A 544,252-nucleotide genomic window follows, 5' to 3' on the forward strand; every position below is an offset into this window, starting at 1 on the left:
CCTTCTACTTCACTAGGCCACCCTTGATCACGGAATAGCCTTAGGATCTTGGTGAACTTTTAGGGATGGTAGATTTTCTTAGTAGCTGTGGGAGCTCAGAGGCATTAACATTGCTGAATGGTTGGTCAGGATCAATGAAAACAATTTCGAGGTCCTGATACCATTCTCTACCTTTTTTCTGTATCTAAGGCAGGGGAGAGATAATGTCCATGGTAGTGCAGTTGAAGACCTCATTATTATTCTGGGAATGTCTGTTGGCTCTTGAACATCAATCCAGGGTACTTCTGGCCAGGAGTTCACCAGTGATGCATGGAAATACCATGATATTTACCAGTCAATTTCTTTAACTTCTTGAGGACAAAAATGATGGTGGGATCTTTGAAATTTTGTAGTTATTTTCTCAATGTTTCTCATTGCAAGAAAAAAAGCCTTTCGGAATGTCTCATCAGAAGTAACTTTAGGACCTAGAACTGTCCTTAGGGGCTGGTTTCTTCTTCCCTTTCTGACCTCAGCTGCCTGAGTCTATCCTCTTGCAGGCCTAGGTAGCTAGGATAGGGGCAGTCTCAGGTCCTTATACCTCATGTATCAGTCCACAAAACAGCTCTCATGACCAACCTAGAATCTGCTACTGGTTCACTTTATTAACATAAGACAAGCCCCTAAAGACTCAAGTCTCTGCTAGCTATGCAGACAAACAAGACCAAGGGTGTGCTGGAGGGAGTCAGCCATTCGAGAACTCATTGCTAAATTTTCAGTGTGAGCACTTACACCTCCAAAATTGGCAAACTATAAATCAGGGCTTGAGTTATTGTTTCGTTGATTGTGCAGACTTAAAGTGACAGAGAAAATGTTAGTAACATAGATTTAACTTCCAAGTGCGTCCTGCTTAAGCCAGTTGTTAGACATTTACCAGCACTCCCCTGAATGGGACCCCATTTTCAGGGGAACAGAGAGGACATGTTGACCTAGCTCTGGGCCATTGACTGTACTCTCTGACCAAGAACTTGGTAATGCAGGTTTCCCTCCCCAAGATAAGAGAAGGTGGTTCACCCATAGCTGAAAAAGAAACTTGTCTCATAAGGGGCAAAATTCCACCAAATAATGAGGACAAGATTCATGCTGATACAATAGGTTCACTGAAGGAATGACCAACAATGGGTGGGAAGCAGATGCTGGCTTTTCTAAACATGGGTGATCTTGTTAGCCTTCGTCACTAGACAGGGCCCCAAGACAAGCAGCCCTGCCTGCAAGGTGTTCAGTAGTCAGAGTTGTGGCTGCCTGTGTAGACCACACTTCAATGCAACAAATAGTTTAGAGAACAGCCCATTGTTCTCTAAAGCCGAGGGGAAAACTGGCAGAGCCCTTTATCTCCCCATTATATCTCAGTCAGCAGTAGTAACTTCTTCAAAGATTTCAGCAGATACCAAAAGTCTTCTCATCTCAGTGGGCTATCTGTGCTTTAAAGGGTTCATCTGCCACTATGAGGCATAGAAGAAATCCTTCCAATCTATGCATTTGCAATCTAATATTTGAAAGGATTATGGCAAATCCCACCAGCCCATGGTCATGAGGTTCAGTTTATAAACTCCTGAAAACACAAGGTCACTAGTCCAAGTGTGGAACAGGATGGGAATGGCTAATGGGTGGGTACACACTGTTTTATTTTCTTATGCCATTGTCAAAATTTGAGAATGGCTATTCCTCTGGTTATTAGGGTGATGAAACCAATGACAGAAATCAGGGGGTCTGTCTGGGGTTGCTGGTTCAGGCATGCAATATGCCAGGCTTGGGCACTAGACCATTATCCACCATTTCCCTAGTGGCATTCTCTGACATGGCCAGGATCTGTAGGCAACATGCCATAATAACCATAGATATGCAAGATGTAGCCCAAGGAATGTACATGTCACATACCCTCTTAATTGCCCTTGCCAGGGAGAAGGCATTTCAGAAGAGTACAAATATATGGCGGAAACTGAGACCAGAACAACTACATCATCTTACTCCTTCTCTCCCCCTGCCTCTCACATTTGCTTGCTATTTGACAACATAGGTGAAGATTCCAATCTAAGATTCAAAACCAGCAATGGAAACCCTCATAATCTTTGCCTTTCAGTGCTGGCTATATGGAAAAGATGCCTGAATTTTCCTTGGAGATACTGTTCTAGCTGTTGCCTTCCCACCCCTACAGCCTAGCTGCCCTGCTTTTGTGCTACTAAGGACTAATTTTGAAGGCTGCAAACTCCGATCTCCCCCCTCTTTAACTAAGTCTTCCCAGGCCAATATAGCTTCTTCAATTTAAACCAGTGTCTTCTTGTCCTGCTCGCATCAGGAGAAGAGAAAAGGAGGGCATGTGCATTCTAATTTGGGTCTCCTGGGATAGGAAGAGAGGAGAGAAAGGGGAAAGGGGAAGAAGAGATACACGCAGGGGTCTCCCTGCCCCAACCTCTGCCTCTCTCAGTATGAAATTTTTAGCCAGCGTGATGAGACAAAGATGAGGCAGGTGATACCATGTAGGAAATCAATATTTATATACAGTTTTCTCTTCCATATCACAATTTTCCCGATCACAGTTTCCATACATCGCGGGTCGGCATTAGAAATAAAATGGGAATCTTGGGGGAGTTTTGCAAAAGCTATAGACTACATGTAAAGGCTAGCAGACAATGCAGAAAAAGTTTAGAAACTCAGAAATGCATGAAATATATCTATAGTATTATATGGTATCAACCCAAACATTACAATAAGGTACTATAAACACCCCATAAAAGAAAAAGGAAAATTCAGATGTCTTCTCTGGTACAAAGGGAGAGCCAAAAAAATTTTACATGGATTTTCCAAATTGTGGGGACACTGTTCCCCTAACCCCTGCAATGTGGAAGAGATAACTACTTCCCTTTTCATGGAAATACCTGAGAATGGGTCCTCCCCAAGCGAGAGGGACCTGTTTTATTAAGACGTTAAGATATGAGTACCACCTCTACCAAATTCCCCTCTGTCTCTCCCAGCTCCACCTGTTGGAACTGCCATAGAGGTCTGAATCAGTGCCTAAACAGTCTTTGAAGGCCTATTAAGGATTGATTGGATGGTCCATCTGGACATCTTTTGGCATCCTGCAATTGATAATTTAAGCAACTAGTTCCACAGGTCAAGGAACAGGCTCCAATAAGTTTCAAAAAACAAGTTAGTATTGCTCACTAACCTTTTGATCTGTAATTTTCCTCAAAGTATTTCTTGTTTTAAAGGCTAAAAGTGCTAGACCTTGAGGACTGTCTGGAGATGACAGTTTAGAGAGCCATCCACCCATTATTTAAATTGGTACTTGAAGCTCTCTTCTCCAACACATCTGCTGAGATGTTTTTCAATAGCTCCTTGCAAGTATCCTCATTCTTTAGGAACTTAACGCTTAAATATCACTTGAAGATGAAGTCATTTTATTATCGTGGGCGTGTAGCATATGAGAGAGTGGTCAGGGCAGCCCTTGTCACTATGCATCTCCAGTGACCCACTCATCCGTTCAAGTCTTGATACCCACCAGCGGCATAATTGATGAGATGCTCCTGCCTGGACCTTGGCTGCACCCCGTCATCTTATTCTGGCTCACTCATTAGGTGGGAGATGGCGTTGATGGCTGTTTGGCCATCGCTAAGCAAAAGCAGGCCATGGCTGTTAATTAAATAGGTCTTATATCAATTGGAGCTGTCCAACACTAGAATGGGCTGTCTCAGAATCACAGATTTAAGCCTGGAAGGGACCTTAGAGACAATCCAATGGCTGAGGACAGATACTAAAGATTGCCTTTTGTGTTTGGATCCCCAGTGTGTAGCACAGTGCCTGGCACATTGTGGACAATAAAGATGCTTGTCGATTGATTTTCCGAGAGTCTTAGCATTTCTATCTGTGCTACTGATCTGAAGAGTATTTTTAAAAAGACATTTTCTATTACCATTTTTATGGGATCCCAGGACTTTCTGATACAGTAATTTCTCGGTTGGTGTTGGAAAGCTTTTTTTGCTTTGGCACTCTACGGGCCATTGGGTGTAGTAAGCTTGGGTTTTGGTGAAGCACGTTTTTCTAACTCCTATTCTATAGGATGTTTCCACGTTCGTCTTCCTCAGACACGAATATCACATCACTCCACTGCTCAAATATCTTAAATGGTTCCCCATTTCTAACCTCTTTCCTGTGACATCATTTCCATTTCCTGCGACATCATGGTTAAACTCCTCAAGGCCCTCCACAACTGGGACCCAAATGAGATAATGTATGCAAAGTGCTGTAGATCTCAAAGTACAACATAAATGTCAACTATTCCTATTTCCAACAAATACCACTTATCAGGTTAGCCTCCTCATTGCCCCACAAACATGCCATGGTGATGCCTGCCTCTGGGCCTTCACTAATGTTATTTCTCTTCCTTGGGATGCCCTCCTTTTTCTTTCCAGCTCTGCAAATCTTGCCCAGAGCAGATGTCCTTAAGCTTGTGAAGTCTCCCCTTCTTGGAACATTTTTAAACATGGAAAATAAAATAATTAGAATTACAAAGGAAACCAGTTAGGCTGAAATACAATTTTCAAAATATTATGAAAAACAAAAAAATAAGTTCCCAGACCCTAAGATAAGAACACATGCTTTTAGGGTTGTATCCATCTGTAAGTCAATCAATTCCTTCTGCCTGCAATTCAGTTGCCTGCCACCAGATGGTAGTTGTGGTATTTAGGTTATGTGTTTGGTAAGTCTCCACCACGAATGAATGAAATCAGAGTTACACCCATGATCCAAGCAATTGGTTGCTTTGAAAAAAATAAATCTCTTTACTAAAATAAATCAGCAATCAAACTAGACTCTTTAAAGTAGTTATAAGAAATGATATAGCAAAAAAATTAACACATATTTATTAAACACCTACTAGTAACATCTCTATCTTGTTGTTCAGTCGTGTCTGACTCATGACCCTGTGGAATATATTACGCCAATATTGTCCACGGGGTTTTCTTGGCAAAGATACTGGAATGGTTTCCTATTTCCTTCTACAGTGGATTAAGGTAAACAGAAGTTAAGTGATCTGCACAGGGTCACACAGCTAGCAAGTAGCAGGGACTAGATTTGAACTCAGATCTTCCTGACTCCAGGCCCAGCATTCTATCCACTGAGTCACCCGACTGCTTCCAGCAGCTCCATCTATGAAACTACAATGTACCAATCTGAGTGGTTTACTAAGGAAGATGTAAAAATAATTAATGCATAATCCCTTCTCTCCAGAAGGTTGACGTATAACAGGATAAGAAAAGATTCATATATTGAAATGCAAATAACGAAATACAAAGCTTGAGTTAAAAAGAACCAGTCTTGTACCGATTCCTTTCTCAAACTTCTATTAATTCTACTTAACACAGTCTAGGGCTTCAACTTAGAACTGGCCCTTTTGGATCAGAAATCTCTAGAGGGGAGATTCTCATGGCAGGTATGAGTCTCATCATTAAAAATATCCATGCCTGTTGCTAGGTTGATTGCCCTTAATTGGCTTACATACCTCATAGAGAAGAGGCATACAAGTTGCCTCTTCACATGTCTGAGTCTCTGGAGCTCAGGTAATTCCCTAGCCTACTGGTCTTCCTCAGAAAGAGGGAGAAGAAAAGCTTCCTGCTGCAGTCAGTCCACTGTGTTCTTGTTGTAACTAGCCTAAAGCCCCAAAGCTAATATGTTCTCTTTCGCCATATTCCATTAGTAAGGCCTGCCCTGAATCTCCCTGTTGTTCTTGAGTTGTTTCCAATCACGTCCCACTCTTTGTGACCCCATTTGGGGTTTTCTTGGCAAAGATACTGCAGTGGTTTGAGATTTCCTTCTCCAGATCATTTTACAGATGAGGAAAATGAGGCGAACAGGGTTCAGTGACTTGCCCAGGGTCACATAGCTAGCAAATGTCTGAGGCTGGATTTGAACTCAGGAAGATGAGTCTTCTTGTCTCCAGGCCAAGCAGAGGCTTCTTAAAGAGAACCTTTTCTTTTCAACATCATAAATACAATCAAAAATAACTCAAGCAGCATTTGAATATTCAGAATAGTACAATTTTCTCACACTGCCTTTCACTCCATTCCCACCTCCTCCACGAATTCCTTAACTACCGCAGACCTTACTAATCTCCTTCTGTAAATATTAACAGAACCTCTGGCATATTACATACAATTTTGTATTTAATTATATACTGTAGTTTTGTTTTTCGTTTATATTAATATTTTCTCTCTCCAAGAACACTGTAATCTCCTTGAGGGCATATGCCTTTTCTTAAATTTTTCTAGTGTATATAGCACATAGTGGGCCTTCAGTAAATACTTGAAAGACTGGTTGGATTGAGATGAGGAAAATCTGAAGTTTATATTTTTTATGTCTTGAGGTGAAACTTTAAAACTTTTCATCATCAATGAAAATTTATCGAGTGCTGAAGATACATAGAGGTTTAAAAAACAAATAAACAACAAATCTCTGACCTTACTTAGAATTTCATTGAGGAGATAGAATTCTAAAAACCAGAGCAGTAGCTAACAAATCTGCCAGTTGAAGTAAATTCAATTGGTAGGTAAGGTAGGACTGTACCAGGGAGAGATTTCAAAGCACTAAAGAGATACCACCACTCTATAATAGGGGAGAGAAAGATTCCAGGATGCTCACCACCCCAACTGTGGATGGAGACTCTAGGACCTCACTGCTAGAGAAGCTCCTGGGAGTAAGACCAGGCTAGACCAGGGATCCTACCTCAGACAAGATGCCCTGATTTTTCTTTCGATCCCTGGACATAAGCAAGGGGCACTACAATGGAAGAAGGTATGGGCCAAGAGACATAAGCCATACCAAAGGCACCCTAGTAATAGAAGCCCTGGGTCAGACAAGGGAGTAAGGGAGGTTACACAGCACAAAATCAATGGAAGATTGTAATATTGAGGGACAGCATGCTGGAAGACCTCCCCTGACCCCTGCTGCCAACATGATATGCTAGGGAAGATACCCTGTGACCCCACTCTAGTTACTATTCTGTTAAAAACTTCAGCCAGAAAAGGATCAGAAATCACAGCTACCCCTACCCCACATTGATGTGGTCACTGTCATGTCTTCTTTTTTTAAAAAAAAGTATTTATTTTTAGTTTACAACATTCAGTTCCACAAGCTTTTGAATTCCAAATTTTCTCCCCCTCCCCTTCCCTCCCTTCCCCTCCCTCCCTTCCCCCTCTGCAAGATGGCATGCAATCTGATATAGGCTCTACATCTACATTCACATTGAACATATGTTCACATTAGTCATGTTGAAAAGAAGAATTATAGCTAATGGAATGAACCATGAGAAAGAAGAAACAAAACAAATAAGAGAGAGAGAGCAAATAGTCTGCTTCGATCTGCATTCAGACTCCATCATTCCTTCTCTGGATGTGGATAGCATTTTCCATCAGGAGCCTTTTGGAGCTATCTTAGAACCATGCATTGCTGAGAAGAGCCAAGTCTATCAAGGTCAGTCATCATACAATGTGACTGTAACTGTGTACAGTGTTCTCCTGGTTCTGCTCCCCTCACTCAGCATCAGTTTATATAAGTCTTTCCAGGTTTTTCTGAAGTCCACCTGCCCATCATTTCATTTTTTCTTACTTTATTGCTCAGTGCTCCTTTTGAACCTCAAAGAACTTCTCTAGTTCTTGACTCACTTACAAATCTAACATGACTGACCTTCTCTGAGTCCCATAACTGGGGATAGCTAGGTGGCAAAGTGAATAGAGTGCTGGACTTAGAGTCAGAAAGACTAGAGTTCTAATCCTGCCTCAGATAATTTACTTTGTGACCCCATCCTCACCTTAGTTTTCTCATCTGTAAAATGGGGATAATAATAGCCCTTACCTCATAGAGCTGTTGCGAGGGTCAAATAAAAAACCATGTAAAGTGTTTTGCAAACCTTAAAGTGATATGTAAATGCTAGCTATTATTATTAGTAGTAGACTCAGGTAACCAATTTTGCCAAGATCTACATGGGTGTCTTTAAAAAATAACTCACTCAAGTGCCCTCAAACCCCACAGTGATTCCCACACCCACCCCACATTCTACCACTATAATTCATAATAAGAAAAAAAGAGAACTATACAGTAGTAAAAACACAGTTTCCCTGACAAATGAAATCACAGGTCTGGTCCCTATCCCTACCTTTTCCCTGAGAAGTAAAAGGATGGTTGTTTCCTCACAAGAACATGTATATAAAAATTTAAGTAATAATACCAGATGACATTAATTATGTACCAAATGATTGGTACAGACAGTAAGTGCTACAAGATCACAGAATCAGAAGGGATCTTGGTGGCCACCTAATCTAATCAAAATCTAAATGAGAATTCTCTCTAAAACATCTCAACAGGTGGTCACTCAGCTTTAAAACATGGAGGTGTTTAAGAAAAGAATTGAATAGGAAAGGAAAGAAAGTCTTTAGTGAGAGTAAAAGCCGATACTTCCTAAGGTGGCCTATCCCACTTTTGAACATTTCTAATTGTTGACAAGTTGTGTTGTTTTTTTCCTGACATCAAATCTCAATATGCCACTTTCTAACTTTAACCCAATGTATCTAGTCCTTACTTCTGAGGCAAAGGAGAACAAATGGTATCCCTTTCACACATTAAAACCTTCCAAATGTTTAAAGACAGCTATCTTGTGCCTCCAAGGATTTCTCTTCTCCAGACTAACCATTTCCACTTCTTTCAACCAACTTCTATGCCCTCCTTTGGTCCTTCTCCTTCTCTTTCTCCTCCCTTTCTTTCTCTTCTCGGGTATTAGCAGTAGAAATACAAAGGGAGAGACATCCCTATGGAAGATGATTTACATGGACAGGACCTGGTGACTGTTTGGATATGGTGGATGGGATAGGAAGAGAGTAGTTAAGGAAAATTTCAAAATTTCAAGCCATGATAACTGGGAAAAATGATAGTCCTGTTAACAAAAATTAGGAAATCCAGAGTAAAAGGGGAGATGGGAGGTAAATACTTGTTGACTTGGTAAAATGGTTGCTGAGCATTTAAAAACAAAATCCTGTTCTATCCATTCATCTTTCTTTTCTCAGTCAACATTCTTCTTTGCCTGTAGCCATGAGAACTCCCAGCTTCCTGTTCTTTTCTGAGAGGTATGACCTAGTAGGCCAGAAATTTTCTTGAACTATGTCCAAAAAGTTTATTTTAATCCATGGCATTCCTTACTCAGATCTGAACTTGATTCCTTCCAGTGAACCAGCTTTGACTTTTCTCAGTTCTTTCTCTTATTTCTGGTATATACACTCATTTTTCCCTCTGAATGGGGGGGGGTGTCTGCTTTAGCCTGTTTGACTGCTAATTGGGAACCCACTAGGGAGCTTCCCTATGACTGTCCTTTGTTGCCTGCCTCCTTCTAGTCACTTTACTAACTTCATAATCCTTTTCCCCACGCCCTAACCACACCCAGTTCTCCCACCTTTTGATTCTGCCATTTGAACTCGGTTCCTGTCTGATCTCCCACGAGAATTTTCTTATGTTCAGGAAGAATTAAGAGAGTTTGTCCTTTCTCAATATGGCAGTTGGTAACATAAGGTTTGTGTGGGATGGAGGTAAATATGGGTCTGAAATACCACATAATTACATAATAGAGAGGTATTGCCAAGGTAAACTAATAATAAAACAGTTGGGTGATGTTTGCCTACAAAAATCACAGTTTGGTATATGTTATTCACTGCCTTGGTTTGTCAAATGGATCACGTGCCAAAATAACACACGTGAGAACAGGCAGCTTCCTAATATAATTAGCCAAATTATTCCACTGGTTTGGGACAACTGTTAAAGAAATGGAAAAGGCTAAGGTATGGTCAGGGTCCCTCAACCTCTGACCTAGCAATATACAAGGGGCTAAGGGAAGATTCATAAGGTGTAGTCTAGGACAGAGATGTCACTAATCTTGTGACATAAATTCATCATTTCCCAAACTTCTTGCTGTTTTCTGACCTCCAGGGCACATTTTCCCTAGGAACACATGCAATGTTGTAGATTACAGACAGAGCTCTATGGGAAAAGCCACCAAAATGCAGAGAGGAACCAGTAATGACTTCAGAAAGTCAATGGGGAAGTATGTCTTCTGTCTCTTGGTTTAGAGGTGGTGGACTATAGGTGCAGAATGAGGCATACTTTTGCAGTTATGGCCAATGTGTTGATTTGTTTATGTGACTGTACTTATTTGTTAAGAGAGAATCTATATGTATGTGTAGTGGCAATGTAAAAAATGAAAAGAAGAAAGAAACATCAGTAATTGTTTTAAACCACCCAGTCACATCATACTGCTAGGACTACCTTACTCTGTCTAGGAGAACTTTTGCTCTCTTGGTCTCCTTCCTGTCCACAGAATCTACTACACGGCTGTAGTTTAGGATCAGCAGTCCTGAGATTCTGAGGAGCCCTGCTTTTGCTGCCGCCTATAGGAAACCTCAGAGGGAAAGAGGCTGCTGCTCTCTCTATGGCTACTGGTAGCATTTACTGCCTTCCCTTCCAGTCCCTACGTTCAATTGTTCTTCCTCCCTGACTGTACTCATTGGTGGTTGTCTTCCTAGTAGCGTTTCTCTTGTCACAAACATATTGTAGTTACTTTGCTCAACACTTATCCTATCCCTCTCTCTTACCATCCATCCCACTCCTTCATGTCCTGGTCTAACTTTAGCACAGCTCCTCACCCATTCTTCCTAGAGCATATGAGGACCCACATAGCTATCTAGCCCTGGCTAAACCATATTCTGCAGCGCCCAGAGCCCCAGCAAGCCAACATTTTCTCACCAATGCCCATTTCTGGCACCAAAATAATTGTTTGAAGAGTCAGAAAGAAAATCAAATTGACTGCTAGGCACCATGTGGTAGTTTCCCCCTTAACCATTTTGCTTAATTCAAACAAAAGAAGTTTAAATACATAGGTACAAATTCATCTACCTATTCTCAATCACATACCACCTATTATCAGGACTTAGGAGTGTCAAGATACTGGGATTAGGGCCAGTAGCCTATGCAATCAATGATCTAATTGGGAAGACCACTGTACCCATAACTGTCTTACTTATTGTCTTGTGACCATGCTGGAAATTCCCCTATTACTCTCTCTTTTTGTTAAGGTATTGAAGAAAACTATTAAAGTTTAAATGTTAATGTGGAACATAATAAACTATCATCAGCTTTCAAGGTCTCAACAACTACCCCTGGATATCTTCCCTTGAGTGGACCATAGGTAAGCTCATGCTCAACATGTCCAAAGTGGAATTCATTATCTTTTCCCCAAATATGCCTTCTAATCACAATTGCTCTGTTTTTGTTTCCTCACAGCCAAAGGCTCAGAGTGTTGAGGATGGAAAGATCACCAGGTTTTAAAATCTTTGACTTTTCCCTCTTCCTCACCCTTACATGAAAGCATTTGCTGAGCCCTGTCCGTTCTATTTTCATGATATTACTTACATTTATCTCTTGCTCTCCACTCCCACAGTGACCACCCTGGTTCAAGTCTTCATCTCTTTTTCCCTAGATTATTATAGTATCTTCTTGTTTTCCTATTACTAGTCTATCTCTTTTCTGGTCCATCTTCTCATACTAACCCTAACGTTTCACTCTAACCAAATGAGATACTATTTTTAAGAGTTTAGGAAACCTTAAAGTGCTATGTATTGTTGCCATTGATTTTATTATCACTTCACTCTTCTATTTAAAAAAACAACAAAACTTTTGGTGACTCCCAATTGATCAACAAATGGAGTTTACACTACTAATCCAAGACCTTCCCTAATCTGACTCCAACCTTAACTCAGACTGTTCTTCACGTATTCTAAATTTCACTCAAACTGGAATTCCTCATAACTCGTGCTTCTCCTTTATCCATGCTCAAAGTGGACTCCCAAATGCCGTCACCATCTCTCCATCTGTTGAAGCCCATTTTTTTCCTTCAAAACCAAGCTCAGCTGCCAGCTCCTCTATGTTGCCTTGTATAAGCCACTCCTAAAAGTGAACTCCTCATCCTCAAATTTCTCATTCTGCTTTGCCTGGGCTTCTCCTTTAAGATCCAAATTTAGAATGCAAAGGGGCTTTAGAATCCAACCCTCTCATCTTGCAGATGAAGAAACTGAGTTTCAGAGAGGTTAAATGATTTGTCTATGATCACACAGCTAGTAAGGTGGGACTTGAACCCATGACTCCAACTCCATCACTCACACCATTGTATTTTGTATTTATCAAACTCTCCTTTTTATCGTAGTTATCTATGTGTATTTTCCCCCAATAGATTAGAAGAACATTGAGAATAAGATCTGTTATATCTTTGTGCTTTGAGCCCGTAGCTCAGTGTCTTGAATATAACAACCATTTATTTAATCAAACTGAATGAACTCAAAATAGTTGGACCTATTTATTGGCCAGTCACCTAGCAGGGCCATGAAGAAATAGAACACAGGATAATTTTATTTTTAATGGAGAGAAAGGAAAGGGAAAAGTCCAAAGGCTATAACACTTAATAGCCCAGGTAACAATATGTGCAAGGTACCGTGAGAGAGCCTGGGGTGGGGAAAAAAGGTGGGAGGTGAGAGACAGGGAGGGAAGGGGGAATAGAAGTCATAAAACGGTAATAGGTTGAGGAAGGAAGCTATAGTTCTCACTAAAGGGAAGATGAGAGCCCTGGAAAGAAACTTTGCCCATTTCAAGTAAAAAAAAGAATCAACCAGGACACCATGCACCAACATATTCAGACAGAACTAAACATTGCTCATAGAATCATTCTTTCTTAGAACGAGAAAGAAACTTAAGTCCAATTAATTAAATTAAATTAAATCCAACACCCTGCTCCCATGTAGGAATGTTTTCTATAACACCATTGACAGATATGCCCTCTGTATGTATATTTCTAGGAATAGGGTGCTCATTCCCTCAGAAGGTTGATTATTGAGAGGGAAAAGTGAACCCAGAAAATCACCCATGGCCTTGTACTCTGGGAGTCTTAGGAAGACCATTGGACAGGGAAAAGGAGATGGCTCCAACTTTTGGTGCTAAGAAAGACTAGAAGCTGTACGCATTAAATTTGTTTATATCTTAAATTTCATTCCTGATGCTTATTACCTTGTGACCTTAGGCATCATTTAACTTCTTTATGTCTCAGTTTCCTAGTCTGTAAAATCAGAGGGTTGAAAGAGATGATCTCCATATTCCTTTCAGCTCTAGAGCTAGGGTTTTATGTGCCTACACACACTTTCTCCCTCATCCCAACATCATTGAGTTAATAATAATGATGATGACTAGCACTGGTATAACACTTAACTATTACAAAACACTTTTACATTTGTTAATCACAGGCCAGAGGGAGAGTCTTCTCCAACAAGGGGCTCTAGCTCTAGACTGGATTCCGTCTTAAGGGAGCCCATCCTCCAAAAAGCAGGAGATCAATCTTTTCTCACACTCTATAGCTCATTTTGTTTCCTCCTTGGGGACCCTGGGGGAAACTTCTTACTTAAGTAAAGTTTAGACATTCCTCATGGCTATGATCTCCTCAAAAGAAATAAACAGTACCCCTTATAGAAAAATTACTCAATGTACAACATATAAGATCTCTGGTACAGAACTGGTCTTTATTTCCTCCATCACAAAATAAACCCTCAAAACAAAACAAAACAGCTGATGAGCACATATTGACAAATATTTCAGTCATGGAATAGTAACTCATTATTCCTATTCTACTCTGCAGGAGGTAGGAAAGACTCCCTGTGGGACAAGACATCTCCCTTCCATCACAGAGTTATACTATTTAAGCCTTTCATTTAAGTTCTGTATCTTCTGGAGGCCTGGTATGCATGGCTCATCTTTCAGTCAGTGGCCTTCTTAGGCTCTGAGAAGGGATACAGCAATAGGAAGCACTTTTTGCTGCCAGTACCCAGATATCTCATTGACTGTGGTCCTCCCAAGCTCACAAGGTAACCACTTGAGCTAGAAACATCCATTTCAGAATCACTGTTCACTTGTTCTCAGGGAAAGAAACACAAGGCAAATGAGGCAGCTAGGTGAACGATCAATGTCTTTGGAGAAAGTTCTCCAGTGGTATGCCACAGAGCTCTGTCCTTGGTCTTGTTCTGTTCAATATTTTGATCGATGTTTTGGTAAAGATATCAAAAGCATGCTTATCAAATTTGTGGATGGCACAAAGCTGGCAGGTATAGCAAATATATTGGATGAGAGAATCAAGATTCAGAATAGGAAGGGGTGTCCTGTCTTAGTGAAGTTAAAATTTCTGGTGAAGCTGGAGGTCACTTTATTCTGGGATTCCTTCCTGGAGGTCCTGTATCCAACATATCTTTTGCATATCCTTTGATAAGGTCTAGTGAATCCATAAAGAAAAATGGGTGGCACAGAGGGAGTTAGTGGATGTCAGGAGCAGTATGGATGCCAGGTCTTCTTCCCCTTGTAAGAGAGGGCACAGACCTTACTGTCCTGGGTTCTGTGTTGTGGTGCCTGAATCACATAAGAAAAATAGGACTGTGGGGCCTGTGGTATACAGGTGACATGGAAGGCTTGCATTGCACTCAGTATACCTTTGAACCCCTGTTGCTACTCTTCCAAGGAGATACTAATAGCTTAGGAACTCCCTATAACAAATGTCATTGCACAAATTAAATTCAACAAATGTTCATTAAGTATATACCATAAGGAAGAAGGAAATGAGCATTAGTTAAGTGCCTAACGTGTATCAGGCGCTATGCTAAGTGCTTTAATATATTATTTTATTTGATACAATAACCCTGGGAAGTAGATGCTATTATTATCCTCATCTTATAGTTGAGGAAACTGGAACAGACAGAGATTAAGTGACTTGTCCAGGGTGACACAGCAAGTGTCTGATGCTTTGATTTTTGATTTGAACTCAGATCTTCTTGACTCTGGGTCCAGCCTTCTATAAGGAATTTACAATTGAGTAGGTAGATAAGGCATATTCACAGATAATTATAATACAAGCTAGAAAAATGATTACTTGTATACGAAAGGTCTCGTAGGGTGACCTGAGTGACTCAGAGGGAGAGGGATCACTTCTTTTTTTTTTGAGAGGGGAAGGCAGGGCAATTTGAGTTAAGTGACTTGCCCAAGGTCACACAGCTAGTAAGTGTGTCAAGTGTCCAAGGTCACATTTGAACTCAGGTCTTCCTGACTCTGGGGCTGATGCTCTAATCACTGTGCCACCTAGCTGCCCCAGGAGAGGGATCACTTCTAATGGGGAGAATCAGGGAAGGTTTCATGTCATTTGTATGTTCTGTGGACATCAGTTGTTTGAAGCAGAAACCACAAGGCAGAGGGCAAACCCTGAATCCCCAACAGGAAGACAGGACAAGTCCATTGGCCTAGCTGGAAATATCTGCTCTGACCATCAAGGGTTGTATAGGGAGAGTGTGAAAGTGGGGAGAGTCTAAATGCTTGGCTCAGGTTGTTTTATTAAGTGCTTATCATGAGCAATACACAGAGCTAGGTACTGGGACTACAAAGACAAAAGTGAAACCATTCCTGCCCTCAAAGAGCTTATACTTTATACCTGGTGGGGTGGGGATTAAGTGTACATGAGAAGGCACCTAAGCAAAGCCTTGAAGGGAAGATAAAAATTCGGAGGAGAGATAAGAAGGATATATATTCTGAGCATGGTGACAGCTTCTGTAAATGCACAGATTTGGGAAATGTAACAGCTAGCTAGTAGTCCAACCCCTCTAGAGGGTAGAGTATCTAAAAGGAAGTAATAGGAAGTAAACCTAGGATGGAGCCAGATTGTTGAAGTTGTGGAGGGTCTTAAATGCCTTTCAAAGGAGTCTGTGTTTTGTCTTCCTGGTACTAGGAAGTCACAGAAGGTTTTAAACAGGAAAGTGACATGGCCCAAACACTGCCTTGAGAAGATTATTTTGGCATGTGTATGGTCACTTAACTATCCCAGATCAGCTTGATTGTGTTGGAGAAGGGAGAGCCTAGAAGGAGGGAGACCCAGTTAGGAGGCTATTACAGTAGTCCAGGCAAAAGGTGATGAGGACCCAAACCAGAAATAGGGTGTGAATGGAAAGAAAGGAATCAATACCAGGGATATCATGAAGGTCTAATGGACAAGCCTTAGGGACAGATTAGATATGGGGGTTGAGGGAAAGGGACAAAGTGTTGTAAAACTGCGTGGGCATTGTACATAACCCAATGCCTATATGTATCCAGAATGTCATTGTTCATTGTCCACCCTCTTGGATCTGGATCTCCACCTCTTAAAATCCTTAGCTTCCTTCAAAACTCCAGTGTAGGTGCTACTTTACACCTGAGACATTTCCTAATTGCCTCCCCCCATTAGTGCCCCTCCACCTTCATATGAAGAAGAATCTCTTCATAGGAGAGATTTAGAGCTGGAAGGGATCTTAGAGTCCTACTCTAACCTCCTTATCTCACTTCACTGATGGAGAAACTGAGTCCCAGAGAGCTTAAATGATTTGCCCAGGATCATACAGCTAGTGAGTATCGGAAGGGGTCTATGAACCAAGGTCTTTATGGCTCCAAGTCTAGCACTGTAGCCGTTATGACCCCCTTCTAATATTGTACTCACCATGCGTGGACTTTGTATTTACTTGTAAATCGACACCGTCCCCCAGATAAAATGTTAAATCCTTGAGGACAGAGGGAATTCTGTTTCTGTCTTTGTATCTCCAGGACCTTGAGCGATGCCTGGCACATACCAGGTGCTTAACAAATACTGGTAGTCCCTAGCTATCTGATTTAATGAACTAAGAGATTGTTCTAAAATTTAATTAGGATTAGGAATATAATTTAGGATTAGTCCTCTAAAAGGAACTACTCTGACTCTTGGATGGTAGGGAAATGAGTATGTAGAAAATGGAATTTATAGATCACGTGCTATAGGTTCTCCCTGAATATACCCGAGAAAAAGAGAGCCATCAATCCCTCCACAGTGCCAGCAAAAGCCTCCATTTGGATGGACGCAGGATTGTGTCTCCGAACTAACCACAAAGCACTCAGTCAACTCGCCATGAAAGATGAGTCCCTACTCCCCTTATCGCGGTGATTTTCTCATCTGTAAAATGGGAAGAATAATAACAGCACACACATCCTTTATAAATAACATCTATAAAGCACTTTGCAAATCCTGAAGTGCCACGTAAATGCTGAGATAGAAAAGACATCCGACCTCCTGTAAGTCTGAATGGTAGAGGTCAATGACAATGCCAAACGTCACTTCTTCATTTTCCATTTCAGGTATTAGGACATGTGGAGGATGTATAGTTTAGTCAATATCATTATCACTTAGTTCAGATTTTCTACGAGTTGTGCAAAGGTTCTCCCCAGATTCTGAACAGAGCTGCTTCAGCGGGAGCGGACTTCCTCCTTGCTTTCTCTAGGGCCCTAGAAAAGGAAACAGCTTTTAAAAACTCAGTGATACGACTGCTTTACAATGGGCATGAAGTAGGCTTGGTGTCAACTCCCCCCTTCTCTCTGTGCTGGTTAGATCACCCCAACCTATAGCCACTATTATAGGTCAGGGACTTTCCCCAGAGACTTGAAGCATGCAACTACCACTTACTCTCAAGGTCTGAGGGGTAACCCACGTGTAGGAAAGCTATAGGTGGGCTAGTCACAACCGTAGTTCCTGAGGCCCCAATAGCATGCTTCCCATTTAAACAAATTAGCCAAGATAACACCCTTAACTCTCTTAATTATGAAACATTTACTAAACCAAATGCAAAGCAAGACTAATCGTAACATAATAGTTGACAAATAAAATCAGGACACATTTTCCCATCAATGCACACAGAATCCTTGAGGAAAAGTTAGCACAAACTTAAACCTAACAGGGAAGACCTATGGATAGGGAAACCCTTGACCTTGGAACAGCTTATAACTCTGGACTATGGGCCTTAAAGTTCTTGGTCTACTTAAGGAACAATACATACCACATATCACCTGCTGGGCAGGGCCACTTCTGGCTAATCTACTCAAAACATTCCTTGACTGGGGTCTAAGGTAGTATTATATTCATAACAAAAGCCATTCACCTAAACCTGGGATCTGCAAAGCTTTTTAGAACGGCTCCCTTGGCTGGCCTCTCAGAAGCCATAGGTGGAAGAACAAGCCAGACAAGCCTCTCCATTTTTTCAGCCAGCGCTGTTAAGTGGCAGAGGGTTCTCCATCCTCCAATCAACTTTTCCAATCCACAGAGCTGTTCCTCTAATCAGCTCCCAGCAGCAAAACTCTTCATCTAATCAATTCTGCCCCTAGCAATAGATACAAAGGCTTTCTTCCTCCAGTCAACTCATTGGGGGCTGGGGAAGAAGAGAGTAGAAAAAGGAAGAGAGGGCAATGAAGACTCTAAGCTCTTCTCTTAGCCCTCACTTTGTCTGTTTTTTTATAAACCATCATGTTAGGGGGAACTCTCTCTCTCTGTGTCTCTCTCTCTGTCTCTCTGTCTCTCTGTCTCTCTCTCTCTCTCTCTCTCTCTCTCTCTCTGTCTCTCTCTCTCTCTGTCTCTCTCTCTCTCTCTCTCTCTCTCACACACACACACACACACACACACACACACACACAAACACACACAAACATAGTAAGAAGCCCTGCTCTAAGCAATAGGAAGCTATTGGAAGTTTTGGGGCAAGGACTGACATGATAAAATCCCTATTCTAGAGCAACTAAATAAGTAAGACATAGGCTAGATTGAAGATGAGAGAGCCCAGAGGTGGAGAGGCCAGTTAAGAGTCTGTTGTCCAGATATAAGGGGAGAGGGCCTTGGAGTAGAGTGGTGGCAATAGAAATGGAATCGAAGGGACAAATATTAGCAAAATTATTAAGGAAGAATGAATTAGAGGAGTGACTAACCCCAGCTTTAAGTATACTCACAGATAACATTTCAATATTGGAGGATGCCTCGATATCCACTGAATTTCTAGCTAACATACAATAAGGAAACCCTTAAAAATAACACTTTTGACAGTCCCAAATTTCTGTTTATTCACATAGACCCAGCTAAAGATATTTTAGTGAGCTATCTCACTGGCAAATATTAGAGTCATGGATTGCTTACAGTTCAGGTACGGCAATTCTCTCTCAAAGCAGAGAAAAAGGTTTACTGTGGGAAAGAATGTATACTTTCAACATTGTTAACCGATATTATGGGGGACGGTTGAACAGGATAAGCTAGATTTTTCCCTTTCTGGATCTGTGGAGTGTATCCTCGAGAGCAGAGGTGTCAAACTCAAACAGAGCCCTGCTTGGCTACATGTTGACTTGGAAAACCACAAATTCACTCTATGTTGCATTATATTTTTACTTTTTTAAACATGTCTCAATTACATTTTAATCTGATTTAGACCCTCACTCCGGAATTTTACAAGATGCTTATGGCAGCCTGAGTTTAACACCTCTGCCCTAGAATCTTACTAGGGTCAAATGGGATATTTAGTAAAGCACTGAACACAGTGCCTGACACATAGTAGGTGCTTAATAAATACTTGTTCCTTCCACCCTTAATAATAGAGCAAATCCTTCTGCTTATCGTCCCAGGTGGGAAACAGGCCAACATAAGGAGATGAATCAACTGAAAGCCTGGGCCATCAAATTCAATTGCGCTTGTAAATCATTTGTCATCAATAAAGCTTTTGAGCAGCCATAAATTTCAGTTCACCTTTACAGGATGCTCAGTAATCCATGGATACATGTTTTAATGAAAAGAGCGCTGTCTCTGGAATCAGAGGAGCTGGATTCCAATCCTACCTCTGACTCTTACTGCCTGTGTGACCTTGGGTAAGTCATTTCATCTCCATGAGCCTCAGTTTCTTCATATGTTAAAATGAGGGGATTGGACTAGATGGCCTCTGGGGGCCCTTCTAGCTCTAGAGCTGTGACCCTTTGGTCCTAACATAGTGGCTCGTGCCACTACCCAGAATCACTATGGGAAAACTAGAGTCTAGCTCATTATAACTCTCTTCTTTTTGTCTTAGCAATATAATTCCCACAATCAAACCAAGGTCTCCAATAAGGCTTTAAAAAAGAATATTCAGGCTAGTAATCAACATGGAAGGAGCCAATATCCTGCCTCTCTAATGTAGCAACAGGAAATGTTTCATCTCCACCTAAGGGTCGTTTCATGTCTTCTGTCCCCAAGGAGGATTTGGTCTCCGTCTCAAGAAAACTCACAACACCCATGGGGGACACCTAAGCAGTGTGATGCACTGTGCTCAGTGGTTCCAGAGGTGGTCTAGATTTTGCCTCCCTGTCTTCCACCATCTTTGCTTGTTTGCCAGCACCGTTCTCTGATGCTGTTAATACTGCTACTCTTGATGCCATCGATCTCTTGGCATCCACACCCCCAGCTCTCTGGCCCCTGCATAGCACCCACAGACTACAGCAGCTTCTCCAGTTCCCATTCATGCGCTGTCACCCTGAGTCAGCCTCTGTCTTTCATCTTCAGGAGGTTTTTGCCCCTGTATCTCATCCTCTTGTTCTCAGGGCCCTGCTCAGTGGCTTCCCTTTCCATCTAAAAACCTCCAGGAAAATGGAGGCTTTTCCTTCCAGTGTTATGCCAGCTTCTGTCAGCACACAGGCCCTCCAACCTCCTTCCATTGCCCATCTGGAAGATGAAAAGAGAAGGAGAAGAAAGGGACTCTTGACTGCTATGCCTCATGTCCTGAGACCTTCTAACTGCTACACTGTGATGCTAGTTCTCTAAAACTACTCTATTTACCTAAACAATGAGTATAGAAGTCACTCCTCTGGATTACTCTTCACACAATGAGGGTAATTTGATTTAAAAGAAACATTAATTGCAAGACCTGAGTATTGTTCAATCCTATTTTGCAGCGGCTGGAGGAAAACCTATGGGTACAATATGGAGGTGTCAATCTCAGGTTAGCAGGCTACAAAACTCCCATGTGACCCAAATCAGATTAAAATGTAATTGGGAAATATTTAGCAATAAATAAAAATACAATACAATATAGATAATGTGAATTTGTGGTTTTCTAAGTCAATATACAGCCTACAGGGATGCATTTCTATTTGATTTTGACTGCACTCATGTTAAGCAGATATGTAAATGTTAATGTAAAATGTAAAAGTTAAGCAGATGGTAAATAGTGATGCCTAATGCAGGTTTGCTGCAATGAGTGAGTGTAGAAGTCTATCAGTTTCCTCATCTGTGAAATGTAGGAATGGGACTAGGTGATCTCTAAGGTGCCTTCCAGCTAAAACATTCTGTGATAAGCAGAGGGAAGATGGCCACTGGCTCAGGAATGTTGCAAAAGGGGATTTAAGCACCAGGCTGGGGCTTAAATCAAATAACCAGTCATGCATCCCTTTAAGACTGTGCTCTCTTCAATAAATCATAGATTATTGGGAAACATCTATGAACTCTAGATAGGTGACCCATGTGCCTTGTGACATATGGCTGCTGTATTGAGCACCTTTGGGTTCTGGAAACTGTGTATTTGGAATATTTTATATACTCACCTACCCCTCAGATACAGAAAGAGGCATTTCAACTATTTCCAAGAAGGCATGTTAAGAAATCTAAAGACTGTGTTTATAAACAAATTGCTTGGGTTTTTCCCCCCACCACAAATCAAATTCAAATACCTAGTTACTTTGAAAACAACCAAGTTGATTTCAAACCGGATTACACTAAATTTGATCCTTTAGTTTTGTCTTTCAAACTGATATGTGTACTTAGATGAGGCCTAAAAATGAGTATATTTTTTCTTGGAAGTAAAGTATCAAAAGGCCTACAAAAGATAGAGTCTCTAGAAGAAATGACCCCCTAGACTGATATTTGTGTACCTGTGTGTGTATATTTTTGTGTTTATGTATGTATGTATACACATACACCTGTGTATATACACATGCATACATATGTGTGTAAATATACATACATACCTGTATGTATGCACATATACATGTACATATGGCTTTAGCTCTGTTCTGTCTCTTAAATATTTACGAAATATTTTTTAAATTTCTAAAAATTAAGTGTTTACTCTGGAAAATCACCTACTATGTTTAATGTTGCTATGGAATTGTTTTGCTTTTGAAGAGAAACAAAAAGACCCAGTTTCATAAATAAGACATCCAAGGAGAATTTTTTTTTTTAAATACGGATCACTTTGTTGCCACCCTGGCTCAGTTAGACCTGAGCTGCTGTTAAGGAGATATATGATAAATGGAGATCTCCAACGTAGCAGGTTTGCTACAGAGAATCGATATGAGTCAATCTAAAAATGCTTAGAATTAGAGGCTCTGTTACCAAAAGAGCAAACACAGGAAAGAAAAGTGAAAAAGTCTGTTAGTGCTCTGAATGTTTCCAGACATTTTCTGCTGAATTCATTCCCAGGATGTTCAATCACAGAATGTAAGAGATAAAGAAAGACCTCAGAGATCCAGCTAGTCCAGAGGGGTCAAACCTATGGCCCTCAGGCTGCCCGCAACACTCCCAAGTGCTGCCTGAAACCAAATTAAAATATAATTGGGAAACATTTAATAAGATAAATAAAAATATAATAAAAGCATAGATAATATTATATTTTAAAACAAAGTCAATATGTGGCCTGCAGGGATCCTTAAGTACAGATTAGTGGCCCCTATTTCTATTTGAGTTTGACGCTACCAATCTAGTTCAATGTCTTTATTTTCTCAAATGAGATTATGTATAAATACACACATACAGATACACACACACACACACACACACACATATATATATACACATAGAAATAAAGCATTCTGGACACTTTAATGAGCTACACACATATCAGTAAGTGTTATTATGACTATTTCTTGTTTTCCTTATCTTTATGTTATTATTGTCATCTCATCTATTTCCATGGAGTTCAGATAACATTGCTTTGTAAGGACAGTGATCCTACTGTTACTCTTTGAGGGCAAAGACAATTTCATTTTGGTCTTTATATTGCCAGATCCTAGCACAATGCCTGGCACATTGGCTTTATGAAAGCCTGGCATGGTAATTAATAAATACTTATTGGCAGGTTGTGGCCGATTGCACAAGTAGATAAAATGACTGTTTTTTGAAATTGAACAGAAGTATTGGAGTGTCAACTAATCTTCTGAAAGCTCACTGGAAACAACTGAGACAGCTCCAGACAAGACGGCAGGGATAATGCATATGCATACTTCATCCTTTTCCCACTTGGTTTTGATTTCTTCTGAAAGGTCTCAGATTTTGCAAATTTTCATTTCATATAAGCATAAATGTTATGAGTATATGGCATTCCAACTTTACCTCCATCTCCTGGCTTCCTTCAAGACCCAGCTAAAATCCTACCAGAAGCCTTTCCTGATCCCTCTTGATTCTGGTGACTTCCATCTGTGGACTTTCCCCAATTTATCCTATAGGTATCTTGTTTATACTTGGTTCTTTGCATGTTACCTCCCTTTTTAAACTGCAAGCTGCTTGAGGACAAGGACCACTTGTTTTGGCCTTTTCTTTTTAATCCCCAGGGCTTAGTACAGTGCCTGACACACAGTGGGCACTTAAAAAGTGCTTTTTCATTTGAAATGAAGACATCTATAAAAATACATTACAAAATTTTTGTGGATCAACACCACAACTGGAAGATAATGGGCAACAGTTTTGTTGGGGAAAATGCTCCAATCCTAGTACAATTTATTTGTTGAACTCTCAAGGATATATATTTATGGTATGATTATTTGTCATATGTTAATTTATTAAAAAAAAGAAAGTTGGGCTTCTCATATGTAATTCTGGCTTCCTGATCTTGTCTTCCTAGGTACTTAGTTTCTGCCATGGCCTTTCATAATTGACATCAATCAATAAGACTGTGTTTTTTAAGGAGAGGCTTTATGTAATTTCTGGAACCTATCAATCATTAGTCAGTCAACAAGCATTTATTTATTTATTTTTAAGGAAAACATATGACTTTATGAAAGCTCCCTGGAGCTTTAAAAAGCAGGGGGTCTTAGGCCTTTGTGAGTCCTGGACCCCTTGGACAATCTGGTGAAGGGTTTTAAAACAAAATACACAAGACTACAAAAGAGACGCATTAGTTGAGAGCTGTAGTGCAAACATTAAGACCAGCCCGGAGGCCAGAGCAGGCCAGGTGGAGCACTTGGTATGACTCGGGGTGGGGAGGCAGTGGTGGGCTGAGCCGTGTCAGGGGCGGCTCCCTCGGCCTGTTCAACAAGCATTTACTAAGCATTTACTGTATTTACTGTATGCCAGGCATTATGCGAAATGCATGAGGTACAAAAAAAAAGTGAACAAGGAGCAAAAATAATCCCTTTTCTCAAGGAGTTTACCTATAAATTGTCCTCAATTCCTATCATAAACCTCCTCTGTTTTTGTTCATGAGTCAACTATTTCTTCAGTGCTTTTTTGTCAACATATTGTTGGTTGAGTTCATGTGGACATCATGAATGGAGGGCCTTTTCGTTATAAGCTTTTCATTAGATTATAAGCTCCTTGAGGGCAAGGACTGTCTTTTGCCTCTTTACCCTCAGTGCTTAACATAGTACTTGGCACATAGTAGGTGCATAATAAATGTTTATTGATTGATTTTCATTCCAGCCTTATATCTTAGTCATTTCATAGTCTTCATCTGGAAGTAAATCATTTTAAGTTATGTTCACCAAATCTAGTAGCATATACCTATTATAGGCCTTTAGTGTTGTTTGATGATGTGATGTTGGTTTTTCGCAAAAGTGTATGTCTTTAACCTGTTTATCACGTGCCTTAAGAATGTCTATCAAACTTCTTCCTCTTTTTTGATGAGCTGCCTTTGGTTATGGGCTTTGTATTTAATTAACATCGTATGGGTTTGGGGGGATGCTTTCTATATCTGTTGTCAGCCATTTTGCTCCAAGCTTTATTAATTGCTCTAAACATGTTCTTTCTGCTGAACTTTGCTTTCCAAATATCATTGTCTTTAGATGCCTAGCTATAACTTTTCCCTTCAAGGTTTCTTTTAAGCTTGATGTGGCTTGCCAAGAGAAGAGCCTTGTATTTCTAAGTACTGCCTTCACCTATTGATCCAATTTGGCCTCCAGATTTAAGTTTGAAACCTTCATCTCTAATTTTCCTTGGTGGACATTAAGAACTTTACACTCATTGAGTCCAAATGACATTTTGATCTTGCTGGAAAAAAAGAATCCATTAGATGTAGAAGTCATTTAATGTGTTTTTTTGATGTCATCCAAGTAACTTAAGTGATTAATAAGATGTTTTGCTCCAATTCCCTCTTTAACTTGGAAGCCATACTCAGTTCCATTTAGGGGAGATGATACGTGTTTAAGGCTAGGCAGAACCAAAGCGGGCTTCAACTGTCTCTCTCACTGATGCCATGTTTTATAATAACTATCCTGGACACTACTGTCATATTTTCTATGCAGACATCAAATGCTCTCAAGAGAAAAAACCCTGTAAAACTAAACAACTTACTGGAAAAGTCTGATGTTCACTGGGGCATTTCACACCTCCGGGCCTTCACCCTGGCAAAGAAGCAGTATTCTCTTGCTTTTACGTTGACTTTTCATGAGATGAATGATGGGTTGGGTTTGTAGAGATCAGTGACAATGATTGTTATTATGTTATCGTTTTTTTTTAAGAAAAGCTGAGACCCAGAAAGACATTGTGGTGTAGTAGGAATAGCACTGGATTTGGGAAATAAGACCTGGATCCGAGTCCTAAAGGCACCAGTTACCATCTTTGTGGCTCTGGGTATGTCATTTCTGAGTCTCAATTTTTTGCATCTCCAAAATGGAGACAATATTACTTTGCAGGTAACCTATGTCAGAGTCATTGTGAAGATTGTATTTTAGAAATATTATATGAACATAACCTATTATTTTAACTGCCCAAGGTCACATTGGTAATTGATTCCATTCAACAAACATTTATTAATTGTTTACCATGTGCAGAACCAGGACTAGAGAGCCTGTTCCCTGATTTTTAGTCTAGTGTTACTTCTACCACTCCATTCAATTTTCCCAAATTGCATCAGTCAGATAACCATTTGATAACGGTCATGACAACATATTACTAAGAAATATTTTTAAAATTTAATTCAGTTGAAAAAAAAACTGCAACACTTTTTCTGGGGTAATTTTGAGGAAGGGTTAGGGATGGGTGTCCATATGATGCCAAACAATCACTTTAATCACAGAGGAGATGTGAAGAATAATCCCCTCCTCATCTTATGGATAAGGAAACTGAGGCCCACAGAGATGAGATGACACCATCATCATCATCATCATCATCATCATTGTAACTAACATTTATATTGTGCTTACTGTGAGCCAGGTACTGTGCTAAGCGTTTTGATCCTCACAACAAACCTCATTGGTAGGAGCTATTATTATCCCCATTTTATAGGAAATGAAGCAAACAGAGGGTAAGTGACTTGCCCAGGGTCCTATAGCTAGCAAGTGTCTGAGGGCAGGTTTGGACTCACTTCATCCTGATCCCAGGTCCAGCACTCTATTCACTACCCAAGGTCATATTAAGAAGCACCAAAGGCAGGATTTGGACCTACTTCTTAGGACTCTAGACCCAGCACTTCTTCCAATATGCCTGTGCTCACATACACGCACATGCACATGCACACTGCCTCTGTTAAATTTATCTCTTTTCTATGAATCATTTTATTATAGTATAGACATAGCCTAACTGTGGATCATTAACCATTAGAGTCATAACTATAAATGTTTTCTCTCAGGGCAAGTATGGCAAAGTTGAGGAGTGGTTCATACAGTGCCAAAGAAGGTGGTCAAAGATACAAGTCTCAGAAGCTGCTCATTGGGAGGTGGGGATACCTAGAGATGAGCTGCAAAGAACTGGCAACATAAGGTCAACCAGTGAAAAGAGAGAAAGAAAGTAGGACTGAGCTGTGGCAGAGAAGCTAGATATTGAGAGGAACTATTGGCAGCTAGGTGGTGCAGTGGATAGAGCACTGGGCCTGGAGTCAGGAAGACCTGGATTCTAATCTAGCCTCACATAGTGTCTGCTCCTGGGCAAGGCATTTAACACTATTTGCCTCAGTTTTCTCATCTGTAAATGAGCTGGAGAAGGAAATGGCAAAGCACTCTAGTATCTTTACCAAGAAAACCCCAAATCGGGTCACAAAAAGGTCAGACACAACTCAACAAAAAACATTGGCCTTATAGGCATCTCAGAGAAGATTCACACTGATAACCACCATATATGCTTCTCAAGGACTGAGAGAAGTTACAAGAAAAGGTCTTTTCTTTCCCTAGCATCCCCTCTGTCTATTAACAGATGCTGTAACATACTCTATTACTTTTTTGTCCAACTGATTCCAAGAGCCTGAATCTTGCCTCAATCACAAAGAAATTAGGAGTTATCTGGAAGTAGTTAAAAATGTAAATTAAAGAGCACAGGTAAAGCTCTACCTAAATGTTAGGCATTTTCTAACTGGGGGCTTGTAGCAATTTTGATTGTGGATCTAACTTTTTGTCTATCACAAACTTCCTAAAACAGCAAAGTAGGAAATCCTATAGATCTGAGGGCCTAATTTTTATAATAGTATGTTACATAGTTAGACTTGGCTGCTTTGTTGGTCAGTTTTGCTAAATTTATTTGTTGTTACAAGAGCATATTCATTGCAGTGGATGCAATATATCATGAATTGAATATGATATAAAACCCAAAAGAGTCAATAATTCTTTTTAAAAAATAGAGGAAATCATAACATATAAGACAGACAAATTCTACTACATAAATATACAAAGCTTCTGCACAAGTAAAATAAATACAGCTAAAATAAGGAAAAAAATGCAGATTGGAAAAAAAATCTTTGCGTAGAACATTGCTTATAAAAATCTGACAATCCTTATCTATAGAGAATTTATATAAATTTTAAGACTACTATTAATTCTCTAATACATAAATAATAGTCAAAGGACATAAAAAGTTTTCAGAAGAAATGCAAATTATCAACAAACATCAGGAAATGTGTTCAGAATCACTAATAATCATAGAAATACAAATTAAAACAATTCTAGGATACCACTTCACCCCCATTAAAATGCTCAAAGGTAATAAAAGATGGGAAAACTTAATGTTAGCGAGACTGCAGGAAAATAGGAATGGGAATTTATTGCTTGTGAAGCTGTGATCTGGCCTGTTTCAGAAAACTATTTGGAATTATGCAAGAAAAGTTACAAAATTGTCCTCAGCCCTTAATCCAAAGATGCTAATATTGGATTTGTATCCCCAAGGAGATTGGCAGAAGAAATGATTTATTGTGTGTAATTAGGTAAGACTTTGACATTGCAAGTAGGGCTGCTGGCCGTGGCTATCAACTTTGCCTTTCCTTTTTCTAGTTCTTTTTTCCTGAGGTTTCTCTGAGCCTCGCGATAATTTACATGGCCTGGCCTAGTTGGTGGGGGGAGTTTTGGGGAGAAGGCAGGAGGGGAGAAGATAGGAGTTGAAAGTCAAATGAAAAGTGAGTTGAGTTTTCAATCAGTTAAAAAAATTCACTAGAATATGCTAATTGTAGTTTCAGTGGAAAGGAAGGGGAACAAACAACCTATACCTTGAAAAGTTGGTTGCCCTAACTCAGCTAAGAATGAGGTCTGGGTACCATCAGTTGAGCTAGGGGATGGGAACTAGGAGTACCTCACAGCATCTGAGCATCACTTGCACGTGCTGGCACATGAGGCCATTTGTTGTTGTTCTTATTGAGTAGTTTCAGACTTGTCTAACCCTTTGTGACCCCATTTGGATTTTCTTGGCAAAGTTACTAGAGTGGTTTGCCACTTCCTCTTCCAGCTTATTTTACAGATGAGGAAACTGAGGCAAACAGGGCTGAGTGATTTGTCCAGGGTCACACCACTAGTGTCCGAGACTGGATTTGAACTCAGGAAGATGAGTTTTACTGAATCCAGCCCTGGTGCTCTATCCACTGTGCCATCTAGCTGTGAAGCGGGGTGCTAATGAATGCAAAAAGGGAGGAAGCTGTGTTGACCAGTCCATCTTCTGCTCACTTATTAATTGATTTTCTTTAACTGCAGATTGGACAAGTTCCCACCTTTATTCAGTCAATCTCAGTGACTCCCTCTTGCCTCCAGGATCAAATATAAAATCCTCTGTTCGACTTTTAAAGCCCTTCATAACTGGGCACCTTCCTACTTTTCCAGTCTTCTCACACCACACTCCTAGCCCCACCCCTCCATACTCTACGAGTCAGTGAAACTGACCTCCCTGCTCTTCCTCACACAAGAAGTTCCGTCTCTCAACTCAGCGTTTTCATTGGCTGTCCCTCAGGACACCTGGGATGCTAATGTCTTTGTCTCCACCTGTTTCCCTAGCTTCCTTCAAGTTACAGCTGGTCTCACCTTCTGCAAAAAGCCTTTTTTGGTCCTCCTTAATCTCAGTGCCTTCTCTCTGTTGATTATCTCCAATTTATCCCGCATATAGCTTGTTTGTAGAATTGTGGTCTCCCCATCAGATTGTGAGTTCCTCGAGATCAGAGACAAGGAGTGTGTGTGTGTGTGTGTGTGTGTGTGTGTGTGTGTTTCTTTGTTTTTCTATCCTGGTACTTATACCCAGAACACAGTAGGCACTTAATAAATGCTTGTTTGCTTGATGACTGCCTGATTACCTTGCCATTATAAAGAAGAACTGTGGAAGGTAAATACTAATAAACTGGAGCAGTAGGTGACTGCTGGATACTCTACTGTATTGATTATGTAATCTTAAAAGAAGCAGTTGCATTGTTATTCAGCTTCTCTGCTCCCTTGCTTACTCTATATATTTTAACCAATTTAGTGATCAATTTAGTAATTGATATCACCATGTCCTAAGGAGCTACATTTCGGTCCCCTCTGTAGAAGGGTGGTGAAAACAACTGGTCCCACTTCCTTTCCCATCACTCAATGAAAGAATAAGTGCTTGCTTTAGATTTAGTTATGATAGATCTGACTGATAGTAAATTTGAGTGTATTTGTTCACTGCCTTCATATACATGAGGTGAAACCTATACACCTCTTCTCAGAATAAAATTTTTCAATATATAAAATAAAGTGTGGGATTGCAAAGGAAATCAATTATGGCAAAATAATGGTAAAAATATAGTTATTGAAATATTTTAAAAACAAGTTCACAGATTCCAAGTTAAGAACCCCTGAACTAACTTTTTGATTTATGAGCATCTACCTGCTTATTCCTATCTGTACCTCAAAAAATGTTTTGGCAGGGATAAAGACTTTTGTATTTTGTTTCTTTCCTTTTTCATAGATATCTAGGAGATAGCAAAGGGGAGAGGAAAAGGAACTGGTAGATCAGAGAAGTGGAGACAGGAATGATAAGGAAAAGAAAAATTAACAGAGAGTGGCTAACCCTGGACAAGTCAGGGATTTTCTTTATTATTCTTATTAGCAAATTGTTATCATTTATGGAAAAGAAGCAGCATAAAAGACAGCATCAAGGACTTGCATAACCAGAAAGGGAGGTGAGTCAGTCACATAGCAAGGGAGAAGGATAATCAGTAGAAAGGCTGAATGCTACATGTTGGCAGAGGGATTCCTCCAGGACGTTGAGAGAATTGACAGAAAAGGGGTGAACGAGAATTGCAGAGGATGAGGAGGTGTGAACAAATTATGATTTGTACCAGGGAGTCACCTCCGTCCAGCAGAATAGAAGCTCCTCACGGACAGGGGCTGTTTTGTTTTGTCTTTATAACCCTACTACCTTGCACAATTCCTGACACGACACATAACAGGCATTCCATAATGCTCATCCAATGAACAAATAAAAGGGATTACCCGCTCGTATGAGATCGTAGATCCATCAAAGTCATATTATGAATAATAATAGTACTCATATCAACCATAACCATAATATGATTCAACCACAAATTCAGACATGGAAATGAAAAACAGCTTCATAGCTCTTTTTATGTAATTTCATAGCGCTTTCATATGATTTAAGCCCAGATAAACAGGACCAAGATGAAGAAGTTGTCCAAAAAGATCAACATGGCATGGTTGCCACTTAAAATGGACACAGGTATGTAAGAAAGGAAAATGTGGTTTCTAAAGCCCATTTATGATGAGTAGGGAAATAACTGAATGCATAATTGGATGATACACCACCTTGGCTGCCATGGATTATATCAACAGGAATAATCATGTTGCTAAGATTATACACCAGTAGTTAGCCCTTAAATGTGGGTTGATGAAGGAATTAACACAGTATTACATCCACACAACTAAAAATATTTTGGAAAATAACTGCTGCAAGATATCCTGGCTTAGAGCCTTAATTACAGACCAACAAATCCCAACCATCAGGCCAGACATTCTGCTATTTGAGGAAACTAATAAAGCAATTGAACTTGCTAACATACATAGCCAGCTCAAATCAGAGAAACCAGGCAAAAGGCCACACGGGGAAAAAAGAAACCTAAATGAGAATGTAGCTCTGGCAGAGGAGCTAAAGCAAATTTGAAAACTGAATAATAACTGTCTTACTGTTCTCCCTGCCTCTGCTTTCTCCCACTTCCAATCTATACTCAATGTTGCTGCCAGATCATTTCCCTAAAACATCACTTTTGTCATGTCACTTACCTGCTCAAAAAAGCATTGGTAGTTCACTAATACCCTCCATTGAATAGACCACTATCCAATCCCTAGCCTTCACATTCTTAGTAGCTGACTTCCTACTTTATGGAAAGATGTGGATGTCAAACAAGAGCTCCCTTAACTCCCTGCTTCCTTGCTTCAAAATGTCTCTGTATCTTCACATACTTTCCTCCTGCATAGGAAGAAGTTCTAGCCAAGATTAGTCCCACCAGTTATGAAAAAGAATGCTAGATTTGGAGTTAAAATAGGATTTATGGAAGGTTCATGAAGGTTTTTGGCAACTGAATGGAGAGTGGATTGGAGTGGGGAGACACCTGAGGCCAGGGAATAAATTAGGTGGCTATTGCAGTATTTCAGGCAAGAGGTATAGAATAGGATGGTACTCTGTGAGTGAAGAGAAGAGGTAGAAAGAATATGGAGAGAAAATGAGGAGATTTAGCAACAGATTGAATATGTGGGGTCATTGAGAGTAAGGAATCAAGAATGGCACTGAGGTTACAAGTTTGGGTGCCTAGGGGATGCTCTCAATAATAATAGCAAAGTTGGGAAGAGGGGAGGACTTAGGGAGAAAGATAATGAATGAATGAATGAATGAATGAATGAATGAATGAATGAATGAATATTGTTTTGAACATGTAGAGTTTGAGATACTTGTGTGATATACAGTTAGAGATGTGCAAAAGACAATAAATAGCTCAGGAGTAAGATTGTATGGAGTTGATAAATGGACCTATGGGAGCTGATGAGATCACTATGTGAGACAGTATGGAGGGAGAAGAGAAGAGGGCCCAGAACAGAGCTTTAGATAATACCCATGATTAGTGGTTGGGACATGCATGAAGAACCAACAAAGGAGATTGAAGCAGAGGCCTACAGAAATGCAGGAGAACAAGGAAAGAATAGTGTCAAGAAATCAAGAAAAGAAAGAATAGCAAGGAAGATAAAGTAATGAAAAGTGTCAAATAAGGGTGGTATCATCATTATAAATGAAGAAGATAGGCAGAGAGGGAAGTTTTGAGGGAAAATGATGAGTTGTTTTCTACCTTTTTGACTTTGAGGTGCTACAAATCCAGATAGAGGTAACCAGTCACCCTTTGGAAAGATGGGGCTTGAGGGGCAGCTAGGTGGCACAGTGAGTAGAGCACTGACCCTGGAGTCAGGAGGATCCGAGTTCCCATCCAACCTCAGACACTTGACATACTTACTAGCTGTGTGACCTTGGGCAAGTCACTTAACCCCAATTGCCTGGCCCTCCCCCCTCAAAAAAAAAAAGATGAGGCTAGAGCTCTAAAGAAAGGTTGGGAGTAGAACCATAGATTTGTGAGTCATCTACATAAAGGTAATTGTGAATGCCATAAAAGTGGATGAGATCAGCAAAGCAGAGAGCATGAAGAGATGAGAGAAAAGTTCCAGAGACAGAACCTTGGAGGACACTTACTTTTAAGGTGAAAAAATGGGATCCATCAAAGGAGATACAGAGGAAATGGTGAGAAAAGGAGGAGAGGCACAAGAGTACAATGTCAAGGAAGATAGTGGTAATAGGGCAGTGGTAGTTGCCTATCAAGAAGGAAGAGATGGTGGTCAGTCATGTCAAATGCTACAGAAGAATCAAGAAGGAAGGTAACAGGGAAAAAAGCCATTGGATTTAGTGATAAGGAGGTCAAGCCAGATTACTCTGTTTCTTAAACTTACTACATTTTTCCCTATGCTATTTCCCTTGCTTGGTATGCTCTCCAGAGAGACCAACTTTGGTTTCTGTGAATTATAACTTTTCTCACAGCTGTAGACTTACTGCTTTTGGTACAATTCTTTCAGCTAATCATAGGAATGGTCTTTAAAATAACAACTTAAATTTATATTAGTTTAAGATTTACAAAGCTTATATCATACCTTATCTCTTTTGATCCTTACAATGACCCTGTATGGTGGGTCATGAAAATATTATTAACTTCAATTTATAGCGGAGGAAACTGGGGATGTTAGGAAGAGCACTAGATTTGGGGGTCAGGAGACCCTGGATTGAATTGTGGTACAGGTAAATCTCTGAGCTTTGGTTTCTTCATCTAGAAAACCAGAGGGTTTAACTAGATGATCTCAAAGGTCCTTTCCAGTTCTACAACTTGTGATCCTATGGTTTGCTCAGAATTAGAAGGCTACAACAATACAAAAGCAAGCATTTAGTAGGTTATCTATCAAGCACTGTGCCATGTGCTGGGGCAGGTTGAACATTGAGTTAAGAATCGTTCCTTGTCCTCTTGGAGTTTGCAGTCTAGAGAGTGGCAGAGACAGGATTCTGATCTGGTTCTTCTGACTCCTCCTCTGGTGGTCTTTCTAGTATACCACGCTGCCTTAGGTTGCTTTCCCTGTGCCTGATTGACTCTCTTACTTTTTACAGTTTTAGCACAATTCTGTCTTCCACAGGAAGAACCAGACAGTAGAAAAATCACTGGAGTTGAAATTGAAGGACCTAAGTTTAAATCTCAACTCTACTATTTATCACATCACTTAGGTTCTCTGGGCCTCAGTTTCCTCATCTGTGGAATAGCGGGGTTGGAACACATAATCTTTAGGTTCCCTTCTAACTCTGAATCTGATACTATTATCTAAGGCTAATATTTGCCAGTGGAATTTCCCCTTTCATCTTCTTTCCACTATCAAAAAGTCCTAGAATAACATATGTGGAGCTGAAAGGGGCCTTACAAGTCATCTCATTTCATCTCATTTTACAGATGAAGAATCTGATGTCCAGAGAAGTTAAGTGATTTTCCCAGGATCACATAGCAAGTAAGTGTCTGAGGCAGGATTCAAACCCAAGTCTTCCTGACTCCAAGCCCAGCACTCTATCCAACATACCATGCTCCTTCCTAGTATATTCTCCTCTACCTGAATATCTCTTTCACTAACTGTTTTTGAAGATATAATTTTTGAATTATTAATTTCTATACACTGCTTAAATTCACTCATTAAACACTTTGTGCTATAAAAGCACTTATAATTTTTCATGACTGGTACCTATAACCCTGACTTTTTTCTGTTCAAAGAATTTTTTTTGGAGTGACTAAATACCACCTAAATCAGAAATTTAACTTTTAAATATGCCACAGTTGTGAATCAAATATAACAAACAGCAAAAATATTCTTTATTTCTACGTCATGGCCTGGATTTAGAGAGACAAAAGTGAGGAGACAAAGGAGAAGATGGAAAAAAAAAGAGTATGAGGGGTAAATAAAGACAGCTATACAAAGAAAAAGAAAGAGAGCTTGCAAAAGAAATGGAGATACATCAAAACTTTATGGGAAGAACATTGGATTTGGAGTTAGAGAACTTGGGTTCTGCCCCTCCCTCTGCTGTTTACTACCTGAATGACCTGGGTCAAGTCACTTCCCCAAATCTGAGGCTCATTTTTCTCATCCGTAAAATAAGAGGGTTGGATTAGATCTCAAAGCTCTAAATCCTATGAACACCCATTCACCTGGTAACACAGAAAGAAACAGGTCCAAACACAGAATCAGACACAGGAAAAGAGATATGGGACAGAGGAAACAGAGAACAACTCACAAAGAGATCAACTGGCCCATGCACACACAAACACGGAAGCTGATAGACACACCAACACAAAACAGACTTATACGCACTTTAACAGAGCTAGATTCTTATAGCTTTGAACATATTATAACCTTGTGGATTTTTACAACTTGAGACATAAATGGGAATGCAAGATTATAACTAGGGCAAATCCACAAGGGCTCTCTGGGACTATAAACTCTTGGTATCTGCTGGTCAAGCTGAACAAAATGGAGCCAAGTGGTAGAAGTTCCCCATCCACGCCTTATGCTATCCCATGAGGAAGGATAGTTTTATCATCTCAGTTTTATAGAGAGGGAAGCATGGCACACTGAAGTCAAATGAGATTTAGGTATTGTGGGGTTTAGTTTGAATCACAAAGAATCAAACATACTCTGATTGCTCGACAAATTGGATGACTAAGCCTCTATTCATAGTGTTTCTTCTGCCTGGCATGCTTTCTGCCCCATCTCTGCCTGTAAAAGTTCTACCTATATCTTTAAAATTTATTTATTTTTAAATTTTTATTCTTTTTTAACTTGTGGAATAAAACAAGCATTTCTGTAACATAGTACAATACAAATGATGATTGCACATAAAGTTGCAAATCTGTTATCCACAACTTGCTATTCCTTTCAAATGTACAAGAAAATTATCATGTCATTTTTTTTCATTTTTTTTCCTCCCCTCTCTCTCCCCCGACCCTGTCCTAGAGATGGCTACCATTAGACACAAATATCTGCCTATGTTTTGGAATTCAGTTTGAATATCGCTTCCTTCAGGAAGCTGCCGCCGATTCCTTCGGTTGTATGATTCCTCCAACTGGAAGTTCAAAGATGTGGCTTTGAGCTCCGGGTGTGCCACTAGGCAGCTGTATGACCTTGGACAAATCATCTCATCTCTCTGGTCTTCAGTTAGCTTATCTCTTCACAAAAGGAAATCATTCTTATAAGAAAGAAAAGAGGAAGTTATCTGAAGATATTGATGTGGATAATCAGGAAGCTCATGTGTAAAGAAAATGGAAGGAAGAAGAGGTTAATGGAGGATGAATATCAAAGTGCAATACTGTCTTGTAAGCATTGTTTCAGGAGTGTAAAATCCCAGAATGACGTAAGGCTAGAGAGAAACACTAAGGACACCCCAAAAATATTTGTGTGTTCCTTTTATGTTTGGCTTTATCTATCCTGGAATAAAGAAGAGAGTGAAAGAATGTCTAGGCTCACAAGGTCATAAAGCTGAAAGACACCTTCCAGGTCTTCTAGTCCAACTGTTACTAAGGAGAATTAAGACACCAAACAGTGGATGAAAAGTAGAACTACCTAACTCTTATTCTTCATTTTTAATTTGTGTAAGAGAATGATTGTTCAACTAGAAAGCAAAGACTCAAGATATGTAAGGAAAGAGTAGCATCTAGTTACCTTTGATGGGTCCAAGCCACCAGACCTAGATGAACTACATAACAAAGTAATGAGAGAACTAGCTGATGGGATCGCTGAGCCACTGAGTGGCATTTGAAAGGATGTAGAGAGAGGTGACTCAGGAATGGAGAAAGGTAAATGTACCAATTTTACAAAAGGGGAAAGAAAATGGAGTTTGAAAATTATAGGCCAACGACCTTGACTTTGATTGCTGATAAAATTCTAGGACATACCACTAAAGGGATGAATAGTGGACATCTAAAAAAGGAAAAACTGATCACAGAGAACCAGCATGGCTTCATCAAGAATAGGTCATACAAAACTAACGTGATTTCCTTTTTTTTTTAAATAACTACGATGGTAGATCATGGAAATGATATAGAAATGTATGTATCTATGTAATACATATTATTTATGTTGTTTACCTATATTTTACCAAAGAATTTAATTTCATGCTATCCATGCAGAAAAGATAGAGAGGTGTGGGCTGGCTAGACAATGGGATAGTTGAGTGGATTCAGACCTGGCTGAACGCCCAGACCCAAAGAGTAGTGATTATTGGTTCAATGACAACTTAGAAGGAGGTCTTTAGTGTGGTGTCCCAGGAAACTATACTTGGCCTTGTGCTTTTTAATAGTTTTATCCATGACTTGGATAAAGGCATAGATTACATGCTTATCAAGTTTCCAGATGAAACAAAACACGTTGGATGGCAGGATCAGGATTCAAGAAATATTTGACACACTAGAACATAGGGCTAAATTTAAAATGAAATTTAATAGGGATAAATATTCTTTATTTTTCACTTGGGTTCAAAAAAATCAATTTTACAAGTATAAAATGGGGATTTGTGACTGGAAAAGTTCATTTGAAAAAGACCTAAGGATTTTAGTGGAATGAAAACTCAATATGATGCAGCTAAAAAAACAAATGTGACTTTAGTTAATGTAACTAGAGGTATGTGTGATGTAAACATCCACGTGGAAGAGACTGAGGACCCTGTTTCCAGAAAGGCATGATGATGTGTAATAGAAACTCCTTGGTTTCTGATTTGGAGCAGGCATAGAAATTCTGTAACTGGCTCCAACGAGCTAATTACACGGTAAAGAAAACCCTATTTAATTGGCTGAAAAGCTGGAACTGGGATGAATTCAAAAGGCACTAGTCAGACAAGGCCTTTCTCTGTGTCCGACTCTTCCCTCCAAACAATTAGAGCTATCTAAAAGTGGAATGTGCTGCCTTGGGATATAGAGAAGACTTTCTCACTGAAGGTCTTCAGTCAAAGGCTACATGACTACTTATCAGGGAAGTTTTAAAAAATTCTTATGCAAGTGTGGGGTGAACTTTGGAAAGCCCTTCTAACTCTGAGATTCTATGAGGTGATTGGACCAAATGAACTAGAAGGAACCTTCTGAACCTAGAGATCTATCATTCTATATCATTGTTCTCTTCTCTGTAATCCTTTTGCAATTTGTTTGTACTTCTCTCATGGTACTACTTCCTGTCCTATAATAGCTATTTGTCTCTATCTTAATTTCTCTGGTAAGTTATCAACTCTTTGAAGGCAGAGATTATGTCTTTATCATTTTTACATTCCCCTTTAGTACCTTGCACATAATGTGTACTCAACAAATATTTGTTTAGTTAATTGATTAATTAATTAATTGAATTGATTCATACTGTTTATGTAGGCAGCGGCCTTCCCTACAAACACCTGAAAGGGAGATACAAGGTAACCTAGGAGGGTAGGAGGGAAAAGAAAGTCATTATTTGTTCTATATCCATGGTTTCCAATCTTTTTTAGTATAAAGATCCATTTTTTAATGTAAATTTTTTTTCTTATATTAAAAATATCCCAGTGTCCCACATGATCACAGGTCTGGTCCTGATCCCTATGCCTTTTGTGGGTAAAAAAGAAAGCAACACAGAGAATAAGCATTATTTTTGAACGATGGGTTATTCAGCATTATATCAAGTAGACAGTTGCTGAAACTCAATTAAAATAAATCAGTGGACAAATCTGAACATCCGCTATGTACAAGGTGCTATTCTAAATGCAGTGGGAGATAACAAAAATGAATAAGCACTTGCCCTGAAATAGCTGATAGTCATATACATATTAAAAGATAATTGATTGGCCCTATATGATAGATATGGGCCATGCTTTCTATTTACAATGGACCATATGTATACTGTGTGTATATGTATATATATATATGTATGTATGTATACTATATATACGTATACTGTAAGAGATTCAAAGACTGAGATAAGTAGAGTCCCTGTCTTCTTGGGACTTATACTCTTTTGGGGAGAATAATATATAATTCAAGTTAACTAACAGCTATAGCTAAACCGTGCTACAGGAGGTCAAAGGAAGGAGAAATCAATATGGGCTTGGCTCATCATAGAGAAGGTCTATGAAAGACTCAGGATTTCCTCTGGACCTTGAAGGACAAGCAAAGAAGGATGGAGTACAACTTAAGTTGGAGAAACGTAAACGCTTTGAGGTTAGGGACTATGTTGTTGATGTTTTTTCATAAAATCACAGCGTTTGGAAGGTACTCTAAGGTTGTGAAGTCTGATCCATGCCTGGAGGAAAATCCCCTCTGAAACGTCCTTGAGATCCAGCAATAGGGGTGAGGGAGACATGATCGTGGGGGACATTGGGACACTTTTTTACAAACAAAATCAATGCTTATGGAATAGGGAGAGAGATTGTCAGGTAGGAATAGTTATTTGCCTCAGATATTTTGAATGGAGTCCTGGTGTCCCAGAGATGTGGGTAAACTTGTAACTAGGAGCCCAATGGATGGGCAATCAGGGGATAGGAACAAACTGTTTTTAGAGGAATTGAGAGAGAAATTGAAAACCACCAACTTTATCAAGGATGATAAAAGGTGTAAATACTAAGTATTACAGTGACTGTGGCATGACAGGCACACTAGTGAGCTGTTGGTGAAGCTGTGAATTGTTCCAATCTTTTTGAAGAATAGTTTGGAATTTTGCAAGAGATTGTTGAGCTGTGTTTGCTCTTTAATCCAACTAGTGTATCCTAAGGAAATCTGAGAGAGAGGAAAGGGTTCTGTATGTGCCAAAATATTTGTAGCAGTATTTTTCGAGGAAGCAAAAAACTGGAAATAAAGTAGGGGATGGAACAAACTGTGAAATAAAAGACTTATGGAGTCTTGTACCCTGGAGGCAACAAGTGAGCAGAATTAAGAGAAACATGGGAAGGCATATGAACTGATGCAGAATGAAGAAATCAGAATATTGTACACAACGACTACTATGATAGAAATGAAAATGATACTGGAAGGTAGCTGACCTTAGACTAAGTGCAATATCCAATAATAATTCTTCAGAAAGGATGAAGAAACATTCTTTCCTCCACTTGGTAGATGGTGGGAGACAGAGAGGATTATGAATGTCAAATATAGCATATGTTGACAGAAATAGTTGTCATGTAAGTTGGTTTCACTCAGTTGTTTTTCTTTGTTACACTGGAAGATTCTAGGGGTGAAGGGTCATAAAAGAAAAATAACAAGCATTTATACAAAGATGTGTTGTTTTCAAAACTCTTTTTTCACACTAACCCTGTGAAGACAGGTGGTAAGAAGGATGAGTACCTCTTTCTGCTGCTGAAGAAGTTTGCCTGGAGCCATATAACTTGTCAGGGTAGAGGGGTCTTGAACTTCTATCTCCTAACTCCAAAGTGTATTTCTTTTTAACCTCCCACTGGGCTTCTGAGTTTAGCATTTTCCCATTTTAAAATTAGGACTACTAATTTACGCAATCATACATTTAGAGTTGTAAGGGAGATCTAGAGGTCATGTAGTCTAATCCCCTCATTTTAGAGTTTAGCCAACTGAGGCCCAGGCAATGGAAAAGCTTTGTGCAAGGTAACATGGATGGTCAGTTTCAGGAGTCAAACTTGACTCCAGAGCGCCTGCTCTGTTCATTATAACAGTGCACGGTTTTTTCTCTTCAAACCACGGTGTCTTAGCAGGCCACTTTTGTTTATTGCCTGGGACTACCCATTTCCAAATCTAAATGAAGTAAAGAACAAATGTACTGTTTGATGCATAAGTAGAAGAACTGGTCAAAAACAAACCCTTCAAGCAAAGCAAAATTCCTTGACAAGCCCACAATAGTATACTTGCAGAAACAATATTAGAGAAAATGTGGAAGAATGTACATAAACGATTATTCCTTTGGGTGGACAGTGCTCTACTATGGCAGAAAGGATCTAGAGATTTTAGTGGAATATAAGTTGTCAATGTAAAACCTCAATTAAGAATGTGAATATGAATCTGGGATATATTAAGTATCGATATAATTTAAAAATAAATAAATCACTCATGACAACTGCTCATACAATCTACACTTAAAGAATATTCCATTTTTAACTAAATTTTTCCTTATATCAAGTCAAAATCTGTTTCTCTGCAACTGCTACTCATTATTCCTATTTTATTTGACCTTATGGGGCCAAATAAAACAAGTTTAATTCCTCTTCCTTCCTTTTATTATTTGAAGATGGCTATCTTCTCCCTACTATCTTCTCTTCTTGATTAATTGTTAATAAACACATACTAAGTGCCAAGCATTGTACTAAGCTCCAGGGATACAAATATGAAAAAAGAAAGACAGTCCCTGCTTACAAGGAGCTAATGAGGAAATGTAAGACACAAAAGAAAGCTGAAGAAAAGGGGAGAGGAAAGGTAGGGAGTAGAAGATACTCCAGAAGGTACCCAATCATGTAAAAGTCTGTCAGAGAAGTGCCAAAGTTGTGCAGCCAGGTAAGAAATGAGATGTCTGAACTGAGCTCTCTTGTTAAATGGAAGTTTGGATTTCATGGCCCCACCCTCCAATCAGAAAGGCAGAAGGTGGTGTTGAGGTGGAGTCCCAAGGCTGAGGAGATCTTATAGGATGACAAGATTATCTCAATAAGGTGCATGGTAGAGAAGTCAACGGAGAAGTCCCAAAGATATGGGACCCTTCCCTTTCCCTCAGACTCGATTGGAGTATATGCCCAGCAGGGAGTTAGTTAGATTAAAGAACATAAACAGCTTTTCTCTAGCATGCTCCATTCCTTCAACCAATTCTAATATGGCATTATTTCCAGTCTTCTTTTAATTCTGGTCACCATCCTTTGGATATGCTTCTGCTTGTTAATGTCTTTTCTAAAATGTGATGGCCAGAAGTGAACACAGTCATCTTGATATGATCTGACCAAGGAACTGGCTGAGTGTAGCTTTCTCCCTTATTTCTATTTCCAATTCATAGTACAATGCTTTATATGCTGTAGTGCATTGGGTTGTCAAAGAGTAAATGGACACTGTGCTCCGTCTTTGCCTCCTTGTGCTCCTCTGCACAGGACACTTCATCTCCCATCTCTGTGCATTTTCACTAGCTGTTCCCCATGCCTGGAATGCTCTCCCTCCTCACTTCTGCCTCCTGGGCTTCCACAATGTCCTTCAAGTTTCAGCTAAAATCCCACCTTCTTCAAGAAGCCTTTCCAGGTCCCCCCAACGCTAATGCCTTCTCTCTGCCCAACTGACCTTCTATTGTTCTTTCCTTCACTAGAATGTGAGATCTTTGAAGGCAGAGACCATATTTTTTGCCTTCTTTCCCCATCACTTAGCCTGACATATAGAGAGAACTTAATAATTGCTTGTTGACTTGATTTTAGGTGAATCCCCCCTCTAAAGTTGGTACCTTCATGAAACACAATGGCCCCTTCAGCATGGAAATAAAGTAGCATACATAATAAATCCTTGGTTTACTTTAACTTACCAACACAACAAGGATACAAACTCTATGGTCAGCTGGTTCTTAGAATAAGACATCATTGTCTTTGTCTCTCCCATCCTCCCTTCATAAATGCTTTTCCAGTTCTCCCCAGAGGTTCTATCTTCTCCAAGCAGCATACCACCATAAAAGCCTACTGCATCCATGGGGAAAGACAATGAATGATCTTTGCAACCCAGTCTTTGTGCCACTGTAGGGGGACTTGCTTCTGGGGAGCTCTCTCTGGTTATTGGCTTCTCAATCTCTGCTTTGGATTTTTCACTGTTTCAGTTGGCAAGAAGACAAGGTGCTACCTCATATCCATTTACTTAGAGTAGGATCACAGCATCATAGACTTAGAGCTGGAAGAAACTTTAGCAGTCATCTAGCCCCTCCTTCTAAAAGATGAGGAAACTGAGTCCAAGAAAAGTTAAGTGATATCCTGTAGGTTACATGACCAGTAAATCGTAGAGTCCAAATTCTAAATCTATACCTCAGAGTCTTTAAGCATTACAATTGGTTTGAGGTGGGTAGAAAGCTGCCAGCCCAATTTCTGTATCACTTTGTGAATTTATTATACATAGCACATGTATGAGGGAAGTGACTTTATATGTTCTTTCAGATGACTATTCTCTCAAAACTCTGTAGCATGGGAAGTCTTGTAAAGTGAGGCCTTTTCAAGAATGAAACAACCAAATAGGATAATTGGACATGGCCAATGCAGGAATTTGTTTTGTTTCATTATATACATTTATTATTATTATTTTCTTTTTTCAGTGGAGTGGGGTGGGAAGAGAGGAAATAAATGCTTGTAATTGAAAAATATTTTAATTAAAAATTTTCAGAGTAAGCAAGCTTGATTATACAGGTATTTATATGTATGTATATATATATACATATATATATGAATGTGTGTGCCTTGTGCTATCTAGTAAAACATCTCTATCTTTACTTGAAATCTATACAAGGATGAGTTCTTCAGGTTATATCATATATATGTAATTAGAGACCTCTCAACTGATTTCATAGCCACTTATTTGTATTATAATTTGCCCCCTAGTAGGGTAGATAATTAATAAATGTTTGGTGAATGTAATCATTTAAAGTTTCAAAGGCATGAATGTGCAAAATATATTCAGGATGATATGTAAAGCAGTCTGATTAGAAGTTGAGTATTTTTTAAGGAAACAAATTTGGAAAGGTAGGTTGGATTGGGGTTGTAGCTGGCTTTGAATGGAAACTAGGGATGTTATCATGAAGGCCACACAGAATCACTGAAATCTGTACAAGAAGCCATTCCTGATTCCCCTTAATACTAATCTCCCTGAGATTACCTACAATTTATCTGGGGGTTTCATATTGTCACCCAAGTGTTATGTCACCCATAAGTTTGTAAACTCTTTGAGGGCAGACATCTTGACTTGACTTTTTATGAAGGGAGGTATATAGTCAGAGCAATGCATGAGGAAGAATAATTTGTTAGTGGTATGTAGGAAGGATTGGAAGGAGTAAAACTGAAGGCAAGAAGATGAGTTAGGAAACTAGTTTAACCCAGATATAAGCTAAGAGATAGATTAGAAGGTGGTAGCAATATCAATAGAAAGGAAGGGATGAATAGCATATTGGAAAGAGCAATGGGTTTAGAATCCAAAGACTGAGTTTAGTTTCAGCTCTATCACTTGCTCTCTATGTGACCTCGGACCAATACTTAAACCCTTTGGGCCCAATTTCCTTCCCTACAAAATGTGGGTGCTGGGTCAATAATCTCTAAGGTGCTTTTCAACGCTAAACTTTTATAAGTACAAAATATATTGTAAGAGAAAAAATCAACAGGTTGCTTATGGGGCTTAGGGGTGAGGGAGTGGAGAGAAATCATAAAGATGACTCAGATTTTAAACATGGATGGCTGGGAAAATATTGGTACCATTAACAGAAATAGGGAAGTCAGAAGGAGAAGTTGTCTTGGGGGAGGTGTATGGGATAATTGAGTTTTGCTTTAGACAAAGAATAACAGATTGAAATCATTGAAGGTATTACACAGTTTCCAAAATGTGATTTAGCCTAATATCTTCCTCAATATGGTGCCAGCTCACTATCTATCCTTAATGTCTATCTAAGGTATATGCAAATGGACTAAATAAATAAGCTATACTTGCACATTCTTAGAAGTCTGTCTACTCCAGCACTGATTTTTTCCCAATATGTATTTGATTGGGTCCAACTACTCTTCTCAACTTCATTTATTTCTATACATATTAGAATAGAGTACTTTGAGTACTGAGATGTTAAGGGTCCAAATGTAGTGATTCTAGTCTAATCGCTAAGGAGAATTGAGCACTATAGAAACACTGGCAGCTCTGTTTAATTTCTTATATATTTGTTATCCTTTCAATTTCACCCATAGATGCTCTCAGTATTAACTGATTTAGTTATGTCTCATGCCCAGTTTTCTGCAGACTCATTTCTCCCTCCATGCCTTTTCACCGTTTTGTAATACAACACTGCTCATGATCTTTGGTCATCCCCTTTGTAATGTTTTATAAATGAAATTCTACTTTAAATTGGTGTTACTCTTGGCTAGCATGTCTAACCATCTCTCTGACTAGCCAGGAGAATCAAATGTTTATCTGCTGAGAGAGTTCCTGGGGTCTTTGGGCATAATGACTGTTTATAATAACTGTTTGGTTATAATGATGAGGTATAATGACTATTTTGCACAGGTTTTATACTACCTATATAAATTTCTTGAAAACAAGACTGCTTCCTTCTTGTCTTTTTCTCCCTGGAATCCAGCATAGTGTGGCAGCTAGGTGGCCACCCTGGTGGATAGAGTGTTGGACTTGGAATCGTGAAGACTCGAGTTCAAAACCTTCCTCTGACCATAACCAGCTATGTGACTCTGGGTAAGTCACTTAACTTCTTTCATCTTCGGTTTCCATATCTGTAAAATGGGGATAATAATAGCATCTACTTAACAGAGCTGTTGTAAGGATGAAATTAGATAATATATGTAAAGTGCTTTATAAACTTTAAAGTGCTATATACATGTTAGCTATTATTCTTATTAGGTTCCTACTAAATGCTTTTTGATTGACTAATTAATGAGAAACTCTCAAGAATGATATTCTGAAGCCAGAGTAGGATTTTGTGAAAGAAGATGAAATTTAATAGGTATAATCATAAAAGTCTTATATTTGAGTTTAAAAAAAAAAAACAGCTTCACAAGTAAAAGATGAGGAAAGTGAGGCTAAGTAGCAGTTAATTTGAAAAAGGACCTGGAAGTTTTAGTGGACTGAAAGATTAATATGAGTACACAGTGTGATATGGCAAAAAAAAAAAGTTAACGTGCAATAAGATCACATTAGGAGAGGCACAGTATCCAGGGCAAGGGAAGCTGGAGTCCTGCTAACCCTGCCTTGGTCAGACCATTTTGGGGAGAATTGTGTTTAAGTTTGGGTACCACATGTTGGGGAGGACTTTGATAAGCTGGAACGTGGCCAGAGGAGAGTGACTAGGATGTTGAAGGGTCTTGAGTTCCTGCTACTTGAAGTTTGGTTGGAGGAACCTGGGATCTTAAATTTAGAAAAAAGATGTATCTTGAAGTACTTGAAAGACTGTCATATACATAGCTGAGAGATTGGGCTTGTTCTGCAAGTAATGGAGGCAAGCTGCAAAAAGGTGAATTTAGGCTTGATGGAAGGAAAAACTTCCTAACAATTAGAGCTATGGCCTCTGAGGTCCTTTCCAACTAAGAGAATCAGTGATTGTATGATTCCTCAGACTTGAATTGTATTTTCCAAAATGTTTTGTGGTGGTTGTTTTTGCTACATTCCCCAATACCTACTTTTGTAGTGGAAATCACCGGTGTAGAGAGTCTTACAAAGTTTTCTAGAAAACTTCCTTTTTATTCACTGCAATAAATGAGCTGTGGTTATATTCGTGGTATTCTGTTTGCTTATGCTCTTTCCTTTATAGGGGACCTAGTTCTCCCTGTTAAAGGACCTCTAGTGATGGGGAACACAATAGCTCCAAATTTTGCAAGATGACCAAATGTCTTATGAATCCACAAATCCTTTGTTTGTCCTTCCAAATTGTACCTGTGAGCTATACTTCCACTTAGCTGCAGATTCTAGTTTCATTTATCATGAGAATGTCAGTATAGATATGCTTTTGTTCTTCTAATAATGTGTCAACTCATTGGTTGCTGGACAAAGATTGAACATTAAGAGTAATAATAGTTAAATTAATGTTTGTGGACAGTCTAACAGCTGTGTAATTCTTAGCAACCTCTGCCCTCTTTCTGTTTATCTGCCACCAACACTCTGGAATTGGAAAGGGGCTGCACAGGATTGAGGGCAATTTTGTATTTTTAATCTCTTTTATGGGTCACCATGGTTAAAAACAACAGCAAAAAAAAGAATCACTTAATGTCCAATTTTTCGGCAAGGAGCCTCCCCATATTTGGCTAGTCTTATTGTCAGACAGCAGATGTAGTTGGTTGCCAGTCCTGTACTTGAAGCCTTTCCAGTTTGATAGATCTTTGAAATATGTGTTCTGCTCAAGTAGCTTTCAAGAACTCAGTTATCTCTATGCCCTAGAATAGAATTTTTGTGATGGATCCATTCATTCACTCATTCTTTTATCCATTCATCCATCCATCTTTGCAGAGCACCTCTTTTAGGATAGTCACCCAATTTGGCAGCCATACTTTCTGCTTGCACACCCAAAAGACAGCTATTACCCTTGGATTTTAGGGTAGTCTGTAGGTGACTACTTCATAAAACTCACGAGCCTTCACTGAGGTGTTTCACTTTAAGGGACAGCCAGTAGACACATTCAGCTCTTAGGAAAGACATTTGCTAAAATGGCATAGTAAAAAAAAAAACTATAAAACATTCTCCCTCCCCAGCCTGAGTTTTACTTTCCCACAAATACACAACATATCTGGCAGAAGAATGGACAAAAACTTAAGGGTACAATACTAGCATATTAGGACCATGTAAGACTAAGGCAAAATACACCTCCTGGTACTATAGGGCCTTAAATCCCTTCTCTCCTGTGGAGTCTTTGCAATGCCCTCTTTGGGCACGATGGCTCAGCTGGGCTCCCAACATCTGTTCCTTTTTGCAGGTTGACTCTGGATTGCCAAGGCTAGATCTATCTTGAGGCCAGAGCTGGCTCTTTTTAACAGCCAGAGGCCCCATTCCATGAAACTACTTCTTTCCTTAAATGACAGTCTCTCTATACCCATGTTTGTCTGGAATGTGTGTCTCTGCTCCTTTCATCGTGCCTTAAGGTAGGAGTAGCTGCGCCATGGCAATGTTATTGCTTCAGTCATCTCCAACTCTTGAACTTTTGCCAATTGACTGGAAAGAATTGGACTGTGTCTTTTAAAGATTGCCCCGGAATGGGGGGATGGCCAATCATTATTTGTCCAATAATGTTGTACCCCTCTTAGTCAGAGAGGTGTTCATACTTTGTAAAGGAGTAACCGAATATGAATAGCTTGTTGATGCATAAAAACATCCTGAGACTCTATCAGCTGAGGTGGGAAGGGAAGCACAAGATCTGAATTGACAGAGAACTCAGAAATCTAGTTCAACCTATACACGAGCGAGGAGTCTTCTTTACATCTCTGACAAGTAGTTGTCCCGTCTATGATAGCTAGCAATTATATGATGATTTCAAGTTTGCAAAGTACAATATGTGTGTGATCTCATTGGATTCCCACAAAACTGCAAGGTAGGTGCTATGATCACTCCCATTTTAACAGATGAGGAAACTGAGGCACAGAGAGGTTAAATGACCTGACGTCTTCTGACTCCAAGGACTCTAGTCAGTAAGCCACATACGTGCCTCAAAAGGGAACTTTTATTTACAACAAATTATAACAGCTACTATTTGTCTATTACTTTAAGGTGTGCAGAGTGCTTTACATTTATTATCTCATTTGATCCCCACAACAACCTTGTTTTTACAGATGAGGAAACAAGCAGTCAGGGATTAAGTCAAGAAGCATTTATTAAGCACCTGTTGTGTGCCAGTTGTGGTGAAGTGGATAGAGCCCCAGGCCTGGAGTCAAGAACACTTGAATTCAAATCTGAGGTGGACTTACTAGCTATGTGACCCCAGGCAAGTCACTTAACCCCCTTTGCCTCAGTTTCCTCATCTGTAAAATGAGCTGGAGAAGGGAATGGCAAACCACTCCAGTATCTTTGCCAAGAAAACCCAAAAAGGGGTCATGAAGACTTGGACTCTACTAAAACTACTGAACAACGACAAAATGCGCTAGTCTTTGTGTTAAGTGCTGGAAATACCAAGAAAGACAAAAATATCTGCTTTCAAAGAACTCACAGTTTAATGAGGAAGACAACATGCAAACAATTATGTACAAACAAGAGATATAGAGAATAACTCAGGGATAATTAACAGAAGGAAGGCATGAGCATTAAGAGGGATCAGGAAAGGCTTTTTGAAGAAGGTAGGATTTTAACTGGGACAGCTAGGGAAGCCAGGAGATGGAGATGAGGCAGAGAATTAATTCCCCACAAGCCAGAGAAAAAGCTGAGTCAAGACATAGATTGCCTGGTGCCCAGTGTCACTGCATCCCGATGTCCGGGTTATGAAGGGCTTTGCATGTCTAGGTGACTTGCCTAGGGTCACCCAGCATTTGAACTCAGGTCTTCCTGATTCCAAGTCCAGCAGTCTGTTTACTGAACCACCTAGCCATCTCTGTTAAAGGGCCCCTAGTGATGAGGAACACAATAGCTTCTTCTGGGACCACTCCACTTTTGGACAGCTCTAATTGTTAAGAAGTTTTTCACAAGGTTAGACTTGTGGAATCTGTTAAGTGGAAGGAGCTTCAGAGGTGATCTAATCTAACCTGTCTCCGAACAAGAATCTCCCTTTAAGTTTCCCCAACAGATGGTTATCAAGCCTCTTTTCAAAGAACTCCAGTGTGAGGGAACCCACTTGAGAAGAGGGAAGAAATGTGCAAAATAAACACTAGGAGGAAGTCAAACGTATGTAACAATATGATTCATTGAATCACATTATATGATTGTGTGACCTTGCGCAAATCAATCCATCTATTTTGCTCTCAATTTCCTCTTCTGTAACATGAAGGAGTTGGACTAGAAGACCCAAATGTCCCTTCCAGATCTAAATACCATGAACTAGACTAGGGGTGGGAAACCTCAAGGCCACATGTGGCCTTCTAGGTCCTTGGGTGCAGCCTTTTGACTGAGTCCAAGTTTTGTTTTTGTTTTTTTTTTTTTTTGCTTTTTGACAGGACAATTGGGGTTAAGCGACTTGCCCAAGGTCACACAGCTAGTACATGTTTCAAGTGTCTGAGGCAGGATTTGAACTCAGGTCCTCCTGACTCCAGGGCCGGTGCTCTACTCACTGCGCCACCTAGCTGCCCCTTGAGTCTGAGTTTTACAGAACAAATCCTTTTATTAAGGAGATTTGTTCTGTGAAGTTTGGATTCAGTCAAAGGGCCACACTTGAGGACCTACAGGGCCACCTGTAGCTTCCAGGCTGCAGGTTCCCCACCCCTGCAAAAGATCTAGTCTGACCCTTTCACTCATAAGACAGATGATCAAACTGGGGAGAGGTAATTCGCACATGATCACACAGTTTAATAAGGAGCAGACCCAGGACCAGAACCCAGTGGGCTTTCTATTTCACCATACAAAATAGAAAGTGTCTTCCCAATTTCCAAATGGGAAAAATCACTTCGTGCTTGCATGATGAAGGCTTCATGGAGAAACTGGCAATTTGAGCTAGTTACTGAAGGACAACACTGGAGCCAGTTATTGAAGGACAGAAGTGGGAATTATTCCGGGGTTGGGGAGAAGAAGACATTTTAAGTAAAGGTAATTAAGCAAAAAGCTGGAACATACAATACCAGGTAGAAGGTGAAAGTACTCTGGGAACTAGGAGTGTAATTTGGCTGGAGGTTAGGGTGGGTAAAGGGAAGGTAAGGGAAAAAAAGGTTGGGCTGAAATCTGGAAGCCAGGAGAATAGGTTCAGGTGAAACCTCAGTATGCAAAGATGTTTTGTTTTTTAACTGATCACAGGATTTAGACCTGGAAAGGTTCTTAGACACTGTTCATTTTACAATTTGAAGAAAGTGAGGTTATTTCTTCCTTGCAATCCACACACAGTAGTTTTTTTTTTAATTCATTTTCCACAGATTTTTTTTTTTAACTCCAGTTGGCTCTTTCTTTCCTATTAGTTTCATTCATTCAACTAACCTTAATTAGTACCTACTGAATACAGGACTTCGTATCTCACTCTTGTCTCTTTCTCCCCCCCTCCCCTTTTTTTACTCTCCTCAGTCCTTCTCTATTCCTTTCATTCATTCAACCAACCATTATTAAGTGTCTTATCACATACAAAACAACGTACTGTATTTCAATCTCATCCCTCTTTCCCCTCTCCCCCACACCCTTTTTTTCTCTCCTCGGTCCTTTCCTATTCTTTTCATTCATTCAACGACCCCACCCCACTCCCATCTCTTTTCTTTTTTATGCCCCTCAGACCTTTCCTATTCGTTTCATTCATTCAACAAATATCAAGTATTCACGAGATACAGGACAACGCATAGTTCCCTTCTCCCCTCTCCCTCCCCATTTTCTTTTTTTCTTACTCCCCCGGTCCTTTCCTATTTATTTCATTCATTCAACAAGCTTTTATTAAGTGCTTACAACATACAGGACTACACACATTCCAACCTCGCCCCCCTTTTCCCTCCTCACCCCACCACCAACCTCCCTTCCCAGGAACCAAGGGCACCACTTGTCAGGAGCTTTAGGGCCATTTCCTCCTGACTCAGACATAATTCTATACAATTAAAAAAAAATCCTATAGGACTGTGCGGACTCTTCCTTCGGTACTTTTCCTGGGCCTTCCCTGGTCTGCCCCCCTGCTCCCCCCGTCTCTCCCCCGTCCTCCGCCCCCTGCCCCGCCCCCCCGCCCCTCCCCCTCTCTCCTTTCCGTTTCCCACTGTTCTCCTCCTTCCCTTCCCTCTCATCCGTGTCATCGGTGCTCGATTACATGCAAACTCCCCTTTCGCTTTTTTTTTTCTCCCCTCGGTCGCTCTCTCTTGGTCTGGGTCCCCCTCGCTCTGCTCTCCTCCTCCTCCTCTCTCCTCTCCTCTCTCTCCTCCAATGCAACTTTTGCCGAACCCCCCGACACACACAGACATGTTGAGCTGAGAGCACGGGGGATTGGTCGCGCACCCTCCCCCTTTCCCTCCCCCCTCCCTCTTTCCCCCCCCAACCCCCCCAACGCGGACCCACCTCGGGGGGGCCCCCGCGGCCGCCAGCCTCCCGTGGGCCTGCCTGTCGCCGCCGCCCGCCCGGCCGCCCGCCCCGGGCCTTTATTTATTGATTATTTATTCTCCTTTTCAAAGAGGGAGAGAGGGAGAGGAGTAGGCGCCCCCCCCATCCCCGTCCGGCCCGGCCCCCCTCTACCTCCCGCCTCCCCCCCCCCCCGGCCCGCGCCGCTTTGCATGGCCAGGATCAAGGGGGCGGCCGGCCTGCCCCCCGCCCCTCCCCCCCTCCCCGGAGAAGCGAGGCGGTGATGCGGGAGCGGGCGGCCCCGGCGGCGGCGGCGGCGGCGGCGCGGAGAGCCCGAGCGGACGAGACCCAGGCTCAAGATGGCAGATTCCGACTGAGTTTGGGGGGGCCGACGTCTCGCTTCGCTTTCTCCTTTCCGTTGCCATGAATAACGGACATCCTGGCCCCGATGGCCCCCATGTACGAAGGTAAGCGGGCACCCGCTCCGGCCTCTCTCCCACCCCCTCACCATTCACCCCCCCCCCCACCGGCCACTGGTTCCCCGACTCCCTTCTCTCCTTCCGCGGCTCCCCCATCCTCGTCCTGGGATCACGCCCCCTCCCCCACCGTGTTCTCTCTGTGCTCCCCCTTATCTGCCCGCGAGCCCCCCATCTGTCCGCGCCTCCTATCTGTCCGAGAGCCCCCGAATTGCTCACGCTCCCCATCTGTCCAGGCGCCCCCTGATCTGCTCACGCGCCCCCATCTGTCCGATCGTCCCCCTGATCTGCTCACGCGCCCCAATCTGTCCGAGCGCCCCCCTGATCTGCTTACGCGTCCCCATCTGTCCTAGCGCCCCCTTATCTGCTCACGCCCCCCAATCTGTCCGAGCGCCCCCCTAATCTGCTCACGCTCCCCCCATCCGTCCTAGCTCCCCTTTATCTGCCCACGCGCCCCCATCTGCCCGCACGCCCCCCTCCACATCTCATTCAACTGCTCTACACCCCCGCTCCCCCCAACACACACGCCCCTTCACCTCCTCCGGTCCCTTTAATAGCTCTTCAACCCCTAACCCCAACGCACCCCCCCTTCTCTTCTCCCTCCCCATCCCAACCTAGATATGTATGGACCAAGACCTGAAATTCAACCTGATTTTATTTCCAAGGTGGTAGTGGTGGTGGTGGGGGGGTGTTACTGCTTCAAGGGAAAGGAGATTTATGGCTGTGTTTTTATTTATTATTTCTAATAAATAAAGGTGATGTGGTTTGGCCCTTATCCCCCTAAGTTTCCGTGAGAATGATCTTTTCACTTGCTTATTCTTCTCTTAACCCGCCCCCCCCCTCGGGTTCCCAACTAGGCTTCGTCACCTCTTTCTGTCCTATGCCCCCCCTTTTTTCCCTGCTCGCTGGAGTTCCACATTTTAGGCGGGGGGTGGGAGTGGGGGTGGGGGGTGCTTAGAGAGCTGGGTGGTGAAAGGGGGAGATAGGTGGGAAAAGTCCTGTTTCAGTTCCAGGCAGAACAATGAAATAGACCAGAATCTCCCTGCATTAGCGTGTGTAAGAGAAAATGTAGTTAGCATTTTCGAGCGGGGTGGGTGGTGAAGACCTATATCTTAATCAGGTCTAGGTAAAACTGCATTGTGCACCTTCTCCAACGCCGGGTCATTCACCGATTAACTGTTTTGAGGGTGAAAGAGGAGGTGGGGGGAAATTGTAAAACGAAAAAATATATATCTTTTTTCCTTCGCTTTCTCCTTTCCCCCCTCGATCTTCAGTCAGTTCTGTCACCTTCCAGCCAGAAATCAGAGAAGAATCAACTTAGTTTTTCCCCACTTTCGGGTTGTATGTGTCTCTGTTTTAAGATATTTGTAGAATGAATTTAAATAAAAGTGTGCCGGGTTCTAAACCATTTTATAGTGTTAATATATTTTTTTTTCATATGAAATCCTTGCGAAACAACAGCAGTATAGTTTGGCAAAAATCCATCCTGCTCTATTTCTCTTTCTTAAGATATAGTGGCAAATGAGGGGGTTAAAATATGCGTGAGCCAGAGGAAAGACAAGAAAAGAAATTTTAATCCTTTATGTAAATCCAGGGGATAGTCATCATGAGGGTAAAAGCATTAATACTTTTATCTCTTCTCTGAGAGGCTGATTAAAAAAAAACTTATCTGAAAAGAAAATCTGTTATTAGTTCTAGGACTCTAAATGAACTAGGTTTCTGGATGGAATAAAGTTGCCAGTCAGGCTCTGGATAACAAGGCTGTAAATAACCTATGGACTGTAAATATTTTTTTTCAGACTCTCTTAGAAACAAAGGGGCTGTTTAGAAGGCAACACACAGAGAGATGTTATTCCAGGGGCTTTCCTCTTTGATTCTGAAGAACACAAGGTCCATTTAGTCCTTTGAAAAACAAAACAAAATTTCTGATCATGCTGTAAAACAGAATTGAATATCCCACGAGGATATGTGGACAATCTATGAAGATGCCATGTACAGTATTTATTGTTAATCTGTATTTATGGAAAAGGGGCCACAGTCAATGCTAGAACTGTCTGGAGTGTTAAAATGAAACAATTTTCTCTTTATTAAGTACCTCCTTGAGACTCCCTCTGCTGGACACTTAGGGTGAGCATTAGAGAAGGGACTTGTCATTGAATTTAAAATTGTAGCAAACAGACTGTGTATGTATATTAGGATATGTTTTGTCAACCTTTCACTAAAAAATAATTTTTGTGACAAAATAAGGTGCTCAGGAAATGAAGAAACTATTTTAAGTACAGTGGAAAGCTGGCTTCCTCATTTTTGCTAAGGTATTTGTGAACCAACCTGTATCTCTCAGCTGTTCTCATGATGTAGTCATATTTATATGTTCACAGGCCATTTGCCCCTGACTAAGCAGCCCTCCCATGTTACCTCTTAATGAGTCTCAAGGTGAACCTAACTTTTTTAGTTTGGAGGGAAAGGTGGGTGGGAGAGAATTGCTTTACTCTCCTAGTGCACCTACTTGCCTTAAGTCCTGACATGTCATCTTTTGTTGTTTCAAACCAGTTTCGTATAAGCCATATCTATGCTCTTCCTTCATTGCTAAAGTAATTCATTGCATTTTTTTCTACAGCAAGTTTCTTCCTATATTATTAGAGTGATTATTTAACTTCCATTCAAACCTCTTTCTTCCTTTCCCTTTCTACTAGTTTATCCTAGTTGAGTATCATTCTGCTAGAAAGTCCAGGGCTTGGGCTTTGTGAAAGAGACTGTCAGTTGTACTGGATTATGCAATGATTCTTTAATGGGGACAGATGTTTACTATAATCAGGGATTATGTATCAATAGTGCTTATATTTATTTATGGCCTAATGCTTCCAGGTCTTCAAAAAATTGGTTGTAGCCTCCTTTTTCTCCTAGATATATTGATTGGAGTCAGTAAACCTGATTATTATTCTTTCATAAGAAAATATTACCTATGTATGTGTCTTAAACAGGATTAAAAATTTTTTTGTGGTGTACATTCAATGAAAAGTGATTTCTAATGCTCTTGGATCCTATTAGATATTGAGAGTTTGAATATAGTATTCTGAGAAACAGTGAATTGGCACACATGGGCTTTTCAAGCAGGAATTCAGCAGTGACTATACCTTCTATTAGTTTGTCTTTCATTTTTAAAATTACAGTGAAGCTTCCTTGGTTTGGAAACAGTGAGAAGGAGGGCCAGTTTGAATTAGTGAAAAGTCTGAGTTGTAGCATGTTTAGAAAGAAATGAAATTATATTACTTTCAGTTATCTTCAATAGTACGAGCTAATAATGGCTAAGAAAGTGTTCCAAGTAGAGGTCTTATTGGATTTACTTTAAAGATAGCTGAGACTAGTCTGTAAATAGAACTATTTTGTGAATTACTGCTGATAATATAGTTAAAATATTTGAAAACAGATTATATTTTAAAATTTCTTTCATATTCTTTCTCCTTATTCCACCCCCTCATTTTATTTACACATTTAATTTACTTAGCCAGCCTTTGAAAAATATTTAGGTGTAGTTCAAGTTGGGTAAATATCAGTAGAGCCCAGGTCTAAATTATCATGAGTTCTGAATTGCTGGGGTCCAAAAACCAAATTTATTAGGATTTAGTGGACTTTAAATGTGACTTGCTTGCAAGTACAGACTTACATGAAGGGAAATCTCTGAACAAAATTTCATAAAAAGGAGATGCTGAAATCTGTTGAATTTGAAGAAGTCTCAACTTCAGTTTTAGATCCATCTTACATTAAAGGAAACTGCTAAGATAATTTTTTCTATATTTTAATTATTTTTCATGTATTAATGCCTTAGAACATATTAATAATATGCAAGTATAAAAATGTTTTCCTTTTCAGCACTTTCTTTCTCTTTCATTTCATTCTCCTTGAGCAGTGAAACTAAGTCTGTTTCTAAAAAAAAAATTCTGATCAGAAACTAATTTCATTTTTGTTCTAAAACTGTTCTGTACTCCACAAAATAAAAATTCCCAAGTATTTTGAAATCAATAATAATATTTAAGGTATGAATCATTCTGATTCTCCACTTTATCTCTGGAATGTGGAAAATTACACCCACATAAAAAGGCAAGTACCTTTTTTTGTATTACCTTTCTAGGTTCTCTTATTGGCATTGAGCTTGTGCTGATCAGTATTATTCAGAGAATCATTTCCCCATAGCAGCTGGCTTCAACAAGTTTTTTATGCCACCTTAAGAATAGCTTTGAAAACATCAGAATAGGAGTGGCATAATAAATAGCCAGACTCGGAGTCAGAAGGACCTGGGTCTAAGTCCTATCCTGCTTCTGGCAAATGCTAACTCCTGTGACTATGGATAAATCACTTAACCTTTCAGTGTCCCAGGCAACTTTCTTTTCTTTCCTTCCTTCCTTCCTTCCTTCCTTCCTTCCTTCCTTCCTTCCTTCCTTCCTTCCTTCCTTCCTTCCTTCCTTCCTCCCTCCCTCCTTTCCTTCCTTCCTTCCTTCCTTCTTCCTTCATTCCTTCCTTCCTGCATTTGGGGTTAAGGGACTTGCCCAGAATCACACACAGCTAGTAAGTGTCTGAGGCTGTATCCAAAGGTCCAGGGTTAGTGTTCTATCCACTGCACCACCTAGCTGCCCCCAGGCAGTTTGCAAAGTCTATAAGTTGTAGAGCAGCTTGCTTTCCAGGTGCTCCCTGTCCCAATAAAATCATAGATCAGGTTAAAATAAAAGGAAGAAAATCACAGAGCAGAAGTTGAGAGGCTGCTACTCTTAGAATCACCTAATCATAGGATCTTAGAATTGGATGACCTTAGAGGTCATCTAGTCTCCAGCTCCTCAAGCATAAAACCTGGCCATCACTTCCCCTTTAAGTGTATCTAATGACCTCCAGGAACATCACTATTCCCTTAGGCAGCCTATTTCATTTTTAGACAGCTCAAAATTGTTAGGAAATCTTTCCTTAAGTTAAAATCTCCCCACAGCTGAAATGTGCTTCTCTTGGGAAAGTACCTCTAGGCATGACTTTTATGCCGGGTCTTTCACTTAAACATGGCAGTAGGGCCTACAGATGGTGACCCAAGTCATCATTGCGCCATCTTCCTCAGCACCAATCCTTGAAGGATATTCTTATTTAGGTTTAGGCACACTTTCTCCTTGAACCACAATCTAGACCAGGGTGAGGAACCTGCAGCCTCAAGGCCCCATAATGTGGCTCTCTAGGCCCTGAAGTGTGGCCCTTTGACTGAATCCAAACTTCCCAGAAGAAATCTCCTTAATAAAAGGATTTGTTCTGTAAAACTTGGATTCAGTCAAAAGGCTGCACCCAAGGACCTAGAAAGCCACATGTGTCCTTGAGGCCACAGGCTCCCCAACCCTGCTCTAGAGAATCAGGTTCAGGTATACTTAAACCTAAACTTTCCTACAGAGCTAAGATTTGGTGCTATATCTTGTTGCTTCTGATGTCCTTTAATGTTTTTTTGATCCTTGTTTGCCATAGCAAAAATAATACAATATTTCATTTGATACAACAACCTTATAGTATAGGTGCTTTATTATTTCCATTTTACAGGTGAGCAAACTGAGGCTTAGAAAGGTTATGACTGTTCTAGGGTCCAACAGCTATTAAATGCCTAAGAAGGGATTTGGGTCCAGGTATGCTTAACCTCAAGTCCTGAACTCTATTATTCCATACTACTGCTTTCTCTTAGCTTAAGAAGCTTGTTTGTGTGAAACATAAAAAGAAATGAAGGTAAAGAAGGTATTAGCTTTTCTAGACTAATGTATAGATTTAAAAAAATTTTTTTATGTTAATATAAACCTTGCCTGTGGTGGTGGCATAGCTTTACAATGAAATTTCAGTATGTAACTTATTGGTTACCAGAGCAAGATGAACATTAAGGCCAGCAGACTGTTTCTGAATTCTTGAATAAGTCTGGAGCTATCATTCATTCATTTATTCATAAATCAACCATTTATTAAATGCCTCCTTTGTGCAAAGCACTGCCGGGTTCTGAAGAAGTTAGGAGAAATGCTTTGAAGATGGCACCTTCTTTCATAGAGTTTGTCATCTAGCAGGCCTTTCATCTGTGGCACCAGCCTTGTCCTCATAGTTGATTCCACATTGAAGAACAAAAACCTAATACATAAAGGCTAGAGAGCTGGTCTTGGGATCAGGAGGATCTGGCCCGAATACATAATTGGCAGGCAGAATGACCTTGTAACTCCCCCAGGGTCCAGGAAACTCTCGAAGACTTTAAGTGGTAGAACAAGTGCCAATCTGAATTGATAGAGGGAATTTCCTTTACTGATGAAATCACAGGTCTAGACCAAAATTTTTCTTTTTTTTTTTTAATTAAAAAAAATTTAACCTAGGGCATAGGGAAACTATTTTTATACAGAGGCAAACTAGAATCATAGAATCTTTGAGTTGAAAGTAGTATTGCACTTTTATATAATTGTGTAAGGTTTGCTAAACATTTTTCTTACTATAGGTAGTACAAGAATCATTGTCCCCATGTTGCAGATGAGGAGACTGAAACTCAGATTAGTTAAGTGACTTATCCAACATTACAAAGTGTTAGAGCTGTCATTTAAATCTAAGTCTCCCAAATCCAGTGCAACCAAAGTTATCTATGAATTCAACACAAATGTTTTGTGTCTAGTACATGCAAAACACTTTGCTGGAGATAACAAGTTTAAGCTTCCAGGAGAGTGAGGGAGGTAGGACACCAATGACAGTATATATAGTTAAGTGCTTGGAAGAATGCTGAAGAAAGTTCTTTATGAGGTTTGAAGGTAAGATTGGTACGAGTTGAGAAATGCTTCGTGGATGAGGTTGGGCTATAAAGGATGAATCAGAAAGGGGGAAAGGAGGACATTCCCCCCCTGGGTTGTGTAACTAGTGCAACTTTACCTCGATCAGGTTGCTGGTATTTTGTTGTCTATCTCAAACCTCTGATGTTTATGTCAAGAACGGCCAGTCTTTCCTTAACATGTTCCTGGTGTTTCTGTTAGATCACTTTGGGCTGGATAAATCTTGAATGCGACTCAGTATAGTATCTATGTGAATATACTTAACGTCATTTAAAATAAAAATACATTTCTGATATGTACGTGTTGCCAGTGAGAATCTTTACCTTGTTTTCAGTATTTGAACATTATGTGCTAGGTTCAATATGTTTACAGATGAATACTATGTAACTAGTTTAGAATGCACACTATCTTGAGGCCTGACTGTAAGCTTCAGGTAATTTTCTGCTATATATCCCCAAATAGCATAGAAATTTACAGCTGGAAAAGGACCTCAGTAGATATTGTGCCCAGTTCTCTGCCATTAGGCAGGTACAATTCAATTAGCAAATAATTTTTATAAATGATGGGCTGTGGGAGATCAGTTAGTGTTACCTTTTTTTCGAAGATCTCCAGGAATGGAGACCCTTTAGACACTCTTGATCATCCATTCAGTATTATATTACATAGCCAAGAAGGTCTTAGAGACCTACCTGAAATATCACCTCCTACATTTCAAACCCATTTCCTCCTGTTTAATCCCTTCTTTTAAAACCCGTTATAGGCCTTTTAGCTTTGACTTCCCTCAGCCTTTTCTCACAGAATCTGTTTTCTAGCCTTTTAATCATCACTCACCATTTTCTGAATACTTTGTCCAATTTCTCTATCACCACTTGAAATGGTGGTAGCCCAAACTGCAACAGTTCCCAGATAATAGTCTCTGTAGTACAGCTTACATGGGAAGAATTACTTCCCAACACTTGCACGTCATGCTCTTCTTAATAGCTCCCAAAAATATTATTAGCCTTTTTCAGAGCAGTAGTAGCCCTTCATTGCTGACTCGTATTCAGTTTGTGATGATTATGACCCTGAGCCTTTTTTTTCCTACTTAAAACTCCCTCATTTTGCAGTTGTCTTATCAACTTATTCTCCATAAGTGAGCCACTTTGTACTTGACCCTCTTGGTCATTTTGAATTTTAATTCTACCTTTCCAAGTATTAGGAATATTATTAATGTAGTACAATCAGTAAATCTGATTAGTGTTATCCTGATAGCATCATCTCAATCATCAGTACAACTATTATATAGAACAGGCCCAAGGAATGTCTCCCTGTATGTATTTCTAGAGGTTGTTCATGATAGCAATAATAATTTCTATGAGTTATTCACTTTATTGTTTACAAAATGCTTTCTTTACAACAACCTTGTGAGGTAGGTAGTGTAAGGATTATTATTCACTTTTTACGGATGAGGAAACTGAATTCAGGAGAGGTTAAGTGACTTGCCTAGCATTACCCAGCTAGGAAGTATCAGAATCAGAACTGGACTCCAGGTTTTCTGAATCCAAGATTAGTGCCCTTTTTCCCACGCCAGGAAGCTTTTCATGATTCTGAATCACAATATAATGGGGGCAGACAAGACAGAAAAGTGTAATATGTAAGAATAATAATGCTTCACTTACCTGGAGGTTATATTTCCTGTATCCCCAATCTGCTGGAAAAGTGCTTCATAAGAAAACTTTAAAAATGTATGAGCTTTAAGTGGGATCAAAATAGTTGAGTAATTGAAGATTATACATGATTTGGTTGGTTTGTTTAGCAGAAGAAAAGGAAATCTTACTAGCTGGTGATGACTGTAAAATTTAAGCCTCATTGGTGTAAAACCTGAAAACCATAGGGAAGCAACACTCAAAAAAGGCATGAGAGCTAAGAGAGAAGGAAAAAGAAAAGTGAAAAGAAAATACAAGCGTGACAAACTGTAGAAGCAGTGGTGGAGATTACAATAAATAACAACAGACATTTGTGTAGTGCTACAAAATGCTTTGCAGACATTTGTTTATTTCATTTTCATAACAATCCTGTGAAATAGTACCTAAGAGTTTTATTCGCATTTTACAAATGAGGAAACTGAGACCCAAGAGAGTTTAAATCATTTGCCCATCGTTGTGTATCCAGTAAGGAAAAGATCTGGGACTCAAAATACTTCATTTGACTCCAAATGTAGCAATCTTTTCCTACACCACACGGTAGCCTGCTTCTGTTATTGTCTGCTACTCAATTCCATCATTACCATTTCTAATATAGGGTGTTGGAAGGGACCTTGGAACTCACCTAGTTCATCCTTCAAGATTAGAAATAATGATGATGGTATTGAATAGATAATGACAGTGGGGAGGAAAGTCAGTGTGGAAAACCTTTGGCCACAGGAGGATAACATAAAAATTATAACATCTCTCCAGCAAAGGGGTAAATAGCCCCATAAACTGAAGGGGCCTCAGAGTATTTTGATAGTGCTACACTGAATGCTACCAACTGGTATAGATTCCATATTTACATAGGACAATGGCAAGCTATGCTGTGATATAATAGCTTACAGTAGTTTGTATAGTAGTGTATAAAGAAGGAATGTAACAAAGCTAAATGTACCATAGAAGTCATATGGATTCCAAAAGGTAGTGGTCAGAAGCAAGATGAAAGTTTTATTAATGTTGAAAGATCTGTATATGACTTGAAAAGATGAGCATAGGAAAATGGATGGATTAGTAAAGAGTTCATTTATATTCTAAAATAAAATCAAGCCTCGGAAAGGACAGTTGGTAAAATTTTTGCAAATTTGAAGTCAACTAAAATTGATGAATAGTTCTATGTATATGGGAAAATTAGTTATAGATAAATGGTTCTAGTTTCTGCCCAATGATAACTGAAAAGCAAAAAGACATTTATAGCAAATGCCCATGGGAATCTTATAGGGTCGTTTGATTGATGGCTTTTGTATTTCCAACAAAGATCTTAGAACCACAAAACTTAGAACTGGAAGAAATCTTAAAAGATTATTTCACAGAACAGGAAAATGAGAACAGAATAGGTAAGTCAGTTGCTGAAGGCACAGCAATAGAAACCTACGTAGAACTGGTGGAAGAAAAAAAATCAGTAAAGAATGAGGCTACACAGAGGTTTGTGACTTTTAAAGAGAATATTTCTGAACATAATCTACCTTTGGATAGTTTTACAATGCAGATGAAACGGATGTATGGATGATACTTGCTAAACTCTAGCAAGTACTACTGAATCAAGTGTTGCCACATTTAAATAGGATAAGGACAACTTGACTATTCCTGCCAGTGCAAATGCTTCAGGTTCCCACAAAACAAAACACTTTGGGATCTGAACCTTTAATCATTCTAGAGTGTTAAAAGTGTCACACATTTACCTGTTATTTACAAAATGTGAGCTAATATATAGATGGGAAATATTTTTTTTTTCTGAAATAGTTCTATCTTCTCTTCAGAGAAGAATCTGTTCCAGCCATAGATTTGTTGGAGAACAGTAAAGCTACTTTGTTTCTAGACAATTGGGGAGCTCATCCTGAGGAAGTTAGAGGTTGGTAACATTTTTACCATCTTCCTGATTTCCATTGTTACCTTGTTGATTTCATTAATGACTGACTATCAGAATATGAATGATTATTAGAGAAGAGATTTCATGAGGAAATTGATGTTTCCTAAAGTACCATGTATAGTTTTTAGCATTATAACATTATAAATGCAATTGGTAAATGTATTTGTGCCCAGAATTATGTTCAAACACCCAGAAGGGCTCGGAAACATTGTGGCCTATTATTTGCAGATGTATCATCCTCTAATTTTTAGGCTGAGTAAACTCTTCCTAAAATACCAGAATGCTGATTATTGAAACACTCCAGGACGCTCCTTCATATGCCATCCACAAACTTAATGAAAATGCTAAGAAGAATGAATTGAAGCTGATAAAGGGGTGCATTGTGTTAATGATATAGAAATATTCTGAACAATTAATGTTTCGAATGTTGCTGATAAGTTAAAAGAAACTATAAATAGGAATAAAGAATAAATAGAAAATCATCTCACCCAAAAAAGAGGGTGAGAAAACTACTTGGGAACAATCTGCTTCAGACCTTGATTTATAGAAAAAGTCATATTTTACTGCTCTGGAGGTCATACAGAAGTACATTCTCTTCAACTTTTTGAGAAAGGGCAAAACCCCCAAAAGCAAACTGGAATCAAGAACTTTTTTTTGAGAAGGTAAGTTCTAGGGACAGTTCTTAGGATCCAAACCCATTCTATGCCTCTGTACTATCTACAGTTTGGCATAGTTATTGATAATCATAATGATGACCCATAGTCATGGTAAACATATTATGTCCATCATATTCTTTACTAAAGAAGGAAGTTGTTTAATACATGTTGGAAGAATTTTCATTAACTAAAACAATCAGCTGTTTAAAAAATACAACACCAAACTAAGTGCCTAGAGGATTAAACTTCAGGTATCAGGAAAATTCATGTACATGGAAAATTTTGTTCCTGATGATGCTCAAAAAATGGGTTGTTAATGCATATAGAAGTGCAAATGATAGGAGTAGGGAGCTTAGTTCTCTTGCTCTGTGTGTGTGTGTGTATGTTATATATGATATTAAGTAGATTTACTTGAAAGTATAGAATGTAGTTAGGAGATAATTAAATCACTTGAATCTGTTGGTAGAATTGTCAAGAATTTTCATTTATATCAAGAGAAATTTGTTTTTGTTTTTTTAAAGGAGACTGGTAGGATTAAAATGATACTTGAAGGTGATTGTTGCTGCAGTATTAGAACATCTGGGATAATGAGGTCAGAGATTTGGGAAGCTAACAAAGCATTAAGTAATAGTTAAGGAGTTTAGAGCCTAGACATTGTCTCCAGCAGGATAACCTAGTTGTGTAGGAAATGTCATCATGCCAATTAATTTGTAAAGCCTTTTTAAAAAAATTGTGTCTTACAAAGAATTAGAAAATTTTACATAAAGAATATGTGTATTGTGTGTGTGTGTGTGTGTGTGTGTGTGTGTGTGTGTGTGCATGTGCATGTGCATGCCTGTGCGCGCATGCACTATATTTCCCTAAACACAAGATATGACTTTACAAGGCTGTAGCTACCAGCTGGAGGAACAGGCTAATGATTAACATGGGGCTTTATTAGATAGCTCATTTTTTCCCTTTAACAATATGGAAAATGTATAGAAAAGACAGACGATAAGATTGAAAGTGATCTCTAGAGTTCTACATTCAAACAAGATACCACCTAACTTATTCTCCCTCTGAATATTCTACGGAAAGAGCCCACAAAATATCCTCAGTTCCAATGTTTCAGACCCTTTCTGTTAGGAAGCCATTGGTTCATGTTGTCAGAGTGCAGTGGAGATCAGTTGTTAAGCGCAGGAAAGAAACCAACACCATAGGAGGAGTATTTAGTTACTAAGTGAATACTTTGGGAGGCTGATTTTCCAATGTCTACTTTTTATTTATAATTTTACTGTTCATGTGAACTAGAAGAGCTGCCACGATTCCCAGACCTAGCATTTTCTCTCTTAATATTTATAACATTGTATCTGCCCAGTGCTTTTCTAAAGCCTCTTTGGAATGACTATAGCAGGGATGACTGACCTTTTCTTTTAAAACACGCATGCAGAAATACTGACGTAATAGATAAAACACCAGCTTTCAGACCAATAAAACAAAAATAAACAGGACACTAGAGAAACTGGTGCTATGATGACTTGATTTCACTTCCTGTTAATAATATAACTAGTATCCTGTGGTTGCTTCATTGACCTCAGTTCCTTTCCCTCTCCTCTGACCTTGCATAATATGACTACTGTATATAATGTATAACTAACTGACTTATTTCCTACAATTTGCTAGAATAGCTCAGTAAGCAGTTAGAACACTTATTCATAAGCTAACATAGATAGGTTACAGGGAGTGAGACTAGCTAGTTGAGATATTGTGGTATGACTGTTTACAGGCACAATTTCTCTCTTATCTTTCTATATACTAGAGAATAAGAAGAAATTTTTAAAACAAATACTTCATTTGATCCTCACAAAGCTTGCAAGGTAGGAGCTATTAACATCCTCACTTTACAGTTGAGGAAAGCGAGGCAAACAGAGGTTAGCTAGTAAGTGCCTAAAGCTGTATTTGAATTGAGGTCTTCCTGACTCAGGGCCAATGCTGTATCTACTGCCTTGAAGTATTACTAGGTTCCTGCCTTCTCCCTGCGATACATTCCATACTATTTCATCTATTAAAGCTTGTAACCTCTTACTGATCACTACCTATCTGCTCCTTTGTGCTTGTGTAGCTGGATATGACCTTGTTTTTGTATGTACCTATAGGTGTGTGAAAGTGTGGATATATCTTTATTGATATAGATATATTCACATTTTGTCAGTTAAAAACATAAAATGTTTTCATTTCCTCACAGAATGCTGATGCCTTTTAACAACTTAAATTAAAACTATTTAAGCCAAGCTTAATTTTTTGTTGTCATATACCCTAACTAAATCTAATTTACATTTTTTGGTAGAAAAACTTAAGGAAACCACCACAGATTATATACATTTATAATATATGTATGTGTATATATGAATAAAGATATCACAAAATAGGAATAGGCTTTTTAACTTGGGACATGTAAACTGCATATTGATATAATTGGTTTTCTTTGTAATATTATGTATTTCATGCAGTTAAAGACATCATTTTGAGAAAAGGTCCATAGGCTTCACAGCCAAAGGGAAACAAAACATGACACAAAGAAGGTTGAATCTCTGTTCATTTTAGCATTTGCGATAAAACTGGTAAAATATTTGTAAAAAATGGGTCCAAACAAACCATGAATTTTATTTGAGTGTCAATATTATTGGGCTTCCAGAGGTTTGTAGGTTATTTAGAAATATTAAGGACAGTATAAGCCAATGGGAGTGTCATGTAATTAGGGAGGCATTGTATTATAACAGAAAAGGGCTGGATCTGGAGTCAGAAAACTTGGGTTCAAGTCCTGATTCTGCCCCTTATTATCTGTATGACTTTGGGCAAGTCATTTAACCTCTCTAATTCTTTATCTCAAAAATGAATTAGATGATACCTAAGGTCTTTTCTAGCTCTAAATCTATGAAACTGTGTCTAAAAGAGCACCAAATTTCAATAGTAAACTTTGTTGAACTACTGATAGTTCATTTCCCAGTGACTTCATAAGTGTCTGACTTAAATAACTTTAGTAAATAAAATAAATTATCCAGTTTTTAAAATGGAGCTACAAAAATACATTTTTGAAAAAAAATTTTCTGTTAATGTTTTAGATTTTAATATTTACTAAAAATAAAAGGCTACTTTTAAATTGTGAGCAGTGTTTTAAAGTTTGATCAAAAAAATAATTTTCTTGGTAGAAAGGTTGATTAAATTGAATTTTTATTTTAGTGATTTAAATATAATTCATATCTTTAATGTATTCAGTTTTAACCATTTGCTGAATATTTATTCTGTAAAGGACATTGTGCTTTGGCACTTGAGATACAGGCATGGTGGGTGAACAGTGTAGTACTTGGCCCTTAAGAACCTTAAAGCCTAGTGGAGGAAGAGAACATGCCTTCAAATAATTAAAATACTCTTTTATAAATGTATGAGAGGTTAAAAAGAGAAATATGAGACTTTAGGCAGGGAAGGTTCAAGTCTAATTGGGGTAGAATTTCATCAGGATGGAGATGTGGGGGGTATCTGTTTCAGCTATGGGAAATGATATGTGCAAATATATTAAAATATATTTTAATATATTTTAGAGAATGTGATGAATACTCTAATCTGCTGACACAGGTCAGCACCTTCTCTGCAATCTTTAATCTTAGAATTGCCTAAAGATTCCAGAAGTTAAGTGACTTGTCCAGGGTCACATAGCCAGTATATGACAGAGGCAGTACTTAAACTCAGATCTTACTAGCTTCAAGGCCAGCTCTTTATTTTCTGTGGCACACTGCCTCTTATGATTCTGTGTGAAGGGAAGCAACATGTGATAAGTAGCTGGGAAGTTTTGAGCCAGACTGCAGAAGGTTTAAATGCCAAGCTAAAGAGTTTGTATTTTGGGGGGCAGAGCCAAGATGGTAGAGTGAAAACAGGGTCTCTCTTGAGCTCTCCCCCAAATCCCTCCAAACACCTGTAAAAAATGACTCTAAACAAATTCTAGAGCTATAGAACCCACAAAATGACAGAGTAAAAAAAAATCTCCAACCCAAATTGGCCTGGATGGTTGCTGAGAAGGGTCTATCGCACTGTGCTGGGAGCAGAGCACAACCCAGTGTGGGCCGTGCCAGGACAGAAGAGGTCAGAGCAGACTGGGCAGAGCAGGCCTCAGGGCCCTGAGTCACTGAGCTACGGCAGTTTCCAGATTTCTCAACCCACAAATGCCAAAGACAACTTAGCAGGTCAGTGGGAAAACTCTACTGGACCTGGGTGAGAGAAGGGCACGGTCTAGCCCCAGCCCCGGAGCAGTGGAGGTGGCTGCAGTAGCAGCAGCAGTGGCAGCAGTGGCGGCGGCAGTAGCTGCTTCCAGAGTTCCAGGCCCACAGATGGTGGGGGGGGAATCAAGCAGCTGATCAGGGCGGGAATGCAGGGATCTCCTTGCTGGCTCTGAGGCAGGATTCTCTTGTTTCACCCTGCTTGGATCTGGGTTGCAGTCCTGGTTGGTGGTCCTTCGGGGAGGAGGAGCACTGGTGTGGCAGAGCTTGTGGTGGCTGTGAAGAAGGAGTCCTTCTGGTAGTTACAAGGGAGAAAGGAGAGCCTGAGATCACTCACAGATCAGAGCACAACCCAGGAGAGGAATAAACACCTCTCATTGGATCATACCACCTCAGAAGAACTGAAAATTTACAGGTTCCTAGAAGTAGCTCTAAAAACAGCAGCACAAAAGCCCTCCAGCTTGGGACAGAGCACTCTGTACTCTGGAAGCAGTCATACCCTGACGAAGAGCTCAAAAGTCAAGTAAGTGGCTGGGAAAATGAGCAGACAGTGTAAAAGGACTTGGGCTATAGAATCTTACTTTGGTGACACAGAAGATGAAAACATACAGCTAGAAGAAGTCAACAAAAGTTAAAAATCATATATTAAAAGCCTTCAAGAAAAATATGAATTGGTCTCAGGCCATGGAAGAGCTCAAAAAGGATTTGGAAAATCAAGTAAGAGAAGTAGTGGAAAAATTGAGAAGGGAAATGAGTGATGCAAGAAAATCATGAAAAAGGAGTCAACAGCTTACTAAAGGAGACCCGAAGAAAATAACCCCCTAAAAATAGACTAACCCAAATAGCAAAAGAGGTCCAAAAAGCAAATGAGGAGATGAATGTCTTAAAAGGCATAATAAGCCAAATGAAAAGGAGGTCCAAAAGATCACTGAAGAAAATGATGCCTTAAAAATTAGAATTGGGGGGGGGGGGGTGGAACCAAGATGGCAGCCGGAAAGCAGGGACTTGCCTGAGTTCCCCACCAAGTCCTTCCAAAAACCTATACAAAATGGCTCTGAACAAATTCTAGAACTGCAGAACCCACAAAATAGCAGAGGGAAGCAGGACTCCAGCCCAGGATAGCCTGGATGGTCGCTGGGTGAGGTCTATCGCGCACAGAGCTGGGAGCAGGAGGGGAGTGGAGCCCAACGTGGATGGCGGCAGGACCAGCCAGACTGGGAGTGGCCCTAGTGGCCTGAATCAGTAAGCTGTGGCAGTTACCAGACTTCGCAACCCACAAACATCAAAGACAACAGAGAAGGTTAGTGGGAAAAGCTGCGGGGAGTGGAAGGAGTTCGTGGTTCAGCCACTGCCCTGGGGGACAGTGGAGGTGGTGCAGCAACAGAACTACAGCTGCAGTTGCTTCTGGCCCCAGGCCCACCTGGTGGAAGGAATTAAGTGGCGGATCAGAGCAGGAGTGCAGAGCCTGCATAAGATCTGAGTGCAGTCTGGGTTGGGGGTTCTTGGGGAAGGAGGAGTGCTGATGTGGCAGAGCTGGCTGTAATAGCTCTGAAAACAACAGCACATCCCCTCAAGCTTGGAACAAAGTACTCTTTACAAGCAGTCATACCCCGACAAAAAACTCAAGGGTCAAGGAAGTTGGCTGGGAACATGGCCAGGCAGCGAAAATGCACTCAGATTCAGTCTCAGACTTTGGAATCTTTCTTTGGTGACAAAGAAGACCAAAACACACAGCCAGAAGAAGTCAACAATGTCAAAGAGCCAACATCAAAAGCTTCCAAGAAAAACATGAACTGGTCTCAGGCCATGGAAGAGCTCAAAAAGGATTTGGAAAAGCAAGTTAGAGAAGTAGAGGAAAAATTGGGAAGAGAAATGAGAAGGATGCGAGAAAACCATGAAAAACAAATCAATGACTCACTAAAGGAGACCCAAAAAAATACTGAAGAAAACAACACCTTAAAAAATAGACTATCGCCAATGACAAAAGAGCTCCAAAAAGCCAATGAAGAGAAGAATGCCTTGAAAGGCAGAATTAACTAAATGGAAAAGGAGGTCTAAAAGACCACTGAAGAAAATACTGCCATAAAAATTAGATTGGAGCAAGTGGAAGCTAGTGACTTTATGAGAAATCAAGATATTATAAAACAGAACCAAAGGAATGAAAAAATGGAAGACAATGTGAACTATCTCACTGAAAAAACCACTGCCCTGGAGAATAGATCCAAGAGAGATAATTTAAAAATTATTGGACTACCTGAAAGCGAGGATCAACAAAAGAGCCTAGACATCATCTTTCAAGAAATTATCAAGGAAAACTTCCCTGATATTCTAGAACCAGAGGGTAAAATAGAAATTGAAAGAATCCACAAATTGCCTCTTGAAAAAGATCCCAAAAAGAAAACTCCTAGGAATATTGTTGCCAAATTCCAGAGTTCCCAGATCAAGGAGAAAATATTGCAAGCAGCCAGAAAGAAACGATTTGAGTATTGTAGAAACATAGTCAGGATAACATATGATCTAGTAGCTTCTACACTAAGGGATTGAAGGGCTTGGAATATGATATTCCAGAGGTCAGTGGAGCTGTGATTAAAACCAAGAATCACCTACCCAGCAAAACTGAATATCATGCTCTAAAGCAAAAAATGAATTTTCAATGAAATAGAGCACTTTCAAACATTCTCAATGAAAAGACCAGAGCTGAATAGAAAATTTGACTTTCAAATACAAGAATCAAGAGGAGCATGAAAAGGTAAACAGGAAAGAGAAATCATAAGGGACTTACTAAAATTGAACTGTTTACTTTCCTGCATGGAAAGATGATGTGTGTAATTCATGAGACCGTTCTCAGTATTGGGGTAGTTGAAGGGAATATTCATGTATGTGTTTGTGTGTGTGTGTGTGTGTGTGTGCGCGCGCGTGTGTGTGTGTATATATATGCATATATATACACACACACATATATACAGATACATGCACACACACATACACCCATATATATATATGTATACAGACAGGGCACAGGGTTTGTTGAATATGAAGGGATGATATATAAAATTAAGGGGTGAGAGATGAATATATTGAGAGGAGAAAGGGACAGGTAGAATGGCATAAATTATCTCACATAAAAGTGGCAAGAAAAAGCTGTTATAATGAAAGGGAAGAGGGGGTAGGTGAAAGGGAATGGGTGAACCTTACTCTCATCAGATTTGGCTTAAGGAGGGAATAACATCCACAACCAATTAGGTATCTTACCCTACAGGAAAGTAGGGGGGAAGGGGATAAGAGAGGGGGGATGTTAGAAGGGAGGGCAGATAGGGGAGGAGGTCATCAAAAGCAAACACTTTTGAAAAGGGACAGGGTCAAAGGAGAAAACTGAATAAAGGGGCACGGTATAGGATGGAGGGAAATATAGTTAATCTTTCATAACGTGACTGTTATGGAAGTGTTTTGCATAATGATACATGTATAACCTATATTGAATTGCTTGCCTTCTCAAGGAGGGCGGGTGGGGAGGGAAGAAGGGAGAGAATTTGGAACTCAAAGTTCTAAAAGCAATTGTTTAAAAATTGTTTTTACATGCAACTGGGAAATAAGATACACAGACAATGGGGTATAGAAATCTATCTGGCCCTACAAGAAAGTAAGGGGGAAGGGAGGTGATAAGGGGGGAGTGGGGTGATAGAAGGGAGGGCAGACTTGGGAAAGGGGCAGTCAGAATACATGCCATCTTGGGGTGGGGGGAAGGGTAGAGATGGGGAGAAAATATGTAACTCAAAATCTTGTGGAAACGAATGTTGAAAACTAAAATAAATTTTTTAAAAAGGAAAAAAATATAGACATGGCTTAAATCACAAAATCTCCAGGGAGAACACCATTAAAACAGTGCCATTTCCCTTAAAAAAAGAGAGTTTGTATTTTTCCCTACAAGAAGTAGGAACAAATGAAGTTTTTTGAAAAGGAAAATGACATGGTTAGATCTTTGGATTAGGAAAATTTCTTTGGCAAGGGTGTGAAAGAAGAATTAGAAAGAGAATAGACTGGAGGCAGAGGGACTGTTAAAATAATCTAGGCGGGATATAATGGCCCAAACTAGTGTGAGTAGAAAGGAGGGTATGCTTGCAAGAGATATTATGGAGGAAGAATTGATAATCTCAGTAACTGATTGGATATGGGAAGTGAGAAAGAGGAAAGGGTAAAAGATGGAAGCAGAGGAGATGAAGTAATTAATTCCATCCACAGAAAGGGAAGTTGAGAGGAATAGTTTGGGGTAGAATATTAGTTTAGTTTTGAACATGCTGAGTTTGTCATGCTTGGTATTATATGTAGGTGGAGTTGTCTGTGGAGCTCAGGGGAGCCAACAGTGCTATAGTTATAGATCTGAAAGTCACCTGTGATAATGAGATCATGGAGAGTGATGCCAGGGAGAGAGAATAGATTGGGAAAAGAGGAGAGGATAGAAGAATGTAGGGGGAGATCCAGTTTATTGAAGATGAATAGGAGGAAGAGTTGGTTAAAAGGGTACAAACAGAGAGGTAGGAAAAAAGCTATGAATGGCTAGTATCGTGGAAGCTGTGAGAGAAAGAGAGTACTAAGTAGGAGATCAACAGTCTCAGATACTGCAGCAAGAACAAGAATGAGCATTGAAAAGAAGTCATTGAATATGACAGTAGAGGATTCATTGGTGTCCTTCAAGAAAGTGGTTTCACTAGGGTGGTAAAGAAAAAAGACTCAATTTCAGGTTTTTGATGAGCAGATACATAGTAAGGGAGGGGAAGCAGTGAGTGTAGACTACTTTATCCAGGAATTTGGCAGTGAAAAAGAAGAGAGAGAATGACATCTTGAAGAAATAGCTGGGTCAAGGAAGTTTTTGTTGTTGTTTTTAGAATAAGAGTGTCTTAAGCATATTTTTAGGCAAATGTTAAGAAGCCAGTAGAAAGAGACACTGAAGATGAAAGGAGAAGAGAGAGGTTACTAGAACAAGGTCCTGGGTGGGGAAAAGGAATGGCATAAAGCATGGATGGATGGATGGTTTGAGAAACAAGGCAAGATTCCCTAACTCAAATAGTAAGGCATCCTGAGAAACAAGAAGCAGTCAGGGTCTAACCTCAGCCACTTTCTTAACTACCACCTCACCATACCCAAGAACTGTCACAATAGTAATGCATCCCAGACCGCAGATCCTGCTTCCAGCTCTGGCCCTGCAGCTATCATTCACAGAAGAATAGTTCCATTTGGAAAAGGGGCCAAGCATCTTCACCATCACCAAAAGCTGTTGACTAGCTGCCACCAAAGGACAGGTAAGCCCTAGGGTCTCAGGAATATACACTCCTGGCCCTATTTCCAGCACAGCTCCCGAAACTATCATCCAGGAAAGTAACCTTTATGGAAAAGGACAGCCATCCATAGAAACTGCCCCAGTGAGGCAGGCAAGCCAGCCTACCTGAAGCAGCAAGGCATCATTAGGAAGAGTCAGGAAGCAACACATGCCAGGAAAGTCAACCACTGCCACTATCTTAACCACTTCCTCCAAGTACTGACCAATCTCTAGCAACAAGCAGGTGCTTCAGCTCCTGCCTCCTTAGCAGCCACAACTAATGAAAACCTGGAAAAGAAAATTCTTGAGGCCAGAGTCCTTGGCACCGTCAAATGGTTCTGTACCAAAAATAGATACGGTTTTATCAGTGCAAATACCACTAAAGGAAATGCAATACCATCTGCCTTGCTGCTATACTCTTAAGACCACAGGACCTTTCTATACAACTTGCAGCTGAATCCTAAGTGGTATCTGGGGTGTTCAAGGAGGACTAGCACCACTTTTCAGGGCTACTCATCCACCTTTGGTGTCCACTTGGCATCCAACTCTTACCCGTGTCTCCAAGGACTGTAGCATATGCAGCAAACATAACCCGATAAAACTGTGTTGGCAGACGAACTAAACCAGGTTGAGGGTAACTGATAGGCCTCATACCCATTGGTGAGTTAGGGGGATGTCTGCCGCAAGCATGTGAAGACTCCTGGTGGAATGGGCAGATGACAACAGTTTGTTCCGAGGGCCATGAAGGCAGCTGAAATAGGTGCTGTGGAGTGTTTAGAGCTTGGTCAGACATCAAAGATTTTAGTCTCATCCACTGCATCCCAGGCCATTGCCAATTGTCCTGACTTTTGTCTTGTCATTGGACTGATGACTCTGGGAGAGAGAATGAGGCTGGGGATTTTGTGCAACTCTGCCTCACTTAAATCCAGTTATTGAGCAAGTCAGCAACATCCCACAAGGTCAATGTCCTTTTCAAAAATGAAGAATAAGGGAATTCTGGGGCGGAGCCAAGATGGCGGCTGGAAAGCAGGGACCAGCTTGAGCTCCCTGCCGAGCCCCTCCAAAAACCTATAAAAAATGGCTCTGAACCAATTCTAGAACGGCAGAACCCACAAAACAGCAGAGGGAAGCAGGGCTCCAGCCCAGGACAGCCTGGATGGTCTCTGGGTGAGGTCTATCCCGCACGGAGCTGGGAGCTGGGAGCTGGGAACGGAGTGGAGCAGAGCCCAGCCTGAGCGGCGTGGACCAACAAGACCAGCAACCGGGCAGAGCATGCCCTAGCGCCCTGAATCAGTGAGCTGCGGCAGTTACGAGACTTCTCAACCCACAAACACCAAGGACTGCGGAGAAGGTTAGTGGGAAAAGCTGCGGGAGTGGAAGGAGTTTGCAGTTCAAGCCCCGGGGGCAGCGGAGGTGGGGCAGCTACAGTTGCTGCTGCTTCTGGCCCCAGGCCCACCTGGTGGGAGGAATTAAGTGGCAGATCAGAGCAGGAGTGCACAGCCTGCTGAAGATCTAAGCCCAGTTCGGGCTGGGGGTTCTTGGGGAAGGAGGAGTGCTGGGGTGACAGAGCTGGCACCTCGCCCCCAAACGTGGAACATAGAACTCGTTAGTCTACAAGCAGTCATACCCCACTGAAAAACTCAAGGGTCAAGTTAGTTGGTTGGGAATATGGCCAGGCAGCGAAAGCACACCCAGATTCAGTCTCAGACTTTGGATTCTTTCTTTGGTGACAAAGAAGACCAAAACATACAGCCTAAAGAAGACAACAAAGTCATAGAGCCTACAACAAAAGCCTCCAAGAAAAACATGAACTGGTCCCAGGCCATGGAAGAGCTCAAAAAGGATTTGGAAAAGCAAGTTAGAGAAGTAGAGGAAAAATTGGGAAGAGAAATGAGAAGGATGCGAGAAAACCATGAAAAACAAGTCAATGACTTGCTAAAGGAGACCCAAAAAAATACTGAAAAATACACTGAAGAAAACAACACCTTAAAAAATAGATTAACTCAAATGGCAAAAGAGCTCCAAAAAGCCAATGAGGAGAAGAATGCCTTGAAAGGCAGAATTAGCCAAATGGAAAAGGAGGTCCAAAAGACCACTGAAGAAAATACTACTTTAAAAATTAGATTGGAGCAAGTGGAAGCTAGTGACTTTATGAGAAATCAGGATATTATAAAACAGAACCAAAGGAATGAAAAAATGGAAGACAATGTAAAATATCTCATTGGAAAAACCACTGACCTGGAAAATAGATCCAGGAGAGATAATTTAAAAATTATTGGACTACCTGAAAGCCATGATCAAAAAAAGAGCCTAGATATCATCTTTCAAGAAATTATCAAGGAGAACTGCCCTGATATTCTAGAGCTACGGGGCAAAATAGAAATTGAAAGAATCCATCGATCGCCTCCTCAAATAAATCCCAAAAAGAAATCTCCTAGGAATATTGTCGCCAAATTCCAGAGCTCCCAGATCAAGGAGAAAATACTGCAAGCAGCCAGAAAGAAACAATTTGAGTATTGTGGAAACCCAATCAGAATAACCCAGGATCTGGCAGCTTCTACATTAAGAGATCGAAGGGCTTGGAATGCGATATTCCGGAGGTCAATGGAGCTAGGATTAAAACCTAGAATCACCTACCCAGCAAAACTGAGTATCATGCTCCAAGGCAAAATATGGATTTTCAATAAAATAGAGGACTTTCAAGCTTTCTCAGTGAAAAGACCAGAACTGAATAGAAAATTTGACTTTCAAACACAAGAATCAAGAGAAGCATGAAAAGGTAATCAAGAAACAGAAATTGCAAGGGACTTACTAAAGTTGAACTGTTTTGTTTACATTCCTACATGGAAAGAGGACATGTATGATTCATGAGACCTCAGTATTAGGGTAGCTGAAGGAAATATGCATATATATATATATGTTTATGTATATATATAAGTGAATGTGTATGTATGTATATATCTATGTGTATATATATGTGTGACACAGGGTGAGTTGAAGATGAAGGGAAGATATCTAAAAGAAATAAAATGAAATTAAGGGATGAGAGAGCAACATACTGAGAGAGGGAGATAGGGAGAGATAGAATGGGGTGGATTATCTCGCATAAAGGTGGCAAGAGGAAGCAGTTCTGTGGGAGGAGGGGAGAGGGCAGGTGAGGGGGGAATGAGTGGACCTTGCGCTCATCAGATTTGGCCTGAGGAGGGAATACCATACATACTCAGTTGGGTATCTTACCCCACAGGAAAGAAGAGGGAGGAAGATAAAATAAAATAAAATCAAAGGGGGGGGATGATGGAGGGGAGGGCAGATGGGGGTGGAGGTAATCAAAAACAAACACTTTGGAAAGGGGACAGGGTCAAGGGAGAAAATTCAATAAAGCAGGATGGGTTGGGAAGGAGCAAAATGTAGTTAGTCTTTCACAACATGAGTATTGTGGAAGGGTTATACATAATGATACACATGTGGCCTAGGTTGAATTGCTCGACTTCTTAGGGAGGGTGGGTGGGAAGGGAAGAGGGGAGAGAATTTGGAACTCAAAGGTTTAAAATCAGATGTTCAAAAACAAAAAAAAAAGTTTTTTGCATGCAACTAAAAAATAAGATACACAGGCAATGGGGCGTAGAAATTTATCTTGCCCTACAAGAAAGGAAGGGAAAAGGGGATGAGAGGGGAGGGGGGTGATGGAGGGGAGGGCTGATTGGGGAACAGGGCAACCAGAATATATGCCATCTTGGAGTGGGGGGGAGGGTAGAAATGGGGAGAAAATTTGTAATTCAAACTATTGTGAAAATCAATGCTGAAGACTAAATATGTTAAATAAATAAATTTAAATTAATAATAAAAAAAATGAAGGATAAACAACACCCGAATCCTTCTATATGTTCCCTCCCCTATTGGAATGTGAGCACTTTGGGAGCAGAGACTGTCTCTGCTGCCTGTTTTAATGCCCAGTTGTTAGTATGCACATAGTAGGTACTTAATAAATATTTCTTCACTCAGTCATTAAATCACCTGTAAAATGGGGCTGGATCAGATGCATTTATTTATCCAACATTTATTAAGCTTCTACAAAGTATTTGCTAGGTGCTGGAGGCAAAATGAAAAATAGTCCCTGCCCTAAAAGATAAAAATCACCAGATTTTTTTTCTAAGAGATTTTCTAGCTCTAAGAAAGTTTTTTTTTTAAAAAAAAAATTCTCTGTATTGCTTGTATTTGAGGAAAAGAGAGTTTAGAAAAGAATGACAGGACTTTCTCTTGAAAATTATGGAAGAAATTTTGGGAAGCACTAAATAACTATGTGTTAGGTACTGCACAAGGTGCTAAGGATACAAAAAAAATCATCTCAATTCCTGCCCTCAAGGACCTTTACAATTTAATAGGGAGAATTCAACATATACACAGTGGGGTAACAAGAGATCTGCAATCCCTGATGCACCCAAAAGAATAGGGAATGGTCTCAGTAGTTGTCAACAAGGACACAGATACAGCTGTGTTGACATAGTTCCAAGGGAACACAAACATTACCACACAGAGATAACCACACAGACTCCCTAGAGTTGCACTACTCTACCATAGAGGTCTCACCTGGCTCTTTGATTCTCCCCTCCTCCAAAACACATAGTTCAACTACTATGCTAGTCTTGGCCATTAACATTGGCCCAGAAGTCTAGGGTCTCCTCATACCTTTCTGCTGCCTATCTATACCCTTAGAATGGAATAAGGTGCTAGTGAGGGCTTTTTGCTAGACTGATGCCTTTTTGTCCCATAGTTCAACTACCTTGCCCTCCTGATTATGGCATCAAAGAATGAAACAAGTTAGAATGAAATTAGGTCAAATGAGAGAGCCATATAAGATGTTTTAATTACATTTAGAGTGAAAGTGATCATTTTCAGCTAGGGAAATCAGGAAGGGCTTCATGGAGGAAGTAGTACCAAGGGCTGTGCCTTATTGAGGATTTCAGCAGGTGGAGGGCATGTGTTGCAACCTTGCATTAATGTGTGAAGGGTGGGAGACTAAGATAATGTCAGGGAACAAGAATATGATATAAAACAGATATGCATGAACCAAAGCTCCATGCAACTGCAACATACAATATATGAAATGCAGTAAAGGATAAAGTGAAATACTGCTGGTGGTAGGGTTAGGTTGCCAGGTTGCTGAGGGCCTTAAATACAAGACTAATGCAATTTTAAGGGCCTGAACTAAGGTGGTGTAATGTAAGTAGAAATGAGGGATATTATATAGGTTGTCTTGTGGAAGTAGAATTGACAGAATGTGGCAACTCATTAGATGTGGTAATAAGTTAAAGGGTAGAGTTAATTTGACTATGATTTTATGTCTGTGATAGGGAGGAAAGTGATACTATAAATAGAAATGGCCAAGTTTTTAGGAGAGGCACATTTTGGGAGAGTATGGTATGTATTTTGAACATTTTGATTTTGAGTTGTCAGTGAAATACTCATTTTATATCCAATAGGTAAGAGATTGGAGCTGGATGTGTAGATCTGGGAGTCCTGTGCATAAAGGTGATATTTGAAACCGTAGGAGTAGATGAGATTGCCAAGAAAGAAAGTCTTCAGGGGAATGGGAGGGGAGGTAAACTTGGTGGGTGGAAGAAAAATGGTGAAAGACCAAGAAGAATTGGTAGGGAAACCAGATGTGAATAGTGTCATGCAACAGAGGAGGAAGGATTATTAAAAATGTAGAGATGATCAGTAGTATATGCTTCAGAAAGGTTGAAGAGGATGGGGGACTAAGGAAAGACTCATTGGCTTTGTCTATCACATGGATATAGGTATATGGCTATATGCCTTATAGTAAGCCATAGGCATTTCAGCTGGCACCCTTTTATGCTCCTTAGCCACAGTTATTAAAATGTGCTAGGTTTTTTTTGGGGGGGCGTGTCATACATCTTAAGTCACAGGAAAAAAAGAGGGTAAAAGAGGAGAGAAATTTTTCCTGGGCAAGAGTTGTGAGAAAGGGATTAATGATGTTAAAGAAGATGATTTTTTTTTGTGTGTGTGAGGAAGAGATTGCTTGAGATGGAGTTACTTGTGAGCAATGAAAATGGAAGAGGGCAAAGTACAGAGTACATATAGTTTTCTTGAAGGGGAAGAAATGAGCTATACAGTTTTCCAGTGTTAGTGACAAGGTGATTACATCAACTCAAGGTGAGAGGGTGAGGCACTGTGCAACTGGCCATTTGTATTTATGGGATATTTATAAATTTAGTATTTGAAATTTAGAGGAGTGCCTCCATCAGGTTAGTTATTACTCATTTATTCAATTTTTTTTTGGTTGGGTCTTTTAAATTTCATTCCAATGAGGTCATAGATCCATTCTCTTTCTTTTAAGACTTATACAAGAGACACCTCAGATCTAATCCTTTTATGTGGATATAAGAAGGATGTTTCAGTAGGTATAAGGAGTAGGAAAACCAGGCTTTAGAGCCTAATCTTGCTTCTTTTGCTTTGTGAATTTGAGAAATTTATTTCCTTGTATCTTAGTTTCTGTCTCCATAAAAAGGTGACAGGTCATAAAGATTAATTCATCAGTAGTGGTAAAATTTGTTTTAAGTTCTTAAAAAGGGCCAAAAATGCATAATGTTATGTAGATAGAAGTTTGTTCATTCCTCCCTCAGGATTGCTTATGTCAACATTTTGTGCATATTTAAAACAGGGAGATTCCCACTTATGGTTATTTTCTCTTAAATTTTTTTTTGTGTCCAGATCTTTCCCTCTCAGCAGCATAGTTAATTTCCATATGTGGATAACAAAAATATGACTTACCCTCTTCACCCTCAATCCTGCCCCGCCCCCCGCTGCCCATCACTGTGTAATAGTAGAAGTTGGTAGTGAAGTCTTCTTTGATGGAAATAATCATGTTGCCCAGTTTATTAATTTTTTTCTTTCCTATGTTAATAGTGTTTACTATTTACTTGTTGAATTGATTTCTACAAGTTTCTGGATTAGTCACCTTCACATTGAAGGGCCTTAGTTTGGTTAGTACACCACATAGAGTCATTCTGGGTGTTAATGGAATGAGATTGTTCTGCCCACATGTAGCATTGTTCTAGTTTGTTTTGGTTTTGACTCAGAGAAATGCATCTGAAATGTTTCTGCTCTGTTGCACTAGGAGTTCTTCCCTGTGACCCCTACTAAAAGATAATAGGATATAAAATTGTGTGCAATCTTACAGATCCAGCCCTCCTGCCATTCAACAAACATTTATTAAGTGCTTACTATATGCACAGTGCTTGGAACTGGAGAGGCAAAGATGAAAAATGACAACAATCCTGTCCTCCTGGAGATTGCAGGAGGGGATTAATAGAAAGGATTGAGCTGTACACAAATAAGTAGGAGCCAAGGTAAATAAGGGCGAAAGAGAAATAGGCAGAGTAATATGAAAAATGTGATGATTCAGAAATAACTTTCAGCCTGAATAGTGTGGGATAGGAAGGGAGAACAGTCTTCATGAAAGAGATGGCATCTGAGCTGACTCTTGGAGGAAGGGAGGATGCATTTAATAGACGGATATCTGGGTAAGTCATAGTGTTAGCAGAGTCATGGAGACAGGAGAAGGCAGGATGTGAACTAGGGATGTATTACTGTACAATTTGTCTAGGCAGTGCATATGTAAAAGGGAGTAATGTTGAAATAAAGCTGGAAAGGTAGGTTAGAGTCAGACTGTAGAAGGCCTTGATTGCCAAATCGGAGGTTTATAGTTTATTTGGTAGGTAATGGAGAGTCACTGAAGGTTTTTGAATAGAGGAAAAATAGGACCAGGGCAGTTCACTAGGGGCAAAGTGTAGGATGGTTTGGAATGAGATTAGACTGAAGGCTAGAAGATCAGTTAGGAGGCTGTTACATTAGTCTAGATGAGAAGAGACAAGGGCCTGAATGTAGTGGAGGGCCAGACTGGATGAGAAGAAATGCAAAGGCAGAAACTGGAGGACAACTCATTGGTGAGCTACATAGAGATGAAAGGAGGCTGGTTCAAGGGGATTGAGGAATTACTTTTTAACTTTGTTAAGAATGAGAAAAGGAAGTGAATTAGGTTGGCACAGTATTCAGAGGTGAAGACCATAGGGTTGGTTTAATTTTTGCTTTTTGTTGCCTGCTTAAGGCCAAGAAGCAGGAGAGAACAACTGATTTAGGTGGTACCTAAGAATGGGATTTGAATTTCTTGGACCATGTTTTTTTTTAAATGTGATGAAATACATCTGAAAAAGAAGGCTGGTAAGATTTTTTTTGCCAGTATCTTTTTAAAAGGGCTTTTTAAAAAGTGATAAAAGAAGGAGAAACCTCCTATGTATGTCCACCAAGCTAGACACCATAGAGAGTACCTACAATTAAGGAGGAAGAAGAGCAGTTGGGACATTCAGAAGTTCGCAGGAAACAAAATCCAAGGAAGGATTAAATAATAAAAATCATCTATATACAAATGCCATGATTTTAGTTTAGGCAATAGAAAGAGGAAGCAGAGGTTCTAACGCAAGAAGGCAAATTTGTCTTTATGAGTGTCACTAAGACTTGATAGGATAAACCCATGACTGGAATATGGCTGTGGATAAGTCTACCTCACTGAAAAGTAACAGGGAGGAGGGATGGGCAGAAGGGGTAGGTAGTGTTGTATGTTTAGAAGGCATAATCATATAAAGAAATCTATGAAGCCAGGGAAGGAAAGCATGGTGGAGAACATTAGGATAAAGATCAGTGGAGGCAAAAATAGAGGTGATTTGTTATCAGACCACTTGAAAAGAAAGAACACATGGAAAACAGATCACAAGACTGGCACAAAGGGGCATCATATGATAGGGTTGGGAGACTTCAATTATCCAGATATCTTCTGGGGCTTTTTCTGTTAGAAGCAGAGCAGCTAATAACTTCTTGATTTGCCTTAATGATAATGTCATCCTTCAAAAGGAACCAATCAGGGGAAACACCATACTTGATCTGATTCCTACTAACAGGGAGGAACTGGTTGCTGGGTTGGAAATGATGGGAACCTTAGGGGTAAGTGTCCATTCCCTTCTAGAATTTGTGATAGAGAAAAAAGGCATAGCAGGAATAGTTTAACATGCACCTTAGGTTTTGGGAAAGTAGATTTAAAGAAGCTTTGGAGGAAGAATAGGTAGGGTACCATGTACTGAAATTTTCTGGTATATGAAAGATGGGAAAATTCTTGGGAAATTCCCAAGAATGAAATTCTGAAGACTTAAAGAGAAAAAATTTCAATAATGTGCATGCACATCAATCAACTTAGATTTTTAAAAGTTATCTACAGTCCAGGCATGGTGGCACATGTCTTTAGTCTCTGCTGCTGGCAAGATTGAGGCTGGTGGATCCCCTGAGTCCAAGAGTTCTGAGCTCCGTCAGGGCTAAAGCCAAATGGGTGTCGGCACTAAATTTAGCACCAGTATATTACCCCTGATGAAGACCATAGAAGCTCAGTTTAAGTTTTGCATGTTGTTGCCTACCGAAGGCCAAGAAGCAGGAGAGATACTGGGCAGCCTAAGGAGAGGCTGGCTGGCCCAGTTGTGAAAATGGAAACCCTTAAAAGCTTCTAATACCGATTAGCATTAGGATCAGAACCATGAGTAGCTACTGTACTTCCAGCCTAGGGGTGAGATAAGGAAACCTAATCTTCGAAAAAAAATGTACAGAAGATGGAAGCAAGATGAGGTGGCAGAGGGAGAACATAAAAGTATAGACTGCATGGTCCTGTAAACATAGTGCTGGGACTGCTAAAGTGCAGAATTAGATGAGTCTGTGAGGGAAACTGAGGTTAACAAAAAGGGTTTGTTTTTTTTTTTAAAGCTATGTTGGAGGAAAAAGGAAGATCAAAGAAGGGATAAGACTGCCGCTTGGTGTGGATGGGATGATGACAACAGAGAGAAGGCAGAGCTACCGCATTCTTATTTTGCTTCTGTCTGCCAAGGAGAATGACCTTTGCATTGGAAATGACAGAACAAAAATGATTAAGTGAGTTGAAACTCAAAGATAAGTAAGGAGAGAGTAAGAATGCACTTCATTGTCTTCTACAAATTCAACTTGCTTGGCTCAATTGAACTACATCTTTGGGTACTGAAAGAAATGAGCCACTGTCAGTGATATTTGAAAGATCACGTCCCAATTTTCATAAGAAAGGAAGAGAACATAGTCTGCAAACTCTTGGCCAGTGACTTTGATTTGGTCAGTCGGCAAGCATTTATTAAGCACCTACTATGTGCTAGGCACTGTGCTAAGTGCTGGGGATACAAAGAAAGGCAAAACACAAATCTCTGCTTTCAAGGAGCTCACAGTCTAATGGTGGGGTGGGGAGAGACAGTGTGGAGATAACTATGAGCAAATGATATATACGTGATGAATTAGAGCTATATCAGCACAGGGGAGGCACTAACATTAAGAGGGATTGGGAAATACTTCTCATAGAAGGTTGGGATTTTGGCTGGGACTCAAATGAGGCAAGGGAAGCTAAGAGGTAGAGATGAGGAGGGAGAACATTCCAGACTTGGAGGACAGCCAGTGAAAATGACCAAAGTTAGGAGAGGGGGTGTTTTGTGCAGTGAAAAGCACGAAGGCCAGTGTCACTGGATTACAGAGTACATGGGGGAATGAGGGAGAAGAATAAGGTATAAGAAAGCTAGAAAGGAAGGAAGGAGTTAGGGTAGAGATTTTTGAGTGGGGGAGTAGAACATGGTCAGTCCTGTGCTTTAGGATGATCATTTTGACAGCTGAGTGGAGAATGTCTTGTAGTGGAGAGAGACTTGAGACAGCGTAACCAGCAAGTTCTTGTGATAGTCCAGGTGTGAGGTGATAAAGACCTACACCAGGTTACTGGTAGCGTCAGAGGTGAGAAGGGAATTTGTAAAAGAGATGTTGCTAAGGTAAGACTGTCAGAACTTGGCAATAGATTGTATATGGGGAGGGAGAGAGGAGTAGAAGATGATTTAGATTGTAAGCCTGAGGGACTATGAAGTTGGTGGTATCCCTGATAGTAATGGGGAAGTTACAAAGAGAGAAAAGTTTGGGAGGAAAAATAGAGTTCAGTTTTGGATATTTTGAGTTTAAAATGTTAGTGGGACAGCCAGTTTGAGGTGTCCAAAAGGCAGTTGGAAATGCTTGAATGGGGATTGGAGAAATGTTAGGCTGGATAACTAGATTTGAGAATCATTAGTATAGAGATAATAATTGAATCCTTAGGACTTGATGAGATCACTATCTGAAATAGGATAGAGGGAGAAGAAAAGAGGGTTCAGAGCTCTGGGGCCTTCCATGGTTAGTGTGTGTGTGATTTAGGAGAAACTGGTAGAAGAACCCAGAGAATGTCACTCTTAGAGAAAAGAGACTGTCAAGAAGAGAGTGATCGATAGTGTCAAAGGCTGTGGAGAAGTTAGGAAGGATGAAGAATGACAAAAAGCCATTAGATTTGGCAATTAAGAGGAAGAAAGGAAATAAACATTCACTAAACACCTATTATGTGCTAAGTACTTTACAAATATTATCTGATTTGATCCTCATAACAACCCCGGAAGATAGGTCCTATTATTATCCCTATTTTATATTTGAAGAAATGGAGTAGACAATAGCTAGGTGACTTGCCAAGGGTGACACAGCTTGTAATTGATTGAGGCTAGATTTGAACTGAAGTTTTTCTGACTCTAGGCCCAATGCTCTATCCACTGTACCAGCTAGCTGCCTCTTATCTTTGATAACTGTTGTGAGAGCAATTTCAGTTGAGTGATAAGGTCGGAGCACAGATTACAGATAATTAAGAAAATAAGAGAAAAGGAAGTGGAGGCATAAATGGGAGAAGGCCTTCTCAAGGAATGTAGCCCAAAAAAGGAGAAGAGATACAGGATAATAGCTAGTGGGGATGGCCCGAGCAAGTGAGGGGTTTTTGAAGATGAGGGGAGATAAGGGTAAGTTTGGAGGCAGTAGGGAAACAGCCAGTAGACAATGAGAAACCGAAGATACGTGAGAGAGTGTGTTTGATAGTGGGGGCAAGATGCTGGAGAAGATGGGGTGGCATCGACGGGTCTCTGTCTTGGCAAAGAAAAGGGCCACCTCTTCATGTGAGATGGGTGAAAGAGCAGATGACAGGACTTGGGTACAAAAGGAACCTGAGTGATAGAAGATGAGGAGGAGGAGGAGGAAAGAAGACGTTCTCAGGGAGTGATCTCGGTTTTTTTTTTCAGTGAATGTGAGGCAAGATTCTCAGCTGATTCTGGGCAAATTCTAGAATGGATTATTGAAATGATAATAAGCTCTAGGAAAGGAAGAAAATATTATAAAGAGCCAGCATGGTTTCATCAGAGAAAATTCATGGTAGATTAACCTTATTTCCTTTTTTTAGAACTGGCCAAATGTCTGGAATCAGAGTAGACACTGGTAGTTCAATGTATGTCAGTGTAGCAGGAGGTATTTAGTGAAATGCTCCAAGGATCTGTACTTTCTGTGTGTGAGTTCTTGGTAAGTTTTTTAGATGTGTTTTGTTTTGACATTTCAGATAATTCCAGATTAGGCAGCTAGGTGGCATAGTAGATAGGGCACTGGACTTGGAGTCAGAAAGACTTGAGTTCCATTTAGCCTCAGATACTTAATAGCTGTGTCACTCTGGGCAAGCCATTTAACCTCTGCCTCAGTTTCCTAATCTGTCAAATGGAGAAAATAAACCTCCAAGGACTGTGAGAATAAGATGAGCTAATAATTATAAAATGCTTTGCAAACCTTAAAGCACTATGTAAATGCTAACTATAATTATTGTTACTTAATTTACTCATAATGCACTATTATTATTATAATCTCCACTCTATTAGGTGTATCTATGAGATGTAACAAAGGTAATAATTAAGCAAAACTATCAATATAGCAACCTCATCTGATAGTGGATGAGACATACCACATCTGTAATAACTCCCTTTTTAAAAAAAAATTCTTTTAATTAATAGAAATCTATTTTCTCTTCCTCCTACCCTCACCCCACTGAAAAACACAAAAGAGAAAAGGAAAACAAATTCCTTGTAACGGATATTCATAGTCAAGCAAAACAAAATCACTCATTGGCTGCATACAAAAATATTTCATTCTAATACCTAAATCTATCACCTCTCTGTTAGCAGGTGGATAGTATGTTTTAACACTGGTCATTTGAAATCATGGGTGGGCTTTGTATTAATAGGTTTTACAGCTTTCAAATTAGTTTGTCTTTACAGTGTTGTTATTGTATAGGTTGTTGTCCTGGTTCCTTTTACTTCACCTTGCATCAGTTCATATAAGTTTTTCCATGTCTTGTTGAAGTCATCTAATTTCTCATTTTTGGCATTCGCATGCCATAATTCATTCAGCCATTCCTTTGGTGGGCATCCCTTTAGTCTACAGTTTTTTGCTACCACAAAGAGTGCTGCTATAACTATTTTATATGGAGAAACTTTTCTTCAAAGAAACTTGCTGCAGAAATTTTCTCCCAGTTGTTTCCCTTTTCATTTCAGCTTTATTGGATTTGTTTGTGCAAAAAAAATAATTTTATGAAATCAAAATTATCTATTTTATCTTCTGTGATTCTTTCTATTTCTTGTTTGGTCACAATCTTTTCTTCTATCCATAGGTCTGGTAGGTAATTTTACCATGTTTTTCTAATTTGTTTCTGGTGTGACCTTTTAAAAAAATTTTAGATCATATATCCATTTGGAACTTATTTTGGTATAAGTTGTAAGATATCAGTATAAATCTAATTTCTTACATACTGGTGTCCAATTTTCCCAGCAGTTTTTGTCATATAGTAAGTTCTTATCTCAATAACTGAGGTGTTTGTGTTTATCAGAGACAGTTACTTCTATATGTTGTGTACCTAATCACTTCTGCTGATTGATATCTTTATTTTTTTAAAATCAGTACCAAATTATTTTGAGAATTACTGTTTTTTTAGTATAGTTTTAGATCTGGCACTGTTAGGCCCCCATTGTTCTCATTTTTTTTCATTTTTCCCTTGAGATTCTTGACCTTTTTTGCATCTACTAATTTCAGTATGATTTATTTTCTAGTTCACTAAAGTAATCCCTTGGTAGTTTGATTGGTATGGCATTGTATAAATCATTGTTGTTCCATTTGACATTTTTATCAGTAATTATGATAAAGGCATAGATAATATGGTTATCAGATTTGTAGATAATATAACCTTCAAAAAAATCTTGACAACCTATTGAGTCCTGGACTAATCAAAGAAGAAGAAATGCAGTGAGTATAAATGCAGTTTTACACTTTTGCTTAAAAAGCAACTTCAGAAATATAGCATGGAGATGGTATGGTTAGCAATTTGAGAAGGATCTGGGTATTTTAGTGAACTGCATGTTCAACATGAGTCATTAGTATGATGTGGCAGCTAGAAAAGCTAATGGTGATATTGGGCTTCAGTAAGAGAGTCATAGCTTTCAGGGACAAGAAAGTGATTGTCTTTGTGCTTGGCCATGGCTATGCCACTTTTGTAATATGGTGTTCAGTTCTGGTCACTGCATCTTAAGGACATTAATGAGCTGAAGACTATCCAAAGTAGAGCCACCGGGTAGTGATGAACTTTGATTCCATAGCATCAGGATAGTTTAAAGTGACTTGGAGAAGAGAAAATTCAGGAAGGGATGATGTATTCAAGTATTTGAGGGGTCATCTTGTGGACGAGGAGACTCGTTCTGTTTGGCCCCAGAAAACAGAATCAAGAACAATGAATGGAAGTTGCAAAAAGACAAATTTATGCTTGATTTTAGGAAAAAAAACTTCTAATGTTTAGAGCTATGAAAAAATGTAATGAACTCTCTAGGGAGATGGTGGGTCCTCCCCCTACCCCCCCACTACACATACCCTTATTGATGGTATTCAAGTAGAGGCTAAGATGAGCACTTAGTGGACATGTTAAATTAGGGATTCCTTTAGGATATGAATTGGACTAGATGACCACTAAAGTCCATTGCAGTTCTAAAATTCTGTGATTCTAAGTCAAACATGATTCCACGGTTATAAGCCTAGGTCACTGTGAGGTTAATAGTGGTATAGAGAGGGGAACAGTTAGGGGGAAGGTCAGGTTTTTCAGGGTAAAGATAATGTGTGTAATTTTGGACATAGTGAGTTAGAGATATTGGTGGGCCATTCAATCCCTACCTTCAAGGAGCTCACAATCTAATGGGGAAAGACAATGCATAATAAAAAGAAGCTGAAAGGTGTGGAGGAGGAGGGAAGTGTGCCCAGGACAGGAGTGTGATGAAGTCCAGAAGAATGTGGCCCAAGTAGGAATGTAGGATGGCCACCTCAGAGGATCTGGGGGGAACTGTCTGATGTTCATCTTCCACCCTTTCCAGTCAGTAGGAGGGAGGGGCCCCAGATGAAAAGGGTACTGAGAAGGCATGGGTGTCAGGGTTGATTTGACCTTGCAAAAGATGGTGAGTTTTTGGAGACCATGATGAAGTCCAGGAGTACAGTACAGGGACTAAAATTCCAGAGCAAGGGATTAACACAAGAATCTCTTGCTTTTAGTTTAAATTTGAGAATAGGAGGTAGCATGATATAGTGAGTAAAACATTCTGGCTCTCTAGGCAGAGAACTTGGGTTCAAATTACACCTCTGATATTTACTACCTTTGTGACCATGGATAAGTTACATCCTTATAATTTATAAAATGAGAGGTTAAACTAGATGGCCTCTGAGGTCATTTCCAGCTCTAAATGTAGGATCTTATGATCGTAGATAGCTTTTGTCTCAGTTTTCAAAGAGAGCCTCTTAAAAGGATTTGGTTCTGAGGTAACTAAGACCTGATCCTTAATTTACACATAGCAAATTTTGGTCCTTGAGACCTCTCTCTACATATTTCTACTTGCCTGTGATATATCTAACTGTAGTTTGACATTGGTCTTTGAAGCAAGATAGGGAACCCAAAGAGGCTGAAGTGGTAACCCACATACCCCTGAATAGCCCTGCAGCTATTCAGTACAACCTTTGATATAGGAAAGCAGCCAACCTTGTTTCCCAGAACATTATCTCTCTGAATGGGGTAATCTGCCTTAAACACTTTCTCAGCTGGCATATTCATAACCTTACTGTTTGTGTACTTAAAGAGACAAGCTCACTTTACTCCTCTGATCCTCAGGTTTCTCCGTTGTAAAATGAAGGTGTTGGATTAGACTATTAGAGGATCTGTAAAGGTCCTTTCTGCTGAATTTGATCCTATGAACTTTTCAACTGATTTTAATGCATTAGATGGGTGTTGCCTCATTTACTGAGGACCTCCAAAGCTTCACTGTGACAGTCTCCAAGAGTTTGAGTCATGAAAAACATACAGTCTTAAATATATTTCCTTTATTGTTAACCCTTCACCTTATAAAAATATTACTGTCTTGCTTATCATAATTGATTACTTAAAGATCTAAAAGCCCTCCCCCCCCAATAAACTGATACTAGTTTGGGAAATTTTTCTCCCTGATATGTCAGAAAATTGGAATATATTTTATAAACAATTGCAGTTTGATGTCTTTCTCTCCAGATCGTCCTCTTATCACAACCCTTTTGTATCATTCGCTTTTAGTCTCAAATGTAATGTGCAGTGTTTGCATGTATGGAGAATACTTTCTGGCCTCATCCAGCAGCGGGATGTGATAGAAATCTTTTGAGATTCCCAGCTCCCTTATCAAGCTAGTCCCCTAGATATAGCTCCTTTAGGCCTGATTCAACTAGATACCTGCAATTTTCTTGCCTGGTACTCTTTTCAAAACAAAGTTTATTCTAGAGAGCTGCCAATTACAACACAACTGTTAGTATTTTTTTTAAAAACCTTTTATTGATATCTTTTATTTTTACATTGTCCTCATTTCCAAATATATTTCTCCCTCTACCCTACCCAGAGGATCATCCTTTAAAGCAGTTCAGCAAAACTGACCAATACATCAACCAAGCCTGACAATGTACATTATGTTCCATGCCCAGAATCCCTGAAAAGAAATGTTCTAATCTCTTCTTTGGAGACAAGCTTGCTTGTAATTTTACAGTGTTCATTTTCCTTTTTGTTCTTTCCATTGTTCTCATTGTGTATATTGTTTTTCTGTTTCTACTTGCTTCATTTCTGCATCAGTTCATAGAAGTCTTCCCTTGAATTCTTCATATTCATTGTTTCTTATGACAGTAATATTTCACTACAGTTGTGTATGGCAGTTTGTTCAGCCAGTCCCCAGCTGATGGGCGTCCACTTTATTTTCAGTTTTTTGCTACTACAAAACGTGCTGCTGTGAAATGAGGAGGATAAGGGTTGGGATGTTTGATTGGGGAGTTAGAAGCTCTCCAGACATAAAGGAGCAATAAAAGAGGGAGGTAGTGCCAAAGGCACTGGAGTTGAGAAGCTTTGATAGAGGAAAAGGAAATGATTAGGAGGAAACTGTAAATTCCAGCCAGCTGCAATTCCCTGCTGTGCTATAGGGCCTGCCTCCATGGGGATATTACTCCCTTATATCTTTCTAGGCTTTCAACAGTCTTTAATGGAATTTTTTTCCATAAGAACACATCTCAAAATATTCCCTAGCTGAAAAACTATTCGTGTTTTCTCATTGCTTATCAAATTATACTGAAACCCTGTAGCCAAGCATTCAGAGCCTTCACAATGGCATCCTAGCACATTCTGCTCTATTCAAGCCATCCCTTCTCCAAACTCTCCTGTTTCTGGCAAAGGTACCAGTATTCTTCCAGTTCATGACCTTGTCATTTTCTTTGACTCTTCACTCTCCTTTACTACATAAATCCACTCATTTGCCAAATCTTTCTACTTTTACAACATCTCTCATATCCAGTTCCTTCTCTCTGCTCACACAGCCACCACCTTAGTTCAGGGCTTTGTCATTACTTTCTCCTAGGTTATTTCAGTTGTCTTTTAATTGGTCTCCTTGCCTCAAATCTTTCCCCACTCTAGCCCATCCTACGTACTGTTGCCAAAGTGATCTTCCTTAAGCATAGTTTGGACCATATCACTGTCCTACTGAATAAACTCCAAGGGCTCCCTATTGTATCCAGGATAAAATAAAAACTCCTCTGTTTAGTTTTTAAAACCCTTCACAATCCAGCCTTAATCCCTCTTTCCAGTCCAGTGTATGTCATTTCTCCTATACACTCTATTCCAGCCAAACTGTCCCTATCTCTGGTCTTCACACTTAATACTCTTTCCCTTTCTCCATGCTGTGCATTCCCTTCATGCCTGGAATGTAATCTCTCCTCATCTCATAGAATCCCTTTCTTCCTTCAACACTCAGCTCAAACATCACTTTGTGTATGAAGCCTTGTGTGACACCCGTAACTACTAATGCTCTACTTCCCTAACTACTCTGTGTACATTCGTATTTAGAGGCTGTGTGATATAGTGCCTAAAGAGCTGGCACAGCAGACAGACCTAGTCGAGTCCTGTTTCTGAAAAATACTGGCTGAGTAAGCCTGGGCAAGTCACTTAACATCTCAGTTCTCTAGGCTGCTCTCAGGCTGTAAGTTGCCAAGAAGCTGTTGACCCATATTGACAGAGCGGGGTTTTTTCACGGTGGAGCTCCTTGTACCAATGAAATCACAGATCCAGTCCCTCCTCTCCCCATTCCTCTTTACTTTTGTGCTGTCTGCTCTTCTATGTGATGGTGTTGTTTCCTATTTAGAATGTAAGCTTCTTGACAGCAGTGGTAGTTTCCTTCTTTATATTTTTATCCTCAGGGTCTAGCACAGTGCCTGACACATAGCAGGTGTTTAATAAAGCTTGTTGATTGATTGTTTTTAACACAATTTTCCCAATATAGCTTAATACTCCCATACTTTAGGCTAACTGAAGCACTTCATATTTCCTAAATGTTTTGAACTTTTTCGTATCCATATCTTTGTTCTTGCTGTTCTTTCTTGCCCAAAAAAACCTTCCTTTGGTCAAAATCCTATCCATCGTTCAAGGTCCATCTAGGATCATAGGACCTTAGATTTAGAGTGAGAAGGGACCTTAGAAGCTGTCAAATCCAATGCTCTTGTTTTAGAGATGAGGATCCTGAGTCCTAGAACTGTGAAACAGGTTGTACAAGATCACAGACAGATGGTAAACCTGGAGAGTGGAGTCACATCTAGATTCTCTCATCTCCAGCCCCTTTGCTCTTATCAGTGTAATACACCGACTCTGGTGCCATTGCTTTCATGAAACTTGTCCCAATTCCCCCCAAGTGCTCTTACGGACGTTGTCATATTCTCTTTATCATAGTTACTTGTGTACCTGGTAGACTGTAAACTCTTTAAGGGTAAGGATTGTGTCAGCGTCATTATTTCTTCATCTATGCATTATTACACATGGTATTTAGTAAATATTTGTTGAATTACACTGAATTGAATTATAATGGAAGTCAATTTAATAAGCATTTATAAATTCCATTCAGCAAGCATCTACTAGTGCTCACAAGTGTAACTACCAGTGCAAGTGCAACACAGGAGTCACATACAAAGTCATAAACAAAACCAAACCCAGTTCCTGTCTTAAGAGGCTTACATTTTACTGGGAGGTACAATATATAAACCAATCATTATAATAATTTGAGGAGGAAGAAAGCACTAAGAACCAGAGAAGTCAGAAAAGGCTACCTGTTAGGGGTGACACCTAAGTTCAACCTTGAAGCTAACACTTCTAAGAGGAAGTGGTGATGAATGTATTATATGGGGGACATCTGCGAAGGCATGGGGACAGGAGATGGTGTGGTTTATTAGGAACAGCAAGAAGGCCAGTTTGGCTAGACATGAGAGCTGTGTGAGGGAAGGAGAGTAACGTGTAATAATGTTGGGAAGGTAAATTAGATCGAAGTTGCGAAGGGCTTGAAATGCCAAGTAGTAGTTTGTATTTGATCTTAGAGGTAATAGGGAGCCATTGGAGTTTATTGAGCAGGGGAGTATCATGGTCAGACCTGTGCATTTAGGAATATGACTGGCAGCTGTGTAGGAGGTAGAGCTTGAAGAAGGGAGAGACCCAAGGCTGGGAGACTACTTAGGAAGCTAGTACAATAGTCCAATTGAGAGGGGAATGAGGTTTTAATTAAGGTAGTAGCTATGTGAGTGGAAAGATAGGAAAGGATTCAAGGGAAAATGTGGACATCGAATCTGTAAGACTTGGCAGTTGGTTGAACACGTGAAGTGAAGGAAAGAGAGAAGTTTTGAAACCTGAGGGACTGGAAGCCCTCCACAGAAATAAAGAAGTTTGTCCTCCTGGATATAGTTAGATCTTGTTAGGTTGTTTGGATGTTTTAAGTGGTTAGTGAGCTTGAGGTTGTGGTAAGAGTCCAGAGGAGTACAGATCTGGAACTGGAAGGGACTCCTTAGACCATCTAGTCCAAAATTCTCATTTTACAGTTAAGGAAACTGAGGCCCAAGAAGAGAAATGACTTGCCCAGGGTCATATAACTAGCAAGTGGTGGAGATGGGATTTGATCCAAGGTCCTCTTCCTTGGGAGTCAGTGTCCTTTTCCCTAGAAGCTATGTAAATAGATGAGATCTTAGAGAAAAGGAAGCTAGAGAGAGAAGAGCAAGTAATCCACAGCTGTGTCTTGGAGGAAATTCTTAGTGATTGGACAAGGGAAAGAGTAGCAAGACGGCTCTCAGGGGCTAGCACTGCTGAAAGTGGGACAGAGTCCTGGCAGATTGAGAAATGAGGAAGTGACTGAGTGTTGGGTTTCACCGACAGAGGGTTGTTGATGCCCTTGGAGTTGCTTTAGTGTAGCAGGAGTGATGAACATGTACCTAAGCTGTAGTTATGAAACAGGCTAATGAGCTTTTTTGTTAATTCCTTTGTGTTTTTGAGGAATAGTAAGGACTTATGGTGTATATATATAATAAGAACATTGTGTTCTTCAGAGATGAGCCTTTTGGGCTCTGTACTTTTCAAAGAGGATCTTGGTATGTCTATGTTTGAGAAATGGCCTAATGAAACAGGTCCTTGTGGCCAGTGGTTGGTGATATCCCAAAGAGTTTGCCCTGTCAGTTAGCCTACTTAGTGTCCTGAGCATCTGTTTATCTACACAGCCTGCTTCCCTCTGTTTAGAGATACTCTCTTTGAAAGTTCTACTTCCACATGTATTTGTCTGGACAGCAGAAGGGATGAAACTTGAGATTCACGGTGACTAGTATCAGTTAGTTAAGTAATTATTGATTAGTTACTATGTGAGAGAGCAGGTTCCTTAGTCAAACTGACTATAATTAGTAGTATTTCTCCACTCATGCCACATCTGAACAGCTTCTGTAGTGGGGAGTATTTCAGGGTCTCCTTTTTTTCCTGTTTCATTTCTATTCCCTCTTCTATTACCTGTTTTCTGGTAGTAAAGGGTTGTTACATGGAGAAACCAGTGTCTGTCATTTCCAGTTATAAACTGCAGATTTTTGAAAGTCTTGACTGACAGGAGCTAGGGCAGAGAAGGTAGAGGGGAAACATTTTGGTTTGTTTCTTAGAGATTCTTAGGATCTTATAGTCATTTGGACATTGTCTCAGTGATTCAGGAATTTTTTAAAGAAACAAGAGAACTTCCTTTTCTGATAAGGCAGATAAACAAGGCCCTAGAGTAGAACAGTGTTATTTATTTAGGGAATGTCACGTAGATAGACGACTTTGATGGTAGTCTGAGTGTCTGAAACTGGGGAATAAGATACCAGAAAAATTCAGTTCTTCAGGGAGTGATGTCTTGAATCCTGGAGGACTAAAGGTGCTCACAGAATTATGGCAGAGCTAGAAAGGACCTCATAGATTGTCTCATCTACCTCCTTTATTTTACAGATGAGGAAACTAGACCCAGAGAGGGGACACAGTCTGACCAAAGTCACACAGCAGATTAACAGAAGAGGTAGAACCGGGTTTGCTGACTCTCGAGTCCAATGGACTTGCTTCTGTACCACGATTTGGCTCAGATCCCTGCAGAGGGACTAGACACCGTTGAGAAGGCATAGAAGATGAGGGGCTAAACAGCCCCTCACTGCAATTCATTCTTGACTCATCTCAGTATTTTTACACACTCCCATCAATGTGACCATATATAGAGACATCAAAGAACCCACAAGAATTATTTAAAACCTTCTGTTCACTTTTTAAGTGCCCATTTCTTCTCAGCAAGAATGATCTTAGCACTGAGTCAGTGTCTTCTGATTAAGAAAAGCTTTATGTGTTCCTTGTGGAAGATTGGAACTGTGATTTGTGTGTGTATAGTCTGAGCCCACAACTAAGGGCAAGTGAGAGAAATATCATAAATAAAATGGGAGTGGAGTTGAAGTCTGAAGACCTGGATCTGAGTCTGGCTCAATCATTAAGTCCTCATGTGACCTTTGACAAGTCACTTAATATTTTTGAGCCTCAGTTTCTCATCTCTGAAATGGGGATATTAACATTTTACTACCTACTTTGCAGGGTTGTTGTGAATAAAACACTTGTAAAATTTCAGAACATTATGTAAATATGAGCTGTTACTAGGCATACCTAACTGGAATAGAAACAACAGGGGCAGAGTGAAGTGGTTAGATAACCTTCTACCTTCTCTGAGACCTTTTTTCTCTTGAATTATCATTGTCCCTCTTTCCATATGCTTCTTCCCTTTTACTTTTTCCCATAAGTCCTTTTCTTATATGTATTTAATTTCCTTAAACAGACTATTTTGAGGCAAAGACTTAGCAGGTAAATATATACCTCAGCACAGCAGTAAAAGAATATAGATGTTTGCATTGTACTCTATATTGTTGCTTTTTTTTTTGATTCCCTATTGCCTATCGAGTAAAATAAAAATTCTTTACCATTCAGTGTTCTTCATAGTCCTATATCTATGTACCCCTGCAACCATAGCTCCTACTACTTCTTTTCTCATAATCGGTGCTTTAGCTAAATTGGACTTCTCGCTGTTCCATGAACATACTTTGCAGTCTCCTGCCTTTGTACCTTTTCTCATGCTGGGCCCTGTGAATATCTTATTCATATTTATATCACTACAGCACTTAGCTCAATGCCTGCACATAGTGGGTGCTCAGTGGATATTTGAATTGAACTGATCAAAGCTAACTAGTCCACAGAGAGATGAGTATTTTCTTATTAATATTGACATCTAAGTAATTGAATTAAATACATACACTCATACATATATACCCAGAATGACACAGAATGGATAAATGACAATCGTGGTAAAAACAGGGATAATACACTTTACATCTCTCTATTTTAAAATATTCTGTTCTAAAATGGTTAGTGCTGGAAGAGCTTCTAGCCTTTTACAAGGCAGTATAAGCTGAGATTTTATATCACTAAATTATGTATCAGAGGCAGACTGTAAAAGGCAGGTGTGCCCAAGCTATAGCTTAAGAGAATCACTGTTTGCAAAATATGGTATTGTCTATAAGGGAGGGAGGAGAAGTGAAATCTTCTTAAAAAAGGATAAAGCAACTAAGAAATTTCCTCACTAGAAAAGACAGTTAAAAAGGTTCACATTGCTTTTGTACAGATATAATATGTGAGTGGTCATCTTTTTGGTTTCTGCTTTGCTCAGTGGAAGGCAGAAAAGACAAACGATTTTGAGAGAATTTTGGAAAAGAAACATTGTGTCTGCCTGTGCTCTCTGAGACAATAGAGAATATAGAGTTAGAAATTGGGGTTTCTGAGCTCTATTTCTTGAGTAAAAAAACTTATGGTAGTTAAAAGATTATTACTAAGAAATTGATAGCTAGCAGCTATGAGCAGTTATCAGCAAGAGTCTTTGATGCCAAACTGGCTTGAAGTTCTGGAACCTGTAAGTATCTGAAACTGAGATAATTCAGGAGAATTGGAAAGACACATTTTAATTATCTTAGGAGAAAATAAAGATTATATTAAGAAGTAATTGGCATTAAGAAGAATGAGAAAAAATCCAAATTATTTATGAAGGTAGGTAGCATTGCCTAGTGGGTGGAGACTGCAACTTGAAGCCAAGTCCTGTCTCTGCCACTTACTGGCTGTGAGACCCTGCACAATTCCCTTTACTTTTAAGTGCTCTGGGCAACTCTATAAGACTATGTGGTATAGAGCAGGTGCTGATTTCTACTGGGAGAGGGAATTATTGATACCAGTGAAATCATAGGTCCAATCCTTAGCCCTTTAAATGTGTTAAAGTATTTTTGCTATGCACACATACATTTTTTAGGCAATTAAATGGGAATGTATGCTAATTTTTTAATTCCATCAAATTCATCAAACTTTTATTAAGTACCTGCTGTGTGCAGGCCACTGTTATTTGCTAATGGAGATAAAAAAATGTAGACATGACACAGTATCTTCCTTTATGAAACATAAAATTTTGTGACTAAAATCTTCTTGTTTGGACTGTAAAACCCTAACCAAAGCATGATGGTTCACCTGGCGATAGGATAACTTATTTATAGGTCAGTGCAACTGTAATATTAAAGGTCTATGAATTTTGTGAGACTGTGGGGAGGTAAGTGGGTGATAGGTAGATAAGAGAGAGGGTAGAATAATCAATAAAGCAACCACAACCAAAAGATACTAGTAGGAATGTATTATGATAATAGTATGGCAATGTCAAGTTAGGAAATGATGTGTCAACGGAGGTATTCTTCCTTATAACCAAAGAAATTTTGTCTTTCCCTCCTTGTAAAGCTTTTTAAATATTAAACTACAGCATAATATATATTTGTGTCACATTCTATGTATATATTTGGTTATTAGGTAAGTAGAAAGATTACACTAAGTGAATCATGTAATCGTACTTAGGGTATAAGTCGAGCAGTAACGTACTACTCACTCATGGCTCAAGTTAGGTTTTTATTAGAATATGCAATATTTTCCTAGGGTATTTTACAGATTTTTCTTTTCTTCTTTTTCTCAAAGTCCCAAGTTGTTGGGGGTTTTTTGGTTGCTGTTAAAAGACAGTATGATTGGCCTGAAATGATTTGACCTGGAATGGAAACATTTTTGTGGTATAAGCATCTGTTTGTGGTCACCACCCAGGTACCACAAAGCCATGTAGCGTATAATTTTTAACATCCTTTTTCATTATTGATGGAATAATGAAGCAGCTACAGTGCCAAGAAGAATTCTTTCCTCCTTGAGCCTTTGGGTAAGTGAGGAAAAATAATGACTTTTGAACTGGCGGGAAAAAGACAGAGATCCCCCCATCTGCTGTAAAAGGCCTCTGCTGAGGAAGCAGGAGTCTTAGGGAAGTGAGGCATGTCAGCTTTGTATAAGAAGAGAGAGGCATCTCAGACAGGTGTACCAATTGCCTGAAGAATGCAGCTTTTGCTTTCTAGTAGGGATGGCTTTCTGCGGCTAATACTTTGTCTTACTAGATTTTTAGGAAAGCAAAAAGGAACAAAGGAAATGATCATATTCAGTAGACTCAAATTTCCTTGAATTCAGGACCAGAGGATTACACTTTAAGCAGAAAACATTATAAATTTTTTCCTTCTTGAAGCTCGAATTGATTGTAGGGTAAAAAGATGATTGAAATTCCCAGGCCTTTAATGAATCACTTGGCCCTGTTTAGCCTTTCCAGATCACCGTGATTCTCCTTGTTCTTCTGTATTCTGGTAGGGATAATTAATAAGACAAAATAGAATCATAGAATGTTAGACTTACAAGTGACTTCAGAGATCATCTAACCTCATAGATCTAGCTGAAATTACCTCATTTTGCAGATGAGGAAGCTGGTGGATAAAAGAATGTAATTCAGAACTATCTAGACCAGCTGGAAAATAGGCTGAAACCAACAAAATTTAACAAGGATAAATGTAAAGTCATGGAATCATAAGATTTGGATCTAGAAGGTACCTTAAAAGTTTTTAAGTCCAACCCCCTCAATTTATAGATAAGGGAGAAGTTAAGTGACTGGCTCAAGGCTGAATAGGTAGGAAGTATCCAAGGCAGAATTTGAACCTAGGTTCTTTTATGCTGATGCTAGCATTATTTACATCTTACCACCCTGGATCCCTAAGTCCTGAATTTAGGATAAACTCAGTCACACAATTAAAAGATGGGGGAAACTTCAGAGGTACCTTCTATCTGCTACTCTCTATGTATCTTGTGTCCATCTATATACAAATTGACTTGGACCATTGGAACGTAAGCTCCTTGAGGGCAGGAATTGTTTTTGCATTTCTCTGTATCCTAACACTTGGCACACTTTTTGGAACATAATATGCAGTAGCAAACCACTCCAGTATCTTTACCAGAAAACCCCATGGGCACTGTGGTCCACAGAGTCACAAAGAGTCAGACATGACTGAATGACTGAACAACAATGCATTTAATAAATGCTTATTGATTGATTCATAGTAATTCATTTGAAAAATTGTTTGGGGTTTTAGTTAACCACAAGCTCAGTCTAAGATAGCTGTATGACTGATGCAAGAATTATAATGCAGTATTTGGGTTCTTTTACAGAAATAGTATTCATATCCAAAGAAATAATAGCCCCAGTGTGCTTTGGAGAATTGTGTTCAGCTCTGGGCATGTCATTCTAAGTGGACTATTGTGGAGCTAGAATCTATCCTGAGGCGGGTGACCAATGCAGCTCTGAACTGGGAGGTTGAGTCTGGAGAAGTCCACATGGGTGGCCATGACAGTGGTTTTCAAATATTTTAAAAGGTATTGTGTTAAAAAGGCAGATCTATCAGCTAGGAAGGAAGAGTTTAGGTTTTAGCCCAATATAAAGAATATAAATTAGAGTTTTCAACCTCTGGATCATATGAACAACATGATGCAGGACTAGGTATCTTCTCAGATCTTCAAGACTTCAAATCTTTCCAAAACAGAAATCATGTGACAAATATAAAGCAACTTCAGCTACCTTCATGGTCTAGGATACCCAGAATCTAAAAGAAGTTATTTAAAAACAAACAAAAAAAGCCATAAACTGATGCCTATCCCGAATCTCCCCAGCCCCCCACACTACTTACAGTCAGGCTGCATTAGTAAACACAAGAATTCAACACACAGGTTTACAACAAAACTGAACCCCACACTCCAGTCTCCCCTTCTTTACACTGTTTTGGAGACCCCAGCTTCAGGCTCTGGAAGTTTGTCTCAGCCATGGTGGCACAGCAATAGCCTTTCAAGAGCAGCAGCCTGGTGAGAGTGGGAGTAGGGAGGACATGAAAGACAGGCAGTGTTGAGGCAGACACTCCCTTGGCACCAGTGCTGCAAAGCTTCTGTACTGCTGGTGCCTGGGCAGGTAACCCTATAAACCCAGTACTTGCTGAACCAAAAAACTGAGGAACAGAGGAAATAAGATAGGATAGTGTGTGTGTGTAGGAGGGTTGTGCAATACTCTACTAAGTCTGAAGGAAAGAGGTCAGCATCCACCTAGGTCCAGTTCTCTCTACTCAAAAATCACTTGAAGCGGAGACCTAGGCTGGTGAATTGCCCGAGATGGGAAGAGAATGAGATGCTTGGAGATATAGTCCCCAAGGAAATCACCATCAAAGTGGGGACAGAGCCAGAAAGAGCAATAAAAGGAAATTGGGGGCAGAGTGAGAAGAGACTAAAATGACCAAAGATCCCAGGAAGAAAGGAAACTCAAATGAAAACAGTAACAGCAGGAGGAAATATGGCTTCCAGATCTAGTAAATGAATTCAGGAATCTATGAATAAATGCTACAAAACAGAGGAAAGTGATCTAATACTTGGAACTCTGTGAAATGAGAACATGGATCCAAATATTATTTCTGATGGTTCAAATGAGAATTGAGAATTAGGAGAACAGAATTTATGGCCTGCATAGCAAAAAATAATGGATAGAATAAGAAAAATTGGCATCTGTGATGGTGAATCTCACCGAATAAACAAAATAGAGAAATAATAGATTGAGAATGTCAGTATACAGAAATGAAGAAAAGTCTAGAAGAAAAAAAAATAATATTAAAAGAAAAGATACTTGCTAAGTAAGCAAAACACACTGATCTTAAAGACAGGATGCATAAAGACAACCAAAGGATCATAGGTCTCCCAGAAGAACTCAAAATACCTTAACACTAGAAAATGAAATGCCAATTGAAAGAATTTGTAGATTGCCTCCAATTTGCAAGTCTGTAATCTCAAGACACTTGGTGGTTAAATTTAATAATTCAATTCAAAAACAATGAGTTCTGCAAACAATCAGGAGAAAGATTTTCAAACACAAAGGAAAAGAAATTTAAGTAACACAAAACCGTTCTGCACCCACTAGAAAGTATAAGAGGGAATGGAATAATATGTGAGTAATATAGCTCAGGAAGCAGCCCAAGGTGACCTGCTCTGCAAATCTGAATTTAACTATAAATGAAAAAAAATGGACTTCATTAATAAAGAAATGTTTGAAACATTTTTAGAAAGAGAACCAGGACTGAATAGATTATTTGCTTCTCGAATACCCCAAACAACAGAAATGCAAGAGGAATAGATAAATGTAGCCAGGGACAGCAAAAGCAACATAGTGACAGCAGAGAGACCAAGAAGAGACTTTTTTCTAAAAGTACACATGGAGACAGGGGAAAGATAGAGGTCTAGTGAAGGTAACAGTGAAGAGGCAGGCCTGTGATATTATGGACAGAACCTGGAGAGACTTTGCCTATAGGTGAATCAGTGTTTTTTGTGGGACTGTGTTACATTACAGTATGGGAGCATGCATGAAAGGGGAGAAAGGAAGCAGGGGGTTAGAAAGAAATGGATGATATGCCAGAACAAATCGAAGATGCTTTGATTTGATCAGATCAAGTGAAGGGTAAACAACTCCTTTGGTCTCACTAAGAGACAAACCTATAGGGGAGTGGATGAGGAGGAGAGGAGAAGGAGAGTAAAGGAGAGTAAAGGAAAGAGGCCTTGCTTTAGTGGTGGGATAGAGTTCCACTGATAAATGCTTGTATGGGTAAAAAGAGATGGTCTGTGAAGGGAGATAGGGACCTTGTGCTGGATATGGTCTGGAGGATTTGGTGCTTGAAAAATCCATTCATCCTACTTCACGAGTGGGAGAATTAGAACTCTTAGGAACAGCTGCCACCTGGGGAAGCAGTAGGACATGGGCCCAGGGAGGTGATTTTTGAAGCAAATGGAGGAAGAAAAGGCAACCAGGGGAACGTATAGATCAATGGTAAGTTGCATAACCAGGGACATGGTGTGGGAAGAACTCTACCATGGGGCAGTACCCTCTCTAACATTTACAATAATTGGCATTGTTCTGGGAGGGAGGCACAATAGAAAAAGGGAATCTGTAACACAAACTCTGTAAGTCAGTACCAGAAACTGCCTAGAGGGGAGATCCTAGAACAGGGGTAGGCCTTCTAGGTCCTTGGGTACGGCTTTTTGACTGAGTACAACTTTTACAAAACAAATTCTTTTATTAAGAGGATTTGTTCTGTGAGGTTTGGATTCAGTCCAAAGGCCAAACTTGAGGACCTAGAGGGCCACATGTGGCCTCAAGGCCACAGGTTCCCCACCCCTGGCCTACAGATATGATACCTTGGAAATTTTGATTGCATGAGGAATACAGAAAACAGAGAGACTAGATAATTATAGTGGTCAGGAATAAGAGTATAATGTTTTAGAGTAGACAGAAAAAGAGGATGGATAATGAAAAGTGAGAGAAATCATTTTTGGAAAGGGGCACCAGAAGAAAAAAGGAAATTTAAAAACTAATGAGCAGGACTAGTTGAAGGGGAGGAAAGAGAGGGAATCTACTTCACTAAATGAGAGGAATAAAAGGGGGAAGAATTATATAACTAGATAAAAGCAAATGAGAAAAGGGAATAACTAAAACCCCAAAGGGAAAGGGGTAATGAATGAGAAGAGAGGATTGGGGGGAGGACAAGAGAGCAATAGAAATAAAGTCACCTTTAAAAAGATTAAGGTAAAGTAACTGAAAGAACATAGTACTGTATTTATATCAGAAAAGGGGAAGAATCATTTTTTTAAAACCCAATATTAGAGACAGATGGGGGAAAATGTAAAAGTAACTTATAACTTTAAATGTGAATGGATTAAACAATCCAATAAAACAAAAAATGCGACAGATTGGATAAGAAAACAAAACCTTACAATCTGTTGCTTACAAGAAACACGTTATAAAACAAAGATACACACAAAATAAAACTGAAGGGATAGAAAAAAGAATTTTACAGTTTGGCAAATGAATCCAAAAAAGCAGAGATTGTAATCATGCTGTCTGACAAAGCAAAAGCAAACATTCAAAAAATAAAAACAGATAAACATGAAAACTACAGCATGCTGAAAGAAACTATAGACAACAAACTAACATCAGTAATAAACTCATACATGCTCAGTGCTTTAGCATCCAAATTCATAAAGGAAATATCGGAGCTTGAAGAAAATGTGGACAGTAACACAATAGTGACAGGAGACTTCTATATCCCTTTCTTATTTTTGGCCAAGTCTAACAGAAAAATACAAGGAGAAATATGGAACTAAACAAATTTTTGGAGAAAAGACTTAATGGCATCTTCTAAATAAAACATCAAAAGAATATACATATTTCTCAGCACCACATGGAACTTTTACAAAACTTGACCATGTACTAGGGCACAGAAATATTGCAAGCAAATGTAAAAAGGTGGAAATGGTTAATGCATCCTTCATAAATCCATGAAGTAAAAATAGACATTGGTTCAGTGACCATACACAAAAAAACCAAACAGACTCAAATGGAGATTTAAGGTGAAACCACAAATAATAAGTAGGTCAAAGAAAAAGCCATAGAAACAATTAATAATTATGTGAAAGAAAATAGTAATGATGAAATACTGTATCAGAATTTCTGGGATGCAACTAAAGCAGTCCTCGGGAAAAATCATATGCCTACAAACATACAATAACAAAATAGAAAATGAGAGGTTAATAAGCTGAACATGCATTTTAAATATTAGAAAGCCAACAAATAAAACTAAAATAAGCACAAAAGGGAGGATATTAAAAATTAGAGGGGAAATATAAATTGGAAACAAAACAACATAGAAATGATAAAACTAAAAGCTGGGTTTTTTAAAGACTAATAAAGTTGATAAACCCTTAGCCAATCTGATTTTAAAAAGAAAACAGAAAATCACCAATAAAATAGCAACTGAAGTAGGTGAAAATCATAACAAAACTAGAAGAAATAAAAAGAATTTATGTAATTGTATGCTCAAAGCTGAGATCAGAAAAGAAATAAGAATACTTTCACAAACCAGCTGAAGACCAGTTAGATATCTATCCTAAATAGCCCAATTTTAGAAAAGCAAATAGATCTAGCTGTAAAGAAACTACCAAAGAGGGGGAAGGAGGAACTCCTGGTCTTGATGTATTCACAGGAAAATTCTATCAAATTTATAAAAGAACAGTTGGTATCTATACTTCACAAATTATTCCCCAGAAGTGAGAAAAAAATATCACCCATTAGAATCCCTTAAAGAGACAAATAGAGTCTCATAAAGGTCTCTCCCAAATGTAGTGTCTCCCCACTGTTGTTTGATATATGACAAGAGGAAAAAAAAGGCATAAAGATAAGTAAAGAGAAGATTTTTTAAAAAAAAACTCTTTACTGATGATATAATTGTATATTTGGAAAATACTAGGGAATCAGCAAAGATACTAATTGAGACAATAACCAAAATTTCAGGCTTCCAAATTAATTCTCAAATATCAACAGTATTTCTGTATACTAACAATTTAAAAAAAATAGAAGAAGCAATAATGGAAACAAAAACCATCCCAAATGACTACAAAATGCAAAAAATCTCTGGGGATTGACCTACCAAAACACACAAAAGACTTTTATTGATTTAATTACAAAGTGCTCCATAAAGAAATAAAGGATGACTTAAATAGCTGGAGGAATATTCAGTGCTTGTGGCTAGCCTATGCCAACATAATAAAAATGAAAATACTACCAAAGTTAATTTATACTTTTAGTGCTATGCCAAATGACTAACAAGATACTTTATAGAACATGATAAAACAATAACAAAATGTTTGGAATAAAAAGATCTAGAATATCAAGGGAAATGATGAAAATGATGAGGGGGATAACTCCTTGAGACCTCAAACTATATCATAAAGTAGCAGTTGTCAAAACCATCTGGTATTGAGAGAGAGAGAGAGAGAGAGAGAGAGAGAGAGAGAGAGAGAGAGAGAGAGAGAGAGAAAAAGAACAGTGACTAGACAAGGGAGAATCAGAAACAACTGAGCACTGTAACTCATCATTTGATAAAGTGGAAAACAATTTCCCAAGAAAAAACTCCTTATTTGGTTAAAAAAAACTGCTGGGAAAATTAGAAAGTAATGTGGCAGAAATTGGCTTCCTAGATCAATACCTTACATCATATTCCACAATACATTCTAAATGGATATGTGACCTTAATATTAAGGATCATACTATTTTAAAAATTAGAAGAAAAACAGATCATATACCTCTCACAGCTATGGGTGGATGTATTCTTAGCTAAACAAAAGATAGAGGTAATTCCAGAAGATAAAATATATAACTTTAATTACATGAAACTGAAAAGCTTTTTCACAGACAAGATTAATGTACCTAGGGATAAAAAAGGAAGTAGTTAAATGGGCAAAAACTCTTTATATCAAATTTCTTTGGTAAGAGTTTGGTATCTAAAACATGTAAACAATAAATGTATATAAGACTAATAGCCATTCCTCAATAAGTAAGTAGTCAAGGGATATGAAGAAGTAGTTCTCCAAAGAAGAATTGCAAAGTATTCACGACCTCATGAAAGAATGCTCCAGATCATTAATAATAAGAGAAACAGCAAACAATAAATCAAAAGAACATGGAGGTTTTACCTTATATCCTACAAATTGGCAAAAATGACAAAAATGGTAACAGTCTATGTTGGAGGTATTGTGGAACGATAGGCACACTACTGTATTGTTGGTGGAGCTGTGAAGCGGTACAATTATTTTTGGAAAGCAATCTAGAATAATTTAAAGTGATTAAAATGTCCCTAACTCTGGATCTGAGACTGATACCCCAAGGAAGCCATTGATAAGAAGAAAGTCCCCACATACACCAAAGTATTCATAGCAACATTGTGATAGAAAAGAACAAAGTAGATGCCCATCAATTGTGGAATGACTAAATAAATTGTGCTATGTGAATATAATGGAGTGTGACTACACTGTAAGAAATTATGTGTGTAATGAATACAGAGAAACATGAAAAGAGCTATATGAACTGGTTCAGAGTGAAGTAAGAATTAAAAAATATACACAGTAACTAAAACAATGGAAATGGAAAGAATGATTACACACCAAATAGTCAAAAATGAATGTAACAAAATTACAAAGACCAAGCAAGACATAAATGACGAGAACAGACAACATCCTTAACCCATCCCTTTGTGAAGGGGGGAGGCCTGTGGGTATTACACAATACTCATGTTCTTGGACTTTTTACTGTATCTGTCAGTTGTGCTGATTTTCTCCCACCCTAAAAATATTGTTTGTTTTATGGAGTGACTATCTGAGAGGGATAGAGGGAGACATATTTGTGATAACTAAAATCATGTAAAAACAAAAGGCCAATTAAAACTAATTTAAAAAGAAAACTTAAAATTTAATAAGAATCAGATTTAAAAAATTAGAGCTTTGCAACAAAGGAATGAACTCTCTCATGAAATCATAAACACTTCATTGTTGCAAGTATTGTAGCAAAGCCTGGATGGCTATCAGAAATGTTGCAGAAAGGAGTCTTGCTTTTGGTGGAATATTGGGCTAGAAATAAGAAAGGGAACAGCAGTCTGATGACTTTTCTGAGTGATAAATGGGGATGGGGGAGACTACCACTTTTCAGGATGGGAGGAGTTACCCTATTTAACATTTGCAGCAGGGTCGCTGTTCCCATAACCAGTGAACAGGGGAATAATAGTAAATGACTTTTGTGCTCCTGAAAATTGGTTTCTGTGCTGTGTTTAACATAAATTAATTAATTAATTAATTCAGCTAAGTGTTTATTGAGGATATTGTGTTTTTCACACTGTGCTAGGCAGTCAGGAAAGGAAATCTCAGATGTCTTGTCCTCTAGTAATTAACAATATAATTGGTGGGATAAGACATGAGAGACAAAGGAGAATGGAATGCCAGAATAATTGATGCAGGCAGTTACTATGGAAGTATACTATGGAAGTTTAGACAAGAGGGTGAATTTTGTGAGCTAGAGTGGTCAGATAGGACTCCATGGAAAAACTAGGACTTGAGTTGTTTCAAGGATTGCTTTTTAGCAAATACTGAGACTAATCAATTAGCCTGGTGATCCCACTCAAAATGAACTTTTTTGAAGTTTGAGAGTCATTGCCAGCACTGATCACTCAGTGTTTTCCCATTGAGAAGCAGTTGAAATATTCCAGAGTAGGTGCCTTGATAGGGTATCCTTCCTTCTTATCCAGTATCTAAATCACTGGTATTTTTGCTTTTTAGCCTTTGGTAAATGCTGAATCCCATAAAATGGTGCTACAAGGTGGGAGTGAGGCAGAGAGAATAAATGAACCTCTGTCTTTACTGTAGATAAGCTAGACCTAAAAGTACCTGAATGTGACAAAGACTCAGTGTTGTATGGGGTAGAAAACTCACTAACTTAATAACAGAGGAGACCCCTGAAGACGTGCATGAATTCATTTGTATTGTATGTACCATAGATACAGCTTAGGGCTCCTGAAGCCAGGGATCTTTTGGGTAGACGGGGCTGAGATAGATTCTGATACCTCAGGCACAAAACTAAGTGGCCAAAACTGAAATGCCAGTGCTAGTAGGAGTGAGCAATAAAAGACCTAGTTTCCTAGTGGTTCAGACTGGGCCGGAGGTCAGATACACGGGTTGGTTACAGGATTCAAAGGTTTGGCATAGGGAGGAAGGAGGAGTCAAATGTTCCAGTGGGAACAGCCAGTTTGGGAATTTTAGGGGGATCAACACTGGCTGCCAGATAGGAGTCATCCTGAACTTAGGAGAAATGTAGTTAAGATAAGCAGATGAAAGGAGATATCTGGGAAATCAGACAGTGGGAACTAGGGACCCAGGTACTGAAGAACTGGGCAATAAGTTAGTCAGTTAAGAAGCATTTATGTATTAGGCATTGTGCAAAATGCTGGGGGCAAGAGGAGTGGAGGGGAAGGAGGTACCTACAATGGAGCATGGTGGCTAAGTCCAGAGAATCAGAGGTGGCAGGTCTGAGCCCTTCCCTAAAATGTAGGCTTCAGGAAGAACTCACCAGTAGAAGAGGGGCTTATAGGAGTGGTGTCAGGAATCACTGGAGGCAATGAATATTGGGAACCCTAACCACAGAGTGAAGGAGCCACAGTGATGAGAACATACAGTACGAAAAGACTATAGATGAACAACATGGATCAGAACCCAGATACCAGAAAACTTTGGCACAACATAGAGGGGCTGGAAAATGGATCAGAACCTAGACATTGAGAGATTAGGTAATTGGGAATGCAGGCGAAGAGCCAGGGTGTGGAGATTTCTGGATGCAGAAATATGGAGGAAGAATGTAACAAGAATAAAAAAATTAATCAGACACTATGAGACACAGAGAGATGGAATAGCAAGGGTTAGAGCCAAGACACTGAGAGATGGCTTAACAGATACAGTAGGAACTAGCAGTAAGACTGACTTGATACTAAACTGGGAGCTACTGAGGGAAGAATTCTCTTGCCAAAGAAAAATTGAGGTTATGGTTTGGTCCCACTTTAGTACAAGGTCAGGGAAAATGCAAATCTATCTAAACAGGCTTAAAAGTATGAAGGGCAGGGAGCAAGAATGTTCCCCGGCAGTGAGAAGAGGTTCCTTTCCCTTTTCTGTCCAGACATTGCACTATCCTCCTGACTGTAGATGGAAACAGTTTATTATGTATGTACAAGAATTGAAGTGGGAGTCTTTTTGAATGAGGCTTATTTTATAGAGAACCTCACTAGAAGTATCTGTCACATGCAGTTCTGGGTGCAAAATACATTTCTCCAAGATCCAGAGTTTGAATCTCTAGCACACCAGGAATTTCCACACCAAACCTTTATGTAGGCAAATTCAAAGTTGACCACAATGACACATGGAGACACACACATAGTTATCCCTTCCACATCAAGACTTTCCCCATCACAGTTTTTGATATGTAGCAGGTCGGCTTAAGAAATTGGGAATTTTGGGGGGAGATCTGCAGAAGCTGCACATGACACACAAAGCCCAGCAGGTGACATAAAGCCTCTGACCAAATACTTAAACCAAATTTGACAACAAGGTGCTGTAAATACCCCATAAAAGAAAAAAGACAGAATTCATACTTCATCTCTGGTACAAAGGGAGGGCCAAAACATCTTATGCAGATTTTCTAGATCGTGAGGGTGTTGTGCCCCTAACCCCATATACCCTTTGTCTGAAAGGTCATAGAGGGGATTTCTCTTCAGGAGAGGAAGTGTGGTACAGAAGAAAAGAGTGGTGGAATTGGAATTGGGGAGCCTATGGTGTGAATCCCCTTCTTTTACCAAAGAGTTTTGTGACCAAAGTCACTTCACCTCTTTCAGTCTCAGTTTCCTCATCTGAAAAATGGAGATGATGATAGTTGTAGTACTTGCTTAATACAGTAATAGTGAGTTGTCATTCAGATCAATCACTTTACAAATTTCAGGGTGTGTATGACAAGTGCATAGTGGATAGAACATTTTGACTAAAGTAAAGAAGACCTGAGTTCAAATTCAGCCTGAATTATTCAATTGCTGCTGTGGCTCTGGGCAAGTCACTTGATCTCTGTCTGCCTCAGATTCTTCGTTTGTAAAATGGGGATGAGTAGTGCCTAATTCTCAGGGTTGTTATAAGGATCAAATGAGATAATATTTTTAAAGCATTTTGCAAATTTTAAAGCACTACATAAATGCTAGCTATTTGTTTTTGTTATATAAATGCCATTATTTGGGTTTCAGAAGTTCACATTTAGGAAGGTCCTCAGAGGCACCCATCCAACTTGTATTTGAACAAGAATCTTCTCTACAGTCAATTGACAGATGGGCATGTATCTAGATATACATAAATAACATGTGACATAAGTATTTATATTTGTATTTAATACATATGTAATCAGGGCTTGTAGTTTCACTAGTGCAGCAAATAGTGAAAGGCATGGCTTATCCCTTTGGTGACCTTTGACTTTTTTTGTGCTCTTTTCTTTGACAATCAGGTGAATACATTAAAATACAGATATCAAAATATTAAAAAGGAGAAGTTCATGGATCCCAGGTTAAGAACCCTTGGAGTAGGGTTTCCCAATGAGGAAACTTTGTGTCAACACAAATCTACAACTATTCTTCACCTACGTGTGAGTCATAGGTAGGACTAGAGTCTAGATCTGTCTAATTGCACAGTTGCCTCTCTATCCATTAGCTCTGTCACGCTGCATTTCCACCCAGACCTAGGCCTTAAAGAGCTCCAGGACCACAGAAATTCATAAGTTAACTCTGCCAAACATTTAAAGAAACAAGAAATTTCTATACCATTATAGAATATTTCTAAACATTAAAATGGTAGGCAACCCAATTTCTCCTTTCAGAAAGAGCTTTAATTTCTAAATCTAATAAAACCTTCCCTGCTCCTCCAAAATAGGTCAGCATCACTAATAAACTAGGTGATTTTTAGCAATCTCTGCCCCCCTTTCTGTCTCTGTTGAAGATGGAGGGGCATAATTTTTATTTTCATTTTTTTCTTTCATGTCTTGCCATTACTAAAATTATAAGTTGAACTAGATGCCCTTTCAACTCTTCAGTCATAACCTTTACTACTTGGACAGTCAGTTTGTGGTTAAATGCAGCATTTGCCTAGGCTGGATAATAAAGAACAGCACAGCATCCTTTGGAGATTGTGGAGTGGGCTTCATTTTGGCTGATAGAGTGAACTGAGGTTAGGTTACTACTTCATACTGACCGCTTTGCATACTAAGGCTTACTTAGAGAACCATAGGTAGGATCATCACCTATGCTTAGGATTAAGTCGAGTCCTCTTGTCAACAAGCTAGCATACTTTTTTTCCTACTAGTTTTGAAGAGACAAGTGCCTGCTAGTGAACCTATCTTTAGCACACCTGGGTTTTTCCCTGGACCTCATCCTTTTGTTGCTCTGCTATGTTAAAGCTAGCAGGCATGCAGTCCTAAAGAATACACTACTACCCGTTTATCTTCCTGCTTCATTTCTGTCTGTCTCATTATCCTTACCTTCTCTTGTTATTGTTCTGTCTCAGCTCCTCCGAAGGCATTTTTTGGGACATAAACTGTGGCTAAAAGTAACTACTGTAGAATCCACCATTGTGACTAACAGCTTTGTAGTTTCAGTGAGAAAATCTGAGAGAGAGAGAGAGAGAGAGAATGGTAATCAATTTATATCCTTTCTGCAGGGGTCCTTTACATGGAGATGCCCTTTATCTAGTAGTGGGACTGTGTTTTACCAGGCCTTGCTTGCCTGTGATGCTTCAGGGCCAAGCAAGCTGCTGACAACATGTCTTTCAGTTTCTCTCATCTGTTTACTTAGCATCAGACAAAACTTTGCTATGACTTTTTGTATCCAGTCTTTCACAGGATGACAGAGGGGCGGTCACTTCACAGAATCCCAGACTTTGGAGGGCCCCCAGAGGCCGTGTAGTTCAACCTTTACCTGACAAGAATCGCCTGTGTAGTATAACTGACAAGTGTTTGTTTGAGGACTGGTGGCAGGTGGGGTAGGAGTGGGTATGGAATAAGACCTTCCACTTTCTCAGGCAGCCCATTTTGTTTTTGGTTAACTGTTTAACAGCTTCGTACATGAATTTCACCTGGGATACTAGCCAGCTTAAATGGAGATCTGACAAAACCCAGAATGTACCCCAACTTTCCCAGACACTTCTGTTGCATTTCCTTCTCTTTAGAAATTTATAGCTCTATAGATTGTGAAGACAACTTAAGAAATGCAATGCAGCAAGCTAGATTAGTGATCTCTCCAGTCTAGTCTTCCATTTCTTCTAGTGGCAGCAATGTGGAGATTCAGTGACTTTCCATTATTTTTCCTTAAAGATATGACCAGTTGAACATCATAAATTACTTTTAAAATATCTATTTGAAGTTTCAAATAGTGCCTTCCATTTCCAGTGCATATGTGAATATGGCCCTGTTTACCTATCTATGCTTTCACAAATGTATACCCTTTAATCCTGTTTCCTCATGGTTTTAGTCTTAATTTCTGTCATCTATCTTAATGTGGAACATAATCTGAGTATCCAATGTAAAGTATCAAATAGTAAGCACTTTTCAGTCAACTCACTTCCATCTTCAGATCCTTTCTTTATTGCATTTGAAAGTAGAATGTGAAATGAGGAACCTCAAGATTGTTTTCCCACAAACTTGAAATGTTGGTACTTTCAGGTACCCTACCCCACTCGCTCCTAAATCAACTGGGAGACTTTCCATTCAGTCAGATGAAATTAAGACTTTCCAGCAAAGAGCAGCTTTAAGGTGGGGAGGGGAGGAGAGTGGGAAGATGGTTCCTCTTAAGTTTCTAATAGATACTAAAACATAAATAAGAGGTGCTTTTTCCACTTTTTTGTTGAATTGTGATCACATAGTTTATCATTGTCTCACATGGCATAGTGCCAATAAAGAGGGCAAGTAGGAACTTCCTGCCCCAAACTCTTAAAGATCAGAATCCCGGCAGGCATACAGTGTCTTCTGAATTTCTGAGGACTGTGCAATTTGACCATTGACATTTTGGTTTCCTCCAGGATAAGAATTCTAACTACTTTCAAACATATTGCAGATTTTGAGAATGAAGGAAAAATAAGTACAAAGCAGAGTTAATCTACTTTGTGAACTAACGGGTTTTTTTATCTTAGTCCTCCAGTGAGGGTATCTAGGTGATTAAATAGATAGACATCTGCAACCTCATAGCATAAAAAGGGAGTGAACAAGGTTCATTTCTGTAGGTTGCAAATAAATAGGTTTTCTTTCTGTTGTTGTTGCTTTTAAATAATCCTCAGAATTTTGAGTAAAACAGGTGATAATAGAAGTCAATTGATTTATTCTTTTAAAAAATTTCCTATTCTATTTAGCTTAATTCTGATGTTTTTCTTTCACTTTCCTCATGATTGGATGATACTTCTTGGAAGGAAGGAGATCCAGGAAAATATGAGTTAATGAAGTGCTCAGTGGAGATTCAATCCAAACCATATAGTTTAACAAATGGACCCTGCAGAGAGCGGAAGTACAGTTTATATTTTGGCAAATGGGAACAAAAAGATTCTAGTGGTGAGAAGTTAAGGCAGATAGCAGGGAGCTATTTGGTGAAGGACAGGCAATGCCATTTTTGTAGTTCAGAACTTAATTATTAGCTGGTTGTACAAAGGACTGAGTTCCTCTTAGCCTAGAAGGACAAAGGAAGGGTAGGGAATAGGGTTAGGTAGACTTAAATCACCTTAGGGAGTTCATAGAGTTTATTGGATGTTGATGGGCGTGACAGAGGAGAGAGTGTTGATTGACTTTGCTAAGCAGTAAAAAGGCATAAATTCTGACCTTCTCTGTACATACTTGATAAATAACATAGTTGACCCTATTTAAAGACCTTGAGCACTATTTGTCTTTGCTGTTCAGTAACTTTGTGCTGAAAATTTGGAAATGGTGTTCAGCATTAGATTATAATGGGATTAGATGTCCTAATCCTAAAGTCCATTGGAGAGTAGTGTCACAAGGCAGTGAATATAGGAGCCACTGGTGCCCTAACTCCTTTTCTTCAGAAGCTATCTGATTTCATCTTTATCCCAGTAGTAGAGATGAATAGGAGGCCTGGAGTAGTTCTGAGAGTGATATTCCCCTTCTCTCAGTGTGCTTCCTCTCAGTCTTCTCTAGTGTTTCCTCTGTGTTCTCCCCTTAGAGAATTACTCCATACCAGGGATTCTTCCCTTGGAATCCACAGACTCCTGGGGATAGATTTCAGGGTATACATAAACTTGAATGGGAAAAAAATTACACCTTTATTTTTACTATCATAACAGAAATTTAGCATTTCCTTCAGTTATTTAAATACACCAGAGGTCCATAGTCTTCAACAGATTGCCAAAGGGATCCATGACCCCCCCAAAACTTAAGAACCTTTGCTATTCCTACCAAAGACCTAAATAATAGCCTTTAGGACTAAGCATATCAGAGCTCCTTCTGGTACTCTGCAAATCTTCGTTGATGGCAATCGGTTCTGCTTCCAGTGTGCCTACCCTGTGCCTCCTTCATGTGGCAGTAGCACGTGAATGCTGTACCATAGCCTAGGGACACACCATCCACATTCCTCATTGAGTAGACAGACTCGGACTCAGCATGTATTATTTGTAACCATTTGTGGAACTGGTACTTTGAGCGCATAAGAAATGGCATACAGAATAAAATGCAGCGTTTCAAGTTCAGCACTGTATATTCTTGCGATTAAAAATAATGAATTTAATTCTCTGGCCCAGGGAAATCCTGAGTGTGTTAGTGCAATGGAAAAAAGAAATTGGGAAATGAGTATCTTTTCCATCTCTCACCGCCCCCCCCACCCCCTCCCTGCTGCTCCATAAATGCAGTATGCTACTTGCCTACATTCCCACTCAGAATTTAGGAAAGCAAAGACTGTTCACATCTCCAAGGGATTCTGCACTGCAGAATAATGATCTTTAAATGCTCACCACCTCCCTTATACTTGTAAAATATCAGAGTGGGTTATGAATTGATCAGTTTTCTAGTTAAAAGAATCTCACAGAGATGCTTCAGGATGCAAAGGAAAATGTTTTTCCCTCCAAAACAAGGCAATATGTATTTCCTGGTCCTTGGGAAAGGGGCAGGACTGGACAGATGATTTCATTGCATGGGACAGAAGTTTCCTGGGTGAGGAAACTTGAAAACTAAAGATACTCTTGTTGCCAAAGCTCAGGTTCATAATTATATGTGACAGAGTTATATGTTGTAATAATTACGTAGTTTGATATTAAAAGAAAAGCATTAGGGTTCTAAATCAAATTGACAGAATTATAGGATCATAGAACTTGAAGGAACCTTAGAGGTCACAGAATCATTCCTCCTCATTTTACACATGAGGAAACTGAAGCTCAGAGAAGTTAAGGAATTTGTACAAGGTCACATAGGTAGTAAGTAACAAATACAGGATTCAAGCTGAAGTCCTCTTTCTCCAAAGGCAGTGTTCTTTCCATTAAACTAAGCTAGACTAACCAAATATTGTTAAATCCAGTAATTATGTTTATTCAGGAGATTCCTATGGAACAAATTTTTTTTCTATTTCTCCTTAGTCATACACAAATGATATGTCCTATATTTGATTCTCACCTCTCAAATGTTGGAGAGTATAAAGTTTCCTCTGATGGGTAGAAGGAAGAAACCCCTTCCTCTATGTATGCATCACTCTCTTTGGTTTCGCAGATATTGCTACAACTACTAGTTGGAAAAACGAAAGGGGCAAATAGTAAAGAATATTATTTCTGATTTCCCAGAGTCTTTCTCCAATTGCTTTTGGAGAAAGGGCAAAGGTGAAATCTTTTTTTTTAATTGTATACTGCATGAATTTTTAAAAAACAATCATACTTCTTGTCAAAGGATACTTTCTCTATGGAGATTTTTTTCCTGATTTTACACTTTTCCCAACCTTAAAATAAATTTTCCATTTTATACAAATTCTTATAGTATTTTTTTATGCCTCTCATTCACTTAGCACACTCTACCCTGATTATATTTATTTGCATGTTTTCTTTCTTCGATTGCCCAGTTCTTGAGAACAGTGACATCTTAACCTTTTCCTGCTACAATTTCCTCATATGTAAAATAAGGTGGATTAGATCAGATTGTCTAGTTTATCTCTAAGGTCTCCTCCCAATCTAAGAAGCCATGATTTAGTAAAGTCTTCTCTTTGGAGAGCAACCAGGCTGCCTGGTTTTACAGGTTAGTCAACATAGGGAACTATCTGGCCCAAGCCTGTTGCTGCTCACATCATAGGCAATGATTTTTTGGTTTTTTCCCCCCTTCCCATTCACATACACATATCTTTTTAGTTACTGTTCTATTTCCTCTCTTAAAGCTTTTAGCTTAGGGAAAATTTCTCACTTTTTTACTCTTCCCTCTTTCTCTTTCACATTTTATGATGCTGATTGGACTCATGGCACCTAGAAACCTTGTGTGATGTCCTTGTTTTCTCACACCAGCATGTCTCTGGAAGTAACTTGATCAGACTACCTACACATTTTTTGCTGCCACTACCCCTCCTGTAAAACTTTGATTTCTATCATTCCTGAAATGGGAAAGAGCTTTATAACTGGTCTTCCACCCTCTTGTTGAAGAAACTTGTGCCTCCCTCAAGCATATTTCCTCTAGCTCTTTTTTGAGCCTGTTCCCCAGTTTGGGTCATGGCATGCCATGCTGTGTTAGCTTCCTTATAACCAGTCTTCTGTTGCCTGGAACTTCTTTCATCCCTGATAGTGTTTCCTTTTCTTGTGTTCAGTCTTGAGGGCTAGTATGTCCAAGTGATTTGACTCTTCCACCATCTGTGCCCAACTAGTGGAATCATAATGGGGTCAGGCTGCGTAGCTGTGCCCTATCTCTTGTGCTTCATTCAGTTTTGTACCCAAATATGAGTAGTGCTTATGGAATACAAAGGAAAATCAATGTGTTTTTTTAGTGCAATTTATGTAATAACTAAGGCTATAACTAAGTTATGTAATAACTAATAACCTCTAAAGTGTCCTGAAATTCCCTTCAGCTTCCCCATAGGAGATCCTTTCATTTCCTTCTACTTCTCTAATTATGATTACTTGTCCTCAAGTATCCACTATCGAGATGAATAAGAAATTTTTAAAAATATAATGTAATTGTATTAAAGAAAGCTAAAAAATATGTGGGGAAACCTCATTTACAATGTTTTTGTTGTTGTTGTTATTGTTAATCAGAAGTGTAGAATAGTAGATTGTTAAAACTGGAAAGGATCTCAAAAATCATTTGAGGTTCTCATTAGTATTGCATTATCCTGTTTTTCATTTGCGGATATATAACATTTCAGCATTTTAGGCTCATCAGATCATAAGTTCCAAAGAGCTAAAAGGGTCTTAGATATCTGACATTTTGCAGATGAGGAAACTGCAGCCCATACAGGTAATGAGTGGGAGACCTAGACTCTAATCTTGCTACACTGATTCCAAATCTAGTGTTCTTTCCATTAACTCACTGAGTACCTCCTTTGTACAGCCCATTGTACTGAACATTTCGAGGAGATCCAGAACAATAAGATACAGTCCCTGCCTCATGGAGCTTACAGTTTGATAGAAGTTAAATAGGCTTTGGCACATTAGCCTTGTATCTTATTTTCACCTCCAGTCTCTGTTATAACATGAGGGAATTATGTTCTGCATTGACAACTAACATGCACATTAACCTTTGTAATCCATTTATAGTTAAGGAGGGACAGCCTGAATTACAAAAGTGACATCTACTCTATGCAAATAGGTAAATGTCAACTTCTTGGAGAAGGACATTGTCTAAAGCTGTGTGAGCTCTCAGCAGCAACAGTGGAGAAGAAAACCTGACTCTGAAGTACTGTAATGAGGCAATAGGTAGCTCCCTTATATTTATTGAATGAGACAAACCATCTACACTATAAGCACTATTGAGTAATACTCTTAGGACTGGTGTAATGAAATTGACTCAGAAATACAAAAGATCCTTTCAATAAACCAGAGAACAAATTCTACCTTGGCACAATGTAGAAAGGACCACTGACCACAAATTAATCTTCTCTAGGACACCCATACATGCTGATTGTAATCCTCATCAAAATACAGCACACTAAAGCTCATTTATTGCCCTGATGGAGGCATGCATAATTTTTCTTACCTTTTTTCTTTTCTTTGATTTTATTCCGTGTTTGTTTGCTTTCTGTCCTCTGCTTTCCTGTCATTTTGTCTTTCCTATCCTTTTCTTTTTTCACATCTAAATTTTAGAGATAATATTTTCTCTTTCTTCTCCCTTCCCAATAATATTGTTTTGTAAACTTTAGGGCACTATACACATGTTGTTACTCCTCAAATAACCTCTGATTCTGAGGTTTGTCAGATGTCAGTGAAATGTAACTTAGAAGTATTGTAATGAGGGAATAACACAGACCAAAGAACTGTAAGGTTAAAGTCAATGTGGCAAACAGGTATTGATTCTAGAAATCAAGTGAGAAACATAGGTTACTGTGTGTCAAGAGGGAGATGAAATGAATCCCATATTTGACTATAGGTCTCTGGGGAAAACAGCAGCAGCAACAACAAAAACAATGTTCTTTGCATTTGCATCTTAGGCTTCACTGTGTCAGCACAATGTCTTGTATATAGGAGTTTGGGGTTTTTTGTAGTTGAAGAGAGAAAAACCTTAAAAAATACATAAACATGAGCATAAGATGCAGCAAACAGGTGTTCCATTGAGACTTGAACACAGATGGATAGATTGTGTACTGGCCCCATAGTAAGAATAGTCCTGATGAAACAATACAAGAGATGAAGATTGAGAAAGAGCAGGTTTGGTTAAACTGCTTCTCAGAGCAGCATGTGACTTTAACCATTAAAGTACAGCTTCTAGGGCTGCTTCAGATACTTTTCTTAGTAACTTTGTTGTTAGAAAGGCAGATTCTGATGAGTTTGACAATTTTTTGCATAAAATAGGGTGTTTTCCTTAGTAGTAGAATTTTCCTATGAGTGCTGAGGTGATTCCTGTTGCCTTCCAGCAGACAGATCGACAGTAAGTACAGGTAGTCAGGACAGTGTATCATTTGTTCCAATGTGCATCTTCTACTGTAGTAAATACCATATTAATGTCTTCAGGAAATTCTAATAGAAATGCATTCCCTGTTCAAAATAGGCAAATAGGAGGTAATATGTCATTTCAATTTACAGGTAAAATCTCAGAGTTGGAAGTGACCTCAAAAGTAATCTAATTCAATCTGTCTTTACAAGAGTTCCCTCTACATCCTAAATGACACTTGTCGTCCAACCTGTACTTAAAGACATCCAGTGAGTGGAAACTCACTCCATCCTGAGGAAGCCCATTTCCACTCTTGGAGAGTTCTTAATATTAGGAAGTTCTTCCTTTCATCAAGCCTAAATTTCCCTCTTTTCAACTTTCACTCATTGCTCCTAGTTCAGTCTATAGGGATCAAGCAGTAAAAATCGGATCCTTCTGCTTAAATACAATGATTATGTTCCCCCTAAGTCTTCAGTTTGCCAGACTAAAACATTCCCATTTACTTCAAGTAATCTTCATAATAGCATGATCTTGAAGCTCTTTATTCTTCTGGTTGTTCTCTTTTGGACACTCTCCAGCTACCAATGTCTTTTCTAAAATATGCTATTCAGAACTGGACAAGAATTCTATATCTGGTGTGACCAGAAAATAGTACAATGGGACCATCACTTCCCGTATCTTGGATATTATGTCTCTCTTAATATGTGAAAATTGCATTAGATTTTTTGGCTATCATATTATGCTTTTGAGTTGTTGGTGCAGTTTACTAAAACCCCTAGATCTTTTTTTCTAGAATAATTGCCACAAAGCCACTCCTGAAGTTGATTTTGTGAATCCAAGTTTAAGACTTTACATCTGGCACTATTAAACTCCATCTTAATAAATCTGGCACATTGTTGTAGCCTGCCAAGATCTTTTGGATCTTGATTCTGTCAATCATGTCTTAATTAATTCTTCTATTTTTATGTCATCAGCATATAAGATAATCTTATCATCTATGACTTTATTCAAGTCCATGATAAAAGTGTTAACACAGGACCACAGACAATTTGATGCTGTTAGAGACCTCTTTACAAATTGATATTGACCCCTTACTGACTACTTTTTGGAGTGGACTCTTTAGCCAGTTTTGAATTTGCCATAACTATTTGTCTTGTCTAGTCTACATCTCTTTCATCTTTTCTACAAGATTGGCATTAGGGACTTTGTTAAATACTTTACTAATATCTAGATCAACTATATCTATAGCATTGCCTTGGTCTATCAATTAATAACTTCTGGAAAAAGAAAATGGAGTTAATCTGCCATGACCTAATTTTTGATGATCTATGCTGCCTCTTTGAGAGTATTTCCTTTTCTGGATGTTCACTAGCCATTCCTTAAATAGTATGCTCTAGGATTTTACCAGGAATTTTATTAAGCTCGCTGATCTATAGCTTTCAGACTTCTTTCTTTCTCTTCGCTTTTTTGAAAATCAGAACATTTGTCCTTCTCCAGTCTTGTAATAATAATGACAATAGAGGCTGATTATATAGCAGCTTTGCAAAGTACTTGAAATTCACTCCAACCCTGTGGGGTAGTTACTAAAAGTAATATCCCTGTTTTTACAGATGAGGATATTAGACTAAAAGAAATCATATGATTTACCCATGGTCACATATCTGGTAAACAGCGGAAGCAGAATTTGAACCTGGATCTTTCTGATTCCAAATCCAACACTTTCTCTGCTATATAAAAAGATGCTCAGTAGTTTTCCATAATTATATCTATTCTGTAAGGTTAGGGATTTCTTTTTGTATGAAACATTGTGGTTGTAGTAATTAGTTAGCATCATTATCAGAGACTGAAGTTACTAATCCTTATCCAACCTTTAAGAAACATTTCTAAGAATACAGAAATATTCAATTATACCCTTTTCTTTCCTCTTTTGAATTAACCTCTGACCCATATCAAGCTTTGCTTACAGCTTCTTCAATGCTCACTAATAAAGTTTGTTTTTGAAAAATACATTTTAGTAGTAATGAATAAGTGGGTAAATAGGAACTATATGTAAGTGACAGTGGAAGATGACAAAAATTTTTAGAGACAGTCTCTAAATACTACCAAATACAGATGTGATCGTGACATTTTTCGGCTCATAAACCTCCAAAGGCTCCTCTTTGCCTCTTACATGAAATCCACAGCCCTTGGGTTGGCACTCAAGATGCTGAACAATTCCTCACTGTATCTTTCTAACTTTATATCATGCTGCTCTGTCACATGTTGGACGCTCTAGGCAAACCCCTCCACTTCATATTTGGTAGAGAGACTGGACTTGGATTCAAATGATCTTGGCTACAAGTGCTAACAAGATGATTCACTATCCTTGTGACTGTACCTCACTGGGTCTCAGTTGCCTCATCTGTAAGATATGGATAATAATATTTGCACTGACTACCTTGCAGGGTTATTATATAGAAAGCATTTTGCAAACTGTAAAGTGTTATACATAGGTGACCTGTCTGCCATATGTTGTGATGCCCCACTTCCATCTCTTCCTACTTAAAATCCTACTTATCCATCAAGACTGCTCAGGCAATAACTCTTCTATACCTATCTTTCCTTGATCTTTTAGGCTGAAATTGTCTCTCTTGCACTCATGGAACTTTCTACCTCTCATGTACTTTGCACTCTTTTTATATTTATTTTTGCATATGTTCACATTAAACTTCTCTCTTTTACTCCTCGCCCCCTCCCCCAACTTGTTTGTAAACTTCTTGGAGACAGAGACTGCATATGGTTCATCTTTTTCTCTCTTTTAGTAACTTGTACTTAGCACTAAATAAATGTTTGCTAATTTCAGTTGTATATTTTGTGGCTTCTCAGACTTTTCAAAATGATTTAGGTCAGAAACTTTGGCTAGTCTGATCTAGAATATGTCAAGAAAGCTTAATGGTACAATTTAGAGTTGTTTCCTAGATCTTGGAACTCTTTAGATCTTGGAGACAAAAGACAATTTGAGACAGTCTTGGAATCAGAAATGCAGTTGTAATGTAGAAATCAGTTCTTTATAAGTTGATCTAAGAAGGAAAAGCTCATTTTAATCTTTGTTTAAAACTTTTGTGTTTACCTCCTTTGGCTTATGTGCCTCAAGGATGACATATACTAACTTTTCATATTGAATAATCAGACTATAAACAGTGTTGTGAGAGGTGATTTTCTTTTCATATTTCATGGAACTTTGTCTTGATTACATCACCAAGTTTGTTTAGAAGAGGGCAAAATTGAAATACTGCCAGATCCTTCCTAAGTGGTGTACTAAAAGGGCAGTTAACATTTTAGGCCAAAATTTGGGTGTATCAGACAGAATAATGGAAGACTGATCCACCAAACATAGGAGGGCATGAAAACAGACATTTGTTAGTCCTTGTGTGTTCTGTTAACAGCACAGGAAAGATTTGTTCATCTTGTGCTTCCAAGAAGCACGGTAGTTTCATTTAAAGACAAAACAGTCACATTGAACTGACTCTCATATAACTATAGGATCTTTGGGGTGTTTTAAGGCAAAGCAGAGAATGAGTCATGTTTCTTAGGGAAGAAAAATGAAAACTTTTTTTGGAATGCAATTCAACAAACATTCATTAATTGACTGTTTAGAGCCAAGCACTGTTCTAGGTGTTGGAGTCAGAGACAAAAATGAAACAGTCCCCAACATCAGATGTTTCACATTCTATTAGAAGGAAACAACATGAACACAAAAAATAAATATAAAATATATACAAAGTAAATGCCAAGTAATGAGATGGGGGAAGGGTGGGTAGAAAATGGTCAGTTTGATAGAGCATAAGGGCATCTTCCTACTTGAAATTGTCTTGGAAGGGAGTCACTACTCCTTTTTTAATTTTTAAAAAATTATTTTTTTACTCACTCTCTCCCCACCCCACAGTAGAGAAGGCTACAATTTGACAGAGATGTATAAAAAGCCATCAGTTCTTTCTCTGGAGGTGGACAACATCTTCCTTCATTGGTCCTTTATAGTTGATCTGAGTATTTATGGTACTCAGAATAACTTGGTTGTTCATAATTATCCTTTGAACAGTATTGCTATTATTGTATACAGAGTTATTTTGGTTCTGCTCACTTCGAGTTTCATTATTTCATACACATGTTCCCATGTTTTTCTAAAAATCAATCAGCTCATCGTTTCTTACAGCACAGTAGTATTCCATCACAATCAAGTACCACAACTTGTTTAGCCAGTCCCCAATTAATGGACATCCCTTCAATTTCTAGTTCTTTGGCACCACAAAGAGCTGCTATAAATATTTTGGAACATAGAATACACAGATTCTTTTCCTTTTTTCCCTAGTGACCGTGGGAAACAGACCTAATAGTGGTATTGCTGGGTCAAAAGGTATACAGTTTTATAACTCTTTAGGCACAATTCCATATTGCTCTCTAGAACGATTGGATGAGTTCACAATTCCACCAATAATGTATTAATGTCCCAATTTTTCCACATACCCATCATTTTAGCCAAGCTGATAAGTGAGATGATATCTCAGTTGTTTTAATTTACATTTCTCTAATCAATAATGATTTACAGCATTTTTGTATGACTATATATAGTTTTGATTTCTTCATCGAAAAACTGCCTGTTCATATCCTTTGACCATTTATTAATTGAGGAATGACTCCTTATAAATTTTACAAAGTTCTCTACATATTTGAGATATGAGGTATTTATCTGAGAAACTAGAAAAATTTTTTCCCCATTTTCTGCTTTCCTTCTAATCTTGGCTACATTGGTTTTATTTGTACAAAACCTTTTTAACTTAGTATAATCAAAATTATCCATTTCACATCTTGCAATGCTCTCTATTTGTTGTTTATTCATAAATTCTCCTATCCCAATTCATTGGTCTGCCCTTCCTCTATTTTATTGATGTAAGCATTTAGAGATATAAAATTTCCTCTGATATCCCATAGATTCTGATATGTTGTTTCATTATTATCCTTCTCTTTAATAAAATTATTGTTTCTGTGATTTGTTCTTTAACCTGCTTATTCTTTAAGATTAGGTTATTTAGTCTCCAATTAATTTTCATGGTCTCTTATTAAATATAATTTTTATTGCATTATGATCTGAAAATGATGCTGCTTCTCTCCACTTAACTATAAAGTTTTTATGCTGTAATAAATTGTCAATTTTTATAAAGGTATGTACCGCTGAGAAAAAGGTATATTTCTTTCTATTCACATTTAGTTCTCTCCAGATACCTATCATATCTAGCTTATCTAAGATTCTACTCATCTCCTTGACTTCTTTCTTATTTTCTTAGTTAGACTTATCTAGTTCTGAGAGGGGAAGATTGAAATTGCCCACTATTATAGCTTTGCTATCTATCTCCATCTGTAATTCATTTTAAAAATTTGGATGCTATTCCATTTGGTACATACAGTTTTAGTATTGATAATACTTTATTATCTATGGTACCTTTTGTCATAATATAGTTTCCCTGTTTATCTCTTTTAATTAAATCTATTTTAGTTTTAACTTTGTCTTAGATTATGATTGCTACCCCTGCTTTTTTTTTGCATCAGTTGAAGCATAATAAATTCTACTCCAGCCCTTTATTTTTACTCTCTATATATCTTATTTTAAAATGTGTTTCTTGTAAACAACATATTGTCAAATTCTGGTTTTAATCCATTCTGCTATCCATTTCTGTTCTATGGGTGAGTTCATCCCATTCACATTCAGAGTTGTAATTACTATTTGTGTATTTCTCTGCATCCTATTTTCATCATTGTTTATCCTTCTCTCCCTCTTTTTATCCTATCCCTCTTCAAATGTCTAATATCTAACCACTGCCTCCTTAATCCATACCTCCAAAAATCCCTTCCTTATCTTTTCCCTTACCCTCCTATTTTTTGATCTGTACACTCTTACACCCTTCTAAGAGTTCCTCCCTTATCCTAGGCCCTTACCCTCCTATTTCTCTGTAAGTTAAAATCACTTTTATACCTTTCTAAATGTATGTTATTCCCTCTTTAACCTAGTTCAGATGAAAATAAGGTTCTAACACTACCAGCCCTCCACCTTTTCCTGCCTCCACCGTAACAGTTCTTCCATTCACACCTTATTTGTGTGGGATAATTGCTCCATTTTACCTCTTCCTACCCAATTTTAATTATTAAGATCATCCCATCATAGTTAATTCAACCCCAAGCCTTCTTGTATGCTCTTTTAAAGTATGCTCTTTTAAACTACCCAAGTAATGATAGCATTCTTAAGAGTTACAGAACATTTTCCCATGTAAGAGGCAGAGATTTCAACCTTATTAAGGCCTTTTAATTGGTCTTTAATATTTACCTGCTTATGTTTTTCCTGAGTCTAGTAGGTCAAATTTTCCATTTAATCCTGACCTTTTCTTCATAAATACCTGAAAGTCCTTTAGTTTATTAAATGTCCATTTTTTTTCTATTCAGGATAACACACAGCTTTGTTGGGTAAGTTATTCTTGGTTGTAGGCCCAGCTTCTTTGCTCTTCAGAGTATATTGTTCCATGGCCTTTAGTCTTAATGTAGAAGCTGCTAACTCTTGTGTTATTCTGACTGTAGCTCCACATTATTTAAATTGTTTTTTTCCTAGTTGCTTGTAGTATTTTCTCCTTAACCTCCTTAACCTGAGAGCTTTGAAACTTAGCAGTGATGTTCCTGTGAGTTTTCATCTTGGGATCTCTTTCAGGTGTTAATTGGTGGATTTTTTCTATTTCTTTTTTACCCTCTTATTCTAAAACTTCGATGTAGTTTTCCTTAATAATCTCTTGAGGTATGGCATCTAGATTCTTTTTTTGATCACAATTTTCAGGTAGTCCAACAATTCTTATATTGTCTCTCTTAGCTCTGTCCTCCAGGTCAGTTTTTTTAATGAGATGTTTCACATTCTCTTCTTTAATTTTGTTGTATTATTTCTTGGTGTCTTATGAGAAATCATTAGCTTTTCTCTTGCCAAATTCTAATTTTTAAGGAGTTGTTTTCTTCTGTAACTTTTTGGATCTCTTTTTCCAGTTGGTTGACTTTCTTTTTATCATTTTCTTGATTTCATTGCATTACTTTTTTTTTCCTAATTTTCCCTCAAACGCTCTTATTTGATTTTAAAAGGCCTTTTTAAAGTTCTTCCAAAAACTTTTTGGGCTTGTGACCATTTTGCTTTTTTCTTTGAGATAAAAGTACCTGTTTTAACTTTGCTATTTTCTGAGTTTGAACCTGATCTTCTCTATCACCATGATAGTTATCTGTGGTTGGATTCTTTCTTTTTTGCTTACTCATCATCATAATCATCATCTTTTTTAGCAGCTTATTTCTTGTCTATTAATTTTGTATTAAAGTTGGGCTCTAGTCCCAAGATGTAGGGGATATTATCTCAGGCTTCAGGTTTTTTGTGCTGTTGTTTTCTGAGCTCTGTCTGGGGCCTGACTTCAGGTATTCACCTGAGCCACGACCAGGGCATCCTGCAATGCTGTCACTGCAGATGCTCTTGTTCTCTGCAGTCCCTCCTGCAGCTGCAAGTTTCAGCTTGCTCCCCTGCCCTGGAACCCAAACCAGGGACTCTGTGAGTGCCCACAGCCAATAAGGTCCCTGCCATCAGTGATGGCACTCACCAGCATGTGCTTACTCCTCACCCACAACCACAGGACTGCATCTAGTCAGCTCACCTAGGCCCAGCATTAAGAGCCAGCAGAGGGCCCTGCAGTCTTCTTCTGATCAGCTGTTGGACCCTCACATTGTCAGTGAAGGGAAAGTTCCTGAAGCTGAGGCTGCAGCTTATGCAGCTGCCCCCCCAGTGCTTGTTTTTTGTTGATTCAGCAGTATCTGCCCAGAGGTATTTTCACTTCAGTCAGGTCAAACCACCACCTCTAGAAGTCATCTTTCCCAAGATCCTCCCAAGTTGTCTTAGAAAGACAACTGCTTTATCCTGACTTTTAATTATTTCTGCCACTCAGTGTTCACTTTGAGTCATAATTTTATATTGTTTGTGAGGGAGTTTAGGAGAGCCAGGTAATTTTCTGCTTTATTTAGTCATCTTCCCAGAACCCTCTCCTTGTTATTACTCTAGGCGGGTGGAGGGAGGGGAAAGAAAAGGAGCTAACTATGGGAAATGGTAACATAAAGGAGATAAATGAATGGCTGCCTGGTCACAATGTTAAAAACAACTTATTATCCTAGATGCAAAATGTGTATTTAAGGTGAAATTTTCAGAGTTCAAGGAAGATGAAATAAAGTTATCTCCCAGTGAGAACATACTTTTTTCCTGCTTCTCCAAATCCTTGAGAGAAACAGAGGAATCATAGGCCTATTCCAGGCCAGGTTTGATGAACATTTTTGTTTTCATGTTCCTGGATGAAACTATCTCTGTCTACTCTCTCTTCTTTATCTACTTTGCTTCCTTCTCTTTCTGGACCTAAGCTTCCAGGATTGGTCTAATACCTTCCGTAGTACTTTCTAATTTCTCTCACCTGGAAAATACTTGTGTTCTTAGAACTCCAACTTCTGTCTCTGTAGATGACTACCATCATCATCCACCATGTCTGGCCTTAACCTCTCACCCAATCTCCAGCCTATTTCTCTCCATATGGTGCCTTCACTTGGTTAGAGGCATTAAATTTAGCTAAAACTAAACTTCTCAAAAATAGAGCTCATTTTCTTAAAGCAGTGTTTACCCTCCTATCACCATTGACAATGCCAGAATGTGATCTTGTAGTTATCTTTAATTCCTTTTTCTCTTTCCCTCCTGTCATCTAGTTATTTCATTAAGTTGTGCAGACATTTAAATATTAGATCATTCCCTTCTTCAACCGCATGTTTGAATCACTGCAGTAGTTACTACCTTGCTAATTGGTATCTATAGCCATAAAATCTCTGGCCTTTTCAATTAATATATTATAGGTCTATCACCACTTCTTTTTCCTATTGACTTTCATTCATATTTTCAAAATATTTCTGTCTTCATTTCTAAATGATTTTAAGTTGGTTTCTAGATGGTTCCTGACAGTAGCTTGAAGTTTCTCTACCAATTTCTCCTCTCCTATTTCATTACTCTAGTTGTCTACTAGATCTCTCCATTTACATGTATCGCCAAAACCTGAAACTTAAGATGTTGAAAACTAAAATCATCATTTTGTCCCCCAACTTTCACTGTCACTGTCAAAGTTACCATCTTATTCTTGCTGCTTCAGATCAACTAGCCTTGGACTAATATTCAATTCAGTTATTCCTCTTCAGTGTCCCCTCTTCAACCTCCTTATCAACTATCCCATGGCCCTCAGCAGAGACCATATCCTGGAGGAACTTTTGACCTGAAACCCTGCTTTTCTGATTGCTCACTACCCCTCTTGGAACACTATCCTCTCAAGCCACTTCATCTTCAGTCTTTTCTTCTCCCTTCTTTTTTTGGAACTATGAACCATGATCAAATTAACTGCCATTGTTCCTGGATGGTATACATCAATCTACTCCCCTTTGGTCTCACTCACCCACCATCCCTGTAATTTTGCAGACTAAAATGATCCTCCCTAACCACAGTTCCCCTTTGAACATTGTTTACTCCACTAAAATGTAAGCTACTTATGGAAAGGGACTGCTTTTGTTTTCTATTTGTATCCCCAGTACTTAGCACAGTGCTTAGCATATACTGGACATTTAATAAATGCTCAATTTATCCCATTTCTCTTCTTCCTTTATTTCCTTCATCTCACCTGTTGCTACATAATCTGTCTTCTTCCTTTCAAAAATATTATGTATATGACCCTTCTCAGTCCAATTCAATGAGAATTATTAAGCGCCTGTGTTGAGTGGTAATGCCTTCAGTACATCACTCCTGGGCTTCTAGAATAATCCCTTGTAAAGTCTCCTTTACTTTGTCAGCATGATGTGGTGAGAGGCTACAAGATAGTGTAAAAACCACTGGCTTTGGTGTCAGAGGTCTGTTCCTTGGTTTGAACACTGATGCTGTGATTTCCTCCCTATGTGACTTTGAGCAAGTTATTCTCACTGAGTCTTGGGGTCCTCCTCTGTCCTCTGATTAGATGGATCAAATGATTGATAAATTCCATTCACCTCTGAATTCTATTATCTTCTTTAATCCATGTTGTTCTACTAGAATAATTTTCTAGCACTGTTATGAAAATCCATTATTGTACTGTTATGGTCTATACTCATCTTCTTCTGTTATCATTGTGCCTGCCTCTGAAGGTCCCTCCTTTACTCCACTTCTAATTTGTTACCTCTAATCTATTGTAAACAGAAAAATCAGATATTTAAATGGTTTAAAAATTATATCAAAGTCAGTGAGGCTGAGTGTTAGGGCCCAGGAATTAAAATACATGACTTTAGTACAAGGGCTTTATTGTATTTGTTTTGGGTGTTCTAAATATTCATCTTCAGGTAAAAAAGGGCCTATGGCCATTAAGAGTTAAGGTTATCTTAAGGTTGACTTCTGGATTAGCCAAGTATTATTCTCTTTCAGTTATACACACACGCATGCACACGCACATGTCCAAATATAGGCTGGAGGGAGACCTAGGTGGCACAGCGAGTAGAGCACCAACCCTGGAGTCAGGGGCACCTGAGTTCAAATCCAGCCTTAGGCACTTTGACACACATACTACCCCAATTGCTTTCCCATCTCCCCTCCAAAAAACAAACAAAAAACCAAAACCAAAAAATAGGCTGAAGATTTGTTTTTCATTATGAACTTAATTTAAAATAATAGCCCAGGATCTTGGATTTTGATCTGGAAAGGATCTTATTACCAATTAAACTCACATTAAAATGGCCTTTATCATACCTATAACTGTGACAACTTACTCCTCATATCCTCCTTCGACTTTGTTTTCCATTGTCTGTCCAATTCCTACTGTATTAGTGTGATTTCCTTTTATGTGGTACCAGTCAATGTGTATACTCATCTTCTAGTTCTGCTCTTTTCATTTCACATTATTTTGTATATATTTTTCTATAACTCATCTGTCTATAATTTATTACATGCTTTATATGAAAAACACAAGATCATAGCTTTAGACCTGGAAGGGAACTCAGAAGTTGCCTGGTCTAACTCTCTTGTTTTATAAATGATACAGGGGCCTGAGGCTTAGAGAGGTTTACCTACTTGCCTAAACTAGTTAGTAGCAGAATCAGGTTTAAATACCAATCCCTGTGTCTCAAAATTCATTGCTCTTTCCATAGTGCCATAGTCTCTACTAAACATCCATACGGCCAATTAAATTTGCTTTGCAACTATTTACATTCAAATAAATTAATTCTTGCATTATTTTAGTCATAACCTCACCTGGTCTCTAATTCTTCTTAAGGTATATTCTTCCTTTATTCCCTTTTCCTTTTCCTTTCATGTCATTGTGTCTATATATGTGTTTTGTTCTTCTGATTCTGGTTTTGTTGTTGTTTGCTTTTTACTTCACAATATTTCATCATGATGCAGATTTCTTTATGCTCATAATTTGAGATCCCACTTGTAATATAGTACTTCACTATATTAAGGTACCACAATTTATTTAACCATTTTCCTACTGTTAGACATTTAAGTGGCTTCCACTTTTATACCCTTTACAAATAATGTTATACAAATCTATAAAGTTATTTTGCCCCTTCATTATGTTAACATTCTCAGGGTATGTTTGCAAAGATAGAATTGTAGAGTCAAAAGGTATGAGTATGTTGGTAACTTTTACCATGTCCTGCCTGGTTGTTCTAAAAAGGTTCTCTAGTTTGTAATTCCACCTTCAGTGGGTGAGTGTACTTATTTCTTCACAACCCCTCTAATGTTGAGTTTATCATGTCTAATTATGTTTGCCAATTTGGTAGGTATGAGGTGGTACCAGAGAGCCTTTCTAAATTACATCTGTTTGCTTATTCATGAGTTTAAACATTTATTCAAGTGTTTATTAAAAAGTCTGTTTTTTCCTATTTTGAAAATGTCTGTATCTCTTAACTTTTTATCCATTAGAGACTATAATTTGCTTTCTTATGTATTTTAGATGTCACCTTCAAAATACTTTCCCATGTTATTTTCCTTTTATTTTTGTTATATTGTCTTGTTGTACAGAAATTATTTTAATTTATCCAAGCACATCTATGTTTTCCCCTAATTTTTTTATTTTTATTCAACAGTCATCCCCTCTATACTGAGATAAATTGTATTTTTTTGTTGAAGCAGATCCAGCAGATCCTTACTTTTCTAACATTTCTTTATGTATTTAAAAATTATAATTCACATAGGAACTGCCTATTCAAGAGGCTACTATAGCAAAAATAGGACCCTTACCACCTGTGTAACCTTGGCAAGTCATTAAATCTGTTTCTCATTTGACTAGTCTGTAAAATGAGTAGTGACCACCAAGATTCCTTCCCACCCTAAATCTGTGATCTGTGATTTATGTGTCATATGTTATGCTTCAAGGCAGATATTTCCCCAGTAAATTTACCTCTCTTGGGTTCCCAAATATTCTTTGACAAGGAAAGTATGTAAGACAGATTTCAGGAAATTATAAGCTTAGCAGTCCAGTGTAGCATGGTGTTCAAGATCTGTTTCCATTTGACCATATGACAGGCTTTTGAGTGGTAATGTCACATGCCAATCAAAGGAAATATTTTAAGTATTTGATATGGTGATGGTTTATCTACTTCTTCCTCTCATGAACTTTGGTAATACTCCTTTCAAAACTCCCTACTCATATCTTTGACCATTTATCACTTGGAGAATGGATCTTTTCTTATAAATTTGAATCAGTTCCTTATATATTTTGGAAATGAGACCTTTATCAGAGAAATGTGCTGCAAAGTTTTTTTTTCACAGTTAACAGTTACCCTTCTCGTTTTAATCACCTTCAATGTACATACTTTTAAAAGCAATTTTATTTTTTCAATGAATGAAAATCCATTTTCTGTTTCTCCCAGCTCCCTTCCTCACATTGAAAAAGAAACCTTTGTTAATAAATATGCATAGTTTAGCCAAATGGATTCCCACACTGGCCATATCCAATCAGCATCCTGAATTCGTCATCTCTCTTTTATGAGGTGGATAACATTTTTCATCATGAGTCTTCCAGAATTGTATCACTGAGTTAAGAGTTTCCCACACCCTTTTTATAAAGAAGAGGGTGGTGAGAAAGGAACCTACTCAGCACCAGTGCTTGAGGTTTGATGCATGTATTGAATAAAAATGTTGAACAAAATATTATTGGTGACTTACATTGTCTCTATGCTACAGTCCAGAATACATATATTTTTAAAGGATCTCTTTACATAACAGCTTTAGTTGCATGCTTTTTAAAAAGTTAAAATGAAGATTAAAAGAAATGTTATGATATTATGTTTAATGATTAGTATAATGACTTTCATTATATACAAGTCAGAGTGGGCTGAGGTGCCTTTAGGCTTTTTCTGTGTCATCAAAATAATATCTTGTTTCTGAAAAGCTTGTCAGTTGAGATGTGGATCAAAATGTGGGGGAAGAAGGCAAAGCAGTTTAAATAAATTACTTGGATGGTCCTAAGTGTTAGGGTAGTTAGTTAATAGATCTATATATTCTGCAAAATAACTTTTACATGAAACCTAAGTTTCCCATATTAACAGGAAGGAGACAGTTAAATGGAGTGAAGTACCAGCTAACTGATAGAGAGATCCTCAATTGTGAAGAGAGAGAGTAACATACAGTTTTATGAAGATCCAAGAGGAAATGAATATAATTTTTTTTTTGTCCATCAAAGATCCCTAAATGAATACTGCAGCAAAGCTGAGTGACAAAACAGCAAATGATAGTAAAGACATTTTATCCTGAGGGAAACTCTAAACAAGGTCCAGGACTTTTTTATTCCTGAAGTAGCCTGAGGAAAAAAATAAGATTTGTCTTAAAAGAGAAGAACGAATACCAAATACCAAATTTACTATGAGTAATACTTTAATATAGTCAGAATTTAGTGCAAGAAGGCACTTGACTTGTACTTTGTATTGATTTCTTTAAATTTTACTCCAAATTATATATAAATGTAAATTAGAGAATAATCATTGTTTATGCTATTTTAATAGAAAGAGTAACCCAGATTATGTACTTTGATAGATATCTATGGAAAATATAGCTTGTTAATTCATTCAGCTAAACCCAAGGGCTTCATCTAGTGATAGCAACCTAAATTTTCAGTCTGTAAAGAAATCATTTTGTAAAACTGTTTAAAACCATTGTTTTCAAAAAAATATTTTAAATTATCAGAAAGAGAGGAAGAAGAGGTTGGCCCCTTCAACAGAACATCTAGAAAGCAGCAGCTTTGAAACTGCTATTGTAAGAAAGTAGGTATCAGGAAATGAAAAGTTTACATTTTCACAATTCAAAAAAAGTGTGATTTTATTGGTGTGAATCCATCCAGCAATGCTGACTGTACCTCCTTCATACTTAATTGACTGTGTCATCACTTGAGGGTCAGCCTTTTGGTGGTCAACTTTTCTAGAGGTAGCTATACCAATCTTCAGACGATGGACCCATCATGGGTGTCCACACTTAAAGCATCTCTCATTTGGTAGGATCTGCTAGAGAACCTAGGACCACCTTTATGTCTTGGGCAGGCATAGGAATAGGAACAGTGGTGGGAAATGCAGGGTTTAATTAAATCAGTTCTTTTATTGTGAATCAGCTATTCATTAGGAAGGAGGAAGGATCCTTGAGGAATAAGAAACTGAGAGACTATAGATAGCCTCCCATCCCTGTAACATAGTCACCCAGGTAACCAAATCTTGATTGGAAGGTGAGGTCATGGGGAGAAACAGCCTGCTTTGGTTCCATGTTCTTTGGGGTCTTTCAGTTCTGACTGTAAAAGGTACAGGAACTGAAAGGCGCAGTTAGTGGAGAAAACGTGTGCAGTGGGCTAAGTTGCTGGATAGGTAATTAGAGAGCATCATCTCAGTTAACACAGCAGGGAGAGAGCTGCTGGAAAGGTGTTTGATTCCGTATTCTGATAAGATGAGCAGCTTGCTGATGTCTGTGGGCAGGCTCAGGTAGCTAAAGACACACCACAGCTAGGACTCTTTGAGAGTTTTAAAGTGTTTCCAGAGAGGATAAAGAGGGAATTCAGCAGTAAGTTAACCCTTTATGGCTTGACTTTCTATTTATTAACAAAATTTAAGTTAGATACTCCTATACAGACAAGGAATTTCAACACAAGTGCCTTTTCACTGCATTATTAACAGTAATTATTGTCAGTGAGATCCATCAGCCCTGATAGGTTATTCTGCACTTACTTTGAAACATGCACTCACATTTTCAGATGGCATTTGGTTATTATATTTCTTTATTTTATGTGACTTGATTGTTATATATCCGTGTTATTTTATTACATAAAATCGTAAATTCTTTTTTGTTAGGAACAATTCTACATGATTCAGATACAACATTTGATGAAAAAGTCTATTTCATTTATGCATGGTGCATCTGAAAAAAGCAGTTCTTTGATTCATGCCAACTAAAACTTCATTCCTCGAATGTGGCCTAGGTTCAACTTTCTGAGAGGCACACAATTCACAGCTGATTCAGTACCCACCTCGGTTTCTTGTTGCTGATGGAGAATCCTCCTTTCTTCCTCGTTGTAGGTTAAATGACTGTAGCTGGTAGAATCTTACTTTGCTTTTCCTTCATATTATTGCAAGCATTTTTCCTTCTCAGTAAAATCTATATATTCTTATTTGAAATTTAGTAATGGAACTTTGCCTAAGAGTTTGAATAAATGCTAGACACATGAAAAAGGACTAAATACATTTATGATTATAAAAGTCAAGGACATTCCTCCCTCTCCCCCAAAAGGCTCTACAAATTAAATGTAATACTAAAAGGAAATTTTAAAATATTCATGCACATAATAATATTAAAAAGAAAAATACTTGAACATTTAGCATGGTAGTGTTTATTAGAAGGCTGATTTCTCCGTTGTCTTTAATGGCTGCCTTGATGTTGTGGTTTCCTCATACATAAGAGGAGTTTCTGCCATTTGATAGGATGGTTAGGAGTCAGCTGGCATTGGGGATTAGTGAATAGTGATTAACAGGGAGAAGGGAGTCAACAAAACCAAACTTGAAAATTGAGGCAGGTGTGATCAAGAGCAAATAGAGACCAATGGATAGCTGGTCTAAAAATCAAAAGTCAGAAGTCTATGAGGTAATGGATTAGAAGGTAAAGCCGGAAAACATGGCCTGAGGTTGGGAGCAATGAGGCCAAGGCAGGGAGTTGTTTTCAAAGAGTCAGGTCAAAGAAGGAACAAGTCAAAAAGAACTAGATGCAACGAGAGAGAGAGAGACAGTAGAGGGAAAAGGAGGGTGGTGAGAGAACGAGGGAAGCAGAGTGAAGGAATAAGAGGGAGGTTGGTTAATGAGAATGACGACAGGAGTCCCAGGAATATAGTTTGGAAATGGTGGCTCATGGAAGCCTCATTCTGGGCCAGATTCCCACTTTCACCATGTGAGTGTCCATTCTTTGAACATACATTCTTTGATGCTGTCCTACAGACCACTTCTCCTTTGTAATTTCCTCATTTATGTTACAGCATGTTCCTTTTTGCCATATACCTCTATTGCTGATCCTTAACTTCAGTTTTTTTGGAGACTGCAGTGTTTATAGCCATACAGTTTCACCAAAGGAAAATAAGTATTAAAAAGATAGTCTTTGTTTCAGGAGAAGTTTGGGAAGCATTTAAAAAAAAAACCTTGTAAGCTTTCTAAAAGCAGTCCAACTTGCTCTTGTCGTCTTATTCAATTCTGGGCCCAACTTACCCATTTGTAGTATTTTCCCCAGTTATATATACTGATGGATGAGCTCTGTAAGTTCTCCTTCCACATATTTCCATAGTCTGTATATTAGACATTCTTCATCCATTTTTTCCTGTGTGGATAATCAAGTGAATTATTTTGAATAATTATGGATCTCATTTAGGAGGCCCTATACTGTTGTAGGGCTTGATACAATCAGCCATATACCATACAGGAGTAGCTGAAAGGCTCTGCCATCTATATATGGGGAATCTCTCTTCAACTTGGACTCAGCCTTGGATCTTTTCCATAACAATAGTGAACATCTCCTGATTTTAAGCCTATCATTAGAGGAGCATCAAACAAGGTTATCTCTACTATATCTTTCAAGAAATATTTTGTAATTTTGACTAATTTCTGAGAGATACCTAGTGGAGGGGAAAGCTTTAATACAATGTTATACTCTACTGAATCAAAATTATTTGATTCAGTAGAGTATAACATTGTATTCAAATAATTTTTTTCCTAATAATGGACAGTAAGCATACTGGATTTTATTTTCTCTATATCTTTCATTCAATCATATGTTGATGTGGTCTAGAGTATTTCTTCAAAAACAAGTAAAACTAACAATATAGTGACAAAATCTGAAAGTGTGCAACATTCTAAATCTGTAGAACTTCTATTTTTTTAATAGCAAGCTGTTTTCTCTCCCTCCCACCTCCTACTGCACTGGGGGAAAGAAAGAGAAAAGAAAAAAGTCTCTTAGAACAAATAATATTGATGGTTATAATATAAATTGTTCTGGGCTTGTTTACTTTACTCTGTATCAGTTTTATATAATTCTTTCAGGACTCCTTTGAAATCATTATTTCTTGGAGCACAACAATATTCCATCACATTCATATACCATATTTTATTCAGCCATTCCCATTTAGTTATAAGCCCAGCAATAGTGGTATAGATGGGTCAAAACATGCACTGTTAGTAATTTTTATGAATAATTATAAATTACTTTCCAGAATGATTGTATCCATTCATAAGCCCACCAATGGTACATCAATACACCTGTTTTCTCATGGCCCTCCAACATTTGTCATTTTCTTTTTTTGTCTTCTTTGCCAATCTGGTGGGTATGAGGTGGAATCTCAGAATGACTTTAATTTGCATTTTTCAAGTAGTGATTTGGAACATTTTTTTCATATAGCTATTGGTAGCCTGAGTTTCTTCCCTTGAGAACTGAAATTCATAGTCCTCAACCACTTGTCAATAGGGGAATGGTTCTTATTCTCATAAATTTGAATTTGTTCTTGGGAAATGAGACCTTTATCAGAGAAACCTGCTGCAAAGATTTTTTTTACCCAGTTAATTATGACTCTCCTAATCTTAGCTTTTTTTTTTGCACAGGCAGCTAAGTGGTAAGTTGAATAGTGTTGAACCAAGAGTCAGGAAGAGCTCAGTTTGAATGTGGCCTCAGACTCGTACTAGATATTTAACCTTGGGCAAGTTACTTAACCTGTGTCTGCTGCAGTTTCCTCCTTTTCAAAATGGGAATAATACCTACCTCCCAGGATTGCTGTGAGAATAAAATGAGGTAATATCTGTTAAGTGCTTTGCAAACTCTAAAGCACTACATAAATGTTACCCATTATTACTGTTGTTATTAGATTTGCTTTTGCAAAAACTTTAGTTTAACATAGTCAGAATTCTCTATTTTACCTTCTGCAATCTTCTCTATCCCTTGCTTGGTCATGAACTTTTCTTCTATCGATAGATCAACTAGGTGATTTTCCCCATACTTCTCTAATTTATGATGCAACCTTTTTATGTTTAGGTCCTTGTACCTGTTTGGAGTTTATTCATGGTATACATTTTTTCCCATCCTGCCATCCAGTTGTCCCGTTGTTTTTTGTCAAATAATGAGTCCTTATCCAAGTAGATGGAGTGTTTGTATTTATGGGATATTTGGTATTAGATACATTTTCTCCCTTCTATTATATATCTACTCTGTTCCTGTGACTGAGATCTCTGTTTGTTTTAACTGGTACTTACAGTCTTAGTGAGTTATCTATAGTTCTGAAAGATTGTGTGATTCCTACAATCCACCTCTCAGATTCAGGACTTGAACTTGGGTCTTCCTGCCTTGGAGGCCAATTTTCTATCCATGACACCTCTTATTTGCCAAATCCAATGGACTTTTCTCAATCCTCATCCTTCTTTACTTCTCTGCAGTGTCTGGCACTGTTGGATCAGCTTTTCCTTGGCACTTTTCTTTTTTTCTAGGTTCTCTCCTGGTTTTCCCTCTACCTGTCTGACTATTCCTTCTTTGTCTCCTTAGCTGAATCTTCATTTACCTGCTAACAGTGGAGGTTCCCCAAGGCTCTGTCCTGGGCCTTCTTCTCTCCTCCCTCTATACTGTTTCACCTGGTGAGCTCATTAACCTCTCACCTGAACAATATCTCACATCTCCAGTTGCCTTTTAGAGATTCTAAGTTCAACATGTACAAAACTGAATTTTTGTTATTTTTTTACTTCCCAAACCTACCCCTCTTCCTAACCTCTCTGTCATTGTTGAGGGTACTACTATCCTCCCAGTCACCAAGGCTCACAAGCTGAGGGTTATCCTTGACTCCTTACTCTCCTATACAGCTGTCTTGTGACAATACCAATGTCATCACCTTACACCTGGGCTACTGCAATAGCCCAAGAGTTGGTCTCTCTGCCTCATGTCTCCTTTCGTTCCATTCCTTCTTCTATATAACTATCACATCGATCGACCACATCACCCCCTTATTCAAGAACTCTAGTGGCCAGATATAAAATCTTTGTTTGGCATCCAAAGACCTTCATAACCTGGCCTTTTCTAACCATTCCTATCTTCTTACACCTTACTTCCCTCTGCATGTTCTGTGATCCAGTGACACTGCCCTCCTTGCAAGACACTCCATCTACCAACTCTGGGCATTTTCACCAGCTGTTCTCCATGCCTGGAATGCTCTTCCTCCTCATCTCCGCCTCCAAATTACCCAGTCTTGTATCTGTCTCTGCTAGAGTAATCACATTCTATAAGAAACCTATCCTAAGTCTCCTAATTTTAATGCCTTCCCTTTGAAATTATTCCCAGTTTATCCTGAATATATTTTGTTTGTACACAGTTGTTTACATCTTGTCTTCATCTCCCCTGGTAGACTCTCACCCACTTGAGAACACAGGACTGTTTTTTTGTTTTTCTTTATATCCCTAGTGCTTAGCATAGTGCCTGACACACAGTAGACACTTCATAAAATACAGAATTCTCTAAAGTTCCACCCAAAAGGGAAAAAGTATACAATTAAAAAGTATTAATTTGTAGGTTACATGCCAACATGGCCTAATCAGAGCCATTTTTTTCTAAAAACAATTTAACCTGGTAGTTTTAACCCTGGATTCCTAATCTCACTTTGCAGTTGTGAGCCTGATTTACTCTATATTTGACTAGAGTCTAGTCAAACAGACCAACAAGGCTTTCACTTGTGACAAGTTGGAGATACACTCCATTAACACGTTAAAATGTATATTTTGTTGGCAAAGCCTTTGAGAACCTAAGGCTACCCTCATGACATGATGAGACGTTAGAATAAGACTTAGTGGAAGAAAATTGGATATAGCCTGGATCTATTCACTTTCTTCCATATCCATGTCCCAGCAGGCCTCTTTAGCACCCTTACAGTTTTTCAATTCTTTTGGTGATGGCAGGTGAAATGCTTAGAGCCATTAATTCCATCAGTGGGGAAAGATGTTCCATATGACTCGAACCATTAAAAGGGAAATGGTTCATCTAAACTTACTTGTAGTACAACAGATTTAAATAGCTGTTACACTTTCCTTCCATTTTTCATTTAGGTATGGCCTCACATGTGCAAGTTTTCTCCCCTCACACCCTTCAATCAAGTGCCTTTTGTAGCGTGAAGAAACTTAAAGTGGAACCAAGCTCCAACTGGGATATGACCGGGTACGGCACACACAGTAAAGTCTACAGCCAGAGCAAAAACGTACAGGCCTCCCAACCAGCCGCCACGACCGTCAGCACCTCCCTGCAGATCCCCAACCCCGGCCTACCTTACGAGCAGACCGTCATCTTTCCAGGCAGCGCCGGGCACATCGTAGTAACGTCTGCGAGCAGCACTTCTGTCTCTGGGCCAGCCCTCGGTGGACCACACAACCTGATGCGTCGAAGCACTGTGAGCCTTCTTGACACCTACCAAAAATGTGGCCTCAAGCGTAAGAGTGAGGAGATTGAAAACACAAGCAGCGTGCAGATCATCGAAGAACACCCACCCATGATTCAAAACAATGCAAGCGGGGCCACTGTAGCCACTGCCACCGCATCTACTGCCACCTCCAAAAACAGTGGCTCCAATAGCGAAGGTGATTATCAGCTGGTCCAGCATGAGGTTCTCTGCTCCATGACTAACACATATGAGGTCTTAGAGTTCCTTGGTCGAGGGACATTTGGACAAGTGGTCAAGTGCTGGAAACGTGGCACCAATGAAATTGTTGCTATTAAAATCTTGAAAAACCACCCATCTTATGCCCGGCAGGGTCAGATTGAAGTGAGCATCCTGGCCCGGTTGAGTACCGAGAGTGCAGATGACTACAACTTTGTCCGAGCTTATGAATGCTTCCAACATAAAAACCATACCTGCTTGGTCTTTGAAATGTTAGAACAGAACCTCTATGACTTCTTGAAGCAGAATAAGTTTAGTCCCTTGCCCCTCAAATACATCCGCCCTGTCCTCCAGCAGGTAGCCACAGCCCTGATGAAATTAAAGAGCTTGGGTCTCATCCATGCAGACCTCAAGCCAGAGAACATTATGCTGGTTGATCCATCCAGACAGCCATACAGGGTTAAGGTCATCGATTTTGGTTCAGCTAGCCATGTGTCAAAGGCTGTGTGTTCTACCTACCTTCAGTCCAGATATTACAGGTAAGAAAAAAACAAGCAGCCAAGGAATGATTGTTTATTGAGTACCTCCAATGATCGGGTCACAGTGCTGGACGCACTTAAAGTCAATCTATGATAAACGTCAAATAAGCATATAGACGCCAAGTGTTAGAGGAGGGAGAGATCTCTGTGGACTAGGGTGGTTACTGAAGGCTTTACAAAGGTTTGTCTTATGTTGGCTCCTCAGAGACAGGTAGGATTAGGAAAGCAGTGGAGAGGCAAAATCAGAAAGATGGGAGGTATTTTTAGGAGATAATGAATAGATGAGTTTGATGGTGGAAGGGAAAGTTTGGGTTGGTGAGTAATGGGAAGTAAGGGTGGAAAGACAGGGTAGGATCAGATTATGGAGTGTCGGGAACAGGTTAAGTAGTTTTGATTTTATGCCTCTTGGCATTGGAGAACCATTTATAGTTTTTGCAGAAGGGAATGACATAGTGAAAGGCGTACACTGGGGCAATAAATCTGGTAGTAATGTACAAAATGGATCAGATCAGGGAGGGCTAGAGTCAGGGATTCCAACTGGGTAGCTAATAATAATAGCTCGCATTTATATAGTACCTGCTGTGCACAAGGCCCAGTGTTAAGTGATTAACAAATACTATCTCATGTGATCCTCACAACCACCCTGAGAGCGAGGTGCTATTATTATCCCCATTTCATAGATGAGGAAACAGAGGCAAACAAAGGTCAAGTACCTTGCCCAGAGGATAATTAAGCCAGTTAGTGAGTGTTGTTCTGATAATCAAAGAGCGTAGGTAAAGAGAACCTGGACTACAAGTGGCGGCAGTAGGAATGGCTAAGAAGGAATGTGACAGGAAAAACAAATGGACTGCTTAGCTGTGGCAAGGAGAGGAAGACACCAACTAACTCATAAAGCTTTCATCCTAGACAACTGGGAGAATGGCCATACTTAGCAGAAACAAAATCAGGACAAGGAATATTAGTTCAGTCTTTTACATTTCAAACATCTAGTAGACATACTAGATACTTAGAGCTCAGGTCAGAGGATAATATGGAATTAAAACTTCTACATAATAAGAGCTGAAGATATAAACGTGAGTAAGTACTTTAGTGGAGAAAATAAAGAGAAAAACATTGAGAGAAACCTGTAAGAGAAAGAGAAGGAATAGTCAAAAAGGTAGAGAACTAGGATAATGTTATATCACAGGAAGACAAAGAAAGACTATTTCTAAAAAGATGGATGGCTAATTGTGAAAAAGTCAAGGAAAATGAGACTCACCAAGTTAAAAAACACTGGATATGCTGATTACCATGTCATTGGTGACTTTGGAAGTACAATTGCAGTAGAATAGCAGGGATGGAAACCAGGTTTCAGAGAGGGTGTGGAAAGGAAATGAAAAGCAGCAGGTATAGATCACTCCATCAAGAAGTTTGGGAACAAAAGGAATCAGAAAAAAGACAGTGGCTAGGAAGGGGTGATATGGATGGTGTATGTGTGTTTTAAATAGACTAGATCTGGACACATTTAAAGGAAGCTGAAAAGGTGTCCATGGAGAGGGAAATATTGAAGATGCTAGAAGGAAGATAAGTAAGGGAGCAAAATCCTGAATGGAATGGGAAAGAAGAGAACAAAATGTAGATAAAGAATTTAGCTTTAGAAAAGAGGGGAAGAGACCTCTTCCTCAGATGAGAGAAACTGAAGAACAATGGACCCTGGCTAACATTTTCAGGCAAAAGGAATGTAGATGAGGAGGCTGACGCCAACTCAGCTTACAGAGGGAACAGCTACTGAGACCTAAAGGAACTGGCAAGCCGGCCCTTGAGGACATACTTGATATTATTAGTAAAATGGTTACTTAAACCAAGTATGATAGAGATGCTTTTGTTTTTAAGAGTAGAAACAGACCTTACTTCCAGTATTTTTAAGTAGATAGCAAGATAAATAGAGGGAGATCATATCAGACCAACTTAATCTCAGTAAGGAGATAGCATCCTCTGAGATTAGCCTGGGAAATGGAAGAGAGTGGAAAAGGTATAACCAAACCACCTTGAAAGCCCAGGTAATATTAAATATTTGTAATGGATTATATTAATATAGTGCATGAAATTCTCCAGCAGAACTGAAGTCCTCAGAATAGGAACAGTTTAAGTATATCCTTAATTGAGGTGTGGGCACAGTGGAAGGGCTAGGTTGTGAGGGAATCTAGAGTTTTATTAAGCACCAGAATTAAAGGGATTGACCATGGAGCCCAAGATGAACAGGAGCTTTAACTTATTTAACTTGGGCACAGTTGGGGAATTGGGGAATAGTCTTAGGAAGTAACTAGAGGTCCTAACAATGTAAAGACTATATTTTTTGGTGTAAAAATGGGAAAGCTGACAGGGAAGGAGAATGGCACTAATTGGGAAATAAAATAGAGAAGATGTGGACTGGGGCTAAAATCATTGAGAACAACAGTGTGTTTGGTCAATAGCCCCAAGAGTGTGGCTGGTCAGTCAATTGATAAACATTTTTGAGCACCTAATATCAGCCACTGTGGGAGCAGGGAGATAGAAGGAAAGGCAAAAGACAGTCCCTCCTCTCAACCAACTCACAGTCAAAAGGGGAACAATATACAAATAGTCATGTACAAATAAATACAAATAATGAAAAATAATCAGCAGAGGGAAGGTACTAGCAAGAAGCGGGATCAGGAAGGGCTTCCTGTTGAGGTGGGATTTAGCTGGAACTTGAAGGGAGCCAGGGAAGCCCAGAGATGGAGAGGAAAGCATTGCAGGCAGGGGGGACAGACAGGGAAAATGCCCCGAGTCAGGAGATGCGAGTATCAGTGTGAGGCACAACAGTGAGGCCAGTGGACTGGATCTCAGTGTGTGGAGGGTAGGAGGTGTAAGGGTAGAAGGAACCAGGTTATGAAAGGCTTTGAATGCCAACAGAATTTTATATTTGATACTGGAGGTGATAGGAAGCCACTAGAACACATGCTTAGACCTACACTTTGGGAAGCTTACTTGGATAGCCGAGTGGAAATGAACTGGAGTGCACAGGGAGACCAACCAGCAGCCTAGTTTGATAGCCTAAGTGTGAGATGATGAGGTCCTGCACCAGAGGGTACCAGTGTCAGAAAAGTGAAAGGGAATACGGAAGAGATGTTACAGAGGTAAAATCAACCAACTATGGCAATATATTGGCTAAGGGGGGGGTGGTGAGAGTGGGAAGTTGAGGATGACTGTTAGAGTCTAAATCTAGGTGACTGGTAGAGGATGGTGGTACCCTCAAAAGTAATAGAGTAATTAGGAAAAGGGAAGGTTTGACAAGAAAGATAGTGAGTTCAGTTTTGGACATGTTGAGGTGAAGATGTCTATTGAACATCCAGTTCAAAGATGTCCAGTAGGCAGTTGGAGTTTCTGTATTTCAGAATGTATTTCAGATGAACAGGAGTAGAATGATGCCATGGTCTGGCAGGGACATGAGGGCCTAGAAAGAGGCCAGTTCCCCTTTGCACATTGGTTTGGAGGTACTGAGAAACTAAAGAGGCTAAAATGGGAAGAGGGCAATGAAGAAATGTAGTTGTTTTTACACAGGAAGCCAGGTTTCCATTAACAGGAAAATGAGAGAGGAAACAAGTGACAAAAACATGGAAAGATAAAAGAGGAATTTGCTTGCAGTAGAAAGGGGCCTCCATAAGACTCAGCGAAAGGAGCTAGAGAAGAGACAGACCAGAGCAGGGGTGATGCTACAATACATTGGATTAGAGTCTGGAAAGAGATAACATTGTGACAGGATGGGTGCTGGGAGGAGTAGGAAGGGAGAGGACAGGATGACTTAGGATAGCCAGGAAATAGTCACTACAGTACAAATATATGGCTTCCATTTTGAAGGTGGCTGAGACTTGTTTGAAAATAAGATGTATTATGTATTATCAGTGGGTTAACACCTTTAAGAGGGTGAAAGCCTGAGGCTCACTTTCACTGCAAGTATGTTATTAATGTTACTGTTTATATTTAGATTGTAAATTCAGCACTCAAAAAGCTATTAGTTCCTCTTGATTGTTTTGCTTGTAATCAAGGTACACTGCCAGAAGGTGAACAGTAATGCCTTGGTTATGACCATTTTTGTTCATACAGTCAAGCTTCAGTCACATAGGTATTATTAATTTAAAAAGAAATGAATGATTTTTTTGATTCAGTTATCCTTTAAAAAATCATTTCCTTTAAAACAGTTGCAGCATAATGAAAGAACACCATGTTTAAAGGATGATACACATTTAAAAAGAAATTTTAAGACATGAGCACCTAAATGTAATTTGGTGCCTCAAATCTATTTGCTCACAGCTTTGTACCACATTTTCATCAGGAATTAAAGTCCAAGTCTCCATAGTTTCTTTCATTGCTGTAATTATAAGTTTCAGAGCCTTCCTCTTATATAAGCAGAAGGGTCGTGTTGGGAGGTGAGCAGAGATAGGATGCTGAGGAGCCAGCCTGACTCTCTCCTTGACTAAAGGAAGAAGTAAGACATGGGAGGGGTTTGAGGAATAGGGAGAAAGACAAATTCATTTTTTTTCTTTGATATACTCTTTTATAAGACTTTCCAGTTTTTCTCTATGCCAGTGATCTCCAAACTTTTTTGATCATGTACCTGATTAGTAAAAAAAAAAAAAAAAAAAACTTTTTGTCTTCATCCCCAGTATACATTTACTTATTTCTAAAATATTTAGTACCATTTTACTAGAAATTGTATACATTATAAAGCTTACACAAAAAATTAAAAAGGTAAGGCAAATGAGGTAATATTTGATCCTGGAGTCAATAGGGAGCCACTGGAGTTTACTGAGTAGGGAAGGGCTATGGTTGACATATGATTCAGAAAAGTCCCTTTAGCAGCTATGTGGAAAATGGATTGAAATGGTGAGAGGCTTAAAATAGGAAGATCAAATAGGAAACTATTACGGTAATCCAGATAAGAAGCAGCCCTGTATTCTCATCTAGTGATTGATGGAATACCCTCCTTTTTGGGGTCAAACTAGAGTCCCCATTTTGGAGACTTCTATGCTACAAAAAACAAAGAAAAAATATTACACTCAATCAAACATCTATTGGTTTTGTGCACTGGTGATACAAATATGAAAAATAATTCTCTACTCTTAAAGAATGTAAAAAACTATTCCATTCCAAATTAAATGGTAGCTAAGTATTCAAACTAAAGCTTGTCATGGTCTGGGTTGGAAGCTGCATACCTCTGTACCCATTCCTCTAGTAAATGGATTATAGTTTTACATCAACAGTATGAAACCCTACAAAACAGACTCTTAGAGATGAAAATAAACATTCTTATCTGCCCCATGAAACGTATTCTTCATGAATCATCATGAAGTGGCCTAAAAAAATTTTTTTGGTGTCCTAAAAGCACCATCCATGGATTAGCCACTGGGATGGCAGCAGTACATGTGATGGCCTGGTTTCTAGACTTTTATAAAGTAGGGGGTGGTTTTGGAGTTTTACCTCCTTTCTTACTTGATCTCACTTGGGACTTGCTAGTATTTCAAATGATGTGGACAGACAAGGTGTTATCTGATGTTCCATTACCTAATTATACTTTTAGATATTTGATTGAGGGAACAAAGAAGGAGGGGGAAAAAAGGATAAGAGTTGGGAGGAGGGAGTCTGATGCATGCTGTGGGATGACCTTGCAGGTTTTACATACTGCAGTGGGGGCTGCTCATCACTTTGGGTTAGATTCTCGGAGACCTCGTTTTCTGTGTATTCCCAGAGACAAGAGACTCTTACAAAGTACTTGTCATTTTCCAATAAGTCATCATTCCTTGAGAGCTTGGGTTAGGCCTCACAACTTAGGAATGCAAAGGTAGCAGAGACAAAGAAGCTAATTTGAATTTTTAACCAAAAGGCCATTATCATAATATGGTGCAATAAAATATGTATTCTTGTATGTATGTATACACATGTATGTATAGCACTTTTTAATAGAGGAATTTCCTTCTATTTGAATCATCTCATACAAAAGTCATACAGGATTTGTTTATGCAGTTACTTCCAGAGAGACCTTTACCTATTTTAGCAGCTTTAGGAAGAATAGCTTCAGCCAAACAGAGGAGTTATGGGTTCTTGTTCAATACTTCATATTGAGGTATCTTGCATCTGTGCATAATGCCCCTGCAGACGTAAGGCAAGAAGCCAGAGAAGGCACTCATTATACCCTACCAGTGCAAGATCCTCTTCATAACATCCCCAACAAGTGACCAGCCTCTGATTGAATATTTCCATTGATAGGGGAAAATAATTACCCCAAATAGCAGCTGATTCAGTTTTTGGAATGTGTTAATTCTTAGAATGTTCCTCCCTTATATCAGGCTGAAATCTGGCTCATTATACCCTCTGAAATGTTGCACGCTAAGCCACACAGAATAAATCTGATCCTTCTTCAGTTTGAAGACAGCTATCATGCCCATCCTACCCTAGAGTCATAGAATCACTGAATTTATGAGTTGGACCAAGCTTCCGAGGCCATTTATTCCAATCCAGCCCTTTTATAGAATACCCAATACGAATTCATTCGAAGACCTCCAAAGAGTTTGATGGCTCTGTTAGCGAGTTTTTCCTTATATCAGGCCTATTGCCTTTTACTTACTGTTCCTGTATTTGCCCTCCAGGAACGAGCAGAACTAGACTATTTGCTGTAATTTGTCCATAACGTTTTCTCTCCCACATCTGTGCTTTCAGCACAGGCAGTCTCCCAAGCAGGCCAGCTCTTGGAACTTTAGGTTCCTTTCAAGGCTGTGAAGTAAAATTTAACTCAGGCTCCTACCTGTTACTGTTTCCAATGCCTGACTCTTCATTTGGATCTAAGAACAGTTCCTGGTTTGTTTGTTTTTAGATTAAGTGCCATTTTCCCAGTTTAGACCTTCCTGCCTCCTTCTTGCCCCAAGTGAGGGGGCTGGGAGGCAGGATAGAGACAGGATTCCATAATCATTGGTGGTGACTCTAGCTTGGGAGGGGGCATAGCAAGTACGGTGACAAAAGCATTTTAGATGGCCTCTATTGATCTAATTTTGTGAAATGAGGACCAGTGTCAAAGGCCCTTCTGAAAATCTCTTCAGCACCTACTTCAATCCCAAAAGTTACACTAAGCTTGAGGCAATAACGATGGCAAGTGATAAACATGTGACTCTATAGTTTGTGCCAGCCAGTATTACCAATACCTCCCAGGATGCTGACTGCAACAGGTGGAGTTCCCAGCAATGGTTTAAACCAGGGCTGACCAACCTTCGGTTATCTTAGGGCCACATTAAAATAAAAATATATTGAGGGCCGCACCCAGAACAAAAAATACAGTACACTAATAGAAAGTGGGGGGAACGCGCATCACCAATACACAAGCGAAGCGTGAAGTGCGAAGGCAACACAACTGTATAAAGGTAGTGCACACTGACTAGTCTGCATCGTACAGACAGACTGCATCCCACAGATCGACTGAAAATTCCATGTGATATGTTCCATCTCTAATACTGCTTAAAAACACCAAAGAAATTAACATCAACGAGATTATTTATTAGTGATGGAATTTAAAAATCTAATTGCATTCCATGCAAATTATTACTTTATTTTTCACTTGTGAAAATTAAAACTCACAGGTGGGCCACATAAAATCGCACTCCCACAGGCCGTATTTTGGACAGCCCTGATTTAAACTAAGGACTAGGCTCTCTTGTTTGATGATAAGCACTTGTCATGGCAGGCATGTATCCTACAATTGTATCTAACTTGGAGAAGCATGAAACCACAAAATTGTTACATTAGAAACTCAACCCAAGCCACAGATACCATAGCCTTTATTCCTAAGGAAAAATACATAGTTTTAGCTAAAGCAGGAAAGGCTCAGTCTGTTCCCCTTCTCACAATATTGAATTGTATATAGTATTCTGTAATCTTCCTCTTTCTTTGAGAGGTCTTTACTCTAGACAGAATTTAAATCTGGTACAAGAGATCACATTGATACTCAGTTCCTGTTATATACATTGTACAGCTTTCTGGAACATACACTGGTCTTCTTAGATATTTTACATTTAGCTTAAAATAGAAGCAATCTAGCTCTGTTCTTGCTCTCAGTGGCAATGGATATTCCAGTCATTTCACAAATCTATAAATTTTACATTTGCATTTGGCTTGGGGTGGAGGACACTAGTTTAACTGACATTAATGCCTATGAAAATCAGCTGCAGTTTCTCTTTAGAGCTCCAATCCCACATCATCTACTGCTTATTGGATATTTCAATCTGGATGTCCCCTAAACATCTCAAACTTAACAGGTCCAAATCAGAACTCATCATCTTTCTCCCTTTTTCTCTAAACTTTTCTCTATTTCTGTAGGGGGCACTAATATTCTTCCAGGAATCCAGGTCTTCCTGGGATCCATGTTATACATGGAACTGCCATGTTATCTTCAAGCTCTTTCTCTTCAGCTCACATATTAGTTGCCCAGTTGTACTGTTTCTCCAACATTTCTCTAGCATCCAACCCTTTTTACTGCTCACTGCCCAGCTTAGTTCAAAGTCTCATTACCTTTCTCACTGAACTACTATAATGGCCTCCTAATTGGTCTCTATAACTCAAGTCTCTCCCTTCTCCAATCCCACCTTCTCAGCTGCCAAAGTGATTTTGCTTAAGCATAAATCTGACCATATCACTTGCCTACTCAATAAACTCCAGTGATTCCCTATCATTTCTAAGATAAAATATAAACTCTTCTTTGGCTCACAACCTATCACTCTGGTGTCATTATATTCACTATTACGTCCCTTCCCACACACTGTAGTCCAAACAAACTGGCTTCCCTCTGTACTTCAGTTCGGAAAATGGAGGTGGCTGCTTTGGAATTAACTTGAGAGGCACTATGTATATAGGGCACTGTCTCTTCCATCCTCTCCCATGCCTGGAATGGACTCTCTCCACATCGAACCTTGTAGAATCCTTGTTGACCTTGGCTAACAATCTCCCTGGGCCTCTGCTTCCTTTACTGTACCATGAGAGACTAGAATGGATGGCCTTCCATCTTTGTAGCAATGATCCCATGGCCTTTGACAAACACTGACCTCCTTGATCACAGGACCTAGAAAGTCGAGCCTCCAACCAACTGGCTAGCAAATTTGCACCTCCTGCTTCCCCAATCCCAGCAATTCATTCACCATCTCTGGGGTGAAAGGCCCCTTATTCTGTTAGCCTGTTTACATACTCTACTCCCCAACCAACCCAGTCCTCCTACCATCCATTCCTCTCTTTCTCCTTCCTTTTCACTGAGTCCTCTGGAATTAAGAGCATGAAACTGGAAGACTACTGCCCACAGAACAGTTTATAATTTGAGCTTGGCTTCATTAACACCGGTTTTAACCAACTAAGCCGACCACACCAGACTAGAATTTTATAGAGTTCTAATGTCTGAGCAGAGAACATACTCCAGATAAAAAAGACTGCTAAAAGGTTGAAAATACAAATAGACTCATGAAAGGCTTAGATATTCATGGATTAAAGATCTAAAATGGTATTAAGGGGTAGTTAGGTATGGCTTTGAAGGGGTTTTGACAGCAGTGGCATTGTAGGAGTTGGTTTTTTAATCTATTTGTCCTTCTGATGGAGGCAGAAAAAGAGTTACTGGTTACCTTCAGAAAAGGCTTATTAAATGAAATATTCCACCCACCGACAGTTTCAGACTCCTGGGGAGATGGCAGAAGTTATAAATATGTGAAGCTTTTAGGCTTGCAATTACTTTGCTGGGTAGAAGCAATAAATAAATAAATATAAATAAGTAAATAAAAGTGTAATCTGAGCATTATGTTGTTAGGTTTTCTGAGATTCTGCATTACATGTCTCCAGGGCCCAGAGTTACAAGATGAAGAAGTTTAAATGAAAAATTTCATAGGAAAAAGTAATCAAAGTGGAAAGCTGTCAGTATGGGTATTTGAGTATGTGTATCTTTACAAACATATCAAGGATACCCTCAAAAAATCTCACTGATCCAGGCAAATAAAAGCAGATACATACACAAAATACATAGGTCATACACATTAGCCTACCTACTCATACAATAAAACAGATACACACTCACCTCTTAGAATATACCCTTATTACAGTTATGTACACTTTTACACAAATACATATACATGTATATATGTTATATGATATATGTGTGTGTATATATGTACTATATACTTACATTTATACTGATATTTCTCAGCTGCAATTTAATCTGTAAAATGGGGGGAATTGGACTAGATGATCTCAAAGGTGCCTTCAGGTATTATATATCTATATATAGACATGTAGATATATTATATGTATGTATATCTAGGAAACAACTTGTAGCTACAGAAACATACCCACAGATTCTGTTGACTAAGCAGGAAGCACCCAATGGCTTGGTGAAAGGAGAAGCATTTACCAAGAGATGCCCTAATAGATGTATTCTTTCATGCAGAATGCCATTTGCATTTCTGTTCTATACCTAGATTATCTTCCTAAATCTTGGATCAGTAGCTCAAGAAGGTGCTAGAACTTCTAGGCCGGTGGGCCCCATGGCTTTTTCAGAGGGAATCTCCTCCCAACCTGTGGCTAGGTTCAGGGTTACAGGCAGAGGTGCTCTGGAGTTAGTCCATACCAACTCTCTGGAGCTGATTGTTAAATATTCATTTTGAGCATATATATCTTGGAAATTGGAAATCAGGAAACACTACAAATCAGGGCTTAATTTTTGTTTTGTTGATTGTCTAGAATTCTTAGGAAAGTGATGAAGATAATGCCAATAATGCAGATTAAACTTAAAAATGTGTTGTGCATACAGTTTTTTTTCTTCTGGAAAGCAGGTTGTTAAACATTTAGCAGCACACTGATGGGTGTAGGCCAGACTGTAACTACCTGGCACTTAATTGTTCTCCACATGGCCCTCACTTATAATACTCTTGGTCACAGATACACAAGAACATCTTGGCAAAAAGAGTGTGGGCAAACTAAAGGATATTCACTGAGTAGATAGGTAATAGGAGAGTCAGGAGCTCTAGGTGGTAGAGAGGAGACAAGTGGATGACAGAGAAGAGGTATCATGAAAAAAGAGTGTGGCTTGGATCCCCTCTCTGGTGATGTAACCGTGAGTGACTCTTCACCTGAGTGTCAGTTTGGTCATCTCTAACACAGAAATAAGGGCACTTGCAGTGTGCGAGGAAACTTTATAAACCATAAAAGGCTATGTAAATATGAGCTATTTAATAATGAATAATTTGTTAGTTACTTTTTCATATTTTCCATATCCATTATAGATTTATTACTTATTGCCTTTGACCTCTTACTGAAGTTTGCCCTTTGTTGGGACCAGAAAAATTATCCATATTGGGTTAAGTAGGTATAGTTGGCTATATCTACTGCTATCTCCCATGGCCCCGCCCAAGTTCTTTCTGTGTCTGTTTCTGTCTCTCTCTCTTTCACTCTTTCTCTTTTTTCCCAACCTCATTCTTTGGTATGATGTGCATTTTGGCCCTAGTTTCTCTCTAGGGCCTAAGTTCTTAACCTAGGATTTATATACTTAAAACTGTTTTTGATAACTGTATTCTAATAGTTATTTTCCTTTGTAATCTAAATACAATTATTTTATGCATTTAAAACAAAAACACTTAAGAATTCCTGCTCTAGGGAAGGTAGAAATCATCTGCCTGCTGCTCCTCTCTCTCCTGGACCCAGAGACATTCTTTATTCAGAGAATGGAGCTGTAACTGAGAGACAGCCAGCCACTGGCCTCTCTTTCTCATCCACAACTTGGATGGGAGCCCTGGGAACCATCTCCCTTCTATCTCCTATTGGCAGTTGGAATAGATTGCTCATGAGGTGGGAGGAAGGAAGCTTGAATGTATGCTAAAAGAGAGAAGGTACAATTATTGCTGACCTGTGAACTAGGTCTATGGGTATTTTGGCTCATGGATTTTTTTCTCCAGAGTAAGGAGAGGTGTGGATGTAGTTTGGAAAGCTATTGATAAAGAACACTGGTATCTACCCTCATCATTCCATACAAAGATTGCAATTCAGAGGGGAGGCTTTTAATCAGAAAGTTCAAGAGCCCATTGGCTCTCATGAGGCCTTGACTTGGGAATTATGTTCTGACAGTTGCTGTGTTGGGAACTATGATCCAAGTTAATAGCTAAAGGTCAGAGGGTATAATCATGTTTCAACTCTTTTTCTTTAGTTTACTGGCCTACAGGTGGACAGTATGTTTATTCCAAGGCTAGAACTGGAGATGGAAGATGTTAGTGAGTGGGTACAGATGTGTATGTGTGTATGAGAACCTGAGTTGGAAGGCGAAGGTGGCAGGTAGGAGTGTCAGTGGAAACTACACATGGAAAGGGAGAAGGACGATATAAAGGTGAGGCAGACAGAAAGGTGGGGTCATGCACTTCTTACGTTACAAAGTACTTTCTGTATCTTTCATTTTATTACTTCTCCTCTATCTAGTCATGCACAACAGGTACATGATACCAGACATAGCAAGTACAGCTTCTCGGTACTGCATGACCTTGTGTCTTTTACAGCTCTACCAACAATGTCATACACATATGGAACCTTCCTAAGCCTTTTTTCTTCCTCACATTCCTAAAAACACAACATACACTTGGGTCTATAGACCTTAAAACATCGCATCCAGAATTTGCCATGGCACCATTTCCATTCACTGGATGCCGGATGTCTTGAATTACTACAACTATTAATCATAAAACATTTTTTACTTCTTAGCAACAATGTTTACCCTCATCCATGTGTCCCACATTTGGGCTCTGATTTCCATCCTCTAGTTCTGGAAGCAGCTAACAAAGCTTCTAAGTAGAGATAGAGACTGGAGTCAAGATTAGACCTGTGATTTCAGTGGTATTGGGCACTCCCAGTTGAAAAAACTTCCTCTACCAATGCATCTTAGCACTTTCTCTGTACCTTTGAGTCCTAGAGAGTTGACTGGAATACTGAGAAGTTAAGTGACTTCCCAGAGTCACAAATCTAGTATGTACTAAAAACAGGACTTGAACTCAGATCTTCTGGAGTGCCAAGGCCAGCACAGAATCCTCTAGACATATATCAAGTCACTGAAGTTAGCCAAGAATTTCTGGAGCCCACAACTTGTTTTTTTTTTCCCCCACTTTTTTTTTTTAGTTAATATATTTAGTTTTCAGCATTGATTTTCACAAGAGTTTGAATTACAAATTTTCTCCCCATTTCTACCCTCCCCCCACTGCAAGATGGCGTATATTCTGGTTGCCCTGTTCCCCAGCCAGCCCTCCCTTCTGTCACCCCACTCCCCTCCCATCCCCCTTTCCCTTCTTCTCTTGTAGGGCAAGATAAATTTCTACACCCCATTGCCTGTGTATCTTATTTTCTAATTGCATGCAAAAACTTTTTTTTGTTTTTGAACATCTGATTTTAAAACTTGAGTTCCAAATTCTCTCCCCTCTTCCCTTCCCACCCACTCCCTAAGAAGTCAAGCAATTCAACATAGGTCACATGCGTATCATTATGTATAACCCTTCCACAATACTCATGTTGTGAAAGACTCACTATATTTGCTCCTTCTTAACCTATCCCCCTTTATTGAATTTTTCCCTTGACCCTGTCCCCTTTCGAAAGTGTTTGTTTTTGATTACCTCCACCCCCATCTGCCCTCCCTTCTATCATCCCCCCTTATCTTCTTCCTCTGTTTCCTGTGGGGTAAGATACCCAATTGAGTGTGTATGGTATTCCCTGCTCAGGTCAAATCTGAAGAGAACAAGATTCGCTCATTGCCCTCACCTGACTTCTCTTCCTTCCTACATTGCCCCTCACCTGACTTCTCTTCCCTTCCTACAGAACTGCTTTTCTTGCCACTTTTATGCGAGATAATTTACCCCATTCTATCTCTCCCTATCTCCCTCTCTCGATATATTCCTTTCTCATCCCTTAATTTTACTTTATTTCTTTTAGATATCTTCCCTTCATCTTCACCTCACCCTATGTCCGCTCTCTCTCTCTCTCTATATATATATACACACATATACATATATACATACATACACACTCACGTATACATATATATACATAAACTAATATATATATAGATAGATAGATATAGATAGATAGATATAGATATGAATATTCCCTTCAGCTGCCCTAATACTGAGCTCTCATGAATCACACATCATCTTTCCATGTAGGAATGTAAACAAAACAGTTCAACTTTAGTAAGTCCCTGCAATTTCTTTTCTTGATTACCTTTTCATGCTCTCTTGATTCTTGTGTTTGAAAGTCAAATTTTCTATTCAGCTCTGGTCTTTTCACTGAGAAAGCTTGAAAGTCCTCTATTTATTGAAAGTCCATATTTTGTCTTGGAGCATGATACTCAGTTTTGCTGGGTAGGTGATTCTTGGTTTTAATCCTAGCTCCATCGACCTCCAGAATATCGTATTCCAAGCCCTTCGATCTCTTAATGTAGAAGCTGCTGTATCTTGGGTTACTCTGATTGTGTTTCCACAATACTCAAATTGTCTCTTTCTGGCTGCTTGCAGTATTTTCTCCTTGATCTGGGAGCTCTGGAATTTGGCGACAATATTCCTAGGAGATTTCTTTTTGGATCTATTTGAGGAGGCGATCGATGGATTCTTTCAATTTCTATTTTACCCTCTGGCTCTAGAATATCAGGGCAGTTCTCCTTGATAATTTCTTGAAAGATGATATCTAGGCTCTTTTTTGATCATGGCTTGCAGGTAGTCCAATAATTTTTAAATTATCTCTCCTGGATCTATTTTCCAGGTCAGTGGTTTTTCCAATGAGATATTTTACATTGTCTTCCATTTTTTCATTCCTTTGGTTCTGTTTTATAATATCCTGATTTCTCATAAAGTCACTATCTTCCACTTGCTCCAATCTGATTTTTAAGGTAGTATTTTCTTCAGTGGTCTTTTGGACCTCCTTTTCCATTGCTAATTCTGCCTTCAAGGCATTCTTCTCTTCATTGGCTTTTGGGAGCTTTTGCCATTTGACTTAGTCTATTTTTTAAGGTGTTGTTTTCTTCAGTGTATTTTTCAGCATTTTGGGGGGGTCTTCTTTAGCAAGTCATTCGCATTTCATGGTTTTCTCGCATCTCATTTGTCTTCCCATTTTTTCCTCTACATCTCTAACTTGCTTTTCCAAATCCTTTTTGAGCTCTCCCAGGGCCTGAGACCAGTTCATGTTTTTCTTGGAGGCTTTTGTTGTAGGCTCTTTGACTTCGTTGACTTCTTCTGGCTGTATGTTTTGGTCTTCTTTGTCACCAAAGAAAGATTCCAAAGTCTGAGACTAAATCTGGGTGCGTTTTCACTGCCTGGCCATATTCCCAACCAACTAACTTCACCCTTGAGTTTTTCAGTGGGGTATGACTGCTTGTAGACTAAAGAGTTCTATGTTCCAAGCTTGGGGGAATGCGCCAGCTCTACCACACCAGCATCCTCCTTCCCCAAGAACCCCCAACCCGGACTGGACTTAGATTCAGCAGGCTCTGCACTCTGCTCTGATCTGCCACTTAATTCTCCCACCAGGTGGGCCTGGGGCCAGAAGCAACTGCAGCTGTAGTTCTGCAGCTGCCCCCAGGGCGGTAGCTGAACCACAAACTCCTTCCACTCCCCGCAGCTTTTCCCACTAACTTTCTCTGTTGTCTTTGGTGTTTGTGGGTTGAGAAGTCTGGTACCTGCTGCAGCTCACTGATTCAGGGTGCTAGGGCCCACTCCACCCGGCTCCTGGTCTGGTTGGTCCGCACCGCCCACGCTGGGCTCTGCTCCACTCCACTCCACTCCGCTCTCAGAGCTTCATCCCTGATTTGACTAATGGCTTCTAAATGTGCAATGTTTCTGTGGACATTGCCAGAGCACTAGAATAAAAGAACTGCTCATTTCCCACTTATAATGGGATTTTCACAGTTACATTGCATTTTACATTGTTGTTCTCACAAATGAAATGAAAGGGCCAGAGAAGGTTTTTCCACATTGGTTCTGCTCTACATTTGTGTTCACCACAGTAGGGACAAAGTGGGTAAGTGGAAGCCTATAAGGAAGCCCTGGAACCAAAGGACCTAGGCCCAAAGGTATAGGTTGGCCTTAGGGCTCTCCCAGTCCACACTGGTTGTGCTTGTAGTAGAATGGCTACCTGACACTTGCTTCAGTCTGTGGGTGACATGCAAGGTCTGATTTGAGTTACTTTTTTAAGGGCAGCCAGTTTGTAGGTTCCTGTACATTTCCAAACTAAGCTGAAAGGAGTCTGTGAAACTCATCCCACTTTCAATTTCTTCCTTGCCCTTCTAAGTTTGGATGTATCCCCTTGATCTGATCTGTAGTTGGTAGGGTGGTACCAAGAGCTCCTAGAACTAGAGTATGGCCCCTCATAATTTGTTGCTGCCATAACCCTCCCCAGTAGCTAGGGCATGTGGCCATTCCCCTCATTTTTATGGATGAAGAAACAGGCCCAGTGAGGTATAGCCAGCTGCCTAAAGTTGCTTTTAGTCAGGTGGTGACTGAACTAGAAGTAGAACTGAGGATTGCTGATCCCTAGTCCTATATTCTAATCAGGGGTGGGGAACCTGCAGCCAGCCTCAAGGCCACACACATGTGGCCCTCTAGGTCCTCAAGTGCAGCCCTTTGACTGAATCCCAACTTCACAGAACAAATCCCCTTAATAAAAGGATTTGTTCTGTAAAACTTGGACTCAGTCAAAAGGCAGCACCCAAAGACCTAGAAGGCCACATGTGACCTCGAGGCTGCAGGTTCCCCACCCCTGTTAAATCCTGAACTGTTGAAAAAGTAATGGATAATTTGGCACTCTCAGTGGAGTGTTGATCAATAGAAATTATGTTTCTGTATCTTCATATTGGTTCTCATATATTCTAGAAAATGTATTTGGATTTAAACCTCTCCTTCCCTTCCCCCAGCTTAACTCTGAGAAGTGTTTGTCCTCCAGAGATTCTGAATTACTATTTGTTCTCTTGTCACACTGGGAATAATATGCTTTGTTTTGCAGAAATTATGTAGATTTGCATTCTTGTTTTGTCATGACTGTTGCTCCCCGCTCCCCCCTTAGGGGCAGCAGCACAGGCTCTGTCCAAGGATGTCATCATTCAGAGTCTGTCACCTGAAGTCAACCGAAGATACTTTGAAATTCTCTGAGTGCACTCTAGACAAAGAAGATGTTCCTGTGTGTCTGCTTGTCTACATTCATGCATGTACAATGTCCCTCCTGGGGCAGTGGAAAGAGCCCTGGACTTAGTGTCAGAAAACCTAGTCTCAAATCTGTCACTTCACATCTATGTTCCCTTGGGCAAATCCGTTAAGTTCCCTAAAACTCAGTTTCCTCATCTGTAAAATGTGAATAATACTTTATTATCTAGCCCATGGAGTTGTTGTGAAGGTCAGATGAAAAAATGTATGCAAATCTTTGTCAACCTTACTCACTGTAGAAATTAAACTATTTTTTAGTATGTATGTATTATGTCAGGATTTTCAGCATAAATGAATTTTTTCTAAATCTTCTTAGAGAATGGATCTAGATCATAGATCTGTAATGGAAAAGGACCTTGTTGTTTAACCCCTTGTTGTAGTCCAACAAATGAGGAAACTGAGGCCCAGAGAGGTTAAGAGCCACCATTTGACTCCAGATGCTTAAAGGAAGTAAAGGTTACTTATTAAAGTGTTTTCTAAATTTTTGTATGACTACCTCCTTCAAAACCAATAGCTAATACTCAATCACATGCTGGGGGCAGGAAGAAACTTAAAAACTGATTCCTTGTCCTTTCTACCATTGAACTACTGAAGTGAGCCTATGAAGCAGTGACAGAATATCTACATGGCTTAATTCAGGTTAGAAAGTGTGGAATTTACTCTCCTTGCTATCTCTCTCTGTAATCTAGTGAATGTCTTGTAAACTCCCTGGGGACAGGGATCCTGATAGGTGAGTCTTTTGTATCCTCAGTATTACCCTCCAGTCACCTAGCTTAGTGTAGGTCTGTACTAAATTCTCTACTCCTTTCTCATGGATTGAAAGGGTCTGAAGAAAAGCAACCACAATGATTAAGGATGGATGGACCACATCCACAAAGACAAATGGCTATGACTGGGAAGAGCTAGGGAATATGAACAGACCCTGCAAAATCATAAAGGATATGATGAGAAGGAATATAGATAGATAGATAGATGTAGATACAGACATAGATAGATAGACTTGCCCACCAGATCTGCAATACTAGAAGGAAATGCATATAGTGAAGCTGGACAAAATTAACTAGTAAAGGAAGTACTGTTTTACACAGTAGGTTGGAAATATAGGTACCTCATTGCTATGTAAAGGTTATAAAGGTTGAAAATATCAGATAACAAATATTTTACTAAATCATGCCTAAGTCCCTTCTTTATGGAAACATCCATATGTGTGTGTATATGCATATATACACGTGTTAATGTATACAACACACATTTGCATGTCAAAATATCATACAAAATTCATTTGTAAAAATAGTAATAATAATTTTTAGAGAGGCCGCATGTAACAATGGATAGAAGGCCACTCGTGGAGTCATAAAGATCTAGGTTTGCATACTACTTCTGACACACAGATTGTATGATCATGTAAGTCACTTATTTCTTAGTGCCCCCTCTAAGACTATGAGTTACAGTTTACCTAGCTGCATCAGTGGAGTGGGGTGCTTTTTTTTTAAATTCTGAACACCTCCTCCCCCCAAATGCCAATATTTTCATATGCAAAATATATGTGAGCATATTTAAAACCACAACTATCTAGTATATAAAACTTGCTTTTTAAAAAAGTATATAATAATGCAACCTGTTGTTTTCAAAGCTGCTCTGCTTCTCTTATATTTCCTTTGAACTTCCTTGTTTTCTTCATAGCATTACAAAACACGCTTCAATGACCCTCTTTTTTTTTCTTTTCTTCTTGGAGTAACCCCAACCCTAGTCTTCCCCCAATCCCTCCTAACTTCCATCTCCCCCCCAGTTGGGGGGGGGAAAGAAAAATAAAATCTTTGTAACAGGATAATCACTCAAAAAGAGATCCCTTCATTTGGCTGTGTCCAAGAACGTATGATTCATTCCACAACTTGAGGATATCACCTCTTTCTGGCAGGAGGTGGGTAGCTAGCTTCTTCACCACTTCTCTGAAATCACTGGTCATTGTACTGATCAGTTTTTTAAGTCTTTAAGGTTGTTTTTACAATGTTTGTCTTATGTTTGCAGTTATTTGTTAGCATTTTTTCCTGATAACTATTACAGCGTTGGTTTGATTACACAAGAATATATTTTTCTGTGGTTGCTTTGTTCAATGGAAAGACCAGTGGTCTTATAGCCAGAAGATCTGAGCTTAAGTCTCAATTCTGACACTTAATCCTGTGATCCTGGGCAGTGACTTTTAAGTCCTAGAGTCCTCTTGGGAGGAAATTTTGTAGATCTTATAGCTAATATAAATATGAGTTGTTAGTCTTAAATTCAATTCAAAAAATATTTATCAAGTGTCAAACATATCCTGGGCACTGTAGTAGACTCTGGGGATTACAAAGACCAAAAAACCAAAACATTCTCTGCCTTTTAGTTTATATGTTACTTGGTACAGGGGTGTCCCAAAAGTCTTGGTGCAACCACAAGCTTTTAGCTTAAAGTTTTAAGACATCTAATGCAAAGGCAGAGCCTATCTTGATTTGGAGAATGTTCCAAAAGCAACTTTTAAGGGCTTTTAAAAACTTGAATAAGTGTTGTTTTCTTCACTAGAGAAGGGAAGGAACAGATTCTTCCAGAAGTTTCTTCCTTTGAGGAACATGGAGGCACTCAATTTTTAAAAAAGTGAATTTTAGTGTGACGCTGACAGCCCTGAGACCAGAATCCTTATTTATCAGAAAATACAATGTGAAGGGACAGCCAATGAAAAATAGGTGAGTTCTCCAGCCTGGGCATAGAGCCAGGAGTTTTACTGAATTAGGTATACTTAAAGGGCACCTTCCTTTGTAGGCCAATGGTTCTCTTCACTGATGTTAGTTTTCTGATCTCTAAAAATGGGCTGGCGTATTTGCCTTGTCAAACAAAACTTTTCTATTTTAACATGAATAAAGCATAGTAAGAGGAAAAGTATGACAAAATGTCACCACTGATAAGTTGAGTAATATTACAGACTTAGAATTCTAAGTGGCCTGACTTCAGGAAAAGTCAGGTATGCCTACCACTCTGGGATCTTTTACTTACTCCTGACTTCCCTTCTTGAATTGCTGGTTTCTACACTATATGCCACCTCAGACTTCCCACTTCTGCTGCCATTCTAAAGAAGGGTAGGACTCAGGAAGAAACAGCTTTTACCATCTTTCTTACTCTGGATGACCCACCTAAAATAGTTTGTAATAATATTCTCTCCCCCATCCCCTAAGCAAGTTAATTTATTTACATACTCACATTTTACAGGGTTAGGAGCATTGTTGCTTAGCAAATAGAGAGCCAATCTCAGAGTCAGGGTTCAAGTCTCACCCTCAAAACCTATTGGTCAGGTGACCCTGCACAAGTCACTTAACACCTCTTTGCTCTCGGAAGTGTTCAAACCTTATGTCTCAGAGAATGTGCCAACCTACACTGGTACAGGGAGCTTCTTCACCCAAGAGTTCTTCCTGTGCCAATAAAATCACAGGTCCAGGGTTCGCAATAAGAATTATTTACGCATTTCCTTTTTTCTTCTGCCATCAAACAAAACCAATAACATTTCCACAAATGTTATCTCTTAATAGTTTATAAATTTAATGTCTAAGCAATTGTTTTCCCTTCCTTGTTGACATTCTCTTCATTTTTCTAATGTTTTAGCTTCTGGCTAGTTCTTTTCCTGTCTGTTCTATACACATTTAGGATTGAGCATTTCTACTATCCCAGAGAGAACCTTATCCCTGAGATCATAATTATTTGTTCTTTCCCTTTCTCCTTTTCACTTAGTAAGACCCAACTTTTGTTACTGCAAGTATCTGCCTGTCCTCAGGTCCCTCCTGGAATTTCTGGCTAATTAGCTCTGGAGGCGCACCCTGCTTGGCATGTTCCTGAGGAGTATACTCCTCCCTACTCACCCATTTGCAGGTGTAACATTGATTTTAACTCCTCCCCACCCTACCCATTGGCAGTGTAACATTGATTTTAACTATTAGTTGTCCTATAAAAAATCCCATGTGACATCTGCCTGGTACCATTTTTTTTTTTGTTTCCTGGCAGTGGCCTATACATCTTTTTAACATCCTCATATTGAAATATATCAGTCTCTATTTTATAAGCCTATTTGTATTTTAGACTTGTGAGAGAACACAGGGTTGGCACTATTATTCCCCTTTCACTACTAGGGAAGTCAAGACCTATTAAGGTTTAAGTGGCTTGTTTAATGTCACACAGTAGGTAAAAGGCAAGTTGGAGACTAGAAACTCTAGTTCAGACTTACCCTTTATTGTGTCTTGTTATTATATCACACTTTACTTTGGATAGTAGAAAAGATAGATTGTGTTAGCTCTTAAGCATGGGTATAATGACCATATTAGTAGCCCATATAATGCTTACAAGTCTCTGAAAGGAAGTTCTCCCCCAATCCTAATGCATGTTGTAGGCATTTGGGTTAGAGAATGTTGTGATAGAAAATGGACAGCCATCCCATGCTATATTTTTTCTTAGTACAGGCCTCAGCACCTAGTTTTTAACTGCACATTATGGTAATGGCTCTTATGATAAAGATTCCTTTTTACTGAGACTGAAAATAAGTTCTTTTTCTCATGATATAGCATGTATAGCTCTTGCTAGTGGGAGACAGTATTAATATTAATAAACTATATTTCAATTTTATTATTTTTTCATTAGGTTTTCATAGATATGTGTGTGTGAACTCGGTGCCCTTGGCTATAGGCAAACATTTCATTTTCTTGAGTAAATAATAAACACAGAAGCTAGAATGGGTCATCATACAGAGGAACAGAAAGCATAGGTCAATTTTTGTCAGTGTTGGTAGGCTGGTTAAAAAACATTATACATGCCCTGGATTTTCTTTAAATTTGAAGAGCAGAGAAGCAACAATGTTGTAGTAGTTTTACAGAACATTCTTCATGTGGACAGTTCCAATTTCTTTTTATTTTTAATAAATGTCTTATTGATGAATTTTGAGATTTAATGCTATAGCCAGTTCACAACAAAATTTCCTCTGTTGCACTTCCCTTATTTCATTGATATCTTTTGGTATCACCAGCATTTTTCGAGTATATCTTCTCTCTTGCCCCAAGAGCTATTTAATGAAGGATTAAAAAAAAGAAGGGTGGAAGGGAAGATTGAGAACTAATCAACACATCAAAAAGCTATTATATTGCAGGATTCTACTCCCAAAGTACCCCACCTCTGCAAAGAAGGAAGGAGGTATTTTCTCTTCTCTGGGCCCATACTAAGTCATAATTCCACAGCATTCAGTTTTGATTATTCTGTTGCCTATTGTTCTTTATGTTGTTGTAGTCATTGGACATGTTATTTTCTGGTTTCTACTTACTTTGCTTTGCATCAGTTCATATAAATCTTCTCATGCTTCATATTCCTTGTTTCTTATAGGACAGTAATAGTCTATTATATCATATGCTCCAATGTGTTTTAGACATTAATAATTGAAGAATATGTCTTTTGATTCTAATTCTTTACTGCTACAAAGAGTGCTGCTACAAATACTTTGGTGTATATGCAGATTTTTTGTTATTGACCTTGTAACCCTAACTTTTTAAAAAAGTTATGCAAAACTGTGGCAAGGTGTATGACCCACATGTTATGTATGCTTCATCCTTTCCCCAGACTCCAGGAAAAAGACCTCTTTTATTTCCTTTTACTTCAGTGTCTAAGTGTTACTATTAGGGCAATGGTGACTACTTCTCTATTCTACAAGTAAATTATAGGCACTTCCTTCCTGCTATTGCTCTAAGCATCATCTCTGCTAGCTATCCATCCATGTCCATATTCCCCTAATATACCATTCTTCAGCCGGATAAAATTGTGTTCTCTCTCACATCCTATTCATTGGTTCTCTTTTGAGTGAATCTATGAATCTTTGTGACTGTGGGATCTCTGATATTTGGATATCTAGATCAGTAATTACATACTAGGTGTCATCTGACATCTGCTTTGCTCAGGTTTTTTTCTATCTTCTGGCAGTGACTTGAATTTCTTTTTAATATTTTCACACTGACATATATCAATTCCTATTTTATAAGTACATTAGTATTTTTAATCTATGAAGCAAGGCTGTCATTTTTATCTCCATTTCACGTCTGTGTAAATTGAGACCTATAAAGGTTAAGTGACTTGTCCAAGGTCACATAAGTAAATAAAAGAATGAGGACCAGAACATTGGTCTTTCAAATTAATCTAATCTCTGAACCTTTTGGCAAAAAGCTTTAGGTTTACTGAGAACAGGAAGTCAACAACTGAAAAGGTCCATGGTGGTTCGAGGGGTAACACATAATTTTTACCAACAGCTTTATGTGGTACCATGTCATACGGAATACCATACAGTGTGGTTTGGGGCCTTATATCACAAAATTGCAAAAGCATCAGTCTTTGTGTATGGTAGGGGTATATATCAGTAGATGGGGGCAGGAAGAATCTGTACATTTTTGTTCTCAAGTATGTTTACCTCTGGTAGGTGTAGATTATAGCTGTATATGAATTGTGGGTATATGGCTGAATTTGAATATTTATGGAGGTAAGAATAAAAGGTATGAGCAAGTCAAAAAGCATTTATTAAGTGCCAAGCATTGTGCTAAGTGCTAGGGATACAGTGAAAGACAAAAGACAGTCCTTGCCCTCAAGAAGGTCACTATCTGATGAGGGAAGACAATATTCAAACACCTGTGTATAAACAAGGTATATGCAGTATAAATTGGAGAAACCATCAGAGAGTCAGTAACATTAAGGAGGACTGGTTAGTTTCTTGTAGAAGGTGAATTTTAGTGGAAATTTTAAGGAAGCCAGGAATCAGTGAGGAGGATAAAGAACATTCCAGGCATGGAGGTCAATGGAGGACAACCCATGGAAAGTACATAGTGATATATCCCAGAGAAATCCAAAAAGGGGGGTGGGGGAGAAGAACCTATTTGTACAAAAATATTTACAGCAGCTCTTTTTGTGGTGTCTAAGAATTGGAAATTGAGGGGATGCCCATCAACTGGGGAATGGCTGAACAATTTGTGGCATATGATTGTGATAGAATATTATTGTGCTAAAAGAAATGACAAGCAGGATGATTTCAGAAAAACCTGGAAAGACTTACATGAACTGGTGCAAAGTGAAGCGAACAGAACCAGAACATGGTACACAGCAACAGAAATATTGTACAATGAAGAATTTTGAATGACTTAACTATTCTCAGCAATACAGTGATCCAAGATGATCCCAAAGGACTCATGATGAAACATGCTATCCACGCCAGAGAAAGAAGTGATGTTGTCTGAATATGGACTGAAGCATACTATTTTTAATTTTCTTTCTTTTGTTCAAGTCTTCCTGTACAAAATGAATAATATGGAAATGTTTTACATGATTGCACACGTATAACCTACATCAGATTGCTTACTGTCTCGGAGAGGGGAGGGCAGGGAGGTATAATTTGGAACTCAAAACTTTTCTTAAACTGTTAAAAATTGTTTTAACGTGTAATAGAGGAGAGAATGGTGTCCTGAAAACCTATAAAGAAGAGTATCAAGGAAGAGAAAGTGATCAACAACGTCACAGGCTGCAAAGGGTAGAGGAGAATAAGGATGGAGAAAAGGTCATTTGATTTGGCAATTAAGAGATCATTGTTAACTTTGGAGGGAGCAACTGGAAATTTTAAGGTGTTAAAAAAGAGTGAGAGGAGAGAAAGAGGAGGCATCTAATGCTTAGCCACAAAGGCTAAAGAGATATAAGAGGGAAGGACAGACAGTTTTTTGAGGATGGTAGAGAGAGATGCACATTTGTAGGGAGTAGGGAATGAGCCAGTAGAGGAGGCATATATTAGAGATGCTGTCAATAAATACGGAGGTTGAGAGAGCTTGAGGAGCAGTAATTCAGTTTCTGGATGCCCAAAGACCTTCCTCCTAGCTCTTCCCTTGCCTTCTAATGCTTCATGCTCCAAAATTTTCTCAGTTCTCAATATCAGCTAAGTACTAGAAAGAAAGCAGTCTAAGTGAACTAATTAATACTAATATGGAAATTACTGGTAACTGTCCCAGAAATATTTGCATTTAAAAGATAACCCACATTCACTTCAATGAACCTTGATTTTCGGAATTATATGACAGAGAGAAATGAATTTTAGGCAGGGATATTTGGAAGAAAGTGGGCTTTGTGAATTCCTATTTGCTTTTAAATTATGTTAGGTACTCTGTGAAGGCTTATTCTGTTCCCCTTCCTCGGCACACTGATTCCCCACAGGCACTCAGATGAGAATAGAGTTTGGATCTTTGGTTTACTCCTTTTGTCAGCTCATTGATCCTTGTTCTAAGAGCATTAACTAGAACTCCATTGACACCAAGCTAATCTTAGTATTAACTTAGTTTGGATTTTATACTATAGCTCTAATGTTATTTCTCCTTCAAGAGTCACTCTAGAGAGTTGATGGGACCTCTGGTTAGTGGGGAGACTCTGTTGGACCTGGGTGAGAGAAGAGCATGGTCCGGCCCCAGTCCCAGGGCAGTGGAGGAGGTGGTGGTGGTAGCGGCGGCAGCAGCAGTGGCAGCTTCCAGAGCTTCAGATCCACAGATAGTGGGGGGGGGGGGGGGAATCAAGCGGCTTATCAGAGAGGGAATGCAGGGATCTCTTTGCTGGTGCTTTGGCAGGATTCTCTTCCTTTGCCCTGCTTGGATCTGGGTCACAGTCCTGGGATGAGGAGGAGCATGCCTAGTAGCATGGCAGAGCTTGTGGCTGCTGTGGAGAAGGAATCCTCCTTACAGTTCTAAGGCATAAAAGAATGTGTGTGGTTGCTCACAGACCAGAGAACAGGCCAGAAGGGGAATAAACACATCTCCTTTGATCATACCACCTTAGAAGAACTGAAAATTTACAGATGCCTAGAAGTATCTCCGACAACAGCTGCGCAAAACCCCTGAAACTTGGGACAGAGCACTCTCCACTCTGGAAGCAGAGTTCAAGAGCTCAAAAGTCAGGTAATTGGCTGGGAAAATGAGCAAACAGCATAAAAAAAATCAGAATATAGAATCTTCCTTTGCTGACAAAGAAAATCAAAACATACAACCAGAAGAAGACAAAAAAGTCAAAGCTCTTACATCCAAAGCCTCCAAGAAAAATATGAATTGGTCTCAGGCCATGAAAGAGCTCAAAAAGGATTTGGAAAATCAAGCAAGATAAGTAGAGGAAAAATCAGGAAGAGAAATGAGAGTGATGCAAGAAAATCATGAAAAACAAGTCAACAACTTGCTAAAGGAGACCCAAAAAAATACTGAAGAAAATAACACCTTAAAAAATAGACTAACCCAAATGGCAAAAGAGCTCCAAAAAGCCAATGAGGAGAAGAATGCCTTAAAAAGCATAATTAGCCAAGTGGAAAAGGAGATCCAAAAGCTCACTGAAGAAAATAATTCTTTAAAAATGAGAATGGAGCAAATGGAAGCTAATGACTTTATGAGAAATCAAGAAATTATAAAACACAACCAAAAGGATGAAAAAAATGGAAGACAATGTGAAATATCTCATTGGAAATACCACTGACCTGGAAAACTGATCCAGGAGAGATAATTTAAAAATTATTGGACTACCTGAAAGCCATGATCAAAAAAAAGAGCCTAGACATCATTTTTCAAGAAATTATCAAGGAAAACTGCCCTGATATTCTAGAACCAGAGAGTAAAAGAAAAATTGAAAGAATCCACTGATTGCCTCTTGAAAAGATCCCAAAAGGAAAAACTCCTAGGAATATTGTAGCCAAATTTCAGAGTTTCCAGGTCAAGGAGAAAATATTGAAAGCAGCCTGAAAGAAACAATTCAAGTATTGTGGAAATACAATCAGGATAACACAAGAACTAACAGGAACATTAAGGGATGAAAAGGCTTGGAATATGATGTTCTGGAGGTCAAAGGAACTAGGATTAAAACCAAGAATCACCTACCCAGCAAAACTTTGTATAATACTTCAGGGCAAAAAATTGACTTTCAATGAAATAGAGGACTTTCAAGCATTCTTGATGAAAAGACCAGAGCTAAACAGAAAATTTGACTTTCAAATACGAGAATCAAGAGAAAGATGAAAAGGTAAACAGGAAAGAGAAATCATAAGGGACTTAATAAAGTTGAACTGTTTACATTCCTACATGGAAAGAAAAGTCATAAAACCTTTCTCAATATTAGGATAGCTGAAGGGAATATATATGTATACACAGACAAAGGGCAGAGGGTGAGTTGAATATGAAGGGATGATATTTAAAAAATAAGATTAAGGGGTGAGAGATGAATATATTGGGAGAAGGAGAGAGATAGAATAGGGTAAATTATCTCACATAAAAGAGGTAAGAAAAAGCTGTTATAATGGAGGGGAAGAGGAGGGAGGTGAAAGGGAATGAGTCAACCTTACTCTCATTGGATTTGGCTTAAAGAGGGAATAACACACCACACTCAATTGAGTACCTTACCCTACAGGAAAGTGAGGGGAAGGAAATAAGGGCAGGATGATAGAAGGGAGGGCAGATTGGGCAGACTGGGGGAGGGGGTAGTCAGAAGCAAACACTTTTGAAAAGGGACAGGGTCAAAGGAGAAAACAGAATAAATGGGGGGGGGGCGGGAAAGGATGAAGGGAAATATAGTTAGTCTTTCACAATATGACTATTATGGAAATGTTTTACATAACTACATATGTATAACCTATAACCTATATTGAGTTGCTTGCCTTCTCAATGAAGGTGGATGGGGAGGGAAGAAAGGAGAGAATCTGGAATTCAAAGTTTTAAAAACAAATGTTAAAAAATCTGTTTTTACAAGCAACTTGGAAATAAGATATACAGGCAATGGCGCATAGAACTCTATCTTGCCCTACAAGAAAGTAAGGGGGAAGAGGGTGGGGGAGGTTATATAAGGGAGGGCAGACTGGGGGAAGGGGTAATCAGAATGCATGCCATCTTGGGGTGGGGGTTGGGGAGAATATTTGTAACTCATTAAAATCTTGTGGAAATGGATGTTGAAAACTAAAAATAAATAAATATTTAAAACCAAAATAAAAATAAAATAGCACTTTGTAGAGAATGGCACAAAGGCTTTCCACTGAAAGATTTTCACAAATGTCCAGTGACAGCTATGCCTTCCTTACTTCTCACATAGAGCCACCATGCTTTAGCTTGCCTCACACATAATAGGCCCATTAATAAACTGTGACCACAGCAACATATGAAACAAATTATGATAACAACTGATCCTGACATGGCACCACTTCTTTTTTTGCAAAGAACTTTGCATAAATTATCCCATTTGATCCTTCCCTCGACCTTGTGAGGTAGGTCCCATTATATTCCTTTTATAGAAAAGGTCCCAGACGTTAAGGGGCTCATCCAGGATCATACAGCCAATAAATGTCTGAGGCAGGATTCACACTCAGGTCTTCCCAATTCCACATCCAGTGCTCACACTGAATCTGTTTAAATGAGAAATGAGAAAATTCCATTGACTAGTATTTTTCCAACGGTTTTCAAGTTCAAATGGAGATCATATGGTTATATAGTGTGTATTGGGAAAGGCATAGATTTGCAAGAACATCTGGATTTATATCCTGAATCTACTGCTAGCCATGTGATCATAGGTAAGTCATTTAACCTCTAATCCTCAGTTTTTTCAGATGCAAAACTGGGATCATCATTAACAATCTACCTTTCCCACTTCACAGAGTTTTGGGAAGGATCAAATGAGACAGTGTATGTGAAAAAGTGCTTTGTAAACCATAAAAGCTTACATACATGCAAGATACTCTTCAAACTGCACCAGGAAATTTATAGCCAAGAAAAAGAAATAGAATAATGCAATGTAAAGGAGCTAATGTCTCACGACTAGTGTTCTTTGCATAGTAATCAGTTAAGGAAAATAGCCACAAGGAAGAATTAAAAACAGTAAACTAAAGCTACCTTTCAGTTGTCCTTCAGCTTTAGTATCTTGTTTATTGGGTGTTCCAATACAAGAGGTTATAAAATATAAAATCAATAGAACTTTCCCCTTTTATTCCCCTCTCTGTAGGGGGAATTTGGGAAATTTAAATAAATTAATTTTAAAAAACTTGGAGGAAGAAATACAGTGTTCAAATAAACAAGATTAATCTTGATATCGATGCAGTCTAGGGATGCTAGGAACCCTGAAATGCAAGGGTACAGGTTGGGTCTGCCTCAAAAGAATTTGACCACTCAAGCCTTCTTTCAGTCAGAGTAGTGAGGTTTTATTATAACACTGATAAGGTGGGTGAGATTCTAAGAATCTGCACAATTTAATGGGGCCAAGATTGGTATTTTTATACAGAAAAAGACTGAAAAATATGGATGAGATATTAAGGAGTAGTGAGTAGCTTGGGGTGATCAGAGAGAATGAAAGGCTGGGCTGGGTCGGAGGGCCACAATGAAAGGACTTATACTGGGATGGGCCAAATGCTTCAGGTTAATGCCCAAGCTGAAATGTGTGAGAAAGTTCAAGGACTTTTTTTTAGGGATCCCATTGCCTTATCAGCCCCATGATTATTGAGTAAAAAAGATGGTTTTCAATATTTTATGGTATTTCCTCAAGTTAGTATTTGACAAAAATCTCCATAATTTAGTATATGTGAGAAGATTTGTTTCCTAAAAATCCAAACCACCCTTCTCAAATCTTTCCATCATCTACAAATGCCAGAGTCCCCAAATAGAGCAAGAGCAGTTGAATCCCATACAACTCTGATACTGGTGTCCTGACTCAAGCTGAATTCTGAGTCTTCAACCCAATTTGGCAATCAAGTGGCCCCAGAACTGTACTCAATATAATTATGATAACATTTATAAGCACTCTGAGGGCTTTGCAAAGGGCACTAAATGTGTTATGTCATATGTTATTATTGCCTCAATTTCACAGAAGAGGAACTTAGGGCTGAGAGAGGAACACTTGCTCAGTCAGAAAGTATCTTTTTTTTTTAAGGTTAAGAATTTATTTATTTTTAACCTTTAAAAAAAATTTTGAGTTCCAGATTCTCTACGTCCCTCTCAGTCCTCTCCTAACTCATTGAGAAGAAAAGGAATACAAAGGCAAGCAGTTACACATGCAAAGTCATGCAAAACACATTTCCATGTTAGCCATGTTGCGCACATGCCCCACCCCCCAAAACAATAACAAACAAACAAACCATATAAAGCAAGACACAAAAAGTGAAAAAAGTGTGCATCGTTTTGCCCTCAGAGTTCATCAGATCTCTCTCTGGAGGTGTATAGCATTTCTCATCATGGGGTCAGTAAGTATCTTAAACAGGATTTGAGTTCATATATTCCTGTCCCTAAGTGTAGCACTGTGTCCTCTGCACTGCCTATCTGCCCTAGATAGCCTTTGAAGGGCCTCTGCAGGTATTGAAGCAGCTGTGATTTATTATAGCTTCTTTGAAAAGAAGCTTGGAGTAAAGGCAGGTTGGTAAAAGGTCTTCAAAAAAGTGATAAAGGCGGAAGAGGGGACTGCACTTTGCTAAATGAAGGGAGCCTGGGATTGGGGAAGGTACAGCAAATTGGCCTTCTAGGTATTTTAGAAACTTTGGTCTTTGCTAGTGTCTAATACTTTAATTAGCCATTACTTTGCAGCCCTAAACTAAAGTCCTTGAGTCTTGGAAAATTCTGGGTTTGGTTTTTTCTCTTTTGGGTTTTTCCTTATTGTCAGTTTTTCATAAACTTCTGGGTTTAAAAGCCCATTGCTAGATTTTATGCTTACTGAATAGCCTGTTGCCCATTTAAAATGATTTTTTTTATTTAGCTTCTTAGATTTTAAATATTTATTTTTAATTCAATATTCTACCTCTGAGAAGTTAAAAACAAATCTGTTTTTGCATAGAACCACTACTGGACAATATTTGGCTTCCTTGGGGCTTTCTTATTTAGCTCTGCAATAGCCAGCTAACAAACTGCATTCCTGAGATGAGCTGACAAGGATGCTGCCACTGAAATGAAGAAATAAACAAAAAGTCATGTTAATTTCAAGCTTCAGTAGGAATACCAAAGATATATTAATGTTTACTGGTGGAGGGAGGGGGGACAGAATGGCTAAGAATTTTTTCCCCTGATGCTTCTTAGAAACCATGGAGATAATTTTGAACCAGGTGTATTTTTTTTAAATTCCTTTTAGGCATATAAGATTTGTAACTAGTAGTTGCCCAACTCTGTGGCATGATGTGCTGATGCAATTTAAGAAACTATTGTGTAACTGTGCAGTATTTAACCTTACTCCTGGCTCAAGACATTATGGATACAAAGGATGTAACCTAATTATTAGCCTGCACCCACTCTGAGTATCCACACTGCGCTTTCCTTTGGTTTATAGTTTGACCATTATAGACTGAAATTATTTTCAACTGTTTGGATAAATTACACTGGACACAGAGAAACAGTCACTGGACACAGAGAAACAGTATCATGTAGTGGAAAGCACGTTGTAGTCAAAGGACCTTTGTTTGAATTGTTTTCTCTTCTACTTACTACCTGTGTGACCTTGGGAATGTCACTTAACCTCAGTGTTTCCTCTGTAAACTGAGGTGTTTAGATTAGATAGCTTTCTAGCTATATGTGACAATATCCCTGCATCCTTGAAAGCTCCTAAGGTGTCATTTTTTTCCTTCAAGTGCATGACCTTTACAATTCATACATCTCCCTTTTCTCTTCTCACCCTAATGGTATTTTATACATGAGGGATGTTAAAGACCCCAAAACTTTCATCTATGACGTTTAATACCATATTCAAAATTTCTTTGAAGAAATTCATACTTTGAGCTGAAAGCTGCCTTGGCCTACATGAAAGGGGAAGACTGATTTTCTTAGTAGCTAAATCATTCTTGTTGAGGATGAAATCTGACTTACTTGCTCAGAATCACACAGCTTATTAGCAAATGGCAGAGCTGGGGCTAGAACCAGGTCTCATGATTCCATCAAGGATTCTTTCCACTACACCATCATCTAACACAGTGCCCCAGCACATAGTAAGCAGCTTAATAAATGCCTACTTACTGGTTAATTATAATAAAACAAAACCTTAAATACTCACAGTTTACATGGATCTATGATCTCATCTTTGTGATCATTTCCTCTGGTGATAAAGATTACAACTCACTGATACCTCCCCAGCCTAGGTACCTCCTGTCCATGCCTTGCCATAAGTTCAGAGCAGCTACACCCAAATGCTGGAACCTTCCTTGAATTGTCTTAATGTTTCAAAGACACCAATGGAACACCTGGACTATCTGGTGCTTAGCCCTTGTTCTCAGCTCATGATGAACCCATCTTCTCCAATCTTACATTTCCTTGATAACATCCTTTAAATATTCTCTTTCATAATTCCTTGTCTGTAACGTTTCTGTTCATGCCCTCCATGTGCTTTGATTTCTTCAGAGGCTACAGAGTTCTGTGACTCACAGTCATATAACACCACTGGAAGAACATTGTTATTTAAAAGACGGGCTTTTGTTTCTAGATAAAACTTGGGGGAGAGTGTGTCATTAAAATAATTATGCAGTTTCCCAGAGGCAATCTATTTTGCTCTCCTTCTGTCCAATTTTGGGCCCAACTAATTTTTCTGGTCTTTTCAAGATAGACATACATATAGACAAATATAGAGATCCATATGGATATACATTGATGGATGAGTTGCATAAAGTAGTCTAGACAATAGGCATTCTTCATTCTCTTGATTTTCTGGTGTGGAGAGGTAAACCAAACTCTTTTGGTTGATTATAGATCTCAGGGGGATCTGCAATGTCTGGGACTTAATGTAATTAGAACAATGTCATCCATAAACAGGAGCATGTGAGGACCTTGCCTTCTACAGTAAATACTCCTTTGACCTCGATTCTCTGCTGGATATTGTCTATGACAATGACATACAACTTCAGCGTGAATATATTATCCTGATTTATGCTTAACTTCTTATTAGTCATTACAGGGTGATTGAATAAAGTTCTGGTAGAACTTTCAGATAATCTTAAATAATTTTAACATGCATGGGAGCATCTTGTTGGAGCAAAGCACTTATTCACCATCTTGTATAGTTATCAATATTTTCATGCAGCTATCCAGCTCTTTTGCTGGGAAAAGGGATATCATATTTGTTTCTAAAACTTTTCAGAATACAAAAGGCTGATGATGGTAAAAGTGAGCACCTGTATCAATTGTCTCAAACAGCTGGATCCACACCAGGCATTTTAGTGCCGTAGTTAAAGTTAACTTGTAAATAGTGTCACAAGATAAAAACTATGTGTGTGCAGATTCTGAGGTTAACAAACACAAACTGAACATTTCTATATTTAGATTAGAACAGTGAAAGGTGTACATGGAACTGCAAATCTAATGTACAGCTGGGTTTTCTTTTTAAGCATATAATAAATTCAGCATGTGTCTTTTAAACTCTCCTGCCTTTTTTTGTCATTCCTTCTAGCCTTCCCTTTTATCTCTTTCTATAAATTAAAAAAATGCTTCAATGGCCCTCCTTTTATTTCTTTTCTTCCTTCATTCCTTTTTTTAAGCAACACCCTCACCCTCTTCTCCCTTCCAGCTCTTCCTCCCACTGAAAAAATAAAAAAGAAAACAAAAAACAAAACCTTTGTAACATATGCATAATCAAGCAGAACAAGTTCCTACACTGGCCGTGTCCAAAAGATGTACGTCTTATTCTACAGTTTGAGTCCATTACCTCTCTGGCAGGCAGGGTATGTAGCATGTTTCATTATCAAAATACAACAAGCAAGTTTAGTCCTTCTCCACAAATATGTGTTCTTAGATAGTTCTTAATCAGCTTTTGGTTTGCTGAACCAAGTATTTAGCAGTATTTATGATACCTGGAATAGTTAAATGTGGGCACAGAGTAATCATAGTATTGGAGCAAATATCATTTTCTCTTTTTTTTTTTTGAAAGTTCAGTAACAACAAGACCTTAAGTTTTACCAGTACTGCTTTTCTGTACTAAAAAAGAACTCTATCTTCTGTAGAACAACCAATTTTTGACTTATAATTTGTCTAGCATCAGCATTATAATCTTCCATTATTGTTTGACATGCCATTTCAACTCATTTTCTTCTAGTTGTAAGACCTTGTTTAACAATAAAAATCTTGTACTTTTCTGGCTGCAGCTTGGTTCACAGTTTCAAATAGTAGATGAAAAAATGATATTTTAAGATGTTATTTCAGCTTGGCTAAGTTTCTCAAAAATTGCTTGTTGACTCTCGGTTGTTGGAAATTCAGAGGTAATACCATCATATGTTGCTATTCGATTTCTCAAGAAGGAAATATGCTAAATAGCTAAATTATAGCACCTGAAATCATACTTTCAGGTTGTGGACATAACAAAAACTGTGTTCTGACCTTTCATATTCATTTTGTTGACAGGAAGCATAGGTCCAATGACAGATGAACTAGATCAGGGGTGACTAGAACCCATGGCTTCAAGGCCACACGTAGCCCTCTAGGTCCTCAAGTGGGGCCCTTTGAATGAATCCAAACTTCACAGAACAAACCCCTTTAATAAAAGAATTTGTTCTGTAAAACTTGGACTAGGTCAAAAGGCCATACCCAACGACCTAGAAGGCCACAGGTTCCCCACCCCTAGACTAGACTGTTGTCTGAGGACCAGTCTAAGTTTGGAGGACCAGTCTAAGTTTGGAAAAGCTTGTCACCAGATTTGTGTCAGGGTCATGAACTTTCAGCAGCTCTCAAAGTCCACCTGCTAAACCATAGAAGATTTTTGTTGGTAGAGAGAGTAACCATTCCAATACAATCTATAGGAAGTATTAAATAAATCATGTACCTACCAGATAATCTATACAATTTTTAATATGTTTAAGAGAGTCCCTCACATTAACAAAATTTTTTTTTAAATTGACCAAAAGGTTTTTGTTATTTTTTCACAAACACAAGTGATCTATCTTAATATTATTGAAATTTTTAAAAGGTACGTCTAGAGTACAATCCATTTGTATACTGTATTATTTAGCAGTTTAAACTTCAATTAATTTCTTTGTGATTCTACTAGTACTAACATTATTGAAAGCATTATGAATATCTTTTGACAGATAATGAATTACTTTTCTAACCGAGTCGGTTATTCTTCTGTGATCTGCCATTATTAGATCATAAGCCCCCAACAATTCAATGAAACCTAAGAATTTCCCAATTGGATCAGATCCTATAGTCTTCTGTTCACTTCTCTTGTCAAATTTCATTCATCAAGAAATGAATCAACTGATAATTCTTTGAAGAATTTACTACAGTACCTTTTTCTCATTTATAAATGTATTTTGCAAGGTTTGATTTATTGAGGTTCCTTTTAAGATCCTCTTTTCTGTCCCATTCAATTAATGTTACACCTTATATTTGTGTGTTATGTAATCACATAAGTAATCTTCAGTTGTTTCATATGCTTATGTTTTGTCTTCCTAAAGACTACAATTAATAGGAACTTTTTTTAGGAAGAATTAGTTGTAAACCACCCATAGTCAGAAACTAGTTTCTCTTTTGTGTCCCACAAATGACAATGCCAAGAACATAATTAGCATTTAAGAAATGCTTATCGAATTAATTTTTCCTAAAACCCAAGGAACAGGAAAATCAGGATCATAGAATAAACTCCAACATGGGACTCTGAAGATTATCCAAGTCCAAAATAACTAGAAGTAGCAAAAAAGCTGTGATTCAAATCCAGTTCTCCTGACTTCTAACTCAATGTTCTTTCTATACCTTATTGTCCTATAGCTCCTGTTACCAAAAAACAAAAACAAAAACTGAGGATTGGTTTGGTTCCCATGTATGACATTAATGAGGCTCAACTTCTATCATGCCCACAAAAATTAACTCTCTCACAGCCTGAATTATTTCATGATGCAGTGGACTGCCTTGTTAAATAAATATTGAGTTTCCTATGACTGGTGTGTTTTAACTAAGGCTAGGTAGCCACCTTTTAAAAGATACTGGAGAAAAGTATTTCTTCATTTGTAAGGATATTCATGATAACAATAATAAATTTTTTTCCCTCTGGATAGAGCCTGTGAAATGGCTGAGATCCAAGAGTGGAATCAAAAGGCCCTCAATGGGTGACATCCACGTGAATTCAGTCAACAATATGTCAACAAAGAAGCATTGAACAAATGATTGAGTCATACAGATTTTTGTTTAAAGAAATAGAGGGGTTATGATAAGGATACATGACCAGATCATTGCCACTACAAATTGCAGAAAGGTTATTTTTAAGGAGCTTAAACTGACTAATCAATGCCAACTATTCAAAAAAACATTAGAAACTGTGCAGCACTGCATTATGTATTATAAAAATTTAGCATCCCATGTTATACATACAGACTCCCAAATATCTTTGAGAATTCAACAAAAACTCTACTGGAACTAAGTTTTATCATAGAAAAAATTTGCTGTCCACAATTGGCTATATATAGGATTGAGCCATAAAAAGTTAATTTTATTTATGTATTTAATTAATACCACCATACCAAATACTCATAATTTCTGAACTGTATGAAATGAAAAACTTTCAAGACACAGAAACTCATCAGAAGAAAGAAAAACTATTAGGGAGCAGAATATACAAATCATCCGTATCATCCTGTCTGCTACTGTAGTTCTCCCAAAAATATTTTCAATGACTCTTATATCTAAATGAGTTTATATCTAAATGCTTTTATCCAGTTGTGATGAAATCAGTCATTTTCCCCACCTGTACAATAATTTATAGAACATTAAGTATTTAATGATATAGATAAGGATAAGTAGTTGTCCTAGGACCACCTTCATGTAAACTATCAAAAAAGATGAAAATAGTAATAACAGCTAACATTTACATAGTACTTTAAGATTTGCAGAATGTCTCACATATCATCTCACTTAATTCTCACAATAATCCTATAGTTACTAGTACTCACACTTTACAGGTAAGGAAACTAAGACACAGACAGGTTAAGTGGCTTGCCCAGAATCAGAAAACTAGTGAAGTGTTGAAGGTAGGATTTGATTTCCTGTCTCCAGAATGGGCTGGTTAAGAAGTGTCAAATAGGCAGCCCACAATACTGCCAAGCATGGCCTGAACTAGATTAAAATGTATTTCCTATCTGACTGTAATGTGTTGTTGTATTAATGAAAAAATAAATACATAAATATGTGATTTTCTAAATCAGTATGCAGCCCACAGGAATCCTTATGTATGGTTTAATGGCCCCTGTTTCTGTTTGATACCACTGGACTGGATGACTTGAGTGTCTTTTAAATACCAAAATTCTATAATGTTCTGACTTTTTATATTGCTCTATAGAGAGAAGCAGCTGATTCTTTAAGGGACAGGATGTGGGTGACCAAATGGAATCATGTAGAACCAAGGTACATCTAAGTGAAACATCCTTTATGCTGGATAAAGTTATATTTTATACCTGTTCCCCAAAGACAGAATTACTATATAAGTCAGAATATAGACCATACTTTTTTAAAAAACCAAAGCTGGCTTTATATAAAACTTGAGTCACAGCCTATAATTCTTGTATTTAGCTACTTTTAAAATATTTTTATTTATTAATTTAAATGTAAATTCAATGCAAGTTGGGAGTTTCATTCTTTGTATTTATATCCCTAGTGTCTGCCACATAACAAGGACTTATTAAATACTTGTTGTTTATTATGATCAGTGTACTGTTTTAGCGTATACCTGTATATTTCTTCCTTTAAAAAAGATATCATTTTAGAAGTTCAGCCTATATCCATATGCAGCCTTTACTGTAATAGAGTGCTTTGCTTTTCATCTGCTACCAGTAGAGTTCTGCCATGGTTAAGCTTTACTAGTTAGATATACATACAGATTCTTGAAAAATATATTGAACTGAATTTTTTAAAATGTAAAAATTAAGCTTGGAAGGAAGAATAGCCATCAAGACTCCTTATTTTAGAGCCTGCTTCATTTTTAGTGCTTGAATTATAAGCATAATTTATTAACTAATTAAAAAATGTTTTTTGGACCAGACCTATGATTTCATTATCAGGGGGAACTCCCAGTGAGGACCCTTCCTTTACCAGTGCAGCTTTCACAAACTTTACAATTTATAACTTGCCTAGAGAACTGAGAAGTCAAATGATTCATGCCAGTATGTTAAAAGTGGGACTTGAATTTAGGTCTTCTGAATTGTAAAGCCAGCTCTCTATCCACTATATCATACTGTCTGTGGTCATTAATTAACTTTAAAAGGTTATTTACCCTATTCAGCTTAATAGAACTTCAGAATGCTTTATGAAATATAAATGTTACAGTGAACAACTAAGATTGGCTGATCAGTTTTAACATTAGCCAGATAAGTCCACCAAATCTAAATTTTAGAAGAACAAATCTAACTTTGTAACATTTTAATTAATAAAACCCAGAAATTATAATTTGTTCATTTAACAAAATTATCTCTATGATGGCATCTATTAAGGAATCTTTAATGATCTTAACACATCCAAGATACCTTCTTGAATCATATTCCTTTCAACTGGCATTTTGCTCTACTGAGTAACTACTTTTTAATTATCCACAACAATAAATAATTTTACATGACCTCTCAACACCCTTCACTTATCTGTGTAGCTTTGAAGATTATGGGAAATCTTTCGTGAAAGACTGCCATTTTTATATACATTTGTGTATGTGTGTGTATTTTTTTTAATCAGTGATCCTCTTAATATGTGTGTAAATCAGAGATGAGAAAGTAGCCATATAGGTTGGTAGTTATTGATGTTTTCTTGAATGTCCTTTTTTTTGGAAGTAATACTATTTGTGGTTTTCCTCCATTCATTCAATATTTTCCTGTCTCTCAGAGATCTCGAAAAATGAACAATAGTAGAGTATCTTCTTCTTAGTTCAAATGACCCATGACATTATCAATATTGGTACTCTGTCTAACAATGTAGATCACAACTCATATGCACCTTACTCTCTGTAAGTCTTATCCATAATTTCCCATAAATCCTCCATAGGTAGGTCTCCCTAACATTCACCATTATGTATGTGAAGAAAATTCTGTACTCCTCCTTCATATGGATGCCAGTTGAAGACTTGGGCTTTCCATTAGTTATGTCTCATTTCATGTCTGTCCCATCTCTTTTCTGCTATATATTTCCTGGATGAGCCAGGTCTCTACATTCAGATACATTTGATACAATTTCTTAAATGCAAATGACGATTGGTAATATACCAGTAGCTATTTGTGTCTGCCATATATCTCTCCATTGCTCTTTGGGTTCACCAGAGTTTTGAGTTTTGAGTAATTATGGTATTCATGATTTATAGCTTAGAACTGTGGGAGGTGTTCTACAATTTTCCAAGTTCAATCCTAACTGCTCTTTTCTTCTTAATTTGAATTGAATAGAATTACACAATTTTTAAAATGCTGGGCATCACTGTATTAGAATTACTTTTAGTAAAGGTTAACCCACTTTATATCACCAGCTGGTTCCCTGAGATGTTAGAGGGGCAGTTAGTTTCACAGAAAAAGTAGTATTCAAGTTCCACTACTTTTGTATTTTTTTGAATAATGAATTAACAATCTTATTGAAAGACAATACTCTTGTGAAATGACATTGGGGTAACATTATTTTGGTATTCTTGTGCATTACTGCCTCATTGCATCATGGTACATGTAATATCCTAAAAGAATAGTAGCAACTTTCAGAAGTTCCCAACTTATTGCCACAAAGTTGTTTACACCCTAGATCAGTTTTGTGCTGCTTCATCTAATGTTTAGCATGCTAGCTTCAGTGTAGTTTTCTCCCGTTGTAACCATTGGTAGAAAAACAGTATTTGATGATATACAAACTCATATTTTGCAAAATGTCCCCATGACTTTTAAGAATAGTGCCAGATGAGGAACACTGATGGTCCAAATGAACCTTGAGGTTTTTGTCTCTTATCTCAATAACTGCTTTTCTAGGGGAGATTGGCTCTGTGCTGACTGGGAATAAATGTCCACCAACTGAGTCATAACTTCACCACCCCTGATTTATAAAGGCTTGACAGACTTAAAGGTGTAGTGTGGATTGGTTTGCTGAATAAAAAACATTTGACAGTGGGACAGCTTGATGTTTTAACCCCATTTTCAGCTCTGATACTCTAGTTTTAGAAGACTCTCCTTGACCATTTTTTAAAAATAGGTGGGAAGAATGGAGTTGCTGATAATTTCAAATAATTATTCCCCATGCACATGTGTTGGTAAGCAAAATCGGCTCCTTAGCACTTAGTTCAACAAGTGCCCTTGAATAGTTTGGCTTTTGTTCCCTTTTGAATAATTCAGTATATTTCATTGATCCTTACTAGGTGCTAAGCCCCAGGCCCAAACCCCTATTAGGTGTGGAACCTATGTGGCTGTGGATTGGTGACTGGGGTGGGGCCCAAGGTGGGGCTGGCTAAGGGGAGGTGCTAACTCCAGAGCCATGCCCTATTAGGTGTTAACCTAACCTATGTGGATGTGAACCTCCCAGGGTCCTAAGGGGAGGGGCTAACTCAAACAGCCAATCGTAGCAGCCTAAGTTCTGGTCATTCAGACGGTTGATGATGTCTGAAGCCCTATAAGAAGGGAGGACAGAGCCATTTGTGCAGGGCTCTGGAGATGGTGTTGATGAGGAGACTCCGGGCAGCTGTAGCTAAGGAGCCCTCCAGCTTGTAAACCCGGATGCTGAGACTTTGTTGAACTCTGGTAACTATGTATTGGGATTTGAATCAGACAAGGTCTGTCTGTTGATGTTTGTAAATTGTTTGTATTTTGCTCTGAAGTTCAGTGTGCTGGCTTTTTCCCCTGAACTAAGTGAATGATATTTGTGTGCTGAATTAAAATAAGCTTGCCAACCCCTTAACCTTGCTTTCCTTAGTTAAGCAGATCAAAAGAACCTGTGCTGTTGGCAGCTTTCTGGGTGCTGGCTGTGGGTGGATCTTACACCCCCACAGAAGCTGCTAGCTGGATTGTTGAGACAGCACATTAGTGAATTCTTTAGAAAATGACGGTGACTAGATATTTGTCTTCTTTTTCCAGAAACTTTCCTTATCTTGTTGCATACCTCGTCGTCCATTGCGAGAAAAGGATCATTTGCTATGGATTATTAATTAGTACTGGCTAACAACATGTAAACCTACTATCTGCATAATGTTTTTTGTCACTAGATGTCAAAAAAAACTGGTAAAGGCTTCAATTTGAGAAAGCAGAAGGTCAATAAAAATATAGAAGTATTTTGACTTTAAATACAATTTTATTTGTTCTGTACCAAAGAGAACATTAATAAAAGGGTAAATCTAGTCAAGTTGGCTAGATGGAAGACACAGCACATTTCTAAGAGGGTAAAATTTGTAAAAGCATGGAAATGGCTACCAGCAATTCATGTACAGGGTGTCCCCAAAGTCTGGACACATAGGAAATCTCATTAACCATTTCACTGAAGACTCTGTGTTGTTCAGCGACTTCTTTTTCTGGGGTATGCTAAAAGAGAAGGTGTACTCAATGAAAATCACAGATGTAACACGCTAGATTGAATGCATAAACACATAAAGAGTGAATGTGCTAAAATTGATGGCAGTGTGGAGTTACTGCATCGAGTTCACGTGAATCTTGCAAAACGCATCAATCTTTGCATCACAAATGATAGAAATCATATTAAAGATGTTATAAAATGTCAAAAATTTCATTCATTTCATTTCTTGAAAATATGCATTTTTGCCTGTGTGTCCAGACTTTAGGAACACCCTGTACAAGGAACAGCAAACTAACTTAGCTAGAGCAGTGAGTAAGGCCTTGTAGGGAAGAAATTAGAGATGAGTTTTACAAGGTAGAAATGATGAGCTAATAAAGGAATTGAATTGTAAACTGAGGAATTTATATTTCTCCTCATAGGCACTGAGTCACTATAGGATTCTTGGAACAGTGATATTGTAAAAACTATTCTAGCAGTTAGGCATGCAATGTATTAGTGTGGTAGGAAAGCTGAAAACAAGGAGACCAGCTCAGAGACTTGCAGTAATTTAGGCAATAGTCAGTAAGAATCATAACTAGGTTGGTGACTATATAAATGGAAAGGAGGGTATGAATTTGACAGAAGCTATGTAATCTCCAGGACTTGGAAAAGGACTAAATGTAGGATAAGAAGAGAGAGGAACTGAAAATAATTGAGAGCCTTGGGGAACCGAAATCATGGTAATGTTACTGCAGTTGACAGACAAGGTAGAAAGAGGCTGAGAGGGAGGGGTGGTAAGCTGGTTTTTTGGTATGTTAGAAATAATTGAAGTCTGTAGGACATCTAAACAGATACTTGAAATTAGGAATGAAAGTTTAGATTTGCAGTTCATTTGGCCAAGAACTGATTCTGACAGTTTGCCTATGGTTCATAGGTATAAGAAAGAAGAGAAAATCAGTGGAGACAGAAATAAAACCATCAGTAAAAAAAGTGAAGAATAAGAAAGTTCCAAGGAGATGGGTTGTCAGCAATATACAACTGAGAGGCAAAAATAGATGAAAACTGCATAGAAACTATTGGTTTTCGCCAGGAAGAAGTCATTAGCAACATCCAAAAGGGAAGTTTTAGTGGAGTGGTGAGGATGCAAACCAGATTGGAGAGAAGTGGCTTTGAAGAAAATAGAGCCTCAAGAGCATCCTGCCACATGCTACAGACACTTAGAAAGAATGGGATATTGATTGAAAATGGAATGTAGTTAAAGAGAGCAGTGGGAATGAATGTTTGAGGTCTGTTATGTTTTTAAAATGGTAGAGACTTGTCTGTTGTTAAAGTCAGAGAGGAAAAAGGCAGTAGTGAAGGAAGGGTTAAGGTATGTATCAAGAAGGGGATCATTAGGAAAACAAGGCCTCTGAAGAGATAGAGGCTACTGTGCACAGTGCTGCTTAGCTGCCTGTCAACTGTGCCTTCATTTACATTTGATTTGACAGAAAATGTCATTACGAGGATTATGGTCTCAAGCAACTGGATGCGCAGCCATGAGATGGCTGGGACAGGGAGAGAGAATGAAAGACAGAAACTGACAAATAGGATTTAAAAGTTTCCTCAACTTATTGGGTGCTTCTAGTTACATTTGTTTTCCTCTGTCTGGTCTCTATCACTAGGCTTCAGAGCTTTTAAATCTAAGACGAATTTGTTCTGTAATTCCATAGCTTTTTGCTTAAATTCCTTGTACAGAGTTTAACTAATTTTAACCTAAAAACCATTAAAGTTTGTTTTTTCTTAGTTGAAGTCTAAATAATAAGGTAGTCAATCCCACTTAAAGCCATTTTCCATCAATCATTCAATCAATATGTGTTGAACGAATGAATGAAAAAACATTTGTTTAAGAGCTTGTTTTGATCCAAGCTCTGGGGATACAAATACAAAAGCATAGATATCCTTTCCCTCCAGAAGCTTACATTTTTTTTCTTTAGTTGTAAGTTAGCCTTTATTTCAACCCAGAAAAAGGCAGAATATGCAAAAAAATCATAGGAATCCATAAATGAATATAGAAACATATACTCATAGAGGTTCCCCTTCAAAGAAACTGAATTTGAGGCACCAGCAGGGTAATACTTTGACATGCTGCTTTCTCACAGGGTCTTACCTAGCCTATGTAAGGCTCATAATTTCTACTTTTCTACTTTCCTGCTAGAAGGTAAATGCACTTTGTGACTTTAGATCAACATTTTTTTTCTACTAGACCTGCCCTGTGTGAATAACTCAGTAAGATATCAGTGAGTGTCAAGGTCCAAATTCATTGTTTTCTCGTGCTGTGACTTTAACTCTTAATATTCCTCCAGTCAACAGGGACACATTGGTGATGGTCTTTATTATTATTATTGTTATTAAATCAGTAAATAGATGTCTTCTAACCCTCCAAACCTAACCTCTCTCCCTTCCCCAAGTGAGGAAAAAAAAGAAAAATTAAAACCTCTGTTACAAACATGTATAGTCAAGCAAAACAAATTTCTGCCTTGGTCACTTCTAATATAATATGTATATCTTATTTTGCACTAAGACCTTCACCTCTCAATCAGGAGGTAGGCAGAAAGTTTTATCATTAGTCCTCTGGAATCATGGTTGGTCATTATGCTGATCAGAGTGCCTAATTTTTTCAAAGTTGTCTTCCTCATAGTGTTGTCATTGTAATAAAAATTTATTCTCCTGGTTCTGTTCAGTTCACTCTGTATCAGTTTATAGAAATCTTCCTAGGTTCTCTGAAACCATCCCCTCCCATACCAATGACCCACTCTAACTTTTTCTGGATTTCCCCATCAGAATTCAGCCTGCTACATTTTCTAGATCTGTCAGTTTTGTTCTGTTTTGTTTTCCCCGGGGTGGATGAAAAGGGATGGAAAGCTTGCTGTACTGCTTCTTGCTACTCTAATATCTTGGCTCTAGGAGTTTACATCCTAATGTGCATAGGGGAAGGTGACCAGAAAGGGGCATTTGGGTCCAGAAAGTTAAATATGATCATGGTTCCAGGATCCAGAACTGGATAAGGAGTGGGACAATCTTCTTTTGGAGAGGAGATTGTAGAGGAGGAGATAGCCATAGAGTAAAGTGAAATATAGCCAGTTCTTTCCTGAAATAGTATTCCCAGGGGGACAATGACCATTCCAGAAAGGGAGGGCCCAGAATAGAAATTCTCCCAGGACATCCTCGTGGTGTAAGTAGCAAGGTTGTTGTACAGGCAGTTGTGGAAGAGGTGGTAGGGTTTTCTAGGAAAATCTCCCTGGAGAAACAGTCACCAATCAGTTGAATTTCTACTCTGGGGAAGCTGTGCTGTGAGGGACAGAACAAAAAAATAAAACCATCCTTTTCCCTTGATGATCTTGAAGTCCAAGTAGAGGGACAAAACATGGAACACAGGTAGTTGAGGCAGCTAGGTAGCATGTAGTGCAGAAGTGTCAGACACACTGAATGCACACTGGGCAGACCCAGAAGAAAAGGTAACAGGGAAAGACTAAACAAAGTAAATAAAAACACAATAAAATGTGGATAACATTACATTTTAAAACTAAGTCAATGTGTGGTAGCCAGGAATCCTCATGGATGGATTAGTGGCTCCTGTTTCTTTTGGAATTTGTCACCGCTTCCTGGAGTCAAGAAGACCTGAGTTTAAATCTTGTCTCAGACAATTATTACCTATATGACTGTAGACAAGTCACTTAACCTCTTAGCTTCAGTTTTTTCATCTGTAAAATACACATAATAACATTTTCATAGGGATGTTGTGAGGATACAAGATACTATACATAAATTACTTGGCAAACTTTTGAAGCACTATAATTTTTGGTTATTTTTAGTACAATAATGGAGGCATGAGATATACTACAGATAATGGCAGTGAGAATAGAAGGGAAAGACTGAATTTAAGAGAGATTTAGAAGGAATTCACTAGAAAAGGTGAATTTGGAAAGGGGAATCAGTCTGGGAGAAAAATGACTTGATTTTTACTTGTCAAGGTGATTTTGAGATATTCAAGTGGGGATGTTCTATAATCACTCAGTTATGGAACTGGAGTACAGGTGAAGGGGAAGGACTAGAGATGAAGATTTGGGAGTCAAACATGTAAGGGTGATCTCACCAAAAAGAGAATAAAAAAAGTAACGGAGGCAGGTTATAGTCTTGTCCCAAAGGGCTAGGACTCTGTGTGAGGTAAAAGTCAAAACTGTAGATGGCAGGTCATTAGGCAAAGAATTTGGGCCTAGATTGTGACCATGTGAAGCTCAGGAAAAAATCAGAGTGGACTTTGCCAGGGATCAGACCACATGATCCATTCAGGGGTCAGCACAGTTTCTGAAAGATGTTGCTCTAGGCTCACTGCAAGTAAATGAGCTATTTGGGAACTGGGGAGCGGGGTCAAGAGAGGAGAAGAAGGTGATAACCCAAGGCTACCTGCCTGGCTCCCAAGGTAGATCCTGTTTGAATGAAGGCACATGTTGCATACTTATAAATTTGTAAATGACAAGAAGCTTAGAAGGAAAACTAATGTAGAGATTAATAGAGGATTCAAAAAAAATCTCAGGCTAAAATGCTGGGCCACTTCTAACAAAACTAAATGTTATATGGGTAAATATAAAGTCCTACAATTGAATTCAAAATTCAACTAGACAAATAAAGGATTGAGGAAAATGGTTAAATAACAGTTCCTGTGAAGAACATCTAGTGGTTTAAATGGACTTAATAAGCTCAGGATGAGCCAAAAGTATAACAATGCATTTGATCTAGTTCCTTACACATAGTAGGCATTTAATAAATGCTTGTTTCTCTTCCTTTCCCCCAAAATGCTTATACAGTCTAAGGCTGCATTAATAAAAAAAAATGTACAGAATTAAGGAGATGATAGCCCTGCTGTACTCTGCCTTGGTCAGATTATATTGGCCATATTATGTTCAGGTTTTAGATGCCATATTTTAGGCCATGGACCATTTTTGCCTTTCTTTATATCCCCAGCAATTAGCATGAGCTTGGCAGATAGCAAATGCTCATAAACTGGCACACGTTAATTCTGTATTTCTTAGGATTTTGTAACAAATGTTTAACAAATAGTAAATTTGTAATCACATTTGAATAAACTGCTTTTAAATATACCAAACTTGTTTATTTTATAAGCAATGAAGTTTACAAGGACAAGCAATGAAGTTTACAAGTTGAAAAGGTATTACTATACCTTTTAATATTTCTAAACTAAGAGTTAACTTCAGGTTGGAAGAGAGTAACCTAAGAACAGCTCAAACGATGAAACAGAATTTCCATGGCAGTTTCCGGAGGGAGTTAAGGATTATTAGTTAATCTAAAAAGCCATGGTGGAGATACATACACACATATGTATGTATGTATGTATACGTATGTGTGTGTATCTATGCAAAGGAAATTGTTTTGCTTTCTGACTCAGTGATTACCAATCGTTTGTCCCAGTGCAAACTGGTCTTTTTGCCAGAGGATAAGGTGAAAGTATTCATGCTATGGTTTATTAAGGGGGATGGAGGGGTATTAGTATAGAAAAATTAAGCCAGTTAAAAAAAAGCCAGAAAGAAAAATATGCTGAGAAGGGTTGAAGGAAATCAGTATCAAGAGTTGAGTAAACAGAAGGTAACAAAATAGAGAAAGACAAGAAACTTCCATTAGTATAGTACAATACAAATGAGGGTCCTCTCATGGAGGGTGACTGATTCCTGACATTCAAAAGAAGCACTGCCATATGATGTACTATGAAACGCTTACAAAGGTTGCAGAGAAATTCCGTTCCTGCTCCAAGAAAGAAGAGATGAGTCATAGTAATTGGTAACTCCCTAGGAAGAATTACAGAGACTTTGTATGGCAAATCAGGAATTATGCTGTCTTCCTGCTTCCAAGATATGATTAACATCCTACCAAGACTCAACAGATCCACTGGTTTCTACCCACCCCTACTGATTTATGTGAAAATGAATTATTCGTGAGGAAGAAAAATGTTATGAATATCTAGACATTCTGAAGTACTGGGTATGAAACAAAGACTTGGAAGTGGGATTTTCACTTTTTCTCCTAGCTAATCATAGCTATGGATGAAGAAAGGAGGATGTAGGAACAGTCAGTTTTTGCCAGTGTAAATGTTGGTTTAGTGGGGAAAGCACTGGATTTGGAGTCAGAGGATATGGCTTTAAAGTCTGAATCTCCAGGAGTTCTTATCTGGAGTTAACCTGGTCAATGAATTTGATTTTTACAAAATATTTTGATAACTATTTTCATACTATTCATTTCTTTTGTGAGCCTGTGTATTTTATACATTTAAAAATATTATTCTGAGAAGGGGTCCATAGGTTTCACCTGGCTACCAAAGGGGTCCATGACACAAAAAAAGGTTCAGAGTCCTGATCTAGATAAAAATGAAATAAACACATGCCACAGAGATTTGAAAATATGAGTGACATAGAAAAATACAGAATAATGAAGGCAGTGCCCAGTGATTTTCAGATGAAAATAGAAGAAAAGGAAGAATATTTGTGACTTCATATGCCTATATACCAGTGCACCAAGAACATCATAGAGGTGCCATGAGAATCAAAGAAAATATCTCTGAAAATGCTTTGAAAACCATAGAGCCATGTACAAAGATGGTATACACACATAATTTATTGTATTATATGATTAGCTACTCCCATGGTATACTTTGGCATTTCAGAGGCAAATATGGTCTCATATATGTCAATGAGATTTGATGGCAAAAAAACTCATGACGGAAAATGGGGTAATGGAAGAATATATGTTTTTCAGGAGAAACATTAATAAAAAGAAGAGGGGAAAGCACTGTACACAAAGAAAGCATGTGACTGTATGTTAATCTAGAACCTTGAAAAGGAAAGCACAGTAGAAAGCATTTTGGTTAGGATAGAGAGAGAAAAGAAGTAAAAGAGGTATTGTTGGGCAAATACAGAATTCCCAACCATATGGTGGGTAGGGATGATACTTTCCTAGAATAAAATGCAAAACTAGTAGAAATACAAGTTGTTTTAATGATGAGGTACATCAACTATTGTATTTTTAGCAAGGAGAATGGTCTTTAAACTTGACAGGGCATAACAGATGTAGATTATCTATCAGATAGTCTTGCTAACAATTTCATTTCTCAGAGCATAGAGCAATGAGGCCTACTCTTATGGACTTAATCCCAATAAAGAAAAATTGGTGCTTGATGAGGAATTGGGAGTAGGACTTTGGAGGAGGAGGAAGAAAAGGGCTAAAGATAACAAGTCTCTTAGACATTTTTCAAGCAAGAACAACAAAGGGACTGTCTCACAGTGGGGAAGAAGAAATAGTGTTAATGGAGAACTGAAAGAAAGAAAACTCCTGGTATTGGGGTAGGAACTGGACATATGATCAGCTTGACAAAAGGCAGCTCAGTAAGTTTGACATCAATCTCTGGCAAAACTTGAGAACATACTATCAATCAGATGAGTATCTAGTAAAGAAATATGATGAACATTCCAAGCTATCTTCAGTGTCTTTTTAATAGGTTAGATCATGACAGTGCTGTAAAAAAAATAGGGTATATTGATTTGGGCAAATTATTTGACAGTCTCCCATATGCTTGTGGATTAATTGGTAAATTTGGGGCTAGGTTATAGTAATTTTAGGTGAATTTTTAGCAAAATCCCAAACTTTTTGTCTGACAGCCTGAAAGTAAGCCTTTAGTGTCATGCTCCAGGGCTCTGCATCTTTGTCCTTCTTGTTTAGCATCCATAGCAGTGACTTAGACAAACATAAAGATTACTGTTAAAAAGTTGATCATTTTATTTTTTCAATTAACAAGCATTTTAAAACCTGTCCCTTCACTCCAACAAGAACCCTTCAAAACAAAACTCTGAACACATAGCCTTGTGGTATGGCAAAACAAGTTCTTACATTAGCTGTATCTGCAAATGTATGCATGTTTCTGCATTTTAAGTTCCATCATCTCTCTTTCAGGAGGTAAGTGAAGCGTTTCATCTTCATTCTTTTGGATTCATGGTTATCACTGCATTAAACACAGTGCTAAAGTCTTTTCAAGTTTTTTCTTCTCTGTAATGATGTTATTGTATTAATTGTTGTGCTTACTTCACACATTTAGAGATCAGGAGAATTAAGCCCAAGAGATTAAATGACTTGCCTGAGATCCCACAGACTGTAAATGACAGAGCCAATATTTGAACCCAAGTCCTTTGACTCCAAATTTAGCATTCTTTCTACTATATGTATAAGAGCTATCTTCAGAGATTTGAAGAACTGTAACATAGAAAAGGAATTATATTTCTCTTTTGCTTCAAAGGGCAAAATTAGGCTCAATGCCTTAAAGTTATAAGGAGGTAGATTTTTTTTTTATTAAAGAAGAAACTGTGAGTGGTCTGATAATGAGACAGTATTCCTTGTGAAGTGCTGCACACCCTGTTGACAGAAATTTTCAACCCAAGTCCAGATTACTATGTGACATTCCATAGAAAGATCTAATGTCTTTGGTTTGAGGTAGATTAAATGATATATAATATCCCATCCAAATCTAAGTCAGTGCTTCAATGGATGATAGAAGTAGATTGATCTCTAGTCCAGTTGGACTAGATTGGATGAGAGGATCTCAAATCCTATGATTCTTCTCTATGTATAAGACTGTAAAGTCCTTGATAATTGGGACTGCCACGTTTTGTCTTTACACTCAATGCCTGGCACGGTGCCTTGCATATAGTAAAATATTTTTAATTAAATTGGATTGTTCTAAAAAAATCACATTTACATTCCCCAGCATCAACATTTCCTTTGTTTCTCCTTATTTCCTCTAACTTCAAAATTCTTGGAAATTTTTTATCTGTGGTGAAAGAGGATATTGGACGGTGAGGTGAAAAACAAATTTTACATAAGCAGTATTCAAAGTAGAGGCTATCTGTTCCAAAATTAAGGTTATCCTGTCTCTGTGCTCCTTGGAATTTTCAGACACCTGTTTCACTTATACCTGGCTTTCCTTTAGCACTATTTCCTATCTCATGCCAAAATCTGGAGCCTGTGAGTTTTCCAGCTACCAGATCTGTCAGGGAGACTATGTGTCTTCTGTTACTTGAAATAATTCTTTCATTGTTATATATCTAGACTGATCATTCCTTTCTCCCTCCCAGAGCTAGCAGAAAGGTCTATAAAGAGCATTAACAAACGAATTAAGCTTTTGAAATAGGATTTGGAAACACCTGGGCTATTGGGAACAAGTGATTACAGGTGTAAGATCCAAGTCATGCATATAAAAGGCCCCATAAGTCTTGTGGTAATAATAGCGCCAAATGATGGGGCTGCTTTGTGTTAACCTCAGAAGAGTCTGTCTACATGCCATGTAGGCAGGACATATTTTAGTTCTATTATTTTTTCTTACTCCCTCTTCATTTTTTTTAAATCAAGAATTTAGAGTAAAATCTGAATCATCATGAAGGAAAGTAAATGTTGTTGTCCTATGGACAAATGGGCAAATTCCACTACATTTATGTAGAGTAGAGGCAAATATGATATGAGTTAGGGTAGAACAAATGATTAACTTTTTGAAGGGATCTACTATGTCTCATTTAAAACTTCAAGGATTCCTGATTTTTTCCTTGTTTCCTTGTGAGATGCTTATCCAGGAACAGACAATAATATCCACTACTAATGCCCTGCTTATTGGGCTAGCTCAATAGCTATAACCATTCACCAAAGGGAAATAATCCAAAAAGCGTTAATATTTGCATTTGGCCTTAGATTTTATTTTGTGGCAAAATATCTTCTTCCAGTGATATTCTGAGTTCAAGTGGGAAGATGAGTGACCAAGGAGCGAGAAGATGAGGTAAATGAAAAAGACAGGAAGAAATGGCAGAATTTGGTAGCATACTTGAGATGAGTGATGAAAGATAACATCAGGGTTTCTCACCCAAGGGACTATAACAGGGTGGTACCAATGACAGAAATGGAGTGGTTGGAAATATAATTAGGGAGGGAGACGGCTGTTAGGAGTGTAGTCTTAGATATCCAAGTTATATGAGAGGAACTGTCATCTAGACAGGTGGAAATGTAGGAATAGAGTGTAAGTTGGAAGTTAAGTCTTTAAAGTTGATGACTAGAGCTGTGAGAGTAAATTATTTATTTCAGAAGAGTATATAGAGAAAGAGACGGAGGCTAAGGACAGAGACTTATGGCATGCCCATAGTTACAAGTAGAAGGAAGAAGAGGAGATAGCAAAGGAGAGAGAGAAGCAGCAATCAGAGAGAGGTAAGAGAAGAATCTGTAATGTACATCACAGTAAAAGAATGTAAAAGGAAAAGAGGGAAAGAATTTAAAATAGCCAGTTGTCAATAACGTGAAGTAACAAAAGAGGTTGAGAAGCACATGTACTGTATGTAAAAAGGACAGATTTTGAAAGAAGTAGGGCGTATTGATAGCACCTTCAGTAGAGGTGAGGAAAGAAGATGGATTAAAAAGTAATGGGTGGCAATACAAAGTTCAAAGACAACTCCAAAGGACTCATGATGGAGAGAGCTATCTACATCCAGAAAAAGAACTATGGAGTCTGAATGCAGATTGAGGCACGCTGTTTGCTCTCCTATTTTTTTCTTTTGTTTTTTTCCTCTTTTGTTTTTGTTTTATTTTTTGGTTTTGTTTCTTTTTTCTCATGATTCATTCCATTGGTCATAATTCTTCTTTACAACTTGACTATTGTGTAAATAAGTTCAATGCGAAGTTACATGTAGAAGATATATCGGATTCCATGCTGTATTGGGGAGGGAGGGGGGAGGAGGGGAAGAAAATCTGGAACTCAAAATCATGTGGAACTGAGTGTTATAAACTAAAAATAAAAAAATCTTTATTAAAAAATACAAATAAAAGAGGTTTGTAAATTTTAAAAAAAGTAATGGGTGGATAGAAAGCAGAGGCAGCAAGAATTTGTCAGTGCTAGGAAGGATAATTAGAAGTGGTATTGATGTCAATCAGCTGAATTTTTATTTCAGTATGTTTGTGTTTAATTATGAAAAATATCCCAGTGATATTCCTGCATTTCATTCTACCTATCACATACTTTTTCATAATCAACAATACACAATAAAATCTTGTATTCTGGCATAATGGATAGGGAGTTGGCCTTGGAGACAGGAAGACCTGAATTCAGAATCAGATTCTGATACATGTTGGTTAGGTGACCTTGGACAAGATACTTAAACTTTGTTCTAGGCAACTCTCCAAGACTGTAAGTTGCAGAGAAGGCGCTGGGCTGCTAAGCTGGCTCCTAAGTCTATCCTCTCACTTATCCCCTTTCCCACAGGTAGTTGGTGTGGTCCAGGCCAGGGAGCCACTGAGTTCCCTCAACATGCCATAAACTGAATTCACTATCTTTACCTAAAAATTCTCCTCTCTTCTCAACTTCCCTGTTACTGTTAAGTGCCCCATCATCCTTCCAAGTCTTGTTGTTCTGTTGTTTCAGTTGTGTCTGACTCTTCTTTACCACATTTGGGGTTTTCTTGGCAAAGATATTGGAGTGGTTTGTCATTTCTTTCTCCACCTCATGTTACAGATGAGGAAACTGACGCAAACAGGTTAAGTGACTTGCCCAGAGTCATGCAGCTAGCCTGAGGGCACATTTGAACTCAGGTCTTTCTGACTCTAGGCCGAGCACTATCCAATGTGTCACTTCTCAAGTCCACAGACTTAAAATGTCATTAAATGTCATTCTTGACTTCACTCTCCCTCATACCCCACGACCAATCTGTTACTAAGGCCCATCAATTTTACATTCTTGATATCTCTCCCACATGGCCCCTTCTCTCTTCTAACACTCCTACTACTCTGGTACAAGCCCTCATCACCTCACACTTGGACTACTGCAGCAGCCTTTTAGGTTGTCTACCTGCCACAAGTCTCTCCCTACTCTGGTCCATCCTCCATCAACTGCCAAAGTGACCTTCCTAAGAAAGCTCCGATCTGACCATGTGACCTCCCCCTACTCAATGAATTCCAGCATCTCCTCATCACCTCCAGGATCAAATATAAAATCCTTTGTTTGGTGTTCAAAGCCCTCATAGCCTAGCCACCCTCTCATCTTTCTAGTCTTTTTATACCTTAGTGCTCTCCATGTTTCCTTCAATCCCGTAACACTGGCCTCCTTGCTGTTCCTCTCACAAGACATTCCATCTCCTAACTGGGCATTTTCACTAGCTGTCCCCCATGCCTAGAATTAGCTCCATCCTCTTTACCTCCTGGATTCCCTGGCTTCCTTCGGGTTCCAGCTTAACTCCCACCTTCTATAGGGAACCCTTTCATGAACCACCCTTAATTCTAGTGCCTTCCTTCTGGTGATTATCTCTAGTTTATCTGGTACACAGTTTGTACAGCTGTTTGCATGTTGTCTCCCCTGACTGTGAGCTCCTTGAAAATAGGAGCTTTTTCTTTTCTTAACACAATACCTGGCACAAAGTCAGTGCTTAATAAATGTTTATTGACTAAATGGAAGAATAAGCTTATTAGGTAGTAGTTTACAGGAAGCCTGTCCCAACCCTTTTTAATTCCAGTGCATTCCCTCTGTTGATTATTTCCTATTTATCCTTGCTTTGTATATATTTATTTCATGTTATCTCCCCCATTAGACTGTAAGCTCCTTGAGGGCAGGAATTTGTCTTTTACCTCTTTTTGTATTCCCAGTGCCTGGTACACAGGTACTTAATAAATAACTATTGATTATTATTGAAGTTCTCATCTTTTTTCAGTATTAATAAGGTCCAAGATTTGTTCCATACCCTTGGTATCTTTCCCTCCTTCAGATAGCTTATATATTGGTCTCTCAATACCCTTGCAATTATACCGTGTTCAGAATTAATCTCCTTTACATGTGATTGTTCTATTCCAACCACTTTTCCCATCTTTCATGTGTCATTTCTACCTCTTACATAAGCACTTCAGGGACTATGTTAGGGTCCAAGTATGCTGGTTCCACTTTTCTTGTTAAAACGTTTTTTGCAAAGCTTTTCTAGTTTGTAGTCCTATGTCCATTTTCATCCTTGAATACCCTTCGGATGACTTTGCATAGTTTCATATTAAGCCGAACTTTCTTTAGTTTCATTTTCCACGCTTCTCCCTGTTTTATGAGACAACAGTATTCATAATCACTCATCATCCATCTTCATAAGGTTTTATAGTTAAGTTTATGTTCTAATTCAGCACTGCCTTTGGCATCCATCTCCTCTCTATTTGGCAAGTAAGTTAGATGTTTGCTGATTAAGGTACTTCCTGGGCTCTTCTGGTCTGCTTGTGGCAATTAAATTTCTGTATGAAATTATTTTAGTCAATGTCCATTACCCATTTCTGATTTTTGATTTTCAATTACTTTTTTATCTAGGACTAAATCATTTTAATTGCATGCCATATCTTTTACTCATCAATGTGTGTGTGTGTGTGTGTGTGTGTGTTTTAACAAACTCTGACGTTAGCTCTGACAAGTTGGTGGTCTGCCTGTACATAGATAGCTAACTCAGGAATAACCAAGTCATCCTATGCATATCATGAATTTTAAGTTTCTGTTAAACTGGATCCATTACTCTCCTCCTGTTTCCTTGACTTTGCTCACACCATTCCCAATGCTAAAAATAAACTCCTTCCTTGTTCCCCTTCTCACCCTGCCTGCTGAAGTCCTTCCCTGTAAAGACCAATTTGGGTGTCACTGCCTCCGTGTAGCCTTTCCTGATACTTCCTAAATAAAAGCAATGTCTCTTGACCACAATTTTTTAATAGTAATTTGCCCAACTCTCCCTTGTTCCTATCAAATTCTTTCTTGTGGTCATCATATCTATTTGTATAGATCTCCTACTCCCCATTTGAGTATAAGCTCCTTTTGAAGGCAAGGAATATGTCTTTTTTCCCCTCATTTATCCCTAGTACTGTACATATCATTGGCACTGAACTAATTAACTGTTCATAGAAGAAGAATAAAGGCAAGTCCAAACAGAAAAGATGACTTGAGAGGAAAGTAAAAGAACCTTTCTGAACTTGATACCCTTCATCAGTGTTTTGTAAGGGGAATTAAGGGAAGGGAAATAAGCATCTATAATATGAGTCAAGCACTGTGCTAAATGCTTTACAAATATTTTCTCATTTGGATCCTCACAACTACGCTGCAAGATAGGTGCTATTTTATCCCCATTTTACAGTTGAGGAAACTGAGACAGAGACTAAGTGACTTACATAGGGTCACACAGATAGTAAGTGTCTGAGGCTAGATTTAAACTCAGGTCTTCCTGACTCTAGGTCCAGTGCTCTATGTACTGCTTTACCAAGCTGCCCATAATGCTCTGGTAATGCTGACAACTTTGTCCTTTTACCATATTCAGGATTTTCTTCTACTTTCTCTCCTCTACTCTATCCAAGAAGACCAAGAGAAGTTCCTTCCACACTCATTGATCCTTTTACTGTATATCCACAGCACCAAGAACTTAGGTTTCCTACTATTCTTCTTGCTGGACATTAATAATAGTGAAAATACCTAGGATGCAATTATCAAATAGGTTCTACCAACTAACCTAGTCACCTACAAACATAAAAATTCCTTAAATTTCAGGTTTTTAGTTCTTTAAAAGTGTATTAATACCCTAGTTTATCAGTGTTAGTGAGTTAAAAATTCTCCAAATTAAAATTAAATTAAAACTATGGAACCCCAACTTGAGGGCAAAAATGATCTTTTGTTTTTGGCTTTGTATCCAGAGTGCCTAGCAGAGTTCCTCGTAGATGATGATTACTTAACAAATGCTCTCTGAATTGAATTCATTTCAGTTCGTTTCTATGCAGAGCCAAACAAGAAGCTTGTATTGGTTACAACCTGGCAGTTGCAGATAGTTGCAACATTGGCTCACACTAAAAGCCTCAGGTATTAATTCCCTACAGTGCCACATACATCTTAATGAAGGTCCAAAGGGATGATTCATGGATGCCTATTTATTAGAAATTGCTTCATTTGCTTTTGATTCATTTGTTTGCCTTCTCGGAACTTCTATGCATTATTTCCTTATTTTGCATTAATCATGATTGTAGGTTGTTGACCAAACATGTTATTACCATTTAACTGTCTATGGTAAGGTTACATGAAATTCACTAACTTCCCAGACATCTTCCCAGCTGGTACATCAGATCTCTGCTTATAAACTGCATTCAAAAGTGGCATCTTCTAGTCAAGCTAAGGTTGTTCTAATATTATTTGACTACATAATCTGAGGGCTTATCTAATATTTATGGCTTGGGGTTTAAAATTTGGAGAGAAGAAAGTAAAAGGAAAGGATGATAATAGTCCTATTGACAGGGGTTCTCAGAGTGGGATTTAGGGGAGGTCATCAGTAGGCTAGTCTAATCTAGAGGGAAATATACTGTTGTCAGTAAAGAAAAAGAAAAAAGACATTTTCTTTTAGAGACTTCACTACTGGCGATTACCAATTGAGAACACTGAGAAACAACAGGGTAAAGTGGATAGAACATTCTTCCACTAACTTGCTATGACCTAATGAAAGTCACTTCAGTTTTGAGCTTCAGTTTTCTCATTTGTAAAATGGAGGGCTTCAGCTGGATGATATTTGAAGGTCCCTTGCATATCTAAATAACATGTCATTTTTACCCCAGTTTATAAAGTATGTTGCTAACAGCAACCCTGTTAGGGTTATAGGTGAGGAAATCGAGACTTAAAAGATGAAATAAATAAAAATTGTTTTTTTAAAGGGAAGGTGAAATTATTTGCCAATGGCAACACAACTAGTAAGTGTTGGAGCCCTGTCAAACATTCTTTAAATCTATGGTAGACCATCTGTGGGCTTCTTCCAGGTCCACCTTGTCCATGAAATTGCCTGAGACTAAAGACTTCAGAAGCATCATTTTGGATGGCACTACACATTAGGCCAAGAACAAAGTAAGGAAGGAGTAAGAGGAATTAGTATTTATTATTGGTGTCTCTAATCTGATAAGCCCTAAAGAATAAAAGTAGCATAATTAAAAATAAAACTGATAGTTAAGGTCCCCCAAAAGGAGTTATCCTAGGAAATCCACAACCTTCCCTAACAGAAGTATCAGGCAAGATGACCCAGTAGGGAACACAGGAATTTTGGGCACTTGGCTTTAAAGCTGTGAGACTGCACAGGTGTTAGATCTGACATCTAATAGAAGAGCTCAATGTAATTCATTAAACATTCACAGGTGCCTACTATGTGCCAAGCACTGTGCTTGGTGCTCAAGGTGCAAAGAAGAGATGTGACACAGTACTTGTCCTCATGATGCTTATATCTCATGAAGGAGAGAAGGATACAACATATACACAAAGAAGAATATAATAGGGACAAATTACAACAAGGAAAAATGCTTTAGAAATGTGTAGAGAAAGATCACTTGGGAAAGGGTTAATGGGGCTGCCTGCCAGACTAGAAAAGTCTACTATTATAGGGGTAAAAGTGAGATAAAAATAATTATGTAGTGCTTTAAAATTTCTCAAGCATTGGGGGGCAGAGCCAAGATGGTGGCTGGAAAGCAGGGACTTGCTTAAGCTCTCCCCCAAATCCCTCCAAACACCTGTAAAAATGGCCTGAACAAATTCTAGAGCTGCAGAACCCATGAAATAGCAGAGGGAAACAGGTCTCCAACCAAGGAGAGCCTGGATGGTCGCTGGGAAGGGTCTATCGCACAGTGCTGGGAGTGGAGCGCAGCTCAGCGCGGGCCACACCAGGACAGACCAGACCCAGAGTCAGCCAGCCTGAACAGGCCTTGGGGCCATGCATCAGTGAGCTGTAGCAGTTGCCAGACTTCTCAGCCCACAAATGCCAAAGAGCAGGTTAGAGGGAAATTGTGGAATCAAGTTCAGAGGGGTCTGATCACCAGTCCTGGGGGTGGCAGAGGTGGTGCAGCGGTGAAAGTGGCAGCTTCAGGAAACTCCTGAGGCTGCTTCCAGAGCTACAGTGACAGCAGCTTCCCGAGTCCCTGGCTCACACTGTGGGAAGAATCTACCAACAGATCAAAGTGGGAGTGCAAGGAGCGCTTTGTGGGCACAAAGGCAGATTCTCTTGCCGTGCCCTGCTTGGATCTGTATTGCGATCCTGGTTGGAGGTTCTTGGGGGAGGAGGAGCGCTGCGGTGACAGAACCTGGGGTTACAGTGGAGTAGAAGTAGCTCTGAAAACAGCAGCGCTTGGACCATAAAGCTTGGGACGAAGTACTCTCTACAAGCAGTCATATCCTGACAAAAAGCTCAAGGGTCAAGTAGTTGGCTGGAAACATGAACAGGCAGCAAAAACAAACTAAGACTCAAATGAAGACTCAAACTCAAGATTCCTTTTTAGGTGACAAAGAAGATCTAAACATACAGCCAGAAGAAGTCAACGAAGTCAAAGAGCCTACGTCAAAAGCTTCCAAGAAAATTATGAATTGGGCTCAGGCCATGGAACAGCTCAAAAAGGATTTGGAAAAGCAAATAAGAGAAGTAGAGGAAAAATTGGGAAGAAAAATGAGAGTGATGCAAGAAAACCATGAAAAACAAGTCCACAACTTGCTAAAGGAGACCCAAAAAAACTAAAGAAAATAACACCTTAAAGAACAGACTAACCCAAATGTCAAAAAAGCTCCAAAAAAAACGATGAGGAGAAGAATGCCTTGAAAGGCAGAATTAGCCAAGTGGAAAAGGAGGTCCAAAAGACCACTGAAGAAAATACTACCCTAAAAATTAGATTGGAGCAAGTGGAAGCTAGTGACTTTATGAGAAATCAAGATATAAAACAGAACCAAAGGAATGAAAAAGTGGAAGACAATGTGAAATATCTCATTGGATAAACCACTGACCTGGAGAATAGATCCAGGAGACATAATTTAAAAATTATTGGACTATCTGAAAGCCATGATCAAAAAATGAGCCTAGACATCATCTTTCAAGAAATTATCAAGGAAAACTGCCTTGATATTCTAGAACCGGAGGGTAAAATAGAAATTGAAAGAATCCACCAATCGCCTCTTGAAAAAGAACCCAGAAAGAAAACTCCTAGGAATATTGTCGCCAAATTACCCAGAGTTTCCAGGTCAAGGAGAAAATAATGCAAGCAGCCAGAAAGAAACAATTTGAATATTGTGGAAACACAATCAGAATAACACAAGATATAGCAGCTTCTACATTAAGGGATCAAAAGGCTTGGAATATGATATTCCGGAGGTCAAAGGAGCTAGGATTAAAACCAAGAATCACCTACCCAGCAAAACTGAGTATCATGCTCCAAGGCAAAATATGGGCTTTCAATAAAATAGAGGACTTTCAAGCTTTCTCAATGAAAAGACCAGAGCTGAATAGAAAATTTGACTTTCAAATACAAGAATCAGGAGAAGCATGAAAAGATAAACAAGAAAGAGAAATCATAAGAGACTTACTGAAGTTTAACTGTTATGTTTACATTCCTACATGGCAAGATGATGTGTGTAATTCATGAGACCTTTCTCAGCATTAGGGTAGTTGAAGGGAATGTAGACAGAGGGCACAGGATGAGTTGAATATGAAGGGATGATATCTAAAAAAAAATTAAATTTAAGGGGTGAGAGAGGAATATATTGAGAGAAGAAGAAAGGGAGAGATAGAATGGAGTAAATTATCTCACATAAAAGTGGCAAGAAAAAGCAGTTCTGTTCGAAGGGAAGAGGAGACAGGTGAGGGGGAATGAGCGAATCTTGCTCTCATTGGATTCAACTTGAGGAGGGAATAACATACACACTCAATTGGGTATCTTACCCCACAGGAAAGTAGGAGCAAGGGGATAAAAAAGGGGGGATGATAGAAGGGAGGGCAGATGGGGGAGGAGGTAATCAAAAGCAAGCACATTTGAAAAGGGACAGGGTCAAGGGAGAAAATTGAATAAAGGTGAACAGGACAGGATGGAAGGAAATATAGTTAGACTTTCACAACACGAGCACTGTGGAATGTTTTACATAATGATACATATGTGATCTATGTTGAATTGTTTGCCTTCCTAGGGAGGGTGGGTGGGAAGGGAAGAGGGGAGAGAATTTGGAACTCAAAGTTTTAAAAGTGGATGCTTAAAAAAAGTTGTTTTTTGCATGCAGCTGGGAAACAAGATATATAGGGAATGGGGCATAGAAATCTATCCTGCCCTACAAGAAAGTAAGGGGAAGGGGATGGGGCAGGGAGTGGGGTGACAGAAGGGAGGTCTGACTGGGGAACGAAGCAATCAGAATATATGCCATCTTGGAGTGGGGGGAGAGGGTAGAAATGGGGAGAAAATTTGTAACTCAAAATCTTGTGGAAATCAATGTTGAAAACTAAAATATTAAATAAAAATGATAAAATAAAAATTTTTAAAAATTTCCCAAGCATTTCCACTTCCATTTCTTCATTTGGATCCAGCTTCAACCACAAAATCACATAAATTAAGAATCAGAAAGGAATGAAATAGTCTATTCAGGCCTAGAAACAGAAGAATCCCCTTTAAAATATAACTTGACTGCTTGGAGACCTGCAAGAAGAGGGACTTCAGAGCCTCTTGAGACAGCTCAAGCCACTTTCACGTACCTCTAAATGTTATGTTTTTCCTGACATCAAACCTAATTCAGCCCTTTTTCTATTTCCATCCAGTGCTCATGATCCCATCCTTTAGGGACAAATGGAACAAATCTGAATTTTCCTCCATATGACAAACCTTCATATGCTTGAAAACACTTATCATGTCCCTTCTAAATCTTATTTCTTCCAGGCCAAAATAATCTACCTAGGTGGATGTCTGGTCCTCTACTCTAAATATGCCTTATTTTCAGTATTTCAATGGATCTATGACCTCCTCCACCTGGGGCAGTTCTTCCAATAGGGCAAATCACAACACCACCACTACCACGCCCACCCTCCGCCTGTGCTGCTCCCCCTGTCCGCTCCCCCCCACCCATTGCCGCCTTCTTGTCTTTTCCATGCCAGAAATCCTCCACAGAGGGCTTTCCTCTAAATCTTTTCCTGTAGCTTTCCCTCTCATATATGCCAGTAGACCATGTGGCCTGCTCACCCATGATCCTTGATTCTTGCAACATGACTATCCCACCTTCTTGTCTAGTCATACATCTCTTTAATGATATTTTTTACAATGCTTGTCCTATGCTTACATGTGTAATGTTTTGCTAGTAATAGATCACAGCCAACATAAAAACACTGAGTTTTTCTGTATTACCTTTTGTGTGAGCCAAGGCTTAAGGTCTTTGGAGACTCTTGTATTTCATGGAAGACAGGCATATGGTATCACCAGAATAATAGCAATGTTTAAAAAGGTGGGCCTTTGTTTCAAGAAGAGTTTGAGATCATTAAAAGCCCTTATTAATTTCCTTCAACCAGCATCCTAGGTTACATCCAGCATTTTGAGAAGGCAGAGGACAGTTTTATGGCATAAAATTTAACTCCTTAGCCTGTCATTTTAAGGCATCCACAGCCTGACTTCAGCCTACTTTTCTGGCCTTATTTCACACGTCTTTCCTTCATTTACTCTATATTCTAAATCTAGCCAAATTGAACCTGCTGGATATGCTTAAATCTCATCTTGCCCTCTCTTTGACTCCATGCATTCCCATACACTCTTTCCTCATCTCCAACCTACTGAAATCTCTTCCTTTGAGGCCAACCCCCGCCCCAGATTCTTTTCTATATGTTCCATCTAAAAATGATCTCTTCCTTCTCAGATTTCATATGGTACATTGTCTAGATATCTTCTTTATTTTTATCACATTCTGTCTTGTATTATTCTTATTTGGATTCTTGTGTACTTGTTCTCCCCTTGCCCCAAATTAGATTGTAAGCTACTTGAAAGGAGAACTTTTTTGTTTTTATCCCACTTATCATGATTCATATGCAGACAAATAATACCACCAGAAGAAACTTAGAAAGCAGAAGAAACTTAAAAAGCAGTGCTAAAGATTATGAAGCCCTGAGCAATAAGAATAATAATAATAATGAAGACCTTTGGAATATATATGGTACTGTCATCCCTACTTCCAGTTGAAAGTATGGGATTCAGAAGAGGAAAGCAGGTGTGAAAAATGGCATCTACTGTAGATATTTCTATTGCTAGCTAAAAAGATGGTGACTAAGAATAGGATTAGGATTTCTGGACAGACCATGATTTAAAATACAATAATACAATAACTGATTCTTCACCAGGGATATTCTAACAATGATCAGTAAAAAATAAATTTGCCTTTCAAAATACAAGGGTTTAGCGAAAAGAAAAAAACCTGTCCACATATATCTGCCAACTCTGATACCATAAACAGTGGCAATAACACCATGGCGATAACAGGAATAACTACAGAAGAAAATACTAGTAACATACATGTGATAGTTTCTAAGACAATTGGTATAGCCTCTCATGTTTATATACAAATGCACATTGTGGGTTTTAAGCATGCACAGAGCAAAAACATTGGCATCACTGAGACTTTTGGTGAGATAGGTCTTATGACTGCAGTATGACTCTGGGAAAAGGTATGTCTCATTCATCTAAGACCCTACCCATTAGGGCATCATTTTACTTTAAAAACCTGTACCCTTGTGAAGGATATGCAGGAATTCAGGTGGAAAAACAAGATGGGTAACATCTGGGCAAGATTAAATAAAGGGAGAAAGAGAAATGGTATTTTGAGAATATATAGAGAGAATATACTGCAGACCACCTGGAAAAAGGAAGAAAAAGATACAACAGAATTCACACATATAATAAGCAGGTATGATATTGTAATGATGAAGGGACTTCATTTTTCTGTATATCTGTTGGAAGCTCTGTTGGCTAAAAGCAAAGGAGGTGATAAATTTAGGACTTGATTTAATGATAATTTTTTTCTTTCAAAAAATGGAGGGAGCAGCATAAGGAACACCCCTCTGGAGATAAAAATGATAGGAACCTTAGAAGGTAAATTCCTTGAATATAATTTTCGTATCTCTAGTATCTAGCACAATGCTTTGAGCAGTTCTGTGATTTCACTGGTGTAGGAAACTCTTGGTATGAAAACTCTACCAGTATACATCAAACAGTTAACTTATCTGCAGTTACAGTTACCTGAGGCCACTAGGAGATTAATGTAGTTTACCCATGCCAGCGAAACCAAGGTAACACTTCTTGACTCCAAGGCCAGCTCTTCTTAACTCCTTCTTGACTCCAAGGCCAGCTCTCTTTTTCAGACATACTGTCTAGTCTAACAGCAACCTTGAGCATTTTGTTGAGTCATTTTTCAGTCATGTCAGACTCTGTGACTCCACCGGGGTTTTTTTTCGCAGAGATACCAGTGGTATGCCATTTCCTTTTCTAGCTCATTTTACAGATGAGAAAACTGAGGCAAACAAGGTTAAGTGACTTTCCCAGGGTCACACAGCTAATAAATGTCTGAGATTAGATCTGAATTCAGGAAGATGAGTCTTCCTGACTTCAGGCCTGGCACTCTAACCGCTGTGCTACTTCACTGCCCCAATTTGAGCATGGTAGATGCTTAATCACATATTTGGAATTAAACCTTGAGGACAAGTTTATGATAAGAAAATCAAGCATACTCAACACTCATTGTAGATTTGAGGAGAGCAAATTTCAGAAGGTTCAGTGAAAGAGTGAGTAGGGCTTACCAGCCTAATATCATCTGTAGAAGTCAGCTTGAGACATATGGAAACCTCTCAAGGACCAAAGTTTATGGACACATACAGAACTGTGATTTTGATAAGGAAAAACAGAGCTGTCTAAAGAGACCAATGTATTTTCACAGGAAATTCACCAACCAGCTTGGATTTTTTAGAGACAATATAGAATTATGTATACGAAGGACTCTTACAGCCCTGTAAGAATAACACCAGGAATGCAGACATATATAATAAGCCTCCGAGGTTGACAATGTATGCTAAACAGAAAGGGTTTTCAAAATACTCTTTATGGGAATAAAGACAGAACTAAATAACTGGAGAGAGAGTAATTATTCATAGTTGGGTCCTGCCACTATAATAAAATTAACTAATTTTCAGATTCAGTACCATATCAATCAGATTACCAAAACGTTATTTTATAGGACTAAAAAAATAACCTTTTGTTCTTTCAAATGAATTTTGTTAAGAATCTCAAAAGATATAATGAAAAGAGAGAGGGAAAAGAGAGGGAAGTGTCAAAGACAACGACTTTCCAAGAGAACAGGGGTGGGGAAACTGCAGCCTCGTGGTTACACGTTGTTCTGTGAAGTTTGAATTCAGTGAAAAGGCCACACCTGAGAACCTAGAGGGCCACATGTGGTCTCAAGGCCACAGGTCCCGCACCCCGCCCCTCACCCCCACCCCGCACTAGAACGTAGGGACTTGCCTTTCTTTTTGCTTGTATTTTTGTTCCCTATACTTAGCACAGTCCTGGTACACAGTAAGTGCTTAATAAATGCTTGTTAACTAGATTTGACTTGACAGAGAAAAGGAAGGGGACCTAGTAGTACCAGAGTTCAAACTACACTACCAAGTGATAATTGTCAAAGCTATTTTGTACCAGTTAAAAAATAGAAAAGTTGATCAGTGGAACAGACTGAGATTGCAATACCCAAAAACAATCAAAACATAATAGCATAGAATTTGAAAAACCCAAGGAGTCCAACTACTAGGACAGGGACAATAAAACTGCTAGGAAAGCTGGAAAGCAGTCTGGCAGAAATTAGGTTTAAATTAACATCACACATCATATACCACAGTAATCTCCAAATGAAGACACAATATAGAAATAAATCATATACTCCCTTTCACAATTATGGATAAAGATATACTTTCTGACTAAACAAGGTGTAGACAGGAGTCATAGGAGATTAAAAAATAGACAGTTTTGATTATATAAAATTGAAAATTTTCATACAAATTAGACAAGTACAATTAGAACTAGAAAAGGAAAATTTAACTAGGAAAATAATTTTTAGAAAATTTCTCTGATAAAGGTCTGATATTAAAGATATGCGGGGAATTGATATAAATATATAAGAACAATAGCCATCTGCCAATAGTCAAAAGGATATGAGCAGGAAATTCTCAAAATAAGAAAAGCAAGGTATCAACAGTCTTTTGGAAAAAAAATACTCCTAAGTCACTAATAAGAAGAGAAATGCAAATTAAAGCCACTCTGAGTTTCCACCTTACACCCATCAGATCAGCAAAGATGACAAAATGCAGAAATGACAATTGTAGGAGAGGCTTTATAGAGAGCATCCATGCTTTTTAACAAACTATTGGTGGATTTATGAAGTTTTCTAACCATTCCAGAAATCACTTTGGAACTATTCACATAAAGTCAGTAAAATGTACATACCTTTGACCCAGTGATATCTCTATTTGGCTTATATCACAAAAAGGCCAAAGAAAGAGGGAAAGAACTATATGTACAAAAATATTTATAGCAATACTTTTTGGTGAAGCAAAGAAGAGAAAAAGAAAGTGAATGCCAATTGAGAGATAGCACCTGAACTAAGCCTTAAATTAGATAAGGAAAGGTAAGATGAAAAAGTGCTTCCCTGGCACAACCCTACTCAAAGGGATGGAGATGAGACAAAATGATGATTTAGGGAACCACTAGTAGGACTAGATACTGGATGTCTACAAGCTCAAATTTCTTTAAAGAATCCTGGGTAAAGTAAGAAAAATGTTATTTTTATCAATTAGTAAATAAATATTTTTCAAGTATCTACTATATTCATTAGAATGAAATAATTCCTTAGGAAGCAATAAAATGGGGCCTTATATAAGAAATATTTCTCATAGTTCAGTTGAATACTTAGATAATCAGGTTCTAGAGAATTTGTTCCTCAAGTCAATCCATTTCCAATCAATGAGGATACCTTATTGTGCTCTCCATTTTCCAGTCTTGGCTGTTTATTGCATGTGAACAGAAACATCAGTAAACCATAAATATTTAGGAGACAATCAAACTAGGTACTCACCCTGGACAACCTTAGATGGTTTTAATTTAATTATTATTTTACTTGGGAATAGCTTTTTTTAAAAATTTACACTATTCAATAAATGATGAGAGTGTTGATAAGAGGAATGATGTTACTAAATACAGTTAGTTACATCTGAACTTGTGTGATGAGCAAACCCATGAAGTCCTTGAGCAGAAAGGATTGTGCAACAGTGATGAGATTTCTAAGATTTACATACAATCTGTAGGAATTCTTCCTGTTCTTTGTACTTAGAAGGGTTTTGGTCCTCTGTTTGCTAGCTGTGGCCCACCATTCCACTGAGGCAGGTCACTTTTTCCTAGATGAGACCCAGAGAGGTTAACTTAAGTACCGCCATACTGGGTTGGACTTACAGTTTATCTATCTTAGCATTCCTGACAATGACAGGTTTTGAAAGGATTTAATATTTCTAATTGATGTTAGATTGATAGTTTAGGGGGAGTACCTCTCAAGGACTGCTAGTTTCCATTTGGGAATTGTTATTCATGAACTCATATAAACTATTTTTAAGCTATTTATATGTTCATCAAGAGATAGCATAGTATAATGGAGAGTATACTGGCCTTGGAGCCAAAAAGAATTGGGTTCAAGTCCAAGACACCGTGTGGCCCAGAACAAGTTACTTAACCTCTTGGCATTCTAAACATCTAAGACTAGACAGTCAGTTACAGAGAAAGTATTGACCTGCATTGCTAGAGGGAGTTTTCCTACACCAATAAAATGACAGATCCAATCCCCATCCCCATTGATGTTTGTAACTCTACTTTTAAAGTACTGTCTGCATTTTCCTTGTACTCACCCTGTGTGGGACAAACCACAGGCTCAAAATAAACAAAAACAGAGGTGTCTCGGTTTTCTCAAGGTAGAAACAAAACAGAAGCTTTATTTGATCAAGTCTCGCGAGAATTGGGCATCTCCCACTACCAGGGTGGGATGGTAGTGCAGAGAGGCAAGGGGGAGAAGGCAAGCAAGGGGATATATAACCTTGTACAAACAATTCTAAGAAATTCCACCCCTAGAGGCTGGATCCCTGTCCCTATTTGCTGGGACAGGTGGCCTCACAATCTATCCCAGAATAAGTTTATCCAATACTAGCACAGAAACTACAGAATTACCTTATAGGGAAATCTCAATGTTAAGATGACAGCATGCGAGTAGGCTACGGGAGGGGGAGAGGGGGAGACCACCTGATTTCCCTGAAATCATATGATTTACAGGAAAACAAAACTTAGGCCTAGTGAGGTCTACATCCTAACTAAATTTGTACTATCTGAGTATTATCTTGCTTGATTTATTCATGGGAAGCTTTCACAAACAATCTTGTATCCCACACAACCCTAAACCAACAGTTCTCAAAATGTGTAGTCCAGGGACCTCTTGGAGTACCCAGGACTCCTTCAGAGGGTACACAAAATCAAAACCATTTTCATAGTAATACTAAGAGGTTTTAATTTTTACGTGGTAAATATATGTATATGTATGTGTGTGTATGTGTGTGGGTGTGTACACATGTACGCACCCACACACCCCACATAAACAAAAGCTCTTAGAAAGAGAGTTCCTCAATAATTTTTAAGAGTGTAAAGCGGTCCTGAGAGCAAAATATTTCAGAATTCCTGTCCTAAATGGAACTCTCTCACATTTTAAGAGTTACCATCTTCTCCTGAATGTCCCTGTTGTGTGCTAAACAATAGTTTTTTAAGGTACTTAAAGGAAATTCTCACATTTGACCTTAAGATATAGTCCACATATGTATAAAATTTCCACTTTTAAAAAATATTAACAGTATCATTGAAGATTAACAGCACCAAAGCATCCCTATGCCCTGTAAATCCTACTCTTTGGGAAATCCCATACTGCAGTTGATAAACGTCACCTTGTTATATACATTAACTCATACAGGCAGCAGATGGAGACAAGATGCCTTTGCCTGATAGTGTCCTAAAATACCTGGAGCTCAACCAGCCATAATATAAAACCCCACCATCCCCAAGACAGAGAGATGGGGCAGCCTTTCCCTCCTTCTACACACTTCTTCCTCAGCGTGCATGTTTCCCTATTGAGACTTCTTTTTCTCTTCAAAACAATTCTTAATGTTCATTTTAACATTTTTTTAAACTATAGTACAGTAAACTCCTTCCAATGCCAAGGTCACAAAGGACTTGCATCCATGGTCATATGGCTAGTACGTATCAGAGGCAGGACTTGAACCCACCAGGTCTTCCTGTCTCTAGGACCAATTTTGCTCTGCCACAAACCTTAGGTGTACTCTCAACCTAATTTAGCTGTTCAGGAATGTTGGAAAAAAGGGAGTTGAGCAGAATGCCCCCTGTCCACAAAGCGGCCTCCTATGACAGCAGCTAATGCTTATTTGTTCAGGAAACAAAACATTAGATTGTAAATTGAAGGTCAGCACAAGGAGAATCTAAAGGGCTTTACTTTGCTCTGGCCTTGCTATTACATTCACATCCAGGCCTTGAAATTGGCATCTCTATACATTTAGTCCCTGGGCCATGCCCGTGGTAGAACTCTTGTTGCATGCTCTTTGTTTAACATCACTACAGTGGCTATGGCAGCAAAGTAGGAGTGTGGCCAAATGGGAGTAATGTTTCTAATCCATAAGGTGGGACAATTTGCCTTCTGCTGGCAGAGGGAAGTAATTCCAGAACTGAAAAATGAGGTAGATAGTTGTGCTAGACAGCCTTCCTTGTCTTCCTTCTCACCTTTTCTTGGGTTTTCCTTTAGAACAAGAACAAAAATATATCTTTGCCATCACCCATGTTGTTTCTTAATAATAACCCTTGAGGTTCAGGTTTGTATCTTATGTTCTTGCCTCGTTGGCCTTGCTTTTCTATACTTTGACATAAAAAATCAAATTGCTGATCACCCATCAGGTTTTACGGCAAGAGGATGGAGGATACACTTTCCAGACTGGAAGCTGCCTACGCAGAAAAATCTTAAAAATCTGTCTACCAGGGAAACCTCTCTTATCAACCGAAGCACAATAGTTCTGAGGAAGTTCATCAATAATGATACATATGTGGCAGTAAAGAATAACTGCTCACTAGGAAAGATGATTGACTCTAACCTAGGGTTCACAAGATAAAATTACGGAGTTAAAGGCAAATAGGGGTATGTTTCACCCTTAGCTAGTGCCAAAAACCTAATGGCCTTTTGAAAGTCGATTAAACAAACAAAAGTCAATTAAATCCAAAAGAGAGAAAAAAGACTTGTTTGGTTTCTACAGAAGCAAGAATTACCTCAGAAATAAAAATAACAAAACAAGAGACTTTATGCTTTCTTCTATCTACCAAATGTCATTGCTTCCTTCCCTGATGCAAGAGTAAGGAGAGAAAATGCATGAGGGAGAATCAAATGTTGTAGGCTTTATATACTGGAAGAGAGTACACAGTGGACATGGGGCTGGTGCATCATCTGGAATACTGGTAGACTATTCTTCAGGTTTAAATGTTTGTGTGTGAGAAGTAAGGAAATGAGTGTGGGCATGGGTGGGAAGCAAGGATTCAGCATCTGGGATGCTGTGGGCATGTGCTTTCTCAATATCTGGATAGTTGTTCCTGTGCTCCTCTAGTGTGAGGTGGCAAGGGGCGTGGACGTTGGGTCTTTCTGTGTAGTTTGCTGCCTGGGAGCCTGTGCATCCCTTTCACTTGGGATGATTGGGAATGAGGCTAGGTGATGCATTCAGAAGTGCTCAGGCAATCTGGCATAGTATAAAGACTGCTAGATTTGAAATTATAGGACCTAGGTTTAAAACTGTTCTCCTTAACTAAGGACATCTTTTTCATCTGAGGTCACAGGGATCCTGACACTAAGCTTCTCTCCAAAAATACTGATTTACCCATTTTGAACTAGGACTCTCAATTGGCCATACCCTCTCTAACCATGAATTCATTTGACTCTTAATGAGCTTTTAAAAGTCAATGAAACACAGAAGGGAGAAGAAAAAATATGTTTGGTTTCCACAGAAGTAAGAATTACTAAAAAGAGTAAGGCCAGTATTGTTTCACTTCCTCTCAAACCTGAATCTAGTGTCAAATGGGTAAAGTGTGTGAAGTAGTTTTATTTATTTCCAATACAAGCACTCTTTGTGAGACTAAATAAAAAGCAACAAAATTCTCTATCATTTTTTTCTGGGAAGGGAGGGAGGAAGGGAGAGAATAAGGAGGAAGAATGGAAAGGAAGATGGACAAAGGAAGGAAATAAACATTTATTAAGCACTTACTATAGGCTGGACACAAGCTAGGTAAAGAAATGCAAGCAAAAAGAAAGCCCTTGCTCTCAAGGAGCTTACATTCCAATGGGAGAACGACACACAAAAAGGAGCTGAAAAGCTGGAGGTAGAAGGAATGAAGGTTTTAAAGTCCAGGGAAAGTCGGGAATAGGGCTGAAAGGGAATGAAGGCAGACCAACCTAAGCCCCTCCACAAAATGGAGACTCTGGGAAGAACTTACCAATGGAAGAAGGTGGATAAGACCTGTGGAGGAATATTCCTGGTGAGTGGGACATGGGAGTGATAAGCCGTTCTAGGAGGAAGAGAACCTATGTGCTGGGGAAAGTCCCAAGATTAGTTAAAAGGAGAGAAGGCATGGTGTTGAAATCCAGAGAAAGTCAGAAACAAGGCCAAGATAGAAATAAATAAAGGTAGGTTGGCCTGGATCCCTTCACAAAATAGAGACTTAAAGAAGAATTAACCAACAAGGGGAAAGAGGTGGGCTTTGTAAAGAGATATACCCAGGGGCATGCTGGAAATAACTCTTATGGACTGTTAAATTTTCTGTGTGAGCATTTATACCTCAGAAATCACTACAAATCAGGGCTCGACTTATTGTCTTGTTGGTTCCCTGCCCCTGGGCCCAGACTTAAGAAAGTGATGGAGAAAATATTAGTAATACAAATTAAACTTAAAAGTGAGTCTTGGGCACCTTTATCTCCCTATCCCCTCCCCCAAGTTGTTCGACATTACACCTTTACTAGCACACCCCTGGATATTCCAGGGTGAGTAGAATCGAATATGGGAGGCTGCTCACTATGAGGAGGTCTCAGGTGCTGAGGGAAGTTCCAGGTTGAACCAGAGCTAGAAGGGGGGGTATGATTTTGAAGTCCAGAGAGTCAAGAACAGGGTCTAAATAAAGGGGAATGAAGGCAGGCTGGCCTGGGCCCCCACAGGCCCTTCTTTAGCAAGGTTATTATTAGCATTTGCTTACCTCCATTTAGTCAGTAAACAATGACAGAATGAACACTCACTGTAAGCTGAGCATTTTAAGGTAGCTGCCCTGAAGCAGTCATGACCCCATTTGGGGCCTTCTTGGCAAAGACACTGGAGTGGCTTGCCATTTCCTTCTCCAGTTCATTTTACAGATGAAGAAACTGAGGTAAACAGGATTAAGTGACTTGCCCAGGATCACACAGCTAGTAAGGGTCTGAGGCCAGACTTGAACTCAGGAAGAAGAGTCTTCCTGACTCCAGGCCCTGAACTATCCACTGTGCCACCTAGCTGGCACACACTCACCAGGTGACAATGGGCAAAACCCTTCACTTCTCAGAGCCACAGACAGCTAAGTTAAACATGGCTGGTTCAGTGGAGGGACATTCCATGTGGGGAATTCTCCACACTGATGAAATCACAACTCTGACCCTATCTCTAGATAGGGAGATAATGTGTATGTATCTATGTATGTGTGTATGTATATACGCACACATCTGTGCAGCACGGTGCTTTCATGACAACAGTCCTGTGAGGAAAGCCTGGCCAATGTCATTACTCCCATCTTACATGTGAGCAAACTAAGGCTCCAGGTGAAAGAACCTGCCCAAAGTCACAGACCCAGCGAGTATTATTATCAGAATTAGAATTCAGATCAGGAGCAGCAGCAAGGTGGCTCAACAGAAAGAACACCAAGCCGAGTCAGGAAGACCCGAGTTCAACTGTGGCCTCAGACACTTACTGGCTGTGTGATCCTGGGCAAGTCAACTTAAGATGTCTGCCTCAGTTTCCTCAACTGTAAGATGGGGATAATAATGGCACCTATCTCATAGAGTTGTTGTGAGGATCAAATGAGATAATACTTGTAAGCTGCATCATGCCATGCCTGGTACATTGGAGGCACAGGCACCTAATACAACTAGAGTGTTCTTGAAACCAGGATTAGAAAATGTCAGGAAGTGATCTGTCAAATAGTATCAAAAGCATTAGAGAACAAGATATGGGTGAAAACTTCATTGGATTATTTTTCCTCTCTCCTCCCCTTTTCTCTTTTCTTTCTCTCTCTCACACTCACACACTACTCGTCCCCTATATACTTGTATTCTCCATTAAAAATTTAGCTGGATCGCTTTAAAAAGCTTCAAAACTAAGCTTCAGGTTCACTTGCAAAGCTGAGAAATAAGACCATATTTAGAGCTGGAAGGGGCACATTCCCATTTTACAGGAAGGTCCCAAAAGGCAAAGTGACTTGCCCAAAGTCAGGCCAGTAAAAAGCAGAAGCAGGATTTGAACCTTGAACCAAGGCCCTCTGGTTCCACATTCAACTCTCTTTCACAGGGCAGTTAATCTTTATTTTATATTCAGCCCATTTCTTCCAATCTGCTCTTCACACATCCTTTCTTTAGCTGGTTAGCTTAGCAAATTTGGGCAGTACTGATAAGGCCAAGACCAAGGTTTTTCTCCCTAGGCACTTTATGTACCCCTTGCACCCTCACACCCAACCAGTCATCCTGAAAAATCTGTGCCTTTGATCACAAAGAGTACCAGAGGAAAAAAGAGTAGATGAATCAGTGCAAATCTATCTCAGCTGTCAAAAAAGCAACTTAAATTTCATGCCTTCCTGGGGCAGCTAGGTGGCGCAGTGAGTAGAGCACCGGCCCTGGAGTCAGGAGGACCTGAGTTCAAATCCGGCCTCAGACACTTGACACATGTACTAGCTGTGTGACCTTGGGCAAGTCACTTAACCCCGATTGCCCCACCCCCCCCCCCCAAAAAAAGGGCAAAAAAAAAAATTTCATGCCTTCCTGAGGTTGGAGTAGTTCAAGTGTGTGGCTTATGTGAAGTACAGCATATTAACCCCTGTAAAGATGAAAACAATGCATGTACTATGCTCATTTTTGAAAGTGAGATACATTCATTAAGTTTCATTAATGGCGTAAGGCCTTTAATTGAATTCTCTTAATTGAAGATTCAAGTCATTAAAGTTCACTGTACCCCAGGATCCCCTAGAGTCAGTACCTGAAGAATTTCTCTCTACAGCAGAAAAGTGGAGGTAATCTTATATAACTCCAAAGAAGTCAGAATAGAGTGTCCTTCTGGGGCTGAGACTATAGGCTCATTGATTTGGAGCTAAAAGGGAGTTGAAAGGTCATCTAGTCCAACTCCTTTCATTTTGCAGATGTGAAAATTGGGACCCCCCCAAAGATTAAGCAATTTGTCCAAAATCTCACTATATAGTAGAGCTCGGGTTTGAATGCAGATCATCCGACTCCAAATTCAGTGCTTTTTCCCACTGCACCACACTGCCTCCCAAGGATTAGGGGGTAGCAACTATCCCAGTTTTGATGTAAGAAGAATCTCTTGCTTTCTGGTTTCCCAGACTTGTACCACTCCTGCATTACTAGGGCTGATTAAGTACACTGATGTGAGCTTGAGAATTACAGTTTTAGGAATACAAACCCACAAAATTCCTTGAACATGAGGTAGCAGTTGCCCCCCCCCAAGAGTCCCAAGTTGGAGAGAAATCACAGAGGAGGCAATCCAATGGATGAAAAAGACAATGAATTACCTTTCCTGAACCAAATGATAATGTAAGGCCATTCAGACTTACCAATTCTTAGAACAGAAACCTAGACAGACAAAATTGCTGATTGTTCCTCTACCCACAAGTTAAAGAAAGCAGCATCTGTACCCTCTGCATCACTTAGGAGATAAAGAAGAAAATTTTTCCAAAGAGCATTGCCTGTTGCTTACTTTTCCTTAGAGGAGGTGCAGAGCACTTAGAATTTGTCTCCTCAGAAGACTTCTATCTTTAAGCCCTCTTTGCTACTTTGAGGCATACTATATGGTACTTCCAGAACATATACCTGAAGCCCCCAGGTCAAGTCACTTAACTTCTCTCTCAGTTTTCACAACTGTAAAATAAAGATAATAATATCTAAAGTACCTGCCTCACAGGATTGTAAGGTTCAAATGAAATATTCTATGTAGAGTGATTTATAGACCTTAACTTATTATAGAAATATCAGATATTACTCCCCATCACTAGCAGTCTTTAAAGGAAAGCTCGATGACCACCTGAAGAAGACATTTTCATTCAGGCACAACTTGAATTCAGTGGCCTTTGAGATCCCTTCCATCTCTGATTCTGTAGTGTCCATGTAGGTAGATCAGAAACACAGAGTTTGTGGGGCAGAGCCAAGATGGCAGCTGGAAAGCAGGGACTTGCTTAAGCTCTTCCCCAAATCCCTCCAAACACCTGTAAAAAATGGCTCTGAACAAATTCTAGACCTGCAAAACCCACGAAATAGCAGAGGGAAGTAGGTCTCCAGCCCAGGATGGCCTGGATGGTTGCTGGGAAGGGTCTATCACACTGTGTTGGGAGCGGAACGCAGCCCATCGTGGGCCGTGGCAGGACAGATTAGACCAGGAGTCTGCCCAGAGCAGGCCTTAGGGCCATGAATCATTGAGCTGTGGCAGTTACCAGACTTCTCAACCCACAAACACCAAAGACCACAGAGCAGGTTAGTGGGAAAACTGCTAGATCAGGTTAGAAAGCAGTCCAGCCCCAGTCCTGGGTGTGGCGGAGGTGGTACAGTGGTGGTGACAGCAGCAGCAAGAAGCTCCTGCGGCTGCTTCCAGAGCTCCAGCATCAGCTGCTTCCAGAATCCCTGGCTCACATGGTGGGATGAACCAAGAGGCAGACCAGAGTGGGAGTCCAGGGCTTGCTCTGCCCTGCTTAGATCTGTATTGTGATCCTAGTTGGTGGTTCTTGGGGGAGGAGGAGCTCTGATGTGGCAGAGTTTGTGGTGACAGTGGGGTAGAAGTAGCTCTGAAAACAGCAGTGCGGCCCCTAAAGCTTGGGACAAAGCCCTCTCTCCTCTACAAGCAGTCATGCCCTGACAAAAAAGTTCAAAGGTCAAATAGTTGTCTGGGAACATGGTCAGGCAGCAAAAGAGGATGCAGATTCAGACTCTAGAATCCTTTTTTGCTGACAAAGAAGATCAAAATATACAGCCAGAAGTAGTCAACAAAGTCAAAGAGCCTACATCCAAAACCTCCAAGAAAAATACAAATTAGTCTCAGGCCCTGGAAGAGCTCAAAAAGGATTTGGAAAAGCAAATAAGAGAAGTAGAGGAAAAAATGGGAAGAAAAATGAGAGTGATGCAAGAAAACTATGAAAAACAAGTCAATGACTTGCTAAAGGAGACCCTCCAAAAAACTGAAGAAAATAACACCTTAAAAATAGACTAACCCAGATGGCAACAGAGCTCCAAAAAGCCAATGAGGAGAAAAATTCCTTGAAAGGCAGAATTAGCCAAATGGAAAAGGAGGTTCAAAAGACCACTGAAGAAAATATCACCTTAAAAATTAGACTGGAGCAAGTGGAAGCTAATGACTTTATGAGAAATCAAGATATTATAAAACAGAACCAAAGGAATGAAAAAATGAAAGACAATGTAAAAATATCTCATTAGAAAAACCACTGACCTGGAAAATAGATCCAGGAGAGATAATTTAAAAATTATTGGACTACCTGAAAGCTATGATCAAAAAAAGAGCCTAGACATCATCTTTCAAGAAACTATCAAGGAAAACTGCCCTGATATTCTAGAGCCAGAGGGTAAAATAGAAATTGAAAGAATCGCCTCCTGAAAAAGATCCCAAAAAGAAAACTTCTAGGAATATTGTCGCCAAATTATCCAGAGTTCCCAGGTCAAGGAGAAAATAATGCAAGCAGCCAGAAAGAAACAATTTGAGTATTGTGGAAATACAATGAGGATAACACAAGATCTGGCAGCTTCTGCATTAACGGATCAAAGGGCTTGGAATATGATATTCCAGAGGTCAATGGAGCTAGGATTAAAACCAAGAATCACCTACCCAGCAAAACTGAGTATCATGCTCCAAGGCAAAATATGGGCTTTCAATAAAATAGAGGACTTTCAAGCTTTCTCAATAAGAAGACCAGAGCTGAATAGAAAATTTGACTTGCAAACACAAAAATCAAGAGAAGCATGAAAAGGTAATCAAGAAAAGAGAAATCATAAGGGACTTACTAAAGTTTAACTGTTTTGTTTACATTCCTACATGGAAAGATGATGTGTGTAATTCATGAGACCTTTCTCAGCATTAGGTAGTTGAAAGAAATATAGACAGGGGGCACAGGGTGAGTTGAAATATGAACAAATGATATCTAAAAAAATAAAATTAAGGGATGAGAGAGGAATATATTGAGAGAGGGAGAATGGGAGAGATAGAATGGGGTAAATTATCTCACATATAAGTGGCAAGAAAAAAGCAGTTCTGTTGGAAGGGAAGAGGAGGCAGGTGAGGGGGAATGAGTGAATCTCGATTTCATCAGATTTGACTTGAGGAGGGAATAACATACACACTTAATTGGGTATCTTACCCCACATGAAAGTAGGGGGAAGGGGACAAAAAGGGGGGATGATAGAAGGGAGGGCAGATAGGGGGAGGAGGTAATCATACATGTGTGATCTATGTTGAATTGCTTGACTTCTTAAGGAGGGTGGGTGGGAAGGGAATAGGGGAGAGAATCTGGAACTCAGAGTTTTAAAATCATATGCCCAATTGCATGCAACTGAGAATTAAGATAAATAGGGAATGGGGCATAGAAATCTATCCTGCCCTACAAGAAAGTAAGGTGAAAGGGCGGGGGAGTGGGGTGACAGAAGGGAGGGCTGTCTGGGTAAAGGAGCAATCAGAATATATGCATCTTGGAGTGGGAGGAGGGCAGAAATGGGGAGAAAATTTGTAACTCGAAATCTTGTAGAAATCAATGTTGAAAACTAAAATATTTTTTTAAATGTCAGCAATTAAAAAAAAAGAAACACAAGATTTTGGCTTTACACTAGATCATAGCATATCTTACAGATAGTACTTAGCATTGCTTATTATCTGTAAGTTTCCCAATCTTGTTTTTGGATTCCCACGAGAAACACTACTCTGAATCTATTTCACCATAGATTCGTCAGAGCTAAACAATAGTATGGGTTTTTCCCCTAGTGCCTTGCCTACCTGGATCTAGATCCATGTTTTGAGGGACATATGCCCTTCTCTCTCATGGACAGGACACCATTTTGCATTCCAAACAGGAGTCATTAGCACTGTCCATCTGCCCCATAATCTTGGAGCAGTGTTCTTATAGCTGGAACTTAGAACAGGGTATAGTCATATACAGAATTTAGAGCTAAAAATCACTTTGTCTAACTCTTGTATTACACATGAGGAAACTAAGGCTTAGAGATTAAATGACATCCCAAAGGTGATAGAGTTAGAAAGCAGAAAAGCAGGAATTTGACTCCAAAAGCCAATGCTCTTTTCACTGTCATGGCTGTTACTTAATAACAATAGCTTAATAAATGTTCAACAAATTTAATGTTTGGAAAACTCAATGGTCAGGGAAGGTAAAGGAATGACATGGGTGGTATCATTATGTGAATCTAAGCTTAAGAAAGAAAAACTGGTTTGACCTTTCTGCCTCATAGGGTCTTTTCCCAACATAGGGATCCCTCCTCAGCCATTCCAACTAGTTCTGACATCTAGTAAATCCCATTTACAGAGAAGAGGTTACTTACCTGTAACACCATTTCTCTGAATGTAAATGCAGCATATGGTAGCTAGGTCGCTCAGTGGATAAAGAGCTAGGCCTGGAGTCAGGAAGATTCAGCTTCCTGAGTTCAAATCCAAATTCGGACACTTTAATAATGTGTCTTAATAAAGCTGTGTGACCCTGGGCAAGTCACTTAACCCTGTATGCCCCAATTTTCTCATCTGTAAAATGAGCTGGTAAGGAAATGGCAAACCACTCTAGTATCTTTGCCAAGAAAACCCCAAATGGGGTCACAGAGAGTAGGACACGACTGAAAAATGACTGAACAACCACAAAAATGGAATATATGGCTAATATCCATCTTCCACAAGGCTTTTCATAGATGAAATAAAATTATGCTGATAAGTTTAGCTACACAATCTTCAAGAGGTAAACTAAAAAAATATACTTTGTGGCAAGTAAATGAATTAACCCTAGCATAGGCTTTTTGTTTTTGCATGGCCTTTCTTTTGAACCATTTTGTCATTATGGTTATTACTCCTCTTAATAAGTTTATTATAGTTAGTAGTGGCCTGTGGTTTTATATACCAGGATGAGTCTTCAGTGCCTATAACATACAAGAGCAAAAACCAGTTGAATCTTCAGCCTCATTTTGGTGGATAGACCTGCCAAGTCCATGGAGAAAGCAGCACTGAAATGTCTTCCATTTCAAATAAATGGGCTTATGAGTAATCTCCCCTTCTCAGTAATATTTGTATGTGAAACTGAGGAAGGGGAATTTCAAGGGAATACTTTGGAAGAATGGGATCAATGTTTACCTTGCTCTTTGACCATATCTCAGAGCCGCCCTTTTAGAAATAAATATCTTTTATTATATAATTCATGTTTATTGAGATTCTAGTTCCATTCTGTCTCAAGGCAAAGAAGAGTGACCAAAGAATCCTGAGTGAAGTCCATATCATGTCTTTGGTCACCAAGACTTGAATGGTTAATGATTAGTGGAACAGTAATGACAACCTTCTAAGTTCCCAGATTAACAGACTTCTGTGAAAAGCTTTTAATAAGCTAATTCCAGCCCTCAGTTTTAGAAACAGAACCTACAAAGGAGACAAAAAACAAAGAAAACTAGAGAGAATTCCCCTCTGAAGTTTTTGTCTTCCATCTCTCTCCAGCACAGCTGTGTTTTTTCCAACTGGAGGCTTTTGTTTTTCTACCCCCTCTCTCAAGTTAAGCAGAACTCCCTTCTACCTCACCTGCTCAAGCTCTTACTCAAGGCAGGCAGTACAGCAGAACATGATTCAAGCTTTGTTGTTGGAACTTGTGTGTACGCACTGGTATGTGCACATCTTTATTTTTGGAATCAGAAGGTATGGCTGACTTACTTTGTTTGGGCAAGTCGCTTCACTTCCTTCTCAGGAAAGCCTGAGTTCAAATCCTGCTTCAGACACTTAGAGAGAATAATGTATAGGTGGCTGAGAATGTTGGTTCCTGTTTTGTATATGCCAAGTTTGAGGTGACAGTGGGACTTCCAAGGAGGCAGTTGAAGATGAGCCTAGATCTCTGGTAGGCGGCTGGACTAAAGAGCATGAGTAAGTCAGGAGATGGGATCAATTCACCAAGGAAAAGAGTTCAACAAAAGAAGATCAGGGGCAAAGTACTGAGACTTAAAGAAACCCACAGTTCCTCAAAGTCATAATACCAAGTACAGTAAGTGAGAGAGAGAGGAGGATTCTGGACCTAATGATGCCAAAGCTGTGGGATGTGATTAAAGGGAGTGGTACTGGAGAAAATAGAAATCTACCTGTTTTGTAACAGCCTGGTAATGAGATTGCTAAGGAAGCCTCCTTTGAGGCAGATGTGAAGTCATTGCTCTGTTTTCCCACTTATTTTCCCCTTTTGTGTATTTCTTATACACTCACAGTTTGAGAAGACAAATTAAGGAGAGAATGTTTTCTTTACAATTCCATGCATTTTTTTCTACTTTGAAATGAGCTGTCACCAAAAGTTGTTGGACTTTTCCTAAAAAGAATATACTTTGTCTTTGCCAAAAGAGCAAGCAAGGGTTCCCCAAAGACCATGCCCTTACATTCAAAACCTTTCCCCTTTATTCTGTCCCCCGCCCCACAATGTTCAGCGCACTACATGCCTCATCAGATCTTTAGTCAAAAAACCATTTTGACACTACACTGTATTGAAATGAGGTGCTACAGCCTTAGTAAATTAGGTAACTCTAAGTACAGTCTCAATATTCACTTTATCTTGGCACAGGTTAACAGGCCAGTGAGTCATCATGGTGCAATGGGGAAGAACAACGGACATAGAGTCGGAAGACCTGCTTCTAGTCCTGACTTAGTGGCTGTGTGATAGTGGACAAATCACATTAGCACTAGGACCTTCAGTTTTCCATCTATGCTGTATATGCATTATAAAAGCATTTTGTAAGCTATACAGTACCTGTGCTGCCAGCACATGAATCAGCCTCTTAGGTCTTTTCTGTCTCCTTCCCAGGATGTTCAGCACACTCATAATCTCCCACATTTCTTGGGTCACCTTGCCCTTCCTCATTAGTCCACCCTTAATTACTTCTAGAGATTCTAGTCCAAATTAGAAAAATATTTCTCCCAACTTGCTTGGTTTATAAAGCAATAATGTTCCTTCTGTCCCCAACCACCAGAACCACAACCAGGCAGCTTCCATGTTTTCTAAACCTTAGTCACAGATTTCTTTCAACTAGCCTGTCTTTCTTAAACCCATGGTCCTAATCTGCATTCTTTCCAGCCTTTCCCATCTGAATTGTCTCTGGTGAGTTTGTATACTTACCTGGTGTCCCCATGCATTTCTACCTCTTTCATCAATCATCATGCCTTATATCCAGTTTTTTTTCCCTTAACAGGGAAAGCCTAAAATAGGCTTCTTCGTTCTCCATATCTCTTCTGTTTCTCACTGATCCTATATGCTTCACTTTAATGTCCTACATGCCTCTCCAGGTCACTGACTTGCATAGGTGGCAGAGTTCCTATAATTCTAGAGTTTCTCTGATTTTTTTAATACAAACAGTAGACTAAATGTTGGTAGAACTAAAACCCCACTTTCCATATTTGACTACTTCTGCCCAATTTCAATTTTGGAAAAGTTAAATAATGTTCTCCTGAATATACAGTCATAGTAAATTCAGGACTTGCCAATTAATGCTCCAGAAACGTTACAAGTTAAAGATTGCTGCTGGTCTTATCCTGCTTCTATTAATGTGATACAAAAGGGAGTAGGAGATTTACTCAGACCTCCTGACTGGCCAAGGAGTTCTTGTGTGAGTGAGCAGACTGTTTTATTGACTCCGTTACTATGATCAGACAGAGTAACATTAGCAGTATTGTGCCTATTTGCTCTCACCCAATAAATTTTCCCCAGGTAGATCTGTTATTTCAGAAGATAGAACTAGACCCAAAAGGTGGAAGTTAGAGAGGGACAAATTTTACCTGTGAACAGGGAAGAATTTTTTTTTCTGAACTATCCAGCAATGGGACTGGCTATCATGAAAAATAGTAAGCTGTTACTGGAAAGTATCAGGCAGTGACCTAGATAACAGAGTTAGCTTTAAGGTCCCTTCCAGTATAAAGTACCTCAAAGTCTAGCTCCAGTGCCTCCTTTTCCATGAAGTCCTCCCTAATTGCCCAGTCAAGAGGGGTTTCTCTGTCTAGTCCAAGCACACTGTTCGTACTTAGGGCATTTACTACATTCTAAAATTTTGCACTGTTTGTATATATCGCCGCTCCTAGATAGCAACCTTCTCGAAAACAAGAGTGGTATGTTATTTATCTTTGTCTGCAGGACATTATAGCATTGAGTGAACATTAAGTCATAAAACAGATTTGGATATTATAGCTCAAATCACGTCCTTGAAACAACAAAAACAAACTATAAAAAAACTTGTTCCAGTGGGATTATCTTAAAAGGCAGTTGGTTAGTTCCCAACATCTGTTGTGAAAGGATTCCACTCTAGTTTTTCTATGAACTGCATGTATGAGAGCTGTCAATACAGCCAGCGTAGACAAATGCTTCATCCTTAATGTATTGAGAGGTGACATTTGTTCTCTTTAGAGCAGTGTGATATTTCAGTATCATGCTGTGTGTATATGATGAACCTGTAAGGAAATAGACATTCTTATCCTTTAGTGTCAATGTATGTTTAAAGTAGTTTTGGTATTATAAACTAAAGATAAGATTTTGGGAGAACACTTCCCTAGGATGCTTGAGTTGTAAGCCAGAGAGACCTGGGGCAAGTGAGTTGGATCCAGTCACCTGAGCCAGAAAAGTAATGATCATTCACATAACTAAGGATGTGCCAGTCATCTCTTTTCTGCATATGCACTAAGGAATATCACTCCACCAGGAACCAACTTAGGGGATGGGCCAAAAAGGAATACAGGCTCACATATTTAGAACTGGAAGAGATCTTAGAGGTTATTCCCAACTCTCTCATTTTACAGAGGAGAACATGGGGACCCAGAGGTTCAGTGAACTGAGGAAGGTTTGCCTCAGGAAGAAACACAGAAGACAGCTTCCAGCCATCTGAGGGAGCTAAAGTGATGCATAAAGTCAGTGTCCACTCTCCAATCCACATAGATACTGAGACTGGAACCAGATTTGGAATATTATACTGTATTTGAAGAAGCCAAGCTTCTCCAAAGGGTAACACTAGCCTTAAGAACTGGCTAGTGACTAGTGAATATGCTTTCCTACCCTGGAATAGAAATTTGAGCAGGTGAACCATGCACACAGATCTGCCTTTGTACTTTACACTTCTGTTTATACACTTCTTCCCTTACTTAGAGATCTTACTGGTCATTAAGGATCCAACTTAGTATCTACCGCCTCCTTGAACCACCTAAGTTCACAGCAATCTCTTCCCTTCCCTGATACATCTTAGACAGAGAATTGAGTAATAACGTAATAGGAAACACAGGGTTTTAGAGTAGAAAGACTTGGATCAATTCTGACAGCTATACTTTATTAACGTGTGGCCTTGTCATTTAACCTCTCAGCCAAAGTTTCCTTATGTAATAGAAATAAATATTGTAAAATAGAAATAATATTGCACAAGCAACCTCAAGGGTTGTGAGGAAAGCATTTTTGAAGCTTCAGAAAATGCTATAAAATGAGTTAATAGTACTACTGTTACCGTTTAAATATTTCCTGAATGTATCTCATCTCCCCAAACCATACACCTCTTGAAGTCAATTCTATTCAGAACAGTTAATCAGGAAAAGATCTGTCAAGTATCATAGATCATGGGGACTAAAAGTCCATCAAGAAGTCAACAAAAACCTAAGAGGTAGAAGGTGACAAAAGTTTGGGCATATAAAGTATTAAGTTCAGGAAAGTCAGCTGGGCTAGGAAAAGTTCCGACTCCTGCAGGTCAAGCAGAAAAAATCAAGAACTTAGGATGACCAACAAGGATGACCCAGGCAAAGGGTCTGGACAACAGCAATGATAGCCATCTTTCAGATAATGCTTTCAAGTTCGCAAAGTATTTTACATTCATCATCTCATTTAATCCTTATTTCAAGCCTGAGGGTTGGCTCAGTCCTTATCAATAAAAACTATCTCCCAAAGTTGTAGTGGGAGGAAGATGAGGATAATGGAGGGCAGGCAGCATAGTAGGAAGTTGGCTGGGAAACAGTGTGGAGGCCAAATTTGGAACAAGATTGGGCAAAAGCTCACCTATCAGAGTAGGATTCAAACCCAGGTCCTTCCAGACCACAAATCCAGCATTCTTTCTGCTAAACCACATAGCCATGGGTCTGAGTAAGAGAAGTGGGGACCACAGCAGTGAGAATGGAGCTAGGTAAAGGTCCTTTTAAGGCAGTTGCTTCTTCTATAATCCATGTCCTAAGTTAGAACTGGTCCCCCAGTATGAATAGCCTGATTCTGCAAGTAAAGGCCAACTAGGGAATGTGGTGGGTACAGAAAGAGTTTGACAACTTAATGAAATTTATTTTTGGATCAAGTATTCTTCCATTGTAAAAGATGGGCTTTGTAAACCATCTAAAGTTTTATACTAAGCTAAACTTAGGGCAAATTTGATTAAGAATTTTTGTATGAGTATCCTAAGCCATTGCATATTCCTTTACATCAAACAGTACAGTACTACTACCTGAATTGCTACAGAACAGCTTTAAAGGAATGACAGAAATGACAATACCTTTTGGGAAGCTTATTCTGCAAAATTAATTCATCACAAGACTGACAGAGGATTATTGGTTTTGTAGTTTACTCTTCTAGAAGAGTTCAGAAATGGGAGGTAAATCTACTCAGGAGGGGACAATTTTAAATGGAGAAACAATTAGGAAATGAGAGCCAAAGTTTTATTTTATTATTTAAAGATGGGTAAAAAGAGAGAGAACAAAAAAAAAACTAGCAAGGGAAGGAGATATTACTTTCCTCTTCACAGTTATATATACTTTTAACAGCTAAGCCCTTTTATAAGAATTATAAATCTATTTTAATTTTAATAGTATTTTACTTTTTTCCAGTTACATGTAAAGACAATTTTTGACATTCATTTTTTATAAAATTTTGAGTTCCAAGTTTTCTCCCCCTCTAAGACAGCAAACAATTTGATATAGGTTATATATTGCTAGACTTATAAATTTACAAGATGAGAAGTATATGAAGAAAAGCATAGGTTAATGAATTCTATGATAGTAAAATGATCGGGTCACTTTTTGAGAGACTTCAGCCAGATGATTTCTCATTTTTTGAAATTCAGCATAGTCAAGAGCAAATTTTAGTTTTTTATTTGCGTTTTGGTTTTTCCACCCAGTCATGCTAATACTCAAAGCCACATACGGCCTTCTAGGTCTTTGGGTGCCATCTTTTAACTGAGTCCCAATTTTACAGAACAAATCCTTTTATTAAGGGGATTTGTTCTGGGAAGTTTGGATTCATTCAAAGAGCTGCACTTGAGGATCTAAAGGGCCACATGTTACCCACCTCTGCTTCTGGAGGTAGAGAGGAGATAATTTGAAAGTACTGGCTGTGCAGCCTAAGTTGAGGAGAACTCATTATAAGAAGCTTAGCTATTAGTCAATCAGTAGACATTCATGATGTCCTATGCACTAGGTACACAAAAAGAGGCAAAAGACAGCTATAAGGGAACAGATCTTTTTTAGCTATAGCAATTCCAAATGTCTATCCATTATGGCATAGAAAGGATGGAGTCTGCAATGGTAAAAGGCATACCGGCATACCTATACTAAAAAATCACTAATCAAACTAGAAAATATTTGCCTGAATGTTTCTAAGATAGCATTTTATTATGGTATAGTACTAATAAGGCTGATGTTACAGATTTGACCCTTGAGTCAGTCAACTTATTCTGAGTTCACCAACTACATGCACTCCTCTTAGAAATGTGTTCTACTGATTGCCGAAGAAACCACTCTGCATTCCATGGCATTCTTTTGGATGAATCATTAGCATCCAGTCTTCATGTATGAAGTGAACTCATTATAAAAATACTCTCATCTGTAAAATGGGCATAAAACTACCCACAATACCTACATCATGAGTTATTATAAGGATCATTAGTTAATACGATCAACATATGTTATTGTAAGGATGAAAGGACATATGTATGTATATATGTAAAATTCTTTACAGTCTTAGTGCTGTATGTCATTTTCACAGATTATGTATAGTTCAAACAGTCATGAATACCCACTTGTGTTTTAGAATTGCTAAGTAGTTTCTTCTACTCTTTTTCAGAGCCCCTGAAATCATCCTTGGTTTACCTTTTTGTGAGGCGATTGACATGTGGTCCTTGGGCTGTGTCATTGCAGAGCTATTTTTGGGTTGGCCTTTATATCCAGGAGCATCAGAATATGATCAGGTGAGTTAAGATAACCCAGGTATTCTTGACAAGTATCCATTAATTTCCTTATTTCCTCTTGTAGAAAATATGGTAGATTGGAATTTTATGTTTTATACAAGATACTCATGGGCATTTTGGTTTGGTTTTGTTTAATATATGCTTCAGTCCCAACTTACAGGGCCCAAACATTATTCTTCTTAATTTTTCCATTATTTCTTTCCTACTCTTCCCCCTCCCCCATTATTTCCTTTTTTGTTTGTTTTTGTGTATAAAATTATAATTTCTGTTGTCCTTAAATCCCCTGAAGTCACTAACGTGACAGAAGGTCAGTGATACTGTGACTTTATTCTCTCTTCTTTCACAGATTCGATATATTTCACAAACACAAGGTTTGCCAGCAGAGTATTTATTAAGTGCAGGAACAAAGACAACAAGGTTTTTCAACCGTGATACAGACTCACCATATCCTTTGTGGAGGCTAAAGGTAAGAAGCGAATTCTGTAATTCCTCTTCATGTCAGATTAATCTTGGAAGAAGAGAATGGTCTGATTAGTAGAGATCATTTTGAAACCTAGAGGCTTTTCACTGGGTGAGATTTTAATGAAGTTTACAAAATTTAAGGCTTTTGAAAGGTTTCCTTTCAAAGATAGGGAAGGGATCCTGGACCAGAATTGCTAAGTGTACTAGTCATGCTGATGTGGGAGCAGTTCAGATAACCAGTCAGCTTTTACTTGTTTTGACCAGACACCAGACGATCATGAGGCAGAGACAGGGATTAAATCGAAGGAAGCAAGGAAGTACATTTTTAACTGTTTGGATGACATGGCACAGGTAAGCTTCATGGGTAAGTAGTGGAAGCCCTCTGATTACCCAGGTACAAGAGGACTTAATGAATGCCAAGTTCTTTGACAGATGGGATGAAGAATGCCTGGTGGAAATCCACAAGCCCCCCAGTCATGTCATTTGGTCCTGAATTACTTTGAATATGGGTATGAGATATACATACGCCCTAACTAGCTTTGGTAAGGTTACCATTTGGGCCTGTGAAATATCGTAAAAGTATGGTATTTTTGTTACAAGCAGTTTTCATTTTGTGAAACTAATAATAGTCTATCCTGCTGATATTTCCTGTATAAGAATTTAGTCATATTAGTAAACTTAGACATCCCAGACATAGAGGAAGAATTTATCACTTTTAGGTCTTAAAGAATGAATTATTATATACCTTTATAGTAAGTACAAGCTGCTAATTTCTTAAGTGTGAGAAAAATTAGTCTAGAATCATGCCAAAATAAAAATTTTTAATGAGAAAAGAAGTTTACATTAAAGCCATGTAGGGATGGGGATGTGTAGAGCAATGACCACTTTGAAAACCTCTTCCTATAACTACAATCAGCAAAGATTTTGAGGAAAATTGCTACCTTTTTTACTCTGAAGCAGTGTTAGAAGGGATCAACAGAAAATGTTCTACAGAAGGCATCTTTGGAAAATACAGCATGCCACAGAAAATAAGAATCTTAGCACAATTGTAAACTACAAATGTCTAACTCTCACCCTTGCCCAAGTTGGTCAGAGATCATTCCAGGGAAGACATTTTCAAAATAGAAAGAAAGAATTCTGACCCTGAAATAAATTTTGTTACAGCTTTTTAAAAAGCATCATAGGTGGCATTCAGTATCTGATTTCTTCCATAAGGGGATATTTAAATTAGAAAAAGGTGAAAAACATGTCATTTTTTTCTTCCATAGATTGTTCATAGGCTAACTTTTCTCCCATCTTATTTCTTCTAACTTCTTATTGTTCAGTTGTCATTAATTTTTCATAAAGAACAATTAACACTGATCAACTCATTTTATTTTATAGCAAGCTGTTGATGTCTATTAGTTCCTTTTAGCCCCTCCCCCTCTTTGTCCCCATGACTCTATTGTAAAGTCCTAAGCCCCACTCTGAAGAGTCAGACTAGCTAAGGAGTGCTATAAGTTGCTCCTTAGCACCCTACTGGGTTGTTGGTTAAGCTTGAGGTGGATTGAAGCAGAACATGCAGAGAGGGTCAAGGGAAGCATCCATTGTGACTTGTCCTGCTTTCCTTCTAGGTGAATATGACCACAGATCTGGAAGGGAGTGACATGTTAGTGGAAAAGGCTGACCGGCGAGAATTCATAGACCTGCTGAAGAAGATGTTGACCATTGATGCAGATAAGAGGGTCACGCCAATCGAAACCCTGAACCATCCCTTTGTCACCATGACACACTTGCTCGATTTTCCCCACAGCACACAGTAAGCCTCCTTCTTGGTGTTTTATAACATTTTAAAAGAGAGAATGGTGGGAAAATTGGAGACAATCAAGACTAGGTGAACTATTGGGCCCTCCTAAACACTGTGCTCATAATGGCAATATCCCTAAAGTACAATCACTTTAAATATTAAATGGTAGAGCTATTTTTAACCCACCCTAAAATGGACCCAGTCTCAGTAGACACTACCACAGTGCCTGACACATTATAGTTGTTTAATAAATGCTTGTTGATTGATCTCCATTAGCACTCCCATGACTATAACTAAGCCTGAATTCTCAGTGTTGGCCCTGACCCCTAACTAACCTTGGTCAGCTAGCTGGGGGAGGGGAGTGTTTGTTATACAGGTTAAGTCTCACTGCAACAGCTACAAGACAGCATACTTCCTTAATGGCCAGAGTTGATATAAGGAAATTTCAGGTCAGCTATACACATCTGAGTGACCAAACTGTGTAGGGTCTGACTTAATTATTTGAACTAAGGCTTAAGTCATTTTTACTGGGCCACGGGATTAAAACAAGATGCTTAGATAGCAGCTTATGTAAATAACCTGTCCTATAAACCTAGATATTCTAAGCATATTAAATCATAGTAATAAGGATTGATCATTTCCTTCAACATCAATTTAAAGATTCTAAAGCATCTCAATAGGAATCACATAGGCAGCACTGCAGTATAAGCACTGTACTTGTATATAGGAATATAAGGAGGAGAGTTTTTAAAGAGCTAGCCAAGCAGTTTCCATGCAAGATTAACACAAGAAGAAACAGATTTAAACTAAAGCCAGGAAGACTTTGTGGTTATAAAGGAAGAATTTCTTAATTGTCATAGTGATAAAATGCTGGGATGAGTTACTAGAAAGGTTTGTCATGTCTCCATGTCAAGAGAATTTCAAGAAACTACGTGTCCTGGATGATTTATACATTCACCTGCCTGAAGGCAGGAACCTGGGCCACATGACCTCAAAGTCCCTTTCAGCTCTAAGATTCTAGGAAGAAACTAGTATATAATCATACACTCAGTATTAGTTATGAACTTGAGAAAAATCCCTTAAACCTCCCTGGGGCCCTGGTCTCATCATCTGCAAAATGAAAGGGTTGGAATAGGTGATGTCTTAAGTTCCCTTTCCAACTCAAAACTTTGTAATCCTTAGTAGGTGCTGTCAGTATCAATATAATACAGAAAACATGAAGAAAAGAAGATTTTTAATTAAGATGACAACAGGGAAGCAGATTCTGGAGATTTCTGGGTACTTAGGAGGTTTTAGAGTTCAGTGTACTTTCCTTTTCTTTAATATACATATACCAGTAGTATCATTCTTATCAATCAGTAAGCATTTCTCAGTTCCCTACTATATGCCAGGTAGTCCACTGGGTATAAGAGATCCAAATACAAAGAATGAAGCATTCTTTACTCTCAAGGAGCTTCTAGTCTATCAGGGAAGACAACCAATACATAAATGTATACTGCACAAAGATAAAGAGAATAAATACATATAATTACAAAGTAGGATGGGAGGGCATCAAGAAAAGCTTCACATAGAAGGTGGCACTTATACTTCTATTTGTCAAAAATGAGGAGAGTGAATGCCAGGCATTGGGGAAGGCCATTTCAGAAGTAGAGAGATGGATGATAGAGTACTGTGTGTGAGGAAGAGAAAGAAAGCCAGTTTGGCTGCCTCAGGGAGTTCAGGAAGGAAAGGAATGTTTAAGACTGGAAAAATAGGTTGAGCCTAGGCTGTGAAGGACTTCAAAAGCTAAACGGGGGTATCTGTATTTTATTCTACAAAAAAAATAGGGAACCATTGGAGTTTATTGAGTAAACTAGTATTACAATCAGATCCAAACTTATGGAAAATCACTTTGGCAGCTATGTGGAAAATGGATTGGAAGGAGTAGAAACATGAGGCAGGAAGACCAATTAGGAAGTCATTGCATTAGTCCAGACAAGAGGTGATAAGGGCCTGAACTAAATCAGTAGCTATGTGAATAAAGACAAGGGGTTGGATTAAAAAAATACTGTAGAGACATATAGGCCAAAATTTGATAACTGCTTGGATATATAAGGTAAGGGAGAGTGAAGAGTTGAGGGTAATGCTAAAGTAATAAACCTGAGACTGCAAGGATAGTGGTGCCTTCAACGTGTAAAAGGAATTTTGAGAGAGAGATGGGTTTGGGAAGAATAATAATGACTGAGTTGTTTTTGGTCATGTTGAGTTCAAAAGGTCTCCAGAACCTCTCATTTGAAATGTCCAGTAGTGATGTGGAACTGAAGTTCAAGAGAGCCAGATAAAGAGCCAGATAGAAATAGGTATAGAGATGATAATTAAAGCCATGGGAGATGATGAAGTCGACAAGAGAGAATGTAGGGAGAAAAGAGAAAAAGGCTTAGAACACAGCCTTGAGTACACTTACAGTTAGGGGGTGTGTCATTGATAATTAGCCAGAAAACAAGACTGAGAAGGATCAAACAAGTAAGAGGAGAATTGGGAAACAGTAGCGTCACAAAAATCCAAAGAGAAGAGAATTTACAAGAGGAGAGGAAGTGATCGACAGCATCAGACGAAACAAAGGTCAAGAAGGATGAGCACTAAGAAAACCAACAGCTTTGGCTATTTAAGATCAGTGGTCATTTTGGAGAGAATAGTTTCCTGAATTATGAGGTCAAAGTGACAAGTTATGAGGAGCCAAACTGCCAAGGGTTGAAGAATAAGACAATGTGGAGGCAACAAGTATAAACAGTATTTTGTAGAAATTTAACTGAGATAGGAAGGAGTAACTTGAGAGTAAGGTCTAATAACGGTTTAAGGATAGGGGTGACTTGGGTTTGTTTGAAGGCTAAAGGAGATGAACCATGACTGGTGAAGTTGAAGAGAGATGATTGAGGAGGAAATGTGCTAGAGAGGACAGGAGAAGGTGAGATAAAAGGCTTGTGGAAAGAGGTTGGCTTTGGCAAAGAGAAAGGCCACCTCATTATCAGAGTCTGGGGGAGAGGAGCCAGAGTACAGGAGGATGTTGACTTTTGAGGAGTGAAGAAGGAGTTCATGAGTAATGGCCTCAATTTCCTCAATAAAGAGGCCAAGTCCTCAGCTCAGACATGATTAAGGTTTCTCTCTTTTTTATTTTTAATTTATAAATGGAATGAAGAGAAAAAGAGGGAGGGGAAAAGAAAAAGAAGTTAAAAACAGATGTTTATGCATAAAGAAGCAAGTGCCTGACTGATACATATGCGCAATACCCTTGAGGGCAAATAAAGGATAGAGTAGAGATGTTAGGTCAAGCAGTTCCCTGGACCAGCCCTTAGATGATAGCCTTGAGACCTCTTGCTTCTCTGCAGCAAGAGTGAAGAAGAATGGCCCTAGGAGCAGAGTGGAAGTCATGGCTAACTGGCCATTTGTCTGAAAGCACTGACAAATCAGGGAGTTTTAATCATGTACTCAGCACTATGGGGTATACAAAAGAAGAAGAAAATGTGGTTTTTGCTTTTAAAGGGCTTAAAGTTGTAATTATGTGAATAAAACTCTATTAAGGGTTGAAAATGGAAAATAGGATTGTAGACTAGAGCAGGGAGCTGATGGAACTTGTTTTTCTATTTCAATTTCAATTTTTTTATTTCAATTTATTTCAATAGTTATATTTTTTCCTTCATAATCTTATTATTTTATTTTATCACTTAAAAACATTCAGACTGCCAACAACTATCCATGGCACAAAAAAGGTTAAAAACCTTTGGGCTAGAGGATTGTTAAAAATATAAAGAAAGGATATAAGATTTAACTAGATCCACTTACCAGCTTGTATGTGCTACCTGTTTCCTTTACCTATGAGGGTAGGAAAAAATTTTTTTTTCCTTTATCTAAAGAGTTTTAACTGTTGCTTGCTTAGAGAAGCAGGAAATTTTGAATCAAAGTTGAAATTCCGTAGTTGATTTCGTTAAGTTCTCTTTAACACTTTCTCTTTTTTTCTCTCTCTCCACCTCTTTCCCACCTACCCTATTTCCTTTTGCCCCAATTCTTTTTTCTCCCTTCATCTTTTCTTCCCCTTTCTCAATGAAAAGTGTCAAGTCTTGCTTCCAGAACATGGAGATCTGCAAGCGCCGGGTGAATATGTATGATACAGTGAATCAAAGTAAAACACCTTTCATCACCCATGTGGCCCCCAGCACATCAACCAACCTAACCATGACCTTTAACAACCAGCTGAACACTGTCCACAACCAGGTAAGCCAAGAGCCAGGGGTGGGAGGGAGAGGAACAACAAGCCAGAGTGACATCACTAGCTGCAATATGACAGAAGAGGGCCTTTGCTCTATGTACTTTGTAGAACATTCTGCGGATGAGGCAGCATCTTCCATTGAACTGTTTCAGGTCCAGAGTTCAGCAAATTGAATACGGAACTAGAAAGGTAAATAGATAAACGGATAGGTATGATTCAGTAGTTTGCTTCTGACCGTATTTTCTCTGAGGAGCCAAATCCCTTTTGTTTTGGACATGGATGTAACCGCATGATAGGCATTTTATAGCTCATTTCTCTCTCCCAGTGTGGGACTGATGGCAGGAAGATGCTAGCTTTTATCCTTGACATTTCTGTTAGTCCTCGTACTCTAGAAATCAAGTAGTCCAATCCCTTCTTTTACATAAGGGGAAACTGGGATATGGGTAGTCATACAACTGATTAATGGCACAGCCAAGACTATAGCTCTCTACTCTTCGTCAAACTAAAGTTTAGCAACCTGTTGTAATGACTGTCTTTGTATATTGAAGAATTTCAAAGTACATTTCATGTCCTGTACTGAAAAACTGAGTGTGGGAGAAGGGGACCCTGAAAGGAAAAGAAAGGCTTTATACCTAAGGATGGGGGAAAACTAGAAGCTGAGATGACTGAGACATATGAAAGATACCAAGGGAAGGATGTGCATTTAGCTGTCTTCTATTCTGTATCTCCTTCTCCTATCCAACTCAGTCACCACTTCTGCTGTCCCCATGAGTCACACAAATATATGCCTTGCCTCCTCCAAAAGACAAATAGATACTTCATTATCAGGCATTTATTGAATGCCTGTGTTCAGGGCATTGTGCTAGGTATATGGAGAGGTGTTAGGCGCTACTCTCAAGAAGCTTGCAATAGAGAAAAAGACAAGCCTTCTACATTAAAAAGATCACTAAAAATAGAGCATTCACTAAGTATCAAATATGTGTAATACATACAAATGCTATAGTAGTTCAGAAAAGGGAGAAATCACTTTAAGCTTGATCAGAGAAGGCTTCATGGAATCAGTGGGACTTCAGCTACACTTGAAAAAATATAAGATAGGACTTAAGTATATGCAGAGGAATGGGGAGAGTTTAGCAATACTAGGGAAGTATAAATGTGCTAGCCATGTTTGAGAACTACAATAAATTAGTTTGAATGGAACAGAAGGCTCTCAAATCAACAATCACTTGTTGAGTGCTTATGTGCCAGGCACGTGCTGAGCACTGAGGGTACGAAGACGAAAGAGAAGCGGTTCCTGCGCTCAGAGAGTGTACATACAATTTGTATAAATAAGATGTAAAATGTATACAAAAGAGTTTTGGGAGTGAACACACTAGCAGCTGGTGAGAAAAGGGAAAAAGGAGAGAAACCAGCAAAGGCTTAATGGAGACAGTGGCCCTTGAGCAGTGTTAAAGAAAACCATGCTGTGGAGTCTGTATGCAGATCGAAGTGTACTTTTAAAACTTATCTTTATTTTTTTCTGGGGTTTTTTTGGTCTGTGTTCTCTTTTGCAACATGGCTAACATGGAAATATTTTGCATAATTACACATCTACGTCAAAGTGCTTGCCTTCTCAAGAGGGAGGAGGGGACAGGGAGGAATTTGGAACTCAAAAATGATATAAAGCAAATGTTAAAAATTGTTTTACATGTAAGAAAGAAATAAAAGCCTTCTTTAAAAAACTAAAATGGAAGGGAAAAGAAAGTTGTTGGTTATCCCTCCCTTTCTAAACAATTGTGGTAGTCTGAAAAGTAGATCTTGGGTGGTGTCTGAACGGACACTAATAAGCTTGAACAAATTTTTAAAAATGCAAAGCAAAAATAAAGTAAAAATAAAGTAAACCATGGATTCCAAGAGATGGAGATGAGGAAGAAATCCATTCCAAGCAGGAGGGACAGCTGGTGCAAAGGCAAAGATAGGAAATGGAGTGCTGCATGCACAAAACAGTGAGCAGGCCAACAGGGCTGGCTCATAGAATGTGAGGAGGACAACATGTGAGAAGCCTGGAAAGATACAAGGGGCCAAGTTGTGAAGAACTTTAAATGTCAAATAGAGGACTTTATAGTTTATTTGATTATATTCTGTTTTAGATATAATAGGGAGCCACTGGTTTGGTTTGGTTTTATTGGGGGGGCTGGCTTTGCAGTGGTCCAAGTGAGTGGTAATGAGGGTTTAAACAAGGGTGATAGGTGTAGAAGTGGAGAGGAGTGGACTTGGGCTACAAATGTTGGGTGGAAATTCTTCTGAGAAGTAGATTAGTTTGGAACTGATTATAGAGAACCTTAAATGCCATGCTATGGAGTACAGACCTTGTTACCTAGGTAGTCAGGAGCCACTGGAAGTTTTTGAGCAGATGCAGATATGTTAGACGAATTTGAAAGCTTTATGCAGAAGAGATTGGAGGGAAAAGAGATTATAGGTAGTGGTAGTGATAATAGAAAAAAGGGATAGATTCAAGAGACATTACAAAAGAAAACTTATGAACTTGGTGCCTGATTGGATTGTGGAGTGAGAGGAAGAGCAGAGAGTCAAGGAACTCTCCAGAGTTTCAGAGATTGAGAGAATTATGGTATCACTGACAAAAACTGGGAAATTAAAAGTGAAAGCTGTTTTTGTTTGGTTTGAGGAGAGATGATCTCTAATTTAGATATGCAGAGATGATGGCAGGACATCTAAATAAAGATATCCACCAGGCAGTTAGATAATGCTAGGGAAAATAGTGTGAGGGAATATTTAACTTGTTTCTTTCACCAGCCATTTAATCAATGAATAAAATAGATTCACACATACACCTTTTCTAGCTTGTTCCAGACAAAAGTATAGGTTGTACCTTGGTTTTGTTTTTGTTTTTCAAGTTAGACATGCCAGACTTAAAAAGATTCCTTGGGTGGTGATTTGTACATTTGTAATTCACTCTAATTCTTTTCAATATTAAGTGCAGCACTGCACTTTAAATGTAATTTGATTTACAAACAGCTATTCCTTTACTTCTTTATTGCATCTAATACTTGTTCAGCAACTTCTTGAAATTGTCTTCTGCTTTCCATTATGCTGTATCACTCTGCTTCTCCTCCCTTGCAGCTTGTATTTCTTTTCCTAGTTTCCTGTTCCCAAACTATGATATTCCCCAAGCAAGGCTCTGTCCTCAGCCTTTCATTGTTCTTACTCCATTTTCTTCTCCATAAAGCTCATCTGTTTTAACAGCATCCATCAATCAATAGTCTGTTTGTAGACTACTAATCTCCTCGACTGGCTTCTCAGCTGAGCTGCAGTCTCGTATCTTTAGCTGCCTACTGAACATTTCCACTTCGGTGTCTTTCTGTCAAAACACGTCTAAAATTAAACTCTTCGAAGAAGCTTCTCCATCTCTGCCCAAAGGACCACCAGTTTCCCAAGCCACCAAGACTCAAAAGCTTTAGAGTCACCTTTGACTCATTCCTCTCCTTCATGTCTTGTACCCAGCAATTCTTCTTTATTCTTATTTTGAAATCCCTCTATCAGTCCCTTTCTCTTTATTCCCGTGGCTACTGCCTACTTCAGGCACTTAATACTGCATGCTTAGACAACTTCATCAGTCTCCTAGCTGAGCACCCCATCCTCAGTTTACTCTCTTCTTCCTGCAGTACATCTGGCGCACTCCTACCAGACTTATCATCTCTAATTACACATTGCTGTCACCGTATCATCGCACTCCCTTTCTCAAAGGCTATTGACGCCTTGCTTACTACAACATTGTTCACTTTTTCCACTTGGCCTTCTAGACCTTCCATAATCTGACTTGTCCCATCTATCCAATAATTTCCTGTAATTCTTATACTTGAACCCTCTGTTCTAATCTTCCTGGTCTTCTCATTTTCTTCTGATTATAATACATAGTGGATATACAATGGTTTTAGAATCATAAGACTTGAATTTGAGTCTTTGCTCCAACATTTCACTCACTAACTATATAACTTTAGCAGATAATACGTGCATTACTTACCTTAGAAAGTTATTCTGAGGAAAGTATTTTATAAATGCAAATTTTTCTTGTGTATTTTTCCTGTGGAAAATGAAAAGAAATGGACTAGGAAATAGTACAATTAGATGGATTTGGAACTGATTAAATGATCAATCAAAATTGATGTTAATTGTTGATGCTGACTTAGGGAAACTCCAGTGGGGTGTCCTAAGAATCTGTTTTAACATTTTTGTCAATGAACAAAATAAAAGCACAGATTCCAGACTTAGCAGATTTGCTGGGAGAATTAGCTACAAGACAAAACTAGAATTAAAAAGATCCTGACAGTGTTGTGCCCTGTACTGGGGCTAAAAAGACAAAAATGAAAAAGTCTCTGCCTTCAAGGTACTTAAATTCCATGGGGCAAAATGGAATAAAATGAAATGTAACGGGGAAGAGTATGAAATCTCATATTTGGGTTCAGAAAACGGGAGTGGCTAGACAGAAGTCTGAAAACAATGTGGAGATCTTCATGGATTATTGAGGAAAAAACTGGAACAAGGCATCCAAGAAAGTAACTGCAATCTTAGGCTGCATTGATAGGTATAAGTGAAAGTCCCATTGGTCAGTCCTCATCTGGGTTATTGAGTTCAGCTCTGGATACCACATTTTAAGAAGGACATTCATCAACTGGAATGTCCAGAAAAGGACAATTAGGATAGTAAAGAGCCTTGAAATCATGCCATGTTATGGAATCAAGGATGTTTATTCTACTTCCATTTGTGTTGATTTAAAGAGTTGTAATATTTAGAGCTATCCAGAAATGTAATGGACTGACTCAAGAGGCAGTAAATTCTCCCTATTGGGAATTTTCAAGCAAAGGTTGGATAACCAGTTGTCAGGTGCGATATGGAGGGGAGTCTTATTCAGGTATACGATGGGTTAGAGAGTCTCCAAGTCCCTTCCAACTCTTGAAAGTCTGATTCATTATTTCTATTTCTGTATCTTTGCTCTTGGTCTTTTCTTCTAACTAAATTCTACACTTCCTTCAAGTCCCAGCTTAAGTCATCTCTGCTTGAAGGACTGATTACTCCAGACTTCACTGATATTCCTCTATTAATTCTGACAGCATTTGGAATCAGTAAGACACACATTTTTGCATTTATTTATACATTGATTTTTACTATTTGTTTCACATAATTGGTCTTCTCCTCCCATCTAGATTTTAAGCAGGAACCACTGAGTTCTTTAGCTTCTCCCACAGCATCACATTGCGTATGTGATACAAATTGATACAGTAACACTTCTTTGTAAAATAAGGCACAAAATCTCACAGGCGGTGTTATTGAAGAACAAACATTACTCTGTCTACTCTGAAGAAACAGAGGAAAGCTGATATGGGGTGTGAGAAGGGGAGTAGAATTTGATTTCTTTCTGAAGTCTCTGCCTACCAGTTAGACATAATTCTAAAAGAATTTTTTTAAAATGAGGAGTGAGGTGAGAATAATTTCAGTGGCTCACGGTGAGACATCTTCAGTTCAATTCTCTTGACCATTTGTTCTCATCTTTGCTGTTCGTAAGATTTAGCAGTTGAATACAGTATCATGAGGACAAAGAGACCTCAAACAAGCCTAATTCTGAATAAGAATGTATTCCTTCCTATTAAATAAATATAACCTCTCTGCAGAGGGAACTGGCCCTCTAGTCATCCAGGATGTGTAATCACAGAAAAGTGCTGTGGGTCCTCAGTTGGCAACAGGTACCTAAGTTTCCTTGAGATCTTTCAACTCTATTTTCCACTCCCCTCTGTCTTTGCTTTTGCTCTTGGTTTTTGTTTGTTCTTCTTTGTGTTCATTTATTTGCTTTAGCTTTGTGTCTTCCAACATACCACCTCCCTCATTTTTTATTTTTATTTATTTTTGTTTAATTCCCATCATTCCTTTAGGCCACCAACCTGGCTCCCACCTCCACCAGTGCCACTATTTCCTTAGCCAATCCCGAAGTCTCCATACTAAACTACCAATCTACACTCTACCAGCCCTCAGCGGCATCCATGGCTGCAGTGGCCCAGCGGAGTATGCCCCTGCAGACTGGAACAGCGCAGATTTGTGCCCGGCCTGACCCCTTCCAGCAAGCCCTTATCGTGTGTCCCCCAGGCTTTCAAGGTAAGGAAAGACAGATCCTCGTGAAGTAATGGCTATTCTCATACTACACGTTTTTGTCTCCTAGTCACTTGAAAACCTCCAATTTTCTGACATCCAAAACATTCTGCCATAGGCAATTTTGGTGTCATTTAGAATCTTACTCTTTTCTTTCAAGTTTCTGTTGGCAAAGAGTTTGTGAGCATCCTAATGAGAATGTCAGTGTTTTACCATGGTGTTTAGGACTGGAGTAATAGCATATCCTTGGCTAGATTGTAACTTTTGTCATTTTTTTTTTTTTACCAACTTAGAAATAGCACACTTCTGCATAAAATTAATCTGCTACATAGCTCACTATTTGAATATTGCTGCCACTGCTGGATCAGATTAAGTAAAAAAAAAACTGTTTTGCACTACTATTATGTTAATGAGTCAATTTCTTGATTCAGTAAGTATCAGAGGCAGGTCTTGAACCCAAGACTTACTGACTCAAATGCCTACTCTTTATCCTTCTATATCACACTTCCTCTCCATTAGTATGGTTTTGCTATGGAAATTGTTTCCATATAAATAATATTTAATTATGAAAATAAATCTATAGGCTAAAAAGATTTTAAATCCAAATGGTTTTTGGATTACCTACATTAGTACCCACCCTCACCCCACCCCCATAGGTACAAATGATCAAGAGCTGACTATATATGTCTGTGTTTATCCAGAAGTCTCAAACATTGGTTCTATTAACCCTTAGAGGTAAACATATGACAGCTGCTTAGAAGTCAGGAAACAGAGGTCTGGAAGGATAGCCAGCATTAAAGCTAGTAGAATCCAGGCTTTAGGATATTTAGTCTTTCCTTCCTTAAAGCATACAACATTTTGAAAGGTAGCTAGTTGAAGATCTTTCTACTACAGTTTCCCAGAGAGCAGTGGACTCTAGCTTAAATATATTGCTTATCTTCATAAAATCCTAAATTATGGTCCCCTGATCTCTGATAACATTCATCTTTGTTTCAAGGCTGACTTCAGTATCTTCCATTTAGAGCAAGATGGCACAGTGGATAGAGCGCCAGGCCTTTAGTCAAAAAGACTTATCTTCCCAAGTTCAAATCTGGCCTCAGACACTTACTAGCTATGCGACCCTGGGCAAGTCACTTAACCCTGTTTACCTCAACTCTTCATCTGTAAAATGAGTTAGACAAGGAAATGGCAAACCACTCCAGTACCTTTGCCAGGAAAATCCCAAATGGGGTCACAAAAAGTCAGACATAACTGAAAACGACTGAATGACAACAATTAAGCATCTCTTTGAAAAAATGCTTTATTTTCAGTTAAAATTGCAGCCAAGTTAAGAAGAGTCTCTGTTAACTAATAATTTATTAAAAGGCTTTTTATTCATTTCCTGGTAAAGGGTTACAAGCTTCCCCTTCAAAGCACGCTGGTTATTCTGTGCGAATGGAGAATGCAGTTCCAATTGTCACTCAGGCTCCAGGAGCTCAGCCTCTCCAGATTCAACCAGGTCTACTTGCACAGGTAATTTTTTCTTGTCTGTTGTAACTCTTTCAGGTCTAGTGGAGTCATGTGGCCATCACTTATTGTTACGTGCCAGTTGTAGAATATCTACACCTAAAACCACAGGACTTAAAAGAGGAAAACCTTGACAAAGTAAAATCCTCATGCATTAACAATGGTGAAATCCAGTCCTTAACGCACTCATTCAGCACCCTTTCCCCATTAACCTCCCCACTCCCACAAGAGGAATAGCTCTTGTAGGATACAAGCTGACTCAAAGTCTTGTGCCTAGGGTGCACTGAGGAATTTATGCACCCCATTTGCAAAGATTTTGCTAGGCCATTGCTCTATTCTTTTGGTATCCCACAACAAATGATATAAACTGACCCTTCTCAGCCTGGTGAGGAGAAAGGGGAAGAAATGAAATGTGCTGCCTTCTGAATGGGACCTAGCCCTAGGTTTAGAGACTCTACCTTATTATACTCCTTATCCAGCAAAAAAAAAAAAAATGGCAGTTTCTGATTTGGCCTAGAAATGAATAAAGGAAGACAGCCAAGAGAGGAACTGGGGAGGAGGGAGGGAGCCAATAATTATGGCTATACCAGGCCTGAAGGAAAGGGGACTAAAAAACCCAGCCCTGTCCCCTCAGAGCATACTCAGGACAGGGATCCAGGCTGGTAAAAATCCCCCAATTCAAGGCAGCCTTGAAGTTCTCAGCTTTGGAGGGTGTACCCATTAGCAAAAGTGGGAGAAGTCAGAAAGTGAGTGTAGGAAGGATATACACCTCCCAGAAGGCTTAAAAACCAAATACATCAATAGAAAAATCCTCAAAAAAAAAGTTCAGAATACTAGTAAATAAATAAGTCCTAAAACCAGAAGGAAGAATGAGTACCAAATCTTCAAAGAGAAAACAAAGTTTGCTTAACAAATATACAAGACAAAGAAAATTGAACAAATGCCTGATGAAATATAGAATCCTGTGGACTCCCAAGAGAGCCTAGAGCAGCAAGAAACTCCAGAATGTTTCAGAAGATAAATGAAATCCATGAAAGGAGAAACTAGGAATATAGTCAGAATTTAGAGTTTTCAATGTAGCATTTTAAAACTCACCTAGAAGATTAGGAAAAAATGAATCCACAACAAGTATCTTAAAGAAGTGAAAGAGTTTAACAGATTTGGAAAACAAAAATACTGAGGAAGGGAAAAGTCTTTCAGAAGAGAAGTAAACAGCAACAACATTAATAGAACAACATTAATTCTATACATGCCAAAGCCAGTGACCTTGAAGATAGGATATGCCAAGATAACTTAAGACTTATAGATCTCCCAGAAGAATATGACAAATCAAAAATATAAATGGAATCATACAGGAAATAATAAAAGAAAACTGTCCATAACTTCTAAATAAAGACAACAAAACACCAATTGAGGAAATACACAGATCACCTCCAGAAGAAAATTCCAGGTTCCAACTTTAAGATATTAAAAAGTGTTAAGTTAAACAAACAACTTAAATGACAAACAACAAACTTTTTAAGGAGAAATACCTTTAAATACAAAGGAAGTTTGAATAACATAAGATAATGTAGTCATGAGAAGTCACAGAAGTGGAAGGAATAGTATGTCCTAAAAAGCAAAAAAGCACAAACAGCAACCTAAAATGACCCACTCTGCAAACCTGAGGCTAATAATAAATGGAAAAAAATAGATGTTCAACAAGAGGCATTTTTTTTACAACAAAATGATTTTTAAATGTAAACAGAATATTAAAATAAACATAAGAAAGGTAAAAGTAATGAAATTACCCCATGTTTAGAGAGATAAAGGCCTATGCTATTGGAGAGAAAAAAGGAACTAAGGGATTTTTTTTTGAAGGGACTCATGAGGATAAAGATATATGCAGAACTTAAAAGAAACAGGAAAAGCGAAGACCAAGAACAAACTGAAACACCATGAACCCCTCATAACCCCTATTCTGCGGGACAGAAGAGCAGAGAAAGAAGATGGATGAATAGGGAGAGGAAAAGCGGGTGGACATAGGGAAATGATTATGAGTGCTACTAAGTCCACAGTTGATATTCCTCTACTATGTAGGTGAAAAGGGTAGCTGGCAGAAAATAGAAACAGAGACCTCATGATGGATTTAATTTGGGGACAGTACACATGCTAGAAGACCATCTTATCAGATAGTGTTGTGCCTCCTAGGGGCAGCTGGTACCCAAAATGGTGAAGTGAAAAGGTAAGAAAGAGACGTGGATGCAAAGATGAGACAGCCTTTGGAAAATGAAATTATTATGGAAAAGGCAAGGAATACAACCATACTACACAGTTTGGGACACAGGACTGTTTCCACTACTTGGTGCTGCCTCCATCCAACTTTGCTTTCCTAATAAATTGATGCTTCTTAGAATGAGGCATAGTAGGGGGGAGAGGGGATATTAAGACAAGATCTATCAAGGCAACAATAGAGAATCTGGTTAGAATGAGGAACTCTACCCTAATACTTCAGAAACTTTAGCCCCAATAAGGAACAGAAGAATTAGGGAAGAAACAAATAACACTATATATAATAAATCAGAGAATAAAATTTAAGAATTGGAAAGGAAAAAATGAAGAGAACAAAGCAAAGAAAAACTTCTTAGAAAAAGGCACTATATAAAGAAAATTAATAAATACAAGTTCAGTGAGGAAAAAAAGATCTTGTTACATCAGTGATTTAAGCAAAATTAGTCATAATGAAAGTAAAGTATGAGAAAATTACTTTTATTGTATTTTTATAACGTAGACTTTTAGTTTCAACTCTGCTGAAAGATTAAGTCTTCTTAAATGGGAGGATTAAAGAATACATGTATTTCTCAATACTACATGGCACCTTTATAAAAATAAACCATGTACCAGATTTGCAACTTAAGCTAATTTGAAGTATGGAGAACTAGTTCCTCAGCTATAAAATGGAAATAGTAATACTCAAGAAAATAAATGTAGCAGTAGCTTAAAAAGCTAAAATACTGTACGTAGAGTTTTCATTATGATCCTAATAAAATGGATCTGCATGCCCAAGTACAGTACAATAATTTATTGTTAATAGCAGGGCCAAACTTAAAATGGTTACTGGCATTTAGAGCGCACCCAGGAGTCTCCCATGTCTTCAATCCCCTTCTGAGTTGATGAAGTTTTCTTCTTTCATCTTAATATCCACCTTATTTTAATGTAAATTGTTTCTGTGTAGGCCAGAAACCCAGAGGGTCTTCCCCACCCAGATCACTGTTTTGTTTTTTTTTAATTTTTAACTTTTTGACTAGGTAAAGAGGCCATTCTCTGTCTGACCCAATTCTTATTAAGCCTTGAATCACTGAATGGGCATTGCCTCAGTCGAACTGAGACTCGTTAAAGACCTTAGTTTAAAAAAGCCAAAGTCTCCAATGCATCCTGGAACATCTTCAGTTGTCCTGATCTATATCTGGTCACTGGACCCAGATGGCTCCGGAGGAGAAAGTGAGGCTGGTGACTTTGCGCAGCCCATTCCTCATTTAAACCCAGTTCACTTGCATGTCACAGCATCACCTCCCGGTATCATGGTCCTCTTCAAGAACAAAGGACAAACAACAACCCACCTTTTAAATGGCTTTTCTTGGCTCATTGGAGGTGGGAAGTCAAAAAGAAAAGAGTTGTATGCAAGAAGGAAAAAAAAAAGAAAAATACAGCCTCTCCAGAAGTCAAAGAAAGTCACTAGGTTCATCTTTTTTTAGTGCTTGATCTTATTGTCAACTTCAGGCCTGGCCTTACAGCTTCTGGGTTCATGTATGTCAAAGAACTCTTCAGTATTTGTATGCCTTCTCCAAGAAAAATAAACTCCATGCTGGAACAAAGTTGCAAAGACTTCATAGTGACTTCATAGGAGTTCTGGTGGTCTTATCTTCATAGGAAGATAGAGGGTTCACCTTTTCTGAATTGGGAGTTTCCAGTCAGTTTCTTCATCATAAAAGGTTCTGCCCATGGAAAAGAAGTTTGTACCTTTGGCAAACTTGGAAGAGACCCAAGAAGTTCCAAGACATAAACCTACCTTCTGGCCTCTGTTTTGGTATAAAAAATTTCCTGGTAATGTGGCAGATTTATAGAAGTTACTTTTTAAATTACCATCTTTCCAACAGATGGTAGATTTCCTTTTCTGTAGTATGTCCAAATTGTACATGAAATTACTATAGTTGCCAATATAAATGGCTTTACTTTGGCACTCGATTTCCACATTTTCTTTTTCTCTGCCAATTCTATACCTTTATTCTTTCTGCTTAGGAATTCTGTGGCGCTTATTCTGAAGACAGCTCTGTAAGAAAAATCACTTTAAAAAAAATCAGATAGCAAAAATATCTGATCTGTTAGCCAAGAGATTTTGAGAAACAGGTCTCCTTTTGTATGCTACTGCTTATATGTATTATATATAACCATTCCTCAGTGAGCTTCTGGTGTTTATATAGATTATATTCTACCAAGAGTAGAATTTTAGTCATTTTTAAAGTCTGATAGTATTTGGAGATCGTAGATACAATTTTTAATTTTTCAGTCAACATTACTCAGATCTTAACCATATAGCATGACTAAATGCCTATACAACGTCATATGTTATTAGTGGGTGATAAAATTTTTAAAATGCCAAGCTGATAGAACAGGGGAAGAACACTGAAGATGAGTGGTATAGCTTAGGGTTATCTTAAGGAAACTTGAAAGATACGTGAGGTCCGTCTAGGACATTTTTTAACCTTTCTTTTCATTACCTCTTTACTCTTTCCCGGCACTCCCTAGCTCCAGATCCCAACTTGTTCCCATGTTTGTTTTTAGCAGCGCACTAAAATACAAGTGTGTAAGACTAAGATATGATTGTTCCCAGTGATATGGGATTTTGCCTGAGATAAATAGCAATGTTACCCTTTGTTTGTCTTATATGTCTTCCCTTCTAGGACAGCATTTTTTTGTTTTTAATATATATTCAATTAAAAATTAAATTGGAGAAAATCTAGCAGGCAGTTCTACAGCAAAAACCAACTGAAAGCGGGGAATTTGCAGTATCTTCTATAGCTAAAGGTAGATATGAACTTAAGTTGTGATATCTCCCACGAATATTCACATCTTAAGAGGCAATGGCAGGGTTGTAGAGACAGAACTCCAAAAAGGTTCACTTGTCCTGTTTCCAGGTGCTATTTCTGGAAAAAGCTGACCTAGATTTCCTTAACCCCAACTTGTCTTAATCATAGGATCATAGCTATAGAGCTGGAAGAAATATTAGTGATCTAGTCCAAACTTCTCATTTGACAGATGAGGAAATTGAAGCCAAGAGAGTTTAAATTACTTCCCTAAAGCCACATACAGAATCAGGATTCAAACACAGGTCTTCCAATCTGACACCTGTTTAATCCACCCTGTCACAGACAGATTCCTTATCCTAATCCTCAGATTGACCCCGACTGAGAAATAGAACCTCTAAGCCCTTTTGTGATTCCTCACAACTATCTTGCAGACTTGTTTAATGAAGAAAACTTCACTGTCAAATGATCATTTTGCTTCTGCTCATAGACACGTGGTAGGGAGAACTCACCACCTCCCAAAGCAACCTGTTCCACTTTGGGGAAGCTCTGGTCGTTAAAAAGTTTTCCCTGACATTCATCCTATCTTTGCCTCTGCAGTTTTCCTCCACTGATGCCAGTCATACCCTCTAGTGCCGAGTAGAGTAAGTCTAACCTTTCTTCCACCTGAGTGTCCTTCAGATAACTCAAGACAGCTATTTCTCTTCTTCCCCTGCCTTAAGTTTCATCAGAGGAGCCTCTGTTCCCTATTCTTGCCAGGTTGGGTCTTCCTTTTTTATCCATTCATTTAATTATTCCTCTTGCCTTTTTTAAACCATTTCTTCTTCTAAGGGCTCTTCATGACTCTTCTCCCCTTCCCATATTATCCCCATTTTGATCTTTCCTCCTCCTTTCTAAGGTTCCAATACCAGAGATAGCCACATGCAGCTGTATCCAGGTCCCCTTATATTTTTAAAGATCTCCCCTCAACAGTTATACAATACACATTTGCAATTTCAAAATAGTTTCTATAGTTTTTACAATCCTTTCATTTATACAGAAATAAATATTTCTGTCCGACCCTCCTCATACACATATCAGATCTGAGATAGCTCTCCAAAAGTCCAACATAACATTTTAGGGGAAGTATTTTACTATACAGAGCCACAAGTTCAGGAAGCATTTACCTCCAAAGTGTTCCCCATCATGTCTGTGCTGAATGGGCTCATTGCCTTACCTCATAAGAGCTTCTGGTGGGAATAGGGTAAGGTGACCTAAATGAGGCCTCCCTTCTTGTTAGGGAAAAAGGGCTACCATGTCCACCACATCAAATCCTGACTCTAATACTTAGTAATTGTGTTAGTTGCTTATCTTACTACTCTGAGCTTCACTTTCCTTGTCTGTAAAACCGGGATATTGGCTGGATTTCTACTAAGATATCTTCCAGGTATAAATTAATGATACTGTTGAAAGGACAGTAGAGCCTAGATACCTGGTTTCAAATCCCAGCTCTCCTCTTAACAGTGAGGCTTTGGGTAAGTCACTTCCTTTGTCTGGGCCTACCTAGATGCTCTCTAAAGGTCCTTTTAAACTGTAAAGATCTATTTTTTTTTAAATGGCCCATGTAAACTGGGTTTAAAGTATTATTGCCATTAGAACAAGTATAGAGAAAGGGAGAGGAGGTTAAAGTATGTATATGTGTGTGTGTGTATATATATGTGTGTGTGTGTGTGTGTGTGTGTGTGTGTGTGTGTGTGTGTGTGTGTATGTATGTATATATATATGGAATTAGGTGACTTACAGATAGTTGCTACAACTGCTAACCCCTTTCTTTAGATCTGGCAACCAAAGCTGACCTACTGAAGGGCAGAGCAACAAAAGAATTGTAAGACCAAAGTTACGAAAATATTTTTTTAAAGAATCTATAGTCCATTGTTTATTAATGGCCCTCTGGGGACCCAGGATTAACTAGCACTTTGGGGTCCAGTTTTGCAGATGTGGTGGAAAGGACCAGATAGAGCAGTACTTTCACCTAATTTAGGAAAGTGCAAAATCCTGATCAAAATTTAAGTTAAGGCTGGGAGTTTCATTTTGAGACAGGGAGGAAAGGAGAAGCATTGTTAAGGATTGCCCAAGATCTACTTTTCAAGCCATTTCCCTGAAATAGGCTTAGAACAAATTTGTATTTGTCATTTAAAACCTTATTTTCCCACTTTGTGGTACTAGAGAAAGCTTGATGATCTTGCTTCCCGGGACCCAAAAATACATATATTTTGAGTATGTGGGGGAAGGGGACAAGAGTGGGAGAGGGGGTATATACATACACATACTAAGCATACATAGGACTTTGCTGTTGTGGTAAAGGAATTAGATCAAGCTAGGACAGCAAAACCAGATCATATGGGCAGATAAGATACTAACACTGCAGTTGTGTCAATTCATCAAGATCACGCAGAGAAAGTACACTGTATACTAAACATCACAGGTTATTAGTTTGAAGATATAATTAGAATGCATTTATTTGTCTTTAGTGAACCTTGACTACATATATGTTAAGACCCATATACAAAACAGATCTATTTATAAATAGACCAGCCCACCTACAAAGAAACAAGATTTGTCCTGGTACAGAGAACTGTATATACCACTCAGGATAAAAAAAATGGAAAAATCAGAAGCATTTTTTTAAAATGATAGTTTTATTGATTTAGCCATTTTCAAACTCATTTCTGAACTCATTCTCTTCCCCCCAATTAATTTCATTACTTAAGCTTTTTATCAGACTTATAGATGGCCAATCCACTTACAGATAGGCTACCTTCTTCAGCATAAATGATATTCTGCAGAATCCAAAATTATACTTGCAGCATGTAGGACATCACATTAAACATACTGACTTACAGGATATAATATCATGGGACCTCAGAGGCCATCTAGTCCAACTAGATGGTGCTGCAGACAGATTGCTGGGCTTGGAATCTGGCCTCATTTACTAGCTGTGTGACCCTAGGCAAGTCACTAAACCTCTCTCTACCTCGGTTTCTTTCTTTTTTTAATGTTTTTTTATTTTATTTTACCAAAACACAAATACAAAATAGAGAAAAGAAACAAAAACATATCATAAACTTAAATACTGCAACTTAAATATAAAGAAAGGAAAAAAGCATGTCATGTGTATAACAGGACATAGGAAGGGATTCAAAATATGTAACAATAAATTTTCATTTCAAGAAAGCCTGTATGATAAATAATACACCTTGTGTTGAGAATTGTCCATTTTGTCTTTGCTTCCTTGCGTTTTCTTTTGTTCTCAGCTGTGCACTTTTTAACTTTGTTGTTTTCCCCCTCCCCCTACCTCCCCAGAAAGCTACAATATAATTTAGATATTTCTTGATATACACATACACATACAGATATGTACATACACTTATACGTATATATATTCATATATAGACATATACTTTCCCAAACATAATCTACTCCTGATCTTTGTTTTCTACGTTTGTACATATCTTTTGTTTCCTATCCTTCCTGCCTCCTCTACTTTACTTCTACCCGCTACATCGCCTTCCTATTACTTGCCTTCCCCCCTCCAAGGATCCCTCCCTACCCTCCCATTCCCATTAATCTACACACCCTTTACCTATTCCCTCATACTCCCCTCTAAAAATCCCTCCGTTGTCCTCTCCCCCACACTAAACTCCTACCATCATTATTTCTTCTAAATTTAGAAGACTTTTATACTCTTCTAAATATATATGTATTGTTCCCTCTTAAAGCCATTCCCAATAAAAGTAGGTTAACAGAACTACCAGCCCTTCTCTCCCATCTAAATCCTCTGTATCCTTTCTTCTTCTTGCACCTCTTTTGTATATAAGTCACTGTTTTCAGTTGTTTCTAAATGGTTTTACTTTTTAAATTCGTATCATAGTCAGGTTTATCCCCCTCTTTCTTATGAGCTCGACAATTATTAATAAGAATGTTAGACACACATTTTACATTTTATGTTATACAAAAGGTAAGCAGTCTGTTCTTATGAATCCCTTATAGTCAGTCTTTGGTGTGTACCTTATGTTTCTCTTGGTTCTTGTTATGTCAAATGTTCTATTAAGTTCAGGATTTGTTTTAACAAAGTCTTGGAAGTCAGAGTTTGTCAAATGTCCTTTTTTTTTCTTCAAGATAATACTGAAATTTGAAGGGTATGATATTTTCGGCCTGAGCCCCAGGTCTTTTGCTCTTCTATATACTATGTTCCAAGACCTGCGGTCCTCTAATGTCTCTGCTGCTGGGTCTTGTGTAATTCTAATTCTGCCTCAGTTTCTTAATGGTAGAATGGGGATAATAACACCTACCTCATGGGGTATTGTGAGGATCAAATGAGATAATATTTGTAAAAACACTTAACATGACATTCCCTGACCATACGAGCTCTAACTTTACCCATTTTGTAATTCTACAATATTTATGATCCTTTGCACATAATTTAGTCCTTAATTATATCCTATCTTTTATTTGCAAAGTGTTTCACATTTGTTCCTCCACTAAACTCTCATTATCATGCCTTATCAGGGCAACCTAACCACTCTAGAATCTTAAAAGGCTGTTATCAGTAGGATACAAATTATAATAGATTATACCAACCTGGAAAAGCTCCAAGTCCAGGCCCATTGGTAGGCTGCATATTTCTTGTAAGGACCAGCATAGATAAGTTTGAAGAGTTGAATCACTATTTTAGCTACAGGGAAAGGTTGTTTTGTTTTTTATTTCTCACTGTGACAGCTCTTAGACCAACTACCAAGTTACAGATAGGCTACAATACACATCGGCATTGGAAGTACCCACAATAATGAAATTACAGATCTCAGAAGCATTCATATTTATTCATCTCAGATCCTCTGCTAGATCATAAGTTCCCTGAGGAGAGCCATAACTCATACTTTTGTTTTACTCCCCTTTATCACCCACAGCACCCAACTGCATATACTAACTATTCAGTAAATACCGAGAAGTGAAAAAGTAATTAATCATTTTTATTAAAAAGAAACGTGATGAAGCACCCAAGAAAAAAGGAAGAGGAGAACAGAATGAACAGAATGCGGCTTGGTTGCTTATGTGTGCTCCATGCTGTAACAAGGGTATTAGTCCAAGTCTTACTCTAGGCCTAGTTTCTTCATCTGCAAAATAAGGAAGTTGAACTAGATCCCTTCTGAGGTCCCTTCCAGATCTAAATCTATGATCTTATATGACCAACAAATTAGATTAATGGGTAAATATATAAAGTGTCCAAGCAGATATTGTCAGCGTCCTCAGCCAAATATTCCTCCATCTGCTCAAGTTATTTAAAAAAAAAAAAAAGCCCTCAACCTCAGTGTATTCAGCTTCAGAAAAGTGATTAATGTGTGGTCCTCTTAGTCATGGCTCCATTTATGTGAGCCCCTAATTTGTTTATAATGGCATTAACTATGCATTCCATGAAGTCAGCACAGCTTTGAAAATGGTTCTGAATGTCATCTTGGGGGCATTGGCCCTCTTATATTCAGCTTTGGTAAACATATCTGAAATTTTGTCCAATTAGTGTTTGAATACCAAAGAAGAACAGGAAAAAAAAATGTGTGAATAAAGAAAGAGATTTGAAGAAACAATGCAAATTGGGGGAATTAATTTGAAATTTTAAGATGAGAAGATTTAGGAATTTAATGGAATTTAATTTAATAAAAGAATACATTATAGCATATAGGCCCTCGCTTTTCAGAGTATTTGCAACAAATTATTAACAAAGCATTTAAGATTGTAGCTAAGAATTTCATCTGAGCCCTCAGGTTTTGCTGGTATGAGGTACAAGGAGGTTCCAGTAATTTAACAATTTCAGAACTATATAACAGATTCAGAGATGACACAAATCAGTATTCTCGATCTTTAGCAAAGCAAAAAATGAACTAAGCTGTAAAATAATATTTCTAAATACCATTAAAGCATATTACAAAGTATAGGCAAGGCCCTACTTAGGAATGAAACTTAGCGTTCATAAAGTCCCATCCTCCCCCAAACACTCCTCTCCCTCCCTCCTCCAACACTCTTCTCCCCTTCCCCCCTCTCGTTCCAGTGCCAGTGGGTGACAGCTGTGCTACTATTTCTCAGTTCCCTCCTCCCTTTCTGGCCTCAGCTCCCACTCTCGGCCTCAGAGAAGGGAAAGGGAAGAAGCAGCTAAACCAAATCACCATCTTTTCAGCTTATTCTGTCCCAGTAAAGGAGAAAGGGTTAAGAGGAAGAGAAAAATTCACCCTCCATTTATGACTCATTTATGACCCTTGCCCTATCCCTGACCCAAGGACCCCCAAATCCCACTGCCCCTCTTTATCACTATAGCCTTAGACTGTTCCATGTCCACTTTATTCAGAGTAACTCTAGAAGTAACCTCAGATAAAAACTCATTATCATAGATAGTTAAGCCCAGAAGTATTGTCCTTGATTTACTGCACTAAGCCTGCCATCTATATTTGAGTGCTTAGTGTCTATTTTGTACATGAAACTGTGCTAGAGTCTAAAGGAGATTCAAAGTAGTGTTAGGGAAGGGAGATTGGAAAGTCCATCTATAATGTCTCCTTCACCCAGGCCTTACAATCTAATTGAGACAAGACAGATTTGTGAAATGTTATATTTAAATAAACACTAAAGAAAAATGTCCCAAGGTGGCACGTAATTGTCAAGTGATGGCATAAATGAATATTATGAGAAATGGTTAAAAAATTGTGGTACATGACTATAAATAATTTAAACATGGGGAAACATGAATTGATGCATACTGAAGAAAACAGAACCAGGAGAACAATAAATATAGCTATGTAAGTGAAAAAAATAATAAAAACATAACTGAGTGCTGTGTAATTAACATGACCAGTCTTGGCCTCAGAAAAGAGATGAGACTATGGATGTGGAATGATGCTTACGTCAGATATAGACCTTTTATTGATTGGTTTTGCTGAACTGCTTTTCTTTGTTAATCTTTGCTATAAGAGAAGGCTCACTGGGTAGAAATAAGTGTGATATAAGAACAAAAGGCACCAAAAAAACTTTGCAGGGGAGAGGTTGTGGTTTTTTGGAGTGTTACAATTATTCAGAGATTGGGGGGCAGGGGAATGGGAATCAATTCCCTGGAAAGATATTGTGAAGAATGGAGAATGAGCCAGGGTATTCTCTCCCTGCCTAACCATAAGTCTTGCCCAATGTTATTCTTATACACTTCTCTGTTGAGCTCGTTTAAAGATCCTATTAGCTTAACAAATAAATGTGCCTTTTTTGAGTAAAATCAGTGCTTTCACCCCCGGACATTAGCTCAATCGTAGAAACCAGCATTATTCTTTTTGTAATGATCAGATTGTGCTGCAGGAGTCACATTCTGATCTAGAATGACATCTTTTAAAAGAATATGTTCAAATTGTTCTTCATTTTTCCTAGGACTTCATTTTAACTCCATTCTATAAAATCTAATGTCATCGTACAAATGAAAAAGACTTAGGGGTTTTTTTGCTTGGTGCTTATAAACCTTAGAATAAAATGGGGGGAGGGGAGAATTGAAAAAATAAAATTAAAAATAGTTCTGCTAGAATAGTGCTGAACCTTTCAGATATTTAAAACTACACTGGCCTCTAAACAAGATATTCTGTACTCAGAAGTATGTCTATTAACTGTGACTGACATTTTGCTTTTTTTAACCATCATTTTTTGTTTATCTGTTTAATCTATATTAGTGTAATCTATAGTTGTTAATGCTTTTTCATTCTCTTCTCAATCCTATATAATGCCAACTAACTATATTGTATGTTAGGCTCTAGATTGGAAAAAAAAATTAAGAATGGTTCTGCCAAAAAATGTCAAAATCTCCCATCTTTCTTCTCCCCTAACTAATCTTTTTCCTTTGGTTGTTCCCCCACATGCAATCTGCTTTCTCAGTATCAGGAGTCATGAAACCTCCTTTGTACTTTTACTAAAACCATTCCTTCAGACATTTCTATTCATCTCCTTACTTGAGGATCCAAATGGCTAGTCTCAACCCTCATACTTTTACTCTTCCATTTCCATACTCATACTCTACCATTTCATTCTCTTAACTATTTCCTTTTCCTTGCTTTTGTGCAGTTCCACTTTACTGGGCCTGATTCTCCTCTCACTTCTGATTGTTCCATTTCCTTTGCTGGCTATGGGTATTCTCCTCCAAGATTCTCTGTGTGTGTATTCTGTGATCTCTTCTCTCTCTCCTGAATTCCATTTTCTAACTGCCCCATTTTTATTAGCATTCCAGGGCTATGCATATAGGAGGTACTCAGTAAAAAATTTATGAATGAATAAATGGCAGTTTTAATCTCCCATGTTGGAAACCTTGAAATCTGCTATTATCTCTTCGGTCCTCTTTATGCCCCATATAAGAAGTAGCGCAGCATTCATAAAAAGAGGATTGGATTAGAATTATTAACCCTCAATTCTGATCCTGGCTCTTCCACAATCTAATTATATGATAATTACATAGACATGTCACTTAACTTCATTGGGCCTCTGTGTTCTCCTCAAGTTATTTCCAACAGGTTAGGAAATTGGACTAGATAATTTTTAATTATCAAGTATTTGTTTTTTCCATACCTCCCACCTCCACCCCCCACCAGAAAAGAAAAATAATGACAAATTTGCGTGGACTAGATCATTTTTAAAGGTCCCTACAGAGTGATCCTACATCGATTACCAAGTCTTGTCATTTTTCTTGGAAATGTCTTACACTTTCTCCACTTACAGTTCCCAAACTGTCTGCATACCCTGTGTCTGACAAGTTTTCCTAAAAATTTCCATTTTTGTATCATGTAATTTGCCTCCTAAAAGCTTACACTGGCTCCTTACTGGCTTCCTGCATATAGCCCAACTTTTAAGGTCTAAACTACCAGTCCAACCTCATTTCCCACTAATCCAGTGTATTCTCTTCTCTAATCAAGTGGTACAGTGAATAGATTGTGGGACTTTGGAATCAGGAAGACCCGAGTTTGAATCCTGCCTTAGACATTTAAGCAAGTCACTTAAGCTGCCTCAGTTTCTTCATCTGTTCAGTAATGATAATCGCACTTGGCTTGTCAAGATCCAATGAGATTACATATGCGAAGTGCTTTCCAAGCCTTAAAGTGCTATATAAATGCTAGCTACAATTATTATCCAAATGTTACTTATTTGTTAAAGTCTAATTCAAATTATTCCTCCTCCACAAAGCCGCCTTTGCCTACTCAACCCCTGCTGAACTGTCCCTTTTTTTCAAATTCTCACAGTATGGAGGATTTAAGGATATAGTACTTCATAGTATAGATTAGTTTCATCGCCCCCAACTAGATAATAAGCCCCTTTAGGACTCAGACCAGTACTTGTCAGCTGATGGAGACAAGTAATAATTGAACATCCCTTCTGTTCTATAGCAGGCCTGGCCAAGTGGGACCCAGCAAATTCTGCTTCCCCCAGCATGGCAGCAGTTGACTGGAGTGGCCACACATACCTCAGTGCAGCATGCAACTGTAATTCCTGAGACTATGGCAGGGACTCAGCAGTTGGCAGACTGGAGGTAAGAAGGCAATTCTTAATGTTAAGGATTAAGGATATTAAGGGGGTGTATGTCTGCTAAGCTCTTCTTTGCATGAATTTGCTATTTGCAAAGTGCATTGTTAGGCAGAGGCACCACGTATTGCATGATGAGACAGATTTTTTTATTCATGCAATCCTTCAAAGTAGTCACCTTGGCAGGCTGTATACTTAATCTAGTAGATTAATGCAATGGAGGAGTACAAGGACATAGGCTTAATGTTTTGGGGCTGGAATTCACTTAGAACAGATTCTGTTTACACTCTAAAAAGATGTAACTCTCCTAGTTGGTAGAGAGAGGAGCATGTTCATAAAGAATTTGGGCAATCTCATCTATCAGCTGTGCCTTTCAGAGACTGGTTGACTGACCTGAGTTATAGGGGCTAGCCTCTGAATGAAAAAAAATAAAAAGCCTGGATCCTAATTAATAATGGGTTATTGATATAATAGAAAATAATAATTTCTCTCATCTAGTAAAAGAACCTAATGTGTTGTCCCTCCTGAAAACATTTGCATTTTCCAAGAGGATTCTTCAGTAGGGCAATGCTTAATCCAATAGAAGAACTGACAGTGTGGCACTTCTAGAATCAACTCGAAGTCTTGGTGAGGAGCCTTCCCAGCTGGGCCCCTTTAAATCAAAGGCTGCATTGCCTCCTGCTGAGGCCACATTTTTCATTTAAAAAAAAAACCATCTTTGCCCCCTAATTTTCTTAAGCCATAGTTCCCCAAACCCCTTAACTATTATCTAAATCTCTTGACCTTGACTTTTTTCTCCTTTTAGTTATCTCTACTTTGGATAAATGAGTCAAATACAGTTAATTTCTTCATGTTGTCCCATTGCTCCTATTTACTCTTGCAGTCTTTTAAAATGTATTATTTTAGTTCTACTTATTGTGCACATAGAAGTGGCTTTTCCATCCTCCATAAACAAAGAAGTTGCAACTTGAATACCTGTGCACCGATGAATATCGGGGTGACTATACTTGTAGAGTCCAGGGCACGAGGCAATCCTGCCAATGATTTAAAGGGAGGGAAACCCCAACACAGCATTCCCTGTCATCCCCCCTCCCCACTTTCTGGTTTTACCCCCCCTTTGCTAGTGGGTACACCCCAGAAACAGAAGTAAACAGACCAGACGACAACCGTCTCGCAGGTTATTCTAGTGTGAAGCAAAACAAGTGTTGCCCACCTGGTTCTCTTCCTGTCCCACCTTTCCAGCACAATCAGCTTTATAACCATGGTATAAGGCCTGAGCACAGAAATTTAACGGCCTAGCTTCGCCTCTCCCCATTTTTATATGTTGCTCCTAGGTAGCTCCAGAGAGGGAAGAAGCTCAATTCCTCACTAAGGGTACTGGCAGCACCTGCTACCTACATGTTCCCATAGTTCATTTACCCTGCCTCCATGATGGTGGTAACCCTGGATTGAACTGGACTGGATTAGTTACTGTACTGTCACTATACATAGCTGATGACAACTGTTCATAGGGAGTGACTATAGATATCAGAGAAGTAATAAAACGTTTCAGCTGTGTGAAAGCCATCCCACTCATATGGACTCCTCACCAGTTAATGTCCTTCACACACACAGTGCACTCCCCTTTTTCTCCATTCTTCATCATTCACAGCTTAGTTCTACCTGAGTTGTAGGAAGCTCACTAGATTTAGTCAGAGTACTGCGCTTGAGGCCAGTCTTTGCTGTCTCACCTCTATGACCTCGGGCAAATCACTTCAGTTCTCAGGCCCTTAGTGATGTGGATAAAAAGAGTGCCCTAAGGGTTAAAAATAATATTAAGGGTTGACTTTGTGAAGCCCCTAGTTTGTTCTGTAACCTGAAGGCACCCTTTCCCCTGCCCTTATCTTTTTTTTATAATTAAGATTTTTTATTTTTAATTTACAACACTCAGTTCCACATAGCTTTGAGTTCCAGATTTTCTCCCCTGCCCCAACCCAGGACAGCATGGAATCTGATATATCTTCTACATATAACTTCACATTGAACTTATTTACACAACGGTCAAGTTGTAAATAAGAATTATGACCAATGGAATGAATCATGAGAAAGAAGAAACAAAACCAAAAAAAAAAAAAACCAAAGACAAAAACAAAAGAGAAAAAAAGGGAAAAAAAGGCAAGCATGAAGTATGCCTCAATCTGCATTCACACTCCATAGTTCTTTCTCTGGATATAGATAGCTCTCTCCATCATGAGTCCTTGGGAGTTGTCTTTGCACCTTGTATTGCTGAGAAGAGTGAAGTCCATCAGGGTTAGTCATCACAGAATCCACAGATCTGTGGTTGCGTATAATGTTTTCCTGGTTCTGCTCCGCTCACTCAGCATCATATCATGTAGGTTTTTCCAGGTTATTATGAAGTTCGTATCATCCCCATTTCTTATAGCACAGTAGTATACCATTACCTTCATATACCACAACTTGTTCAGCCATTCCCCAATTGATGTTCCCCCCTTATCTTGAACCAGTACCAGTACCAAAAGCATTGCTTGTCTCCCTTATCCTGTGTTCTTTAATTTTTAACCTATGTCCTCCTGTCCTTAAATCCTTAAACCATAAAGAACTCCCTTTGTCTCCCTCATCCTATGTCATTCTGTCCTGTCTTTAATCTGTAACCTTCATAAAAAACCTCTAAAATTACATCATCATTCTGAAACCTCTATATAAGCATAACTCCCAAATATCAGAGTCTCACTTGGCTTTCTTGCTGGGAGACCTGTACTGCTTTTGCATCAATGAAGCTCCCAATGGCTACAGTGAAGGTCTAAGTGAATTCTTCCACACCTGAACCAGCTCTAGCAACTCTAAACTTCATCATTAGTTTCTTCATTTGCAACGTGAGGGTTGAATTAATTGTTCTCTAATCTCACTTCCAAATCTAAATCTATTCTCCTATGAGCCCATGAAAAGTTGGCTCAAGAGTTGCAACCGTTCATGTGAGAGGTTAAAATAAAACAACCCCAAAACCTTGTGTATGCTTTTTTCATTGTTTGTGAATTGAGAAGCAGCCTAAATAATGGCTAATAAGTATTATAGTGTTTGTAATACATCTATATCAAGAAAAAAGAACGTGAAAAACAAAATAAAGAACTAAGGCCATCAACCCTACAAAGCCCTTGAAAATATCCAAATCTACCTCAGTATCTCTGTAACATCTACCTACTCATCTTCCAATTAAACCTTATTTTCAAACATCATCATTCAAGATAAACAAAAAACACTTTAAATTCAGTTATTTTTATTATTCAATTTCTAGTATTGAAAACAGATGTTCTATTTTCATCTTGCAAATGTGGCATTTTTAGACACATTTTAGATTAAAAAAAGTCTTATGTGGCTAGACTAGGAATCCAGCCACTAATAGTGTAACATTGTTTGTGTAGGGGAGATTATAACTCTGTCCCAACAGTTGGCTTTTAAAAATGAAAAGTTGAGAGATAATTAGCTTGTATGTTGGGGATTAGTGATATTCACAGCATTAATATACGTCAGATTAATTTCAATTTAAGTTATTTCACCAAACTCTGATCATGGCTGGTTTTTTTTTTTTGTCCACGAAAAAATTTATTGGGTGTCTCCTTTGGTTATGCCACTATACTAACTAGTCATAAGGCTAGACATTAAGAAATACAAATGACTTCTTACCTCCAGAAGTTTACTATCTCCAGTTTTCATCGTTTGTTGCTTATATACTATTGTCATTTACTCAAAACTTTAAAAAAAAATTTGGAAATAACCTTAATCCTCACTCCAATTTACCTAATTTGATGTCAGAGCCTATACATGTTCAGAGTTCTCTTTTAGCAAAGCGAAGTCCTCTTTCTCCTACGAAACAAGACTTAAAAATCTACCTCATCTTTGAAATTTACATAATGAACTCCATCTGGCTACGTTCACTCTCCCCCTTCAAGCAGCAGCTTCTAAGCAACAGCGGATAGCCTTTTCATTCATTCAATTCATTATTCATTATTCATTCAATTAAATGTTTATTAAGCATCTACTAAGTGCCAGGCACAGAGCTATGCGCAGAAGGCACAAAAAGAGGGAAAGACTGTCCCCGCCTTCAAGGGGTTTACACCCTGGGGGGGGGGGGGAGGCAAAATGCAAACAAAAATATACAAAGCAAGTTCTGTACAGGATAAATACGAAATAATTTAAGAAGCAAAGCTCTGGAATCGAGAGAGAGTGGGGAAGGCTTCCTATGGGGAGTGGGATCTTCGTTTGTAACTTAAAGGAAGACAGGGAGGTCAGTAGTCCAAGTGGAGGAGGGGGAGTCTTGCAGGCGCGAGGGACAGCCGGAGCAGGTAACCTGAGCCAAGAAGGGCGGTGTCTAGTTGGAAGGGGGGGTGGGGGGGAGTAAGGTGTGAGAAACGTAGGAGGGTAAGCCAAAAAGGGCTTTCAACGTCGCGCAGAAGATTGCGTATTTACTCCTGGAAGCCATAAAAAGCCGCCGTAGTTTACTGAGTAAGGACGCGGGCCCACCCGCACTTGGGAAAAAACCCCTTTTGTGGCAGAATAGCGGATGGACGAAAGTGAGGGAGGACCTGACACCTTAAGAGGCCGTCGCGGGCCACGAGGCGCTGAGGGGCCGCCCCTGGGCCGCACCAAGTCAGAGAGAGAGTAGGGCACGCCGGGGAGCAAAGCGGGGCGGACAGGCCTAGGAGGCGGCGCCCCCTGTTTCTGCTCTAGGTTTCTTGGGCTGTTTGTATTGTGTGTTTAACCTACCTCGCCCGTCGTGCAAGCTCCTCCAGAGGCGGGATGGTGCTCTATCCATAGAAGGGGCTTCGTGAGGCCGGGCGGCAAAGCTGAACTCCCGCTCTCCCGGCGGCCTCGGCTCAGGGCATGGGGAAGATGACGTCATCTCCATCCATGGCCCACCGAGCCAATCTACTAGAAAACTGGAAGACATTGCGCTAACCAGACCCTAGTGTCGTACCTGTAACAAGGAGATGATGCGTCGTTTCACAAGAGGCTTTGATTCAAATTAAGAATAAACTATAGCTGTTTTCTCGCCGCTCCCGCAGGAACACGCACGCTCACGGCAGCCACTACAACCCCATCATGCAGCAGCCGGCGCTCTTGACTGGCCACGTGACCCTGCCGGCGGCCCAGCCCTTGAACGTGGGCGTGGCCCACGTGATGAGGCAGCAGCCTACCAGCACGACGTCCTCGCGGAAGAATAAGCAACACCAGGCGGCGGCCAGGTGAGTGGCGGGGCGGGGCGGAGCGGAGCTCGGCCTGGCGTAGATCTGAAGATCCCCGCCCCGAGGGGTCAACCAGGCTGTGCTTGGAGAGCCCTAGGGTGGGAGGATGCGCTGCCCCAGGCAGCCCGATCTAGCGTTACATAAATGTGTTAGGAAATCCGCTCCTACATAGCGGCAAGAATAAGTACAGTTTTTATAGCGCTTCTCGCAGTTGTTCAGTAGTGTACGACTTAAGAAAATATTGGGCATATGTTCCCTATTTTGATCTATAAAAAACAAGCCCGGCTCTAGGTGGAAACTTAAGAAAGGGACCGAGGCTCAAGGAGATGAGGTGAAATTCGAAGTCGGGCCTTCCTCACTGCATGTCCGGCTCTGGGTTGACTACTCAACGTTGCTTCTCAGCAAACCAAAATCTGCCCCTACGTAATCTTCATCCGTCATTTCTAATCCTGCCTTCTGGAGTGTGAAATCGCCTTATTTCTGACAAATCTAACCCATCTTCCACATAATAGGTTTTAAAATACTTTAAAGCTATCAGATCCCCGCCCCCGCTAAGTTTTCTGGTATTCATGTTAAATATTCCCAATCCGCTGTACCAAGCATTAATAAATACCGACTATTTGGAAGGCGCTGCTTGTGGAGGACAAAAACGAAACAAATTCCAGTCGTTGCCCTAGAGGAGCTCACTTTCTTTTGGGAGTGAGTCTATATACAATATTTTGTGAAGGAAGAGAAGAGACGGCAGGAATAACTAGGGAGATCAGGAAATGCTTGCAATTGAGGTAATACCGAACAGTGGGCAAGGCTTGAAATTCCGAGAGGTTCTGGGGAGGAGAAGGGAGTGCATTCCAAGCATAGGTATGTGCAAAGGCCTGAAAAAGGAAGATAGGATGCTAAGTTTGGGGAGCAAGTTGGACAGTTTGGCTAGAATATAGAGTGCAGGAAAGGGCAGCAATGTGAAGCAAACCTGGAAAGGGAGATTAGAGCCAGATTTTATGGCTTTAAGGGCTTTAAATGCCAAGCTGTGGAGTTTACTTTATTCCCCCAAAACGGTTGTCTAGACAGAACTATTCTATTTTGTACTTGTGAAGTTGATTTTTTTAAAGTCAAGTGCAAAAATGTGTTCCAACAAATCTGTCCCTATCATATTTTATATTAGATTTGAACCCTTGTTCTAGCCTAGTAAGATTTTTTAAATCAATTTTTTCAATATTCAAGCATTTAATTTTATTCTCCCACTCTACCCTACTCCACCCCCCAAAAAAGAAAAACAACCTGTAATAACTATACATAGTTAAATAAAACATTTCCACATTGGCCACATCCAAAAAACGGATGTCTCGTTGGTCGTATTTAATCCATCATCTCCCTGTCGGGAAGTGAGCACAATTCTTCATCATTTAGCCCTCTGGAGGCATGATTGAACATTGCATTGATCACAGTTTTAAGAATTTCCAAATTGTTCATTTTCACAATGTTGTTGTTACAGTATAAATTATTCTTCTAGATCTGCTCTCTTCCTTCTGCATTACTGCATACAAATCTTCCCAGGTTTTCTGTGGAAATTATCCCTATTATTATTTCTTAAAGCACAATAGCATTTCAGTAGGTCATGTGCCATTATTTGCTCAGCCATTCCCCAATTGAGCAGCACCCCTTTAGTTTCCAGGTGTTTTTGTGCCACCGTAAAAAGAGCTCTAGCAAGATATTTTTGAATCCTTATTTTGTGTCATCTGAAAATTTGATAAGCATACCATGTGTCTTTATCCAAGTCATTGATAAAAATGTTGAACAGCACAAGGGCAAGGACAGATCCCTAGAGCTTTCCATTAGGGTCCTTCCTCCGAGTTAACACTAAGCCATTAATACTACTTTTTGAGTCCTGTAATTCAACCAGTTCTGAATCTGCCAGGCTTACTACTGTCAAATCCATCTCTCCATCTTGTCCACAAGGGTGACATTAGGGACTTTTTCAAATGCTGCCCTGTAACCTAAGTAAATTACATTTACAGGGTTCCCTTGAAAAAGAAATGAGCTAAGTGTGGAAAACTTGTTCTTGATGAAGACATACTCACTCTTAATGATATTGCTTCCCCTTCAACTCCCTATTAACCAGTTTTGTTCTATCCTAATCCAAAGATGATTCCCCTTGACGGAGAAAGCAGAAATAAAATGAGTTAAATAATAATAACGACATGTCCAGCACTTTGAATTTTACGAAGTGCTTTATAAATCAAATCCGATTTGATACAGTTACCCTATTAGGGTCATTCTGCTTTCTGTTGTCTATTATTACTGACTTGTCCACCCTGAGCAACAGTTCTTTCCTTTCATTCATCCTCTTTTCTCCAATATAGCTTTTTTTAAAAGTCCTTTTGTCCTTAGCTCATATCCAGCCTCAGCTCATTCTGAAATACTGGACTTTTGTATTCATCCTCTGTTACCTGACTGTATTGGCAATTAAGTTGGGACTTTTTTACTGTTTTAGAATGCTAAATTAATTAAGTGTCTTTGATAGAGCCTTACTAGGTACAAAGCCCCAGGCCCAAACCCCTATCTACTAGGTGCTAAGCCCATGTGGGCATGAAGCCCCCAGGGCCCTAAGGGGAGCTGCTAAGACCAGAGCCAATAGTATGCGCCTAAGTTCTGGGCGCTCAGATGAGGTCCAAAGACTGTATAAAAAGAGAGAACACAGCTATTTGCTTGGGGCTCTCACTCTCGGAGGAGTCTTGATGTGGAGACTCTGCGTAGCTGTAGTTAAGAGCCCTCCAGCTTGTGAACCCAGATGTCGATGCCTTATTGGTAACTATGAATTGTATTTGGTCTGTTTATAATTTATCTTTGTAATTTGTTTGTATTTATTCTGAAGTTGAGGGTGCTGGCTTTTTCCCCAGAACTAAGTGAATGATATTTGCATGTTGGATTGAAATAAGATTGTTAACCCCTTGACGTTGCTTTCCTTAGTAAAGCAGATCGAAAAACCTGTGCTGGCAGCATTCTTGTTGTTGGGCTTGTGTTGGCCTTTCACCCCCACAACATCTGCTAGCTGAATTATTGCAACACTGACTTTGCTTCCATCTTCCGTACATATCTTTTAAAAATCTAAACAGGTTGATGAATTCTCTCTTCCTCTGTATTTGTGTCTTTAGATAGCTTTCCCTATGCTTGGGTACAAAAAAGTCATCTGTGCAAGGGTACATATGGAAGAGACATGATTTGACAGTAGTTTGTGTGAAAAAGATTTGGGAATATTAGTAGACTTGCAAACCCAAGATGAGTTATATGGTAGACAAAAATGCTGTTGTGAGCTTAGGTTGCACTAATGGATAAAAGGTATTAAAAATGATAAAGGCAACAGTCCCACTGTATTCTGCCCTGGCCATTCAACATCTGGGCACTGTACTTACTTCTGAGTGTTACCTTCTAAGGACTGGATTAACTTGATTGCACCTAGAGGAGAGTGTTCAGGGTGGGAAAAAGACTGAAGATGATGCTATATGGAGATTGGCTAAGCAACTGGGAATCTTTAGCCTGGAGAAGAAAAGATGTGGAGGGGATAGGACACCTGTTTTCAAGTATCTGAAGGGCTCTTACATGGAAGAGAAATTAAACTAATTCTTCTTGGCCCTAGAAGACAGAACTAGGGAAAATGGGTGCAAACTACAGTGACGGATTTCATGTCAGTATGAGAAAAAAACTTTCTAACAATTAGAACTGCCCCAAAATGTAATGAGCTGTTTTATAATATGATAAATTCCCCCATACTGTCAGTCAGAACCTGGATGACCTCTTTTCAAGGATTGTAAATGGGATTCCTGTTCACAGAAAGATTGAACTCGATCTCCAAGATCCCTTCTATTTCTGAAGTTCTGTGATAAGCCTGAGCAGACTTTCCTTCCTTTCTCTTCCCCTGCAGTCCTCTTCCTGGCTTATTCATAAGTAGTCATTGAACTGTTGAACTTAGGTGTGATGGAATTTCAGGGTACAGAGGATGTGGTTGAGGTAAACTACAGTGTGACGTTACTCAAAGCTTGGCACAGGTTAATCGTCCCATGTAGTCCCATCTATGCTTTTCCTGTTGCTCCCTCTTTTTCATTCGATCTTCATTTAGACCCGTGAGATTAGGAGCGTGTGTTCCTCAACTCCTCTTCACCACCTCTCTTCCTAGACTGAGGAACATCCTTCAGCTTAGCCCTATTCTGATGTGTGGAGGAACAGCGTCCTTCCATTTGGGCCAGGTTAAATCCATTTGGTTTTTGGTCAGCAGTCTCCTCCAAAGAGCCTAATAGCATTGTCAGTGCTCCCCTAGGCTTTGCCGCAAGAATCTTGTTTTTATTCTATTCCTTTCTCTTGCTCTTGGGCTCTCTTGGTAGCTTTTAACTTCTCTCTTTATTACAACGGTTCTCATTCTGGATTCCGTTTTTATCCTACTTTTCTCTATCCTTTGGCTAAATGGAAAGGCCCATTCCCCTTTACATGTTGGATCCATACCCCCTTCATCTTATCTTTTCACGTGAGAACGTTAGCATTTTGGAGTTACTTTATGGCACATTGTTCTTGCTTTTCAGTATTTAAGATGCCATATTTATTTACATTTAGCAGAAATCTCCAGCTCCCCATCTGGGTCCCCTCTTTACAGAGAGCAGCATTTTAGCTCTGTGGGACCATCCAGTGACCACTTCTTGGGGCATTTGTGCAGCTGACATTTTACAATTTTCTTTGTGCCACACAGGCAGGAGCCCAGTTTTTTGGTCTTTAATGCTGCCTTTATCGCTCTCTGTGTAAGGTTGTGAAAAGTGACTTAACTTTTCTGTGCCTTAGTTTCTTCACTTCTTTATGAGGAACTAACTACCCTGTCTTCTTGTGAAGATCAAAAGGACTAATGTTTGTGAAGGTGCTTTCAAAAATAGAAAACTGCTACCACAAGATAAGGTGTGATTAATAACCAGATTCCTGTACCTTATCCCCCATCCGTTTCTATCCCTTGCTATCAGATGGTTCCACCTTCTTAGGGATCTTGTGATCATTATCACTAGTGTAATGCAGCATTCATATCCATTTTTCTTAGAATTAAATTTACCAATAGAAAAAAGTAGAAGGCAGAGTCAGTGTTTTCTGAATCTAAGACACAGTGGTGTATTTTGTTCATAGTTAAGACCAGACTTGATCTCAGTCACTCTCTCACCTAAGCGTTATATCTTTTATCATTCATCTAATGCTCCATTTATCATGAGATTTAGCCCATTCATAATTGGAAAGCAAAGCAGTCAAACCAGCAGCGGAATATGATCACAACATACCTCACACCTCTGTCTCGGAAATTAGTTCATTTACATTCTAGCCCAAGGGAATAGGCCTGAACTAGAAAAGACTCAGAGAGATAGGGGGGTGTGGTTGACCCAGCTAAATCATCTCTAGGCTAAAGGGGGAAAGGTCAGGCTCAGAATCCGTCCAGAGCTTCAAATTTCAAGCGGTCCTGAGGCTTGAGGCTCGGTATATAAAGATTCCTCACATGATTGTCTTCTTTTGTTGATATTCAGTACCCAAACTCTGTTTTTTCTTATGATTTCGTTAGTATAAGGAACTCCCAGTGTGAAAAGTTTCTTCACCAATGCAGATGGACAGCTCATTTGTTTTTTGGTCTTAAGAGAGTTACCTGGGTTACTGAGAAGTTGAGTGACTTGCCCATAGTAACACAGTATGCATCCGAAGTAGGACTTGAACCCAGGTCTTCCAGACTCCAAAGCCAGCTCTCTAACCACTACAGGCAGAGAGTTATTTGCCTCGGGTCACAAAGCTTCTAGTGTAATTACAGAAGTAGTCATTCTTTGGGTGGGCAGTAGAATAGATGGGGCATCCAGGACCAATCACTTAACCACTATCTACCTATTTCCTCCTCTGCTGTAAAATGTGGGTGATAATAACACCTCCCTCTTAGGGTTATCATGAAGATCAAATGAAATAGTATTTGTAAAGCACTTAGCACACAGTACCTAGAATGTAATAGGCACTTAGTAAATGTTTTCTGGCGTGCTTCTTTCCTTTATTAAATGCAGAGCGCAGTGAATAGAGCACCCCAACCTGGAGTCAGAAGACTTGGGTTTGAATCCCACCTCAGACACTTACTAGCTACGTGACCCTGAGCAGGTCATATAACTTCTCAGAGGCCCGGTGTTCTCATCTATGAAATGAAATGAGAGGCTTAGATTTGAACTCTAAGGTCCCTCCTTATCTCTAAACCTATGAACCTATGAATTCCTTGCTTTGTGGCCCTGTGGTTCCATCCTCATGACCTCCCATCTGTCTGTCTGGTCACAGAGAGAGTTGACACTGCCTCTGTGTCCTTCTGTTACAAAACCTGCTAGTGTGTGCACACAGAACATACCTGTTTGAGCTCCAAAGAGAGTTAGGTCAGTTTCTAAGCCTGGCTAGGCAGAGGAGAAGCAGTTTTTGTCCTTGAGTTTTTGCCAGTGGATCATCCTTCCCACATCTCATTTTACCAAGGAATGTTTACTACCAGTAGATTGTTAGAGGTTACATAGAATGACTTGCAAATGTGGTTCATTTACCTTTTCTTAAGACCAGTGCTTTAATTAAAACATACTGAAAACCAGGAATGATATTTTGACTCTAGTTATCAAAGATCTTAGATAATAGGATTTAGATCTGGAAGGAGCCAGGAGAAACTAAACAAAGTAACTCCTTCACAATGCTGGTAGACATGATCGTACCTCCCAAGCTAATTGGAACACTTTAAAAGAATAAGTTTTATTATGAACTTCTCAATTAAAAAAGCTAAGTGATTTCAGTGTGGGACTCCTTCCCCCTGTGCACATTATAAGTTACGGTGGCCAATAGCTTGCTTAATCACCTTGTGGCCAGCTTGGTGGTGAAGAATCTCTGCAAACTTAGCCAGCCAGAACTTTAGACAGACTGGGGGTCTGGCATCAGTCCAAGGAAAGAAGCCTTTTCAGCTTGGTGGAATCTGTCAGGGGTCACCTTCACACCACATACCATCATGAGGCTTCTCAGGAGGACTAAGAATGTTTTGAAAAACGAGATGAATGTATTTTACTATTTAGAGGAACGAAAATACTTTAACATATTAATAACAGCAATAGCATTTCCATAACTTCCTCCATATCCTCTCCCAGTCTGTTTTTATTTACATTTATCTATGGTAAACTTAATTATATTCTCAGCCAAAGCAAACAAAAAAGGAAATATCCTCCCTGAATACAACAGAACTATGCAATCAGAACTATTTATAATAAAAAGTACTGTAACAAATTAATAACAATAATATTCATCTACTTTATGTCCCCTACCTAATTTCTTTGATTGTTCTTTTACAACTTGCATAGATGTAGATTTTTATGTAGACATAATAAATGTATATGCTATTCTAGTTCTGTATTCTTCACCGTATGTTATTTCATATGTCTTTCCATATTAATTTGTATTCTTCACAGTTGTCATTTTGTGGCACAATAGTATTCCATTACATTGATAGAGCATAGTTGTTTTTTTTAAACATTCCCCAACCCTTGAATTTCTACTTTTTCATATTATAAAGTAGTTGTAAATGTTTTTGTAAATGTACTTTTTATTTTTAATTGATTCCTTAGGGTATAGTCCCAGCAGTGGGATCACTGGGACAAAGGCAATGAACAGTTTTGTGTACCGCCAGATTGCTTTCCAAAAATTACACTGCTTTGTAAATTCTGCCAGCATTAGTATGGCTGTACCTGTATTTCTGCCAGCACCACCAGCACTTTTATTTTTGCCAATTTAATAGAGGTGAGGTGGAACCTCAAAGTTGTTTTAACTCTCATTTCTTTATTAGTGAGTTTGAATGCTTTTTTATTATTTACATTTTGCTTTTCCTCTTACTTTAAACTTAATATATGCTTTGGCCATTCATCCACTGGTGACTAAGTCTTATCTCAAAAATTTGTGTCAGGTCATTGTAGATTGTGAATGTCAGACTTTTATCTGATAGATTTACAATAGGAATTTTATTCCTACTGTTTTTTTATTTTTACCTTTGTTTTTTACCATTTTTACAAGATCAAATCCATGTATGTTCCCAATAATCTCTTCCATTTATCCAATAGATAAGATTTTGTCTCTCCTCCACAACTGAGATCATTACATTGATCATTTTCTTCTAACTTTTAATTTTTTTTCACTCCTGGACCAGCTAGAATTTATTCTATATCGTTGAGGTATGAGATTAAACTCGTGTTTTACCATATTCTTCCCAGTTCCCAAGCATTATTCATTGAACAATTATTCCTTTCCTCACTGTGTAATATCTCTAAATTCATCATGCCTAATACTTGCCTTTTATGTAGTTTTAGTTCTATTTCTGGGACTTCTTTTTGGTCCTCTTTCTCTGATCTCTATTCTGCTTCATTTATTTCTCTTAGTACTACATAGGTATTATAATTACCATTTTTTGATGCACTTAAAAATCCAACAAGACAAGTTCTCTTTCATCGCTTTCCCTACCAGAGGCGCATAGATTTTTTCCCCTTTGTTTTTCCATATAAATTTTGTAATTTTATCTGGTTCTATAAAGTAAACCATTGGTATCTTAATCAGTATTGCAGTGAAACTATAAATTAATTTGGAAGGTATTGACATTTTTCCTATATTGTCTTGTCCTTTACAATGTCCTATGGTCAAGAGATAGCCTACCGGTTATCTCTTTATTCCATTATTTCTGCAAAAACTGTTTGGTAATTATCTTTTTATGCCTTAGTAAGTTAATATCCAAATACTTTATGCCTATTGTAAATGATATTTCCTATTCTATTTGTTTTTCTTGGTCCTTATTGGTAGCATATTATGTTTCCAATTATGTTTGTGGGTTTTATCTTATATCTTGTTACCTTGCTAAATTCGTTATCTCACTTTTTGTGAGATATTTGTCATCTCACTTCCATTTTTTGTTCAGTCTCTCAAATTTCCTAGGCAGGTTAATTAAAATAATAACACAGGGCCTCCAGCATTTGGCATAGGGCCTGGCACATAGTGAGCACTTCATAAATGCTAGTGGGATGATAAATGAACAATACTAAATATAGAGTGGTGGGCAGCTAGGTGGGACAGTGGATAAAGTGCTGGGCCTGGAGTTAGGAAGACTCATCTTCCTGAATTCAAATCTTGCTTCAGATACTTATTAGCTATATGAACCTGGGCAAATCACTTCACCCTGTTTACCTCAGTTTCCTCATTTGTAAAATGAGCTGGAGAAGGAAATGGCAAACCACTCCTGTAACTTTTCCAAGAAAACCCCAAATAGGATCACAAAAAGTCAGATATGACTGAAAAACAACCGAACGATAGTTACACATTCAGTATGCTCAAAGGACGTTGACTGAGCATCAGTGAAGAGTAGCAGGTATTCATTAGTGAAGGAAAAGGAAGTCGTAGCCTAGCCATGGCTGCTGAATAGAAAATTAGCCAAAGGTCTTTGGTTGGCTTGTTCTTTGGCTTCTCGTTCCCTGACAGCCCTTTAATAAGAAGCTGATAGATTCTCCAAGGACAAAGTAGGTTCTGGACTAGATGGTTTCTTTAGTCTGGGTCTTGTTCTCGGTTGGCATTGTTCTCTTACTGGCACAGGTATACCTGTACATATCAAAGATTGGCATGGGGAAAGTGGGAAAAGATAATTTTTTGTCCTGAAATGCAAAAAAAAAAATCACTCTTTTCCTCCCCCTACTTTAAGGAAGATGTGCTTAGGCATTTCTTGTCATAAATCACGTCAAGTTCAGATCAAAATGGAGGCCTTTTCAATGTGTCCTGTTCCCAATTTTCTTTTCCAATTCAGATTGAAAAGAAGAATTGCCAGTAGGCTGTGCCCTACTGTTCGGCCGAATCCGCTTATGATTCTATACCCCACCCTATAGTCAGCATGCAGTGGTAGAGAACAATAGCCTTAAAGGCAGGGAGACCAACATTAAAAACCCACCTAAGGCACTTGACAGCTATGTGATTCTGGGCATGCCACTTCACTTCTCTGTGCCTCCTTTTCATTTCTGTAAAATAAGAGGTTGGACTCTATGGCCTCTAAGGTTCCTTCCAGCTTTAAATCTATGGACTTAGGACCCTGAGAAATGAGCCTGGAAAAACCCTAATCTTAAGACCAAAGGCAACAAGCTCCAAATCCATTCCAATAAAACCAAGGAAAATCTTTTTAAAGAAGCTAGTAGAAATGATAGAGTGGGGATTTTAAGATTACATCCCTTTCCAGGGAGAAATGAAGGCTTACTTAAAAATCACCAGATTTAGGACCTTTTAGTATAAAGGCCTACAATTCATGTGCTAAGCAGTGACAGGGTTGCCAGGCCAGATAAGACTGACCCTGCTCTCAAAGGAATTTACAAACTTAAGTATGAGAGGGAATCAAAAAAAAACTTCCTATTTGTGGATAAGCAAGATCTAGAGGCTACATAGATTAGAGGGCATAGTGCTGCCCTCAGAGTCAGGAAGATCTGAGTTCAGGTTCTTTCTCTGATAACCAGCTTTGTAACCTGGAGCAAGTCACTTACCCACTATTTGCTTCAGGAAAATCCCTAGAATTTAGCTATTAGATCATTAGGATCAACCTTGTATGTTGGTGGAGAGAGTAACACCACTGGACATCCTCCATGTTGATGAGCATTTAAGAAGAGTATCAACAGAGTAGTAAGCAAATTCCGAGAAACAAATGCACATTTATGATCTGGGGAATCAGACTGGGGTGATCCCCCAGAGGCTTCATGGAAGAGGTGACATTTTTGAAGAAGCGTGTAGGATTTTGGCAGGTGGAGCTGGAAGGACAGAACAGGACGAGCACGGACAGTCTGGTCCAGTAGACACAGGGCTGGTTTGAGAGTCACAGCACTTGGCCTTAAATCACAACTGTACTTTTACTACCTACATGAATTTGGGCAAATCACTACCTCAGCTTCCTTGTCTTTAAAATGACAGGTGCGATCCCCTCATCCTATATGACTTCTCCCTGGAACAGTAAGGAGTCCAGTGTGACTGGAGGAGTTAGTGTAAAACAGGACCAGAAAAAATGTGTGTAAACGAAGGAAGTCAGACTCGAATATCTCTCAAGGTCACTTTGAATATTATGATTCTGTAAAAAGTTCAGCATGAGACTTCTGTATTATCTTCACTCATCCTGTTCTCATCCTCTCTGATTAGCTAAATCTTATACTTCCTTCAAGGTTTAGTTCAAGATTTACTGCATCAAAAAAGCATTCTCTGATTGATGATTTTTTTTAATTGCAGGAAAGAAGAGACTAGTTGTGGGATTATGAACTTTGAATTTTATAGGCAATTGTAAATTATTGGAAGATTTTGAATGATAAAGCGATCTGATTAGATTTGTGCATAAGTAAAATTTATCTTCTAACACTGTGAGAGATGGAATTGGATTGGGGCAAGACTGGATGTGGGTAGATTAATTAAGTTACTGCAATGGTTGAGGCCAAAGATAATGATGGCTTAGATTGGGATGAATGCTGTGGTAGAGGAAAGAAAGGGACAGATGGAAAAAAATATTATGGAGGAGACCCGGCAGAGCATGGCAGCTCATCGAATGTGGAATATGACAGAGAGAAAAGTGACATTAAGAGTTAGATTTTGAGCCTAGTTGACTAGAACATTGAAATTAAGAAAAGATGCTGTGCCCCAACCTTGTCTCTAAGTGTTTGTGTCTGTGTCTTTCCAGAAATGTGTCAGCCTACGAGGTTTCCTCCTCCCAGACCATCACTTCTCCTCAGAGATCCAAACGAGTCAAAGAGAACACACCTCCCCGTTGTGCAATGGTGCACAATAGCCCTGCCTGTGGCACCTCCGTCACATGTGGGTGGGGCGATGTGGCTTCCAGCACCACCAAGGAACGCCAGCGGCAGACAATTGTCATACCTGACACCCCCAGCCCCACAGTCAGTGTCATCACTATCAGCAGTGACACAGATGAGGAAGAAGAACAGAAGCATGCCCCCACCAGGTAAGGTGATGAGGTGTGTTCCGTCCAGTGAGATTGCCAGGTATGTGGATTTGCATGTGTAGAGAGAAAGTTAGGCTAACACAAAATCTCTGTGATCATCTGGATCAATCCCTCAGAATCAAGCAATCAGTCAACAAGCATTTATTAAATGCATGCTATATACCACACACTGCTCATCGGCTCTGGGGATACAAGGTCAGAAACGGTCATTGTCCTTGAGATGTTTCCATTTTATCAGGACATAACACACATACAGAAGAAGTATATTCAAAGTAAATACAAAGTAGTTTGGGTGGGGAAAGGAGGCCTAGCCACCTGTGGAGATGAGGAAGGGCCTTGTGCAAAAGGTAGTTCTTGAGCTGAGCTTTGAAGGAAACTAGGCATTCTGTGAGGAAGAGGGGATGAGTGGGACATTGGCGCCGAGACAGGAGATGGAAAGTCTTGGACTGTGAAGCACATGAAGTGAGTAATGATTGACACCCACCCCAGAGTGTTGCCCATTGTGTTGAGGGTATATCATAAATGTTAACAAAAAATTCTGATTAGAAAATTAATTTTATGGAGTATAGCATTTTGAGGTGTGATTGTCACAGAATCAAACAATAGTGTTTTAGCTCCAAATGATTCTGAACCTGCCTCACTCCATACCAGAACAGTCCAGGATATTCTTTTACTACAGTCTCACATTTTTTTGAAATCTTACATAAATGTCTAATGAAGCATAAATTTATTTTCTCTGATGATCAGACTCTGATCAGGTTTTTCAAACTTCAAAATGCCTCTTCATCCAGTGTCTGTAACACTTTATTCCAGGGAAGTAATAATTCATTGTATTCCTTGTTCTTCCTGAAGAAAGGGAGAGCATGTAACTGCAAAGCTGAATTAATACCGCTGTCACAGCCTCTTTTCCCATATTTTCATGTTATACAGCAGTAAATTGCACTTTTTGTCCAAGCTGGTGCACTTTGGTAGTTATAACATGGTGCTAATGAGTTTACTAAGGTTTGCTAAAGCCCATTCACCTCTCTCTAGTTCAGGTCTACACACACACACACACACACACACACACACACTCTCTCTCTCTCTCTCTCTCTCTCTCTCTCTCTGTCTCTCTCTCTCTCTCTCTTAGGTGCTGCATATGGATTCTGCGAGAAGCCTAACCATTGATGCTTTATTATGCCTACTTGTTGTATCTTGTGAAGTGGGAATAAGCCTCAAGGGAGGTGTGCACTCCATTCTTAAACCACAAAGCCAGTAAATTAACAATCTAGCACACATCTTATGAGTGGATATAAAACATTAACATCTGTAGTCATACTCAAAATATTAATTTATTATCAGATACAACATTATAATCATGCTCCATTAGTAGTCACATCATTTTGATTGGATAATAAATGCTCACTCTTGTAATTCATCCATCATTACAAAATATCACAGTGATTGGTTAAAATGCATTTGCACTGTAGCAGCCCCTACATGGTGCCTACCAATTATCTGTCACTCATAAAATCAAGCTAAGCATGTTTATTTATGACCACACTTGCCTTGCCATGATATTGCCTTGTCCCTAAGCCCCCTTTTCCCTTCAATCCTGATCTTAACCAAGGTGCTGCCCCTCAGGTTCTTCCATCTGTTTCCTATACACTGATTCTAGACCTTCCCCTTTTTGGATACTTCTTCTTTTTCCTCTGGCCCCACCTACTGCCAGATCCCCCTCCTGATTAATCCCTAAGGCATACCAACCATGTTAGAGGTTCAGTTCCAAGTTGAAAGACTGCATCCCTAAGCTTAATTAGATTTCTCACAGATGTTTATTGTTGTTTACAGTGAGAACCACACAACTAGAAAATAATAAAGCAATCTGACAAAGTCACATTTATATCTGCAAGGGACCTGAGAGGTCACTTATTCCAACACCTTTATTTTACAGATGAGGAAACTAAGGCCCCCAGGGAGTGAGAGTGCAGGCCCAAGGCTCCCCGATCTGAGGTCTAGGGCTGTTTACGCTGTGCAGCACTGCTTCTCATCCTCCAACTGGTGATCAGGGTAGTATCTGGGTCAAGGATGGTGATCAGAAGAAGTAGGTGGTAGAGGGAGATGAAGAGAAGATGGGCCAGAGCAGAAGACAGCTGTTAGAAACAGGAAGAAGTCACTTGTCGATCTAAGTCTGAATCAAGAACTAAACCAAAGAGGGAGAACAGAGTTGCCAAGCCCAAGATGGCCGTAAAAATAGGGAGTCATAGTATAGGGTTATCTCCTATTTGGGAGGTAGAGACTAGAATAGGAGTAGGGAACACAGGGTCAGGATGAACTAGAAGGAGATCAAGAATAGTGAATGCAATATACAAGCTTCTAGTCCAGCAACTAAAGGACAAATTGCAGAGCCTCCTCCTCGCTCTGTGCCATGCTCCTGTTTGAGATCTGTGCCCACATTGCCCATCAGTCAGGCAGTTGACAAGCATGAGAACTAGCCAGAACTAAAAGCCAAAGCTTAGATATTCTTCTACATTAATATTAAAAGCAATAAAAATGAAATGATTGTAATCTTTCTATTGCTTCCACTACCCAAGTCACCCAAGCACAAAACCTTGTATTCACCTCTCTTCCTTCTACCTTGCTCCCCCACATTCTATTAGTTGCCAAGTCCTGTCTAGCCCCTGTCCATAACATCCCTTGCATTTATCTCATCCTCTCCAAGCGTACTTCATTACCTCTCCAATTGATCCTTCATAACATCTACAAAAATAGTCTTCCTAATAAACAGGCCTAACTTTCTTCTGTTCAGAACCCTTCATTACTGCCCTGCTATCTACAGGGTAAAATATTAACTCCTTAAATTTGAGACCTTCCACAATCTGACTTCAGCTTAACTTATCTCACTCCCACTTTATATTCCAGCCAAACTCATTGCTCTTTGATCTCATCCTATTCTCCCCCAACTCTACATACTTGTAAAAGCAATCTATTGCCAGGTCCGGTGGCACACACTTGTGATCCCTGCTACTGGGGAGGCTGCGGCTAGTGGAACATTTGAACTAAGTTCTGAGGTGTAGTAAGGCTAAAGCCATCCCAGTATCCACACTAAGTATGGCACTGTTATATATAGTGAGCCCCCGGGAGGGACAAACCAGCCCAGGTTAGAAGTAGAGCAGGTCAAAATTTCTGTGCCAGTCAGTGGTGGAATTAAGCCTGTAAGTGGCTGTTACACTTTCAGCCTGGATGGAAACCCAGTTTCAAAATAAATAAATTTTTAATCTTACCATTCATGGAAAGTGCCCTTCCTCCTCATCCCTGGCTATTAAAATCTTTCATTACCTTCATGGTACTGCTTAGGTGCCACATCCTGCTGGATCTTCCTATTTGAAAGTGGTCCCTCCCTCATCAGATTTTCCTAGAGCACCCTGTCTGGGTCCTTTTTTTTAACCTCTCTCACATTTTACCTTGTATCATACTGATTTGTATACATGTCATATCTATACATCAACGTGTAAACTCCTTGAGAGCAGAAACTGTATTGGGTTTGTTTGTTAGTTTTAATTTTTGTATTCCAGAATCTTGCACCTAATAACTATTTGTTGAACATAGTTGAAGTTGGAATACTTAGCAGTAAGTAAGGACCTTGATATATTTGGCAATTAAAAGACTGTGTGGAAAGATAACCAATGAAATATAGTACTTCTAAGAAGAATGTCTGTGAAAAGAAATTCCATACTTAATTAATGGGGATTATGGACAATGACCAGAGGAGGTCAGAGCAAGCCATAAGCCGTAGATGCTGGTGTCTGTACACTGGCCAAGCTAATAAGAATAAACTGGAAAGAAGTAAGGTTACAGAAGCTCCAGAATTCAGCCTGGTCATAATAATGGAGGACTTCAGCTGTTCACAGATTAATTAGCAGAACACATTATCAAGATAACATATGGTAAGATTTTTAGAGAATACTTCCCTGGGAGAGTAATTTTAAAACCCATGAAGAAAGCAAAAATATAATACTTGATTCTTTGTGAGGGACAGAAAATAGTTCAAGAGGTGTCCATGGGTGAACAGCTCTGTATTTGTGATTATAATGACTAAATTTAGCATTCTGACGAGAAGAAAAGCCAAAGAATATAATTATGCTGTTAATCGACTATAGAAAAGGGAACTGCAATAAAATGTAGCCATTGGGGGAGGAGGGTGAAAAGAATAGATTAAAGTTTACTAGATAATGCCAGGAGTGGTTAAAAATTCCTTCTTGGAAAGACAGGACAAATGTATGCCCCACACACTGAAAAGGCAGTCAGTATAAAGCTGTGTGGCTAATTAGAAAAGTAAGAAGCCAGTGCAGTGCAGTGATCGTGGGGGTGAGCATCTTTTGATTGAAAGAAGATTGCCTGTGGAAGAACAAGGAAACTCTCACAAGACATGACAGATTGAGTGCAAATAGGGAATTAGATAAGCCAGAAAGAGTTTGACTAGGAACTCTTAAGGACCCTGTAGTTTCTTTAAATAAACTGGAAGCTATAATATCCATCAGTATCAGGACTCTGGTAGGATACAGATAAACAAAATGTACAGGGATTACCCTGCAGACTAGAGACAAAAGGAAGAGCAGACACTGCCAGGTATTTAAGACTCATCAAGCGCTCTGCTGGTAAGGCATATAACTTGCCCTACCCTGTGAACTCTAACTACAGTATATCCCTCCCATTTCTAATCCTAATATCTGTTTAGTAGTCTGACTATGGGATCATGACTTTGGAGCTGGGAAGGAATCTTAGAGGCCGTTGAGTGCAAACACTTCGTTTTGCAGTGGAGGAAACTTGAGACACGAAGAGGTTAAGTGACTTGCCCAGTTTCACATAGTTTGAACAAGTGCCTGAGTTGGGACTTGAACTCAGGTCTTCCTGACTTCCAGGTGTAGTGCCATATCTAGTATCATGTGCCTCTCATGTTCTCCTACATTACTAACTTTGCTTGGTCATCTAATTCTAAGCTCCTTTGTTACCTCATTTCTTATTTCCTGATCCATGTCTCCATCCTAGTAACTTAACTTCTGATTTCAGGAGTTATTAGCCCTGACACACTTGCCAGTCCACCCTCTGTACTTTCCCCCAAGGAACATAGTCTTCACAGGTGTCCTCTGCATCACTCTCAGATCTTGCAGACAAGTACAAGGCTTCAGAAAACAAAAAAAGAGGGGTAGTTAGGTGGCGCAGTGAGTAGAGCACTGGCCCTGGAGTCAGGGGGACCTGAGTTCAAATGCGGCCTCAGACATTTGATACACTAGCTGTGTGACCTTGGGCAAGTCACTTAACCCCAATTGCCCTGCCTTCCCACTTCCAGAAAACAAACAAACCAAAAAAACCAACAGAAAACAAAAAGAGATTGATTGATGTTTCTCACCTGCACACACTTCAGCACTCTCTTCTGTACAAGACTGTCTCTGAAAAGATTCTTGCAATATCCAGTGATGCAGCCTTGCAGAGCCTAGTCTTCTAAACCCAGTCCCCAGCTCATAATTCAAATAGGACGTAGATAACCTCTATTAGAATCTGAAACCCCCTCCTTTTGGTGATAGCTCCCTTTGGGGGGAGCTTACAGAATTCTTAGTAACCAGAGTGACCACATTTAATTCTATCATATATCTGGTATGGGATACGGAGGGGGCCATTTTGAAGCTATAGTGAGGGACACTCAGTTTTTCCCCACATTTCTGGATTCCAACCTTTGGTGCCAGCTCTCAACTTGTCTGGTTGTATATTCCAGGTATACTTGCAACAGGGACTTGATGGTGATTAAAATTAGGAAGAATTTAAAACTGATCTAGTCCAACCCCCTCATTGTACAGATGAGAAAATTGAGGCCCAACAAGGTTAAGTAATTTGTTTAATGTCATACAGGTTATAAGTAGCAAAGGCAGCATTTGAACCCAGTCCTTCTGACCCAAAATTCAGGATTTTTTTCCACTTTCCCATGCTGCCATGTTACTCCGCCCTCTACACTGTCCGCTTCTCTGGAGTCCCTTGCCCCCTTATCATATCACCAAACTTGTCTTGCAAAGCCTCAGCCTTAGATCACTCCCAACATCCCCTGCCTTCATGCCTACTAATGTGCTGCTGACCTCATCATTCCACCAAGGCAGCTGTCTCTGAAGTTACTAATAATCTTTTAATTGCCAGATCTAATGGCCTTTTCTCAATCTTCATCCTCCTTGACCTCTCTCTAGCCTTTGACACTCAATCACCCTTTCTCTCTGCCCTCCTTTCCCCTTCCCCTCTCGCCCCCGCCCCCATACACTCTTCTTTATACGTTTTTGTGACTCTGCTCTTGACTGCTGCTTCTCAATCTACTTTGCTGGATCTTCATCCAGGTCACATCCTGTAACTGTGGCTGTCCCACAGGGCTCTGACTTGGGCCCTCTTCTCTTCTCCCTCTGTGCTATTTCACTTGGTAATCTCATCTGTTCCCATGTATTCAATGATCATCTTTATGCTGATGATTCACAAATCTACTTATCCAGCCCTAACTTCTCTGCTAACCTTCGGTTTCACATATCCAACTGCCTATTAGACATCTCGAACAGAATGTGCTATAGACATCTTAAACTCAAAATATCCAACAAATCCGAACTCATTATCTTTCCCCCTAAACTCTCCCTTCTTTCTGACTTCCATATCAATGTTGAGGGCACCACAATCCTCCTAGTCTTGCAGGCTCTAAACCAAGGTGTCATCCTGAACTCCTCACTCTCTGTCACCCTTATAACCAATCTAGCGTCAAGACCTGCCAGTTCCACCTTTCTGAGATCTCTCCTGCATCCCCTTCTCTACTCTAAATGCTGTCACCCCCCCCCCGCCCCCAGCAGCCTCCTTCACAGCGGTAGAGCCAAAAGGGGTCTTATAGGTTATCTATTCAATTTGGACCATTGTTTTGGCTTCCCTCCTTCAAAGTTTAATTTAAAGTAAGAAAAAAAAACTTGACTAGGGAAAGTTTTGTACAGTCATGAGAATACCATAATTAACTGAATCTTCACAAAGCAAGTCTGTCCAAAAGTGGTAAGTAATTTGACCCAAAACATGCCCCCTCTGACTTTAATGAAGGCAGAGTGGAAAACTTAGGAAATGACTGCCAGTCTGAATCCTTTGAGCTAAACAAAATCTCCCTCCATAGGACATGAACAGACATTTGGAACAAAAGTAGGCCCAACAGGGGGACCAGTTCCCACATTGAAACATTTCCACCCACAGCTTTATGACTCCTTTATTTCCTACCCACAGCTACATGACTCCTTTAATTGCTATAACTCAATTGTAAACTTCTTGGAGATGAGGAAAATTGTTTCTGTTTTAGACCTGTACCCCCTTGCACAAAATACAAAGCTATACCCACAGTAAAAAATCAGTAAATGCTTGTTAAATGAATAAATTAATATTTGCTATTATATAGCCACTACGACATTGGTCAAACTGTTCATTATGTCTAAGTTTGAAAAAGCAATATGTTCCCAAGGTTATTAGAAGTAGAAAACATACATCTAAATTTCATCCAGATATGCAAGAAAAGACAGTTTTGTTTGGCGTACTCAGTCGTATTATCATTATTGGAAATTTTTTGGGTGCTGTGTGTTGAGTTGATTAGACCTGTCAGACCATGTTATGAAGAGGAGCTTTTCTACATTACTGTTTCCCAGCCAATGTGTCATGACACTTTAGCAGGTAACAAAGACGTCTTTTATGGGCTACAGTGCCCTGGATTTCCTTGTTCTCTACAGTCAAATTCTGACCAGAAAGGTGGATGATTTGGGGGGAAGGGGGAGGAGGGAGGGGAAGAGTGGTTTCCATGGTAGAAGGAAAACGATGTGTGTATGTAAATTGTGTTATCAGGAAAAGAGGTTCATTGGCCTGGATAGGAGAGGTCAGGAAGGGAAGGTAGAAGAGGAATGTGTCATGAACTGAAAGATTAGAAAACACTCTTCCATGTAGTGCCTTAGATGTGACCCTGACAAAGGGCAGGGGAGTCAAGACTAAATGAGCCCCCACAGTTCCTTCCAATCTCACAATTCTATTATTCCCTAGAAAGCAACTGAATTTCAAGTATTGCTTTGGTTGGCTAGAGGTTATGAAAAAAGCACTGACTAGGAAAAATTTGGCTCAATATATAAATGGGTGGTTTAAGTACATTGTTTCTAAGTTAAAATTTAAAAGCTGGTCTCAGATAGAAGCTTCCAGTTTTCCCTCTCAATGACAAAAGCTGATCATTCATTTCTAGGTTTGTGGATTTTGCCAAAACATACAGTAGAGCTGAAGAGATACAACTTCCCCGTGAGGGCACCTGTCCAAAGCATTTGTTTCTACAACCTAGGATAATTCACAAAGCTACCAAGCCTTGTCACTTCATACTGTCTCCTTATAAACCAGGACAAAGATCTTAGGCTCATTCAGTACATTATTTATTAAGTTGTGTATATCACACTAAAATCATCATAATAATTCTCATTTAGAGAATATGTCTTTCACATCCATTATTTTACCAGATCCTTAGCACAGCAACACCATGAAATAGATTGTATTTAGTGCACAGCACTGTGCTAGACTCTGAATTATTAGTACATGCATGTTCATTTTATAGATGAAAAAACTGAGACTCAGAAATCCCCTAGCTAATGTAAATAGAAGAAATTCAGATGAAGCCTGGATTTTCACATTTTAAGTGCAGTGCTCTAGCTCTGAGAGACAAAATATACAAGAAACAATTAAAGACTACAAGCTAGTGATAGATAATAAAATATAAATTTTACATATGTGTCATAGACTATAAAGCCAGAGAATAATTAAAATTACATAAGGGTAGTCAGGGAAGCTTTCTTCACTCAAACCATTTTCTTGCCTATTGCTTGAAGAAAATGGTGGATAGAGATTAGCAAAAAGGGCAAGGGGCACAATATGAAGAAAGACTTATTTTATGAACCGGAGTGCCTGCTGGGTATAGAGGTGGACAGAGATAGGGAGAAAAGAACATAGGATTTACAAAAGGCTAGGGAGATGAGGAATTGGGATTTATAAGGGGCTAGGCCACCTTCATAGTTTGAATGAGCTGCTTTTTCTGTTTGATGTGTTTGTTCCTATTGGAGTTATTTCCAACACAGAACCTGATTTCTTTACTCTTTGCTATCTATTTCCTTTTTATCATGCAGAAATCATCCATTGCCATGACAACATAATGCAATCAGTGAACTGTAGCAGCTATATTTTCTATATTCAGGAGTGGTGTGATATCAAGGCCATTTAAACAAACCTTTCTGTCACCCTCTCCCTATCTCTGTCTTGCTTTTATTAAACTAACTCATAATGGAATTGATAAACCATCAACAATAATTAGACACAGTGGTAGAGTGAATCCCAATAATGTCAACATATATAAGCCTAATGAACTCTCAGCTGTAGTGCCAAATATTTATATGCTTTAAAAAATCATTTCTTTAATATCTTCATATTTGACTTATATTTTATATGCAAGTAAAGGATAAGTAGGAATTTCTGGATTTAAAATGGACTGAAAACAAAGCTAGGAAACTGATTCATTGAGACTTTTTCCAAGCTCTGAACACTTACACATTTGATGCAAATTCATAAATATGCGTAATATACTCATGGTTGAGTATTCTAAATATGCAAAACAAATTGAGTCAAAGCATAATATAAATTTACCTTATATATAATATAAAAGAATATATAGAATATATAAATAGATACTCAATCAGGTAAATTCCAATTTGCCTCACTAAATTTAGTTAATCCTTATTTTGATTCTTTTCTGTATCTGTAGGTACCACGTTGGTATAGGTACTCCTTCCATCAGGGTAGCTCACAACCCACTTGTGTGTGACTCTTGCTCATGTCCTCTCATAAATCCTCCACAGGTGTTCCACGCAACATCCTGGGGGCTAGCTCTTGATGTCCTGACTTTATGTAGATACCAGTACAGCATTCAGGATATCCATCAGATGGTATCTTTTACTCTTGTTCTAGACCACTAGACCACTTCAATTTTAGTTGTACATCTGATACCCTTTAAGGCATTTCTGTAGCTTCTCATTAATAATGTGCTGTACCTACTCTCGTCCGCCCTCCGTGCCTACGGGTGACCCGCTACTTTAATTTCTCAGAGGCTGCGGTATGCCATATTTCATAGCCTTAAGAGACTAAAAATGTTACCTTCACTGTAAGCAAGCAGCTGCCCCCTTGGGTTAGGGGACACTTCCACTTAAGAAGGAAAGAGAGGGAGTTTCGGTGTTTAAAGAGGTTATTGGGTATAGTCCTTAAAAAGTTGTAACAACAGCATGATTTTATTTCAATCTATCCTAGACCTCATGCAAAATATTTCTTATAAGAAATTCTTAGCATTGAAAGTGACTTTATCTAGTCTGTTCTCCCACCCCGCATAGAAATCAGCTCTTCTATGTTCAAATTCATATTCAGTAAGCATTTTTATTCTGTACACTCTGTGCTAGGTATTGTTATGAGTGCAAGGGACACAATGACAGAAAGAAAAACAAGTTTCTACCCTCAAGGGATATAATTCTACTGGGGAAATGGAATACGCTCACGGTAAAGTCAGTTCAAAATAGACACAAAGGCATTTCAGGGAGGGGAGAGTTGCTAATAAGAAAAAGGCCCAATATAAGAGGTGATACTTGAGCTGAGCTTAGAAAGAATCTCAAGCATTTCAAGAAGTGGCCACCGGAAGGGAGAGCGTTCCAGACACAGGGAACTCAGCCCACACAAAGGCACTGAGGCCAAAGCTGGTACGTTCTAGATAGCTGGCCAGTCTGATGGCAATATAAAGCATGTGAGGGGGACTGATAGGACATCAGTCTGGAAAGATAAACTGAAGCCAAATGGTGAAGAATTTTAAATCCCGAACAGTGGTTTGCATTTTATCTGAAGGCAATAGGGAGCCACTGAAGTGACTTGATCAGAGGAGTGCAGAACTGTGCTTAGAAGCGTCACCTGGGCACTTGTATGGGGTATGGGCTGGAGATGGGAGAGGTTGGAAGCAGAGATGCTAATTAGGAAAATGTTGCAGTAATCCAGGTAAGAGGTGAATGAGAACCTGAATTAGGCTGCAAGAGTAACAAGAAGAGGATGGATATGAAGTGCTGTCCAGGCTTGGCAGTTGATTGGGCATGGGAGTCAAGGGAAGAGTGAAGAATCAAGAATGACTCAAAGGTCATGAACCTGGGTGACTGGAAGGAAAGGCCTTTGTCAAAAATAGGAAAGTTAGAAAGGCCCTCATCCTCTGCTTGGAAGCTTGGAGTGATGTGGAACCTCACTTTTATTCCATTGTTAGATAGACAGAAAGTTTTCCTTTATATTGAGCTGAGGGTCTGCTTCCCTGTAATTTACAAATTCAGCGATGCTGGATATGCCCAATTTGAATGCCGTTTGAGGTCAAATTGTGATTCGTCTGCAGTCACTGTGTCCAGTATACATATTTTACTGTAGTAAACAAAACTACTAAAAAAATAACATTTTCTCTCTGTCTGCAGGTGATATGTTCCTCAAAAGTTAGCATGGTATGAAAGAGAGAGCATTGACCCAAGGGTCAGAGGATGTGGGTTCAAATCCCATCTCTGATACTACTCTGTATGCCTTTGAGCAAGTCACTTAACCTCCCTGGGTCTGAGTTTACTCATCTGTAAAATGAAGGGAGTGGACTGGATGGCCTCTTGGTACCTTCCAGCTCTGGAGCTGCAGTCCTGTAAATTATTATGTATAATCATGTTTTAAATGCACTATAGACATTTTTAAGGAACCCTACTGTGAACTCTTTGTAACTGTGAATGATCCCCCCCCCCCCCCCACACACACACACACACCGCTTTAGGAGAGATCGCTTATACAACATTGTGCCTATCAAGCCGAATGCATTTTTATTTTGTTTCATTTCAGTGTGAGTCGTTGTGCTTGTGTGTGCTACAGGTAATTATCAGAGGACTTTGTGGCTTTGTCAGGGTCCTACCACTTCTGATGGACGTTTCCTTTCACTGACACAAGTACCCAAGAGATAGCTCAGAAGGTATCGTTCAGGACACAGCTATCACTGACCTTGTGGCCCAGAGTCATCCTAGCCTGAAATCCCTTTTGTTTCCTCGCTGGAGGAGGCAGCCTTCAGCTTAATTTTATAGACAAGAATTTTCCAGGGAACACAGACCCAAGAAAGCCACCCAGGATATAAGATGTTCTTCAGTGCTGGAGCCTCACTGCTCTGCCACAAAGAGAGGTTTTCTACTTTCCCTCTCATTAAAACCATCAGCCAGCTCTGCAACCACAGCATAAGGACCTTTCTAAAAAACACAAGCCCAGAGGTCCTGAGTCTCCCGCCTTTCTTCTGCTGCCTAGAGGTAGCCCCAGAATGGAGAGAGGGTTTTGGCTACAATTACTGCCTTCCTGCTCCCACAGTTCAACTGCCCTGCCTCGCTGATTGTGGTAACAAGAGTATAGGCATGCCTGTGTCCAAAATGAACCACAGAGTCACACATCTCACCCTTGGTTTTTTGCAGTGGTCAACACAGAATTAGCTGTTTGTTGGAAGCCCTCGAAACTTGATGGTTTTTCATTTCATAAATTACTTCCCGGAGAATCTCATTGCATGGTTGAACTGTGGATGAGCGTTTGGGGAGGTAGGGCTCCTGTGCTGGGCTCAGCCTCTGCCATCTTCAGTTCTGCCTTCCCTTTCTCCCACCACAGCCTGCCTGTCCAAGCAGAGTATCTAGTGGGGGCAGCTCCACTCCCTACACACCCTTTCCTCTAACCCCAGTCCCCTGTAAGGCCCAGGTTTACCACCCTCCTTTAGTCACTCTGCATATACATAAATGGCCCTTTGAAAACATAGCACGATTTCTAGTAGGTACCAAGGTACCCTGTGAGATGCGTAAAGCTGAGATGCACTCTGATGTCCATTTTGACCCTGAATCTCTTGCTAATTTTCCCATTGCCCTCAACAGCAAAAATATCAAGTGTTCTTACAGCTGAAGCCTCCACCCATCATCCTCTCCTATGCTTAAGTTCCTAAATCTAGAGTCAGTTTTCATTCCTCTCTTCCAAACCTTCTCTCCTGGCTCTGGGTACACACTTGGTCAGCAGCAGGTCTTGCTGATTCTTTGCTCTATAACCTCTTTCATGTGAAGTAGCCCAGTGTAGAGAAGAGAGCCGTCTCCATCATAGAGGTTCCTTTTGAGTCCCACCTTGACACGTGCTGGCTGGGTGGCACTGGGCAAATCACTTTAACTTTTCTGGCCACCTATCGTGCCACTATTACGCTTGCAGTCCACTAAAACCCCCAGATCTTTTTCAGATAAACTGTTATTTAGCCACACCTCCCCCCATCTTGTATGGAGTTGATTTTTTAGACCCAAGTATAAAACTTTACATATTACTATTTACATATTACTACTGCTTTCATGATACTAATTTGGTCCAGTGTTCTAAACTTTAAAGTTGTTAAAATCCTAAGTGTTTCTGTATGCAATCCCCCCCATTAAGTTATACATCCTTTGAGGATAGGAAGTATGTTTCTTTATTTTGTACGCCCCCCCTTCCCCGAGGAGGAGCTTCATAATTGTCGAGGATAGGATGTTTTATTTTGCAGCTTTTCTCATGGTATCTATTCTTTTCCTCCTTGTGTTTTCAGCACTCTCTCCAAACAAAGAAAAAATGTCATCAGCTGTGTCACGGTTCATGACTCTCCTTACTCTGATTCCTCCAGCAACAACAGCCCCTACACCATGCAGCATCGAGCAGGCCACAGCAATGCAAACACCTATGACCCCAAGGGGGCGCTGGAGAGCCATTGCAGCGGGAATCCCCGAACTATTATTGTGCCACCCCTGAAAACCCAGGCCAGCGAAGTGTTGGTGGAGTGTGATAGCCTAGTACCAGGTAATGTGGGGCAGGCCAGGGAAGTCTCCCTGCAGGTTATCTTTCCGTTATAGATTGTATGTGAAGTCTGGGGCTCCATGCTAGCCGTCAAGAGTTCTGGTAGCTTCCGTTCTCTCTTCAGCTAGCTGACCAAAATGGGAAATGTGGAGGCATGCAAAACGTGAATGGAGAGGGAGAGGGAGAAAAGGGGAGGGAGAGAGAGAGGATGGTGACGAGGAGGAATCATGAGACAGAAGAAGTATGGAAAAGTATTCTTGGAACACCTAAGACTGTACTCATGTAATGAGTAAATAAAACCTCATTCATTTGAAACTTGGGCTACTTAAGAACTTCAACTGAAGTTTACTCTTGAGCCATCTATGAAAAAGGGTTTGCCAAGGAAATTAATAGTGTCAAAAAGATTATAAGGACATTGTTTAACTTACTGATGATAAACTTTTCAGACTCCAAAAAATTTTGATAGTACTGCTTTATAGATAATTAATGTACATGTTACTCATAATTCTTATCTATTCAGTAAAATAGGCAAGTTGGAATTCCACCTAGAAAAACTTGCTATATGAACTTAAAATTGTAGTTTTCTAAAAATACTTTATAATTCAACTATTTCAGGCTATTCCTCCTTCTATTCATTTCAAATTAGTGAGAATTGACTCTACTAACTAATGCAAAACAAGAATAACTCAGTACAATCTGATATGATGGTGAGGGTGGGAGTAGCTGAATATTTCCATCACCAAGCAGCATTCTTCACAGGTGAGCACCAGATCTGATGCAGTGGGTTTCCAAAATGAACAAGAGACTTCTTAGGGGTGTTTGTAGCTTAGAGACACCTAAACAAGATCTTCAAGGCCCAGTTAAGTGAAGGCAAAATGGAGCCAGATGATTTCCTACATGAAACCTGCTTTGGAAAGAAAGGATTGTAACAAGGATTGCCTCTTGTTCTCATGCTTCTTTTTAGGGGTGCACAAAGGATAAGGCAGTAAATCAGCTTCTGTGCTATCTGTGACAAGAATTTTGGCTTTGCTTCCTCATATGTATAAATCTGAGGTTACAATACTTTTTTTTCAAGTCCCATCACATCTTAGGGTCATACATTTAGAAGAACTGAAGGGACCTCAGAGAGAATCTAGTCTGTTCCTCTCACTTTACAAGTGAGGAAACTGCAGCTCCTAAATGGTAAAATTGCAAGCAGTGTGATAGAAATTCAGGGTAAGGGACCATCCATTAAATATCAGCTTTAAAGCTTACTCTGGGAGAAGATAAGAGATCTACAAATGCCAGTGTAGAAAATCAAATGAAATCCTCAAAATATTCATGTGGGATAAATGTATTGTACAAGTACGTTACCCCCATTTTATAGATGAGCAAACAAAGACGCAAGGAGACTGTAACTTCTACTAATCAGAAGTAAGTTATTGACAAGTATAAAGAATCTGCAGAAGAAAAAAATAAGATCCCGCTGCCTATCAGCTACTAGAAGTTGTTTCCTTGCTTTGTGTTCCAACCTAATAATATTTTTTTCATGGGTTACGTAGCAAGAGCAGTGAATAGCCCGTGTACTTCAGGTACACACATAAAGTCAAGGGATCTAGAAGAAGGTCAGAGTCTCAGCATGTGGCATGGTGGATTTGTTGGAGAACACAGAGGATAAAAAGGCAGAGATGTGAGTGGGTTGCACCCTGTGCCACTGGAGGGAGTATCCATATAAATGAGATCACAGGTACGCTGAAGTATTGAATTATACTTACTGGTGTTTTGTGGCTGCCTGAAGCAGGGGGTGTCATAAGAATAGGAGAGGAAGAGAGACCTGGCAGAATAACAAGGACAATGGCTCTGGGTACGAAGGAAGAAGAAAGCCCACAGTGGCCCTCATTGTCTGCCATGGCAAATGGAGTAAAGGAGAAATACCAGATAAGAGTAGCGTATCTCGGTCACAGCATAAAAAAAAAGTGGATGGGAATCTGAAGAACAGGGGGAGAGTGCTTTGTTACAGGAGAGAGGAGTCCTTCAATTTTCAGTTAATTGAGTTGAGAGTTTCTGAATAGTTCAAACAAACAGTCTTAAAGGATACAAAATTGGAGTAGGAAGAGGGTACTTCATGGTGGGGGGGATCCTTTTAGTGAGCAAGAGAAGGAACAAATGTAGAAAATGGGTTGCTGAATATATTATAGATACTCAAGATCCAAAAAAATCCTACGGCAACCTCATAAGTAACTTGTCCCACAAAGACATGGGCTGAGTTTGTGAGGATTGAGTCACAGCTTACCTTGTATAGGTCACCTATGACTTGGCAAGAGTAGAAGACACATGTTGCTCAGTTTCTATTGGTCTGCAATGACATGGTAGCTGTCAGAGTATTTTAAGTCTTTTGAAACAAGTCATAGGATGGAAAAACAGGCACCAAACCAAAAGCCAAATCTATTGCCAAAGAAGCATTCCAAAGACTGGGCAGGTACAGCTCTGAATCCTGAAGCCACTGCACTCTTGTCACCTCGTGGTGGCATTCTAAAACTGCGATGAAAGTTTCTGAGATTGAGCCATAGGTGCTGGAATTGTAGAAATGGGTATCAAAAAGTAATGCATTCTAACAGAGAGATAAACAAGTGAGATTAATTTGTTCTTCATGGTCACAGGAAAGCTTTCTATTGTTAACAACACCATGAGTTATAGATGGTTGTGTATGTGTGTGTGCACACGCACATGCATGTGCATGAGTGTACACACGCACTGCATTTTCACACACTTTGCACTAACTTCTAGTAGGGCATTTTTATCTCAGTCTATAAGTAGGAAATCCCAGCTGAAAAGATTGTGCTACTACAGGAGCATCCAGAAAGGTTAATGCCACTGCCTTTGGATGCCTTGTGGAATGGCCCACTGCTCCAAGGAGTTTTTTCACAAGTGGGTTTTTCCCCACTTGTTAAAGGGATTTAGGAAAGAAACATGTTGCTTTGATCCTATGGAAAGCTTCTCCAATTATGAATTGGCATCTGCTACTCCTGTTTTGTCATTTGTTACTAGCTTTGTTATTCAAGGCCGGCAGAAAATATCTGTTCTTCCCAATTTGTAGATAAACTTTACAAGGTAGTTTGTGAATAATTTCCGGTGACCTTGACCTATATTTCTGTTGGTCCATCAACTACTTGTGAGGGTCTAACAATAACTTACTGTTCTTCGCAAACCTTGTTAAATAAAGCTACTTCTTTCTGGCCAACCCTGGATCTTTGAAGACTTCTTGTCAAGAAGATTCTTACAGAAAACTTCTATAAAAGAATCCTCTAGGCTCTCATTGTGTTCACCTTCTTTGGTTCTGTGGCACCATGTTTTTCTAGCTTCTGATTGTGGTACTAAAGCCTGTGTACCCCATTCCCTCCACCAACTGTTCTATAATTTAGCAGATTAAAATAATAAGGATAATCTGCCCTGAGTCAGAAAGGCAGTTTTACTCAGCATAGCGCTTAGGAGAGGAAGAGATGGGGTTCGAAGCCCAGCCTCAGCTCCTGACTCCAAGACCCTATTCACCACCTCATGCTGCTTCTCTGGCCCCACACTCACTTCATACAAGGCTTTTCCATCTTTCCCATGAAGGTTTCATCTTTTTCCTCTGTGCATTCTTTAAGTCAGTTAACTTCTTACCTAATATATAATCATAAGACCCAAGATAGAGTTGTTTCTTGGATACTATAGCCAGTCTATAGGTGGGGAAGATATGTTGGTTCCATATTGACTAGGACTGGCAGCTCTGAAGCTTTGTGATTCAGAGTCTTTGCTCACTCACAGAAGTGTAACCATTTTCCCTTTAACTTTCAAAAAGGTTACTTACCTTAGAAATTTTCTTTAACTCATTTGCTCAAGAAATAACCTTCCAGGTCGGGGTCTGATTCCGAATGAAATGACTCAAGTACCCTGAAGTACTCCCTCCTTAGTTTTGTCACGTCAGTCTAGGAACATGGGATTTCTATAACTTACACTCACATGTGGGAGCTCCTTCCTGTTTAAACCAGAGAAAGGTAGGCATGTAGTTTGAGGTGCCAGGAAAAGCAGCAACAGTCTGAGAATTAAATGAGCTTTTGTTCAGGGCCTGACTCTGTTGTTTAACTGTTTGTGTGACCTTGCACAAACCACTTTCTTTGTGTCTCTGGACCTCCATCTATTCCTTTGTAAAATGAGATGGTTAGATTTGAATACCCTCTAAAATCCCTTCCAGCTCTAAGTTGGGATCCTGGGATCCTAGTATGATTGCAAGGCTCCAATTTCCCTTATCTACTCCCCACTCTTTGTGAACTATGGATCTTTGATGTCACAGTACTCTCTGTTCAGCAACAGCCAATCAGCATTCTTAACTGGTAAAGCTGCAGAAGACTCCCTATCCTTGCCCTTTAATATTCCTGGGAATTTGGTAACAAAATTGGTCCCAACCAGCTAAAATCAAGAACTTGATCTTTGTTATTCACCTTAGCACCTTCTATCCACTGAATTATCAAACGTATCAGTTAAATTCTATACCAAATAATCTGGCCTGACATAAAGTTTTCCAAATTCTATTTCCTTCAATACCAGTTAAGAAGTGTCTCCTTCTTTTGGCCAACAGTTCTTTCTACACATCTGCCAGTTTGCTTTTACTTAAAATACAAACTCTATGAACCTCCTTAAAGAGATCAACGAGACGGTAGTTGTAGACTGTTGCAGATGCCGTCAGATTTGATCTGTGTATAGTGAGATAGTGTTTTTTCTTTTTTTACAAGGTTCACTTGGGAGAAAGCCACTATAAAAATGACTGCGATGTTAAAAACCAATGAGGTCAAAACTTTCTAAAAATAGAAATTTCATGTCATTTACCTCCTTGACACTCCCACTTTTCAATTATTTTAAATGTGGTCAGGAAAGCTTCCACAGTGGAAGCTCCCTGTATAACCTTTTCAGGTGACTTTAGATGGCTATTAATTTTTCGTCTGTAATCTGTTTCACACCAACTCTGAATCGGTAACTCCTTGATTTTTACCTCTTCTAGGCATTACTTGGGCAAAAAAGAAAATTTCAGTTAATGACAGGAACCCGTGAGGGTGTAGGTGAAGAGTGCTTCTTGCCATCTCAGCGCACTCAGCATGTCAGGGTTCCAGTAAAGATATTTTCAGAGGATCTGGAGCAGGGGTTCTTACTTTTTTTTATGTGTGGAAGGTGGAAGCCTATGACTACCTTCTGAGAATTATGTTTATAAATGCACAGAATAAAATACATAATGTTATGAAATAATCCAAAGATTAGTAAAAATAACAGTGCCATTTTTCCCCATCCAAGCTCCTGGACCCCCAGAAATCTGTACTTGGATCCCAGGTTAAGAACCCCTGACCTAGAGATACTTTATTAATTGAGACAAACTCTCATCGTAAAGGAGCTGTTCTGAATTCACATATCTCATGAAGCCAAACTTATGGAAGATCTTTGCCCTGAAGGTGCCTCTTCACATACTTGAGGCTTATTGGCTCCGATGTTTACTGTTGTTCAGCGTATTGCAGTTCACCAAATAGCTTTAGAGCACCCACTTTGTGCAAAGAGGGCCCCGTGCTGAGCCCTGCCACCACTTGGCTCTCTACCCCAGCTGCAGCCCAGGGTGAGGGTTGGAACAAGGACAGCTTTTCATTCTTTTGTTTTGTCTCACCTTCCCAATATTTTTCACAACCACTAGATGGTGACAAATAAGTTTAACAAGGCTTGCAAAGTGGAGGAATCATGGCTTAAGTATCTTCCTAATGAAAGTTAAAAAAGTAAGAAATCTTTTTAATCTGAAAGTGTCATTATTAGGTGAAACAAATTACAAATCACCGGGAACAACAGATCCAGATCCACAAAAAACAGATGCAAATGAAATGAGATAATCCCCCACTGGCTGTCTTCAGATTGCCTGCCCTCCCTCCACCTCATTCTCTGACCAAATTAGGAGGTCTTTTAAAATTTGTTCTCATAATTCACTCTGCCTTAGATTTTTTTTTTCTCCTCACAGAAAACCTGTGACAAGCTCCTCTGTTCACTCGGGCTCTTATCTTCTCTGTGCCGCCTGAGCAGGTCCACCTGGTCTGGGAGCTTTGTCCACTCCGTCTTCAGCCTCATTTGTCCTTAGGAAGGCACATGCCTCCTTTTAACTTTTGGTGCTTTTAACGAGACCTGTGATTTCATTGGAATAAGGAGTTCCTAGTAAAGAACTTCTAGACCCGAAGGTCCCCACCTTTTCTGACTTTTCACAGTCTTATGGAGAAGCCAGGACCACAGAAAGGTTAGGTGAATTACCTAGAAGAGGCAGAATTAAAACTCAGCTTCCCCTGGTGGCAAGGGCAGCTCTCTAGCCACTGTTATGCCCATACAATTTATAATTTATTTGTAATATATAATTTATATATTTATTATATGTGTGTGTACAATTTATAATTCCAATATAACAAAGAGTGAAAGTTATAAAAATATTTTAGTTTATTGCTTCACAGTCCTTCACTAGCTCAGCTATCTGTCCTCCTGAACAAATACTAGTAAACTAGGACAGATAGAGGGTGACTGGAACTTCCACATTCAGTACCTTTCTAGTTCATTCCTTCTACTAATGGCCAAAGAAGACTAGGAAAGGAGAAAATTCTGGTTTGTTGGGATTTTTTTAAGATGAATAGAACCTACCTTGGGGCATCTGGGTGGCACAGTAGATAAGAGTGCAGGGCCTAGAGTCAGGAAGACTCATCTTCCTGAGTTCAAATCTGACCTCAGACACTTACTAGTTGCATGACTCTGGGTAAGTCACTTAACCCTGTGTACCTCAGTTGCTCATCTGTAAAATGGGCTAGAGAAGGAAATAGCAGACCTCTTCTGTATCTTGGCCAAGAAAAGGCCATTGGGATTGTGAAGAGTCAGACATGACTGAAGGATGACTATACAACAAGCAACAAGCATACTGTATCTTTCTGGGTACATTTGCTGGGGGTTCTTTGGGATTTTTCCCATCAGTCAGTCGAGTATTTATTAAACATGGAGTATTCAAGAAATAAAACAGAATGGTAGTAATCCTACCATTGAGGTAACAAGATAGTGTGTGATTGGAAAGTTTTAAGAGTGTCTTTAAGATACCACCCAGACTTGAAGATGGCCTTTTTATCATTTTACTCTATTGGAGGACCATCCTCTAGGGAACTTTGAGCCTTGGTGATTTGATTTAACGCATAGCCATGTTTCCTTTTCCTGACAGTCAACACCAGTCACCACTCATCCTCCTATAAGTCCAAGGCCTCCAGCATCGTGACCTCCACCAGCGGTCACTCTTCAGGGAACTCGTCTGGAGCCATTGCCTATAGGCAGCCGCGACCAGGACCGCACTTCCAGCAGCAGCAGCCTCTTAATCTCAGCCAGGTAAGCCAACACCTCATGGGGAGCACAACCAAATTTTGAGTTTGGTATCTTGCTTAACTACCGGTTGCTAGGTGATACAAGGGATAGCGCACGAGCCTGGAGTCAGGAAGACCCGAGTTCAAATCCAGCTGCTAGCTGTGTGCCACTGGGCAAGTCAGGGTTGTCGTAGGATCAAATTCGATAGTCTTTGTGAAGCACTTTAGCTCAGTGCCTGTAACATATTGTTAGTGGTGTTGTTGAAGTGTTTTTAGGTGCGTCTGACTCTTCGTGACCCTTTTTGCGGTTTTCTTGGTAGAGATCCTGGAGCGGTTTGCCATTTCCTTCTCCAGCTCATTTTACAGATGAGGAAACTGAGGCAGACAGGGTGAAGTGACTTGCCCAGGGTCACACAGCTAGTGTATGAGGTCAGATTTAAATTCAGGTCTTCCTGACTCTAGGCCTGGCACTCTAACCACTGCACTACCTTATTGTCAGGGAAAATTACCTCAAAACTTCAGCCTTCAGTTACTTCATCTTTAGCATTAAAAAGATATTGTGTTCAACCCTTGCCCATACCACAGGGTTATTGCATAGATGAATGAATTTGTTCTGATCCTGCTGCCTGGAGGCAATATGTAACAACTGTGTACAGACAAGCTGTATATAAGACAAATAGGAAATAATCAACAGAGAGAAGGTACTAGAATTGAGAGGGGCTAGGGAAGGCTTCGTGTAGAAGGTAGCATTTCGGCTGGGACTTGAATGAAGTCAGGGAAGCCAGGCAGTGAATATGAGGAGAGAGAGCCTATTCCAGGCATATGGGACAGCCAGAGAAAATGCCCAGAGTCAGGAGATAGAGTGTCTTGTTTAAGGAACAGCAAGGAGCCCAGTGTCACTGGATAGAAGAGTACAGAGATCAGAAAGAATGGGGAGGCAGGTCTGAAAGACTTTGAATGTCAAATGAGTTTTTCTTTTTTATCCTGGAGGTGATCAGGAATCCCTGGAGTTTGGGGAGTGGGGTGACATGGTCAGACTTGTGCTTTAGAGAAATCACTTTGGCAGTTGCATGGAGGCTGGACTTAAGGAGCTGTGGCAGACTGATCAGCCAGCAGTTTAGTATACTAATGCAGGTGCAGAGAGATGAAGCCTTGCACTATGTGGTGACAGTAACAAAAGAGAGAAGTGGGTATATTTGAGAGATGTTCCAAAGGTAAAGTCAGCTGATTGGATCTACAGACACTTAAGCTGCAAGCCTGGGGGCCTGGGAGGGTGGTATGAGGAAGGTAGGTGTTACTTTTGGTCAAACCAAGGGAAAATGATTCGGCTAAATTCACAGTGCCTCTTGCTAACAATTATAGGACCAGAGCTTTACAATCTTCCTGAATTACAGGAGCAGCATTCTAACTGATGAACCCCGGACATCCCACCCACCATCCCTCTGCCTTACCTCCTGCCCAGTAGAGAGTCTAATCCAGCATCTTGTTGCTTCTCTGTTTTTAGGCCCAGCAGCACATCACAACGGATCGTGCCGGACCTCACCGGCGTCAACAAGCCTACATCACTCCTACAATTGCTCAGGCTCCGTACTCCTTTCCGCACAACAGCCCCAGTCATGGCACAGTCCACCCTCACCTGGCTGCTGCTGCTGCTGCCCACCTCCCCACCCAGCCACACCTCTACACCTATACCACCCCTGCTGCTCTGGGCTCCACTGGCACCGTAGCCCACCTCGTGGCCTCCCAAGGTTCTGCTCGTCACACCGTGCAGCACACTGCCTACCCAGCAAGCATCGTTCACCAAGTCCCTGTTAGCATGGGGCCTCGAGTCCTGCCCTCACCCACCATCCACCCAAGTCAATATCAAGCTCAGTTTGCCCACCAGACCTACATCAGCGCCTCTCCAGCCTCCACCGTCTACACTGGATACCCACTGAGCCCTGCCAAGGTCAACCAGTACCCTTACATATAAACACTGGAATGGGGGAGGGGGGTGAAGAGAGGGAGGTTTGAAAGAAGGGAGGGGAAGAAAGGAGAAGGAGAGGGAAAGGGAGCGCCTTGGATTGAGGTGGGAGCAAGGCTGCTTTTTATACAGAAGGATGCAGCTCACAAACAATGCAAATGGGGCAGGAGAATGGGGTGGGAAAGGTAAGGAAGTGAGAGTTAGGGGCTGTCAGTGAAACTTGAACAAGGAAGTGGAAGGAGAGGACAGAGGAAAGACATTTTGAAAAAGGAAGGGACTAAGGAGGGGAAATTATTCTATGCTTTTTATTTTTAAAAAGAAAAAGGAAAAAAACAATAACAAAAAAAACCCCACAGAATCATGTATCCATTCTGCACCAAACTGGAGAGGAGAAGAGAGCAGCAGGAAGATCCCAGAATTTGGGGCCCCAGTTTTTGAAGAACTTTACCTATAGACTTTTGAAAGATTATTTTCATATGACAGCAAGTGACATTTGAGAAGTTGCTGTCAGGGACACCTGAAACCGAAATCCAATAGGTTTTTAATCAATTGAACGTGAGAAAAAAGGGATTTTTCCAGAACTCTGAAGGGTCCGCAGCCCTCCTGAGCATCAGGCTGTGATCCAAGGGCATTGATACGCAGTCATTATTCTGGGGGTGGAGAGAAGAGAGTGAGGGTGGGAGTGGGGCAAGCCAGGCTCTTCCTTGTCTTGAAGTCACGCACTTGTGTTTGGCATAGTAAGAGAAGGCCAGCATGATTGAAGATCTCCTGGAGAGGGCCTAATTTTCCCTTCTGAGCATTCTGGATCAATCCCTAAGCAATGTTATTCCTAAAATGTCATTAATAATGTATGTTGAAATTCTGAGTTTTTTTTTCTGTTGGAGCTTTATTTTCACTTTGAATCCCTAGCCATGTAGGAGGTAGCAGAAGTTTTAGCCGACCCTCTTCCTCCCCGCCTCCATGTAGGATGTAGCACTGTAGCCCTTTTTTGCTTACTTTATGTTCAACTTCAGTGATACCAATAGATTATTCTTCAATGTGATTGCACAAAAAAAGTGATATAACATAGGCATGTAACAAATGTGATTGTCCAGGTTTGCGTGCGTGCGTGCGTGCGTGTGTGTGTATGTGTGTGTGTGTGTGTGTGTGTGAGAGAGAGAGAGAGAGAGAGAGAGAGAGAGAGAGAGTGTTTGAGAGAGAGAGAGAGAGAGAGAGAGAGAGAGAGAGAGAGAGAGAGAGACAAGAAAGCTGATGCTGCCTTCTCTCTGTGATGTGTTCCTCGGCACAGCCATTACAACTGTCACAGTCTTAGTTTTACATCATTCCCTCCTAGTGCCTTACCAAATTACAGATGTGGTGGAAGGGTTTACTTCCGCTGGTACTCCTAGAAACTGCCTGAGGCTAGTCAGAATACGATCTCAGCCCTTCTTTTTTGCTGTTGTAATCTCGCTCGGGCTTTTTCTTCTTTTTCTCCTAATCCTTGTTTTCTTGTGGCTAGCTGTCCTCTCTACTGTTTGCTAACTTTAGGTGTCAGGGAGGCTTTGCAGCAGCTGGGAGGATATTGCCCACATATCTTTGGAGAGTTGGATAGAAGAAATGGTGGCAGAATCAGAAAAGGGCTTTGGGTGAGGTTTTCATTTGTTGGCCTGAGAAATAAGACATTCCTACCTTCTCAGTTACCAGAAGTCTGTGGGACAGTGTTATAAGTAGCCCACCTCTAGAAATGAGGGTCTTTGTCAGGTTGCTGTCTCTTCTTGTCTGCAAAGAGGGGGAAATGTAGCCACTCATTGAGAAAATAGGCATTTTTCACCAGAAGTCACAAGAGACTAGGGATGAGAGCAGGCCTACAAATTCCACAAGCTGTTTGTTCTTCCCATTCTCCCTCCCCTCTTCCCCCACATTGCCCACCAGGAATTCAGAGGGTCCTGATTGAGAGTCAGGACATCCAGCTTCTCCGGACTTTTCTACTCACTCACTATGTGACCTTGGCCAGGCTGGCCACGTCCTTGGGCCTTAGTTCTCTGGCTAGATTGGTTCCTAAGGTCCCTCCCAGCTCTAATATTCTGTGATTCAGTCCCTCAACCCCTCTTCCATCCCCACACCCAAGTTTCCTTTCTCCCAATTCCTGCTGTCATTGCTTTACCCTCGAACTTTTCCCAGACCCTGCTTGTCGGGCTCCTTCCTCTCCCCATCCCCACAGAAAACCACCAGCCGAGACTTTTTGCTGCTAAATTCTTTCCTCATATTCCCCAATTTTCTCTGAGCCCCTGGTTTGCAGAGGGATTGGGGAGGGGGAAGTAGTTCCACAGAAATACCCCAACATCACTGTTATCTGGGACTGACTGCCCAGCCAGGGAGCAGAAAGTTTGAAAAATATATCTATCCTTTGCACTGCTGCAGGGTTGCTTCAAGCAATATCTAGTAGCCACTGATAAATATTGGAAGTTTCTTCAGGAGTTGTGAATACAGGTTGAGGGAATATTCTCCCCAAGCAGAGAGAGCCACTCAGAATTTGATTAATGGAAACAGAAAGCAATATACTGGTACCAACAGGACTTATAAAATTCTTCCCAGACCTTTGATTAAAAGTGACCCTGAATCCAAGTTTCAAAAGTACAAAGAGATAATTGAAAGAAATCCTAATATTTACCTGGGGGGTATAGTGGGTACCTGGACTTGGAAGTCAGGAAGGTCTGAGTTCAGATCCTGCCTCAGATTTTAACAGTGTGACCCTGGGCAAGTCACTTTACTTCTTCCTGCCTGAGTTTCCTCATCTGTAAAGTGAGGAGGTTGGATTCAGTGGCCTTCATGGTCCCTTCCAGCTCTAAATATATGATCCTATGACCTCTATGTCAGATTTTCTTAATCCCCTCTGATTTCACCCCCACCCCTCCCCAGCTCTTCAACTCTAGACTTTCCCTACTCATCTTCTGCAAATAGTGTTTTCATAAGGATGATTCCATTTCATCTCAGTAAAGCTGTTGTTAATTTAGCTCTTAACTATAAAGGAACTCTGGGAACTTCCCTCACTCCGCCACACATCTTAGAAATTTTACAAAGAAAAGTCTCCCCAGAGGAGTAAACAGCCCTAATACAAATGAGTATGAGATTAGATTAGATTAGACCACAGTCCCCAGGGGCATATCTAAGAGACCATTTTTACCCCTTGGAGGCCCTGCACACCATCCGAGCTCAAGCAATACTTGTAGACTGACTGAAGTGTCAGGCAGAATGGAAAAGAGGACTGGGAAAATGTTTGGAGCGGAGGTTAAATTTACACTCGCCTTGATACCACAGTAGCACTCACCTTCATTGAGGACAAAGGAATTGCCATTTGGGAGGTCACAGGAAATGGGAGGTCCATGACGTGACCTTGAAAGCTCCGTCTGCTATTGCACATGTGTAGGTTATCCAACAGTAGCATTCTCCCCAGGTGCAAAAGCGCCTGGCAACTAACAAATGAAACTCAAGTTGCCATGTTAGTTTCTTGGACACCCCCAGAGCAAATCCCTTCCAACACTGACTTCCCTGAAATAAGAGGTTCTGATTTTCCCAGGGAAAAAAGCGCCTTACTTTTCCATTGCAAAAAAAAAAAAAATGGAAACTGTTCATGTCCAAAATTCTCTGTTCCTTTTCCCATTTCCTCTCCATCTGTTTCTCTCTCCTCCCCTGCTCACCATCTCTTCCCCATCAGGTCAGCAATGAAAATTTAGTGCTGCTTATATTCTCAAGAGAAAGGACAGCATTGTTTTATTGTAACCATGACTATTATAATAATAACGATATTTAGCTTGAATTTTAAATGCATTCATTCCAGCATCTCAGTGTTTTCTTTTTTATATTTAACAGTATCTTTTTGTGGTATCTGAGTACAAAAGTAGGATGAGGGCTATCAGAGGGGGTCTGATCATGTGAAACAAAAAGAGAAGAGAATCTAGAAGATTGTCTAGGAACAACAGAGAGGTGGGATTTTTTTCTTTTTGTCTCTGTTATACTAGAAACTTCCAGTAATATCTGTGTTGGTCAGGGCAAGAATGAATGGAGTACTGAAAACATAGAAGCTGGCTGTATTTCATAATTTACCTATCTGTGGCATACAGAATTTACTTTGGTTTGGGAACAGTTTTGACATTTCATTGGCTGAATGATTGGACCTGAATCAAAAACATCTTAGTCCTCGCTATCATTCTCACCACCTTCCCTGCCCTTGCCTCCATCTCCAAGCCTCACTGCCTCCTAACTATCCCGAAAGCCCTGTTTCGCTTTCAGAATGCAATACCTGTGCCCTGAAAACTGTTGTGTATAAGAAGTTGTGATGATGGTCAGGGGATGATTACCACTATGACCCCTAGAGGGGTGAGAAGAGGAAATGGGAAGCATGCTTTTTCCCAGGGGAAATGCAGAGCTCCCTTCCTCCCCCTTTACACCCACTTATACGTACCCTTCCTCCAACACTCATTCCCCTTTAGCTATGAAGTCCCAGGAATTGCCCACTTAGGACACAGGCACAAACACATGTGAAGGGGTAGCCATTTAAACAACCACAGAATAATCCCCAAGCCCAAAAATCTTTGAATAGTCAAAAGTTATTTAGATATGATGGGTCAGAACCCACATAAAATCATTGAATAGAAGAGGACTATAATAATGCTTCCTACAACCATCATCATCATCACAAACATTTATTGAGCACCCTAATATTCTCAATACACCATATGTAGTCCTTTAAAAATAGAAATAGTGTTTTAGGTGCCGCATACTCCATATTCTTGAGTATGGATGAAGGGTTTAAATATTAGGTATCTGTTAGACTAATAATGCCTCCTATAGAAAGGTATGAGACCTTTAATCCAAAATCCCAATTTAAAAAAAAAAATCCTCAATCAAGCCCAACCTAGCATTAGTCATGTTTCCAATTCAGCATCCTCCCCTCACAATTTCTAGCCCTGTACTTTTAGCACTGAGCCACTTTGGCAGTTTGGCAAAGGTAAAGACTCTCTCTCCCTCACAATAAGAAGCTCAAGTGCAGAACTTCTTGCTTGGTTTGTCCCGTTTCTACTTCACCAAATTGTTGACTTACCTAGAACAATGCAGGAATCTTTAACAGGATTTTTTCTTCCTGTTTGGAAGAAGCTTATAAAGAACAAGATGAGAAGGGGAGAAAAATGGATATGCTGAGTCTTATTCTGCAGGTAAATTTGCTTCTGGTTGGTTGGTTTCTCCTGGCCCATGTGGATGATTACACCTGTCTCTGTGACTAGATCCTCTTTCATGATATGACAGCTGTTTTCAGAAAAAGGGGTTAGGCAGACTGATGTGATGGTGGTGGACGTTGAGGCACAGTGCCGATTAAGGTTGCAGAGTGGAGTGTTGTGGTGCTTCTAATTCTGAGGGGAAAGAAAGGCCGGGCCAAACTGGTGTTTGTAATAGTGACAGGCAATCGGGATGGACTCTGTTTGTGTTTCTAGCCTTACTAGAGGGCAGAATTTTTTAAGGATGGAGAAAAGATCTGGGCTTTCTCCTCTTTTCAGGGAAAGACCCAACCTGTCAAAAATGCAGGATCATTGGCCATAAGGAAGGGACAGTGGTAGTAGCAAGAGATGGCTATCTCTTGAGTTGACCTTTGGAGTTGAAAACTGAAAACATTTATTTTTGAATAAGCTTATGGTAGAGATTTGGGGGGTGTGGTTGTGTGTGTGTGTTTGTGTGCATGGAGCAGGCTTTACTTGGAAACAGGAGGGAAGGAGATGAAGAGACTTAAGGAAGTATTCTTGGTGGTCCATGTTGGATAAAGACTAGAAGCATCCCTTGTCCCTGTTCTTTGCTTCCAGGTTCTCTGTCCCAGTAGCAAGGGAGGGGAGGGGACGTGTGCAAACGTAGCTTCTCTTAGTGGCCTGTCAGACAGCTGTGAAAGAAAAAGACAGAAAGACAAGAAGGAACTAGGTAGGTGGCCTCTGCTCAAGAAGGGAATTCAGCGGAAGAACAGCAGTTTGTTCTGTAACTAGAGTTTGGGACTTCACTACCCCATCACACTCATGATTTTGCCATGAAACATTCCAGCACAGGGACACTTTCAGTGCTTGTTTTTGTTCATTTCTTTCCTTTCCTTTGTGATAAATTTCAGAAGGCATAGCCTCCAAACCGGGCACAGCAGAAATCCCATTACCAAACTTGAAAGGAAGATGAAAATCTTCATTTCCTTAGCCAAAGAAACCTTTGCAGAACCGTCATCATGTGCAGACAGAATAATGTTCCTGTCTTTCTTTTACAGGCAATAATAACATCATTAAAGACCAAATTCCATTTTCTTCCCTTTCTCTCCCTCCTGTGATTTGTAAGTTGTTTTGTTGTAGGGTTTTTCGTCACATTCATTTCAAAACCACACTCACCTAATAAAGAAATATGAAGATTAGCAACACTAAATACTGCTGCTATCCCAAACTGTGAGTATGCTGTAATAATACTGGGACTGAAGCTCATCTCAAGATGATATCCAATACAAATTTAAATAAATGTTCCCTGTGGTTGGAAACCAGTATTAGGAGCGTCAAATGCAACTGGAAACTCTTTGGCATAGCTCATCATTGCTAGTCCACTTTGATGCCTTAGAACTCAACATTTATTCTCCACAGAAGAGTTCCAGTAATATCTCAGTCAGGGAGCCATGGAATTAGAAGACCATGCAGGGGTGTGTGGACTCCAAGGAAACACCTTGAAGTCTTAGTTCTCCATTAATCAATAACCATTAAGGGTAGGGGTGTTCTAAATGCTTCCTACCACTTCTGGGTGTCTGAGAAAGAGACACCCCCTCCAGGTCTGAAGAAATGTGCAGGGAAGTGAATGTCGGGAAGCTGTGGCCTCTGGAGGAAGAGGGCCTAGTTAGATTTTGCCTCCATGGTCTTTCTACCTCCCCTTGCATCATCCCTCCATGAATCTTTGCTTTCTGCTCTCAGGCCACCATATTGGAGAAGTAGCTTTAATACCCTGTTTTAAAAAAAAAAAAAGTCTGCCATATACTCCAAGCAGTGACCTTGTGCATGTATAGTCATGGAATATGACTTTCTACACACAAGCGACCCAAGGTCCTTGAGTTGGTAGAGCAGAGCTGTTGTGAATCAGGCCATTGGGACGTGGAGGTGGGGAGCGGTGGGGGAGAGGCATTCTTTTTAAATTCAAGGTCATAGCTGTCATCACCACCAGATTCCCCCCAAGGTTGAGTGGCTTCTCCAGAGTACCAGATGTTAGGCCATTCCAGAATCAAAACCCCCTCCATTCCTGTACCATGACCACAGTGGCCCTTAAACAGGAGGCAAATAATGCTGTATACTGATTGGAGGATTAAATCAGAAGAAGAATCCTAAGGGCGGCTTTAAGCTGGGCTTTTTAAAAGAGTGAGAAACAGGGAAGGGCCTTGAATTTGAGTGCAACTGGAGTGGGCAGAATCAGCTTGGCTTGTGGAATAAATGGAGGGGGAGGGGGGTTGTTAGTTATGATATTTTGAGGCCACACTCAATGGTTTTAGAAAATAACAAAGTTGAAACATTTCTTGTATATGGATTAGCTTTATCCCTCCAGTCTTAGCAGTGCTGCTATAACAGACTTAAGTGTGAAGAAAAAAAAATGTTCTTTTCTTTTTAAAAAATATCTTTTGCTTGCTTATAGTTAATCCAAGAAAGGCAATACTAAAGGTATATTTTTTTCAAAATGCTATTTTTTACTGCACTGATAAATATTATGACAACTCTGATCTCCGTAACAGATCAACTGTTCAGCTGTGGGTGGAACCATATGAAGGATTCACACCAACCTTGTAAATACCACGTGTAGGTCTGTCATCCAGAGGCTTCTTTTTCTTTATTTAAAAAAGCAAATACAAAAACCTTCAAAACCAGGAACAAAACTGAGGTTTCCTTTCTGAAACAGACAGGCAGCCCTCTCAAAAGAGGGTGGAGAGCAGCAGGAAACCTGGCCAAATTTGAGGACCCGGTCCGGTTGTAAGCATCTCAAGAGCCCTGGAGAGGAATCATTAATGCAGAGGCATTTTGATTTTAGTTGGAAGGCGACATGAAGTTAGAAGTGTCTGAGGGCTAGAATTCTGTGAGGTAGCTATTAAACTGCTGTGGAACATCCTTTGGATCCTTTGTCCCCCATTTGTTTTTCCTTTTAAATATGCTTTCACTAGCTCCAGGCTGGTTTGCCTCAGTTCTTGGGTAGTTTACATGAGTTCTGGAATCTTTGAGAACTCCTGCCTCCATTGGAAGCAAACCCAGCTGATCAGCATATGGGATCCTGGGTTGTTTCAATTGGTATTCTGGAATTCTGACAGGACACCTGAAGATTTTTTTTAAAGAAGGTTTTAGATAAATTTATCTTACACAAACTGTGACCTAGTGGCAATAATTACCTCAAATGTGGGCATTCATCCTGGTTTTAGCCTTTTTGAAAACATGTAGCCAGCTTGAACTTGGGATAAAAAAGACTATGGGCTCCATACGGGCTGAAAATATTGATAAATGCCCACCCTGGTCACTGTTGCTTGAGTGAATTCTGAAGATAGTGATTCTTTACAATAAAAATTAAACCAAGGAATAGATTACTGTGTGTGTTGTACTCAAGTGTGATGTTAAAATGCACATGTACGTATATATGTTTATAGCTACTGTAAAATACTTTAGCCTTCTAGAAGATATTTAAAGAGTCACATTTTAAATTAGTATAAACTAAATCATTGACTGTGGATACTTAAACAGATACCTGGCTACGTTTTATAGTTAAGGTGTTTTCTAGTTTACATTTAAACTGGTACTTTTAAAGGGAAATTTTCGTTTGCAGACGTCTTCAAACCCCCAATGGTTTGCCTCTACTTTGAGGCCATGTCCACACGAGGCAAGTTTTTTCTAACCATGCTGTGTTCGTTGGCCAAACATAAGCTTTTCCCTTCTCTGTGATTGGATTCCATATGATTTAGAGAAGGTATTCAAGATAAAGTTTTGGAAAATAAAGGGGAAGGAGGTCCAAGAGCCCGGGTCCAGGTGGGGAATTTTTATACCCTATTTTTAACTTTAACACCCTCTATTAAAACTCTTCTCTGACAAGAACGGACCCGGCTCAATGAGTTTGTCTCCAGTGGGATTCTTTGTCATCGCAAGACATAGCCGTCAACAGCCAGCCAAAAATAAGATCTGTGGACACTTATTTCCCAGCTACCCCACTGTGATATTGCCGAGCACAGGGTCTTGAAACAAACATTGAATGAAGGCTTTGTAAAAAGGGAAGCATCTCTTCCTCAGTCGAAAGTGACATCCACACCCATGTTCACTGGCTAATTCCTTCCCAAAAGTATGTTACTGTCCTCTAGACCCAGCCTTCACCTTGCCCTTTGAAAACAGGCAAGAAGTGTCAAAGTAGCTCTTTTTTGTTTTGGTTTGGTTGTCTCATTTAGTATTTAAAATTAGCCAAGAAGCCCCCGTGAAGATTGGGGAGTATGTAGAGACCTGAGTGAGCAAATAGGAACAGATAACAAGGAGAAAACTTGGAGGATTTTAGGAGCATTTAGTAAATGAAACCTGTGTCCCTACTAGTAATCAAAGATAATATTTATAATGATACTAAAGACCCTTCAAAGGGAGGGATGGAATGTATAGTTCATAACTCATTGATGAGTCAGATTACTGGAACTCTGGATTCCCTCTCTAATTAATCCCTCCTAGAAGAAGATTTTGATGATTTTTCTATGTCTTTTATTTCCTTGTTGACAGTCATTCTGGAAAGAAAGTGCTGTGATCTAAATCTCATCCCTTAGCAGGTGATACCCATTTTAAAAAAAAAAAAAAGGTTTTTATTCAGACCTAGGGAACTGAAAAGAAGAAAAATGCATTTGCTGTTTCCTGGTAAGCTGCATTTGATTGTATATTTTTATTACTATTTGCTTGCTATGAATTTCGATGTAAAAACATCACTTCCCCTCCTGATTGTACTCCTGATTTGGTTTGGTTTTGATTTGTTTTCCTTTTAACCAAATGAATTTTGTGTCAGTGGCTTTGGGGCTCAGCCATGTTCTTGAGACTAAAAGTACAGAAAATGGTATACCTCTTTTTCCCCCTTTTAAAACAAAGTTCTGTGAAGGAAGGGCGCTGCCATAGCTCTCTGGGAGCTTCCAGCCAAACTTTTTGCTTGCTTTTCATTACTGGCACTGCTACCCCCAGTGACTGCAACTGCTAACTAAATTCCTGGGCAGTTTGCCATCCCATAGGTAACCTGGAAATAGGACCATTCCAATTTCAGCTCCTGCCTCACCCTGTGCCAGGTTGTTTCAATTAGTAGCCCCAGATGCAGAAAAATTAAGGGCTCAAAGAAGCTTTTTACAACCCATCACTCTTTGCATCCAATCAAAAGCTTGGAAAAACTCACCCACTCATTCCTAAAATGAGTGGTCTTGCCTAGCTGTTAGCCATACAAAGAATTTTTTTTTAAATTACTATTTAAATAGCTTGGCTCAGGTTATAGGAAAGATTTGCAAAACGAAAAAGCGTTTGATTCAAATTTTAACCATATTCATCCTTCAGAGCTTTCCTTATCTTCCAAATGGTTACATAAAGTATTCCAGCCCTTCGAAAGCAAAGGACTTTCTTTTCAGTCCTTCTAATTTTAGTGATTACATCCAACATTTCTTTTTTTTACTCCCACCCCAACCTTTATGTTATTGCTCATTTGAAGGATCCTTCATGGATTATCCAGGGCACAATCATGTTAGGCCCCAAGGCATTTCCTTATCCTCTGCATGTTATGTTTTGTTTTGTTTTTAACCAAATAAAGTAGAAAAAGGAAGTTACACTTTGGGGCAGCAGAATTTCTAGTTTGGTAGAATCACTGTATAGCCTTTATATCTCCATATATGTCTGTATGTTTGCATATAGATATAGATGTTGATATATGTGTGTGTATATATATATAAATATATATATCAAACCAAATTCTGATAGGAGAAAAGTATAGCTTTATGACTAAGGAGAAAGAGGCATTTTTAAAGTTAGAATTAGACTCGGACTATTTAAAGGAAAAAAAAATACAATGAAATATGTTACAGGCTGCACCAATAACACATACAGGCAGACCAGACATGACTGACACGTTTGTTCCAGTTGGCTGCTGCTTATCCAAGCGGTCCTAAAGGGTAGGAATGGTGTTTCCAGATCCCCAGCACTCATGGGGACATGTAGGTGGGCAGCAGCCAATTAGAATGACTGAATCTTCCCATCGCATCTATTTCGATCTGGTGGTTAGCCTCTTAGATGGTATCGTGTTTCCGAAAATGGAATCTATTAGGAGGAAAAGAGAAAGAACCTAGAGAAATGTTTACCTTTCAACTGCCCATGAATCCAAGCTACTCTGGAAAGATTCACTCCCCAGAATGGTAACAGGGAAGAGGAGAAACTGGTGTTCTATCACCAACTCAAGAAAAATGGCTCCTTCCCCATTGCTGTCTCACATAGATCTTTCTCAACAGTGTCATCTCAGCTCAGTAACCCTATGAAAGCCCTGGTCTATTGTGTTCCTTCACTGTATGGTTTCTGTAATAAAAGTGTTAATCCATGTTAATCTTTGTGAAAAATTATTGCGTGCAACAGTATTTTCTTGTGTACCTCTTTTTCCTATGTGAATTGTCCCTCTTTTTTCTTTATTTATAAATGTCTACTTTTTTTTAAAAGACAAACCGATGTGTTGTAGACCTATATGTAACCTATTCCTTAGTCTCATATTATAGGTATAAGAATGGATATTTTACTTGGCTTTAGAATGTTTTACAAGAAAATTAATTCTTAACTGATCAAGTTCTCGCTACTAAAAATGCTTGTGTTTTTCATCATGACGTCGTGTGCTTCTAAATTAATAATCATTTTCGTTGTAGAAAAATGGAGTGAATTTATATTAGTCTTGGAAACTAATAATAGCATTGTAAATTTATGAGATGATTTTAACAGAAAAAATTATAGAAGAATATAGTTATTTTAATTGTAATATTACTAACTGTAGGGTGAGAAAGGGGGTCCCATTGTGGTGAACTATGTTATAGCTTGTTACTCACAGTTTCTTTTTGATCATTTTTTCGGTCTCTGAGGTGAAACGAGTTATTAATTGAAATTTGTAAACTCACATATGCATATTGTATATGTGTAGAAATGTAATCACACTTTGTCTTGGAATTACATTAAACTGTTTGAAATCACTGCACACCCTGCTTGGCCCCATCTTTGATCTTTGGTCTATATAACTAGGCAGGTTACCATCCTAAGAGTTCATCATAGAAACAGTACCTCTTGGAGTCACTCGGCCCCTTAGTGGTAGCTAAATATCATTTAAAATGGTAATAACCCCACCCACTGCACTAAGGAAGATGTACCCAACCTTGTAGATTGGGGAAAACACCATTATTCTTAACTGTATTACAGATCCATAATAACACACACTTAAGAAACTTTCAAGCCCCCCTAGAAATGAGCCACCTCTTTGGGCTCCCCAGGCACACTTACACAGTGCCCAGTCACCTCCTCTCCCACAGCCACTCCCATCACATCTGCCTTCCTGCCCATTCCTCCCAGCCAACTCTCACGCCGGTCATTCATCTTGGCGACAGGAGAGCTGGACAATCACATGCCCCGTGTCTCGGTATTAATAAAAACTGAGTCAGTGAGGTCACACTCTGGCATTGCCGGCTAGTAAAAGTGTTCCTGTGGGAAGAGTCCTTGCCGAGTCTGTGTCTGCTACTCTCCACTGATACCCAGCTCCAAACTTCTGTTCCAAGGAGTCATAGGACCCACAATGAAGGGCTGAAAGGGTTCTTCTACCCTGACCAGCCCCTACAGTGAAAGAGGTCGTCCTTTTGTGAGCCTCGGGGATAAAACGGTTTTCAGGTTGAATTATTCCCAGAGGAGGGAAGAGCACAGCGATAATATCTTTTATCAAGGTAGCTTTCCCTCTCTGCCCCTTGGGGAGCCTGAAGGAGTAGTTACTAATGATTCCATAGTCAGTCTACAAACATGTATTAATCAGTGAGCAGAGTGCTAAGAGCTTGCCATCTGTTAGGAGGTTTACTGATTTCTGAGGTTAAATTTGAGGTCCTCCCAGGGGTGGGGAATCAGTGGCCTTGAGGCCACATGCGGCCCTCTAGGTCCTCAAGTGCGGCCCTTTGCCTGAATTCAAACTTCACACAACAAATCCCCTTAATAAAGGGATTTGTTCTGTAAAACTTGGACTCAGTCAAAAGGTGGCACCCAAGGACCTAGAAGGCCCTATATGGCCTCAAGGCTGCAGGTTCCCCACCCCTGTGTGACCTAAGCCCAAATAATGAGCCTATTAGTCCAGGGTACTCTGTGAGCGAACCCTTGCTGATGATCTCTGAGAAAGGTCGCCATTTTTATTTTGGGTCCAGGAGAGAGTCAGATGCTGTGTCATGAGCTCCTGGCCTAGGGAGAATCCATAATCTAAGCTAGATCCGGGCAGCTGTTAGAATAGTGTCAGTCTCAAAGGGTGGGACAGTGAGGGAAAAGACTGGAGCAGATCTCTGAGCCCAAAGAACCAAACTGGTTTGTATCAGGACCCAGAAGTCCAGCAGACCTCAGTCCTGCAATCTCCATGCTGGCCCTGAGGAGAGACCATTGTCTTCGGAAGCCATAGTGGTCAGAGCCAGAGGTAATTCCCAGGCCCACATTATTTTGTTTGTTTTTTCTCTGTCTCCTCAGCTCTTGAGTAGTCTATAGGTTGCTTTGTAAGATTTCTTCAGTACTTCCCACGTGTTAGTTCTGTCTCTCCAACTCAACCCGTTTGGTGCTCAATGGTAAAGACTATGTTTCTCCCAATGGTGCTTCCAGTAAAGGTTATTCCAGTATAATAGAGCACTTTTAAGGCCTGCTAGATATTTTCTTCATAACAGCCCTGTGAGGTTGATAGTACGAGTACTGAAGCAGGGCGTGGAAGGGGAAATCTGGACTTGTAATTTCATCAGTGTGAAGAATTCCCAGAATATAAACTCATTCCCCAGACTTAGATCAGCAACTTTTCTGGAACGTGTTTTTAGATAGGTCACACAACTGATAGGTGTATCAGAGTCAGGATTTGAACCTAGGCCTTCCTGACACCAAGGTCGGCCCTCTCTCTACTATATACAACAGGCTGCCTCTCAACCAGAAATCATTATCTCCATGTCTCAGATGAGGACACAGGCTATAAGAGGTTAAGAGACTTCCCCAACTGACACAGCTTCTAAGCATCCGACGTCGATCTCTTGACTCCAGCATTATTAATCCACGACTATGCAGGAGTGCTTCTCATGTTTAATTTGGGCTAATGACCAATGGACTAACTCACTGGGCTCAGGCTCCCTGCCTGTAAACTGTGTAGAGTAATCTCAGCCTCTCCTTAACTCACAGGGTTATATATAAGAGACAGGAAATATTTATCCAAGTAAAAAACCTATAAAGATAAAATGAACTAATAAAAAACTACATCATCCCCAAAGGGAAGTGCTTTGAAAATGGCAGGTGTTCATGAGTCGTAGCTAATTTGCTCAGTGGTTAGAGTAAACCACTCGAAGTTTCCATCCTGTTGATCTTGGGACAGAGACAAGCTATTGCATAGCTGCGGCCATAATCATCTTGCAAATGTATGTAGTTGGTCCAGGGAGGGGCTAGTAAATTTTTAACAATCAGCTCTCTGGGGGGAAAAAGGCATGCTGAGGTGACAAGCCCTTAAGTTTAAACTGCATTACTAACATTTTTCCATCATTTTATCAAGTCTAGACAGCCAACAAGATAAATAAGCCTTGATTTGAGGTGTTTGCCAACTTCCAAGGTGTAAATGGGCAGCTAGGTGGTACAGTGGATAGAGTGTTGGGCTTGGAATCAGAAAGACTCGTCTTACTAGCTGTATGACCCTGGGCAAGTCACTTAACCCTGTTTGCCTCGGTTTCCTCATCTGTAAAATGGGCTGAAGAAGGAAATGGCAAACCACTCCAGTATCCTTGCCAAGAAAACCCCAAATGGGGTCACAAAGAGTCGGATAGGACTGAACGACAAGGTACAAATGCTCTTATTAAAAATTTAACAATTGGCTCTTAGAGGCTGGTTGGAGTTGGCCCGAGCACACCCCTAGGTAGGCCCAGGAGGAAACGTAGACAATTCAATGCTGAGCCTCCAAATCTGTAAGCATAACTTAAGTTATCTTGTCCTGCCAATTTGAGGGGAGGGGCGGGATTCTGAGGAGTGAAAAGTAGTGTCCACAGAATCTAAAGTTTTATTATTGGAATACTAGAAACAATACTGGACAAGAAGTAAGGAAAGTTGGATTCTTTTCCAGCATTGCCACCAACTGACTAGCAATGTGACCTTGGAAGAGAAATTTTCTTCTTTCTTTATATTAAAACAAAGGGGTTCATTGATATTATTTCCAAGGTCCCTTAGAAATCTCGGATTTACCAGTAATCCTCAACTGCCCTCTAGTGGCTTTAGGGAACCAAAGTGCCAAAGAAGAAGTTCCTGCCAATAGGAACTTAAATTGATCTGAGCCTGCTCCCTGGCCAGACTAGATGTTACGGCCCATTTATAGATGCCTGCCAATTTGCAGGTGGGAAAAGAAACGAAAAGGGAATGAGCATTTGTCCATTGCCTATTATGTGCCAGGCACTGTGCTAATCACTTAGGTGGGTAGAAACTTAAGAGCAAACCCATTGCCTGGCAGAATGCTGCCAGGTTGGCTTGCTTTTGTGAATTTTTGGAAAGATTTTCAAACTTTTTTGAAAGCTTTCTTTTTTGTTATTTCAATTTCCTTGGGAATTTGGTTAGGATAGGTGAGGAAGAGTGAATTAAACACTAACCAGCCCTCAGATTGAGTACTTTCTTTGCCAGACTTAGATTTTTTTTTTACCTTGCAATAATATGTAGAAAAGGGTAGGAGACTTGGTATAAGTCATAGGAAGATTACCTGCCAATTCTCTGCTATCGGACATTCCCAGGAGCCTGTTTTGAAACTCTTGGAATGCCAGTTGGAATTCTGAGAAATTTAGAAAGAAGATCATTTTGTTTTTTCAGGAAATCCAGTGAAATACAGATGAAATTACAATTGTGTGAATTAATGGCTCCCCATTTCAACTCCTGCCCTTTGTCCTCCTCCCCAGTTCTTAGTATCCAATTTGAGGAAGAAATGAACCTTTCTGTGTTTGCGCCTGAGCTTCCTCATTGTGCCAGTGAGAATCCTGCAGATAAATGGGAATGAGGAAGAGGAAAACACATTATCCAGTTAAAAACTCTCTCAACTGTATACCAGTGTCTTTGTAGTGACCTTCCCAATTCTGTAGCGAGGATTCCAATCCCATAAATCTTTGGGACCAGAAAGATTCTTCCTGCCTAAGGAGGTATTTATAGGCATTGTAGAACAGGGCTTTTTTTTTTTCTTAAGCTGGGGGTTTTCAAAAAAAAAGGTCCTGGGAAGAAGACAGAAGTGGAAAGAAAGGAGATTGGCTGGCTAGGTAAAGGCACCGAGATGATGCATCTCTTTCAAGCCTAAGGATTTGGTTCTGCTGCCCATCTGTGATCTGAACAGCAGCAATTGATTTCTGACCTGTCAGCCTTCAGTGAGATGAATAGCACTGGCAGCCCAAACATTGAGATAAAGTTCCTTCTGTGTTCACACCAAGGACAAGTTGTCCAGGTTTATAGACCCCAAGGTTTATAGGCTCTCTCAACTGGATTTGGGGCTAGGTCCATGCTGGACTCACAAACTTCCATCTTTGGGGGGGTTGAAAGGGAGTAAGGAGGTATGCTTAGGGTCATGGCCTTGGAGAGTACTTGCATTTGAAGTATTTTCTTGATGTCACCATGTTTCCTGTTCTAGTTAAATGTTCTTTCTCTCACTACTATAATATGAGGTTGTGTGATAAATCTTGATTGGTCTAAAAAAAGGAGACTCATTGGGTTGAACATTCTGGGGTGCTACTGTGAGTAATTTCGGACCACTTGTCCCAACATTTGAGACATCATGATACAGGGGAAAGAGATTCGTGGTCAGAGGACATGGATTCAAAGCTCCGCTTCCTACCTAGGAGACTTTGGACGAGTTATTTAACCCCTCTGGGCCTCAGTTTTTTCATCTATAAAATGAGGGGAGTGGACGACGTAACCTAATATCCCTTCTAGCACTAAATCTATTAATCCTATTTATGATCCTGGACACTGTTATGTTTGTCATCTATGTGAATCTTAGTTCAACACTAAATTCACTTAACCACATCATCAATTTATAGACAGTCCCTGAGACACTCCCCAGTTTTTAAAAAGAAAAAAAACCTACCTACCTACAAAATAGCAAACTTTTTTTTCTAAAAAACCAAAAATCTTTTTTCACAAATTTGCTGGTATAATATAGCAATTTCAGCTTAACTTTGACCCAGTAAATGTAATGACAGAGAGACGAGGACCTAGTTTGTAGCTGGGCACTTCTCTGAAAATGAGCTATGGGCTATATATAGATGTAAGCCATGCAGGCTGACCCACATCCCTGATTTCACCCACTCTTGTGTGAAAGTGAGAAGAAGTCAGAATTACTAGCTCCTGTCATTGTGGTAGGTGAGGAAGGTGTAGGGAACACAGCAATGATCCCTCTGAGACTTAGTTTCCTTATCTGTAAAATAAAGGTCTTGGGTTGTCACTCTCTAAGGTTCCTTCTAGCCCTAAATTCTATGATCCTACAATGAGGGTAAGTTTTCCCAGGATCACCCAAGCAAATGGTGAAAGGGCTAGATCCCCAAGTTTTCTGATTCCCCAGGTGAATATTCTATCTGCTGTCACCAGTACAATTTCTCCCCATAGACTGATTATTAGGACTTCCAGAAGACACTGACAAGTATAGTGGTGAGGCTCCATTGATCATCCTTCTACACTTAAAAGATTACCTTTGTTAGGCAAAAACATGCAGTGAGGGATTAAAGCAATGTATCAGAACTGAGTGTAAACAGGGCCTGTAAACCTCCTTGAATCAATCAAAACCATTGCATGAGACACTTGATCATGCCTGGAAGAACTTGTATTAAAAGGTGGAGCTATTTGAGAACCCAGATAGAGACTGAGAGGGTCTGGATGCAGAGAGAAAGGAGAAGGGCATACAGAACTTGGATGGAAAGAACCAGCAACACAGGGTCACCAGCAAAAGGAGAAAGAAGACAGGACTGAGCTGTGGAAGAGAAAAGAAATATTGAGAAGAGCCATCAGCTCTAGAGTTATCCCAGAGCAAAAGATTCAATTTGAATCTGCTATCAGAAATAGCAGAAGTACTAGTTCTATCTATCTACTAAAGGACTGAGGGAAATGTAAAGAAAAAGGTCTGTTCTATCTCCACTTTCCCTACACAGGCCATATCTATCCATAAACACCGTAATAAAATCTATTGCTTTGTTATTCAAACATTTCCAGCAACCTGAATTTTGCCTCAACTATAAAGAGGCCAGGAACTAAATAGAGCTACGTATAAGTATAAAGGCAGAGAGCTATACCTCTGCCTAAATGTTAGGAATCTTCCTAACTGTGGGCTCACAGTAACTGTGGTTGTACTCCTAACTTTTTGTCTAAAATTCACTGTTCTTATTCAGTCATTTCAGTTTTATTTGTCCAACTCTTTGTGATCCCCTTTGGGGTCTTCTTGGCAAAAATACTGGAATGGTTTGCCATTTCCTTCTCCAGCTCATTTTACAGATGAGGAAATTGAGGCAAACAGGGTTAAGTGATTTGCCCAGGGTCACACAGCTAGTAAGTGTCTGAGACCAGATTTGAACTTGGGAAGATGAGTCTTCCTGACTTTGGACCAGTGCTCTATCCACTGCACCACCAAAAATAAACTCCCTAAAGCCCTAGAGAAGGGAACCACATGGACCTCAGGAACCATTGTATTTCCCCTAGGTTTAAAACAAGCTAAATACTATAATAAAGGGTTACACGTTGTCAATGGGGAACTAGGCTCCCAGGGAGCAGTTGGAGTGAATCTGAGTACCCACAAATCTAAAGCAGAAATGCCAGATAGACACAAATGTTTTCTCTAAGGGGGATTGTTGGTGGGGGTGGGGGGGAGGTCTTTATTCCATTAGTAATCAATACATCATTCACAGATACAATCAGGGGGCCTGCCAGAAGAGCACTAAGGAAGCAGAATGGAAGGCAAAGCAAGGGGCTAAGAGAACATGAGAGTGGGCACCCAGACCTCCCCTGCACCACATAGGGCTTTTTCTAGGAACCCTCCCTCTCATTATGATGAGGACAGTAATGGCTAGGGTGGAAAAGTGGGTTGTGGCTCTTGGGTAAGGTGGGTGTGTTCCACACTGTAAGTAACCTATGACAGTTGTTTTGTGGTTGTTTTTCTATAAGCACCAGTACTACTATGTTGTGCAATAAAAATGTTCCAAAGCAGGTGTCAGGACAGTGTCACTAGACAATTGCAGCTCACTATAAGCCGAGTCCCTCCGAGGCAAATCTTGAAGCCTACCTTGGGAAGAGCAGCCAGGGAGATGAAGGTCTCCTGACCACAACCAGAATGTGCAAAAAGCAAGGCAGTTGGGGGTAAAAAAAGAATAATTTAAGGGATTCTGCCGGTGATTATGAGTCAGGGAGTGGGGCTAGATCCAAAGAAAAATATAAATACTTTAGTTCTCAAAAAAATTAAGTTAAAAACCAGTGGAATAAGGTAAAATTCAGTGCCTCTAAAACATCAGGAAGGGCTCCTTTGATCAAGCAAAATAAGTAAATATCCGGCGGAGAGGAGCTACTTGCTTTCATGGGGCTACAATAAATGTAGGAGCTGCTTATGGGGAGGTGATGCTAACGTTGATGATAAACATTCACTTTGTTATCCCTCACTACAGGCAACAGTCGTACATGGTGCCCACACGTGGCCTTGAGGGAAGCATAGTTGTGTGCTACTTAGCCAAAGGGGAAGGCAGAGGCATAACCAGGCGTCAAAACCTGTCTAGAATGGCACAGCAAGTTGGATAGGATATGTACAGAGGAGGGAACCAGGAGCCCAGGGCTAAGACCTGGGGATAATATACTATTGTCTCACAGCTTCATGGCTGACAAAGAAAACTTCCAGGATCGGTGGCTCTGTAGTGAGTGTTGGGGTGAGACCTGGGGCCTCTCATCACTGGGCCAAGGCATAGAGAGAGGCATGTACTGGCCTGCTTCTCACTCTGCCACACCCCTGTCTCACGTGTATGCCATCTTACTGCATACCCAGGGCCTGGTCATCAGGCAATCTGATGTGACGAGTCTGGTGGGATCCACGAAGACACACTCCCCATGACCTGAGACAGAGAACCTGTGGTGTGAAGAAAGAACTCAGTTTATTCTAAACATATGATAAACATCAGAAATGCCACTGTAGACACTTAACACAGGGCTTGACATACAGTAGGCACTTAATATATGCTCTATCATCTACCAGGTCAGCCCTATGGCCTCCTCAGTACAGTATTTTATGTCTGATGGGGACACTTGTTTTGTAGGAAACCCTAGTAGTTTCCATCCAGAATCAGAATAGGGGTGGGAAGGGAAGGAAAATGAAGGGAACAAACATTTATTAAATGCCTACTGCATGCTAGGTTTACAAATAGCATCTCATTTGATCCTTGCCACAACCCTTGTAAGGTAGGTGCTATTATTATAACCCATTTTACAGTTGAAGAAACTGAGGCAGATAGGGATTAAATGATTTGCCCAGGGTCACACAGCTAGTAAGTATCTGAGGTAGGATTTTGAACTTGGGTCTTCCTGAGGGTAAGCAGCTGCCCAAGCCACAACATGGAGCAGAGGGAGAAGAAATACATAGGAAGGATGCTTTGTTAATGTTTTTGTTTCTGTCCTAGACAGTAATTTCATCAATATGGGGGAATCCCCAGTGCAGAAACTACCTCCATGTTGAAGGTGCACAACTTAGTTAGACAAGTCTTAGAAAATTGCCTGGGATGCAGAAAGGACAAGTAAATAACTTTTCCCAGGTCCCATGGCCAATATGTCAAAAACAGGACTTGAATTCAAGTCTTCCTGAGCACAAGGCTGGCCTCCTATCCATGTTCACGACTGCTTCTCTTTTAAAAATTCCTTTTTATCAATGTATGTATTCGTAATGCTAGAAAATTCCATTCTCCATGGCTTATTTATTTGGTCATGAAAAAATGAATATATGTATGAATGAGTGCATGAATGAATGAAAAAACAGGTATTAAAGTGCTTACTTTTTGCCAAGTTCTAGAGTTACAAATACAAAGTCAAAGAGAGTCCTTGCCTTCAAGAACCTAACATTCTAATGGAGGAAACAACACAAGTGGAGAGTAGTAGCCAGGGAAGGGCACTTTGGTCCCAATGTTGAATGGGCCAAAGGGAGGTAGATTGATATGCCCCATCCAGGAACAATTGTTGATTTTGATCATTGACCATGGTTCTAGAATTACCCCTATCCATGTCTTTATTTGTATTTGTATCCCCAGCACTAAATACAGTATCTGGACATAGGAGACTCCTAATAAATGATTAATTGATAAGTCAAATGTGTTCTAGTGAAAGCTCAAAGCCTCCCGTGGACAGTAACGCACTGAGGCACCATTTTGAAAATTCTCCAAGGATGCACGACTACTTTGTTTCCCACTATGATATTGCTTTCATGGGTTAGGGATGGGCCTGAAGTTACTTTGACTTCCCTTAATAAACTGTTAAGTCTGTCACTCAGGAATTTACCTAAATCCTTGGACTTATTCATCAACTTGTTCCATCAGAGAAAGGCCTCTAGTATATTAAGTGGCTCCTTCTTGGAAGGTTTATAAGACGCAGACAGGAATCACACAGGATGGGAAAGTATCTGTTGCAGGACATAGACAATACCTAGAGGAGATCACAATCCCATCATGCCACCTTTGGGGGTAAAAATTTCCATAACCAAGTACAATAGTACGGTACCTTTCGTGGTACAAAATCCCCCCAGTTTCTAGTACACTGTCCCTCCTCAAACTATCATGTATTTCCTTATATGTTCACATCTATCTCACCCACAGGTTGTTCCCACCAAGGAGAATTTAAACCCTGAGGGTAGCGATCTTTTCACTTTTTCTTTTTGTATTCCCAGCCCATCATCATACCTTGCCCATAGTAGGCAGTCAATAAATATTTTAATCAAATTATTGTATCTAATAGGTGCTTAATAAAGATGTTTAACTTAATTGAGGGAAGCAAGCATTTATTAGAAATATGTTTATTATGTATCAGGTACTGGGCTAATCACATTATAAGCACTCCTTTGAACCTCAGAACCCTAGGAAGTAGCCCCTATTATTACCCAGGTTATTACCTTATTAACCTATTAGTAGGCTCTATTATTACTCAGATAAACTGAGACAGAGGTTAAGCTACCAATATCGCATAGCTAGTAAGTATCTGAGGTCATGATTTAAACTCAGGCCTTCCTGACTCCAAGCCCAGCACTCTATCCACTGGGCCACCTTGCTGCTTCGATATATGTCCCTGACGTTTCAAGGAAATCCCCTGGTTCTGGCTCTTATGAAGAGCAGCATGTGTAATGGAAAGGGTACTGAACTTGGATCTGGGTCCGAATCCTGACTTTGGTGCTTCTTACTTCTGTAACCATAGACCGTCTGAGGCTCATTTTCTTCATCTCTAAAATAGGGCTACCTACCTACAGGGTTGTCAAGAGAATCTAATGAGATAATACATACATGTCAGGGCTGTCCAGCCCTAGGTTATCTTAGGGCCACATTAAAATAAAATGATTATTCGAGAACTTCACCCAGAATAAAAAATACAGTACACTAACAGAAAGTGGGGGAACACGCATCACCAATACAGCAGGCGAAGGCCTGAAGTGTGGAAGAAAACACAAAACAACAAAGCGATGACACAACAGTACAAAGGTAGGTGCATACTGACTAGTCTGCGTCGTACAAACGGAACCCATCCCACAGAGCAATTGAAAATTCTGTGCGATATGTTCCATCTGTAATACTGCTTAAATAAACACCAAAGAAAATTAACATCAATGAGATTATTAGTGATGGAATTAAAAAATCTAATACTCATTCCATGCAAATTATTATTTTATTTTTTCACTCGTGAAAATTAAAACCCACAGGCGGGCCGCATAAAATCGCGCCGTGGACCGCATGCGGCCCACAGGCCATATTTTGGACAACTCTGATATGTTATGTGCTTAAATGTTCTCTACTATTTGTCTCCTATTAGAAGCAGACAATCTGCAGATTTTCAGATTATTGCACTCACCAAGATAGAATGTCCTTTAGCGTAGGGACTGTTGTTGTTTTTAATTTATAGTCACCTAGCACAGTGCCTGCACATAGTAGGCTCTTAATAAATGCGCCCTTGAATGATATTGAATAGAACTGAATGCTCTGAGCCTCGTCAGGAGCCTAGAGTAGCATCTCACGGGAGATTCCATTACTTTGACTGATGACTTTGAGTCCCCTGACAAAGGGTTAGACTATTAGAATGTCAGGCACAAAACTACCCAGTTGTGTATGTGTGTGTGTGTGTGTGTGTGGGTGTGGGTGTGGGTGTGTGTGTATGGGTGATAGTAAAGAGGGGTGATAATAGAGAGAAACACAGACTGCGGGCTTTCCAGAGGTCTCAGTGAAAACCTCAGGTATTGTTAAAGGAAGATGCCTAAGTCTCCTACTGTGGATGGAAATTTCCAAGGTCCCTTGAGAAAAGGCCCTGAGAATAGAGATGGGTAACACAATGCCTAAAACATAGTAGGTGCCTTATAACTGTCAGTTGACTGAACAGGTGGTAAAGAAACACAATCTTTGATTTCGAGCTCAGAGGTCATTCGGTCCATATCCCTCATTTTCCAGGTGAGTGGCTAAGTGACTTTCCCCAAACCAGCCAGGTAGCAAGAGGCTGAGGCAGGATATGTCCCCAGCCCCACCCTGGGCCAAAGTTAGCCCTCCAACTATAATACATTGACAAAGAAGAGAAGAGAGAGGGAGAAAAGGAGCTGGAAAAGGAAGCAGAAAGGAAGAAGGAGACAGAGCCAGAGGAAAAAGGGGGAGATAAAGGGAGTATAAGAAGAGAAGGTGACTCGGCCGAAGGTCAGCCAGGGAAAACATTCCTGCTGCTGAGGCCTAGGACAGGCAACCCTGCCATGGATGAAGAGACCCACAGGACCCCAAGACACTTTCTCTCCTTTAATCATCTTCCTACCTCCTGCTTGGCAACACCCATACAATTTTTTCCATAAAAAGGTTTAAGTGCCTTAATCTCTCCCGTGCCCACTGTGTCCTGTTTTTATAGCCAAATGATCTGAAGTTAAAATTGTCACCAGATGGCTTCCTAACTACCATTCATAGGAACATAGAATTAAAGATGCAAGGGAACTTAGAGCCTGTCCCTCGTTTCACAATGAAGAAACTGAGGCACCATGAGGTGCCCGGGTTACACAGCTTAATAAATATGGCACAGTGGATAGAATGTGGGGCCTGGAGTCAGGAAGACTTGAGTTGAAATCCAGATACTTCCTAGCTGTGTGACCCTGGGCAAGTCACTTAACCTTTGGCTGCCTGAGTTTCCTCAACTATAAATTTGGGATAATAATACCACCAACTCACAGTTTTGTTGTGTGCATCAAATCAAATGAGGTAATATTTGTAAATTGCTCAGCACAGTGCCTGGCATATAGTTGGTGCTTAATAAATGCTTGTTCCCTTTCCTTCCCTTCCCACTTCCTATTTTCAAGTCCAATACCCCCCCACCCACTACACTATGCCTTGCATTCTTACCCCCACATCCCTTGTCTCCAAAGTCAAAACTTTCTTTGATCAGGAAAAGGGAATTCTGGTTATTAACAGAGGATTATAAGGGAAGCACCTGTCCCACAACCTGTTGTCAACAGTCAAAAGACTGAAAGTCAGCTTACTCGTCTGGGTGAAATGGATCTCCGTTGACCCAGTGAAATTCGTCCCCTACTCTCCTCAGGCCAATCCAGGGTTCCTTCCTGGTGAATTTGAACATAAATTCCTATATCAAGAAAACAGGTAGAACCTCGAGATCAGATGTTTCCTTCTGACATTTCCATGTGTTTCAGAACAAACCTTAGTCTTTGAGCCGAGATGGGAGGGCTATTGGTTCCTTTCCCCAGTGAAGTGAAGATTCTGAGATGAAAGCTTCAAGCTGGATCCTGCACTGGTCAGATTACATGGGACAAATTTTAAATTTCAGACTCCCCCCAGAATGCTCTGTCTGGGCCATCTTCCCCGGCACTCAAGAAATGTCATGTAATACATGCCAAAGACCAAAAAAAAAAAATAGATTGGGAATATCTACTATTTTGTGTCATATGATATATGTTATATCAAGCAATTTTTAAATCCTCAGCTTTCTGGTCTACAAAATGGAATTAAATATGCTTGCGTTGCCTACCTCACAGGGTGGTTATGAGGAAAAGGCTTCACAGATCAATCAACGAACATTTATTTCTTAAGCTCCTACTATATTCCCAGCCCATTGCTAGGCAAGCACAGGGGAGAGAAAGACCAAAAAAAATATCTTTAGGGCGCTTACACGTGGATTATTACTGTTGCTGTTCTGTTTCGACTGCACCTTTCACACATGTGTTTTAAATCACGGGTCTTTCATTTCAAACCAGGAAGCCTACCTCATCAAATTCTTTTTGGACTAATACTGATGATTAAAACAATTAGCTTTTACAACAAAAAGCATAAATGGAGGGTTCATTCCTCAGTTTTCTTTCTCTCTGTTCTTCTCTGACCACATACAGAGAGGATTCCTATTGATCTAAGCATGCTTAAGTGGGTTTTATGAACGCTTCTCCCCAAAATCATTAAATTGTCAGTACTTGGTTGCTGGGTTCCTATCCTGGAGAGTACCTAGATCCAGCCATTGAGCCCAATGTCCCATCCCGGGTCATACTCACCAACTCCTTCTGGCTCTGGATCACAGTTAGGGATGCCTCATGAGTGTGGCAGTACTGGCGCCCTGTGTTCCAATCTCTTGGTTCTTCAGAAAAGAAATAGCATTTCCTTCCATAGAGTAGCCAATCTTCTGGGCATGGCGCATCACATTTGATACAGCCCTTGGAAGCTGTGGGAGAGAAAAGAGAACCACTATGAGGCTTGCATGGATTTGGGAGAGGGCACAGCAAAGTCTCCCAATCCTAACCTGTGTTCAAGGTTCCTCTTTTAGGTTTAGGGAAGAGCAAATGGGCAGATTGACATCCTACAGGCTTCTCAAAAGGAGGAGGACCAAAAGCTGGGTCCCCAACCAAAAGCTCTTATAAGCAATCCCAGTCTAAGAATCATGTTGTTATTCAGTTATTTCAGTCATATCATACTCTTTGTGGCCTCATTTGGGGTTTTCTTGGTGGAGGTACTGGAGTGGTTTGCTATATCTTTCTCCAGCTCATTTTACAGGTGAGGAAACTGAGGCAAAGAGGTTTAGGTGGCTTGTCCAGGGTCACACAGCTAGTAAGTGTCTGAGGCAGATTTGAACTCAGAAAGATGAGTCTTTCTGACTTCAGACCTGGCACTCTATCCACTGCCCTACTGCCCAGAGTCTAAGAATTGGAAAGCTTCTTATTGCTGTTTAAGGCGATGATGATGCTGATGATATCAAGCATTTATATAGTGTTTTTAAAGTTTGCAAAGCACTTTACAGATAATATCTCATTTTTATTCTTCCAACAACCCTATGAGGTAGATAATATTATAATCCCCCATTTGAAAATAAGGAAACTGAGGTAGACATAAGTTTAGTAATTTGCCCAGGTCGCACAATAAGTGACTAAGGCAGGATTGCAATTCAGGTCTTCCCGGTCCAGTGCTCTAATCCACTTTATACCAGCTGCTTATATGTGTCCTTCACAACCTCTTTTCCCCTGAAGCACCCCTCACAGATGGTGACCAAGCTTCTGTTTTAATACTCCCAGTGATTGGGAGCATTTCTACCTCTTCATGCAGTCTTCTCATGCTGTGTATACTTGGAGAGCTGTTATTGTTTTTAAAATCCCTTACACTGAGCCAGAGAGATCTCCCTTTGATTTCTACCCACCAGTCCCAATTCTTCCATTTGGGGCATCATAGAGGAATGATTCCGCGACTGAACAGTCCTTCTCTTATGTGAAGACAGCTCATCATGTCTCCCCTTAAATCAACGCTACAAGATGTGCAAACAAAAAGCCCTTCTGTCCAACTGGTGAACTAAGGGAGGAAATCATAAGGTAGAAGGGCTTTAGATGTTCCCCTGCTTGGTTTGGTTTTCCCCAAGAGAAGAGTTGTACAAGGGGAGGAAAAAGAGACACTTGGCGTAAGGAAAAGAACAATGGACATGGGAGGGAGAGATGGAAGTTCTGCTCCTGGCTTGACCAGGAAGTCACTGTGTGCCTTTAGGCAAATCCCTTTAGTAGTCTGGGCCTCACTTTTTTCACTATGAAATGAGAGCTGCAGACTAAACTATCTTTCTGGTCTCTTCTAGATCTCCTATTCTAGCATCATCAGATTCTATGAATTTAGTCAGCTCTTAGAGAGCTAAAAATGCTCCTTCCTTTCCAACATCCCTCATTATCACCATATCCACAGGCGGCTCTACCCTTTACCTTCTTGCTTTTCCTCCTGGGAGAAATGATCATTAGTAGTCAATGATTTGGGGACATCCAGAGTTTCCCGTTTTTCCATAATCCAAAATCCAGTCTCTTGAAGGACATTACTGATAACGAAATTGAAATAACTCTCCTTAATCCTGGTCTGACCCCACCCAACCTTACGAGGAATTCGAGGTGAAACTCCCAGCCCATTGTCTTCTGCTAAGGCTTGGGTAAGGGATGAATTCTTTGACTAGACTGCCCAAGGCTGGGGGTAATTTGGAAGTAAGTGACATAATCAAAGTTCATTAGAATAGGTCCAGTCCTTCATTGTAATATTCATTCTCTCATTAATGGTTAACCAATCAGAGTGGATCACCACCCTCAGGAACATGCCTCTTCCAAGGGCATATAAGCCATGAGCCTGCTGCCATGATGTCTTTGGCATTCAGGAGTGCCACCGATCTCTTTTATTAAAATGCTGGCATTGTTTTAAAAATGACTAATTACCCAGAAATTATGTCTCCCAAACTTTTTAAATGCCACAATGCCTCAAAACATGCCAGTAACACTTCTATTCACAACCAGCATATTGATTAAAATATTCAAATGAGATATAAAAATAGATCTTTCACCTACAGAAACTGGAAAACTATTGGCATCTTGTGTGGCTATTCATCAGCTAAGGATCCAGCTATGGCTCTGTCAATTGGCTCAAAAGCAACCCAGGATATAGGAGTGAATTCCATAAAAAGTCCTCTATGAAGCATTCTAGAAGAATGCAAATTACCTAGATAATGACCTGGATTTTGTGTATGTGTGATTTGAGGCCACTGGAGGTCAAAGGAGGGTTAATTGGAGATAATCGAAATATCAGTATTATTTAGGCAGTTAAACTGTTTCCTAAAGAGACAGTCAGGGAAACTACATGGTGCAGTGGATAGAGCGAATGCTGGGCCTGGAGTTAGGAAGACTCATCAATGTGAGTTCAAATCTGCTCTCAGACACTGATAAGCTGTGTGACCCTGGACAAGTCATTTAACCCTGTTTGCCTCAATTTCCTCATCTGTAAAATGAGCTAGAGAAGGAAATAGTAAACTGCTGTAGTATCTTTGCCAAGAAAACTCCAAATGGTATCACAAAGAATTGGGCAGGACTACAATGACTGAACGACAACATGAAAAAGAAATATTCTCAGCATGAAATTATAGGATAGCAGGAGCTTGCCAAACACTTTCAAGATTAAGCACATTTTTTTAAGTTATAAAGAACAGCTCAATAAAATAGCTTTGACTAAAGCTTTGACTAGAATTTAAGATGTTGAAGAAGAAAATCATATGAAATTTCAGATTATGAAGGAGTATCACCCTGAAGAAATTAGACATTTAGAAACTCTTGAAGAAAAGACTAAAGAAAATAAGAAGTTCAATTCATTTTTGACACTATGAAAAAACTGAAAGTTACTCTGACCAGGCGGTTAAATGATGTAAGTGAATGAAATGAAGAAATGAAAGGTCAGGCTAAAAAGTGAAGTTATTTTGAGGATTTACAGAAGAAGTGTGAAGTTGTGACACTCAGAAGTGCAAAGATGCTTCTCAGTCTCTTCATGAAATGAAAGCTCCTGAGCAAGAAAAAAAAATACCAGCTTTGATAACTGATAAAGTGAATGCACACATTTGTGAGCTTTTAATGGTTCTGGCTGACTCAATTTCGCACCATTGCCTTAGAAAACCGAGACCAGAAGAATCTGAAGCAGATGATCCAACGCAGCCTGGTCAACTTTCCACTCATAAAAGCTATACTCAAGAGAAACATGCAAAGCTTTGGCCTCTGATTGGCAAGGAACTACAGTGGCTGCTGTTAGAAATAACGAAAGGGATCGATTCAGAGAAGCCTGGGAAGACTTACGTTAATTGATGCAGAGCGAAGTGAGCAGAACCAGGAGAACAAGTTATACAATAACTACAACATTGTAAAGACAAATAACTTTGAAAGACTTCAGTGTTTGGATCCATTTTAATTTGGATCAAACCTTGTTTGCTTCAGCTTCCTGTAAAATGAGCTGGAGAAGCAAACGGCAAACCACTCTGCTATCTTTGCCAAGAAGACCCCAAAAGGAGTTATAAAAAGTTGGATGTTAATGAAAAATGACTGAAACGCACATTGATGATAGGCAAATTACAGAACCTCTTTCAGCCTCAGAATTTTCATTTTTAAAAGGGGGATAATAATAACTTTAGCACTTCCTTCACAGAGGTATCATCCTCATGTCCTCATGTTACAAAATGGGACTATATATAGTGTTTCACAAACCTCAAAGTGCTATATAAATATTGTTGCTATTATATGGTTCACAATGTTCACAGTAAGCTTGTGATTAACTAAAATCTCCACATATTTCTCACATGAACTCCTGTCAAACCAGGCATTCTCCATTCTAGACCTGTGCAATTTATTTCTTTCCAGCTTTTCCAGACTTTATGTTTATCTCTGTTTAATGTAATTTTGTTGGTTTCAGCCCATTATTATAGTCTATCAAGGTTATATTTAATTTGGGTTCTTTGGTGTATCATATCAGCTATCTCCTCCTGCTTGGTATCATACACATGCCTACTTTGTCTTCATGCAAGTCACGAATGAAAATACTGGACAAAACAGGGTCAAGGATTGAGCCCTATGGTGCCCTACTATTGACCTTTCTCCAGGTTATATTAATATACTATTTATATTTTTATTATATTTATTTTGCAATATATTTATATATTTTATTTATTATATATTTTTGTTGTATATTATATTATTTCTATGTTATAATAAGGTATTATATATATTTATTATTTACATTATATTTATATGTGCTTAATATATCTCCAGATATATTAAGCAATAGTTTTACGTTCAGATAGCAATGAATGCACCTAACTGGACTATATAGTTTGTTGTTGCTGAGTTGTGTCTGACTCTTTGTAACCCCATTTGGGGTTTTCTTAGCGGACACTAGAGTCATTTACCATTCCCTTCTCCAGCTCATTTGAGGAAACTGAGGCAAACCATGTTAAGTGACTTGCCCAGGGTCACACAGCTAGTAAGTGTCTGAGGCTGGATTTGAACTCATGAAGATGAGTCTTCCTGATTCCAAGTCCAATGCTCTATGCACTGTGCCACCTAGCTGCCCATTTTACCATCTAGATTACCAGGCCATCATAGCAGACTTCATCAGATTCTTTGCTGAAATTGAGATAAATGTCTATTACATCCCCCAATCTAGCAACTCGTGAAAATGTAAATGATAATATTAATCTGTTATAACATATTGCTAGTGCCTATCACGTGATTCTCGTGATCACTCTCTCCTTTTCTACATGTTTGTCAAGCAGCTGTTGATTGAACTCTTTCAGATTTTTGTTGTGGTCAATGCTAATTACCAATCTGTAATTTCTGCCACTCAGTGGGGAAGTGACAAGTCACAGTTTTGAAGGCAAAGCAGTGTACCAGTTGGGATACCATTTTAGGACTGTGGGTTTGCCAGGAAGGAGAATTTCTTCTCCCACCAGTGATCCCATCCCTGGACTACTTCCCAAACTGGAACTACCTTCAGCCCTTGTGGCCTCTCCCTCTGACTGGCTTTTTAAGGAGAAGGCCAAGGTCAATCATGTCTTCATTTCTTTCCAGGCTGTGCTCTTGACTCTCTGTGGATAACGGATAGAGTGGATAGATTTAGTAGATAGAGCCCTAGGCTCTATCCAGAGTCAGGAAAACCTGAGTTCAAATCTAGCCTAAGACACATAACAGCTGTGTGACTCTAGGCAAGTCATTTAACCTCTGTTTGCTTCAGTTTCCCCAAATATGAAGTGGAGATAAGAAGTAAAGGAGCTATGAGGATGAAATGAGATATTTCTGAGGTGCCTGGTACCCAGTAGGTGCTTAATAAATGCGTGTATCTCTCCTTCCTGGAAAATGTGACGTGACCACAGATACACAGGTAGACATGAATATGGGGTTACTGGCACTGTGAAGAAAAGATCTGAACTTGGGATTATTTGAGCAGGGTGAGGGCAGGAGCACCTGAAGGACTTAGACAAGGCTTCACAAAAAGGGGTGCAGGGGCCCTAAAGCTTCATCTGTATAAATGAGGAAGTTAGGCTGGAGCAGGGTTCTTAGCCTTCTTCTTGCCATGGACCCCAAGGACCCCTTTGGCTCCTGGTGAAGCCTGTGGAGTCCTAAGAAGGCTATTTGTTACCTAGATTCATAATTAAAGGAAATGTTCCATTTCAGTTAGAGGTTAGTGAGCATAAAGATGGAATTTGTTCCCATCCAAGTTCATGGACCCCCTGAAATCTATCCATGGATGCTTTGGGGGTCTTCGGACTCCAGGTTAAGAATCCCTGAGCCAGGTGGCCACTAATGTCCTTCCAGCTCTAAATCCTATGAATATAGAATTGGATTTTTGTATTTGGGGCTTTCTGCAAGGGATGTATGCTGGTGTACTTCTGGGCACACAATAGCCACGGGTACTTACCGTACTGCCCGAGTTCTAGGAGATAGAAGACTGATTAAAAACCCACTCACCAAGTATACTCATCACAACTAGGATGGCAAAAAGGAGGACTGCAATGGCTCCTAACAACAGGCGGGTCGTTGTATCTAGAACGGAGAAGGGAAAAAGGATTTAGCTCCTGCTCCTGTACTTCGAGCCCCAAACCCAAAGCCCTTTAGCGCAAGAAAGACTCAGAAAGCAGACGGGCTTGTCCCAGGGCCCAGGCCTCTGCTCTTTCTTCCCCAGACTCCCAGGAAGAGGGAGACAGTGCAGATGCCCCCAACGCCTTTCCTCCAGGCTCCAGCTCTGAAGTGCTCAGGAAGAGCGTGACCCTACACCCTACACCCCACTCCGAGGCCATCATCACTGCCTTAAAGGGGCTTCTTAGTGTCTCAGGTCCATCTCTCCGCACTCCATTCACCCTATACTCACTCACCTTACCTTCTTAACACTTATTCTCCAATCTCCAGGCCCCCAGGCTCTAGCTGGGAAATTTGTTTTCTCGTTAGATTGTGTGTGTGTGTGTGTGTGTGTGTGTGTGTGTGTGTGTGCGCACGCGTGCGCGCGTTTTAACCTTATCCTTATCACTTTCTTTATAGCACAAAACTTCTCATGTCAGTACCTTGCATAAGTGTTATCCCAGAGTGTGAGGGGTTGTCAAGTGTATATAAGGGGAGACAGAGGAGGAAGAGAGAGAGAAAGAGAGAGAGAGAGAGAGAAAGGAAGAGAGATGTGAAGAGAGTGCAGTCTGATAGCTCAATCACTAAAAAGCTCTTCATTAGAGCAATTTAGAGAAGGCTTTTTAGGTCATTTAGTGTAACCAGGCCCTGGAGTCCTCAACACACAGAAAATTAAGTTACATCACACTAATTCAAAACTTGTGATCACTTAGGCACAAAATCCTTTACAAAAACAAATCACTATATAAACTAATAGTAGGGGAAAAGAATACAAGAAGAAATATTTGGCTTGGTGAAGAAATGAAACTGTTTCCAAGTAATTTTTTTATCTTCATCACTGCATTCCAATTAATCTGCTAATTCCAAATGATTCTTATGCATTCATTGAAGCAGGTCCTGGGGTTCTAGTTCTGCATGCATTTACTTAAGCACAAAATCTTGGAGTTGAATGAAGCTTTAGAGTTCACCTAACCCAACCTCCCACCCAAGAAATCCATTCTGTCATCCACCCTTTGTTTGGATACTTCCCTGCATAGGGAGCTCACTTCCTATCAATGCAATGATAAATGTCCAACAGCTCATTTTAACTGTTACTGAGCTCTTTCTTCTATGAAGTAGAATCTACCTCCTCATAACTTATACGCACCCCTTTCCTCTACCCTAATCAATTGGGAAATACGGCTATGTAGATGTTCTTGGGCCTTTCTTTCACCTCCTTAGGCCTTGTTTGAAGCAGGCATGGTACTTTGGGGAGATAGGTAAGTAACTGAGTATACACTTCTGAAGTCACCTGGCCCAACCCTGCATTTTATAAATGAGAAAACTGAACCCCAGAAAGGGGAAGTCACTCGCTTACTACGTTGTTGTGGTTGAGTCATTTTTCAATCATGTCCAACTCTCTTCATGACCCCATTTGAGTTTTTCTCATCAGATAATAAAGTAGTTAACCATTTCCTTCTGAAGCTCATTTTATGGACGAGGAAACTGAGGCAAACAGGGTTAAGTGACTTGCCCAAGGTCACACAGCTAGTAAGTGTCTGAGGTCATATTTGAACTCAGGTCCTCCTGACTCCAGGCCCAGCGCTCTATCCACGGCACCCCCGAGCTGCCCCCTGCTTAAAGGAATGGAATTCATTCATCATCAACCATTTAGAATGCCTCGTAATAGCTGACTTTTAGATAACACTTTAAACTTTACAGAGCAGTTTACATTCTTCATCTCTCAAAGCCCCTTTGAAGCAGGCACCATGGTATCATTCTCTCCATATCATAGCTGCCTCAACAGAGAAGAGAAGTGACTTCCCTGTGGCCACAGAGGTGAGATTTGAACTCGGGTCTCTTCTGAACACTATTCTTCTTCATGGACAACACTGATTCACCCACCTATGAACATAATAGGTGTTATGTGATCTCTACCCCCGTAGAATCCACAATCCAGCAAATCAGCATATAATGTAAAGACTATAATGCAGTCAACTTTCAATTATCTGTGGAATTAGGAAGAAGTAGCATGGATGACAATTGCAGCTAGGTGGCCCAGTGAATAGAGCCCTGGACCTGGAGTCAGGAGGGCCTGCATTCAAATTCAGCCTCAGACATTTACTAGCTATGTGACCTTGGGCAAGTCACTTAACTCTGCTTTTCTCATTTTCCTCATCTGTAAAATCGTATGCCACTCCAGGATAATTTTTTTTTCAGTCTTTGTATCCACAGTGTCTGGTAGGTAGTAGGTACTTAATGAATGCAGAATTAAATTGAAATCAGGAGATTCAACTTCAAAAGAAATTTGATTTCCCCACACTTCCAGAAGGGTCAGAGAAAACTGCCATGACGTCTAGGACATCACTACCTCAGTCCAGGAACCTTCAGCTGGTTGGGGGAGGGGAAGAAAAGGAGCAGGGGGGAGGGGAGGGCAGTAAGGAAGGAGGAAGAACAAACTGATGGACTGCTAAGAATTTATCATCTTGAAGAGGCTTTGCTGAATGCCTGTGCGTGGCTTTAGTCAGGAAGCTGTGGGTTTATCCTAATGCGAGAAGCTTTAAACATTAAAAGGTTTGTGTTCGGTAGCAAACTTCGACTCTCTGGCCAAGGACATGCCTATCCTCTTTGTCCTTTCCCTTTCCTCCACCTTCACCTTCTCTGATCCCAGGCTGGCCCCAGCCCTTCTCAGTCTCCCCAGGGCACCTCCAGCCTTCGCACAGATCACGACTGGAAGACTGAGCAACATTCTCCCACTGAGACCTGCTTGGTGACTCTCGCTGAATTGCCTGTTATATTAGAAATTCCTAATCTGAAGCTGGGAGCAACAGAGAAAGGGGCAGGAGAGAGAGGCATAACACCAATGTGGAAAGGAGGGAAAAGCTCAGTGCCCTGTGTTTTTGGTTCCAAGCTCTCAGTGACTATACAAAAATATATGTGTGTAAACAAATTAAAATATGAATATATTCATGTATACGAATAAAATATGTGTGAATGTGTGTATGTGTATATACATGTATATGTGTGTGTATATGCATGTGTACACATATATGAATCTATCTATGGGCAGTTAGGTGCCAGACCTGGAGTCAAGAAGATTCATCTTTCTGAGTTCAAATCTGGCCTCAAACACTTATTAGTTGTGTGACCCTGGGCAAGTCACTTAACCCTGCTTGCCTCCATTTCTTCATCTGTAAAACAAGCTGGAGAAGCAAATGGTAAACCACTCCAGTATCTTTGCCAAGAAAGTCCCAAATGGGGTCATGAACATTAGGACATGACTGAAAAAAATATATGGGGTACTAAGTTTCTGCCTGTGCGGACACATATATATACATATATACACACATATGTACACACATATACACATACCAGGTGTCCATGTATTTATATGACACGTATAAATACACACATATATACACACTTCCATACACATACACATGCAGTGTCCCAAAAGACTTTTGGAACACCTGTATATATAAATGAGTGTGCACTGATGTTTACAAGTATTATCGCTTGAAGGGAGATTCAAACAGCAAAATTGACCCTATTCTTTGAAGTCCTCCCTCCCCAGGCAAGGTCTTCATAATGAAGACAAAATTCCTCTGTCAAAACTGAGCAAGGCTATAGAGTTTAATTTATCCATCCGAATAATAGCAACGTTACTGCTGGGAGGACCACTCTCGGAGATGACCTTTTTCTGGAAAACCACGGCTCTGCTCCAGAGTGTTACAAAAACATCCTTTGGTTAAAAAAGAAGGTTCCATCTATTTGATACATCTTAGTTTTAGGGAATCCCACTGTCTCCCAAAACTTGATTGTCTTCTAAAAAGGAAGACTGACGAGGCTTTAAATAAAAATAAAGAAAAAAGGGTTTCGGTATACGGCAGCCAAGCTTATTTCAAGTCCAAGCAAGGTTTGGGCTTTAACCCAGGACACTGCATTAATATACAATTAATATCTAAAGAGAGGAAGAGAGAGGTAAACTTCGTTGTTGTTGTTCCATCATTTCAGTCTTGCCTGATTCTTCATGATCCCTTTTGGGGTTTTCTTGGCAAAAATCCTGGAGTGATTAGCCATTTCTTTCTCCAGTTCATGTTAAAGATGAGGAAACTGAGGCAAACAAGGTTAAGTGACTTGGCCAGGGTCACACAGTTAGCAAGTGTCTGAGGCCAGTTTTGAACTCGTGTCTTCCTGATTCCAGGCCCTTTGCTCCGTAATCTGTGCCACCTGGCAGCCCTAAAAGCCACCATTTAGAGAGGTAACTGTTACTGTCCCTCTCTTGCCAACATCCCCTCCACTCTTACAGCCCCTAAGATAGCTCAGGCTCTTATCACCACCCCACCCTACTCTCACCTTTAGACTATTTCACAGTCTCCTAATTGGCCCCTCTCTACTTCTTGGCTATCTCCATTCCAATCTGTCCTCCCCACTGCTGTCAATCTGACATTCCAAAACGCAGATCTGATCATGACCATGCGAGCGATGCTTTTTTTTTGTATCACGATCCCCTTCGATAGCTGGGTGAAACCTATGGAGCCCTTTTTAGAATTATGCTCTCAAATGCTTAAACTAAAATACATAGGATTACAAAAGAAATCAATTATAGTGAAGTACAGTTAGAAAAATATTTTTTAAAACAAATACACAGACCCCAGATGACAGCTCTTACTCCAGGATAAAATACAAACATCTACAGCCCTCCCCAATAAGGTTCCCACCTATATTTACATTCTTATTTGATAGGACTTCCCTTCATACATTCCCCATTCTAGTCAAACTGGCCTGCTAGCTCTTCCTCATGCCAGCTTCCTCTTCTGTCCTTTTGCATAGATGGTTTCCCGTGTCTGGAACGCATTCTCTCCTTACCTCTGAAACCCTTATAGAAGCCTTGGCCTCCACCTTTGTTCTACTTTCTATCACTCTAAAATGGCCCTTGGGAAAGAATTCCCTGTTAGCAAAGCCTTTTCACTCCTAGATCTTTGCTGTCCCAACCAGAGCTGTCCCAATGAGGAATTCCAGCACCTGGAATTGATTGACTTGAGTCTGGGTGAGTCCTAAGATATGCCCGCTTCAATGCACAGGAACAACACCCTGGTAAACCATCTTGGTAGAGAAGCTAAACCAGGTTGAGGGCAACCTATGGGCCTCAAACCTGTTGGTGAATTAGAGGGATGTCTAGCCCAAGCATGTGAAGACTTTCCCAGTGCAATGGACAGATGGGAACAATTTGTTCCAACAGCCGTGAAGGCAGCTGAAGCAGGCGCAATGGAGGACTTAGAGCTTGGTCAGGCATCAAAACCGCCAAGACATCCACTGCATCCTGAGCCATCACCCGTCTTCTTGACTTTTGTCTTGCCACTGGACTTTGATGACTCAGGAAGGGAGAGTGAGGCTGATGACTTTGTGCAAGCCTCATTTAAATCCAACTCGTGAGCAAGTCATCACCCGAGATGTCAATTGGTCCTCTTCGAAAACGAAGGACTGACAACAACAGTGGTTGAGGTAGACCAGAGACAGGCCTCTTAGGAGCTGAGGAGGCTGAGGAACAAGGAGGCCAAGAGGATGGGTTGGGATGGAGAAGAAGACTGTGAGAAGAAGATACTCACCTTACTAAAGAGGAAGGGAGTGACCAGAAGCTGGATTGAAGAGAGCACCAATGAACCAGATGTGAATAATAACGATATAAAGTTTACATAGCACCTCAAGGTTTGCAGAGCGCCTTATAAATATTATATCATTTGATCCTCACGGCGACTCGGTAAAGTAAGGGCAATAATTATTGTCATCCTCATTTCACAGAGGAGAAAGGAGATGGAGAGTGGCTTACCCAAGGTTACACAGATAGTAAGTGTCTGAGCCAATATTTGAACTTGGGTCTCCCAGACTCCAACTGTCCTTAGAGACAACGGCGTTAGCTATTGCTGAGTGACGATGGCAGAGAGAAAGTCGGAAAGTGGCTGCGGTGAGATCAAGGAGTATGTAGGCTCCCGTGACCTGCCCTGTGTGTCAGACCTGGTGAGGAGGGAACAGTCACCCTCACAGAGGGAGCCAAGCAACACTGGAGTCTTTGGGAGTAAGCTGGGCTTCATTGAGCACATTAAGGACCAAAGAATATGAGACAAAGAGATGTAGGATGAAGGGGAGCGTGTTAACAGTAGAGAAGGACTCGGAGGGGCCACAGTGCGGAGGACTGAGGGCTGAATTCACTACTGGCATTTAACTAACACTTTGCTTCCTTCCATCCCTTTAATGATCCTTCACTAATCATAGCAAAAAGATTTTGAGCTGGAAGAGATCTCACATGCCATTTGGTCCAACCATGTGAGGTGTCCCACATGGCATTGGCCCTCAGATCACCAGGAGGCTCCCCCAGTGGGAAGGTGATTGTGGGAACCACAGTGTGCTTGGAGGGGGCTGGGGAGCAAGAGGAGGAAGTGTGCCCAAGCTTGTTGGTGCCCTGTCTGAGGTCCACTTCTGATCTCAAATGGTTTGGGGTCATACCATTTGTTTCCTGTTAAAGAGTTTTACAACTTTTTAGCCCTTCAGATCCAGGACAAGCTTTCTGAAATCAGATCCTCAAGTGTCTGTCCATCGTGGCTCTGCTAAAGTGATAAATTCTCTAAACACCTTTGTTTAGGGCCTGCCCTAAGCCACAATAGCACTATCCTAAAAGAACACAAGATGGGGATGTTGCCCAAGGAAAAATCTCCCTCCTCCCCCCCCCCCCCTTCTCTCTCTGTGTCTCTCTCTCCCCTTTTGTAGGTATGTTTCTCTTACTGTGTCTGTACCTCCCTTTGTATATCTTGCTGTATATACTATAATAATAGCAATATTTCTATCATCTAGGCAGCTAGGCGGCACAGTGGATAGAGTGCCAGGCCTCAAGTCAGGAAGACCCATCTTCTTGAGTTCAAATCCAGCCTGACACACTTACTAGCTGTGTGACTCTGGGCAAATCACTTTACCCCTTTTGCCTCAGTTTCCTCCTCTGTAAAATAAGCTAGAAAAGTGAATGAACAACAACAGTACATCATCTACTACATTCCAGACACTGTGCTAAAAACACTTTACAAATATCTTACTTTGTCCTCACAACAACCCTGAGAGACAGGTGCTATTATTATGCCATTTTACAGTTGAGGAAACTGAGGCAAATGGAGGTTAAATGACTTTCCCAAGGTCACATAGCTAGTAAGTATTTGAAGCTGGATTTGAACATAGGCCTTCCTAAGTCCAACACATATGTTTGCATGTATATACACATATACATATATATTATTCTTTGTTACATTTATTGAAATGCTTCCTGACATTGATATAAAAAGATACAAGGTATATTTTTATACATTTAAAAATACAACTAAATTGAGTTGCTTTCTACTTATGTGGGCCTCAGATAATGTTTTACTGCTGGTCTTTTATATGAAAAAGGTATCGCCCCTTGGTCTACAGCAAATATCATTATAACAACAAGAAAAATGCATACAACAGAAAGATAGCCAAGATGAGGACCCACCTACCTATTGAAACAATACTCAGTATGCTGCCAATAAGCAGTATGGCACGGTAGAGGGCTGGCTTTGTAATCAGGAAGATTTGAATTCAAATCCTGCCTTTGACAAATACTAGCTGTGTGCCCACAAGCAAAGCATTTAACTTGGCAGACAACTCTCTAAGACTTTAAGTTGCAGGGCAGATGCTGATCCTACATTGGGGGAGGGAGTTTCCACACTAAGATTTCCCCGTACCCAGGAAAGCGCAAGTGTGGACCCCCACCCCAAAATCAGGAGGCATTGAAAGTGCACTGGACAGGTCAGCAGTCAGACTGCCTGGTTTTAAGATCTGGTTCCACTATTAATAATCAATCAACAAACATTTAACAAGCCTTAAGTCAAGTGGACGAGTCTCAGTTTGGTCATTTGTAATATGATGGGTTGAAATAGAGCATTTGTAAATTCCTTTTCCTTTCTCAAATTCTACGAATCCAAAAGAACATGGCAGGCCCTTGGAGTTCACTGTAACAAGATCTCCTCATACTTTTCATTTCTACAATCTCTTTAGAGATACATGCACCCCTCCTTCTCCTCCTCCTGGAACCATTCAAGGAAAGAGGCCTAAACTTTGGACAAGATTGAGGAAAGTTGGGGCCTTGCTCAACTCTCCCTTTTCGGAGAAGCTCTTTTTAGAGTGTTTTTGTCATGTGTTTCTAGCCCCATCTCACTCTTCATTAACACACTATATTAAAGTTTTGCTAAGATTGTGAGAAACCAGAATGGGATATCTCCTTCAGGGGACAGATGACCTAATAAATTAGTCTGCTGGAATGTTAAATTAAAAAACAACATAGCCTGAGAAATGCGGCAGACCTAATGCCCAATAGGGGAATTCCTCTTTATTTGATTTGTATCCTAGGGATAATGCCCACACCATCACCCTTCCCTCCGTCCACCAAGGCATGGCCTCTAGACTCTGGATAATAACATTAATAGTAATGATAATAATAGCTAGCACTTATATAACACTTTAAGGATAGCAAAGCGCTTTCCAAATATCTCATTTTATCCTCATAACAATTTTATCTCATTTTACAAATAAGGAAACTGAGGCAGATTGCAGTTAAATGACTTGCCTAGAGTCACATAGCTAGTAAGCATCTGGGGCTAAGTTTGAATTTAGTTCTTCCTGACTCTAGGTCCAGTGCTCTGTCCACTGTGCCACCCAGCATCTGTAGAAATGGGGAGTGAAGAAGGACACTCACCTTGTTCACATCAATGTCCTGTCTGGGAGGATAGTCTTCAACCAGGACCTATGTAAAGACTTTGGCTAATATGTGTTGTAATAATATTAACACTTAATACTTACATAGCACTTTAAAGTTCACAAAGTAACACCCTGTGAGGCATATACTATAGGTATTACTATCTCCATGTTACAGATGAGAAAACTGAGTCTCAGAGAAGTTAAATGACTTGCCCAAGGTCATACAACTAGTAAGTTTCAGACGTAGGACTTGAACCCTGATCTTCCTGACTTCAAGTCCAGCATTCTGTCCACTTTGCCACATTGCCTCCATAAGACATGGGCCAAGGAAGGGGCTAAGGAAGAGGCACCTGGGAGTGGAGAAGAGAAAATAAATGTCTCTTCCACTTCTTCCTCATAGCCTAGTTCAGTGTAAGACACAAGTTCTGTGGCTGACAAATACTGAATCAAACTTAAGTGGTTAGAGGGAAGGGGAATAGTGACAGGCACAACGTGGACTTTCCAGTTTGTTGTCACAGTGAACAGTGTGGATGGTGGTAAGTGGAGCTCTCCAGCTGAAGGTTCTTTCAAAGAAAATGGAGAGAGCAGAGCATGTGTATTTCTAAATAAGTCCTTTGCCACACTGAGTGTTCTCAAATACTCAAATGGCCTTGTGATCTCATCAATTATAGTGATGCAAAGCAAAACCCATTCATGCCTGCCTATCCCGTGCAACTCTTGACCATGTTCTCCCAACATTTGACCCCGAGAGGGCATCCAGTGGGCTGGACACCTTCCTTGCTTTCTCCCAACATCACAGGAGTACCATGGATGACCCTGACTTATCCATCTATCATCCTTTGCTCTTGCCACGTGACCAGCTCATTTTCTCTTCCTGTCATATAATTCCTCGATGACATCTTTTAACTCTTGTTCTTTTCTGGAGTTCCTCATTCATTACATGTTGCAGCTTGTCCATGCCCACAATACTCTTCCCCATTGCAACCCAAGAAACAGACCAAGTATGGCAAATTGAAATAACTTTGTCTAACTTGGCACCTTATTCTTTGCCCAGTACTGAGCAATGGGTAGCTTGAACCCCAGACCTCACCCCTCCTTAGCTCTCTTTAAGACATTGTTATGATTCCTGATCTTGACTTTGCTTCCAGTTTAGATACCACCACCCCCATCTTCCATCCTATCACCTTAATTATAGGTCTCTCCTGTTCTTGATCTTACATTGTTTGTCTAACGACAATAAAGAATTGTTCTTCAACCTCTTTTTCCTTTCATTTCTGACTTTCTGTGACTATTCAAACAAGAAGCAGTTTATAGCCCTGAACAAGAACACAAAGAAAATTATAGATATTAGGCTCAAAGATATAATCCGAGAAAAAAAGAGTGAAGTCAGGGCTGTATCCAGTGTACAGAAGAGGCTAGCCAAGGGGTAGCTTGGTATCTTTACTACAGTTTATAAGAGAGTGGATCAGTGACACGCCAGGGAGCACAAGGCACCTAAAGGTAAGACAAAGCAGAGGATCAAATGCTTGCCACCTTGTCATGGTGTCCAACATGTGACAACAGCAACAAAGAGACCTTAAAAATAAGGTCAATTGTACTTCAAATGGGAAACCTTTCTGCTTGAGAAGATAATTCCAAGATAAGATCAGACCATGGCCTTCCTCCAAATAGGAAGAGAGCAAGAGTTAACTAGTTAACTTGTTTGGAATGGTCAGAGTGGAGTAAGAATAAAGAGCAGCTCTGAAAGCATTCACCTCCTCATCAGCTAAGAACTTTGCATTGACACTGCATGGGCTGACTAAAATAGACCTGATAAAAGATACAGACATGGGCACGTTCTATGGATTCACAAGAATCAGGACCATTATCTTTCTAGTCTCCAAGAGAGTAGCAATGACCTCACACTTTCTTAGCGCACAGGATCTTCAAGGCCCTAGACAAACTCAAGTGCAAATGAGGAAGTGGGAAAAGCTATGAAACGAGAAAATAGACTAATTTGATATGAGCTGCCTTTGAGATGAAGAACTGGGCAGATCTTCAGGGTGATTGGAAGTGATAATTTATATGCAATTGAAATGAAATAGTAGATGATGGGCTAGGAGCCTTAGTGCTAACCAATAGAGGGTCATTTGGTTCAGTGGTGGTCCATGAAAACACAAACTATGTTCCCTGACAATAAGCTGGATTCTTTCCAGCACCGGTAATTTCCCTATTCTTTTTTTCCTCTTGGCCTCCCATCGCTAGGGTCTATGGGCCTAAGCCAGAGGATCATTTGTCAGGGAGGTTATAGAAGGAAGCTAGAATTAGAAATCCTCTTTTTAATGTCTTCAAACTCTCTACATGGTTCTCTGACATATGACAAGGTAAGCCCAGTAGAACGTGTTTGTGAGTGCTGTCCATAATTCATGCAGAATACATACTGAGGAAAGGATGCACACTGGACATTACCATACAAAAATTTGACCATGAACAAGAATGGCCCCAATCAACATCAGAAAACACCAAAGATATGGCTTGATGACATGCTTTATCCTTTCTATTTCTCCATTGGACTGTGGTTTACAGCAGAGGAAAGCTGTGGTTGGATGTAGAAGTATGAGAGGAATGCCTGCCAGAACTGGGAGATAAATTTAGAGTCCCAGTCAGAGGTAATGCTTTTGGGAAAGTTATCAAAGTGAAAGAGATGGTCCAAGGCCAGTTGGACTGTTTGAGAGGCACCAGGTAAATCTTGGATGGGGATAAAGTGCTCCCTCTTAGTCAAAGTGCCCATTATTTTTTCCCTCTGAAAGGAGAAGAAAGGACTGTGATGAAATCCAATGAGATGTTGGCTCATGGGCTTTGATGAGGTTCAGCAAGGGCTGAGGTGAACCTTACCATGACCATGAGCAAGGGTCGAAAGGAATCCTCCTCTGCCTTCTCAGTACTGTGTAGCATATCCTGTTGTGACAAGACATCTGTCTTACCATCCTGGGCACCCAGAAGGTAGATTGCCATGAGGTAAAAGTCTATGGAAAAGAATAATGCCCACAAGGCTTTGAGAGAGCTCAAGAACCAGAAATAACTCCATTTTTTTCCACTTTTCTTTCGGATAAGGAAAACCTGCTGGAAGCTAGTCAGTGAGTATTTCTGAACACCCCTGGGTGTAGACTACTATGTTCTGAGGGATAAGATAGTAGGAAGGGGGCAAAAATCTAGTGGGGAAAGGGCTAGGAGACAGATAGGAGATTGGTAAATCAGTCAACCCAGCTAGTTTAGGCCAGAGTGTAGAATCCTAGATAAGGCAGATCCTGACAGAACGCTGGGATACAAGTTCAAGGGAGGGTTCTCCACCTTCCCTTGCTCAGTTCCTTCTTCTCTTCTGCTGTCTCCTTTAGTCAGCTTTCTAAACCCACAACTCGTCTAAAACAACCTCCATATTTCTCTTCATTTTCAATGCCTGCCTCTGCAAAGTCACCATCCAGGGCTTCTAATTTCCAATCTTACATCACCACCGCCCCTTCAGGAAGTCCCCTCTCCCACTTCAGTATTGGCATAAGCATTGCCTAAACCCAGATTTGTCAAGGAAGTGTGGTGGAGTAGATAGGGTACTATCTTTAGGGCAAGGACGACCAAGATTCAATTCTTCTCTCAGATACACATTGATTATGGCACCCTGGGCAAGTCACTTGTCTTTCCATGTTCCGAGCAACTTTCTAAGACTATAAGATGTGGAGCTGTACTGGGAGAGGAAGTTTCTTATATAAATGAAATCAAAGGTCTAATACCTATCTAGACACAACCTGACAGGCTGATTTCTCTCCTCTAAGTCACGTGGGGTACTCAGAAGTAGGTTAAGTCTTTGAGGAAAGCTAGCTTTAAAAAAAAAGTATAAAACATTTATCAAGGGAGGGATATGTGTGTGTAGGACAATGGCTTCCTCTTCCCTATCCAAATCATGACTTTATCTTCATTTTTACTGGGTGAGGGTGATTCATTTCATAACAGTTATATCGTGTTTTGTTACTTATTTTCCCCAAGTGTGCTTGAATCTACCATCTCATTTTCTCTTGACAACATCCCTGTGAGGTTGGTAGGCAGGTACAATATTCTCCAGCTTGTGTATGAGGAAAGCCATGTCCCAAAGCATCAAGTTACTCACACAAGGTCACATTGTGAGTTAATATACAAGGCCAAGGTGAGAATCCAGGTCTTTTGAATTACAGCACAGGGCTCTTTTCTACCAACTAGCATTGTTCTATTCTAAACCTGAATTCTCCCACCCCCAAGCCCCAACCTTTAAGGATAAAAGATCAAGGTAACTGATAATTGTGTCTCTGGCAGGAGGAGAACCAGTGGACCCTCACTCTCACTACCCAGGCTGATCGGATCTTAACCAGGGAGTCTAGAAGAGGGAGGGGGGCTGGAAGAGGCAATGGGGTATTATGGAGTCATACGCTGGTCAGAAAGGATAGGACCCCAGCAGAGGATGTCCTAGCTAGCGACCCTGAGAAGAGGACAGGTTCTCTGGGGAGGCAGCAACCATGGAGGAGGAAGGAGGATGTTGCTTGCTTACCCTCCAAGGCCGCCTTCCAGCTGGTACTGCCCTCGTACCCGGATCCTGATCTTCTCAGCAGCACCTCCTGGCCCCGGCCCTCCCCGTCCCCAGGGGACAGTACTCTTGGCAAAGGAGCGGACGCGGCTGGAGCGGGTGGTGGAGGGGGCCGGCTCCTCCTGGGGGGCTCCCGGACAGGCTCCATGCCCCCCTCCCACTCCGGTGCCCCCGCCCCTCTGCTAAAAGGCGCCTGGCACTTCCGTTACCAGGCTAGGGGGGAAACAGAGCCAGAACTGGCCAGAGACCCTCCCTCTCTCCCTCCCTCCCTCCGCAGTGGGAGCAGGAGCTGAGGGATGGAAGGGACACCGAAGACAGCTTCTGCAGCTCAGGGACAGTGGTGGCCTGTTCAGCTCCTCTGCTGACCAGGATCCTTAGTAATGAGAAATGTCCCTCCCTGCTTCACTCTTCCACAGCCGCAGCATCAGCATCGCAACATCGCCTCTAGAGTTTCTCAGCTTGGGAAGGGAGGGGGGAGGGAGAGAAGAATGAGGGAGGAGAGAAAAAAGGGGAGGGTGGAGAGAAGAGGCGCCAAGGCGACAGGGGAGGCAGCCAGGAGGGAGGACCGGAGAAGTGCAATGAGGTTGGAGTGTTGCCCGGGGCGGGGGACGGGGGAAGATGTGAAGGATGAAAGGCTGGAGGGGTGGGCGAGCCTGGGATCAAGAAGAGGATCAGAACAAGGAGGGGGCATTACGCGATGGGAGTGGAGAGGATTACCAGGGACCCCCAGGGGCAGAAGGACTCACAAGGCCAGAGAAAACTGTTAGGAGAGGCTAGTACACCAGGAACATGGTGATGCGGGGCCCGGAATGGGCGTAGAGACTTGAGAGTAACACGAGGAAAACAGGGGGATTGGGGAAGGGACTACACAGAAGTGGGGTGGAATTTGGGCAAGGCAGGGATCTCCACTCTCACCTCCACCCTAGGTTCCCTGGCTCCCATCCAGGCTGGAACTAGCGGGCGGGGGAGGGAAATGCATTCCCTAAGTCTGGATGGACCGCTTAGAGGTCACAGAACGGGAGCGGGGAGCTTCAGGGAGCTTTGGTAGGGACCCGCCCCAGCGGGACCTTGGACAGAGGAGCGGCTTTGCAGAAATGTGGTGCTCTGTGCGCCTTAGGACCGTTTGACTGGAGATCCTGGGGACCTGGTGAGGTGCTGGCGTCTGTCACCTTATGTAGAGCAAACATATTTTCTTTATTATTATAAGGACTTATCCAGAGTATAATTAATAACGAAGAGCAGGACCTATAACTAGAGCTGAGATTCTTTACCTGAAGTCCACGGACAGATTTCAGGGGGTCCATGAACTTGGACGGCAAAAAATAATTACATCTCTATTTTCACTAATCTTTAATTTCTTTTGTAATCAGTCCTGTGTCTTGTTTTGTACATTTTATAAGACATTAGTTTCATAAGGCGCCCGTGGGTTTCACCAGGCTGCCAAAGGGGTCCAACAAAAGAGAAGAACACCTGAACTGTACCACTAGGTGGTACAGTGGATAGAGCGATGGGCTCAGGTCAAGAAGACCTGAGTTAGGGGCAGCTAGGTGGCGCAATGAGTAGAGCACCGGCCCTGGAGACAGGAGGACCTGAGTTCACATCCTTCTTCAGACACTTGACACACTTACTAGCTGTGTGACCTTGGGCAAGTCACTTAACCCCAATTGCCTTGCTTTGCCCTCTCACAAAAAAAAAGACCTGAGTTCGAAATTTGTCTCCATAGACACTTATTAGTTATATGAGCCTGGGCAAGTCACTTAATGTCTCTAAGTACTATATAAATGCTAATTATCATTATTACTAATAGGAAGGAATCTATTCCTTCACCTCAGGGCTTAATATTCTCGTGGATGTTGAGAGGAATAAGTCCATTCTACCATTAACACATAGAGGATATAGAATCATAGAGTGAAGAGGGGTCCCTAGAGATAATATAGCTCAGCCTCTTCCTTTTACAGATCAGGTAAAGAGATTTACTCAAGGTCAAATAAAACATTCAAAAGGAACTACAGGGAAAAGCAAAGCAAGACCACGACTGGCCCTCAAGAGTCTCGCATCCAACCTCCCTTAGCCTGTTTCCTCATCTCTAAAGTGGGGGTAGCAAAATCTACAGAGTTGTGGTGAAGATCAATGAGAAAATATACATGAAGCATTTTGCAAACCTTAAGTTATTACTATTATCCTGACCCACTTTATTTAAAAGCACTATTTCAGGTGTTAGTCAGTATTCAGGACCAGAGGTTGACAAGTACGGAAGGTCCAAGGAAGCCTAAAGCAGAGGAATAGACAAGTTTAGGTGGTATCACCTCCATTGTTGATGTCATGTAATCATTTTCAGTCACGTCTGACTCTCCATGATCCCATTTGGAGTTTTCTTGGCAAAGATATGGGAGTGGTTTGCTATTTCCTTCTCCAGTTTATTTTACAGATGAGGAACTGAGACAAACAGGGTTAAATGAATTGCCCAGGGTCACACAGCTACTAAATATCTTTGGCCAAATTTGAACTCAGGTCCTCCTGACTCCAGGGCCAGCACTCTATCCACTGCCACCTAGTTGCCCTATTACCTCCAATAGGTAGTATTTTCTAGAGGAAATGGTTTGAAAGAAGGTTTTTAAGGAGGTAAAAGGCATGGATTGGGAGAAAGGTGGGCACAGAGAATTGCTAGCAGAGGAAATGTTGTGTGTAAGGATACTTCAGTGAAAATAAATGTCACATGTGGAACATGACAAAAAAATAGCTTGGCTGGAAAAGAATGAATATATTAGGGAGTGGTGGGTTTGGAGAGGTTAATGGGGGAAGGACCTTTGAGACCAGACTCTGTATGCAACCTTAGAAGTCAGAGAAAATTATTTTAGGTTCTAAAGCAAGAGGATGATAGGTTAGCTAAGAAAGAATCATAAGATTTTAATGCTGGTCCAATCCTCTCATTACAAAGATAAGAAAACTGAGGTTCTGAGAAGTTAAGGGTCTTATCCGGGCTGCTCAAAACCTTTAAATGAAGATGAGACAGAAGCATCATAAGCCTGAAGGAACAACAACAAAAAAAAACCCACTATAAAAATCTGACTGAACTTTAGGACATTGTTCCACAGTCTTAATTGTTTCTTTAGGGATTCTACCTCTTTTCAGAACCATTCAAGATCACAATGATGTAAATAAAAAAAAATACTGGATGCTTATTATAATGACCAAGTTTGGTCCCAGAGAAGAGAAGAGGAAATGCAGCTTTTTTCTTTGGCTTGAGAGATGAGGGATTTGGGGTGTGGAATGCTGCAGGCCTTATCAAACAGTCAATATATGTTGGTAGATGTTACATAACTGCTTCCCTCCACTCCTCCCCTTTATTTAAAAGAAAATGTTCATTGGGCTGAGTAGGGACAGGATGAGGGAAGGGCATATTCAGAAATGACTGTGTGTTAATAAAATTTTTTTTAAAAAAGAAATTATTCAAATAGTTTATATCAGAAACCACTTTGAGAGTAAGAGTTTTGCTTTCCATTATTCCTTACCTGAGGGGTGATTGAGTACATCTATCCTCTGAAAAGTTTTCTTTGATTTTTGTTTAATGCAAAAGATTTAAAAAAAAAACATTTCAGCTGCTGAGAAGCTGAGTCAGATCTGAATATAATTACAGTGAGAATGAAAGCAAATAATATAATGTAGAAAAGAATAAATTGTCCAAAATTACCCTTAGAAAATATTCATAGCCAAATATCCTTCGAATTATCTACTATGTGCATTTTTCTTCAAAGGGAAGCTTCTTGCTTTATTGAAATATTTTCCAGAGACTATTATAATGAAATTCATTGCTTTAACATCTCAAGAATGCCACAGAAATGTAGAATATAAATCAATTTCTGTATTCCCTTTGGAAAAATGAAACTACTGGATATTTTATTAAGGTGGGAGAATTGACATTTTCAAATGAAATTCTCCTTATTATACGTTAATGCCCCCTCACCCAAATTTCTCTCTTACAAGTTTAGAATTTCTTAATCTCTAGACTTAAGACAGAACTCATATAGAGTGATCGAGGCTATGCCCCAGGTGGCAACTTGAGAAGGATATCATTTCCTTTTTCCCCCACTTAATAGTATTTTATTTTTTCCAATTACATACAAAGATAATTTTCAATATTCACTTTTATGAGATTTTGAGTGAAGGATATAATTTCTTTACCCTGAGCTGCTCTCTCCCATATTCCCATGGAATCCTCTCCTAGAGATGCTTTCTGAAGCCCCTTCACAGGGTTCTGGCCTGGGGGGGGGGGGGCCTGGATGCCCAGGATCATCACAGGATCAGAATGAGAAGTCATCTAGGTGGGAGATTAGCAGTGCCTCTGGTATACCATGGTCACAGACTCTCCCCCCACACAAACTCTTGCAAAATAGGAGTGATATCTACTCTCTACCTCAGAGGATTGTTGGAGGAGGGGGTGGATGCGTTGCTAACTGTAAAGTGGTATTTAAAAGTGAATTGACTGCGACATGTCCTTGGCTGGCACCCAAAGTCTCACTGTGGTTCTAGGGAATAATTACTACTGTTGTTTGTTGTTGTGGTTGTTGGCTAACATTTATCTAGAGTTTTAAGGTTTGCAAAGTGCTTTACATATATTATCTCATCTGATCCTGAGGTTACCATTCCCATTTTGTAGATTCGGAGATCTGGGCTCAGAGAGATTGAGTGATTTACTCAAAGCTAGTTAAGGCAGGATTGAAATTTAGGTCTTCCTGACTCCAAGTCCAGCACTCTATCCACCGTGTTACTTAGCTACCTTAGGTAAAGAAGTATATAAATGGGGGAGTGGGGCATTTGAAAAGAATTGACCCCCCCCCAATTAGATTGTAAGCTCCTTGAGGGCGGGAATTGTCTTTTGTCTCTTTATGTATCCGCACTACTTAGCACAGTGCCTGGTGCATAGAAGGCACTTAATATGTCTATTGGTTGATTGATAAGTGATTGCCAGGGGAAGCTAGGTGGCAGAGTAGATACAGTGCTGGAGCCAGGAAGACTCCTCTTCATGTGTTCAAATCCAGCTACAGACACTAGCTGTTTGATTGTGAGCAAGTCACAACCCTGGTTGCCTCAGTTTCCTCATCTGTAAAATGAGCCAGAGAAGGAAATGGCAAACCACTCCAGTGTCTTTGCCAAGAAGACCATAATGGGAAGTCATGGGAAGTCAGATACAACTGAAAAACAAATCAACAACAAATGATTGCAAATATCTTTGCAGTTTATAGATAGACCTGAGAGATCATCTGGTCTAACCCATTCACTTGAGAGTGAAAAACTGAGGCCCAGATCGTCACCCTCGCTACTCCAAATATGACACAGCTTATTAAGTCATTGGATACCTAGGTCTCATCTTGTACTTTCTTTTTAATTATCTTAGTCCTAAACCAATGTCCTCATGAGGCACCTATCACAGAATGCCTTACCTTTTAGTTGTTTTTAGGTCTACCATCTCTCCTCATGAGCTACATATGATATATTATATCATATATAGGAGTATGATTTGTACCTAGTAGGAGCTCAATGAATATTTAACAAAAATGGATGAAGAATCAAATAGTGTACAGGGAGATAGTAATGTCTTATGGTGTTTGTAAGGAGTCCAAAATCAAGAATCTCATCTCATTATTACTAGGAGAGAGACTGTAGTTGACAGAGAAGTGATTGGTCCGAACCATCCGTTGTCATGAATCATGGTGGCTCCTTATAGCTTCTTTTATGTAACTTACAAGAAAAAAATACTTTCATTGAGACAGTTTGCATCAAAAGAGGAAGACCATCCAGGACTAGGGACTATATTCTGCCCTGAACCACATTTGGATTATTGAGTTTAGTTTTGGGCACCAAGGACTTCCAGAAAATTCTTCTTGTTTTAGTATGGAACTCAAAGAAATGTTTCTTCTTTTTTTGTTGCTGCCACCAACACTCAGTTTTCCAGCTTGTTAACTGGTTGTGGGCTTGGGTGCTGCTTTCTCTGAAAGAACAAACAGGCCAGGCTTGGTGTACTTTCTGGGTCCCTTTTCATATCTTGCACATCCACAAAAGCTGTCCGCATTGTGTTTCTTGAGAATGCATTCACTCCCATGAACATGTGACTGGGGAGCGGTCACAATAAAATAAACGTTTGCATTGTTTTAGCTTTTTCTATTTTAAGGGCTGGTTATTTTGATAGTATTACAGAAACCTTTGAAAAAGAAAACAACCAACATTTTTATTATTGTGAAACTTTGCTCAAGTAAGGGAATAGCAAAGAGTTTGCCAAAAATAATTGTTTTTGTTCCTGTTATCCATTAATTCTAACTAATGTTGACTCAAGCTGGTCACAGAGATTTAAAAAAAAGAAAAGAAAAGAATGCAGAGATAGTGGTAGTAACTACCAATCCTCTATGCTTTCATTAAGTTGTATACTTTGACCAAAACTCAGTTTCCACGGAGTTATAGCTATGAGGAAGGAATGATAATAATTCAAATCACTAAAAAGGTATGGGTACAGGTTAGGGTGCAATCTGAGCACAAGTTACTGAGATAACACAATAAACCCAGATGCAGAGAATTAGACAAGAGCTAAAAAGGAAATAATAAATAAAAAAGGAAATTTGTTGAATTCTTTCAGTTGCATCAGACTTTTTGTGATCTCATTTGGGGCTTTCTTAGCAAAGATACTAGGGTGGTAAGCTATTTCCTTCTCCAGATCACTCTAAAGTTGAGGAGCAGAGGCAACTAGGGCTATGTAACTTACCCAGGGTCACAGAGCTAGCTTGTGTCTGGGGCGGTATTCGAACCCAGGCCCTCCTGACTCCAGGGCCAGTGCTCTATCTATTACACCACTTAGCTGCCCAAAGAGGAAATTACATTTAAACAGATTGTGGTATGCAAAGGTAAAGGAATGTTATTGCACCATAAGAAATATTAATATGAGGAATTCAGAGAAACATGGGAAGATTTTTGTGGACTGATGCAAAACAGGGACAATGAAGCAAGAGAACAATGTACACAAGGACTATAATAGTGAAACCGAGGTGCATGGCTCAGGTTAATTACAAGGACCAATCTTGGCCACAGAGGGAAGAACCAGAAGCAAGCAAAGGGAAAAACTTCCTAATAATTAGAGCTGCCGAAAAGTGGAATGGGGTTGCCTTGAGAGGTAACAGTTTCCATCCCCATGGGAGATCTCTAAACCAAGGCTGGATGATGATTTGTCGATTTGTAGAGGGGATTCTTGTTTAGGTGTGGATTAAACAAATGACCACTGGGATTCCTTCTAACTTGGAGATTTAATGATGCTGTGAACACGAGCAAAAGTCATAAAACTATATGGAAACTAAAAGACAATTTATTACACAATACTTGAGTTAAATAAGACATCAAAAATTAAGTGACATAATATTTAGAAGACAATAGTAACAATTATTCTATATATCAAAATCTATGAGATGTATCCATGAAAGTTACTTATAGGCAAATACATATAATCGAATGCCTACATTAATAAGAAAGAAAAAGAAAAAAATTAAACCTAACGACACTAAAAAAGAATAAAGTTTTAGTTCAAAGGAAAGTTTCAAAAGAGATAACATTAAACACAAAAATGAATAGAACAGAAAAAGAAATAAATCAATTAATAACACCCAAAGCCTTTGTGAAAAGGCAAATAAAATTCAAAAAAATGTAATCAAAAAAAGAAAAATCAATAAAATGAGAAATTAAAAGGAAAAGATAATAGCAAATATAAAAATTGAAAATATCAGCAAATATTATAGCTATATGATGTCAAGTTAAAAATTTAAATGAAATAGATTATTTACAACTAAGTGGTGCCGGGAGTGGAGTGCTGGGACTGGAGTCAGGAAGGCATCTTCCTGAGTTCAAATTTGGCCTCAGACACTTATTAGTTATATGACCCTAGGCAAGTCACTTAACTTTGTTTGCCTCAGTTTCCTCATCTGTAAAATGAGCTGGAGAAGGACATGACAAACCATTCCAGTATCTTTGCCAAGAAAACCCCAAATGAGGTCACAAAGAGTAAGACATGACTGAAACAACTGAACAACAAATCAAAATATCAATGAATTTCTTCATAAAGCAGAGTAAAAATGAAATTTGTGTGGGAAAACAAATGACAAAGAATATCAAGAAGCACAATTTTTCAAAGTTACTGATGGTGGACTTGCCTTTTCACTTTAAAATCTATTATAAAGCTATTTTCATCAAAACTCTATGGTACCAAGGAAAATAATAGGGATACTGAACAATGCAACAGAATAGAGATTGCAAACATTTTACCAAACATATACAAAAGATTCATGCTTAATAAACCAGCAGGAAATAAAAAGTGGGGAAAAGTATCTATATCTCATACTATATGCCACAATGAATTTTATCTGGATCAGAGATTTAAACATTTTTAACTCTAAAATTCATAAAAGACCTCACAGTAATGTATTTATCCCAGGATTGTAAGGGAGATAACTTTTTAATCTTCTCAAAATATAGAAGAAATAACTAGGGGAAAGATTAATGTAGTTAAATAAAAACAAAAACCTTCTGTATTACAAAAGAGCATATTGAGAAAATTATGACAAATATACAGAAGTAATCTGACATCTAAAATTTATAAGGAACTGTTAAAAATATCTAAAAATAGCACAAATGGATGATGGCCAAAAGATGTGAATAGACAGTTTACAAAATTAGAAAGAAATTGTTATTAATAGTTTTTAAAAGCTCAACCTCACAAAAAAAACCCACCAGGAAATACAAACTTAACTTTGAAGTATCAAATTCACGGAATTGCTAAAAATAATTTTTAAAGTAATACTCAAAACCTAGCAGAGCTGTAGATAAACTGGTATCCTCACTCATTATTAGTAGAACCTTTTTGGGAAGTAATCTGTCAATTCTTTTGTAAGAGTTACAAAACTAATCATATCTTTTGACTCAATTATTTCATTATTGAAAATATATCCTGAGAGTGATTGATATATATGTATACACATATATATGCCAGCAATTCAATCAATTCAAAACTCTCTACTTTAAAAAAATATATAGTATTTATAGCAGCATTGTTTGTAATTGCAAGAATAACCCTGGAAACAACCTAAATGGCTAACAATAAGAGAATAGTTGAAGAAATTGCAGTACATTAATGTAATAGAATACTATAATGCAATTAAAATCAATAAACATGAGGATTATGAAGAAATCTGAAAAGTCCTTTATGGAGTGATGCAGAATGAAGGAAAGGCAGGAACAGAATATTATCTGTGACCATATAAAAGGGTAAGTTTCTAGACACTGATGATGACTCAGAGGAAATGACTGACAAGTTGTTATGAATGTTTTAAGAATAAGGTCTGGACCAAGGATTTCACTGGTAGAGAGAGCTCCTGGTAGGGAGCTCCTTCTGCCAGGGCAATCTAGCACCTGCTCTTGGAGAGCTGCCTAAAATGCTGAGAAATTAGGAGACTTGCCCAGGGTCACACAGGCAGGAAAAAGACATTTGAAGCTATCAAGTCCAGCCCTTTCATTTTACAGATGAAGAAGCTGAGGCACCGAGCCTTTAAATGGCTTATCCAGGGTTACATAATGTGTGAGTTACATAGTGTCTGAAGGACGATTTGAATCCACAGCTACCAAAAAGTACACTGGAAAGTATAGTTAGTTCAGATTTCAGAAACAAAAGAAGCCAAAGTTTTATAGGATAGTTGGAACCCTAAACCTCCATGTCATATTTATTTTATATGCTTACATAGAATATTAATTTTATATTTTATTCTCTATAGATGCAACAAATTTCCCTGGTAAATGTCTCAATCCCAAGGTACATAAGGAGTTGATACAAATTTATAAGGATAATCACCATTTTTCTAGTTGATAAATGGTCCAAGGATTTGAACAGGCAGGTCTCAAGGGAAGAAATCCAAGCCATCTGTAGCCATATGAAAAAAAAAAATTCTCCAAATTACTCCTAATTAGGGAAATGCAAACTAAAACAATTCTGAGAACATCAGAATTTGACCATCAGATTGTAAAAAATAAGAAAAAAAAGGAAAATGATAAATACAAGAGGGGCTAGGGAAAAATAGGTACATTAATACATTGTTGTTGTACCTGTGAATGGTTCAATCATTCTGGAAAGGAATTCAAAGTTATACGCAAAAAGTACCTAAGTAATACACCTGCCCTTTGACCCAGCTGCACCACTGCTAGACCTATACCCAAAAAATGTCAAAAGAGAAAGGAAAAGGTCCTTTAAATACAAAATATTTATAACAGCTCTTTTTGTGGTGGCAAAAAAAGGAAATAAAAGGGATGCCCATCAATTGAGGAAAGGCCAAACAAGGTGTATACGAATGTGATGGAAAACTATTGATTTGTAAGAAATAAGAAAATAGATTACTTTAAAGGGACATTAGAAAGACGAATGTGAACTAATGCAGATTGAAGCAAGCAGGACTAGAAAAATAATTTATACTATGACATCTATATTAAAAAATTAACAACTTTGAAGATTTTAAAAATTGATAATGAAATTAGAAGAATTGAAAAGAATAATTTATACAATAATGATAAGACTGTGAAGATAAAGAACTTTGAAAGCTGTAAGATCCCTAATCAATGCAGGGACCATCCCTGATTCCAAAGAATTAATGATAAAACATACTATCCACCTCCTGACAGAGGGGTGACAGATTTAGAGTATAGAATGAGATGTATTTTGGTATATAGTCAAGGGAAGAATTTGTTTTACTTGAGTATGAATGTTACAAGAAATTTGTTTTTCTTTTCTTTTTTGCAATGGGGTGTGAGATAGAGGAAGAGAAGTACATTTCTGCTAATTAAAAAAATTTTAATAGAAGGACATGCTGCAGATGTGGAATGTTGTATGCACTTTCAAATAAATCACTGCATTTGTTAGTTTTACTTAAATGTTTTATTTTATTACAAGAGCCCTTTCATAGAATGAAGGTGATTTGTAGACTCTCATAATATAAAAACAAAATGTATCAATAAAATTTAATTATCTGTATATAAAATCAAGAGCCAGCATCATATGTAATAGAGACAATCTAGAAACTAAGAAGGTACACATCATTTGGGGAATAATTGAATGAGTTATTATATATGAATATAATGGAATACCATTGTGCTGTAAGAAATCATAATGGAGGTAGTTTCAGAGAAACTTGGGAAGAGTTGTATGAACTGATACATACTATAGTGAATAGAACCAAGGGAATAATTTATACAATAACAACAATATGGCACGGACAAACACCTTTGGAAGACTTAAGAACTCTGATCAACTCAACAACCTATCAGATAAAGGATGGACTCAGGATACAGAATGAGAGATATTTTTTGGACATGGTCAATGAGGGGAATTATTTTACTTGACTATGCATATCTATTAAAAGGGATTTGTTTTTCTTTCTTTTTTCAATAGTAGGGAAGAGATGGAAGGGAGAGAAAGTAAAATTTTGCTCATTGAAAAAATTAAATTAAAAAAAGAATGTAAGTTCCTTGTAAATGGAGATTATTTCATTTGTTGCATCTATATCCTCAGTGCCTGGTACATAGCAGGCACTTAATAAATAATTGTGGACTAATTAGTGAATATTTCCTCCAGAAAAGAGTCAGAAGATACTGGACAGGGAGAGCACCAAAATGCACACCAAAAGAAAGAGAAAGTGATTATATTTTGACAGACAAAAAATAACTGGTTACTGATGTGGGAAGAATTTCAGTTGTCTGTGTGCCATCAGACCAGGGATCAGCCAAAATCAACCTCACATTAGAAGAAAAGATAAAGATGACAGGAGGAGGCTACATACAATTGTAATATTAGCCATGTTACACAAAGAAAGGAAAAATAAAGAAAGTGAAAAAAATTACACTTCAATCCATACTTAGACTTCATTAGTTTTCTCTCTGGGCATGGATAGCATTTTTCATCATAAGTTCTTCAGAACTGTCTTGAATCATTCATCAGAATAGCTAAATCATTCACAGCTGATCATCATAACAACATTGCTGTTACTGTATACAATGTTCTCCTGGTTCTGTTCACTTCATTTTGCATCACTTTGCAAATGGTCTTCCCAGGTTTTTCTGAAACTATTCCCCTCTTCATTTCCTATAGCACAATAGTATTCCATCATAATCATATACCACGACTTGTTTAGCCATTCCCCAGTTGATGAACATCCCTTCAATTTCCAATTCTTTGCCACCACAAAAAGAAGTACTATAAGTATTATTGCACATATAGGTTCTTTTCCTTTTTCTTTGACCCTTTTGGGATACAGACCTAGTAGTGGTATTACTTGGTCAAAAAGTATGTGCAATTTTACAGCCTTTTGTGTATAATTCCAAATTGTTCTCCAGAATGGTTGGACCAGTTGACAACTCCACCAACAGTGCATCAGTGTCCCAATGGGAGTCTTATCAACTAATCTCCATCCAGAAGCCAGGGCCTATGCTGCAAGGGGTACCTACCACAGCTGCAAGGTGATCTGAGGGTTTGGTACTTTGTGGTTTTCCTAATGATTCCAGCACAGTTGTCATTGTAGGTTCCCCCTAACTATAGCAGTTAAATTATAATTGGGTTTTGACTGCCTTAAGGAGCCAATGCCACTGCAAATGAGGGGAACAGAGAAAGGAGAGAAGAGTTGGTATTACTGAAGTGAGAGAGAGAGAGAGAGAGAGAGAGAGAGAGAGAGTGGTTAGAGAGCATGATCTAGAGGAGGGTCCAGCAAAGGAGACAGAAAAGGAGCAGTCAGATAGGGAGGAAACCAGGAGAGAGAGGTGTCCCAAAAACCTAGAAAGAAGAGAATATCCAAGAGGAGAGAGTGAGTAATCAACAGTGTTAAAGGGAGGTCAAGGAGAATGAGGATTGAGAAAAGGCCATTGGATTTGGCCAAACTGAAGATCACTAGCTGATCATTAGTAAACTAAAAGATCATTACTAACTTTGGAGAGAGCAACATCAGTAGAAAAATAAGGTCAGAAGTCAGATAGTAAGGGGCTTAGAAGAGAGTAAAAGGAAAGTGGTGGCATCTATTGCACTTTCTGGGAGTTTAGCTACAAAAGGAAGAAGAGAAACAGGACAATAAAGGGAAGGATCAAGTGAGGGCTTTTTCAGGGTAGGGGGGACATGGACATGTTTGTAGATAGTAGGAAGTAAGCCAGTAGACAAGGAGAGATTGAAAATAAGTGAAAGAGTGGGGATAACAGAGGGAGATATCTGATGGAGGAGATGGGATGGAATAGGATCACTTGAACAAGTAGAGGGGTTAGCCTTGGTAAGGAGTAAGGCCACTTCATCAAGTGAGACAGGGGTGAAGGAAGAGATAGCGGCAGAACGCACCTGAGTGATAAGAGATGAGGAAGAGAGAAGAGAGTTTATGGCAAATGGCTTGAATTTTTTCTGTAAAGTATCGGGCAAAGTTCTCAGCAGAAAGAGTGGCAGGAGGGGGAGCCATCTGAGATTTCAGGAGGGATGAGGACATTTGGAAGAGACATTGTGGAAAGGGGAGAGTGAGTTGATAAGAGAGATATAATAGGATTGCCTAGCAGCAGTGAGGGCCCAGCTGAGATTATGTAACATAAGTGTGTAGTGGACCCAGTCAGAATGGTTGCATGATTTTCTCCACCTTCCTTCAGTGATTCAAGGCTGAAGCTGCCTTATCCACACCCCACAAGCAGCTGTTGAGAGAATGAGATGCAATCCACCTTCCCACTCTCTAATTAACCACACACCCCTTAGAATCATGCATTGGTTCCCCAGAGAACCTCTACTTTGGAGACCACTGGTTTAGAATAGAAATATTAACAAAACATTATGGAAGGATATGAAGATGATCATGAGTGGTATTGATTCATAGAACAGTGAAAAGTAGCAGAGGAGAAAACAAGTCTGCAGAAAACTTGGGACAAGACCTAACAAAACCATATCATTCCACAATTTCAAGAATATAAGTGGCAAAAAGCTGGTAAAATGAAATAAATCAGTGTTTTTATAATCCATAAGCCTAGGGCTCCAGTACCCAAAACATGCAGGTCCAATCATAGAGGCTAATCAAAGAGGGTCAGATTCTTTCTTTGCCCCTACTTGAATAGGCCATCATATTCTGGGGCTGCTGAACGAGCAACATCTCTTACCATTGTATCTGTACTGTTTAAAAAACTGACTGTAATATCCAAGAGTAATGTGATTTAGATCTCCTACCTCCCCACATTGATCTGACTTTAGTCTTCCAGATTCAGGGGCCATGTTGTGAACCTCTTCTTTCTCCAAGATTCAAAATTGTTCAAGAATTACAGGAGCACAAGCTTTTGGAACAAAAACCTTATTATTTGACAAAACATCTAGGAAAACTGGAAAACAGTATGGCAGAAACTAAGTATAGACCAACATCTCATACCATATACCAAGATAAAGTCAAAATGGGTATGTGATTTACACATAAAGGGTGATACATAAGCAAATTAGGAGAGCATGGAATAGTTTATCTGTCAGATCTATGGATAAGGGAAAAATTGAGGACCAAAGAAAATATAAATAGCATTACAAAATGTAAAATAATTTTGATTATCTACAACTAAAAAGTTTTTGTGCAAACAAAATCAATGCAAGCAAAATTATAAGGAAAGCAGAAAACTGCGGTGGGGGGAGTGGGAATTCTGCAATAAGTATCTCTGATAAAGGCCTCCTTTCACAAATATGTAGAGAACTGAGTCAAATTTATAAAAATATAAATCATTCCCCAATTGATAAATGATCAAAGGATATGAACAGGCAGTTTTCAGACAAAGAAATCAAAGCTGTCTATAGTCAAATGGAAAAATGCTCTAAATCACTATTGATTAGAGAAATGCAAATTAAAACAACTCTGAGGTAACACCTCACACCTATCAGATTGGCCAATATGGTAAAAAAAAAAAATGATGGACGTTGGAAGGGATGTGGGAAAACTGGGACACTATTGCACTACTGGTGGAATTGTCAACTGATCCAACCATTCTGGAAAGCAATTTGGAACTATACTCAAAGGACTATAAAACTGCATATCCTTTGATCCCAAAGACATCCCCAAAAAGGGAAAAGGACCTATTTGTACAAAAATATTTATAGCAGATCTTTTTCTGGTAGCTAAGAACTGGAAATCGAGGGGATGTCCATCAATTGGGGAATGACTAAACAAGCTGTGATATATAAGTGTAATAGAATGTTATTGTGATATGAGAAATGACAAGCAGGCTGATTTCAGAAAAACCTGGAAAGACTTGATGCAAAGTGAAGTGAGCAGAACCAGGAGAACATTATATACAATAACAGGAATACTGTTTGATGAAGAATTGTGAATGACTTAGCTATTCTCAGCAATACTATGATTCAGGACAAGCCCAAAGGACTGATCTTGATGCATACTATGTACTTCCAGAGAAAGAACTGATATTGTTTGAATGCAAATTGAAGCATGCTATTTTTCATTTTCTTTCATTGCTTTTATGAGTCTTGTACAAAATGACTAATATAGAAATGTTTTACATGATCATACATGTATAACATATATCTGATTACTTGCCATATCACGGAGGCAGAAGGGAAGGAAAGGAGGGAGGGACAGAATTTGGAACTCAAAACTTTAAAAAAATGTTGAAAAAATGTTTTAGGGGTGGAGCCAAGATGGCAGCTGGAAAGCAGGGACTTAAGATCTCCCCCAAATCCTCCAAACATCTATAAAAAATGGCTCTGAACAAGTTCTAGAGCTGTAGAACCCACAAAATAGCAGAGGGAAGCAGGTCTACAGCCCAGGACAGCCTGGACGGTCACTGGGAAGTCTATCACACTTTGCTGGGAGTGGAGCGCAGCCCAGCATGGGGCCCACCAAGACCAACCAGACTGGGAGTCGGGCAGAGCAGGACTTGGGGCCATGAATCACTGAACCATAGCAGTTACCAGACTTCTCAACCCACAAATGCCAAAGACAGCGGAGCAGGTTAGTGGAAAAACTGCTGGACAGGGGAGAAAAGTGTGTGGTTTCACCCCAGCCACAGGGGTGGCAGAGATGGTGCAGTGGTGGTGGTGGCAGCAGCAGTAAACCCCTGCAGCTGCTTCCAGAGCTCCAGCAGAGGCTGTTTCCAGCCCCAGGCTTGGTGGGAGGAATCAAGTGGCAGATCAGAGAGGGAGTTCAGGGAGTGCTTTGCTGGTGCAGAGGCGGGGTTCTCTTGCTTTGCCCTGCTTGGATCTGGGTTATGGTCCTAGTTGGCAGTTCTTGGGGGAGAAGGAGCGCTGCTGTGACAGAGTCTGGGGTGACCATGGAGTAGAAGTAGCTCTGAAAACAGCAGCGCAGCCCCTAAAGCTTGGGACAAAGTACTCTCTACTCTACAAGCAGTCATACCCTGACAAAAAGCTCAAGGGTCAAGTAGTTGGCTGGGAACATGAAGAGGCAGTGAAAAAGGACTCAGACTCAGACTATAGAATCATTTTTGGTGACAAAGAAGATCAAAACATGCAGCCAGAAGAAGTCAACAAAGTCAAAGAGCCTACATCAAAAGCCTCCAAGAAAAATATGAATTGGGCTCAGACCATGGAAGAGCTCAAAAAGGACTTGGAAAAGCAAGTAAGAGAAGTAGAGGAAAAATTGGGAAGAGAAATGAGAGTGATGCAAGAATATCATGAAAAACAAGTCAATGACTTGCTAAAGGAGACCCCAAAAAAACTGAAGAAAATATCACCTTAAAAATTAGCTGGAGCAAGTGGAAGCTGGTGACTTTATAAGAAATCAAGATATTATAAAACAGAACCAAAGGAATGAAAAAATGGAAGACAATGTGAAATATCTCATTGGAAAAACCACTGACCTGGAGAATAGATCCAGGAGAGATAATTTAAAAATTATTGGACTACCTGAAAGCCATGATCAAAAAAAGAGCTTAGACATCATCTTTCAAGAAGTTATCCATGAAAACTGCCCTAATATTCTAGAGTCAGACGGTAAAATAGAAATTGAAAGAATCCACCAATTGCCTCTTGAAAAAGATCCCAAAAAGAAAGCTCCTAGGAATATATTGCCAAATTCCAGAGTTCCCAGGTCAAGGAGAAAATACTACAAGCAACGAGAAAGAAACAATTTGAGTATTGTGGAAACACAATCAGGATAATACAAGATCTAGCAGCTTCTACATTAAGGGATCAAAGGGCTTGGAATATGATATTCCAGAGGTCAAAGGAGCTAGGATTAAAACCAACAAAACTGAGTATAATGCTCCAAAGCAAAATATGGATTTTCAATAAAATAGAAGACTTTCAAGCTTTCTCAATGAAAAGACCAGAGCTGAATAGAAAAATTGACTTTCAAATACAAGAATCAAGAGAAGCATGAAAAGATAAACAAGAAAGAGAAATCATAAGGGACTTACTAAAGTTGAACTGTTTTGTTTACATTCCTACATGGAAAGATGATGTGTGTAATTCATGAGACCTTTCTCAGTATTAGGGTGGTTGAAGGGAATATACATATATATATAGACAGAGGGCACAGGGTGAGTTGAATACGAAGGGATGATATCCAAAAAATAATATAAAATTAAGGGGTGAGAGAGGAATATATTGAGAGAGGGAGAAAAGGAGAGATAGAATGGGGCAAATTATCTCACATAAAAGTGGCAAAAAAAACAGTTCTATTGGAAGGAAAGAGGGGGTAGGTGAGGGGGAATGAGTGAATCTTGCTCTCATCAGATTTGACTTCAGGAGGGAATAACATACACACACAATTGGGTATCTTACCCCACAGGAAAGTAGAGGGAAGGGGATAAGAAAGGGGGGATGATAGAAGGGAGGGCAGATGGGGGAGGAGGTAAGCAAAAGCAAACACCTTTGAAAAGGGACAGGGTCGAGGGAGAAAATTGAATAAAGGGGGACAGGACAGGATGGAGGGAAATTAGTCTTTCACAACATGATTATTGTGGAAGTGTTTTGCATAGTGATACATGTGTGGCCTATGTTGAATTGCTTGCCTTATTAGGGAGGGTAGGTAGAGAGGGAAGAGGGGAAAGAATTTGGAACTCAAAGTTCTAAAAGCAGATGCTCAAAAAACCGTTGCTTTTGCATGCAACTGGGAAATAAGATATACAGGCAATGGGGCATAGAAATCTATCTTGCCCTACAAGAAAGTAAGGAGAAAGGGGATGGGGAGGGTAGTGGGGTGACAGAAGGGAGGGCTGACGAGGGAATGGACCAGTCAGAATATATGCCATCTGGGAATGGGGGGGGGAGGATGGAAATGGGGAAAAAATTTGCAACTCAAAATCAATGTTGAAAACTAAAAATATTAAATAAGAAAATAAGAAAAATTGTTTTAACAGGTAATTTGGGGGAAAATAAAATATATACTGAAAGAATTATGAGAGCAATCCTCTTTTTTCTCTCTCAGGTCCAGTGTCCCAGGGTTCCAAGGTATTGCCTGGGGAATCTCCCTTCTTAGGGTAGAAGGATAGATCCTAGGATCCACTACATAGAAACTTAAAATATCCACCTCTCTACATAGGAGGCTGAGGTTCGGTAGTATTGTCCATGAATTCTGGGACTGAGAACGGCCAGCTAGTATCATCTCTTAGATTAACTTAGTGGAAGTCTCTGGAGAAGAGGAGACTATGGGAATTTTTATATCCCTTCACCCCACTGCAGAACATAGGTCCACTCTGCTGCCAGAGAAATGGTGAACAGACAAAAGGGTCAAGATTAGGCTTTGTCCCTCACTCCTTTATAGGACAGCCAAAGGGGCAGTTCCTATGACAAGAGCCCAATCTCTGAGTCCCAAAATGCCAATGATCCTGGGCAGCCTAGGCACTAGAATCCAACCAGGAAGCAATCAGCTTTCAGTCATCCTCAACAAGAGTATCTTCAGGAAAATTTAAAAATCATTGAAAAGCTGCATATATCTTTAAATATCTTTATTTTATTGAACACTTCTGGTCCTTTAAATATACTTTTAATGTAAGTGAAGTTATTTTCCATTGTATTATTCATCATTTATTATATTATATTATATTATATTATATTATATTATATTATATTATATTATATTATATTATATTATATTATATTATATTATATTATACTATATTATATTATATTATATTATGTTATGTTATGTTATGTTATGTTATGTTATATTACATTATATTATATTACATTATATTATATTATTATCCTATTATTCAGCTGTGGTTTGCATGCCCCCTGTTAGTCTTTCCCTTCCCCCTTCTAAAGTTCTCCCACAGAGAGGTGAAAGACCTTCAGTGTTGGAGTCTGAAAAGCTTTGGACATGCTGAGACCCAGCCCCGATAAGAAATTATTCCATTTGGACCTCATTTTTAGTCAAATGGCATTTTGTTAAACAAGAACTACACTTTATCTGTTGTAAAGACAAAATCAGATCCAACATTTCCATGCTTGTTTTGATAGGATTTGGGAGTGAGAGTGTGGAAAGATGGGAGAGAAGGGAATGATGGAAAGAAATGAATGAGGTCACGTGGTACATCATTCCAGGGGACTATCCAACCAGCAAGAGAATGCTGCCCATGCTCCAAGGACTGGTCTTTCACTGGCTAATTGTGCCCTGCTCTCCCCTCCCACCACCAACTTAAAAAAGAAAAAGGAGTCCAGAATAGGAAAAGAAAGAAGCAGTGTGGGACGGGAAGGGAGCAAACAGAAATTTAACATTTATTCACAATAAATTCCTCAGTTTTTCAGCTGACATTCATCCTGAGAAAACAACAAGAACTGGAACAAAAATTCTTGTTTCTCGAGTTTTCCTTTCCCTTGCTTCACCAGCACAGATATGACTTGAAGAATGGCAAAGTGACCATGTGCCTATGTTAATGACACACACAAGGACCCACATGGCCTTCACTCCTCCCCATTTACCACTGAAAAGAAAATAGGATAAAATGCTCCCAAGATACAAATGTCACCAGTACAAACGTTTACTAGGCATGCTGAGTCAAGCATTGCAGCAGAGGGCGCTTTGCCTGTCATTACACTGGAACAGGACATGTTTCAAAGAAAAAAAAACAAACCTGGAGCTTTTTCTTAAGGTCTGCCCCAGTGCTACATCAGTCGAATGCCTAACAAATATATGACAGGTGCAGGATGAAGTGGAGAGAAGGCTTGCATCAAGGATGTCACAGTGAGCGGCAGTGTCTCAAGCCACCTCTTGGGATTTCCTTCAGAATGGGCCAATGGGGAAGCTTTCCTAGTCAGACCAATGAGAAACTGGTAGTTTGGTAACCTGCTGCTGACTCAAAGACTGTGAGCTTCAAGCCATTGGTACTCCAAAAATCCAGCGGAAAATTGCCCAATCAGGCTTGCTCCTTTTCAGAGGAGCAAGCCAAGGATGTTGCTTTGGTCATGAAGAAACTGGCAGTTACTCTAGTTTTGTTTCATTTTGTTTTTTTTTCTCATTCCCTTTCTTCTTAATAGTCTATAAGAAGTTATAGTTTTCGAAAGGATGACGTAGACAAGAAATCCTAGGAAAAGCAAGAACAAAAAAAGCTATTAGAGGAAGGGGAATGAAGGAAAGGGATAGGGAGAGGGGGCTATTCATAGGATCATCGGTTGAGAGCTAAAAGGGACTCTGGGCTCTAACCTCATTTTACAGCTAAGGAAACTGAGGCATAAAGAGATTTAGTGATTTCCTCAAAGGTTACACAGGTGGTAAAGGGGAGAGTTGGAATTTGAACCCAGGGCCTCTGAAACTCAATCAAAAATGCTTTCCATTTCTTTTGGACAGAGGGCAATTTATTCTTAGCATTACATTGTTGGTATCTGGTACCACAGAAAGCCCTGTAGGTCTGATTCTGACCAAAATATATATATATGTATATATATATTATATATATGTATATATATATATATATATATATTGTAACATAATGAAAAGAGAACTGGTCATACTTCCTTCCCGTCAGTGGAGATGTAATGGGTACAAAATGTTGAATGTTGTCACACACACAAAAAAACCCCGACCATTGAGTTGGTTTCTTAACAGTTCTTGTTATAAAAAAGAGTTCTGTGATTGGGAGGAAGCATATCAGGAAATGAGTATCATTACCATTTTTAAAAATAAGGTATCAGTAAAACTTGAAAAAAGAAAAGGTCACTTGTCTTAAAGTCAGAAGATTTGAGTTTAACAGGTCCTAATACTTGCTACTTGTGTGACCCTGGACAGGTTATTTAACTTTCCTGTACTTTCAGAGTCCTCATCTGTAAAGTGGGGGATTAATATAGTATTTGTACTGGTCTGCCTCACTGGGTTATCAGAAAAGGGCTTTATAAATATGCTATATAGTACCTTTAAGTGCTATATAGATGTGAACTAATATTAGGGATAAGCATCTGTTCTTTCACCAGCAGAGGTGAGGAAACTCCTACCAAAACAGGTCAGCACCTTCTCTCCAACTTAAGAGACATAGAAAGTTGCCTAGGACACTGAGAGATTAAGTTAACTTGCCCAGGGAGGTCACACAGTCAGTATATATCTAAGATGGGACTTGGACCCAGGTCATCCTGCCTCAGAGGCTGGCTCTCTATCCATTACTCCACAGTTTCTCTAACTATTGTGATTTCCAAAAGATTAAGGAAAAAATCAAGCCTGCCAAAGCCTGGAGATCCTCCATTCAAAGGATGTGTTGCAAAATGGTGTTTGCAACAGCTTCATTCTCCTCTCAAGCATAATTGACAAGAAATCTTTTTCCCAGATTTGTCTTCCCAGACATTTGCCCTGCTTTTTCTCTCTGTTTTCGTGCCTTGCGCATAGTAGGGACTTAATAAGTATATGCCGATTGACTGAGCTGTGAAACCAGTTCTAGTCAAAGGAGGTACAACACCTTCAGAGTCCGGGCTCTATTCAGGTCAGAGATCAAAGACTGACTTATGCCCTCGGTCATGAGCCGGATGCCTCTAGCGGCTTGCACTGCTTGACACAAGGACTCATAGAGGTCATCCAGGTCATTGATATTTATCATCAGGCCTTGATGGTATCCTGACACTCGGTGGGAGGACTGGCCCTTCTCTTTCTTGCATCCACAGTTGCTGGAGTCCTGGATGGGGCACCTGGCTGGACTAGAACATGGTGAGGGATACGCAGTGGGTAAGTAGAACCTGGAAAGAGGAAAAATGAATTCATTGTATAAGCCATGAACATACTATGAGGCATAGTAGAGAGAAAGCTGGACCTCCTTGGAATCAGGAAGACTTCAGCTTTCAAGTCCATATTAGCAAAACATTCAAACTCACTACATGCCAGGCACTCTGCTAAGGGCTGGGGATAGAAATACAAGCAAGCTAGACTGTAGCTGACAGTTTACATTCTAATAGGGGAAAATAACAACAGATAAAGGGGAACTAAATAGAGTATGAGTGACCCTATTTTTAAAATCAGGCTTACTCACTTAATAGTGTTGATTGGTTCTATGAAAGTGGGAAATAATGTTGGGAGTGATGCAGTTAATTTTATAGGAGGAGAACCAAGCAGAGCAAAACCACCAGCAGGCCTAGGGGAGACTGGCAGGGAAGGAAATAAAATGGGGGCTGATCCGGGCTGACATTGACCTATTGACCTAACACCATTCACTCAATCTTGGGACTTTATATTATATTATATTATATTATATTATATTATATTATATTATATTATATTATATTATATTATATTATATTGTTTTATAACAGAGTTGCCTCAGTCAAAGTTACAGGAGAATAGTTGATTCCCATTGGTGGAAGGAGTTTTTATACTGGAAGTTCCAAATCACAGGTCTGGATCAAAAGTCCAGTCCATTGACTATGATAAAAGAGCCAAATCAGTCTCTTTCTCCATGTAGGAGAACATGTGTCCAGAGCAGCCATGTGTAAAGCACACACGTACAGAACACGCTTTTTAGCCACAAGGGCTGGGACCAGCAGAGACTCAAATGCGTGTGAAATGGAATGACTATACTGGGTCACACTTGAGCAAGTGAAGAGTTAACAAACGCCACAATCAACTTCTGAACGAGAGACCCTCCCGTCCACTTGACTTTCCTTTTTTCATCCCAGATTTTGACCAGTTCTTTGCTCATTAGCCTCCCACAAGAGAGTGGGCAGAGGAAAGAAAAAGACACCAGATTCAATTTCTCCTTTTTACAGACTGATAGAATATCAGAGCTGTGAGGCCTCGCAGAGTTCATCTAGTCCATTCCCTCTTATTTTACAGATCGGGTACCTGAGGCCCAGAGAGGAGAAGTGATGTGCCCAAATTCACACAGTCTCAGAACTAGAACTGAAACCCAGGTTTTCTGGACAACTATACCACAAGGTCTCCCAGGCTCTTACATCATTGCTATTGTGGGAAAAAACATCCCCACCTTGTAGCATACTAGGCATGCCCTAGACTTGGAATAGAGATGACTGGGGCTTGAATCTCACCCCAGACAGTGACTAGCTGTGTGTCAGTTGACAAGTCACTTAACCTCTTCTGAACTCGGTTTCTCCCTCTTTAAAGTGGGTGTAATAGGGGCAGCTAGGTGGTGCAGTGAGTAGAGCACCAGCCCTGGAGTCAGAAGGACCTGAGTTCAAATGTGACCTCAGACACTTGACATACTTACTAGCTGTGTGACCTTGGGCAAGGTACCTAACCCCAATTGCCTGCCTATCCTCCTCAAAAAAAAAGTAGGTATAATAATAGCACCTACCTCATCCTGTTATAAGGAGCAACTGAAATGATGCATGCAAAGAGTTGTGCTATATATTACATAACAATGGTATATTATATTAAATAGGAATGGGGACTGCAGATGTAATTTGATTAGTTTAGGAAACTCCTTTTACTGATATACCCTCTCTGCAAATTATTGTTTTAAAGAATTGTTTAGAGCAGTGGTGTTAAACTCAAATGGAAATGGAAAGCCATACGCATAGAAAACCACATATTAACATTATCTGTGCTTTATTGTATTTTTATCTATTTTTGTTAACTATTTCCCAATTGCATTTTAATCTGGTTTGTTGTCTGGCTTTACTTAGGTGGCTGCATTCCACCTGTTTGACCCTCTGGTCTAGAGCATTAAATGACCCACTCAGGGTCACACAGCCCATATGTGTCAGAGGCGAGACATCATCAAAATCCTTCTGGCTTTTAGGCTAGCTTTTTAGGCTGCCTCTCACTACAACAAGAGGGTTGGGACCAGGAAAACCTGAGATCAAATCCAGCCTCAGACACTTACTATCTGTGTGATCTTTAACCTCTGTCTGACTCAGTTTTCTCATCTGCAAAAAGGGGATAATAATAGCACCCCCCTCCCGATGTGGTTGTGTAGATAAAATGAGTTAAGATTTCAAAGTGCTTTTCAAACCTTAAAGCACTATATAGATGCTAGCTATTATTATCATTAGTATTAGTACTAGTAAAATAAAACCAAGAGAGGTAACTAAGTGTAAGGGAGGCTTGAACCTCCCTTAGTCTCAGACACAAACTCTCAGAGCCCCCAAGTTATTCTGAGACTGTGTTTTTTTTCAATAATTTTTGTTAAATTAGTGAGCATTTATTGTCTCTTCTTCCCACCTTTCCCCCTCACTAAGGAAAGAGAAAACCCTTGTAACATAAGACAGTAAGTATCTGAGCAGGTAACAATCTACATTAACTGAGAGAGTTTCTTCACTGTTTCTCTACATCAGTGAAATCTCAGGCCTGGTTCAAAATGGTAATAATATTTATTATTTTAATATGTTTAATATTTATTAATAATATGTGCTAATATTATTTACTTTTTATTAATACTTATTACAAGTATACTTATTACTATGCTTATTAAGTACTATTTATTGAGTAATAACATTTATTAAGTAATATTTACTATTATATAATAGCATTTATTATTACTGTGATTAACATATATAGAAGACTTTAGGTCTGTGAAATACTATATATAATATATGCACATATACACACGTACCTCTACACATATATACTATCCCATTTGAACCTCACAACAACCCTGAGAAGTAGGATGATCATTACCCCCTATAGATGAAGAAACTAAAGCCTAGAGTTTAACAAGTAAGTTAGGTCTCATTGCTAATAAGTACTCAAGGCAGAATTTGAACCCAGGCTTTCCTGTCTCCAAGGTCAGTGCTTTATCTGTTCATAGTTTAATTAATAATTGTTGTCTATTTTTTAAAAATATGAATCAGAAAGGAAGTAGTTCTTACCATCCAGGGGATGAAAAAGGCCCAAGAGGCAGAAAAGGCCCATAAGCAACGTTAAGGTTTGGGGTGGCCGGATTTGGGGGTACAGCAGTCAGATACCACACTCCAGGTGGGGGTGGAGGCACCTGCCGCCACCTCTGCTGCTCCTGCTCCTGGGGCTGATCAGAAATGCCGGCTGAGTCAGAATTCGGAGATGCCACTTTCCTGGTGCCCGTCTCTTTCACTGTGAGGGCGACCAATACAGGCAGAATTAATACCTGCTTGAAATGAAAAGGGGAACGGGGACGAGAACAGACTGCCGTGGAGTTGGCTCCTATTAGGATGGGAAGTGGCATTCTATGCCCTAAGGTCCCTTCAGCAATCGTGAGAATCTGTCCTCCTGAGACTGACAGACAGATGGCATGGGCTTCATTCTTTAGATCACTCAAGGAGAGAGGAACAGTCTCCCAAGGCAAAGGACTGGGCAATCCGGGGCTAAATGGATTGAATCTGTATTCTGGGGGCGGGGCTTAGGTTAGAATTTGGGTTAGGAATTCCTTCAAGTCTGACTGACGATGTTACCCATGGCTCCTCCCCCCCACACCATGCATTCTATGGTGCAGACACACTGGCCTTCTTACTGTTCTTCCTAAAGGATACGTTCCATTTTCCCACCTTCATGCCTTTACATCGGCTGTGCCCTAAGCCTGGAATGCCCTCCCTCCTCACCTCTGTCTCCTAAAATGCCAGATTTCCTTTGAGACTCAGCTCAGGTACAGCCCTTTACAAGAAGACTTTGCTGATTTCCCTCTCCCTCCCACCCAAATGCAGTGCTTTCCCTATCAGTCTGGCATTGGACCTATAGATGATAGATAGATAGATGGATAGATAGATAGATAGATAGATAGATAGATAGATGTGTGCATGTGCATGTGTATGTATATATGTGTATTTATACATATACTTACATATACACATGCACACACATATATATCTTTTTTATATATGCCTATACATGTACATTGCCCTCTATAGAATGTAAACTCCCTGAGGGCAGGGACAGCTTAACTTTTGTCTCTGTACCCCCAGTGCCTGGCACAGTGCCTGGCATATCATAGGTAGTGAACAATTGCTTGTTGATTGAGTAACTGACTCTCCCTTTATTCCTCCCTCCTGGTGACATCCCCTGTGCCCTGCTGCACACTTAGGATCCCAAGTTTAGAGCTAGAAGGAACTTTCTAGGGAGACAAAGGCCACAGGCCACAGAGAAAGGAAGCATCAGAGACAGGATGTGAACCCAGATCCTTTGACTCCCGACCCAGTACTCTTGACGGCGTGTCATGCATGCCGCCTTGAAGCTATCCCTCTTTGTACCTGTGTGAGCTTAGGTAAGTCATCCACCTCTTTGGGCCTAAGCTTCTTCATCTACAAAATGAGGGGATTGAACTGGAGGGTTCCTAAGGGCCTTCCGGCCATGATCCTATTATTCAAACCCAGGTCCTCTGACCTGACTTCTAGGCTTCTCTTTCCCCATTGCCTCCAATCTGGAAAAGGAGATTTAGTTCAAAGATACGGGAAAGGGTTTGGAGGGCAGGATGTGTGAGAAAGAGTAAAAAGCATCAAACAGTATGGGACAACATTAATACTTTAACTTGGAAATTGACAGAACACAGACCCAATGTTAGCCAATATAGGTGCATAAGCTCTGTGCCTCCTCTTTATTTCATACATCAAATTGTGGCGTAAAAGGGAGTGTGGGAGAGAAATGATAACAGGCTTGGGAGTCAAGAAGACTTGGGTTCAGATTCTGCCCGTGACACATGCTGGCTACGTATCCATTGGCCTCTCTGCACTCCCAGACAGCTCTTTGATGTTAAAAGTTGCAGAAAAAGCGCCATAATGGCATCGGTCAAGAGAGTTTGCACTTTGGAAATTCCTTATACCAATAAAACGACAGACTTAGTGTGTGACAGCTCTGGAAGAGAGAGCGAGTCTGATGACTCTGCACAGTTCTGCCTCACTTAAACCCAATTCACTTGCAAGTCAAGACATCACCCTCCTGATGTCATTGGTCCTCTTCAGGAATGAAAGACGAACAACAAGACAAAGTGTATATGTATGTGTGTGTGTGTGTATACACAAGCATATCTGTTTACGTATGTGGGTATATATACATATATACATACATACACACACAATACACACACATATATAAATCTCTGTCTATCTATCCACCTGTATAAAGATATTTATCTATCTATCTATACACCTGTATAAAGTCATCTATCTATCTATACACCTGTATAAAGTCATCTATCTATCTATCCACCTGTATAAAGACTTATAGCAATTGTAGCCCCTACTGGGCTACCCCAACAGCATCTCCTGTTTTCCACAATTGGAGAGTAACACTCACTCCCCCAGAAGGAAATCAAACTTCTGCCCTACCAAAAGCCTCTTTGTCTTCAGGGCTCCTGGTTCTGTCACACAACAGGTATTTGTTCTTCATGGAAGTTTCAAGGGGGAAAGGTGACCCTGGGTCCCTGGATGGAACTCTGTCTGAAAAAGAAGGACAACTGGTCAGCAAAGACTTTGCTGTGTTGGGAACTGGGCTAGGTTTCTGACATATAGGAATTCTGCCTTTACAGAAAAAAGAGATGGAAGGGTAGGAAGTGTAGTGGAAGAGGACAGATGGGTGGGGAGGGGAGAGAAGGAAACAATGGCCTGACTCCTCTAGTAGTCACTGGGTAATTTGTATCCATTCTTCATCCATGGCATGATCAAAAGACACTGTGGAGGGCAGGGACATTACCTTTGGAAAAGGTAGCACAGGTATTGCCAAGATCTTTAGGGAATGCTTTAGTATCCCGTGCTTCCATCACCGCCCTTGACCTGCCATTTCTCTACAATGTTTCTGTACGGAGCTGGACAGCTCCTCCTTCAGAACCATTAAGCCTCAACCCAAGCTCAGTCCAGTTGGGATTTAACACTAGCCCTTACCATGAAGCTGCGCCTTGTCTTCCTGGCAGCAGGAACAGGAAGCTGAGTCACCAGCTGCCCGAAAGGACATTGGGGATGTACTTCGATGCTCATGGCCTACAGGAGGAAATTAACTGGACACTATCACCATTAATCCTTCCGGAGTGCATTTTCATTCAACTCAATCCCACAAACATTATCGAGTGCCTACTGTGTGCAGGTGACTTAAGTGCTGGGGAGACAGACGAGAAGAACAATCTCAACTCTCAAGAAAAGACCACAAAAGGTAAATAGATAATTTAGGGCAAGGGAGAGGATGTATGGCTAGGGGAATGGACCTTCAAGGAAACCAAGGATTCTAAGAGGGATAAGTGAGGATGCTTACTCCCCTGGGTTCCAGTTATGGAGAATGTGGCCTTTGCAAAGGTATGGGAAGCTGGACTTGAAGAACAGCAAGTGGAAGGTGGAGCCTCTGACAGGAAGAAATGTGAACTGAGTCCATTGCTAGGTGGTTAGTGAAATAGTTTTATTAACTTTGAACCTAAGTAATTCCAACCTGATTTTAATAGGACTGTTTTAGTTTTCTGGAAAAAAAACAAAAATATAATAAAGCTTTTGTGGAAAAAACTTCCTCTAAAAAAAAATCCTTCTGGAGTGGATGTGAAACCCCTCTTCACCTCCTCCTCTTAGAAGTTCTAGTTTTCTTCAGAACTCAGCTCAGACAACACCTCCTCCAGAAGGTTTTTCCTGATTTCCACTCACCCCTTCCCTTCCCCCTCCAAAAAAAAAACTACCTTCCTTTTTTTTGGACATGTATTCCATATACAATATGTATGCGTACATATACATATACATACATATGTATGTATATGCCTATTTTGGAAGTATTTACCTGTGTGTGTGCGTACATGTGTTTTCCCCACCATAAACTAATTATCATCACCTTAAGAACAGAAACCCCTTTTTTTAATCTTTGCATCCTCACTGTCTAGAACAGTGCCTGGCACACAGCAGACAATTCAGTATGCATGGACTAACTGAGTGGAGGAATTCAGAAGTCAGTACCAAGTCCTAGAAGAAGCAATGGGACAAAGCAGGAAGAGCCCTGGATTTAGTGGTCAGAAGATTTGCTTTCAAGTGCTGGCTAGGTGACCCTAAACAAGTCATTTCTTTGAGCTTCAAGACTTCATCATCTCGAAAATGGGTGTTTCTTATAATACCTGCTCTGACCTACATCAGAGGCCTATGAGGATCAAATGAAATGATTTATGTGAAAGTGCTCTCGATGTCTAATCAGTTGGGCATGAGGATAGTGGGGCTTTAGCCCCAGTTAGTCGATTACTAGCTATGACAATTTGGGCAAAACACTTAATTTGTCATGTCGCCTGCTGGAAAAAATATGATATATGAATGGAATAGAAGTGTAAGAAACAATGAAAGGGACAGTTTCAGAGAAACCTTGGAAGACTTGCATAAACTGATGCAGACCTAAGTGAGAAGAACCAAGAAAATAATTTATACAATGACCCCCACTCCACCATGAAAGTAAACCCTCATCTTTAGTTATTGGGTGTCTTCTTATGGGTACTAGATAGTTCTGGATGTGAGGAAATAGCCTAGTACATCTCCAAAATTGTTTACTGAGCTGAACTTAATAGAAATCCAACCTATAAATAGCTTTCTGGTTATATCACAGCTCTATAATATCTCACAAATAGTCTAATAAAACTATGGGGTTTTTTTAAGTCAAACTAAAAACACCGTGTATGTTACTAAACCCAGTATCAGACATTCTCGTGTATCTTATATGAAAATGACTTTTCATAAACTAAAAAAAATACATTCTTTCTAATGCATCAATAGCCACGTAAAGATGGTGGTCATGGTTGTGGTAATGATGATGATAATGGGTCCGTTGCTCAATTCTCTGGAATACTGGTTAGATCTAAAATGTATTCGGCAGGGTGCTGGTCCAGTGGGATCCTTAGATCTTCCATTAGTTCACTTATGACCAATTAATTCAACAAGCAAATCCACTTCCAGGAATCATCTTTCCATTCCCAGAAGTCTCTCAAAAGTACAGGGGTAGGAACACTTTGTGCCTTCCTGGGTCTCAGGATTCACATGAAAGGGGCAAGGAACACAGGAGGGAGGGAGAGATGTTTTTCTTTAAGGCCATAGACTGGGATACGGTCAGAATAAAGGACACAGACAAAGGTGGCCAGTAGCAGTGAATGTGAGGGGTCAACTATGTCAAATGGGCCTGACTCTGCTCATCTATCTACAGTTTTTTAATAAGGGTTCCTCACCATTTTCTGGAACCACTTCCTTAACTACAGATGAGACTGCAGCCTGTGAGATGATGTGAGCCAGGAGGGGTTTCTGTTGTGGTTGATGGACTCCTTTCTGCCCCAATGCACAGTCGCTTCTTTCCTCCCTTACCTGTGTAGCGGCCTCTTCCTCTCATTCTGTCCAGAAGACTATGGGATCTCTGTTCCACAGCTCTGCTCCTCCCAGCCTGAAGTCTAGACAGGGTATTTTCCCATTTAGAGCCTAGAATAAACAGACAGTGAAGAATCAGTCTACTGGCAAAGGGGACTGAGTCAGAATCCTCCAGGTAGGGCTGGGCAGATTGAGTGAGTCACACAGCCCTTGCCTCTTCCTCATATGGAAGGTCTCAATGTTTCCTGGTGAATGAAATTGGGAGCTGGCCCATCTCTCTTTCCTGAGGAGGATTTATCAGAGAAAATGCAGAATGACAAGGGATTCTTATTTGTCTCATACATTCTGAGTCTTCTCTCCCTAAGAAAACTATTAAGCTCCCTGAGGTCAGGGACCTCCAAATCATAGAACCTAGCACAGTGCTGGGCACTTAGTAGGTGGTCAAAAATGCTTATTAAATCGACTCAGTGCTGTAGGAGGGAGAAAAGCTGTGAGTGTATGTGTGTGTGTGTGTGTGAGTGTGTGTGTGTGTGTGAGTGAGTGTGTGTGTATGTGTGTGTGTGAATGTGTGTGAGTGTGTGTGAGTGTGTGTGTGTGTATGTGTGTGTGAGTGTGTGTGTGAGTGTGTGTGTGTGTGTGAGTGTGTGTGAGTGTGTGTGAGTGTGTGTGAGTGTGTGCGTGTGAAGTGCTGAGAGAGGAAGGATCTCCCAGCGTGAGGCACCTTTGCTGCATAGTGCAGCCACTTGGTCACCCTTGTCCCTTCTCTCCCATCCAGGTATTCTTTGTTTCCTGGGCCTTTTGCTGTCTCTTGCCCCCTCTCCTCTCCTAAAGCTGACTTTGTGTATCTAAGTGCAAGACTTCTTGCATTTCTCCCTACTGAATTCCATCTTATTAAAACAGCACAGGGCCCACCCAGCACAGATCCCAGGAGCACTTTGCTGTAGACTGTATGACCCTGGGCAAGTCACTTAACTTGCCTGCCTCAGTTTCCCCACCTGTAAAATGGGACAAATAACAGCCCCTACCTCTCAGGGTTCTTGTGAGGATCAGATGAGACTGCAGAGCGCTTAGCACAGCATCCGGCACAAAGCAAGTGCAAGATAAATGTTCGCTCTTACTGTGGTCATATTTATTACTTTTATGGGTAGGGCATTTTTTTCTCTCCTTGATAAAATGAAAGACAAGAGTCTGTTCTAATGGGGAAATCTTTTTAATAGGAAGGTGTATGTAGAGCCTATATCAGATTGCAGGCCATGTTGGGGAGGGGCAGGGGAGGGATGGGGAGAAAATTTTAAATTTATGGAAGTGAATGTTGAAAACTAAAAATAAATAAATAAACTTATTTTTTAAAAAGACCGTCCATTTCTGTTTTTATCTTTATAGTTCACTGCCTTCTAAGATGCCTGCATGTAAGCATTTTATAAATATGTGAATAAATTAATTTTGAACAAATGAAGGAACTGAGGCTTTGAGGGCAAAATAAATTGTCCTTAATCTCACAGGCAGGATTTGAACCTGGATCTCCAGACTCCAAGTCCAGCTATCTTCACATTATGCCAATATGAACAACTCAGTAAAAGGTGGGGTGCAAGGCAGGGTGGCATTTCTTCCCTTGGGAGAATATTCCCACCTTACAAGTGGCAAATGAAAGAATCTGGAGGCTTCTATGATGCTCACATGGTTCTCTGCCTCCCGTTGTTTTGGCTTGTCTATTTTGTTCATTCTTTATCCTCCTCTTACCCCTTAAATATGCATGTCCCACAAGGTTTTGTGCTCGCTTGGCCCCTTTCTCTTTGCATGTACTCTCATGTATTTCAATCCTCACCAATCATCTCAAATGAATATCTCCACCCTCAACCTTCTCTGGATCTCCAGTCTCGTATTTCCAATCACTTGAGGGGTCTTAATCTCAACATCTTTAGAAGTAGACCCATCTTCCCTCTGCCACAAAAGCCTGCTCCTCACATTGTAACTTCTTTGTCTCTTTCAATGGTCTCACCAACTTCCCAATCCCCCAAACTCATGACACCTCATCATTGCTTTGGACTCTTCTCTCCTTGAATCCCTAAATCCAAGCATTTGCCAAGCCCAGCTCACTCCGATTTCCTAATATGTATTGCGCTTCTCCCTTGTTTACACCCTTTTTTCTTCTCACCTAATCTAGTCTAATCATCATCCAACCGGTCTTCCAGTTACCACACTCTCTTCCTGGATATCCATCTTCATACCAATGACCTACTTATCCTACTTGTCCTTAACCCTGTTGTAATACTCTGATCGCTTGTCCATTCAAAAATCTTCAGTAAAATAAATAAAATAAAATAAACTCGTGCTAAATAAAAATGAATACCTGACTCCTCATTGTCTACTAAAACAAATATAAATAACATTCTGGAACTCAAGTCAAATTCTAAATTGGATGCAAAATCTGGCTCCAATTTGCCTTCCTAGTCTTATATAACTGCCCTTAACATTCAACCAAATGGAATACTCTTGGTTCCACGATTTCACCCTGCCTTCTCTCCCCATTGCCTTTGCTCATGCCTTTTTGTGTTCTCCCACTCAGCTCTGCCAGGTGAGGTCCCCCTCAAGACCCAGTTTAGATATTTTAAGGCTTCCCTGATACTCCCCAATAAAAGGGGCCCCCACTCCTCCATTAGATAAGTTCTTCAATATCAAGGACAAAACACAGGTTGGATCAGAATCAGTGGTTCTTAAAGTGTGATTTCGGGAATTCTGGGGGTCCCCCAAAATCACAAGGTCAAGACTATTTTCACAAAAAATTTAAGCTGTTTTATTTCTGATACAGTAAAAATCCATAAATGTAAGCCACATAAATAAAAGCTCTTTGGGGGGGAGGGTCCTCAATAATTTTTAAGAATGTAAAGGAGGCCTGAGATCAGAGAGTTTGAGAACAAAGGAGCAGGATGATCCCAAAGGTTACTTTTATCTTTGATGAGCTATGAATCTATCTTTGGAGTCCCAGTACCTACCAGTAGGTACTCCTAGTAGGAACTGAATAAACATTTGTTAAATCGAAGTTAAATGAAGTCAAGGATGACACATTATGAGTCATTCGGAAACTCAGGCCCGTGTAGAGCTTTGGGGATGAGTAATTATGAGGGTTTTTTTTTAAGTTTTTATTCTAAATTAAACAAATATAAAAAATTGCATATACGCATCTAATACATACAGTTTGCTTTTAAAAATATATATTCCATGAGTCCAACACATGAATTTCAGAACTGTCCTATTTGTGGGCTTCCCTCTAAATTTTCTTCAGTTCTGTCCTGGGCACTTTTCTTTATTCTATTTTTGACAATGCTATCACTAGCTTCCACCTCCTTTCATTGAATACACCCCACCCCCACCCCAAGGAAAACACAATGCCTTACAGGCATTTTAAAAATAAAGGCCTGCTAGGTGAAGAAGATCATAGAGCTAGGTTCTTTACCTTTGTAAGCATGCACCCTACAGGAAATCATATGATCACAGAATCATAGATTTAGTTAGAAAAAAATCTTCTTATTTTACAGATAAGAAAATTGAGTCCCAGACAAGGTAATTGACTTGCCCAAGGTCACTCTGGTACTAAGTGACAGAAACATAATTCTATTAAACCCAGGTCTTCCAACTCCAAACCCAAAGAAATTTCAACTGTAACATTCCGCCTCTCTCAGAAACTGTCTGTATTGACTCTTCCAAGAAAGGACTCTCTTTAATAAATGGAACACACTGTGGTGCCTTAATATCCCAAACAAATTTTATTTGCAAAGAGCCTTCTCCAAGCATGAAGCTCTTGTGAGCCAAGGACCTGGCTAGCCTAGTTTTCTGAGCCAGGTTCTGATTTTGATAATGTTAGCCTGCCCCAGAGGTCACTTACTCAGAGCTGCCTGCCTGAGCACTGAAGAGGATCTTGTCTGCCACTCTGCTGTGTCCACGGTTTTGATTGGTTCTTTCTGATCACCACAAAATAACTCTACAGATTTACTGACAAGAGGAGAAGGAAGACTGTAAAACAGCTGAGGCTTCACCCCTGGAGATAAAGCACTTTAATTAGTATCTGGTGTTGGCTGTTAGATGCTCCTATATAGTAATGGAGGGTTGGACAATAGGAGGGATGACCTACAAACCAAACCCTTATTCCTATTTCAGGTTGAATTTGTTCCCTACGTTGGACCCCTATAGAAGGCCCAGTGGCAATAGCCTGAGTGTTTTGTACCTGCAATAAGGTGAATTTTCAGGAGCTGAATTTTTTGCAATCCTGTCTCTGTCCCTGGCCAGGTGTATAAGGGCCATCTTCTCTGGGCTGCCCAGAAAACAGTTCTGCAGGTCTTCCAATCTCAGTCAGAGCCAGGATAGCCCCCCTCCTAGACTGCCTGGCTGTGATGGAAAGAAAGACAGTAATTGTGACTTCAGAAGATTGATGGTAAAGCATGCCTCCCACCTCTCGGCAGAGAAGTGATGAACTAGAAGTGAAGAATGAAACATACATTTGATGAGAGTGGCAGAGTGTTGATTTGTTTTGTCTGACTGTATGCATTTGTCACAAGGGAGTGTACTATTGGGAATCATTGGGAAGGGGGAACGTCAATAAAAAACATTCGCAAACCAAAGAATGATAGAGTTTGGGGGTGGGAGGGAAGGCAATGAGCAAGAGCACTGCGGAAAATGGACTCTAAAAGGACAGATTTCTCTGATGATCTCACCTGGGGCACAAGGACAAGGTGGGACTATAATGGGAAGAAATTTTTGTGATTTCTGGGGGACTCCAGAGAAGACTAGGGAGACTGACTGGAGGGGTTTCAGCTGGGAAAATGAACTATGAGTGTCTCTTTCAGGGTGTCCAGGAGGGCGAGCTCACAAGTGATAAAGGTAGATAACCAGGGCACAAGGGTACCCGTAGGTCCTAATTCAGGTAATCTAAGGAAGTTTCCTTCAAGGGTAAGCCACTGACAGCAGTACTTTCTCACTCTGCAAAATCAGATCCTTCTCTGCATCCTTGATCAACCCCTTCTTTGTTGTTTTCTGTAACTGCTACCGAGGTTCTCTTAAAGTCTTGAGTGGTTGTTCCAACTTGATAAGGTTGGGGAGACTGTTGGTGAAAGTTGAAGCCAAAGAAAGGATCATACATAGATCATAGAATCATAGAATCATAGGGTAAAAGAACAGAATCTTGGAGGTGGGAGGGATCCGAGAGGTCATCTCTCTAGTCAAGATGTTGTGACTTCATGGTGTGTTAAGGGGGGGGCGGGTCATCTCAAAGAATTCAGACTCAGACCATCTCCAATCCAAGTAAAGGCATTTATTGGGGGTGGTGCCTCTCTGAAGCAGGCTGGATTCCAAGAGGAACCAGCAACTTCAGTAAGACAAGACAGGCAATTTTATAGGGTAATGATGCTGATTACACAACAAAAATTATGAATATTTAAAAGGCAGATGGGGTTTGACAAGGGATTAGTTAAGTGGGGAGGGGTCTCAGCCTCGGTGGAACTGCATGTGTGATTACCCACAATATATACAAAAAAATCCATGGTGGGGGAGGGGTCATGTATGTATGATAATGATATTATAATAAGCCTCTCTACATCATAAATTCACCTAAAGGACAGCTTTTGCTATTACTGAGCAGGTGTCTACTTAGGGAAAGTCCCTTTTGGGGTTTTTTTTTGTTTTGGGGTTCACATCCTACTCAGGCATCCTGGTGGTGCTGATTTCTGATTATCTGACTATTGTGGTCCTGTCTGAGATTAGCTGGATGTGGTTGGGGTTGAGTACATGGACATACCTGTTGTTTCTGTGGAAAATATGAGGAATGGGTCTGGGGGCAGGGGCTAGCTAGAGGCAGGGGCTAGCTAGAGGCAGGGGCTGGAATTCCATCACATGGACACACCTGCTGCTCTAGTAGGGCATGAGTTTATGGACACACATGCTGTTCTAGTGAGGTAGTGAGGAATATATAAGGAAATTAGGATATTGAATGGGGAGGGGAAGGCAGAGTGGCTAGGTAGGGACAGTGGACCTGCTGTTCAGTGATGCCTATGATTGAGTCTGGGAACTTGTGGTGTGGTTAAAACCACATTGTGCGGTTAAGTCAGGACATGCCTACTGTTCAGTGAAGCCCATAAGGGAAGTTAGGACATTGTGATTGAGGGCTGATTTATTAGGATTCCGTCAGAGTTGACAAACATGTGACCAGAACCATTTCCATTGCCCCCAAACAGATTAAAATGTAATTGGGAAATATTTAACAAAATAAATAAAAAATACAATGGAACATAGATAATGTTAATAAGTGGTTTTCCAAATCAAATGCAGCTACAGGGATTTTTATGTGTAGCGACCCCTGTTTCTGTTTGAATGTAACAATTTTGCTCTTGTCCAACCCACATCTGAAGTATAGAACCTCTCTCTGACATTCTTAGTGAGTGGTCTTCCTGCCTTCATCTGAATACCTCCAGAGACAGACAACTCACTACTCTCCCTCCCCTAAGGCATTGATTTAAATGTGTCTTCCTCATATTGATCCCAAATGTGTGTCCTTATGACTTTTATTCATTCCTTCTAGTCCTTGAAAATTGCACAGAAAATGTCCAATTCCACTTCCACAGGAAACATTCAATCAGTTAACGTTTATTAAGTGTCTACTATATGCCAGCCCAATCAATCGGCAAACATTTATTGTGTCCACTACGTTCTAGGTGTTGTGCTAGGTACTCTGTATACAAAGACAAAAGTGAAACAAACAGTCCCAGATCTCATGGAGCTTATCTTTGATTGGGGGAGCTAACGTGTATTTTGTTGTTGTCGTTGGATTGTTTTAGTCGTGTCTGACTCTTCGTGACCCCATTTGGGGTTTTCTTGGCAAAGATACTGGAGTGGTTTGTCATTTCTTTCTCTAGCTCATTTTGCAGATGAGGAAACTGAGGCAAGCAAGGCGAAGTGACTTGCCCAGGGTCACACAGGTAGTAAGTGTTTGAGGCCATATTTGAATGCAGAACTTCCTGGTTCCAGGCCCAGTGTTCTATTCACTGTCCCACCTAGCTGCCCTTCAATTCAATTATAGAAACACAGATTAAGCACCTACTGCGTGCATCTCATTGTCTCATACTGAAGTCAACAATCTATTAAAAATCTCAAGTCTTTTTCACATGAATTGTTGTCATCTAGGTCTCTCCCATCCTGTATTTATTTGTACAGCTGATCTTATTTTTTAGTTGTAAAGTGCTAGCCTTCACATTCATCCCTATTAACTTTCACCTTGTTAGGCTGTAACTATCGTTCCTGTTTTAGATGAGGTCTTTTAGGATCCTGATTTTGTCATCCAGCATATTCTTGATCCTCCCTACTTTGGTATCATCCATAAATTTAATAATAATAATGATGACGATGATGATAGCTTTCATTTCAATAGCCAGGCACCCTGCTAAGTGCTTTAGAATTTTTATCTCATCTGCTCTTATTATCACTCCCATTTGCAATAATAATAATTGGGATAATAACAGTTGGAAAACTAAGGCAAACAGGGTTAAGTGACTTGCCCAGGGTCACACAGCTAGTAAGTGTCTGAGGTCAGATTTGAACTCAGGCCTTCCTGACTCCAGACTTTGAATTCTAACCATTATGCTACCTAGCCTTAATTAATCAATTCTCCTCTTTGGAGTCTTGACCTTAGACTTCCGAGTCTGACTGAATTCTTGCTTCACTTTTAGGTTGGCTCCCTGTTGAGTCTGGATTTGCTTGCTGGCTTTGGATCAGCTCTATCAACTTCTTAGAGAGGCATAACATCTCCCAAATCAAGGGATCATGATATTCCCCCTCCCTAGCCTCACTTATTCAGGAACGGTGCAAAAGTATTGATATTTACAGGGTGTTCCAAAAGTATGGGGGCAGCTAGGTGGTTCCATAATGCTTGGGGGGAGGGGAGTGGCGCTAGAGTCAGGAAGATCTGAGTTCAGATCCAGCCTCAGATACTTACTGTGGGTCCCCGGGCAAGCACTTAACTCTGACTCAGTTTCCTCATCTGTAAAATGAGTTGGAAAGGGAAATGGCAAACCACTCCAGTATCTCTGCCAAGAAAACCCAAATAGTGTCATGAAGAGTCAGACAAGTATTATTGCAATTTTACATGCAATATATATGTATATACATATGGTATCATTTCATATACCACATATATGTTTGTATATGTGGAATATACATGTGTACATGTTATATAAACCGATATACAAATGCGTATGTATGTAAAATATGCAATTTTTTTTCATGCAATGCTGCTTCGTCACCATTTCTATCTGATCTGTTCATTCTCAGTAAGAGAACTTCTGTGAGAGGCAAAAGCCTTGACCTCACAGTCAAGCAGACCTAGGTTCAAATCCTGCCTTTGATGCATACAATTGGTGTGAGCCTAGAAAATCACTTAAGTCCTTGATGTACCAGGAAACTCTTAAGTCTGCAAGTTGAGAACAGTTACCAATCTGCTTTAGGAGAGAAAGTATTTTCTTGTATCAATGATATCACAGATCCAGACCCACTTCCCCAGAAAAAAAAAATACCCTTCTAGAGTCATATGCCAGTCATGAGCTCCATCCCCCCATCTCAGCAAAACCTAAAGACATCATGTACTACCCAAGCCTATTTGCACTAAAGTCTGATCTTTGTTCAACAAGGGTGCACCAAGTACCCTTTGCTGGCAGTAATAGTGCACTAGTATCATTTATATACCAAGAGGTTTTCCTTTGCCAGTTTGCCTGAAAACATAAAAAATATCTCTGGTAACTTGGCATATTTTAAAAACAAACAAACAAAACTCTGGACTTAGGCTAGGTACAGGGTGGGAAACCTGCCGCCTCAAGGCCACATGCAGCCCTCTAGGTCCTCAAGTGTGGCCCTCTAGGTCCTCGAGTGTGGCCCTCTAGGTCCTCGAGTGTAGCCCTTTGACTGAATCCAAACTTCAGAGAACAAATCCCCTTAATAAAAGGATTTGTTCTGTAAAACTTGGACTCAGTCAAAAGGCCACACCCAAAGACCTAGAAGTCTATATGCGGCCTCAAGGCCACAGCTTCCCCACCCCTGGACTAGAAGAACTGGTTCTGGAATCCTGGCTCTGAGAGGATAATTTGGGGCAGTCCCCTAATCTTTCCAAAACCTTATTTTCCTCCTTTGTAAAGTGGGGAGGGGGGGTGGGGGGGGGATTTGACCTGAGCTGTTGTGAGGAAACCACTTGTAAACTATAAAGACTTTAGAAAGAAACTGGCCTTTTGTAACTTTCCTACACAGGGGACTGGCCGAGATTATCACAACAGTTTACTCTGTCGAGTCTTTAGGATAAAGTGCATAGCTTTACAATTCTTTGATCTGCCTAATAATTAACCAGTAAATAGAAATGTGAAGAGAAAAGCAGTGAGTTTGGCAGGGTCTCAAGCATTACATTCTCTGACAGCCCTCCTTCACTCAAATCAAAGTCAACTGCAAGTCATGTCATCATTCCACTGATGTCATGGTCTTCTTCAAGAACTAAGGACAAACACAACAACATTCACTGAAATGTTCTAAATGGTGATGACTAGTCGTTTGTCACTAGAATGGAGACCTAATGGCTCTTCATGCCAGGGTTTATAACTGAGGAAGAGAGGCGTTACTGAACAGTATATGTAAGCTCCCTGGGAGTAGGGACTGTCTTGCTTTAGTATTTCTTTCCCCAGTGCACAGTTCCTGGAACATAATAGGCAATTAATAAATTCATCATTGATTGATAAATAAACGTAGTATACTAGAGTATGTAGGAAATGCCAAAAGATTTTTTTCAAGACACTTCATCTCCTGGCTCTGGGAACTCCCTCTGGCTTGTCCTCCATGCCTGGAATGTCCTCACTCCTCCACTCCGACAACTGGCCCAGGATGCAATGGACGACCTTGGCATCTTTAATGTCTGACTAAGCTCTAAGCATATACAGTAAATGCTTCGTAAATGCTGTTGACCAAAACTGACAATGCCTTCTGAGCAGCTAATCACCAGCCAGTTTTCATGCTGAGAACAATGAACTTGTCCTGGGCTACTGATCAGTCTGAACAAACTCATTCTTCATCGGAATAGTCTCTTTTGCCTGCTTCACATTTCGCTGACCTGACTGTCCTCTGACCCATTCATAAAAATATTAAAACATCAGCCTTTCCCTTTCTGCAGTGGGAACTCAGATCATTTCTAACAGGTTTCTGGGAAAACTGTCAAATACAATTCATTCAGCACTTTATCTTACTAAGGATGCTGGCGCTTCATCTAGTGGAGAAAAGGGTAATTTCAGGTTTCCTAACTTGCAAAAAGCTTTTCTAGCTAGCTGACAGTGTAGGGGGAACCCAGGAACAATGGAGGGTTAGAACTGGAGGACGCTTTGGAGATCATCTACCTCGTTCCCTTGTTTCATAGATAAGGACGCTGAGAATCGACTGCTTTTGCTCGTCTGCTTTCAAACTGTTTCTAAGAGCTTACTGTAGCACACCACCCCCCAAAGAAAGATTGCTTTGACCCTGTTAGAACTGAAGGTGCTGCCTTTTCATGAAATACCCCACTAAGCTGCAGAATTTGATCAGGAAACAAAGGAAGACATGGGGTTGAGGGGGCCATGATAGCTGTCTTAGAATGTCAGGTAGAAGAGAGATTGCATTTAGAACCACAAATTTAGAAGCCATCTCACTTGATGGAGGAGGAAACAAGGCTCTGAGAGGGTGAATAACTTGTCTAAGGTTGTACAGACAGTAAATGGCAGAGCTGGGATTTGAACTCAGGTCCTCCGATTCCAAATTCAGAATTCTTTCCACCGTGTCTTACTCTCTGTTTTAGTTGGCCCCAGGAAGCACAGCTAGGGACAACTAATGTTGTTTTTGTTGTTGCTGTATGGGATAGAATTTTCAAATAATAGGAGAGACATCTTTAGAAGAAACAAAGTGAATTTATTTTATAAACCTTGCAAGATTTGGGTGTCGCCTCCACTAGGTTTCCCTAGTAGGGGAGAGGGGGTAAAAGGGAACGCTACCTTAATTTATACTCTTAATGAAAAGATTCCTGCCCACCTCTATCCTTTCTCACCATTGGCTGGGAGGCGGGCTTACAATCTAGGCGTGAAAAACTAGAATTCAACTGCCGGGGTGGCGTCTGAAGTCTAGGAGAAGAAATGTGGAGAGGGGAGGGGAGACCTTGCTGGAGCGGAGAACAAACAGCTCATAGGTAGTCCACTATCTCCCTATTTGATGCTTAGCATCTGAGAGAGTGGGAAGGGCACGCATATGGCTTCAGGCCCTGACTTTCCTGAGTCACTACAAGGTTAAATTCTAAGCCTCTCCTATTTCCTCAGACTTTCCCTATTTCAGAAATATGAGGAGTGTAACCCCTGTATTTTTACTCTGTGAAGTCTTCACAATTATCCTTCCCATTCATTGCGGAGTCGTTTTAGTTGTGTCTGACTCTTCGTGACCCCATTTGGGATTTTCTTGGCAAAGATACTGGAGTGGTTTGTCACTTCCTTCTACAGCTCATTTTACAGACAAGGAAACTGAGACAAACAGGGCTAAGTGACTTGCCCAGGGTCACACAGCTAGGAAGTGTCTGAGGCTGAATTTGAACTCAGTAAGATGAGTCTTCTGATGCCAGGCCTAACACTCTATCCATTGTGCCATCTAGCTGCCCCCGGAGCAATGAATAGAAGTTGCTAAGGGGTAGATTTCTACTTAAGGGAAAAATTCCAAATAATTTGAATTTCCTATCTCAAAGCTAAATAAACGGCCACAGGAGGTAGGGAGTTTCCTGTCACTGGAAGTCACCAAGTGGAAAATGGATACCCACTTACTTACTGGGGATATTGTAGAAAAGACTCCTATTCCAGATGGCTTCTAAAGTCCCTTAAAGTCATGAATCTGAATTCAACAAGTTAGGGGCAGCTGGGTGGTGCAGTAAGTAGAGCACCGGCCCTGTAGTCAGGAGGACCTGAGTTCAAATCTGCCCTCAGATGCTTGACACATGTATTAGCTGTGTGACCTTGGGCAAGTCACTTAACCCCGATTGCCCTGCCTAAAAAATAAAACAAACGAAACAAACAAAAAAAAAAACCAGATTCAACAGGTTAGTGAGAGATTCCCCCCAACAGGTGGCAGAACACCAGAAACTTACACTCAATTTTATGAAGCCTCTATCTAGACAGTGGATAGAGCGCCAGCCCTGGAGTCAGGAGTACCTAAGTTCAAATCCAGCCTCAGACACTTATCCTGGGTGTCACTTAACCCTGTTGGCCTCAGTTCCTTATCTGTAAAATGAGCTGGAGAAGGCAAACCGCTTCAGTATCTTTGCCAAGAAAATCCCAGCTGGGGTCACAAAGAGTCAGACACAAGTGAAAAGGACAGAACAGCATCATCATCTAGACAGAATGGTTTCTTAATCCCTGCATCTTTATTGAAACCTTTCAGTGTCTCTCAGTTCTGTATGGAGATATTCTAGCTCGTCTTGTGGTGAAGGTACATCAGAGATCTTCAGCTTTGTTTTCTTATAAAACAGTACCCAACTTATTTATGCTGTGCCCTCTAAGGACTGTGCACAACTATCTTTAGCTCTTCAGCTCATGTATGCCATGCACACCAACACACACACACACACACACACACATACATCTATATCAGGCTAAGACAGGGAAGAGAAAGCAGGTACAAGATAAGTCTAGACAAACAGATTTGGGGAGGTAGGATAGAGAGATAACTCATTTAGTAAGTGCTTACTGTGTTCCAGGAACATCACAGAGTCAGCAAACCGGAACTAATAAGCAGGGTTAACCTCCGATTTCTTTTCACGTTTTATACATCTTACTGGGTATCGGTGGCTGTGGGCCCACAGGTATCAAAGGAACAGAGGCCAGGTGACTCCTGCAGCTAAGATCAAATCATTTTGTTATTAATTCTGACTCCACAAGATATAATGTGGGAGATGTGTAAGGTGGGGGAGACAGCAGAGATGCCTGAATCTTATGAATAGATACACAAACACTTTTACCCACCCACAAATTTTGGACAAATTGTAAGCATCAGACTTCAGGGAAACCAGGAAAGCCAGGAAAATCTGCCTCCTCCTACACCTTCCTTATGCCCAGGCACGGAATGATAAGGGTCCCCAAAATGAGGTGACATCATCTGGGAAACATGGGTGGATAAGTTGTTTTACCTGCAATTCAACAAAACTTGTTTTAATTTTATGCCCTGAGAAGCTTACAGAATGTTCTGATTAGAGAGAGATAATCAGCCACATTCTGCCCTACCCTCCCACTGCCCAGGGAATAGCCTGGGTATTTTGGTTAGGAGGAAGGGAGATGTAAAGGCAGGCAGGAGGAAAGAGGCAGGAATGTGCTGGTAAATGTTTTAACGACCCACCTTCCTGGGAGAAAAATGTACTCAGGATCCACTTTTAAATTTAATCAGCATTTCTAACATTTTCTCCATCACCTTCTTAAGGCTAGACAATCCACAAAACAATAAATCAAGCAGTTGCTAATTTCTGAAGCGTAAACACACAAAGAAAATTTGACAATTGGCTCTGTAAGCTCTGTAGAACTGGCCATTGACCAAAGCTTTCTATTCAGTCTGCTGTTTCCTGGGATTGGCCAGTGACCTGGGACTGACAACAGAGGGAGACTTGGTGAGGCTTGAAAGGGTCACTCTCTGTCTCTGAATTTTTTTTTTTTGAGTCTATGAGGGAAAACTCTTCTCCTGCCCAAAGCACTTCTAGAGAGGACAGAATTTGTACTTCATTACCTATGTTGCTCGAAGTAATATTTCAAGTTATTGTTGTCTCTCTGTGTGTATGTCTTATATCCCCAGCAAAACAGATGAAATCAGAATCATAGAATGTTCTACCTGGAAGAGACCTCAGAGACTAATCTTAATCTAGCTCCCTTAATTTATTTTATTGTCTGTTTTATTAGTCCACCAGTGATCCAGGGAACCCCTGATTTACTGGACTGGGGCAACCACCCAATCATCAGAGACAATCTAAAGTTCCCACTTTCCTTTTATTTTCTACATTGAAGTAATTTCCCAATATACACTGCCCATACCCTCCCCTCCCCACCTTGACCTCTGCCTGGTACCAACGACAACAACAACAACAAAAAAAATTAAACAAAACTGACCAACATGATGACCATCTGACAACATATGCAATATTTTGTTCCTATAATCCTTTCACTTCTCTACTAAAAAACATCTCTTCTCTGGGACCAATATGGGTCACTTCAGTTGACCAATTGGCCAACACTGCAATTGTCAGTTCAGCTCTCTTTTTGCATTTTTACTTACGTTATTTCAGTCACTGGGCAAATTGTTCTCCTGGGTCTGCTCTCTTCAGTCTGCATCAGTTCATATGAGCCTTTGGATGTTTCTCAATTCATTACAGTGATCATTTCTTGCAGCCCAATAATACTCTACTACAGTCATCTACCATAGTTTGTTCTGCCATTCCCCAGTGGACAGGCACACATTTTGGTTCCATTCTTTTTGCTACTGTAAAAATTGCAGAATGGTTGGAAGGAAAATGGGTGTCTACTGCCTGGGGATTGGATGAAAAATTATGGCATATGAACACAACAGAATATTATCATGCTAATGAGAAAGTGTGAAAATGAAGAATTCAGAAAAATTGGGGAAGACTTTATGAACTGATGTACAGCAAAATAATTAGAACCAGTCTAAGACAACTACAAAAGACTCATGATGGAAAAAGCGATTCACATCCAGAGAAAGAAGTACGGAGTCTGAATGCAGACTGAAGCAAACTATTTTTTTGTTCGTTTTTGTTTCTGTTTCTTTTCTCGTTTCTCATGGTTCATTCCTTTGGTTGTAGTTCTTCTTTGCAACTTGGCTATTGTGAAAATATGTTTAGTGTGAAGGTATATGTAGAGCCTGTATTGGATTGCATGCCATCTTGGGTGGGGAAGGGGAAGGAGGAGGGGGAAAAAATTTGAAACTCAAAAACTTGAGGAACCAAATGTTGTAAACTAAAACCAAAAATAAATTAACAAGTTTTAAAAAATAATTAGAACCAGGAAAACAATTTCCTCATTGACTCCAATGATATAAAAGAAAATAACAAGGAAAAACTTCGGAATTATGGTCAAGGAAATAGCCAACACAACTTCAAAGGATTTAATGGCAAAGCATGGCTCCCACCTTTTAGAATAGTGGTACCCAACAGGTGTAAAACGAGACATACTATATTTTCAGACACGGCCACTGTATTGATTTGATTTGTGTGACTGTTCTTATTTGATGTAAAGGAGAGTTCTTTTGGAGGAAAGAAGAAGGGAACATTCAGTCTGACAGTAATGTCAATAAGTATTAAAATACAACATTTAAGAAGAAAAAAAGGTGTTGCTACAAATATTTCAATGTATAAGTGACCATTCTTTCTGTCTTTGACCTCCTTGGGGTCAAGGAGCACAATCTTCTCATTTTATGCATGAGAAAACTAAGGTAGAGTGACTGCCCAAGATCACACAGCTAGCCAATCACAGGACCCAGGTGTCTCAGACATTCCATCAGTGCTCTTTGGGCAGAAGCATTGCTTTCATTTGATAGCTTTGCTCCCATAAGGTTTGTATAGCATGCTATACACAGTTAGTATATCAACTAACTAAACAAATTTCACTTCTGGGCTGATTATTTACCTTTATTAAAGGGAAGCAAGTTTTTATTCCTCAAGCAGGTGAGGATCCTGTCCACTTCTCTTGCTCCTGTACAAAGACTTGAAACTTAAATCAACAAACATTTAAGAACTTACTAAGTCTCAGTCATTGTGTTAGTTGATGGGAATAACAAAGACAAAAGTGAAACAACTTGCCCTCAAAGAACTTACATTCTAGGGAGGAAGACCCTAACCAGAACCTCAAGCACTAGAAATAATGGTTGGCTATTGTCTATGATGTTAGTCTTAGCCTCTGGTTGTTGTTTCTGCGCCCTGTGTTTGTATGTTATGTCTGTGAGTCTCTGTTGTCTCTGTGTCCTTTGTATACAGTCTCTGTATCCTTTCTGTCTCTGTCATAGAACTATAAACTCGTAAGAGATTAAGATCCATTTCCCTGACTGAGAGATAAAGGTCCTCTGAAATATCGCTGACAAGTGGTTATCCAGTCTCTGTTTGAGCACTTTCCCCCACTGGGGGATTCACTATCAAAACGGGGCTGGCCAAAGAAGGCACATCTTAGAAACATGCGCAGAGGACCCATTCAGCTATTTGGTAAGTTTGCTTCTAGACTAAGTAGAATGGAGGGGACTGGCTCCTCACTTCCAGAAGGATTGATTATTAAGCACTTACCATGAGGATACAAAGAAAAGTAAAAAGCAGTTTCTGCCCTCCAGGGGTTTACAGTCTAATAGTAAAGATAACATGTAAATAACTAGATACATGCAGAATAGATGGAAGGAGATTGTGGTATTCAAAACTTTGCTTACTTTGTTGAACTTAAGAACATATTGTTCCTTTCGCTTTAAATTAGTGCTGACTAAGGGATTTACTGATTTGGTAATCTGAGTTCTGGTATGGACATAGAGGAAGCTCCAAAATGGTGCTAGCTGCCAGGAACAAGATGAGAATTGAAAGATACTTTTCCAACCCAACCCAAATAGGAGGCAAGCCTGTAGCAATGGTTACTGAATAGGAAGCAAAGCATTTTAAAATACAGATTTGATTTACATGCTTTCGTGTGGTGTCTGGATAGCTGGCTACGGATTTAGATCTGACTCACAAAAATGCTGAAATAGCCCTGGGCTATGTATGAGCTGTCTCACAAAAGAGTTCTAACCAATTCCCTTTCAGGAAAGGGGGAACGTAGCAGCTAAAATTCAGCAGAAGATGGCAGAAAAGAGGAAAAGGCAGCCCAGAAGATGATACCAGCAGCCTATAACTCAACAGACAAAATGAAAGCAACAAGTGACAGCTTTAGAGGAAGAGAAGTCTTCATCTGTGATAGAACTTTAGGAACATGGGTTGCCTTTACTACAATAGTTCCCTCATCCATATAGGTCCTTTGGCTATGCAGGTAGCCCGCTATTGGCCTGGGAATCTGTGGGTGGAATGTCTACATGTGTATGAAGAAATTTTCTTCATTATTTGTCATGCTATTCTGTTCCAATTAAATGTTTCTTTAATTGAATAATTGGATTAATGTGTCCTCTCATCTAGTGAAAGAGAAACATTGGTGGAAAGTATGGTTTTTAATTGTCAGTATTTGTTCATTGTTTGTCCTTCTGTCTTGAAGAGGACCATGCCATCAGAAAGGTGATGTCACAACTTGCAAGTGAATTGGATTTAAGTGAGGGAGGGCTGTGCAAAGTCACCAGACTCACTCTCTCCTCCAGAGCCATCGGTGTCTAGTGGCAGATATAAATCAGGACCACTGGAGATGGCCTCATATGGTTTTTAATAGATATTAAGGATGACATGAATCCGGGTTTAGTTTTTAGGAACCAATATGTGAGCTATATATAAAAAGCCTTGTTTGGGATCTCTCTTTTGGGGCGAGAATGCTCTAGCATTGAAGAAATTTTTTGATTTTTTTCCTTTTATATTATTTTCTAGGCTATTTTTAGACAGCAGGGTTTTGTGATGTGATTTTTGCAGGCCAGATCAGGTTAATTTAGAAATATTCCACTATTGCATGTCAAAGTGTTGTTATAACTTTGTTGTTTATTGTTGAACTGCTATTGTGAGACCGTTGTTGATATGGCATTGTTTTGAGAAACTGTGGATGCTTAAGTTGTTAGAGAAGAGGTACTCTGTGGTGGGAATTAGTTCTCTTTGAGGACTATTGGTTTTAGGGGGAAATGACTATGATAGTGATGGTTTTGTGCATCCTCTGAATTTAGGGGAACATAAAGTACAGGCTAAGGTAGACCAGGATGGGGAAAAAATGTAGCAGCTGCTACTTTAACTATTAACTTTCTGAAATATTAGCACCTTCCATTATCCCCAAAGTTGATTGATAACTATTTACAGATCCCTTAACTGTTGACCAGAAAATAATGAGAAAGTTTAAAAACATCTGGGTGAGAGAAGAATAAAATATAGATCATGTGTATGCAGATCAGTCGAAACAGTATCCTTCCCCAGCAATCTGTGATTCAGGAGCTGCACCAACCTCAACCCATCATGATTGAGAAGCAACCCCATCTGTAGCAATTACATGGAACAGGGACAAACTATCTCCAACAATCTGTGACTTGATACCTGCACCATCCCCAAGAGCAAGTGATCCTAGGGGAGTGATTCTACAAGTCATCTCTTCTAGACCCTCCAGCCTGCAATTACAAGTTGGATCTTTGAGTCTGAGCAGTGTAGCATCTTCAAAAAGACACTACAATTCCTCAAATACAAGCTGGTCTGCTCTCTTCTTTCTATTAAGTTCTGTCTCCACTAGGTCATGGTCTACCTGCAGCATCTGTACAAGATATAGGTAATGGAGAGACTGACCCAATGGACTGATCATCTAACTACCATCTTAGAATCTAGGTCCAGTCTGTACTGAAAATTATATTGAATAAAAACTTCCACTGTATTTGTTGTTTTAAGCATTTTATCTAGAGCAAAACAGACTCAAGGGTCTTTCTCCAGAGCTCTCTCTCTCTCTAGGAACTCTCCAAAGAAATTCCTTAGGTGATTTTTATCCCAAATCATCAACAGCTCTCATGTCTTTGGCTTTTCCAGAGATGGAGGCAGTTTCCCAGGGAGCTGAGGCTACATCCAAGCCTAAAAAATAAGTTCTCACAAACATACCCATATGCTAAGATCCTTGAAAGATGTAACTATCCCCTGGGCTACAACCACAATGATAATTTGTTCAATAATCTTCTTTGACTGTCAACATCAAGCCAGCCATAAAGCAAGTAGAGAATATTCACCAAAGATATTCACCAATGTCTTGAAAGATGTTCAGAGTTCAAATAGAAAAGGGATTTTCTATAGAAAAACTGTTCCTCTGGATGTTTCTGTTTATGGGCGGTGTCATATGGGGTGACATTGGGAGGATTTCAAGTCCCAGGATACTACAAGACATTCTAAAAAACTAACATGCTGGTAACCTACATGGGAAAAACCAAAGGAATGAAAAGTGGCTGTTGCACAGACATTATAACACACTTTAGCTCTTTGTTGTATTAAGCCTATTCCCTTATTTCCTTTGGGTCTATTACCTGATTTCCCTAGGCTCTGACCCCTAATCTAACGAAGAGGCCCATCTCTTTAAAGTTCCCTCCAAATGTTCATTAACTTTTAAATTGCTAGTCTCTTAAGGAAACATTTGAGACGGCCAACGGGCTAAACTGTAACTTTGGGTTTCCCAGCTCTAACATAAAAGGAGAAGAGAGGATAGGAGGGCAGTCTCTTCAGAGCTCTAAGTTCATGGTTTTCCTGCCCACACACCACCTTTATGGTCCTGGTATGGCCAGAGTCTCCCAAAGCTGCTAGCCCACACTTGTCAGCTGCAGCCAACTATCTGCCCCACCTCATTCCAGCCCTGAGGTCTGGGTGTTGAGGGGTCTGGGAGGTTGTGACAGGGGGTGTAACCACTGGAACATAGCCACAGCAAATCGCAGCACGCCATCGGGGGCGGCGGTGTGCGAGCCAACGACGTGAGCAAACGCTCTTCTTCATTCATCCAATCAGAACTGCCCGCAGGGAGGAGCTGAGTTCTACCTGCGTGCAGGTGAGGAGGTCTCCCTCCTCTCCGCCTGCCGAAAGCCGGTAGTTCGAGATATGGTTCGGAACCAGACGGCCCTAGGGGAGGAAATGGCTGGGTCCCAGTTCCCAATGGAACCGATCCAGAATCAGGCCCAGGAGCCGGAGAAGCTGGGCTCCCCGGAGCAGCAGGTCGCTGGGGAACAGCAGTCGCCTCCGGAGCAGCCGGAATCCCCGCAGAAGCCCGTTGGAAATCCCCAGGGGCCCAAGGAGCAGGCGGCTGCGGCAAGCCCGACTCGGACCCGGGATCCCCCGGGCGAGAAGACGGTCTCCCTGCGCCCCGCCTTCCTCCGGGTGCCACAGCCGAGCTTGGGCTACGGCTCTTTCCGCTGTCGGGGATCTGCGAGCTCCGAGCAGCTCCAGGGCCGCGGGGACCGGGAGGGCACCCTGGCTCTGGTCCCCGTCCCGGTCCCGGCAGAAGCGCAGCCTCGGGAGGGCGAGACCTCCACCCCGGGCGCAGTGCGGGAGCCGGGCGAGGCGGGGTCGGGGGCCTGGGCGCCGGTGGAGCTGCAGGTGGATGTGAGAGTGAAGCCCGTGGGCGCGGCGGTTTCGGGGCTCTCACCCTCTCCCGTGCCCACCACCCGCTTTTTCTCTGTGTCAGTGCCGGACTCCCCCGCCTTCTCGCGCCACTCCTCCTTCTCCCGCTCTGTAGTGCCCCGGACTCCTTCCCCTGGGAGCACATGGGGGGGAAGCCCGCACCCCCTTGCCGGCTGGGCCGATCAGTATCGGGAGCAGGAGGGACGGGTCAGCCCGGGACCCGTGCGGCTCGGGGAATCTCCGTCGGGGCTTCCCCGATGTAGGTGCCGGGAGCTGGGACTGGAGGACAAGGAATGGGAGAAGCTGCTGCCCGGGTGCGGGGCTGACGGAGACAAGCTGCACCAAGTGATCACACGCATAGGTAAGAGACCGCATCCTGCTGAGGTCCCCACAACCCGGAGCCCCAGTTAGCCCGCCCTTCCTGGCTGGGATGGGGAGGGAAAGCCCCAATGTCCCATCAGGACACGCCTGCCTTTCCCAGTGTGGGAGAAAGGGTACGAGGGAGGAATCTGGAGAGAGGGAAATCCAGCCTGTGCCCGCCACTGGACCCAGCTGGCCTGTTATGCAGGGGAATTAACTCTGGAAATGCTGGAGAATACTTCCTCCCTCAATGCCAGTCCCTGCATCTTCTCCTTTCATCTCCATACCTCAGCCATGTGACGTTTTCTGTTATTATGAACATTGATATTTTCTTATAAATTAATTCCATCAGTACATCTTATTATATGCCTGACTCTTCGAAAATATAAATAAAAATAAACCTGCAATCGTGGATTTCAATTAGACTTTTTCAAGGCATTTTTTCCTAACGTACTCATTCCCTATACAGCTGCTGAGGGGTAGGGAGGGAACTCTCACCTCTACTCTACTTGCACCAAGATACGGTCCTAACCGGTACCTGGACCCTGGGCTGCCGGTCCAGGGCTGAATTTATTGACCCATGCTACCCTGTTCAAAGTCTGATTTCTCTTTGGGCTCATTTCTTTTGCATACTTTTTGCTAAATGAACTCTCTCTCATGGAATGTTCTTTTTCGAATAATTTATGGGAGACTTGGGGAGGAAAAGGGAAGTGAGTAGTAAATGGGAACGCTTGAAATCAGACTAGACCCAGGATTGGGGAGATTGGAGGGAGATGCTCAGCCCTTGAGGTCTCAGTAATTGGAGTAACTGATCCTGAAAGGAGAGATAGGGCTGAATCTGACCCTGCACTGTCTTTGTTATCTCCCCAGCCCTCCTTGGCACAGTATTTGTACATAGCAGCCATTTAATAACTTTTATTGAATGAAGGAATGTAGGATTTTTGATCCAACTTTGCTGGGCAGTGGTATTGCTGGTCATCCATCTGGGCTAAAGCTCTCTCTTGGTCTCCCCAAGAATATATATTTTTGTCATAATAAGAGAGAACAGGTACCCTGTATACATGGATCAGTGGCTTTAAAGAAGGAAAGACCTAGGTCCAAGCCTTCCCTCAAACTCACACTAGCTGTGAAGGTAAAATGTGTGCCATGGCAACACAGGAAGGGTAAGTTGAGTTCTCCGTTTGCATAGGTGAAAGTTTCCAACAAGACTTCTCTCCCCTGTTGAAATAGTAGGTCTAGATTTTTTTTTCCCCATGAGAGGTACTGACATATAGCACAGCTTGGTTACATCCAAGATCACATAATTCCATGACAAAATCCCATCGTGTCCCAGTCCCCATGCTCTTGTCTCTGTCTGCTCGAACCTTTCTTTAGGGATTGCTGTATATATTTTTTAATCTTTTTTTTTTTGGAGGAGGGGAAGGCAGGGTAATTGGGGTTAAGTGACTGGCCCAAGGTCACACAGCTAGTAAGTATGTCAAGTGTCTGAGGTCGGATTTGAACTCAGGTCCTCCTGAATCCAGGGCCGGTGCTCTACTCACTGCACCACCTAGCTGCCCCCATTGCTGTATGTTAGAATAGGCTGCAACTAAGATGAGCCTTCTTTTCTCCCTCCTCCCCTTCTACGAGAAAGTTCCTGAAAGGGAAGAGACCACTGGGGGAGATTCTTGAACTCACATCTTGCTTGGACTTTTTGCAATAGCCTCCTAATTATTCTCTGGGACTTCTCTCTCCCCATCAACCAATCCATCTTTCATACAGCTGCTGAAGAGATTTTCCTAAAGTGCAGGTTTGACCATATCAATTCCCTACTCAATAAATTCTAATGGTTCCCTATTGCCTCTAAGACCAAGTATAAGCTCCTCTACTTGGCTTTTAAAGCCCTTTACAACATGGCTGCAACCTACCTTTCCTACTTGGATTAGTCTTCTTCTCATAGTCTACAGTTCAGCCAAACTGGCCCTCTTGCTATTCCTCATGCACAACACTTCCATCTCTCCCCTTCCCATGACTTTGCCCTAGCTAGCCCCCAAGTCTGGAATGTACTGCCTCCTCACCTCTCATTCTTAGAATCCCTACTTTTCATCAAAACCCCCTTCAGTCTATTACAGGAGGCATTTCCTGGTTCCCTTGAGCTATTTGTGCTTCCTCACACCAAACTGTTAAGTTTTTTTCAGTCGTGTTTGACTCTTCGCGACCCTATTTGGGGCTTTCTTGGCAGAGGTACTGGAGTGGTTTGCTGTTTCCTTCTCCAGCTCATTTTACAGATGAGGAAACTGAGGCAAACGGGGTTAAGCAACTTGCCCAGGGTCACACACTCAGCTAGTGTCTAAGGTCGCATTTGAATTCAAGGAAGACTAGTCTTTCTGACTCCAGACGCAGCACTCTCTCCACTGCGCCACCTAGCGGTTCCACAACAAATTACCTTGCATATATTTTGTATATACTTGTACCCGTATACCTATATTTTCTCTCCCCAATCAAATGCAAGCTCTTTTAGCTTTAGGGCAGGTATTGTTTAACTTTCGTCTTTGTATCCCCACTACTTAACATAGTGCCTAGCACACAATAGGTATTTAATAAATGCTTTTGGTTTATTGATTGAACTAGAATGTGCTAGAGTGAGCAGAAAATTAATAGGAGTTTCCGAAATAAGGATATGCAGGCAAAGGCCTATACTGAGGCATACAAGGGAGGAAGAGTGGGCGGTTTTCAGCAGGACCACAGTCTAATGTATTTAGACATAGTAAAATTGAATCTGTAAGATCCTTAGTCCGAAGATATCACCTGGAAGGGAAATTCCTGTTTTACTCACTAATCATTTACTATACACACAGCAATTTGCTAGGTTCGGAGAAGGAGCCAAAAGAAAGTTGATCCCTGCCCTTCAGAAACTTACAGTCTAATTGGTGTGGGGTGGGGGGAAGAAATGTACAAGGGAACCATTAAGTATTAGTGCTAAGGGTACTGAGTGCCAAAATAAGAGACAGACAGACAGACAGACAGACAAGGACACAGAGACAGAAAGACAGACAGAGACAAAGAAAGGTAAGGAGGGAGAGATAGACAGAGATGGGGGGGGAAGAAAGAGAGAGAGACAGAGACAGAGAGAAAGAGAGAGAAAGTCAGGAGAGAGAGAGAGAAAATAAATATGAATCAATGCCATATGGACAGAGAGGGTAAGTGCTATAGGAATTCAGAGGCTGGGAAGAGCAATATTCTGAAGTAGTCAAGGAAGGCCATGCGAAGAAGCTCATACATTCTCACAGCTCTTGTTACAACATCTAAGCTAATGACTCCCACATTTCTATCTCCAGCCTTCTAATTTTGTCCCTTCTTCTTGACAATTCTATCCACTTTTCAAGGTCTGGGTCAATTTCAAAGTAGACAGCAGGGGTCCCATATTTAGGGAGTGGCACAAGAAGAAAAGCTTTGCAGAGGAAGGTAAACCAGTGAAAGCTGAGGAACCAAAAAGTTACAAGATGGCAGTGAGGTTAATGAAGAGTAGTCAGTAGGGTCAAGTAGAGCTGGAAGGAGAAAAAGGCAATTAACTGGATTGGGCCAGAAGAGTTTCTCTATCATCAAGAAAATAGTTTCAGTAGATTCATAGAACAGGAGACTATAGGAGTATAAAGGGGGAATGAGTAATGAAGAAGCAAGTAGAGAGTGTAGCTCATACTTTGAGAAACTTAACAGTGACAGGAAAGAAAGAAAAGGGGCTAGAACCTGAGACAGTAGAGAGGCAAGAACCCCCTACATGTGGCTCTTTAAGGATGAGAGAATCACATACTTTTAGAGCCAGAAGTGACCTTCAAATCTCTCTAGTCCAAGGGTTTGTAATCTTTTTTGCGTCATGGACCCCTTTAGCAGTCTAGTAAAGCCTATAGTCCCCTTCTCTAAATAATATTTTTAAATTTTTATTTAATATTTTATTCTTTCCCAATTACATGTAAAAACAATTTGAACATTCTTTTTTTTTTCAAATTTTGAGTTCCAAATTCTCTTCCTCCTTCCCATCTCCCCTTCATTGAGAAGGCAAGCAATTTGACATAGGTTATACATGTGTAGTCGTACAAAACACATTTCCACGTAAGTCATTCTGTGAAAGGAAACAGAAAAAAAAACAAGAAAAATAAAGAAAGTAAAGAAAAAGTATCTTTGATCGGCATTCAGGTTCTAACCAGTTCTTTCTCTGAAGATGGATAGCCCCTTTCATCATAAGTCCTAGAGAATTGTCTTGGATCATTGTATTGCTGAGAATAGCTAAGTTAGAATAATATTTTTAAATGCATAAAATAAAACAAAGGATTACAATAGAAACCAATTATACTGAAATACAGTTATCAAAATATCCTTAAAAATCAGGTCAAGGACCCCAGATTAAGAGTCCCCAAGAGTCTAGTTTGGCCTCCTTGTTTTACAGATGAAGAAACCAAAGCCCATAGAGTTTCATATACTGGCACCATTGCATAGGCAATCCAATGACCCATGGGGGATTCATACTCAGTTAATCCTCAGACTCCAAGTCCAGCACTTTCTACTATGTCATGCTACCTCTCATAGGGAACTCAGCGGAAAATGAATGAATGAGTCAGCACCTGATGTTGTCTCATCTCATTAACCTGCTGTCCTCTGAACAATGAATGATGATCTAGCCTTAAAGGCTCACTGGAGCTCATGCCTAACCAAAACATTGAGGCCCCGCTGGGATTTCGTCTTTGATCTCCTCCATTTGTGGTTGTTGTCCCCACTCAGCAACAAAACCAGTCCCCCACCCACCCACCTACCCACCAAGGGCTGGTTAGTTGTCAGGGCTCTCTCCTCCTGCCTCAGCCTCCCCACTACCCTGATAATTAGCTAATAGTATCAAGAATGTGCTACCACCTGAGTTCTTCTGGGCTCACTGTCTAGTTCTTAGATTACTAGTGTACATTATATAATAAAGGCTTCCAAAGACCATAAATCACGATTAGTCTTTGTTGAATTAAACTAACTTTTAAATTTTAAAAATTATATTTTAGTATTCCCAATTACATTTAAAAACAATTTTAGCTTTCATTTTTTAAAAGTGTTGAATTCTAAATTCTCTCTTCTTCCCTGAGGAGGCAAGAAATTTGATATAGATTATATAAGTGCAATCATGTAAACCATGTTTCCATATTAGCGATGTTGCAAAAGAAAACAGACTGCACCCCCCCAAAAAAATAAAGTTTAAAATGTATGCTTCAGCCTGCATTTAGACTCCATTGGTTCTTTCTCTGGATGTGGATAGAATTGTTCTTCATAAGCCCTTCAGAACTATCTTGGATTATTGTATTGCTGAGAACAGCTAAGTCATTTATAGTTGATCATACAATATTGCTGTTACAGTGTACCATGTTATCCTGGTTCTGCTTACTTCACTTTGCATCAATTCATATAAGTCTTTCCAGATTTTTCTGAAATCCTCTTGTCATCATTTCTTATAGCACTGTATTTCATAACAATCATATACCACAACTTGTTCAGCCATTCCCAATTAATGGTCATCCCCTCGATTTCAAATTCTTTGCCACCACAAAAAGAGTTGCTATAAATATTTTTGTATGTGTGGGTTCTTTTTCCTTTTTCTTTGATCTCTTTGGGATACAGACCTAGTAATGGTATTGATGGGTCAAAAGGTATGCACAGTTTTATAGCCCTTTGAGCCTAGTTCCAAATTGTTCTCCTGAATGGTTGGATCAGTTCACAACTCTACCAACAGGGCATTAGTGTTCCAATTTTTCCACACCCCCTCCAATATTTGTCATTTTCCTTTTCTGTCATATTAGCCAATCTGATAGGTATGAAGTTGTTTCAACAATTCGGCTAGCAGCTGCTGTGGGGATGTAAAATCAACAACAACCAGCTCACAGAATGCTGCAAGCTCAGGTTCTTTTGATCTGCTTTACTAAGGAAAGCAACGTTGAGGGGTTAACAAGTTTACTTTAATTCAGCATACAAATACCATTCACTTAGTTCAGGGGAAAAAGCCAGCACCCTCAACTTCAGAGCAAATACAAACAAATTACAAACATTGACAGACAGGCCAAATACAATTCATAGTTAACAACATCTGAGTTCAGCCTGGGAGCTCATAACAAGGGCTAGCCTAGAGTCATGCACACCACCGCTGCTGTGGGTCAGAGCTCTGAAAAGAGAAAGCCAGGGTCAAGGGTGAGTCACACATGCGACTCACCCACTTCACCTAAAATCGTCACAAAGAGGCGACTTAAACCCACATGGTCTAAAAGCCTCTGATGTCACAAACATGTCACTCAAACCCATGTAAACTAGGCTTTCCCTTGAGGCAAGGAGGTCATCAAGGACTCCTAATTTAATCAAGGAAATAAAGGCCAAACTCTTCAAGGCCACTTGGTTGAACTAAGTGCTAAGAGCCCATTTTGATTGCCAACACAGAAGTGGTACCTCAGAGTTCTTTTAATTTGCATTTCTCTCATCAATAGTGATTTAGAACATTTTTTCACATGACTATAGATAGTTTTGATTTCTTCATCTGAGAACTACCTGTTCATATCCTTTGACCATTTGTCAGTTGGGGAATGACTCATATTCTTATAGATTTGACTCAATTCTCTCTAAATTTGAGAAATAAGAAATAAATAATACCAGGGACACTTGTAAAAAATTTTTCCCCAGTCTTCTGATTCCCTTCTAATCTTGGCTACATTTGATTTGTTGGTGCAAAACCTTTTTAATTGATAGAATCAAAATTATCCACTTTACTTCCTGTAACATTCTCTATCTCTTGTTTTATTATGAATTCTTCCCTTATCCATAGATATGACAGGTAAAATTTTCCACGATCTCTGAATTTGCTTCTGATATCACCCTTCATGACTAAATCATGTGCCCATTTTGACTTTATCTTGATATATGGTGTGAGATAGTGGGCAATACCTGCTTTCTGCCAAATCGCTTTCCAGTTTTCCCAGCAATTTTTGTCAAATGGTAATTACTATGGTCATTTACTACTGTACATTGTGTGCCTAATCTATTCCACTGATCCACCACTCTATTTCTTAGCCAGTACCAGATCGTTTTGAGGATTGCCACTTTGTAATACAGTTTGAGATCTGGTACCACTAGGCCATCTTACTTCACATTTTTTTTTCCATTGATTCCCTTGATATTCTTAATCTTTTGTTCTTCCAGATGAATTCTGTTATTGGGAAGGCTTCTAGCTCATCCCCATTACAGATAGTGCTTGCTGATGGTTTTATATAGAGACTACTTATTATTTTAAGGAAAGCTCCATTTAGTCCTATTCTTTCCAGTGTTTTTAATAGAAATGAATGTTGTATTTCATCAAAAACTTTTTCTGCATCTTTTGAGATAATCATAATTTTTGTTGTTTTTATTGTTGATGTGCTCAATTATGCTGATAGTTTTTCTAATGTTGAACCAGTCCTGAATTCCTGGTATAAATTCCACCTGGTCATAGTTCATAATTTTTGTGATATATTGCTGTAATCTCCTTGCTAGTACTTTATTAAAATTTTTTGCATGAATATTCATTAGGGAACTTGGTCTATAGTTTACTTTCTCTGTTTTGGCTCTTCCTGGTTTAGGTATCAACACCATATTTGTGTCCTAAAAGGAATTTGGTAGGACTCCTTCTTTGCCTATTTTTCGAAATAGTTTATACAGTATTGGAATTAATTGTTCTTTAAATGTTTGGTAGAATTCACTTGTGAATCCATCTGGTCCTGGGGATTTTTTCTTAGGGAGCTCATTTACAGCTTGTTCAATTTCTTTTTCTGAGATGGGGTTATTTAAGTATTCTATTTCCTCTTCTGTTAATCAGGGCAGTTTATGTTTTCATAAATATTCATCCATTTCACATAGATTGTCAGATTTATTGGCATTTAATTGGACAAAATAGCTCCTAATAATTGCTTCCATTTCCTCTTCATGGGTGGTGAATTCTCCCCTTTCACTTTTGATACTGATAACTTGATTTTCTTCTTTTTTTATGAAATTAACCAATGGTTTATTTTATTGTGGGGTTTTCCCCACAAAACCAGCATCCTAGCTTTATTTATTAGTTCAATGGTTTTCTTGCTTTCAATTTTATTAATTTCTTTTAATTTTTAGGATTTCCAATTTGGTTTTAATAGAGGATTTTTAAAGTCATATGCCCAATTTATTGATCTGTTCTTTTTCTATTTTATTGATGTAAGCATTTTAGATATATAAATTTTCCCCTAAATACTGCTTTCGCTGAATCCCATAAATTTTGATATGTTGTTGTTCTCTTTAATGAAATTATTGATTGTTTCTGTGATTTGTTCTTTTATACACTCATTCTTGAGGATTGGATTATTTATTTAGTTTCCAATTAATTTTTAATCCATTTCACACTTCCCATTGTAATTTTATTGTATTATGATCTGGAAAAAAAGATGCATTTAATATTTCTCCTTTTCTGCATTTGGTTATAAGGTTTTTATGTCCTAACACATGGTCAATTTTTGTGTAGGTGCCATGTACCATGGAAAAAAATGTATATTCCCATTCAGTTTTCTCCTGAGGTCTATCATATCTAACTTTTCCAAAATTCTATTCATCTCCTTAATTTCTTGCTATTTTTTGGTTAGATTTATCTAGCTCTGAGAAGGGAAAGTTGAGGTCCCCCACTAGCATAGCTTTACTGTCTATTTTCCCCTGTAACTCATTTAACTTTTTCTTTAAGAATTTGGATGCTATACCATTGGTGCATAAATGTTTAATATTGATATAACTTCATTATCCATGGTTCCTTTTTTGCTTTTTTGCTTTGTATGAGATCATGATTGCTACCACTGCTGAGATCTGGTACTGCTAGGCCCAACTTCCTTAACATTTTTTTTCATTGATTTCCTTGATATTCTTGACCTTTTGTTCTTCCAGATGAATTTTGTTATTGGGAATTTTCTCTACCATGAGGGCATATTAGTGAGCAAGTTAGACTTTTGCTACTCCAGGGTCTGGCAAATATTCCATTTTATTTCCACAACCATCACACTGACCAGGAAGTGCTTTGGTGAATAAGGAAGTTGGTATTGTGTACTTCTGGTGTACCTTGAAATGAAGTTACAGAGGTCTAGAAGAGATGTTTTTTTCTTTGATTTCATACTTTGGTGTTAGAAAGGCAATTACATTCAAAAATATTCAGTTACCTTGAATAGATGATGCATTCCAGGCTAATAGTTATGTAAAACTAAAAGTAGATGTGAATTAGCATTTCAGAGACCTTCCAAGGTGACTGCAAGAGCTGCTTATTATTATTATTTCTTTTGCCTAAGGATCCTACAAACTGTAGTCTGTTTGGGGTGCAGAAAAGGGAGAACTATGGTAATGGCTTGAAAATAATCCTGCAGGAAGTTGTCATATGGCTAGAGGGTAATTTTAGCTTGACAGGCCTGGAGTTGCAGAAACATTTCTCCAATCAATAAATATGCATCTATTAATCCCCTACTATACACCAGGCATTGTGCTAAGTTCTAGGCATACAAAAAGAGGCAAAAGACAGGCCCTGTCTTGAGGAGCTCACAATCAAATACTGGAGACAAGAAGCAAATAAATGTATGCAAACTATATACGCATAGGATAAGTAGGGAATAATTAACCAAGAGAAGGCACAAGAATTGAGAGGGATTGAGAAAGGTTTCCTGTAAACGATGGGGTTATAGTTGGGATTTAAAGGCAGCCAGGGAAATCAGTAGACCTTCCAGGCATGGAAAAAAGCCAGAGAAAATACCAGGAACCAAGAGACTTGTTTATTAATTTTAGCCTTTGATCTAGAAGAGACTTTAGAAACAATCTAGTTCAACTCGCCTGTTTTATAGAGGAAAACTGAAGCTGAGAGAGGGGAAATGATTTCAGAAGAACAGTTTTCAAAGTGTTCAAAGGATAGGGAGGAACCAATCCATGAACTAAAATTTGACTGGTGGAAGTCTGCCTAAGAGGGATGGTAAATTCTCAAGAGTAAAACTCTGAAGACACAAAGAAATAACTCCAGTGAAGAGGAAAAAGGAAAATTTATTTTCAAATTATTATTTATTAATTTTTAACATTCATTTTTTAAAAATTTTGAGTTTCAAAGCTTCTTCTTTTCTTCCACCCCTCCCCCACCCATTAAGAAGGCAAGAAATATGATATCAATTATACATGTGAAATTATGCAAAAACATATTTCCGTATTAGTCATGTTGCAAAAAAGAAAACAAGAAAAATGAAGTGAAAAAATTATGCTTCAATCTGCATTCAGACTCCATCAATTTTTTCTCCAGAGGTGGATAGCATTTTTCAACATAAGCCCTCTGGAATAATCTTGGATCATTATATTGATCATTATAACTAACTCTTTCACGTGTGATCATCATACAATATTGCTGTTACTTTGTAGACTACTCTCCTAAAGGGAAGCTTTCTAAATAAACTCTCGAGGATGGAAAGGGAACTCACCAACTAACTTAAATTTGCTTAAAAGATGTGTACAAATATACATATTAAAAATTTTTTTTAATTAAAAAAAGGGAAGAGAAATTTGAAAAACCAAAGCCAATGAGCTCGACTTTGATTCCTAGCAAAATTCTAGCCCTTAGACTTAAGCAGCCTGTGCTAGGAAGTAGAGGTCCAGCCAGCCTTGGATTCAGGGAGAAGCCCTGCCTTGGACATATCCTAGCTGTGTGATCATGAGTACGTCCTTTACTGTCTTAGTGGCTTAGCAACTCTAAGAATGCAAATTAGAGATGAGTTGTTGATCTGCCTTGGCAGAGGAATGAAATCCTAGGTCTAAATAAACAAATAAAAAAAACCCCCACTACTAAAGGGATAATTAATAATTTTATCAATAATAAAAGGAAGCCATGACCATGAAGCCATGGATCCATCAAGAGCAAGTCATGGCAGGCTGACAGAGAACGCTATAGACTTTACCTAGATTTCAGCAAAGCATTTGATAAAATTTCTCGTGCTATTCTTTTGGAGAAAATATAGAAATAAAGGCTAGAAAAATGGCACGTTTTTAGATATGGACAAGGTGGGCATCTGTCTTGCTGGACTATGCATATTTTCTATGACAGTTTTATTTCTCATTTTTTATTATTCAACCAGGTAGGCAGAGGGAGGAGGAAATAATAAATAACTGGGAAAATAAAAAAAAAGTATTGTTTTGATTTTAAATAGGACATTGACTGGATTCAGAAGGTGTTGAATGAGGCAACTCAAAGAATAGTCATGAATGGTTAGATATAAGTTTGAAAGAGATGGAGATCTTTGGTGAGGGTCTCAGGGACCTGGTTGGTCCCATAGAGTTCAGCACTTTTATCAGTGACTTAGAAAAAGGCTGGCATTCTTAACAAATAGGCAGATGACACCAAGCTGGGAACCACAACGAAGACTGAATGACAGAACCAGAATCCAAAAAGATCTTGATCGGTTGAACCAAAATGAACAGGATGAAATTCATTAGCGGTAAATGTCAAGTCTTATTCTTGGATTCAGAAAAATCAGCCTCCCAAGTATAAAATGGGGAGAGACCTGGCTAGGTGGCAGTTCAAATGAAAAAGGTCTGGGGGCTTCAGTAGATAGGATGTTGGACATGAGTTGGTAGCATTGTCTGGCAGGAATGAAAGCTAGTGTGATTGTGGGCTATGGTAGTCCCTATGGCCTTTATGTTCAGGTGTAGGTGTTACATTTTAGTGAGGACTGATAAGCTGTGGAGTGTCCAGAGGAGAGTAACCAGGATTTTAAAGAATCAAATTTATGCCACAGGAGTATCTCCCTTGGAAGGGTCTGGTGATGTTTGGCCTAGAGAAACAGACTTGGGAGGAACATGGTAGCTATCTTTGAGTATTTGAAAGTTCGCTATGTGGAAAAGAAATTAGATTTGTTTTGATTGGCCTCAGAAGGTACAGGGTCAAAGTTGAAAAGTAAATTTACAAACAATATAAAAGTGGAATAGTTGCCTCAAGAGCTTGTGAGGTTCCTTTCATTGGAGGGCTTCGAGCAAAGGCTGGTTGATTTATTTCTTGTTGGTATGTTGTAGGAGGGATTTTTCAGGTATGGGCAGACCTAATGCCTGCTGAAGTCCCTTTTGAAACAGCAAGGCACCCAAGGGAGAGATGGGAGAAAGCAGGTGCCAGGCAAGTCAATCACCTCCCCTTAGACCTTGATGTAGGCAGCCCAAGACCCTGGGCCCCAGTCCTAGGAAATGGCATTATCTCCATCCCCCACACATGCACAGATGGATGGCTTAGCTTCTAACCCAGTTCCCATAGCGTTTGTGCCAGGTGGGGCAATCCCTGTGGAAAAAGGACCAGTGATCTCCACCAGCTGCCACTACCCAAAGAGCAGATAAGCCTGTCTCATTAAGACACAAAGGCCCTTTAACAAAGAGATGGAGGACCATTGGAACCAGGGAAATCAAGGCACTGCATAGTTGCTTAAAATCAGGAAAAGAAAATTCTAACCATCAACATCCTTTTTGCTATCAGTAATGGATGTGGTTTTATCAGCAACAAATGACATTAAAATAGATGTATTATCATCAGCAGTGGACAGTCATACAGCAGATATAGATCTGGGCCTGGAGTCACAAAAAAATCCCAGTTCAAATGTGACCTCAGACACTTACTAGATGGGTGACCCTGGGCCAGTCACCTAGCCTCTGTTTGCTTCAGTTTCCCCATCTGTAAAATGGGGATAATTACAGCATTTACTGCAAAAGGTTGTTGTGAAGATCACATGAGATAATATTTGTGAAGCTCTTAGCACAGTGCCTGGCACATAGTAGGTGCCTCTCTCCCCTCCCCTCCCCCCACTTTGCTGTTACACTCTAAGGACCATAGGACCTTTCCATCTGACTTGGAACTGAAACCTTCCCTATATGTTGTCTCCCCTATTAAAACCTGAGCTCCTTAAGAGCTGAGAATATCTTGCTTTCCTATTTATATTCCCAGTGTTTAGCACTTTGTACCTTCTTTGCACATAACAAATGATTAATAAATGCTTTTTCACTCATTCATTTATTTCTACTTTGCAATTTCTGAGAGTCCATGACTTGCCCAAGGTCACACAGGTAAGCAAATAGAGGGAGGCATCAAATCCAAACTTCTGTCCCCATATGCAATGTTCTCTTTCCAATATACTGCAATTTTTTTTTCTGTATCCTAGTAAAGAAAATAATATGCAAGGACAGAAAATCTACTCAAGAGCAAAATTTAGCAGTAGATGAGTTAACCCATTTATTTATTCCTGAAGGGGATTCATCACTATTGTTTGGGGGAGATGGGATGGGGACTCCTAACTAGGTAGGCCCCAAGGAAAGCAAAACAAACTTTTTAAAAATTGATTGTCAGTAAGGTGAATTTTAGTATCGGTAAGGTAGATTTTAGTGTGTGTAAAGTGGGTTTTTGTTATTATTTCTTAGAGTTCAGTTTCCCAGGATCCATGGCCATAACAACCTCAGTTTCCCAGGATCCGTGGCCATAACAATCTCTGTTTCCCAGGTATTAGATATGAGTTCTCAGGTTCATGGGTCAAAACATCACCACGCTTGCGCAGCATTGTACAATGATAAATAATATAAACGTGTGCTGAAACTATAAACATCCACTGTGACTGCGCAGTGAGATATAGGGATGAGATGATGTAAACTTGTGAGGCTATTGCTGGCAATATGCCCTATAAAATAGGTGGTCCGTGAGTTGGGGAAACTTTATGGTTGAATGCACAAGCTGAAATGCTGTGTGCCTTGACAGGCCCCCATCAAGGCTTGGGAGGGGGGAATCTGTGTTTGCCTCAACTGACCCCCATTGAGGCTTGAGGGGCTTTAGGGGAACCCTTTAGGGTAGAATGCACAAGTTGTGCCTGTCTCGAATTACCCCATCTAGCCCCCGTCCAGACGGAGGGGTAGTTGCCCCCCTTTCTCACCAGCCCCTTCAAGAAGGGTGATTAGGGAATGCTGTAGGAGTCTGTAGTGCTTCTGTTATCAGCAATACTGTGTTAGAGAAGACTAGACTAGAATAAAATTTATTATTAACCCCTTTGAAGCTGTTTTCCTGTCTGACTAGATCAAGAGTGAACCTGTTAGAGGCTGGAGTCCTTACTTCCAGTGCCTCCTGTGTGTTATCTGTCTAACACTGATCCAACCTAAAACAATTCCAAGGACTCATGATGGAAAATGCCGTCCACATCCAGAGAAAGAAATATGGGGTCTGAACGTGGATTGAACTGTACTATTTGCTCTCTTTTTTTAGTTTTGTTTTGTTTTTTCCTTCTCATGGTTCCTCCCATTCGTTCTAATTCTTTTATACAACATGACTGATGTGAAAATAGTTTTAATAAGAATGTAAATGTAGAGCCTATATTGGATTGCACACCATCTTGGGGAAGGGGGAGGGGAGAGAAAATTTAAAACTTATGGAAGTTAATGTTGAAAATTAAAAATAAATAAATTTATTTAAAAAAAAAAAAACCTGTTCCAACTGAGCTAAAGGAAAAGTGAAGGCCCAGCAATTTTTTAAAATGCTGTAAATGTTGTGTTCAAATTCTAATTGTGTGGCACCTTGGAATGAGGCCATGGAGGCATCTCTAAAGAATGAAGAATGGTTTTGTGTCTCAAAAGGACTTTCAGACTTAGGCAATCAATTGATATCTAAGGTTCAAAAGCAAAATTTCAAGGCTAAGCTCTTCCTTCCTAGTCATACAAAACCTTCAGAATTCCACAGGAAAACACATTAGTGAAGCTCAAAATACAAAACAGAAGCAGCTGCTTCTCAGAACCTTGATGTTGGGGGCCTTCCTTATTTTCTCTTGACATCTAGAGTCCCTGGGCTTCCTGTTGGTTATTCCTTGTTATTGCCATGTGATGAGCCTGTCTTCTTTGATGGCATTCTTTATTCTGGCTTTTCTTTGGAGTTCCTTTTTTTGTTATATGATGCCGGATGAGCAGGCCCATCCCCTCTCCCCCCTCCCCTCTTCTCTTCTCCTCCCTCCCCTCTTCTCTTCTCCCCCCTCCCCTCTTCCTTCTCTTCTCCCGCCTCCTCTCTTCCTCTCTTCCTTCTTCTCTCTCCCCACTCCCCTCTTCCTTCTCCCCTCCCCCCTCCCATTATTCTCTAAGTGGCTACCCAACTGTAGCCACTCAATATTGACATCCGGAACACACTCACAACAAAGCCCACTGCATCTCTCCCATCCCTCTCAGGTGTTTCTCCATTTTTCTAATCCTGCTGCTGGTCTCTTTTATCCCCTCCCCTGTTTTCTCTCCCTCCCTTCTCCTTTTCCTCCCCAACTCCCCAGTCTTCCTCTCTGGATGGCTTTGTCTGCGGCCCGTTCTCTCCCCATCTTAGTCCCTCCTCCTCCTCCCGGCTCCTCATCTCCAGGACAATTCCATTTTCCTCTTCCTTCTGTGATTTCATCTGTATAGTGAACTCCGTGGGGAAACTCTTTACACTGATACAGATCAGCAATCCTTTCCAAGTTATAGCATTGACAGCTGCCTGGAACATTTAGAGATCGCTGTTGTTCGGTGATTTTCAGTCATGTCTGACTCTTTGTGTCCCCATCTGGGGTTTTCTTTACAAAGATACTGGAGTGGTTTGCCGTTTCCTTCTCCAGCTCATTTTACAGATGAGGAAACTGAGGCAAACAGGGTTAAAATGACTTGCCCAGGGTCACACAACTAATAAGTGTCTGAGGCTGCAATTGAACTCATGAAGATGAATCTTCTAGAGAGGTTAAGTGATTTGCATTTGCTGGTAGAGGTCAGAAGCAACTCCAACCCAACCTGTTGTAATCCATTCTTAACTTTTCAGTGTGAGCATTTGGCAAATGCTACAAATCTGGGCTAGATTTATTATTTTGTTGATTACCCAGATTTAAGAAAGTGTTAATAATGCAGATTAAGTGTAAGAGTGTGTGTGCATACATTTTTTTTCTTCCAGAGAGCCTGGTGGGTAAACATTTACCCGGCACACCCCCGTATTCCTCTATAAATACTGCTTGAGGCGAAGAGCAGTGCAGTGGAAAGGCTCAGACAGTGAAGTCATCATCACCAGGCTGAAGGCAATAGTTATAATAACTGGAATTTATACAGTTCTTTAAGATTTGCACTGTCCTTTAGCATCTGCCTCCACCAGAAGCAGCTCACGGCACAGTGGATAGAGCTGGAGTCAGGAAGACCTGAGTTCAAATCCCACCTCAGGCACTTATTAACTGTATGACCCCGGGCAAATCACTTAACCCTGTTTGCCTCAGTTTCCTCATCTGTCAAATGAGCTGGAGAAGGAGATAGCGAACCCTTCCAGTATCTCTGCCAAGAAAACCCCGAACAGGGTCACAAAGAGTCAGACACAACTGAATAACAACAAAGCTCAGATCTGGCAGCTAACTACTGTATTCAATAAACTCCAGTCGCTCCCTATTGTCTCTAGGATCAAATATAAAGCTATGTGATTGTCATTTGAAGCCCTTTATAACATGGCCGCTTCCTACCTTTCCAGTCCAGTGATATTTTGGCTCCCTTGCTCTTCCTTACAAAAGACATTCACCTCCCAGCTCTGTATTTTTATTGACTGGTAAATGCCCATGCCTAGAATGCTCTCTTTTCTTCATCTCTGCTTCCTGGGTTTTCCTGCCTTTCTTCAGGTCCCAACTAACAATCCTATCCTCTACACAAGCCTTTCTGATCCCTCTTAATGCTAATGCCCTCCCTTTATTGATCATCTCCAATTTATCTTATCTATATCTTGTACATAATTGTTTGAATCTTATATCCCTTCCCTCTCCTCCTCCCCTTCCCCATTAGATCGTGAGCTCCAGGAGGGTAGAGGCTTGGAGGTTTTTTTGGCCTTTCTTTGTATCCCTAGAGCTTAGCACAGCACCTGAAACCTAGAAGGCACTTTTTAAAAGCCTTTTCTCACAAACCTATAAGGAAACAGATGATGGGATATTTGAGCTGGAAAAGTGTGTAGAGATCATCTAGTTCAAATTCCTGTTTTTATACTAAGACTTAGATGGGGAAGTGACTTACAGAGAGAGAGAGAGAGAGTGTGTGAGTGTGTGTGTTCTTTCTGGTATCTCCCATAGTCATTGCACACAGTAGGTACCCAATAAAAGTTGATTGTTCATTATATTTCCCAAGTAGTTAGTTTTATATTCCCCATTCTTAATTTTAAAAGTGGTACATTTTCTGTTTCTTTAAAAAAAGATTCTAAGTTAAATTTGGGGCAGCTATGTGGCGCAGTAGGTAGAATGTCTGGCTTGGAATCATGAAGACTCATCTTCCTGAATTCTAATCTGGCCTCAGACACTTATTAGCTGTGTGACCCAGATCCAATCACTTAACTCTGTTTGCCTCCCTTTCCTCATCTGTCAAATGAACTGGAGTAGGAAATGGCAAACCACTCCAGTGTCTTTGCCAAGAAAACCCCAAATGGGGTCACAAAGAGTCAGACAGGACTGAAATGACTGAACAACCACAAAATTAATATATTTTTTTTAAATTCACACAGCTCTCGGTTGATTCCTCTCCTTTCTCCCCACTCCTCCATGGGTCGCTGGACCTCTGCCCCTTCTGTAATCCATGTGGGATAACCCAGATCAGGTCCTGGGCTGTTCCCATTTTCCCCACAAGTGATTTGGCTTTTTCCTTGTTTTTGCCTATTCTATTCTGTCTGTGTCTCTCCACCTTCTAGGCCTGCCAGCATACATGAAATCCCTACGCTGGGCTCTGGCTGTCTTGGCAGTGTTGCTGGCCGTGGCTGTGGTCACCATCGTGGCCCTGGCCTCTCGAGAAGGTAATGCAACTCCCATACGTTTCCCCCTCCATCCCTCCAGCACCTTCTACTTCCCTTCTCCCCCTTCCTCCACCCTTTCAGCATCCCCTTCCTAACTCCTCCTCCCTCCAGCCCCATCCCCACCCCACCCCCCATAAATCCCGACCAGAATTCCCCTTGTATTCTTCGAGATTTGCCAGGGTGGCCAAGCTGGTTATATTGTCCCTGTGTCCACAGGAGCAAAGTGCCGCCCTTGTCCAGAAGGCTGGGTATGGTCAGAAGAACACTGTTACTATCTGTCCTTGGAGGCTCAGAGCTGGGAAAACAGCAAGGCTTTCTGCTCAGCCCGGCAGGCATCTCTCCCAGTATTGAGCCACACACAGGTGAGGGGGAGGGAGCCTGGGACAAGGCAGCGATAAATCGGGACCAATCTGGAGGTGCTCCCTCTGTCTGTGGCCCTTTGTTGACCAGGTTTATAGGGAGAGGTGGGTGCCCACTCTCACTGAGATTCTAATGGAGGCAAGGAGTTAGATCACACAGCTAGTAACTGCTCCAGAAATGACGGTGAGCTCCCACCAACAGGACAGATCTAGCTCTTGCCTTAATCACCCAAGTGCTAAAAACAAACACTGATGATGAGAACAATAATAATCACTAACGTTTATTTAACACTATGTGCCAGGCACTGTGCTAATTGCCTTGCAATTATTATCTCATTTAATCCTCAAAACAACCGTAGGAGGTGGAGGAGATTATTACCCCCATTTTACAGATGGGGAAACTGAGGCACACTGAGGCTAAGTGACTGGCCCAGGGTCACACAGCTAGTAAGTGTCTGAGGCCACATTTGAACTGAGGTCCTCCTGACTCCACACCCATATGTCTATCCACGGCTCCACTCAGGGCTGATGGTAAAGCATCTCCTTTAATGTCATTTCTGCCAATAAAGCCATATCCATGTCTGATGCTGAACTGTTTGACGACGCAAAGGGCTCATGGCTGGAACTTTCTTTTCCTGATCTCCGGTAGCTGTGTGGTACTTTGATTTGCCTGGCACAAGTTGCTGAATTTGAACTTAGATCTTCCTGAGTCCAGCCCCTGTGCTCTATCTACCGTACCACCTACTGCCTGTGGTTGTGAAAATGCCAGCTGGAGTGATGGAAACATCTTAAATGATTGCAAGATAGGGATGGGACTGATGGGAATAGATGGGATGCTCCACTAGCCCTCTGTTGCAGTAAGGTAGGGCTTTTCCCTATTGAAAATGCAGAAAAGAGGGTTTCAAAATTTGTGCATCCAAAATTTAATCCTTTTCCTTTAATCAAGAAGATTGTGCTATGTTTTCCTGTCTTCTACTCCCAAATATAGTAATATTTGAAAATCAATTATATTTTTACCTCTCTGGATTTGGGTAAGCACCACAATTGCATTTTTCAACTACATACAGCCCGAAATAAAGCAAACTGGTTCCTCAAGTTGTTGGGTGTTGGAGGTTGTGGGGGGAGGCAGATGCCACCTGAGAAAGCAATCTTTCTGCGCAATTCTAAAGTCCCTTGAGATGAAATTCTCAGCAGGTTGTTTCTGTTTCTTGGACAATCTGAATTCACACTTGTGTTAAACATATGACTTGGGAGGATAGAGTCTTAGCATTGGAAGGGACCTAGTCCAACTTCTTGTCTCCTGCTGGGATCTCCTCTCCACCATCCCTCCCAGGTGTTCCACCAAGCCCTGCTTCCAGTGATAGGAAAACCACATCTGACCAGGCAGCCACATCCCGTTTTTAGACAGCTTTAATTGCTAGAAAGCTTTCCTATCGAGCTTCTGAAATCTGCCACCTGCTAACTTCTACCCACTAGTCCTAATTTTGATTTTTGACATTTACTTCCTCTTGTACCAGGGCTTTTAACCTTTTTTTGTGCAAATCCTGGACCCTGTGGGGAGTCTGGTGAAGTCTGTGGAGCCTTTCTAAAAAAAATGATTTAATTGTATAAAATCAAATACACAGGATTTTGGAGGAAACTAATTATATTGAAATACAGTTATGAAATATATTTTTTAAAATTCATACACCCCAGGCTAAGAACCCATCCGTCTTGCACCTGATAGCTCTTCAAAGATAATAGCCTTTATGTCTCCTTATTAATTAGTATTTTGTTGTCTAGGCTAAACATTCCTTCAACCTTTCCTCACAGGGCCTACTTTCAAGACACTACCCTCCCCATCCTGCTAGCCCTCTTGTGCATGTACTTAGTATCCCCCTTAAATTTCAGTACCCAGAGCTGATTTGAGTATGGGAGTGCCCATGTAGCACAGAGCAGGACCGTTTCCTCCAAGAACAGAAAGAAATAGTTCCATAGCACATGTTTTACATGCTACTTTAACGACCCTATCTCATCTCATAACATGACAATTCAGTTAGGTAATTTGTAGTTGTGTGTATAAGCCCAATTGTACCTATGAGGGAACTTAAGCTCAGATGGGTTAAATGACTTTGCCAAGGTCATCATCATCCAGGATGTGTAACCAAGTGCTTTGACTCCAAATCCAGGCCTCTTTCCACTAAGGTAGGTTAAGAGATCATTTGATATTTATTCTGGCAGCCACATCACACTGTTGACTCACTGAGCTCCCAGTCAACTAAAATCTCTAAATCTTTTTTACTGTTAAAACAGGTCTTCCCTAATCATGAACCTGTGTAGTAGATTTTTTTTAACCAAAGCATACTCTAAAGTTATCTCTAAAGCAACTCTAAAGTTATCTCTATTAAGCCTCATCTTTTTAGTTTTAGTCTACTGTTTCAGCCCATGGAGATTTTTGAATCTGGGATCTATCATTTGATCATTTTTCAGTTTTTTCAGTCATTTTCAGTCATGTACAACTCTCCATGACCTCATTAGGGGTTTTCTTGGCAAATATACTGGAGTGGTTTGCCATTTCCTTCTCCAGCTCATTTGACAGAGGAGGAAACTGAAGCAAACAGGGTTAAATGACTTGCCCAGGGTCACACAGCTAGTAAGTGTCCGAGGCTGGATTTGAACTCAAGAAGATGAGTCTTCCTGACTCCAGGCCCAGCACTCTACCTGCTGTGCTGAAGCCAGCGCTTAACAGCTAGCTGATTCTTAAATAAATGAGCATTTATTTACACCTTGGAAACTGGCAAATGCTGCAGATCAGGGCTTGACTTACTGTTTTATTGATTTCTACACTTGAGAAAGGAAAGGAAAAATGTTAACGAAGATTAAAGTTTAAAGTGTGTTCTGCCTTTTTTTTATTCCCAAAGTGGTGGTTATTAAACATTTGCCAGCATACCACTGTATACAAAGCATTGTTATGTTTCTTGGCTTCAAAGAGCTTTCAATCTGGTAGCAGATAAAGATATTATAAATTATTGTATGATAAATTCATACCCCTCCCATCTTTGTATCAGCCTATAAACCGATGTCTTTTGCTTTTTGGACTATAGCGTTCCAAGATCTCCACTGATTTTATGAGAAGCTGCTGTGTCTTGCATGATCCTGACTGTAGTTCCCTGGTTCCGGAACTGCTTCTTCCAGTGTGTTCGCAGGACTTTTTCTTTGATGTGGAAGCTCTGGCATTAGGGCTGTGACATTCCTGGGACTATTCCTTTTGGAGTTCCTTCCAGGACAGGATCAGTAGATTCTTTATTTATTTTGCTATATGCTTCTAATAGATCTGGGTAGTTTTCACTTTTGATTTCTTAAAATATACTATCCAGGCTTTTCTTTTTTTAAATCATGCTTTTAAAGGAGTCCAATGATTCTTAAAAATTATACCTCTTTGGATTGTTTTCCTAGTCAATTTTTTTATATCAGATCTTATATTTTCTTATATCTTATATTTTCTTCTTATATCATTATATATTATTACTTTATATAATAATACATATAATATACATAATAATATAAATTATAATTATTATATTGTATTATATATTTTTCTTATGTATTTTCTTCTATTTTTTTCAATATTTTGACTTTGTTCTAATATTTCTTGCTGTTACATGAAGTCACTTATTTCCATTTTCTGGAAGTCCATTTCTTGGCTAAGGCTTGCCTCTTTCAAGCTACTTATTCTCCCTCCAGTACTTTCTTCCAAAGATTTATTTTGCTTAATTTCTTCTACACACTTATGTAGTCTACGGAAACCCATTTTTCTCCTTTGAATTTGTGCTTGCAGTTAGGGAGTTACTTGTTCCTTTTTGGGCAGGAATGGGGGCAGGGAGTAAGAATCTCTAGATTTACAGTAATTTTTATAGCTCTTAGTGTTTTCTATGATTTATTTCAGCTCTCCAGCTTTACTTCCTGAATTAAGACTTAGTGCCAGGGCCAGGCTCAGTGCCCTGCTGTGTTTCGGGCTAGTGGTGCGGTTGACCCTTCATGGTCTTGTCCTGGGTCTTCTGGGTTCTTATGCTGACCTCCATCTCCTGGGATTTACACTCCCTGGATCTTTGAGGTTCACAGTACTCAATCTTCAGGGCCCTCCATGGCATCTCAGGACAGAGTGCTAGGGACCTGAGACCCTCTAGGTCTGGGATTTCTGGTCTGAGGGCTGCAGCTGATCCCTGCCTGCTGTTGCTTCTCAGGAGCAAGGTCCCCAGCCTAGGGGCTTTCTGACTATAACAGGGCTTTCCCAACAGAGTCCTCTACTCTTGCTGACACAGCTTACAGGCTACACGTATGCATCTCACTGACTTTGCTGGAGGAGCCCCCTTGCTGAATACCTACCTGCCTGCGGGCTTCTGGCTGGCGTTTGAGCTGAAAGATGTCACAATAGTTTCTCTTAGGAGTCTTGATCAGGGTTTTGTTGGAATAGGGGTGTGGGAGTTGTGCAGCCAGCTTGCCTTTCAGGCTGCCATCTCGTCTGCTAGTTGCTTTGCGCCGCCTGAAAATTGATGAAGTCTTTATTGCATATCTTTATCCAAGTAGTTTATGAAAACATGGAACTGGACGGGCCTAAGAGCAGCGAGATTACATCTATGTATGCTTACTGATCTAGAACCAATGAGACGTTCCAGACTGATATTCTTAATCACCAACAGCGACAAAGGAAGGCTCAGAAAACCTTCCTACGTGAGTGGAAAAGCTTTTACTCTTTTGTCTGACATCTCTGTGAGACTATATAGTGAAAGAAGCTTTTGGTGCAATCTAGCCAGAGATGTCTCCCAGTGCTTCAGACACCCCAGAATAGTATCCGAGGGTTGCTATTATTCCTAAAATGATTCTTCACTGACTTCTTACAGCTGTGGTTCTTACCAGCTATTAACCAAACTAATAATAAACTAATTTTGTAAAAGTTATGCTGTCATAGAATCAGAGCTAGAAGAGAACTTTGAGGGCCCCTAGTCTGGTCACTTCACTTTACAGATGGAGAAACTGAGGCCTGGAGAGGTCAAAGGACTTGTTAGTTAGTGGCAGAGTAAGGCTTAGAAACCCAGTCTTTTGACCATTTTCCACTTGACCAGGTCACAGATATGGTTCTCTTGGGTCCGCTGTAAAATAGCACTTTAAGGTTTCCAAAGCACCTTATGCATAAACTCTCATCTGATCCTTACAACCCTCTGAAGTCAGTATTATAAGTATTATATTTCATTTCATAAATAAGAAAATTGAGTGTTAGGTTAAGTGATTTGCCCAGGGACAGCTAGATGGCTCTGTAGATAGATTTCATTTCATAAATAAGAAAATTGAGTGTTAGGTTAAGTGATTTGCCCAGGGACAGCTAGATGGCTCTGTAGATAGAGTGAGGAATGTGGACCTGGAGTCAGAAAGACCTGAGTTCAAATCTGGCTTCAGGCACTTACTAGCTGTATGACCCTGGGCAAATCACTTAACCCTGTTTGCCTCAGTTTCCTCATCTGTCAAATGAGCTGGAGAAGGAAATGGCAAACCGTTCCTGTGTCTTAGCCAAGAAAACTCCAAAATGGGGTTACAAAGGGTCGAATGTTACCAAGAACAAGTAGACAACAAAATGAGCTAGTATCAGTCAGAATTTGAACCCAGGCCTTCTTCACTTCAAGTCCAGTACCTACCACTCATGAGACTTTTTTCTTGGTAACCCTGTCTTGCCACAAACCATTCTTTTCACCTTGATTCTTCCTTTCATCTCCTTTGTACCAATTTGGGTCATTTCCTCTCCAAATTCAAGCTGAAAATGCATACCTCCTCTATAAGAAAACTTTCCCTGGTTAGTCCCACACAACCATGGCCAATGCTAATCTGTCTTCCCTCAGTATTTACTTGGTTTCTATGGCACATTTTCTTTTTCATTTATACTTGCATATTTATTTTTAGTGTCCTAGAATGACCCTAAATTGAGAGGCCTTTTCTTCCTCTCAAGGTTCAGTAATTCCAAAACTCTTCAGGGGGGAAGAAAATCAATTGAGAACCACAGAAAGATAAAAAGTGTCTTTATTTAGTCTAAGTTGGGATTTTTTGATGGAGAGAAATACAAAATGTTCCACTTTTTAAATTAAGAACCGAGGACATCAAATTCTATCCAGAATCTCAAATACTTAAAAGAAACTCCACAAACTTCAGTTCCACTGAATTGTCAAGTAAAGGAAAAGATAGACAAAGAAAGGAGATAAAAGGGTAAAAGAAAGGCCAAAAGACAGAGACAGATCTTAAGTTAAACCACACCATCCCAGATAGAGATAGAGCCAAGGAAAGCATGAGGGAAAAAGACAGGAAAGAAGAAGTGCTTTTTAAAATTCTATTTTTATAGATAGCTTTTGGCTTTTACATTACCTTCCTTCCCAAATATATCCCTTCCCTAATCAGTATGCCATCCCTCCTGGTTACTGCTTCCAGTGGATTCTACTTTTTTTTTTTTTTTTTGCCAATTCCTCCCCAAACGATTTCTCAGCTCTGCCCCAGCCCCACCTCCACTTTCCAATTTGCTTCCTGCAGATTCTAAGTCCCTTCTTGTCCTTGGGGAAAAGTTGTGTTATATGAGAGCAATTGCCAAGGGAGTTTTTAACAGAAACTCCAGGGATCCAGAGACTCCTGGGTAAAGCAATTATTAGCTGCAGGAGGGTAGGGACAATGTTGTTTTGGTCTTTGTAGCCCCCAAAAGACCAGGTCAGGACCTTGCGTATAGTTTGCACTCATTAAATATTTGGTGAATAAAGCCTGTCTTCCATGTGCATGTAAGACCCAGGGAGTTTAGATTTAAAAAAAGGAAAGGGTATGGCCCTTCACTGAGGTCAGGAGCCGAAGACAGAAGTCCACAGGCAAGTCCTAGAAGAGCGGATGCTTCTCCTTTGTCAGTCCGTGAGGGCCCCTTGGAAGGTGGATCTGCTGATACTTTCTTCTGAGATTTTTAAAGATTACTCGAGGGTTGGGGAACCTTCAGCCTTGAGGCCAGAGGCCTTCAAGTGCAGCCCTTTGACTGAATCCAGGTGTTTGGATTCAGTCAAAGGGCCACACTTGAGGACCTAGAGGGCCACCTGTGGCCTCGAGGCTGCAGGTTCCCCATCCCTGGATTGGAGTTTAAAGGCTATAAAACTTAAGAGAACTCCAGCAAGAACATGTCTATGGACTCAAAGGAACCGGATTTAAGTTTTGGGTTTGTTCTCTTTCATCTGTCCCTTTCTGCTTGTGTGATCTTGTCTTTCATTTATCCTTCCCAAGGACCTATTAGAGAATGAAACTTTAGTTAGAAAATTGTGGATTAAGTTCCTGAAATTCACACCCTACTTTAAGTGTTTCTTTAAAAACAAACAAACAAAAAAGAAAAACACCTCTCTCTTGGTAATAATTTGCATAAAACATAACTTTTCCCTAAGGATGAGGAAGGAGTCTGAGCACAGGCAGCCAAGAGGAGGATGGGGAAGTAGGGGGAGGGTAAATGGGAATGGATGCAGATAGGGCTGATTTGGGGAGGGGCTGTAGAGTGTAATCTAGAGGGAGAAAATAATAAAACAATGGTGGTGGGTGGGTGGGCTGGGATGGAAGCAGGTGTGATATATAAAAAGTTCAAGAGACATAGTTTCTGGATAATTAATCATCTAATTAATCATGCTAGCAATAATTAATAAAAGGGGTCAGTGATACTCTCAAATTGGCAAAGACCCCTCCTGGAACCCACTTGTACGCTCTTAGAAAAGTGGGTGTTCCTGGGGGTGGCAATTGACTCTGATTGGTTAACAAGTAATGAGGGAATTAACATTATAATGAGGGGCTGAAGGATGTGACTCTGATCACTCAGTCTCGGATGGAGACTTACTTCTTATCCAGACTACCCCTGCCTAGGGCACTCTAGACAAAACAGGGTCCACCTCTGCTCAAACCTGGCTGAGTGGAACAGCAGGGGCCATTCACCTTAGATTAAATTCTTTGTAAGGTTCTCTGGTTGGATGGGGCAGCAACTCCCACCTAGGACTTAAAGGGCTGTACCCAGGAGTTTTGGACAATTTCATCCATTAACAATGTCCTTTGCATGGTGGCTTGGCCTAGTAGAGAATGAGGATCTAGGAAGGGAAAAAATCCTGGGTCTCCTCAACATTAACAATTAGTTATTTAATAATCATTTCTCTTACAGGTGAGGGAAGTTAGCCAAGTAAAGTTTTCCTCCCTTAGACCCCCTAAATACTTGATTACTGATCTAAATAAGTTTCTTATTCAGGCTCCTAGGGATGGCAGGGTAAGTGGCTGATCTGGATGAAGAACTGGGTTTCTGGGGGGCTTTCTGGATTGCCATGTTGTCGTTTGTCCTTTGTTCTCGAAGAGGACCAGTGACATCTTGAGGGCTTGAGTGTGAACTGGATTTAAGTGAAGCAGAGCTGTACAAAACCATCAACTTTACTCTCTCCTCCAGGGTCAATGCCAGTGGCAAGACAAAAGTCAGGACAACTGGAGACATCCAAAGCTGTAATTTCTAAATTAAGGTCTTTCCCAATTCTCCGTTTGTCTAAGGCAACACCCATTTGGTGAGTTGGGCTAGGTAAGAACTGAGACAAAAGAAGGCCCAATCTACCATCGCCAAATATCAATCTGGAGAGTAGACCTTTAGAGTTTCTGCATGGAATAGAAAACAACTGCTATTTACACTCATTGTAAGCCCTCAAACTCTAAACTATGAGTTGTAGAACCCTGGGCTTGTGGCTGTTATTGGCCATTCAATGAAAGCCAGGGTGATTTGAAACCCAATGGGCTTTTTTAAAGCCTGTTTTTTCAGAGCTATATTTTAAGAAATCATAAATGAAATTGTGAAGGACAAAAAGTAAATTGTCCCAGCTTTTTGAAAATAAACAAATAGATAAGCAGATAAATAAAGATTTTTTTTAAATCTAGTCCCCAAACCCCAAAATATCTTACAAAATATTCTTTTGGACAGAGCACTCACATGTTCACTTAGGTGTCTTGACATTGAACTTGGACGACTCTGGAGGAGTGAGTAAGACTGATGTCTTTTGTAAGCTGGGTCTCACCTTCCTGATATCATTGGTCCTCTTGCAGAAAGAAGGATGAACACCACCAACAAAGGGCTCTGTGTGAGGTCTCTGCAAAGATAGAAGGACTTCCACAATGGGTGTGTGAGTTAAACCTCTGTCACACATATTTCTTACACATATGCCTTACTACTATCATGGTCTAAGTTTAAGCTTACTCTTCCCATGGATGCTGGGTGGGTTGCCAGAGGGGAAGAAGGGAGACAAAACAACGGAGCTAACTGCTCTCCTGGCAAAGACGAACCAGTTGGGTCTTTGGCATCGATGAGGAGATAGCTTTCTGTTTCTTTTGGTAATCACTTCTTGACCCATTCATTGTCTCCCAAGAACACACTGATCTCCCCAGGTTTTCAATGTTCTTTCTCCCTTGGCCTCACCCAGTGCTCCCACCCAGAGTTTCCCATCCCTCTAGGAAAATACAGTGAGGAGGGAATACTAACGACAGGCTAAAGGGAGCTTTTGGGGCTCCTTTTTGGCTTTTGGTTCTGCTGTCTGACTTCTTTTAAGTCAGCAGCCATTTCATTTGCAAGACTGCTTTGGGAGATCATGGCATTGGGAAAAGAACTGACAAAATATTTAGCCCCTTCGTAAAAGAAGCATAGACAAGCAGGACAACTTGAAAGTTCCAGGCTGAACTATCATATACCTAAGAAGAGCAAGCTGTACTTAATAGAGACCCAAAGTTTCATGTATACACCTCTTTTTTTTTTCCTATACCCTACTATGTATATGGAAACACCTGTTTTGTTTGGCATTTAAGTACAGGATAAAAATACTAATTTTTTGAAAAACCCAAATATCTAGCTTCTTAACCTTGTGTTACTGACAGTCAACTGGCTACTGCTGTCTATGGATTGTGCCTGTGTTGACATTTCTGTTAATAGAAGTATTAAGTTCTGTTCTTAATTAAAGGTGTTACTTAATGGCTACTGTTCTTATTGACGATTATTAGCAGGTCCCAGTAGTTCTGTTGACCCTGGCAAAGTGACAGTTTGCTAATTCAGTTCCAAGGTTAACTATTGGGCAGCTAGGTGGCACAGTGAATACAGTACCGAGCCAGGAGTCAGGAAGACTCATCTTCCCAAGTTCAAATTCAGCCTCAGACACTTATTAGCTGTGTGACCCTGGACAAGTCACTTACCCCTTTTTGCCTCAGTTTCTACATCTATAAAATGAGCTGGAGAAGGAAATGGCAAATCAAATCCAGTATCTTTGCTAAGAAAGGTCATAAAGAGTTGGACACGATTGCAGAACAACAACTAACTATTGGCAGTTTTGTTGTTGCTTTTTAACCATCCTATCATGAAGTCATGGATTCCAGAAGAAAAAAAAAACCTCAAACTGACTGCAGGCAAACCAAACATGTAAATACTTTGCCATGCTGACTGGATATTTTCACAGCACATAGGTCTCTAGGGTTTTGTTTGCTTATCTGTGAAATGACTTAAGATGGTCTTCCCCCACTCTTGCATTCTTTGTTTCCCATTTCCTACATGGGAACTCAGGTCTTAGGGAGGGGCATGGTCCTTTAAATATATGTAAAGTAGAAAAGGCTTGATATCTGATTAAAAAAAAACAGTGCTTGCTTAGGGGGAGAGGCTGGGGAAAAGTGGTTTGTCATTAGTGTGGCCCCTCAATAATGTAAGATGAAGGGATGCTACTATGGCGTAGACTTCAGTGCTGTAGGGGATGCGTTGTCAGAGAAAGACCACGAATCAGAGCAAGTTTCCTGGAGGAATTTTTCTTGTGGGCACAGGAAGGCCCAGCAAGGTTCTGCACCTGGTCCCCTTTCCTTTTCCATGTAGGTTGCTTCCTTTAGAGATATCCTCTACTCCCTTACTCCGGTGGCTTCCATTGGGACTCCTATGCCAATGCCTTTCAAGTCCATGCCCCTTTAAAGACCCTCTGACCTTGAGTCCTGTCCTCACTCCCAATATCTGGAATCACATTTAAACTTCCTGCTAAACATTTCCGGGTGGATAGCTCTCCAGCATCATCACTCTCACTTCCTTATTAATAGTCCCTTTGGTTTTCCAGTCTCCCAGACTCTCCCTTTTCCTTCACTGTCCACGACCAGTTACCGAGTCCTATTGATTCTTCTTTCTCCAAGCTGTCTCTTTCCTTCCATTCCCACTAATGAAAGCTTTGGAGTCAGAGGATTCAGATTCAAAATCCCAATTCTGATGCCAACTGTTTGTGTCCTGTTAAACAAGACACTTAACCACTCTGAGCCTCAGTTTCCTCATCTGTAAAGGAAATGATTGGCCTTGTGGTCTCTCACATTCCTTCTGGCCCTAGAGCTATGATCCTACTTTGGCCCATTTTGCCTCATGTCTGGACTTTTGCAGTAGTTTCCTGGCTGGTCTCCCTGTCTATGGTTATCTTCCTTCTCCAATCCATTTTACACTGGCCACCAGAATAGTCTTTCCAAAGCATTATTTTCCTCTTTTCATTCCTTTGCTCAAAGACCTTAATGAGAATTCATTTCTTACTGACTGAAGTCCAAGCTTCTAAGGCCAAGACCTTGAAATTAACCCAAATTGCTGTTTCGCCAATCTGCTCCCCCTTGCCTTTCTTTGTTCATGCCATCTCTAAAATTCTAGGGTTAAACTAGATAAGCTTCATGAAGTCAGGGACCATATTTTAATCATCTTTATCTCCCTTCCCCCCCACCACTCCCCTGCCCCAGCACCCAATGGAGTGCCTTGCATATAGTCATTAAAGGTTTGTTGAATGAATCAATGAGGAGAAAATGTCTGGAGGCTTGGGAGATCCATGAGCTTATTAGCTTGTCTGGGGTGTTGGAGAATGTAGAGGAATATTTAGATAAGGGGTGCTGGATGGGCTGTCTCTCAGACCTCAGAGTGAAGCAACATTTGTATTTTTTTTCTCCCTTAGGACTTCCTAAGCAGATACCAGACCCACAGGTTATATTGGGTGGGTCTACATCGAGGCTCTGAAGGGTGGCACTGGATCAATGGGGCTCCATTGCCCCCCCAGCTGTGAGTGAGTGCATTGGATCTGGATGGCCTGGGTGGGTGGGCTAGCACCTCTCTCCTCTCTCCTGGCTGTGGCCTCATTCATGGGAAGAAGGGCTATGGACACAATATAACTTGGTGTCTGTTTCCCTGCCACATGATGTTCTGGGTGTCCTGAGCCCTCTGTCCCCTGGATGGGTGACACAGCTCTACTGTGTTGGGCTGATCCTCCTGTCACCATTCCAGAGTATCTGGGTGTTGGGAGGGGTCAGAAGAGCCCTTTACTCCCAGACTTTTCACTCATTTTCTTCTCTGATGGAGCCTGTTGTGATGCCACACCCCTGGAATGAGTTAATACTGCTTACAGAGCAACAAACAGACCAGCCCTGTGTAAAAAAGAATACTTGGGTACTAGGGGATGCAGAGTGAATAAGTGACTGGATTTCACCGGGGTGGGATATTGGGGAAGACTTCCTGGAAGAGTTCCTGCATCCGAGGGATGGAAAGGAAGGGACACCTATCCTCATCACCTTATCCTCCTTTATTCTTTTTTCTCTTCCTAGGCTCCCAGAGGAAGATGAAGACAGCCTTCAGAACCAGAACTGTGGGGGCTTGGGAGAAGGGAAGCTCAAAGCTTTAGAATGTGCCTCCTCTAGACCCTGGATCTGTGTCAGGGAGGCCAAGTGATCTGCTCACTCTTCAAGTCCGAATCCACAAGAAGTGAGCCAGGAAGGCATCGTGCTGTTACCTGGACCAGGGCACGTTGTGTACCGAGGAGGTTATGGTTTCTCAGTAAAGATATTTCTGTGAAACCTTGGCCTTGGGCCCAGAGACAAACCCTGAAAAACACAAATCATTCACAGAAAACTCAGGTAGTAGACCTCCATCCTCAGCCAAGAGGACCCTGTCTTGTGGGAGAAAGAAAGAAAGAAAACTGGTTTGTAGCCTGTGGAATCTTCACCCTAATTTTAATCCAGCCTCTGAACTTTGCTCAGTCAGTGGCCAGTTGGCATTTCTGGCTCCTGCTCCCCTCATCCCCAATATCATATACATACACATTCCCTTTATTTTACCAAGGGATAAGGAGAATTAAGAAGCCAAATTCCTATAGTGACTGAACTGCCAGTTTTCATTACAGTACACTGAACAACAGATAATGCCTAAATTGCTTTGTACAGTGACCTCTAGTTATAATGGCTGACTACACTGTTAGGCATTATAGTTCAAGTCGGCAGGTGTTACAAATGAATTCTAAACCCAGTTGAGGAAAGAGAGCACAACCTCAGGTGGGCTGTAGAAAATGATGAAACTGTCAACACATAAAAGGGTGTTTGTTAGAAACCAAGGTAACTGGGAAGGAGACCAGGATAACCAGGTACAATTTTCCTTGGAACAGATCTAAAGGGTAGGCGCTGGAGGCAATCTCCAGAGCAGTGATTCTCATCATGGGGAAAATTTTATCATCCTGTAAAACTTTTGCCATTATAGGTTCTTACTTCTTAAAACCATTAAAGATCTACTTCAAAAAAAAAAAACAACTCCTTTTCCCTCTCTCTGCTTCTTGCTCCTTTCACTAAAATGTGTCCTTTTTTCTCTTCTAATTCTGCAACTGAAAGCCAGTGTGTAGTTGAAGTTGCATTGGCTTTAACAAATTAGGAGACGTGGCTTCAAGCCCTCCCCCTGGAATTTTATTAGCTGGGTGACTTTGGGCAAGTTCATTGACCTCTCTAGGACTCAGTTTCTTACTCTGTAAAAAAAAAAAAAAAGGCAGGGGGCTGGGTAGAACTAGATGATATCTGAGGTCCCTTCCACCTCTGTAAATTCACGAATTAGGTGCTAACCCCAATTACTCTGACTAGGACTTTATTCCTGTGTTGTGGGCTAAACCAGATTCGGGTTAAGTTGCTTGGGGCTTTCTTTCAAGGTCAGGTTCTCTATTCAGCAACTTGTATGTGGCAGCCTCTAAACTTCAGGATGCTATAAAGAGGTGGGGCAGAGGAGACATACAGCATAAGAGGTAGCTGGATGACACGATGGGGAAATGAGAGATGCTTATGAGAGCTGAAAGAGAACTTTCTTATTTCTACTGTGGGTACCACCATCCTTCCATGGAGATCATAACCTCCAAATCATCTATGATTTCTTACTCCCCCTTACCACCATGGAATGAGTGGCCAAGTCTTGTTTCTATCTCCACAACACTTCCTGACACCATCCGTTTCTCTGCACTCTTGTGGCCACCACCCTCTTTACATCTAATTGGTCTCCCTGACTCCTGTTTCTCCCCTCTACAATATATCTTCCACATAGTTGCCAAAGTGATATTCCTAAGGGAGAGGTCTGATCATGGCACTCTCCTGCTCAGAAAGCTCCAGGGACTCCCTACTGCCTCAAGGATAAGGTGTAAACTTCTCTGTTTGGTGTTCAAAGCCCCTTCACAATCTGATAAATCCTATATTTCCAGATTTTTTTTTTATATTTCATTCTTCTACACACACTCTCTGTTCAAACCAAAATGGACCACTTGCTATTCTCCATACATGACATTCTAGATCTTCAGCTTCCATATCTTTGCATAGCTTGTCCCCTCATGCCTGGAATGCACTTTCTCCTCACTTAGGCCCCTTAGAATCCCTAGCTCCTCTCAGCTGTTAAGTGTCCTGGGAATTATTTTGTTTACTGTATCTGTATATACATATTTTGCATTTCCGTATATGTGTACATGTTTTTCCCTAATAGACTGTAAGTTCCTTGAGGGCAGGGACCGTTTCATTTTTGTCTTTGTATTTCCAGTGCTGCCACATAGTTGGCACTTAATAAAATGCTTGTTGATTGGATGATTGAAGGCTTCCTTCACTTACTCTTCCACCCCTGCTCCAATGCTTTGAGATCAGTACTTCCAAATCACAAATTTTCATTTCTCTGTAAAGCGTTTACTATCAATCAGGTTTTTTACCTACAAATATTTTTTAAAAGACTCCTTCTTCTTGTATCCTACTAATTTGACTCTCATTTCCCTCCTTCAGTCTTTGTCTAACCATTGTTTAACTTCCTGGGAAGTGACCAGGTTCTCTCTGCTTTCATCATCCCACCCCCAACTCTTTACCAGCAACCAAGACCCACTATGCTGGGGCTAGAAAATTACTACAGAATTTACAGTCTCAGCGTTAGAGGAGCATGAGGTTCCTTTGTGACCTCAAATCCCTTTGATAATATGCCCAATAGGTAGATGCCTTCAAAGACCTCCAAGGCAGCTCATCCCATCATTAAAAACCTCTAAGTGCCGGTAAATTTTTCCTTACATTGAGCCAAAATCTGCGTCCCTGAAACTTTTTGATATTTTGGTGCTTGGTGGTGAAGTTTGGGTCCAGATGAAGACAAATCGGTATTCCTAGGGCACCTAATTGAATTGGTGATGGGGTGGCTTCAAAGTGTGTTCTCTGCCACGAGGCAGAAGGGGTGTAGCCAGGTCCAGTCAACAAAGAGTGTGTAGCTTCTAAGACAAAAAGGGAATTAAAAGTATTAGCTCCACCTAGGATGGGCGTAACCAGAAGAACTATATAACTCAAGGCCTAGTGGCCCTGACAATAGGGGAATTACTTAGGGCTTTTTAAGCCTTTGAAAATTGAGTAACATGAGACTCTTTTTGTGACTTATTTCTGATACTGGAGGTGTGATACTAAAGTAAGGAGGTGAGTTTCCACCAGCCACACATGAAAATCTGATTCCTTATTCAAGAGGCACACCTCAATTCTGTATTGTGAAATTCCTTTACACGTGGAAAAGTTTGGTTTTACAGTTGAGCCCACTCTGTGGTAGACTGTAGTGACTGGGTATTTTTATTTATTTTGCTAAACGGGCCAAGGTCACCCACTGCATCCTGGGACATTGCCAGTCATCTTGACCCTTGTCTTGCCACTGGATTTTGATGACTGTGGAGGCGAGAGTGAGGCTGATGACTTTTCAAAGCTCTGCCTCACTTAAATCTTAACGTGTGCAAGTCAAGACATCACTCCACCATTGGTCCTCTTTTGAGAACAAAGGAGGAACAACATTAACATTTTGTTAAACATTTCCCATTTAAATTTTAATCTGGTTGGAGTCTGCACTATGGAGTTTTGCCAGCTCTGACCAAATACTCCCTTGGTACAGGGAGGCAGGGACTATTACCCACCTGTATGGTATAGTGGATTGACGTCCCTTTTTGGATATGGATGCCTTGAAGTCTCTGCATCGTTTCATTCATGTGGGCTTTTCCTTCATCAAAGTAGCCTACAACTCATTTAGAACTTAGTTTGAGAGTGTTGTTGTCGCTGAAATAATCCAACAGTCAATTAAGTGATGAGCCACAGATACAATCTGTCAGTAGGGCTGTATGCTAAGGCTTTCTAGGTTGGTTGTGTCTGCTAGAGCGTGAATGTTACCAGTGGCTTTGGAGTAGCCAAGGCTGTCTCTATGACAGAAGATTTCAATGTAAGCGTGTTCTGAACCTTAACGGACTCCCCTAGTTTATCTCTTCCAGACCAACTTCTTCCTTTCTCTCCTCTGCAATGAGGTGCAGTGCTGCCCTACCCAGGAAAGCATTGTTATTGAGTTAAAAATAGTGAATTGTAAAATACTTTTTATTGAATTAATGAGTTAAAGCCTGTAGTTAATTTTAAAATATCTGCATTGAACTAAAAAAGTCAAAGCAATGTTATTAACTTGTGTTTTGGATGGTGGTGTTTTTTTTTTTATTGCGTAAGTTTGATGGTAATGTTTTTTAAGTCCTAATTTATATTTTTCCTTTTTACTGGATTAAGTCCCTTCTAATTTTCTAATTAGCAAAAATACTGGCCCATTTGAAAATGAATAGGTCCTACATTGGGGATTTGAGATATATGTGGATGACGACATTTAGAGGGTAGGGAGGGAATTGGCATCATTCTCTTTCATTCATTCCACTTCCCTCCTCTTTTCTCTCAGTATTGTAAGTCTGGAATGGAACAGGGTGGAAAGTATTGATAGCACAACAGTCGGATGAAAAGTGAAAACTTCAGCCCATTATTTCATATACATGACATCAAACCACTTCTTGACTGTTTTTTGTGCTGAATCGATTGTTTTGATCTCACGTGGACTTAGATGGTATCTCTTTATCATCTCTCAGCCTCATCTTCTTAGTATGAAATTAGGGGGTTGGACTAGAGGATCATCAAGGGGGTCCTCCAAATGATTTGGGGAGATGATTAAGTTGCCTTTGGCATTTGGTGCAAGAAGTTCCCTTCTTGTCTGAGAGGTGATTGGCCAACTGATTCTGCCAAGAATCATTTGCAATATTTTCGTCAGCTAAACTAACCAGCCTCAGAGCAGAAGATGGAATAGAGACAGATCTGGCCACTCTGCTCTCCTCGGAGACAGGGAGAACCAGGCTAAAATTATATCTATCCCATCTCCCCAAATGTTAGTTTAGAAGAGATAATCTTTACATTCAGGGTGCACTCCTGATCCTATTCCCTAATTAGCTTCACTTCCTTTTCATCAAATGCCAGTTCTGCAAAGAATACACACACACACACACACACACACACAGCATATAGCAAACAAATTTATTTATTCAAGCCAATAGCAAATAGAAATCAGAAAAGACATACAGATGCGAATATACCAGACAATATACAGACTGAATAAGCTATCCCACTGGGAGCCAGCTATCTCAGCTCAACCAATAGGGTCCCTGATCTCACCCAGGGAGAAATTCCTCAAGTCTCTAGTGCAGGTAAGCTGAGAATAGGGATCTGACCAAGGTGGCAGCTCCTCTACATGTTGGGTGTCTTCCCAGAGTCTTTCTCTCTGTTCAGGGACCTGAAGAGAATCTGGGACTCCATTATCTTCTTTCCTGAAGCTGGAAGCCAAAAGATCAGAATCTCTCTGCTCTCTCAAGTTCTCTACACCTCACACAGGCATAAGGTATGGCATAATCAATCTCTGCCAGTGAGGAGAGTCTTACGTAAATGGATTTGAGCTGTTCTAGGCAAGTCACTTTATGTTTGCCTCAGTTTCTTCATCTGTAAAATAGGATAGTAACCGCACCAACTTCACAGCGTTCTTGTGATGGTCAAATAAGATAACATGCAAAGAATTATCTAAATGCTAGCTATTATTACCTCAAGCCAACATGAGGGCACTTTTCCATGTGGTGGCAGGGTGACCAGACAGGGGGCATTGTCCTCTCCCCATGAGGGACTGTGAATCTCAGGATGATCCATTAGAAAGGCTCTAGGGTTATTTGTGAAATGTAGAGGTCAAAAGTCATTGCTAATACAACTTAAATATGTACTATGAAGCCATGTATAAGATATTGTATGGTGACCGGGACGTCATTGGGCCAGGTGATGATGGCAGAGTAATTTAAGGACCCTGGAAAGAGCATCGAGAGAGAGGTGGGAGGAGTGTCCTCAACACAGACCAGGGGGATGAAGGATGTTCTTGAGGCCAAGAAAAGGAAGGGGAAGAGGAAGAAGACTTGGAAAGGAGGCTGAGACTATGGAAAGGAAAAAGAGCAGGACAGCCAAGCAACACATGTTGGACGGCAGCAATATGGAGGGAATAAGATGACGAGATATAGCACAGTCGAGGAATGGTAGTGACATTGTGGTAGCTCTGATAGACTGAGGACAAAGAGGCTCTCTAGGACCCATTCAAGAAGGAAAGAATAATGATCAGAAAGTACAAATAGTGGGAAGCATAGTAAAGGGAATGTGTAGTCACAAAGGACATACACCTTAAGGCAGAACTTCCAAACACCCAGAATAAATGATTGGCCCTTGGCCAAACTACGAAGTCACTCAACAAGCATTTATTAAATGTTTACTATGTGTCTGGCACTGTGCTAAGTACTTGGGAATAAAAATAAAGGCAAAAACAGTTCCCTGCCCTCAAGGAGCTTATATTCTAACGGGAGAGGCAAAAGATAAATAATTAGGCATATACAAGATATGTGCAGAGTAGGTGGAAGGTAATCCCCAAGACATTAGTGGCTAGGGAATGGAGGTGGAGTGTAAACCAGGACAAGCCTTTTGCAGACGGTGGAAGCTAGGAGGGTAAAGGCTCCATTCCAGGGATGGGGGACAGGAAGGGTAAAGGTATACAGTATCATGTGTGAGGGGTTTCAAGTAGACAAATGTAGCTGGATCATATGGAGGAGAATAGAATAAAGCGTAAGAAGACTGGAAAGGGAAGAAGGGGCCATGTTATGAAGTGCTTTAAATGCCAAATGAGATCCTGGCAGTAAGAGGGAGCTGGAGATTGTGGCAAACATGAGACCTACGCTTGAGGAAAGTCACCTTGGCTGCTGAGTGGAGGATGGATTGGAATGGGGAGAAGTGAGGCAGGGAAATGAGTTAGAAGGTTATTGCAGTATTCCAGGTGAGAAGCACTGAAAGGCTGAAGGAGGGTGGGGGATATCTAAATGGAGAGGAGAGATGCAAACTAGAGACCTTGTGATGGTAGAAACAAGATTTGCCTTTTTTGTTGCTGTTGTTTTTTGGAGAGGGGAAGGCAGGGCAATTGGGGTTAAGTGATGGGCCCAAAGTCACACAACTAGTAAATGTATCAAGTGTCTGAGGTAGGATTTGAACTCAGGTCCTCCTGACTCCAGGGCCGGTGCTCTACTCACTGCGTCACCTTGCTGACCCTAGAAACAAGATTTGGAAACAGATTGGATGCTTGGGGTGAGATAGAAGAGCTGAGGATGACACCGAGGTTGCATGCCCAGGTGACTGAGAGGATAGCAGCCCTTGGCCACAGCAGGTCAATTCAGAAGAGGGAAAGATTTAGGATGGGAGTTCTATTTGGATCTCTGAGTTTGAGATGAGTATGGGACACCCAGTGTGAGATGTTCAAAAGGCAGTTGATGATCTGGGACCACAGCTCAGGTGACTGCCCAGTGTTCAGCTGTGTCTGACCCTTCATAACTACATTTGGGGTTTTCTGGGCAAAGATGTAAGAGTGGTTTGTCATTTTCTTCTCCAGCTCATTTTACGGAGGAGGAAACTGAGGCAAACAGGGTTAAGTGACTTGCCCAGGGTCACAAGGCCAGGTTTGAACTCATGAAGATGAGTTGTCTTCCTGACTCCAAGCCCAACACCCTATCTACTGCACCACCTAGCTCCCCAGCACTGGAGACTCCTCATCTCCCATGGATTTCATCATCTCCACTCCAGCTCAGCATATCCAGCTGGGATGGAGATGATTGAATCCACAGGAGATGAGGATATCACTAGGTGAGAGAATATAGATAAAAAACAGAAGAGGTCCCAGGAAATTGGAAGGTTTGTTTCTAGCTTCCCTTTACTACTTCTTTTCCTCTGGGGATACCACTTTCTCAGGTGTCTAGTTCCTTCCTGTTTTCTAATTACCTCAAGAGAAGACATCATTTGCATTTTGACTAAAACTCATTCATATTAATATGTCAAATATTTCAGATATTGGCATGTTTTAACTTAATCTTCAACAAATTCAGACTTGACCTAGGGAAAACTTCCTAACAAAAAGTGCCATCCCAAAATGGTACAGTCGGCCTCAGGAGGCTGAGAGCTCCACTCTCACTCGAAGTCTTCAAGGGAAAAACAGGGTGATTAATTCAACGTTTGTTATAGCTTGACCACTTAGATTGGCCGTTGGTGTTTCTCCAACTCTAAACACTCTATGAATAATGTCAAGCTTGGGGATTAAGAAACTTGGGTTTCTGTGCTGGCCCTGATTTTTAACTTCAGTGTGACCTCGTAGGCAATTCATTTAACTCAGGTGGGCCTCCAATTTGTGTTTGTGTAAGATGATGGCTCCCAAGGTGAAAGTGAGGCTGGTGACTCTGCGCAGCCCTCCCTCACTTAAATCCAATTCACTTGAATGTCATGGCATCACTTCCCTGTTGCCATGGTCTTCTTAGAGAATGAAGGATAAAAAGCAGGCACTAGCTGTGTGACCCTGGGCAAGTCACTTGACCCTGTTGGCCTCAGTTTCCTTATCTGTAATATGAGAGGGAAAAGGAAATGGCAAACCACTCCAGGATCTTTGCCAAGAAAAACCCAAATGGGGTCATGGAGAATTGGACGTGACTAAGATAAGGGTGTTGGACCCTAAAGTCTCTTCTGGCTCTCATCTTTCATCTCGCGTAGGCCTTTTTTCCTATAAAAGTTAAACTTTAAGGGGCTTCTTCTTGACTGAAATTCTATTGTGATTAAGGCTGGCCCTGGTTTAATTTTTAATTAATCAGCTTGGGTTTTAATTACTGGTCAGACTCATAACCTTCTCTAATTCTTCTTCCTCTCCATCCCTTGCCACCAGACTCACGAATGCCACAAATATCTATTGTATGTCCTCCTACCTAGCTCTGAGTGGATGAAATGATCAGGTAAAACACAGAGGCCATTAATAGTTCTATATCAACTTGCAAGGAGGTCAATCAATAGGCATTTATTAAGCACCTACTATGTGCCAGGCACTGTGCTAAGCAGTGGGGATACAAAAAAAAAAGAGGCAAAAGATAGTCCCTGCCGTCACGGAGCTCACAGTCTAATGGGGGAGACAAGCAAACAAATCAGTACAATCTGTATACATAAACAGGAAGTAGCAGAAAGAAGGCACTAGAATTAAGAGGGGGTTGGGAAAGATGTAGAAGATGGAGCTTGGTTGAGATTTGCAGGAAGTCAGGTGATGAGATGAGGAGACAAGGGGGACAGTGAGAAGATGCCCAGAGCTGAGATGCCGAACACCAAAGTCGGAGTCACTGGACTGAAGAATTCTTGGTGGAGAGTAAGGTGCAATTAAGACTGTGGAGGTGGTGGGGGTGGGGTCTAGGGTTTGAATGCCAGAGAGAATTCTGTATTTGATTCTAGAATAGAGCCACTAAGTCTATTGATTGGGGCGGGGGGAGGGGGGTACCTGTGACTTTGTCAGACCTGCACTTCGGCCACTAGAGGATGGAGTGGAGTGGGGAGAGACCTGAGGCAGGCAGTCTTGTCTGAGGCTTACTGGACAGATGCTGCAAAGGCAAAATGGACAGGCCAAGCAACAGCTTGGAAAACGGGGGTGAGAGATAGTGAGGAATCCAGGTTGAGTCCTAGGTTGTGACCCTGAGGGACTGCGAAGATGGTGATGGCCTTGACAGTACCTTGGCCCCGTGCTATTTGTGCTCACATTTCTTTAATCAACGATTCTGATAGAGGAATAGATAGCACACTTAAAGAAACTTGGAGATGGCAAAAAAACTAGGGGTCATGGGTAATACACTGTTTAAGCATCAGGAGCCAAAAATATTTGCAGGCTTTGGGTCAAACTACTAAGATGAAATTTAATAGGGAAAAATGTAGTGTTACACTTTGGCACAGTGAGTAGAGTACCAGCCCTGGAGTCAGGAGGCCCTGAGTTCAAATGCATCCTCAGGCACTTGACTCACACTTACTAGCTGTGTGACCTTGGGCAAGTCACTTAACCCCAATTGCCCTGTCTTTTCCCCTCCCCTCCCCCGAAATCAACTTTCTAACTACAAAATTGGGGGAAAGGGAGGCACACTAGACAGAAATTCATAATAGTAAAAAAAAAAAAAAGTGATGTTTCAGGACTGAAAAAATAGGAGTCATTCAATGATAAGGTAGCCAAGAAAGTGAATGCAATTTTAGGTTTCATCGCGAGGCATAGCTTCCAGTAAAGAGGGAGTTATAATACTCTTTCTGTAATCTGGTTTTGGAGGCAGCTAGGTGGCTCAGTGGACAGAGAACTGAGTTCAAATTCGGCCTCAGACACTTACTAGCTGGGTGACTGGGCAAGTCACTTCACTTGCATTTGCCTTAATCCACTGGAGAAGGAAATGGCAAACCCCTGTACTATCTTTCTAAGAAAACCCCCTGGGCAGAATTGATGCAATATGCTCCACAGGGTCATGAAGAGTGGGACATAACTCAACAAAATCTGCCTTCGTTAGACCACTAGACCTGGAAACCCGTGTTCATCTCTGGGAAGCCTTGGCAGGGAACACGCGTGAGGTACAGTGAAAGCTGGACTAGCCTTGTTTTTGCTTGGTCTTGGAAGTCAAAACTCAGATCGGTGAGGAGTGAAATTTGCTGCAAATTTAGGCAAAAACTTCTTATCAACGAGAGCTAGCCAAGAGTGGAAGCAGCGAATTCACCTTCACTAGAAGTCTTCAGGCAAAGCGGGAGAACAATTTGCTCAGATTCAGGCTCAAATGAAACGGTTTTTGCATTCCCTTCCACTTTGGGATTTTGAGTGCCACCATTCTTGATCTAGACTTCCCCACACCCCAGTCCAGAGTAAGAAGGCTCACGCTTTTAGGGAATCCACAGGTGCATAACCTCAGCTTCTCACTGTAGCCGGCCCTAGACAGGAGGCAGGAAGGCACTACTCAAGGATCCCTCAAACGAACAAGAATGGGGGGTATGCAATTACTGGGATGGAAACTAATGAGTGAGCACAGGAAACCTCAGCCCTTGGGAGGGGAGCAAGGGAATCCTTGATGGGGGCGGGGCGCTACATAATCTGACAAGCCATTGAATCTCTGTGGGCCTTAGTTTTCCTCATTTGTAATCGGGGGCCGGGAAGGGGGTATTGAACTAGATGACTTCTAAGGGACCCTTCCAGTCACGAGATCCAGAGTTGAAGGTGTTGGTGCGTGAGATAATATACAGCATCAGCAGAAATGGTTCCTTGTCTTTAGACTGAGGAGCTTGAATCAGTGTCTGAGGTTCCTGTAGAGCCACATGCCATAAACAGGCCAGCACTGACACCGATTATAAAGAATTAACGAGGTGAAAAGAAAAAAAACCTAAAAATTTGATTCAGCCCAATAAAAGCAACGTCAATTGCAATGCTTACATGAACTATTTACCGTGCAACACACACACACACATATATATATATTATATAAACATTATTGCATAATGTCAGTTTGTCATTTTATTGGGTTTTAAAAGTAAATTCCATACATGGTATGGTTGATTTTCGTAGTTGATTATGTAACATAACCATCTACTCAATAAACAAAAAAATTAGTGGAATTTTAGTTCTAGCTCTGCCAGTCGGTCACCCTGGGTAAGTCATCTACCTTTTCTGGGCCTGTTTCCTCATCATGATCTGTCTCTTTCAAACCTATTAATTTCCACATCTGTAAAACAAGAGGATCATGGAACTTAGGACCAAAAGGATCATATTTAGTTTAACCCTCTCATTTTGCAAATGAGGAAACTCTGGCCCAGAGGGTTGGTTTAGATGATCTCTATAAAATTTTGTATTTTCCTCGAGCTATGCCAAGAAGCCTGGCTATTGTAGAGGAAAATGCTATTTCTTGCACCAAAAATCAAATATGTTTGAGAAGTCGAAGTCTCTTGCTATGACTGAAGATCGCTACCAACTCTAGGATTCTGGGAAATACAGAAGCAATCACAAAATGTGAACTCTTGGAGTCAGAGTCCACTGCCCAGTCATGTTGGGTAGTCAAACATGTAAAACCATCCAAGATTACTAAACCGCTCTGAAACCTGGAAAAAAACATGGTAAGCTTTAGATAGTAAGTGTTCTCCAGTCTGTTGTTCCAAGAGTGGTTCCTTTAAATCACTGCAAAGGAGACAGAAAATCATTTGTGGTCAAAGAGACTGTTGGATTGGGACAAATGAGGAAGGTGCTATCTCCTTCGACAATTGTGTCAAATTTGATATGCCCTTATGAGCATGCTGGTGCCATCTATGCGGAGATCCCAAGTGAATTGGGCCAAGAGAAGTCAAAAACTCTTCATGGCCTGGGATCCATCCTAGTAGGTACCCAACGCTGATATAAAAGGGAAAGAAAAAGAGCCCCAAATCTCCACCCTCCTCCCCAATTTGGTAGAATGGCCCTTCTTCCCCTTCACACCAGGAAATACTGGCATGCCCTTTTTAAAACTCCAACTAACACGGTGGAGGGCAATGAGCTTAGAAAAGCTACAACTGGGGCTTTGGAGGAAATACCTAACAAGGTATTTCCAAGGAAGTTAGGTGACATCCGTGGTCATACAAGTACTAGAGATATATAGTTGGCATTTGAACTCAGGGTCGGTACAGTCTTTCCACTCCACTCTCCCTCTCGTTATCAGGACGTGGGAAGCTCAGGGAACGTACTCGTCCCTGCAGTCCAACCTCCATCCTCCTTTGTGGACTGATGCTTGCACACCAGGGAAATTTTTTTTCAGATGAGTAGTTGTCTCCATGAACGTTAATTGCTCATCATGGGATTTTTAGTGACCACCTCCAGCCCAAAACATTGGGTTCCAAATTTCCCTTTCTCTTTGAACCAGGGAAAAGAAATGCTGTCATCCTAGACTTCTATGTAGTGGAGAAAGCCTGGGTCCCCTACCATTCATTCCCCTACTCAAGAGTTTCTTGCCTGAACCATAACCTGGCCTCTGAGCAAGAAACATAGAATTGTTTAGACAGACTTCAAATCAAGTTCAAAACGGTCTTGCTGTTGGCCTTACCCGTTCTCCCCATGATTATCTGTTCTCCTGAGATCTTAATTCCTATCCTCATTCTGCTTCCCTTTTATACCTACTGCCTAGTATTGTGGGGTCAGATTTCTGTATTAAGTTTCTACCAGATTTTGTCCTGTAGCCATGGTAGCCTGTATCTGTGTCAAATCCTGCATGGCCCAATCAATCCTTTAGGGAATTAAGGGTTATGTGACCCTAGGTTTCCACTGCCTAATATCTTTCACATGAACCACCACCTACCTGTGTTGATTACACTGCCTGCTCCCTCCTCAATTCCAAACTTTCCCCCCTGGACACCAGCTATGTGACTGCTTTTTACTCCCTGGAATTCCTGGATGCTGCTTCAGACCTGCTTACTGGAAACCCACTTTGTCTTTGGGTGCCTCCTTCCAATCAACATGGCGCTCCTACTTCACTGGCTCAATGGCAGTACCCCTTGTCTACAGGGATCACTAACCTTCAGCAACCCCACCAGACTGCTCTGGCTGGTTATGTGAAATCCTGATGCCTCCTTGCTTTCCCCTCTATCTCTCTACAAATCCCAATACTGATAGCCAGAGTTAAACCTTAGGTGATGTTTCAGCACTGGCAATGTTTTCCTGAGTTATCTTCACTTGAGGAGAGAAAGAACTGAGCATAATTTTTCTTAAAACTATGTTGTCTTTCACATACAATCCTAACGATAGGCAGAATAGCTAATATGTCTGATGTCAGAATGAGGACCCCAAAAATGTGACAGGCTGGAATGATGGACTGAAAGATGAAACTTAAGATTGAAAGTCAATCACACAACTATACCATAGGAAAGATCTAGATCTCACACACTGTTTAACCCAGGCCATGTTATTAGGTTAAAATATTTAATACAGATATTCTTTAATTCACATTATTCTCTAAGCTAGACTGGCCTTGCTGTGAGTTAGTGAGGGTTAAGCTGTCTGGTAAGTTGCTATTTGCTTTCCTAATGGCCTAAAAGAGCTAATGCCCTTCTCAAAGTGCCCAAAGCTACTGTGAATAGGTTAACATTGTGGTCTATTGTTTTTAACAGTATGGGTTCATATGAATCATTTTAAGTTGCTCTTCTATGTTCACTGAGGGACTTAAAACAATAGATTTAAATTGATGCAGGTGAAATTTCAGTTTAACATAATAAATACCTAGATTGTCCACTGTTGTTGGCTACGAAGTTTATAATAATAATAATATATTTTTTTAAATGGTCAGAAATAAAACACTGGATTTTGCTACTAAGGAAGTTGCAGGGTTTTAGTAACAAAAGTTATCCGTTAAAAAGATACGTTCTAGGTGGTTGAAATATTCACCCACCTGAAGGATAGGAACCATCTATCTTCCAATCACTCACATGTTGAAGATATTTGGATTCTGATTCCCAGGAAGTAACTTCCTCACTGAAAGAGCACTCATAGATGTTAACCTAGCTCCTGTAAGATCACAACTTTAAAATCACTGGCTATTCTAAAACACATGAAGAAGTGAGGCAGCAGAGAAAAAAGCATTAACGGTCTTGGCCATCTGGGTGATTCACAATACTCTGCTCTAAAGTGAGGATTACCATGCAGTATTTTTCAATTACTTGCCAACACTGCCCACATATACTAGTCTATCTTCTCTTCCAACTGGACAGTTTCTTTACTCTGCTCTGGATCTGTATCTTGCATCATAACTGTCCCTATCCTTCTGCTTTCCAGATGATGATATAGTCAAGCACCAAAAGCAAAAATATATTAACAAAGGATACTGGCAAACACAGGCAAAAGAAAATTAAGAGGCCTTTTAACAAATGGGGCCATTATCTGTAAGACTGGGATTTAGATTTGTGTTGCTTTTAGATCTAAATTCATTGTTATTCAACTAAAATATTACTTTCTAGAACCCTCTTTTCTATGGCATTCCTTTAATTCCTTCTGGAAAACTGACATCTGATTATACGAAATATAGAACAACTTTCAGCAGATAAAAGTTTGTTATTGATTTCTATACTCATGTACTGCTTTCCTACCCCCTTTTAAGACTTTATGGGGTTTCAAATCAACTCTTACTAACTAAATATTGTTCCTCTCACTGCTCTGTTTACACTGTGTTTTTATTTCATTTTGTGTGGCTGAATAAACAGAAAAATCAGAACACTTCTTCTTGCAGGTCCAAGTCCTTCCTTGTGGCAGAAATTATAAACCCAGATAGCTGAATATAAGCAGTACAGATGGCCTGGGTTAAACAGTTATGCCCAGAGTTCAGAATTTTTGCAAGTGTCTTCTTACATCTTTTGTGTCTTACATGGAAAGGAATTATCAATAAAAGAAAAAAGTGAGGAATGTCCACAGGAGAAAGTGCAAGGTGACAACTTACTGAATAATGCAGGTTGTTTAATGATGGTGATGATGGTGGTGGTGGTGGTGGTGGTGGTGATTGCTGCTTTCATTTTATTATCTTTTCTTTTAAACAATTAAGAGGTATAGCCTTTACACTCCACAACAAAAAATAAAGGCAGGAAGTGCTTAAGAAACAATCGCCCCAACAACCTGAGCATAGCAATTCAACGTAACAGAAAAATCAAGACAAGGTTTGATTTCAAAATTTCAATAAAAATGCAAAAGGTGTAATGCAACAGCTGTTCAACTTCCAAATCTAAATAGGCACTGTTTAAAAAAAGGGAAAAAAGAAACAAACATTTCCATTTTCTCCAGAACACGCACCCCAGCAATAAATGTTCTGAAATGTAACCAACTAGTAATCAATAGGTGGGAACAGAAAAGTTTCTAACCCAAGTTATATGGCCCCTCCAATTCCTGCCCCACTTTGTAATTTGGGATGGCAGGTGGGAGGGTAGGACAGAAGGGTAGAGGAAGAAATCAAAACAAGACTCCCAAAGCTGCTGCTATTTGGACTAAAAAAGAAGAATTTTACAAATGTTCAAGAAAGCCCAAGGCAAGTAACACAATTTGTTCATTCTAACTTCTACTGAAAATAAAACATAAGAGATTCACATTTTACTACATAAAACTGCACTTGTGAACAGAGGAACCTTTCAGAATTGTATTAGGGTTCACCAGAAATTACGGATGCAATTTTAGACTTCAGCCAGGAAAAGACGTTCAGTTAGGATTGAATTATAGCCAAACTTTAGATACTGCGCATCTAGCCTAGTTGGATCGGTGTCTGGAACGGCTGGGTTGTCTTGAACAGCTGTAAACTAAACAATAGTATGTAACTCCAGAGGAAGCTTAAGGATTGAGGAAATGTAGAGCCTGTTAAATCTCCCCGGCTTCACGCTCTTCAGAGCTCCTCCGGTCTTCTGAGCGGCCATTAGCACTCTCATAGGAACGTTTCTTATCTTTTCTCTCTCGGTCACGGTCACGAGGAGACCGCTCTCTTGAACTCCTATCTTTGTCACGTGATGCTAGGTCTTGGTCTCTTAATGACCGCTCTTTATCTCCAGAAGACCTTTCTTTTGAGGATCTGAAAAACATTATTTGAGAACCCAAATGTGACATGCTAAATAGAGGCAGCCCAGAATCGCACAAATGAAAGAACAAAGCAATTAGTATGAGAATGAGCACAGAGGGAAAATAACAACAAAAACACTTATTATCAGAAAGTACAGAATTCTGCTGTGGCTAATATAATACAGGATGATATAAGGATGGCCCAGAAAAACAAATCTCCCAATATAAGTAAGGTTTGAATTAAATTACAAATTTAGGTTGAACAATTCAACACCACACTAGTTTTAGTGCACACATAATTTTACAAATTAAGAAACAAAAGGAAATTTTAATTCTAGTTTCTGATTCAAACACATCAGGCATGCGCACTTGCTCCAGCATAGTATAGCTAAAAACTCTACACTAAATTAAAACAAACGATAAGGTGGGTCAACTCTAAAGAAGCTGATTGTTGATCTAGAAAATGAAGTACAAGGCCCAGAGTGTGACAGACTTTGGGGACAGGAAAGAAGCTGGCGGGAGAGTTTAAATACAGAACGTTTACAGCAAGAAGAAAAACTATTTGATTCTTTCTAACTTAGCTAGATGACTAATAGTCTTAACAAGAACATGAATAAGACATACGGGTTTTCAGAATCTCAGAGTTCAAAAGCACTGCAAAGGCCAACTATCTACCTCAAATGATGCATGAATCAGGAACCCCTCCCCCCCAAGAATATCTGAGAAGTGGTTTTCCAGCTTTCACTTGAATAACTCCAGGGGGAGAGAACCCTCTACTATCTAAGGTAGTACATTCCACTTTTGAGAGGTTCTAACCATTAAAGCATTAGTGATAACACTAATAATAATCGTTGATTACTAATAATCATTAGTAATTCCTTATATCAAGCCTAAATTTAAATTTGCCTCTCTAATGACTTCTACCCACTACAGCTACTTTGGCCTACTGGGGGTAATTCTTCCACAGAAGTGTCCTTCAAATACTTTGAAGTGACCTTCAAATACAAAAAATATACACCTCAGTTCTTTGATCCTCAAAATGTATGAACTCAAGGACCTTCACCATTTTAATTATTATCCTAGTTTCCCTTCCTTTGGAAATTCTCTGGAAAAAGTCTAGCAATGATATATCTCAGCTTAAAAAAAAACCTTAAAATAAAACTTTATCACCCTACCACCTTTGGCATTCAATGAAATACTGTTGCCATCTTGTCTTTAAAATTCAAGAGGAAAAGGTAAGGAAAAAGAAGCCAAGATTAAAATTCATTGAGATTTCAAGGAAAACAAAAACAAGACAAAAAACAAATACACATCACACAGCTAATAAATGGCAGAGCTGGGACTCACAATCCCAGTACCTATGCTATAAGACAGAAAATGTACAGAATGATAATATTGAGGTGTTATTAAGGTCCTACATCAAGGAAAGATTAAACAATTATAAATTGTGTTTAATATCTTCTTAGTAAAGCACAAAATAATACTAGTACATTTTTGAAAGCTATTCTTCATTGGATGGAGAAACAAAAAATTTTTAATTTCATCCAAAACAGAAAGTCCAGTTAATCATAGATTAATTTATTTAATCTGTAACAGAGAAGGGAATTTAAATATCTTTAAACTCACTTCCAATATCTGGGAGATTATGCCAGAAAAACAGATGATTTCTAGAAATTAAAAATCAACAAATCCCAAAGGATTAGCACTCTTAAAATAAAGTGAAACAGCAAATAAATAGTGGAGACATCCTGAATTTTCATAAACCTAGAGCAATTATGTAAGATGGGAAAATGAACAGTATCTTCCAAGGCCTCCGTGATTTCTATGGCTTGACCTTATATATTAACTCTAAATTCTCACTATTCCTAACATAAGCCCTCCAAAAGGTGTCACATATACAAAACGAAGTCACAGCACATCATATTATAGTAGCCAAGAACTTGAAATGGCTTGGAAAGCTGTCAGAAGTTTGACAAATGGAGTGACTAGTCATGTCTTTCAGAAGAACTGATGATGGTACATGCCTCTACCTCTCAGAAGAGTGGAGTAGAGGTCAGGAAGGAGTCATCTCTGTTATCTGACTACAGGTTTCTAAGGGCAGGGAAGAGTGGGGAAGAAGGAGAAAAAATTTTGGATGACAGTGATGTTCTTTTAAAGCATCAATTTAACTGCTCCACCTCCCTTCCCCGCCCCAAACAACAACCACCACCAAACCATGAAAAATCCTTTACTCAATCAGGCACACCTATCTGTATATGGTCCTCTACAAATGCCATACGCCCATTTTTATTTGCTTTTGCTCATGCAATTCTGCCCACCCCCAAGAATGCCTTCTTCCAAAAGGACCCACATGTACAAAAATATTACAGCAGCTCTTTTTGTGGTGGCCAAGAACTGGAAAGTGAAGGAATGGCCATCAATTGGGGAATAGCTGAACAAGCTGTGATATATGAATGTAATGGAATACTATTGTGCTACAAGAAATGATGAACAGGCAGACTTCAGAAAAACCTGGAAAGACTTATATGAACTGATGCTGAGTGCAGTAAGCAGAACCAGGAGAACACCCTACACAGTAGCTCTTCTCAGCAATGCAAGGACCTAAAACAATTCCAAAAGACTCATGACGGAAAATGCCATCCACATCCAGAAAAAGAAATATGGAGCCTGAATGCAGACCGAAGCAAGACTATTTTCTTTTTTTTTGTTTTGTGTTTTTCTTTCTCATGGTTACTCCCATTTGTTCTAATTCTTTTATACAACGTGACTAATGTGAAAATACATTTAATAGGAATGTACATGTAGAACCTATATCAGACTGCATGCCGTCTCGGGGAGGGGAAGAAAATTTAAAACTTATCGAAGTGAATGTTGAAAACCAGAAATAAATAAACTTATTAAAAAAATGCCTTCTTCCTTTTCTGTACTTATGGCATTCTTAAGCTATCTTGTTTAACTCCAACTATTTGTAGAGATCTTCCTCGAGTATTTTGCAGATGATAATTTCCTTCTCTTAAGGGGGGGAGAGAGACAGAATTAATTTTGTATGGTTCTCATAATTATAAATTTCATGTATTAGTATTATTCCCTTAAGCACATATTAATTCTTTGAAGAGAATTACATTTCCTCTTTCTCTTATATATCCACAACACCTATGCGCTCAATAATTATGAACTGATTGACTGAATCTGTGAGCAAATAAGACAAATGTGCAGCTGTATCTGTGGTTCTAAGAAAGGGAGCAGACTGGATGAAAGTTAAAGTCAAATGGAAAAATTTCCAAAGTCTTGTATACAAAGACTTTATTTGCAGAGCAGAAAGCACATATTACATGGATGGTAAACTGTTTCTTCTTTAGACAAGACAGACCTCCCTTCAAAAATAGTTGTAAAGGTATTGATTGTTTTGAGCATTTTTTACTTCGTGTTGGCTCCAGAAAATAAAGTCTGATTTTGTTCCAGGATCCAGGCAGCAACTACATGGCCCCAGAAATCTTTGAGGAGAGCCTGTCTAGTTTGAGCTAAGTATTAAAGTCCTACTCTGTAACACCTCACGTCCTTCACACTTAGTTCTCACACCCCAAATCCTTTTACAAGAACAAACCTCAACTGCTCTCCCCTGTCATTTCACCCTGAAGCAGAGATTCTTGCCCTTTTTTTGTATCACAGACCCGTTTGGTAATCTACTTAAGCTATTGACTTCTTTTCAAAATGTTTTTAAATATACGGAAGAAAATAAAATACATAGGATTATAAAGGAAACCAATTATATTAAAACATAGTTATCACAATATTTTAAAGAACAAGTTCACAGATGCCATGCTAAAAGCTTCTCCCCTAAAGCATTTTCCCTGCTCTTCAGGGTTTTCGTGCATTCCTAAGGTTCTAATTCTATTCTGTCAAGTCTGTCCCGAAAAACTCAAGTTCCTACCACACATTTCTTCAATACTTCAAGAACCTGTTATTTTATCAATCTAGACGACGACCATCTTGTTACAGGTGAAGGATTTATCAACTTCCAGTTAGACAGGCAAATCTCTACTTAGAAAATTGATGTACAATGAACGTAACACTAGGCCCACATTCAAGGCAGCCCCTCTCCAATTTGGTAGGATTGCAAGAGCTTTTGCTCTACTAGCATAACTTTCAAGAATCTAAGGGTCAACTTAATGACACTGTGAAGCACCTATAGAGGATTTTTGGTTGATGCTATTCTTAAAAAAGTAGAAGTGAAGGAGGGGGGAAATCAAGTTTATATCATCACAATATACTTTTGACTTAACTTATGCCATTTTCTTATCACATTAAACTAATTCTAAGAATTCTTTCTATTATAAACCAGGAGGGGTGTTCTTTTTTCTCTCAAATTATAAGAAATTTTGCATTCTTTTTAGCTGTCTAGACCAATGACTCGATACCTCTCATGAGATGAAGCAAAGTTGGGGGGAATATGACTACTATACAGATAAGTTTTGTCCAAAATATTTTATTTTACCCTCATATCATTTGTTTAGTCTCAATGGCTTTCTGAAAGTGTAACCCCGAAATATGTATTTTTCGTTCAAATTCTTGCACTATTTCTGCTCATATTTTCTGTTGTCTTCATGGCATCTTATATTGATATACTAAAATTCAAGATCCTTATAGACTCCCTTTATCATCAACAGTACCACCATGCTCATTTCCCAGCCTCAAAATTTCAATTAAGTTTCAATTTCTTTTCTCCACTCCTCTGCCATCCCCCTTTACCTCAATGGCTAATTCATACTTATTCCTTCTCTATGTCCTCTCAAGTGTGCTTTGATTTCTTTGCAGAGCCACACCCTAACCTAGGTCCTTACCCAAAACAGCAGCTTCCTAGTTGGTTTCTGCCACATTCAGGAATCTCTCTCTCTCTCTCTCTCTCTCTCACACACACACACACACACACACACACCTCTCTCCCCCCCCACCCCCCCATGTGGTATGCATACATGCATGGATGAATAGACGACAGATGTCTGAGTCTCTATTGCCTCTATTACACCAATTTCACAATCCTCAGTCTGGCCCACAACCACTTCCCCTTGTTTTATCATTTTCATTTCTTAATATACAAAGTAACAAGCTACTCAACTCAAATTAAGATCCACTTAATTCATCCCCTTTTCCTTTTTTGCTAATTCATTCCTCTCATCACTTTCAAAAGTCATCTCAAAAATCAATTCTTACAAGGAATAACTTTCTGATTAACTCGAACCCCAACCTCTCTTGTTACGTTCCTTAAGCAGACATATAGTGCAAGTATCAGCAATTAACAAATTAATAATTTGTACCTACTGATGTTACATGACCTATTTCTCTCGGGCTGTCCTTCTCTTGGATGATAGGGATAGTATATTTTTCTTTTGCATTCCCTACAGTGGTTTATATAGTGTTTCTTTATATGATTATGTGCCTCCAGTAATAACAAAAATGGAAAGGTTATCATTCTAAAGAAGAATTAACAACTGTATATCCACTTACAAGTAACGTTTTATCCACAAAATAAAGTTTTTGTGATCAGAAAATAACAGTAAATAATTGTATCTTTTTATATCAGGTGTGATTTTAATCTAAATGATTTTGAGATCTAAAGAAAAAAAGTGGCCATATTTGAAATGTATTCTTTAATATCCATTATTTACTAAACCTCACACAGAGTGTAAAGCAGTGCAATGAACTGGTATTTCATTGTTAGACTAATACCTTCTTTTGGATCGCTCTCTGCTCCGGTCTCTGGAGCTATGCCTGCTTCTCTGGTGGCTGCGGCTGCGGCTGCGGCTACTGGAGCGTGACCTGTGACGATGGCGTTTCTCACGGGACTTGGATCTAGTTCTTCTCTTTCGTTCTCGTGAAGTAGAGCGAGATCGATGTCTACGATGCTCTCGGGACCTGGATCTGTAAATAAACAAGATGAGATTTGGAATATCCTTCTGAAACCTTGTTATTGCTTCACTAAATCTGTTCATGGATAGAGAAACTTGAAAATACCATTAACATCAGGTGAAATTCAAGTTTAATTTTCTATTTTTTTCCTAAAGGACAATGATTTTAAAAATTCTCCCTCTATCTTTGAGCAAGTGCTAGGAGAGATTGGGTTAAATAAGCAGTAGATAGATTGAAGAGTACTGGGGAGCACAGCAAATAGAACACAGGGCTTGAGACTTGTAAAACCTTAATTCATATCTTGCCTCAGACACTTATTAGCTGTATGACTCTTCCCTGGGCAAGTCACTTAAGCTCCCTTAGGCTCAACTGCCTCATTTGTAAAATGGAAATAATAGTGCCTACCTCACAGAGTTATTGTGAGAATTAAATGAGATTAATATATATAAAGTGCTTGGCAATCCTTAAAGTACTTATAATGTTAACTATGTATTATTACTATTATCATTATTAATCTAAAAGGCAGAGATATAGTAAAACAGATTTATAGAACCTCATAATCAGAAGGACTTCAGTGACCATCTAATCTAATCCATACCTAAAAAATCTTTTCCACCACACACCAACTTGTGGTCACCTAGCTTCTCCCTGAAGACCTCCAGTGAGAGAGAACTCAACCCATGTTAAGGTGGCCCCTGCCACTTTGAGATAGCTCTTACTCTTATCAGTCTTTCCTTATATCAAACCTAAACTTGGTTCTTTGCAACTTCTGTCCATTGCTTCTAAGTCTGCCCTTTGGAGCCAACTGAAGCAAGCCTTAACTCCTCTTCTATGTGACAGTCCATCAGATACTTGAAGACAGCTATAATATGTGGCTGCCAATCTCCACCTTCCACCCCCATCTTTCTAGGCTTCTTTTTACAGGCTAAACCTCCCTTCTTCCTTCAACTCTCAGTGGCACGAGTTCAAGGTCTTCTACCACGGAAGCTGCCCTTCTCTGAACACTCTCCAACGATTATGTCTTCTGTAAAATGTGGCACCCAGAACTGTACACAATCCTACAGATGTTGTCAGACCATGGAAGAGTATAGCAGGACTATCACCTTCCTAGTCCCAGATACCATTCCTTTTCTTAATGCAGCCAAGAGTACCTTAGCAATCTTGGCTGTGCTCTTACACTGCTGGCTCACATTAAGCTTGCAGTCCCCTAAAATCTCCAGATTTCTTTCAGGCAAACTATTCTCTAACCACACCTCTACCATCTTATGACAATATAAGTTCTTTGAGAATAGGAATTGATTCATTCTTCAAATTTGTATCCCCAGTACCTAGTATAGCAAATGGAACACAGCAGATGCTTAATGTAATACTTGATGACTGACTGTGCTTGGGACTGCAACTTTCTGAACACAAAGTACAGGATTTTATTTCTCCCTATTAAAGGATCCTTTTGAATCCTGACCATCAACCAATGAGTTATAGATCTTAGCTTCGTGTCATCTACAAATTTAATATGCTTCGAAGTCATCTGACAAAATGTTAAACCGAACAGGGACAAGTATGGATCCCTAATTTAAAATTAATCATTTACATTCTAATATAATCCATCCACAGACACTCATCAATGTAAAATCCAACAGAAGTTCAAATACTAATTTCAAAAGAGAAACTACTGGTCCATTATTGAAGTGTCAAAAATGCTCTAATACAAAATTGATAAAAGTAAAGACTTCCACCCTTGTTTATGACCATTTCTTAGAGAAGTTAAATGATGCACAACAATCTCCAAAAAAAGGCCAAAAGAACACAGAAACTACCTTATCTCACAAATAATTTATCCCCTTGCAAATGAAGAGATATGAAAGACGAGCGATACAGGATCATGTGCAGTATTTTACATACAGATGGAAAGTTATAAAAAACTATCACCTCACAAAAGAGTAAAAAACAGGCAAAAGAACTGAAATGCAAGTAAGTCAGGGTCATTTACAGATGAAACTGAAAAGAGATCTGCAAATAGATATACAGAATTTTAAAGGCATACAGGACTGAATTTTTTTCCTTTAAATTTCTTTTTTCTCCTTAATCTGAACTTAACAAACACCAAATAAACATAAGTAAAATTAAAAAAAAAAGATTATATATGAAATTGTGAATTTGTGAATAGAGGATTGAATTTCAAGCTATACAAAAAAGGGGAAAATTCAAAAAGGAATAAACAATAATAGCTGGCATTTATGTAGGGCTTTAAGATTTACAAAGCACTTGAACACTATCTGATTTGATCCTCACAACTTTGTAAGATAAACATGACTACCATCTGTATTTTGCAGTGAAGGCTTAAGGCAGGTAGGTGACCTGCCCATAGGCATACGACTCCTAAGTGTACCAAGGAGGATATAAATCTGGGTTCTGTCAAGACTTCAAATCCAACACTCTTTCTACTACATCACAGACAGTATTAATACCAAATAAGTGACTAATAAGGAATTCTTTGAAAATTCTCCATGTATGTATCCCTTGATAAAAAACATGGGAAAGGAACAGGCAGTCTTTCAGGCAGTTCACCACATTTTCAGTCACATAACTAACATGTGAACATAAGATCTCACTGTATTTATTATCATTTTTTAAAAAGCTGACATGGTACACACAGCTTTAAAAAAGCTTTATTCTTTCAATATCCCATGCAAGTTAAAATAATCCAGAATATCTTGATTGATGCAATCACAAATATCACTTTCTTTAATAATCCTCTAATCACCATATTAAGTGTAGTATAAAATAGAAACAAATTTGCCAGGTGTTTACCACCATCATGAAAGATCTTCTGTATAAAGTCCCACTGAAAAGATCAAATGAGATATTTGTGCTTAATAAAAGCTTGCTTCCTTCCTTTCCTGAAAGAGGCTATCCTTACACAACGAGGTTTGCACTCAACCCCAGAATAACTAAAGAGACTCTCAATAAAATCCACAGCCATGTCAAAGAGATTGGCATGACAATCCACACAAGAAAATTCAAATCCTACTGCCTAGATTATGGCATAGAATTATGTGGAAAATCTCTTGAGTTAGTCCATTACTATACATCTCTTGGTAGGTACTTCAGAGAGATAAAGAGCTACTGAATTTAAATGCTTATTGATTAATTGAAGATGACTTGGGTGACTGGAGTCTGGGAGGGACCATAGGGAAACAAGGGTGATTTACTTCCTTGGCCTATTACCTACGGAGAGGCATAAGTACTTACAGGAACAAAATGATGATTTCTCCCTAAGAAAGAGTTAAGAACAGTACTGTGTGTAATAAAACATAAAATTTTGGAGTTGGAAGGGATCTTAGAAGTTCCTAGTACAGCAGGTACTTGACAAATGCTTGCTGAATTGGACTGAAGAGGAAGAGGGCAGCCTGCATCACATTTAGGAAAATGCTCAGTGCCTTCAATGAACCCAAGCTGTTCTGTATTGCAGAAAAAAAAAATTATCTTGCCAACATCAATGGTCTCCTGGTGATTTTATGACACAGAAGGAAAAGTATGTGGCAGCTGTGAGCAGGATGCAAAATACAAGAATGAGAAAATCCAAAAGAAGAAGCAAGAGTAAAAGATGCCATCAAGGAACTGTATGACAGAAAGAGATGACAGGCTGGTCACACGGGGAGAGTAAAGGATGACAGGGAGAAAGCTAGAGTGCTCCAATGGCAGGAATCTGATATTAGGAGAAAGTGAGGCAGACTTCCTGCACTGCTGGGTCAAAGGATGGACCTGCTGAGAATTTTCAGGACATGGACAAGAGTAGTAGAGGGTGCGCAGGCATGGATGGGTTTCTATCTGAATCACAGGAGAGAACTCTCAAATCGATTCTCACAGATCCATAGGAGCAGGTTCTATGACAACGAATTGTGGATCCCCATGAAAGTAGAATAATTAGTACAATAGGAAGTGGTATAACACATGCTGCGCTTAAGCAGACTTCAACATTACTACCAATGATGAGTTGAGTACAAGAAGTGGTGAAAAACCACCAAGGATGTGTATGACTACAAAATTAAAGAGATTTGGGTCTGGTCATGTAGGAATAAAAGATAACAGCTTCCATTTACTCTGCCAGTAGGGGATAAGATAGCAGACAGTGCTAAATTTAAGGCTTCTAGACTTCCTAAAAACATTATCTTAACACTGAGTAAGTCAACATTCTATTGGAGGAACTGAATCATGAGAATGTTGGCATTTATGTTATGTGAATAAAACAAAAAACACAAAGACGTTGACAGTAAATGGAAGTAGGGTTTAAAGTCTCTCACTGTAAACACAAATAAGGGAGCTAATGGAACTAGTTCTACTAGGCATTCAAACACAATTAACAACATTTCATGGGATACTTGGCTTTCTCACACTTCAGTACTCACAAGGAACATAAACAAAATGTCAACCATGAATCTGAACTGCAGAAAATGAATCACAGATTCACAGAATCTCAGAGTTGGAAGGGACCTGAAAGTCCATCTAATCCAACCTGAACCTGAACCCCTCTACGACATACCCAACAAGTAGACACCCAGCCTCTATATGAAGACTTCCAATGAGGAGAGAAACCCATTACCTCCGGAGGCAGCCTGAAAGTAGAAAGAATACCATTTTTGGAAAGCTCTAATTGTTAGGCAATTTTTCTTGAAATATAGTTTAAATCTCCCTCTTTCCAACTTCCCACTTATTTCTGAACCTGTTTTCTTGGGACAAACAGAATAAATCTGATCCCACCTCCACATAAGAATCCCGTACATACTTTTATACAGCTGTCATAGACCCTAGGGTTTTTCTCTTCATTGAGCTTCTTTATCTAATTCTCACGTGATATAAACTCGAGGTGCTTTACCATTCTGGCTATCCCAAATGTTAGTCAGCTTATCCACGGGATGTTCAGAAGTGAACATAATGCCACAGATGTGGTCTGACTAAGGCAGAAACTATGCTTCTCTTAATGGAGGCCAGGACTGCATTAGCTTTTGTGGCTGCCACATCACATCAATGACCTGTATTATGCTTTAAGTCCCTAAAAACCACTATATCTAGTTCAAACAAATAATGTCTAACCATTCCTCACATCATCTTATAATTATGAAGTTGATATTCTGAGCTCAAGTGTACAACTTTTATGTTTATCTTAAATGAATTTCATTTTCTTATATTCAGCTCAATGCTCTAACTCGTCAAGATCAATTTGGATTCTAATTCTGTCAATCAGTGCTTTAGCTACCCTTCAAAGCTAGGGGTCATTTGTAAATTTGACAAGTATGCCCAAGTCACTGATAAAAATGTTAACAGAGATCTCTGAAGCATTCCATTGAAGACCTCTGGCAAAGATGATATTAAAACTACTCTGAATCTAGCCATTTAACCAGTTCTGAATTCATTTAATTATATAATTGTCTATACACCATCTCTCCATGTTTTCTGCAAAAATATTAGGAGACATTTTTTATCATGTGCTTTGTTAAACATCTAGGTAAACTTCACATAAGAATAAAAATAAAAACTAGCATTTATGTAGCACCTTAAGGTTTGCAAAGGCCTTTACAAATTTATCATTTGATGTTAACAACAGCCCTAATAAGGCAGGTGCTGTTATTATCTCCATTTTACAGATGGGGAAACTGAGCCTCAGAGGTTAAGTAACTTGTCTAGGTTTTGTCTGGGGCAAGATTTGAACTAAGGTCTTCCTGATTTCAGGTCCAGTCCTTTATCTACTATTCTCGCATAGGGTCTTAGCATTCTCCTTTTCTACCAATTAAGTATTGCTCATCAGAAAAGGAAACATGATTAACCTAATATGAATCATTCTACGTGAAGCTAGATGGCTTTTTCTAGATGTTCATTAACCACCTCTTGAAAGGATGATCTGTTCCAAAATTTTCCTAGAAACTGAAGATGGGCTCACGGGCTTATTTATTTAGAGACCCTATTCACTTCCTCTGTATTTGAAAATTGTACATTTTGCCCTTTTTCAGTCCTGTGGTGTCTCTCCTATCCTTCGTGATTTTTGAAATACCACTGACAATAGCTCAATGCTCTCAACTATCACGTTCTTCATTACCCAATGCTATTGACTCATCTGGGCCAGGTAACCTGAACTCACCAAGACACTATGTGAGCCCTTACCATATTCTTATTTATCTTGAACATCAACCCACGGCTAGCACTTTTGTTATGTCGTTTCTACTGTAAAGACCATCCATTCTCCTTGGCAGAAAAAAGAGAAGCAAAATCAGAACCAAGCAGCAACTCTACCCACTTTCTCCTGTCAGTGACAAAGATCCCCATATCAGTGAGCAAAGATGTGTATAGGAGAACCCGGTGAAAAATACACTGCAAAATATGTCTTCATATCAGGATATGAAAGAAGGTTTGTATTTCAGACAGAAAGAAGCCTAAAACCTAGGCCATGAAAGTGTTTTTCAATAAGAGAGCTAGAGAACTAACAAGGACATGTTTCCTCTCTCCTCAGAAAGGGAACAGAATACAGGGGTCTAGGGAATACACTACAAGCTTTGCCTAAAGAACTGGTTGTTTTGCAAACCCAGACATCCTTCTCACAGGGGAAGTTTCTACTGTGAAGGGAGAGAGTCATTTGACAGTGACAGCAAAGTAAAAAAAAAGGAGCATCAATAAAACATTTAAAAAACAAATAAGAGATTGAGTTAGGAGGCACTAGGTATGAAAGAACACCAAATAATGTCATAAATAACAGGAAATTTAGTATAAATTAAAAAACATCAATAACATATCAAAGAAACACTTAACCAAAAGAGTAGGTGGGCCAATCATGTAGAAGGAAGGAGAGGCATAGGGCATATACCTGTGATATTATAATAAACACAGCATAAAGCATGGGGACACACATAGAGAGACTAAGAGGATCTTTAGCACACAGGCGTCATGTGCAGGATTAATGAGAAGATATGAAGCAGAGTAACACAAGATGATGTGTAAATGGGCTGTACAAAGAGTTGCCATACCAATGAAATCGGAGACTCGATGCATCAAAAATTTAAGACTCATGTATACACTGCATAAATGGTGTAAGTGTACATAATTTCAACATTTATGTCGAAGCAGCAGCAAGAGAATATGAATGAAAGTAAGGATTTTCTCCTTTCACTCAAAAATTCTCTAACATTAGACAACTGTCAGGCAAATCAATTAAATATGTATTTACAAAGTACCTCCTTTGTGAAAGAGATAATGGAGGATATTAAGGATTTAACTGAGAAAATACAAATAATAAAAAAATAGATACAACATGATATAATGACTACACAGAAAAGGTAGCAGGGAAACATCAATGTGATTTCAATGTTATGGGAGAAAATCTTCACTTTCCCTATTTCCTTCTGGGAAGTTTTAGAAATGTTGTAAGAAAAAACAAAACATATATTATTCTAAAACTTGAAAGCAGCAGAAACAATCAACATTTTAAAATTATATTAAAATGAGCAAGATACTATTTTCTAGACTTGAGTCAAACAGAGAATGCCTTTATTTTTATTTTTTTTATAAATTTAATATATTTTATTAGTTTATGTTTTTTAATATTTTATTTTAAAAATATTAAATATTTTATGTTATTAATATAACAAATTTTTTTCTTTTTTAAATTTTTTTAAATATTTATTTTTATCTTTAGTTTACAACAGACGGTTCTACATAATTTTGAGTTCCAGATTTTCTCCCCTCCCTCCCCAAGACAGCATGGAATCTCATATAACTACCATGAATGACTTCGCATTGAATTAATTTATACACTAGTCAAGTTGCAGAGAAGAATTATGACCAATGCAATGAATCATGAGAAAGAAGAAACAGAACCAAAAAAAAAAAAAACCCAAAAAAACCCCTCAAAAACAAAAACAAAAGAAAAGAGAAAAAGGCGAGCATGAAGCATGCCTCAATCTGCATTCAAACTTCATAGTTCTTTCTCTGGATGTAGACAGCAGAGAATGCCTTTATTTTTAAGAAAGAATCTGATGGAAAAAACCCACCTCAAATACAAATTTTGCCACATGGAAATCTGTCTGATTCATCTCAGCTTACTGAGCAAAGTGGCCTAGGATCAATTTTTGCATCAGATAATTCATTTTTCATTATTTAAAAGTTAAAGATTTTTGAAAAGAGAAAAAGTTTACGTGTTTCAGTTAAGCTTCTCCACTTCTTTACCTTAGGTTATTTCCTAGTTTAGTAAAGTCTGAAGAAGATAAATTTTTTCAAACACTGGACAAGACAAAGGAATCTGAAGCAGGCAAGAATCAAGGGTAAGACAGCTGAGTCATTCAATGGCCTTGCCACCATGATTCAAAAAGGATTCATTTCAATTCAACAAGCATTTATTAAATGGCTACTCTTTGAAAGAAATGAGATTTGCAGACTCCTAAGCTGGGCCCAAGAACTTGAAAATGTTGTTTATTTTAATATATTTGCAGTATCTTTTTCAAAATCAATTCCTAAGTGTGTAGTAGTAGCAATTATATTTCTGCAAAGAACTTGGATCTAAGATTTTTAGCAATTTCTAAATTATGTTAATCTTGCCCTTTACTTTCTTCTGTACTGATAATTCAAGAAATAGTCTCAAAAATTACAAAGAATTTCTGACAAAAGTACACTATTTTATTCAAACTTAGTGACTGATCCACAAAATGACTTTAAAATCTTCATTGAGTTCTATAGTGGAACTCAAGAAACCCTCATCAAATATTCTTTAAACTTTTAGATTTTAAGATACGTAACTTGTATCTTGAAGAGCTTTTTAAATTTTTTATTAGGTTCTCAAAAAAACCATTAACCTAATTGAATGAGTGAATGAAGCATTTATTAAATACTTATTATGTACCAAGAACTGTGCTAAGGGGTGGAGATACAAACAGAAAAATAAGACAATCTCTGCTCTCCAGGAGCTCACATTCTAATGGGGGAGACCACACATAGAGAAACTTCAGTTGTATCAGGTAGAAAGGTTCCATGGTACTTAGGGTACAATCACAAAGCAGATGATCTCCCTTAATGTTATTTCTGCTAATGGAAATAACATGCCTCACGCCTCTTCTTTGTTATTCCACCAATAAAATCATATCAGTTTCAGCATTTGAAAATGCCAAGGACTTTGGTGGCAAAATTTTTATTTATCCACCTGCACTGAATTTTCACTTGTTTTTATTTTGTTTTTCTTCTGGTCTTCACATTTCTAGAAATAAAGGTTCTATAGAATTTTATAGGTTTGTGGAGCTTAAGAATGATGATTAGGACCCTGAAGAATGGGTACAATTTAAATATGAAGGAAAAAAGGCATTCTAGATGAGTAACTATATAGGCATAATATTATGTATTTATTAAGTAGGACATGTTTCCTGTCATTCTCTGGGACAAAATGAACAGACTCAGAAAACAGGTTTTAAAATGGTCTCTCTTTTAGGGAAGATATAAAAACGTCCCAAAATAACTAGAGCTAATGAGAAAAATATTAATACAACTACTACTTTTATGACTACGACTGTTACTAGCTAGCAGTGATGTAATGCTTTGGCTTGCTCAGTGTTTTTACAAAAATATCACTTGATCCACACTACAATCCTGAGAGGGGGTAGTTTCCATCTGAAAACAATGAAGCAGGAGAGAAAAGGATAGCAGTCTTAGCAGTCCTCCTCATTTATTCAATGCTTGTTACGGGCAATGACATTCTTGGAAAATAAGCTCCTGTGAAAGACTTCTTTTAATAACAAACCTTGCAAAGATTCTTAGATCCTCCTTTTCTTCTTCTTTTACTTTCTTACCCATTCAGACCAAAAGCAATCTACTAATCCCAAGATAAAACCTCAGTCCAGAAATAGCTTTTCCAAACCTACCGCAAGACAGAGAACTCTACCATGTCCAAAACTATCACTTTCCTCATTTTCTAGCACAATCTGACTCTTTCTTTTCAAAAAGAGCTCTACTCTTAAGGTCTGGTCATTCCTTTGGCCAAAAGAGTATTTTGCTGCCACTGTCACTCACATACTCCCTATTCGTGAGATATACTCTGCTGTTCTTAAACATTAATACTCAGAATACCCATCTCTACAGCCCCTAAGAAATGTCTTATAGAAGAATTTCTTTCAATCCAACATGCTAACTGCTATGCTATATTTTTTTGTGCACACTGCCAAAGAACAAAGGATAGTTAATACTGAGTACTGAAGTATGATGCATGAATCTACAAAACAGCAAATAATGGCAAACTAAAGAAGCAAAGGGAGAGAGAGAAGAAAAATATCCAATGAAGTAATTCTCCCAACTCTATTTAAGTGTTTCTTCATTTGAAAATGAGCAAACTGAAGTAGATAATCTCTGTTTCTTCTGGTTCTAAATATATAATCCCCTTTCTATTCCTCTTAGGCCAAGAATTCTAGTACCTACCCATAATCTAGCAAGATATTTACAATCTGAGAAGCCAGAAGGGAAAGTAATGTGCTGTTCCATAGAGATTTTATATACCTTCATCCTCATTAAATTCAATTCAAGCATTAAAGTGAACACTAGGAGTAAGGCAATAATGCCAGGTGCAAAGTTACACAAAGGTGAAAAGAATTCCAGACTCTACCCTTGAAAAGGTTATAATTTAGATAAAGGAATAAGAAATGAATAAAAATTAAAAATGATTAAGATTAAAGGGATCAAATGAAATGTCAAGAGTGCTTCTAAGATGAACTGATGCTGAGTGAAGTGAGAACTAGGAGAACAATGTACACAGTAACAGCAACACTGTGCAATGATCAACTTTGGTAGACTTAGCTTCTCTCAGAAATACAATGATCTAAGACAATTCCAAAAGACTCATGATGGAAACTGCCATCCACATCCAAAGAAAGAACTATGGAGTCTGAATGCAAATCAAAGCATACTATTTTCTCTCTCTCTCACTCTGGTTTTCCCTTTTGTTCTGATTCTTCTTTTACAACATGACTAATGTGGAAATATGTTTAATATTTTTAAAAAAGAGTGATTCCAAGATGCAGGAATCACTCTTACCTGAGAAGATCAAAGCTTCATTGAAGAGATGATACCTGAGTTGGGTTTTGAAGACAGGGGCTTTATTTATTTATTTATTTATTTATTCGTTCATTTATTTATTTTTAAGGCAAGGGTTATAACAGGCAGAGGTAACTACACAGAGTTTATATTGTGCTTTAAAGGATATGTATGCTCCCTTTCCTCCTGTGAAGGGGAATAATGTAAGATAATACTGGGAAGGTGTGCAGTGTTATACTAAAGACTTAGTAAAGGCACTAAATCTCAGGATAAGGACTTTACATTTTATTTAGTAGGCCAACAGAAAACCACTGGAGTTTGTTTGGGGTTTTTTTGAGCAGGAGAGGAACAAAAGGCCTGCTGATACAACAGTAAGACCACAATTAAAAGTCAGAAAGACTAAACATTTTGGAACATTTAAAGCTGTTTTGTGACTTCCTCCAAGACTGCAGTTAGATTCAATACAAGTTACAGAGAAGTCAGATGGCAGAGATTATCAGTACTGTAATTAGCACAGTATGTCCAAGAGACAAGAGATTCAAGAACAGATAATGAAGGACAATAACGAAAACAGCTATGTAAAACTGTAGAGTTAGAAGTAAAGTCAGGACAATGGGAGAGATTTGATGATGACAGCAAAGACAAGTTTCAAAAGAGAGGGTATGATGATAAAGTGAAAGGGGCAGGAGGTTAGCGTCAAAAGAGGGAAATCTCAAAGTTGATACTTTTGGGAACTGAACTGTTGAAAGATAATGAGGCTAACTTATGAGCACCTTTAATCTATCTCAGATGGGTAAGAAACTCAAGAGGAAAAGGTGTTAGATGACGTATCAGTAGTGTGGATACTTAACAGTCTCTTACGATAATTAAAGAGAAAGGCGGTAGAAAAGTCCAAAACCCAAGTGCCAACATGGCTCAATAAGGTGGAAGAGTGTCTTGAAGATCAGTAGACAGCTAAGACAAGGATAGGAAGGTAATAATCAAAGACTGAGTAAACTCAAAAGGGGTGAGACTCCTAAGTGAGGTTGGCAGACCAAGGTCTCTGCAGTTACAGTTGAAATTGAAGAATATGTTGACTATTCACCCTAATTCTGCATTTAAGCATGGTCTAAAAAAATCACCTTTTAAAAAAATGTGAATTCACAATTAAACCTTACCTAACTATATGCTACACCTACCTTTTGGGATTCTTGCTATGTGATCGGGACCTGGGAGAAGAAGAAAAAAGCTATTTTTAGGCTAAAGACCACAAATAAGAATAAATGGTAAAATATGACATTACAATTATTTAAAAATTTTTTTTCCTTTCCTATATATTAAAGTGACTCTATGATCACATTTTGATGACAATTCAGCAGCCTCCCATCACGGAACCTACCTAAGATACCCTCTTGGGGATCAACTCAATAGACTCCCTTCTTAGATAAGACTGGGACACAATGGGACACAAAAATAAACACCTCCCTCCTCCTCCTCTCCAAATTCTCTCCAGGAAAATTTCTCAGAATAAAAGAGACCCAAGGGTTCTGACCTTTAACTTTTAGAGACACACACTAGAATTTCTACTATAAGCTCTATCACCCAGGGATATAAATGTTCTTCCTGAAGTGAAAGGCCAGGAGATCCCCTAAAGATCTAACTACCTTCAGATTGGCTTGCTAAGGTATCCTTCCTTCAAATTCCACTGACAGACAGGAATCCAAGAGGGGAATCCAATCTATTTACCCCATCTTCCTTTGAATTAGTGAATTTCAGTATGCTTATAGTTTTAAGAAAAACCAGAGAAAACGTAGGAGTTCCAAATTTGAGTCCAGAAAAAAAAAACCCTATACACATAAAAAGAAATTCTATCACCAAAATCAAATTTATTGGCCCTTATAAAAATCATAGGGGGAACCAGCCAGTGTCAAAAAAAAAAAACAAAAAACAAAACAAAAAAAAAGAAGCTCACTTTGCTCAATATTTCTTTATCTCAAAAGATATTAAACTTTTAAGGAGTTAAATGACCAACTAATTACATACTTGCATAAAAAAGAGACTGAGCACAATAAATGGCAGATTTAAATTAGTAAAATACCCTCTAGTGGATCTACAGAAACTGTATTTCTTGACACTTTCACAACCTTTTTGATTTTTTTGTAAAAGACTAAGTGTTACTCTATCTTACCAAGAATAGAAATGAAATCAATGAGTGAGAACTTTGACCTGCTCCATTTCTGACCTGGGCTGGTTCCCTCCTCCTGAGGCAACCTGGTGGCTTCCAACTCCCACATTAATGCTTAACTCAGACGATGGATCAGCTTAGCCCACAACAGGTCAGAACTCCCAAGCTCAAAAGATACACCGGCCCCAGACTCTGAAATAGTTGGCATTATAGTACTTCACTGCCACACCCAACTCACATGCTTTACAGAAATGAAAAACTAGCAATAACCAAATTAAAATATTTAGTCCTTCATGCAGGTTTTATACCTTCTCAACTTCTCCCTTTCTTCTCTCTCTCTTTCTTCTCTGCGCTTCAGGCGTTCCTGATTTCTTTTCTCTTGCTTCTCAGCTACAACTCTCTAGAAAAATAAATACTTGTTTAAGCAATGATGACTGTAAACCAATTTTAGTATGATACATTTTTTCCAAAATAAATTTTATTGCTTTCTTTTTTGTTTTTACTTCACCAACATTTCTTACTATATCCTTCCTCCACCCCCTCCCAGAGAGCTACCCCTTATAAGAATCAAAAAAGAGAAGATTCAGCAAAACTAACCAACATATCAAAAAAGTATGATATCATACACAAGACCTGCTCCACTGAATTATGTATTTTATCTTTTATTTCCAATGCGAGGGAAATCCTGTAAAAATGAATTCTAACACTATCCAAATACTTTATATTAGAATTTAGTTCTAAAAATATTATTTGCATTTTTTGGACATGACCAATGTGAGAATTTGTAATGCTTGACTGGTGATTTGTTAACAAGAGTTTTGTTATCTCCTTGTTTTTTGGAAGGGGTAGGAGAAGGAGATGAAAGGGAGAAAAAAATGCCTGATGAATGAAACAAAATTTAATTTAAAAAATAATATTCTTTTAAAATAAATATGACAATAACTAAAATTTATACATTACCTTAAAGTTTGCCAAATGCTTTACAAATATCATCTTGTTTTATCCTTACAACAGCCCTGGGAGATGGTGCTATTATTATTCCTATTTTACAGATTGAGGAAATGAGGCCGACAGAGGTTAAGTCTTCTGCTCAGTGTTATATGGCTAGTTAGTGTCTGAAGTGGGATTTGAACTCAGGTCTTCCTAACTCCAATGCTATTCACTACACCATGTAAATACTTCTCTATGTATCATTTACTAAAGATTAGAAATCTTTTTCACACAATCAACCAGGATTAGAAGGGTCATTAAGAGGCCTTCCACGCTAAGCGCCCATTCAACGGAGGAGTGTCTTCTATAATTCAAGTGCCCAACTATATATAAGGCTAGTGTTTAGGCACTGGGCATACAATACAGATCCCACTCTCAAGGAGTTTACAATCTAATAGTGAGGAAAATATATTGAAGCAATTAATCCTACCTTATACAGGAAGTCTTTACTGATTCCCTTTAATTCTAGTGACTTTCCTCTGTTGATTATCTCCAATTTATCCTGCATATAGCTTGTTTGCACAAATTTTTTTTTACTTTGTCTCCCATATTAAACTTTGAGAACCTTGCAAGCAGGGACTGTCTTTTGCCTTTCTTTGTATTCTCAGTGTTTAACACAATTCCTGACGCATAGGAGGCACTTAATATATGTTTACTGACTGACATTCTATTGATTCAGAGACTTTAGAAGGAATAAAAAGGAAACCTGTTTATAAAGATTGTTATAACCAAAGTACCTTCAGCTCTTCAAGTTTCTCTCTTATTTCAATAAATCCAAGGTGTAGTTTCCCACCAAAATGATCAGCTAGTCGCCTGTCATTGTCATGAAGACCCAAATAAGCAGAGCATACTTCACAGACCCGAAGTTTCTGTTGTTGGAAACTGGAGGCTGGCATAGAATTCCGGTAGACTTCCTGAATGATGAAATAAAATGAGTAGTCATGTAAATATCAATAGGAAAAAAGAAATTAAAAATTAAATGTAATACTTTCCCAGGTGCCTTAGAAATTAACCATGTTAGCAAAAATATTTTCGCAAGTAATACTAAAAACGACCATTTCAGTCTTGAAAACATTTTGCCTCTTTGTGATATGTACCTTCTAAATTTTGAGGAAAATTAAAATATCTCATATCTTTTCCCACTTCCATGAAATGCTATTGTTAATAGGGACAAGGAAATAATAGCACTTTATATTTACATTCAAGAGAAATGAAGATAATAAAGTTTAAGGGACTTGCTTAATGAAAAGCTGGGTAATGTTAAGCTTTTGTGGTAGTTTTCTGGGTGGGTAAAAAAAAAGCATTGCCTTTGGGGCTTATCTATGTGAAAAAAGAGAACAGCAAAGATCTTTAATATCTCTTCCAGCTTTGGGAATTAGTAAGTTCAGTCAAGCAACTTAGAAAACCAGGTGCCAGGGGGGTGGCACCAAGATGGCGGCAGGAAAGCAGGGACTTGCTTAAGCTCTCCCACAAATCCCTCCAAACACCTGTAAAAAATGTCTCTGAACAAATTCTAGAGCTGCAGAACCCACAAAATAGCAGAGGGAAACAGGTCTCCAAACCAGGAGTGCCTGGATGGTCGCCGGGAAGGGTCTATTGCACGGTGCTGAGAGTGGAGGGCAGCCCAGCATGAGCCAGGCCAGGACAGACCAGACCCGGAGCCAGCCAGCTAGAACAGGCCTTGGGGCCATGAAACAGTGAGCTGTAGCATTACCAGACTTCTCAACCCACAAATGCCAAAGAGTGGGTTAGGCGGAAACTGCAGGATTGAGTTCAGAGTGGTCCAGCTGCCAGTTCTGGGGGTGGCAGTAGCAGCAGCAGGAAGTACCTGAGGCTGCTTCCAGAGCACCAGCATTAGCTGTTTCCCGAGTCCCTGGCTCACACAGTGGGAGGAATCTAGCAGCGGAGTACAGGGAACACTGTGGGCACAAAGGCAAATTCTCTTGCTGTGCCATGCTTGGATCTGTATTGTGGTCCTGGTTGGCAGTTCTTGGGGGAGAAGGAGCTCTGCTGTGACAGAACCTGGGGTGATGGTAGAGTAGAAGTAGTTCTGAAAACAGCAGTGCTTGGACCCTAAAGCTTGGGACAAAGTACTCTCTACAAGCAGTCATATCCTGACAAAAAGCTCAAGGGTCAAGTAGTTGGCTGGGAATATGAACAGACAGCAAAAACAAACTCAAACTCTAGAGTCCTTTTTTGGTGACAAAGAAGACCAAAACATACAGCCAGAAGAAGTCAACAAAGTCAAAGAGCCTCCAAGAAAAATATGAATTGGGCTCAGGCCATGGAAGAGCTCAAAAAGGATTTGGAAAAGTGAGTAAGAGAAGTAGAGGAAATATTGGGAAGAGAAATGAGGGTGATGCAAGAAAATCATGAAAAACAAGTCAACAACTTCCTAAAGGAGACCCCAAAAAAATACTAAAGAAAATGACACCCAAAAGGCAAAAGAGCTCCAAAAAGCCAGTAAGGAGAAGAATGCCTTGAAAGGCAGAATTACCCAAATGGAAAAGGGGGTCCAAAAGACCATTGAAGAAAATACCACCGTAAAAATTAGATTGGAGCCAAGTGGAAGCTAGTGACTTTATGAGAAACCAAGATAATATAAAACAGAACTAAAGGAATGAAAAAATGGAAGACAATGTAAAATATCAATTCCCATTTGAGTTTGGATGTTGACTATTTATCGAGCATTTTTATGTGAAGATTTTTTCCTCACTCCATACATTTTCTTCTAATTCCAGATAAACAAATTGTGATATATCAATGTAATGTAATGTCACTGAGGCCATAAGAAATGAAAGCAGATCCAAAAGAACAATAAATACAATGACTATAACAATGTAAATCACACACAGTACAAGGTAACAAAACTCAACACGACAACGTTAGTACCATGTGTGTTAGTAAGCAAAATGGGCTCCTTAGCACTTAGTTCAACCAAGTGCCCTTGAATAGTTGGCCTTTGTCTCCTTTGAGTAATTCAGTATATTTCACTGGGCCTTACTAGGTGCTAAGCCCCAGGCCCAAACCCCTATTAGGTGTGGAACCTATGTGGCTGTGGATTGGTGACTGGGGTGGGGCCCAAGGTGGGATTGGCTAAGGGGAGGTGTTAACTCCAGAGCCATGCCCTGTTAGATGTTAACCTAATCTATGTGGATGTGAACCTCCCAGGGTCCTAAGGGGAGGGGCTAACTCAAACAGCCTATCATAGCAGCCTAAGTCCTGGTCATTCAGACGACGTTTGATGAGGTCTGAAGCCCTATAAGAAGGGAGGACAGAGCCATTTGTGCAGGGCTCTGGAGATGGTGTTGATGAGGAGACTCCGGGCAGCTGTAGCTAAGGAGCCCTCCAGCTTGTAAACCCGGATGCTGAGACTTTGCTGGACTCTGGTAACTATGTATTGGGATTTGAATCAGACAAGGTCTGTCTGTTGATGTTTGTAATTTGTTTTGAAGTTCAGGGTGCTGGCTTTTTCCTCTGAACTAAGTGAATGATATTTGTATGCTGAATTAAAGTAAGCTTGTCAACCCCTTCACCTTGCTTTCCTTGGTTAAGCAGATCAAAAGAACCTGTGCTGTTGGTATCCTTCTGGGTGCTGGCTGTGGGTGGATCTCACACCCCCACAGAAGCTGCTAGCTGGATTGTGGAAACACCATACCATTAAAATCTGAGCATACATTCTTCCTTTCTGTTAACAATCAGTAAGCCATAAAAATATAAAGTAACACTGCATGGGGTAAATGTACTTCATAGGGGAGACAGGGTTTGCTGTTTGGGTGGTTGGAGGAAATGTTTGTTTTATCAAACAAATGTATCATAAATCCAAAGACTCCAGCTTCTGGGATAAGAACTCACTATTAACAAAAACTGCTAGGAAAACAGGAAAAAAGTATAGCAAAACTAGGCATAGACCAACATCTTATACCCTATACCAAGATAAAGTCAAAATGGGTACATGATTTAGATATAAAGGCTGATACTATAAAGCAAACTAGGAGAGCTAGGAATAGTCTACCTATCAGATCTATGAAAAAGGGAAGAATTTATGACCAAACAAGAGATAAAGAACATTATGAAATACAAAATGGATGATTCTGATTACGTTAAATTGAAAAGTTTTTGCACAAAGCCAATGCAACCAAGATTAGAAGGGAAGTAGAAAGCTGGGAAACAATTTTTATAGTCGATGTTGCTGATAAATGCCTTATTTTTAAAATAGAGAACTGAGTCTAATTTATGAAAATACAAGTCATTCTCCAATTGATAGATGGTCAAAGGATATGAACAGGCAGTTTTTAGAGGAAGAAATTAAAGCTATCTATAGTCATATGAACAAATGCTCTAAATTAGAGAAATGCAAATTAAAACAACTCTGAGGTACCACATCACACCTATCATATTGGCTAGCATGACAAAACAAGAAAATGATAAATGTTGGAGGATGTGGAAAAATTGGAACACCAATGCATTTTTGGTGGAGTTACGAACTGATCCAACCATTCTGAAGAATAATTTGGAACTGTGCCCAAAAGGCTATAAAACTGTACATATCCTTTGACCCAGCAACACCACTTCTAAATCTGTATCCCAAAAAGATCATAGAAATGGGAAAAAGACCCACATGTACAAAAATATTGATAGCAACTCTTTTTCAGGTGGCCAGGAATTGGAAATCGAGTGGATGCCCATCAATTAGGGAATGGCTGAACAAGTTGTGGTATATAAATGTAATGGATTACTACTGTGTTATAAGAAAAGATGAGCAGATTTCAGAAAAACCTGCAAAGACTTATATAAACTGATACTGAGTGAGGTGAGCAGAACCAGGAGAACATCGTATATGGTAACAGACACACTGTATGATGACTGACTTTGATAGATTTAGCTCTTCTCAGCAATGTAAGGATCTAAGACAACTCCAGAAGACTCCTAATGGAAAATGCTATCCACATCCAGGGAAAGAACTCTGGAGTCTGAATGCAATGGAAACATACTATTTGCTCTCTTTACTTTTGTTGTTTTGTTTTGTTTCTTCTTTCTAGTGGTTCCTCCCATTAGTTCTAATTCTTCTTTACATCATGACTAATGTGAAAATGTTTAATATGAATTTATAGGTAGAGCCTATATCAGACTGCACACCATCTTGAGGAGGGTGGAGAAGAAAGGAGAGAAAATCTGAAACTTAAAACCTTATGGAAGTGAACGTTGAAAACTAAAAATAAAGAAATTAAATTAAAAAAAAAAGAGTTAAAAGAAGAATGTCTGAGTCGGTATGTACAGACAGATATTAGGCATTCAACATGAAATATAAATACTAACATAAGTACTTCAAAAAATGCTGAGATTGAAAAACTAACCTATCATTATCAAACAATATTTTAAGTTACCTCTGCCTCTCTTTTCTTTGCTCGGGCTTTCTCCACTTCATCCATTACTTTCTGGGACTCCTCCACATTACCTTCAGCTCCTAGTTGTTCCACTTTGGCTAGTAATTTACCAATTTCCTCATTCAATTCATGGACACGTTCTGCCTAGTAAGAAGTAAAAAAGATAACGAATAAAACCATTCATAAGTAAACATAAAAGTTACAAATTTCAAGCCTATTCTTGAAAAATCTGTAATGTTATTTAAGCTGTCTAAATTTATACCTTGTTTTATTACGCTTTGCAAAAACTGCATTTTTTACAAATTGAAGGTTTGTGGCAACCCTGGTCTAATCAAGTTTATTGGCACCATTTTTTCAACAATGCATTCACATTGTCTCTGTGTCACATTTTGGTAATTCTCACAATATTTCAAACTTTTTCATTATCATTATTATACCTGTTATGCTGATAGCATCAATGATCTTCGATGTTACTACTGTAATTGTTTTGGGGCATCTGAATCATGCCCATATGAGATGGTGAAGTTACTCAATAAATGCTGTATATGTTCTGACTGTTCCGCCAACCTCGCCATTTCCCAATCCCTCTTCCTCTCCTCAGGCCTCCCTATTCCCCAAGACACAACAATACTGAAATTAGGCTAATTAATAACCCAACAACAATTGCTAAGTGCTCAAGTGAAAAGAAGTGTCAATGTGGCAAACTTCATTGCTGTCTTATTTTAAGAAATTGCCACACCCACCTCCCAATCTTCAGTAATTACCACCCTAATCAGTCAGCAGCCATCAATACTGAGGCAAGACCCTGCACCAGCAAAAAGACTATGACTCTCTGAAGGCCCAGATGATGGTTAGCATTTTTTAAACATTTTTAACATTTTAACATTTTAAACATTTTTAAACATTTGAAACATTAAACATTTTTGACACAACACTATTGCACACATAACAGACTACAGTATAGCATAAATATAAGTTTGATATGTACTGGGAAAACAACCCATGTGACTCGCTTTATTGTGATATTTATTTTATTGTGGTAGTCTGGAACCGTTTGCAATATTTCCAAGGTATGTCTGTATACAGGTATTTTCAGAAATGGCAAATATGTTGATTTGGTTTGCTTAACTGTTCTTATGTGTTTGAAGGAAAGCTTGGCAGAGAGGGCTGCCTATGCTAACTGAGAAGCAGTTATACAGTAACCATCGAGGTAAAAGGATTACAAACCCACTCCTCCTATACTCAGTGAGAAAATATTGTCCCCCACCCAGCAGGACTTTTCAAATGAGTATCTTTTCTCAAAAATAAAAATACAAGAGAAAAGGAAAATATATAACCTGTATTCAAATTGTGAAGAAATTTTAAATTAAGATTACATTAACACATGGACTAAGATTTATACCACTACTCAGTTGTGGAATATTCTAATTAAAAATTCTGATTCTCTGTTTACCCTTCTGAAGAGATGGGGAATAGGGAAAGATCTACAAGTGTGGCACATATTTTTCATGACTCTTTTGATGTACTACTTCTTCTGAGTTCTTCCTCTTTTTCTTTTTTTTTTTTTTGTCTTAGTGACACTAATTTTAGCTAAATCCCATGAATTCCAACTGGGATTATCCAGCCTTGGGACATCTCTGGAGGAAAAAAACCTATTCCCATTAGCAGCAACCCTGGGGACTCAAGATGGGGGTTATAAACTCTTCAGTTGTGCATCCCACCATGCTTCTAGCCACTGAGATTCAAATGCTGAGGTAAGTTAAGATTCTTCACCACTCCTCACTTCCTCTGTTGCTAATCAGTTGCCAAGTCTTGTTAATTCTGCTTCCATAATATCTTTAGCCTCCATAACTTATTCTCCACTCACATAGACACAACTTTTATCACTTCTTGCCTGGACTACTATCTCTATTCCTTATCCAATACATTCTCCACATAGCTCAGAATGATATTCCTAAAGCACAGATCTGACTATATCAATATCCTGCAGAGAAAGCACAACAAAATATAAATTACAGTATTTGGCATTCAAAGTCACTCCCGATCGACTCAAATCTATCTTTTCAGGTTTATGACAATTTTTTATACTTTACACTCTCTTCATTCTATTAAACTATTCCTCAGACACAACATTCTATCTCCTATCTCCCAATTCACATTGCCTCTTCACATCTGATTTGTAGAACCCCTAGCTCCTTTCAAAACTAAGTTCAAAAGGCACCTCCAACCTTGGCACCTTTCCTGATTCCCCTAGTTGCTAGCATGCACCCCTAATAAATCTGAATTCTCCTTTTTACACTTTGTATCTACTTATATGAGTATATGTTATTTCCTCAAACAGAATATAAGTTCTTTTATTAGCTGTGTGACCATAGGCAAGTTAAAAAAAAACTGCCTTAGTTTTCCTATCTGAAATGGGGATAACAGCACCTATCTCATAAGACTGTCATGAAAATAAAACTATATAATACATGTAAAGTGCTTTGAAAACTTTAGAGTTCTATGCAAATATCAACTATTTACTCTCTAAGCTTCTACTTCAGGAAATTTCATCACATCAAGACATCCTTTCCCCCAAATTCTGCCTATTCTGTCAGAATTTCCTTACTGTCTGGAAAAAAATGATTAACTTTCTTTTAGGATTTCCATATTCCTCTACCTTATATATAAAGCAATACCTAGAGTGTAGTGAAGTCCCTGTCTAAGACATCAGACTTCATTCAACAAACATCAACAAAGTACCTAAAAGGTAACAAGGCACTGTGTTAGTTGCTGGGAAAACAATACCAAAAAAGACAGAATCCTTAACCTCAAGGCAGTTATTATAATTTAATAGGGAAGGTGTGGATGAAATATGTGTACAAATGAGCATGATGCCAGACAGGATGTAGTAAGGGCAAAGGAGAGGTCTTGACAAAATGCTGTAAGAAAATTTAAGAGAGATCATTTTCGGCTGAAGGAATCTCAAAAGGTAGCTGGGCCTCAAAGGAAGTGGCAGCTATGTAGGGGGAAAGCAGAGGCATTGAGAATCATGTGCATACAAAATATGGAGGTGAAAAGAGCAGGGTGACATCAAAGGACAACAGTAGCTTAGTAGAATATGTGAAAAGCCATAGAATACGTGAAAAGAGCATGTGGAAGTAAGCAGTGTAAAATGAAACTGGAAACACAGCCTGAGCCAGACCATGCAAAGCCTTAAATGCTAGGTTAGGAATTTATATTTCACACTATAAATGATTATAGGAAAAAATACACCAATTTGGTTAGATGTTATCCTGCATCCTGAGAAGATTAACGGGGGTGAAGGACAGACTTGAAACAGAAAAGAATCTTCAGGAAGAATGCAGGATCGTGATTCACCTCAGAAATCATCTAGTACGGACATTATGAAAGCAAGATGATACTTTCGTGATTTACAGTGTGATACAACATAGAGGTTTATTCAGAGAAGCTCATAAAGACTTGGTAAACAAAATTCTCACCCCCAAGTCTACATGGCATTACCAAATGGTTCAATATCAGACACAAATAAAGTTTTGTTAATAAAAATTACCCTTAAAAAGATGTATTACTACCCTAAGGAAGGAGCAATGGACCTTTCACCTAAGTTATAGCCAAAACCTTCTATATTTGTTGCTTCCTATTGGGCTGTGATCTCCTTGAAAGCAAAGACTATCTTGCTTCAGTATTTGGATCCCTAGCCCTTAACACGGTGCTTTTCCATTTATTCATGCATTCAAAACATTCTCCCCAACCACTCTGAGTTTTTAACTCCTGTTCAGGACATCTCTTAAAAGTTGCCAACTGGACTCTTAGATCATAGACACCCTATATCTTCTGATGGTATTTCAACGATTTGAAGTCATAGTCAAAAACAAAACACTAAATTTGTCTGCTACGAATTTAAAACTTTTGAAATTCTTACTTTAGCTGCCACTTCGGCACTAATCTCTTCCTGAGTTTCTGCTAATCTTTTCTTGGCCATTTCTGTTCTCCGGTCACAGTCTGCGATGAATGACTGCAGATGATCCATTGCCTAAGATATAAATGAAAATGCAATTATTCCAAGTAAGAGCAAATATTTTCCACCAGAAAGAACATTTCAATCATGCTTTAAGCAAACAAGCAAAAAAAAAAATCCTATTTTAAACCAAACTACTCAAAAAACCAGAATCAATTAAGAAGTCAAATTATCTAAGCACATTCAAAATATTACAGTAATCACTAAAAAAAAGATAATATTTATTTAACTAAATGGCATCAGATATAATGTTACTAAAATTAATTTTATACTGGTAATAATAAAAGTACATTAAAGAAATATGAGATGCTAGTCTACATTTGACAACTGGATTTTCCCATTTATAATGTGCCAAAAGTAAAATTAATCTGAAATATGAGCATTTAATGTGAAGCATATTCTTTTAAAAGAATATTTCAAGTTCCCAAACTAGTTATTTACTTCAATAAAACACAAATGGCAGCAGAAGATAAAAAAAAAAGTTAAAGCATAAACGAAATAATTTGAAGGTTTTTTCCTTGCAGTTAGAAGGAGTCATTTGATATTTTCAATTTGAAACTTCTTTAATCATACAGTGTAAATTTATTATAATGCTTTTCTTTAAAAACTACTGATGCAATAAGCATATAAAGAATGATTCCCTAGTATAAAGATTATGTTAATAAATCAGGTCATTTTAAAGCAGTGGTATATAGGATACTATCTAAGGACCAATTAACTACTGTAATAACACAAGAACATATATCTCCAATTTATAAAAGTTTGTTATTGTTCATTTCTAAATTATCAGGAATAAAAAGTGGGAAGTGAAGTTGAACGAGGGGAGAAGAGATCAAGTAGCAAGGATTGTATTGTGGAAGGGGTAAGGGAAGAAAAAGATATTCTATAAACATCTATGTAGGTAGCCATTTAACATATAAGGTATTTAAATAAAGTGAAATGTGCATGAACTGGGACTGACTATATTAGAAATCTCTTCTGGCTAAATTTTAAAAGTTATAGTATACTTTTCTTTTTTATTTCTTCTACCCGGCATCAAAAATGTACAGGTTTTATAAATCAGATTTTCAAACTGAGAAAATTCTTGCACCTCCAGAAAATTAAAAAATTAAGTAAATCTCCTCACCCTGAAACCGAATCAAAAGCTACCACTGTAATGATGACAAGCATGATGAAACTCATACAGGTTGATACATTTATGTCTGTTTTTAAGTCTACAAATGGGAAAATTATGAAATGCTAGATCACGTTTTCCAATTTGCTACGGAAAAGTTTTGAATAATTATAATAAATTCAAGTGCTAATCCTTAGAAATCCCACCTTCAGAATCTCACACTAGGAAGGTATTTGTCATTTCCATTAGCTTTCATATAAAAGAGAACATTGTTTTTATAATAACATAAATGTGCACATCTGCATGTATATATGTATACAAATATTAACTTTGAATTTGGGTTAACTAGAATCATTAGTTATGTTTATACTTTCCTCTTTAGCTGCTGATAATTTAATATTTAAACTATCTGCTCTTCAGTCAATTAACATCTGTTTAATAAGAGATAATCTACATGAGTTTCATAAGAATGTATGAATTGCACAATTTAAAATGTCCTTAAAATAGCCACAGAATACAGTTTTGAGGAAGGTATAAGGATTTACTTTAAGCCAAGGGTTCATAATCTGGGATCTATGGATAAATGGGAGGATACACGAACTTAGATGGGAAAAAAAATGATTTCAATGTAATTAATTTCCTGTGTAATTCTACATATTTAAATTTCTGAATTTTAAAAAAAAAAAAAAACCAAAACATTTTGAGAAGAGGTCCATACACTTCACCAGACTGTCAAAGGGTTCCATGAAACAAAAAAAAGTAAACATTTGCTTTAATCTAACAAATTACAAAAGTAATTCTAAATAACTTGTTACCAGTTATTTTCTATTACTGGAATAAATGCAAAATGAATAAATCCATTCCAAAAGAAAAGAGTCAATATGTTTTAATTATTACTTTAATTTCCTTGAAAAGAGTTAATATGAAAAATCAAATTACATACGTCAAGCTCAAAGAAAAAGTCTTGTTCTTTGGATGCGATTTCATAATCTGCTCTTAAAGCCAGGTCATGGACCTTCAGACATTCTCCAAGATCCATCCTCTGAAAAAAAAAATTATTGATTAATGATAAAAGCTACAAAATAAAATGTATTTTAATTCCTATCAAGCACAATTCCTATACAAATGTATCCATTCAACATCATTTTATTGTCATACTGTAATACCCTAAGAGCATTCTTAAAATTAACCCGGTATTATGAAAACCGAAAAGATTTAATCTCTCCCAAAGGTGGAATTCTACTACTTTAAGAAAAGCAAAATTATAGCAAATGTTATCACCTTATTCCAAACAATTTGGAAAGCCTCAGAACCTGTTTCAGTATATCATGCTATTTCCACTAATATTCATGTGCATGTGTATTTACTAATAGCAATATGTAGGAAGGCAATAATACTAATAAATACTAATAAACGTGACTGTTAGAAATTTTGGTTGCCTGGTAATGGTTTCTGTTTAGGTATCAAAGCACAAACTTTTTTAAAAAACTGTATCAGGAAATACATAATAGAAATAAATGGTGAAAAGAAATAGGGAACTTAAGAACTTCTGGTGGCACTAAAAATGAGGACACTGGCTTCTAAAGGATAGTCTGTTTCCTAACTGTAACTCAAACTGTTCTATGTATGCTGGATACTCAATAAATATTGACTACTAATTGAATACCTTTCTTTCAATAATCACCTTCCTTTCCTCCTTTCTTTTCCCTAATTCCAGTAAGAAATTTAAAAGTATAAACTCTAACATTTTAAAAGAATTACTTTTCAAGGAGTTCCTCTGTATTTATGAAAACAGCTCAGTTTATGTCAGTTTCTACAGAATCAATAGTACTAATGTATGCATATGTAGGAATTTATCACTTGATTAATCTGATAAAAGAAGTCACTTCCCAGAATAAATGCCTCTCTCAGTTCCTGGACACTTTTATGAAAAGCTACAACAGAGGGAAAATTAATAAAACCACAGAAGGATTTCAGAATTGTATCTCCTTTAAGGGTTACCTATACTTTGAAACAGGTCCTCTCCCCCCGCCCCAAAAAAAAACCTTAAGAGGAAATTGGAATAAGCACTTCTTTTAATTATAATGGGAAAATAAAATTATTTATTAAACAATTAGAATTACTATAGTGGAAAGAATGTGCAGTCAGAGGACCTGAGTTCAAATGCTTTCTCTTCCACTTGGTCCCTGTGTAATTTTGGCCAAGTCACTTAATGTCCTTAAGCTTCAGTCACCTCATCTGTAAAATACCAGGAGGCTGGACTTCTAAAGCCCCTCACAGCTCTATATCTACGACTTTATTAATTTGCTTACATAAAAATTTGAAAGTTTTTTTAATAAAAGAACAAAAAATAGCAGATTGGGAACACTTGGAGCAAATATAACAGATGAAGATGAAACCAAAGCCGTTTGACTTCGAATGAATACAAAAAGGTGGCACCATCTTTTAAGTGCTGTTAGGAATGCTGAAGTTGAAGAAAAACTAAAGTTGTCAATCAATGTTCAAGAGATGAACGGGACATTATTGTCTGGCTAGGCTATGCACACACAGGAGGAACATCAAACAAAGAGCCACGTACATAGAGCGGAGGAAACAACTCCACTCTTATTTTGCTTCTGTTTTATTTCTATCAAGAAGCATGAGATCTCTGGTGGGAAAAGAGCAGAAAACTGGTTAGAGAGAAGTGAAACTTGAATGAAATAAGGGTATGATAACTACACATCTAGGTGAATTCAAATCACTAGGACTAAATGAATTATAAACTAGGGTATTGAAAAAAAACCTCTGAAGAAATCTTACGAAGTGGAGCTGACCCTTAAAAAATATAATTCAACTCCCTCATTTTTACAGATAAGGAAACTGAGGCCCAGAGAGGTAAGGGCTTTGCCCAAGCTCACAAAGGTAGTATGCAGCAGAGTCAGGATTCAAACCCATGTCCTCTGGGTCCAAATCTCATACTCCTTCCATAATACCAAACTAGATGACCAGGGAGGATGGGAAGGACATAGACACACAGTATTCCAGGATGTAAGAAGATAGACACTTTACATTTATAGGCTGCAGACTTAAATACTGTTTGTGGAAAGAGGAACTAGTAATCACTAAAAGCTAGCATGGTTCATCAAGGTAAAAAGCAAACATATTGTGTGAAACTAGGACAAATACTCAAAGGCAGCAATATGTCCCTAACAGATATTTTTAAATGTAAACAATTTACAAAAGGATAAACAAATTATAACTAATCTCTCAAAAGGGTTCAACTTCACTAATATAAGCTAAAGACAACTTTGAAGCATTATTTTGCAATCAAACTGCAAAAAATAATTAAGAGTGGTAAAACTCAAGACTGGTAGGATTCAGAAGAAACAGGTACTCTAATACAAAGCTGGTGGAATTGGAAATTGTTGTTATCTTTTTGGAGGACTACTTGGCAGAGTTATGAAAATAATCATCCTCCTTGTACCTCCATAAATCCATTATTAACCATCATTAAAAGGTGGGGTGGGGAATCTGTTCAAAGATGTTAACAGCAGTATTACTAGTAAGCAGGAAAAATTGGAACTTAAATGTTCAACAACTGGAGAATAGCTATACAAATTGTGGTTTATCAGTGAAACTGAATACTATAAAGCAGTAACATAAATAAGAGGAATTAAAATATAGATATGCATAAAATAATATGAAGTATAAAATAATATTAAGTAAAGAACCAGAAGAACATCATCAATAATTTTATTTAAGAAAAAATGTACACACAAGGATAAAACGAAGGGGATACAAAGGGAATAATAAATTGTTTTCAACATTTAATGTATTGAAACATTATGAAATGTAAATAGTTGCAAACATGTTTAGTTGGTTTTATAGATGTTTAAAGTTAGCCTTGTAATACAATATCGAATTAAAAATAGTAAAACCTATGCTATACCACATGTTTTTGCCACCTTTGGTATAAGTTTTTTCTATACAGTGAATGTTCAATATAAAAACAAAATTGAAAATTATTTGAAAAGCTGTATATAACTGCTGAGTAGGTTAGGCTCTTGTTTAAATATATTTATGAAATAAAATTAGAATACTGCAATTAAAAATAACTCGGGAGCAATTCTAACTCAAAGTTACTTTTCCTTTGAGATGGCAGCAAAAGAAATCAAATTAAAAATGTAAGAAGTAGTTTACTGTATATTTAATTCCTTCTACAAGTTTTTTCTTGCCTAAAAAATTGGCTTTTCAATTCAAACACATTTATAGTTCTAAGTTGAAAAAACTGTTACATAAGAATTAAAATATCTTAAACTAAGAAGTGTAAAAAAAATTTTAACCCTCATGTTAATTATTTAAGCCAACTCTAAATTTCTTCTTCCCTTCATTCTATTAATTCCCATCTTTTACTACCTTCCAGACCAGTTGAAGATACTGCTTCCAGTTGTTTCTGTCATTTTAATGTATGAACATAGCATTCCCAAATGGACTCTGAACTCCCTGGGGAAAAGATTTCATTTATTTCTTTTGTTTGAGCCTCCTGCACAGCACCTAGTAGAGTTTTCTGCACAAAGTAGGTGTACAACAAATGCTTCTTGAGTTAATGAATTTAGGCTAATAGCAGGTAAATACAAGCAATGATTATCCCAGACCACAGATAATCCATGTACTATGCAAATAATAAGTCACAATAAGCAAATGAGATTACTACAAAAAAATAACAACGAACATTTATTAACCACTTACAGTGTGTAGAGAACTGTGCTAGGCCCTGGAGAGATAAAGTTTAGATAAGAAAGTTTAGATAAAACAGGAATTACAGTAAATCAGTTGACAAGTGCTAAATCACTACATTAATCCCTCTTCATATTTCTGAGGATAAGAGAATAATTGCTGAGAACAGAAGAGTATAAAGCAAAGGAAATTAACCAGTGTGACAGGATATACAGGATACATCCTTCAGAAATAGTGATAATGAAGCAAAGTATAAGAACTCCCAAATTTTATAGGAATATAGATTGATATGCAATCATATTAAGTGCCAACTACTGTGAATAGTATTGTGGTTTTATCTAGGCAGTATCTATGATGAAATACAAGAGACAGCCAGGCACTGTAGGCGTTTACCATTTCACTGACGACATAAGTAACATAAAAATAAAACATCTGACCTCAGTTCTGACTCTAGCCCTACCAATCACTAGCTATATAACTAAGATTTCTATAGCTGGTTTACAAAATGCTTTACATATATTATTTCATTTGATCCTCACATAGTTTTACAAGGCAAGTACTACAAAATTACTATTACCATTTTACAGATGAGGAAATTGAGGTGAGATTGATTGGTCACATAGCTAGTATCAGATGTGGGATCTTTCCTGATTCCAAACCCAGCATACTTTTCACGGAAGTAATCTCACCTCTGAACTTGAGCATTCTCAGCCATAAAGAGGGGAAAATACCAATGTTTTTTGCTCAGCATGATATTACAAAATTAAAGAATCTTGGAGTTGAAAGGGACCACAGAGGCCAACTAGCATTACCTGACAAGAACCCCTTCTACAACATACCCAACAAATTGGTCATCTAGTCTTCTGAGTAAGAGGTAACCTATATCCTGAATTAGCCCATTCTACCTCCAGATAGGTCTGTTAAGGTGTTTTTCCTTTTACAAAACTTAAATACATCCATCTTCCCAAGTTTTGCCCTCCAGTACCAAGCAAAACAAATTTAATGTCTCATCCACATAAGAGCTTTTCAAATACTTGAAGACAGATACACTTCCCACCTCTCTGTCCACCCATCCTCCCCATCTTCCCCCTAGTTTTTTCTAGGCTAAATATTCATGGTTCCTTCAACAGCTGATTTTCATAAGGCAAGGTCTAGGGGCCCTTCACCACCTCCTCTAGTCACTGTCTAGTTTACCAGTTTCCTTTCTAAAATATGGTTCTTAGAATTCAATACAATGCCCTTCAATAAAATACTCTAATCTTGAGCATTATGCTTCTTTTAAATCAGCTAAGATTGCATTTGCATTCTTGGCTGATGAATTACACTATTGGCTAGAGACAAAATTATTTCAAAAATACTCCAAAAATAGTAAATAACTATACTAAGTTATCAACAGCAAAAAAATAACAAAAAGCAATGTATAATGAAATGCAAAAATGAGTGGTACAATCTTTAAATGTCCACATATATAAATCATTAGAGAAAATAGTATAGGATGGAGTTGTCTCAGAAGGCTTAATAAAAGAGATGAGACGTGAACCAATCTTGAAGGATGCAAAGATCTGGGCAGGTAGAGGTAAAAGAAAAAGTTTATTTCAAATAGAAAGAAAAGCATGAGTAAAGGTCTAATGGGAAGGATGAACATGGCATGTTGTAGGGATGGTGAGGAGCCTAAATCAAAGGTCTCCTATTCTATAAATATTTTATGAAGATTAAATAAAAGAGGACTAGCTTTGCAGAAAGATCTTGAAAAACAGGCATGTATAGACTATAAGGAATACTAAAGCTTTTTTGAACACAGGAATGATACGATGGTAGTAATTTAACAAGTTTGACAACATTATATAGAACAAATGGGGTAGGGAGGGGAAGGGGCACAAAGGCAGGCAAATCAATCAGGGGTCTATTGCAACAACACTGGAAGGAGCAGCAAGGGCATGGGCTGGGATGGTGGTAGCAGGAACTGAGAGGATAACATAAAAGTTGAATGATAAGGCAGTACGATAACATGAAGGCTGAGTGATAAGGCTCATAATGGAAATGGGTAAGGACATAATGGAAAGAGCACTGGCTCTTGAATCAGAGGACCTGAGTAAAAATCCTCTAACATGTACTACAACTGTGTGATGTTGGACAAGTCACTTAACCTCTCTGGATCTCAGTTTGCTAATTTACAAAATGAAAGAGCTGGAGTAGATGGCTTGAGGGCCCTTAGTTCTAGATCTATGATACTATGAACTTGTTCAAAGAAAGTAACAGATTAGAGCTAATCATTAAATCAAAAATTTAAAACTGACAGGGATCTCTAGTCCAAACTCCTCGTTTTACATGTGAGGAAACTGAGGCCCAGAGCAATTAAATGACTTACCCAAGGTCATCCATACACTTAGATGGTAAAATAACAAAATATTAGTGTTGGCCTGCCTGTGGGAAGACAGATAGGCAACTGACAGAACAGCTGCCTTAACAGTTTTGCACAAGGCAATATGGAATTATACAATAAAAGCCACAAAAATGTTAAAATCTCTGACCCAATGATATTACTATTAGATTTAAAATTTATGGAAGCTATGGACAAGAAAAGGCCTATCTGTACAAAAACATTCCTAGCAGCATCATCTATAAAAGCAAAAAACTGGAAATAATCTATGTGTCAAACAACTGGGGAATGATTAAACTTTAATATATTAATGCAATGGAATATTACCACAATAAGAAATGACAAATATGAAATTAGTATGAAGAAAACAATGAAATATGGAAAGAGGAAATGATGCAAAACATAGAAAGCAGAGGAAAACAATGAATATGAATTACAATTATATAAATGAAGACAACCACAAAACAGATTAAATAAAATGAGCAACACTGGTACTATCTTGTGAAATGTAAAGTACGCAGCCTTCTAATAATGAACAAGAATACCACTGCATATATAATTTTTCATAATACTTTGCTTTTGTATATCTGTTTTGAGGGATTTTAATTTGAGGGTATAGAGTTATTCTCAGTTTTATTTTTTTAGAACAGTCTTCCTACTGTTGCATTTCATCTATGAGTGTCTATACATGTCAATAGAAATCAAAATGAAATTTGTAAATAACAAAATTCATCCTGCTTCCAAAAAATATGCATATGTATCCGAAATTAATTAAGCCCATTAATGGATGGATCTGATCTCTAACGACAACCATAAGCACTGACCTAGACCAAGACTACAGATCACATTGTCTCTGGATTATTCAAAATCCTTTGGAAGCAGAATAACTAAACCTGAAATTGACAGAGATAAATTCAGCTATTTTTAGTCCAGACTAAATCACAGGCAAAATATTCAGAGTCATAGATGACCATTTCAAGAAAGGTACAATTACTGTTACTATATCCAGGTTCACAAATAACCTAAAAATTACATATGGAAAAAACAGCTTATTCAAAAGATGAATTTTTCTTTTTAGCAAATTTATTGTCGCAAAAACGATCATGATTAAACAAAAGCAGCTTAAAGGGAATTTATTAGTAATGCTTGCTAGGAATAGCTGCCTTGGTGAAACAAGAATCATTCCAGTTTTTATTACTAATTCAATCCCTAAAATTATACTCAAGACTTGCAAGTCAATTTATTTATAAGTTTTGACAATAAGCTTAAAATTATATGCATGGATAACTTGCTAGTAAGTCAGTCCATGGCTAATTTTTAAACATGGGTGAGTATGGCAAAGCTATTCCTGGGCCACCTCTCAGAAACGGGGGTTCAAGTTATTATAAATTAATTTATTAGGTTTAAGAGAAATGTAACCCAAGATAAATCTGCTGCCTTAAAAAAAATCACATAGAATTTTTAAAATCACATAGTATATTTAAAAGTCTTCCTGGGTGGAGATCATTATACACAATTACAGACACACGGTATCTGTAAGGACTAACTTTGATAGACTTGACTCCTCATCAACGCAAGGTTCAAAGACAGCTCCAAAAGACTCATGGAAAAAGCTATGCACACCCAGAGAAAGAATTATGGAGTCTGAATGCAGATTGAGGCAAACTTTTTGCTCTCTTTTTTCCCTTTTTTTTGGGTTTCATTTCTCTTTTCTCATGATTCATTCCATTAGTTATAATTCTTCATTACAACTAGACTATTATGTAAATAAGTTCAACATGAAGGTATATGTAGAATCTACACTGGAATACATGCTGTTTTGGGGAGGTGGGGGGAGGAGTGGGAGAGAAAATTTGGAACCCCAAAACTTGTGGAACTGAGTGTTGTAAAATAAAAATAAAAAATAAATTTTGTAAAAAAAAAAAATTTAAATGTATTAAAGCTTTGTCATAATTAAAAAAAAAATCTTCCTGGGTAGCCACACCTTCTTCTGTAGAATGAAGGGCCAGACCAGATGGTCTCTGAGGCATTTCCAGCTCTAGATGTAGCATTTTTTCAGAGTACCAGGGTGTTTTTGTGGTCTGGGGAAACTTGATGACAAAATAGTGACCAAACCTATTCATCATAGGGTCAATATTCTGAGGATACTTCAGCTGTCTATAAAGCTGTAGCAGCCCAAATAACCAGGAGGTGAGAGATATTTGGAGTTTTACTTTTCATGGTTGTAGATAACTTTTAACACTGTATTTCTTAGTCTTATGGGCCTTTGGCTTGGCTTCTGTCTGGGAAAGGGAGATATGATGACTTTCTTCTGCTGGGGTAACCATGCTGGAGTAAAAATCCCTTCTCCCCTTATACCTTGTCCTTTACAGACTTCTTCTAAATCTTCTAAATTCAGGTGAGAACAAGAGAAGGTAAGGAGCAGACTAGGCCTTAGGAGAGAGAACAATGAAGCTATTAAAAGGAAAACTACCTGGAAAATTTAAATTGGCTCTTAATTAAAACAAACTTTTAGAGTAGCCAACACTCTTTGATCCCTTCCACAAAGCAGATAAACTTTTACTCTACTAATGACTCAGGGACCATCAATGCAACTGTTCTCTTTCTTCAAAGTGAGAAACCTCAGAATTCTTTCTCAAGACCAAGAGCAAGAATAAAAGAGAGGGCTGAACTAAACAGTCTCTAAAATTCTCTTACTCTAAGTGGTTCTGTAACTAAAATGGACAGTTCAAATACAAACATTTTATGTGCTTAAAAATCTCAGGTGTCATATTCATAACATCATAACCAAATCTGGTCCTCTCTTGACTATCATTACACATACACACACACACACACACACACCCACCCCCATACCAATCATATATGAAACAATTATCCTCACGTATCCTCAGGCAAGTTGTGAGCCAAAAAGTCTTGGCAGAAAAAGGTAGACCACACAGGCTTGCACTTTGGTTGTATCTGAAAAGGGAATGTGATCTTACCTGGTTGTTTGGAGATGAGGGAGAAAATGATCATTTTACAAGTGAGCAAGAAAAGTGAAAAACTTAAAAGTATCTGCAAAATAGGACTTTAAACTGTGCCTTAAATATAATTAGTATGAAGTATTGTGAATTCTCCAGGTATAAGTCACACTCAATTTAAATATAAAAACAAAAGGCAAAGTCAAATATGAATGAGATTTTTAAAAATACCTTTCATTGGCCTCAGCATATATGTGAAGTTTAAGAGTACAAGGGTAAATTCAATTATGTGGAATTCCATAGGACAAAAAAGTAATTTACTTAAAACAGAATTTAAGGAATATAATGCTAAAATTTATATCAGAAATCTTTATTAGCTTGAGATGGCATGAAATTCAACTTTTCTAATGTGAATAAGCAAGTGAAGAAAGAAGTACTTTGTACTTGGTAAAAGAAAATGAGAGGTATCACATATTCCACTACACTTTTCACCTTAAAATCAGGATTATTTTGTTGTTTTATTCCGTGTTTTGGGAATTTAGATGGCTTGTTCCGTTAGGGATGATTCAGCCATATGTAGTATAAGACCAAGAAATATGATGTTAAAGGTTGTCTACAACCATAAAAAGTAAAAATCCAAATAACCCTCACTTCCCGGTTACTCAGGTTACAGGTTTAAAAGTGCTATTGTAAGAAATATGAGCGAAGAGAAATAATTTTCAACTGGGAAAAAAGAAGAACTCAGGAAAGAGAGGAGGCACCCATTTTCAACCTGGAACAAGCAACACAGTAAAGATTTTCAGGCAAAAAAGAACAGCCTTCAAGAATACATGAAGGCAGAATAGTATTGGGAAATAGAGCGTAGGTCGATTTGACTAAAACCTAGAATATGCGAAAAGGAACAGAGTGAAATATAGTTGGAGTAAGACTATGTAAGGCCTTAAATTGCAAGCAAAGGAATTTGTATACAGGGAGAAGCTACTGAAGATTTCTGATCAGGGGAGTAACATCCTATAACATATGTATTATCAGACTATTTTGAAAGAATAGATTAGAGAGGGGAAATACTGGAGACAAGAAGTCCAGTTAGAGGAATCATCATAATCCTGGCTAAAACTAACTAGGATCGTTTGGCAGTGCAAATAGACAGAAAGACAGAGATGTGATAGATCTCAAGAGTACAGGCTAGGCAGCTCTTTTTTTTTGACAGTAAAGAATTGGAAATTGAGGGGATGTCTTTTAACTGGGAAGTGGCTGAATTGTGATAGAATACTGTTGTGTTATAAGAAACAACAAGCAATATGGTTTCAGAAAAACTTTGAAGACTTATATGAATTTATGCAAAATGAAGCAAGCTGACCCAGGAAAACACTGTACACACTAACAGTAGTATTGTAAAGTCGATCAAATGTGAAAGACTTAGCTGCCCAAATTCAATACGACAATAGGACTCATGATGAAAAATGCTATCCACCTGTAGAGAAAGATCTGATTAACTCTGAGTGTAGACTAAAGCATACTTTTTCTTTAAACTTTCTATATGTTTCTTGATTTTTATTGCAATATGGCTAACATGGATATAAAAATGAATAGGTAAATATAATTTTGAAAAGAGTGGCTGTTATGCTGCCTTTTGTTAAAGAGGTGGCAGATTACAGGTATGCAATCAGACATTATTTTCAGACAGAGCTAATGTTTCTGTTTTGCTTCACTGTACTGATTTGTTACAAGAAATAGCTGTCTGCAAGGGATAGTTCAGGGCCAAGGAGAGAAAGAAGTAATTAACAAGTGATAGTGACAGTGATATTTTTAAAAGAGCATCATTTTAAAAGAGTAACTGCTACATGAGAGCAAGACACTTCAGTTACAGCTCAGTTGTCCCAACATTCAAGATGAACAGCTCACACCACTCTCCTTTTGTTACAGATGATAAAAACTCCACAGATCCTGATGAGTGAAAGTGTTTGTCAGAGCACCCACAGCAGTTACTACACAGCATCCCTGATACTGCAGTGCTGAAGGAGGATTCTGAAGATATTTCCTAGTCAAATCACTTAACTGCTTAATAGGTATCAGGATGCCTGTCTCTCCTATCCACAGATTATTATGAAGATTTATAATTTATGTTAAAGCCATTTGCAAAATGCTAAATAAGTATTAGGTTAAAATTACAGTATTATTCTCAAGACCTTTCCTTGGTACTGCCCTGAACATTTTCTCTATTTAGTCTATGGTAAGCAGGCAAGAACTCTAAGAGAACCTATTAAGTAAGGTCAGCTATGAACCTTTTTTGGCATAATCTGTTTTAATATTCCTTTTCTATTTAAAAACAGTCTAATTCATTTAAGTGGTTTTCTGTATTTTCTACATGGACACTACTAGTACAAATATTTAAAGTCCATGATTTTTATTAATGTCAAAAAGGGATCATTCTATGTGAAAAGTTTGATAACCATCATCTTAAATTGCATTTAATGATTCCCCTCCCCCACAGTCCTCTGACATTTTCATTCCCACCACTGAATTTCCCCAGGCTTGAAACGTTGGAGTTATCGTTGTCCCCTCTTTTGCAATCAATACACAATAGCTTCCCAGGATTTTTGATTGAAATGTAACTTGCAGTCAATTTTTTTAATACTGAAGTAGTAAGCCAAAAACACTTAATTCTGCTTCTTATTTTGTCATTAACTACATTTGTAACCTTGGACTTGGAGCTTGAAAGCTCACTGGATCAAAAGATCTGAAGGTCTGTGTAACATTTGTCAGATATCTCCACAATGATTTCTAAGACCACTTTGCCAATTCACAGTAATCAATTATTTCTGTACCTGTGTTCCCACTGCCAGGTCAACACTGAACTTTTGGATCTTTCACCACCTAACTGTATTGACTGTGGGCAAGCCACTAAATCTCTCTGTGTCTCATTTTCCTCATCTGTAAAACTGAGGATGTTGGACTAGATGCCTTCTAAAGTCTCTTGCACCTTAAACTGTATAACTTGTAATAAACAAGCCCTGAATACTTAAATCTCATAAACTCTAATCATCACGGAATGTTCACAGGGAAAGTAAATTAGAGTTCGAGTCAGAAGACCCATATTTTTCTCTCAGACCCACCACTCATTAACTTTAAGATCTTAAGTAAAACTCTATGAGCCTTAATTTTATAAATTACAGAATGGGGATAACGTCTCTCTTCATCATCCCAAAGGATAATGGTGAGGATTAAATGAGAACATGTATGTAAAACTGTTTTGTAAACTGTAAAGTATTTTGGAAATCTAAGGTATATATTATGTCATTACTATGCCTCAGTACAATCAACCAACTCTTAATTATACAAAATATTAAGTGTAAGACTTGGCATGGATCCCCACAAAATAGAGAATTAAAAACAAGATATGTATTTCAGCCTTTTTCTATTAAAACTTAAGTTGTTAAAGTTTATACAACTATAAATGAAGAAAAAGCTTTAAGATTCTGGAGTAGAATATTTACTTATTAAAGTTCTAAATGTAAAACTAAGGAGAATAGATTATGTGTATTGCTAAAAATTGACGGGACTTCACAATACACAGTATTACTTTTAACACACAAGCTTTCTTTTTAAAAAAGATATCATTGTCTGTCCTCTATCACAGGAAAATTAGAGATCTGTCCTATAGGGCATAGGTCCAATATCCATGGTTTTTTCATGCCTTTCTTTTAATCTTTCCAAAGTGGGAGCTGACCACTGGGACAGCTTAAAGCCAAGATGGAACAAGAAGATAATAATCTCTTCATGCCTGCTTTAAAAAATTTTAGGCTTATGTGAGCTGAAAGTTGTGCAGAGTTCAACAGCCATCAAATGTAGTATGTTGATGGGAAGTCTTTTTTTTACACAGTCAAGAAAAGGATAGCAAGTCTGAGTAGTTATCCCGACAACTGCCATTAACATCTAAATGTTAGGAGTTCTCTACCTCTTTTAAAAGTGTTCAACATTATTTGATATACCACAAATAATTGAAATAGTAGGCACTTAATAAATGTTTATGGGACAATTAATTAGAATCACCCAAAATTACACCACTGTTATAAGGCACTAAGCAAAGGTAAATTATTGGGAACTATCCGCATTAATTTCAATTAAAGAAATAGGAGCTATATAAATTTAGGTGTGTGTTAATCTGTTTTCCCCCACTGTGGCATTGTGATTTAACCATCCAAGCGTGTTTGTTCTTAAATGAAACACTTTTTATCATAAAGTTCTAAGGAGATTAGAACACCAAGGAAACCACCTTAAAATCACATATACATTTCTGAATTAAAATGCAATGCCTATATAATATTTTAATAATTAGCTGTTTTCCAAATAAATTTCTTTGAATGGTCAATAAGAGTGGAAAATAACTATAAATTACAAAAATTATAAAAATGAATGTAGTAGAAATCTATTCCAACAGAGTCCTTATTAGAAATATCACATATCAGTTATATACACTGAAATTTAGCTATGTAAAGTGAAAGTGACAGAAAGACACCCTATAACAAGCATTAATCCTGCTCTTCCCTAACACTATTATCATAAAGAGGTTATAAACAGACATATCACTGTACACTAGCATAATTGAAAGTTCAGTTTCCACACCCTGGTTTATTGCTGTTATCATTAAACAATCAAATTCTATTAGAGTTAAGAAATACATACAGTTCCAGAGAGAACATCATGAGGACAGCAATTGAGAAGGTGACTCTTGCATACTCTGTCATCGCTGAATTTGATTCGCTGACGGGTAGTGTCTCCTGTAATATAGGAAAGTAACAACTAAGGTTAGACAACTGGAAAACGTTTATTTTCTGATGACCCTACTTTTGCTAGCCTTTTATGTGAATGTACACATACAAATAGGTAAAAACTAATTCTTCATAAATTGATTTACATAATGTCCTGTGCCAGATATTATTTAAATATGCAAACTTTAGTGGACAACATGCAGTTCCAATATAAATTAATGTATATGTAATTCAAAAAGTCAAAGTTGGAAAAGCAATGCATTATAATAAATAGGGTACACGTCACAGAATCAGAATTTAGAGCTGGAAGAGACCTCAGTGATCATTAGTCCAACCTCTTCATTTTGTAGATGAGGTAACTGAGGCATAAAAATGTTAAATGACTTGCCCAAGGTCACACAGTGAGTGGCAAAGCCACTGGAATAGCTTTTGTTTACTGGTGTTAAAGGTCTTCTCAACACTAAACACTGATTTTTAAAATTTTTTTTACTTATTAAATTGCAAAACATAAAAAAAAAATCTTGCAAACATTGCATACACACTGCGAATCCCCACTGAACCCCAGCCGCCATTTCTTCCACTATTTTGTTCCAGTTGCAGTGTCTCCCTTTTGCTGTTGAGGGGGGAGGGGGGTTAGAGAGGGTAGAATAATGCGTTTAAGAGTGTACAAACCTGGAAGAAGTACTTACACACCAGTCAAACAAAGGTACATCGCCTAAATTCAACATCATTTTACAAGCCTCCAAAGGCCCCAAACCACTGAGTTTATGTACTCCTGTGCTTTAAAATGCCAAGCTGGAAACATTTAAATTCATTCTGTCTTCTTGTTGACAAGCTGCACTTCCTACAGCAGCAGAAGCTTCACCTGCTTACCAAATATGGATGTCCATTTGTAAGTTTAATAATCCATCTAAGAGTCAGGTGGGCAACTTTAGTTTTAATAATATAAAGTGTAGATGTCACAGTTACTGATTTAAAGAAACTTATCTCCTTGAATAAAGAAAAAAAACATAATGGAATTTTCAATATTGCATTCCATTTTTGGAAATGAGGTTATTCCTAAGGTATTTTTCTCTGAAGATATAGTGATTGGCTCTGAGAAAATTATTTAAACTTTAAATTTTAGTAATCTGGGCAGTATCGCTGACAAGTGAAAACCTACTGGTGAATTACTGAAGCAAGAGTAACTGCTAGTGCCAAACCATCCAAACTCCGTTTGGCATTCTTCCCATTCTCCTAAAGCTTTTAAAGTATTTTAAAGAAGGTGGATAAATTTTATGATTATTAACATAAGTACCTATCCACTTCACATAAAGCCTGGACCATTCTAATAACATTCATCTATGAAATGATTCAATGATTCCAATTATTGCATTTTCACATGTAAATAACAAAATAAGATTATTTAATTCATTGCCTTGACCCCCATTATATAATCTAAGTTTGAAGGTAACAACTGTTTATTTGAAGGCAACTAAACATTTGTCATTTCAGATGGGCTAGATTTTGTTCAAATTGTTTTTAATTTGGTTAACCAAACTTTTACCACAATACTTATTAGCAAACAGTTTACACCAGTTTTAAGACCAGTAATTCACAGGCTAAAGTGATGGCTTCAGAGCAGTTCAACAATAGGTTTTCTAGAGGCTAGTCTCTGGTTTTGATAGGTTATTTGTAATACCCACAATTTGGATTAATCCCTTTAGTGTTCAAGCCTGCTACTACAATAATGGTTATTTTGGGGGTCCTTTTTTTTTTCTCCTTTTAAACACAACTGGTTTGTTCCACATTCATTAACACATCTGAAAAGTTAGTGATAACTCACGGCTCGGCGATTGCAGGGCCTTTCTGACACTCCCTTGCAGATTGAAGTAGGCAGGCATAGATACATTGAACCTTTATAAATAAAACAAGGGGCCAGATTGTTCAGTTTGTATAGAATAAATAGACTCTGCCAGCAATTTCAACACAGCATCTAGAAGTACATGTTGACTGTAAAGATTGTCGTATATGAAAACAAAAGTGAACAAAATCAAGATTTTAAAGATATCCTGATTTAAGCATCTAAAGCCCCAGATAAGAATACTGATGACCAAAGATAGAAGTCCCAGGTTGGAGCGCAGAGGTTCTTGCTCTTTAGGCAAACTGGGATGAAAAATCATATGCTTAATTATTTTACCAGACCCTCCAGTGATGTAAAGCCTATAAACTTTAGTTGGAATGGCACTACAATAAATTCATAATGGAATGCCATTCTGTCATGGCATTTTACTGCAATGCAGGCATTTTACTGCGATGCAGGCATTTTATGGCTGAACAAAGAAACAAATTAGAATTCCAAATCTACACTCAAGATGAGGTATTGCTGTTTTTGAAAGAAAACAACGCTTCCATTACAGATTATCTTTAAGATTGTTTTAGTATTTGAAGAGCAAACTTCTTTCAGTGCTTTTTGTTAAACCTAACATTTTAGTAGTATCTACAGGCCAGGGTTCATGAATCAAGATTTCTACTAGTTTTACTAACAAGAAAAACACTTAAATATGTTGATGTTTGTTTAAGTGGCATCGACATTAAATTTAATTTACTTGTAGGACATAACCTTTGGCTTAAAAATCTATAAAATTCCAATTACAAATTAAAGCCATCTTATATCCAAATGAGGATTTTTAAAAAAGATCTACTGCCATAAAATATCAAAAAGTATTTTAAAAGTAATTTCTTGTCTTGTATAGCATTACCTATACACGGGCAACCATAAATCCTAATTGCTTAGATAACTGGAACCTTTCTTCTACAAAAAAATTATATAAAGCAACAAAATAAAACAGGTAGCAGGAGATACAGACAAAGCTCTAATAAGCTTTAAAATAAGAAACCTTAGCTTACTGCTATTTTAAGGTTTCTCAAGAAGTTTTACATTTTACTTATTATAGTACAATTTAGCTACACTACCACAAAATGGATTATTTAAGAATTTATTTATTATGGGTTTATGCACTGAAAGTAGAGTTCCACTGAAACCAATAAGGGGCTTTAAAAAGAATAAAAAATACTGTTAGTAGATTCAGTTTCAGTCAAGCTATCTGGCCCAAACCATGTTTTTCCAAAGAGCTAAAAGAAGTAGCCCTCATTATTTAAAAAGAGGGAAGCAAAAGAGATTATTTAAAGCCCAGATTTGTGCCCGCAAGGCAATGTTTGAAAATTGTGCCTTCACTGTTACCCCTCTGGAGGGAAGCTTTGAGCCTGAACTCTAGCGTATATGACTTGTTATAACAATATAAACACCTCAGAATCAAATTTACCAGCATTAAAAACATTTATTTTTTAAAAATTATTAAGCTTCCCTTTTGGCATAACTATTCTACCTAAACCCACTTCTGCACATATGCCTAGATGCCTTCTCTTTCCACTTTACTCCCTTTTCACTTATGCTATGTTCCCACCAAGGGAACTGTAGTTCCCTGAACTTGGTACTACTCCATTCCCCCTCGTCCCCCGATACTGGCCCCAAGCCAGGAATGTACTGTACTCTCTTTTCCCCTCTTAGCATCCTTAGCTTCACTCAAGGCCCAGATCAGGTGCTATACCTCCTATGGGAAACCATTTCTACTCTTTCCCTCCTCAAATATCTTTGCTTGTCTAGGTATATGCTGAATTCTTTAAATAGAAAAATAAAATCTTTGAGGGCATAGATTTTTTTTTTCATTTCTCTTTATATCCCCAAAGCTTAACACACTGTCTTACATAGAGGAGGTTTAATAAATAAGTTATTGCTGACCCTGGTTCCATTGCAACCAACAATAGCAACCTAACCTGGAACTTCAGAGTATAGGGAGTATTATTTCCATTAAGTAAAAGACTGAAAAGGATATGCACAGGCAGTTTTCGGATGAAGAAATTAAAGCTATCTATAGTCATATGAAAAAATGCTCTAAATCACCATTGATTAGAGAAATGCAAATCAAAACAACTCTTAGGTACCACACCTATCAGATTGGCTAACATGACAAAACAGGAAAATGATAAATGCTGGAGATGTGGGAAAACTGAAACACTAATGCACTGTTGGTGTAGCTGTGAACTGATCCAACCACTTTGGAGAGCAATTTGGAACTATGCCCAAAGGACTATAAAAATGTACATATCCTTTGACCCAGCAATACCACTTCTAGGTCTGTATTCCAAAGAGATCGTAGAAATGGGAAAAGGACCCACATGTACAAAAATATTGACAGCAGCTGTTTTTGTGGTGGCCAAGAATTGGAAATCAAGGGAATGCCCATCAACTGGGGAATGGCTGAACAAGTTGTGGTATATGAATGTAATGGAATACTATTTTGCTATAAGAAATGATGAGCAGGCAGACTTCAGAAAAACCTGGAAAGACTTATATAAGTGAAGTGACCAGAACCTGCAGAACACTGTACACAGTAACAGCCACATTCTGTGATGACTGACTTTGATAGCCTTAGCTTTTCTGAGCAATGCAAGTCTCTAAGACAACTTCGAAAGGCTCATGACGGAAAATGCTATCCACGTCCAGAGAAAAAACTTTGGAGTCTAAATACAGAATACAGATTGAAGCACATTATTTGCTCTTTTTTTTGTTCCTAATTCTTTACAACATGACTAATGTGAAAATATATTTAATATGAATGTATTGTATCAGATTGCACACTGTCTTGGGGAAGGGGGAGGGAAAGGAGGCAGAGAAAATTTGAAACTCAAAAGCTTGTGGAACCGAATACTGAAAACTAAAAATTAATTAATTTTTCAAAAAATACAAGAAAAGACTGAGTTTTCTGGGCAAAACTCCATAACATCAAAGAAGCTAAGTAAATATATTATTTTAAATGCTAAAGTTGTGTTCAAATTGTCATTAAGAAAGCCACCTATGTCCTAGTGTCTAGGACACAAAAAGAAGTATAAGGTACAAACTCCACATACAAATTTACAGCCTAGCTGGGGAAGTAAGACAAATACAGAAATAATAAGAATGCAAGGAAGCATAGACAGTAAATTCTAAAAGAATGGTACAGGCCATAGTCACTACAAGATTTATGAGAAATGAGAGATCACCAACGATCAGGCAGTTCAGGAAAGGCTTCACGGAGGGGACGAGATTTGATTGGTGTTTTGAAAAAAGCAACTTACACAACAAAAGGAAGGAAAGAATGTGAATATATAGAGGGAATAAGTAGATTAGTTAGTCTGAAGCAGAGAGTTCAGGTTAGAAGAGCGGCGAGAAAAGCAGTGCAGATAGTGGAGGGCCAATTAAAAAATCAAAGAAAAAAGGCACATACTTATAACATCAACGTACATCTACACACTATTTTATATTATAAACAAACATCTGTTTTTGATCCAAAATTTTCCAGCTGTTTAATGGTGTGTAGATATTGCCTAAAATGAAGCTATTAGACAATTTCAGGGCAAAGGACAGATCAAATTATTTCAGAAAAAAAATCCTATAGTCCATGCTCCAGAAAACAAGTGTCTCACCTGTCACCATGGGAAAACTATGGATTGGGCAAACAACAAAAAGCTTAGCGTGCACGCCACACAAGTATCTGTCAACTTGTGCTGGGTAATTCACGTAATGATACAATTTGGAGGAGATAACTCTATATAGGCAGAACTCCAAAAGGAAGGAAAGTCCAATCCTAACCAGATCCTGAATTTAGGCTCATAGGTTCAGAAATTTAAAGCTAGAAGAGAAGACCTTTGACACATATATAACATAACATACATACACACACACACACACACACACACACACACACACACACACACACACGTTTATAACACAACAGAACTTTAACTCTGGGTACTCTGGCTGGAAATCCAGCACAGTAATACTCAGCTTCCTCCAGCAAAGGACACCCACATTATAAGTTTTTCTGGGACTGGGGACCCATCAATTTTCTTGTCCCTTTCTTCTTCCCCAGGCCTGCCTATGCTAAGAGAATTAAGCCATAACTGAATTTGTTGTACCACCTACACTGAGATCACCATTTTAAAAAATATCCTTGCCATACCACCTGAAATTTTTCTAACTAGAAATTAACAAGGAAGGATAATCTAGCTTTTGCTGTCCTAAAACATAAGTTCTTATTTTTGCCTATAGCCTACACAGGACTACGGAGAGCAGAGTAGAATCATATAGTTCAACTAGTCTAACCTGCTAAGTTAGCAAACTGAGACTCAGAAGTGAACACATACTTCCTCTCTTCACCTCCTAGACTTGCCTGACCCCAACTGGCTTTCTCTATCCCTCAATTGTTAAACTAAGCTGGCTCTGTGGTAATAAGAACAGAAACCTGAGCAGAGAGCTCTAGAACAGAACACAATGCACACCACTGCATTCACACTGCTTAGTGGAAAATACTGTTCTCTCCCTTTTGTTCCCAACCTGCTCCTTAGTGATGACAGTGGAGGAAAAAGAGGGAGATGAGTTCTGCTTCTTTTTTACCTTAAATATTTGTCCCAGCTACCTTTCTGGTTTCCAGGTATACCAATTTATAGTCAACGACTTAATTGCTTCAATACAATTTTCTTTCACCTAAATATCCTAAGACTATAAAACTTTTAGGAATGATTTTGGCACAGTCCTTCCTAGAAGTCAAGAGAATGGAATAGGTAAGGTCTTTTTTGGGCAGGCGTATTTGAAAAAGAGAGAGGGATGGCATTAAATTCATTCCACTTGTTCAAAATGATAGGAATCTGGCTTAAAAAGGGAGAAAAAGTGAGCACTTTCACATACAAAAAACACAATTGTGGAGAACTTCCCTCTCACTATTCATCCTTTTAACAGGCAACTGGCTATGACCTGAGAGGTCCCCATTAGAGCCTCTGATCAGTTTGCACAATTTTAATTGAACAACTAGACTGGAAAAGACTCTGAAAGACATGTGGTACAGTCTTTTGTCTTTAGGCAGAACTACAACTAACTAGAGATGATTTATTAGAAGTGTAACAGCTACATTAACCATACAACCTCACCCAATTTCTATATTCCATATTCCTAACTATTCTTCAATTCTTCTCCAACTCTGGCCTGCTTTAAACAAAATTCAAATGATCTGCTATTTACGTATCCTGCTTCCCCCGCCCCCTACCCTGATTTCTTCAAATCCCTATCAATTTTTTTTCTTTAGTTTAGACTGGTAATTTCACTGGGCAGGAAGTCTCCAGCAGAAGCACAACTGTTCTGCAACTTACATTCTAGAGAGTTGCTTGGGGACTTGCTCAGATTCACACAGCCAGTTGGTGTTAAAGGCTGAACTTGAACCCAGGTCAGCTCTGCCACTATTCCACTTGCCTACTCAAAATTCACTCCACCCAATTCCATATCACTTCACTGCCATGAATGTCCTGTTTGTCCTTATTCATAATAGTTTATTCTTAACTTGTAATTAAGAAGTGATTATTCACTTTCAAAAGGGCCCACTATGGAATTTCTTCCAAGTGCTGCTTTTGCTGTGTGAGTTGCAAAAGTATAACATTAATGCCTTAAATATTATTTATCATTTATCATTAATAAATGGTATTTATTAACATTAGCTATAACTGTTATTTAAATATTGTTTATTACATTATTAAATATTGTTTTAATCTTGTTTTTAGGAACATATTACAGAAAGCTATGAGTGTTTATGTACATATGTCACATATGAAGAAAGAATGTATGTGTATATTGCACACATTACAACAGGGAAAAAAAAAAACCAGCAGGTGAAGAACCATAAACCATAGAGGGCTGGCTCACTTTTTGAAAGATTCAAAGGATCATAAACACAGATTGGAAGGGTCTGAGTATCCAAGTCAATTCCCTCATTCCAGAGATGAGAAAAGTGAGTCACTGCAGAGTAATCCAATGATTTGTTGAAAATTTTAAAAAAGTACTTACTAACAGAGGCAGTATTTAAACTCGGGTTTTCTCACTCGAAATTTATAACTGTCAGGTCAGCTGTTTTTCCTTCAAATTGGAGTACAAAATATTAGATAGTTCAGTTAATGTTATCCTCTCATATTCAGTGTATTCAGTCACAGAAACTGTATTTGTAGTCCAAGCACCTAGCACACTCTTTTTCACATAAACAAGTGCTTAATACTTGATTAATAAATCTTAAATATATACTATCACTTCATGCTATTTGTAGGACAACTGTATTAACTAAGCTACTCCAATGACAAAGAAAAGGTCCTTGGAACTCTATGGGAATAAAATTCAAAATGAAAAAAGTTTAACGAGTAAAATAAACAGAAGATACCTTGCCCATTTCAATATATCCACTGAAGGGAGGAGGGGCTGATAAAGGCCATAGGGATGGCAAAATTAGTAAAAGACGTTACCTTAAAATGGTTCAATGCATCCCACATCCATTAACACTGCACAAGCAAGCTATGACACTGATCATTACCATCTCTATTCCCAAGGTTAAGTATTCTGAACTTGGTAGGTGACTAAAACTTCTGTTCAACAGAGCTAGACTAGATTTCAGAGATAATCTAGCCAACTATAAAATAAACACAAACCTCAAATTAAGCAACAGTATAGTAAAAAGATTATTGGATTTGCAGTCTGAAGAGTTGGGCTGGAATTCCAGATTTACCACCTACTCCTTGAGACAACATGAACAAGCTATTTAACCTCTCTGGCCCCAGTTTATTCATCTTTGAGATGGGGGAGAAGGTAATGAGTGGAACTAGGTATAGATGATTTCTATAGTCCCTTTCATAAATAAATCATGTGATCCTTAAGAACCACTTATGTACAAGAAGAAATGAAGAGAGATGAACGAAACTGAAGACATGAAGTGATTGCTGACAAGAAAGAGGCACTCTCAACTGACTAGTGATGACTATAAAAGCTAGCATTTAGAGGTCAAAGCCAAGACAGAAAAAACAGTAAAAAAAAAAAAAAAAAAGGGGGGGTGGGAGGGTGAGGGGGAGAAGGGAGAGAAAAATGACAACAAAAAGCAAGAAGAGTAGCAGACAGCAGACCCAGTAATACAACTCTCAGCACAGTACCTGTCACAGAGTAAGGGCTTAATAAATACTTGTTGATTCAGAACAGATGGTAATGCAAGTGAAAAAGATATTAAAAAAAAAAACTCCAGAAAGTTAGAAAAACACTTTAAAATAGCACAGTAGACATTCTAATCTTAGGCAACAAGGTGGTACAATGGGTTGAGTGCTGGACTCAGAGTCAGGATGACCTGAGTTCAAATTCCATCTCAGACACTTACTGGCTGTGGGACCGTGGGCAAGTCATCTGACCCAAGCCTGTTTCATCTTCTGTAATGTGGAGATAATAATAGCACCTACCTCCCAAGGTAGCTGTGAGGATCAAATTAGATAATATGCATAAAGTGCTCTGTAAACTTTAAAACGCCATATATAAATGCTAACTATTATTATTCATTACTAAAGCACTGTTTATACCTCACAATCAAAATAAGATGGGGTGGGTTTTTTTTAACATATTAATGTATTAAGCTTCTGTCTCTAATTAAGACATGGGGACAAGAACCATGCCCTTTTTCTTGCAATCCCCATCCCTGCCCCCAGACTACTATAATACATAACTCATGTTTAAAGATAGGGGAAAACAGTCTCCCAGGTCAATAACCACAGAAGGCATTCACTGAGGCTAGAGGAACTTCTGGAATAGTGTAGACTAGCATGGTACAATGGAAAAGGCATTGGGTTTAGAGCCAGAGCATCTGGCTTTTGTGACTGAACAATTCACTTCAGCTCTCTAGATTTCAATTTCCTCATCTCCAAGATTAGGGGAATAGATTAAGACGATTATCTGAGATCTCTTCCAGTTTTAAATCCATGATTTTATGACTGGGTAGATATCTAGGACATAGTCAATGCAAGGGCAATAGATTGCAATTGCCTCTGAGGACAATCTGTATTCAGATAGGAGCATGGTAAAAAGGCATACATACACCAAATTGTGTAGATATCAGGTGCCATTATTATCTCCATATTACACAAGATTCAACAGGCTTGTGTCAGATGACTTGCCCACGGTCCCACAGCCAGTAAGTATCTGAGATGGAATTTGAACTCAGGTCATCCAGCACTCAACCCACTGTACCACCTTGTTGCCTCTAAGATTAGGATGTCTACCGTGCTATTTTAAAGTTAACTGCTAATTGAGCTGTGAACTGGTTCAATTGTTTTGGAAAACAATTTGGAACTATACCTTAGAAACTATACCCTAAAAAATATACGACCTTTGACCTGCCAAAATAGTATTAGATAGGTACCCCCAATGAGGACAAGAACAGAGGGAAAGGACTTATATGTACAAGAATATTTATAGCAGCACTTTTTGTTGTAGCAAAGAACTAGCAACAAAATAGGTGTCTATTAACTGGAGAACAGCCAAACAAACTGTAGCATATAAATGCAGTGGTTGTGTACCATACGAAATAATATGGATTCAAAGAAACAGGGAAAGATTAGATGAACTGATATGAGTGAAAAGAGAGCCAAGAGAATAATTTACACAATAACCGTAAGGGAAACAACTGAAGCAGCAGCCAATTATGACTGTAAAAACTTAATGCTGAAGCTTAACTCCCATTTCTTGGCAGCAATGAGGGACTAGAGGTACAGAATCTGACATGAATTCTCAGAGATGGCCCATGTGTTGATTTCTTTTGCTTGACTACAAATATTTCTTAAAAGGGAGGGATGAGGTGGTGGGAGGAGTAAGAGACATTTTTTTAAATGCCCAGAAGAAAAAAGTACAGAAGGGAATACAGAGTAATGTTATCATGACCTCATTAAGCTTTATATCTTGCTTTTTTAAAAAACTGCATAACTTTTCTTATAATTCTCTTCCCCATTCTTCTTTGCATTTTGAAATGTTTGTTGATGATTAAGTCCATGATGATAAAAAAATAAAATGAAGCTCCAGCACCACCTTCTACATAAAGCCTTTCCTGATACCCCTAACTGCTGGTGCCTTCCATAACTATCTCAGCTACTTTATATTTATTCTGTATAAATTTAAGAATGCACATGTTGTTTTCCCCCAATATAAAGTCCCTGAGAGTATTATTTCTTCCTGGGGGGAGGGGGAAGGGAGGGAGAGAGGGTGTATATCCCCAGAGACTAGCACTATGCCTGGGACACAGCAAGGGCTACATAAATGTTTTTTGATCAATTTGGTCTTGTGATTTTCTTGCTAGTGCCCATTCTTACTCATTTCTAAAAATATTCATCCATTTGAGAAAGTATTTGGGGATATGCTATATGGTTTCTTATTCTATCTCTATTACTTTAAATATGTTTGCTGATTCAAGTGCTCCACAAAATGTTTTAGTTTACTGTTGGCACTCTGCCTTTCCCGTTAGTTATTTTCCTGTGTGGTTTTAGCCATATGTATTCTCTTTGGCATTTCCATTTTTTGAAGTGTGTTAAGGAGACTGGCTTTCTTCTATCTCCTCACTCCTAGATACTCCTAAATAGTCTGGGCCAGTCTGGTAAAGCCATTGTCTTTCCAAATGAAACATAAAAACAGCAAATGAAGCTGGGTCAGTTTTGTACTCTTTTTATGGAGAACTCATTTTTGTACAGTTTTATGCTACTGATAAAAAATAATCTAATGTGTACAAAATTTAACCCTACCAGGTGTTGTTAAATCAAGTGTCCCCAAAGTACTTATTCCCTATTAAAAAATTAACCTGCCAGTTATTTCAATGAACAATTCATGTTCCTTTCTCATTTTGGGAAAGGGCATTCTAGCTTGAATAATTTGAAAACAACATTGTTGCATTTCACCTAAATTTTACTGCCTTTTAGTATTCCCTTCACTTACACTGTTGTAGTCATTGTGTATAGTTTTTATTTCCCATTTTGCAACACTTCATGCAATTCTTCCCACTGTTTCTCTAAATTCTTCATATTTGTCTTCCCTTAGAGAACAGTAATATTCCATTTGTTCTCAGGTTTAAGTAGACTACAAATAGAATGACTCAAGCTTGCCCGTGCTCGTGTTATAGGTTCCAGTCAGCAATAATCATAATCTCTGCCCCTATTCCTGCCAGGTACTTCTAACTACTCAGCCTGAGTTGACCATGGAGGAATTTGTTCCTGACTCTACAGGAACTACATAAAATCCCTGAAATCTTAAGGATTTTCTCTGGTTCAGTGTATCACTCTAAGGCCCACTCCTATTCCTCCAATTCCTGGAACCACTGGTGTAGCTCCAGCCAACTGCTTTACTTTTTTTTTCTTGTTCTGTTCATGTTTGTTGACATGCCAGTTGTGAATCTTCTCCTAGGTTTCAAAACTCTTCTGTCCATTTAATCCTTCAATAGTATTGACCCATGGGTTGTTCTGATATGCCTATTCCTCTTAACCTATCTATCCCTCCATAAAGCTACCCACCTGATGGGGTGCTTGTGCTTGGACCCTAATTCTTACATCACATTTCCCCTTAGCCTCTGCCTGGGTGCCTGTGCCTGTGGCAGAATTCCAATTTCAGAACACATCTAGTTCTCAAAGGTATTCTTTCCCAGGCAGCCTCTCTAGCTAAAGGGCAGTGTGCCCCATATACTGAGTCTAACATGTATCCTAGACATAGTTCAAATGTATACTCCCTTACTTGACTTATCTTGACTAACAAGGCACTTGATGGAACCTAGCCAGTATCTCCAGCTAGCCCTGAACTCCTGGTGACTTAGTGATGTTTCACAGGCAAAACTACACCTCCTCCTGCCCCCCCCCCATTTCCCAGTGAACTCTGGGTAAGATACCTGTGCAGTAGATAGAAAAAGTACATGTTCCTTTTAGAACTGACCATTCCCTAATCCCACCCCAACACTTCTGATTGACAGATTTCACCCCTAAATCTTGTACTTAAACTTCCCCTGTAGCCCTGTATGGTTGCAGGTTCCCTAAGAACTCTTGCCTGCTTTATTTACTTAAAGTGTAATAAAACTTTTGCCAACTTGACTTAAAGATTGCTTGGGTTTGAGAATTCATTCCAGGCGGCCTTGCCTTGGGAATTTTGGTTTGGGATTTCTACATCTCCGGATTCATTTCTTCCTCTACACACCTACCCAGCCTGTGTTTACTGTCAGCTATCACCTGTGTCACAGAGCATTAAAATTCCTAGAAGACTCTTACTAATTAGAATAAATATCGATCCTCGGGGAGCTAAAAAAATTCACTGCACATTTGTCCACTGTTTATACCATGCAAGCTTTATTAGCTTAGGGATGGAAAAAGAAATGTCTTCTGATGGTCTCAATCATCTTTTGGTATCCACTAAAAAAGAACATTTCAGAACCAAGGGCTTATCTGAAGCTAGCAAAACTATTCTATTGCTAGATAACCATGGATAGAGCTCACCTCAAGGATGAGCTACCATCAGGTTATTTTTTTAACATTTCTTCTTTTGGGTATACGTAGAACCTATATCAGCTTACATGCCATCTTGGATGGAGAGGGGGGAGAAGGAGGGAGAGAAAATTTGGAACTCAAAAACTTGTGGAACTGAATATTGAAATGTTGTAAACTAAAAATAAATAAATTTAAAAGAAAAAAAAAGAACATTTCTTCTTCTGTCCATTAATTCAACTTAAGGACCAGGGTGTCATTCAGAATATGAAATACTATTACTGAATAGTTTTATGAGAAAGTTGATCATAGTACAGTTTATATAGAAGTTTCAAACTCATAACATCAGACATACAATTTAAATATGGTATAAGCCTGGAATTCTAAATGTAAGACATTAAAGAAGAGTTTAGAAAAAAGTTATGGTCTAGTGCCATGTTTGTGGAAATGTCTTCTAATTTTTAAAAAGTATGTCTGTTAGTGAAACATCCCCTAAAGAAACTAGGACAAATCCCTTATCCAAGTAGGACATAAGAGGAGGTTGAAACTGATAAAGAGGCTAAACACAGGTAATTGTGGCAGTGATCAAAAAAAAACAAACAAAAAACCAGATGATGTTTTGAATCCTTAACAAGTTAGCACATCGATAATGAAAACAATGATGATTTTTCGGGTGGCTTTTGTCTAAAATGTATTTAGTGAATTTGTATAAAGACAGCCATGTTATACAAAAATGGACATTGTGAAACTACACATTTTTAAAAATTATGCAAGTAACTAAAAACAAGTTCAAATTATCAACATTTTATTTAACCTGAAGGCTTGCCACCTATATTTCTATCTATATCACATCCATCCATCCATCCATCCATCCATCCATCCATCCATCTATCTATCTATCTACATAGCAATCAATAAATGATGGTCCTGAATAATAAAAGGATAGTATTATTAGATCTAGGAAAGTGTGCAAGACATTTTGGAAAGATTTCCCATCAAAAGGTGGAGTGTTTAAATAAAAATAAACTTTTGGTAATTAGATGTGAACTTTCAGTTATCATAGGTTTCAGCTGTTTACAAAGGTTACAAAAAGAATCATCAAGAGATTTAGACTAACCTTCAGTGAGGTCCACTAAGAACAACATTGTCTCTTCCCAACAAAATTTACTTTAATTTTTATAAGGTTAGTGAAAGCCAAGCACAGACCTCCTGGCATGCCCTCCAGGGGACGTTTCAGTACAAACACCCTGTGTTATTCATTCATTCTTCCTAGATTTCTCTGGATTAAGAACCAAGGATATCCCAATTTCTTCTCTTTGGCACAGGTGCTTTGACCAAGTGAAATCTCTCTAGACACAGCTATCTAGAAACTATTGTTTATGGAATAGCTGAAAGGTGCTTCAAGCTTTCACATCCAGTACCTCATTTAATACTCACAACAACCTTGTTAACTGCTGCTGTTATTCAGTCCTGTCCAACTCTTCGTAACCCCATTTGAAGCTTTCTTAGCAAAGATACTGGAGTGATTTGCCATTTCCTTCTCCAGCTCATTTTACAGATGAGGAAAATGAGGTAAACAGGGTTAAGTGACTTGCTCAGGGTTTCATAGCTAGTAAGTATCTGAGGCCACATTTGAACTCAAGTCTTCCTGACTCCAGGGCCAGCACTCTATCCACTGTGTCACCTAGCTGCCCTTCCTTGTGAAGCAGGTAATTTGTATATTACAGATAAGGAAACCATGGCTCAGAGCAGGCAGGGGAAGAGGTAAAACTCAAACTCTAGTCTTGTAAGTTTAGTGCCCTTTCTCTTACACCATGCTACCTATCATAAAGATACACAGATATTGGAACCCTCTAGAGAACACTCAATTGTTATACAGACAATGGTACAGTACCTGCATTTTTTAATCTTCACAGATATTTTCATATCCTGCCTTTCTATTGTTACCCACAGACTTCCCACCATCAACTCGGAATACAAGTATTTTAAATATGAATACAAGGAGAATGTAATTAGAAAGCAAATCTACTGGGGCAAAAATTACAATTAACCTCTTTTATTTGGTTTTGGAATGCTACAGACAATTCCTTCCCTCCATTAGTACAAGCAGACTTGCACAAAATAGTAAGATCTTAAAACGAGGACTTGCAAAAGTCATGTTTTGTACTGAAGAAAAAAATAACAATACATAGTACCTATCTTCCAAAGAACTCTGAATATACATGCTACATGTATCATTCAATATTCAGTGCAAGAAAAAAGAAGTGTATTATTTTTCCCATTTTAGAGTTTAAAAACTCTAAAGGTTAAACTTACCCAAGGTCACAATTAGGGGTCAAGCCTGGACTAGAAAATCAGGTCTTCTGATTTTTTTTCCAGTGCTCTTTTAACTAGCCCATGATGCCTTATCAAAAAAAAAGAAAAAACAAACCAAATACAGTTGGACCCCCAGTTACACTGGTGCATATAAACCCACTTTATATAGTGACCAATGTTTCAACTCACTTGGTACGCTGCTTTTGTTTATGCAGTATGCCAGGCATCGAAACCTAGTAACCAAGATGATTTTCAGTGGCACACAGACAGTTGCCCTAGGCAGAAATGCAAAGAAGGCAATTTGTCTTTGGCCCTCTTACTTGTTGGTAAGAAATCCCAATACCCACAAAATATAGACCTGCCTTTCACAAGCGATCCAAAGTCCAAAGAACTTCTACCTTCTTCCTCACAAATCAAAATCCTGTCTCTTGAAAGAGCTCAAAACAGATTTTTTTGTAATCTGAAGACCATATTTAATGATTTCAGAGTAAAGTGTAAAGGACCAATAGGATTAAATACACCCAAGATAGTGTGTGGGTATGTGCCCAAATTAAATTGGTAGATCATGGAAGGAAACAAGGTACATTTCACAATGCCCATAACCCAATCTGGGCTCCTACCATCCAGACCTTATTAGGAGATTGGTTCACCAAGGTAGAACAATATGGTGGAGTTCTCCTCCTTCTTCTTGGGCCCCCATTTCCCCAAGGTAGAAAATGATGCATGGCTAGTTTCTATTTATAAAGGGAGCACACCTCACCTTAGATATCCTGTTCTGCAGCCCTTTCGTCTTGGTACTTTTGTTTCTCTCCTCCCTACCTCCCAGGGACCCAGTAATGGTCCCTGTAAGTTCCATTTGTTTCCCCCACTACCAATTAAGTTCATAAACTTAATGCCTCCTGATCCGTGTTTTCAAGTTACATGATGTTTTTCAGGAACACAACTGGTATAACTTCAGGTGCACTGATATAAAGAACAATCTCAATTACTTTAAGGTGTGAATCATGCAACTATCAAAACACAAAAATCTCCATACAAAGAATCCTCTATAATGAGGAAAGGAGGAATAGTTGTTTTAATCCAAAACTTGCATAAACAAAAGAAAAACACTTTTAAATGAAAATAAAACTTTACTTTTCTGAAAGGTCTATGTTCCTGTTTATGGCATGGCCGCATAGCAAATTTTTAAAGATATGTACAAAGCCAAAATTGACAAATATAAGGCAAAAAAAAAAAAGTAAAGCAAAAAAGGAAAAATACAAACTGAAATAGGCAGCTACATAACAAGCCACAGTCACATTAAATTAGTTGTGGTAAACTTGGGGGGGTGAGGGGGTTGTATTACTGTTTTTTTTGTTTGTTTAATGTCTCTATATATGCCTGTTTGTCACAGTAACTTTTTTAAGATTGAGGCAGAGCCTTTGATCCTCCTCCTCTCCTTAACTTAGGAATGTACAATAAAGAAATTAAGGGATCCAAAAATGCAATAGCTTGTACACAGCAAATGCTTAATGAATGTTCGCTGAATTGAATTCAGATTAATATTTGCTGTGCTTAAGTGAATTTGAAGACTTGGTTTATTTCTGTAATTGGGACTACTGAATATTACTTCCATTATATATTTGCTTTAAAATTAGAATGTTCAAAAAAGTAAGATCCTTCCTGGTATCTCTTTCAACTGAAAAGCAACAGTTACAAAACAGTATCCCTATATTTCCATAAACTATCAACAAGGTGATAATTACTACTTAGCAACTAAAAAAAGTATTTTGCACGTTTTCCACATACAAAAACTCAACAATTAAAAAAACTTAGTATATAACACAAAACTCACTTCCTTCTCCCAATTCCCCCTCTCCATAGTACACTTTTCCAAAAGTAATTTGATAAAATTCTTTGTATTACATAATGCCAGAAGTCTTTCAATGCCTTTCTTTAAATGTAATTTGCAAAGTTATGGATTTTAAGATTTTTAAAAAATGAACGAATACTGAGGTTGTAAAGTTGGGCAGTCTTCTTCTAAAACATTAATAAAATAAAAAAAGTTATTCTATAAAACTGTTATAAGAAATAGCTTTTTATCTAACCCAAGCTATTTTGCTGTAGAGAATGAGAAGATAAAGCATTACTTAATTTCAAATAAAATAATTTAATTATCTAATGGAACTTTGTGTTTTGGTATTGAGAAATGAAAATGAAGCAGGATAAGACCGTACACTATACTTACGATACCTTACTTTCACTTGGATTTGATTAAAGAAGTTGAATACGAATTCAGCAGAGGTTACAGATAAATGATCACACTCGAACAAACTACCATACATCATCCTTTCGGTTATAAATTAATTTTATAAAATAGGTTTCAACATTAACTGGTCTTCGTGCAAATGTTTTTCTAACCAAAAGTCTCCCCCCTCCCTTCCCACCAAGTTCTGTCACTTTGGCATCAAATTTTCAAATTGCTTCAATTTGGGGCACGTGCAAAATATGTTAACATAACTGGATAAAGTTGTGCGGCTACTTTTGTCAGTAATTGGTCCGTCAACAAAATGGAGGTCCCTTTGAAAAACTGACCTCGACAATCTGTCACAAAATGGGACCAAACCCACCCGCTTCACGAAACCATGGTTTGGGTCAGATTTTCTCCAAAAATTTTATTGTCCGTGTTGGGCAGAGAAGTGCCTGGCCAGAGCTCTTTGCCCTACACCTAAGAGTCGCTTTCCTTGGGACTAGGGAGGAATGGAGTTTCTCTCCCAGTCAACATCCAGGAGGGAGGCGATGAAGAATTACTTAATACCCTATTGGGGAACTAGTTCAGGGGCAGAACCTATGCGAATGAAGCAGCTAGCGGGCTCCGTAGTGCGCCGGGACACTGAGGGACATTGGGGAAAAGCAAAGGTCTCTCCGGTTAAGGCCGAGACTCTCAAGGTTCCCCGACTAGAGTAAATCAACAAAAATGCCCGAGCTCTAGCCTTCCTACCTGCCGGGCCCGACCCCGCCTCGTCCCATTGGTAGCAGCTCCCGCCAATCGTCGGAATCACCGCCCACAGGCCCGCCCACCGGCCCCAGATTGGTGGGGAAGGGAGAGCGAGGGACCTCATGCTACCAATCTCCGGATCCCCTTCCGCCGTCTAGCACACCAGGCAGGTCGAGGGCGAGATACCGCTCACTCGCTCCCCTCTCCTCCTCTCCCCTCCCCCCTTCTCCACGCACTTCCCACATCCGTCCCGGTCCATAACTTACCCCCGTCCCCGGGGCTCTGGCTGACTTACCGTCCCGAGAAGTGCCCATCAGCTGGTCCAGCATAGCACGCATCTGGGCCTGCGCCGACATGGCGGCGGCGGCAGCAGCGGCGGCGTAGTGAGCGAGCGATCGGGTGGGGTGAGGAAAGAATTGGGGAGCAAGCCGTACCTCTCAGGGCTAGGGGGGGCAGGGGAAGGGGGAGGGTAGGGTGAGGAGAAATGATGTCGCCGCCGCCGCAGCCGCTTCCTCCGAACGGGCAGTGAGGGGGCGGGGGACCGGGGTAAAGAAAAAGAGTCCGGGCGGCGGCTTCTCAGTTCGATGTACTGGAGAAGGCGGTGACCCCCTGTCCCGACCCTCGTTCTGTCACTCTCAGTCCAGCTCCCGCAACAGAAACGATACGGGCCAAACGGGAAGGCGCCACCGCCGCTGCCGCCACCCTACAAAAGCCGTCAACCCTCCCCCCCTTCCTGGAGCTGACGCCGCCGCTCGCGGCCACCGTCGCCGCCTACATGAGCGCGCACGCTCCTCGCGCTCACTCGTTTGCCGCGGGGACTCCACCAACTGGCGTTCAACCGCAGTACCTCCGCCCGCCCCCGCCGGGGAGGTGTTCCACCCTAACGGCTCTTGGGCTCGTGCTCGTGGCCTTCCCCTCCGGACCTCTCGCGAGGCTTCCTGTTTTCGATGACTTGGACAGGAACAGCCCCGAGGGTTCGTGTCTTTCACGGCTCTGTGGGACTCCGTGGCTTTCTGGCCGTGGGCTCTTGCTGACGCTGCCAGGCAGCCTTTTGCTTAACAAAGTAGTGCGTCCCGGGGCTTAGCCCGAGAGGAAAGTAAGTAAAGAAAGGCTCGACGGCTTGGATTGGGTTTAGTACGTGCTATTGGCGTGATGCAGTTTGACTCCTAACCCCTCGCGGGGACGGGGATGTCGACGGCTTCCCAGTGACTCCTTCCTGAGGCCTCGGGCACCGTCGCGGCGGGAGGCGGCAGACTTTTCCTTTACTCGGGCGTAGACTGGGGGGTGAAGGGTCTGTGAGGGCGCGGAATCTGGGGACGGGCGCTGCCGCGCTCCCCTCCCCCACCGTGGGCTGGAGTAATTTGAACTCTCTCGTAGCCGAGGTTCAGGCGGGCCTAGCGCGGGGCAGAAGGTCCCGGAGCCGAGCCGAGCCGCGTGGTGCGGGAGAAGACCTGGCTTCGGCGTGACCCTAGGCAGGCCGCTGGAGCCGTGTGAAAGAGGGAACTTAGGTAAAGGACTAAGCATGTTGTAGAGCCAGTCAGTTCAGCCAACTATCGCTTACTAAGTAGGTCCTGCTATGTGGCAGGCATTGTGCTGAGATGGGGGCCCAAAGAGAGGCCAACAAAAGCAAACCAGTCTCTGCTCCAATGAGCGTTCGTGGATATCATGTAACCAGTTACACCCAATCTGTGGGAAAGTGTTATAGGTTAACTCAAATGTAGCAGAAGAGATACGGAGAGTAGGAAAAAAAATAGTGAAAATAGCGGGAGTAGAAAGAGATGAATGAGGTCTAAAAATGGAAAACTTTGCATGGCATTTTGTATTGGTTGAAATATATGGGTTGAACTAAAAATCTTGTTAAAAGGAAAATACATATGTGAATGTGTATATTCAAATATATACATTGAAAATAAATATAACATGTATTGTGAATTACTTGACTGTCCTTTAAAATCAAATTTTTTTTAAAATCCTCACTGCTCTTTTTATCTTCATCACTTTTGTTGTTCTCCAAGTCAGACCTGGGAAACGTGGCTAGTATTTGAGCCAATATGCTACACAATAGTACCATTCTCTGCTTCCTTGGCTAGGAGGGCAGGGATCTATTGTCCAATCTACGAGCTCCAGAGTGAATTGGGTTTAAGGCTTGGTCTTTGAGAACTTTGCAACTCTGACCCTGCTCCTTGCTGCTCCTTGTGCTCAGTTCGCTCTAACTTATTTTTGGTATTATCGACATTATTCTGTTGATAATTAAACACCTATGTCTCAGAACTGTGAAATACTGAAAAAATCATTAGAGTTTATAATTTTAGGCAAGATTAACATACATGAAGTCAGTAGAAGTTCCTTGAAAAAGGACCTTTTCCAATATGTCTTTGTATTCCTAGTGCCTAGCACAGGACTGTGCACATAGCAGACACTTAAATGTTTTTACCCATTTAATTGAAACAGTAAGAACACCAGCTATGTGACTAGCTATGTGACTATCTGCCTCAGTTTTCTCCTCTGTAAAATTAGAATAATAATAGAATCTACTTCCCCAGGTGGTTGTGAGGATAACATGAAATATTTGTAAAGCACTTTGCAATGTAAAATGTTGGCTATTATGAGGTGTAGTTTGCTGGTGCCTGTAAGTGTAATTAAAAACTCAGGCAGATCATCACTGGGGGCTGATACTTGTACTAGGACAGTGTTGAATGGGAGAGATGGTCCTTGAGCTAGGCTTAAAAAGATAAACTGTATTAGGAGAGGGCAGGGAATTCCAGAAGGCAGAATACCTTAGAATGAAGGATGTACATACGGTGGTATCAGCTGTGGATTGATTACATTAAGTAGCAGACCCTCCTGACTATAGACCGGTCTCCTGATAGGGAAAGGTGAAGGTGAAAAGTTTGATCCTTGGAGAAAGGGACAACTGAAGCTTTTTGAAGAAGAATACCGTGGTGAAAGGGAATGAGTGTAATCCTAAGACTGGAAAAGAGAGATGTGAAAGAAAACATGAAAGTAGTGGGGGGAGAACCTCACATAAACTTTGAAAGTCAAGTAGGCCTCAGTTTGAATCATTGCTTTTTCTGAATGATTTGGCACAACTATAATAATGTATTTGATAAGCTTTTGTTCCTTTTCCCATTATAAAGTATGTGGCACTTTATAAATGCCACACGGATGTAGCCCAGCAACAATTAGGATATTTTTTGATTTCTTTGAGTGACTTTGAGACTGTAAATTTAGTCCAGAGCACACTAGTTGGCAAAGTCCAAAACAGTGCTGTGGTATTAGGGTATGAAAGATGCTATTTATCACTGGGCCAATGAGAAGCATGCTGGAGTGTGGGTTTCAAGCATACAGAATCATGGGGCACCATGTAGTACTATAGAACTTTTGCTAGTATAGAGTTTTCTCTTATGTCCATTTTTTTAACTAGCAATAGTTTTTTATATCGAGCTTTACTAAGGACAGATCTTTGTTCTGCATCATTTGATGACAATAGTTAGAAATGAAAAAGTAATCAGCGATTTATATAGCATGTTGTTGAATCCAAGGAGCTTTTAAAAAAAAGCCTTAGAAACCAAGGAGGTCTGCAGGCTCTGTGGTTCTACCTGATATTTAAAGATAAAGACCAGTAAAGCTTTGAAGAGAATGAGAAGGAAAGCCTCTAAGCTAAGGACAAGCTTGCTTTGAAAAGGAGCTCATTCCCTTGCAAATCTAAGGTGGTCAGCAAAGTGTATATAGTTTAGCATGTATTCCTGGCCAAAAAATTTGAGCTGAGCAGGCAATATGATATAGGGCAAACATCACAGGATTTGGAATCAGAAAATCTGGATTCAACTACCACCTGTTTAATCTTAGTTTACTCATCTGTAAAATGAAAGAGTTTGACTAGGTGATCTCTGGCACCCATTCTAGCCCAAAATTTGTGATTCTGTATCATCCGTCACAGAAGTAAGAATCAACAACAAAAGCAACAAAACATTACTGGTTGAAATATGGGGGCCAAGAAAAAGGGAAGAGTTAAAAAATGACCTCAAGGTTTCATGATTATTCATGGGAAAAGGACCCATATGTACAAAAATATAGTGGCTCTTTTTGTAGTAGCAAAGAATTGGAAATCAAGGGGATGCCCATCAATTGGGGAATGGCTGAACAAGTTGTGGTACATGAAGGTAATGGTATACTATTGTGCTATAAGAAATGGGGAAGATACGAACTTCATAATCACCTGGAAAAACCTACCTGATATATATAATGCTGAGTGAGCGGAACAGAACCAGGAGAACACTATACACAACCACAGATATATGGATTCTGTGATGACTAACCCTGATGGACTTCGCTCTTCTCAGCAATACAAGGTTCAAAGACAACTCCAAAGGACTCATGATGGAGAGGGCTATCTACATCCAGAGAAAGAACTATGGAGTCTGAATGCATATTGAGGCACACTGTATGCTCTCCATTTTTTTCCCTTTTTTTTTTCTCTTTTGTTTTTGGGGGTTTTTTTGTTTGTTTTGTTTCTTCTTTCTCATGAGTAATTCCATTGGTCATAATTCTTCTCTACAACTTGAGTATTGTGTAAACAAGTTCAATGTGAAGTTATATGTAGAAGATATATTGGATTCCATGCCAGGAGAGGGGGAGGAAATCTGGAACTCAAAATTATGTGGAACTGAGTGTTGTAAACTAAAAATAAAAAAATCTTAATTATAAAAAAAGAACAATTAAAAAATGGGGTAGTTGATATATTTGTAAAGCTCATAGCATAGTGCCTGGCAATAATAGGTATTATATGCTAGCTATTACTATTATTATTAAGCATATACAAAATAAATACAAGGTAGTTGTAGGAAGAGGGAGTCAGCATCTGGGAAGATCAGGAATGGCTTCATATAGGAGGAATGTTTGGGCTGAATCTTGAAGGAGGCTAGGGATTGTAAGAAATAAAAATGAGAAGGGAGTGCACTCCAGGTATGGGGGTCAGCCCATGTAAAAAACAGATAGTTTTGTATAAAGAAAAGCAAGAAGGCCAACTGGCCTAGTGTATTTAAAGAATAATAATCTGCAACAAGGCTAGAAAGTAAGTTGGAGCCTAGCTGTAAAGGGCTTTAAATGCCAAAGGGATTTATTTTTTATCCCAGGGTCAGTGAAGTACAGGAGAGTGACGCATCAGGCCTATCCTTTAGAAATATCACTTTGGCAGCTATACAGAGCATGGATTGGAAAGGGAAGGGATGTGAGATTGTTGCCATAGTCCAAGGCAGAGGTATTGAAGATGAACCTTGGGTGGTGGGTCCTATGAATGAAGAGAAAGGGATGAATGTGAGGAGTGTTACAGAAATAGAGTCAACAAGATCACTCTTGAATTGCAGATCTGGCTGACTGGAAGTACGAAGTATAGTAGAAATATAGGAAGTATAGTAGAATTGGGAAGTCCAGATGAAGGGTGGGTTTTGTGGAAAAGGAATGATTTGAATACCCACCTTTACCCAGAAATGGCAGAAGCAAGGTACACAGGCCTTCTCTAAGAACAGAAACATCAAGTTCACCTTTTTTTTTTTTAACTGAAAAAAGTGCATTTTTTGATCAGCTCAATACTGCAAGTGTCTGTTATTCATCATCATCAGGCATTTATTAAGTGCCTATGTGAAAGCATATTAAGTATATACGTGTGTGATGTGCTATATCCTATACAAAACATGTTAAATGTTTCCTTTTTTCGATTTCATATGGTAAAACAGCCACACTAATCCATATGGAACATTTAAAGAGATGTTACTACAAGAAAAAAATTTAATGTTAAAATTTGTGTATTATGCTATTTACAGATTTTTTTATTTAATAACATTCAAGTTAGGAACTGGTAAATTGATTATTCAAGCTGGCAATCATGAAGTGAATGAGAATATTGTTTCAGTTTTGAAGATGATGTAAGAACTTTGGCTTCAATCCCTTTTTCCACTCCCTCTGCTTCCAGCCACACCTCTTCTGGTTTCCATAATAACCCAAATCATCATAGCAGGTTTAAAACTTGGAGTTAGGGAGTGTTAGAGAACACCCTAATCTTGGTGCTTCCTTTCTAAACCCACGTGCTTTAACATGAAGTTTATGTGCCCTAAACCTGATATGTAAATTAAGGCCCTCCCTAAACCCTTCCTCCATCACCCCAGGACCACCCTACATCCCTCCCACAATCTTTCTGTATATAAGTTCCATCTTGTCCAGGAAGATGGTCAGATTCCATCTACCTCAGATGGAATCTGGCCTGCTTGTAAAAACGAGTGTCACAAATGGTGAGATTTCTTAAGACAACCCAATATGGTCAATCTGTAATGAGCTCTGTTTTTCTTTGGCTGTGAGAAGGCTTGAGTCGAATTCATTCAAGCAGGACCTGGCGTGTTGGTATTTTGAGGTCTTGAGCACCCCTAAAAACATATGGTTCTTTGACCTCATCACTTAAGGATGAAGTTCAAATTTTTCCCTTAAGATGGACTTGCCACCAATGCTATTACAACCCTGTTGTAAAGTCACTACTCTGGCACATTAGCCTAAGAATGATTCTGTGAAAGTTAGAGTCCTTGTAACAAAATACAACCTTGCCAGTGTTAAGAGAATTTAAATTTCCTGCTGATTTTGAAACTTTTGTCAGTAGAGAACTCAGCAGTGACGGAGACAAGGGGCAAGGTGACAGTGTTAAGCCGTGGTTAGAGATAGTTCATTCTGAGAATAGCAGTGACTACTGCCTCCCTTATTCTGGACATTATACAGAAGTATTAGTGCAACCAAAGATCAGGTGCCATATCATGCTGCTGGCTGTTTTTGAACATGCAGTCTCATAGCCATTTGGTACTTACAGAATTGATAGCTGGAAGGAACTTTAAAAATAACTGGTATAAACATTTTGTATTAGAGATAAACTGAGACCCAGAGACTTGCCCAAGATCACAGATACTAAATAGCAGAGCTAAGATTTGAACACAGGTCCTTTGGCATCAAACCCAGAGCTCATTTTACAAAATGAATATTTGCCTCTCTTCTAAACATTAAATTAGATGCTTTCCCTTCTTTCCTCCCTAATCTTAGAATCAGAGTGCACACCAGAAGTACCCTCAGCCTCTACAACCTCTGGCGCTCATTGGCTTGTACCTCCCAGAACCTCTATTTTAAGATTAGGTTACACCATTCTTATTTTATTTCACATTTGAATGTAAACTCCTTGAGGGCAAGGCATAATTATAATGCAACCAATTTTGGTATCTCTTATATTTTCTCCGCCTTAGCATTACTACCCCCTCTATTTTATCTTCTGATCCTTCTGGCCAGCTTCAAAAATAAAAGATTTCTCTCCTCTTGACCCTATCATTTTTATTCTGGAGCACATTCTTCACCATCTCTGTGGCCTCATTCCCAAAATTCACACTTTCTTAAAGAACTCTAGTATATTTAATCTTTCCCGCTCTACAGACTTTTTCCTTCCATCCTTCAAACAAACCCAGATCTCCCCATTAAAAACACACACACACAACCTTCCCTTAGAGCCAGTTGCTCTTTTTGTTGCTAAACTCCTCAAATGGTTATTTTCTTAATTTCTTGCCATCTGGCTTCTGCCACCACAGTTATACAAAAACTGTACCCCTGAAGATCACAAAGGTCTTTCTATTGCTAAATCCAAGGGAGTTTGCTCATTCCTCATTTTCCTTACTCTCTGATGGTAATAATAGCCTGCATTTATCTAGTGCTTACTACATGCCAGGCACTGTGCTAAGCACTTTACAAACGTTATTTCCTTTGTTCCTCACAACAACACTGGGAGGCAAATACTGTTATCTTCATTTACAGATGAGGAAACTGAGGCAAACCAGTAAAGTGACTTGTCCAGGGTCATACAACTAGTAATGTCTGAGCTTGGATTTCAACTTGTCTTCCTGACTCCAGGGCTAGCATTCTATCTATAGCACCACATTTGGCATTGTTAATTGCCCATCCCTTGATATTTGCTTCTCTGTGACACAATTTTCTCATGATTGCATTTATAAAAAAAAAGCCTTTCTGCTTTTTTCAGGTAGGTGAACTTTGGTAGGGATTGTAATGGGCCCATTTCAACTTTGCAGGTGTAGTCTAACTTGGCAAGCTGAGAAACTCCATTTTATCATTTTACTCATCAATGACTAGGTTCAAGGGAGCTAATCCTTCCTAACTAAATGCTTAAGAGAGTGGTTAAAAATGCAGAATGACAATTAATTTACTAATAGAGGTTTACTCTGAGAACTAGAACAAGTGATCTTTACTAGGGACTCTTTAGGAAACCAAATTATCAATCAGAAAACAAGGCTGTTTGGGAAGTATAGAATTAGAACAAAGGGAGGTGGATGTTCAGGTTACAAGTAGAGGTATTTCTCCTCTTCATTCTAGGCAGATTTCTGTCTAAATAACCTAGTACCTGTTTTATACTTAGATTATCCAAATTTTCCCTAGACACTCACAAATTTTTATTCTCCAGCTCCCATTTTTCTAGACAACAGGTAAATCAATTTTACTATATCCCACAATGAAGGACATGCTACATTTTTATTATCACACTGATTGCATTTTAGTTGCCTTCTTGAAGAGACCTGGGAGATAAGTTGGAGAGATGTGCTATAGTGGCTAGAGGACTGAGGCATCAGACCTGAGTTAAAGTACCAATTCTGACACATATTAGCTATATTCATATCAAATTTTAATTCTTGTGTTAGGAACTTTGTATTTGATCAAGATTGGTTATTAGGTAATAAGGGGAGGAAATCTACAAGTAAAGTTTTACTGATGGTGTTTATTCTATATCCTTGTAGCTAAATAGTGTTGCATGTATGGCATACTATTTTCACATTTCATTGTAAATACATTCCTATAGTAATATCCTAGTAAGTGGAATTGTTTAGCATTTGAGGTAGCTAAAAACCTAGGGGATTCTTTGATTTTAAAAGCTCTATCAAAATTTTTTTTTCTTAAATTCATTCAAATTAATTTCAAGTATATTCCCACCAACACTGTAACCATTATTTAACATACCCAGCACTAGGGATGGGGGGGGGGGGAGGGCGGAGGGAGCAAAAACAATCCCTGCCTCCAGGGAGCTTACATTATGCCACATGATGCCCCTGACAGTATTATTCTGCATTTTCTTATTAATCTGTGGCCATCAAAATCAATAGAGGAAAAAAGGGACGTCAGCCTCCCAACAGTTGTTCATGCATAATGGCAAATACTTTTCCAGATTGCAAAGACTCAAAATAATAGCCATAGCTGCTACTTCAGATTCCAAACTGGAAATCACAGAATTAAAATCATCCTTTGAAGTGATACTTATGTATCAAGCCAAGTTTGAGCTAGCCATTCCAATTATAAAAAGATACTGTATCATAGGCACTATTATACAATCATGATCAAAGGAATTTAAATTTCTAATTGAATACTTATTAGCAAATAAAACATCTATGTATCCTAATTTCTAGCATTTTTCTCATTTCAGAAGACTGTTCAGTTGAAATATTCAAGAGGGGTTGCTTTTGCATAATAAAAGAATCTAATCTGTCAGGGCAATTAGCTTTACCATGTAGTTTGGTAAAACATTTCTGGGTCCAATTTTTCTTTTTACATTTAGGAACTAACATAATTATGTCCAAAGTCTTATTTTATAGTTTATGCCTAGTTTTTCCCCCTCAGTAGTTCTTTATAGCTTAGTTTCTAAAGAGATATGGATGATTTTAATACTCACAGGAAATACTATCAGAGAGAAGTACTACACTTTTAGGTTCCATCGTTACAATATTCTTTCCTCAGTACAAGGAAAGTACCGTATTTCCCCATGTATAAGATGCACCCCTTTTTGAAAAAATTGGGGTCTAAAAACTGGATGCGTCTTACACAGTGGTTGCAGATTTTTTTACTTGCATTTCCTGCTTTTTCACATTTGTTGTCTTTGAGCTTCACTGTTTCGCATTTGTTACCAGTATATTAGGTTACGTTTTGCCACGTTCTGCCCAGAAATGGCTCAGAAAAGATTTTTGTACAGTGCTGAATTCAAGTTAAAAGTGATCCAGTTTGCAAAAGTGAATAGAAATCGTGCTGCTGAACGTAAGTTTGGTCCTCCTCCAACTGAGAAAACAAAACAAGACTGGCTACGGGAAGAAGAAACCCTACTGAAAACAACGCAGCATTAGAAGGCCATGAGAGGCAAGTCAGCAAATGGCCTGATTTAGAGAGGGAATTGAAAGTATGGATTGAAGAGCAAAGGGCAATTGGAATTCCTGTGTCCACAAAGATGGTTCAGCATGAGGCAAGAAGAACTGATGATGAAAAAGAAGTTACTGATTTCAAAGGAGGACACAGTTGGTACTTCAGGTTCATGAAACGGAATGGACTAAGCATGTGTACACGCACCAGACTTGCCCAAAAGATGCCTGAAAGCTATGAGCAGATGAATAAAACTTGAGTTCAATAACTTTATGTCATACATTTTTTCTTCAAATTTCGGGCCCCCAAATTAAGGTGTGTCTTATACATGGGGAAATATGATATCTTTCCTAATACATGTAGAAACATGGGGAAAGAGGGCAGGAGTTAGGAGTTGGTCTATATGTCCTTTATAAAATGACAACAGCCATGGATTTAATTGTGTAAAATGTTTTTTCCTCTGTTGGCTGAATATATGCACTCCTGATACATACAGACAAAGATGACGGAGATCTACATACTGCTTTCTTAAAAACCTATTCCTTCATGTCATTGACCAAAAAGAGAAAAAGGCTTCACCTTTACACCAAAATATTTATAGCAGCACTTGTGGCTAAACAAACTGTGATACATGAATACTGTATAATTTTACTATGCTCAAAGAAATGACAAATATGATAGCTACAAAGAAGCCTGAAAAGATTTCTGTGAACTGATGCAGACTGAAATAAGCACCAGGGCCATGAAAACAATATATACACAATGACTATAGTGATGTAAATGGAAAGAACAATAAAACAATTGAATATTTCAAGAAGTTTGGTCCTAAAGAAGAGATATTAGAAGTCACCCCTTTTTAAAAAAATATTCCTTGTTATAAGAGATGGCTTTTTGGGAAGGCTAAGGAGGAACGTAAAGATGATGTAAAAACAAATGATATCAATATAAAAACCTTAAATATTTATTTCTTTCACGTAGGCTGCACTATATTATTTCAAGACACCTAGATTATTGCAGTATAGTTCATTTGCCCCCCTAAAATGACCAGAAGGGAGGCTCCGAACAAAGAGTTATAACAAAGACTTTGATGTTCTTCATAGATAAGCTAAAATGGCTTTACGTTATACTTGATGGCTTATACCAGAAAGCACACTGGACTGAACTGGAAAGTCAGAAGAATTAGGTTCAAATCCTAACTCTCCCATTAACTAGCTATGTAACTTAAAAAGTTACTTATCTGGACCTCAACTTTTTTCTAATCTGTGAAAAAGGGATTATAATACCTAGCCTACTTCAAAGAGTTGTTATGAGAAGTGAGGTAATGTATGTGAAAATAACCTGTAGCCATATATATACAAATATAAATTATATTATCAGTTTTATAATGAATTGCCATTCATTACTGTAGGAATGTTTCTGTCTAAAGAAACAAGCGGTTAGCTACAATCAGCATACTGTCCCCCGGAATAACGCTTCAAACACAATGACAAATTCTTACTCTTCAGCTATCCTTTTTCTAGATTCCATTGACCATCAATATTATCATATTAGCACATGAAGACAGGTAATAATTAATTGGATTATAAATTACTGTGATTTATGTTGTATTATTCATTCATGTCTTTCTGAAGACACCTGAGGAAGGTACCTTAGTCTCAGAAACACATTTAAAAATCATCCAATGTGGTAGATTGCTTCCTAGAAAAATAATCTCACACCTTAGACTGATCAGATTGGCTAATATGACAATGATAAATATTGGAGAGGATGTGGGAAAATTAGGATACTAATGCATTGCTGGTAGAGTTGTGAACTGATCCAATCATTCTGGAAAAATTCTGGAACTATGCCCAAAGGCAATCTAACTGCATTTCCTTTGATCCAGCAATACCACTACTAGGTCTATTTCCCAAAGGGATCATAAAAATGGGAAAAGGACCTACATGTACAAACAATATTTATAGCAGCTCTTTTTGTGGTGGCAAAAAACTGGAAATTGAGAGGATGCCCATCAACTGGGGAATGGTTGAACAAGTTGTATATTGAATGTAATAGAATACTATTGTGCAATAAGAAATGATGAGTAGATAGATTTCAAAAAAAACCTAGAAAGAACTGACGGTGTCTGAATGAAGATAGAAAGCATACTATTTTTACTTTATTTTTGGTGTGTTTTTTTTTCCTTTTGGTCTGTTTCTTCTTTTTGCAATATGACTACTATGGAAGTATGTTTTACATGATTGCACATATACAACATACCGAGTTGCTTACCATTTTAGGGAGGGTGGGAAAAAAATTTGGAACTCAGTTTTTAAAAAATGAATGTTAAAAATTCTGTAAAGTTGTACATTTAAAGATATGTAGTCAGGAAAAATAAAATACTATTTTACATACATACATTAAAAAATAATAATTTTATGCTATCTCTTTGGGATACAGCCCTAGAAGTGGTATTGCTGGGTCAAAGGGTATGAACATTTTTATAGCCCTTTGGGCATAGTTCCAAATTGCTCTCCAGAATGGGTGGATCAGTTCACAACTCCACCAGCAATGTAAGTGTTCCAATTTTCCCACATTTATTCCAATTTCTCCAGCATTTATCATTTTCCTGTTTTGGACCTGTATGTACACAAATATTTACAGCGGCTCTTTTTGTAGTAGCAAAGAATTGGAAATCAAGGGGATGCCCATCAATTGGGGAATAGCAGAACTAGTTGTGGTATATGAATGTAATGGAATACTATTGTGCTATAAGAAATGGGGAAGATACGGACTTCATAATAACCTGGAAAGACCTACACGATATAATACTGAGTGAGCGGAGCAGAAACAGAAGAACACTGTACACAACTACAGACACACTGACTAACCTTGATAGACTTAGCTCTTCTCAGCAATACAAGGTTCAAAGACAACTTCAAAGGACTCATGATGGAGAGAGCTATCTACGTCCAGAGAAAGAACTATAGAGTCAGAATGCAGACTGAGGCAAACTATTTGCTCTTTTTTTTTTCTCTTTTGTTTTTGTTTTTTTTGTTTTGTTTCTTCTTTCTCCTGATTCATTCCATTGGTCATAATTCTTCTTTACAACTTGACTAGTGTGTAAATAAGTTTAATGTGAAGTTAAATGTAGAAAATACATCGGATTCCATGCTGTTTTGGTGGGGGGGGACGAGGGGGAAAATCTGGAACTCAAAATTAGGCAGAACTGAGTGTTGTAAACTAAAAATAAAAATCTTTTTTATTTTTTTTGTTTTTTTTTTTAATAAAAAATCTTAAAAAAAATTTAGGTGGTTCCTCCAAAAAAAAATTATTTTATACAGTTAATATTTATACATTTCCATTCTAGGGGGGACATTTTCTGATTTTGTCCCCCAAATCTATCCAGGGCCTATAACACCCTATGTTCTGACTACATCCATGAAATTCCCCTTGTACCTTTCTGATTCCTCTTCCTCCTTTAAATCCCTAATTGTAGATTTCCCAAGATTCTCTGGTTCTATATTCTGCTTTTTGTCATGAAACCAAATTTTACTTCTATGTGACTCCCACAACTACATCTCATCTCTTTAATCTCATATTTCCAACTATTTATAGTTGAGCTCTACTTTTATGACCTCATGTGCAAAATTGAACTCATTACTTTTGCCTACAAAATCTGTCTCCATTTCAGCGAGCAGTAGAACCGTTCCTCCAGGCATTCAATCCAGAAGCCTTAGAGTTGCCCTTCACTTCCTGATCTCTTTTATCTTCTACTCTATATTCAATCTGTCACTAAATTTGGTTGGTTTTTTCGTCAGCTCTTAAAGCCACCATCTGAGCTCAATCTCTCCCCTTCACTCCCACATGGTTTCCTTGCCTCTCAGCTCTTCCTCCTTCTCTCCACTCAAGGCAGAAATTGAGGTCTTTATTTCAAAATCTGAGTTACGGTTGACCCCTTTACTGGGTGCCAGTGGTCACTTGCCACACTTGTACCAAGTTTTCTGCGTATCTAGCAGAGAGTCTGGCCATCAGCAGACCAGGCTAAGGAGGTGCACTGGGGAGGCTGGGCCTTGCTGCTGGTGCTGATCACTTCTTCCTTGAGCTCATCCACAATGATTTTGCGCTCTAGGTCCCAGATCTTGATGCTTGATTGGGGCTGAAGTAGAGGGCACTGAAACCACCATCCAGAGTATAGAGGTGCTTACCCGCATTGAGCTCCCACAGCATGGCCTGACCATCCTTGCTTCCAGAGGCACAGAGCGAGCCATCAGGAGAAACTGTAACTATTTAGGTAGCCTGTGTGGCCAATGTGGTTTGTCTTCAGTTTGCAGTTGGCCAAGTTCCAGACCTTGACCAGCTTCTCCCAGCCACAGGAGACAACGATGGGGTTGCTGCTATTGGGTGAAAAACGGATACAAGACACCCACTCTGAGTGGCCCTCATCCTGCACAGTGTATTTACAGACACCCAGGGTGTTCCACAGCTTGATAGTCTTATCCCAGGATCCAGAGACAATCTGGCAATTGTTGGAAGAGAAGGCTACACTCAGCACATCCTTGGTGTGACCAACAAAGCACCTGGTGGTAGTGCCAGTTGTGAGATCCCACAGTCTTAGTGTGCCATCCCAGGGGCCTGGGAGTGCAAATTGGCCATTGGAGGAAATGACCACATCACTAACAAAATGGGAGTGATCCCTGAGGGCACACTGGGGGATCCCATAGTTTGTCTCATCTCTGGTAAGCTTCCACTTGATAATAGTCTTGTCTCAGGAGGCTGACAGGATCATGTTGTGGAACTGGGGAGTCGTGGTGATCTGGGTCACCTAGCCATTGTGGTCTTTAAGAGTACCCTGAAGGGTCATCTGTTCAGTCATGATGATGAGACCTCGGTGGATCATTCCAGGAGAAAGGATGGATCCAGACTGCATGGAGAGAGATCACCCAGCCCTCCCTCACACAAGCAGCCCCACAAGAAAAGAAGACTTATCTTTCTTAAACATATAATCTGGCCTTCCCATACCTATCTACTTTTATCCATCATCGCTTTCCAATATGAATCTTTCAATACATTCAAAACAGTGTCCTCATGACAAGAAAGCACTGTTTTTATTTATGTTGTCCATTCTACCTGGTGTGCCCATCTTCCCTCTTTCTTCCACTTAGGCAAATATTACCCATCATTTAAGGCTTAATTTAAATGCCACCTTCTTCACAAGGATTTCTCCAATTACCTAAGAGTGGTTCAGTTTCTTTTATCTTTTTAACTACTGTGTATGGCCAGTACACCTGTTAATTTAATCTCTGACTAAACTTTGCCTCATTGAGGCAAAAAACCATGTCATCCAGTATTTTTCAGAGAGCTACGGCTCACCCTTTTAAGTGTTAAAAATAATTTCAGGCAAATCCTCTAAAATGTACATATTTCCTTGCCTTCAATAATATAACATAATGGTAATGCCCTTGGCTCATCCTGAGGCATCATGTAAAGCTATTTGCATCTCTTCTAAAGGACCTCAGGCTAGTGAGCACTTAGTTCTTAACATTTTAGTTTTCTCTTTCTCCCCTTGCTTTAACTCAATCAACAAACTTTCAAGTGCCCACAGTGTGCCAGGAACTGGGCATACAAAGACAAGTGAAAATCCAGGCCCTCAAAGCTTTCATCCTAACCCTCTTAACAACTGTCTGTTTTTCTGACTTTGGAAACCCTTTTCATGACAATTTCCTTTCCACACAATTAGGGAAGAAGGCCAATAACCATCATATCAGGGTGATATGATGTCTTGCCTAAAGGCAAGGATTAGAAAGAACCCATTTATTGAGGCTGCAGTTAAAAAAATTTTTTTAAATATATATTTTGGACATGTTTAATGAAGGATGTTGTTTTGCTTGACATGCTTTGAATAAAAGGGTTTTCTTTCTCTTTTCCCCCAATGGAAGGTGGTAAGGGAAAAAAAAAACTTTTTTAAATTGAAAAATTTAATTTAAAAAACCCATGAAATGATTGGGGCATAGGTCCTTGAAGCAGGGGACCATGTATTACAGAAAGTTATAGGAAAAGGAAGTTTCCTGATCAGGCCAACCCTAGGCAAATTTTTGAAAGAGATGTTTGCTTTTGGCATCCTTCCACCTCATTTTCTATACCTCTTACCCAGATGCAGAGTGCCGTTATGTTGCCTTAAATCCCCAACTGATCATCATAGCATAGTCCGTGTTCTCAAAGTATTTATGAACATTATAGCCACTATCTGAGCTCAAGCTCTCCCCAAAATTACTTTCTTCTTCTGGAAATAAAAAACTCTTGATAAAATAATAATTAGGGTGATCTTCATTAAGTGTTAGTTATCTAATTAGACTTATTCATACTAGTACATGACTGATGGATTCTGGAGAAATTTGCAGCTAGGTGATACAGTGGTTAAAAGCATTGGACTTAATTTTGGGAAGACTTGAGTTTACATCTTGACAATTTACCTCTCTCAAGCCTCATTTTCATCATCTGTAAAATAGGCCTAATAGCACCTACCTTACAGAGCTGTTGTGACAATCAAATGAGAGGACATATACACTGCTCTGCAAACCTTAATCACTCTATAAATGCTCTCTATTATTCTCTAAAGAGGATGCTGGTTAATAAAGAGTGAAACTTGAGGCAATGTGATAAAGCAAAGAGAACTTGGTACAGCATGGCTAAAATTTGAGGGCAGGGGTGAGGAGAGAAATAGCACCTCTTGAGGCAGTGAAGGGAGAAGAGATATCAGAGGGGCAGCAGAACCCAAACTGAGGTAAACTTCCCTAAAATGCTCTTGGTTTTCAAAGCTTCCCTTTCTTTCCTTTAGAACCCAGATTCTTTAAAGGCTTCATTTGTTCCCCTTCATGATAGGCAGTGGAGAGGTTCCTAAACCGGGGGAATTAAGAGCAATGGTCAAAGGGTCAAAAAGCACAGAAAGAGTAGAAAGGGGCCTTAGATAGAATCTTGTCCAATCCTCTCATTTTACAAATGAGGAATCCGAAACTCAGAGGAGTGACTCCTCCAACATTCCAAGAAGAGTTAAGACTTCACATGGCTTAGTAAAATCACTGAATTTGGAGTCAAAAGACCTGTGTTCTAATCCCAGATCCATGCTTATTGCCACTTGTATGAACTTGGGTTAAATACTTAGCATCACCGAACCTCAGTTCCTTCATCTGTAAAATGAAAGAAGCTAAAAAAAACCTGCCCCTGAGGGCTCTTCCAGCTCAGAAACCCACAAGGGTAGGAATCCAGTTCTTTTGACTTTAAACATCAGTGGTCTTTATTAAAGTATATTAGTGCCTCTTAAATTGGAGAATATTCATATATAGAATCAGCTTAACTTTCTCAAACCATCCACCCACTAGTCATTTTTCACAACTGCACAGGCCATCTGTGTATAGTAAACAAAAGCAATTCACAAAGGCCTAAGTATGTGCCTTATTGGAAAACAATGGTGATGAGAGAACCCAGTGCTAGAACCTTGGAATCTCCAAGTTACATGATATATGTTCACACTGATAATAATCTAGGCTTCTGAGAATCAATAGTTTCGTTACCACAAGTGCAGTCGATTCTTGATTATGTGATTAAAGTGCAGATTTATGGGTTACATGGTGAGGAAAACCAAATATTATTCAGGATATAAAGAAATAATGTTCACAAATGCTTCAGGCTCTCTGTATGCTTTTCCCAGGTTTTGAGAAGAGCAAGGCTAGAAAACTCATTTGCTGATCTGGGAAGGGAGAACGATGACAGAAAAGGAAGAAGAAAACAAAGATGTAAAAAGAGAGGATGTAAAAATAAGATTCTGCTTTTGCAAGTCACTAGGCTCTTCAAATTACCTCTTCCTTCTTTTCTGGGTTTGTACTAATGAAGAAAATCTTCTGACTTAAAGACGCCAGTGTAGAAAGGGACTAGAATGACACTTCAGCATCTCTTATAGTACATCCTACATTTTCCTCTTTCATTTAGTGACGCCTGAAGCTGCAATGAACTTAAATATTTTTGAATGGAGATGGGGAGAGGTATTTGGCAGTGGTGTAATCCCAAATTAATGATATGTGCTGGACCCAAGCCTGAACTTAAAGCTACAAGCTATGTAACAGGGTAGAAGTTTGTAACAGACTTCTGAATAAGTAATTTCCATAGGACTATAGGACCAGGCAAAGTTGAATTTATAAAGTAATGACACAAATGATGATTTTCATTGCTTTAGGCATTATCCCTCAATTTTAATACCTAATTTTTAAAAAAATACACTCCATTTTTATAAAGGAAAAATGTCTTCAACCCACCCCTTTAGCACTTCTAATACCCTTCAAGTACCAGGCAAAAAACCCAAAATCAAAATAAGAAACTACAGCAGATGTTTTCTACTTTTTTTTCCTATTTCTTGCATCTAGATGAACAGTCTATGTTTGTCTTTGTGATAGGAATCTTAAGCTTTCTGAAAGGCAGAGATTATACCTTATAATAATTTTGTTTCTAAATCAAGGGTTGATTAACATTTTTAGTATCATGGAAATCTAGTGAAACCTATAGACTCCTAAGGATAATGTTTTTAAATGTATAAAATACATAATATTACAAGGGAAATAAATTAAAATGCAGACATCAAAAAAAGCTCCAGGACCCCAAATTAAGAACTTAAGGACTTAGAGTGAATTACTCCCAAGTCATCAAAAATTTACTACATATGACTACTTTAGCAGAGTACATTGGTTGGACAACTACTTAAAGGTGAACAGATCACTATACAGAGTATGCTGAATATGAAAAGCCTATGTTCTTTATACCGTACACTCAAAAATGCCAACTATATATACGCTCAATGTCAGATATTATCAAATATTAGACTCTGTCCAATATAAAAAATGCTGGAAAATCTGGGTTTACCTTGTAATGGGCAGTTGTCTTAATCCTGCTAAAGCCAGGACAATGGACTGATCTCTCCATGGTTCATAGTCTGTACCCTTAATCTAGACAGCAATTTCAAAAGCTGCCAAAGGCAAGGTTAGTGCAGTAAGGTGATAAGTCTGTGTAAATTGTTATCCCTGTTATTGCTAAGACAACTCAAAGTAGGTCAGGAAGTATCACATTAGGACAAGAGTAGTACATTCATTGATAATGAAACAGAAACTTCCCAGTGACCTGAGAATCATACAGAAAATAAAACTACATATAAGTAATTTTTGTGAACACTTATTTTTTACATTTAATCATCAATACAAGTTGAGAACCGGAGATAACTGTGAAGTTCTTGTATGAAAGCAGCGTCCAGTGTGTCTTTCCATTCTCAAGACTCCCAGCCCTTCCCTCCAGGCTGCTGGGGCAACTTGAGACCCACCACGCCAGCAGCCTCTTCCACAGAACGCTCACCCTTGCCATGAAATTCCTGGTGAAGGGTCACATGGTTTCGAGTACTTCGAAGGAGGCAAAGATACGTAGCAGCTTGGAAATGTAGCTCATGCTGAGCTCTGCAGAGCTTCTCACTGGTGACCTAGAGAAGGTGGCATGGCCAGTTATCAGAAAACTCCACAGAGAAAATACAACTCAATTTAATGTAAATAAGCTTATTATTTGGGATCAAAGACAAACTGGAATGGATGGAAACATTTAAAACCTATAAATTACAAAGGGAAATTAAGGCAAATTTTCAATATTACACTGCTGAAATGTATAACGCATATCTTCACTATGTCTGAAATATAATTCATAGTTTTTGCAACATGCTGACGATGCATATCCATGATTCTAAGATAAAAGTATTTTGAAGGTATGCTTAAATCCATCTTCTGACATGCATACACTAAGACATCTCTACACAGTCTAACAGTATGCTATTAGATGGATACTCAATACTGATGATTATATTTGCCATAATATTAGGCTGATTCCTAACTAAAAAATTCCATTCACCATAGAAATAAAAGTGAACTTTTCGTACCAGTTTCATAGAATTTTAGGTTTGAAGGCATCTCAGAAAACCATTTAATCTGACTTTGTCATTTTGCAAATTTAGAAACTAAGGCCTAGACTTGTTAAATAACTTGTCCGAGGTCCAAAATGTAGTTTTTGGGCAAAATGAAGTTCTGATTCCAAATTCAAAGCTGCTGCCCTTATTCTATGCTGCTTCATAAAGGACACCAGGTAAAAGTAGTAAAAAAAAAAATCTATCTCCATTTTAAAGAAAATACTCATCGTTTCCATAGATGTTATTGTTATATGACATATAAGCCCTTATGCCTTTTCAGTGTTAAGAAAGAAAAATTTTTTTAACCTGAAAATACACATTGAAGGCCATCTCTCTAAGGACAGAGTGGGAAAAAGTACTCAGAAAAAAGTACACAATTTGCAAATACCCTGAGGTCCCTATATTCTGATGCTCTCAAATTTCACTGATACACCCACAGAATTTTGACTTTTGAGCTCTCCAAAAATTAGGAACTACACATCCCTCTGAAAACCTGCCAGCACAATCACCTGCCCTTCTTAGGGAAGATAAGGGGGGCATGGGCGAAGAATACCAAATACGCTGTCAGACACAAAAATGTATTGGTCAGTTTTGCCAAATTGCTTTTTTCCCCTATTTTTTCTTTTAAGGAATGATGGATATGGAAATAAAGTAAAGTAAAAGCAAAAGATATAAATAAAAATTAGGAGAAAAGAAAATTTAACAGCAGAGACTATAATGCTTATGTCTTCAGTATTTCATATAACTCATATTTTCCATCTGATTGACTAAGCCCTGTCACAAAAGCTTCAGGGCAGAGGGCTGATTAAAGCAAGAAAATGAAAGAGGATTATTGTTCCCTTCATGTTCCTCAGTTAAGGAGCCCTGACAATCGTTTTTTTGGAAACTGCTGTCAAATATCTCTACCACTAAAGACCTTTAAGGATGTAACATACGTAAAGCACTTTGCAAGCCTTTAAGTGCTACATAAATGCTACCTGTTATTACCAGTCATTGTTGGAAATTTTGTTCGAAGTGGAGAAAGGAGTGTCAGAATCTGGAATCTGAGGTCAGAAGATCCTAGCCAAGGGTCCTGAACCCTTTTTTGGGTCATGATGCTCTTGGGCAGTCTAGTGAAGGCTATGGACCGACCCCTTCTCTGAAAATGTTTTTAAGCGAATAAAGTAAAATATAGGATTACAAAGGAAACCAATTATATTTAAAACAGACCCCATGCTAGCCAGAACTTTCTGCCCTATAACCACACCAAACATACTAGAATAAAAGAACTTATTGCCCAAAAGACAAAACTCAGGGCTTTCAGTTTCTTGCTAACACTGAGGAATATAATATTTAGAGTACAGTATGAATTTCAACTCAATAACCAATTAAATTTGGATGATTTTGTGTTTATACAAATTTATATGTAGACAAATATGCACCTAGCTACATGTATGTGGTCCAAACCCAATAACAACAGCTTATGGGAATAACCACTATATAAGATAAAATGACAGGATTTGAAATACTAAGAATCCAATTTTACAGTAAAACAAGAAAGCACAGATCCTACTTCTAAATTTACCATCTTGCATGGGGAAAAGGGAGAAAGTGGATTAGTAAGAGGTTCAGGAACAAGGCTCAACATGGTCAAAAAGAGCCTAACACACACACACACACAAAAAAAAAACTGCATAAAAAGCAAGAATTCCTAGCTAAATCAGTTCTAAGAGAAGGTAAAGAGACAATGGGAATAGAGGAGGCATCTTAACCAGCCGTTAACATTTTGTTGTAATTCACTCCAGTCCAATAAGCATGTTTAAGCACCTCTCTGTTCCAAGACCTGTTCTCAACATTGAGCATATGAAGACAAAATGAAAAACAGACCCTAACTTCAAGAAGCTTACGGTTAGTGAGATATTGCAAAACTTTCCTCCCTGACTGCAGTTCACTTAGGTAGCCCTCTTCATGCTCTGGTAAGTTCAGGCAGTCCACTCAACAGAGTGGGGTCTTCCTCGTGATCTCCTGACATCGTAAAGGACATCAAAGGAACCTGTAAGCTAGTCCACTGACTGATTGTTCCACTCTTTGAATAAGCTCTTGGCTTTGGTCGCCCAAGAGTTGCAAATTCTTTAATAATTCCCAGTTCCCCAGCCACCAAGGGAAGGTGCGTGGAATCTTTATTAAGAATTGGAGATGGGGCAGCTAGGTGGCGCAGTGAGTAGAGCACCGGTCCTGGAGTCGGGAAGACCCGAGTTCAAATGTGATCTCAGCCACTTGACACATGTACTAGCCGTGTGACCTTGGGCAAGTCACTTAACCCCAATTGCCTTGCCCTCCCCCCTCCAAAAATAAGAGATATCCCAGTAACAATTTCCAATCACCACCATTTGTTTCCACAAATGTCAATAAATGTGACCTCCCGACGGCACAAAAGACCCACCTCTTAGGTGCCTCAGATTCCCCCTTTGAAACCCTGCAGTAATGGCACCTATCCCACATTTTTACCACGTTTCAGCTGTGTGTTGGGGGATGAGGACGACCCAATTACTGTGAGATCAATTTCAGAAGTCCTAAACTTCCCGGACACTTCTACCCGGAGTCCGGACACCTGTCGGTGACCTAATAATGACCTCATTCTCGACATCCCACGTGTCTCTCGGGGGCCCACGGTAAACCCCTGGCTTGGAAGGCTTCTCTCTGGAGCTCCAGCAGGTCCAGCTGCGACCCGCCCCACTCCAGGCTTCAGTTTATTCCTCCGTAACAGGACATCATCTGGCAAAGGCCACCGCCTCCCAGCGCTCCGAAGGGGTGTGGCGCCGGCGGCCCTTCCCCGGGCCCGCCAATTTCAAGGCTCCACCGATGGAATCCCGAGTCGGGTCCCCTCCCCACCGCGCTAGGGCCCAGAGTGCCAACATTAGCATCCCGACCAGTTTTGGAGAACCCGACCGCTTCCCCATCCGCCTCCCCCTCTCTCCCCCTCCCCCCGAAGGCAGTCCCCGCCCCTCATCCCGGACGCGGGGGTCCGTACCCGGTGCGCCCGGAAGGCCTCCACGAGGTACCGATAGGCTGCTGTGTCCTTGTAGGGCCGGTCTGTGGCCGCGCTCAAGTACCGCAGTTCCCGAAGAAGGGCCCGCAGCGTGCGAGCCGGCGGGCCCAGAGCCACCATATTGAAGCAGGTGCTGAGCTCAGGGAGCAGGCCCCGGCTGACGACGGCGACCGACGAGGGGCGGCGTCAGCGCCCTCTGCCGACGACGAACCTGAAGAGGCTCCTTCACCCCACGTCCAGCGGCCGAGTCGAGACTCCACCCGCACCCCCGCCCCACAGATCCCCCCGCCCCCACCCTCGCGTAGCCACCGCATTCCAGGCCACGCAATCGAGCGCAGAAAGGAAAAGCAAACAAAAGCCGAGTGTCCGCGGGCCTCCAGCGTCGTCTTTGACCTCCACCTAGACCAAGGTAGGGCTGCAACTCCGGAAGACCGGCTTCTCTCCCAGGGAAGAAGCCGAGAGGGTGGAGCCCGCATTTTACCATCGATTAAGCAAAACCTCGGGGCACTTTACTGTAGATCCAGAGCCTGCGTCTGGAATCCGCTTACCGGATCCGCTAGGTGCGAGAATGAAAGACATTGCCCTCCAGGAGCTTAGAGTCTAGCCGAGGAGAAAACGTGCACTTATATAGGTATATGCGGGAGACATACAAAAGAAAGAGACGGGAGCGTAGGCATGGGCAGGGGGAGGTGGCGACTGAGGTAAGCTTTAAAGGAAGCTAGCGATCCCAAGGCCTCGAACTGCGGAGGGAGGGCACCGCAAGCCACGGACGGCCAGGGTGTGCAAGGGCACGCACGCACAAAGCGGACTCACCCGCGTGTGGGACGAACAGCTAGAAGGCCGGCTTGGAAGCGTGAGATACTGCCTAAGAGTGAAAAGGTGGAAATGAACCCCAAAAGGCAATTTGTGCGAGGCAAGGAAGTTCTATAAGAACGTACCCCTTTGAGCTTGGAAGATGGTACGTGCTAAGCCGACAACCCGAAAGCTTGGGTTCGAATCCACGATTTATTTTCTTGCAAGAAAACAAATCATCTATAAAATTAGGATTTCTTAGAAACACAAAATTATCCACCCCAGATGGGACTCGAACCCACAATCCCTGGCTTAGGAGGCCAATGCCTTATCCATTAGGCCACTGGGGCTTCTGGTAAAGACGCTCTTCAATGATATATTCATTGGTTTTTTTTCATTGGCGCGTCACCGTGACGCCATCGAAAGAAGGTTTCGTTTTCAGCCAATCCCCTCTGACCGTTCTAACTATTGCAAATACCCTAGAGACAGGAACTACCTGGAGACTCCCGTGGAATTCTGGGAGTTGTAGTTCAAAGAGCCATTTGCACTTCCCACTCGACTGCGTGTATGCACACATGCATGCGTGGGATAGGTTACAATTCCCACGCGCTTTAGTCTACACCAGAAAGTTATTTAAGCTGCTTTGCCTTCGCGCCAGGTAGCCCAAGGCGGCGCTCCCGAAGCTGGCCTCTCACCATTTCACTCCCCCCAGCCCATCCCGGAGGCGCATGCGGAGGTCTCGCGTGGCACGTGCGCAGGGCCCAGGCCTTCCACAGATCCGGGAGGAGCCACGAGGGCTCTCGCTCCCGGGTCGGAGCCGCGTTCCTGGGCCACGTTACGGGCCGAGGCCGCCCTCGGCGCTCCGCGTTAAGGCCGGGCGGTGCAGCCCACGGCCGCGCTCCCACCAAGCTCGAGCCGCCTCGCGCCGACTCCTCCCTTTGCTTTCATTCCCCTCCCGGGCGAGCGCCCCTTACCCCAGTCCGTCTAGTTCCAGGCCTCCGCGGCCCTGGCTCTCCTGCTCGCACTGCGTGACGTGCTGCACAGAGGGCATCTCGGGGACCCGAGAGCCCGGGAACGGCGGGTTCGAATCCTGGGGCTTCCGCTGAGAGGCGGTGACCTTGAGTATATAATAAAAACGTGCCGCTCGTTATCATCGCGTTGGACACTCATTGCAACCCGGGCGGGGCGGGGGAAGCGGGGGGCGCGGAAATGCTGTTCTCACCAACCCCGTTTTACAGGTGGGGAATTGAGGCTGAGCGGTATAGAGTCGGTAAGGAGGGTCTCACTGGACTTGGAGAGCAGCCTTGGGAGGTAGAGACCATCATCCCCGTTTTACAGATGGGAAATGCAGCCGGGAGGTTAAGTCACTGGCGCAGGGCCACAGAGCTTCCTGATTCCAGCCTCCGTGTTCTCCCAGGCTCACTTTCCCCGTCCGTATAAGGACCGGGGTTGAAAGAGCTGCTTTCCCCGAGCTCTGTTCGGGCTCCTCCGCTGAATGAATCATCGCTCCGCGCTGGAGCCTCCGCTTCCAGTTACCTTGTTTGTTTATTTTTTGTTTGGGGATTTGGGGTTTTTTGGCCATTTTCCAGCGCACCCTGCAGGCGTTGAAACTTTTCGCCAAAAATGTACGTGTTGGCTTCCATATCAGTCAACAGCCCTCGAAACCATTTCTCACCTACAAATAATACTCCATCTGGGCAAAACAGGATGAGCTGGATCCTACGGGAAATATCCCGATTTCTCCTTGGTGAGTATCCGCAGGAGTCACAGAGATGAGCGCAGTAACGTCATGTTCCTCTTGAACATTCGGGATAAACTGCGTGATTGCGCCTCCTTTTCCACGCAGTCAGTCACTAGGCATTCATTCAGCCAGGCGCTGCGCGAGGTGCTGGGGGAACAAGTGCAGAACTGATAGTCTCTCCAGGAGCTTACGTTCCGCTATAGATATTGCCCAAATCCAAGGATGAACACATTTTTGCTAATTCCTGCCACACTCGTTGCCTCACGTTGCTCCAAATCCCAGCCTACTGCGGGCCCTCATCATCCCCTGCCTCGATTACCGTAACACCCCACCCCACCCGACAGACCCTTACCGCTTCCTGCGTCTCTTAGACCTCCTGGTCCTTCTCACGGGACCCTGCCTTTGCTCGCAAGGCACCTCTCAATATTCCCCGGATCCTCGATCTTTTGCTTGGTTCGGTTCAGTTTTCTTCCCAAACAACGAGCCCCAAGACCTACCAAAATGGAGGAGGCTGAGGAAAGAAGCCGAGCTGGATCTAATCTACGTTGCCAGAAAACACTATAGATGTTATACACGGATATTTGGATTTGCTAGGAAGGCTCCCTAAGAGGGGTTATTCATATTACAAAGTGATAGTTCTGTTTACAAAAAGGTTCCCCACAGAGCCCCTTTAAATCGGTTACCCTACGGTGCTTAGAATCAGGGGTGTGCTTAAGCCAGCTCTCCACAAATCAGGGTTTGGTTTATTATTTTGTTGATTACCCCAACTTTTAAATGTCTTAATAATGTGGATTAAACATAAAAGTGTGCGTGTGTGCATACATTTTTCTTTTTTTTCTTTTTCTGGAGAGCCGGCTTATCAACACACCCCTGTGACAGTTCTATCAATATTGCTTTGAGCTCAGCAGCAGCAGCAGCAGTAGAAGGCTTTCGGGGAATGAAAGTGACTGGAGGCTAATAATTAAAATAATAACAATAGTTGACATTTATAGAGTGCATTAAGGTTTGCAAGGTGCTTTATATCCATTATCTCATTTGAACTTCACACCACCCCTACTTAGCATCAAAAAATGTTAGAGATGGAAGAATCTTCTTGTTCGGTTGTATCTGACTCTTCGTGATCATATTTGGGATTGTCTTGGCAAAGATATTGGAGTTTGCCATTTCCTTCTACAGCTCATTTTACAATGAGGAAACCGAGGCAAACAGGGTTAAGTGACTTGCCCAGGGTTACACAGCTAGGAAGTGTCTGAGGTTCTCTCTGCTACACCACCTAGCTGCCCTTCCTAGGGCAATAATAAACAACTATAGACAGGACTTGAACCCAGCTCTTCCTGGCTCGAAGACCTGGTCTCTACTATGCAACACAGCCTCTCTGATACAGGTATGCAAATTACATACAAAGTAAATACAAGGTAATTATTTAAGGGAAAGCACTGAGAGCTAGGCTGTCATCAAAGGCCTCAAGCAGAAGGTGCAGCTGGTGCAGTTTTTAAACACCCTGGATTCTAAGATTCAGAAGTGAGGAGTGGTGTGGGGAGATATAAAATGGCCCCTGTGAAGCACATTGAGGCCAACTAGGCTGGGCTTTGGGGCATGGGATGGGGAATAGTGTATACTAAGGTGGGAAAGGTTTGTTGGAGCTAGGTTTGTGAAGCACCTTAAAAGTTAAGCAGAGAAACAGCTCAATTTTATTTTCAGTTCCTAATTCTCTCCCTTTCCTCCACTCACTGAGAAGGTAAGAAAAGGTTAAAATATATATGCTCAAGTAAGAGAAATTCCTACAACTTTGTCAAAAAGAAAAGAAAATGTATCTCAATCTGCATTCTGAGTATATCAGCTCTCAATCTGGAGATGAATAGGATGTTTCATCATGAGGCCTTCAGAACTGTGATTGGTCATTGCTGATTGTTCACTAACTGAAGGATCTCTTTTCAATCCTGGTCACCTGACTTTACTACATAGGGGAGTGACTAGTCCGACATATAATTTGATGAAGTCCCTTTGGCAGCTCTGTAGGATAGATTAGAGAGATGATAGATGAAGCAGGAAGACCAGTTCAGAGGCTATTGGAAGAGTTCAGGTGAAAGGTGTTAAGGGCTTAAAGTTGGGATAGTAGCCATATTAGCGTGGAGTGAAATGACAATCTGGCAGCTAAAGGGATATGTAGAGGTGAGGGAGAGTGATGATGTCTTTGACAGAAAACGTTTAGAAGAGTCGAGTTTTTTGAAAAAGATTAGTTCAGTTTTATACATGTTGAGTTCCTTGTAGGATATCCAGTTTGAAATATCCAAAAGGCACATAAGAGATGTGTAACTGGAGCTCAGGAGAGTTAGCAGGGCTGCATATACAGATTTGGGAGTCATCTGTATAGAGATAACATACCTTAATCTTCCCTCCCATCCTTGTAAGAAAAGAACGGAACCTATGTCATTTCACAGGCTGCACTAAGAAAGCAACCTCAAAAATAAAGCTTTGACAGCTTCCCATAGTTCTTAAGACATTTATTGCTTCTTTCCTTTCGTTCCCAGTGTCCAGGAAAAGCATTCACCTTTACAGGGAAACAAGGAAGCTTAAGTTCTTCAGTGTGAATCCTGGATCAGAAGGAAAGGGCCTAGATAAATGCTGGTGTCTTGGTTCTGCTTGACTGATGGACTGGTGTTCTTCATTTTGTAATTTCAGCACTGATCTCTCAAGGCTTCCTACTGCTTTAGGGTCTAAACCTGAGACAATAGCAGAAAAATAATGGAACCCCTAACCACAATGGGGCACACCCTGATACCCACCTCCCATACTCTCAATCCAGATAAATTCTTCATTATTTAAAACAAGAGCTTGAGATTCCCCCATCAGGTGTGCTGGGCAAATGCCTTAATGAGATGATGAAATCTTAATCTCAGATTAAGAGCTGAAAAGAACCTCAGAGGTCTTAGTATAATTCTGTTTTTACAGAAAAGAAAACTTGAGGCCCAGAGAGATAAGCAACGTCACCAAGGTAGGGGAGCAGGATTCAGGCCTCTGTTCTCTGATTCTAGATGATGTGCTTTTCCCAATTTACCCCATGGCTCTCAGAGGAGCCTCAAATGAGGGGTCATGGGTGGCTCATGGGAGAAATGAGCCTCTGGTGACTGGAACTTCTTGGTAGTTACAGATATCCATTAAATTCTCCAAGCGAAAGTTACAGTCATATAGTTGTTCAAATCAGTAAGGTAACAAATTAGAGCGTCAGCATGGATAAGCTTAAAGAAGGCGATAAGTTCTTTTTCTTGTCACAAAATGTGTATCATCATATTGGGGATCACCCCCACAGCAGCTGCTAGCCGGATTGTTGAAACAATCATACCTATCTATATTTGACATATATATTTGTGAGTGTGTGTGTGTGTGTTTTCTTACCAAGACAATTTTTCTCCAAATTCACTTCAATACCCATGATTCTTTCAAAATAAATTTTTATTGATATCTTTCTTTTTTATATCATCCAATGTCTTCCAGTATTTCTCCCAGGGAGCCATCTCGTATAAGAAATGATTTTTTTTTAAAAGAAAAAAGAAAGGAAAAATCAAACCAATCAACACATTGAAAAAAATGTGAAATATATGCAAAGTTCCACCCCTATGGACTCCAATCTCCGCAAAGGAAGCAAGAAGGTATCTTCTCGTATCTCCTCTTTGGGGCCATGTTTGTTCCCTGTAATTCTGCAACATCACTTTTCATCATTTATGATTCTCTACATTTATATTACCGTGGTCATTGCATATGTTGTTTTCTTGACTCCACTTACTCCACTCTTCCTTAGTTAATATCAATCTTTCCATGATTTTCTGCATTTATCATATTTGTTGTTTCTTGAAGCACAGAAATATTCAGTTACATTCACATACCACAATTTGTTTAGCCATTCCCAAATTGATGAAAATCTACTTTATTTCCAGTTTTTTGCTACTACAAAAAGAGCTCCTATAAATATTTCAGAGTTCATGTGGACTTCTTATATCGGTGACCTCCTTGGGGTACAGGGAATACGCTTAGTAGTGGAACTTCTGCGATAAGGGTATGGGCATTTTAGTAATTTTATTCCAATAATTTCAAATTGCATTCCAAAATAAATATCTATGTATTATCATCTTTTCTAAGATTATATTTTCCCAAAGGTATATCACTGAAAATATGGTAGTTAGTATGCCAAATACTGAATCATTCAATTCAGAAGTGTTAGCAATTCAGAATTTGCTACTCTTTAAGCATATGAACCCAGAAGTACCTTAAGGGTGCTCACACCCCCTCATACCTTGCCATTTTTTCAGAGAAGGAGACCTAGATGGCCAAAACGGGGACAGGAATGAGAGAAGTCATCTAATATAGCAGAAAGAACACTGGCTTGGGAGTCTGGATATTAAAGATTCAGTCTAATTTTTGCCACTTGATAGCTATGTGATTTTAGGAAAGCCATTCAATCCCTTTGCTTCAGTTTCCTCATCTCTAAAGAAAATACCACCACTTCTCCTGTCTATCATAATAACAAAGTACAGATTAAATAGGAAAAAGAGAAGATGAGAACTGTAAATCCAAATACAAAATAAGCTATTTCTATCATTGATTTTTATGCACATTGACCTTGAATCAAATCTAGTTAATCAACGTTCAAAGCAGGATTCTCCAAAGAGAGGAAAAATGTTTCCGTTAAGGGATCATGTCCAGATGGAGAAGAAATTAATTATAAAGTTTTTGTTTTCATTTTGAAAGTAAAAATGCTTTCAAAATATGAAATTTTTAAAAATTAAGAATGTAAAACATGAACCATTAAATAAATGAAATGAAGTATTACAATCTAAGTACTCTGTAAGGACCAATTAAAGGGAATGGGGGGGGGGGGAAAGATGCCTATTATATGCCAGGCACTGCTCTCATTTCACCCTCACAACAACCCTGTGAGGTAGGTCTTATTATCTCCACTTTAGAGTTGAGGAAAATGGAGCAAACAGAGTTAAAGGTTAAGGTTCAGTGCCCAGGGTCACAGGGCTATTAAGTGGCTGGGGACAGATTTGAACTGAATTCTTCCTGACTTCCAGACCCATCCATCTATCCCCTGTGCCACCTGGGGCCTAGAGAAGGAGAGAAAGGGCCATAAGAACGGGGAAGGAAAAAGGAAAGGAGGAAAAAATACCAAGTCACTAGATATTCACAGAAGAAGACATATGAGAGACACAGATATAGAGAAAGATAAGAGATATGGAAACAGAAGATGAAGAATCTCAATTGCTTTTATTTTGAGGATTCTACTGACAAATGCAATTGTTCATTTTGTCAGTCAGAGCAAGTTATATCCTGTAATCACTAAACAATTCAAATGTTAATGAGTTTCATAGCAATTTGAAACAAGAAAATTTAGAAACTTCCTACACCGGATAAATGTGTTTTCTGACTTTATTATGCAAAAAAGGGCTAATGAAATGGCTTCATTTTCAGACATAAAGGCTGACTCTTTTCAAAGTAATGTAATGTTACAATTTAAAATCTAATTTCACTGTTTTGAGCATTTTCCTTCCCAAATCAAATCCTTAATATAAAACAATCTAGCCAGGGCCTAATGAGGATAATACAGACTCTGATCTTTAAAGAAAAAAAAGTCTTTGGCAAAAGTCTCCCAAAGCAGGTTGATGCATGTGGCTTTTTCTCAACTGTAGGCATAAATGGTATCACCAATGAGATATTGTGCTCTGGCCATGGATCGGATGAAATTAAGTCAAATACGGCATAAAGGTTGTTAGAGGTTCTCCAGAACTGTTAGCAGCTGAAGAGGGAAATTTCCCCACACCTCTACATTCTTGCAATACCTGTTCTCCCAGTCCTGTGGGCCTGAGCTGATTCATAACTGCAGGGAAACTCCCAGGCCCACACCATACTACCAAACTCTGGACAAGAGGTACATACAACAAAAGGTTTATTAAGTCTTCTAAGGCAGAAGAAAAGAATTAGGAGAGGAATGAGAATGTGTACTTCTTTGCCTTTTTCTTCATGATGAACTTTATTCTGGAGTAGCTTTTTCATGGTCTCTATCTACTCTCCTGATTCCTGATCTTACTTAGAGGGAGTAGATAAACAGATTTCCTGACATGTTAAGGTTTGATGGCATATCCTGATTGGCAGCAAAGAGCCCTTGTCCTGGCCATGGGATCTATTATGGTTGTGGTTTTTTTTGCAACCCCACAAATGCTGTGTTTGAGCGCTCTCTCTCGTGCGCTCGTGCTGTCTCTGTCTCTGTCTCTCTCTCTGTCTCTCTCTCGCCTGGAGGCGCACCTACTCAATGCAGTCCTCATTCAAAGTCCTTCCATACTTTAAGTGTCTTCAACTACTGCTAGTGCAATCCTTCTGTAATTCAGCATCATAATAACTAATATTCATATAGTGCTTACTGCATGCCAGGAACTATGCTAAGTTACAATTTTTATCTCACTTGATCCTCACAACAACTCTGGGAGATGTTATTAGTATCCCCATTTTACAGAGAAGGATAGAAATTAAATGACTTGCCCAGGGTCACGCAGCTTTTATGTCTGAGGTGAGATTTGAACTCAGATCTTCCTGATTCCAAGTTCAGCACTTTTATCCACCTCCAGAGGTCTATTGTGAAGATCAATGAGGTAATACACATAAAGTGCTTTGCAAACCCAAGCACCATGTATGTTCTTATCAAGTCCACTGGGCAGAAACTAAGCAGCTGGTCTGGATATCTAACTGTGCTGAGGGAAGCAGATAGAGAAGAGAGCACCAGAGAGAACATGATGATTCCAGGACTGGTCTGACTCGGAAGGAGGGCCTAGACAAAGACCACACTGGAAATGAAACCAAGTTCTCCAAGCTGGATTTCCTTAAGTTGCCCTTTATGTATATCTCATGCCATGAATCCTCAATATTCAGAGTTTGGAGTAAAGTCCATTATGTATGTGTGCATTTTGTAGATTGAAAAATGAAGGAAAAAAGGGGAGAAAGAAGTAATTTTTGAACATGAGCACAGGAGGAAATTGAAGGGCATCTTCTTCAAACTGTTGGGTGGGGTCAGCTTTTGTCCCCTTACATCCTTCCAGAGGCCCAACCCCTCATTATCTAACTATGGCCGTCATCTGATGCTTGTTAAAACTCCCATTCCCTCAGTGCAGGTCAGCTTCGGGACATGCTGTAGTTGGGTGGCAAATGCAAAGGGCTGAGAACCAAAAACCCTGGGCTTGAATTCCACTTCTGTCACTAGGCAACACTGGGCAAGTCACTGAAGTGCGATATAAATAATAACAGTGCTAACCACGTGCCAGGCACTCTGCTAAGTGCTTTACAAATATTTCCTCTTTTAATCCTAAGTGCTATTATCATCCCCTTTCTACAGCTCATGAAACTGAGACAGCAGTGAATTGACTTGCCCAGGATCATACAACCGAGCCTACATTTGAACTCGGTTATTCCTGAAATAGGTGACTCACCTTCCTGAGTTTAAATCTGGTCTCAGATGTTTACTAGTTGTGTGACCCTGCACAACTCACTTAACCCTGTTTGCCTCAGTTTTCCTCACCTGTAAAATGATTTGGAGAAGGAAATGCAGTATCTTTGCCAGGGAAGAAAGTCAGATATGACTAAAAGGACTGAACAACAACTTCCAAACATAAAGTAATACCTGTATGATCTGCCTCACTGTGCTATTGTGGGAATCAGATAGGAGGCATACAAAGCATTCTGTAAAGAGCTATACAAACATTATCTATTATTATTACAAAGAAATTATCTCCAACCCTAGATCTTCTAGGCAGGGCAGCATAATGCCACACTTCCTATCTCTTTGTTTTGTGTCCCTCTTTTTCTGTGACTTGTCACCAAAATGCTTTTTTATTATTCTGCCCCACACCTGGATTAACATAGTAATGGGAGGGGTGGGAGATGACTCTTTCATCAGCTTCAATGCACTGGCTTCATGATGCACAGAAACTTGTAGGAGGTTTCACAAACAGCTTTTTACATCATATGTTGACATACACACGCACACCTTAGAAGAAACTATATTGGCACACAGAGGTGGCAGTCAAAGCCAAACCTTTAGCCTTCATAATTTCAGATAGTTTAGTTTATGGTCCTTCCCTTTAGATTTAGGAATTATCCTCAGCTTTCTTCTAAAAGTTGGTAAATAAACCTGTTAAATGGAAGTAATTGATTCATTCATTTAACAAGCTTTTGTGAAACACCTGCCATGTTTCAAGTACTGAATTATGTGATAGGAACACAAAGATAAAAACTCAACAGTCTTCACCCTCAAAGAGTTCACATTCTATTTCTGGGGGAAAAAACAAACAAACATACCCATTGACAAGTACATTCAAAACACCAAGTAAATAGCTATTTCCAAGGGGAGGCCACTAGCAATTAAGAGGGAGGAGGCACTTGATGAAAACACTGAAGGATGTTAAGGAATTATATGAGGGTTATATAAGAAGTAAGGGCATTCTAGGCATGGAGGAAAGCTCATGTAAAGACACAAATTCCAGTTTGGCTGGAATGTAGAGTGTGTATATAGGATAGTAATGCACATTAAACCACAAAAATTAGGAGCCAGACTTTGGAAAGCTGTCAATAATTTACATTTTGTTCCTACAATGAAGAGGGAATTTAGAGCTTTTTTGAGCAGGGAAGTGACATGATGTGACTTTATATTTTAGGAATATCAGTCTGTCAGCTGTGTGAAAGATGAATTGAAGAAGGGTATGACTAGAAGTAGAGAACAGCATTATGACATTACTGGGAAAGTTCAGGTGCCTTTAACTAAGGTGGTGGCTCTGTGGAGAGAAAGGGACACGAGAGATGCTCTGGTGATAGACTTCATAAGACTTGGCAACTGACTGGATAGGAGTGAAGGAAAGTGAAAAGTCGAGGATCACTCCTAGGATGAGAAAACTGCAAGGATGGAAGGATGGTGGTTCGCTTGACAAATAAGGAAGTTAGGAAGAGGGGTAGTTTGTAGGGAAAGATGGTTTCTGTTTTGGACACACTGAGCTTGAGGTGCTGAGGGAACATACAGTTGTAAATATTCAGTTAGAAGACGCCGATGCTGGACTGGAACTAAGGAGAGAGATTATGGCTAGATACACTGATATGGAAATAATCAGTGTAGAGGTGAGTTGAACCCTTAGATTACCAAAATAAAATGAATATTGAGGAAAGAGAGCTCGGGACAGAGCTGTGGGGCACATCAACACAGAAGGGGTAGGGCATGGGTAATGATCCAGCAAAGGTGACTGAGGACTAGCCAACATGGCTTTCTCAAGAACAGATCATGGTAGATTGACCTTATTTCCATTTTTTATAAAAATTACCAAACTAGTAGCTCGAGCCTAATTTTGGTAAGGTCTCTAAGTATCTACTTCCATGAATTCATAACTAGCTGAATGTCCAGACAAAGCCTAGTTGTTAATGGTTCAATGTCAGTTTAAAAGTCTCCGGTGGAATGCCCCAGGGATCTGTGCTTGGTCCTGTTATTAACGTTTTTTATGAGTGTCTTAGATAAAGGCATAGACGGCATACCAAAAAGATGCTGATAGGTTAGAACACTGGTCTGAATTTTATAAGATGAGGTTCAATAAGATGAACTTGAAGTCTTATGCTTGGGTTAAAAAAATAGCAACCTCAAAGTAATGATGGGAGAGGCATGATTAACAGTCTGGAAAAGATCTGATCATGTAGTGAATTGCAAGCTAAGTATGTATCATAGTGTGAAGTGGTAAAAAAAAAAAAAAGCAAGCTAGTGCAGCCATGAGCTGCATTACGAGTCAGAGCTTCTAGGAATAAAGAGATCATAGTACCTTTGTACTCCACCCTAGTCAGACCACATCTGGAGTGTTATGTTCAGTTTTGGATGTCCAAGCTTGAGGAGTACATTAATAGTCTGGGAAGCACTCAGAGAACAAATGAATGGTGAAGGGCCTTTGTCCCAGAAGATATTGGGAAGAAGTCAAGGTTAATATAGTTCTGTTGAAATACTTCAAGAGCTGTCATGATAATAATAATAGTGATTACTATGCTCCTGGCACTGAGTTAAGCATTTTACAATTATTACCTCGTTGGAATGTCACAACAACCCTGAAAGGCTGATAATACTATCATCCCCATTTACATTTAAGGAAACTGAGGTAAACAGAGAGTAAGTGATTTGCTGAGGTTCACACACCCAGTAAGTGTCTGACGCTAGAAAACCCAGGTTTCCCTGTCTCTAGGCTTAGCATTCTATTCACAGTGCCACCTAAAGAAGTATTAGAGTTGTTTTGTTTGATGCCAGAACACAGAACCAAAAGTAAAAAGGATAGTTTGGGGTTGGTGTTCCAAACAATTAGAGTGAAATAGGCTACCTCTTCAAGTGGTGGGTTTTCCTTTGTAGATCTTCAAGTAGATACTGGGTAACTGCTTGCTGGAGATGTTACACTGGATTTTTGGTACAGATTTTGGGTGTGGGTTGGATTAGATGGTTATTTAGGTCCCATTTAACTCTAAGCTGTGATTCTGAGAGATCATAGCAGGGCTAAGAGTCTTAGACATCAAAGAGAAATGGAGAGATTGGAAGTCACAATGAAGATGAAAACTAGTTTTAGGAAGAGTGAGGCATAGGGGAATGTTATGGTCAGATAAAGGAACTTCAGAGTTCTTGATCACGGAGGTGGCATATTTGTGGGTGATAAGATCAAGGGTATTTTTCAATGCCACTGGGAAATGAGAAAGCTGAAGAACAAGAAATTTGGAGGGAAATCAATATGTATATTGAAGCCTTCAAATATAAGGGCTAGAGTTAGAGTGGAGAAGGCTATTAGCCAAGTACTGCACTCCTTGAGAGGAGGAAGATGACTTAGGGGTAGAATAATACCACTGGAGATGAATAAGGGAGACTGACCAAACATCAAAAAAGGAGACACTGTGGCAGAGGGAGGATTTGGAAGCGGAAGTGGGGAGCAAGACCTTCTCTTGGTCCAATGTGTGTGTTGTGGGAAAGAGGAGTGGTAGGAATTTGTGCCAGGACAGATGCATCTAGTACTTGAGAGCGTGGATAAAGATGTACTATTTTTCTGAGGGAAGCCAAGTATCGTAAGTGTCAAAAGATGAGCGTGAGGAAAAGGTCTAGAACAAGACAGTTTGTTATTAGTAAAGGGATTCCACAGGGTTTGATGGAGGGGAAGTATAAAGCTGAATGGGGATTGGGGAGGGGCAGGACTGAAATGCATGGGGATGAGTGAAAAAGGAATAGTAGTAGAGGGTTGGAGAGTGATTTTCAGTGGTTCTGTATCACTGGAATTAAGAGGGAAAGAGGTGATAGTTTGCTAGACATAGAATGGGGATGTCATACCTCTTCCTAGGGCTTCTACCCTAGAGAGAACCATAAAAGGCAAAAGATTAAATGAGTTCTTTTCCTTTTGGAAAAAATTTTTTTTCAATGAACAAAAATCCACTCTCTTCTTCTCATCTTCCCTTCCCGCCATGGAAAGAAAAACAAAAAAAAGTTTTTAAAACAAAATCATATAGTCAAGCAAAATAAATTCTTCATTGGACAGATCTGAAAAATGTCTCATTCTGCATCCATTCCGAGTCCATCCCCTCTCTGTCAGGAGGTGGGCAGCAAGCTTCATTAAAGGTTCTTTGACTCATAGTTGGTCACTGCATTGATGAGAGTTTATTCTTTCAGAAAATTTTCAGTTGTTTTTACACTGTTGTTACTACATAAATTGTTCACTCCAACAGCTCATTCACCTTCCCAGGTTTCACTGAAACTATCCCCTTTATCATTTTTTTAATGGAACAATACTATTCCATTACATTCATATACCACAATTAGTCAAATCATTTCCCAGCTGATGGGCACCTCCTTAGTTTCCAATTCATTGCCAACTAAAAAAGAGTTCCTATAAAGAAATCCTCAGAATTCCTAAAAATTATTCCCCAGATGCCTGATGTTGACTCACAAGAGCTGCACTAGGTCCCCTGTACCTCAGGGAAGGCAGTTCTATTTCACCCAGAAAGAAATTCCCCTTTATTCTCCTTGCACTTTCTCTCAAATGCTTTACGGAAAGCACACTGTAGGGATACAAATATTTATTGAATGACTAAATTGGACTTGATTACATAGGCTTCTACATGTCAGCTGACATTCAAATTTATATATTTGTGCCACAGGCTAGAAAGTGGGCAGATTCCATTAACCCCAATCCCTTCCCCTCTCCCACAACAAATTAAAAGTTGTTAAAAATTAAAGTATTCGACTTTTTAGGACTGGCAGGTTCTAGTATGAATTTGGGTGTTATTCCCAAAACCCAGCCAGGTAAAACAGAACCATTGGAGGCTTTAGACATAATTAGAACTAAGCTTCACTTAATTCTGTATACATCCCTTCCAATTTATCTTGGATGCATAACTAATTGAGAACATAGGTAACTAGTTGACATTACTGGATCACCATGGGCAAGGAGTAAGTTGACCTACCTCTCTAAATCCCAGTGTAACATTTCCATTCTGCCTCCTATTGCATAGGAGGTAGGCTGCTGTTATCACCTGGCCTGCATGGAAGGGGGAAATGAGATGTGTTTATTAGCATTCTCTCTTTTCCTAATAATTCCAGTGGGTGAAGAGCCTTCCTTAACTGTCTGACTTCTCTACAAAAGGGGGACAAAAAGCCACCTATCAATCAGCTGTCTTATTCCTTAATTCCCTGAGTTTCTCAAAGGATACTGGTTAGGCTGAATGTACATAAAAGGCAAGTATGAGTATATGAAAATAGAAGACCAAAAGACTAATAAGGTTTTCCCCTTAAATTTTTCCTTGTTTCCCAAGCTTATCTTAATTAGGTATTATACTTAAGACACTTCTACATCATTTTAAGGGTTACAAAACTCTTTACATAAATTATTGTACACATTTAATTCTTATGACAACCTTGTGAGGTGGGATTAGCTTATTATTATTATGGGTATGAGGACAATACACTATGTTACAGATGAAGCAACATAAGCCAAGAAGATTCTTAGTTGGCTAGGCTTATACAGCTGTTGGTATTCAAACTCAGGTCTTCTGATTTCAAGTCCAATGCTCTTAGATTATATTACACTGTAGAATTTTGTGTCAGAAAAAAAAAGTTTGGCAGTGCTTCACTAGGAAAGGGAATGCTGATAGTGTGAGTGTGTGTGTGTGTGTGTGTTAAGGTTCAAAGGAAAAATGATAGTCAAAAATTCTGGTATTGTCCCCTTTCCTACAGTCCCACATGCTAGGCAGCAAGCTGTACAGAGGGCAGGAAGTCAAATAGCTTCACCCCTAAGTTTTGGCTCACTTAGGTGTGTTCTGCATGCTGATGCCATTACCTGTGAATGACAACCTTTTAGATGCCTAATCTTTGACTATCTTAATCCTTTCATTCATTCATTACCTCCTTATTTCACTAACTTCCTTACCCCGTGACCATTCTTTATTCTTACATTACCTAAACTCTTTGGGGCTCAGCATCTGTAAAATGAAAATAACTGTGTTGACACTACCTGCTGAACAAGATTTTTGTAAAGCTTATACGAGAATATTCATGTTGTAAACTATAAAGCAATGAACAGATGTAGGCAGTCATTACTCTTGACTGGTAAACCATTTTCACCAATCTCTTGTCTTTTAGACCTTTGACTTATACCAGACCTGATTAATCTCAGGGCTGTTTTCTAGCATTTTTTATACCTCTTCCCCTCCCCACCCCTGAATGTCATGGCTATCTCCTTGAAATTCTACTGCCTTGGATCCCTGGCCTATGTTGCATCTACTTCTCTGACTATTCATTTTCAGCCTGTTCCTTCTTCCATTTGGAGGTGGATGCTCCCTAAAGCTCAGTTTTCTGCCCTAGTCTTTTTATGTACTCTCCCTCTAAAAATTCATCCAGTTTCATGGCTTTAAATATCATGTACATATGGATAATTCCCATATTTACATTTTTAGCTGATTCTTCAAATTCCAGTTTTACATCCCTAGCCTTAGATTTCTTATCACCTTAAACTCTCAATCTCTTTCTTCATATATATATACACATATGTGTATGTATATGTATATGTGTGTGTGTGTGTACACACACACAC

General features: G+C 39.5%; 5 protein-coding genes, 1 non-coding gene and 1 pseudogene across 17 annotated transcripts; 2 read left to right on the top strand and 5 right to left on the bottom strand.

The window, feature by feature from the left end:
- The first annotated feature begins 51,991 nt into the window (after window positions 1–51,991).
- On the top strand, window positions 51,992–308,234 carry HIPK2 (homeodomain interacting protein kinase 2). Of its 9 annotated transcripts, none has more exons than XM_036759554.1 (16): window positions 52,007–52,192; window positions 139,271–140,354; window positions 226,615–226,738; window positions 227,085–227,204; window positions 227,465–227,551; window positions 228,814–228,998; window positions 233,072–233,234; window positions 239,247–239,373; window positions 240,758–240,879; window positions 255,362–255,504; window positions 260,558–260,737; window positions 272,469–272,750; window positions 286,429–286,676; window positions 293,905–294,065; window positions 295,545–295,988; window positions 296,360–308,234. In XM_036759554.1, exons 1-16 carry the CDS (start codon window positions 52,174–52,176, stop codon window positions 296,498–296,500), a joined length of 3,630 nt encoding a protein of 1,209 aa, XP_036615449.1. In that variant the 5' UTR covers window positions 52,007–52,173; the 3' UTR covers window positions 296,501–308,234. The 9 variants fall into 9 exon arrangements, with proteins under 9 accessions (XP_036615451.1, XP_036615452.1, XP_036615449.1 ...); XM_036759551.1 differs by having other exon boundaries at window positions 52,044–52,192; window positions 239,154–239,373; XM_036759553.1 differs by having other exon boundaries at window positions 52,044–52,192; window positions 239,154–239,373; window positions 286,504–286,676.
- A 7,461-nt stretch (window positions 308,235–315,695) lies between these two features.
- CLEC2L (C-type lectin domain family 2 member L) lies at window positions 315,696–341,845 on the bottom strand. Of its 2 annotated transcripts, XM_036761485.1 has the most exons (5): window positions 341,662–341,845; window positions 328,221–328,295; window positions 321,990–322,156; window positions 320,973–321,073; window positions 315,696–316,352 (listed from the first exon to the last, which is right to left on the bottom strand). In XM_036761485.1, the coding sequence occupies exons 1-5, from the start codon at window positions 341,843–341,845 to the stop codon at window positions 316,241–316,243; spliced, it is 639 nt and encodes a 212-aa protein (XP_036617380.1). In that variant the 3' UTR covers window positions 315,696–316,240. The 2 variants fall into 2 exon arrangements, with proteins under 2 accessions (XP_036617380.1, XP_036617381.1); XM_036761486.1 differs by lacking the exon at window positions 328,221–328,295.
- A 50,302-nt stretch (window positions 341,846–392,147) lies between these two features.
- On the top strand, window positions 392,148–424,113 carry KLRG2 (killer cell lectin like receptor G2). The gene is made up of 5 exons (XM_036758528.1): window positions 392,148–393,027; window positions 410,749–410,850; window positions 411,067–411,212; window positions 423,200–423,303; window positions 423,843–424,113. Exons 1-5 carry the CDS (start codon window positions 392,148–392,150, stop codon window positions 423,964–423,966), a joined length of 1,356 nt encoding a protein of 451 aa, XP_036614423.1. The 3' UTR covers window positions 423,967–424,113.
- An 11,095-nt stretch (window positions 424,114–435,208) lies between these two features.
- On the bottom strand, window positions 435,209–505,196 carry LOC118849763 (putative RNA-binding protein Luc7-like 2). Of its 3 annotated transcripts, none has more exons than XM_036758730.1 (10): window positions 504,688–505,196; window positions 485,643–485,737; window positions 471,841–471,939; window positions 469,688–469,798; window positions 465,763–465,906; window positions 461,113–461,289; window positions 459,694–459,785; window positions 458,400–458,429; window positions 445,987–446,178; window positions 435,209–440,272 (listed from the first exon to the last, which is right to left on the bottom strand). In XM_036758730.1, the coding sequence occupies exons 1-10, from the start codon at window positions 504,746–504,748 to the stop codon at window positions 440,065–440,067; spliced, it is 1,209 nt and encodes a 402-aa protein (XP_036614625.1). In that variant the 5' UTR covers window positions 504,749–505,196; the 3' UTR covers window positions 435,209–440,064. The 3 variants fall into 3 exon arrangements, with proteins under 3 accessions (XP_036614625.1, XP_036614626.1, XP_036614627.1); XM_036758731.1 differs by lacking the exon at window positions 504,688–505,196 and adding an exon at window positions 487,554–487,618; XM_036758732.1 differs by lacking the exon at window positions 458,400–458,429 and having other exon boundaries at window positions 504,688–505,170.
- Window positions 505,197–518,540: 13,344 nt separating this feature from the next.
- Window positions 518,541–519,456, bottom strand: LOC118849765 (annotated as a pseudogene).
- Window positions 519,457–522,753: 3,297 nt separating this feature from the next.
- Window positions 522,754–527,820, bottom strand: FMC1 (formation of mitochondrial complex V assembly factor 1 homolog). The gene is made up of 2 exons (XM_036758733.1): window positions 527,579–527,820; window positions 522,754–524,094 (listed from the first exon to the last, which is right to left on the bottom strand). The coding sequence occupies exons 1-2, from the start codon at window positions 527,714–527,716 to the stop codon at window positions 523,891–523,893; spliced, it is 342 nt and encodes a 113-aa protein (XP_036614628.1). The 5' UTR covers window positions 527,717–527,820; the 3' UTR covers window positions 522,754–523,890.
- Window positions 527,821–528,665: 845 nt separating this feature from the next.
- TRNAR-CCU lies at window positions 528,666–528,738 on the bottom strand. Its single transcript has one exon. It is a non-coding gene; the product is annotated as a tRNA-Arg (tRNA).
- Window positions 528,739–544,252: the final 15,514 nt, after the last annotated feature.

Source organism: Trichosurus vulpecula, chromosome 5 (genome assembly GCF_011100635.1).
Source record: "Trichosurus vulpecula isolate mTriVul1 chromosome 5, mTriVul1.pri, whole genome shotgun sequence".
Lineage (NCBI taxonomy): Eukaryota > Metazoa > Chordata > Mammalia > Diprotodontia > Phalangeridae > Trichosurus > Trichosurus vulpecula.

Excerpts from the sequence above, each read along its gene's own strand:
- FMC1 (XM_036758733.1), bottom strand. The coding sequence starts at position 527,716 with ATGGTGGCTCTGGGCCCGCCGGCTCGCACGCTGCGGGCCCTTCTTCGG. Across the intron at positions 524,095-527,578 it reads AGGCCTTCCGGGCGCACCGG|GTCACCAGTGAGAAGCTCTG; the intron begins GTACGGACCCCC and ends CACCTTCTCTAG.
- CLEC2L (XM_036761485.1), bottom strand. The coding sequence starts at position 341,845 with ATGGAGCCTGTCCGGGAGCCCCCCAGGAGGAGCCGGCCCCCTCCACCA. Across the intron at positions 322,157-328,220 it reads AGTTGTGATGAGTATACTTG|CTTCCAAGGGCTGTATCAAA; the intron begins GTGAGTGGGTTT and ends TCTCTCCCACAG. Across the intron at positions 316,353-320,972 it reads GATCCATTTCACCCAGACGA|GTTCTCTGTCTCAGGTCATG; the intron begins GTAAGCTGACTT and ends TTCACACCACAG.
- HIPK2 (XM_036759551.1), top strand. Across the intron at positions 255,505-260,557 it reads CAGCAGTTGGCAGACTGGAG|GAACACGCACGCTCACGGCA; the intron begins GTAAGAAGGCAA and ends CCGCTCCCGCAG. Across the intron at positions 294,066-295,544 it reads AGCCTCTTAATCTCAGCCAG|GCCCAGCAGCACATCACAAC; the intron begins GTAAGCCAACAC and ends CTCTGTTTTTAG.
- KLRG2 (XM_036758528.1), top strand. The coding sequence starts at position 392,148 with ATGGTTCGGAACCAGACGGCCCTAGGGGAGGAAATGGCTGGGTCCCAG. Across the intron at positions 411,213-423,199 it reads CAGTATTGAGCCACACACAG|GACTTCCTAAGCAGATACCA; the intron begins GTGAGGGGGAGG and ends TTTCTCCCTTAG. Across the intron at positions 423,304-423,842 it reads GCTCCATTGCCCCCCCAGCT|GCTCCCAGAGGAAGATGAAG; the intron begins GTGAGTGAGTGC and ends TTCTCTTCCTAG.
- LOC118849763 (XM_036758730.1), bottom strand. The coding sequence starts at position 504,748 with ATGTCGGCGCAGGCCCAGATGCGTGCTATGCTGGACCAGCTGATGGGC. Across the intron at positions 469,799-471,840 it reads ACTTTTTCTTTGAGCTTGAC|GCAATGGATCATCTGCAGTC; the intron begins GTATGTAATTTG and ends TTTATATCTTAG. Across the intron at positions 458,430-459,693 it reads GAAAGGGAGAAGTTGAGAAG|GTCCCGATCACATAGCAAGA; the intron begins GTATAAAACCTG and ends TTCTTCTCCCAG.